The 572244-nt window shown below is 42.1% G+C and overlaps 9 protein-coding genes, 2 long non-coding RNA genes and 1 pseudogene across 57 annotated transcripts; 8 read left to right on the top strand and 4 right to left on the bottom strand.

Annotated features, from left to right (window-relative positions):
• The first annotated feature begins 120791 nt into the window (after positions 1 to 120791).
• On the top strand, positions 120792 to 129363 carry ATP5PO (ATP synthase peripheral stalk subunit OSCP). Its single transcript, XM_008517038.2, has 7 exons — positions 120792 to 120970; positions 122370 to 122420; positions 123430 to 123540; positions 125577 to 125706; positions 126467 to 126579; positions 128797 to 128883; positions 129183 to 129363. The coding sequence occupies exons 1-7, from the start codon at positions 120935 to 120937 to the stop codon at positions 129294 to 129296; spliced, it is 642 nt and encodes a 213-aa protein (XP_008515260.1). The 5' UTR covers positions 120792 to 120934; the 3' UTR covers positions 129297 to 129363.
• Positions 129364 to 133893: 4530 nt separating this feature from the next.
• Positions 133894 to 347804, bottom strand: ITSN1 (intersectin 1). 15 transcript variants are annotated; one of them, XM_070597188.1, is made up of 41 exons: positions 347448 to 347804; positions 328294 to 328425; positions 288968 to 289027; positions 286687 to 286779; positions 285629 to 285692; positions 274751 to 274911; positions 268222 to 268473; positions 266587 to 266683; positions 263223 to 263323; positions 257828 to 257891; positions 254368 to 254505; positions 252655 to 252770; positions 249357 to 249619; positions 247072 to 247221; positions 246844 to 246984; positions 239844 to 239931; positions 239566 to 239705; positions 227317 to 227444; positions 224621 to 224850; positions 222780 to 222901; positions 221007 to 221021; positions 212785 to 213032; positions 210811 to 210970; positions 206845 to 207050; positions 206013 to 206095; positions 202025 to 202191; positions 198885 to 198930; positions 196476 to 196597; positions 193455 to 193572; positions 191551 to 191742; positions 172962 to 173083; positions 171384 to 171490; positions 165081 to 165264; positions 163190 to 163288; positions 158619 to 158786; positions 154655 to 154867; positions 153373 to 153494; positions 152285 to 152367; positions 151627 to 151710; positions 150946 to 151119; positions 133894 to 144106 (listed from the first exon to the last, which is right to left on the bottom strand). In XM_070597188.1, the coding sequence occupies exons 3-41, from the start codon at positions 288993 to 288995 to the stop codon at positions 143958 to 143960; spliced, it is 5238 nt and encodes a 1745-aa protein (XP_070453289.1). In that variant the 5' UTR covers positions 288996 to 289027; positions 328294 to 328425; positions 347448 to 347804; the 3' UTR covers positions 133894 to 143957. The 15 variants fall into 15 exon arrangements, 13 of the variants coding, with proteins under 13 accessions (XP_070453289.1, XP_070453290.1, XP_070453292.1 ...); XM_070597189.1 differs by lacking the exon at positions 328294 to 328425 and adding an exon at positions 345831 to 346816 and having other exon boundaries at positions 347448 to 347687; XM_070597191.1 differs by lacking the exon at positions 221007 to 221021.
• On the top strand, positions 347634 to 379691 carry CRYZL1 (crystallin zeta like 1). 9 transcript variants are annotated; one of them, XM_008517082.2, is made up of 13 exons: positions 347634 to 348470; positions 356505 to 356576; positions 358522 to 358599; positions 360495 to 360567; positions 363961 to 364005; positions 365186 to 365254; positions 370875 to 371008; positions 372273 to 372384; positions 374157 to 374255; positions 375102 to 375223; positions 376028 to 376133; positions 378613 to 378658; positions 379180 to 379691. In XM_008517082.2, the coding sequence occupies exons 1-13, from the start codon at positions 348372 to 348374 to the stop codon at positions 379277 to 379279; spliced, it is 1155 nt and encodes a 384-aa protein (XP_008515304.2). In that variant the 5' UTR covers positions 347634 to 348371; the 3' UTR covers positions 379280 to 379691. The 9 variants fall into 9 exon arrangements, 8 of the variants coding, with proteins under 8 accessions (XP_008515304.2, XP_008515347.2, XP_008515331.2 ...); XR_011533736.1 differs by having other exon boundaries at positions 347778 to 348470; positions 378592 to 378658; XM_008517125.2 differs by having other exon boundaries at positions 347778 to 348470; positions 378609 to 378658.
• Positions 379692 to 380301: 610 nt separating this feature from the next.
• Positions 380302 to 408294, top strand: DONSON (DNA replication fork stabilization factor DONSON). 2 transcript variants are annotated; one of them, XM_070597202.1, is made up of 11 exons: positions 380303 to 380665; positions 381084 to 381164; positions 381831 to 382034; positions 384226 to 384404; positions 384990 to 385168; positions 386218 to 386296; positions 386408 to 386512; positions 387003 to 387201; positions 387986 to 388198; positions 388805 to 388950; positions 408154 to 408294. In XM_070597202.1, exons 1-10 carry the CDS (start codon positions 380372 to 380374, stop codon positions 388940 to 388942), a joined length of 1671 nt encoding a protein of 556 aa, XP_070453303.1. In that variant the 5' UTR covers positions 380303 to 380371; the 3' UTR covers positions 388943 to 388950; positions 408154 to 408294. The 2 variants fall into 2 exon arrangements, with proteins under 2 accessions (XP_070453304.1, XP_070453303.1); XM_070597203.1 differs by lacking the exon at positions 408154 to 408294 and having other exon boundaries at positions 380302 to 380665; positions 388805 to 391102.
• On the bottom strand, positions 383050 to 383599 carry LOC139079796 (transmembrane protein 14C pseudogene; annotated as a pseudogene).
• On the bottom strand, positions 389756 to 422669 carry SON (SON DNA and RNA binding protein). 6 transcript variants are annotated; one of them, XR_011533732.1, is made up of 13 exons: positions 421636 to 422669; positions 418428 to 418594; positions 410730 to 416636; positions 409225 to 409385; positions 407154 to 407300; positions 406777 to 406965; positions 399060 to 399170; positions 397852 to 397968; positions 394283 to 394362; positions 393454 to 393601; positions 391587 to 391658; positions 391364 to 391479; positions 389756 to 390876 (listed from the first exon to the last, which is right to left on the bottom strand). XR_011533732.1 is itself a non-coding variant. In XM_070597183.1 (12 exons), exons 1-12 carry the CDS (start codon positions 421710 to 421712, stop codon positions 390817 to 390819), a joined length of 7272 nt encoding a protein of 2423 aa, XP_070453284.1. In that variant the 5' UTR covers positions 421713 to 422669; the 3' UTR covers positions 389756 to 390816. The 6 variants fall into 6 exon arrangements, 4 of the variants coding, with proteins under 4 accessions (XP_070453284.1, XP_070453283.1, XP_070453286.1 ...); XR_011533733.1 differs by having other exon boundaries at positions 389756 to 390823; XM_070597183.1 differs by lacking the exon at positions 394283 to 394362.
• Positions 422578 to 449406, top strand: GART (phosphoribosylglycinamide formyltransferase, phosphoribosylglycinamide synthetase, phosphoribosylaminoimidazole synthetase). The gene is made up of 22 exons (XM_070597201.1): positions 422578 to 422757; positions 425432 to 425615; positions 427978 to 428073; positions 428543 to 428717; positions 430088 to 430199; positions 430979 to 431047; positions 431563 to 431688; positions 432859 to 432946; positions 433164 to 433249; positions 433442 to 433610; positions 435075 to 435306; positions 436985 to 437079; positions 437462 to 437571; positions 437953 to 438151; positions 439190 to 439441; positions 439627 to 439779; positions 442844 to 443050; positions 444218 to 444355; positions 445234 to 445364; positions 445627 to 445768; positions 446808 to 446923; positions 447020 to 449406. The coding sequence occupies exons 2-22, from the start codon at positions 425471 to 425473 to the stop codon at positions 447209 to 447211; spliced, it is 3033 nt and encodes a 1010-aa protein (XP_070453302.1). The 5' UTR covers positions 422578 to 422757; positions 425432 to 425470; the 3' UTR covers positions 447212 to 449406.
• A 3445-nt stretch (positions 449407 to 452851) lies between these two features.
• Positions 452852 to 461831, top strand: LOC139079921 (uncharacterized). The gene is made up of 2 exons (XR_011533962.1): positions 452852 to 453243; positions 461516 to 461831. It is a non-coding gene; the product is annotated as an uncharacterized lncRNA (long non-coding RNA).
• Positions 461832 to 462781: 950 nt separating this feature from the next.
• On the top strand, positions 462782 to 467309 carry DNAJC28 (DnaJ heat shock protein family (Hsp40) member C28). The gene is made up of 2 exons (XM_008517199.2): positions 462782 to 463207; positions 464129 to 467309. The coding sequence occupies exon 2, from the start codon at positions 464160 to 464162 to the stop codon at positions 465318 to 465320; it is 1161 nt and encodes a 386-aa protein (XP_008515421.1). The 5' UTR covers positions 462782 to 463207; positions 464129 to 464159; the 3' UTR covers positions 465321 to 467309.
• An 11950-nt stretch (positions 467310 to 479259) lies between these two features.
• TMEM50B (transmembrane protein 50B) lies at positions 479260 to 529744 on the top strand. 16 transcript variants are annotated; one of them, XM_070597687.1, is made up of 8 exons: positions 479279 to 479399; positions 497972 to 498039; positions 510086 to 510190; positions 515748 to 515860; positions 517406 to 517473; positions 521313 to 521405; positions 524652 to 524709; positions 528226 to 529744. In XM_070597687.1, the coding sequence occupies exons 2-8, from the start codon at positions 498022 to 498024 to the stop codon at positions 528269 to 528271; spliced, it is 501 nt and encodes a 166-aa protein (XP_070453788.1). In that variant the 5' UTR covers positions 479279 to 479399; positions 497972 to 498021; the 3' UTR covers positions 528272 to 529744. The 16 variants fall into 16 exon arrangements, with proteins under 16 accessions (XP_070453791.1, XP_070453800.1, XP_070453788.1 ...); XM_070597692.1 differs by having other exon boundaries at positions 510052 to 510190; XM_070597694.1 differs by having other exon boundaries at positions 479384 to 479979; positions 510052 to 510190.
• Positions 529745 to 539545: 9801 nt separating this feature from the next.
• IFNGR2 (interferon gamma receptor 2) lies at positions 539546 to 569614 on the bottom strand. Of its 4 annotated transcripts, none has more exons than XM_070597686.1 (8): positions 569238 to 569614; positions 567085 to 567195; positions 557803 to 557935; positions 551595 to 551800; positions 547304 to 547455; positions 543826 to 543985; positions 543280 to 543437; positions 539546 to 540232 (listed from the first exon to the last, which is right to left on the bottom strand). In XM_070597686.1, the coding sequence occupies exons 2-8, from the start codon at positions 567119 to 567121 to the stop codon at positions 540122 to 540124; spliced, it is 957 nt and encodes a 318-aa protein (XP_070453787.1). In that variant the 5' UTR covers positions 567122 to 567195; positions 569238 to 569614; the 3' UTR covers positions 539546 to 540121. The 4 variants fall into 4 exon arrangements, with proteins under 4 accessions (XP_070453787.1, XP_070453786.1, XP_008515454.1 ...); XM_070597685.1 differs by having other exon boundaries at positions 569194 to 569555; XM_008517232.2 differs by lacking the exon at positions 569238 to 569614 and having other exon boundaries at positions 567085 to 567632.
• Positions 543356 to 545591, top strand: LOC139079920 (uncharacterized). The gene is made up of 2 exons (XR_011533961.1): positions 543356 to 543496; positions 545082 to 545591. It is a non-coding gene; the product is annotated as an uncharacterized lncRNA (long non-coding RNA).
• Positions 569615 to 572244: the final 2630 nt, after the last annotated feature.

Raw genomic sequence — 572244 nt, 5'->3', positions numbered from 1 at the left:
CAAAGCTGCAAAGGCAATCTAGTGGAGAAAAGATAGTCTTTTCAACAAATGATTCTGGAACAATTGAATGTCTATAGGCCAGAAAATGAACTTTGATCAATATCTCACACTGTATGGAAAAATTAACTTAAAATTGATCATAGACACAAATGTAAATTACAAAGTTATAAAACCTCCAGAAGAAAATCTTTGTGACCCTGAATTAAACAGAGATTTCTTAATTGCAATACCAAAAGCACGATTCATAAAGGAAAACACTTACAAATTGGACTTCATCAAAGTTAAGAACTTCTACTCTTGAAAAGACAGTTAAGAAACAAGTCAGAGACCAGGAGAAAATATTTACAAATCACCTGTCTGATAAAGGATTTGTGTCCAAAATATATAGGAAACTTGAAATTCAAAACTCAATAATAAGAAGATAACCCAATTTCTAAAATGGTCAAAAAATATGAACAGACATTTCATCAAAGAAGATGACAAATAAGCACATGAGAAGATGCTCGACATCATTAGTCATTAGGAAAATGCACGTTAAAACCACAATGAGGGGCCGGCCCTGTAGCCAAGTGGTTAAGTTCACGTGCTCCATCTTGGCAGCCCAGGGTTTCAATGGTTCGGATCATGACTGGGGACATGGCACTGCTCATCAGGCCATGCTGAGGTGGCGTCCCACAGCACAACCAGAAGGACCTACAAGTAGAATATACAACTATGTACTGGGGGCTTTGAGGAGAAGAAGAAGAAGAAGAAGAAGAAAAAGAACATTGGCAACAGATGTTAGCTCAAGTGCCAACATTTGGAAAAAAAAAAAAAAGAAATGGAACCAGAAAGATAATTTAGGTTTCTTTAAAAAAAAAAAAAACAAAAACCGCAATGAGAGACCACTCCATACCTATTAGAATGGCTAAAATTAAAAAGACAAGACCAAATGTTGGTGAGGAGATGGAGCAACTGAAACTCTGATATGCTGCTGATGGGAATAGAAAATCATGTGATCATTTTGGAAATTTCTTAAAATGCTATAGAAAACCTACCATAGGACCTGGCCATCTACTCCTAAGTATTTAGCAAAGATAAATGAAAATATGTGCCACTACAAAGATTTGTACACAAATGTTCATAGCAGCTTTATTTCTAATAGGCAAAAACTGGAAACAACTCAAATGACCATCAACAGATAAACAAATTGTGATAACGTCCACACAATAGAATACTACTCAGCAATAAGAAGGAGTGGACTACTGAGAGATTCCACAACAAAGGTGAATTTCAATTATGCTAAGTGAAAGAAGACAGACAAAAAAAGAGTACATACCGAATGATGCCATTTATAAAAAATTCTAGAAGGTTCAAACTGTGGTGAGAGAAAACAAATCAGTTGTTGCTTGAGGTGGAAGTGAAGCAGAGAGATTACAAAGGGACATGAGGGAACTTTTGGGGGATGATGGATATATTTATTATCTTGATTAGGGACATAGTTTCATGGATGTATACATATGTTAAAACTTATCAAATTGTATACTTTCATTTTATTGTGTATCAATTATACCTCAAAAAAGCTGTAAAAAATATAAATCATTCACGTCATTATTATGTTCTGAGGAAAGTCCTTTAGGTCATTGCACTGATATTCCTCACCCCTCATCTTTCTCTGTTTCCCCTTCCCCAAATTCCTGGATAAGAGGTCAACACCACACCTACCTCTGGTATTCATATCGATTAAGCAAAAAAGACAAACAAACAAACAAAAACAGTCCATGTGGAAAGAATTTTGTTTAGTTCTACAGAAGATGCAAAGATGGATAAGAAATAGTCCATGTCTTCAAGAAGTTATAATCCAGGAAGAGACGGAAGATATCAGTTCTCTTAAAATGAAGTTGTCTAACCAAGTTTAAGCATCAATTCTGAAAAATAGAAAATATATAAAAAAATAGTGATTAACTGCCGAATGAAGGGTATAGGAAAAAATTTCCAAAGAGACATTACTTTGGGCTGGAATGGTTTGGGAATGTTTCATGTAGGATGTGGGATTTGAGCTGGAATGTGAAGAATGGATAACATTTAGATAGATGGGAGGAGGAAAGAGAATGAACACAAGATGTTTTGGTGGGGTCGGAGGATGGTGACTTTGAGGGAGTAAGATTGATGGGAAGAAAGGTTTCTGTAGAAGATTCACAGGACTTAACTCTACAAAAGTAGGACCAGGGTTGGAGGGTCGTGGGCGCCAGGCAGAGTCTAAACTCCCAGCCTTGATTTCATCTTAACCTGAAGAAGAACTTGTGAGGTAGTGAACGTTTCCTCATTGGAAGCATTCAGCAGAGTGTTGGAGCATCTATGAGGAACGTGGCAAGGAGATAACTTCCCTGAAGGGACAAGTTCTTCCCAATCCTGAGGCACTGGTCACAGATTCACGGGCTTTGAAGGCATCATTGGAGGCAGCACTGGATATTTGTCTGATAGTATCTTGGTTCCTCTTGGAGGTGGTGCCTGACTCCATGCCAGAGTCAACAGAGATGTCTTTTCACCTACTCCACCCCATGTTCAGCCAGGGAATGAAAGATGATTCAGGTGCAACCACCACACTCTCTCCCATGATTTTGAATCCTGCATGAGTGACTCAGTGACATGAGGAACAGTTAGAAGTCATTCCTCATGCTGACCAGACCCTTCCTGCTCCACGGCTGCAGCTATGCTTTCTGCTAACCAGCCACCCAGAGTATTCTCGATTCCTGGCCAGTACTCTGGCCTCTGGTCAATTCTGTGATTCCTCCAAATAACAATCCAATAAATTTCATTTTTGCCTAAGACGTGAGAGTCTGTTTCTGTTGCTTAAAGCCAAGAACCCTGACTGATGGAGAACTCTTCAGATCTCAGTGCTTCAGTTCCCTGCATAACCTATTGGCCTTAGTTCAACACCCTGACACCACATGGAACAAGTCTATCCTCTCTTCCACAGGAGCTCTTCCGATGTCTAAAGACAGCTCACTGGCCCATCCTAACTCTTTCCTTCCTTGGGATAAATGCCTCCGTGTTCTTTTGGGCGCTCTTCATCTCACATGGGCTAGGTTGCTTCTCCAGCCTAGACACTTTTTCCAAGGATGCTTAGCTGTTCGTTCAGACCTCTGTGAATGAATACTTGTTGAAATAAATACTTGTTGAGTGAGTGAATCCCATCAATTAAAGCTTTTTCTTTTGGCTACAATACCTTTTGTAGGAAACAGTCATTCGTTTTTGTTTTTCCCTACAAAGACTATGTTATAGTTAGGGTACTGGTTCAGCTATTGACGCAAAAGTCAAAATAACAGTGACTTAAATAAGACGGTTTATTCTTCTCACATGGAAAGGTCTAAATGTAAGTAGGGCTGGGGACCCAGGGTCTTTTCAATTTCTTGCTCTCCATTTACAACACATGGCTTCTATCTTGTGGTCGAGCATGGCCATTTCTGCGTCCAGCACATTTTCACATTTCAGGAGCAGAAAAGGAAAAGAGAAGAAAAGTCTTGGGGCATTCATTTTAAGGAGTGTTTCAGAAGTTGCGCTCATCACCTGCACTCATTGTCCACGGGTCAGAACTTAGTCCTGTGGACTTGCCTTGCCTTCAAGAGGGACTGGGAAATGTGGCTTTAGCTGGGACATGATGGTGAACTAGCAGTTTCTACCACAGAACATACAATGCAATTTGGATATCTTCCAATAAACTGCTCTAAGTATAATGAGACGCTACACAAGTTGCAAGTAGTTAATTGACTGTAAATTTCTTATGCTCAATGTTGGATGTTTTGCAAGTGGTTATTTTATTTGCAAGTGATTATTCAACTTTAGGTAAATTGAATTGAATTACCTAAAATTCAATCTTAGGTAAATTCATGGGCTTATCAGGGTAAACGCCTTGGACCAGTTTCTGTACTTATGACCCAAAAGTAAGATCTACATTGGAAACTTCCTCTAATTGAGAAAACAAGCAGCTATTTCTTTTGAAAACAAAACCTACAAGTTTGCTTCATACGGTGAGTTTAATATATTGTCACACATATTGGATAGTATTCTTTTGGTTACAAATAATAGAAACTGACTCTAGTTTGTCTGGAAAGGAGGGATGAACTATTATAAGTGTACCAGATGTCTCCCAGGACTCAAGGTGATGTGCGGCTGACTTGGCCTCTGGAACAGGGTGCCCCCTCATCTTTTGTTTCTGTTTCTCTGCCATCACCGTAACTCTTCTCTCTCTGGAAGTACCCTTTTTCTCTGCTGTCCAGACTTCACAGTAGATAATGGCTATTCTCAGCTCCTTGGTCTACATATAATCCCTTTAGCCACTTAGAAATAGTCTGAGGCTCACCTTCAATTGGCACTTTTATTAGCCTTGCTTGGGTTAGTGGTCCACCTTGGGCCAATCAGACATGTCTAAAGAGTAGGTCAAATCATATCATTATGACAGCCAATAGCTACCTCTGAACCCTGTAGATTTGGGGGGTTATGGTTGGGGAAAAATGGTTTGAAGCAAAAGGGAGGCTAGACAGGCATAGCAATAGGCATCTCTTCCACCCATGCATATGTGGAGGGTTGTCATAAGCAGAATGGAATTTGGAAATGTAGCTGTGAGATCTATGACACTGAGACAGGCTAGAAACATGGCATAATTCAGTTGGAGGAGAAACTGTGTCTTCCTCAAGACTTTTTTGGTTGTAAGTAACAGAAACCCATCTAAAATTTCTTAAGCATGTCACTTGAGGTTTGTTTGTTTGTTTGCTGAGGAAGATTCGCTCTGAGCAAACATCTGTTGCCAATCTTCCTCTTTTTTTGTATGTGAGCCACCACCACAGCATGGCCAATGACAAGCAAGTGGTGTAGCTCCGTGCCTGGGAACCGAACCCAGGCTGCTGAAGCAGAGCATGCAGAACTTGACTACTAGGCCACTGGGGCTGGCCCTCACTTGAGATTTTCAATATCTGAAGAAGGTTTTTATGTGCAGAGGATAATTTACAGTTACTTGTTTTAATGAATACTCAAGCTGTTAAAGTTGTGATTTTTTTAAAAAGTCTTTATTTTTTAGAGCAGTTTTAGGTTCACAGTAAAATTGAGCAGGAGATACAGAGATTTCCCATATACCCCCTGCCCCTACACATACACAGCCTTTACCATTATTAACATCCCCCATGAGAATAATACATTTGTTACAGTTGGTGAACCTACACTGACACATTGTCATTGCCCAAAGTCCATAGTTTACATTAGAGCTCACTTCTGATGTTGTCCATTCCGTGGGTTTGGACAAATGTATGATATGTATCTGTTATCAGAGTATCATACAGAGTATTTTCACTTCCCTAAAAACCCTCCGTGTGCCACCTATTCATCCTTCCCTCCTCCCTAACCCTTGGCAATTATTGCTCTTTTTACTGTCTCTGTAATTTTTTTTTTAAAGATTGGCACCTGAGCTAACATCTGTTGCCAATCTTCTTTCCTCTTCTTCTTCTTCTTCTCCCCAAAGCCCCCAAGTACATAGTTGTATATTCTAGTTGTAGATCCTTCTGGTTCTGCTATGTGGGACACCGCCTCAGCATAGCTTGATGAGCGGTGCCATGTCTGCACCCAGGATCTGAACAGGCAAAACCCTGGGCCACTGAAGCGGAGCACCCGAACTTAACCACTTGGCCACAGGGCCAGCCCCTGTCTCCATAATTTTGCCTTTTCCAGAATGTCGTATAATTGGAATATTACAGTATGTAGCCTTTTTAGACAGGACACCAAAGGCACAATCCATGAAAGAAAGAACAACCAATTGAAAAATGGGCCGGAGGCCAGCCCCATGGCCGAGTAGTTAAGTTCGCGCTCTCCTCTTCAGCAGCCCAGGGTTTCACCAGTTTGGATCCTGGGTATGGACATGGCACTACTCATTAAGCCATGCTGAGATGGCATCCCACATGCCACAACCAGAAGGACCCACAACTAAAAAAAAAAATGCAACTATATCCTGGGGGGATTTGGGGACAAAAAGCAGGAAAAAAAAAAAAGATTGGCAACAGTTGTTAGCTCAGGTGCCAAGCTTTAAAAAAAAAAATGGGTCAAATGAGGCCAGCCCTGTGGCATAGTGATTAAGTTCATGTGCTCCTTTCGGTGGCCTGAGATTCACAGGTTTGGATCCCTGGCACGGACCTAGGACCACTCATCAAGCCATGCTGTGGCAGCATCCCACATAAAATAGAGGAAAATTGGCACCGATGTTAGCTCAGTGACAATCCTCCTCAAGCAAAAAGCAGAAGATTGGCAACAGACATTAGCTCAGGGCCAATCTTCCTCACAAAAAAAAAGGGGCCAAAGACCTTAATAGATACCTCACCAAAGAAGATATACATGTGGCAAATAAGCATAAGAAAAGATGCTCCACATCATATATCATCAGGGAAATGCAAATTAAAACAACAATGAGATACCTCTACTTACCTATTAGAATGATCAATATCCAGAACACTGAAAGCATCAAATGCTGGTGAGGATGTGGGGCAACAGGAACTCTCATGTGTTACTGGAGGGATTGTAGAATGGTACAGCCGCTTTGGAAGACAACTTGGCAATTTCTTACAAAACTAAACCTACTCTTACCTTATGACCCAGCAATCATGCTTCTTGATATTTACTCAGAGGAGTTGAAAACTTCTCTCCACCCAAAAACCTGCATATGGATGTTGATAGCAGCTTTTTTTCATAATTTCCAAAGCTTGGAAGCCATCAAGATATCCTTCAGCAGGTGAATGGATGAAGAAATTATGGTACAAACTGCGGACTGTCATTCAGAAATTAAAAGAAATGAGCTATCAAGCCATGAAAAGACACGGAGGAAGTTTAAATGCATATTACTAAGCAAAAGAGGCCAATCTGAAAGTTGTGATATTTAAAAACCTAGGTTTTTAATAAGCCTTTATGTTTAACTCACATCTTATTTATGTCTCGTAATTTTTACATAAAAGTAATATTAATCACTTTCTTTTTTCTCTCTGATTAACGTTGAATTGACTCAAGTCTAACATAGTAAGTCTTCCTAAATAATTAACCCTATTTATAAACTTATTATTTAATTTCCTAAAACATTTTAAGTATGTTTAAAATTGAAGTTATCTGTTTCTCTAAAACACCTCCAACACCTGATGTGGCAAACTTGTAAAACTGAGAAGTGAAATCTTTCTGTTTTAAGCAATTAGTGAAATTTAATAAATCTAGTGAAGGAAGTTTCTTAAGATTCACGGTGGATGACTGCCAAATGTTTTCTAGTGTTAATTCTTTCCTTTCTCCCCTTTCGCTAAAACCCTTGAGTTTTAGCTTAACTCAGGCGTTTTAGCTGGACACATGTCCACCCAACAATAAACTGCATTTTACAGCTAGCTGTAGCCGAGTGACTAAGTTTGGGACAACGGAATGTAAGCAGATAAGATGTGTGCTACCACCACATCATCTCCTCTAAGACACTCGCCCTGGACTCGCTTCTTTCCCGCTTCCCTTGGTTGTGGTGGTGAGCCAGCATCAGTCATGCTGATGAAGCTAACACCCTAGGCCATGGCAGAGCCAAAGGAAGGAAGGAACCAGTTCCTTAGAAGGCCTCACGTATCAAACTTGCCCGGCCCACAGCCTTGGACAACTCACTACTTGACCATTACACGAGAGTGAAGTAAACTTCTACCGTCTTTGAGCCATTGCACTTTGGAGTTAAACTGGACCCCAATCACACAACTTTCAAAGACTACCTAGCACACTTTTTAAATTATATCCTCTTAAACGTTTCAAAGTAAAATCACAAGTCTAATATGCTAGGTTCCCTAATATGTTCAGTTTTCTTCAGTGTATCAACTTCATTAAATAGCACATAGTTATAATGATGATTAAAAACCTATGCCTAACCTTGCCACAAAAGGAATGCTATATTTCACGGAATCTAAGATGTCTTTGATTATAAGATGCAACATTATTTAATATCAGTAAGGAAGAAGGAATACCACCATTTAGAATTATATGAATCACCTTCATCGTAGAATGCAATCCAATTTCCAAGATGTCAAAATTGATAAAATATAGGAATACTCTGACTTTGATTCAGCCCATCGTCTATAACGATCTCCACATTTTCCCATTTCCCCCTCCGAAAGGTGGAGGTTTGCTGTCTAAGGCCAACTGAGTCTAGTGGTGGAAGATTCAGGACCTTAAAGTAGTTACAGTTTCAAGTTCCCAGCAGAGAAGTAGAGACTAGACATGGACGTGGGTGCCTGGTACTTCCAGAGCGATTCTGCCTGAGCAGCTGTGAATACCAGGGTTGAAATATTAGAGTTGGAATCTGCCCGCTGTGTCAAGAGGAAACTCTGTGCTCATCCCTTTCACCTGGAATCTAGTTTCATAACGCTGTGTCATGTGTTTTCTGGGTAGCTTTCAAGTTTTCCTTTAACCTGTTTTAATTGAAGCTTCTTTCAACTTTTTATCACCCAGCTTGGGTAGGCATACCCTATAAATACATGTGGACTCACACCCATGTACACACACCGCAGATTGCAGCTAATCTCTTTGCTGTAAGTTGAGGGTTAATTGAATGCTGTCTGCAACACTCTTTTTATATTCTATACTTTTGCCTACCTCATTGACCATTATTTTGTAATTATTACAGTGAAAAAGCAAAAACAGGGGTTTATTAAAGGATTCGAGAGTACAGCCTAGAATCCAGGAATGGGACATGCAGCAGGGGCTCTTGAGGAACTAGATGTGACATTTTTGGCTTCTCTGGGACTATATGTATCTGTCTCTGCTCTGCTCATGAGGTGTCTGACCCCGCCTCTCCCTTCTCCTCACCCCATCTTGACTCTGTGGAGACAAGCGCTCTCTGCTTTTCCCGGCCCACTGTGGAAGATGGCTAACCCATACTCCGAGTGTCCTGAGGACACACATGCTGAGTTCAAGTGACTGCTGACCCTGACAGCCGTCTCTGTTCTGGAGAACGAATCTCTCTTGAGATCCGGCTCAGGAGGGGCATCCAGCCTGAATCCAAGAGAGCACGGCCAGGAGGTATAAACACTCGTTCTCAGGGAATGGCTGTCGTGGGGAGCTGGAGCCGGGGCGGATGTCACCAAGGTGGCTGTTTGTGGGCAGTAGAGCTTTGGGGTTAAGGACACAGAGCCAAAGCCAGACTGTCTGGATCCAAACTCAGGCCCTGCTACTTAAAGGCTGCGTGACCTTGACCAAGGAACTGAATTCTCTGGGTCTCAGTTTCTCCATCTGTAACATAACCAATTATACTTTAGGCATGGGTTTGTGGTGATGATTATGTAATAATCTACGCAAAGCATGGGGAGACCTGCCTGCCATGTGGGAAATATTAAATAACTGTTGGATGTGTATTCTGATCGCAGAGAGAGACAAAGAAACAGAAGCAGGTGGCATGAATTTGCTCCCCTTCTCAGGCACTAGAATCATCACATTTGTTTATTTATTTGTTTGTTTATTTATCTATTTATCTGAATCAGAATGCCTGGTTTGGCTCCCACCTATCAAACCTGACAAGTGGTTCCATCTTAGTCGTGATTTGCCCCTGGATGCTCATTCTCCATTCAGACCGAAGTGATGCATCGTAAGGTAGGGGATTCCATCCCTCCAGGCCATGTGCGAGTGTGGGCTTCATTGATTCACTCACCGTGCCGTGGTCACTATATGTGCTAGGGACTGAGGACGCAATGGTGATCAAAACCACATACCTTTCTACCTCCTGAAGAAAAACTTAGGAGATAAAATCTTTCTTGGCGATTGAATGGATGTGGAGGGTGAGGGAGAGGAAGATGTCACCACTGACTTCTGGGCTCTTGGTCTATGTCATTGCATGGACACTGGTGACATTTAGGGAGAAGATGTGAGAGAGAAATTGCTATTTGGGGGGAGCAAAATACAGATGTTTGGTAACATCCTGCGTGAAAGTATGGCATTTAGAATCAGGCTGCCTGGGTTCCAGCCCAGCTTTGCTCTCACAGCTGTGCGACATCAGGCAAGTCCCTTAACCTCTCTTTTCAGTTGTTTTTTGTCTGAAAATGAGGAAGGAACCAGCCCTCACTGGCATGGCTGCTGTGATGATGAAATGCATTTATACACATAATGCATCCAAAACAGCACCTAGTCGCATAAATGTCAGCCTTCAGCTCATAAAGGGTTTGAGTGGCCTTTGAGACATCAGTGGAATGCAAGCTCCCCAGGGAGGGGTTGCTCTAGATGCTGTTGGATCCTGACTCCTGATACAACACCCAACACATAGAGGGTGCTCAGTAAATACTGTTGGCAGGAGAGGTATGGATTTCATCTATAGAGTGGACTGTGGGGATCAACCTATGAGTCCTTGTGCAGGTGATCCTTGAAGCCTTTGGCTTGACTGAGTCCCTAAGCAGGGAGAGTATAGGGAAAACGGACCCGAGCTGGAGGCTTGAGGAGCATCAACCTCGGAGCCATGGGTTCCATTTGGGACATAGGTCTCTGCCATTTCTGCCCCTAGGGGTCCCTTCAGCATCATTCCCTTCAGGGTCCTGAAACACAAACATTCTAAGGGAATTCAAAGACTGCTTGAACCTTAGGATAAATGCCGGCCTCTCTCTCCTAGCGTAGTGTGGAAAAAAGTGGTTTTCTCCTTTCCCAGGTCTACAGATGTACAAAACAATAATATTGCAACACCACTGATGGTTTTTCTCCCTAATAATTCATCCTGCAGAGAGTCAACTGCAATACACACTGGCTGTCCTGTCACGTAGCCAAGCCTCTAGTGGACTATTCCATCCAGTAGCCCCTCCTTCTCCTCCCTCTGCTCTTGTCGGCAGACGTCCTGGGTACTGGAGATTGGCCTCTGAACTCTAACAGGAAGATCACACTGCCATGGCCGGTGTGCGTCCTTGGGCCAGCTGTCTGCTGGCTTGCTGATCCTGAGTTTCCCTGAGGGGACACCCCCGTGATGCCATCCCCCTGTCTTTGATGGCGTTATTTCCCTAAGGCCTGGAAGTCCACTCTCAGCATACCAGGATGGGGTACTTGGCCAGAGTGGCCCACAGGAGGGTGAGTCCTTGGAACCTTCAGGACTAGTGTCAGGGGTAGGCTTTCAGAATGAGCCTCAAGAACTTTCTGGTAGCTCTCCCTGCTCACTGTGTGCTAAGCTTTCCACTATTTAATAGTTTTGCACATTTTGAATGCCAACACCCCAGGACAGAGCCCTGCCTGTCCCACCCCAGGGAGGGCGTCTGGTTCCGAGTGGAGGCCCTGCCCAGGAGGCTCCGGCCTGCTTCTACGAACCTCTCCAGATCAATAGATAAACCCCAGGCCACAGAGCACGGGGGGAGCCAGAGGAAGGACTGGGACAGCCTGGTTCTTGAAAAGCCTGGGAAGAGAAGGTAGTTGTCAAACTGAGTTTCAGGGTTTTAAAAAGCTATTTTTCTTATATGCATTTTCCATTATAAGAGCAGTATAATCTCATTAGAGAAAATCTGGAAAACAGGAAAAAAATTCCCATAATCTGAAAAGCCACTGTTGACACTTCAGAGGTTTCTTTCTAGACTTCCTCTGTATATGGGTCTTTATTTACATAGTTTTAATCATACTGTACATATCATTTTCCTTGATGTCTAATCAGGAGTATTTCCATGTCTTAACTAACCTTCGTAACTACTATTTAAAACTGTTGGGTTATATTCCACCCAAGAAAATGCCCTGGTCGGCTTAATCATTCCCCTGCTCCTGGGCATCTCAGTTCACACTTTTTCATTCTTCACTCTTATAACTAATTCCATGATGAACATCTTTGGGCATCAGACTTTTCTGCACATAGGAATGCTCCCTTTGGTTGGCCACCCAAAGTAGAATTTCTCAGGTCGTTTATGACTCCTTAGGTCTATTGTCACACTGTTTTTCCAAAGGAGGCACCAGCAGTGTGGAGCAGGCCTCAGATTAGAATCAGAACAGAGGGAAACACAGACTCGAGTAGCCAGGATCCTGTGTTCTCAGCAGCCAAGAAACTGCGACCAAACTTCCCCAGGGCGAGGGTAAGAGGTCAGAGGATCTAGGAAGAAGAACTGGGGGTGACTGGAAATGCCTGATTTATGTGGGAATCCGTGCCAAAAGAAAGTGAGTAATGAGTCTAGACATAATTGCCCACGTGTGGATGGTGTGTACCGGGCCCTCCCACCAGCTGTGCCACCCCAAACAGCTGATTGCTCAAGTGCTATTCAGCAGAGGCGGGTAGGGGAGAATCGCAGAAGAGCAGGTGAAAGTCTGGATCCCAGGGATGTAATGTTTAAAGGAGAAGCTGTAATCTCCAGGGAAGTGGCATGGAAAGTTACTGAAAGACAGAAGCTGCACTATCCCAGTGGTTTGTGGAAGCCACCCCACCCTGCACCTCACCCAGGGCACCATATAAAAGGGAAATTCCAGCACCCACTCCCTGCTTGGTTCCAGGCTGCCCGCCTCAGCCCATTCCTCCCACCTCGTTCCATCCCATATTTCATCCTTTCAACTTTCAGTCTTATTGGACATTCTTTCATGCTTCAATTGTGTTCAATGGCAAGGCCCTTTTGCATCTGACATTGGTTCCTTCAAACAATAATTCTGGTTCCACCCGCTAGCCAGATAGTCACCTCTATGCTTCTTCCTTTCATGTGCCTCCAGGACCACCGCAGCCTCCATCCTGGAGGGCTCCTTCCCTGAGCTCTCTCCTTATGCTGTCGGGTTCCACACACTACCTAGACCCTGCCAGCAGCCATCTCTTCTTCCAGCTCAGTCCTCTCTCCTGGGCTCCAGACCCACATTCCAGCTGACTATTAGACATCTCTTCCAGGATGTTCCAAATGCATCACAGATTCAGGAGTCCAGCTGAACCCAGTATCTTCCCTTTGGGTCGCACCTCCTCCAGTCCCTTGTCCTTAGAGTGGCGCCACCTAACACCCAGCTCTTAGGGCAGAAACTTGCAATCCTCCTAGACTTGACATTACATCTTACCTCCCATCCAATCAGTCACCCAGCAGCTCTCAAATCTATCCCTTCCTTCTCACCTACCTCACTCCAGTGCCGTCGGATTCACTGCCACCTCACCCCTCACTGACCTGAGTCTTCCTTCTTCTACTCTGTGGCTCCCAGAGTGGTCTTTCTCAGGTGCCAATTTGATCAGGTTCCTTCCTTTTTTAAAACCCTACTGGTGCCTGAAGAAAGGGATGCTGTAGGGTAACGTTCCAAATCCATCCATTCATTCGCTTCTTCAGCAAATGTTGACCAAAGTCCTGCCATCTGACAGGCAGTGGGCCAGCAGCGGGTATGCATTGGGAAATAGAGCAGACATGGTGACGTAATATCCAGAGAAATTCAAGGGCACCTGTGAATGGCTCTTCTGTACATATTCAGTTTAATCTCTCAATGCATCCCTGCCTTGTACCATACAGTCATACCTACGACCTTGAGGTTCCCAAAAGCATCGCACTTCCCTGCGTTTGTCAAGATGCTTCCTGGCCTTATACAGGATTCCCCATGTCTTTGGATAATTATTATGTTCTTCCCAGTTCAGTTGCACTCTCAGCTCCTCTTGAAAGCTTTCCCTAATACCCTACCCCACCTACATTCAGATTTACCTGTCCTTCCTCAATGCCACCAGCACCTGTGTTTACCTCTATAACTGTGTTTACTACACAGCGTAGTGACCTGGTTTTCTTGCCTGTATTCTCTTTCCAACCCACACCCTACACATACACAAACACACTCTCTCTCTCTCTCTCTCTCTCGTAAGCTCCTTAAGATAAGAGTAATTTTTATCACTCATGCCCACCAATCCATGGTACATAGTCAGAATTTGGTAATATAAAGATAACATACATCATTCTTGTTGTTAATATCATATTTAATGTGTTTATCTATATAATTTACTGTAAATGCAAGTAACTGTCTTGATCATTTTGGATGCAACATTTAATAAACTCTCGAAAGAGCAGCATTAAGTTCACCTGTTCAGTGCCTGCTGAATGAATTTTTGTTGAGTGCCTCCTCTGTGCCAGGCATCGTTTTGGCACTGGGATATGGCAGTGAAAACATTAGACAAAGTCCCTCTCCTCATGAGCTTGTATGCTAGTGGGTAAAGGTAGACTAAGACACATAAGCAGACAGAAATCTCAGAGAGTGATAAAGGCCACGAAGGAAATACAGAATAACAAGAGAGAGCCGTCCTGGAGGCGGCAGAGGGGCCCTCCACGTTAGCCAGGGTAGTTCGGGAAGCCTCTCTTGATCTCGACATCCGCATCTGTGAGTTGGGAATCAGGAGCAGCTCCATATCAGGATGCTTGGAGGGTCACAGGAGAAAATACGGATACGGCACTGACATCTTGTAAACATTGCCCTGATTGTGGGGTTTTAAGCCCAGGAGAAAGGAAGGAGGACTCTGCTGCAGGTGGAGAAAGGATGGCAGAGCCAGGAGGGGAGGGAAGGGGACCCCTGAGGAGGCTGTTGTGACGGGAGGATGAAGCTTCTGACCTCATGTTTCTGGAAGCAGATCCCGTCAAGTGTCCTTGGGATCTACTGACACTCATGACTATAAAGGCAAGTTTAGAAGACTCTCCGGCATGTGAAGAGCATGTTTGTGCCAGATGGAATGTGTGAGAGTATGCCCGTGTTTCCGGCAGCTCACAGGAATCACACACACGTCCTGTGTCAAGTTCTTCCATGACTGTCACGCCTGGGAAGTTGTTCATATCTGGTTCTCTGGTTCAACTGCATTTCTCTCTTTCTACTGTTCCTTGCCTGTTTCCTTGGGTTTCATTTCCATCACTACGTCGACTTGATTCTTCCTTAATGTTTCATCAATGTTTCTCCTACAGTTTCCCAAAGTTCCTATAAGCTGCTCGGCCACTGTTACACTTTTAAGACTTTTAAAGATCTGATGAACAGAATAAATAAGACCATACACAATTCTTAAAGCAGATAACTAAACACTCAGAAATGCACCAATTCTTATAAACACATCTACCTGTCACCTGTCAGTGGTGAAATTTTTAATGTTAGTAGGGCGAGACTTTCATGCATGTCGTCAGTCATGCATCTGACTGAAACATGAAAACTACAAACACGGTCTACCTAGGGGAACACAATAGTATATATATGTTTGTTGAATGAATGAACTAATTCTTGAGACTTGTGACAGCCCTAAGAGTGGAAGTAGGAAAGAAATGTCTAGGGAGTATTCCAAGTGAAGCTGCTATAGACCATCTCCAGTGTGATCTTGGGCAGCTTGGCTCAAAATTCTAGGCTTGGTTCTCCTTCCATCCTTCCCTCTCACTCCCCCCTTCCTTCCCTCCCTTCCTTTTTTTTTTTTTTTTTTTTATTTTTAGTTATACACGTCATACACCTAGCCTCCCTCAACCAGCACCCAGTCCTCTCCCTAGATGTAACCACTGTTTTTAGATTGGTATGGATAGTTCTGAAATTATTTCTATGTACTTCTATGCATCTATGATAGTATATGTAAAAATATATAGTATTGTTTTGTTTTGCTATAAATGTATCACATTGCGTGCATCATTCTGCAAATTGTTTTGTTTTCTCAACGGTAATAATATGGCTTCAAAAGCTCTCCAGTGTCACTATGTATTAATCTACTTCATTTTTTAAAACTGCTACGCAGTTATGCTCAGCATGCCATAATTTATGTGTATCTTACTGTATTCAATCATTCTTCTTTTTTTCTTTATGTAATTGTGTGTGTGTGTGTGTGTGTGAGAGAGAGAGAGGGACCCCAAATATGGAAAAGAGAAAAAACAAAAATATAAAGCTGAATGGTTTATCCCAAAGTGAACATCTATATAACAGTTCAAGAAATAGAATATTAGCACATCCCGGAAGTCTCCCCTATATCTCAACCAACCATCCCTCTCAGATAAAAGTAGCCATTATCCTGATTTTTATGGAAGTCACTTCCCTGATTTAAAAAAAAAAAAAAGTTTTACCACCTAAGCTTGTATTCCTAAACACTACAGTTTAGTTTTACTTGCTTTTGGAATTTCATATAAAGGGAATCTTGCACTATGCGTCGTTTTTTTCAATTTGGTTTCTTTCCTTCAAAATTGTATTTGTGAGATTAATTCAAGTTGTTCCACGCTGCTGAAGTTCATTCATTTTCATCGCTTACCTTATTTTATTTTGTGAATATACCGAAATTTATTTACCCATCCTACTGTTAAAGGACATTTGGGCTGTTTAAAGTTTGAGGCTGTTGGGAACTTTCCACAGGCATTCTTGTGCATACACACATACACATGCATTTCTATTGGGCAGAGATATAGGAGTGGAATTGTAGGATCATAATGTATGCTTATCTTCAACTTTTTTTTTTTTTTTTTTTTTTTTGGTGAGGAAGATTGTCCCTGAGCTAAAATCTGTGCCAATGTTCCTCTATTTTGTGGGTTACTGCCACAGCCTGCCTTGACAAGCAGTGTAGGTCCACACCCAGGATACAAACCGGTAAACTCCAGGCAGCTGAAGTGGCGTGTATGAACTTAACCACTAGGCCACTGGCCCAGCCCCTATATCTTCAACTTTAATAAATAATACTAAGCTATTTTTCAAAGTGGCTGTGGCAATTTATTCTCTTACTGGCTGTGTATGAAAATTCCCTTTACGTCCTCACCAATACTTAGTATTATCAGTCTTTTTAATTGTGGTGATTCTGATGGATGTGTAGCTGAATCTCATTGTGGTTTTAATTTACACTTCTCTGATTTATAGGGTTTTTTGGCCATTTGGATAACCTCTTTTGTGAAGTACCCACTCAAATGGCTTGTCCCTTTTTCTACTGAGTTATCTTTTTCTTACTAGTTTGCAAGTGTTTTTGTTTTGTTTTTTTAAAATCTGAATAGTTACCCTGTCGTTTCACTCTTTTAATGGTATCTTTTGTTGAACAAAAATTTTTAATTTTAATGAAGTATAACTTGTTGATCTTTATTTTAATGGTTAATACGTTTTGTGCCCTGTTTAAGAAGTCTCTCCCCACCCCAAAGTAGGAAGCTGCTGTGCTGGATTGTCAACTAGAAGCTCTATTTTACCTTTCACCTTTAGATCTACAATCTATCTGGAATCCAATTTTATATATGATGTGACATATGTATTGAATTTCATTTTTTTCCATATGGCTATTCAATTGTCCCAGCACCATTTATTGAAGAGAACTATGTCAAATAACAAGGGTCCAAATATGCATGCAGCTGTTTCCAGCTTTCTCTGTTTTATTCCATTGAAACGTTTGTCTATCCACCCACAAATACACATGATCTTAATTACTGTGGTTTTATGATAACTCACTATCCAGTAGAGCAAATCCTTTCCCCTTATTCTTCTTCTTAAGTGCTTTGCTAATCTTGGCCCTTTGCATTTCTATACGTGCAGGTTCTTTTGGATATTTTGCACATACTATGATATTGTCTATGCATCATGAGAGTTTTACATTTTTCTTTCCAATTCATAGCTTCTATTTTCTTATCTTGCTTTTCTTCATTAGCTGGACACTCCAATACAATGTTGAATAGGAATAAGAATGGACATTTGTGTCTTATTCTCATTTTCAAAGGGAAACCTTTCAACATTTCACCAAAAACTATGATGTTTGCCATAGGTCTTTTTCCTAGATAGTTTCCTAAGTTGAGAAAGCTCTCTTCCCTTCCCAATTTCCTAAGAATATTTTTTTATGGATGATAAATTTTATCAAAAGATTTTTCTACATCTCTGGGATAGTCAGTTTTCTTTATTTTGTTAGTGTGGCAAATTTCATTGATTTATTTTCTAATGTTATTCTCGGAACAAATTTAATTCGGTCATGATATTATCTTTTACATAATGCTGGATTTGGTCGGCCAGTGTTTGTTTGGGATTTTTGCTTCTGGATTCTTGAGTATAATTGACTTGAATTTTCCTTTCCTATGATGTCCTTGTTGAGTTTTAGCATCAAGGTTATACATATATATAGCAAGTTTCCTCATATAACAAGTTTTGGAGAATTTCTCCTTTTTCTATTTTCTGGGACTATTTGTAAAAGATTAGTGTTATTTCTTCTCTAAATGTTTGTTTGAATTCACCATTTAAGACTTCAGGGACTAGAGTTTTCTTTGAGAGAAGGTTTTCAGTAATTGGTTCAATTTCTCTAACAGTTTTTCAGGTAATGTTTTTCTTGAGTCTATTTTGATATGTGGAATTTTTCGAGGAACTTTCCATTTCATTTTTGGCATAAAGTTGTTTCACAATCTCCTCTTATCTTTTTGATGCCTATAGGCTCTGTAGTGATACACCTCTTTTAATTTCTGATTCTGGTCTTTACTGTCACCATTTCCTTTGTTGTTTGTCTCACCTGGAAGGCAGGACTTCACTTCTCTGCCTTTTCAAATGACACTCATTCACTGAAACTCCACATGAGTTTCATGGTTTCCATGCAGAATTTGATGACTATCTCATTCCACACTGACTTCTTTCTTCTCTGGACATCTGTATATTTTTTATCTCTATATCCAACCTCGTTCTTAATTAGATGCTTTTTCTGTTTTATTTTTTTGTTCCCTCTAATCAAACTATTGCTTCTGAAAGTAAGGACAAAGACATTTTTAAATTTCCCATTGCACTCATATGGTGATGATTATACAGAAGAGCTCAGTTTATTTCTCAGATTGAGAAATAATAGATTAATCTGATAGTCCATATAAACTCAATACTATAGAAATGTTACAAAAAGAAATTTCAGAAAAAGTTTTCATTTTTCTTGCATTGTTTTTTGGTGAGGAAGATTGTCCCTGAGCCAACATCTGTGCCAATCTTCCTCTATTTTGTATGTGGGACACCACCACAGCATGGCTTGATGAGCAATGTGTAGATCTGTGCCTGGATCCAAAGCAGTGAACCCCAGGCCACTGAAGCGGAGTGTGTGAACTTAACCGCTATGCCACCAGGCCAGCCCAACAGAAAAAGCTGTTGATAAAACAGTAAAATAACATCCTAAGAGAGGAAAAATAAAAGCACAGCTGAATCTGTTCATATGTCAACTCTTGAATACTGAAAGAGCTTCGCCCTTTTACAGTAACCTCCACTGTAGTCTTTATTGTCATAAAAATTAAGGTATGAATTTAATAAGCTTACATAGTAAAAGTTAAACTATGAGGTTACAATTCATGAAAAAACTGTAGAGAAAGAAAAAAGCAAAATGAAACTAAAATAGAGAAGAAAGCTACTTCTAACTGGAACTAAGCAAAGCCCTAACCTTTTATTGCAAACTCTGATGACTATTGTCCAGATATGATGCAATGGGGATTAAATTGAAAGACAACTCCAGTCACTACACAATTCCACAGTGCACAGGCCCAGTGCAATGGGACAGGGAAACCCATCTGGGAAGCCAGTGGAGAAGGAAAAATGTAAAGACATTGGAAATACTACAGAAAACTTGAGGGAACTTTCCAAAAAATGCTGGTTTTCATCCTTGTCTTAGTCTATTCAGGCTGCTATAACAAAAATACCACAGACTGGGTGGCTTATAAACAGGAATTTATTTCTCGCAATTCTGGAGGCTGGGAAATCCAAGATGAAGATGCCAGTGGATCCAGTGTCTGAGGAGAGTACCTTCCTGGTTCATGGCAGGCTGTCTTCTTGCTGAGTTGTCACGTGGTGGAAGGGAGTTGTCTGGGGTCTCTTTTATGAGAACATTAATCCCATTCACAAGGGCTCCACCTTCATGACCTAAGCGTCTCCCAGAAGCCCCATCTCTAGATACCATCACACTGGGGATTCAGTATCAACATATAGATTGGGGCGGGGACACAAACATTTCATCCATAGCAATACTCATTGATATTTATGAAGATTTTACATCCATAAAGCAAGCTACTGTGAAAATGGTGAAGATATCTTAGAAGTTAAAAAAAAAATGTCAGGATAACTTCAATGTGGGTGCTGAATGGCAAAAGGAACACTTCTGAAACTCAATGTATGAATAACTAAAAAAATTCCCCAAAAACGAAAACCAAAGAAATGGACATTTTAAGACTAAAATATCAAATATGAGGAGAGATCTAAAAGAGTCAGCCACTTAAATGAGTTTCAATAAGCAATCATTCACTTAGAAGAGAGCCCATAATCCAATAAATAATAAAAGACGTCCCTATGCTAAAGAAAGACTTGTATCTTTACATCAAAAGGACTCACCAAACACTAGGCAGAAATACTAAAGAAGTCAGTCAACTAAACCTGCCACGAGGAAATTTCTTTTATTTTCCCCAGCTTTACTGAGGTATAGTGAACAAAGAAAAATTATACATATTTAAAGTATATAACCTTATGATTTGATGTATGTGTACATTGTGAAATGATTACCACAATCAAGCTAATCAACACATCCATCACCTCACCAAAACATTTTCTTCTTTGTTTTTGGTGAGAACACTTAAGATTTACTCTCTTAGCAAGTTTCAAGTATACAGTACGGTATCATTAACTGCATTAGCCATTATTAACTGTATATTCACCATGCTGTACATCACATCCCCAGAATTTGTTCATCTTATAACTGGAAGTTTGTGCCCTTTGACTGACATCTCCCATTTCCTCAGCTCCCAGGCCCTGGCAACCACCATTCTACTCTGTTTCTGTGAATTCAACTTTTTAAAATTCCACATGTAAGTGAGATCATACAGTATTTGTCATTCTGTGTCTGGTTTCTTTCACTGAGCATAGTGTCCTCTGGTTCATCCATGTTGTCACAAAGATGAAGAGAAAATCCTACATACTTCAAAACAAAAGCAAAAGATTATATATTGAAGACTAACGCTGAAATTCTCATCTGCAGTTTTCAAATGCTAGAAGAGTTGAAACAGCGTTGATAGAATTCTGAGGGAATTCTAGAACTCTATTCCCAATCAAACTATGATTCATGTGTGATCATAAAAGGAAGGCAGGTTTAGACACACAAAGATTTAAATTACTTACCACCCCATATTCTTTCTGAAGTAGTTCCTGGAAGAAGCTCTCTAACCCAATGAAAATGCATCAGAATACGATGACAAGAAAGGGAAGATTTTGCAGATGCTAAATACAATAGGTAACATTTATCGAGCATTTGCTATGGGTCAAACGTGATAAGCAAAGGCAGAGATTTTTGGAAAGCAGGAAAATAGAGCATTCACATTTCTTTACTCTTCCTGAGAAAATTACTTAAGAAAATACTCTAACCAAATAATAAAGAAGAAGCAGAATAAAGACGTCAAGAAGAAATGTCTGGTATGTAATAGTAGTTATAACAATAGCCAACGTTCATGAAGGCTTGCACTGATTCAAGTACTATTCTAAGCAATTTTACATATAATAACTCATTTAGTTTTTCCAATAGCACCACGGGTATGAACTAATATTATCCCCATTATACAGATGAAGAAACTGAGACTTAAGAATAATTAGTCCAAGGTTACGCAGGCAGAAGGGTGGCAGAGCTGGTCTCTGGACCCAGGAGATTGACTACACAGCTAGTGCTATTACCCATCTCTTTACTCTGATGGTGAACAATAAATCCATCTATTCCATTACTCTAAATGCTACAGATACAGGAGTAAATAAAACAAAGTACCTATTCTTATCACATTTTCACTCTTGCGGGCACAAAGTCAACAAACACGTATGTGCCGTGAAGAAAAACAGTGCACGGTAAAGACAGTGAGTGGAAGGACCTGTTATTATAGATGGGGGTGGCAGATAGGGCATCTCTGAAGAGACACTGCAGCAAAGACCCAGATGAGGTGAGGGAGGCTACCCTGAGGATGGGTGGGGCAAGTGTTTCAAGAACCATAAAGGCAGAGGCGGTCCTGGAAAACTGAAGAAACAATAAGGAGGCGAGCATGGCTGGAGTCAAGTGAATGCAAGAAGAATAGAGGGAGATGGAGCTGGAGAGGACCAAGGAACCTGATCCCCTAAGGTCTGTAGACCATGGGAAGGACTTTGTGATGGGGAGCAATCTTACAGATCACCCTGTCTTTGGTTCAGAGACAAGACTGTAGGGAGGCAGGAAGAGTCAAGACAGTTAAGAATCTGTGATAATCCAGGAGAAATGTGACTTTGCTTTCGACCAAGATGATATTAGCAAATGAGCTGGAGATTTCTTTTGAAGACAGAACCAACGGAACTTACTATTGAATTGAATTAGGGGAATATGAGAGAAAGAGAAGATTCAAGTTTAACTCTAAAGTTTTTGCCCTGAGTAACTGGGTTAACAAGGTTCAGAGAGGTGGAGAATACCAGAGGAAGACCAAGTCTGGCAAGAGAATTGAGTTTAGTTTTGGACACGTTGAGTTTGAGATGCCTATTGGACATCCAAGTGGAGACGTCAAATTGGCAGGTGGAGTTAAGTGGTCAGGATTGAAAATACAAATTTGAGAATTGTCTGTGAAAGGTCGTGTTTAAAGCCATGAGACCAGATGAGATCACCTAAAGTGTGAGGTAAATGAAGACAGAAGACATCTAAGGACTCAGTCGGGGGCACTCCAATATTTAGGAGTTAGGATGAAGAGCAAAAGCAAGTGAGAGAGAGTGTCCTAGAGGGACGAGAACACTGGGATTATGTGGTGTCATAGAAGCCATGGAAAGAAAGTGGCTTTATGGAACCAATACAAAAAATCATTGATAGTGTAGTTACACTATTTAGTTTAAAATTGTTTAAAGGAGGCTTAAAATAGAAGACAATATTCTTTAAAAATCGCTAAACAGTCTGAAGGGTTGTTTGAAGTAGTAGTTAAGAGCTTGGGAAAAATGAGACAAAGCATATAAAACAAACATGGTACCTGGCACTTAGCACCCAACAAGTAGTAATTATATGATTATTTCCATTATCCTCATCAACAACAAAATCTAGATTGTAGAGAGGTTAGAAGGAAGAGTAAGAGTAGGTTTAAATTTCTCAGGTTGTGGAGATAACAGAAGGGAAAGGGAGTTATAAATTCTATTTAATTCTTGATGTTGATAGACAAATGTGGGTTAAAATAGGTTTGCTAAAAATTTAAGAATATCTAATGAAATAAAATTTTTTCTCCCATCTCTTTTTGTAAAATTACTTTTTTATGCTTTAAACTGAGGTATAATTTATATACCATAAAATTCACCTCTTTAAAGCACAGTCTTTATTATATTCAGTTGTGCAACCATTACCATTATCTTATTTTAATCTCCACAAAAAGAATCTCCATACCCATTGGCAATCACATCTCCTTTTCCCCTGCTCCAGCCCCTGGCAACCACAAATCTACTTTCTGTCTCTATGGATTTGCCTGTTATGGACATTTCATATTAATGGCATCATACAACTTGTGGCCTTTGATGTCTGACTTCTTTCATTTAGCATGATGTTTCTAAGGTTCATTCCTGTTGTATCATGAATCAGTACTTCATTCCTTTTACTAGCTGAATAGCATTCCATTATATGCACATACTGCGTTTGTCTGTTCATCAGTTGATGGACATTTGAATTGTTTTCACTTTCCACCTACGAGGAATAATGCTGCTACAAACATTCATGTACAAGATTTTGTGTGAACATAGGTTGTTATTTCTTTTGAGTATGTACCTGGGAGGGGAATTTCTGGGTCACATGGAAATTCTATGTTTAACTTTTTGAGGAACTGACAAACGCTTTTCCAAGGCAACTACACAATCTTATGTTGTTATCAGTAATGTACGAGGGGATCAGTTTCTCCACATCCCTATCAACACTTGTTATTGTCTGTCTTTGAGGATAGCCATCCCAGTGGGTGTGAAGTAGTATCTCATGGTGGTTTGGATTTGCATTTTCCTAATGACTAATGATATTAAGCTTATTTTCATGTGCTTGTTAGTCATTTGTATATCTTCATTGGAGAAATGTCTATTCAATTCTTTGTCCATGTTTAAATTGGATTGTCTTTTTATTGTTGAATTATAATAGTTCTTTATATGTTCTGGATACTGGACCTTTATCTATATGATTTGCAAATATTTTCTCCCATTCCGTGGCTTTCTTTTCATTTTCTTTTATTTCTCTTTTTTTTTTTTTGAGGTAGATTAGCCCTGAGCTAACTGCTGCCGATCCTGCTCTTTTTGCTGAGGAAGCCTGGCCCTGAGCTAACATCTGTGCCATCCTCCTCTACTTTATATGTGGGACGCCTATCACAGCATGGCGTGCCAAGCGGTGCCGTGTCCACACCTGGGATCCCAACTGGCAAATCCTGGGCCGCTGAGAAGCAGAACGTGCAAACTTAACTGCTGTGCCACTGGGCCGGCCCCTCTTTTCATTTTCTTGTTGGTGTACTTTGAAGCACAAATTTTTAAAATTTTGATGAAATTCAATTTGTGTATTTTTCTTTAGTTGCTTAGGGTTCTGGTGTCATATCATGTCTGTTGCCCAATCCAAGGTCATGAAGATTTACACCTGTGTTTTCTCCAAAGAATCTTATAGTTTGAGCTCTTACATTTGGGTTTTTGATCCATTTTGAGTTAAATTTTGAATATGGTGTGAGGTGGGGGTCCAATTTCATTCTTTGGTACATGTGGCTATCCAGTTATCCCAGCACCATTTGTTGAAAAGATTATTTTTTTCCCCATTGAATTATTTCCACAGTCTTGTTGAAAATCAACTGACCATAAATGTATGGGTTTATTACTGGACTATCAATTCTATTCCATGGTCTACGTGTCTTTCCTTACACCAGTACCACACAATTGTGATTACTGCAGTTTAAGTTTTGAAATTGGGAAATATGAATCCTCCAACTCTTTTCTTCTTTTCCAAGATTGTTTTGGCTATGATAGATCCCTTGTATTTCCATAAGAAGTTTAGGATCAGCTTGACAATTTCTGCAAAAAAGCAGCAGCTGGGATTTTGATAGCGATTAGGTTGAACTTAAAAATCAACTTGGGAAGTATTGCCGTCTTCCAATCCATGAACACAGGGTATCTTTCCACTTCTGTAGGTTTTCTTTAGTTTCTTTCACCAATGTTTTGTAGTTTTCAGTGTACAAGTCTTGTACTTCTTTAGGCAACTTTATTCCTAAGTATTTTATGGATTCTGTTGTACGTGAAATTGTTTTCCTAGTTTCATTTTTGGATTGTTCATTGCTAGTGTATAGAAACACAATTGACTTTTGTACGTCGGTCTTGTAGTTTTTGTGAATTCTTTAGGATTTTCTATATGCAAGATTTTTTCCCTTTAGTTCTTTAGTTTCATCTAGTTGTTATTTTTTTTAATATTTAACATAGGTTTACTTGGCGTAGTAAATCCAATGTCTGTGCTTCCTCAGAAATTGTTTCTATTGACTGATTTGTTTCCTTGTGTGGGACATACTTTCTTCTTTCTTTGCATGTCTTATAATTTTTTGTTGAAGACTGGACATTAAAATAATATAGTGTAGGGGCCAGCCCAGTGGTGCAGCGGTTAAGTTCTCGTGCTCCTCTTCAGCGGCCCAGGGATCACTGATTTGGATCCCGGGTGTGGACATGGCACCACTTGTCAAGCTACACTGTGGCAGGCGTCCCACATATAAAGCAGAGGAAGATGGGCATGGATGTTAGGTCAGGGCCAGTCTTCCTCAAAAATAAATAAATAAATAATATAGTGTAGCAACTCTGGAAATTAAATTCCATCCCGGGTTTGTTATTGTTGTCGCATTTTTGTTTGCTGAATTTTCTGAACTAATTTTGTAAAGTGTATATTCTTTGTTGTATGAGGTCACTGAAGTCTCTGATCTCTTAGCTTAGTGGTCAGTTCATGATTCAAAAGAGACTTCCTTAGATGACGGGAACCAATAAAACTCCCCGTCTTTAACAGGAAGTTCTGTATGTGTTTTGGGAGACGGTGTCAGCGTTCATCCAAGCGCTTTATAACTCCATCTTAGTCAGTGGCGAGAGCTGCAGGGCCTTCTCTGGTCTTTCCTAAACACATGTACAGTCCTGGACATGCACATAGCCCTACACATTTGCATGGCTTCTAGATTCCAGAAATACGTTGGAGATTTTCAAAGACTCCCATGGATGTCTGTTCCCTAGCTTTTCCTTTTACACTTTTTGGTTGGCCTATTGTTTGTCCCAACTGTTATCCACCACCTCAGGCAGCCGTGATGTTCAATAATTGCCTCTGATTATTTTCAACACACACCCCTGCGGAAAAGGCTGTTTGCACTAGATGAGCTCTGAGTCAGATCAAATAAAGACAGCCTTGCAAGTGAGGTCTTCCAAGGAATCATTAGACAGAACAAATAATGACAATTTTCTAAGAATGCAGCATTAAAGGAACTCCTACCCCATTCCGCCCCCTCCAGTGGCTCCAGGCTGCTGGTTTTCACTGTAGTTGCTGGTTTTTGGATTTCAAGGCTGCTTTGGTGCTGGGGAGGGGGCTTGGGAATATAGCAAGTTAAAATGACACAAAGCTCATTGTTCTTACCAAGATTCAGCTGTTTTTCTTGAGTAAATGCTCCCCAGATGGCTGCAAGCCTTTGGTTAATTTCCAGAGTTCTGAAAAGGTTGATTCTGACATTTTTGGCCAGTGTTCTTTTGTTTCCACGGAGGAGAGAATTTTGGGGGGTCCTTACTTCACCATTTTTGCTGACATCCTAGAATATAATTTTGATGGAGGCTTTCAAACCTCTAGAAGCACACTGTCCAGTATGGCAGCCGTTAGCCATGTGGGGCTATTGAACCATTGAAATGTGGTGGGTACAAACTGAGATGTGCTGTAAATGTAAAATACATACTCGATTTCAAAGACTTAATACAATAAAAAGAGAACTTAAAACACCTTCTTAACAATTTTTACTCTGAATATATGTTGAAATGATAATATTTTGACTACATTGGATTAAATACATATATTCTTAAAATTAATTTCACTTTATTTAACCTTTGCTAATGTACGTGGTAGTCAGAATTCTAAGATGATTCCTAATGAGTCATGCCTTTGTGGCTGCTATAAAATTTTAAATTACATACATGGCTCTCATTATATTTCTATTGGATAGTGTTTGTCTGGAAGGAAAAAAGTACAAGAGAAACTATTAATCTGGTAAAAATAAAATGAAATAAAATCCATTAAAATTAGAAGGAAACACCAAGAAAGAATAGTAAACAAAATATAAAACAAGGTTATAGGAACTAGACTAAAGATTTGTTTATTAGATTCTGTGCAACAGAATATGCTGCAGACAGTGAAAACAGGGAACACTGTCTTAGACTGATTCCTGGGAGATAGAATCTGAGATGGAGGTTTGCAGGCTGGAGTTTTACTGGAAAGTGCCCTCAGGGACAACACCTGTGTGGGAGTGAAGCAGCAGCAGGAGTTAAACTGAGATGCAGTTGGAACAGGGGTCTCATCTCATCCCACAGGAGATTCTGGAATTCCTGCTGGGCTTTGCAGAGTGACAGCTGACCCTTTATACTCTGCACTGAAGCTGTCCCTTGGGAGAAGGTGTCACTTTGGCCAAGGGCGATTCCTGGGGAAGGACCTAGCGGTGATCTGTGAGCAATCAACTTCCTGACAGCTGGAGAAATAAGTGCCTCAACTCTGAAGCAGGATCTGGGGAGCACACCATACCATCCACTAGAGAAGTGGTCTGCTGTACATTAACTGGAAAGAAGTGATTATAGATACTATAGTTCCTATGTTAAGCATTCAAATATATGTTTATGCATAGCACTAGAAAGGTTAGGAAAGGCATCAAATCACTAACAGAGACTGTTTCAGTTAGCTTGTTGTCTGCTGCAAATGTTGTCTACCACCTCAAGCAGCCATGATGTTCAGTAATTGCCTCTGATTATTTTCAACACACACCCCTGGGGAAAAAGGCTGTTTGCGCTAGATGAGCTCATGAGGCACATGACTCTTTTGAGGAGGGCGAAAGGAAGGGCTGGCAGTGGCTGGGGTGGGGGAAAATATGTACTTTCCGATATTCTAATTTTTCTTTACAATGATCGTATATTATGAGGGGGTGGGGGGTAAACGTATGGAGATTACTGAGAGATTTCCAGTATGGGCATGCCCTATGGTGATCAACTGTGGTTCAGGGTTGGAAAGCTCCAAATTAGAATTGCTTGCTGAATTTTGCTTCTAACATGTCCCAAGACTCTACAAATAGACAACAACCCCAGGTAGTTCTGACATTAAAGAGAATGATCCCACCTTCATTGAATTCCTACCGGGCCAGATGGGATCTGCCAAAGTTCATTTCATATCTGTACAAACTTCATTTTTTTTTAGGCCACATCTCTGCTTATTTTTTCTGCTTAAATTATTCCAGTGACCTTCTTAGTACCAAAACAACCCAGCAGACATTAATTCTGGTCCTTGTCAATGGAGCGTCTTCTCCAAACTTGTTTTCTCAATCACCGAAACAAAGATGGTGGTTACAGCCTCCTTTCATCCTGAGAGAACCGTGGAGACTTTCCAGGCAAGGGAACGAATAGCACCTTTTACCACCATTGTGGATGAGAATTTGTTTTAATTGCCCCATAAGCTGGAGTGACAACTATTTAACAATCAATGTCATAACAGGTATTGACCAGTTAGAATGGATACAGGCCCTTGGGCAGGTTGGGAAGTGTCCAGTCAATGGTTATTTGGCAACCAGTGTGAAAGTAGTTCAATATTTTAGACTGGGTCCTACCTGCCAAGTATCTGCCCTGACCACAGGCACACATGCAGGCACGTGGCAGGACGGCAGGTCAATGAAGCTTGCTGGGTGAATAAATGACTCCCAATCTAAAGTGGCCTACCGATCCTTCTAACTTAAGTTCTGGAACATGTCAGGTGGATGTGAAAGCACACCGCAAAGTCATGCAACTGTGACTCGCCCACTTCCTTTCCATGATCCAACCTGAGTCACCAGCATCTGTAGGTTTGTCATGCACTCCACTTCAGCAAAGACAGAGGTGCACACAATAAAGGACGAACAGCCTCCCCTTGATTGAAAGTCCGTGTGTGAGCTGCCGTCTCCAAAACACCAGGAGTGGGAGGCAGGAAAAGGAGGGTGGGTTTTTTATTACACTTTAAAATGCCACCGGACTTGTGGTAAATTGAAACATTGTTTGAAGGAATTGTAGGTATTTCCAGGCAGGAGAAATATGAGATCAGTTTGATCACAGTAATGTTGACTTTAATTTTAATTAGTGTTCCTTGGGCGGAAATCTAAAACCATTGTGGGCAAATGGATGTTCTAAAACACCTAACCATGGGCAGAACGCTAAGGCTTGGGACGTCTGCTGCTTTTTATTTGAATGTGAAGAACGGCACAAGCTGTCTCTTTCATCTCATCTGACCTTTGTCATTAGGCCGTTTCACAGGCCAAAGGAGGTGATGAGCCTCTCCCGGGTTAACAGTCCCACTGGGTACACTCTCTCTGCTGGGTACAACTTCCCCATGGGTCCCAGCCTCCTCCCTGGGGCTCAATTCCCCACTGTGTCCAACCTCCCCACTGGGTATCACTCTTCTCCCTGAGTAGCAACCTTCTCATTGGATACCATCCTTCTGACTGGGTACACCCTCCTCCCTGAGTACTAACCACTTCCCTGGGTACCACACCCCTCCTCTGGGTGCTAGAGGCCTTGCTGGGTACCGTTTCCTGCCAAAGACAAGTACTCCCTCATGCTGGCTGAATGAGTATTGCCTCCCAACCAAGAATAATAATCACCCACGTCTATATGGCCTTGACAGTTGACCAAGCTTGTTTACTCACGAGGTCTTTGACCCTCGCCACCACCCTGGGAGGAAGTGAGAGCAGCATCCTCCTTCTACAGATGAGGAAGTGAGGACTCAGCAAGAGTAATGACTCCGTTCTTATCTTCATCCTCTGACCCTGATACCCTGTTCTTTTCAGGATACTATGCTGCACTGTGGCTCCCACAGGATGTTGACTTCCATGCCAGCTGGCTCAATCTGAAGATCATAGGCATGTGCCTGTACCCCACACTGCTCTCACATTCTAGAACCACAGAGTGTGGGATCTCGGGGTGCCTAGCTTGGAAAGAGAAAGGGAAATGTGGACCCCTGGAAGGAGTCACTTCTCTGTTTCTCTACCTACCTTCCAGAGAAGGTGAGAAGATAGAGATGATGTGGTCAAGCATGTATTGTCGTGGCTGGCACAACAAATGGCTGGCGTTATTATGAGTCCAATACAGAAGACGCTCTGGGGGAAAAGTCTCATCTAAACTCTGCGCAGCACTTTCCACAGCGAGGCGAGTTGACGGAGCAGTTCCACCTCCAGGCGGTAAGCCTTGAGGCCTGTCCAAATACCTTCCTTTGCGAGGCTGAGCACCACGCCTCCTGTAAGGCCTCCATTTCTGTGCAAACTTGTGCTGGTACCACATGCTGTGTCACATTCCAGAGCTATTACAACTGCACGGCAAGGAGAAGACTGATACCACCACGTGCAAAGAGGGCTCCCAGGCCAACATCCGGCCGGGCCGGGCATGGCAGCCCCATTCAGTCACAGCCAAGGAGACCATCCTAAGCTCCAGGACTAACAATCAGGATGGGTCCAGCCCCACTGCTATTATACAAGGCTTGCCTTGGCCCCAAAGGGTCGCAAATAACAGCGAGGGTCTTGAGTTCCTAACACTCTCAATATGGCTAGGAGACCATGGAAGTATGTCAGGGTTTATACAGATATAAACCCCGCAGTTCCAAATGATGTGCCAGAATATAACATGGACTCATGGGGGAGGTGTGTGCCTGGAAGTTTATGTGCTATGTAAGGTATTATTACATGGGTACTATACGTAGGAAGAGACAGTATTTGAGCAAGCTGATCAACGATTTTTTAAAGATCCATGATCTGAACAAGTTTGAGCATGTGGGATGGATAAATCAGCAGGCCCCCAAATTCCAGATCTTCTTTCAAGTGTCAAAACTTGGCTCACCAACATCAAATCTGGAAAACAACCGCCTCTTTGTTCTTGAGCTTAACCTCAGAAAGCTTCTGGAATCTAGAGGAATCAGGGTTGGAAGTGGCCCTGGCAAATTTTCTTTAGTTGAAAAAACAAAAGCAAAAATAACAAAACAGCCCCCCTGCAAAAAAAAAAAAAAAAAAAAAGAGCGCCAGCAGATCCAGCAGGATTTTCCTCTCCCCTCCTCTGATCCTTTTTCTTTGAATGTTTTATCAACTACTGCAGTGGGCGGCATCTGGGCTACTGGTGTTTTTCTACTTAGAGGCACAAGAAAATTCCATTAACCGACAGATAATATGGTTGACTGCCCCAATGGGAAAGGCATTCAGCATGCAACGTTCTTGTTTTCTGTGTCGCTCTCAGGACCCTGAGGTCTAGACTCGCTGGCTCCTGCTCCCTGAGTTGTCCAGGACGCTGGGGTTGTGACCCCTACCCACAGGGAAAGTACAGTGCGTGCTTAATGGGGAGCACAGGAAGGAGAGAAGAGAAAAGAGGATGGGGGCGATCAGTCAGGTGAACTGTTTCTTTTTCAAGAAAAGAAAATAGAGAAAAAACTCCAGGCATAAATCTGTACTAGGGCTCATTCTGAAGACTCCGGAAGTACAATCAGGGTCTGGAATCATCCAAAAGGACGCAGGAATTGAATCCTCCAATCTCTTACCCTTTGGGGAGAATGACCCCAGCCTTCTTATTTGTTTGTTTTTTTTTAAGAGGATGAGGTCTCATACTTTGTTGGTGGACAAGTAAAACAGTACAATCACATGGGAAAACGAAGTTTCTTCTAAAGTTCACACACCTATTCTATGCCCCAGCAATCCCATTCCTGGGTATATTTACCCAAGAGAAATGAAAACATATGTGCACACGAGGACTTGTATAAGAATGTCCCCAGCAGCTGTGGCAGAATAGCCCCAAACAGCAAACACAAATGCATCAAGAGGTGAATGGGTAAACAAATTGTGGTATAGCCATACTGTGGCGTTATATTAGTTTCCTATTGCCGCTGTAACAAATTACCAAAATTAGTGGCTTACAACCACACAGATTTATTCTCTTATGGTTCTGGAGGTCAGAAGTCTGAAATCAGTCTTACTGGGCTAATGCCAAGGTTTCACGAAGGCTGGTTCCTTCTAGAGGCCCCAGGGGAAAATCCTCCCAGCTTCTAGTGGCCTCCTGTGTTCCTTGACTTATGGTGTTTTCAAAGTGCCTCACTTTGATCTGTGCCTCTGTGATCGTGTTGTCTTCTCCTTTTCTTTAGTCAGAATGTACTGGAATTTACTGTATATTCTGTAAGGAATATACTACCCAGGAGTGATACACACAACATGGATGAGTCTTGAAAACAGCCAGACCAAAAAGAGAACATCTGTGCGATTCCATTTACAAGAAGTTCTAGAACAGGCAAAACTAATCTATGTTGATCGAAATCAGAATAGTGGTTGCCTGGAAGCAAGGGGCACAGAGAACTTTCCGGGATGATGAAAATGTTCTATGTCTTGATTAGAGAGTTGATTACAGGGATGTATACTTTTGTCAAAACTTGTGGAACTGCACACTTCAGATCTATGCATTTAATTGTATCTAAATTGTTCCTCAATGGAAAAAAAAGAATATTAGGAAAGAGTAAATAACAACAAGAAAATAAAAAAGGAGGGTAGGGAGAGAAAAGCAAAGGCCAATCTATTTAGGGAATACATTTTCCTCCCTCCTTATCACAGGACAAGCTCCCTGGCGTGGGAGGAACTTGGACACAGAGGAGGGAGGGGCTGGAATCTAACCTGTCTGAAGTCAACAATCCACCAGCCCCTTCTAGCATTCGAGGTGTCTGATGCCATTAGTCTACCTTTGATACATTTACAAGACAAGACACCCAGTGAGAAACCTAAAATACATTGAACACAAGAAGAGAAAAGGTAATCACATTTTTTTACATATCAACTCTTTTCGCTTTCCCCACTCCCATCTAGAATTTTTACATATTCCTGTACATTTTTTAGATGTTGTTATCATGGCAGAGGGCTCGTTTATCTTCTGCATTTTTCATTTAACATCATACAGAGACATTTACCCCTTTTGCTAGAGAGGCTTCAGCCACATCCCTTTTGATCATTGGATAATATTTATTTGAGATGTTCGATTCGCCATAATTCATTTAGCCTTTTCCCTCTTATTGGACATGAGGCTATTTCATTTTTTTCCCTATGGAAAAATATTGGAGCACTGCTTCGCTTTGTTCTTTTTTGGAATGATTTAAGAAGTGAATGTTGAAATAAGAATTCATGAAAAGAAGGAAGCAGCAAAGATACCCCTAGCACAGAATTTAGAGCTCAAGCAAGCTCCAGAATTAGCTGGTCTAAAACCCTAATTTTACAGAAGTGGAAACCCAGGCTGGGGCACATTTGAAGTGAAATACCCAATGTGACACTCCAGCTAAATCTTGGACCTGAGACTCAAACTCAGGGCTTCTGGCCAAGAGCAGAACTCCTGAATCCAAACAAAATGAGCACAAGCTCCTCTCTGCTTTCCCTACATAGCAAGCACCCACAGGGACGAACTTCTTCTATCTAGCCTTGTCACAAAAGTATGTCTCCAGGTCAACTGTGAGAGACATAACTCAAACTAGAAGGAACAGTTGGTCAGAGCCATTAACGTTAACATGAGATTAGAATTTAAGCTACCCTTGGCTCAGCTGAAAAGAGAAAAACATCTGAAAAACGGACAGAAGAATATTTTCTTTGCATTCGTGTGTCTGGGAGATACTTTAGGCACATGGCAATGAAAATGAAAGATTGTTGCCTCTCGATTATCTGTCCGAATAGCAGGAAACCCTGTCACAGATCATACAGAATAGAAATGGATGCAAAAATAATTTGCCAGTGCTTTACATAATTTTCTGGCAGCGGATTCACCTTCTTAATTATGTTTACCATAAAACTTGTTTCTAGAATATTCATCAATTGGAACATAGGGAGTGGCTTGATAGTGCTACAAGGAAGAGGAAGAAGAGGAAGATGACCAATTATGATGTCCCTATTTTGTGCTAGGCAATAAACTAGACACTTTACAGATGCCCTCTCGTGGCTTTTTAACCCCAGTAAGTAAGAATCTGAGGCCCAGCTGGATTAAGTAATTTTCCCAAGGTCACCCAACTAGATCATCAAAGTCAAGATTCCATTCTAGCACCATCTGCAGCTGAAACCCACGGGTTTTCAATCCTACCTCGAAAATCAGATCAAATTGTATTCAACAAATATTTAGTTATGTACCATTTATGTATCAAATCCTGTTTGCTACGTAACAAGGATATAAAAGTAAATAGGCGAAATATCATTCTTGGTTGGTGCACAATTCTAGCAGATAGAAGCAGTAGGTAGTAGTAGGTCACATGTAAATATTTGCTAAGTGAGAGAAGGAAGTCTCTTGGGAAGGTTTGCGAAGCGGTTCATGTCTGCATGGTCAGTCAGTGACTGATTGTTTTCAATGCCAATTGGCGTAGTCATATGCTTGACTGTTTCTTACAGAATGTGAATTTCATGCAAATATTCAGTCCTACTCTAAGTCTGAGACAAAAAGTATTTTGATTCCCATTTCCCAATGGGGCTGTGTAAAAAGATCAAATGAAGCGAGTTTCCTGACACCCAGGTCAGCTTGTTATGTTCTACTTCTCTGCCTAAAACGAAATCTAATAATCTAAGGGTAATAACTTATTTACATAATGTAATTAAATTCATGGTTTCTGAACGAGGATATTTTTGGTTGTAAGTAACTAAAGACGCAATTCACCGATTCAAAATAAAGTTTGGCAGTAAGAAAAGTTTATTATCTCTCATTAAAATAAAAAAATCTAGAGAAAGCACAGCCCCTGGCTGATTAAATCAGCCCCTTAATGATGTCAGCAAGAACCCTGGTTCTTTGAGTCTTCCCCCGCTTCCATTCTCAGCATGTCAGGTTATTTGCCCTCATGGTTGCACCATGCCTGCCACAATTCCAGGCATCACACACTGGGGCAGAGTCTTGCTATGTGCTGACCAGTTTCATTCTTCTACCTGGGCACACAGAAAGACTACATTTCCCAGCTTCCCTTGCTGTTAGTTGAGGGCATATGACTGGGTTCTGGCCAATGGGATGTGGACCAAATGGATGAGCCTAGTCCCATGTGCAATGGCCCACCATCTTGCTTCCCCTTCTGCAAGGAATAAGTCTGGCAGCATCACAAGGTGGAAGGAATCTGGATCCCTGAGTCAGCACTTGAGGAGAGCCACTGACTCGTTGAACAAGAGTTAAGCGTATATGGGGTTAGGCCACTGAAATCTTGGGCAGGGTTGTTGCAGCTGTTGGCATTAATTCCTCCAACCCCCATGCAGATTTGGTAATGTCCAGCAGAAGGAGAAGGGGGCATCTTCCCTGAGTGGTGGATTCCTGACCCAGGGACTCAGTCAGCAAGGAAAAGAGAATGGGTAGGGGAGGCAATCACAGCCTCTGCTGGACTCCAATTCCACTTGGGCTTTCTGTGGTGCCTGGCAATCCTCTGCATTCCTTGTCAGCCCTCCCATTCTGCCCAATGGCTATTGCCAGCCTTGTTCTCACTTCTCAAACCTCGGAGTGGCCCTGCCCTGCCCACCCTCAGATGGCCTTGTGCTCTGGACCCCAGACAGCTGTCCGGCAGACTTACTTGTCTTCCTGCAGCCAGACCTCCAACCCACCTGCGTCTTCACCTGAGCTCACCGGCCTTCCTCTCCAGAGCTTATGATGCCTGCCTCTCTTACAGACCTTGCTCATGACAAATTCTTCCCTTTCCTGGATTTTTCAGAAAAGATTTTCCTGTCTAATGACTCTTTCCATCAGCATTTAAATATGATCGAATTCTCGTATTAAAAATAAAATCTCACGGACACCTTCTGGCTACCTTTTTCCTTCCCTACCTAGCCAGATTTTTTGAAAGAGGTGCCTGTGCTTGGTCACTGTTTCTCCCCTGTCATTAATCCGTGGCCCTCTCCAACATAGGCCCCCCTCACGGCTACCCCCAAGCTGCTCTGACCACGGTTTCCTAAGACTTTCTTGTCGATAAATCTGTGGACACTTTCCCTTCTTGTTCTTAGGGCTGCTGTAACAAATTAGCACAAATTACAGGTGTCTTAAAACAATAGGAATTTATGCTCTCACAGTCCCGAAGGCTAGAAATCTGATATCAAATTGTTGGCAGGGCCATGCTCCTTCCAGAGGCTCTAGAAAAGGATGCTTCCTTGCCTCCTCTAGCTTCTTGCAGTTGCTGGCAATCCTTGGCATTTGGCTTGTGGCTGCATCACTCCACTCTCTGCCTCATCTTCATGTGGCCTTCCTCCCTGTGTTTCTTGGTGTACAAATTTCCTTCTTCTTATAAGGACACTAGTCGTTGGATTAGGGCCATCCTAAAATCTAGTATGACCACATCTTAACCTGATTGCATCTACAACGATCCTACCTACAAATGAGGTCACATTTACTGGGATTAGAACTTCAACAAATTTTCAGGGGGCAGGGGGACACCATTCAAACCCACAACCCTTTCATATCTAACTTGACCTAGCTGCATTCCTTCCTGCCTTGAGACACCATCTGTTCCCGGTCTTCCTTGGAACTCTCTGAAGTCTTTTTCCCACTTTCCTTCTTGGTCTTCCCTCCCTCTGTCCATCCATCTACCATTAGTGTCTCTCAGGGCTTTCCGGAGGCCCCCTCCTTTCTCATTTATCTGGAAAATCCCAACCACTCCTGTGGCTTCAATTACCATCTACAGAGTGACCCACATGGGCAAATGATCACAAAACCAAAACATGTTCAGTTGAAAGGCCCACACCAAAAACTCACCATCTTCATCCCAAACCTTTTTATCCCACTGTCTCCCTCATCTCAGTGAATGGTACCATCATGTACAAAGTCTCTTGAATCTGCCTCCACTCCTAATTACTGAGTCTTCCCTCTTCCTTACTCCCCATTGCCAATCAACCGTCAAGTCCCATCAGTTCTACCTCCCAAATACCTCTCCCCACACTGGCATAGTCCTAGTTCCGGTCTTGATCATCTTGCTCCCTGACCATTGTGAGAGCTTTCTCATGGTCTCCTTGTCCCCACCTGTGTGGAAAACCAGATCTTATCATCACTTTTGCATTAAATACTTCAATTGTCCTTATTACCCTCAGAATAAAATGCAAACTCTTTAATTTGACCTTGTAGGGCCTTCATGATCTGGCCCTACCTACCCCCTAATTTCATGTCTCCATATTCCATCCTTGTGTGTTAATACTCCAACCAAACTAAATGCTATAGACTGACTGTTTGTGCCTCCCGCTCCCAAATTTATATGTTTAAACCTAATCCCCAATGTGACGGTGTTTGGAGGTGGGGCCTTTAGGAGGTGATTAGGTCACAAGAATGGAATCCTCATGAATGAGATTGGTGCCCTTACAATAGAGACCCCAGGGAGCTCCCTGTCCCTCCTACCATGCGAGGACACAGCAAGAAGATGGCCGGCTATAAACCAGGAAGCGGATCCTCACCAGACACCAAGTGTTCTAGCACCCTGACCTTGGACTTCCAGCCACCAGAAGTGTGAGAAATAAATGTCTGTTGCTTATAAGCCACCCAGACTATGATATTCTGTGATAGCAGCTCAAATGGACCAAGACATCAAACCACCCGCACTTTGCTTCCTGGTCATTGCTATGTTTATTCCTTACTCTTGGCTGCCCAAATCCCACTTATATTTCCTATTCATTCATTTAACAAATATCTGTTAAGTGCCTACTAAGTGCCATGAATGATCCTAGGCACTGAGGACAAAGTAGGAGGGACAGAGAGAAAAGCATCTAAGTTGATGAGCTTATATTTTAGTTGAGGGAGACAGACACAAAACTTAAAAAAGAAAACATGTAGAGTGTGCCATCTGGTGATAAGTGCTGTAGAAGACGATAAAGCAGGAGGGGGACAGGCCTTACAAGAGGGTGGGGTTAAGTTTTTAATTAAGGTGAGTATCAGAGTCCTCGCTCAGAAGACAATACATAAGCTTGGCTTAGACATCACTTCCTTCTGGAAGCCTTCTGGAAATTTTCCAAGTCCAGGTTAAGTGCCGTTTTTATGAACTTCTATGCCATCTTTATTTCTCCATCATAGCACTTAACATGCTATAAAGTGTTTTCCTGTTTACTTATATCAACTATAAACTTTGTGGTGGCAGGGAACAAGTCAGTTATTTATTGTATATCACCAGCTTCTTGTAGATATTCATTATTTGTTTATTGAACCCATAAATGAATCAACAATTTACATCATTTGCCAGTCATATGAAGAATTTATATAGTATTTATGGTAATTTTGTGTTTTAAGAAGCACTTTCTCTCCCGCTGTCTCATTTCAGATAGACAAGTATCCTCTTTTAACAGACTCTCAGAAAGAGTCATTTTCTTGCTCACAGTGTCAGTATAAGAGGAAATTCCAGCCCAATCTCACCTCTCACATCTCCAGAGCCAATGTGCTTTCCAGAAAAACTCCACTGCCTTCCTGAACCATGTTCTGCAGAAACACAAACCACCAACTCAAGTGCATTAACCACCCCAAGCCAATGTACATTCAATTTTTACCATAAAAAGACCACTGCTCCTCCTTCCCTCCCATATTCCCATCTCCCCGGAAGGCTCTGACCAAAGGCTAAAGCGAACATGTACACCCAACATGTAAAATCTTCTGGAATTCCTTGATGTTGCCATTGCATGCCTTGCCTGTGTTCTCACATCATTTTCCAGAGTGCTTTCTGCCCTTCTCCAAGAACACATTGAGCAGAGCCATTCAGACAGCCACAGAGCAGCCATCCATTGAAGTACTCTAGTCTCTGGCCCTCTGGGGCTGATGTTTCCCTTTCAACGTGTTCATTAAAATATGTGGGGTTCGTAAAGCCTGCAGGCAGAATAGCAGGCAGGAGTCAGTTATCAACAATTAATATCCTCTCTCCTTTGCCTGCCCCTCAACTGATAAAGTGTGACTCCATTTGGACAAGAGGAACTAAGAAGGGAGGTGGGCAAGAACACTAGCTGTTTAACAAAGTCCCTACCATGTGAGAAGGGCTGGCCCTGAGAGAGCGGTCGGGTCTCGAAGGATTGAGGATGACAGAGTGGAGAAGTGAATCTAAGCCGCTCTCGCTTCAGGGAGGTGACGTGAGTGGCAGGCGGGGTTGGACAGCTCTTGGTAGTTTTCCACTTGCTGCTCACAACTTCTTACCCTCTTTGGTTCTTTGTCACTTGGCCCCATAAAAACGCCCACTTCAGGGAACTTGAACGCTTACTCATGCCACCCACCAACCCAATGGCATGTGGGGATGAGGGTTGCAAGTTCACATACTCTTCTTCCTCTTTGTTTTTTCGTGTTTCTTTCTGCATAAGCACCTTTGAACAGGCCAAATGGTTGTCGTTGTTGCCACATGGCTTGGTATTGATGGTTTCCCTCCATCCTCCCATTCTCCAGGGGGTGGGGAGCAGGGGAGAGTTAACTATTTGGTGAACAGCTTATTGGATAAGTAGGCACAGACTGCAAAAGTAAGCCTGGGTGCTTTAAAATGAGCTGCTTTGTGATTGAAGGGCTTATTTCCACCCTGCAACGCTTCTTTGCAGTTGACTAGATACTACCAGGGGCAAATGCTCTTATCTTTCTTGAAAAAAATTGTTTTCTCAAGAAGCCGGAAAATTCTCCTGCATGTGTAAACACTTAGAGGGAAAAAAAGACATAATCCCTCTAATTCTGGTAACTAGGGATAACCGATTGGATCATCTGTTCTCACCTCCTTCACTGGTCCTCGCGAAGTCTGGTGCAGCCCAAATTCTGCTCCCGTTAGCTTTCAAGAAGGAAGACGCAGTCCTTCATTGCCTCTCCATGCTTCGAATTCAAATGGTTCAAACAGCTGGACTCCTTTGAAAGAATGACTTTAATCATGACAAAAACATGTTCCTTGCAACACAGAGCTGAGAGAAAAGAAAAACATTTTCTGTGATAGTTTTTCCTTTGGGTTTCTGAAAAGTGAGGGAAATTTTCATTTTAAAAAAGCCATAAAATTGTCTTAAGATGCACTCAACATAGATGAGAGGAGACAGCCATTAAAATAGATTACAGAATGGGAAATGGCACCATTATGATCCTCCGCTGTCGCTTTTCAGAAAGGTCTTCTTCCAGAAACTTTTAAACATCTAATAAAAGCAAAATGTTTTGAAGTTATGAGGGGCTTTTCAGAAAGGTACCCCTTTGCCTCAGTTGTGACTAGCAAAAAGAAATGAATCAGATAAATCTGAATAAAAGCGAGTACTGGACCAAAATGAATTACTTTCCTTCTCAGCTAGAGATTAATCTGAAGGCTTGTGCTGAACCGTTATTCCCGGTGTTAATGGACGGAAGTCTCTGGAAGTAAAAGCTTCCTCACCAACTGGGCGACGTGGAGAGTGGTCAGGAGAATGCCTTGTAGTACGTGCTGGGTTCAGATCCAGTCTGAGTCATTTCCTGGTTGTGTGCTCTTGAGCAAATGACTCAGCTTCCCAACTCTGAGTTTCCTCATCTAGAAAACGGGAGTAATAATACTACTGCCTTATCCATCACAGGTTGTCAAGAAGATTAAAAGATAACCTGCTGAAAGGTACAAACTGCTTAGTATGGCACCCTGTACCTTTAAGCAATTGGTTAAAAGGTAATGACCATTATTGTTATCATATGAGTGGTCAGAAAAATAATTAGCTATTGCCCAACACACATGATTTTTCCTCATGTGTGCAAGGACTTGAAGCTAAAGCAAACAGCTTGAGGTATTCCCATACGGAAGCATGTTTAGCACGGACTCAAAACTGGATTGACAATATTTGTGAAATAAGCTAGCAACTTTCACGGTGTTGGGTCACATGGCATGGTTCTCAGGGATGGGGAGAGAGTGGTGTGGACTGAATTTTGTCTTCCTAAAATTCAGATGTTGAAGTTCCAACTCCCAATGTGATTGCATTTGCAGATGGAGCTTTGAGGAGGTAGTGTCAGTTAAATGAGGTCACAAAGGTAGGGTCCTAATATGTTAGGATTGGTGGCCTTCCAAGAAGAGAGAGAGACCTCTTTCCCCAAGTAGATGCATCGAGGAAAGGCCATGTGAAGACAGCAGGAAGGCGGCCGTGTGCAAGCCAGGAAGAGAATTCTCACCAGGAACCCAATTGGCCGGCACCTCAATCTTGAAATTCTTAGCCCCTAGAACTGAGAAATAAGTTTTTGTTGTTTAAACCACCCAATCTGTGGTACTTTTATGGGACCCCGAAGTGACTAAGACAGAGAGAAAGATGTCATGCCTTATAGAGCAGAGAATGCCTCCTTTCTTGAATAGCTCTGTGCTAGTCTTGAGAGACGGCCGAGTACGCATAAAACATATGATGGTTTTATCTGACATTGAAAGATAAATACATTAATTTCCACTTTTTAGGTTAAGTAACTTTCACATGGGGAAGAGAATTCACCTCCCATTGAAGAGCCATGATTTGTACCAGTCCGTTGGGAAATATCTTTTGTTGCACAATTCAAACTTATAGGCAGGGTTGAGCAAGAGAGCTGCTTCAATGACTTTTGTAAGAAACCTCCTTGAAACTAGAAGGTTTGGCTCTCTCCTGACATGCATTTCTGCAAGTGATGCACAAGTCTAAAGATAGATGCTGTCATCAGTTATTGAAATTCTAGTTTCCCCAAGGGAGTGGGCAGTGCCCCAAGACAGATAAAAATGTCGACAAATGATGAGTAGGTCCTGAAACATTCTAGTAACTTCTGCAGAAATGCGTTAGATGGCCACAGCTCTCCCTCCTTGCCAGCTCTACTCTAAGCAAAATGCTGCACAGCTCTCTGAACCTTAAAAGGGTGGCTGCTATGGGACAGTGGCAAAGGCACTGGGCTGCGATTCAGGAGATTCGGGTTCAAATCCATTAGCTCCACAACCATTCATTGAGGAGCTACTGCTCCTTGTGGTAAAGCGGTAAGGAGCAGAGACTAGAGGCAGAATACCAGGTCCAGGCCTGGCTGTGCCCTTTACCAGGGCCACGTGGCCTTGGGCAAGTCAGTCAACCCTCCTATACCTTCGTTTCCCAAGGTTGATGGGATGGGCCAAGAACGGTACCTGCATGTCATCCTAGGTCCTCTGTGGGTTTGAAGTTATCATTACTGCTGCCTGGGCCAGGGCTTATCTCAGGCATTGGCATCAATGACTCCCTTTCTGATACTTCATAGTTCTGTGACCTTTAGCAAAGCATTTAACTTGCATGTGTTTCCATTTCCTCATCTGTAGAATGGAGATGGCGGTGCTTGCCTCACAGGATTACGTCATGAGGATTAAGTGAAATAAAATATGCAAAGTGCACAGTATAAAATGATTGCTCAGGGAATGTTTTCCTACTAGTACTGCTTAATTTTCTTGTTTCTTTGACTTCCGTCTCCCTCGTCCCCCAATCATTTAATTATTCACCATGGAGGATCCTTCTCAGCCCCCAGCCACACACAAACCCTGGTAAGGCTCATGAGTGAGAGAGGTTGCTGTGTTCTCTCCATTGTGACTTTTTCTGTTTGATCATCTACGATCAGGGTCTTACACAGCACGTAGTGGAAATTAAAACAATTATGTAAGTCAGAGGTTGACACAGTATTTCCGTATAAAGCCAGATGGTAAATATTTTTGGCTTTGTGGGCCATGCAGTCTCTGTCACAACTACTCAACTCTGCTGATGCGCTATGAAAGCAGCCTTAGACAATCTGTAAATGAGTGAGTATGACTGTTTTCCAATAAAACTTTATTGACAAAAACAGGCAGTGGGCCAGATTCGGCCTACAGGTTGTACTTGGCTGACCCCTGATCTAGATTCATCCGTTCCACAAATTCATGCGGCACCTCGTACATCCCAGGCGCCATCTTGGTGCTGAGGATATAGCTGTAAATGAAATAAAGTCCTTGCCAAGATGCAGCTCACATCATATTATAAAGACATTTGTTCTTGTCTATCTCCCATGCCGAAGAGACCAAGTGAAGACAGTTTTTCTTAAAGGGAGTAATCATTTGTGTGAGATGCTGCTAAAAGTTTGCGTAAGCCAAGGACTGAGAAATGGCCATTGGATTTGGCAACAAAGAAGTCGTTGGGTGACAAGAGCAGTTTCAGCGGGACAGTGGGGACAGAAGCCTGACCGGAGTGAATTCAGGAGGGATCAGAGGCGAGGAAAACTGAGGACAGAGCAGGAGTGGGCTGTAAAGGGAAGCAAAGAGGTGAGGTGGGAAGTGAAGGGGATTCAGGCTCACGGGACGGTTTTGCTGTTGTTGTTATTGCCATTTTAAGATGAGGAGATTAGAATACATCAATAGAGCACAACGCAGAAGAGGGGGACAGCTGGACATGATGACACAGGAGAGAGAGAAGTGCTATCTGGGTGATGTTCTAGAGTGGCAAGAGGACATGGGTCCAGCGCCCAGGTGAGGGCTGGCCTCTGCCAGGACCAGGAACAGTTCATCTCCAGTCACAGGAAGGAAGACAGAGCAGAGGGCACAGGCTCAGTTCCGGGAGAACAAAGCAGCTCTCTACCTATTGCTTCTATTTTTTTCACTAAAATCAGAAGCAGTATTATCAGATGAGAAGGAGAAGGGGCAGAAGTTCTGCGAGACAAGAACGTTTGAAATGCCCGTCTCAGAGAGTGGGAGAGTGTATGGATGAGTGATGGAATCAGCTTAGCAGGCAGCACTGCGGTCCCTCATGAGGAGGGACTGGCCAGCGGAGTCGTGTTTTTCTCCAGCTATTGCCCCTTATGGGAAAAACTTTCCCACTAGGACTCTTGCTGGGCCTCTGACCAACCTACAGAATGGGTCCCTTCAGGTCCCTGGATGTCCACTTCCAATACAATCAGCTGAGTCCAAGCGGATGGCCTTAGGGGCATGAGTCACAGACTGTTCTGTCCGCATCTGTCTAGCTCTGTAAGGGGCTGTATGTTGGGTGGAGCTAGTTTCCCCAGATTGATGTGTGGGCATCAACCCCTAGAAGGGGATGAGGGAGTGAATAATGGTCCGGGATTAGGCCAGGGGACCTTGATTTTTCATACGATAATGAAGTCCAGAGGTTGTATAATATTCAGAGTGTCCAAGACACAATGCTGCCAGATCCTGCTCTATTTCAAGACTCCTTGTACCTGACTATGCACCTTTGTCTGTAGTGAAAGGCAACTCCAGTTTTGTTATTACCGTCTATTCAGTTCTTCATATGTGTAAGGCACCGTGCTAAGAGCACTTAAAATATGCTATTTCAAGTAATCCTTCAAACAATCCAGAGATTGAAACTGTTGCTGAGTCCCTTTTACAGATGCAGCATCAAAGCTAAGAAATGTGAGGCAGTACATCCGAGTCACAGAGCGGAACATATCACCACGTCTGTCAGACCTCAAAGTTGTACTCTCAGCCGCTAGGGTAGTCAAAAATACCTCCAGTTCAATCAGATGTTGGGTTTGACTGCAAATAACAGAAACTCCCAAAATATCCACTTAAACAAATTAGGTGTTTTTTTTTTCCTCATGTAAAAAAATCCAGTGGTGAGCAGTTCAGGACTGGTACAACAGTTGAACAACATCATCTAAAAATGATTTTCTTCTAGTTTTCTGCTGGCCTATCCTTAGTTCATAGTCACCTCATGACTACAAGATGGCAACTCTAACTCCCTCATTGCATCAACGTTCCAGGCAGAAGAAAGGGAAAGACAGAAAACAAAAGCTACATGCCAATTTATTCCCTCCAGCTTTTTTCCTGTCCTCTTTTAAAGAGCTTTCCTGGAAGTCCCACCCCACTTACATCTGCTTATATCTCATTGGCCAGAAGTGCCATAAAACCCCTCTAGCTAAAAGTATAGAATTTTAGCTGTGTTCATTGCGACCCTAAAGAAAAATGACGTTCTGCCACACTTTTCATTGTTTTTTTTGGCAAACCCGCTTGCCAGCATTGCCAAAGCAATATGCATTCTTTAAGATTAGAAGAGCTACATAGTTCATATTACTGGAGCATTTCGATGAGTGGGAAGTGTGGTTGTCACCGAGAAGTTCTACTCATCGTCTGAAGAGAAACACCAAACTTGTTCAGAACAACTCCCATGAGGAGCAGTGTCCAAGGCCTTCATCCCCCAGAACAGCCCAAATGTCGAAATTTATTCACCGATTTCCCCAGGCATTCCCCATCTGGGGTTTCACAAAGGGACAGGCACAATTCCATCCAGAGCTCACTGCACCACTACACTTAGGGAGCTGGAAAGAACCCTCTTCTTTCTCTTTCTTTTTTGAAAGAAGACCCCTCTTCTTTGGAAAAGAGAGAGAAGAAACTTATGCTTGCAAGAGAAAAGAACTGAAGACGCTCTTAAGTCAGTTACATATGTATCTGGTTGACGAACCCCGATGTGTTGGTGTTAAGGTTTAATGGCAGCATCTTGCATTAGTGTGGTGTGTTTGTTATAATTGATGAGCCAATACTGATACATTTTTATTAACTGAAGTCCATAGTTTACATTGAGGTTCACACTTTGTGTTGCACATTCTATGGGTTTGGACAAACGTATAATGACTTATATCCACCATTATAGTATCATGCAGAGTAGTTTCATGGCCCTAAAAATCCTCTCTGCTCTGCCTCTTCATCTGTCCCTCCCTCCAACCCCTGACAATCACTGATCTTCTTACTGTCTCCACAGTTTTGCCTTTTCCAGAATGTCAGACATTTGGAATCATATAGTATGTAGCCTTTTTGGCTTCTTTCACTTAGTAATATGCATTTAAGTTTCCTTCATGTCTTTCCGTAGTTTGATAGCTCATTTCTTTTTATTGCTGAATAATTTTCTATTGCCTACATGTACTATAGTTTATGTATCCATTCAACTACTGAAGAGCATCTTGGTTGCTTCCACTTTTTGGCAATTATGAATAAAGATGCTATAACTATGCATGTGCAGGTTTCTGTGTGGACATAACTCTTCAACACCTTTGGGCAAGTACCAAGGAGTGTGCTTGCTGGATTGTATGGTAAGAGTATGTTTCATTTTGTAAGAAACTATCAAATGAACATTCAACGTGACTGTACCATTTTGTGTTCCCACCTGCACTGAATGAGAGTTCCTGTTGCTCCACATCCTCACCAGCACTTGATGCTGTCAGTGACTTGAATTTTAACCATTTCAGAATTTTTTAATTCATTCATCCAATAAATATTTAATGTGTTCCTCACTGATGTCATACACAAGAGAGTCAGTCTCTGAAGCTGCTTAGAGTTCAGAATATCTTTAGGTTTAATGTGGAAAGTTTTGGAAAGTCCTGCATCCTTTCGATCAAAAGTTCTTAAATTTAACTGGCATCCGAATCACCTGGAGGGCGTGTTAAACCATGGATTGCAGTGGGTGGGGGAGGGAGGCAGGGCTCACCTCCAGAGTTTCTGATTCAGTACATCAGGGATGGGACCCAAGAGTTTGTATCTCTGACAAGTTCCCAGATAACACAGCTGCTGGTGGTCTAGGGACCACACCTTGAGAATTACTGCTCTAGACGCTTCTCAGATGAAAGAAAAACACCAAAGGGACAACCATAACCTCCATGTTAGGCTCTATTTTAGGGCTTCTGGAATATACCTAACCCAAGGGAAAGTTCATGACGTCTATGCTTCGCCTGCTCCTAAAAGGCCTCAAGCCTTTTGGTTTAAATCCTGTAGGAAAACACAACAGGGAACCATATTTTAGATACATCGTCAGCATCCATGGGAGCAGCTCCATGGTGGGGAACTCTAGCATGAGGATCCCTTCTAGAACATCAAGCAGACATTGACATCAGAGGCTGTACTATGCATTTTGATAAGCATGAGTTATGGAGGTTTTTGCAGCAGGTGCCTTGCCTCCTGGTGCTAGAACTTAAGCTGAGCCACAAAATGCCAGGTGACCCCAAGACCCCAACCATTTATGGTTTAATTCTCAAAAGCAATGTCATCTGCAGGACACACCTCACTGTGACCCCAGGAGCCAGCCCATTCTACAGCCCCTTCTATGGCTCTACCTTTATAACCCATATTAATTACAGCCTCATCTGCATCTCTGTACCAAGAATGAGCTGATACTCTGAAGACAATGCCGCCCTAAGAGAGACACTAGCTGTCATTGCTGTTCTGCTTGCCAGCATTTTATTGCCTGGCTGTGCCAGACACTGTGCCAGGCAATCCACATGCCTTCTCTTTAATCTTCCCAAAGGCCTCTAAAAACGGGTCCTATTAGCATCACCTTCCCCAAATTACAGATGAAGAAACTGAGATTCAGCGTAGTTGAGACACTTACTCCAAGTCACATAGCTAATAAGTGGCAGAGCCAGAATTCAAACTCAGGTCAGGCTGACATTATGGACTCTCAGATGGAAGGGTAGATTTGAGTAGTGCTACCAAGATATGGACCTAGAAGATAGGAGGTAAAGTCTAGAATCAAGAAGAAAGACTTCTGTGATGTATGTCCCCAGTTGGGGGTTTCCTTCCATCTTCCAATTACCACGGAGCTCTATTCATAGCCCAAGGCAGCACTTTTCTTGAACTACTTCATTTGTTCATCTACTCCAGAGTCTTGACAAAAGTTGGCACTAGGAAAAGGTGTATGTTTGGGGAGTAGCTGGATGGATTAAAAGTCTGATCCTGAGCAGATCGTGCCCCTAGGTCTTGGTTTCTAAAACTGTTCTCCAATACAAGGATCCAGGGCTCCTTGGAGAAACGGCTGATTCTAGAAGTGGAGCAGGAAATGTGCAGGAGGAGCCTGGGACATATTGCAGTGCCAGAAAACAAGGGAGTTCTCTCCGCCCAAAAAGAAAAAAAGCCCACACTGATGGGGTATGTCAAAGGGACACAGGAACCAACTGAAAGAGCCCCCACTGACCAAAGCTGGCACAATTTGAGCAACGAAATAAAGTGTTATTGGATTATAATCCAAATGATAAAATCAATATCCGTGAGTTCATAGTGATTTAGATACCTGATGGAATAAATAAGTCAGCAGAGAAGAATAGACAAATCTCCAGCGCAGAAGAATCCCAAATAATTTATGTAGACATTCCACCCTCAAGGAGGTGGGGCATAACTTCCCACTCCTTATGTGTGGGCTTCACATAGTGACTCCCTTCAAAAGAGGACAAAATAGCAAGAGAGGGAAAAGAATAACTTTACAGCGGAGAAATCTGACAAACACCATCTCAGCCAGGTGATCAAGGTCAACGTCAACGGTGATAACTCATGTTGACAGTATGAGCTCTGGATAAGACTTGATGAAAATGGCACTTTACCTTTGTGCTCTTTCTCCCCCAAACCCCTGAACCCAGTCTAATTATGAGAAAAAACAGCAGACAAATCCCAGTGGAGGGACATTCTACAAAATAATTGACCAGAACTCCGCCAAACTGTCAAGATTATCAAAAGCCAAGAAAGTCTGAGAAACTGTTACAACCCAAGAGGAGCATAAGGAGATATGACAACTAATGTAATGTAAGATCCTGCATGGGATCCTGGAAGAGAGAAAGGATATTATAAAACATGGGAAAATCTGAATAAAGGCTGGACTTCAATTAATAATAATGTATCAGTATTGGTTCATTAATTGTAGCAAATGTACCATACTAACGTAAGATGTTAACAATAGAGGAAAGTGGGTGTGGAGTATGGGAACCCTCTGTACTATCTTTGCAATTTTTCTGTAAATCTAAAATTATTTTAAAACTAAAATGTTTATTTTTTAAAAAAAAGGCCAGATCATGCCATTAAGTAAGTAGGATTCCAGAGTGATTCCTGTCTGTACAGGGAGGAGGGGATCAGAATAGAATATGGAAAGCAGAGCTATTTACAGTTCTCAACATGACTTGTCTTCCCATAAAGGATGGGATTGTTATTCTAATAATGATTGCTGTATTTTCTTGATCACATTAAGTCAATATATTAGCTAAATAGTTATAAGTTAGTGTTACTCTCCAAAGGCATAGAATTTTCCTTGGAAAGAACCAGTATGGCTCAGTAAAGAGTCTTCGTCCCAGTTTCACAAGCCCATTCCAGAGAAGAATTTCTGAAAAGTGTGGTCCCCTTCTTAGTGGCTCTCTAAGGGCTTCTAGTTTGATTTCTAACCTCTGCAGAACCACAACACCGCCCCAGGCAGCTGCAGCAGGTAGACATCCAAGCACAGTGTTTTCTGGAAAAAGTCTGCACTTGCCTTATCTGTGTTTTGATGATCACGGCTCATTACACTCGAGCAACTAAATAGTTCAGATGAAAAGATGCTGTACAGTGAGGGGCCAGAGTTCCACGGTTCAACGAATTCCATGTTCAACGAATTCCATGTTCAACAGCAAAGAATCAGTCCTGTCATATTCCCAATGGGGCAATGTGCCAGTCAAATCTATTCCTCCGCCTACCCCTGTGCTGATCACTGGGGAGCAGACCCCTGCCAATTGTGTTTTCCAGGCTTCCAGGTGAGTTTGGCTAAGGGGCAGCACTGGCAGGAGATTGAGGAGTGGGAATAAGGGAGAAGCCAGGATCTCTCTCCCCTACTCTCTCTGCCTCATGGGGCACCTCAGCAGCTGCTTCATCTCTTGCATGGCTCCAGCTCCCACCAGACAGGCCCACCATGGGTGCTGGGTGACCCAGCTCCAAGCTCTGGTAGCGCCCCTCTTCCATCTGACTCCCCAGCCTAAGGGAGTAGTGGCCTCCTGCTGTTGCTGACTTCTGGATTCCTTCATTGCCCTTCGTTTGGCTTCTCAGAGCTTTCATCACCTGCTTAACCAATTCCCTGTATTAAATACTCTCTATTTAAAATACTTAGAGTGGATTTTGATTTCCTGATTAAGCTCTGCAATGTCTTAAGACTTGATTTTTTTTCATTCTCATCCTGTTCAAGGAAAAGAAACACACACACATTTGGAAGGCACTTTGCATCTGTCTTCCTCATTTTATATCATAACCTTCAGTGTTTATCAGGAACATGGGAGCTGAACAAGGTGGATCCCTCTCACTATAATGAAGTAGGGAAGTTGTAAGAGGACCTGAGAGAATGATCTAGAGAAGCGTAGTTGATCTTTATATGACCTCCTGGCCGAACAACCCCAGCAAAATCATTAAATGTATCTCCTCTAAAACAAACACATTTTTTGACTGCACATTTTCAAGACTCTCTGTGGTCACACAGTGAAGGAAGAAACATTTTTCTCTGCTCAGGGAGAGTCTCAGGGAGTCATCCTGGTATTTCTAGGTTAACTAGGTGAACTACAAAGAGAGCTTCCTTGGTGGTTAAAAGACTCCATTGTTATGAGATTTTAGGATTATTGTAGCTTTGGTTTAATATTGGCATCTTCACGTGGTCACTAGATGCAGTGGCTTGGGTATTTTAGAGAGCTAGAGTGGTTTTGCAGTGATTAAGGACTATTTGGTTGAAGGTCCGTTGGTTGTTTGGAGAGCATCATTGCTGTCCAACGTAATAGACTTTGCTTAAGTTAACCAGATCCTTTAAGACTAAAAAGTTCACTTTGTTCTAAAATAAGCAATTCAGATTCACCCAAGTTTATCCAAAAAGGATCAGTGCTCTATTTGACTCCTTGCTACATTGATGTAACATCAGTGTCCTTTCAGCACTGAACATTCTGGATTTGTGGATAGTGTAAATTCCAGAAAGCAAGTTCTCTGAGGGCCAAGCAACTCAGACTCGGGTGATCGTATGTGCAGGAATCAGTATATGAATTCACAATTACATATAGATTCTGTCGTGTAAGATCCTGAACAGTAAGTTTCACTAAATTGCTTTTTTATCACTTAAAAACTGCTTCATAAAAATTAGAAATTCAACAAAATAGTTTTATTGTTTTTCTTTGCTTTTATCAACATGTTGCAATCATATATATTGAAGGACAAATTCTTCCCAGAAGATACACAGAAATAACTCTTAGAAATACCGTTCTTGAGCACATGATGACTCATAACTGCAAAAGGACAAGATACATGTATCAATCAGCAAACGCAAAGGCTTGAAGTAGTCGCCATCTTTCACAGCTCAAACTTTTCCTACAACAGACGTACAATTAAACAAGTTCACATGGATGTTAGCAAAAAGAAACCAATCTTGGCCTCCACGGCCCCAATTTGCTGTGATGGCTTAAAAATATATGAAGGATTTTTTGACACACACTGGCTCACAAACTTTGGGCTGTATCAAGAGTACCTGGAAGATTGGGACAATGCAGATTCTTGGCTCTATGTACTAGATATTTGGTAAGTGATTAGGATCCCAAAAACCTGCAATGGAAACAGGTTCCCTGGTTCTGATGCAGGGAGCTCTCCAGACCTTGTTTTGAGAAATGCTGGAGGAGGAGCTACTCAGGAGAAGACACAGCCCCAAGCCTTGAACATACCATGTTTTTACCTTAAAGCCAATTTCAAATTTAATTTGACAGGTGCCGCCAGTTGTACAGCAGTCGGATTAGCTGATGGAGGGTACATATCACAGGGCTAGGACAAAACACTCCTCACTTGGTCCATGTGTGGCGGCTCCTTGATGCCTTCGCTCATGTGAGACTCTTGTGGGGCCAGCTGAAGCACCTCATGCACTTTCATTCCATGTGTTCTTTTCCAAGGAGAGAAAGATCATTTGAAGAGCAAATCAGTTGCCTTCCTCAACCAGGGTCCCTGGGGAGACCCAACAAGTGTTTTTGAGAGCTTGGCACTCTGCCCAAGCCCAGAGGTACTGTCCTAGCTGGTGTCTGGACAAGGTGTGACAGTCTGGGCCAAATCCGGAATGGACTTCTGAAAGCCGGTATTGGAGCGCTCATGATTGAGACCCGCCAAATTATGCATCAGGAATGTCTAGTTACTTCCCCACGAACAGGGGCAGCGTTTAACAAAAAGACACAGCTCTGAAAATTGAGAAGTTCCATGCATTATCCATATTCATTAAAACTGGAACAAAACCCCAGGAAATGCAGACACCTCCTGTCACTAACACTTCACCTTTTTCCTGTGGTTACTTAATATAAATGCCACAGATGCTATTCGACAAGGACATACCACATGGCAGCATCTGCCAGGCCACTGTCCCCTTTCTTCTTGTCCAGCCTGCTGCTGGGCGGTGGGAAGAGAGGTGTGGGGGTGGCAAATTAAACAAAACCTTTAAAAACAAGATTCTGGCTGGGACTTCCACCGCACAGATTACCAAGCAGATAGGCATTTTATTTTGCTAAATGAAAGGGCTGGTTTATATCTTCCCTCGATCATTTTCTAACCTAACTGCAATGGGAACATTCTCAGAAAGAAAGACTTTCTTGTTTGTTTGCCCTTTATATCGCCACTCGTCGTCCCACTCCTAGAACTCGGGCAGAGATCCGCTTCTTCTGCTTGGGGACCAGGCCAGCTAGCAAGCTCCTCGAGGAGCTGACCAACACCAGTGTTTCTTCAGATCACTGTCAACTCAGAAGCCCTCAGTAGCGTCGTGTTTAAACGTAGACCACACTCCAAGCCCATCTTTTGTGGATGGAAATGGTCCATTTCACTGGCTCTTCTAGACAAGCAACCACAGCTAACACAAACTGTATAAATTCAATAGACTAGTTTTGTTTGTTTCTTTTGGGTTTGTTTGTTTGTTTTGCTGTTAAGCATCTAGCAGTTTTCTTCTGAAAGAAGCCATGAAAAGACGGCTCCCCAAGAACCACAGGGCATCCCTTTCAACTGGTCCATGGAAGATTCCCTTTTACCATCAAACCCCATGGTTTCCTTCTCATAAAATAAATGTTAGCAGGTGGCAGGGCCTGGGTGCCGATTCTTCCTATTTGCTATTTTCCTCTTCTTCCTCTGGCAGCAGTGGTGTGGCAGAAACAGACCCACCCCGAAAGCTTTTGCATCTCAATTCCTCTTCTACACACATGACTGTCGGCAAGTTTCCGAGCTGTTCTGAGCCTCCCCTCCTCCACTGATAAAACGTCATGGGCAATCCCTCACAGGATTTGGGGCTGAATTCCGTGAGGTGGCGACCTAAAGGATGGTGCTTGCTTTTTCTTTTGTCTTTTTTCCACAAGAAGGGGAGAGATTCAGGGATGGGGGAGACATGTGGTTGTCCACTTGGTGCTTGGGAAATCTGTTCTTTAGTGAAATTTTAGGGTGTCCTCATTCTAGCCCACAATTACGGTGATGTTTCATCTTGTTCTCTGCAGAGATATGCCTGTCTCGATCTGAGTGTGCGGCACACGGTCCAGAGGGGACCTTCCAAACGGCCTCTTTGATGACCATGCTGATGAAGCCATTTCCTGCACAGACGAACACAGTCATGCTTCTCACTAAAGTGATCTGATTTCACAGGAACGCTCTCTGTATGTATTTTGAATGTAAATAAAAGGCAACATTTAAAACTGTCATTTTAGAGATCCACAGATAGGATCATAAGAGGTCTGCATACATCTATGAAATTGTGTGAATACTTGTGTGTACTGTGTATAAAATCAGGTTCCCAAAGCAATAGCTTCCAGTAACAATATAACGTGAGTCATGTGTAATTTAAACATTTCTAGCAGCCACACTAAGAAAAGTAATGAAATTAATTTTAATATCACTTTATTTAACCCAATATACCTAAAATATTATCATTTGAACATGTAATCGATATAAACAACTATTAGTGAGATATTCTACATTTTTTTCTTTTTTTTACCAACTTCACGTTCTAGTGTGTGTCTGAACTCAGATTAGCCCTATTTCAGGTGCTCGATCGTCACAGGTGGCTGGTGGCTCCCGTATAGGACAGTGTACATCTATAGTTTTTTTCAGATTTTCACATCCCACTGATAACAAGCAGTGTCACAATGTGACACTATCATTGAAAACGCCAAAACTGAGCTCTTGGTAGTCCCAATAACAATTCAAAGTTCTCCTTATCAGCTCAAAAGGGCTTTCAGATAAATGATCTTGTCAGATCCTCATAACAGCCCGTGACATGGACAGGGCAGATGTCATTTCCTCATTTCATAGCTGAGAAAACCAAGGCTTAAAAATATTAAACAATTGGCCAAAGTCACATGGCTAGAAGTTGGTGGATTAGGAAATTGAACTGGGTCTTGGGACTACCTCCCTGGGTCTAGTTTAGAGGGAGGCAGCTGCCTCCCTCTGTCATCGCACTGCTGTGGAAGAGGCTCTCGGTTGCATCCCTCACAAAGCAGCAAGATCCGAGCAGGCAGGAACTAATAGTCCTCCTGTCCACTGCTGCATCGCCAGCACCTAATACAGTGCCTGGTGCCTACTTGATGAATTAAATTCAACTGAACCAAAAGAGTGATCCACACCAGACACCCTCATAGTCATCGCCCAAACCACTGCATCTCTGGGACCTTTGGGTGAAGCCAAAACCACAAAACCACCTACATGCTGAGGTCTTGAGTTGCCTTTGTCCGCTTTGCACTTTTAATGGAAATTTACATCTCCAGTGGAAAAATGTAGCCTGAAAGTAGACTCAGTCTGACTTGTGGTTTGGGTGTCAACCTCCATCCACCCAAGACTCCTGGGAGGAGCCCAGGGCCACCCCAGGAACCTGATGAAGCTACAGTACAAGGGAAACACTTAAGTGACCCTCCACCTTGCCAGCTGTGTTGGGTTGAGTCATGAAGACCTGCAAAAGTGCTAAACTCCCTGACAAGGGGTGTCAGAGGATGGCTTGAAACCTTGGTGGAGACACAGCCCTGTTCACAGCTGGTCCTGGCACAATGTGCAGCTGGCCCTGGCTCACACCTACCCCCGTCAGCACCAGCCTCCTTCACTGAAGGTCTCTTGCCTCCCTGTGTGGCAGCCTGGCCTCCCACATCTGGGTTACTGTGCCAGCATGTAGCGGAGAGCCTGGGCCAGGTGCTGTGAGCTACTATCTTCCCAAAGGTGTTAGGAAGTCAGAGCTAGGCAGAGATGCAGGATCGACACTTTCTGCCCCATGCCCTCATCGGCTGCTCCTTGCCAGCTTACCACTAGACACCAAAGAGAAATTTAGAGCAGGGAGTACAAGCAGAAGCTTATTCTGAACTTTCCATGAGCTCCTCATATCTGATTGGCAAACAGTCTACAGCTGAGGACCCCACATGTGCCCCTTGAAATGCAAACTGGGGTCCAACTGCATCCCATGCTGTTTCTCTCAAGTGCGTCCTATTTTCTGTGATGCTCCTCCATGAATTTTTCTGGAGGACACCCAAAATCCACATTTTGGTTGAAATAATAATTTTTTAAAGGTTTGTTAAAAGAACAAACTGACCTAAATACAGTGAAATAGTCAAAATTCATTCAGTTAATCACCGAGTGCCGCCTGCCCCTGCCCAGCAAAGTTCTAGGCACTGGTGACACTAAGGGGTTAAAACATAAAATCTCTTGTAAAGTTCACAATCTATGGGGGTTGGGGGGTGATGAGGGGATGGAAAATAAATAAGACAAAACTCAATAAGATCTCGCTAATAGTCATAAATGCTATGAAGACATTAAAACAGGGTAATGGGGCACAGAATCATGTCGGGATAGTGAAGACCAATCAGAACGGGGGTCTGAGAAGGTCTTTTGGAAGAGGTGACATTAGGCTGTGCAATGAGTGACAAGAAGCAGCCAGCCATGTGAAGGTCTGGGAAGGAATGTGTTGAGCAGAAGGAACAGCCAAGGCAAGAGTGAGCTTGGAGCATTGCGGGAGGCCAACATGGCTGGAGCATGGTGAGCAAGGAGGAGAGAAGTGAAGAAGGATATTGAGGGGTCATTAGGGCCCAAAAGGAAAGCAGGGAGTTGTGGGGGCTGCCCTCAAGAATGTCTCAGTCTAGAGGAGGAGCAGGCACAAAATAGGTAGGACTCACGTCGGGGTGAGTTAAGTTTTACAACAGAGCTTTCAACTAAAGGCTGAGACAGCAGTCAGTGAGAAAAAGTCATTCTGCTGAGGAGATGGAAGGGTTCAATGAAGTTGCAGGGGGCCGAGCCTGAGGCTTTGGGGAGAACACATCTTGAGTTTGGTCCCCAGCTGACTTGAATTTCTCAACCACTGCATGAGGTTACTCTGATACTAAATAACCATTCTCAATCTCCGCATCTCCATCGAGGGCACAATTAATGTCTTCTAGAGACTTGTACCCTGGCCATAGGGTATAGAGCCAACCTTTCAGTAAGAATAATACTTTCGCTTCCATGTGGGTCATAGCAGAAGGAAGACATCTGACTTCCTCGATGTAGAGAGTTCAGAAGATGCTGGAAGCCGCAGAGGGGAAGGCCTTATTTCCTGGTTGGATACTAAGAGACACATCCAGGGTGGAGCCCACTTTGGCAAAACTGTGAGGCCTTCCCGATTTGCAGGGATCAGAGCAGGTCAGAACTGCACGAGACCAAACTCATCATCCAGTCTAGCATCTCCCAACTCGAAGGTGCTCCTGGGGCAGCAGCATCAGTAAACGGGGAGCGTGTTGGAAACGCAATCTCCAGCCTCATGAGCTCATGAACCACAACCTGCATTTTCACAAGATTGCCAGGTGATTCGTGTGCATATTTCAGTTTGAGAAACACTGCTCTAGAGATTCTTAGCCTTCAATGGGCAACAAAATCACCAAACTAGTTTGAAAAAATACCATACAAATGCCTGCCCCCCACCCCCACCACAGGGATTTGGTTTCAATTGGTCTGGGGCCCAGAGAGTGTTTATGTTGTTGGCTTTTTTTAAAAAGGTCCCTGCATGGCCAGGCTGGCTGAGGTTGAGAATCTCTGATGTAATTTGAAGTCCTTATTTTACACATGTGAAACTCAGGCTCAATAAATTGAGGCAATTTATATCTTGTTAAAATGCAGGCATCTTGTTACAAAGCAGATTCTGGGACTGGGCCCAAGATTCTGCATTTCTAACAAGCTCCCAGGTGAGGCTGACACTGGTCCTTGGACCATACTTTGAATAGCAGGTCTAATGATTAATTTTGTGTGTGCACTTGGCTGGGCCATGGGTGCCCAGATATTTGGTAAAACATTATCCTGGGTGTGAGAGTGTATTTGGAGGGGACTAACATTTAAATTGCTGGACTTCGAGTAAGCAGATTGCTCTCCATAAAGTGGATGGGCCTCACCCAATCAGTTGAACACCTGATTACAACAAAGACCAGCCTCCCACAAACAGGAGAGAATTCTTCAGCAGACTGCCTTTGGACTCAAACTGGAACATTGGCTCTTCCAGGTCTCTTGGATTTCTGGCCTACCAGCCCACCTTGAAGATTTTGGACTTTCCAGCCTCTATAATCATGTGAGCCAATTCCTTATAATAAATCTTATACAAATTCCTTATAATAAAAATATATATGTATATATATACACACACAAATTTTATATGATTTATATAAATCTTATATAAGATATATAAATGTATCTTATATAAATAAAACAGATTTATACTTTATTTGAACTTATACAAATCTTATAATAATTTTTATAATAATCTTATAATAAATCTCTTTTTATATATAAATAATATATATAATATATAAATCCTATTTGTCCTATTTCTCTAGCTTGACTAATAGAGTGTGGTTGCAGAGTGCTTTGTTGGGATTACAATTCCTGTCATGGTGCACAATTCACACCAACCATTCCCTGTCTTCTGCCAACTCAACCCAATTGAGATAGGAAACCCAAAATCCAGGAACCAAAGGAAGAACTATGAGAACTCTGGAAGAACAACTGATATATATGTGTGTGTTGGGTGGGGGAGGGAGGTTTTCAGCCTGGGGCAGGGGCAGCTGCTAGTGCCACTCTAGGGGAATAAAGTAGAAAAAGTAGCTTGAGTTCTGCCCTTCTTCCCTACCATTGCCTTGGGACAATCAATAGCTGCCCTCTCCCTTTAGAAATTGGCGGTAATGATCCAGACTGCTCATTAAAGAGCAAAATTGAGGAAGCCCAGAAGCCCTGTTCCAGTGAAATGTTTCTGAACACAAATTAAGGCTGAGTACCCTCTGCATTCCATGCCCTTCCAACCCCGGGGTTGTTGATGATAATCTGTGAGTGCTTCTCCCCAGTGCTGCTTCCCCCTGAGAATCTCAACAGGAAGATTTGGCCTCAACAGTTGCTTGGTGAGTGATATCAAATGGGAGTATCCTATTTGGGGTTCTTCCCTGGACTTACCACTTTTCTTTCCTCCTTCATCAGACTATAGGAATATAAAACAAAGATAAAGAGAAACACAAGGTACAAAATTTATATAGTGGGAATAAGTAACCCAATAAGTGGACTACATGGTTAAATAGATACAGCTGAAGAATGAATTAGTGAGTTGGAAAATCAGATAGAGGAACTCTCCAGAAAGAAAGTAGATAAAGATTCATAAATAGAAACTATAAAAGAAAAGTTAAGAAATTCATAGAAGTACAAGCATCCAGACAATAGGAGTCATAGAGTAGGAAAAAAATTAAAATGGAGAGAAGGAACTATTTGAAGGATTCACGGAGATAAATTTAACAGAATTAAAGAAGATGAATAACTTCAAATTGAACGGGCACATGGAATTTCAAAAGGAGAGAGAAAGAAAATCCAACACTTAGAATGAAATTTAAGGATGCCAAACTCAAAAAGAAAATTCTGAAAACTCTCCAAAAGAGCACATCACTTGCCAAGGAAGAAGAACCAAATGGACATCATGTTTTTAAACCACAACATTGAATGCAAAAACATAATGGAGTATTAATTTTAAAGCATTGAAAGAAGTGTTTTGAACTAAGAAATTCCATTCCTGGCAAGAGGGTCATTCAAATAGAGGACATAACAAAAATATTCTCCGGCGTATAAGGCTTGAGGAAGTTAGTCATGCTAAGACTTACATTAAAAACACTTTTTGAAGAAGTGATACTCAAACAAGAAAAACAAATCCAAAAGAAGCTGCAAGAAATATATGAAGTAAGGGGGATCAAACATCTTGGAAATTTTTTTGTTGTGGATATTAACATGGAAAGTTATGCTCCAAGGATATGAAGGCATGCAAAAACTATTTTGCTAAAGAGAAGATATACATATGAAATTTTCTAAATAATAGAAAAAGAAATTTAATTTTTAATCTTTTTATTGAAATTAAAAATAAGACGATAGAAACAAGTTTAAATACATCCAAAAGATATAAATGGTCTAAATTTGCCAATTAAAAGACAGAAATTGTCAGGTTGGATTTAAAAAACAAAATTCATCTACATACTATTTGTAAGATATATCTAAAGAATTAAAAACATGAAAAGGTTAAAAGTGAAAGAATGAAAAAAGATAGCAGACATATGTCAATATTAGATAAAATATACTCTAAGAGGAAAAGCACAATTAGGGCTAGAGAGGATCACTCAATAATGATAAAAGTGTTAGCTCTCCAAGAAGACCTAGCAATTCTAAATATGAATGCATCTAATTAACTAGCCTCAAAATGCACAAAAGAAAATTGATAGCAATACATGAGAAAATTGACAAATCTGCTATCATAGAGGGAGATTTCAATTATCAATAGGACTTACTGAAAGGTCAAGCAGACAAAAATCAGCAACACAATTAACAAGTTTGACTTAATGGCCATATACAGAGTTCTGCACCCAACAACCAAAAATGCACAGCCTTCTCACTCATGCATGAAGCATTTATTTTCTTAAGTCATCTAATAATTAATGGAAGTTTTAGTGGGACTCCCAGACACCCAGACAAAGACTACATTTCCCAGTTTCACTTGCCTTTGGTTATGGCCATGTGACTGACAGCTAGCCAGCGGAATGTGAACGGAAGTGATGTATGCTACTTCCGGATCACGCCCTTGAAGGGCATCCTACTGCCTGGATTCAGAAATAGCTGTGAGCCATTTTAGATCATGCAAAACAGGACAATGACTGGAGGTAGCACAGCAATAAGACAGAAGGAGCCTGGGTCCCTGACACTAAAAGTTTCTAGACTGCTTATTCTCAGATTATTTCATGAGAAGGAAAGAAAAGTCAAGTATCTTGTTTAAATCTCTTTTCGTTTTTTTAAAGATTGGCACCTGAGCTAACAACTGTTGCCTATGTTCTTTTTTTTTTTTCTTTCTTCTTCACCCTAAAGCCCTCCAGTACATAGTTGTATATGCTAGTTGTGGATGCCCCTGGTTGTGCTATGTGGGACGCCGCCTCAGCATGGCCTGATGAGCAATGCCATGTCCGCACCCAGGATCCGAACCAGCGAAACCCCAGGCCACTGAAGTGGAGTGCACGAACGTAACCACTTAGCTATGGGGCTGGCCCCTAAATCTCCTCTTGAAATGGGATCCCTTTTAGTTTTGTCTCCCACATGACTCCTAGCACAGAGCATGTATGGAATTGAACAAAACTAAAGCTACGCATACTGGATTGACCCAGAAAGAGAAGACATTGATAAGGTGACAGGTGGGAAACCAGCCTTTGTCTTGCCGCAAAAACCTGAAGATGCTGGTGGAGATTTTGTAGGGAGACTTGAATGTGATCAGAGTCTTCTTCCAGTCGGTTCCGGGACCCTGATCAGCTCTGCAGCGCCTGGTGCGAGGAGTCCTGCCCACCCTCATTCCCACAGCAGGGGAAGGGCAGGGAAATAAAGAGGAACCTCAAGAGGAAACATATGCTCCCCTCATGTGAGGGAAGCAGCAGCAGTGGTACAGGAGAGCGGCCTCCTTAGAGGAAGCTCGTTGTGCCAAAACCAATTTGTTTTAAGATTGCATTGGAAGGAGGAGGGCTCCCCTGTAAAGATAATGAGTTTCTCAAGGCAACAGGAAAGCTGAGAGGCAAGTGGCAAGCGTAGGCCACAGTGAAAAAACATATCTCTTTGTCACAAATGGCTGGGGGGACACAAGACGGAGGAGAACTGAAGATGGGGAATGACTCAGAGGAGAAATAACTTCCTGTGGTGACCTCTACAGAGTCATAGAGCCACTGCTGTAGGGTGCAGCCAAAGCTTGCATACCCCACTCTACGAGATCATATGGGAGTATGTGCCAGGAGTTCCAGAAGCACAGACCAACACGTGGAGTGGAAAAGTACCAGTCTTCGATGGCTACACCATGGTTTCTTTCCAGGTATTTCCTCAGCAGGCTGGTATGCCCCACCCATCACAGGGAAGGAAAGAGCCTGGAGATAAGCATGCCCCAAGGTCCAAGGGCATGAGCCTGCCCGGCAAAGCCCCAGCAGATGAAGGTGTCTTTGGTGCCCTCCCTTCTCTCTTCTGGAAGTCTCTCCTACCACCTAGACCTTCTCTACCTTGTCCTTTCTTCCTTGCCCCAGGGCACACAGTGCTGCCATGCTCCATACCCCTTCCAGAGCATTCTTTCAGAGCCCTCCCCTAACCCCCACACCCCACACCATAAAGGCATGCCAATCCCACTGTGTGTCTGGGAAGGCAGACTATGCAAAGCAGTTCCCTCAGAGCCAGGGAAAGTCCTGAGCAGCTCCACCTTCCCAGGGCTATTTCCAATTTAAAATAGAACCCTGAAGACCACAAATGAGCCTTCAAGTCAGTGCCTTGACCTGGGTAAGCATCTGAATCCGTGTGGGACTTCCCAAGATGCAGATTTTGTATTTCCATTCCACATCTAGGCAAACAGAGCACCCAGGAAAGGGGTGGAGAGGGGCTGAGAATGTGCAGCTTTCAACCTTTTGTTTCAGGGGTCCTGACGTGCACCAGGGCTGAGAACCAGGGCTCTGAGGCAGCATCCAAGAGACGCTTTGGAGCTCCAAGGTCGCTAAACCCCAAGTTGTAAAAAAATAAAATGAGAGTAAAAATATACCAAGAACTACATGAAGAATTCGCACTGTTGTCCTTGCTCCCCTCACCCACCTCCCAGGTCCCCCTGCTCCTCCCTCAGCCCAGCTGGGCACAGAGTCCAGCCTTTCAGTTTGGAAAAGGGAATGGGGAGGGGGCCAGCCCCGTGGGGTAGTGGCTGGGTTTGGCATGCTCCACTTCAGAGGCCCGGGTTCAAGGGTTTGGATCCAGAGCCCGGACCTACAGCACTCCTCAGCAGTCATGCTGTGGAGACATCCCACACACAAAATAGAGGAAGATTGGCACAGATGTTAGCTCCAGGCTAATCTTCCTCAAGCAAAAAAAGAGGAAGATTGGCAACAGATGTTGGCTCAGGGTGAATCTTCCTGAGGGAAAAAAAAGGGAATGGGGAGAAGAGAAATGAGAGAGGAGGAGTCATTGCTGATGCCCTTCAAAGCCGTCTGCCTCTCCACCTTTCCACTTCTCCTCCCTCTGGCAATAAGTGGCAATAAATAAGTAGCAGTTATTAATAATCCTTACCCATTAGGATAATGTTTAATCTCTTATTGTCAACCAGAATGGTCTGCAGACAAAAGATTTCTGATTTATTGTAGTCATCACTGCCTCAGTGGTAGTTTTCCCAAAATAGTATTTTCATTTCACTTCTTTTCTTGAAGCGCAGACTCTTGAATTTCTTGGCAAACCCAAACTCAATCAGGATTTTTACTGTGCTATCGTCCCCTAGCCTCTCAGTCTTCTAAACCCCAGCAAATTATGGTCCTGCCTATTAAGGGCCTTAATTAGTTTGCTAATAGGAATTCCCTGTTAAAGGACATGGTCCTGAACAAGCACAGAGTAGTCATTAACCTCAAATTTTCATTGAGTTACACCCTGAACCAAGCTGTGGCCCCCGTTATGTCTCAAATTAAGTCAAAACCAGATTTTCCATCAAGGCTCTCTGCCATCAGCCCTCCCCTGCCTAAGAGCCTTCTCCTTGTGCCCCCCTCCCGCAATCGATGTCTTCTTTTCCCTCTTCCTGGAATCCTCTTGTCCCCCCTGTGCTATCTGGCAAGCTCTCATTCGTCCTTTAAGATGGAGATCTACACTCCCTTCCCTTTTCTGGAACAGCTGCACCTCCAGACCCCTGACTTTTAACTCCTCAAGTGCCAGAGGTGAGGCTTAGTCATGTCCCCATCCCCAAGGTGTTGTCCAAAACCCACCCATGGTAGGTGGTCAGTCAATGCTGGATGAATTGAATGAACGTACAAAATGAAACAGGCCCACTTGCAGCCCATGTACACAACACTCACTCTCTCCTCCATCTTTCTCAACTTTCACTCTTTTGGCCTAGAGTAACCTGAAGACTACATACCTATCGTGAGGGCAAGGGTGGTATCCATTCTGTTCCCTGTTGTATCTCCAGCACCTAGAGCCATGCCTGGCGTGTTGTAGATACTCAAAGATACCTGTTGACCATATGGATCAATCCTGCAGACTTATTGCTCAAAATCCATGTCCTCTAGCCAGCCCTCTCCATTCCCCACAGGACTGCTTCCACATCCCCGTGGCACAAATAACTCAAACATAGCAGAAGAAGCCAGAGGCCCCGCAAACCCATGCCTAGGAAATCAATCACTTCAGGAGCTTCCTGCCCAGAAGCAGATATGATCTGATAATCCATCGGACGACTGCCAAAGCAAGACCAAGACGGGTGCCCAAACGAAAAGTTACCTTCTATAAATCCCTATTCATCGCACCATCTTGTCTCAATCAGGAATTTTGGTGCAAATAGACCAGTTTAGAGGTTAAGTAAATTCTTCCCAAGAGGATGCAATCCAGAAATTGACCATATGCTTATTCTCCTCCAGGTACAAAAATCAGACAGAAAAAAATGGACTCCGCTGTGGAAACTTTATGGGTAACCATTAGTTATTGTTATTAATCAGGTAACTATTTGAGTGGGCGGAAAGACAGGGTATTCTGCTCTGTCAAACTTTGTGGTTGATAGAGAATTGCTGTTTGGATCTCTCACCCGTCCCTAAGTTTCCAAGAATTGGAACACAATGAAATACACTTGAGGGTAAAAATCAGTTGAGCAGGATCCAATCTTTCTTTGATGGTTTCTAGATCTCCATTGCCCCAGGATCACAAGCAGCAATATCTTTTTATGAAAGGTATAGGAGTGCTGCAGTTAAGAAGCTGTTTGAAAGGGTGCTGTGTTCACTGGCTGAGCACACCCTGACCCTCCACATGCTCGGGGTCAGTCTGTGCCTCAGTGCCCACCCTGTACTGATTTCACCTCAATAAACTCCAGTGACCCCACCTAACTGGCCTGTTTGCTAATCAAACCAGCCACTGAACTACCCCTCCAGCTCTCCCACTCCCAAACTCCATCTCCTGGCAAATTCTAGTGGGAACTCAATGGGTTTACTTTATCTCGATCTTTTCATTTCCTGCCCCTTCTATTTATTTTGCCAATGGTTAGCGCTATAAAGGACTTTGGGTGCATCCAACAAGCCACGGCTTTTATAAAAAAGTGCTAGAGGGCCATCGTGTAGTAGGAAAGGACAGCAATAAAAAGCTTATGCTTGGAGCTTGGCTTCATCCTTTTACAAGGACCTGCATTTTGAGGGTTCTTTGAGGACACAGGGGAAAAAGCTGATTTGACCACCTGCGTCCCAAGAAACAGGTGAAAAACCCAGATGGTCAGTCTAATCAGACCTTGTAGTTAGGCCTGGAGTCCATGATGTGGACCTCATGTGAAGCCATAGCATCACAACATGGCTGCCATGATATTTCCAGTAATAACATTGACAATGATAATAATGATGGCTACCATTTTATAAGGGAGGTGTTGTTACTCCATTTTACAGATGAGAAAACTGAGGTGTGGACAGGTTGTATATGGCCAGGATCAAAAGCTAATAAGTTGCTGATACTCAGACCCATCTGTATGATGCCCAAGTTCATCCTCTTCACTACTCTGCTCACCAGAGGTCATTTCCAGCCCTGTTCTGTACGTGCACACACACACACACAACATTCCAGTGTTAGAGGACATTTGTGATGATTTTGGCTGCACAGCAGCCCTGTGTTTGGGGAGTCCTCTGTCTTATGGCTGAATCTCGCGGGAGACAGAGTGTAGAATATCCTGGTGCAGAAGCTAGAAATGCTGACTGCTGCCTTTCCCAGCCAACCTGCTGTTAGGGTTCAAGCATGTGGCCTGGGTTCAGCCCATCCGGAGTCTGACTCAGGAGCAGTGATGGTTAGGAGCAGGGCCCATAAGAAGCCATTCCAGTGGTAGCCACAGAGGCATTAGGGCTAGTGCTCAGGGTGGGCTGGTGGTGGGGTCCTAGCTACAGCCTTGGCTTCCTTCTGTCCTGTCTGCAGCCTTCCCTTTAGCTTTGTGAGCCTTGATTGCAATGAAAGCCTGATGGACGCACCACCCAAGGGCAAGCATCTTCGCCCTGAGAGTATCAATGCCGAAGTATGTCACCCAGGTGCCTGGGGTAGAGGGGAGCTGACCAACCAGCCAGTGACTCCTCCACTGTGTGATTCCTTGACTCTATACGCGGCCAGAAGCAGGAAGAACAGCGTCAGACGACATTTCCAAGTAGGACAACCCCTTTTAATGTCTGTGTTAGTCCGCTCGGGCCGCCATAACAAAATACCACAGACTGAGTGGCGTAGACAACAGACATTTATTTTCTCTCTGTTCTGGAGGCTGGAAGTCCGAGTGTCTGCAGGGCTGGATTCTCGTGAGGGCTCCCTCCTTGGCTTGTGGATGACCTTCTCCTCACCGGGTCCTCACATGGTCCTCCCTCTGTGCTTCTCTGTGTCCTGATCTCCTTTTCTTGTAAGGACACCAGTCAGATTGGTATTTCATTCATCACAACACCCACATGTATTTGAAACTTACACTTGTGGAAGTAGGAGGCACTTCTGTCTAGACAACACTTGGTGCACAGCCCGGGTCAGCCCTTCGAAATGCTCTTCGGCTCCCCAGGGTCTGAGACCCAGCAGCTGGTACCCAGCGGCTGGTCAGGTGATGCTCCAGCATTTGAACTGGCTGCTGCACAGGGAGGTGTGGGAGAGAAGAACAGTATTTCCTCCCAGCCCTCCTGTCAGGCCATCCCGTGTGTCCCCAGCTCCGCGTAGATCCCTGGGGGTCTGTGGGCTCAGACCCCGCACCCTTGGCCCCAAGGCCATCCAGAGGTCAGCGGCTGATTGGGGCCAGACTCCGTCTGCCCTCCCCCTAGAGTCCATGCAGCAGATGTGCTCACCTCTCAGCCACCAGAGGTGTTTGCAGGCCACGCGGGCCTGTGTCGAAATGGAGAGAGGTGATTACTGCAAGGGCTTTGCTTTAAACTTAGACAAAACAGAGAACACATTCAAGAAACGATCTAGGGGAGACCTGGTAAGTGTCCCTCATGACTAGTCCTTACCCGAATCAATTACACATTTCCACGAGTCTTCTCTTTCTTAGTTTTAAAACCAATACACAAATCCTGTCATCCACTGTTGGACAGTAAACACCATCTTTTCCCCCACAAAACCACTCATGGGAGAAATGCAGCCCCCCACCCCCCTAGGAACTCCGATGCTCTTAGCACCCAGCCTCCCATCCCCCCTCCTTCTGCAGATGCAGCGGCTCCACGGAGGGGTCTTCTTTAAGGACATCAGGGGTGTCCTCTCGAGAAATTGCCTCCACCCAGAGGCAGTATCAAGGGACGATGAGACCTGAGCTTGAATTCAGAAGAGCTGCATCCAGTCTCGCTCAAGGCTTGCTGACCATGGGACCTGGGGCGGGTCATGGAGGGCTATTTTCCCCAGCTCAAAAATGACAACAATAGCACCAGCCCAGTACTACAAGGAAGGTATGCTAAGAAGCAGGTAAGAGAATGCATGGAAAAGCACCCGGAACAGCATCGAGCTCTTCCAATGTTTGCAGCCTCCAGGCTCCCTCCATGTTCCTGCCTGCCAAGGTCCCTCCTGGCCTCCAAGACCCACCTTAGCCTGGGAGATGGGGGGAGCGGCTTTGCAGAGAGAAGACCCTGGCTCAGCTCCACTGTGGGCAGGGTCCTCGAGGCCGGAGCCAGCCTGACCTGCAGGCACAGCCTCAGGTCACCTTCCTCCCAGAGTTGGAGGGGTGCAAGGCGGAACACCACCGGGATGTGCCAAGACCCAGGCGGGATTTGAGCCATGCAGGAAGGAAAGAAAATCCTAATAGAATTCAAAATGGAATTAAGAGTCCAGCTTGGTGTCGTCCTCTGGGTTTATTTGCGTTAATTAATACCTGCCAAGACTGTGAAGGGAAATTCTGTTGAGAGAGGAGAGTTTAGGGGAGGATGTTGGTCTTAGGGACTGGATTTGAGCCCCAGTGGAAAAAAAGCTGCACAAGTTCCTTCCTCTTTCGGGGGATGGGGACAAGAGTTCTTGCAGACCTGCCTCTCAAGGTGGTGAGTTGTGAGCCTGCAGTGGATATGCCTGGAAATGCTTTGCCAGTTGGGATGACTTAGGCGATTGCCAAGTTTGATTACGACCAGAGCGTATCTTTCTTGAGGGCTCGGGACACACAGGTCTTTGCTTACCGGTGCCTTCCTCATGATACTGAGCACCTAACCTGCTCAAAATCATGGGCGCCTTGCCTGCTCCCCAAGGTAGGCAGTCGAGAGGCCCTAAGTCTTGACTCTGGTGGCCAAAGCCCCAGAGGGCAGTGAGCCCCAGCAGGTGGGCACTGTAACTGGCATTACAGGCTGAGTGGCATCCCCCCAGATTCATATGTTGAAGTCCTCACCCCCAGGACCTCAGAACGTGACCTTGTTTGGAAATAGGGTCATTGCAGATATAATTAATTAAGATGAGGTCATACTGGAATAGGATGGGCCCCTAAGCCAATATGGCGGGTGTCCTTATAAAAAAAGGGGAAATTTGGACACAGACACGCACACCAGGAGAACGCCATGTGAAGATGAAGGCAGACATCTGAGCTAAAGAATAGCAAAGATTGCCAGCACACCACCAAAGCCAGGATGGGGCGTGGAGCAGATTCTCTCTCGCGGCCTTCAGAAGGAACCAAAGCTGCCAACACCTTGATCTCGGACTTCAAGCCTCTAGAATTGCGAGACGATCCATTTCTGTTATTTTGGCTACTCAGTTTGTGGTACTTTGTTACGAAGCCCTAGCTAACTAACACACCTGGAAATTCCTGCCCTGGGATTCGCCATATTCGCCAGACAACTGGTGGCTGGATGAGGGGAATTTGGGGAAATCCTTGTCCGGGCTGTTCCTCCAGGAGTGTGAGGTCCTGCAGGGTATGTGGGGGGGGGGGGGGTGTGTGTGTGTGTGTGTGACGTATGTGTAATGTGGGGAGGGGGGTAGTATGTGTGTGATGGGGTGTGGTGTGTACATGTGTGGTGGGTAGGGATGTGTGTGATAGGTGTGTGTGGTGTGTGTGTGATAGGGTCTGGTGTGTACGTGTGTGTCGGGGGGTGTTGTGTGTGTCTGTGAGGGGGGTGCGTGTGGTGCTTGGGGGAGGGGAGGACCAGGAGCAGGGAAGGGGGTCTTGTAGCCAGGACACACTCAGGGACAAAAGGCTTCTCCTCAAGCCACTTCTCCGCCTCACCTGCTTTCACCCGGGGCCCCATCAGGGCAAACTACTTTTATCTACCTTCCTGTCAGAGCAGAAACTCTGAGTTTCTAACTCTGAGGAGAGGGAAGAAGGAAAGAAATAGTAATGCTTCCTAGTTTCCTCTCCACTTCCTTTTCCTCTCCTTCTGCCCCTAAAATCCAGGGCCAAATGTCAACCTTGAGAATTGAGGGGAACTCACATTTTCTTAGGAAACAGTTCAGTTCTGGGCCATGCAGCAAAAACTAGACATCTGTCTTCTTCACTGGCTGAAAAAAAGAGTTTTCAAGACAAGACCACACACAAAAAAATTAAAACCAGAAGATTACACTGACCCTTCCACTATTTATGTCCCGTCCCCTCCCCAGATTAATATCTCTGAGTATAAAATCCTGTGTGGAATCCCGGCCAGGCCCAGAGCACAGCCTCGGAGATGGGAACAGAATGAAGTGCACGCGTGTTTGAGATCTGAGCAGCACAAGCAGTGTGTCCTTTGCCTTTGGGATCTCGAGCCCAGCATAGACCCCACAGGTGAGCAAAAGGCCAAAGCCAGGCCCGGAGGCTGACTCCTACACAGACAGCCAGGCTCCCACCAGAGCCCTTGGCAAGGGCCTGCAAAAATTATGCAGCCTCATGTGCCAAGCGGTATCGCTCATGCGCCTGCATATTTTGGGCCTTCCCTCAGCCGGTGGGGACTGTTTGCGTGGAATGACCTGGTGTCGCTGGGCCAGGGACAACTTTGTTTTTGAAAACATCGTTTCCTGTAATAGCTTGTGAAGAACTTAAAACCAAAAATGGAATGCATCTGGGCGCCAGAAACACTCTCCTGCCACATTCCCCAGTCGGAGATGATTCTCGTCAGATGTTACTGTCTCCTCAACTTCTTCCTGAAGCAAGCGCCCACCCCCCAAAGGTGCTTTGGGCCAGGCCTCTGCTTCCAGAATAGATGGCATTCTTCAAAGAGCATCCTGCCAAGAAGGGCACTGGGCTCTGTTTGGTCACTCAAAGCGACTGTGGTAAGAAATGGCAAGGTTGCGCCATTTCACCTCAGAGATAAAAATGCTGCCGTGTGAGAGAGGGCTCCCAGGTACCTGTACTCATAGGAGTGGTTCTATTGGGGTTTTTATCCCCATGTAAGAGGAGAAGAAAGGGAGACGAGGCCCCAAGTTCACACCACGAGACTGAAGGATCCTTTGACCCCACATTCTTTCCATCACTCTAGAACATTGAGAATAAATGATATGTTTACTCAGATAACTCGATCCAGTTGGGTGCATATAAATGAGTTACTGTGGGTTCCATGTGAGTTATTATGAGTTCATGGCCATGTGTCTGAATATCAACCGGGATGCCTCTTTGTCTCCCCTAGGAGACGGTGGAATGTTCTTTGAGGATCAAAGAGCTGCAAGAGCCAGCCCACTGTGCACTGAGAGAGGAAAGGGCTGTGGCGTAGAGAAGAGAGAAGGAGAGGGGTGTCCAAGACAAAAGAAAATCTGGAGGGAGCAGCTGGCCCATCACAGCAGAGGAAGGTGCTGCCGGAAGAAGTGGGCAAGGAGAGAACAGACCCCCCAAGACTGATTCCTCAGCCAGCACAGCCAGGCAAGAGGCAAGAAGGAAGAGGAATGTGATTCAGATCAAGACCAGTAACCATGGGGACTGTCCTTAAGCTGGCCAGAGCTGTCCTCTGCCCCCCAGGACTGCCCAAGAGGTTCGGCTCACATGCACCCCAGTGTCCTCCCTGCTGGGGTCAACGCTTTGGTTCTGGAAGACCTGCCTGAATGAGTGGCCATGGTGACCCAGCACGAGAAGTCACCAAGGGGTTCAGAGTGAGTGACCCACTGGCTGCTCCCAGGGCCTCTGGCCATAGCAGGCAAGACAGAGAGCTGGCTGGCCCGGGCCACCCCAGGTCTGACCCAGGAGGGGATGGTGCATGCAATCAACCAAATGTTCAAACATTATCCAGGAGAAATTGAAACCTTCACACGTTGCTGGTGGGAATGCAAAATGGTGCAGCCACTGTGAAAAACAGTTTGGTGGTTTCGTCAATAAGGAAACACAGAATTTCCGTATGACCCAATAATCCCACTCCTAGTTGTATAACCAAAAGAACTGAAAGCAGGTGTTCAAACAAAACTTTATACAGGAAGGTTCATGGTAGCACTATTCACAAGAGCCGAAAGGTGAAAAGAACCCAAAGGTCCATCAAGGAATGACTAGATAAACAAAATGTAGCATATCCAAACAACGGAATATTATTCAGCCTTGAAAAGGAATGAAGTACTGATACATGGTAGAACTTGGTGGACCTTGGAAACGTTATGCTAAGTGAAAGAAGCCAGACACAGAAGACCACATGTTGTGTGATTCCACTCACATGAAATGTCTGGAAGTAAATCCACAGAGACAGAAGGCAGCTTTGAGGTTGCCAGGGGCTGGGGTGGGGCAGGAATGGTGAGGTACACTTGATGGGTACAGGGCTTCTGTTTGGGGTGATGAAAATTGACGGAACTAGAATGTACTTAATGACGCTGACTTGTACACTTTGAAATGGTTAAAACAATCAAGTTTATGTTGTGTGCATTTTACCACAACTGGGGGGGAAAAAAAAGGAGACTGAAAAGAGTCATCCAGCAATTTTTTCCAGTTCACAAAATTTGATTTATTGAAAAGAAACTTGATCCACAACAGACTAAATGCTAAGTTTCAAGCTTTTACTCATTCAGTGACGTCAGATTTGCTTCATCTGGAAACAACATCGCGTTGGCGGAGTGCTTGCCAGGTACAAACCCTCAGATTTCCTCTCATCCCCACGTGGACACTGTGAGCGAGACAGGCCGTGGTTACTTCCTTCCTGCAGGAGGAGAAACAGATTTGTGGGGGTGAGGGGCAGTGACTTGCCGAAGGTCACACAGCCTCAGAGGCAGCAGCCCCTCGACTCTGAGGCCAGTGCTCGTTCCCCACCGTCACTTCACTGTCGCTTAACACGGCACCTCAGGCCCCGAGTCTCGGAATCGTTGGCAGAAAATCTGTGCCCGAAACACACGAAACTCCACAGTGGGTGGCCTGAGCTCAGCAGGGACAGGAGAAAAACGTGTGTTATTCTTTCTCCAAATCTACCCATAAAGGGGAAGCCGGCCCACCCAAAGGCAGTGGAGGAGTGATGAGGAAATGAAGTTCAACTCAACGTCTTCAAACCAATGATAGGGACTTTTTTCTTTTTCTTTCCCCAAGATTAGTCACCTGGCCATGTCCTTTACAAAAATCCCAAGAATGCAAGCACTCTTAGATTAAACCATGCGACACCTGTGTGTGCAAGTGTAGTGGGTAGAATTTTGTCCCCAAAAAAGCTATGTTGAAGTCCTAAACCTGGCACCTGTGAATGTGACCTTATTTGGAAAGTGGGTTTTTGCAGATGTCATCAAGTGAAGATGGGGTCACACTGGATTAGGGTCGGTCCTAACACGATGACTGGTGTCCCTTATTAGAAGAAGAAATTTGGACACAAAGACACAAGGAAGAAGGCGTGTGACAACAGAGGCAGAGATTGGAACGATACAGCTAATAAGCTAAGGAAAGCCAAAGATGGCAGGCAACCATCAGAAGCTGGGAAGACACAAGGAAGGATCCTTCTCTACAGCATTTGTTGGGAGCATGGCCCTGCCAACTCCTTGACTTTGGGCTTATGCCCTCTAGAACTCTGAGAGGACAAATTTCCATTGTTTTAAGTGACCCAGTTTGTGGTTGCTATGGCAGCCCCAGGGAACTGACATGGTAAGGAAAACACATCACCCATCTCACATGGCTCCATCAATGGATGTGCCTGTTATGGGTCACTCTGACTTCAGCCATTCACAAGATGCTAAGTTGGCCTGAGTGCAGGAGGCGAGCAGTCCTGGCTTGCTGGGCCCCTGGTCTCGTTTGCTCGTGGAGCAGGCCCCATCTTGGTGCCCTGGACTCACAGGGGCAGTTACTGCTCCTCAGCAGGCCCTGCCCAGGCCTCGGTCCCTGCACTTCTTCTCTTTCTTCCTTCCCTCCCTCACTCCTTACATCCAGAAAGCCACCACAGACAATATATAAATGAATGAGAGTAGCTGGCTTCCTATAAAACTTTATTTGTGGATGCTGAAATTTGAATTTCATATAATTTTCATATGTCACAAAATGTTACTTTTTAAAAAATTTTTTTCAAGCATTCAAAAATGTATAAAACCATTCTTAGCTGACTGGGTAGTACAAATATAGGCGGAATACTAGGTTTGGCCCTGGGGCTGTAGTTTGCTGACCCCTGCCCCAGGCAATCTCATTGGGTTTCCGTGGCTGAAAAGACTAAGTACATATGATAACCCACAAATTCCTATCTCCAGCCCCGCCTTCTCTGTCCATGAGTTCAAAAACCTCGATCTGTGTCCACTTGGGTGTCTGATACATGGCTTTCCAAACCTAACATATTCTAAATACAAGTTTCAGTTTCCTTCCCCATTGAAACCTATCTCATCCCCCTGGTCCTCGTCTCAGTTAATGGGGTCACGATTCCCCATCAGGCCAAAAGTCTGTAGTCATCCTTGACCCATCTCTTTCTCTCAAACTCCACATCCAATCCATCCTCAAAACCTATCAACTCTACCTGTAAAATACACCCAGGTCTGCCAACTTCTCCCTACCTCCTCTGCTCTCATCCTTGTCCAAGCTACCAGCACCTCCCAATCATCTCCAGGGTCTTCTACCATCCATTCTTCCCAAGGTGGCCAATGGGATCCCTTTGAGTCTGAGTTCACCCTGCCCCACCCCCAATCCTACCTCCAATCCTCTGAATACTCCCGACCACCTTAGAATAATCCAATGCCTACAAACCAAAGACACAACAAGAAAACACCTCACACCCATTAGGATGGCTACTATCAAAAATCAGAAATTAACTAATGGTAATGTGTAATTATATATAATTAATAGACAGCATGTGAAGAAATCGGAACCCTTGTGCACTGTTGATGGGAATGTAAAATGATACAATGACTATGGAAAACAGTGTGGTGGTTCCTCAAAAAAATTAAAAAGAGAATTACCATCTGATCCAGTCACTCTACTTCCAGGTACATAACCAAAAGATTTTAAAGTAGAGTCTAAAGAGATATCTGCACACCCATGTTCATAGCAGCGTTATTCACAATAGTCAAGAGGTGGAAGCAACCCAAATGTCCATCAGCAGATGAACGGATAAACAAATGTGGTATATCCATACAAGGGAATATTATTCAGCCTTAAAAAGGAAGGAAATTCTGACACACACTACAACAAGGAAGATCTTCAGGATGTTATGCTAAGTGAAATAAACCAGTCACAAAAGGGCAAATACTGAATGATTCCATGTATACGACATCCCTAAATGAGTCAAATTCATAGAGACAGAAAGTAAAATGGTGGTTACCAGTGGCTGGAGGGAGGGAGAATGGAAATTGTTGTTTAATGCATACAGAGTTTTAGTTTTGTAAGATGAAAAGAGTTCTGGAGGTTGGTTGCCCACCAATGTGAATGTACTTAACATTACTGAACTGTGCACTTAGAAAGGGTTAAGATGCTAAGTTTTACGTTATTTATGTTTACTACATTTTTTTAGAAATCCAACTCTTTCCATGCTCTCTGTGCCCCTCTGTGATCTGGCCCAACCCTACTCTGACCCTGCCCTTCCTCCCTCAGCTCTAGCCATTCTGGCCTTCTGGTTGACACTCTCCCTTCCATCTGGAATGTTCTTCCCCCAGATGTGCTCATGACTTACCCTCCCATTGCCGCAGGCCCAGGGAGACCTCCCCCAGCTACCCTTTCCAACATGGCAGCCTCCTGCATTTGGTTTTTCTTTGTGGTTCTCCCCACACTCAGCATTATGTTACAAGTGCAATTGTTTGCTTATTTATTGTTTCTTTCTCTCCTTTGCCAGGGCATGTGGCTTTGCTGCTTTGCCCATCACTGTCTCTCCAGCTCTTGGCACACAGTCGGTGCTCAATAAATTGGTGTCTGTGGGATGACTGCTGAGAGAATGAATGTGAGCCCTACAATGCAGTCCAGCATCAAAGGACAAGGGTGGAGTCCCCAGGGGCCTCGAATGACCCACTTTCTGCTCAGGAGATCCAATTTGCTCCCTGGACAATGGGATCCCTTCAGATGCCTCAGAGACTGAGACGGTAGGTAATGGAATCCTATACTTAAAATATGGGAGCTCTTCAAGAAAATAATTACAAAATACGTTAACAACCGGCCAGCAATGATGCTCAATGTTTGTAGAATAAAGATCCTTGTACTGGTATGATATAAAAATTCAAACATAAGCTGTTTTTCCATTTTCTCCAACCACAAGTGAGGCTGCTGGTCTGGGGTCAGGACATCTGAACTCTAGCATTAATGCCACCATTCACCTGCTGTGTGACCTTGGGCAAGCCACTTTCCCTCTCTGGGGCTCAGTTTTCTTTCTGGTCTTTAAAAGGACAAGGCTGGTGTCCCACAGGTCCCTTCCTACTTGAACATTCTAGACACTTTGAAAAGTTGTAGTTGATCCTCTCTCCAAGATTTTGGAGATTTTAAGTTCATGTCAAACAGCTAATTAATCAAATTCCTTTTTAATTCTTCCAGCAGTTGGCAATGCAATACGAGTAGAAAAACAATTCTACCCAGGAGTAAAACCACAATGATTCATGACTTGTTAAACCTGAATTTAACAGAGGTGGGAAGGGAATACAGAAGAATAGGGAAATTCACTGATTCTTGGAAGAAGAAGTTTCAACTCAAAAGTGCATTATTCACAGGACCATCATTCATCGTGACTGCTCTGTTTCTCATGAGAGTGTAAGATGTCATTCCTCAGGCATTCAGATGATATTAGAATGATGGAGTCCCAACCCATCGATAAAAATGGAATCAACTCCGTCTCTATGGAGGCCAAGAGCAGGTCTCAAGGGAAAGGTTCAGAAGGGGAAACTGTTCTGGGAGAAGTTCCTGGGAGTGGGCTTGGGGTGGGGTGCTGTGGGTGCCTCGGAGCCCTTCCCCACAAGCTTGAGGCTGGCTCGCAGTCCACGGGTGTGAAACAGGAAGCAGAGCAGGCAGGCTCCGGGCACCGCAAGCTCAGAGGCCGAGAGGAGGGCAGCAGGGACTTTCAGAGCGCGGCTATAGGAAATTTACCAAGTGGAACCTGGGGACTCGAAAGAGTTCATGTGCTTTTCTGAAGAAAAGCCCAAAGGCACTTAGGCCAAAAATAGATGAGTGAGCGTGTGTGTGTAGCAGGTTCTGGTAGTTTAGAAGACAAGCTGTGACTCTCCCCAGTTCACGTCCTCCCGCCCTGACGTGCACACCTCCTCCCATGTTCCTGCGTGTCTGAGCAGGTCTGGCAGAGTGTGAGGTAGGTCCCACAGAAGCTAACCTGCAAGCTCCTAGCAGCTCAGGTGAGTACCTGAAAGGAAGGGAAAGTTAGGCTGACCAGTCTGGCCACCCCCTAAAAAAATCAATAACTGCCATCGTTAAAGGGGGGAGGCCATTATATTTGCAGTCTACTCTGATCCCTGTGACAAGAATTTGTCCCTATGGGATACAGTCAGAGAAACTACAAGTGAAAATGGAAGTTGTTTTCATCCAAAATGTAAAAACTGGTAGCTTAGGGGTCCACCCCGACCACTGCCACCTCCACCTGTCACTGTTGCAGACAGCTGTGGGGACTCAGTTTTCTGAGAACCTCAAAGGATACAGAATCTGGCTCTCTGGGAGCTCTTTAGTGCTTAGGCACAATAAGTAAGAGTGGCTGTGGCTGTCTGAGAAAGTGGCAACGACCTGCAGGAGGCAACTTTCATTGAAGACGATAATGAGATGCTTTCACACAGTTCTGCAGAGAATGGAGGCATTTTTGTGAGTGTGGCTAGAGTCTACTATGGCGGGAGAGGAAGACCATGACAGATCGCTGGTTAACAGGGGACTGGCTGTGTTCGTGAACCCCTGTGGTACGCCCTCAGGGCAAGCCCAGAAATAACTGGAGGTGGCCATATTCCAAGACAACCAGACATACAAAAAAATACAATACCATGAGTGAGAACCAATAGAAAAAAGAGACACTTACAAAGATTTTAGATATTTGATTTACTAGACACAGACTAAAACAATTCTGGCTACTATATTCAAATAAATAATCAACATTTTAAAATTTTTGTGAGAAACTGGAAACTACAAAAAAGGATCACAGTTGATATTAAAAAGACCTCAAAAGAACTTCTACATGTGAAAAATACATTAGCTAAAATTAAAGACCCACTGGATGGTTTTAACCACACTTGAGACATAGCTGAAGAGAGAATTTGTGTACTGAAACTATCAAGATTACGGGGAAGAAAAAAGATCCAAAAGATAGAAGAGAGAATAATAGAGTATATGGTTAGTAGACCTAATATACATTTAATTGATGTGTTGGAAAGAGTAAAAAGATGGAAAGTCACAGAAAAAAGCATTTGAATATATAATGTTGGATAATTATCCAGAATGATAAGAGATGCTCATCCACAGAATCCAGAAGACCAATGAACCCCAAGCAGGACAATAAAAAACAAATCCTTATTTTCAGAAAAGAAAGAAAGAGAGAGAGAGAAGAGAAGGAAAGAAAGATGGAAGGAAGGAAAGAAAGACAGAGAGAGACATGGAGGGAAGGAAGAAAAGAAAATCTTCAAGCAGCCTGAGAAAAATAGAGATTGCCTGTCAAGAAGCCAGAGATAAGGTCAACTGACTTCTCAAAAGCCACAGTGGAAGCCAAAAGATTGTGTAAAGATGTTTTCAATCTGCCAAAAGAAAAACCGAGACCCTCTACCCATGAAAGCATCCTTCAAGAATAAAGGTGAAATATAGACATTTTGGGAAAGGAAAAAAATGGAAAACCCCTAGAGCATTTACCACCAGCAGATCAGTATCTAAAAGGAAAATGAAAATAACCCCAGATGGAAGGTTAGAGGTGCAAGAAGGAATGAGAATTAAAGAATAATGAATATCTCCACGGGAAAAAGTGACTAGATTTTCATCAAATCGGAAGTGTATTTGGAGCTACCTAAGCTTAGCCTCCATGGCATGTGAGAAACTGACTTACAGGAGCCTTGGGCAGACTTGGAAAAGATCAAGCAAGCAGCTATCCTCCAGGGCAGCTGAAGCTGAGCTAGCGAGGTCCCCGTGGTGACTGAGCAGGCAAGGCATGCCATATCTAGTATGATTCAGAGAAGGCAAACTGGGTTTCCCATATGAGCCAGAAATGACAAGCTACAAGCTACAAGTACATTTGCAATTGTAGGCATTGGTTTGCAACAAAACTGATTCTCTCATGACACTCTCCGGTGTGCCCCAGGGGGAGAAACCTCAGAGAGCTGTTTATTCAACATTGGTTAATAATCACCTAATCTCCCTGGTAATCAATGAAGAAAATTACACTCAAAGTGGAAAAAAAAAATCTGTAAGTTCATGCAAGTGGGAGATGCTATTGGCTTGGAGGCGAGTGGTGTCAACTCATGTGGAGTAGAGTGGACACATGCATTTTGGAGGGGACCATAGCTCAGCTACGGGAAAATAGGAAGTCTGAGGGAGAGGGCATCAAGGATTACTCAAAAAACCTAACCTGAGAGACTTGGGGTGCCTTTTACTGTGATGAGAAAAACACATGAAAGAGCCCTTTTAAAAATTTTTGGACAAGGGGAGAGAATGCAGATTCAAGATTTCCATTTTAAACTTTTAAATCAGTGACGCCTTTGAGACCTCCAAGTGGAGACACCACGTCTGCAGTTGGAGCCCAGAGATGGTGTTGAGGACATGGATATAAATATTGGAATTATTAGCACATTAGAGATGGTATTTAAAGGCACTGCTATGGATGAGATCATCTTTAAAAATAACCTTAATCTCAACAAAGACTATCATTTATAATTAGATGTTTAGGCCTTTCCAGAGCTTTAATTATCCATATACACAAATATATATATATCTCAGACGGTAGATAATATTACTGAAATGAGAAACAATGGTCTTACCCACAATTTCCTCGACACTTAACCCTCTCTTCTTTCCTCCCACTTTGAGAGGTAGCACCCAAGCCATTCAATGCCCATTGCCTCAGTGAGCGGATGTGATAACAGAATATCTTTTAGATTTTGAGATTCCGAGGGATGTGGAAAGGACCAAGATCGTCCCTAGATGATAGATCTGGGAGAACGCGCAGTGAACAAGTGTCCCCATCTAAGTAAAGTTCCTCTTGGATGAGAGGAGAAAGAAAACCATAGGGAAGCAATGGGATTCAATTTCTCCTTAGATGTTGGTGGGTCCCAGTGAGCAGGGCCCTACACTCCCAGCCCGGGCCAATTGCTGGACAAACCTCCTTGTAGACTCTTATAGCAGGGGTGTCCTGGGCCTCTTTGCCCAGGTAGCACCCAACAAAGGGGGCCCAGACCCCAGAATAGGTGAAGGGGCCTTGGCCCCCATCTAGGGGCAAAAGCAGTGGCAGGATCCTGTGCACCCAAGTGTGGACAGGAAATACAGAGCTGATGGACTGCACACAGCTTCCAGCAGGGCAGAGATCCTTGGCAACCTGTGTGGACTGATGACATGGACATCTCCAAGGACATCAGCAAGAACCAGAGAGATCCTCACACATATCTCAGCACATCAAAGCCCCTGGGATGTATATAACCCCAGGGAAAACATAGAACACTAACATGACGTGGAAAAATGGGGGCTCAAAATAGGAGTTAAATTCAGATACAGAAGAATAAAAAAAAGTTATACTTCTTGCACCGTATAAGTAAACTACCGGCGGTGGGCTTTACAGAGAGGATGGAGATTCTGCAAGAGCACATACAGGCAAAAATGGAAGAAATAACATCCATTACTATTCACAGCGTGGCATTGTACCTCCCGGGTGGTGGGGCTTGGGAAACAAGGAAGGGAGGGAGGGGGTGAAGACGGAGGGAGACAACGTGCCCATCTCAGGACCTGGTACCCAGAGGGTAAGCTTAGAGAGAATGCCAGCCATGCCTGCTTCTTTCACCCCTGGCAGGGTGCCTCACTCAATATTAAGCATCCAATAAACATTTATGGAATGACTGAGTGGTAGGAACACAATAAATATTTGTTTAATAAACACATATATTATACATAAGATATATATAGTTTATTAAAGCAACATAATATTATTAGGGAACAAGACAGAAGAAAATTTTTAAATTCATCTGAATCCCACCATCCCATGAAATCAAAGCATTGAATTTTTTGGTGTTTCCTCCTGTTGTTGTTCTGGATAAAGGTGGAATCAGGACATCCAGCCATCTTTGTTTTCCTGAAAAACTTTTCCTTCTCTTGCAAGAAGCATTTGCAATTACAGCCATTAGCCTCCTAGAGACAGGCGTCTCGTGGTGATGTCTCCACTGTCACTAATGAAGGGTGGGGTCTGGCTCACTCAGTCACTCAGGGGGATCACAGACTCCTGCCCCCATGGTCCTGAGGGCAGAGGCCGGCCGTGGTGGAAGCTGCCTTAGCCTGAGCAGCAGACGGACCCTGTTCTGGTCCTGACACTGCTGCCACCATCCCTCCGTCAGCAGTCTGGGCTTCTGGTTCCCCATCTGTGCGGATGATCTCAGAGATGCCTTTCAGCTTAAATGTTTGATGATTCTGAGCTTCTTTGATCAAAGTAGCTGATTGTCACAGAGGGTTGATTCCAAACACATGTGTCAGCACTGAAGCCAACAAGAGAAGTCTTGGATCTCCCCAGGATGGGAAACATGGGCATCAGCTTGCATTCCCCCCGCCCCGGACCATCCAAAAAGGAGGCGAAGCTCCAGGTGGGAGATCAGAGGGCGAGAGGGAGGGATACCCCAGAGCATCTCCTTCCTTCTGCCCCAGCAGCAGCGTCTCCAGTCAAGGCTGTGTCTCTTCTTTGACTCCAGCTTCCACAGGTCAGGCCCAGCGTGGCCCCTGCTTCCAGTGGTGACCCCAACCCCAGGTCCAGTAACTCCACCTCCTCCCTTTGTCCCTGCCACCAAGGGGTAGTCATGACGTCTGTTCTTGCTAACCTCTGAGTTGTTTGTCCCTTATTTGGCTTCTCAGTTTGGCATCAATTCCCTGCATTATATTCCCTCTGAGTTAAATACTTAGAGGGCCTCTCTCTTCCCCATCAGACCTTGACAGGACACAGGCCTGCGCAGCTCCTGGAGAATGCAAGCCAGACCCAGCCACTCTCTCTCCAAGTCCCCTCTGGACAAGTGGCTGGGTGCTTATGGGAGGCCTTATATAGGGTGACCAACTTGTGCCGGTTTGCCCAGGACATTCCCAGTTTTATTTTTATTTATTTATTTATTTATTTATTTTTAAACAGCTTTTTTTCCTAAACGAAGAGTGACCCTGAACTAACATCTCCTGCAGATCTTCCTCTTTTTTTTTTCTCCCCAAAGCCCCAGTGCATAGTTGCATATCCTAGTTGTAGGTCATTCTGGTTCTTCTGTGTAGGATGACGCCACAGCACGGTTTGATGAGCAGTGTGTAGATCTGCGCCTGGGATCCGAACCGGCGAACTCCAAGCCGCCAAAGTGGTGCACACGAACTTAACCACTTGGCCATGGGTCCAGCCCCCTAGGACATTCTCAGTTTCAGAAACGAAAATTCCACAGCCCAGGAAACCCCTCAGTCCTGAGCAAACTGGCATGACTGGTCACCCTATACCTCAACAAGATGGTTCTGAGAAACATAAAAAACTGTCTTCAGGATGAATAAATCCAGAAGAGGGGTCAGAAGCAGGCAAGTTCCTGGCTCTTGGTGTCATGAACCAAGCCCCGGACTCAGGCTGGCCACGTGTGCTGAGTGACCCTGAGAAGTCACTGGAGCTCTCTGGGCCCGGTTCTTGTGGGTGGAGAGTAAGACCTCTGATGTTACGTCTCAGCCACTTCCCTGAGTTCCTAGGAGAGTCAAAGGAGGGAAGTCTCAGAGCGTGCCTGGAAAGACGAGGAGAGTCACACGGAGGCCGGGTGTGACCACTGCCTCGTATCAGTCTCCTACAGTTACCACGACAGGGTCAGGAGGGCTCAGGATAAGTGACAAATGCATCATGCTCCCGAGATATGAATTTACAGGTGCATGGAGCAGGAGCCTAACAGCCATTCCTCATCTCGGGACTGGACTTTGGGGACCTGTGGTGTTCCTTAGGAGAGCCCCTCTCTAGGCCGTGGCCCCTTTCCTGGCTTCTCCTGCCAGGAGCGACCTTCAGAGAGCGTGGGCCTGGGAGCTCACCCTTCCCGGCTGCTCTCATGGAACTCCCAATGCATCTACACCTCCGAGCACCCACAGCTCTCCCACAGAGGTGGAGGGGTGGCGATGATTCCAGGGAGGTGGCTGCACACACTGGCCCCAACCCTCCTGCCCTAAGGATGATGGGGAGTAATCTCATTCCCCAGGATAATAAAACTTTGTGGGGAAGAGGAATTAAGTAAAGATTAATAGCCCGCTGGGCGTGTGACCACACTGCCTTCTTGAAAACAAAGGATGTTTGTGTGTCTTCTCTTCCGGGGTAACGTCATAACTGCCTGGTGAACGTCCAGCTCAAGGAAAAGGAAGAAGATATTTGCTTCTGGGGCTGGGGCTGGGGCCCCAAATGCAGTAAGACTTTTCATGGGCGAGTTCAGTCCACCACATCTCGGCATTATGGGTAACCAGGCACTCTCAGATCTCCAAGCAATAAAAACAATAATCTTCCCACTTGACAGACATGACCCCACATCATACTCACGTGAGGTCATAAAGCCTTATCTTCCCTGGTCATGAGCATCCAGGTCCCTTTCTTGAAGCATCTTCTGCCTTCCTCTGAGCCTTGCTCCTGGAGTCATCCTATGGCCAGGGCCACTGGCACCTGTAGCCACCTCAGCCCCTGAACATACCCCAGCCCACGTCAGTCCTGGCTCTGCCATGCTTCATTGCGTCCGTCCATCTGCGGTAGACGTTGGCCAATGAGAGGTCAACTCCTCCCTCGTCTAGACTCAGTGATATTTATTGACCTTCACTATGTGCATTTCCACAAATGTTACCTCTTTGAATTTTTGTGTCCTTTAGGAATTACTATCTTTACTTAATAGATGAGTGTGGTAGGCTGAGAAATGGCACCCATGATGTTCATGCCCCAATCCCTAAGACCTGTGATTGTTACCTTCTATGGAAAAAGAGACTTTGCAGATGTGATTAAGTTAAAGATACTGAAATAAAGCAATTATTCTGGGTTATCCAGGTGGGCACTGGGTGCAATCACGAATGTTCTTATAAGAGGAAGGCAGAGGGAGATTTGACAGAAAGAAGGCAATGTGACCACTGAAGCAGGTATTATGCTGCTGGCTTTGAAGATGGAGGAAGGGGCCAAGGACCAAGAAATGCAAGGAACACAGCATTAGAAACTGGAAGAGGGAAAGAAACGGGCTCTACCCTGTGGCCCCCAGAGAGAGCACGGCCCTGCCAACATGTGATATCAGCCCAAGGACACTGATTTCGGACTTCTGACCTCCAGAATTATAAGAGAATAAATGTGTATTGTTTTAAGCCAACGAGTTTGTGGTAATATATTACAGGGGCGATAGGAAACTAATAAAATGAGTAAACAGAGAGGTTTACTCTGACTTGCTCCAAGCCACCCAGCAGATAAGTGGAACTGCAATGCATGCTCTGGCCTTCTGGTTCTAAGCCTCACATTCTTTCGGTTACACCACGCTGCTTCTGAGACGGCAGCAGCTCAGGGTGTAAGAATCGGGAAACAATCTATCCTAAGAACCTGATAACAGATATCTCAAGAGTCCGTTGCACCCCTATGTTCATCGCAGCATTATTCACAATAGCCAAGACGTGGAAACAGCCTACATGCCCAGAAACTGATGACTGGATAAAGAAGATGTGGTATATATACACAATGGAATACTACTCAGCCATAAAAAAAGACGAAATTGGCCCATTCACAACAACGTGGATGGACCTCGAGGGCATTATGTTAAGCGAAATAAGTCAGTCAGAGAAAGACGATCTCTATATGACTCCACTCATAGGTGGAAATTAGTATATTGAGAAGGAGATCTGATCGGTGGTTACCAGGGAAAAGGGGGGGTGGGGGGAGGGTACGAAGGGGGAAGTGGTGTACCCACAACATGACTAACAAAAATGTACAACTGAAATCTCACAAGCTTGTAATCTATCATAACATTAATATAAAAAAAAATAAAAAAATAAAAAAAATAAAAAAGAGATGGTATTAAAAAAAAAAAAAAGAATCGGGAAACAGACAAATTGGGTAAACATGTGTGTGTGTTATTAGCAGGAGGAGAGAGAAGCATGAGAAAGGGACTATATCATTGAACTGTATTCACTCCTCAAACCATCCAGTGGAAAATTGGGAACTCCCGAATAAAAGCCTGACTAGGACCCATGATTTAAAAAATATGTCGTTAACCTCAATTTTGTGCTTTGTTTCCTCTGGTCACATGGAGGTCTCGTATTGCAACAGAAAATGATGATCTTGTGGCACCCACGTGCCCACCCGAAGCAGTGGACTTACAGAAAGATTTGGAAGAAAACCAAAGCACTGTCCCTTGGGAGCCCAGCTCAACAAAAGAACGTGAGTAGGATAGACACAATTGAGGGCTCCAGTTCTCAAGGTCTTGAAGTTCAATGTGTGCCTTTCCTAAGGTGAGCACATCATCAATGGATGCAGCTCACCTTTGTGCCAGATCCATCCTTGAGACCTTGTTCACCTGGCACATGTTGAATTTTCTCTGTCATTTCTAGCTCCTCCAAAAACCCTACAATTGTAGATTAAGAAGATACCTTGTTTAACTTAACGAGGAGTTCAAGGCCCAGGGAGGTTAAGGATGGCTCAACGCTATTGGTTACAAAATCTGATGGGTCATCATTACTTGAAGGGGTGGGGGAGACTTCTCTTAGTTTCTTAGAGCTCTTGATGGAAGAACTACAAATATCTGTCCCTTTATTATCTTCTGGGAAAGTAATTTATCAGAAAGTCTGTCTGTTGATGAGCTAGTCTATGTTTTTCCACATACGAAAGCTCTGCTATACCCTACTCCCTTTGATATAGGAATTTCAACCTCACCTAGCTTTAATAATCTATATGTTGATGTACAAATGTGTCTGGTTAGATGCATGCTGCTTGGACATGATGCCATAGGATTATCTGAGAGGTCACAGCGCTTTTCACGCCCTGGGTTGAAAAGAGAGAAATAAAAGCAAAAGACCCCTAGCCAGAAGGTGACGACATGTCAAAGCTTAATGTTACGGGGCTTTCGTTTCTATTTTTGGCACCTTTAACTTCTTAGGCAAACATACAATGCAACAAACTCTGGGAAATACATGTCGGAAAGGTCCCTCGGTTGATGGAACTCCCTCATTCTTTCCAAGGCTCCCCCCCAAAACTCTGAAATCCCCTTATCAGCTCTCATAAGGACAACAGAAGGAAACAAGCATTTTCTAAGCCCTTAATGCTATTCCTACCTAACGTCCCTCACTGTGTCAGGCTTCCTGTTTCTTTAATTCAGTCTCCACCCCTGGTTTCAAAGCCACCAACATCTCCATCGTTGCCAAGAATTTTCTCTAGCTGGGACCCCACTCGATTTGTTATAATTAGAGGACTGGGGGGGAAGGCTGTCTGAAACTCATCTTGGGGTACCAGTGTGGAATCAAGGGAGAAGATTTTTTGATGGCCCAAGACAGGGTCTTGCCAAGACCGCTGCACTGCTTGGCTCCCCAAGCCACAGTGACATGGTGTGCTGGTGAGATCTTTGCTCAGGGCTTATACACCTTTCGCTTGGCAAGTCCTCACAGATACCGACTTCATGCCAGACAAGAAGGTAGGAGTTTAAATAGCATGGCAGAGGAAATCTGGAGCCATCCATAAACTCCAATTTCCTGAAGCAGGGAACTTTGCCGAGGGAAACGCTTATTTCATCAATGACGTGTCCTGGCAGAGCACTCCAAGGCCAGGGAAGCTGTGGGAGTCCCTCCAGGTGAGGGAAGTCACCAGTTACTTTTTCTCTTCACAGTCTGATGGCATTAGACATCATCTTCTCCAACTACTTCTCCATCCCTGCCTTTCTGTTTCAACTTGTTCTCTTGGGAAACTCGGATCAAATTTTGATGCGCTAAAAGTGCACTATCTCAAATCCAGCGAAATGAAGAGATTCCCAGGTTTGCTTTGAGGAATCTTCTGGGCTGATGGTAAGTTGTTTAAAATTTAGCAGCAATTCCTATCTGGTTAAATTCAACAAATAGTTGCTGAGCGGTGCTGTGGCCAGACTCTGCCAAGCCAGGAGTCTACTGGTTATCTCTGACCTCATGGAGCTCCCAGTCTAGCTGGGAAGACAAATTTAAATATGGAATCACAAGTGTGATGAGCTTTGCACAGGGCACTATAAATAGCAAGGGGATGAAAACTAATCTAAAGGACCAGCTGCTGCTGCTGTTGCTGCCACTGCAGCAAATCGAAGCCAGAGAGAGAACCAAAGAAAATGCAGGAAATGTGCCTGAAAAAATAATAATAGCCTAGTGGCCACACACAATGGTGACCGAGTTTTTTTCCAAGTTCCAATGAAGCATCCATTCATTTTTATTCTGTGAGATTGAAGCAGTAATAGCTGGGTGTACAAAGAATTTCCTGTAGATTAATATGAAGCTGGAAGGGGTTGATAGACTTCAGGCAGCGATTTGGGCTATTAATCCAAGCCAGTCATTCATTAACCCTCAGGAAGTTTTCTGTGCCAAAGTCATTATTATTATTATAAAGTAAACCCCAAGTCCCAAATGGGTGTATGGCTACTTTTCTCTCCAGGATACTCAATGTCTGAGTCAGCCAGGGAGCCTGAATCATTTCCTAAAGTCCCTTCTGGATCCTGGGGAGTTTGGCTTTGTATGGCGCATTGCTGCTGCAGGCATCCAGCAAAGAGCCCTTTTGAGAGGTAACCATCACTCTTGCCTTTTTTATGAGGCCCTGAGTGGCTATGGGAGGCTGTTGGTTGTCCCCCAATTTCTGTCCTTCTGTCCTTCTACAGTGTGACATTTTAGCTGGAAACATGGCCGTCTGGCTAAAGACTAGATTTCCCAACCTCCCTACCTGTAGTAGGTGTGGTCATGTGACTAGGTAATATTAGCAGAAGTGATGGAGTCACACCTAGAAGGATAATACCACCCCCTCCCAGGCCCTTTGCCTCTTTCCATGGCTGGAAGGAGACGCCAAGAACTGGAGCAGTCTCCTGGGACACAGAGATGGAAAGCACACATTGAGGCTACGAAGCTGACCAAACACCCTGAACCGCTGACCTCTGGACTGTTACGTGGGAAAGAGACCAAATTGTGTCTCGCTAAGTCACGGCAGGTGGCAATGTCTTTGTTCCAGCAGCTAAGCCTGTCCTACAAATCCAGAGACTGCCAAGCTAGCCCTGTGGCCCCAGATCTGGCCCCTCCCCACAGCCTAAATCATATTCTGACACAACAGGGCAGCAGCTTTTATTCTGACCATGTATAACATGGGACACACACTGTGTAATGAGCATTTCTATACATTATTTCATTTAATTCTCCCAAAGCCCTATGTGGTTTTGTCACCAACTAGTTTCCCCAAAGAACTTAAGGGTAGGTTTGGAAGCGTTTAACTGTTTTTCCAAATTATTTTTTTCCTTTTGTAATGTTAAGGAGACGTGATCCCCAACCACCCTGAACCAGACCAAGCCTCCCCATGAGAGCTACACCTGTGACCTTTGCCTTATTTTTAATGCTAAGATCTCTGCAGGAGGAGCCTAGGCCTTATTACCGCAACCTGCAGTGGATGTGGAAGCATGTTTTCCAGCTGAGCCTGCGCAAGTGAATGCCCACCTCTCCCTTTTGAATATTCATTTCCCATCTGAAATAAAAGGTCCCTGCTTCCCTTTGTTCAGGGCACCACGACTCCGGAAGTGATTCCACATGTCTCCTATTTGCTGCAAATATACCTTACTTTGTGAGACAGCTGCGTCTGGTGCAGAGTCTGATTTAACCCGCCAGGAGGGAACCCACTTCGGTTTCAGTAACAGTTGGTATCACGGCTCTCCCATTTTAAAGACGAGGAAACTGAGGCACAAACATAGCAAGAAACTTGCCAAGATCCCACAGGCAAGTAGGTGGTGGAGTAAGGACTCAAACCTGCACAGTGTAATTCCACCTCTTACCCTGCTGCCTCTACCCAGGATCACGTGTTCACATGACATTCCCTTTGGGGTCCAGGTAAACATGTACGTTGGGTTAATCGAGTCTGGAAAATAGTCCACATGAGCTCCATGTGCATGTAACCTACATCTCTTGCTTTTCTAAAAGCACCATTGAGGGGCCAGCCCGGTGGCGCAGTAGTTAAGTTTGTGCACTCTGTTTCAGCAGCCTGGACTTCAAAGGCTCGGATCCCAGGTGCTGACCTAGCAATGCTGGTCAAGCCATGCTGTGGTGGTGGCATCCCACATAAAGTAGAGGAAGATTGGCACAGATGTCAGCTCAGGGCCAATGTTCCTCACAAAAAAAAATTTTTTTTAAATAAAAGCACCATTCATCAGTTACCCTCAGAATCTCTGGCTGGTGGTTCAATAGCTTCCCATTGGTTGAATTCTTCTTGTGTTCCAGGCGTTGAGTTTGACACCAGGGGCATAAAAGCGGATAACACATGGCCCCGGGTCTCAAGCATTGATGCAAAATAACCAATAACCATTCTGTAGATAAGAGAGAGAAGGTGAGTTTTACTTGAGCCAGGGTGAGGATTATAATCCGAGAAGGCCGTCTCCCCAAAGGGAGAAAGCGTTCTGGAGAAGCGTGGTTTCCAGTACAGGCTTAGACCTTTTGAGAAAAAGAACAGACATTAAACACACTCAGGACACATATTCATCAAAATTTCAAAGAGGTATGCAGTTGCAAATTAGCAGGTCATCATGACCCTGATGTCAGGAAGGGGACTAATATGTGGGTTACCAACAGGGTGTTACCAATATGGCGGAGGAGAGAAGACTGCAATCTTGTCTTAAGAGAGCGCCCTCTTTAATGGTTAAAGCAGATGTACAATGTATGTTTGACAGGCCGTAAGTCAGGCTACTTTAGTTTAAGCCGAATCAGTTTTGAACCAGAAGTTACCCCATATACCTCAATATGTGAAAATCTCTTGTCACAAGGAACCCGCAGTCCAATGGAAAAGAAAAAGACTTGAAAGGATTATTTCAGTATGATGAATGCGTCGAGTGACAAGAGCAGGCATCAAGGATCACTGAAGGCTGTGTCACATTTTGCTTTCCCAAGGCTTCTCAAGGGGTAAAGAACTACCCAGTGGGTACCTGAAGGGGAAGATAAATAAAAGAACACCTGCTGAGACCCTGTGCTATTTCGTGATACATGTTATCTTATCTAATTCTTACCCAAAACCTAAAGGGCTGTAATTTTATCCCCTTTTTACAGATGAGGAAGGTGAGGCTAAGAGAACCTGAGTAACGTCCCCAAGTTCCCACATTCCGCAGCCGAGACGGGATTTAAATCCAGGTTCATCTAACTCCAGAGTCCATGTTTCACCAGCTGCTCCCAAAATAAGAAATAACTTGATCTTTAGACTGGGGAATTTTCCTTCCCTCAAGTCTTTTGAGTGGAACACAAAACACCTGGAATATGGAAACAGCGAAGAGAAAGGGCTTTATAAGACATTCTTGTTAAGCTCTGCGTTGTGTCCGTCTCAGGGAGAAAATGTCTCTTGTTAACATGGAAAAAGAAGCCAAGATCATGGCGATTGTTGTTTCCCTTCCCTATTCCTCTGAGGAGCTGCTTCTCCCCCAGCTGATGCTGTTCACGGTCTGAGTCCCGCGCCTTGCCCCCCAGGGAGGGGCCTGGCCAATCACAGTACCCCATCCTTCCTGCCACCTGGAAGGCCAGGGGAGAGGCACGTGATCCAGCAGGGCGGTACCGCCCCTCCACGGTTTCACACGTCCTTGCTGGGAGAAAGAGATGCTCCCTTTGCCCCTCTGGGCATCAAGCCATGGAGGCCTGAGGGTGAGGCAGCTCCATCCTCAGGCTGGAGGACACGGGTCTGCAGCCGGAGCAGGAACGGATGATGCCCGGGAGAGCTGCGCTAAGGTGACAGAGGGGAGGTGGAGAGACTCCCAACGCTTCATCCCCAAGCCCAACCCGACTTTTCTAACAATAGAAGCAAAAAGAGAGTAAATAAATAAAATCCCCCTTTGTTCTAAGCTGGGCTGGGTTCTGTTTCTTTTACTTGCCAACCACCATGTCCTAATACAGCAGAGAAGGTAGATCTGAGCGCAAAAAGCAAGCTCACGATACAATTTAAATACTTTTATTTTGTATATTTATTTCTTATTTATATATATTATGTATTATATACTAATGATTATATTAATTATTGATTATATTAATAATTAACATATTAATATAAATACATATATTAAATATATAATATATTTATATATCATATATTTATTATTATTGCATTTATGCTTATCATATATAATATATTTTGTTCATTTATATATTTATTATTATTATCATTTACATTATATATTCTATTCATATATATTTTTTATATTTATAATTTCAATACTTTCAGCTTTATAAATTCTTAGAATTTCAGGTACCCCCTATTTTTTTTTCTTTTAAGTATGCTTTTTGGTGAGGAAGATTGGCCCTGAGCACCTGTTGCCAAACTTCCTCTTTGTTTTTCCTCCCCAAAGCCCCAGTACACAGCTGTATATCCTAGTTGTAGGTCATTGTAGTTCTTCTACGTGGGACGCCGCCTCAGCGTGGCTGGACGGTCTGTGCCCAGGATCTGAACCGGCAAACCCCGGCTGCTGAATCGGAGTGCACGAACTTAACCCTGGGCCACGGCCGGCCCCACTCCCTATTTTCAAATGAAACCAGAAAGACAAATGCCAAGGTCAAGTGTTTGGAATTGCCATCGTCTCATCCAGCTCCTATCAAGTTGGTTTTCTGTGTATCTTGTAACTAAGGTCTGGACCCATTTTTAGCTTGTTAAGTTCCAGAGGATGCAGATGGTAACTTCCGACTTAATCACCAGTCCCCACCCCCATGAGACATCAGCTGTGCATACTTAAGAGTTTTTAAATTTGTGTTTCCACCTGAATTGCCGTTTTTATCTAAGAACTCATCCTATGATTAACCACTTTCATTTTCTCTTCTTTCTCATAAAAGGTATTACTCAAAATGGATTTCCTGAGCACTTCACAGCTTTCCAGAATCTGTGGCCAAAAGTGGGAGCATTCTCCCATTTCTATGTCTGGGGCCTGGCCTGATCTGTGGACAGATTTGGGGGCACTGACATGGGGTGACTTCAGGGCTTTGGGGTCCCTGCCTCATCCCAGGGCCTCCACACTTGCCTCCTGAGGTCTGAACGTCCTTCTCTGTGGAGCCCTGCTTCTCATTCCTCAGTTAGAAATGACTTAAAATGCAGCCTCATCAGGGAGAGGTGACACACGGACGAATCCACAATAATTAATAAAGGACCGAGAGCAGAACCTTTCCAACTCTGAGAGGTGAAAGGGCGAGGTAAGAAAAGATGGGCGGAGGCTGAGTCTGGGAGGAGTAGCCCCCAAATGGGGAGCAATCCTGGAGGAGGAGCTGAGGACACAGGAGCTGCCCCCATCACGCAGCCCAGCCAGCAGCATGGCGCGGAACGCACTACCGGTTCCACCAGCCACATGACCTCAGGCAATGACTTTTCAGTCTCCTTATCTGTAAGTGGAGACTGTCATACTTATGTCACAGGATGTTACAATTCTTAAAATACCTCAAGTCTATGGAGTGTGAGCTCGATCCACGAGGCTCACGATCAGTGTGCAAAAATACTAATTTCAGTCTTGAGATAAATACTTGTGGACTGACACAGGAAATGACGGAATAAGTGAATGAATGGAATAAGTGAATGAATGATCAGCTCTCTCTCCAGTCAGTCAATCCGCAACCATTTCTATTGCATCTGCTTTGCAAGCCACCGCATTCAACATTCAACGGTTTAGTGAATACCTACTACAACCCGGCAGTCAGGGGGCCTGGTGTGAAACAAAAATGGGAGGAGGGGCTTGTTCAAAGTTGTTAAGGATTTCAAGATAGCCACAGCGGAGCATTAAACCAAGTACAGGGCCCTCTGAGCACGAGGCCCAGTGCAACTGCCCAGCTTGCCCATGCAGCTGTCCAGGAGCCAGGGACATAGCAGTGACAAAATAAATAAACACTCCTGCTCTAGTGGAGTTTACATTCTAGCAAGAAGAGATAGACAATAAGCAAAATAAATAAGAAAAATATCTGAAATAGTAGAGGGTCATCAGTGCTATGGGGAAAAGTGGATGGGGAAGGTGGGGGAGGAGCCAGAGAAGGGGGGTTATTTGCTAATTTAATTAGGATGATCAGGGAAGACCTCACCAAGAAGGGGAATTCGAGTGAGGACACAAGGAGGCAGGGATGAACCTAGCAAATACTTGGGGGGGCATCAACCGAGAGGAGAAGACAGTGAGCAGGAGAAGTTCTGGGGGGCGTGTTAGGGGCTCAGTCTTGGACAAGATGCCTGTTGGTTGTTCCAACAGAGGCACTAAGTGGACAGTTGGAGATACAAATTTTGGAGTTGGGGGTGGGGTCCAAGTGGGAGATACAAACACGGGCATCACCAGAGCTGATGTAGGACACAAGAGGGAAGGACCCGCCAAGAGCTTTGGTCCACCTTGAGAGATCAGACACACACAGAAGCTTCTAATAGTATCAGACAGCGTGTGACAAGAGCAGGAAAGAGGCAAAGACAACAAATAGGAAAGGAGTTCAAAGTCAGGCGTCAGAAGTGGGCCCAGAATGTAGGGAGTGTTGAGGGCCCCCCTGGGAGGAAGCAGGATGAGGGAATGAGACGGGTTTGGCCCGGGACAAGCGACAGGAAGAGCTGAGCCCAAGAGGCAGAGCTCAGAGGGCCCCAGGGCCTTTCGCTGACCCTCACCCGCGACCTTCAATCACCAGCAGGTCCTGTGATTCTGCCTCCGAAATGCCTCCCACATCCACTGTTTCTTTCCATCTCCTTTACCGGCACCCCAGGCTCAAGGTTGCCGGAACAGCCACAGGAGAACTCACTCTGCTCTTCCTCCCTCCTGATGTTTCTTCTCAGGAGTCCCAAGTCTTAGAATATAAATCACATGTCATCACTCCCTTGTTTAAAATCTGCATATATATGGCTTCCATATTTTCAACTTCAGTCTACAAAGTCCTGCATGATCTGGCCCCTGCCAACATCTCACACCACCTTCCCCCTTCCCCTTCTATGCTGTGGGCGCACCGGCCTCTTTGGTTTCTTGAAGCAGGGTGGGGCAGGGAGGTGGTGAGACGAGACCAATTCTGAATATATTGGGGAGGTAAAGCCAGAAGGACTTGCTGACAGACTGAATACTTAAGGCCTGAGGCTCCAAGCTCTTTCCCACCTCAGGGGCTTTGCATGTATGGTTCCCACAACCTGGAACATTCTCCCTACCATTCTCCTCTCATCCTTCTGGTTTCAGAGAGGTCTTCCCTGATCACCCACCTCCCTCTTACCCTCATCACTGAACCCTTCCATTTACCTTATGGCACCTTCCGCAGTTTGAAATGATAAAAGTACTTGTTTGTTGGTGACATGTTTTATCTCCCCCACTGGTCTGTAGGTTCCATGAAGGCAAGGGCTATGCCCCCCATCTTTTCTGTATCCTTACCTCCTCAACTGAGTGCTCAGCAAACAGACACTCGATCCTCATTATTCACGAATTCCATATTTGCCAGTTCTCCTGCTTGCTAAAATTTATTTGTAACCCCAAAATCAATACTCATGGCACTTTCACCATCATACATGGGAAAAATTTGAAAAATTTAAGTTGTCTACGCACAGGTTCCCAGCTGAGGCTGAATGAGACGACACTCTCCTTTCTTATTTTAGCTCTCAGACTGTGAAGAAGTGTCCTTTTCCCACTCTGTTTGGCGCCACATTTTTTACATTTTGCGATTTTTGTTGGTGACTTCACTGTGTAAAATGGCCCCCAGGCATAGTCTAGTGCACCTAAGCCCAAGAAGGCTGTGATGTGCTTTTTGGAGAAAATACGTATGTTTAGAAGAGCTCCCACTGGGCATGCATTAAAGATCTATTGGCCATGAGTTCAATGTTAATGAATCAACAGTATATATTAAATATGGTGTCTTTAAATAGAAGCACACATAGAATAAGGTTAGGTATTGGGTTGATGAAAATGTTGTAACCAGAGGCTCCCAGCAACCTAACCCTGTTTTTCCCCTGAGGCAATGATTCTGTATGCATAAATTCCATGTTTGCAAATAACAAGAATAATGGATATATGTATTGAATGATTAATAAAATGAATGGATGGATGTCTGGGGGCTCATTCTGGAGGAGCAAGGCAAGGACCATCTTTAATATGGCCACCATGGGAGTGAGCAGGAAGGAGATGCCTAAGCATCCACTCTTTAGTGGCCGCACTAAAGTGATCTGAAAGCCCTCTACCTACCCATGCTGACCCTGGGGGTCTATAAATCCTGTTACAAGAGTCAAACACAGCTGGCAGCTGGGTTCCAGAATCCCAGCTAGGAAATCTGGAACACAATGCCAGAGGTTTACTTCATGTTCTCAGAACTGCTTTACGACGCTTCGGAGACTACTCCACAGTGAAGACAGGTTCGATCCTAGTCAGAACTGGCAGCCGATAACAATGAGGATCATGTGAAGACCTCTCAAAGTGGGTGGGTCTCAAGTAGGGCTTTGAAAATCCAATGGAAAGGGGCAAGGAGCTCATTATTCCAGGCCAAAGGAATCAGGGAAATCAGTGTTTCTCAAGCCTCTCGTTGATACAAAATAACCAATAACCATTCTATAGGTAAGAGAGTTAAAGTGAGTTTTACTTGAGCCAGGGTGAAGATTGTAATCCAGGAAGGCAGTTTCCACAAAGAAAGAACACTATCTTTTTAGAACAAAGAACACACACTAAACGTGCCCAAGATATGTGTTTGTCAAAGTTTGAAAGAGGTATTCAGTTACAAATTAGCAGGTCAATGTGACCCTGATGTCAGGAAAGGGACTAATATGGGCTTTACCAATAGGATGTTACCTTACCGATAGGGTCATAGGAGGGGAAGTATGCATTCTTATCTAAGAGAGTGCATTCGTTACTTTAGTGGTTAAACAGATGCACAATGTATGTTTGATAGGCAGTAAGTCAGGCTACTTTAGTTCAAGCTGAATCAATTTTGAACCCAAATAGTTACCCCATATACCTCAACATGTGAAAATCGCTTGTCACTCTTTAAGCCAAAACCCACAATAAGAAATATATTCTATACCCATGCACTGAAACAATACTTGCCCTAACTACACACAATTCGCTTTTTGTTTTTATTCTATTCTGTTCTGTCCCCTTGGGTTCTGAAGCCGGGTACCTGAGGGTTACTGTAAATATTCAATAAGAACATGATTACCTTTCAACCTTGTTCCCAACACAGACATAGATGAAAAGAAGCTAATTTTGTTAATTTGCTGTTTTCTTGTTTAACCTGAGGGGTGACTCAAGGGTCACAAGCATCTGTGAGCTTGTTTTGCAGAAGAAAGAGAATGCCTTCAAGGAAGTTACCATCACCAGAAAACCAGCCCCCCCGCCCCCGCCCGCCCCCCCACCCCCCCCCCCCCCCCCCCCCCCCCCCCCCGCTGCTGTTGAGGCTCGGAAGTCAGCTTGCCCAAAGGCATAACCGAAGTGAAAGAAACACAAGAAACACAGATTACCCCTTTGTTTCTCAAAGTTCCTCCTGCCAAGCCTCCTAGCTCTGTAAAACCCCATGCTTTCTTCTCTTGTTAAGGTGGATTTAGAGAACTTATCCTCCCACCTTCTCATTTTGGCCAATTTAAATAAACCTTTCTCCATCCCCAAGCTCCAGTGTCTCAGTGATTGGCTTATTGTTCATTGGGCACATGAACTTGAAATTAAGAAGTTCCATATCAACTTCATCGCATTCGATCCCATTTTATTCTATTCTATATAATTTAATTCCAATTTTTTAAAAATGCTAGTCATAATCAACTCAATCGATTTTGCCACTCATTAATGGGTTGAAATCTGCAGTTTGTTAGTAAGAAAAGGCAGGAGATGAGACAATGTGCAGTATGTTTTAGGACACTAGGTAAATCAGTCTGGCTAGTAATAGCTAATATTTATAGAACAATTCCTATGTGCCAAGCATTAGGCCAGGTACTTTGGTACCATATCATATTTATTCTTCAAAATAAATCCTTAGGGTTAGGTAATATTGTACCTATTTTACAGTTGAAGCCTTCTGAGATTTAAAGAGGTTAAGTTCTTTATTCACACTCTGCAGGTAAGAAGAGGAATTTGAGATCTGGCTGCCTGATTCCAGATCCTAGGTTCTTGGCCCTTACACTGGTTATATAGAGGACCAGAGGGAAACAGATGGATCAGCCAGAACGGGGTCAGACATCTTAAGATCTTATGTGATTTTATCTTATAGGCAAAAGGAAATCATGAAAGGTTTGGGAGAAAATTTACTTCTCTAACTTTTTATTATTATTATGAATATTTTAAACATATAGAGTATAATAGCAAGTAATATAATTAACTCATACCTACTACCACCTGGTTCTATCATTTTATCCTATTTGCTCTGTATCTTTTCCCTTTTTTAACCTATGTCATTATATTTAAACTGGGCTTTTTGTAGACAGCTTAAATTCGGGTCTTTTTTTTTAATCCAATCTGACAATCTCTGTTTTTTAATTGGCACATTTAGATCATTTACATTTAATGTAATTATCATTATGGTTGGATTTAGGCTTATCATTGTAGTATTTATTTTCTGTTTGTCCTCTCTGTTTTTCAGTTCTGTTCCTCTTTCCTGCCTTCTTTTGGATTATTTGAATTTTTTTAATATTTCATTTTAATTTATCTACTGGCTTTTTGGCTATGTCCCTTCATGTTATTTTTTTTCAGTAGTTGTGCTAGAGTTTACAGTATACATTTCTAACCTTTCACAGTCTGCTTCTAGTTACTATTGTACCACTTCACAGTAAAATGTGGAAGCTTTACAACCATATACATCTTTTCATTCTCCCCCTTTGTTATAATTGTCATATGTATCATTTCTGAATGTATTGAGAACCTCACTAATGTTATAATTTTTGCTTTATAGCATGTTTAAAGAACTTAAGAGGATAAAAACAACCTATCATACTTACCCAGATATTTACCATTTCTGTTGCTCTTCCTTCTTTCCTGAAGTTCCAAGTTTCCTTCTGGTATCATTTACCTTAAGCCTGTAGGATTCCCTCTAGCATTTATTTTAGAGTGGGTCTGATGGCAAAGAATTCTCTTACTTTTCCTTAATCTGAGAATGTCCTTATTTTGCCATCATTCCTAAGGGATATGGAATTCTGGATTGACGATTCTTTTCTTTAAGCATTTTAAAGATGTTTTGCTACTGTCTTCTGGCTTCCATGGTTTCTGGTGAGAAGTCCTCATTCATATGAGTCATTGTTCCCTTGTATGTGTTGCTTATCTCTGGCTGCTTTCAACATTTGTCCACTGTATTTGGTTCTCAACCATTTGATTATGATGTGTCCAGGCATGATTCCCCTTTAGTTTATCCTGTTTGAGGTTCGCTGAGCTTCTTGAATCTACAAACACATGTTTTTCACCAGATTTGGGATGTTTTCAGCAATTAATTCTTCAAATATTCTGTTTCTGCTCCAATCTCTTTCCTCTCTCCTTCTGGTGCTCCAATGACAAGAATGTTAGACCTTTTGATCCTGTCCCACAGACTCTGAGACTGTCAATTTTTTTTCCAATAGTTTTTCTCTGTGTCCTTCAGAATGAATCGTTTTTATTGATCTGTCTTCGAGTTCGCTGACTCCTCTGCCATTTTCACTCTGCCATTGAATCCATTCAATGAATTTTTTTATTTCAGATATTATAATTTTTCTTTCTAAAATTTCCATTGTGTTCTTTGTTCATAGTTTCTATTTCTCTGCTGACCACTTCTATCTTTCCATTTGAGGGTTCTACCTTTACCTTGTGGACATGAGTCTAATAGTTGCCTTAAAGTATTTGTCTGATAATTCCAACATCTAGGCCATCTCAGGATTAACATCATTGATTCCCTTTTCCCTTGAGAAATGGTTACATTTTCCTGCCTCTTTGTATGTCAAGTAAGTTTGCATTGTATCCTGCACGTTTTGAATATTATGCTGTAAGACTCTAAGTTTCTGGTAAAAACAAAACAACAAAAAACCTTGGGGCTGACCCAGTGGTGTAGTGGTTAAGTTCACACACTCTGCTTCAGTAGCCCAGGGTTCACAGGTTTGGATCCCAGGCACAGACCTAGCACTGTTCATCAAGCCATGCTGAGGCAGCATCCCATACAAAATAGAGGAAGGTTGGCACAGATGTTAGCCCAGCAACAATCTTCCTCAAGCAAAAAGAGGAGGACTGACAACAGATGTTAGCTCAGGGCCAATCTTCCTCACACGCACACACAAAAAACCCACCTCTACAGAATGTTGATTTTGTTTTGTTTTGTTTCAGCAAGCAACCAACCCAATTGGATTCAGATCATAAGCTCTGTCTTGTCTGCCATTTGTGGGGTTCCAGTATCAGGTCAGTTGTCAAAGCCTTTGAAGTACTGCTTTCAGGTCTGTCCTAGGCGTATGAAACTCTGGGCCCCCCCCCCCAGGATTTGTGTTGGTTCACACACACTATTAGGGTATCCCCCTTCTCCAGCCCTCTCTTCTCCAGAATTTCTCCTACTTTCTAGCTCCCAGGGGCCCCTTTTCTCAGTCTTCTGGCCAGAAGACAGGGTTCCTTTCAGAATTTTAGCTGCACAACTAGATTGCCTTCTGATCCAAGTCGGGACATAAAAGAGGGGAAAAAATTAGAAATTCACCCCTAAATGGATCATTCTCCAAGTTTGACTCCTCTCTTCAATCTGCCTGCTACTGCTTTTCAGCATCCTCAGGTAGTTGCTTCCTTTGTCCAGAGTTTTAGTTATAACTAGTGGGAGGGAGAGGCTCAGAGGGTAAATTCCATCTGGACCAGCACAGGGAGCTGATCTTTTCTTTAACTTATTTTTTAAAAGCATTTCAGATACTTTTGAGAACCCTAATATGTCCTTCTCTCATCCCCTTTTCCCCCCTCTGTGTCAGAAAAGCCTACAGCCTGAATTTGGGGTTTATTGCTCTCATGTGTTTATGCTTTCAATATATATAATATCCACAAATATTATACAGTACAGTTTTATATGTTTTTAAACTTTACATACAATAGCCTCATAACATAAATACCTAGTATATAGCCAACTTCTATAAGTTTTCCATATTTGCTTAGAAAGAATGTGTATGCTTTATTGTTGAATGTGGAATTACATATGTGATTATTGCCCGAGCTTATTTATTGCGTTGATCAAATCTTCTATAATCTTACTAATTTTCAGTCTTCTTGGTTTATCAGTTACTCTGGGAGTCTTGTTAAAATCTCCCACCACGACAGTGGACTTGTCAATCTTTCCCTGAAATTATGTAAGTTTTTGCTGCATATATTTTAAGGTGATTTTGTTAGATGCAATCCAGGTGGATGTATCTTTTTTTTTTTTTTTAAAGATTTTATTTTTTTCCTTTTTCTCCCCAAAGCCCCCTGGTACATAGTTGTATATTCTTCATTGTGGGTCCTTCTAGTTGTGGCATGTGGGACGCTGCCTCAGCGTGGTTTGATGAGCAGTGCCTTGTCTGCACCCAGGATTCGAACCAATGAAACACTGGGCTGCCTGCAGCGGAGTGCGCGAACTTAACCACTCGGCCACAGGGCCAGCCCCCAGGTGGATGTATCTTAATGAACAGTTCCTTTTATCACATGTAGTGACTATTTTTCTCCCTAATAGTGCTGTTATACTTAAAGACTATTTTGTCTGATATTATTATAGCTACACCAGCTTTCTTTTGATTAGTATTCAAAATGAGTATTCAAAAAAATATGTATCTTTTCATGATTTTATTTTCAATCTTACGGTTTTACTCTTGAATAATTTATTTATACTTCTTATGATTATTCATATATTTAGGTTTATTACTATTGCCCTATTTTGTACTTTTCTCTTCACTCTATTTTTTGTTTCTTTTCTCTTTTTCTCCTTCTATTGGATTGTTTGGGTTTTATGGATTTCCCCTTTTCCCTCTACACTACAGATTTTGGTTTTCCTGAGGAAGATTAGCCTTGAGCTAACATCTGTTGCCAATCTTCCTCTTGTTTTTCTTGAGGAAGATTAACCCTGAGCCAACATCTGTGCCAATCTTCCTCCACTTTATATCTGGGATGCCACCACAGCATGGCTAATGAGTGGTGTAGGTCCATGCCTGGGATCTGAACCCAGGAACCTGGGCCACTGAAGTAGAATGTGCTGAACTTAACACTATGCCACAAGGCTGACCACTACAGATTTTTTTTAAAAGTCTACTCAGAACTTATTGGGCTTCTTGATTTTTAGGATTCAAGTCTTTAATCAATTCTGAAAATTTCTTAGTCGTTATCTGAGTACTGCTTCTTTCCCATTATCTATCTTCTCTCCTTCTGGAAATCCCACTATATGTATATTGGAACTTCTCATCCTGACCTAGGTGACTGTTAACCTCTCTTTCATATTTTCTATCTCTTAATCTCTCTGAACTGCTTTCTGTGAAATGTCCTCTGCTCTACTTTCCAATTCCCTAATTCTCCTTCAGCTTCGTCTAATCTGTCCACTGAGTTTTTAATTTTAATTACTACATAGTCTTCATTTTTATTAATATTATTACATTCTTTTTCAAATCCACCACATTCTTTATAATAATGTCTTATTTTCTTTATGTATTTCAATGTCTTCCTTAAGTCTTTGATCATCTTAAATATATTTATTTTATAGTCTGTTTAATAGTGCTCTTATCTTAAGTTGTTTTGAACTAATCTGGTAATTGTTTCATCTGCTCCTCTCGCTCATGGTGAATTTGTTCATTATATGTTTTGTAATTTTGGTTTGTGAACTCATGTTTGGTCTGCCTTTATTTGTAGCAATCTTGAGCTGCCTGGATTGAGGGCATGTACCTCCAGGGAAGTTTTTAATTTGTTTCTGACATGCATTTCAGGGATATTATGACTGCTTGGGACCACTTTTATATTAGTCTCTCAGCCTGATAATTCCCAGACCAAATGGATAGTGTACATTTGAACCTACATGAGGAATTTACAGTCACATCAAAAAAATCAAATTCCTAGGTCTTAATGCAATGCAAGTTGTGCAAGAGCTCTACCACATTCATATTTTGGAAGATTCAAAATTGTAAAGATATAAACTCTCTACAATTTGATATATCTGGAGTTTCGATGTAATCCTAGTAAAAATCAGAGCAGGCTTAGTGAGTGTGCATGGAAATTGACGAGCTGATTCTAAACTGTATATGGAAATACAAAGGGCCAAGAAGAACCAAGACAAGCTTGAAGAAGAACAAGAAGTTGGAGGACTTTCTCTACCTGGTATTGACTCATTATAAAGCCAGATAATGATATACAATGTGATATTGTCACAAAAATAAACAAACAGACTAGTGGAACACAATAGAGAATCCACAAATTGACCAATATATATATGGTCACTTGATTTATGGCAAAGGTGACAATGCAGCACAATGGGAGAAAGAGTATTCTTTTTAATTAGATGATGTGGGGTCAGTTAGATATGTAGATGGGAAAAATTAATATCAACCTCTATATACAAAAAATAATTCCAGATGGATTATAGATCTAAATGTGAAAGATAAAACAATACAGCTTCTGAAAGAAATCATAGGAAAATATCTTTATTCCTTTGGAGTAAACAAACATGTCTTAAATAGGTTATAAAGCAATGACTATAAGGAAAAGTCTGATAATTGGACTTTATTAAAATCAAGGGTATCTGTTATCAAAAAACACCACTGAGAGAGTAAAAAGGCAAGCTACAGAACAGGAAAAGGTATTTGTAATACATATACCTGACAAAGGTTTTTATTTTAAGTATATAAAAAACTACAAATCAGCAAAAAAAAAAAAGAAGAAAAAAGGAACAAAATACTTGAAAAGCATAGACCAAATTGCCAAAATGCTTATGAAAAAGTGTTCACTCTCATTAGTCATCATGGAAACACAAATCCAATCAGAATGGCTTGAATGAGGCAGAGAGGAAAGGATGATATCAATTGTTGTGGAGGATGGGGAGCAACTGGAATGCTAGGAATTTAAAACGACCAAGCACTTTGAAACACTGTTGAGCAGTATCCTCCAAATTTGAGTTTATGCATACCTATGATCCAATAATTTTTCTCTTAAATATTTGTCCAACAGAAATGTCTTGGATTCAACCAAAATTAATGTACCAGAATGTTTAAAGCAGCACTATTCATAAAATCCTCAAACTGGATACCACTCAAACGTCCTGGATGAACTTTCAAACCCAAGTGCCTAGGTTACCAAAATCAGCCTGTACACCCCACCGCCAGAGATGCCACCACTTCAGTCATGTGTTTGGTGCTCTGACTTGCGGTTCCCTCTTCATTTGGCCCCTGGAAATCTCCTTGACTTTCTTATGAGCTCAGATCTGCACTTAAAAGGCTGTATGTGACAGCTCATCCAAGATCAGGAGGTCTTACAGCAGAAGTTGCATGGTTCATGACATGCCCCATCATCTTTCCATCTGCCCACCGAGATGTGGAGAGTCTTCCTGGCACTGTTTTTACAGCCTAAAGGTGATGTTTGGTTATAAAGGAAGAGGAGAGAGCAGAGAGGAAAAGAGAAAATACTCTCTCTTAACACCAAAGGGGCAGAGGAGCACAGTGGAGGGAGTACCTCTCCCTGCATGTCCTCTGCTGTGAGGCAGAGGTGTACTATATCCCACCTCCTCGCTGCCCGCTTGACTAGAGACCAACAGCCTGACTGCTCTAAGGGCCCATCTCTGGTTCCATGAGCCTGGCAGCTACTTGTGGAGACTCCATCACCCAGATGAGCAGCTATTCATCCTCTTCGGGTCCCAGGGTTGTGCTAGCTGGGCTGGGGTCTGGCTGCCCAGCACTGCTGACAGGTGTGCAGAGAGGGTGGGTCCGGGAGAGTGGCTCCCAACTTTTGCCCTGCCCTGGGCCCATGTGGGCTACCCTCCAAGGTCACACCTCTCTGATAGAAGAACCAGTATCATCACTGGGTGCAGCTTATACTTCCTGTGTCCTAATTTCAAATAGCCCATGAGGTCCCAGTGCTATGCCCCGGGCCACCTGAAAGAAGGAAATTGTTGGCAGGTTGGGAAAACAGCAGCTTCCCAGGGAGCTGGACTGGGTCCCAGAGGCCACAATAGTGAGTGTTTTGCAGACCACTTCTCTGTGAGTGAGTGAAAAGGCTTTCATATTTGGGGGTAGAATTGGGGTTTCTTACGATCCACTATCATCTCTAGCCTGTGGCTAAAGAATAAGTGTGGGCAAACATCTTCTCTTCCAGAGAGATGCTCAGGCCATAACAACACAAAGAGTTAACAGTTCTGGAGTATTCTGTGTGCCAGGCACTACACAAAGTCCTTTACATGGATTATCACATTTATTCTCGAAACAACCCTAAAGGTATATATTATTATCCCCATTTTTCTGATGAGGAAACTAAGGCTCCAAGAGGTTATATGACTTGATCAAAGTGACAGCTGAGTGACAAAGCCAGGACTGAGAGCCGGTAAGTCTGGCTCATGTCTTTGACCGGTGTTCTAGATGTATTTTGTCGCTCATCCTGGACTCTAGTGCACACGATGTCCTGCCTTTGGAGGAAGCCTTCCCACTTCTTCATGGTTTGGTGCCCCAGTGGATGCTTAGTGGGGATAGAAGGAGGAAAGAGATTGACAGAAATCCTCTCTGATAGGATCTCCTGAGACCCCTCCTCACTCATTTCCCTCTTCTTGGCCACCAGTGTGTCCCTCCCCACCCCTCATAGCCAGGGTCTCCTGAGTCACTGGCCTGTCTATCTCCTTTGAATTCACTCTGCCCATCAGTCTTCTCATCCAACTCTGACCCAGAACAAACCTAGACTTATCCCTTGTGCCTCTTCCCAGGCTCCTAAAAAGGAGTGACGTGCCCAACTGGACCAGAGGACGTGGCTGCCTCAGGCTAGAGTTGAAGGCTGTCTCCTTGGCTCTTCCTTCACTGGGAACACTAGGCCAGAAGGCCTCAGCTTTCCTTCAAGGGAAGTGATTTCTCCAAGAGAGAGTGGTATGGATTCTTGGGGGTGGGTGATCTTTAAATGTGCAAAATAGCATTTTTGGTAAAAACAGGAAGTTTTGCTGCCACCGACTATCTTCAGTGGTTGTGGTTTAAAACCTAGAATTAGAAAGTCACCTTCAGATAAAGTGTCCCACGTATTTCCTGTTTAAGAGCTCGGCCTTGACTGGGCACTGGATGTAGCCCTTGCTTAATGGCTTCAGAGAAGAGGTAGCATAAAGCATGCTGGAGCTGTCAGAGGAAAACCCAGCAATGTCATCCTCTTGGGCTCCTGGGGCACATCTTTCGGCTTCACCAGGCCTCCAGTTCAAATTCCAGGTCCTGATGACCATTGAAAGCCTGTGGTCACCCAAATGTTCCTGCCAGCCAGCCTTGTTCAGTTATATAAGGAGGAACTTCAGTCCACTGTTAGACCCCAAAGCCAAGAGATAATTGTAAGGAAGGCAACAGACATCATAACGTACCCAGAAGAAAGATCATTGAGCCAGGAGTCGAAGAGCTTGTAACCCAACCCTATCACCAAATATCACCTTGGTGTAGCCTTTGGCCATCCAGCTGGAGCCTGCCCTGCTTATCCACTGGGAGAAGTAGGGAATTCGAATTCCTTGTTGGGCTGAACCAGATGACGTCTTAAACGCCTTCCAGCTGGAAATTATCTGTGATTCACTCGATCCTCACAATATCTGCCATTTAATAAACACCATAGGCCAGGCATATTGATGCATTATGACACTCAGGCCTCTCAATATCTTAGTGAGGTGGTTTTTATTAACATCCTTTTCAGAAATGGGGAGAGTAACTTGCCAAGATCCCAGAGCTGGTTGGAGAAGAGAAAAGATTTGTATCTAGATCTGTCTAACCCCAAAGCTGGTCGTCCTTCCTGTCCATCACTCTGCCTCTGGCACTTTACCAGCTTGCGCAGCCTGTTAACCCTGGAAAGGAAGCAAGAGGCATAGACGGACGGTGCCCAGGTGGAGACCCCGCCCAGAAACTGGGCACTTCCGGAGCAAAGCTGCCACGGTGATGAGCCTTGAAACAGCAGCCTCCAACTGTTAACCACAGGGCCATGTCCCATCTAGAAATAGGCTCCCTTTTGTCCTCATAGCCCTACACACAAACAATAACTCCATCACCCAGGAGACCACAGAACAAAGGGAGGGAGACAGATATGGACAGAACAGGATGTAAATAAGACGTTGTATGGGCAGAGAGAAAAAAATGATTTAAAGACAGAACACACCAGGATATTTGACACATGGGCTTTTAAATTACTCCTTCAGTCCTTATACAAGTGTATACAAATGAGTCTGTATTTTCAACTACGTCACATGCCCTGCTTTGCAACCAAAAACAATATTTGTGCTTCATATGCTGCACTGTGGTTTTATACACAGAATCACCTGGCACAGTTCCTGTCTCTAAGATGCAAATTAATGTTTTCATGGGGTGGCGGGTGTGAAGGGAGGCTCGGGGGAGGGGAGCAAGCATGCTCTGCAGGCCACACTCGGGCGCTGACATTGCTGGGCATGATGGATGCTGCCAGCGCTGTTGCTTAGCAACCCAATACCCTTCAAGAAAATCCAGCAGTCTCGCTGGCTCACAGAAGCAAGCAGGGCTGGTTCAGCACAGCATTGGGCATGGAAAGATAATAATGATTTTGTTCCAGTTATTAATAATCATTCTTCCTGATTTCCTGTATAGATCAACATACCTGAGGAGACCCAGAGTCCTGAACTAGAATGGGGCTGGAAAAAGCCCAGGGTTTTTAAATTACCTCCAAGTCAGTTTCAGAGAGTAGTGGAATTTTACTGGCTGGTCCCATGATGCTCCTTCAATGCTGGTCCCCTTCCACAACATAAAGGCAGATCTCCACGACGTGACTCACCAGCATACCTCCAGATAGCTGTTTGTCAGTCCTGTCATGAGTCATGCTTTCTTCAGCTTTCTTTTTTCTCAAAACTGAAACACTTGACATTTTAGAATGGGGTTGGGGGAAGGTTTTTCATTTTATTTTGTAATTTTCTAAGTCACTCTGTGGCTTTGTGTGCAAGTGTGGCTGTGTGTGGGAAGAGGTGAGTAATGGCTGAGAGAACAGGTAAACATGAGTGAGCGTCTCCACACGGGGAGTTGCCTGGAAAGCCATGGGAGTGTGAGGAGGCAATCATTTGTGTCCCGAGGAATGGGAACGCCCCTGGGCTGTATCCTAGAAGGGACCATGCCCTGGTCATCCTTCTGCCTTCCACCCTTTCCTTTACAGCAGTCTGCTGCTCCCTGCATCCCCAACGAAGAGGTCGGCTTCATCTTGTGCAGCGTAGGTAACAGTATCATTTAAGGCTTCAAGAAAAATCCTGCAAGAGTTATAAGGAACACAGAATACTGGGATTTCAGATGAAAAACAAGAAGTACAATTACAACAAAAGATTACTGGACTGACAAATGGCAGAATCCCTGGGTTCAGGTTTTGATTCTGATGTTAATTGGTGTGTGATGAACTTCTGCTTATTTGCACAGCCCAGCACAAGTCTCATCCTCTCCACGAAGCCCTCAACCTCTCAACTTTATCCACACTGTCTTCCCTCCTAAAGTATGAGCCCTCAAAATCAGGCATCATTTTATGCATCTTTGCATCATGTCAACCCAGCGCCATATCGGATATATATACATGTGTAGTAGATGCTCAATGCACGCTGCCTGTTTGTAGGGGAGACGGATAAATGAAAGAATTAATTAACCAGTCCAATAACCAAAGCCAATGAACCCCTATTTGTTCCCATGCTTAACGATATGCACCGTGTGCTCACAGAAAAGGAATGAGGGTCCAGGAGTTGGTCAACTGAAAAGCACTTTGAATGTTACATAACACCACATCATTATAAAGCATTATTAGAGAAAAAGAGGTAGTGATTATCAAAGGTGTCCCCGAAGTCAGGGATCAGGATCAATTCTACACACATGTAAACTGGGGAAGGAGAAAGTTTGAGCTGATGCAAAATACTTCCCATATCAGATGGGGGTAATGCCTGAAATTTCCAAAATATTTGCTTCTTTGGATTAAGACATTGAAGATCCTTGTTAACAATGTAAATGCTCTCTTGCAGCAACCACATATTAATCCATTATTAACCTCGAGTGCTTTAGTTAAACTGCTTAAATCCACTTGCAGAGTGGGACAAGAAACAGGTACTTTTTACTCTTTATGGTGAAAATGTTCAAACGCACAAAACAAGAGGCAATCGTATAAAAAACCCTGTGTGCTCATCAGCCAGTTTCAACAATTGTCATCCTAAAACCAATCTTGTTTCATTTGCCCACCTTCCCAAACTGGATTACTTTGAAGCAAATCCAAAACCTCCTAGTATTTCATTTGTGCATATTTTAGTGTATAGCTCTAAAATACAAGCACTCTTTTTTTAACATCATCACAATATCAGTGTCATACCTAAAACAATAATAATAATTCCTTAGCATCATCAAATATCTGGTCAGTAGTCAGTGTTCAAATTTCCCTGGTAGAACATTTCAGTTTTGAGATAAAAGTAACGTTAGATTCGGAATATTACAGAGGCTCTTTCTGGGGCTGGTCCTACCCAGGGGAAGAAGGGGATGTGATGTGAATTTCACCCATTTCACTGCTTTTTGTTTTGTTTTCCAGTTTCACAATCGCCAAGAACAACCCACCCATGGGGAAGGACATGAATGAGTAAGCCAAAATATGAATTACTTTCTCTATCGGCTAATGACACTCACCAGCTTCCCCCAGCTGTTATAAAAATAATAAGGAGTTAGGTTTCCTTAACTTGGCAGTAGTAGGATTTGATTACTCAATCCTGTTGTCAACATCACCTGATTGTGGATAAGCCACCCACACTTATCTGAGCCTCAGTTTCCTTCTACAATGGAGGCAATAATAGGACCTACCCCCTAGGGCTCTTAAGAGAATTAAAGAAGATGATGTACATAAAGCACTTAGAAAAGCTCTTGGCACAGTAAATGCATGATGAACACGAGCTATTGTATTGTTATTCCCCAGTCTCCTTGGAAACGAAAGCTTGGGCAGGCTGATGCTTGATAATGATCCGAATGGCCCTATCACGGCCACCTCCTCTGCTTGACAAAATACTGAAACTGAAATAGTTTAAGCTAGCGTTCCTCAAACTGTGCTTTTCAGACCATCTGCATCAAAATCACCATGAACAATTATTTAAAATGTGGATTGCTAAACACTGGGCAATCCTTAAGAACACTAGAGTTTGAAATCTTCTGCTTTAAGCTTGCCTGAATGGTTGTGGGGTGACTTTCCCAACCAGAAAGAAAATGGGGGAGGCTGAAAGATGATGAGGTATAGCAGAAGGGATGTGAGACCCGGAATCAGCAGGCCAGCGGTGGAACTGGGCCATCCATTTACCTGTGGAATGGAACTAGCAATACCTCCCAAATGGGATCCTGAGAATGGGAAAATACTTTCCATTAATCAACTGATGTATAATGTTACTTGCTTGTGTTTTTATCCCAATCCCAAGAACCTAAATATAGAATTCCTATTTGGTGCTTCCAAAAGAAGACCATGTGGTCTGATGTCCGTGACAAAGGACATCATTCATGAGAGTCTCATTCATTCATTCATTAGCAAATATTTATTGAGTGTCAGTTCTCTGCCAGGCGCTGTGCTGGCATAAACCAGGGAAAAAGCAGTCACATTCCCTGCCTTCCTGAGCACGTAGAGGGCCCTGAAATATCCAAGGACAAAGAAGGGACAGGGAGAAATGGAAAGTTCACAGAACTCTAGAGCTAGAAAAGGACCTTAATAGACGCCATCTCCATTCTTTCACAGAGCTGGTGGGAGGACAGAGACCCAAAGAGGAGAAGCAGCTCCATGCTCCCCTGCAAGGACTTGGTAGCTAGAAAGGCGCTCAGTCCTCGGTTCTCGGAACTCTACCTACTCTGTCTGTTTTACCCTTTCCTGCACCAAGAAAAGCAAAGAAGCAAAACAAATATTGAGTTGCTCTTTCTCCGTGTCATCAAAGTGAATCATTGAGTTGACGGCAACAAAATCCTTCCCACTTAACGCAGTGCTATTAAATTTTCACTTTTCATTTAACTTAAAAGCAGGTTACAAAATTGCCTGCAGAGTGGGACCTCATTTCTGTAAACAATGTATCTACAGTGTGTATGCGTGTGCAGAAATATGGCTGTACAAATGAAAGATTATCAATAGATACTCCCTAAGGGCTAGGATTATGGGCACTCTTTATTCTCTTTTTCATATTCCTGGAGCTTTCTCAGAATTTTCTAAACCTTCTGCAACGAACCTCAATTACTTCTGTAATAAATTATTTCAAAAATAACCTTTGGCTCTTTTTTTTTTTTTATGTCAGTGAGTTTTGCCTTTTTGAGACTAAATCTAATCTCACAAGGCGTTTCTAGAATCTTTTTGTCAGGATTACTCTTAAAAATTAAAGTCAATCTTCAACTCCAAGAGAAGAGATGTGGCACAAAATAGCCACCTGTTTCCAGAACTCCTCTAAGATATTCCTCGGTGGTCTACAAATGGTTCCTGAGCCCCACCAAGTGCAAGGAACTGCACTGTGCTCTGTGCCTGGAGGTCAAAGATGCACAAGACATGATGCCAGTCTTCAAGATACCTGGCATTTAGCTGAGGTGTGAAGGCGTAAACAAATGTCAACAAAGCCGTGATATTGGAAAGCACACCGCGCCTCGGGCCAGCAAGGACAGTTCATTTAGCAAGCTGTGGGAGCCAAGCAGCACACAGGAGATGGAGGGCAATGAGGAGCCACTGAAGATTTTACAGCGGAGAAGTGACATCATCAGATCTGCGCTTCAGGAAGATTAAGGTCCGTGGAATGTACAATTGTACTTGAGCAGGTAGAGGCTGGGGGCGGGGGGAACAATTGCAATAAATGTCAAGTGAAAAGAATGCTGGGTGTTAGGTCCAGCACAGCCACTAATGACGTGACTTTGAACCTGTCACTTCTACTGCCTGGGACGAGTTTCCTCACCTGACAAGTGAGAGAGTTGAACTAGACTCTCCAAGTTCCTTTCCAGCTGTCAAAATTCTTTAGTTCCATGATGCAAGCAAAAATGATAAAGGCCTGAAACCACGTGTTGCAGTGGCGAGGACAGGAATGGTTTGATTCCAGCAGATGCCTCTCGGAGGGAGCTGCTAAGTCATCTTCAGCACAGCCACCAACAAAATAAGGTCAGGTTTTCCCCCTCTTACTCCTATTTGTACCCCTCAAGGGCTTTGCAGCAAATCTTTTCTTTTCACATTTTTTTTTACTGAGATATAACTTACATAGTGTAAAATTCACCATTTTAAAAAACACAATTGGGGGCTGGCCTGATGGCGCAGTGGTTAAGTTCACAAGTTCCTGCTTCTGTGGCCTGGGGTTTGCCGGTTCGGATCCCAGGTGTGGACATGGCACCACTTGTCAAGTCATGCTGTGGCAGTCATCCCACATATAAAGTAGAGGAAGACGGGCACGGATGTTAGCTCAGGGCTAATCTTCCTCAAAAACAAAACAAAACACAATTTAGTGGGTCTTAGCAAATTCACAAATTTGTGCAACCATCACCACTATCTAATTCCAGAATGTTTTCATCACCCCAAAAAAAGAAATCCCATATGGGTTAGCAGTCACTCCCCATTTCCCCTTCCCTCAGCCCTTGGCAACCACTACTGTGCTTTTCATTTCTATGGGTTTGCCTCTTTGTGGACATATCATACAAATGAAATTATACAATCTGTGGCCCTTTGTGTCTTGCTTCTTTCACGCAGCATACTGTTTTCAAGATCTATCCATGTGTCAGTACTTCATTCTTTTTTATGGCTGAATAATATTCCGTTGTATGGATATGCCACATTTTGTTTATCTGTTCATCTGCTGATGAACATCTGGGTTGTTTCCACCTTTCAGCAGTGCACTGAATCTTCTGCTCTTGTTTATGAGAGGAAAAACTGCCACATGAGCTTCCACTATTTGAATTTAAAAAGAAGTGGAAATTTGGAATGGAGGGAGCACGGTCACTCTTGGACAGTGACAAAATCACCTTCATCTGCAGTAACCATCATAGACATTCATTCTGACAAGTTTTTCCACAGATACCGCAGGGGTAAACAAAATATTTGTATCTCCAGAGAGTGTGTGCCTTCAAGTGAAAATTTTTGAGCAGCAAAGCCCATTCCATGGATTAAAAAATGCCACAGGATTAGGGGATAATCTTTAGCTTTCATGTTCTGCCAATGAAAGGGAATTGAATTTGTAGATTCCCAGGCATAACGGAAGCCAAATCTCAGCCTATGTGTGACCTGCTTTTCACTCTGTAAACAGCCAGTTCAGACCCAGGCACATCGGTTTCAGCATCACTTCTCCTTTTCCCACAGTCCAAGCTGTTAATTTCCTCACTGTATTTTTATGAGCTGGAAAAACATGAAATATCACTGAACTGTCAATGCTCAGGTTACAATAAAAGAGTCGAGATATCCTTGCCTTTTCCTAAATCAAACTAAATTTAAAAATTAGGCCAATAAAATATTTATCTGGTTGACATGAGACCTCTGAGTTCAGGCCTTCCTAAATGGGAGGGGAGGCGGGAAAAAAAACTCAGCTGTAATTTCAAAATTATCACACAGACCAGAAAGAGAGTAGAGAGTCTTAAGGTTAATAGCTTTATCACCAAGGAAAAACATTTATTAAGCACCTACTTTGTGCCAGGAAGACTGATGAGTTTTCTGGTCTCTCATAGTCTAATTAAAGAGAAAAGATATAACCATCAAAAATCATCAAAATTTGCCAGAGGTCAGGAGGAGGAGAGAATGGAGAGTGACTTCTAATGGGTATGGAATTTCTTTTTGGCCTGATGAAAATGTTCTTGAATTAGATACTGTTGATAGTTGCACAACCTTGTGAATATTTAAAAAAAAAACACTGAGACGTGCATTTTAAAAGGCTACATGAATTTTATGGTAGGTGAATTATATCTCAATAAAATAAAAAACTGAAATAATAATGACACATCACAATATTACAAAAAAGAAAAAACATGGCAGGGGGTAGGGTGGAAGACAGGTTTTTCGTTCAAATGTGAGTTTTGCTACTGAGCAAAAACTGTAGTAAATTTCCCTGAATTGTTGTCACTAAACAAATTCACTGGAGCTCTCCTCCAGCTGTTCCCACTGCAGGGACCTGGCATCCCCAAATCCTCAGTTTTCCCTGGTTCAATAGACACCTCATCCACAGACTTCAGTGGAAGTTCTCTTGATTGCTTTGCCCCCAAGGATGTGTGTTTCAAGAGAACGCTGCCTGGCTTACAACGTGATTTGGAAATGTGCTGCTGGCTGTGGTTCATGCATTTTATCAAGTGTTTTTAACTTTGTACTAGCTGGGACCATGAAGGGCACAGTTTTAGAAGGTTAAAGTGAAAAAATAATCTGACACCAGAAAACTTCAGCAGGGGCCGCCAAGCAGCAAGCTGCCTGGCAATGGTCAATATTCCTGAGTCCCAGGGGCAGCTTCACATCTAGAGGTTGCACAGTGGCCGTTGGTAGAGTTTGGGACTAAATAATATAGTAGCTGAGCCCAGGGTCTTTGGGGACAAGCCAACTGACTGGCCATGTAATCTTGTGCATGTCAATTAACATCTCTAAAACAGTTTCCTAATCTGTAAAATGGGGGTGATTTTATCCATAGGTAACCTATGGGGTTTTGAAAAGATAAGGTGAGTAAATGAATATAAAGTGAGTGTCTGGCATGCACTAACCACTTAGTAAGTGGTGGCTGCTGTTAAAATTACTATTACTTCTTATGTTGCTGCTCTCTGACCATCCTTAAGGAAGGAGGGTGTTTGCCACATCTAATGACCTTCAAGAATGCTGGCAATCTGGTTGAGTGTATTTTGATTGTCGTCCCACTTAGACATGTCACATTCTAAAATAAGACAGTGCAGCTAAAGAGCATGGGTCCAGGGACATCCTGGGGGAACTGAGTTGAGATTTCCTGACGGAACAAACAAACCAGTTTCTCTATTCCGCCATTTTTCATCATCTTTAGACTTTAAGCTATTTAATCCAAGTGCCTTCCCCTCACAGGTTCTCAAAGGGTGGTACCAGATAGTCTATGTCAGAACCGGGTGGGATGCTCATTTAAAATACACAATTCTCAGGCCCCACCTAGAACTACTTCACTGGAGCTTCCAGGGAGGGAATCTGCATTTCAACGAGCTCCTCACAGCCTCTTCTGCATGCTAGAGAGTAAGAACTGCAGCATGGATTTGAGGAAACTGAGCCTCTGCAGCCCAAGTGCCTAAAACTGCCAGTGCCAGGCCCATGGCTGGTGCTTAAGACATATTTTTCTTAATAAATAGGAAAAAAAAGGACTAAACAAAATTGAGGAAATTTGTAGAGGCTAAATAAAAATCATGAATGGATGGATGAATGGATGTATGAATGGATGGGTGGATGGATGGACTGGTAGGTGGGTGGATGGATGGATGAATGGTTGAGCAGACGAATGGATGGGTGGATGGATGAATGGATGGGTGGATGGATGAAGCAGTCACATGTGTCTAGTTTCTTTGCTTCTCCTCAACATGTTGAGCCTGAAGAGGAAACCATTAAGATTTATTGAGGGAATTTTTCCTCAGTATAGAAGCATTAACTGATGATTAAAATTTAGAAAATGCAGAAAAGCACCAAAGAAAAAACAAACAAAAATCACCGCTTATAAGTTACCACCATCCATATGTTTGTGCTGTTCCTTCTGAGTTTTTGTACAAAGCATATAAATACATGATGATTTAACAAAATATCAGCATGTTATACATGGAATACTTTTTTTTTCACTGAATACTCTTCTGAGCCTACTTTTTTTAACTTGGTAATGCTTTATGAATATTTTCTCAGCTCATCAAATTCTTCCTCACCATAATTTTAAATGGTAGCATAATATTCCTTCATAAATATACTATGATTTATTTTAACCCTGTCCAGTCATTGAACATTCAAGCTCAATAATTAATTAAAAATAAAATGTACATGCAAATTCTAATTCATATGTCTTCAGTGGACATCTATAGTTTTTTAAGTTCCAGAATTGATTTCAATCAGTAGCCAGGATTGATGGCTACTACTGCCTATGACAGACTACTTCTAGAATGTTCTCAGGAAGCCTTTGGAATTGGAACACAAGTAAGAAAAATTTCCATGCCTCAAGAATGTCAGCAAACCTGGATTGTATAAACTCAGCTGATTCCAGGGCGCATAGCACTGTCTCAGATCACCAGAGGGAAGAGCACTGGCCCTCTCCTCATCGTCACAAGTGGACCAATTAGATCCAGTGCAGCCAAGATGGTACCAACCTCATTTGTGATGAACCACCACTTTGAGAACTATACAGTGATGCTCTGCCAACTGGAATGATTTATTTTTATCATTTCTTTCCCTTTCGTTACTTCAGTTAGTTGCCAAGATATGACAGGAGGAGCTTGCTTTCTCTTTGGGACTCATATATAGAAGGAATTCCTATAAATTTAAAGCTTTAAAGATTAAAGAAAGCCCAGAAACTATAAAATTATGTGCAATTTAATTAGTTTGATTTTTAGATGAACACATACCAATTTCTTCTCCAATATATATAGAACAAAGGAAAAGTGATTTTAAAAGTTAAAAACTGATTCAAGGGGAATTGGCAACATCTCCTTGAAGGCAGGGTCAGTCTTGGTTGCCTTCATCCCCTGCAGCATGTATCATGGTCTCTACCACACAGTGAATGTTTGTTAAATGAATTAATGCCTGAATGAATGAATTAGGGATGGTCCTCTATCCCACTTCAAGCCATTCAATATAGATAGTCTGTACTACTTTGTTTTCCTGAAGATTTGACCTTAGTCTCAAAGACCACCCCACTAATAACTCCCTCATTGCATAAAAACTCAAAATAGTGCCTTTATCCAGCCTTGCAATTCTATGCACAGAAGTATGTCACAATCTCCCCCACAGGATGTCCCCAGCAAAATGAAAAGCCTCAGTATTCCTTACCACTTTCGGGTCACAAGGACCATCGGCAAGGGCACACCAACTCATTTGCTACAGAAACTGTGGCTGCCTTTAAACCCTAAGGTAGAAAAAGCCTTCTTTATTCGCAAGTCACCTCGTCTATGCAGTTCGCAGCCTCTCTGTTCCGTGGGGTTGGCTGTGACCACTGAGCTTGCCATCGACCTTCTCCATCCTCCTTGTACTCAACAGAATTGTCCCCAACAGCCTGATTTACCAGGACCCTCAAAGCCAGGGTCCTCTCTGTGTGCTCCTTTCCTAATAAAACAATGAAATAAATGCTCTGCCACCAAGTTTTATCAACGGTTTCTTGCCCAGGGCATCCCACTAAGGGATCCAGGCAGATCACATCACTCTGCTCGGCATTTCAAAATCCAGCTGCACCACACGCTGCCCCACGTTCTGGGCGCGCTTCCCCTCCTGTCTGTATACGTTCCTTGCCCTGACTTTTACTTTCGCTTTCACTACATCTATATAATTGTGCAAAGAAAAAAAATTGTGTAATTTCCTTTTTTTACCATATAATTTCCTTTTTTACATTGAACTCCTACAAAGCCTCTACTGTTCTCACATTTTTATTTGCACCAAATATACATACTCCTTTTTTTTTTTTTTTTTTAAGTAAACAGCGTTCAATGCTTACTTGTTTACCGGGAAATCCTGAGAGCTCATTGTTCTAAAATGACTAGTCCGTCTTTCCTCGTAAACTCCCAGATGAAGAGACCCACTTCTGGCGCACTCAGCTGGGGCTGCTCCCCCTGCAGGAAAGCTCTTCCAAAACAGGGCTGGTTTTGACAATAACCACTTCTTAGCTTTCAGAAGAAAGGATGAAGCTCTGTTTTATGTTCTAAGCCATAGCTCAAGAAGGAGATGAAAGTAAGAATTAAAATTCCATCATGAGGAATGGTCCAGGTTTGTGCTCATCTTGCCTCTATAGAAACACGATATGTAAAGGGACTATCTTAAAGAGGAGAATAACAGTTCAAGTTCATGGTACGTGGACTTGACACCAGCACTGTGCTGAATGCTTTACAGGCATCAACTCACAGGATCCATACTGTTCCTATCTGCATTCTTCAGCTCAAGAAACTGAGGCACAGAGGTTAGGAGACTCACAGCTGGTGAGTGGCAGGCTGGGATTCCAACCGGGACCTTGGGGCTGCAGAGATACAACGGATAACGAATGACAACCAAATCCCAGTGACAGAGGCCCAGGCAGGGCCACCAAATAGAAGCATTGCATAGCACATCAGAAAGGGCACCAAACATACTGTTGACTGTGTTCACCATTTTTCTCAATTTACAGTCAACGTTTTTAGCAAATCAACAAACATAAGAATGTTCTGGATGTATCATTTGCTCGTTCCTTCTGTCATTACCATCTCCCAGAATAGGGTGCCTGTTTAACAGCATAGCTTTTCCCTGAACTGCCCCAAACCCAGAAAGAGGAAGGGCTTTGAGAAGGAAGTGTTACTTCTGGTCCAATCCAGGAGTGTTTTTCCATAGAGTCTGAGGAGGCAATGCCAAGAAAACCTGGTTGAGATGACCAAAAACTGGGCTGCCAAGGAAAATGCAAGAAGTGAGGGGGGAGCTGGGACCCGTGTGGAGCTGAAAGAACATTAGAAGGGGGAGTTTCCAGGGATTCTGAGACTGGCTTCCCCACTGAGGCTGCATGATGGGTGGATAAACTACCCATCTGGGCCCCAAAACTCAAGGAGCCTGGATTAGAGCATCTCTCAGGCATCATTTTGTCTGTCGATCTCACAATATTCTGATTCCTGCTTGTGTGAGCACCATCACCAAGGTTTGAAGTGAAAGCTCTAGAAAGAAATTTATTCTGAAGCCAGAGTTTACAACATGAGCAGATGGCTCCCCCCAGTGTCGGGATGGTCCTTCAGAAACCTGGACCAGGCTGACCACCAGCAGTGACCTTGAGCGCGGAATTATTTGACTGCTTCCAGGTGGGCACGACCCGCAGGCCTGGAGGACAAGGGGAGGGAAGGGGCCCGTGCTCAGGGTGGGGGACCACTTCCCGCAGTGCCAGGTCCTCCCTCTGTCACCTTCCAGATCCCGGTGATCTGTGCTGCAGCCCTAAGACAGCTTTCTCCAAAGACAAAAAAAATCATCAAGCTATTTTTTGTGTGTTTTATTTGCCCTTTTCCTCTGTACTAGATGCACCAAATCCGAAGGATAATCATTTTTAAATCATATGGTCATAATACTTGCGTCCCTTTGTCCATTTTCCTCAACACTTTTTCTTGTTCAAAGCCTGATCAGTTCCAACCCAGGGGCCTCTGCCCATTGGCAGGCCCGCCCTAAAACCCCCTCTAACAGGCCTGCATAGAAAGCTCCCAAAGTCATTTTCCCATTCTTGAGGTTTAAATAGAAAGATGAGCTACACATGAAGTTCTAAATCGGGGCTGCCAGACTATGACCCCGAGACAGCAAGCGGCTCCAGTCTGCTATAAAGCATCCATGTACAGACAGTTCTCAAAATCGACTCAGAGGAGCAAAGAACTAAAAACAAAGAGAAAATTGGTGCAGAGTTCACCCTGAGATAAATACATGACTAACGCAAACATTTCCCAGGTCCCTTCAGTGTAATAAAATGTGTAGGGAAAACCTTTGCCGTGTAGGTTCCATCCTTATTGTGTATTCTGCAAAGCTAAAGAAAATGTCCCCCAGGCTGGTGGAGTCTACACTGAAACTATGAGAAGGAACATTGGAGGTTCTCTGGTCCAAATTTGGAGGCTGGTCCTTCTCCGAGCTCATTAACTTGAGGCACTTGCCCTTCCTGACAGAAGCCGAGTGTAATCGAAACTAGAGCAGATGCATCTCTCCTTTAAGTGACACACAGTTAAGTGACAGAATCACGGGCATCCTTTTTTTGTGTGTGTGTGATTACAGTAGTGACACATACTCATTATAGAATAATACAGAATGTAGTTTGTAATTTTTTCCTGAGGGTCATTAAATATTTTTCTCTAGCATTAAATACTTTTTAAAATTCTCACTGTAATGGCGGCATAATGTGCAATTTTAAAAGCCACTCTCTTATGCTCAGACATTTGTTTCCAATTTTTTGCTCTTTTATAGTGAATGCAGTGAACATTTTGCACACTAACCTTCATCCAGATTTCTGAGTTTTAGAAGGGTTCTTTCTGGGTCAAGGGGAAAGTCACTTCATTTTTTAAAAACATATGCAATGGAGGGTTTCATGATACCCAAGCTACTGTTTTCCGTGCCAGCATATGGTGCCTTTGTAGATAAAGCAAAACAGTGAGCAATATTTGCTTTGAATTGAAAGTCAGCATAAGACAAAAATACTGAGATCTGATGTCTGGTTGTGCTATCGCTGTAGCCCTGCCCTGTGGCCTTGGGCAAGTCCCTTTGACTCCATCAGCCTCAGCAGCTAAAACAGCTAATTTGTAAACAATTTGAGTTTGTGCAGAAGGAAAGCATGATAAAGCAGTGTTGAGTCTTTTCCCTTCTTCTACGAGACAAAATTCTTTTTTTCCTTTCCAAATTCTCTATTCCTGCGTAGCAGAAGGCATGGCAGTCCCACAGCTGGGTCATTGCTGCCAGCTGATCCCTCGTAAGAGTTTGCATAGGGGCCCTGGCCTGTCCTTGCAGTGCTCTGCCTGCAGCGAGATTTCAGAGGTGCCCAGGACTCCAAGAGCAGGCGGAAAGAAGCATTGACAGCAGAGGCGTCAGGCTTCAGGGCTTCCTCTGTGTTTCTCCGATGGTCCAGATCACCAAGATGTAAAGAGCAGGCACTGGCATCAAAATCCCGTGCCCGGAAGTACTCCCTGAGACCCAGAACTGCCAGATCCCAGACGAGCGGCCTAAAACAGGATCCGAGAAGTCTTAGCACCTGAAAGTGGTGGAATCCCAGACAACCTACATCTTAGAATTATCCTGAGACTCAAAATAAAAATGAAATCATATACGTGCAACCCGAAAACTCAAACAACCACAAACTGCTATTTTGGCAACACGCAAGGGGCTGGAATGGGATGGGGGTGAATACAAAGGAAATAGAGAGCACAGACCCGCTGCTATGCAACCGCACAGTTTACTTCTAGTGGATTATCAATATAATAGAGAGTCTAGAGTTTTCCAAGTGCATCTGGCCCCAGAACACTTCATTTGTAGACATCTATTAACACCCACACATTCAGAAACATGGGTTTGTGGTTTGATTTCACATAGTACGTAAGGTCTAGAAAGGCAAGTTCTTTGTCTGCTGTCCCTTCAGGGCATGGAACAGCTGCTTACATATATTAGGTGCTCAGTAAAATGTGTTGTATAACGAATATACTTTCCGTTCAGCTTATTTGAAAATAGCCCCTGAAAATAGTTTGCAGAGTGGAGTGAAACAGGGATTTTATGCACTTTGAGTGAAAGCGTACATTGGTTAAAACTTTTGAAAAGCAGCTTGGCCTCGTGCATCAAAGACTTTTAAAGGGCTCATACCCTCTCACCAAGTTGTGCCAGTTCTGGGAATCTATTTGGAAGTTATCCTAAATATTAAAAAAAAAAGGTTGTGTCTAAAGATGCTAAGGAGATGCAATATTGTTTAAAATGGAAAAAAACTAGAAACCATCTGAATTATGTTCAAAATTCATTTAATAATTAAGTTACAGAATATCCACCTGAGAGGTTATTCTGCAGTCATTAAAATGATCTTCATATAGTTTATATAACTTGGGAATATGCTTATATTGTAGGCATGTATTCACAATCCACATACAATTTAGCATCCTTTTTTCTCTTGTATTAAGGAAAAAGGCAAGATACTAAATTATATGCATATTGTGAATTGGTATGTGTAATAAAAACAAACACAAAATAAAGAATAACATTGAGCGCCACTCTGTCAGGCAATTGTTCTAAGTACTTTACACATATATTAACTTCCTTATTTTTTCTAACAACCAATAAGGCAAGTATTATCATAATACTCATTTTATCAATGAGAAAACTGAAGCACAGAGAAGTTATATAATTGGGGAAGGTCACTGAAGGGACCGGGATTCTCGTCTGGGCAGTTCAGGCTACTGCCTGAAAAAACATTGGGAGACACACCAAAAAAGCATTGACAACAAATGGTTGAAAAGAGGGCAATTAAAATCCTGCTACAACAACAACAAAAAATTAAAATAAAAAAATAATAAAATCTTTCTACCTTTCTGCATCCTTACAAGTTTTTTTAATGATGAGAAAACTGCACCCTAAGGGGGTAAAGTAATGAATTAATGTGTTCCTATAAATAGATCTGAGCAGGAAAAAAATCTTTTTAATTGACCATGAGACCCCATTATTGCAACCAGGGAACTCCCGCTTGTGCTCTGAAGGCCAATCCTCTTCTGTACAGAAGAGAAACCTAGAGCAACCTCCATTTAGGGGGAAATAGATTGAAATGGGTTGTTTTTATGAATGCAGAGAAACTGGCCAAGGCTAGCGTTGGGTTCTCAGTTTTAATGTCACACTTGCTCAAACCCCAGTTCTATTTTAGATCCGATCCTCGGATAATCACCCTGCTCTATCCAGCATCAAGAATTTAAGCTCCAGAACCTCACACGCCCACAAACTAACTGGTCAATGCTGAACTCAGGTGAGATGGGGCAGAGTGAGGGTGGGATGATGGAGGGACAGTCGCCGCCCGGGTCCTGGACACGTAGAGTCGACTCCTGGAGCTTGAGGCTAGTTTTTCACACAACACGCGCAACTGCGTTTGATACACCCTTTGGCGTGGTAGGAAGAAGACATAAAGATGCTAATGATGCTAGCGGTGAATGTGAAATGGAACAAATGCCACCATATTTATCTAAGTGGAAATTTTAACGCTAGGGACAATAAATGCACTCTACAGTCAGGGCCGCTTAGTCAGGAACTTAAGGATTTCATTTCCAGGTACTGCGCGAGCTCTCTTGCCCCATTCCCAGCCCTGTAAGACGAGCCTTACCAGCCGCTTCTAAGAACTACAACTCCCAGCCTGACAGAGGTCACTGCGCATGCGGCTGACGACCTACGCCTACACCTCCCAGGGGGCTCGGCGGGTACGCTGACGCACGCATGCGCCCTCGCGTCTCTCTCTCTGCAGCTTGGGTTTGACCTACAGCCGCCCAGGGGAAGATGGCCGTTCCAGCGGTGTCCGGGCTCTCCCGGCAGGTGAGAGAACGGACGTCCTAAAAGCCAGCGGGAGGTTCCCTCCTGGGGTGATCCGTACCAGACCCCTAGTGCCACGGTGCGAGGCCACAGTTGGGGAAGCGTGGCCGCGGTTCAAGGTCGTGCGGCCCAGCAGTGGCTGCCACGCAAGGCGGCTCTGGCGGCCCTGCCTTTGCCCGGGGCCGTGGGCGCGAGGCTGACCTTGGACCTTGGACCGCGGCGTCCTCCAAGCACGGTCCCGGGAAGCAGCTGGCTTGAGGGGCCCCGGAGATGGGGGCCAGCTTCCTTGGACTCCGAGGAAAGGACGTGGCCCACCCCCGGATCATCTTCCTGTGTCGCTGTGGTCACACCTGGCAGGGGTCACTAGTGATGCCAAGGAATATTTGTAAAGCCACATTTCGCATTTTTATAAAGAAAATGAAACGGAAAAGTTTAAATGAGTCTTCCTTGACTCCTTAGTCAGTTAAGGAGTAGAGCTGAGACTTGAACCCACAGAGTCTCCTGGAAGATGGAGTTGGGAAGAAAATCCGTGCTTTTTACCGTGCATATCAACACAGTGCTTTACATAGGGTGACCCCGTCCGGGTTACGTACGTTTTCCATAGGTGTTAAAACGTCTTTTAATCCTTGCAGCCAGTTTTGGTGTCGTGCGCTCCAGAGCTGGAGTTATTTGAAGGTGACCTGTCCACTCTTGCAGGTGCTTTTTGAGCTGTGGATTCTAGCTCTGTCGCTTGATAGACAAGATACCATCTCTCAGAATTAGGGCCTGTGCTCACATCAGACTCTGCTGCGATACTCAGAGGATTGATCTTTATTTTCAGAGAGCATTTGGGTTCTAAAAAAGGACATCCAGGGGGCCAGCCCTGGGGCCAAGTGGTTCAAGTTCCGCACTCTCCGCTTCCGTGGCCCAGGTTGGCGAGTTCAGATCCCAGCATGGGCCTACACCACTCAGTAGCCATGCTGTGGAGGCATCCCACGTACAAGATAGAGGAAGATGGGTGCAGATGTTAGCTCAGGGCTAATCTTCCTCACCTGAAAAAAGGTACATCTCTTACAGATCGTGAGTGGAGTCCTGCCACTGTTTAGTAAAATCCTGCTCAAAGGTGGTAATATACATGTGAAAAATCTTGTTAAAATCATTTTGAAATATGTATTTCATCAGAATTAGTGTTTTCTCCCTCATTCTGGTAGGCTAGCCTCAGCCTGTTCCTAGCAATTTGAGATGATTCTCAGTGGGGAAATTTACTCGTAGGTAGTAGAGAGCAGCTACCCTCAGTAATCTATGTGATGATACAAAGAAACTAGTCATTTAAAAGTCATATTGAATGCTTTCTATTATTGGCTTAAATGCAGAAATCGTTCCAGTAATCTTGTTTGATCTTCTGTCTGTTGTTGTTTTAAAGGTGCGATGCTTCAGTACATCTGTGGTCAGGCCATTTGCCAAGCTCGTGAGGGTATGTCGACTTAATCTTTTGTAATTGTAAAGCAGATAAAAGTGTGTGAGTCAAACAGCAGTACAGTTAGGGCCTGGACTTCTGTATAGTTGCTCCCTAAACCTTTCTGCACAATTTGCGGATCCCAAAATATGTGTGCATGGGGGTAGGGAATGGCATGCTCTTGAACGCCTGCTAAATGACAGACCTATGCATGACCTTTAAATACGAGAATTTCTTCAAACCTCTTAACAGATGGGAAGTAGCTGGTCTTCCCATTTCTACAAAAGAGGAAACTGAGACTCTGGGAAAACTTGCCCGAGGTAACTTGGCTTGGTCTTGGAGTCAGACAGGAGCTAAATCTGCCTCATTCAAAGCCTTTGCTCTTCCACTGCAAGCCTGCAGCACCACTAAGCATAGTAGTCATACGTTGACGGTGGTGTGTAGGAAAGAAGCCTACAGTTTATTGTGAAAAGTAGTTCAAACATCAGGCACTTAGTAAATTGCTAAAGGGCTCTGTTAAACTGAACATTGTTGGGAGGCTCTGTAAGGGAAATTTATAGTATTGCAGTGAAATGTACGAAAGTGTACTTGTATGTATTTGATAAACGCTCGTTTTCCTGGCTCTAACATGTTCAAAACTGCCTTCTCTCAGTGTTAAAAACCTCCTGTGTTTGGAACTGAATAGTTATTGAGTTGAAAGGAAGCGTAATCTCATGGCAAAATTATCATAATTAAATTACAGACTGTTCGAGCCGAAAGGGACTTTAGACACTGTGTTTGCTAAGCTCCTCGTTTTAAGGTGAGGACTTGGAAACTCAAAGATTGAGTGACCCGGCCAAGGAAACATCCCTAATTTGTGTGAAAGTTGCCATTCAGGATAGCTCTTTGATAACATGTTTAAACTGTTTTGTGCTATAAAAGATGTATTTTTTAAATTGTAAATATTGAATTCTGCTGTTGACAGTGTAATGTTGTCTTAACTGGCTTTCCTCTTCCCTTCCTCCCCTGCCCCCCCTTTTTATTAAAGCCACCTGTTCAGGTCTATGGTGTCGAGGGTCGCTATGCCACTGCGCTTTATTCTGCTGCATCTAAACAGAATAAACTGGAACAAGTAGAAAAGGAATTGTTGAGAGTAGCGGTAAGAAGCTTTCCTGTTCATTACTTACTAAGTTCCCATTGTATGTTTTTCCCTTTAGCTTTGACTCTGCATCCCTAACGAGGTATATCGTAAGAGAAAAAGAACTACAAAAAAAGAAAAAGAAAAAAACCTATTTTCTGTAACCATATCGATAGTAATAATACTGGGTAGTATTGTTCTGAACCTATTGTATAATAGGTACATATAAGGGTATTAATATTAGAAACCAAGATTTCGGGCTAAGAGAAAGAAATCGAAAATCAAAATATAAGGTGGTAAGTTAAGAAAAAATGCCATTTCAAAAGAGAATTAAAAGTCACCTTTGAAAATCTATGCTTGTATTCCAGATACTTTCAAAATAGTCCTTAGAATATATGATGATTTTGTTTTACTGGGAATTTATTTCCCTTCTGAAGCCTTCCCTCAGTTGAATTATTACTTTATTCCAAGATGTGAGGGGGAAATGATGAGTAGGGCTTGCTGGGCAGCACAATTAGTAAAGGTGTGGGAGCTCCACGGTGATGCTAGAGAACTGACAGCATGAGGCTACAGAGGAAAGAAAGAAGACCACCCAGACTAGTTATATAGAGTAATACTTAACATGGTTTGTTCAGTTTTCATTTTGAGCCTTTATTGGAACTTTGTCCTGCCAGACAATAATTGTAGCGCTCTGTTCCTTCCTTTATCCGCTTAGGTCTGCAGATAATGCTTACAGTCTTAGTCGGGGTGAGCAGCCCTTAACGATCCTCACCAAGCCAGCAGCCTTTCTGTTGGAGACACTTGCGGGGGGGGCGGGGTGGGTAGCAAGAGCCAGCAGGTCTCTCACAGGCATTTTTGGGGAGATAATTATTGCCCACTGCTGTCATTTATGCCCATTTTAAACCTGAACGGTCATGTTCTCAGTGGAGAGAAGGACCGAGTTGTGGACATTAGAGTGGGCTTTGACTGAAACCTGGCAGTCAAGATGTGGAGACGCAGAAGAGAGGCAGTCACCGTCAGACTCTCATAAAGGAAGGTCAGCGATTTCCGGCACTGAGAGGAAAGTGTGATGCTACTCAGGGGGCATAGACAGTCCACAGAAACAGATAAGAAACATGCAGTACTGGATAACCCAAACTCCAGAATGCTTTTAATTTGTATAAGCCCGCAATTTTTCTGGAAAAATGTTGTTTCGGTGGGGCCCCTCCAGTGGAATTTTTACCAGTAGATCGCAGTGTATGACAAGTAGCCTGGATCAGAGGCAGAATTCTGGCCAGGAGCCTGGGAGAAGGGGCTAAGAGAGTAACCAGAATAGGGCTATATAATAGAAAGATGCCCAGGTGGAAACAGCCGACGGCTCGTCAGAACTCAGCCCTGGTACCAGGGGAGCAAGGTGCTGGAGGCTGCCCTTGGTCACTGAATCCAGACATCTGTGCATCAACAAAATGGAGATGAAGCGGTTTCTCTCGTGGCAGTTGCACTCTTGACTTTTTGTCCACTCCCTCCCAGACTGAGGCTGCTCTGGAAACACCGGAGGTCTGTCACGGGGCTGCATTGGTTCTCCGGAGCTCTGTAGGAGGCAGGACAGCATCAGGATCTGCCTGAGACAGAGAGCCCCCTCCAGGGGAATGGCAAGGAGGCCTCCTTAGTCAGAGCACCGTTTTAGGTTTGCACTTGAATGTTGGCATCACCGGCATCCTCTTAGAATGTGAAAAACTAGAGTACTACCCATACCAAATACATTAAAATATGCAGTGAATTGAATATTTTGGCTGCTTAGATTTTCAGTAATCTCTCTTGAAGAGCAAAAATAAGTTTAAGAAGCTTCATAAAGTGTTTTTAAATTTTTTAAGGAACATTTTTGTATCCGGTGTAAAATCATGGTGTGGTGTTCTTAAGGGTAGAGAAAACTATTTGATTGCAAGCCTTTCTTCATATGTTCTTTGAGAATGTTCCCTTAATTCATGAAATACATGATTTGTAAGAAAGTATGTGTGTGGCAGCTAGGCTCATTTGTGCTCTAAAGAGTTTAAGAAACTATTTTTTGGTGCTTTTAGCAAATCTTGAAGGAACCCAAAATGGCTGCATCTATTATGAATCCCTACATAAAGCGTTCCGTTAAAATGAAAAGCCTAAATGACATGACAGCAAAGGAGAGGTTCTCTCCCCTCACGTCCAACCTGATCAGTAAGTATTAGATCTTTTTCACTGAAGTCTCTGAAAATTTTGCTGCTGGAAATGCGGTCCATGGTCCAGGATCACCCGCATCACCTGGGAGCCTTTTGGCAGTGAGGGATCGCAGGACTCGCTCCAACCTGCTGAGTCAGAACCTGCCTCTTAACCACCTCTCCAGGGGGATTGTGTGCACGTTAAAGTCTGAGGAGCATTGTGTGAAGGATGTTAAGATGTAAGAACCTCTAATTTTGTAGTCCGTAGTTCAGCCCATGGAGGAGACCAGTGAGATTCATACCAAGAAAACGCTTTGTGGCCAGTGGCTCTGCCTCTGTCCTTGAAGACATTTGCATCCTTTGGTACCTTTGGATTGCTTTTCAAATTCCATGGTCAATCAGAATAGTGTCCAAAGAAAGCGTTATCCCTGTCGTCATGTTTGAAATAGACAGTGTGTTAATTTGGGGGTTTGTAGCCAAACATTGGAGTCTGTGACATAAATCTGAAAATCAGATTGCAAGCTGTGATCAAGAAATCTGTTGCAAACCTGAGACCTCCCCCTTAATTAATTTAAATGCTTGTCAGTGTGGTCTTTTTTTAAACATTGAATATTCTTTTTAGATAACAAATTGCATCTTCTCCATTCACATTCTTAAAGGACATTGAATATGGTATTTTAAGGCCACAGATGTAGATTTGCTTTTGAGGTGAATATAATGAATCATGAATAATCTGTTTAAGTGAGTTTCATGTTACTGGCACACCTTCACTTTCCCAGATTTGCTTGCTGAAAATGGTCGCTTGAGCAATACCCCTGGAGTCGTTTCCGCCTTTTCTACCATAATGAGCGTCCACCGTGGAGAAGTACCTTGCACAGTCACTACTGCATCTGTAAGTAACGGGTTATCGCTGCTGCATTGGCCCTGGCATTCCATGCATCACACTTTGCAGAACAAAAAGAAAAAAAACAGGCTAAAATTAAGAAATTGGGAGAGGTGACTTGTCACCTGGGAGGTTCGCTTCATTCTCATACCAGCTTCAGTGAGCCTCAACTTGGAAATGGCCATCGTGCATCTTGTTGCTTCCCTGACCAGTGGTGGTTCATGAGGGCTGCAGACTGGGTTAGAGTGTTGTAGGAATCAGTGGTTTATGTTCCATTGCAGGTGGGACTTAGTTTGTAAATACCATATTGAGTAGCTGACTGAAGCTAGAGTATAGTCTTTGGTGGTGAATGGGCAGTGGTAGGGCGAGAGCGCTGTGGTCTTGCTGTCTTGCTGAAGTGGGCTCTAAGGATGGCCACAGTTTATTGAGACCTACCATATGCTGGATACTTGATTATTTTATTTAATATCAAAAGGTTCATGTCCATTAGAAGTATAATTATCCTGTTTTACCGATGAGGAAACTGAAACCCAGGGAAATGAAACAGCTTGCCCGACAACACAAGGTGGCACCAGGGTTTGAACACAGGCTTCTCTCTCAGAACTCTGAGTTCCTAAGCCACACTGCCTCCGCAGAGTTAATTTTCTGGTTGTTGTCTTAAATATGTATTTTCTCCCTCCCGTAGTTCAGTTAGTGTAGAAGAACTGTCTGTGGGGCTTAGTTACCAGGAGAGCGTGGTAGACTGACTTGGAATACGAGTACCTGACCTCATCTGGATTAATAGCTCTAGTGTTCAAAAGATATTCTAACTCCAAAAAAGCACCATTTCAAAGAGGCATTTTAGCGCACAGTCGCTGTGCGCACATTTGTAGTTCAGTAGTTGGAGCCCCCGGAGCACGGGGCTGGTTGGGAGTGCTCCCTGCCCAGGCATCTCCTGGAGCCCCTGTGACTGCACCCCTTCTCCTGACAGCGGAGCTCAGGCCAGGCCGCAGCGGCCCAGGGCCAAGCCCTGGCACAGGTGGTTCTTCAGTGATTACAAGGACCCGATTTTTTAAAGGCTGCTTCTTTTGTAAAAGTTCTTTAGAACCCACTGTTACTAGTGCTTTTCATGTTGAAACTCCTAGGTGAGTTTCCACTGTTTAAAAAAAATTATACCTGATAGACTGATTTCAAGTAGTGGCACTCGTCCTCGCTTGCTGGAGGGACCTTCGGGGGGTTTAATCACTCTGGACCTCAGTTCTTTCACATGTAAAATGGGAATAAGAACTGCCCGCCTCCCTGCGCTGTCCAGATAGGGGAGATGGTGGGTATGAAATGCCCTGCACAGACAGGTACATGGCACTCCGTACACGTCTAAATGGGGGTGTGCTTGTGCCTCAGAGCTCTCTACCCTCAGAGTCCCAGCAAAGAATGTTTTGGTTGAACGCTGGTCAATTTCCACCCTCCCCTCCCTGCCCCCCCCCCCCCCCCGCCCCCAGCAACAAGGATGTTGTTAGATCTTTGCAAAGATGTGAAGGTTTTCTTGCTAGCTTTTGGACTCAGGTGAAGGGGTAGGCAGGTGGGTTTGTGACAGGTAGAGGCCTCTCCTTCAGCAGCCTTTTCCATCCTCCCCTAACCAGGAGTGAGAGTTGGGGCAAGAGTCAAGAACACAGTCTGGACGCCTGGGCTGCATGCTCTGAAGAGATGCAGAGCTGTACTGGCTTCAGGAGCCAGCCCACTGCCCAGGCCCCCTTGGCGGGGTTCTGAGAGTGGAGTGGCATGCCAGAGCTCCTGGTAACCATGCATCTGAGAGATTATAGGACCAGGTCAGGCTGCTGCTTTTCATCCACAGAAATAATAGGCTTAAGCCGTGCCCACGGGGCTACACAGAGAGGCCTGCATCCTCGGGCATTACAGACTTCAGGGTTTTCCTCTTAATCATTGCTGAGTTGCACTGCTAGCACTGTGGAGCAGAGACAGGGAGGGAGGGGCATTTATGAGCAGCAAGTGAGCTGCGGATGTGAGCTACCCCTGCGTTCCTAGGAGGAGGGCCTTCGCACACTCCCTGAACGCGGTGCTAATGAGAGACCGTGGCCGTGCAGCTCCAGGACGGGGCCCCAGATGTCTGGGAATTCACAGGGCCTGGCTTGGTGGTGTGTGCCAGGGGTATTTTTTCCTTTTCTTTTACTATGGAAAGTTTCTGTTCTGCTTTCTCTAAATTTGAGGGATGGATTTGTCCTTTTCTAGCCTTTGGATGAAGCCACTCTTGCTGAGTTACAAACAGTCCTGAAGAGCTTCCTCAGTAAAGGCCAAGTACTGAAATTGGAAGTTAAGGTAGGTTTTTAATTATGTATGATGTGTTTCCTCAGGGAATTTGACACTTAAAATGGCTGTAGAAAGTGAAAAATTAGATCTGATTATGTACTAATCTGCCTGTAGTCGAAATTTTATATTTATTTTCATTTTGAATGGCTACTGATTCCATTCACAATCTGACTTCCGCCGTTTCCTTGACGTAATTATAACGTCTTACATCTGTGTTGCATGCAGACTTTTCAGAGCACTTTTTCATCTTTGCATTTGATTAGTGAAATGTCAGCGTTTTCATATTTCCCACCTATTTTCTTTCCTAGAATGATCCGTCCATCATGGGCGGAATGATTGTCCGGATTGGAGAGAAGTATGTTGATATGTCTGCAAAAACCAAGATCCAGAAGCTGAGCAGGGCTATGCGGGAGGTTTTCTAAAGTGTTGACTTTCTGTCGGTGAAAATTCTTAACGTTGGAGCGACAATAAAATGCTTCCTGACCAGGACATACTGTGTTTACTTTGTCTTTTAAAGTGGAAATATAGGGAGCTTTATTTTTATATCTTTCTTTTAGTATCCCTCTAGTTTAAAGGTTAAAAGTCTTTTTGGCTGGAGAATTTAGTTTGTGTAGATTATGATTAGGAATTTATGGAAGCTTGTGTCCTGTAGGAAAAGTAGTTAACATTTATTGAGGCCTCATTTTATGCCAGGCTCTATTACAGACTTAATGTATCTTACCTCGTTTCCTTGGGCTCTGAGCCCAGACCTGGGGAGGGGCTGAGCCCGCAGGCCGAGCCACGGCACCAGCAAACCAGGCTGGTTGTCGTCTTGAAGTATCAACTGTTGTTGCCCACCTCTAGTCAAAGATACTGAAAGGGGTCGCTGGCCCCCAGAACCCACGCTGGTCAGACAGTGGCAGCTGCTCCGTGCTCTGCTGCTTCGGGCTTCTCGAAGCTTCTGCAGTGCAGGGGCCAGCCTGCATTGCTGTGCCCCTCAGGTCCGGTCTGTGCATTGGGTCTGCTTAAAGCACTTAAAGTGGGGCGGGTTTGTGCTCCTCTGATTGTAACAAGTACTTCGTAAAGTGCATTTTGACTTAGAAGCCCAAAGGGATTTGTCTTACAGTCCTGCCCCGATATTAGCCTCTTGAGTATAAAGGTGGTATGCTTTCTAGAAAGGCTTTCAGAGATCCTGGCCGGGAAGATGGCTCCACTCTGCAGTGAAAGCAGTTCTGCTGAGGAGCGTTCATCCCCTCAGCCCACTGCGGGCAGAGGTCCAGATCAGAGCACGTAGTAGAGAGGGCCGCAGAACAGCAGGTTTCTCAACGAGCTGTCAGACCCGGTGCATGTCCTCGGCACCAAGGAGCCACCAGGAATTGCAGCCCAGAGTAGAAGGAAAAAGGGTTTTCTCCCCGACTGGGAGCAGCCTTCCAAAGGACAGTGCGCTGTTAGAAATTCAGCCGGAGAGCTGAATCCTCTTAAGGCCTTTCTGGCCAACCAGCAGGCTGGGGGCAACAAGTCAACAGATGCTCTGTTTCCACAGGCTGGGAGCCAAACGGAATAAACCTTTCTGCTTCTCTAATAATTACAGTTACCCTGAAAGTGCCCGAAGAGGCTCCTCAGACTCACCTGGTGCTCATGGGGCCTCTGCAGTCCAGGCGGTAAAGTACATCCTGACAGGGCTAGAACCTCTCCAGCCACAGTGAACGCACTGCTTCCCTTGGATACTAGCCCCCTCCCAGACCCTAGGGTGACCTGGTGGAGAGTAAGAAGCACTCTACTAAGTTCATTCAACAAGTTTAGCGCACCTCTTATGGGACAGGCGCAGCAATTTTCACTGAATGGCACCAGAAAGTTCCATAAATAAGGGGATATGAACACATCTTGGCACCTTCCAGAGCGTGGACACGCCAGCCTCTGCTCCTTCAACCCATGAAGCACCCCGACTTCAAGCCCCCACTTCTTGCCCCGTAAGTGGAAGCGACAGTGGCCACTTCCAGAGTAGCTGTGAGAATGAGGCAAGATTATGAAGAGCTCAGGACAGGGCCGCACAGACACAAAGATGTCAGTAAATGGTGTTTGTTAGTGGCTCATCGACCTTGTAAGTTCTCTGGGCCATCTGACCCCAAGGATGGATTGATTAAACACAGCACCTGACCTGTCGTAGCCACTCAACAAAATCCATCCAGTATTGCCTGCCCAAAGCTCTCGTCTTCATAGGGCTTGTCCAGAACTGCTGGTCCCTCATGGATCCTTAGGATGATGCACGCTCCAAAGGTCTCCAGAGAAGCCTCTTCCTAGTAAGATGCCCTTAATCCAGACAGAACACCCCCTGATTGTAGGGTGCTCTGCAGCTTTCAAGGCCGTTGCATGTATATCTTAAGCTTCATAACAACCTTGTGATACAGGTAGGACAGACATCACCCCAGTTTACAAATAAGAAGATTGAGGGGCCCTAGAGATTGGCCCAGGGTCACATGCTTGGGCAGCTGGGGGGCCAGGTCCCAGAGCCCAGGTCTTCACTCACTTTGTGCTTGTCCCACCATGTTTGACTAAGCCCTGGCACATGACCTCCCCATCACTGGAGCCAACCGGCAAAGCTGATCTCAGGTAAGTCCCTGTGTCCCTTCCCACTTGTCCCTAAGATGCTCCCAATTCACCCATTAACCCAGATCAGCTGTTTCCCACATTTTCCCTCCTGTTGGCCTTCTAGAGAAAATAGAGTTCTCCAGACAAGAGCCATCTCAGGTGCCCATTCCTTGGTCACCTTGCAAGTGTTTGAACAGCAAACTAATTCTCTTCCCAGAGCTACCCCTGGGTGGGCAGAGGTAGGACGGCTGCAGCTAGGAAGGCCTGCAGGGCAATGAGTGGCCCAGGGCACTCCCTGCAGCCTGGTGCTGGGACTGGTGTGCCCTCCAGCTGGCATGCCATTGCCCTCCTAGCTGGCTGTGTGGTTGAAACCCTGGCTTTCTCCTGGCAAAGCAGCTGCATAATCATCTACTGTTAACAATGGTAGAGACGCCACTTCGGGGCCTCTTGGTATTTTCCTAAGAGCCAGGAGGGCCCAGACAGCTGCTCGGCCCTGATAGCCAGTCACCTAACCCTTAGCCGGGCAGAGGGCCACCCAGTGAGAGACCGCGTTTACCAGCCTCCCTTGCAGTCCCTGGCCACGAAACTAAGTTCCAGCAGATGAGGAAGGACAGGAATGATGTGTGGGCCGCACGGGCAACGGGCGTGCAAGCCTCTTAGTCGGTCCCCTTGCCCTTTGACTAGATGCAGACGAGATGGTGGGAGCTGGAACAGCCACCCTCCAAGGTCAAAGCCAAGTGATTTCAAGGGCAGAGCCACTCTGCCAGGCCGACCTCTGGGCTGTAACATGAGAGAGAAACTTCTCCTGAAGGCCAGGGCATGCTGGGTCTAAGTCTCAGCAGCTGAGTCTGTAAGCTAACCGATACTGCAGGCTCCCCGAGACTCATGTGCCTTCCTCCAGCTTGTCCCCTGGCTGCAGCGAGGCCCACACCGCACCAGATGGGGCATCACACACGCTGTGAACCCCTGTAAAACCACAGGGACACGGGACAACTGACGGACAAAATATCTTCGGCTTCCCCTCTTGCTGTAATACTGCCCAAATCCTTCGGAATCAAACTCATCAAGCTTCCTGTTGATTAAGCACAGAGAAATGAGGGGAAACCCCGCCTTACGTGGCCATCAGCCATTAACCCAGAGATCCGTGTACAATCATACTCTTCACAGCACTTTGTTACCAAGGTGAAAATTTTAAAGCAACCGAAACATGTAACCATTCAGGATTGTTTGAATAAATTAGAGTACATTAGGATACATTCAAACTTTATGGAGTTCTTAAAAATCAAGTTGTGCAAAAAAAAATATATATATATATATCTATATATAGCTGATTTGAAAGAAAGAAAACAAAATGTGAGATGAATTATATAAATTATGTAAATGAACTGTGCCTTGCACATGGGAAGGGCTCAATGCATATTAGCTATTGAATAGTGCAAAAGCATCTAAAACACACGTGTGCACACGCAGAAAAACTACAGGCGTGATGCGCATCAAAACGTTAACATTTATTTTGTGTGGAAGAACATCCCCGTCAGGTGATTTTATTGCCTTCGTATTGGAGGTCTCTATTCACCGTGTTTTATACCAGTGACTGCTTCCACCCGCCGAGCTGTGCCGCGGGGAATCTTGTCAATCTCGGAGAAAACGAGGTGTAATTTGGGAAGGTAACTTATTATTTCTTTGATTTTAATGACATTTAATTTATTTTTAAAACTTCAAATAACAATGAGGAAAAGGGCATAAGATTTCTATGTTTATCAAAAATGGGGCCTACCAGTTTAAAAGAAGGCAAAGATACACTGCGTTAGTGTCAAATTTTTTAAAATGTGCTGTAACAATTTAACTAGTATCCAAGCCAACTAGACCATTTAAAAGACTTGTTCATATTAAGATAAATCAGCGATGAAATAAGAGGGGAACTACCTTAAAACCAGAACAGAGGAAAATGCTCTAAGTTATACACCCAAATTCAGGTAACAACAAAATTCAGTGTTGGGTTTACTAATGGTGCCCAGAGGTAAAAGTCAAAGTTCTAAATACGCAGAGTTGTCTGTGTTGGAAACTTCCTTGAGGAAAGCCAGAATGATCCTTCTGAATGTCCTTTGTAAGACAATCTCAGCTTTCTGCTCGCCCCTCACCACGCCTGGCATTCCTTACCCTACACCACACAGACCTTCTCACATTTTCAGAAATGGTGCCTGGCACAGGGAGATCGACTTCCGCTCGGTGCTGACATCTGTCTGAAGAAGGCACGGGAGAGCTGATAGGGTTGTTGGTTTGGTTGATTTTTTAAGTTTGTTTTTGCATAATTTTCCTTCCACAGCTACTGCCTTATCTGTGGGAGAAGGAAACACACAGACGGGGATGCCGTTCACAGGACTACGGGTTTCCTGTCTGCGCAGAGAGGAGGTGGGGCAGAGAGAACCCAAAATAATCCACTGTCACAGGGACGGCTTTTCTCATTTTATTCATGAACGATGTGACTTTAAACCGTACAGGTCGAAATGACCAAAGAGTGGTTTTGAAGAGATTGTTCTGTTCAGGTTCAAGATACACAGGAGTAACAATCTGTACTGATGCCACTACTGGTTTAAAGAAAAACGAAAACAAAAACAAAAACAAAACTCAGTTACCGTCATCTGAATCGGTAAAATTGAACATTTCCTACATAATAAGGTGCCAAAGGAACACTCGAACGGCAAAACTGATCTCAGCTTCTTTCAAACAGAAAAATAAGCCTAATGTTTTGGCCCCGCTTCATCAAACCTTAGACAAAGACATAATTCTACAATTTATAATAGTGTTTAGTAATTTTTAGAGCTCCATTGACATCACATATCAGACAATATAGTCTCCCTTTTACGGAAAATTAAACAGTACCATTATTTGGCAACAGAAGTATATTACAGTCAACAGGACATCCACTGGGGAGGTGGCTTCGTCCCACCCCTGGGCAGGGCTGTGACAGGAGCAATATGCCACCAGCACTGTGACCCATTTGTCACTGCAAACACAAGGGACTCATGTGAGGATTGATACATTCTTTCCAAACAGGCAACGGCTAACTGGAGTGGGCAGCAGATGCTGCCGGGCAGGAGACCCATGTTCTTCTGGCTTCTCTTGTCCCCAAACGTTTCTGGAACAATGGGGGCCCAGGGGACAGTTGACTGACTGACTTATTCCCACTCACAGCCCCGTTGCTCCCCCAGCCAGGAGGGCGTGGTGCTGAGAAAGAAGGGTCAGGACCTGGTCTGGGTGGGCGGACCATCGCTCGTCTGGTTCTGCTGGCTGATGTGAGATCGTCTTCCCAGGCTATGCTCGAACAAGGAGATTGCTAAACGGCTCCATCTTTGGGAATAAAGTCAGTTACAGGCCACACGGACAGTTCCTCAAGGTGATGTGCAGATTACTGGTATGACAACAGATTCACAGAAGCTTCTGGAAAGCTCCCCGCACCCCTGAAGTCCAGGAAGTCACTCTGACTCTAGTGTTTGCCAAGTTCAGGCCCATCAAAAAAGGGACTTCAACTGTTGCTGGCAGCGTCAAGAAGCACAAAGCTTGTTGGAAAAAAAATGTTGAAAACCTAATGCTCTCACTCCCCACATGCCTTTCTAGCCATCAGCCCTCAACTGTCCACAAACGGTGATCCACATGCAGGGCCCCCATCTCACTCTTTTCCTCTCTGCACCATTTCTGGCCTGTTCCGGGAGGCCGGACCCCTGGGGTTGCCACCTCCTGAAATGACTTCCGATTGCATCTCTCAGGGGTTTAGACGTTGAGTTTCATGGAATTTTGCATTCCATCCTTAGGTGGCCTGCAGGAACACTTCTGGTGGCAAAATCTGGGCCCCAGAAGAAGCCTGGATTTCTGATCCTTTTCTGGGAAGGGGAGCAGGAGAAAGGACTCTTGCCCCTGGGGTCTCCATCTGGGACACGGGCATTCAGGAGGCTGCGCTGTTTTGCCTGTTTTGTGTGCCCAGAAACAGCTTAACCCGAAACCCCCAAACTTCATCCTTCAACCCACATACCTGTGCAACAGGTGAAGATGGTGAAGCTGCCCCAGGAAATTTCATTGAAAATGAAAACACCAAAGGGATATGCTGAATCTATCCAGAAAAAGAACGATAAAGCTGACCTGGAAGTCAGAGGGTGGCCTCCCTCCCACATTCAGAACTCTCTAGAGGGATGGCTGGGTCAACCCTGGATTCCAGCCCAACCCACCAGAACCCATGGAAGCTTCTGTGGCACCTGGACCAGATGAGAAACAGGCTGTCAATCCTCTCATCTTTCCTGACACAACCACCCTCCAGGATATGTTGCTTGTTTAAACCAGTTTTTAATGAAACACCAAGGTCTCACCTGAGGTCATGGCTAGAGGATACTTTTATATTATCACACTACCACCATTTCATTCAAATTCGTCATATTCCCTGCCCCCAAAATGATTTCTTTGAATTTCTAACATATGCACTTGGATTTTCTTTTTAATGTGAGAAATTTAGTTGGGTTGAACCCAAGTAATCTGATTAAGCATTTTCTACTCCAGGAATAGGTTTTTAAATTTTTTTCTATAGTTTTATGCACTTAAATTAGATTCCTAAAATACTCTCATATACATACAGAAAAATAATCTCTCAATGACAAATCACATTTTACAATAACAAGTTAAATATTTTTGACTACAGAATCTGTGTTAGTTTATGCAACATTAACAGCATCGTCTCTTACATACCATATATACAGTTAGTCACGGACATTCCCAAAAACATACAGCAGAGGTTTCATGACAAACCATTTAAAGAGCACAACTGTTTCACTTTGTGTAGTGGAATCCTGCATTTTTTCATAGCTGGAAACTGCATAAAATGCAGAAACCCAGAAGCTGAGAGCTGATTATCATACAGACGACTTTTTGTTGCAGATTCCTCATCTGTATACATGTATTTACACGTCTGGTGACCAGCTATCGATGTGAGGATATAAAGTGAGCGGAGCTAAGGCAACTCAGCAGGAATCAGATGATTGCCAACTTCTCCATCTATGCAGGGCTATGAGGGGGTAGGGAGAAGGGTCCAGTTAGGGTACAGACTTCAGCTTGCTCTGCTTCAGCAGACAAGAGCTGAAGCTGGTTTCACAGTTCTAAGACACTTGGGCTATTGGCAATGTATGTTTTAAATGCATGTGTAAAAATAAATATCATTACCAAAGATCTTGCTAGAATATCCACCTTCTGACACAGTGACTATTTAGCAGATGACATTTTAAGGATGTTGATTTGTAAAATGGACATCAAAATGCTCGTTCATGAAAACGAATGCAGACATGATATTAATTCAATGCCTCTAGAAAATACTTTCTAGAATTTCAGTAGTCTGGAAGATTGTATTACACGTAGAAACAAAGGTATCGTTTGCTATTTTGCTCAGAGAGATGCAGTCAAATTCACTCGAGATGAATCTGCAATTTCTGTTCAACTTTCTGTCGACATTTTTACTTTATAATCCCAGACAGAATTGGGAAACATAGAAAGGATTATTGCTCTCTGTGTAGAAATTAGCCTGATTTGCAAAGAGCAAGCAGAAGTGCAAAAATTTTGGAGCATCCAGGCCAGCACAAGGAAAAGCTTGTGGAAGAAAGCAACAACAAACAAACAGCAGGATGATTAACTCTAAGATCATCTGCCTCCAGGAGCTATGGTCTTCTAGAACTTGAGCTACTCACACAGTGGGTTCTTTCCTCTCTCCTGAAGTCACCCTACTGAAAAGCCATAGATGGGCTCCTAGGAGAAGATCCCAGCTGGGAAGCCGCTGCCTCTCAGAAGTAGGCACACCCAGACATCTGTGGACCATTTGGCCCCGCCCAGGCAGGAAGGCTGCTGGCTCCGCCCACCCGGGCACTCCCTCTTCTAGGGAGTGGTGACGGAGGAACAAGCGTCCAGCCCCCGGGGAGGGGGCATGAGCGTCTTCACCCTCCCTGCTTCTCCTTACTGTTCCTGGATGCTCCCTTTGAAAGCAGAGGCTGGAAATGCCCCTGTGTCCTAACAGGAAAGGGGAGAAAAACCCCAGGCGGATGACTAGCGACTAAAAGGAAGAATTTTATTTCAAATCAGTGGGTTAAATGGTAAATGCTGTGGCAGCCTTGGACTGGGAGCGCAGAGACCAGGCAGACCCTCCCTCTCCGCCCCGGGCACATCTGTCAGCTAGGCACTCGGGTTCCCGACCCTCTGATGCGTCCAGACCAATATGTGCTTTTATGAAATAAAAGCGGACGTTTTGAAAGGGCGTCAGCCCAGCTCTCCACAACCTGCCAGGGTTCTCGACAAAGGAAGAAGACAAGAGGAGGTCCCACCTGCTTCAAGAACCACTGAAAATACAGCGTGAGCAGGGCTGGCTTCAGGGGCGTGTGGCCTGTGCGGTCACAGGACCCTGTGCTTAGAAGAGCCTGCACTTGGTTTAACTCTCTGCTGTCATCACCTGGAAACTCTTAATTTTGAACAGGGAGCCCCACATTTTTGTTTTGCACTCAGCTCACAAATCATGTAGCAGGTCCTGAGTGCGATTACGAGAGGGTCAGACCATGCTGTTTCCGTGTTCACTCCGCACATCCATTCCTTCCCCCTGGTGCACACGCAAACACATTCACACACTCGCAAACACACACCACAAAATGTCGTTTTCAACAATTCTTTACATCTGAAATCCCAGAAGTCAAGGTCTCCACGTAGAGACTGTTTTCCAATCCAAGTAGAGGGGACCTGACTTCTAGAACATTTGCTGGGGAGAGGGCGCCTCCTCCAGGCAGCCTGCCCTGAGAAGTCAGCCCCCATAGGGGACACCTCCAGCTTACACGTGAAGCCCCTGGAGAACTGAATCTCAGGGGCTTTCACCAAAGCAGATGCAGAAAAGGCAGGAAGGCTGAAGACTCCGTACAGGCCCCACCCCCGCAGCAGGGAAAGGCGAAGTGTCCCTAGGGACCCCAGGAGCGCTGGGTTCGAGTCCACGGCCGCCTCTAACTTCCTCCCCTCTCCTGCCTGCAATCCCAGACCCAGCGGGTTTGTTCTGTGCTTTGCACGAGAGCAACGTGCTGGAGCGGCAGCAGGTGGAGCCAGCATCCCGGGATCTGCCCGCGCGCCCGGCGAGCTTCCAACGGGGAGATCGCCCCCTAGCGGTGACAGTGGGTAGAGAGGCAGCCACCGCCCCCCTTTCTCTGGTTCTGGGGTCATCCTCTTTGTCCCAGGCCCCCATTCTGCTTCAGTACAGAAACAGGGGGAAATAGGGATTTGAGTCTAAGAGCAGAAGTGCAAAGGAACATAGTTTTAGAAACACAGCTGCACAGGAATGTTATTCTTTTAAACGAAAGAAGTACAAAACCAGGGTTCCTAGAAGGAAAAGAATATGCATTCCTACCACTGCATAAAAAGAAACCCTGGCTACTGGTTACGTCTCAGTAAATATCAGAGAAGCGCTCAGCTTTTTCAAGGCTGACCAAGTCCGTCCACTTCTGAACACAGTCTAACTTGGGGCCTTTAAACACTAAAATATTCACACTATTCAGATGACATTAACAATGTAGGCTGGTATAGAAAGTAGAACGGAATCCTGTTACAAACAGTTCTTGAAACACCCTGACATCCAGCAGGGAGGGGCAAATTCACGCTAAAAGACGACAACCACACACAGTGTTGAAAAACATTCTGTGGGTGGTACCTCGTTCCCCAAGGCCACATTAAGAGGGTTCCTTTTAATGGAGGAACAGGTTGAACCTGTATGTCACTGAAATAACTATTTGGAGGTGGAGATGAATTTTTACAAGCTTTGGGTATTATTTCAATGACTTAAAATTAGATCTAGGATTAGGCCTCCAAAGCCACAAAGGCAGGCCCCTCCCACTGCCTCCCAGCCCCGGACGGAGGCCTGGCCCGGGGTGGGGACTCCCTGAGTGAACAGGGCAGAATTAGCAGTACTGGCTATGTCACTGAGAGATCACAACCCAGAGATAAGACGTTACAACGCGTGGCATCTGGGTTTTCATGCTCCCAAGATAGACAGCTGTTAGGTGCTTTCTATCCTCCGTGTGGAATGTTTTCCATGCTTATCAGGAATAGATTCTGGCTCCTAAAGATATCAGGTTATGTACCTTAGTCGACCCTGATGATCTACAGACACATCCTGGATCTGATACAATGCAGGCTGGGGAAACGGGAGTTCTAGAACTTTCCTCTCCTCCAGCTCAAATAAACGGCTGCTTTCCAGTAAACAAACATGCCAACTAAATTGACACAATACTAGGCAGCCCCACAGAACATGGTTCAGGGCACTGCCAGGTTCTAGCAGACATCTCTTAGGGCAGCTCAGACCACAGCGTCCGAGGGCTTCACCGTGTCACCGGTTTCTGGTGGTACCTACCGATTACGCTTCAGCCTGGCAGGAGGAAAGGCTCCTAATTCTAAAGGCAAAACGAGAACATCCAGGCTGGTTTGTTTTCATCGCCTCATTTTCTGGCGCAGGAGGCTCTATACTCGTAAAGCAAGTGCCTCTGGAGCAAGCAGACCTATTGCTAACCTCACACTCACCTCCAGTCTGAAATGACCCTGTTTCCTCCAGAGCATGCAGGTGTCTGTTTCAAAATGCTAGTGCCTGCTGTAAGTCAGTTCCAACCCCAAAAGATAAGGGAGTCAATACAAAATAAAATAAAGTCAAATAATTAAGTCCTACTCGCTGTCTCCAGTGGAAATTCTTACAGCTGTTACACACACAGAACAAATTTTCTTCTTAGGAACATGAAGGCCCAACCAACTAGAAAAAATTCTTTGGAGTAGAGATAGAGAAGTCTTTTTCTCCTTGTACAAAGTATTGGCAAACTCTAAAATATACTCCAAGATCTTCACCTTTCCAACAAAACCAGACGCACCCCATCCATCCCCCTCTTCTCCAGCCCCATCGGATTCTAGAACGCCCCATTCTGTATGGTCAGTGGCTCCTGCTTGCACCAGCCAGCTCCTGGAGAGAAGCCGACCTGCCTGGCCTTGGGTGGCAGACCAGCAATCATCCTGCTCCAGCAGCTCCTGCCCTCACTCCTGCCCGGAGGACGCCTGGGTACCAGGTCACCAAGACGATGGTTCCTGTATCACCCTCTTTGTCAATTTACCCATTTTCTGATGGGATTTTTTTTTCCAATTAAATTCAGTGCTACTCAACCAGATGAAATCAGTTAACTTTCATATACATAGGTCATGCTTAAGTTGTTCAAAAAGCAAAGAAGAAAAAAATGCCCTTAAAAGGGACATTAATGTTCTTTGGGAGCATAGCTGTCTCGTCTGCCATCAGAGGACAGGGACATGTTATCCACACAGTGAATCTAGAAGCCCAGCCCCACGTTCTCAAGCATCCCTGATAAGCCTAGCCTAGAAAGGTCCCTCTTCTCATGTCAGGCCAGCCCTGCATCCGAATGAGCCACATCCTTCAGGCTCTCGTGGTCACAACAGACCTGCCTCCAGGAGATGGTGCTGCCTGCCTGCCTGCCAGGGGAGACAACATCAGGCAGAGAAACCCTGCCCCAGAGGGACCAGGATATGGATTGTCCCTCCAGGAGAGCTGGTCTAGGAAGAAGCCCCAGTTCAGGGGCTCCTGTCCACAGAGCACAGCCCTGTGAGCAGAGAAGCCTTTCGTTGGGCTGGAGGAGGTCAACGTGGCTCCAAGAAGATGGATGCTTGCAGAGCTGTCTCGAGGGCTGGGGTCAGAATACCAGGATGCAGTGGCCTAGACAAACCCTGTGTTTAGAAAGCAAAGAGCTAGAAGACAAACTGGCAAGGTATATCTCACCTGTATGAAATTGAGGCCAGGGGGCTGGCCCCGTGGCCCAGTGGTTAAGTTCCCACCCTCTGCTAAAGGCAGCCCAGTGTTTCGTTGGTTCGAATCCTGGGCGCGGACATGGCACTGCTCATCAGACCATGCTGAGGCAGCATCCCAAATGCCACAACTAGAAGGACCCACAACGAAGAATATACAACTATGTACTGGCGGGCTTTGGGGAGAAAAAGGAGGAAAAAAAAAAAGAAATTTAGGCCAGACAGACAAAAAGGTAGAAGTGAAAGATTCAAGGGATTTGAGACTCCGTGCCTCTCCCACATTCCTCTCTCCCTCGACGCGACTCCTGAGTCACAGGTGATCCGAGAGCCAGCCTAACTCATCCATAAATATGATTGGTCACACTACAAGTTGCACCGCTGAGTATGAGGACACTAATCCAGAACTCGCCACCCTGGAGAACATCTCAGGGATGTTCAATATAGTCACTCGGGGAAAAAGACTCACATATTGCGTTTCATGCTACGTTAATGCCAGTAATGGGACTCTGCAAGTGGGTGACCTGGTATACCTAAAAGGGTTACAAGATGTTTGTCATTTGTCCACACCACATCCTACCTACATGAATAGTGATGCCCAACATTAACACACAAAGAAAGCCAACGAAGAAAAGGGAGAACAGAAAGAAATGGGTTGGACTTGTGACCCAGTACTACCCCATTTACACATCTAATACTTTTTTTTCTACTGTAGTAACGTGTCCTTCATAAATACACTGAACAAACTATATTAGTTATAGAAATAGGAAAGCATGAGTTGTATGTCTATTTATAGATTTAATTTAAAACAGTTTCTTAACAACATCAAAAAAATATAAACTTAAAGAATTTTAACCATGTTTTCTGCTGGGAAGTGGTAAACAAGTGCATGCGGGAAGTTAAACTTGGCCTAGAAGATGATCAATTGAAAGTTTCTAACTAAAGGATATTATCTGCTTGTTTCAAAAAATACTTATGTCTGTTGTTCTTGATACAAAATTCTACACTATCTTCAATAAATAAATAATAAAGTGTTTCTTAAAAGTATGAAATGTAAACTTTGTTGCCCTTTCCAACACACACATTTTAAAAATTGCTTGAACGATGAGAGGGCTCTTATGGGAAATTACGACACTACGCATTCGACTCCCAGCAAAGTGGGGACTCTGCTGCTATGTTGACACTATCATTTATAGAGCGCTTCTACAACCCTAATTAAAATCTAAGAACCTACAGTCAAAGAGAACACCATCTAACACAGGAAAGCTAGACTCCGGTACCAAGAGAACATGCAAAGAACACTTCGTGACCACAGCAAACTGGGATTAGGAGAACATTAACATGCGAGCAAAATACAACCCACAATTTTCCTTACCAAATCAAGTTATTATCTAGTTAACCAGCCTATCTCCTGGCATTTAAGGGGGAAAAAAATCAAAGAACTCAAACCAAACAGCTTGGCATGTGGTCATACCCTCCTGACTCTGGCAACACACACACGTATTTGCATTACTGAGAGGTTGGTTGTGTGTGGTGGACCATGGACAAGAGCCTTAGGGCTTCCTCCTCAGACTTGTGGGGGTTGCATGCTCCTAGGGTTTTTCCCACACCGCCTAATGGATTTCCTTCACATCTTTCCACCCCACTTCCAGATTGTCACTTTTCCTTTTCACACCATAGGGATGCCTTTTTTGGGAATGTACCAAAAACAGCTGCTGAAATTTCCCATGACAGTCAGGATCCAGCACATTCAAGTGAGAACAGGCTTAAAGCTTGTCACCAGAAACTACTCTTGTCACGAAACATCACAGGACCTCCAAGTCAAAAGAGAATTTCCTAGCTGGGCTGGCAACCAGGACCCAATGATGTCATAAAACAGCCTTTCAGGTGACCTGCAGTGACCGAATCCAGCAGAGGATAACTTTGCAGATAACAAGTTTCCTTAACTATCTTCCAAGTATGCTGAAAATGAGAATTCCATCACCTGATAGTAGCCAGTGATGGTTTTCATTGACATCTATCAATAAAAGAGGACACCGGAATGGCTGCAATGACACACCTGCTGGAATCTTCCGTGGACTAACTCTTCGAAGAGCCAGCCCAGTGTCTGGTCAGGAAACCATCTCCCCCAGTGATCAGATCCAGGGCAGCATTTCACATAAGGTCCCTGTGGGGGAATGAGATTCTCAAGCAATGACAGGACCATCATAATTATTTCTAAACACACCAAGGACTAGGCTTCATAGGTCAAGGGGCCCACTTGGGGGCTGGTGGAGGTAAGAAAGATGAGGGTTACATGAGTTCTCCAAAAATACAGACATTGCCTTTATAAATCTATTTTACAATCACTAGAGCCACGCCTCAGGCCCAGGGATGGGCCAGACTCCCAACAGAGCCTAGCTGGGGACCATGGGATTTCCAAGACCCTAGAAGACATGATGAGACCTGCAATGAGGACAAAGGAAAACAGTTTGTTTCATAAAATGGGAAATTGTTTGGGGGGAAGGATTGTCGAGAATTATTCCTAGAAGCTTTGAGGGGCCTGTCTTCACTGTCCAGTTGCCCTGTGGCTGAACACCAAATGGTAGTCTTAGAAAAGCAACACCATTTTCAGACAGCATCTGCTGCTTTGGGCTGGAACTCTGCCACTCATGCCCTGAGCCAGCTCCCTATGGCTCATCAAACAACTGCAGGTCCAAGCGGACCACAATCTCTCCAGTAGGAACTTCGTGCAGCAGGAGGCACTTCGTAACTGGACCCTTGGAACCCTGGTCCTTCTTGATGTCAGCCACTCGGATCTCCGTCCGACCCAAAAAATCTGAAAGGAGAAGAAACAGACACTGCTCAGAGAGAGACTTCCTTCTCTTCAAGGCATGTAGGTGGCACATTGGGAATTCCCCAGTGAATTGTTACACTCTCCCTTCTTCCAAAAGGGAGCTAGGTCAGTTTGCAGGAACCCATGAGCTACAATGACAGACGGTAAATTTTAAATGGAGTGAAAAGAAAAGGACACGGTTGTGGGAGGGAGGAGGGTGGACAAAGGAGACTCTAGAAGGAGCTAAAAACAGACCACGACTTTCCCCACACCTGGGGACCTCCAAAGGACTATAAGCAGCCTGGGAGGTGATACAAAACCAGATGTTGTATCAGCCACACAATTTGTAATGTAAGTGAAATGTAAAGAGACCTGCTGTAAGGCCTATAGTGGTAAAACTGGCAAACACGAATGACAAAGAAAGAATACTAAGGGTAGCAAGGCAGAAGAAAATAACATACAAAGGAACCCCCATCAGGCTTTCAGCAGATGTCTCTGCAGACAACTTACAGCCTAGGAAAGAATGAAATGACACATTCACATCTTTGAAAGCCAAGAATACTCTATCCAGCAAAGATATCCTTCAGATATGATGGAGAAATAAAAACTTTCTCAGACAAACAAAAGCTAAGGGAGTTTGTAGCCACATGACACCTCCTACAAGAAATCCTCAAGAAAGCCCTCATACCTGAAAAAAAAAAAAAAGGGAGAAAGGGGTTACAAAGCACAGAGTAAGGAGACAAATAGGTAGACAGAACCAGAATAGGATAGCAAATACTCAAGTATAGCATTAAAGAGAAAGGGAAGGAAAACACAAAAAAACAAAGATAATCTTGTCATTTTAACCACAAGCTCACAACACAAGATGGAATAAAATGTGAGGAAAACACTTAGGAGGGGAAGAGGAAAGGGACTGAATCCGTTTAGACTAAGGAAATAAGAGGCTATGAGAAAATGGACTATGTTATGCACAAGATTCTGAATACAAACCTCATGGTAACCACTAAACAAAAAAGCAGAACAGAGACACAAATAATAAATAAGGAGAAAACAAAGAGACACATCATAAAAAACTACCTAATTCATAGGGTACACCAAAACACATAGGATGAGAAACAAAGGAAATGCAGGAGAACCAGAAAACGAGTGATAAAATGACAGCATTAAGCCCTCATATATCAATAATCACCCTAAACATAAATGGATTGAATTCTCCAATAAAAAGACACAGAGTGGTGAGATGGATTAAAGAACAAGACCCAACAATATGCTGCCTCCAGGAAACACATCTCAGCTCCAATGACAAACACAGGCTCAGAGTGAAGGGATAGAAGATGATACTCCAAGCTAATGGCAAACAAAAGAAAGTAGATGTTGTAATACTTAAATCAGACAAAGTAGACTTCAAGATAATTCAGGTAAAGCGAGACCAGGAGGGTCAGTATATAATGATCAATGGGACATTCCATCAAGAAGAAATAACATTTATAAATATCTATATACCCAACACAGGAGCACCAAAGTTCATAAAGCAACTATTAACAAATGTAAAGAAGATATTAATAATAACACAATAATAGTAGGGGACCTCAACTCTCCACTCACATCAATGGATAGATCATCCAGGTAAAAAATCAACAAGGAAACATGGGAATTAAATGAAAAGCTAAACCAGTTGGACATAATAGACATATATAGAACACTCCATCCAAAAACAGCAGAATACATATTCTTCTCAAGTGTGCATGGAACGTTCTCCAGGATGGACCACATGTTGGGAAACAAGGCAAGCCTCAATAAATTTAAGAACATTGAGATAATAACAAGCATCTTTTCCAATCACAATGCTATAAAGTTAGAAATTAATTTCAAGAAAAAAGCTGAGAAAGAGACAAAGATGTGGAGACTAAACAACATACTATTGAACTAGCAATGGGTCACTTAAAAAATTAAAGGAGAAGTCAAAAAATATCTGGAGACAAATGAAAATTATAACATACCATTCCAACTTATATGGGATGCAGCAAAAGCCATATTAAGAGGAAAATTCCTTGCAACACAGGCACGTCTTAACAAACAAGAAAAATCCCAAATAAGCAATCTCAAATTACACCTAACTGAATTAGAAAAAGAAGAACAAACAAAGCCCAAAGTCAGCAGAAGGAGAGAAACAATAAAAATCAGAGCAAAAATTAATGCTATTGAAACCAAAAAGGCACTAGAAAGGATCAATGAAACAAAGAGCTGGTTCTTTGAGAAGATAAATAAAATTGACAAACCCCTAGCCAGGCTTACAAAGAAAAAAAGAGAGGAAGCTCAGATAAAATTAGAAATGAAAGAAGAGAGATAACAATAGACACCACAGAAATACAACAGATTATAAGAGAATACTATGAAAAACTATATGCCAACAAAATGGATAATCTAGAGGAAATGGATAGATTCTTAGACTCTTACAAGCTCCCAAAGCTGAATCAAGAAGAAACGGATAATGTTAATAGACCAATCACAAGGAAAGAGATTGAAACAGTAATCAAAAGCATCCCCAAAAATAAAAGCCCAGGACCAACAGCTTCCCTGGGGAATTCTACCAAACTTTCAAAGAGGATTTAATACTTATCCTTCTCAAGCTATTCCAAAAAATTAGGGAAGATAGAACACTTCCTAACACATTCTATGAGGCCAACATCATTCTGATACCAAAGCCTAACAAGGACAATAGAAAAAAGGAAAACTACAGGCCAATATCACTGATGAATGTAGATGCAAAAATCCTCAACAAAATTTTGGCAACCCAAATTCAGCAATACATCAATCATGATCAAGTGGGATTCATACCAGGGACACAGGGATGGTTCAACATCCGCAAATCAATCAACGTGATACACCACATCAACAAACTGAGGAATAAAAACCACATGATCATCTCAAATAGATGCAGAAAAAGCATTTGACAAGATCCAACAGCCATTTATGATCAAAACTCTTAACAAAATGGGGATAGAAGGAAATTACCTCAACATAACAAAGGCCGTATATGACAAACCCACAGCCAACATCATAATCAATGGGCAAAAACTAAACGCCATCTCTCTGAGAACAGGAACAAGACAAGGAGGCCCACTCTCACCACTCTTATTCAACATAGTACTGGAGGTTTTGGCCAGAGCAATTAGGCAAAAGGAAGGAATAAAAGGAATCCAAATAGGGAGTGAAGAAGTGAAGCTCTCACTGTTTGCAGGTGACATGATCTTATATGTAGAAAACCCTAAAGAATCAATCATAAAACTATTAGAAATAATTAACAACTACAGTAAAGTTGCAGGGTACAAAATCAGCTTAGAAAAATCAGTTGCTTTTCCATACTCTAATAATGAACTTACAGAAAGAGAACTCAAGAATACAATTCCATTTACAATTGCAACTAAAAGAATAAAGTACATAGGAATAAATTTAACCAAGGAGGTGAAGGACTTATACAATGAAAACTATAAGACATTATTGAAAGAAACTGATAATGACATAAAGAGATAGATTCCATGCACATGGATTGGAAGAATAAACACAGTTAAAATGTGCATACTACCTAAAGCAATCTACAGATTCAATGCAATCCCAATCAGAATCCCAATGACATTCTTCATGGAACTAGAACAAAGAATCCTGAAATTTATATGGGGCAACCAAAGACCCCGAATTACTAAAGCAATCCTGAGGAAAAAGAACAAAGCTGGTGGCATCACAATCCCTGACTTCAAAATGTATTACAAAGCCATAGTGATCAAAACGGCATGGTACTGGTACAAAAACAGGCACACAGATCAACAAAGCAGAACTGAAAGCCCAGAAATAAAACCGCACGTCTATGGACAGCTAATCTTCGACAAAGGTGCCAAGAACATACAATAGAGAAAAGATAGGGGCCAGCCCCATGGCTGAGTGGTTAAGTTCACACTCTCCGCCTTGGCAGCCCAGGGCTTTGCCAGTTCAGATCCTGGGTGCAGACACGGCACTGCTCATCAGGCCATGCTGAGGTGGCATCCCACATGCCACAACTAGAAGGACCCACAACTAAAAATACACAACTATGTACCAGAGGGTTTTGGGGAGAAAAAGGAAAATAAAAATCTTAAAAAAGAAAGAAAGAAAGAAAGAAAAGATAGTCTTTTCAATAAATGGTGTTGGGAAAACTGGACAGACACATGCAAAAGAATGAATGTAGACCATTATCTCATGCCATACACAAAAATAAACTCAAAATGGATCAAAGACTTGAAGATAAGTCCTGAAACCATAAAACTCCTGGAAGATAATATAGGCAATACACCCTTTGACATCGAACTTAAAAGCATCTTTTCGAATACCATGTCTTCTCAGACAAGGGAAACAAAAGAAAAAAACAAGTGAGAGTTCATTAGACTAAAGAGCTTCTGCAAGGCAAAAGAAACTAGGATCAAAACAAAGAAACAACCCACCAATTGGGAGAAAATATTTGCAAATCATATATCTGACAAGGGGTTAATCTCCATAATATATAAGGAACTCACACAACTGAACAATAAAAAAAACAAATACCCTGATCAAAAAATGGGCAGAGGACATGAACAGACATTTTTCCAAAGAAGATATACAGATGGCCAATAAATGCATGAAAAGGTGTTCAACATCACTAATCATCAGATAAATGCAAATCAAAACTACACTAAGATACCACCTTACACCTGTTAAAATAGCTATAATCACTAACACTAAAAATAACAAATATTGGAGAGGGTGTGGAGAAAAGGGAACCCTCATTCACTGCTGGTGGGAATGCAAACTGGTGCAGCCACTATGGAAAACAGTATGGAGATTCCTCAAAAAACTAAAAATAGAACTACCATATGACCCAGGTATCCCACTGCTGGGTATCTACCCAAACAACTTGAAACCAACAATCCAAAGTAACATATGCACCTCTATGTTCATTGCAGCACTATCCACAATAGCCAAGACATGGAAGCAACCCAAGCGCCCATCTACTGATGATTGGATAAAGATATGGTGTATATATATACAATGGAATACTACTCAGCCATAAAAAAGACAAAATCATCCCATTTGCAACAACATGGATGGATCTGGAGGGAATTATGCTAAGCGAAATAAGCCAGACTGAGAAAGACAAACACCACATGATTTCACTCATATGTGGAATATGAACAAACACACGGACAAAGAAAACAGTTCAGTGGTTACCAGGGGAAGAGCGGTGGGGTGGGCACAGGGGGTGAAGGGGAGCACTTACGTGGTGACAGTCAAGAAACAATGGACAACTGAAATCTCACAGTGATGTAAACTATTATGAACTCAATAAAAGGAAAGAAAAGAAGGCACAAAGAAACTCGGATTCTGGCCGAGGTCACACAGTGACCTGGTCCAGGTCCTGGGTTTGGGATCTGAGTTTCTTTCTTACATGGCTCTTTGTACAGCACTGTAGGACTCTCCACCGAGAAAAACTGCTCAAGTGTGTGCCTGAGCCCCAGATTTCATGGAATTTTAAGTTATTACATGGGGGATGATGAGGGATACAAAAGAACTGTTTTCTAGTTTGTTAGTTCTTGTTTCCAATGTACTTCACACAACAGATGTATTTCTTACCAGGTTGATTGTAAATAGAATCCTTTTAAACAAAAAAAAAGAAAACAAACCTAGGGGCCAGCCCCGTGGCCGAGTGGTTAAGTTCACGCACTCCGCTTCAGCGGCCCAGGGTTTCACCGGTTCGGATCCTGGGCGCAGACATGGCGCCACTCAGTAGGTCACGCTGAGGCGGCATCCTACATGCCACAACTAGAAGGACCCACAACTAAAATGCACAACTATGTACTGGGAGGATTTGGGGAGAAAAATCAGAAAGCAAAAAAAAAGAAGATTGGCAACAGTTGTTAGCTCAGGTGCCAATCTTTTTTTTAAAAAAAAAACTAAACTCAAACCTTCACGTATCAGAATAAAAATTGACAGTGAACCACAGGAGTTAAGAGCCCAGATTTGAGAGTCAGACTGTCCTGGCCATGCTGCCATTTAGCCAGCTCCGTGACTGTCTTCGGGCAATGACCAACAGTGGCTAACTCACACGAGATCACCCTATAGAAATACTAACAGAGAAAAGCCACTTGGAGCAGCTGAAGCCTTGCACAGGTCATGATGGCATTTGACCCTCATTCCTAGCACTTAATCACAGCCCTTCGAATGTACTCAAGTTGAGACTGTAATCTTTAAAACTACTCTCCAACTTTTATTGCGTTGAGGAAGAGAGAGAGAGTTTCCTAGAATCATTGGCCAAATCCATTCTTCTCCAGGCTCGAAGCAGAAGCAGAAAGTTGGTTGAACGAATGATGCATCCAACACAATTCCATCCCTTTCGTTAACCAGAAATGTCACCACAGGGCACCTATTGATTCTGCCACACCCGTTGTGGGCTAACACTCTTCTTGTTCAACTGGCTGGTTGTATCTGTTATCACCATGGCTTTTGGCCAAGGACTAAAGGATTGGGCTGAGGCTTGGGGCACAGACTTCTCTGCAGCCACCTGCTTTGGGGAAGCATAAGGACCATGGTTTTTGTCTAGGGCAGCTGGACCAGTCTAGACCAAGCACGGTTTGGCCATCTTCTCTGAGATGCCCTGGCATCAGTGAAGGCTTCTTTCTAGGGAAGGCTGAGTCTTGTCTTGCACCAACCTCATCTCTCTGGAGGGAAGCCCAAGGAATTCTGGGCACCAACGTCCCAGGTAGAAAACATTTACCCGTGAAAGCCAAGTGACAGGGAAGGAGGAAGGGTGCCGCAGGAGGCCACTCTGTACTCACCATCCGGCGAGAACTGGTCCCTCTCAAACACCGTGATGCAGAGGACCTCCTGCTCCAGATCTTTGATGAAGAACTGGCAGTTGGAATTCCACTTGGGATTCAGAGTGTCCTGGATCGTCTTGGTGATGTGACACTGGGAGCCCATGGTCACCTCACAGTACGGGTTGCTCTTTCCTAGAGTGAACAGAGCCTGCTTGACTCCCGCCTGGTCGCAGGCTCTTCCTGGCCCAGCATGATGGAGTCACAGCCACAGAGGGCAGCATGTCCCCTCTGCACCCTGCATTTTTACCCCCCTCCATTGCCACGCTTAATACGTGGCATAAAATGGAGAATCCAGCTGAAAACTTCCACAATTTAGCATCATCCTTAAACTAAGAACACATTATCAGATGAATGGGATTCAAAACTAGGCTTTTCCTGTCTCCCGGCTTTATGTAGCCTTAGATTACATGACATCTACTGTGAAATGGCAACCACTCAGATCTCTCTGAAAAGCAAAATGGTGGAAAGGATCAAAATTTTTTTTTAATTCTAGGTTTTTAACAAGTGCTAGAAAAACCAATTCTGGAAGGGAAATTTAAGCTTATGGAAACAGCACATTTGATTTAAAGCCGGGTCAGGAGGATGCAGATAAGGCTTCCCCCACTAACACATGCTGCAGGGGGCTTCATGGGGCCTTACCATGGGACCGACAGGGTTTCAGCTCAATGCCTTCAACCACGTTCACCATCAACCTTCCAATACCCGTTGCCCTTTGGGAACGGACTGTGAGGGCAGGAAAAACACACAAAATGCTTCACTAAATTTAACATTTGATGCCTTTCCCATTCCTGTTCGCCGCATGATCCCTTTTATTTACCTGCCCCTGTTCCTCCTCTCTTTTTTTGGGGGGGGTGGGGGGGGTGAAGATTAACCCTGAGCTAACATCTGCTGCCAATCCTCCTCTTTTTGCTGAGGAAGACTGGCCCTAAGCTAACATCCATGCCCATCTTCCTCTACTTTATATGTGGGATGCCTACCACAGCATGGCTTGCCAAACGGTGCCATGTCCCCACCCAGGATCTGAACTGGCAAACCCCGGGCCGCTGAAGCAAAACGTGCACACATAACCACTGTGCCACTGGGCTGGACCCAGTACCTCCTCTCTTAACGCTTGCTTCCTTTCTCCTGGAATTTGCCCTCCATCCCTCATCCTGCACCCCACTCTCCCTCTTCCCCCATCTCAGGCCTCTCTACTTCCAGGTTTATCTTCCAGCAATAAGGATTCTGGGCCCCACCAAATGGCTTTCCACCCCAGCTTTGCAGGAAACGCTGTCCACGCTGCCCAGCAATTCATTACCCAGATATGCCTTCTCCCGCTTCTTTTTCTCAGTCTCTATGTAGAGTTCAGAAGCAGCTTTGATCTTCTGCACCCAGGCCGTCCTTGGAAAGAAAAAGACAGAAAAGTGCCAAATAGAACTCAGGAAAAAGACTTTTGGTCTGTTGGAATTCCGTTTCCAGGACCCTGTCTGCTTTGTTCATTTGACTTTAACAACAAAGGCTCGGAAAGAAAGTCTGGCTTTATGTCATGATGCTCATAATCATTCCTGCTGTTAACAAGAAAGGCATGAGTGACATTTTTATGGATGTACCCAAGACCCGCATTGGTGGAAGAGAAGCTATGATAAATGCTGTCCTGGAGGAGATGTCTGCACGCAACCTCTCTTCCTCCCTTATTAAAAAGCATCACGTAGTTGCCGACCCAGTAAGGCCAGAAGCATCCCTCTTACTAACCCATCCAAGGGAAGAGCAAAAACCATTTCCCAGATAAGGAAATGACCAAGCACGCACTGGGGGAACATGTTGGCGTGACGTTTTCTCCTTCATCTTTTGGAGAGCTATATGCACGACAACTTTGGCCAATTTTCTTGCTTGGTACAAATGCTCCTTGGAATGTCGTTGGCCGCACGTCAAGTTCACTCTTCAGAAAATGATCTATTTCATTTGGCTCCAGGGACGAGTCTTGAAGACACGATTGAAGCAAGATACCCACAGTGCTAGGGTCCAGAATGTCTGTCCAAGTGAGCCGACTGAGGAGGGGGCCGGGTGTGGGTGGTCCTTTCATCCCCAAATCACTTTCCTACTGGTTTCTGCCACCCAAGAAACCTTGGGAAACCTGGGGCGCTCCATTTATCTCAAAGAATGCTGAAACTTTCTCCCCAAAAAAATTCTCAAGCAAAATTGCTGCAATTCATTTTATTTTGAAAAATTCATGCCGTGTGCCAAACTTTTGCGGGGCTCTAGAAAAAGGTATAAAGATCTCCCCATCAGCCCCTCCAGCCAGCTTATAGCATTGCAAATTGAGAAATGTTGGGACCTGCTGATTCACTAAATGTCCGCCGTGTGTCCTGCACCTGTTGGCACCCGGGTGCCCAGTGCTGGTCTTACCTTTCGTTTATGCTTTCTGCTCGGAGAGTGTAGACTCGGTCAATGTGGGAAATGTGGAAGATGGGCTCATCTCCAGAAGGGTCAGTGGGTAATTTTACCAGAACCTCATTTAGGAAAATAGGCTGAAAAGTAACACACAGGCATTATCAAACCAGACTGGGTGTCTGTGTGTTCCAGTAAACTGTGAGTATGTGTGTGCTTATGTGCACAGGTTGCAGTAAGCTGAATTGAGTGTGTGTGTATGTGTGCATTTCCAGTAAACTAGACTAAGGAGGTGTGTGTGTGTGTGTGCATGTGTTCCAGTAAACTAGATTGTGTACATGTGTCTGGGTGTGCATGTGTTCCAGTAAACTAGACTGACGGTGAGGGGGTATGTGTGTGCATGCTTGTGTTTGAGTGCATGTGTGTGTGTGTTCCAATAACCTATACAGCAATAATGATTTTGTGTTAATATCAACTTTCACATATCGCAAATTATAAATATGGATGACTCCCTCCATTTTGCAGGTATTTTTCAAGTCCTTCAGATTAAGAACTGACCGGCCTGTTTTTCCCATGGCATATCCTAATCAGCAACAGTCTTCATCAACTTTCCCTCCAAGCAGTTCCCTCCAAATATTTTCATACAAAGTCGCTAGTGACAATCTACATAACCACATTGTTCTTTTTCCCAGAATAAAGCTAACCATTGCTTCAGAGACAGTCCTCCTCTAAGAACACCCTAACACAGACAAATTTAGAAAAACAATATCCTGTGACACGAAGACACACAAACACAGCCATGCACGTAGGAGCAGACCAAATAAACAGCTTCGGGAAATTCTCTACATGCTGACTATGTAGATTGGCCTTTGCTGGAAAAGGTGAGGGGCACAGATGTTTCAAACTATCTTGAGAAGTTTGGAGGGGGATCCAGGAAGGTCTGGAAGGCGGGCACTTGAGCCTTAGTCTAGAACTTTCCCACGTCTCCCTCATCTGAACCCCAGACTGTGAGCCCCAGCAGGGCAGGGCATGCCTTCGTCACATCTGGGGGACCCACAGCAGCCATTTGGCCACTAATAGATGTCTTGTCAATCAAATCAAGCATTGTTCCTTTTCTGATACTTCTGGAACTGCAGTGGGACCAGACCATCCTCCACTTCAGTTACCCTAAATCCCGGCTCAGCCCCTTCACCTTCTCCTCTATGCCACAGCCCAAAACTCTGCTAACACTCTGGCTCCTTTTGGAGAATTTCTCCTCGCCTTAACATCACCCCTGCTCTTGCAATCTAGAATCACTTACTGTTTTGTACATTTTATACTGCAGGTTAGACTTGGGGCTGAAGACCTTGTCAGTGCCAGAGGAGCCCAAGGGCTTGATGATCTGGGTCAGCAGGAGGAAGTCGTTGAAGAGGAAGCCATACAGCTCCTTGTTGCTCTTGGCCTTGTAGAGCTTCCCACTGTGCAGAAACTTGCGTGGCCCCAAGCAGTTGGTCACGGAATTGAACACTAGTTGCTGAGAAAGGAAAACAAGAACCAAAGAAGACACGGTGAAGTGAGGCCAATTTTTGATTTTTGTTTTTCTGCATCTGAAAGCACGGGCTCCATCAGAGTGTGAGGCTGGGCCCCAGCCAACCCGTATCTGAGGCACAAATCAAGGAATGCTTGAAGACTTCAGGCCTTGGCTGAAGCCTTCTGGAGCCAAGAAGTCAGAGTCAGTTAAAGGCGCAGTTCTGGAGATTCCAAGTGTCAAGGTGAGTCTTGGTTATGATTCTTAATGCTTTTTCCCTAGGGGGTTGGTAGTGTCTTAGGGTGATTGGTGCTCTTCTCCCCTTTATTTATTGGGGAAATTGGGCAGTAGGAAGAAAATATTCCACTCAACTATCTCAATGAGTCTGTGCTGTGTGCAGTGTGATCCACTGGGGGTGGTATGAACCAGCTCCAGTGATGGCCTCGCACAGGCTCACCCAGTCCTCTCTGCCTCTGGAAAGCAACAGTGACTCTCTGTGTGCAGTTCCACTGGACAAATGCTACTTTCCAAGGTGCAGCTGGAGGCCAGACCCCCAGCCCATGGGTGATTGCAAAGCTCAGTGGTGCTGAGTGACGCTTCAAAGCCAAGCAGCACAGACACTGTTAGTGCAGTAAAATCTCACCCAACTCACTGATCCTGAAAATGTGAAGAGGACAGCTCTCTTCCTGCCACTTCCCAAACCTTGGTGACTGCTCTGAGTGCTGAAATGTGGCTCTACCATCCCCCCTTGGCTCTATCATCTTGTGCTCTATCATCTCCCAGTGGGTTCTATCATCTCATGCTCTATCATCCCCTGGCCTCTATCATCTCATGCTCTATCATCCCCCTGGGCTCTATCACCTCATGTGAGCAGATTCTAAAGGGACAGAGGGAGACTGAGGCAGCAGTGATCCTACTACATCCCCCTTTTTTGACAGCGTGGGGAGAGACTGAGGGAGGGGAAGGCCACAGCTGTGCTCAGGCAGGGATATGATCCAGGCAGGCATCAGACACTCAGGGTCCCCACCTGACCACACTTGAGCCGCAGGGGTATGTGTCATCCAGCAGCCCTCAAGGCAGAGGCTCTCTCCGGAGCTACAAACCCTACAGACCTCCCTTAAGGAGCGTGTTTGTGAAGAGGTGACGGGGTTCACAACACCCCAAGAGATGCTGGTGGCCACCCGTCTCCCTCTAATGTGGGAGAATCAGCAGTGCTTCTGAGATTGGAACCTCTGGGCATCAGGGAAGAGTGGGCACTCCACTCCGCTCTTGAGTGCAAGGAGCGAGGAAGGCCTCTAACCTCCCACCAAGCCTCTGAGGGAGTCCAAAAGACAGAAGGTGATGCACCAGCAGGAGCCTTCAAAGGATATTCTTCACCCCTTTGCACTCTGAACAGGAGCCTGGAGATCAGTCAATCTCTTTTGCTCGCCAAGAGAGGGCTCAAGACACTTGGTGACAATGAATCCAAAGAAAGCAACTTGGATGACATAAAGGTGATGTGGTTTATTCATAGTCGAAGGTTAAGGCCTCCAACTGACCAGGCTAACACTGAATTTACATGAACTGGGAACAGTCTTTACACTTCTCTATCTTACATGTGACAAGAATGCCACAGAGAGCATTTATCTCGAACTTAATCACTGGTGTGTGTCCAGATCTGGGCCAGAAACAGAAACCAACGTGCCCCCTTTCCATGACTGTGAAGACCGTACAGACAAAATGAAAGCTGGTATACAACAGCAAGGAAAGACCCATCAATAAAGGACACGGTCTATTTCAAAGAGAGTATATAAGCCACAAAAAGCACAGGATGAGAGTTTATTTTATTCTTAATGTTTTAGGATGAAGAGCCAGGCCTCACTGAGTCTGCCAGCAGCCGCGAGACTCAGGGAAGGGCCCCTTCCACAGTGCGTGTTGCGACCTCACCACGTCTGCCTGGCAGATTCAGGAGCTGTGCGGGTTCATCATCTTCAGGGTCAAGCTAATGCTCCTCTGAATGATACAGGCCTTCCCTGCCCTGGCTTCTACCTGCCTTAAAGCTTTATCGCCTATTGCCCTATACCCCTCACCCTTGCCCTGCTCAGGCTGTGCCCTCCGCCGGAAAGCTCTCCCCTTGGATTCTTTCTTGGAGAGAGATCTTCATCCTTCAACACCCAGCCAAGTGTCACCTTCTCCAACGCTTCCCTGAATCCCTCCACGACCGTCCCTTCCCTCCCATCGCATGTTCCCACAGCACTTGGCAGCTGGTTCCTCCTCATCGCTCCTCACATTTTGTTGTGAATTTTGGTTTAACCTCTCCACCTCATCCAGGACCGTAGGCTCCTTGAGAGGAGGGGGGGGGTCACATCATCTTGATTTTCATGTGCTCAGTGTTTAGTACTAAGCACTGGCACGTGGGCAGGTCCTCGATAAATGTTCATTGAATGAACAAGTGAGTGAATGAATGAATGAGTGAATAAGCCAACCAACCAATGAATGCCCTTGGGTTGCATATCAACTCAGAATTCTGGCGGGTACTTCCTCAGGGGGCGACTGCCTTTGGATCTTGTAAGAAGGGAGAAGCCACAGGAAAAGTGGATGAGGGAGACGCATTCTGCCTGGGCGTTTTGGTAAACCCTAGTGGATGGTGTGTTTGTGTATGTGTGTGTACGTGTATGCACAGAGGGAAAGAGAGAGAGAGAGAAAACAGGCAGGCAGACTGAATGAGACGAAAGGAAAGATAAGCGACAAGAAGAAAATGGTGGACTAGAGATCTGACTCATCCAATGAAAATTTTAAAAGCTGAGTAAAATATAAAAATGTACTTTTAAAATGCAAGCAAGGTAGTAAAAATAAAAACAAAGGGAAGAAATTTGCAGAGGCCAAAAAACAGAATGAAAATGTGAACCCCAGGAGATAAACAACCCCAAAACTGGCTTTAGCCCTAAGAGTCTCTCTTGCATCTGGTGACCTTGAACTTCCATTTTAATGGCTATCTGGGATGCAGGAGACAAGAGATGCGTCCAAGGCCTACATGAAGTGAAGGATCTAAAAGGAGATTAAAAAAGCTGGACCCCAGACGGAGAATGACAAGTAAACTCAAGCACAGAAGGGAGGAGAAAGGAAACTTGCTTGTTTTCAGTCTTGGTGTAAGTGGAGGGGAAAAAAATGCCCCTAAGAATTTGTAACCACAAATCAGCTCTCAAACAGGTTCACAATCATAATTCACACAACTAGTGTGACCCCAAAACCCCCCCAAATTTAATTTAGGGTGAACCTGGTAGCAATCCTCCCAGGAGGAATGGAACTTCAGACCTCAAAGATCCCACAGATAAAGTTTCAAGGAACATTGAGCTCACAGTCAAAAACCACAATACGTGCAGTGAAACAGGCATGTGTGGGGAGAGCTGGCAGAGGCAACAGACAAAAGAGTGGCATCCATAACTTCAGAAACTGAAATTATCAGATTTGAAATATACAGGAATGTGTTTAAAATGTGTTAGGAAACAAATGAGAAGCACGGTCCTTGGTGCCAGGAGCCACACACAAGAAAGAAGCCCAGATTTGACGACATACACAGAACTGCTGGAGCTGGAAAGAAAAATTGAAATAAAAAACTCCGTGGATGGATTCAATAGCAGATTAGAAGCCGCTGAAGAGAGAATTAGCACGCGGTGGGCTGGAGAGGGACACACTTCATGATCTTTCTCATCCTCCTTGAGGCTGGCTGCCGAGGCTCAGCAGGGGGAGGCGCAGGTCCCTCCCCTGGGGCAGCTACCTCAGACAGGCCTTCACACTGCACATGGGCTTGGATCCACTCCAGCCGGTCGGAGTTCTCCTTCTCCCGCACTCCTTCGTTCACCTGGGAACACAGCTCTTCCGCGTTCTCCAGGGCGTGCTTCAGGTGGCTGTGGTCAGGGTGGTTTTCAGGAGTGTTTTCCAGGATCTGCAGAGAAGAACAGAAGACAACAACCTTAGGCAGTGCAGGTGGGCCCGGGGTTCACTGTCCTGGAGGGCCAGGCTCAGCGGAGGTAGGGCACAGCACAGACATTTCCTGAACCGTGCCCGCACAAGCAACTGCAGCTCCGAGCACCCACTGCAACAATGACATGGAGCGTGACAGCCACCCCTTGTTGGCAGGGTCCCCTTGGGGAGCAGAGGATGCCACATTATTTTCACTTGGGGTATGAGGAGGGCAGTGGCTGCAGCGAGGACAATAAGGCACCCCATGTGGATTTCTCCCTAAAGAATGGCTCTCTCCTGGGTCTGTGCACAGCTGCAGGTGTCTGTGCACCTTTGGAACTGCATGCAAACAGGTGAATCTGAGCAAATGTGTGGTTTTCTAGGTAGAGCATTCCAAGCCAGCAGTTAGAGCACCAGTTCTGGAGCAAGACCTCCTGGGTTAAAAATCCCTGCTCTGCCATTGATCAGCCATGATAGTGGCTGTCACATATATGTTCTGAGCCTCACTTTCCTCATATGAAAAATGGGGCTGCTGATAGCACCTCCTTAGAGGTTGTTTGGAGGACTCAGTGACTTGATACAATGAAGCAGTTTGCAAAGTATCTCGCCCTTAGCAGGTGCTCAATAAATGATAGCAATTACCATCAGAGTCTCAAAGGACCTTGAGAGCACTGAAAGCAGACCTTATGAAGAAAGACCCTAAGAACAAAGGAAGGCCCTAAGCCACTTTTGGAATGTGCCAGAAGCATGTTGTGGGTGTACCTGCCCAGGCCTTGTACACATACAAACAACTCAAATGAGCCTTACCCTGAATAAATATCTCATTTCAAAGGTATACTTTGGTTTAAAGTCCTAGGTAGGCACCCGAATTGAGAAAAACACACATTCTGCTTCCTTTGTGCCTGTCAATCATCTCCAAGCAACAACCCCAACCTCTGGACCAATGCTGGATGTACTTTTAAATTCCTTTGAAAAATCCTGATGCCTCAACCCCAACCATATCAGAACCCCTGGGGGCGGGACTCAAGCATAGGAATTTTCTAGAGCTCTCCAGGGGATTCCAACATGCAGCCAAGTCTGAGGACCACGCCTCCAGACTGAAAGCCCACACAGCTGAATTGTGTGAACTCATTGGTTTGGTTTGGTTTCAAAATAAAAACAGGTTTATTGATTTGTCTAATTGTAAAAGTAATGTTGTGCAATGTACAAAATCTAGAAAACTCTGAAAGTTGTAAAGAACGTAAAAATCACCCATAATCTCCCCATCTGGAGATCACTTCTGAATACATATTTGTTAATCTACTCTGCCTAGATACGTATATACATAATACACATACATATACATCTAGATACATATATATATATATGCATAATTTTTAAAAATAGAAATTGGATCATGTTACCACCCTACCCTATCCCACGTTGTACTCTGCTTTTCTCCCCACTTCATAGCAGTTACGGCATATCCTGTGATGTCCATTTCATATGGATGTATGCTATCATTTTTAAGGATCCTATGATACGTCATTGTAAGGATGAATTGCTTTGCTCTTAAACAGTTTCCTTTCCATAAAACTTCAGGTTGTTTCCAATTTTTCAATATTTGTCTTATTATTGCTTTAGAATAAATTCCTGGTGGCCAGCCCAGTGGTGTAGTGGTTAAGTTCGGAGTGTTCCACTTTGGCAGCCCAGGTTCGGGGGTTCAGATCCTGGGTGTGGATCTACACCACTCATTAGCCATGCTGTGGTGGTGCCCCACATATAAAGTGGGGAAAGATTGGCACAGATGTTAGCTCAGAGCTAATCTTCCTCAGCAAAAAAAAAAAAAAAAAAAAGAATAAAAGAATAAATTCTAGATGTGGAAGTGCTGAGCCAAAGGAAAGTTTGATCTATACACTGCCTTCCAAAAAGCTGAACCAGTTTATCTTCCACTGGCATCCTCGCCAACACTGGGGACCTACAATCTTTTTAATATATGCCTATCTGGCAAGCCAAAATCAAGATATTTTCCTGTTTTGTTATGCATTTCTTTTATTACCAGTGAATTTAAACTTTGTACATTTAGTATGTAAGTGTACTAAATGATAAAACTAATATTTATATACTGCTTAGTATGAACCAAACACTTCACATACATTAACTCAGTTAATTTTCACAACACTATTCGGTAAAGTACTATTAGTGTTCTTATTGTACAGATAAGGAAACTGAGGCCCAGAGAGGTTAAGCAACTTGACCAAGGGGACACAGCAGTGGTACCAAGATTCAAACCCAGGCAGCCTGGCTCCTGACTATGTGCTCTTTACTGCTACTCTACACTCCTCTCAGAAATGACTAGTTATATATTTTACCTAATTTTCTATTAAGATATTTCTTTTTTTTAGTTGTAAGAATGCTTTAGATAAATAGATAGAGAGATAGATAGAGATATCCATGTATATTTCAGTGCCTAAGTATCTAGTCAAAAATATGGTTACCCAGTTTATATCTGTCACGTCTTTCAATGTTGTTCATTACATTTTGTTACATAGAAATTTTTAAGAAAAATGTACAAATAATATATTGACACATTCTTGATATGCAAGATTCAAATAATGCAGAAGTATATAGAGCAAGTGTGAAAATTCCCTTCACTGTCCCACCCCAGGGGTAACCATGCCAAAAGACCAGAGGGCATCCTTCAGTTCTCCTTAGATCCTCTACACAGAGTTCTCCCTCTGTTGTCTAAAATGGACCACACTGTAGGATTGCTCATGAAGCATTTTTTGGTTTTTTTCTAACTCCTAGCATTTTCTGGCTGTCTTTCCATGCTAATACATAGAAGTCTCTGTCTATCTTTTAAAATATTTTCATAGTACAGACCTACCACAATTTCTTTAACTACTCTCCTTAATGAACACCTAAGTTGTTCCCAGAATAAAGGATTTCTTTTTAAGTTGCTACAACTCTAAATCCTTTCAGGCCCTGTCTTTCGTATCATGCTAAGAATTTCTCCACCTCAGTACTATAAAAAAAAATTTAGTCTTAGTACTTTTATGGTTTTCCATGTGTATTTTATAACTGGCCACACTTCAAAACTCTCTTCTTAGAGTGGCTAGTTTTCAGCTCATTCTCTTGGGTTCTCTAATGGGCAGCAATCGTGTTTCTGCAAATAATGATAATTAGTTTTTTTCTTTTTATTATTTATGCTTCTCAGTTCTTTTCTTGTTTTTCCCCCCATTGGCTAGATCTAGAACATCTATTTTAAAAGTTTGTTTCTAACTTTAATTTGCAATTAAATATTGGGGGAAGTACAGAAAAGTGTTGAGCTAGTTAAATAGTAACCATCGAGTTGGAAGAGAGGAAACAGCAGGTTGAAAGTTTATTTCAAAACTAATTCTTTCACCCAGCCAGGGTGGCCACAGTGTATTCTGTGGGGTCAAGCTGGGGTTGAACTTAGGACGTGGCTTACATGAGAGAGAGATGTGTTACTTATAGGGGGATTGAGCAAATAAGTAACCTTACTGAGGATAATGAGAGCCAAGTTTCTCACGGAGAAGGGAGATACAAACATAGAAAGAGGGAAGGCTAGAATAAATTCTATGGTATTAGATTAGAAAAGGGGGTATCCCTGTGAACTCATGGATTTTAATGTACATTATAACATACAATAGACGGATTGCTCTGGAAATAAATATATGTATGTACACTTGTATATACATAAATATGTGTGTATAAATATACATACATAAATTTCCCAACTGTGCCACTGAGAGACCCAAAAGGGCATAACACCCCAGTAGCAATGAGCACACCAGTGCCCAGATCTGGGTTTCTAAATTCACCATTAAATGGAACCAGCTCTAAAACCTCTCTCGGGAAGCTATCCTCCCTGTGGTTACATAGTCACAGGCGCAGAGGATGTCTACGTCTGTCCACTCATTTTACAGCTGGGGTCACTGAAACCTTAATTTTTCTCTTGTCTTTTGGTGTTGGCTTTCTTGAAGCCACAGGAGAACAACAGCCGTTTAATATCAACAAAGAGTGTCTCACAATGGCCTTCTGAAGGTGGGTGCTAGGAATTCTATTTCTCTCTCTCTTCCTTGTTTGGAAAATCAAGCTATAGAGGCATTCTGCCTCTCTTAGGAAAAGAATCAAGATCTGAGCTCTCATTTTCCAACTCATAAGGTCGCACCACTGAAGGACGTATATTATTAGCTCTTTTCACGGTATACAGCTTTTCTTTCTGAGTTACCAAGCACATGCCTCCAACATCCTGTTTTCTCAACAACGTGATTTCTCACAACAGATACCAGGTGTGTTGGCGGGGGAACTTGCCCGGGACCCTGGAGCCCAGAAATGCCGAGAAAGCATTCCTCTGCTTGAAAAGGCAAGACAAGTACTTACATTTTTAATGATCAGTGGGTATCTTGTTACCCGTTGCATGGGCTTCAGTATAAAGCTAGACAGTGGCATCCCTTTACAGCGAGGGTCCATTGCCAATCTCTGAAATAAGAGATTTTTTTTAAAGGTACTTAAGAAATCTGCAAAATCCAGTCAGTGACATCAACGCTGTTGTTAATTTAGGACTCTCCACCCATCATATCGTCTCGTTTATCTGGATCACAGCTGAGGAGCCTGGAATTGGAAGGGCCTGACTGGTCACCCCTGGTGCGGGATGGGTCACTTCCCAGATGGAGAGCAGGCGACACGCAGGTGTGACTCAGCCACCAGGGTTAAGCCCTGCTCTTCAGATCCCACAGACTCTCCATGGGACCCATGTCTCCTTGCTTACGGAGATGCGATTCCGGCTTTACAGGGAATATTTCTTCCGGATATCTGCCAAAACTGTATAACATTCCCAGGAACAAGGATGATCACAAGACTAGAGGGTCAGAATAAAGATCCCCCGGAAGTCCCAGGGATGCTGGAAGGGCTGAATCTCATTGTTTCGGCTGGAGCCTGCAGATGCCATGGGAGCCCCAGGCAGGGAAGGTCCGTGGAGCTGACGCAGGAGGGGTCAGCACTCCAACCTCAGGGCCTGGGGGTCACATCCAGCCTGGGCTCCCTGCCTCTTGCTTCCCACCACTTTTGTCAGCTCAACTGGAGGACAGAGTCCTTCCTCCCCTGAAAGGTGATCCCGTCCACAGGCCACATGGCTTATATGGAGACGGCCCTCAAAGGCTCTGCTCACGGCTAATGCCTTAGAAACGGGCAGCTGCCACAACCTGGGCCCCAAGCAGCAGGAACTGCCGGCCCCGGAACCTGCTCCAGCCATAGACATCGTTATTCCAGGAACACTTCGCCCACCCTCGGCCTACTTCTTAGCACTGTTTCTCCCCTTAGAAGTTAGGATGCCCCATTCATTGGCAGGCAAATCAAAGCATTTCGTGTTGAGAAGAACCAGGAGGAAAAAGAAAGATCAGGCACAAGTGATGCTCTGGCCAAAAGAGACCCTGCTTTCACCTCACAATGACGATTCCACAAACACGACAATGGAGCAGGAGGGCACGGCCTGCCCCCCAAATGCATGAGGCACAAAGGTAAGCCTGTCGTTATTATTACTATTATTTTGCTGTCTATTCATTGAAATGTAGCTGTTTAGCGGAAGTTATTTTATTCTCTTCCTATCTTTTTCCTCTGGGAGAGGTGGGGGCTGATGGTGTAGGGTGGCATGGCCAGCAGGGACCCCACCTGGTCAAGGTCATGGCCCAGGTCAGCAGGCCCAGGGCCTGGGGCCTCCCACAGCATGGGGCCCACTTCCCCAAATGTCCCCTGCTGGACACACGGCTCTCCAGACCCTTGTTACCCCCTGAAGCAGAGATCCTGGCATCCCACATTGACTCCTATGGGCGGCCTAGAGCTTGAGGCAATGGGGAAAGGAACAAAGGGTCCTTCAGGAATCCTGGCCATTCCCTCCGCAGGGGAAGGGCAGACACCAGCAAAGATCTGAGGGTGCTCGGATTAAACAGGATAGGAAACCTGAGACCCGCCAGCCCTCCTGGGCTTAACAAATAAGATGGAAAATTTAAACCTGTATTCAAATAACACCGGTAACACCTGGACAACAGATCAAAGCTTCCAGGCCAGGCTGGCCCCTCCTCTCCAAGGCCATCTCTTTGATCATGGCCACACCTGTCAGCTAGTGCCAGCTCCCCATGGTCCAGCCAAGCCCTCAGTCCCTGCTGGCCTGTAGCAGAAATATGCTTGCAGACTTTCGAATTAGCCCCTAGCACACCCAGCTGCCCAAAGATGGCCACTCGGGGGACAGGGTCTCGGCTCAGCCTGGGCTCCTTACTTTGACAAACTCCTTGAAGTCTGGGGCCTCGTCCGTCTTCTGCTGGATCAGGGCAGCCCCGTTGAGCTGGCAGCTGCAGAAGCGGATGTAAGGCTGCATGTGCGGCAGCTGCGCCGTCAGGATGTCACCGATCATCTTCACGGGCATCTTCTCCCCAGACATTTTCTTGCGAACTCTCAGTGCTCTGCACGGAAACACGAGAGGTGAGCTCCCGCCCTCACACTCTCTGACACGGCACACTTCTAGGCGGTACAGAAACAGAATGTGTGTGAGGGGCACAAACCCAAGGGCCACTAAAGGATCTATTTGAGAGACAAGGAACAGAAAAAGAAACAAGTCTAATTCTACAGAGAGGTGTGACCGGAGCATTTTTCTTTGGCATAATGGCTGTTTGCTGGCTCTTAAGAATAAAAACTTAAAAAAAAAAACTCTTTGCCGAACAAATCAGCCTAAAAAACAATTTTTTCTTAGGGAGAAATATGCAATCGTTTCTTTAATAACTCAGACTGGATCCCCGTGTTGATGTCTCACTTTGTGGATTATGTGTGGTGAAGGCCCCGGGCTGGTACAGCCTCCACGCTGACCCTGTTTCTGGGGCCGATGCCACCCAAGGGAAGCTGCTTTTGCCAGTGAACATGGAGGCCCGTTTTCAGACTAAACGGAACATGATTAAGGTGTAAATCAACTGCCATAGAAAAATAATCCCATTACGTTCACCAAGGCCAGGTGTCAAGGCCGTTCACTGCTTCACTGCTGTGGCTAATTTGAAGGTGTCTGGCTTAGGAGGGGTTCTGAGGAAAGAAGCCTATTAATACGACGATGGGCCAAGGGACCCAAACAGTTTACACCCTGGAAGCCGAGACAGGACTGGAGCAACTGGGAGCTGTTTGTTCCGGGGTCCAGCCACGTCTGAGTGTTCGGGGGCAAGATAACCAAGACTGTACGTCCCACCCTGCCAGCTCTAACATGCGAACTCTTAACTCTGGTATCTAGAAGGTGCATGACACTGAGCTACTACATGGCAAGGATAGCGATGTACTGTGAGGGCAGGACCACAGTATATGAGGCCATGAGTGTGTTCTGTCTAGTGACCACAGATGGATGGATGGATAGACGGACGGATGGATGGACGGATGGATGGAACAGAATGGTGTGATATACGATTTTAACATAAGGGTGGGAGGATGTCACCGTGAATGCCTTTGGCTCTCTTCATGGTCATGGGTAGGGCTGTATTATTCCAAGAAGGCTCTGCAATCTTAGTATTGGGCTTTAAAAACTTCAGATCACTTTATTTTATTTCTCCTACATTTTTGGATAAAGGAAAAACATCCTTGTATTGGGCAAGCAAGCCAAGGAGAGAAACTTTAGATAGAGTAAGTTATGTGGTCTGAACAATTAGCCACTCAACCTCAAGCAGATGCCCTGGTGGATGGAGATGCGCATCAGCACCGGCTGCCTGGGGTGTGAGGAGTGGCAGCTTGGTACCCTCAGGATGGCCCAATGGCCACTGGCCATTTTGTGGGTTGGTGTGGAATATCTCCCAAAGTGTAGAAATTTACTCAAGGGTGACGTCACCACCAATTTTGGGGAATGAGAGCCCTCAATAACCATGTTGCAAACCTGCTATGGATGGAAACAGGAAGAAATTGCATCATTCCATCATTTTCCTACAAGGAGCAAAACAATCGCTCTGCAAGGGAATAAAAGTACTTTTATCATCGCCCTCCTCTTTTTTTTAAATGATGGGGAGACAAGAAAAAGGGAAAAGAAGAAAGATCATAAGCAGATTGTCATTGTCTTGAGGAAGTTAGACCAGATCCTGGGTTCGGGGGGCCACATTGAGACTCAAGCTGTCCATCCAGGAGGCAGCCTGAAAATCAGGCCCTAAGAGGGGTCAAGCACCTATTAGGTTCAGTTGTGGGCCTCCTTCTGGGAAGTTCTGCTGCACAGGCAAGACCGAAGAGGACCCGGCTTGAATGGATTTCAACAGGGGGTGTCACCAGGCTCAGGGGTCACAGGACTCGGCTGCTGCAGCCACAGCCCGGCCCTTTGGTGAGCTGATTTGTAATCTCATAAAAAGTTTTACAGATTCTAGGCTTGAACTGCGAGGGTATTCAATCAGCTAAGGAACATTTCAAAGAGCGCGCGAATGTTTGCTGAACAAATAGATGTTCCCAACCTCTGAAGGCTGCAGACCGAGCGGGCGGTCAAATGAACTGGCGCTTATTAACACGTCCTATGCACTCAACACTTTTTTTTTTTACGTTTATTACTTATTATCTTCTAATTGTGGAAACTGAGGTACACAGAAATTGAGTGACTTGACCAAAGTCACAGGCCCCATAGGTGATAGAGATAGCCCTTGAACCCGGGTGGTCTGACTCTGGAGCCTGCAGTTTGTAAGCACCGTGCGTGGGACAGCAGTCTCAAAGCCCCGGACCCACCTCCACACCCGGAGCTGCTCTCAGCTCCTGCTCCCTCCTTCCTCCCGAAGCAGCCCTGCCATCTCGCCCAAACCTCTCTGTCTGATTCCCGCTGTCCTGTTTCCAGGGCCCCTCTGCACTTCTCTGCTGCTGTCCTTCTCTTCATTTCTTCCATGCTCTCTTTTTCCCTCTCTTTCTCCCTACTCCCAGCCCAAAGCTCCATTTTTTCCTTCTTTCTCTCCATCCTGTTTTTACCCTCCAAGATATATTTCTTGCTTTTTGTTTTTCTTTTGTTTTCTGCTTCAAATAAAATCGTGTCTATTGTTCTTAAGTTTTAGGAAGTAAATCAAATATTTTATATTTAAGAGAACTTTTTTTTGGAGAAGCTCTTTCATTTTTTTCTTTTCCTTCTTTCTTTTTTTCAAGCAAGGAGGCAGGGGAGGATCCTGATAAAAAATAAACAGTTCCCAGCACCTGGGTTTGCAGGCCCTACCTCACTTCCGCATCCCTTCTGCTGTCTCTCCGACAGCTGCCCCTAGCGGCCTGCACCTGGCTCTTAATAGCAAAAGGTTCTGATGTTTCTGCCCTACTCTGCTTAATAAAGGCAAATTTCTCAGCTCTCCATTCACCAGTAAGAAAGTCAGTCATCCACTCTAACCCAACCAAAGGCATCATTAGTAGGAAGTCCATATGTCCCAGTTGCCCCCTTTTATTTTCATTTTATCTATTTCTTATTTATCTGTTTGATAAATCCTGTGACCTCCTCCCCCCGAAGTACGAGGAGCTGCTGGCCCTTCAACCAGGAATGCCAGATATGTGGCTGCTCACGGTGGCTTCCAGGCACTGCTGCCCTAAATCCTCTTTATCCCCAAGTGCCGCCCTCTTCCAGCCTGCCAGGAGCCCCCACGTCTCCCCAGCGTTGGGGTTATTCCATTGCCTGAATAAATTAAGCCTATGCAGCAAAGCGAATATGGCAAAATGTCATTGTACAACCTACCACATGGGTGCTCACCCCACAGTTCTTTCAGTTTTTCTGTAGGTTGTAATTTTTCACAATATGATGTTGAAAAGGGAAAAAAAAAAAACAAACAGAAAACGAAACCAGGTGCCCCGGAGGCTCCTGTTACATATTTTACCTGGAAGATGACAACATTAGCCAGTTCGTCCAAACTAACAGGTCATCAGAGGAGGGGACAGAGCACAGGGACACTGTGATGGGAGGGGATGGTGCCCGCGCACATCTGTGTGATGACGGAGAGCGTGCCAGGCGTGCACCTGCCCGCCTTGCTCCTCAGAATAACCCTGCATCTTAGAGAGGGCAGGTACCACACTGCAATTTTACAGGCTGGCCAAGGAAACTGCCAAGAACAAGTGAGAAGGCGCTGGAGCTACCATAAAAACTCAAGACGTCTGCCTCCTGGTTCCATGTTCTTTCCATCAGGGGCAGGACAGGTGTGGAAGCCCCAGTGGGACCCTGGGTGTCATCCACAGAGCAGTCCAGGGGACTCGCTCGCCTTCTGTGTGACTTCGGGCAAGTTGCTCAACCTCTCTGAGCCTTGTTTCCCAGCTGTAACAGCTCTCAATTCCTACCTCTGGGGCTGTGGAGCACATCAGCGCTAACAGGAGGGAGGAGCAGGCAGGCCCGGCCCCGACAGAGCTCAAGAAAGGGGCTGCTTCTTCCCAGGCTAGAGCAGGAGGGAGAGCGAGAAGTGGGAGGACAACAGAAAGGCATGGGACGCCGTTTCCCTCGGGACAACTCTGATGGGGGACCAGGGACAGACGCTCGGAAGCCTCAGACACGTCTCCCACGTCCCCGTCCCCTGCTGATGGCTGCCCAAGGAAAGGGGTTGGACTTGCAGGTTTATTTTCAACAAAAACTTTGTGTCTATTTTAAAACTACTTGTCGGGGCCGGCCCCGTGGCCCAGCGGTTAAGTTCGTGTGCTCCACTTCATGGGCCCAGGGTTTCGCTGGTTTGGATCCTGGGCACAGACATGGCACTGCTCATCAGGCCACGCTGAGGTGGCGTCCCACATGGCACAACTAGAAGGACCCACAACTAAAATATGCAACTATGTGGGGGCCGGCCCGGTGGCGCAGAATTTAAGTGCGCACGTTCCGCTTGAGCGGCCCGGGGTTCGCCAGTTCGGATCCCAGGTGCGGACATGGCACTGCTTGGGAAACGCCATGCTGTGGTAGGAGTCCCTCATATAAAGTAGAGGAAGATGGGCACGGATGTTAGCTCAGGGCCAGTCTTCCTCAGCAAAAAAACGGAGGATTGGCAGTAGTTAGCTCAGGGCTAATCTTCCTCAAAAAAACAAAAAAAATGCAACTATGTACTGGGGGGATTTGGGGAGAAAAAGCAGAAAGAAAAAAAAGGTTGGCAACAGTTGTTAGCTCAGGTGCCAATCTTTAAAAAAACATCTTTAATTAAAAAATTTTAAAAAACGACTTGTCTCCAGCACCTGAGGTTTAGTACTGGTGGGCTCAGGGGTTAACTAACCCCCATGCCTCCTGGTGACAGGGCAGCCTCCCTCCAAGGCAAGGGTGGGTGCTCAGCCCCTGCCACCAGGGTCCCCAGAGCCCAAGCCCAGCGCTTACTATGGACCATCATCGAAAGGCCCCCTAATAAGAACACTACGTGGTAGGTACTCTTTTCATCCCCACTTTACAGAGGAGGGCGCTGAGCCCAGGGAACGCGAGGGACCTGCTCAAAGACACACAGGCAGTGGGCAAGAGCAGGGCGTGGGCCCGAGAGTCTGACGCAGACCTGCACTCAGAAGCTTCTACCCCATCCTCTTCGAGGAGGATAATAGAAACGCTTTCTCTAACCACCCCCTCCACCCCCGGGGTCATCTTTGATTTGTCTTCTAGAACACAGGGAGAGGAGGCGTTACGTCCTTTCTTCACATCCACCTCTCTGCCCCTCGTCTCTCCATCCCTCATCCACTCCCGACACACACTCAGGGAAGTGGGGACCTGAAATTATAAGAACAGCACAGGGACCACTTGCAGGAAACAGCGGCTTCTCAAGTACGTGCACGTAGAGCTTGGGGTGGACACGAGTTCCCGGGGGCCACACGTCACTCTCTGCCCCAGGGAGACGGTGGCCCCTGCTCCCAGCTGGCTGTATCACCATGGACTTGATCTGTGTCCTAGCAAGTGATGTTATAATGAGGGCCTGGTGGACACAGATTTGGATCTTTTTTTAGAACTGGAAGGGAATTTGTGATGATGTAATCCAATCCCTTCATTTTACAGGTGGGGAAACTGAGGCTCAAAGAGGCAGGGCAGTGATTTGGGCTCCAAACCCAGGTATCAGGACTCCTGGCCCCGTGCTTTCTCTCTGGCCCTGTAGCTGACTTTGCAGATGAAATAGGAAGAAAATACCCAGCTCCAGGCCAGCTTCTTGGTGAGTCACCCCCAGGAGCTGCTGCAGACCGTGGGCAGTGAACCGTCCCACCGTGTTCCCTCTACAGGAGCCAAGAATGTCTCAAGAGGCCAATACTTGCCCATTGGACCCCAGGCCTGAGAAAAGGCGGGGCAGGGGGGCTGCCCCACATCCCAGGATGGAGCCAGCCAGTGATGGAGAGCCAGAATCGGCCTCGCTCTGGAAGTTCTAGAACCACAGTAAAAGGAGGACCTCAGATGCCTTGGCAATTGACTCTCCACAATGAAAAACGTGGGGGTGTGTTTCAGAATGCAGCAGGGTGCAAAAGAGCGATGGTGCTCGTGAGTGGAAATGAGCAAACACGGCAGAAAGAAACAGAGGGCGGCATGCACGGAGGAGAGGGGACACACGGACGAAGCCACACAGAAGTGCTAGTGTGTGAGAGCCGAGGGGGAAGCGAGGCCGGGCATTAGAGAAGAGAGGCTTACTTCAGTAGTTTGATATTACACATAATCAGCTCCTTCCAGTTAACAAAAATCATAGCACCCTCTTTTTCTGTCAGCAGCTCAGACTCCATCAGGGGTTTCTGAAAGATCTACAGGTGCAGAAAACGGAGCAGTTCAGAAAGCAAACAGTTAGCTTAAAACTCAAACACACGCACACACAGATCTGTTCAGAGCGACCGGAAGGACCGAGGCGTCTGCAGCTTTGTGGGGAGCCCAGAAGCTGAACGCCCAGCCTTCCTGCAGAGTTTCTGAAGCAGACGGCCCCTCCTCTGTCTGGGGGGCGTTGAAAGGGGGCCCCCATTGGGTCTGCATTGTTTTTCTTCTCCTGGGCTCTGGGAAATAAATGAGCCGGCCCAAGCTCCATGATCTGGGCTGAACCCCATGTGGTGAGCCCCTACAAAGAGGCTGTCATCTACCATTGGGGGCAGGGCGCTCTTCCCAAAGTTTGTTAGGGATGGGGACAGCCTACCTGGGAAGCTCACTTGGCTGGGCTGAGGCTGTTCCCCGGGAGCCCTACATTTCATGAGTCCTTAAGCCGACATTGAACCTGGCATCTACCAGGCCACTGCACAAAAGTGCCATATCCAAGGGGGGGGCGGTGACAATCAATCCTGGACATCCCAGACTGAATATTTTGTGACAGACAAGTGTCTCGAGAAACGGGCATGTTTTTTGAATTGGCACCAATCTTTCCTACGCGTTAATGGTGGCCTTGCGGGCCAGCAACCTATCCCGCATCCTGTACTCATTCAGCCTGGGTAACCGAGGCACGTCTTCTCTGGTTGTTAAGACGATAGGAGGAGATGGTTTCACCACCGTTGGTAGGAGTGGGATTTCTACATGTCACAATACTTTTCAAATTGTAGAGCGACCCTGACAGCCAGCTCTGCAAAACCCCATGTCCTAATATGACAACTCCCCAGGCGTATGGATAAAAAGCTTCCGGAAAAGCAAAGCTTCCCAACTCTGCATCTCCCCATCCTTCTGGACAGGTGACCAAGATCTTTCAATGGCTGCCTGCAGGCAGAGACAAAATGAGGCGTCATTCAGGATGGAGGGCTACACGGGGGACCTGGGAGGACGCATCTTCCTTCTCAGCAACAGATTTCCCTCAGGGGCAATGTGGAGCACTAGGAACAATGCAAGATGTTGGCCAGAGGGCTGCCATTTTCAGATGCTAACCCTGAAGGCCAGGGAGATGCCCTGACTTGCTCTGTGGGCTGGTGGCTGAGTTGCAACTTCTCTGAGAAGAGCCTAGACTCCCAGCTCACTGTCCACGTGTCCCCTTCCATGCAGCTCCCCCCGGCTCATTGTCCCTTGGCAGGAGGGCTCTCTGCCCCTCTGTTGGTAGGACTCTGAGTTGGCCATGGGTGAGAATTTAACCATCTTCTCTCGGGCAAAAATCTCCTATGTGATCGACCGCCCAGATGCTCCCCAAACATCAGAGTCTGATTCTCAGACTCAGAATCAGGGCACGGGCCTCCTGGGCAGAGGCCCCCATCTCTCCCCACCCTCTGCCAGTGCCCCCCACCGCCCGCCAGCACCCACAGCCGCCGTTACCTCTGTGACAAGCTGCAGGTCATTCACATAGTTCTCCTCCGTGACAATGAGTTCGTGGATGTATCCTTGTCTCTTTCTCTCAGTTGGGGTCAACATGTCCAAGAGATGTAAATCTGAACACCCTGGAAAACACAACCAATGGGACAATTGAGTCCAAGTCTGGGGAGGCCCATAAGCTTCACAGCGAGACCCTGGGTCCTCGTGGCTGCTGGGGTCTATGGTCTCGCTCCAGTCGGGCAGTGTTGAGGGTTACATAGTGTCCTCTAAAAAGAGATGTTCAAGTCCTAACCTCTGGTACCTGTGAATGCAAGCTTATTTGAAAATAGGGTTTCCTGCAGATGTAATCATATTCAGACGAAGTCATACTCACTTAGGGTGGGCCCTAATCCAATATGTCTGGTGTCCTCATAAGAAGACAATACAGAGACGACAGAAAGAACGTCCTGTGACAACAGAGGCAGAGACTAGAGAGAGATGTCTACAAGCCAAGGAACGCCAAGGATTGCTGGCTGCCATCAGAAGCTAAGAGAAAGGCAGAGAACAAATTCTCCCCTAAAGCGGTCAGAGGCACACGGCCCTGCCAACACCTTGATTTTGGACTTCTCATCTCCAGAACTTGGAGAGAATAAATTTCTGTTGTTTTAGCCACCCAGTCCGAGGTCATCTGTTACCTAGGAAGCTGATACAGGAGGCACACTCCTGCTCCGTCAAAACCACTAAAAGAGTGTTAAGAAAGAAGAGTTCGGGACAAGTGGCCAACGTTTCCTGGAGGCTCACACCACGCAAGGCTCTGGACAGGGAGCTTTATATCGACAGCTGCATTTAATGCCCACATAGATGTGCAATTATTTCCATTTCACAGACGAGGAAACTGAGGCTTAGAGAGGCTGATTCACACAAGATCTCTGAGCTGGGTGGTGGTGAAGCCAAGAGTCGAACCCTGACTTTGACTCCAGAGCCCGGACACTACTCCGGACCACTACTGCTGGGTGCAAGCTACAGGAAGGCATAAGGTGGTCCTGAGGTTGCTTTTGGGAGGATGAAGTGGCTGTGCTGTGGCTCCTGATGGGCCTGGGAACAGGGCAGATGTGGGGCGCACCCAGACCGTGCTGGATAAACTCTCCTGGGCCAGGCTGCTCTCCTGCGCCCGTGGAAGCCGCGCAGCGAGCCTGCAGGCAGATGAGGAAAGCCTTCCAGCCGCAGACAGCCAGGCACAACCACGGCCTCAGGTGCTGCAGGGAATGGCTGTGGTGGCCTGAGATGGAGCACACACAGGAGGTGGTGCCTGCCCCTGCCTCTGCTCGCTTAGCCGGTTATTTGGGATTTTGTTTGCTTGGAATGTTCTTGGGTTATTGGCAGAGGTTGCCCCACGACATGCACACTGGAAAGAGAGAACGGAAGCTCTGTTCTCGGGAGTACCCCTCATCAAGCTGGTGGTCTCCCCCTTCCTTTTCATCAGGGGTTCTTCGTTTAATCACGGAAACCAGATTTGTAAAACAGCTTGGGAGACGTCTTGGATGTAGGCGGGGTGGGGATGCCGAGTCCCATTTACTTGCTTTTCTCATCCCTTCTTCTCCCCACAAGGGGGCGCAATGGAGCACAGTGTGAAAACCCCTGCTGGGGACCGGCGGTGCTCAAAGCGTGGTCCCCAGACCAGCAGCATCAGCAGCACTTGGCAGTTTGTGACAAATGCAAATCATCAGGCCCCTGCTGAATACTCTGTGGAGTTGGGGTCCGGGAATCTGATTTAATAAGCTCTCCAGGTGATTTTGTAGGCACACTCAAGTTTGAGAAGCCTGCTCCGACTATCAGCAGTGCCTCAGAGCTCCCGTCTTCCCCGAGTGAGTTATCTGGGCTCATGACTGATCTAAGTCTATATGCTGGAAGCTTCTCCAAATAGAATGATCCCTCTGGGGCAGATGATGTCACAGACTTCTTGGCATGGGCCTCACTGTGCTGGAGATTAACTCTGAGCCGCCGTGCTTCCAGTCCGCAGTTCGGCCTCCTCCCCTGGCCAAATGCCCTTTCTAGAATGCTGTAGCTTCTCTCCTAGGACAGGACCATCCCAGGATGGGCAGACGGATGCCAGGAAAGCAGCAGGGAGGAGCCATCATTACGTTAACACCCTCTGCACCCGTTTAGCTGAGACTTCGCTCAAAGGCACCACAGTGCGGCCAAGCTCTCATTCCACAGGGCCACGGGCTGAGCAGGAACCTTCTGCAGATGCATCTGGAACTTGGGCCCTCTGCTCACCCACGGCTTGGCCCAGTTGTTCTTCCTGCCTTGGGGCATTGGTTGTGTTTTATTAAAACAGTTGCATCAACAGTGAACTCAGGAAGGAAGCAAGTGAGGATGACCCCCTCATTCAGTTCAGCCCGCCTCTCCTGAGCTGCTGCTCTGGCTTAGGGAAGCTGACTGATGTCACCAACTTCTTTGGCTTTTATTAAGAAAGCCACCCAGGAAACACTCTTCACTTTGGGAGGAAAACATCCCATTCCTGGCCTCTTCTCACCAAACTCTTAGTGACTCATAGAGCCCAGGAGTAAGGTCATTTCTTGTCAAACGGCAGAAAGCAGCCCTTGCATTACAAGGACTTGTATGAACTCTCTTGGAAGCAGAGAGAAAATTCCTCCCCTGGAATTTTCAGGGCGTTCCTTTCTGAGGGAGATTAGAATGTTGTAGGAGCTGCAGTGCCACTACTCGCCTCACAAACCCTGGGCCGTGACGTTTGCAGGGACACCCACACCAGGGGAGTAGTGGACACTGGTTGGACCAGTCTTCCGAATGTCCCTTTAGGTCACAATTTCCCTTGGAGAATCTGATGGATGCTATAAACCCTGGCCCCCAAAAACACGTGTACAATGCACACAACATACACACACATTTTGCACAGAATTTTGTAGAGTTCACAGGCCCTCCTGAAGCTTGTTCATGGATCTCATTCATCCATTTGACAAATATTCAGTTACGTCCTACCAAGACTCTAGCACTAACTGTGCCGGGTGCTGGAGATTCACCATGGGAGGGGACAAACGCTGCCCTCCAGAGCATTCAGCTAAGAACCTTGGGGGTCTCAGCTGGGAGTGGTACTGCCCCCTACAGGCTGTAGGTGGTACTGCCCCCCCCCAGGCTGAGGGTGTTACTGAGCCTCCCCAATACGCTGAAGGTGGTACTGAATGCTGCCCCCCCAAATCTCCCACAGGCTGAGGGTAGTACTGCCCCCAACAGGCTGAAGATGGTACTGTCCCACCACCCCCAGGCTGAGGGTGGTACTGAGCATCCCCAACATGCTGAAGGTGGTACTGAACACTGCCCCCGCAAATCTCCCACAGGCTGAGGATAGTACTGTCTCCCCAGGTACTTCCCCCCACCAGGTTGAGGGTTGTACTGCATCCAGCCTCACCCCCAGGGCTGAGAATGCATTCGTGGTTGTCATAATGACTAGACTGCTGGAATTTGGTGGCTGGATCAGGACTGCTCGATGACCAGCAGTATACATGGCAGAACTGCATTGGGTGCTCAAATGCCAAGAGCACCCCACTGAGAAATGCTGACATTACTAGAGACTGACAACCAGAATGGGATTACACTCTGCACCAGGACTGTGCCAGTGACCGGAAGATATGCTCAGGATGACTGAGGAATCGGAAACAAGGACCTGGGAGGAAAGATGACAGGCACTGGCTTGCTTTGGATTTCAGAAGTTCAGAGTCTTCAAATTTTATATGGTGTGGATTTGGAGAAGCTCGGAGCTAGAGTGACAGCAGAAAGTCCAGGGTGGATTTGGGACATTGGTCCAAGAATCTCAGGTGCTGGGGCCAGTTCGGGGTGAGGAGGTCTCCTGCACAGGGGGGAATGGAGAGGGACATGAGGGGGCTGCATGGCCTTCTGCTCCGGCCATCCAGTCAACCCAAGTGACAGGCCCAAGTCAGAGCTGATGGAGCTGAGAAGTCTAGAGCGAGGTGCTCTGTGACCCTGGGCTGCTTGCTTCGACGAAGTCTGCCCCACACAGGTCCACCTACCAGCCTACCTGGAGACAGGGGGATGGTCCAAATGGCCTCTCCAGGACCCAGAACACAATGCAAAGCAAAGATTTTGCAGGGAGACTCGTCTCAGCATTGTGCGCCAATGATGTTGGCTTGGAACCATCTTGTTAGCTACTGAAGTGACCCATAGGATGCTGTTTTAAAAATTCTTGCTGGGGAATGCCAGACCACGAGAACCATTACAGACTTGAAATAGACACTTTGAACTCAAAAATATCCTTTCTTTGAAAATTTAATATTTAGAAAAACAAGAGACTTTAAAAACTTCATTATTCAGAGCAGGGTAAATGGAAAAGACATTTCAAATAAGAGTTTCCTTTAGGGGTGGAGGGATGTGGTCCTTCTCTCCTTTGGGAAGCAGGATAAACCACAGTTTGCTGGCTCCCTTCCCGAGGAAAAACGAGAAGACAGATTATGGCAAATAACCTTTTGTGGACATGTCGGCGTGATGAAGAGATTCTTATAACTAATTTAATCCACTCACAGCTGAAATAATATTGCAAAGGACTCCAGGCAGTTAAAAATGATCCCCAATTAGAGCCCACGTAAAATTCCTAATCTCTGCACTGCCCCTTATAATTTTGTAGAGTCAGACACATTTACAAAATAGAAAGATGCCATTTTGAAAGGATTTGAATCTGGGGCACTGGAGAAAAGTACGGGAAAATCTTACCCAAAACAGTCACCTGTCCCCATGGGACAATATTCATATGAACAGCATCATTTAAATAAATCATTTTATTACAAAAGTAATACATGAACATATGCTTATGGTAAACAGTTCAAAGGATACAGAAGTATTTAGGGTAAAAAATGAGCATCGCCTCTCTCCACACCCCCAACCATTCTACTTCCTTTCCCATCAAGGACCATAATTTTAAAAACCAAACCAGCCCCCACAGCAAGCTGGCCACTGAGCAAAGCAAATAAACACGCCTGGTTCCTGTTATGAAATGGGCCAAAATATACTATAAGACGGTCAATAAATATTTATCAAGTTCCTATGAAGTCCAAGAGATACAGAAATAAGCAGGATAGTGTCCTTGTCCTCAAGGAAACTCACAGCCCTGAGGGAGACTTGAAAATTAAATTTAAAACAGCAAGCAATAAACAATGAGCCTGCGAGCTGTGCCGAAGGTGGAGGCTGCAGGCACTCAGAAAAGTAGATGCTCTTTGGCCCGAGAGAGGAGGAGTCTGCCAGGAGGTCCTACTTGCACTGGGTTTCCATTTGGCTGGGTGAATGGGGCCGTTATGGGGGGGGGGGGGGGGGCAGGGAACGGACCAATGTGTCAGGTGAACGCAGAAACGCTGTGGGAGATAAGGTGGGAAATAGATCACAGAGGTCATGATGCGGGAGGGACCAGGGGAGAGAGCTGGGTAGCATCCAGCAATGTGGAAGTTCAGGCGATGGTTTTTCATTGAAAAACCAGGGAAAGGATACACCAACGTCTCTGAGGACATTCAGCCCAAGTCCTCTGGCTAAATGGCCCCAGGTCAGCAGGATACATGTTAACTGGGCTCCTGGAGCTCCCGTCTACGCTGAAGGCTTCTCCAGGGATGACCTGGCTGGAGGAAATGGGACCTTACGGCCCCGGTCTCTCCTGCCAGCTGAGCCCACTCTCCTCAACGCTACACTAGATGGATTCTCCAGGGAAAATGAATCTAATTGTGCAGCCCTCCACCTCCTGGGCACAGTGGCATGGGGGCAGGGAGGGGTGGCCTGGTATGTAGGAAAGGCAGGCGAAGCCCACAACGGATGTGACGTAAGGAAGGTCCTCTGGTCACTTTATCCTCCAGCCTGCAGCTGACATCTGAAACCCCCATTGTCTAAGCTGTGAACTTGTGCATTCCTGCTGTGACCGCTGTGCTTAGAGCTGGGATTCTGTGACAAAGGGGGTGGGCCGGGTCCTTCAGGAGCCTCAGCCTACCGGAGGCTCGGGCCTTCCATCCTGACTCAGATCCTTGCCAAACCGCAGGCGCTCACAGAGGGCATCACTGTCAGTTATCAGTCCTCGAGACCACAGAGTTGCAAATCCCTAAGACTGGATTTTTACGGGGGTCTAAGGAAGCCAGGTGGGCACTGGGCCTGCAGCAAGAGATGGGGGAATGTCACCCGACTGCACCAAAGACCCGCTGTGCCGATGTCCAGCTGAGCCCAGGCATCCCTCTCCAGCCTGTCCTGGGGGCTGGCCAGGCCCCAGGAGGCTGGGTCCCTCTGGGAGCTTCCCCTTAGCTGCACTGAGTCATAACACAGAAGATAGAAGTGCCAAGGTGGCTTCCAGATGAGCTTAACTTTTTCCCTAGAAGGAGAATTCAGCCTACATGAGCTTCCAGGCAGCATAATAACTGTTAAGAAGTGGTGAAAATCAAATTACTCTCAGGGGTAAGTCATCTCTTAATTGTCCGTAAATAAGAATGTTAGTAATTTTTTTTATTAAAGGCGTATCATTTGTGGCTTTATAACCGACACTGGAATTCCTGGTGTGGCATCAAGTGCCCCATGGTATGCATTTGTTAGCTCATTCCTGCTCCCATCTATGTCACACCCTTGTTTTCCTTTCTTCCCCAGTTCCTGCTTCCGATGTGCGCTATCTGTGGTATTTTGGGTATCCTTAGTAGCGGCCGTAAATAAATCCTTTGGGTACACAAGGCAGATTGGGATGTTAGAAGTACAAACACATCTTTATTGGAATATAAGGGAGGAGGCAGTAGTCTTGACAAGAGGGATGTTGGGAATATTTTCCAGGGGAGGAGGAATTTGAGTTGGACTTCGTCAGGCAAATGTCAGGGAGGGTGGGCAGTTGGGACGGGTCCGAGCAGAGGGAACAAGGAAACTGAGCCACAGAGAAGTGAAGTCCCCTACCAAAGCCTCAGTTAACAAATGGCAGAGGGAGTGGGACCCCATGAGACCCGGCTCTCAGCCACTGTGCCTCTGGCCTTGCTGGAAAGGTGATGTATCAGTGAACTCGGGCAGCTGTAACAAAGTTCCATGGCCTGGGCGGCTCTGACAATAGAACTTTACTGTCTCACGGTTCTGGAGGCTGGAAGTCCGAGATCAAGCTGCTGGCGGGTCTGGTTTCTTCCGAGGCCTTTCTCCTTGGCTGGCGGACGGTCGTCTTCTCCCCACGTCCTCACATGGTCTTTCCTCTGCATGTGATCACCCTTGGTGACTTTTTGTGCCCAAGTCTCCTCTTCTTATTAAGGACACAAGTCAGATTGCATTAGGGCCCCCCCTAATGGCCTCATCTTAACTTGATGACCCCTTTAAAGTCCCTATCTCCAAATATAGTCCTGTTCTCGGGTACTAGGGGTAAGGGCTTTGACATACGAGTTTTGGGGGAAACACAGTTCAGCCCATAACAGGTGGGAAAGCACAGTCAAGGAGGCTTTGAACCCTGGAGTGAGGCGTGTGTATTTTCGTCTTTGGTGGCAGAATCAGGGAAGGTCCTGGCTGTATTTCAGGAGGATCACTATGGCAGCTGCATAGACGATGGATGAGGGCTATGGCCCTCGAGTTTGGCTGCACATTGGACTCACCCAAGGAGCTTTTATAAAGCCTAGTGTCCCTGCTGCACCCCAGACCAATCAAATCCGACTGGCTGGGGTATGACCTGGGCATCTGTAATTTGTAAAGCTTCCAGGTGGTTCCGACGTGCAGCCAAGAGTGAGGACCACTCCATGAGAAGGAAGATTGCCTGGAAATCAAGACACCTGGTGTAAAGGGCACGAGATTCAGAAACCAGACCTGTCCAGGCACATGTAGCATGAGAGTTGCCACAACTGCTGAACCGAATCCAGCCCAAGGCAAGTCACTCAATCAACTTGTCCGAAGGGATGTGATGGCCTTAACCACAGAAAGCTGATGGGCCAAGGCCATCCATGGCCCCGAGCCCAGAGAACCTCTGACGCTCTGTTCCTGGAGGCCACACTGCCACCACCTGGCCTCCTGACTCTAGGGTTAGAGCTTGAAAGGTCACTCTGCTCAATGCCATCTTTAACGGAGGGGACAGGGTCCAAAGACATATAGTGATCTCTGCAACCAGGAATAAAAACCTTTGCTCTTGATGTCTTGGAGAACTACAAGGAAACCACCAGCTCTTCAAAGAGTGGGTCTGAGGGTGGTCCATCCCCCTTTCTCTCCCAGTACATTCCTACCAGACCTGGCTGAGACGACACTCTTGTCCTTGAAGCCTGAAGCTGTCAGGGACTACTGACAGCCAGGCAGGTCAACGCAGCTGGGTTTCCTCCAAAAACGGACCTTGGCTGTCCAGCCCTGGGGTGGCCCCACCCATGGGATGGTCTGGAGGCCAGACCAGTTCTGGGCGATCCAGAGGGACAGGTGCACTTCTCATCCCACTGGAACTTTCTTCACGAGAGTCTAAGAATAGCCTGGTCCCCTGGGGTCTCTCCTAACTTGGCAAACTGGCCTCGTTGGACACAAGAGACAACCTGAGCCTGTGACACTTCTGCTCATCTCCAGCAACTGCGCAGACGCGCTCAGGTCCCTGCTTTCCCGGAACTTCCATTCTAGTGGAGGGAGACAGAAAACCGAACACATACGTAAACACATGGTACTTAGGGTGCTTATAAGAATGAAGAATAACAATTCTTATAATTCATGAGCTCATTTCCTGTTCTAGGGCCTTCCCATATGAATTTCTTTTTTAAATAATGGTGCCTTCCCAAGCATGAGTTTGTGCAGGGTTCTAGGCCACACACAGAGGGGAGACTGAACACCGTGATGCGTCCTTTCCCTCACAACCTTGTTGGGGAGGAAGGAATGAGCCTGAGGAACAATGGGAGGGCAACAGGACTGCCCCCTAGGAACACTTCCTGAGCAACTGCCATGAGTGAGGGCCCCTGGATGATACGCAAGGGTGCGAGGTAGATGCTGCCTCCCAGTGGATAATCTAATGAGGAGACTGGGCGTCATGCAATACGTAATAAACTATGCAAGGGGAGGTACCATTGCTATTGATTAGTGATGCTATTGTGTAGATCTTCATGGGATATGGCCTTGATCCAGGGAGTTCACAGTCTAATTAGGGAGAAAAGAATACAATCATGTGCCACATAATGACGTTTCAGTCAACGAGGGACCACATAGACAACTGTGATCGCATAGGAGACAACTGTGATCGCATAAGATTAGTACCAAATAGCCTAGGTGTGTAGTAGGCTATACCATCTAGGTGTGTGTAAGTGCACTCTATGATGTTTACAGAATGACACAATCGCCTAACGATGCATTTCTCAGAACGTGTCCCATAGTTAAGTGATGCGTGACTGCATGTATGTGTTTCTGCATCAGCCTCTATCCACTCATGTTCACGTACAAGTAACTAGGAATTCAGCAAAGAGCTCAGTCATAGAGAGTCAACGGAGCTGGGCCAGGCAGCAGAGAAAGGAGGAGTGGTGAAGGTAAGTGGACAGAGGTGGCAAGATGGGGTGAGGGCATACTGGGTGGGGCCCACCAGTGGCTTAGGCTTGACACAAGAATCCTGGGGAGGTGGTGAGGAGAATGGTGACAGAGGGAAGGTCTGGTTGGGTAAGACTCAACAGTCAGGGTAGGGCTGCATGATGAGGGTCCATGGACTAGGGCCCAGGCACCACCTCTCTTTGGACGTGCAGGCACACAGAGCCCTGGGAGGAAGATGAGGCTTTGGGAGTTTGGGTCATGCAATCTCTAAGGCAGGGAGAGGCTCCACGTCCATGCTGTCTGTCCACCCCACTTCCTTCCCGATGCGTGCCCAGGATGCTGCAGTGGGGACCGGTGATCCAAGTGGACCTTTCCATCACCTGGCTCAGAGGTCAGAGGAGACAGTCTTCAAGAGGGCCAGTGGGAAACCCACTGGGGCAACAGAAGCCTGGACTTCTCTTTAGGGTCATCGTGGTGACTCAAAAGGTGGCAGAAAGAACTAGAAAGAAAGTTGGATCAGATTGCTGGAGACCAGCTCCATAACAGCACAAGCAGACTTCAGCTCTTCAAGCATCAGCATCCCCTCCTGCAAGCTCGAGAGGCCCATGGCCCCTGCAACACATTTGGTGTGGAAACCTGGAATGTTTTCGACGACAGTGGCCACCCATTGGTGGGCCTGTCAGCAACTCAGATAGGAAGGCCCCGGCTGGGGAAGGCTTCTCTGAGGAAGCGATAGCTGAGCCATGCTAAAAATGGAGCAGAAACTGGTATAAATGAGGAGAGGGAAGGGGAGGGGGCTGCCGAATGGGCAGAAGAAGATGGGAATAGAGCAGCGGAGCCTTGCAGACCAACTGTGAGACCTGCATCTTTATCCCATGAGGACTATGAACCCCCTGGATGATTTAAGCAGTAGTTGGCTTTTTAAAACAGCTCCCTGCCTAAGGTGTGGAGAAGAGGCTGGAAGACGCTGAGTATGGAGCAGTGACCACTTAGAAGATTAGTGCGTCCCGATGGGAAGAGCAGGAGAAACTCATTCCCCTTCCGGGGTCTTTGCACTTGCTGTTCCTCAGGCTTAGAATGCTGGTCCCCTTGATCTTTGCACGCTGACTCCTCTGCAGTCAGATCTCCACCCCCATGTCACCACTCCAGGAGGCCTTCCAGGGCCATCCCATCTACCGTCGCCCTGGTCCTCGGGCACGCTGTCCCATTTCATGCATCACTAGCTGAAATGATTTTGCTTATCTGTCTGCTGACTGTCTCTTCCAGCTCCTACAGCCTTCGGGAGAGCAGGCACCTTGTCCGCTCACCTTCTGCTGAGCACAACCCCATCACCTGGTTCCATATTCCTCAGCCATGACTCTCAGGGAGTAGCGGGAGGGAAGCTGAAGCTGCTTGCTGGAGAAACGCCAGCAGGTTGGGCCCTGACACAGCAAGGGACGGGGGAGGGTCGGGGGAGGGAGAGGACAGGCAGATGTACTTCTGCCCCTTGAGGACTGGGCAGGGTGAGGGTTCCTACTGGAGATCACAGCAGTGGAGGCCCGTTACTGAGGATTCCAACGTGTGGGGGTCTTCCCACGGGGACCTCAGAACGCCAAGGTAACGCCCCCGGGAGAGGGGCATCCTGGCTTGGCTCCTTGGCGGGGGCAGACTGTAGGGCTCGCGCGCTGCTGGAGGCCCAGCAAACAGCACAGAGGCATCCAAGGCCCGGAGCTCTGGATCCTGACAGGCATTTAGGGGTGTGGGCAGTGGGGCAGGAGAGAATTAACCTCCCGGTCTCTAAGCATGCTGGGGGTGGCTGCTCTGGAGACGGCGCTTTGGGGATGCACCCCCTAGGGAGACATGCCCCTTATCTAAGCTGCGTGGTTGCTTTAAAAAAAAATGAGCTGCTGGCATGTTTTGGGGCTGAACGTTCCAGTCTTTGCTGGCAGGAGAACACAAGGCCACAGAATGCAGTGATGAGAAATAAAGGACCCAGTGACTCAATGCATCTGTGACAGGTTTATTGTGGAGCGCTGCATGGGCCTGCCAACACAGACGTGACATTTAAAAGCCTTGCACATTCCGTTTGCTCTGTTGGCCTCCCCACCGCCAGCCGTGTGAAACACAGGGCAGCTTCTCCCCATCCGCCAAGAGTCTGCTGACGAGGCTGTGGCCGAAAGTCCGGAGAGCCACTGCACGTCTAGGGAGCAGGGTGAGGTGTTGGAAAAAGCTGCTTGCTTCCACACAGGTGGGCCTCCTGCTAACAGACAAAGGGAGCCCTGATTTGTGCACAAATGAACAAGACGTCTGAAAGTTTTAAGGAAAGCTGTCCAATCTTTTCTCTCTGAGATCCCCAATCTGCAAAAGCACGTTTTCTGAAAAGTCTTAAAATGCACACAACCCAATGTGCTGAGTTCAATGCAAGAAAGCAGGAAGCCAGTTAAATGGATTCTGTGATGCTCACTGACCAGGCACAAATGCCTTTTCTCTCCAGCAACAATAACAACAGAGCTAATATCTATTGGGGGCTTACTATCTCCTAGGTGTTATTATTATCTCTCCATATGTAAATGAGGAAACTGAAGCCCAAAGGTTAAGTAACTTGCCCACAATTACACTAGTAAGTGGCAGGGCTGGGATTTGAACCCTTGCTCTGAACCGCCATCTTGTATTGCTTCCTAGCCTCTTTAATGGCCCAGGATACAGTTATGATGATCCATACCCCTTTCCCTACTATCTGCCTATAGGGAAAAAAAATGTTCCAAAATTTTAAAAGAAATGGTGTCAAATATTACACTGAATTCGTAGATTAGCTGTGTTATCATATATAGCACGACGTATTTTTGGCAAAGGCCAGGAATGAAAACTGAGAAGCTACAGCAACACATGTTCTTAGGCTGGCACAGAGTAAGGGCATCTCCGCCAAGCCTGTGTCATTGGAAGATTCGCCCGCGGTCGGGTGAGAAAGGACTTAAGGCTGAGGAGGCTAGCTGTGTCTTGAGCTTGTGTGTTGAGAAGGTACAGCAATGTGATGGAATCCTCACTAACAGCTCCAGACTCCCACCGCAACCCCAGCAGTAAGAGGACCACACGGAGGAAGAGGAACCCGTTCTCCATCTTTCCACAGACGCAGTCACTGATTACATGGAGGTGGGCAGCTCTGAGGCCCTGGCATAGATGGGGCTGTCCTTAAACAGTAGGATGTGGAAGAGGACCAGCCCGGGAGTCTGGGAGCTGCCTTCGAGAATGTCACTGTAGCTCCCAGACCCTCAGCATTCTCAGCTACAAAGTGCAGGGCTGGTGCTCAGTTCTCCAAGTTCTCAACTTCATCCACTAATCCTCACAGAGCATCTCTGCACATCCCCCCCCCGCCCCCCCCGCCCCGACCATTGACCTTTCCCCACTTTCCTGACGGGGCCTGGAGTGCAATCAGGTGGATCAGTGTGCACGACTACGTGACAGGGACCAAGAGGGGAAGGGACAGCATGGCACATGTAAGGGGAGTCAAGTTGTTCAATACTCTGACACAGCTTCCTTGATGAAAAATGGCAGATCAAAAGTGACTTTCCCTCTCCTGGGCCAGTGAGGAGAAACCGCATCAAGAGGAGGACCTGTCCAACTTTAAGAAGCATGATGGGCTGAGTCAAGGGAAGGGACACTTCCTCTTTTGAGGCTTGCAACATCACCCTGACACTACGGGCCAAGCAGATGTGGAAAAAGCAGCTGTCAGCCTCCGCCAGAATCTATGAGTGATTTTTATCTGCTTGCTGACCTCACTATTCAACCCATTGTCACCAAGCTACAAAACAGGCGTTTAAGTCACCTGTCAATCACTGTCTCTCTGCCTGTCCTGTCTGTCTGTCTCTCTCTCACACAGACACACCCAGCCTGCTGACAACATAAAACAGTAATATGGTAGCTTCTATGAGGCAGTATGCATAACAGGAAGTTGCACTGATGCACGAGAATTTTATAGCTGATTCTCATTTTTCACAAACAAAACCTTAAATTTTTGTGACTCAAGTTATACCACTTAAAAATGCCCAGAGACTTTTCAATTTAAAGAATAAAACCTTTCTGAGAGGCAATGGAAAGCTCGGATATGGAATAACTACACACAGGAAACATTCTGGGAGTCTGGTTTCTATGGGTGGCGTTTTCTTAAAGCAAAGGCCCAAGAGAACTCTGGCTGAAGTGAAATATTCATATAAGGCCATCGTGATCTTTGATTTTATTATGCTTCCCTATCCTGCCAGATCCAAAATATCAGACATTTTGAAGAAGGGGCTATTTTTCCATGCATTTTTGGGATCTCTGGCATTCAGTGTAGTTTCCATAAACATTCTCTTGAGTATTTTTGGAACCAAAAAGAATGAATAGGATTAACTTATAACTTTGCTGGAAGGAAAAATGAATATTCACTTTCTCTCAGAGAGGATTTTTGATTTGCCAGGAAGCAGGACCGACGGTAATTTGTTAGGGCCGTTCCCAACAGAGACCTGGGTGGGTGCTTTCCCCATGCTGGAAGGGACATGTGGCCCAGATGAAGGAGGCAGCGCCCTGGCATCCTTGGTCCTTGGCCTCCTTCACGGACCAAATGAGTGAGAGCCTCCAGGAGCAGCCCCTTCCAAGGAGACTGTTGCTTTGGGAAGCTGACATCTAACGGGAAAAGGACCTGCAGCGACATCTTGGTTTCCCCTCTGAGGGTGAGGCAGTGTGAACCAAGAACTGGAACTCGGTTCTTTCTCCGTTTTCATCATTCAACCCGCCCATTCAACAGGCATTTTTGAGCACCAAACCTATGACGTGCCAGGCCATGACACAGTGTATTATGTTGACCCACATGAAATTGCAGTAGGAAATAAGAATATTGGCAATTTCATATGGTTAAACCTACTATTTTGAGGGTTTTCCTAAACTAGTGTTACTAGCTTTTTCTTCATATCAAAGAAGGTGGAGAGAACCCAGGCACCATTTGCCATGGGAGTCTGGGCCTGCCTGGCTCCCTCCCAGAAACAGGGTGGATACCAGTCTCCATCCTACAGGTAATGGTGCAATACTTGGTAATTTTATAGAGGAATGAACCCTTGCTTTAGATCAGCTTCTCCCAGACACCCTCCTAGGCAGGGGCCGTCTGGGGCTTGGGCCACATGGCCCCGCTCCTTTCCTTCAGCCCTCTAGGGCCTGCTCTGCCTAGAATTTGAATTAGAGAAGCAATTCAAAACTGCAAAAGGAAGGCGATCTCATTTGTATTTTTCTCGTCCATATGCCACTGGAACAGAAGTGTACCCAAAGTTCAGCTGCAAATATATTCTCATAGACAAATCAATATCAATTATGAAATTAAAAGATTTAATGACCAGTTAATTTTATTTAACAAATACCTCACCCTCCCATACCCCCCCAAATCTGTCATCTTTAAACTCTGGGCCAAAGGAGATACCCAGTGTCCCTTCACTAATTTAATGAAGAGTAAGATGCTTTCTCTCCCTTTTATTCAACTTTTTGTTAACCAGATTCTCTGATAACATGACCAACTTAGTTTAATATAGTAGCAAATTGCAAAGAGTATGAGGAATAACCAAAAAGAGTAAGATCAAGTGTAAATATGAAACCAAGGTTCTAGCACACTTTTTATGCTGCAGATATATGTTATGCACTTATTAAATGATTAAGTTTACTCAACATAGTTACCAGAACAACCTCAGCGGCCACCAACAGGGCAGCCTTTTCGGCCACAAGCAACCAGGTGAACACTAACCACAGTGGCCGGTGGGGTGAGACCAGGGTTTCTCAACCTTGGTACTGGTGACATCTGGGGCCAGATCTTTCTTTGTTGTGGGGGACTGTCCTATGCATTGTAGGATGTTGAGCGGCATCCCTGTCCTCTACCTGCTAGATGCCAGGCGCCTTCCCCCTGGTTGAGAAGCACTGGGTCAGATGGACACTCCACAGTCAAACGCAAACTGAACGATCTGTGAGGGGAAAGAGCAATTTCCTGGGGACACAGCCTGCGTCAGCTTCACAAACGCAGAAGCAAGCCTCGAGGAATGGTCTAGAGAGCGGGTAGTATAGAAAGAGAGCTTATATAGAGTTTATAGAGGATTACCCACCTTGACAACTGTATCCCTTCTAGCCAGACTCCAGGCTGGAGAAACACTGGCTTATACAGGTGAAGGGGTCCTGCCAAGAGATGGGACTTGCTGCCTTGGTTGTTGCTCCACAGTGGGTGGGTTGGGGTACAGGGACACAGATCTCTCCACCCACCTCCAGGCCTTTGCATGCCACCTCTGCCTAGGATAGCCACTTCTCTTCCCAGCTTCATCTGGCTCCTACTTATCCTTCAGGTCTCAGCTGAAATATCACTTTCTCCTGGAAGGGTCCTTGGACCCTCTCCCTGGGGTCGCCCTCCCCGACCCCATCTGCTCTGATGTCCTGCTCAGTAAGGCCTGGCAGCCATACTTCCCCGAGCACAGAACTTATTACCTGATCACACACACACCACTTTTATTTATACAGACGGCAGTAGTTTGGATTTCTGCTTATTCCTCCCATTAGATCTTGAACTCCATGAGGACAGGGACCCTATCTCTACTCAGTGAGCAGCACACTCTCCCCAGAACCCAGAGGGCTGTCCACCCCTGGTGGATCTCTCCTCTAAAATATCTGCTGAGTTGACAAAGGAAATCACTTTTCCATTGAATGGCAGGGGAGGACCCATAAGCAAAGTTCATGAACAGAGTCAAACATGTGGTCATCGTGGCAAACAGTTTCATCAACGTGTACACTGGTTTATTTCTGCAAAGGCAACGAGCCTGGAGTGTGCAAGGCAGAAACGGATGGTGAACAACAGTATGGAAGATGTGAAAGTTTCCACCTTTACCCACATATTTTTTGGATGTTCAACAGACCCTTATTATGATACATCTTTCAGACAAATGTTTTGTACCCCAAGTCAAGTCACACACCTGTTAATGTATCAATAACATACTCCAAAGGCCCAGTGAGATAGGTAACCACTGAGCTGGGTGGCAGTTCTATTCTTCAAAACCAGTATTATAAGGGGCAACTGTTTTCATGTTGATCAGGGAGGGGTGGGGAACAAGGTAAGAGGGAGGGCCATTCAAAGAAGACTCAGTGAGGATCTCATGATGTCTGTATTTCAAAGAACACACGTCACCATGGACACGGGGGCAGCAGCCCACCTGCAGACATCTCGTCTGTTCACCTCCCCATCGCCACTGCCAGGTTCCAACATCAAGAACACAGAGACATTTCCGTCTAACTTTTATATGAAGAATTTAATTATCTATACACGGAACTAATTCAAAAGGTTGTATTACAGTTGTTAAAGCGCAGGTTTATATATTTATATATTTTACATTCATATCCATGAAAATACTGAAGCGCAAGTGAACGAGGAGGAGCGGTCCTCGTTCTCTGCGCCATGTGAGTGGAGAAGGCCCTCGACACAACCGCCAGCACAGTCTCCGCGGGGAGAGACGTCCACACAGAAGGTAACTACGGGTTAAAAGTCATTAGTAGGACTGCTGGGTTGTGCTCGAGGCTTCCCTCACCCTTTCTTCTGTGCTGTCGGCAACGGGCATTTTTATTGAGAGCTTCCAACTAGTGTTTAAAAGACAAACATGGCTTCAGCTACAACACGTCTAACACGTAAACGGACCACGAGCTCCATTTCATATTAATCTGTAGAAATTCCACAGTCTAGTTAAAAAATGTAAACATCGGAAATTAATTGCAGGGAGACTTCTATACATTCTTTCTTGTCAAGAAAATTAACTTGTTCAAAATACGTCATTCCATGAAAAGTCACTGGAATAGGTCTTCACGTCACAGAGACTAAGAGATGTCAGAGATTGTTGATTAGAACAATCTCAGTGGTGTCGTCTAGGGATTTGTGGCATGAGAACACGCGAAATTAAAAACCCAGAACAGAAAACACCAACTCAACTAGATAAATCTGAGACCAAGTGAAAACACAGGGGCTTTCTCATGTGGCTACAAGGTCACTGTGCAAAATAAAATTAATGCAATATGATTAGAGCATCATACAAGGGTAGAGCTTTTGCCATGGAGAGAACGAATTTCTTATGTACAGGATGTGTTAATACATGCTCAACAAGGTACATCTGATACACACACAAGCACAAAACACCTTCTCTTTAATCGGGCTCATTCTACACATCTTTAAAACAGATATACCGAACGCCTCTGTACTTCTATAGTAGGGAGAAACCCAAACTACACAATTCAGTTGGTAACACTGGACAAAATGAAAAAATACATCAAGTCTCAGATTTATGGACATTTGGAACATTTTTTAATAGCACATGCAGCATTCCTTGATAGTGGGTCTTTTTGCAAAACCAAAAATAGCAAAGAAGTAATTTTTTTTTTATTAAAAGGCTAAAATATATATTTAAAAATAATTTTAAAACTATTGAAAGCACCTGTGCAAAGGTGGGGGGAAGTCAATTTGAGTCACTAGGAAAGCCACAAAAGGACCCACTACCCTGTGTATTTTTGTAATTTTTGCTTCTATCTCTGTAAGTCATAACTCGACATTGCCATCACATGCAACTAAGGTCAATGAGGTAAACTGCTCTGCAGTGAGTTCTTCTACTCAGAAGGCAGTAGGTGATCATGCTGGAAGTCACATGATCAAGGCTGCATCTCCCATCATCCCTCTGGGCAGTGATATGGGATAGTGGGTCTCTTTGAGGACTTTCAAGCCTGAGGGGGGGATGGACAACATATGATTCCTAGAAAAAGGAGGAAAACAACACATAAGCAAAACAAAACAATGAGCAAAATTCAAGCTAGGAAAATGAGTCAGGCATGTAAACAGCATGGTGCCAAAATGATTAAAAAAAAAGAAAAGGAGAAAGGGGGAGGGGAGGGAGGGGTCATGCTACACAAGGAATGAAAAAAAAAAACAAAAACAAAAAAACAACCCCACGAGATAAAGTCTTCCATTACAGAAGGTCTTCAAAGAGACTGTTGCAAACGCAGCAATGGTCTAGCTTTAAGTTCTGCAAACGAAGCTCGGCAGAATCAGAGCAATGCTGCATGTTTACCGGGAGATACCAGAGAGGAGAGGCAATGGAGCCACCAGGGCACTTACATTGCTGGCTTGGGTCCATGTCTGTGGTCAGCTTCACATAATTGGATGGGAAGAGCCCCACTTGTCCGTTGACTTCTCCTTTCCACCAGTCGGGGTCCTCCTTGTTGAGGACGTTGATGATCTGGCCCTTGTTGAAGGCCAGCTCGTCATCGTTCTGGGCGGTGTAATCGTACATCCCGATCACCTGGCACACTGCGGGAGACAGGGCCGGGTGAGCAGCCGCACGTGGGCGCAGCCTGCGCAACGGGCAACGGGGGGGCATTAGCTATTCTCATGTATTATGTTTGTCCTTTCCGAAGAGGATCAAATGAAGCAGAGGTGCTCTGATGGGTTTTGTGTAGTGTGGGCAACAGAGAAAGATGAAAGATTAAAAACCAAGACGACAGGAAAAATTCCACACTAAGTCTTTGGTTTTCATAATATCTTCCTCTTTTTCATGTTTACTTGTCAGCAGAAAATTTACAATGCTAATTGAATGCTTCCATGGAATCACTTCCATCTGAGTGCAGGGGAACTCCTATAAAATGCTGACTCTGGAAGACTGGCCCAACTGCACAGGACAGCTGTGTATCATGGGGATGTTACTACAGTTCTTGTTTTTTTTTTAAGGGGGAAGGGTAATTACCACCTAACCTCTGAAAACTCCAAATCTTAGTGAAAATTAAAATCAGTTTTTTTATTCTGCTGTATCTTTGCATCTCAAGGTTTTATCTCAAAGAAAGAAATTTCCAGATTCAATTTTTTCCAATTTCCAAAATTCAGAATTTTCCAGTTCAATTTTTCTTTTCTCATTTTTCCCTCAAATCTATAGGAGGTTAAACTGTTTTCATTTCATGGCATTTCTATACTTCATACAAGTCTGCATAGTTAGGATGTACCCCCAATTAATCTTTCCTAACCAACCTATATAAAGGTTTAGGTTTTTCAAATTCTCCAGGTAATTCAATCACTTCAGCAAATTATTTCTGTAGGTTTCAACCAACCTGATGAAGGGGACACTTCCAGGCCTCCTCATAAGAGAGGAGACCTAGCTGGCACCACACCCCTCTGCCCACATGAGGCCACGGCTCAAGCAAAGAGGCCCAGCTGAGGTCGGGAATCAAGTCACAAAGTTTGCCGATCCTTTCATTTCTCGCAAAGGCTGCCAAGTTTTAATCTTATTTCACTGGGGACGTATAGCACAGACATTTAACGACAAGGTACTGGAATGAAAATTCTGCATTTTCCACAAATGCCACCCAAAAATTGGTGGCTTAAAGACCTAAAGAAAACACTCTGCTCCCTTAACCCTACCCATCTCAAAGACTCCTGAAGCATCTAATTTGGTCTCTTTAATCAGAAAATAGCCAACCAGCTCAGCTGCAGGGCCCTCTGTGCTTTTTCTGTCCTTTAGGAGGGTGCGTGCAACATCCTGCCCGTTAAGCGAAGCCCCTCTGTTCACAGGAAATGTCACAGGGGAGTTATTTTAGTCTTCAGTGAGCAGCACATTATAACCAACAGACCCCCGTGGCCTCCAGCTCAATCTCCTGACCTAGTTAGACCCCAGCCATTTATTTTTAGGAGTCCCTTTTTGTCCCCTCACCCCCTGGCCCAAATCCCCATTTAAACAGCTGGAAAGAAATCAAGAGAAAAATCTAGCTTTAAGGCCACAGCATTCATGACTCCTTTACGAAGAGAGTCCCAACAAGGGCTCTGTTGTGCCCAGCGCGGCAAAGCTGCCGAGATATTTGGTCCTTTTGAAAGACATATTCCATATCACATTAGCTGGGCATCAGCCCCACCAAGTACAAGCAGTGCTTACAGCAGATGCGAAAGGCAATCTCAGATACTTCATGAGAACGCTGAGTGGAAAGATCCACACGGCACGCAGACCATTTTCCACGCAGAGACTGCAAACTGCTTACCTGCGGTGAACGCCGTCGGCTTATGTGGCTCTGTTGGAGTGATTTTGCTTGTCCCAGGGCTTAACAGTTTTACATAATTAGCAGGGAACCAGCCTATCTGGCGCTTTTTCCCACGTGCCTAATAAGAAAAAATTACGTCAGAATGTTTAAAACGTTTGTATTCTTTCATGATACAGTCTGCTTTGTAACAGAGCGCTTACACAAAGTTTACACCTAACTGAAAAACAAATGGCATTCACAGTGAAATCAGTGGATTCCTACGTTACAAAATGACAAGACTGTAGCTAAAACTCAAATTGTGGTAGTCGTTGGTGAGCAAGGCCTGAAACGTCTTTGCATGGGCTGGAGGTATGGGTCACAATTCAGAGTAGAATGCAGTGCATATAGGACAGAAAACTCTGCACATGTGACGTTAGCTCTCAGCTGTTAATATCAAGCAATGCAGAGATTATGGTTAATGCCAACATTATATATGGATTTTAGGAATAATAATAATAACAGCAGTCAACACTAATTGGTGCTTTTTATGAGCCAGGCCGATACTAAGCACCTGATCTGCACAACTCCAGACGAACACTACTGTCACTATTTCCATTTCCCAGAGAAAGAAAATGAGGCTCAGAAAAGTGACAGTCCCAAGGTTACAGGCGAGTTAATGACAAGCCAAGATTCACACCCCGGTCTGCGCTTTCTCTGTGCATAATAGACAACCGTGGACACAAGGCAATGTACACGCAACAGGTATAGAACACAGGGAGTCTAGATGTGGCACTGTTTTCAAAGGCCACCAGGCCTACGTGATGGCCACAGCCACACTCTTCACTGCCATTCCCTTCTCCTTCACTTGAATCTAGTTCAACACAAGATCCATTTACGGAGCGTTCACATACAGGTGCTGTTGGAAAGGGATAGGACACGGAGGAACTTAGAAAGCTGGTGAGCCAAGCCTTACAGTCAGGACACACGTGTATGAGATGGCAAAGACTAGGCAGCGATCATGAGAAGTCACAACGACCCTTCTGCATACCAGCAGGACCAGAGGACTCAAAACAACCTACACATGTGCACGTGCATGCACACGTGTTCACACACACACACACAATATCTCTAGAAGCAAGGCTCTCATAAAAACAGTTTCCCCTTGAGGACGGGGTGGGAGGAAGAAATTTGAATCCTCTTTTGTAACTTTTGAATTTTAAACCATGTGAATATATTACCTATTCCAAAAATAAGGAAATAAAATTAAGAGAAAAGGAAACTTTGGCCATTTTTCCTCTGCCTTCCCACCTGCCAATTTATCAAGAGGAATACTTCTGGGTTACTTTTAGAATGCAGATCAAATTTCACTTTCCCTGTGGTCCGACAGACTTCATGCCCTTGGCTCAAGGACTGACACTCTTATTTTTGCAGTGAATCCGCTGATGATGGAAGCCACTCATTTACAAGTCCCCACATGCATGTCTATCTAGTTTACTGCCATACAGCTCACATGACTCCACTATTCTCCGCACCCCTGCAGTTTCACAAGGGTGGAAAACAGAGCTCACGGGCAGTTTCTTCATTTGTGTATCCCACCACGAGAGAAACTCTGGCTCAAGCACCAGCAGCCCTCCGGGTATGGCAATTCACCCACTCCATTGTGGATTGCAAGAACCATTCAAAACTCTTTTTTGAGCAAGGTACTAGGAGTGTGAGGATGAAAAACCCTGGTTGCTGCCTTCAAGGAGTTGATAACCTACATGCAGAAATAAGAAATATGCATGGAAAGCTAAGTAATCACATTAGCATCAATATTAAATACCCAGAGTGGTGCAGGCATCGTGGCCACCATAGTTCAGGGGAAGGAGATGTCACTTCTGGTGGGATGGTCACAGAAAGCTTCCAGAAGAAGTGGGATTTGGCCAGCTCTTGAGGAACGGGGCAGAGGCAGGACCACCACTTGGGGAGACGTGATGAGCAAAGGGAGTGAGGCATGAGAGGCTGCGGTGTTGACTGCTTTCAAGAGAGCAGATCACCAAACGAGGCTGGAGTGGAGAAGTCGCCGATGAGTGGTCAGACTGCTAAGATGCATGGCTGAAGAGGGAAGGGGGGCACCCGAGGGAAACCTTTGCCAGCAGGCTGAGGAGGAAGGGAGGGGTCACTCAAGTCTTTAGAACAGGAGAGGGATGTGTGGCTCAGAAGGCCAATCAGGGGACAACAGCACGACTCTACACAGGGAATGCAACCCACTGCTCTGAAGAAGGCTTCTCCTCACCCAGCGAAGGAGCAGACACATTAAAAAGAGTGGATCCTGGGACTCCGAAGGTCAATTCCTGCGCCAGTAAACTGTATCTGGTCAGCCCTGCTGGACAGTGTTTCATGGCTGCCCAGCAGCGAACCCCTCAGGGGAAGTTTTATCTTTGGCTACACTCCAGGCTGTGCCTTCCATTCTGGCCACGACACATTTCTTTAGTCCACCGGCTCACTCTTCACTCTTTCGGCCCTATTTTTTTAATTAGCTGCCCTATATGCACAGAAAGGTACCATTCCCTTTTCCTAGGCTCACCTCAATATACATCTTCCCCTGCCTGACCAAGGTCCGCCTCGACACAACGGTGACCTGAGGACGCGCACACGCACATGCACATGCGCAGGAGCTGAAAATGTTGTGAGACATTTATGGTACATCACACCTTATAATGCCACTGATGGAAAGGTCCACTTCTATAAGACCACGACACTGAAGGAGACTCGACACAGGTGTCGTCCGTCATCATGAATTCTCACTATCCCAACGCTCACTCTCTGAACTCAGGAACCAAACAGATTTGGACAAAACTGCAGAAGAATCCTTAGCTCTCCAACTCTGCTGCGGGCTGGTTGAAGCTTACACCACCAAGAGATTCAGATAACGTGATATCTCTCACTCTCCAAACGCAGGTTTTAGGCAGTGTGGGGTTATTTCTACTTTGCAATGAAATTTGAGATTCTGCATATTCAAATTTGGACAGAGAATTTTAAACAAACGGAAAAGACACTAACTTGCAGCTCTCCTTCCCACCATCCACCTGGGTTCTTTTTTCGGATCAAAATCAGCTGACCAGGGGCCAGGGTAAGCTGCTCTGGACCGGTGGCAGTGTAGGAGGCAATAACCTGGGCGATCTCTGAAAGACAAGACCAAACATCGTGGTGCACTGTTACAGTCAGGAGAAGGAAAGTCTAGGGAGACACAGCCACCCCCCAGGCTCACAGATGACCATCGTCAAAGCCCATGTACTGGGCTGGTTCTCTAAAGGCTCAATTATCCCCGGGTCCATGACCTACAACGCAAATGCAGCGTTCGAGGGCTTCAGTGATCTTTTGGCTCTGCCCAGCCTGCTCCAGGACTCCATCATCATCTCTCAGAACGCACCAACTTCCCACCCTGAACCCCCGCCCCCCAATTCCCACACCTTCTGTCCCGGCCCCTCCCACAATTCCCGTGAACACCCTGAGGCCGACAGCTGGGCCTCATTCGCCTCCACCCCGCCCACTGCCCCCACACAGTGCTTAGCACACAGTACACTGGAGGACGGTTAGTGAAGAAAGGACCTCAAGGGAAGCTTTTCCACCTGCCAAGTACAGTAAAAGAGAAATTCTGTTTTCTTCAGAAACCATCGGGAGCGTGGCACTAGCTGATTCGACTGTTGTGCATTTAGACTCTCGCCCCCATCCAAAGACCACTTTCCCTGCGGCTCACATTTTGAGGGTGATCCCTAAGTATCAGGGAGGACTCATGTCAGTGCAAGTTACTTCTTTTTATTTCAAGTTAAAGGAGGAACCTGGAGTTGAGATGGGAATTTTATAGAAAAACAACAGTTCAGCACAGGAAAAAATGTAAAGAGTTCTGTACTTTTCCTGAATGTTAAAAATCTCGTGGGAAAAATTCCAGCACTACCACAGACCAGGCTCTGTAAAGTACACTTCTACTGGCACAGGAGGTCGAGTAGGAAAAGAAATGCTGGTGTGTCAGCAGCGACTGCTTTCTGAACTTCCAGAAGCAACACAGCGCTAACTGTTCTATTCCTCGACGCTCTCTCCCCATCATAATGGTTCTTGAAAGGAGGAAAGAAGGAGTGAGGTGAAGAAAGACAGAAAGGAAGAAAAGAGGTAAAAAGGCCCCAGCCTCTGACAATATTTCCTGCCACTCTAAGAGGCGCATTAGCAACCCCATAGTCCCTGTTCTGCAGTCAGCGGCCGGCCACCTTACTAGGAGCTCTAGGCCGTCATGGTGCAGGCCTGGCCCTGCCAGATGCTTCCGAGAGCTCAGGCGAAGCAAGAAAGAGCCCGATTACATACACCGGGGCACCACTGAGCGCCCTAGCTGGTAAATCTGTAGCTGGGTCCTATTCCTCCCTAACACGCCAAGGACCAGCTCTAGATCCTAAGAGTACTTGGTTTGGAGAAAGTCCAAATTAGTGTCCTATTTGGCCTCAGATGTCCCTGCTCCTCCAAGGACCTGGCAGGCATAGCCAGCAACCTGCCCTGACATTCTTTTCTGTCTTTTGTGTTTCTGAGCAGCTCACTGGCTTCAGTGCAAAGTTCAGCCCGTCTGGACCCTTTGGAATGACAATTCAAAACACAGAATACTCACAGTTCAAACAGAGGTTTGACCGAGGGGTCCAATATCTGAGTCTGACTAACATCCTATGACAACCTGAGAGCCCACTTTTCCCGGCCAGGTAAGGCCCTCTGGAGCTAAGCACCAGACACAGATACAAAGCCCTCACTCAGCATAGCGCTGACTCTTTCCGACCTCTAATTTCCTAAGGATGCGACAACAGAAAAGCTCAAATGACCTAGATGAGGAAGTCATGCCATACCAACCATATTATTTCATGTCTGCTTCTTCTCTCTCATGCTTCTATTTCTAGAACATGCGATTTTGTTTAGATGAACAAAAACACTTTGAATTCAGAGGGATGACTATAATTTTGTACCTTCAATGTGTACCTGAGGAAAACCACCCAATGGCTTCTAAATTAATAGGACCTACACTCTGATGTTTGTTGCTCCTCTCATCTCCTCCACTGTTTATGTTCTGGGACTGAATGTGCTGTCAGGAAAGGCAAAAGGGCTTCCTGAGCCCAACAAGAAGATGGGTGAGTAGAGTGACCCCAAATCCTACAGCTCTGTGCACTACACGTCCCACCATCTTGCTTGAATTATTTCTTCAGGACCCAAGAGGACATTCTGTCTGGTAACGCTCCTATTTCCCCTGTGTGAAGCAACAGCCATAGTTTATACCATGTATACACTATTAATGGATTCCAAGGAAAGGATCTACGCCAACCATTCTTAGGGAAGACCCTTTTGCCTTTTCTTGTAGGCTTCTGGCCCTAATAAAGATTGGGAGCAACTATCAATTACATTCAAAACATGGAAAAATAAGCATCAGGGTTTGTAACTTACCAGGTTTTTTTCCTAAACTCCCTGTTTTCCCAGCAGTTCCAGAGCCCTTAAAACAGAGCAGAAGGTCTCATTTGCATACTGAAGAGTTTTGGTCATGCAACTTAAAAAAACGATTAATGATGACACAAACCCGCTTGAGCCCCTGAAGCCCCCTTTTCATTCTGGGGAAACACAGTAGCACTGATCTCCTGACATTAGGACGGACACCAGGAAAACACATGACAAAGTAAGTACTTTAAAACATGCAGCTTTTACTCTCTTTGGAGAAAAATTAGCCAAGTACATGGCGCTGTTGGACCCAGGGGGCTCAGGTGTGGCACAGGCATGTCGTGTCTCTGGGTTGAATCAAACGGGGGCCACACTAGGAAGACCACTAGTCTAGTCCTAAACACCAACCTCATATTGTATGTTCAAAAGGTTAATTATTAAATATTTCACACATAAAAAGTACAGAGACTCTAACAGACACCCATGAGCCCAATACCAAGACTGAATACATGAAAATATTAATATTTTACATTTGCTTTAGAGCTTTCTTTTTTTAAAAGAACCTAAACAGTACAGTGGCAATTCAAACATCCTTTCCCAGCCCCTTTGCCTCTTTATTCAAAGAGGTAGCCGCTCTCCTGTGCACCCATTCCACCCCAATCCTGCACTGTTTCAACGCTGCTCTACCAACACTGCGTGCACCATCCAGAGAAGCAGACCATACTTTTTTCCAACTAGTAAGTGTTCCAAAGTGCTCTGGGGTTGAATTCCTTCACGGACACTCACGGAATTTTAAACGAGCTGAGTAAGCCAACAGAGACCTTCAGTCAGGACAGGGGCCAGACCGTAATCCGTGGTTACAAAGGGCTTTCTCCTGAATTAATATTCACCCCTGAGTTCCTATCTTTCAGTAAATTAAGTATTCCAATTAAAACATAACAAAAGGCTTAATAAACTAAATGATGTTACTGCAGGAATAAAAATATATAATTTATCTACCAGGAACACAACTTATCATAGTCCCTTTAATTTGGTTATTGAAATTTAATAACCATTTAACAGGGAAGATTGAGTTAAAATTTTTACTGATGTATGCTTTCTGTATTAACAAAGTTATACCATACCAATCTCCCTTGCTATTTTTATAGGCTGTGTATCAAAATAAAGGAATTCCAATGAAACAAGATTCCAAATGCCCAGTTTCTTTCCTAGTACAGGCTATAATACTCCCCCTATATTCCACAAAAAGAACAAAGCAACTGGCACTATCCAATGATAGAGTTCAAGTGGCTTCAATGCCACAGCCGGCACATAAGCTACGACGCACTCAGCAGGCCAGCTTCTGTCCTGGCACTCCTCAAGAACGCAGGAAAAAAGCTACCCCAGGCTACGTGCCCCAGCCCCTCTCATCCAGAGAAGGGAAGCGAGGACAGGACAGCCTCTCCCAGGCCCACAGGGCAATCCTGCTATCTGAGGCTAGGTCTGGTTTTTACGTTTGGCAGGATATTTTCCTTATACTCTAACTCTATGGCCAAGTAGGAGGAAAGAGCTGACTTTCTAGATTTTTCTATTATTATGAAATATAATGGAGCTAAATGTTTGCCCAAGATCTTTAGCCCTGCTAGTTCTTCCGTGGCTCATACTTTAAGACTGTGGTTAAGAAGTCACCTTACAAGTCAGCTTACCTTTAGAAAGTATCACGGTATATATATTTAACTTGCTGACTTCTGAAGTTTTTTATAGAAAACTATAATTTATTAAAATACAATACAAGTAATGGCTTTTGTGTTTTAACTGATCCAAAGGGCAGAGTCACTTTAGAGTTTTTGTGCATGGTAGCAGAAATCAAGTGTTTCCCGCCTCCCGCAAATGCCATCTGTGTGATTCTCATTGGATCCAACTGGCTGGCCTGGAGAAGAGTTTATTCTGGCCCTCCAGGTCTGCAGAGGACAATTCACCGCTGTCTTCCAGGCAGAAGTGCTTTCCACCTGGCTTCTGCCAAATTCTCCCAGGGTAAGCAGACTTAAGCTAATCCCTCCAGGGGAGCTTCAGCAAGCTGCTCTCACGACCACAGCACGGCACGGGAAAACAAAAACAACAATAATGACACTTCCTGGAAAAGTAAACCCAGGCAAAATAAAACTATGCCTGGGAACTGCAGGGAAGAGGAGACGGCCAATGGCAGGACTACTGCAGCCGGCCACCAGGCCTGGCCTGGTGCCCCAAGCAGCTACCGATACTGGGGCCCACCCTCCTACGGCATTCAAATGAGAGAGGGCCAGGTTTGTCCACGTGCTGGCACCTGAGAAAGCGAAGGTAAGTGAATTGGGTGCCTAAGCTTAGAAAAAATTTAAAAAATTTTTTAAAAAGAGCCCATTCTTGTTGGTTTATTTATGTGTGATGGATCTGTTAAATGACTACATTTATACCCCTAAATCCTCCAGCAACCTGAATTTGGCCACTACAAGATCGGCTCCTATACTCTGGTAGGCCCACCTCATCATTTCATTAAACTTGCACTATCTCAAGACCACCCGTTATGCAACTGAATTTTTAGAGCCCCATTTAACAACAATGGGAGCCATTTCCAGTTTATAAGGAGAACAGCATTTAAAATAAATTTAGACCCTGGAGATACTAAGGCCTAGCCCAAAGTGTACCAATCTCTTAGGTCTTGTGTCTTCCTACTGTGTAGGGAAAAATATAAATTTCACAAACTCTCTACTGTCCAATATTCTGGGGCCAGTATCACCAAATTACTTTTGTTTACATGGGCAAAATATTTGTTGTGTATCTTTCTTGAGGTACCCCAAGTCAGTGCCCAAAAAGACCTAATGAAGAACGTTTACTGCAAATCCTAAGGCAGTTACACGCAGGAATAGAGATAAATGCTGAACATTATCCTAGCTGACACACACCCGCCTCACTACAGACAGCCTCCACTTAGCCCCGGGAGTTTGTCTGCATATGGGAAGCGAAGGCTTAGCCTATGGAACCAAATGACAAGTTCAAATATTACAGGTCACACCGTATTTGCTGTCACGTTCCAGAACTTAGCAAAACCCAACAAAGTGTTCCACCGTCAAACATGGTGACTCCCCGCATAGAATCACTGCCCAGAAAGGGAGAGGAAACAGTTAATGTGGGTTTACCTCCGAATCTTTAAGCCTCACATAGTTAGAAGGGAAGACTCCGGCCTTGTCGCCCACTGTTCCTGTCCACCAGTCACCATCTTTCTTGGTAACCAAAATCACATCCCCTTGCTGAAAGGTTAAATCGCCTTGCTCAGAACTCTCGTAAGTGTACATGGCAATAAATTCTGGTGGGGAGAAATATTGAGATACGGAGAGAGCTTGATTGTTTACAGAAATCCCAGACAGCTTTGCAAAAGCAAGTTTATGAATAAGGAAGTTAGGATAAGATCCATTCAAGAGAAAGGCTAGTCACAGATAATATACAGAGGTGCAGGACCCCTGGGTTCAAATTCCCCAATTGCACGTAAAAATTCAGTAACTGCAGACAGGGAGACAATTCCTGTGAAGACCCAGCTACAGGAACAAAAAACGAAGTGTATGTCTACCAACAGTGAGGACTACCCACGAGTGATCTCGACGTAACATCATGATTTCTTTTTAAATGAAAATACATTTTACCTTTACCCTTAACTAACATTTACTGAGTGCCTCTGTCGGGCTGAGCACTGACTGAGAGACATTCGCATGCAGGCACTTGGTGTGCACACCAAGTACCTATCTTTCAGTGTTGAGGATTTCAAGTCACAATTTTAAAAAATCTTTAGATATGGTATATCCTTTATGTAAATTAAATAAGACACATATTTCATTATTCAAGTGCCCAAGTGAAAACTATGTCTTTTTGTGCCATAGACACAGATGGCAGGAAGCTGTTAGAACACAAAATAAAAAAATATACCTTATTTAGTTCAAAATGGGCATCTACTTGTCAATTAAATGCATCAACAGGTGGAGCAGACTGATGATAAAAGTAGTGTCTACTCAATTCCAGAAGAAAATCGAGGCTTTCTGATCAAGTTGAAAGACAAACCACAGCGTCCTACATTTTATTATTCATGGAAGTTAGTCTTAAAGGGTAAGAACTAATGTTATTCACTGTGTTGAAGGTGAAGTGTGGACATCCCAGAGGAAATTTTTCTTTTTAATTATAAGTAGCTGATTTTACTAAGGCTTAGAACCAAGCCACACTCTCAGAAAGACCACTAGACACAAAATTCTTCACATTAGGTACAGGATAAGAGATTTATAGAAGGATGAACGTACGTTTCTTGTTTCCATTTTTTTCTCCATTTTATCCTACTCTTCTGTATATTTTTTAAAAAGCAATACAAAAATCACCAATTACTCAAAAAGTTCATTTTTATGATGGATGATGTATGTTTCTCACTAAAACTTCAGATGATGGTCCTCAGATGCAGAGCCTAATGTTAATTAATAGGCAGAAATTTCGCGTGGAGGAATCCTTTGGCCAATTACAAGAGCCCCTGCAGGGGCCTACTGAAAGCTAAAAGAAATACACAAAAAACAAAACCCCCTAACGCTGTGCTCATGTGGGCAGCTCCACAATGTGGGAGGAGCTCTCCGAGGGCTTCAGCTTCAGCAGTGCGGACCTGCAGGCTGAGGCCAGCAGCGAGTGCTGGGGAGCGTCGGACCCCACGGCAGACACAAGGTCATCCGAACGCGCGAGGGAGAACAGAAGGCTCTCTGTCTTCAGCCCTCCAGCGCTGGTAACATACACCTCCACGGGTGAAACTGGAAAAATGATTTCCCGCACAAGGAACTCAAAGTTTGGCAGCTTTAATAAGGACATTCTTTTTTCCTTAACATATTCCTTTTTCTGATTTCTCAATCTTCTGACCCTTCCCTTTTCATTTTGCTCTGTGACTTGTTCCTTAGTTCATGTTTGGCCACTGAAGATAGGATCCTTGGCAATCAACACTTTTCCCAGCGATTCTTGCACTTAAAAGTCACTTTCTTAAAAATGGATCCAAATTTTGGAGTAACTTTCAAAATGCTTAAGAAACTTCAGGAGCATGAACTCTGGCTGAACTTGACACTGCAGCAGAGGACACCAAGGAGACTGGGAAGGTTGTGGCTGCACTCGCCCTTCCGTGCACACAGGCTTCTGCGAGGCTGCTCAGGACTCAGGACAGCCGGGAGACGGGAGGATGGAGACGCAGGGGCCCCTCACCACCTGGGCCCACTTCATCGCACACTGACCCCAGGGTGCCGGCCATCCCCAAGCCGATATTTTAAGAGCTACCCAAACTGACACTCTGTTTAAATCTGGCTTATGGTTTATTTTAAATTTGATTACTTTTAATGCAGTATTAATAAGTGGCTCATTAACATATAAAAATAGCTCTTCTCGGAATTTCAAACTCCAGTGTCCTTCCACACGCCTCCAGAATGCCAGCAATCTTCCCCGATATTTCCAATACCTAAATCATTTCAAAATGGATGCAATAAATGTCAACTAAGATTAAAATTTAGCTCTCTTCTGTTGCCCAACTTTAAGTATATGTTCGGTTCATCTGTGACCTATTTAATTGAGGCCTCAAGTGTTGAGGCCTCTGTACATGTTTTAAAACAAATAGACATTTATCAATGTCGCTCGTAGATGAGAAAGCCCACTGCTATAAGTGGCTCTATTAATAACCCAGCAAATGAAGCAAAAAGGAAATAAAAGTAGCAGACATTTACTGACCTTTATTCTGAAGTTTTACACATATTATCTCATAATCCTTGTAATAATTTGCTACCTCAAGGGGTGGTTATTATGCCCACTTTACAGATGAAGAAGTTAAGGCAAGACCAAAATATATGGTTTCTAGGTAAGAGAGCTAGAATGTAAACTCCAGCCCTCCGATGAGATTTAATTGGCTATATACATGGAATTTTTCTTAGTGTGTGTGAGATAATTTGCTTTATACACTACTGACTACATGTGCTGTGTTTAAATGAGCTTTTTGCCTTGTTCTCCTAACAGCAGACGAACTGTCATTAAGATGATAAGAATGTACAATGAGAACTATGCTAATGATTGCTTTGGAGGTAACAGCAAAAACTGGATGCACTAAAACGCTGGATTTGTTGAGTAATGATGAAGTTTTATCACTATACCTATCAACTAAAAAAGAAAATTCTAAAATTCCTCTTGAAAAAGTAACTTTGTCACTGTGAGTCTGAAATACCATTAAACTTTCATGCTTCCTGTCTCCATGGGAACAACTGTTTTAATAATTCTATTTTTCACAAGGTAAGATTTCTAAGGAATGCAACCATCTCCTAATGGCAAACAAACTACATAAAACATTCTCTCCTCATATAATTCATTCAAGGAACCCATGGAAAATTACTATACAGTTGGGGAGACATCAGTTAGCTACGAGCATTGTTCAGACTTCTGGATGGAAAGCACTCTTCAATTAGTACTAGAAAATGGCTAAACTGAATGTGGAAAAGGCATAAATGAGACTTTTACTCTTAGAGCCCAAATTATGTTAGGTTTTGTTCACTTTTAAACCCATACAATACATTGGCATAGATAATCCTTGGGATTATGTCACAAAGACCCAGAAATAAAGCAATTAATTATTTGTATAATAAACACTCAAAATGAAATTTTTAGGCCTACAGAATCTGGTTTGGTCATTTACACGGAACATGGAAACTGAAGTTCTCTTTTGTTTGGGTGTACAGATGGCACTGATGTTACTCTAACAGCTTTCTGGGACTGTGTAAGTCACGATTTTAAAACAAAATATTTATCTCAGAGTCAAGAATAGACAGGACCACAATTCAGCTATAGAGATGCTCAGAAAACTTGATCCCTAGTGACTGATGGGCCTCTTTCAAAAGTCAAAGGACTCATAATAAAATATAGTTAGAAAATTCAGTTTTTATGATCAATCCATCTGATAGTATTTTGAAAGTCTCCATAAAGCCCTTCGAGTTTATAAAGAGCTAAACTTTCACTTTAGCTTAGAACGTAAATTAATGTAGTCAATTTAAAAATGAAATCCAGTCTCATTCCAAACATTTACTGTTTGTATTGCATAATTTCCACGACCTTCTAAAGAACATATTTGCCTCAGGTTCTTACCTTCTCCCGAAACAGCCGGCTTGGCTGCAGGGGAAGCGACTCTCTTTAGACAGGCAGGACTTTCTGAAGGACCAGACTCCATGCTGAAAGATGGGGGAAAGAGTACGGTAAGTTTTACCTTAGAAGAAAGTAGAACAGATGACATTGATTTTTCTCTTTTAAAACTTCTTATCGTTTAAAACTCTGAACAATCTCCAGCTGAGACAGTGGCACTTGGCTAAGTTAAAGCACATAATAAGATGCTCCAGAGCCATGATTCTGGCTCACATTCGTGTTTTTCAGCACTTTGCTGTGCTGGATACACAGCCAATGTATTGGTCTATTTCAAAGCATGACTGATGGATTCTCATCCGATATTTTTGATATTTTTATCTTCTTAAATCTCATCATTTGTTTTGAACATGTATATGGTTGGAATAATTAAGGTTCTGTGCTATAATAAGACCCTAATGAAGAAGATAATTCATTCCTCCAATTATTTCCAAATGCTTTGGACTTCTAAGTAGTCATGTATCTCTGGCACAGTACTGAGTACTAAGCATGAAGACAGACATAATCTCCAACAAACCCACAAGAATGTTCCAGGTCTCAGACTAGAAATCCCTCTTGCATAATTCAATGAAAAACAAGATATACAGCCTTTCACAAGAAAAAGTGACCATTTATCTGTAAGAGGCTCCTTCTGTTGACATATCCTCTAACTTTTGTAGTTAAAAGATCAAGAAGATAAAATAATCCTGCAACTCCTATTTGTGAATCTTAACAAGCACAAGCAATATTTTAATGCCTAACATTGTTTTCATCTAACAGAAGCAGATAAACACAAACATACCTTGTCGATTTCCGTACGGGCCCTGAAATGAGTTTCACATAAGACTTGGGGAACCAACCCTTCTGGCCTTGAACTTCTCCAAACCACCACATGTCTTGCTGTTCCAGGACGGTGATGACATCGTTTTTGTTAAAATTTAAGTGGTTGTCTTTTTTGGCTCTCCAAGGATACAGGGCTTGCGCTTGTAGCCCCTCCACCTTCTCGCCCTTGTGCGGAACGACATAAAGGACCTCTCATTACTTGGTGATTTGTTATCAATTCAGGCGACATGAACACGGGCACCTCCCCTCCAATGAGCACACACGGGCACACACACAGCCACAGAGACCCCGCTTCAGCACAGTCGAGTGCTAGACGCTTCACTGTTTCTCAGTAATCGTTTATTTCCAAAAGTGGAGGCAAAAACCTGCCAGCCTATCCACAAGGCCATTGCCTGGCCACTAGAACTCTCTATTTAAACAAGCCAGGAGGTCGGATTTATTCTGTTGCACCTGGCTGTGGGCCTTTTATATTTTGGTTCTATGTTTTCTTTTTTCCTGAGGAAGACTGACCCTGAGCTAACATCTGTGCCCGTCTTCCTCTATTTTATATGTGGGACGCCTGCCACAGCACGGCTTGACAAGAGGTGCGTAGGTCTGTACCCAGGATCCAAACCGGCGAAACCCCAGGTCGCCAAAGCAGAGTGCGCAAACTTAACCACTAGGCCACGGGGCTGGCCCCTATTTTGGTTCTATTTTAACTTTCAGGTTGCCCAGGGCATGCCCCCATTTCCAATCTGATTTGGATTTTCAGTGGAGAATTAATATTGGAGCAGAAATCTTATGAAATTTCAAAAGATAATTAACTGATCTCTTAGTTTAGGGAGAAAGGGAAACACGCCCTGCACTGGATTGTGCTTGTCTTAGCTCCTTTTTAGAGAAATAGGGGTCTGGTTGGCATAAACCCATTGTACACCTATATGCAAGGCACTGTGGGGTTACAAAGATGAATAAAACGCCGGCTCTGCCTCCCCAAAATAATTTAGGTTAAAACACTTTATTCACCATAAAGCACTATAAAAATGGACAGTGTGATGTTATTATCAAGGAACTCACAATTAACGGGGAAGAAGGAGATACAAACAACTATGTATACCACCTGGCAGAAGGAAATACGCTAATAAGACGTTCCAGCTATTCACTGTGGGAACAGAGAGAGGAGAGGTATGAACTCTGCCTGTGGGCAACAGGGAACATTTCCCAGAGGAGGCAGCACTGGAGGTGGGCCTGGAGGGACGAGAAGGATTTTGAAAGCTAGGGCTTCGGAGGAAGGGCACTCCAGGCTGAGGGCACAGCACAGGCAAAGGCCTCGAGGCGGTACACTGCAAAGGGTCCAGGAAGAGAAGCACAATCCGGGGACGCGGGTGGCCTACTTTCATGGAGGGGTGTGGTAGGAGATGAGGCTGGAAAGGCAGGGCGAGGCATTCATTATCTGCTTAAAAACCATAATAGAAAACCAGTACAATATCTAAAAACATGACTAAACAATACAACAATGTCAACTTTCAATCGCATACGTAAATGGACAGGAACAAAGGACGATGGCCAAGGAGAGTTCATCCGGAACCCATTTGTACTTGTCTTTACAAGTTATTTCCACGTTGACATTTAATTATGATTGCATCGGATCAATGGAGAATTTATGACAGGTCAAACAGTTTCAGCATCCATGCTGCTAACTTCTAAATCCTGGTCTTCTCCCCTTCTTAAACCTACGACATCCCTATTTCCTTCCATTTCAACTGTGCGCTCCTTCAAATCCTCAGAATGGAGGAGGTTTCTATGGGTTTCAAACACTCCCCAGGACCATCTGTTCCTGACCTTCCACCCTCCTCTCTCGCCCTCACAGGGGACCTCACAGCTATCCTAGACTGTCTCATCCTCTCGCTACGTCCATTTATTTCTCTACCACGAATGGACCACTGGGTCAGCCATTTCAACTGTGTCCTTGTTGATACTTCAGAATCTCTCGCCCTGAGAAATCTTCCCGGTGCCTGCCTTGTCAATCTTTCCACATGGATACACCCGAATAACCCAGCCTGGGGTCGGACAGAACACGGGCTCTGGGTTTGAGTCTCAAGCCTGTCACTACTAATTTTGTGACCTTAGGCAATTGTTTAATCTCTCCAGGCCTCAGTTTCCACATCCATAAAACAGATACTTTCTTCAAAAGGTTGTCAAGGAAGTTTTATAAGATCTCTCCATAGTGTTGCTATGACAGTAATAACCATAATAGTTGTGGTAGCTTTTATTATTATTATCATTTCTAGTTCTGGATTGCTGGAGAACGTTGAGACAATGTGTAATGATCAGTTACAGATTTAGGTTAACTTAAGCCAAGCAATTCTTCATTTTTCTTTGCTGAATTCCTATTTTGCAAACTCTGCATTCCCCTCCTGAGAATGCTGGCAGGTAGCACAACCTGAACTCCTTTCTCTCCTTTATCTTTCCCCAACCTCTTCACCCCTCCTCTCCCAGAAGAAAAAGAATCCTGTCTTCTTTTCTGTGCTTTTCATGTTGTATTCACCTCACCCCAATTATATTCTCTGGTACTTGACTTTTCAGTCCCTTTCTCTAACATGCAGCAATGTGGCTGGCTCACGCCTTTCCCAATGCCCTCCTGCCCCTCTACTCCTCTTTTCTTTCACACATCTTTCCACTTTCTCACCCATCATTTCCCCTTTACCCTTTTGCGATCTGCTTTATTCTACTCTTTTCCAGGCCACAAATACATTCTACTTGCCACACTGAATGATCTCTTCTTTGTCCTGACCACTGCCTTTAATAATATGAGCACACCCCTGACCCACTTTCTGGAAACAACGCCCCGCTTCTCCTCCACCAGAGCAGGAGACGCACTACCCGCTGAGCCAGGAGAGAATCAAAGGGAAGGAACGCCCTGTGGGGAGCTGCTCTTCTTCCAGGTCACAGAACGCATGTGCTCTGTGTATTTCCATTTTCTGCCGACAGTATCTCTCCTCTGAAGACCTCACACATTTCCTTAGATCTGATCTACGCTCCAGCTGCCTGCCAGACAGGACTACCTGGACGGCCCACTTTCACACGTCTAAAACCTGCCTCCTCCCTCGAACTAAAAATCCATTTATTTCTCAATTCTTTCTTTCTGTTTAAGGTCAAATCTTTTCCTCAATCCCAGACCTCTTTCCTTTCCTATTTGCTCCCCCAGGCACCGTGACTCCATCCTCTTTCACTGGTGTCGCTGCCCCCATGTCCTCCACTCGAATCTTCCTGCCCAACACCTCCACCTGAAGCTGCCCGGAGCCCACCTTCAATCTGGTTGTTCCCAGATCACAAACTGTCCCTGAGCCCCAAGTGCCTGCCAGATAGGCATTGTCTCTTGTCTGGTTTGATTGATTATTTACAGAAATTTCATTTCTTTACCTTTATTGTATTAAATAGAAATAGAAATATTCAGAATAACCATCTTTATCCTTTCAGAAATTATTCTTTCTTAGCAGGGCATTTAAGAGATCCTCATTAACCTACAATAAGTCTACCTTTTCCAAAAACTACTCAATAGTCTAGCCAAATGGACTGACCCATGATTTTCCCTACACACACTTGGATTTCCTGCCTTAAAGCCTCTGCTCATAGAATTTTCTGTCTGACAGACATGTCAGCCCTCTCCACTTCCTAGTAAGACCTTACCCATTGTTCAAGATGCAGTTCAAATGACACTTCTTCAATGAAGCTTCTCTGATTACCCATCTCTGAACTCTCACTATTCACAATATATTCTGGGCTCCTTAAAGGCTACTGGGAAAACGTGAACCGGATCCCTCACTGCCAGCTGATCCCATACATATAGTGAGGCTTACTTGTAAACGACACAGTCAACAAGCACTGGCTGAATCTGCCAGTGCTGTAAGGCATGCTACGTCTTCACACTCCCACTGCCTGCCTTTACCTGGCCTAAAACAGGAGATGGGGAGGAGCCAGTGGCCGTGGCTGGAGTAAAGGCCGATCTCTGCCTTAACTGGCCGGCACTCGGCACGGTGAGAGAGGGCTGTGCTGCCCACGCATCCCAGTTGTCCGTTTCTGGTTTCTCATTTGCACTGGTGGGCCACCTGGAAGGAAGAGCATGCCGCCATGAGTAGCAAGCACTTCCTAATGCACCAGCATTTCACCCACGGTAAACACAAACTCAGTACATTTACGGGGCTTTCTAAGTTCAAGAACAAGGAAGGAGGAAAGCGCACCAGACGTGGGTTTGAGTCTGAGCTTCACACACTAGTGACAAACCTCAGGCAAATTATAGTAGTTTCTTTGAATCTTTATTTCCTCATTGATAAAACGGGAACAATATTCTGCCATTTTGGGTGAGTTGTGAAATACTGGATAGGGAAATACTTTGTACCTCTAAAGCACCAGAGAAGCATCCTCACATGATCATTATCATCATTTGTAATAATAGCCAAATCAGCAAAAAAGAAGTTATATATCACATATGAAAATATGCCAGCTTAGCAGCTGGCACTTCTTAACACCATTTCTCTGTCCCATCCACCACACAGCAAGCACCCGGCATGGTAACTACAAGTGGTACCTTTAGAGCAACCAGTTGTCCTGAATCTCAGGGACAGCTTCAATTTTGCAATTTTATAATTTTAAATAAACATATCTGGATGAGTGCAGATAATGTAATTTACTTCTCATATCTTTATTAACACATAAACAAATTTGAAAAATCAAAATAACTCCTTTGTTTGACTACACGCCCTGACTTGGGGTTTGGAAAATAAGATGCCCTCGATAATAGCCAGAGAGCTGCACGCTACACATTTAACCAGGGTGAGAGTCACACTGACCGGATGCACAGCAAAACAAGATCCTGGAAAACAGGGCATCTGTCTTCTATGTCAGCCTAAGCTTTAGTTTAAAGAGTCAGAGCTTTTCAATCAAGATCAAGAGAGGAAGGGGGAGTTTCCACCTTGGGACCATGCTAATGGAAGGCTACTTTTGGGCAGACATTAGAGAAGAAGGACCTTCTTTAGCACTTCCAACCTTTTCTATGCCATGTAAGGGTGAAAACCTTGGTTACTCCTTACACCCTGCCCTCCACTTCCTCCTGCCCTTGGTTACTGCTCCTTTCTTTCAGCTTCACCCATTGGATCTTTCTCCAGCATTACATCTTGACTCCCTGCCTTCAATTCGTTTCTTCTGAAAGATGGTTAGACTTGAAAAAATATTTAAAATACTTCTTACGCAAATCACTTTTACTTGAATGCTGGCACAAAATATTTTTAGACGACTGCACAGCTGGATCATGGTCCTATAACTGGAAGTGTGGACAGAGGTTTCATTTCGCATTTCAAACCTCTGCTTACACGCTGCTTTTAATCCCATTTCCTGATGACCAATGGTAAGTACTAGCAGCAGCCAAGGACACACATTGCTTCACTGCCCTGAACATTTGTACACGACTGATGAGACAGGAAAGCTGTAAAGGAAACAGCTTTCTATGGGATTCAAAACCAGATGACTAAAGTCAATTTCTGTTTCTGTCCAGCAAAAAAAAGTGCTATTTACATGCAGGAAATGACTGAATATTTGTTGACTGACACGGATGTCAAACACATTATTAGGAAACTGTATTTCTCCATTTCTTCCATGAGAATGAAAGATACAGACAAATTACTGAACAAAACAAGATAATAGGCTTTATTTTCTACCAGGGCAAATCATTCTTGAGCAATGATATAATTAAAGCCAGTTCACAGAATGTAATCTACAATTTGCCAGCAGACCAGTCAGAGAAAGTGGTAATGAAAAGAGTAGGCATCTTTATGCAGAGGTACAACCCAAGATCATAAAAACACTTAAAGAAAAAAGATCACTAAGTTGGGGTTTCAAAAGTCAGAGATAGCATGGCTACACGTACGTGGAGCTGAAGTCGGCCCAGTTGTTGGGGGTCGTGGAGGGCTCTGAAGAGGTCGCTGCCAGGGGAGCGGGCGTCTCACGCACAGCCAGCTTGGGTGCAGGGGTGGGGGTCGGCTCGGTCACTGGTTTGACTGGTGTGGGAACCTCATTTTCTGGGATTTTCTCTGCATAGTTTGCAGGAAACCATCCTGTCTTTCCTTTTAATTCTCCTCCAAGCCATCCCGGTTCTCCAGTCTGGCTTTCATCCACCTGCAGGGAAGTCGCAAAGTTTAATTTAAGCGGCACTGAATCAACCCGCAAAGACACCAAACGCTCTAGCAGAACAAAGCTCCGAGCCTCTGACCCTGTCAGGCAGACATGCTGCATAGACATTTCTTCTTTTTCTTCATCTAAGTGTCTGAGAAGATTATCTCTAACCATTAACTCTGAAAAAACAGTAAGCGACATAATTCAAGTTCTTACTCTTTGTGCTTTTTAAAGCTTTTTTTTTTTTTTAGCTTTTTTCTTTCTTTTTCTAAGAATGGCAGTTAAGATTAAGTGCCAAAAGTCCTAAGGCCCATAGTTTAAATTTTTAGAGCTATTTTGAATTGGAAAGTGATCTGACAGACTTCATCACTCAGGAAAGTCATGTAATTATTAAAAATAATTTGACTTGGGTTTATTATTTAAAGTTGCAAGCAAAGGGTGCAATCAATATAAATTTAGCATTCTAAAAATCTCTGATAACTAAGCAGTACGTATTTAGCACAGGGACAAGAAAGATAAAAAGCACAGCCTTAGATGGTTTCTACAGGGAGCAAAGCTGACTGCTGTATTTAGGCATTTAAAAATTCCTCAGACTCACGATGAGAAGAAAATTAAGGAAGTGATTACTTACAGCAACGATCAATTTTATTAAGGTCCTATAGTTTTCTTTTGTATAAATTTAACTTTAATATTCACAGAAGTGCACAGGAGAATATAGAATTCTGCTGCTTAAAAATTTCCAAGAAGCTATTTATTATACCAGGTGCTTTTAATGTTTGCATTTTAATTGTGACTCAAAGGACCCTTCAAAATCACCAGATGATTCCACTTATCTTTATGAGTTACCCCCACTATTTTATGAGCAACAGGAGAAGGATTTTGGAGGATAATAACATTCACTATTAGAAAATTATTTTCATTACTATAAGTCAATTAAGGGTCTATCAGAGACTTTATCTTATTTTTTCTCCCTTAATATACTGCCCAAGGAGGTGAAACATTGAACACTCATGTTGCTTTTTTAGAAATTACAGAAATGAGGAGGTAAGGTCTTAATAATTTTGGAAAAACTGGCAAAAATACTGGTTTTCTAACCCATTCAAACATTCAGTAAAAAAACAAAGCAAAAAACTGCAGAACCGAATATCTATCTGTATTCAATGGAGGGTAATAAGATATGATGTCTATTACTTTATTTGAATTTTTTAAAAAATGCTTGGGGTAGGGGTGGAGAAAGAATACAGAGCTTACTATTTAATTCTACACATTATTTACAAAATATTCAGTAAGTGGGGGACATCTGCCTGCTGCTCCACCTTAGGGAACCCTTACTGTCATGAATAAAAGCAATTTTTAAAGCCAAGAATTTTCCCAAAGCACTTCTCCCCAGATAAAGGGGAATGCTGCTTCGTCTGCTCTTCTTGCTACACTTACATCAGATGTGAACATAGCACTACTTTCACTCAGGCCCCCGCACTGTTTGGTTCTTACTTTCCTTCTTCTGGGCAGCCCCCACAGTTTCTCTAGATGAGGATTTAAGATGACATTTTTTTCCACTTGGATCTTATTTTATGCGAAACTCAAATGGCCACACGCCTTTCCTTCCCCATTTATATTTATTGCTGATATTGTGACACATTTTAACTTCGCAGCTGCTTTGCACTGGAAACAGAGCTATAAATAGACCAGGTGGTGCCAGGGTCTCCTCAATGTCTCTGTAGGTTCAGCGGCCAAGCCGCCACCCGCTCCATTCATCCTAGGACCAAAGGTGATGTCAGGCGGGAGTGAGTTAGGAGCTTGAGCTCCGGGCACAAGAACTTAGCCTCAAGACTGCAGAGGGTAACGATCGAGAGCAGGGCCCTGCAATTAGACGGCCTCAGTTTCAGTGCTGCTTCCACAATCAACTGGTCGACTTGGGGCAAGTTTAATCCCTTGGTGCCTTGGTTTCCTCATCTGTAAAACGGGGATAATAACCGCACCTGTCTTATTATGGCTGTTGTGAGGAATGATAAATATTAGAACGCTGCCTGGCATTTGAGAAGTGTTTAATGATGGGTTTTTAAGCCCTCTCTCCTGTCCCCGCTCTGAACCTGCTGCAGTTCCCTTTCAGGCTTCTGTCCCGGTCTCTACCATACCCTCTCTTAAGGTAACAAGCTCTGGTAATCTGCAAGGGGCGTTCCCTGCTCTAGAAACCTGTCCGGGACCCTAGCCTCAGCGTTTGCCTTCTTGCCAGCAGTAACCCTTTAGGGGCCGGAGTTCAATTTCTGATCACAGCCTGTCTGGGACCCTACTGATCTGTCCAAGTTGGACGCCCTGGAATGTCAGCTGCTTTACTTAATTATGTCCTATGATCTACTGTCATTCCCTTGAGACACAGTAACAAGACTTTACTTGACATCTGGAATTGAATCTGAAGCCCTGAGGAAAAGTCCCAACCTGTGGGCAGGTCTGGCTCCCACCCTATTTAAGCAATCACACCCAGCCCTGTGCCCTGATAGGACACAAAGTGAGCTGCACCACTGAAGGGTGACTTGTGTACTTAGCAAAGGGGGAGGGCCACATCAGCCTCTTATCTCTGCAAACAAGGGTTTCTCCCATCCTTCAGGGCAATAATGCAATCAGCATTTCACTTTTAACAGCGGAAATTCACTGGTCAACTCTGGCCAAACAATAGTCTCAATTAGTTTGATTTATTCTTATAGGAATCCATTAATTGTAATGTATAATTAAATTTTAATTTGAAGGTTCAGAGGTTATAATAAAAATTCGCTCAACATTAAATTAAACTAACCACTTAGAAAAAGCATGAAGGTTCTCACAGGAAAATGAGAACTACTTCTTCTTGTGGTTTGGGAAACTACCCCAAATGCCAATCTAATTGTGGAAAAATAGAAGATTACGATAGAATGAGAAAAGTGAGGCACACAGACTTCTTTGTCATGTGGACTTTTACAGACAAAGTCAATTCATCTATTGGTGGCTATAAGTCAGGGGGATTTGGGCATTAACAATATTGGTTTTAATCCAATTTCATTTAACCAGCCCCACCGCAATACCTCACAGCATCTGGGGTCCTTCTAGTGACACGTTATCAAAGTGGGAAGCACAAACCTGAGATAGTGCTCACATGTCTGGGACTATGTGACAGATCTAGTCCACAAAATGTGAGTAATTATACACTTATAACGTAGGGTATTGATCAACAGTCACGCACACAGCAGCTGTCAGGTTCAAGCACACGTGGCTGAAGCCCAATAACAATTTCTCAGTGTCTAGAGGCTTCATGGCTGTCACCTTCAGCAGGGAGCATTAATATTTCTAAAACCTCTGACCTTGTTGATGAAGATTTTAGGCTGGTTACTTTTAAAACTACAGATGAGAAGCAGGCTCCGAGGACTGGAATTTTGCTTGCCCTTTGAGACATTTGCGTTTGTGAAGGAAGTGGGGAGGACCTTGTAGGGACCTGAAATTGGCCACCCCAAGATATGACTCTTTGGCATCGGGATTGTTTTGGGCTGATAGCTTTTGATAAACTGGGACAGGGAAGGAGGCCCTGGGGAATGGAACTTGCCCTTGTTGGGACACATTTACATTTGTAAGGTAAATCTCTATCTGTAAAAGGTGCCTCCCTCTCTGTACCAGGAAGAAGAGAGATGACCTTGTCCCTAGAAGCTCTTAATGGGGAAGGCAAGAACTTAAGTTGGTTGCTGTCTGGCAATCTCATGTAACTGGTTTAGGGTGGTGGCGTCTAACCTTTCTAACCTTTACTTAATCCGATTTGATTCTTGTCTAAAAGTCATGGGATCACCCAATGACCAGACCCCACCTGCACTGATACCATTTTAACTTTTTTTCATGTTCTTTCCTTTGTCTTGTAAAGAGATGAATCATATACCTATGCCTTAAATTTAGCTCTAACCCTCAACTGGGGGCAGCAGAAGCTCTGACTGCCCATGGGTCCTGTCCCCATGCTATTCCACACTATTCTCTAAATAAAAGAGCACTACTGCCAGATCTTGAGAGTCTAAGAAATCTTTCTTTCGACTCCTCGGCTCACCGACCCCACATCACTTGTCACAAAGAAGGGAAACAAATTCCCTCTCCCCCTACACGCGTGACAAAGAACATGGACAGCAAACAGGTTCAAACCACGTGCTGACTCAGACCAGCTGGTGTGGCTGCCCGGGACGTGCTGACGAGTCTGGGGAGCAGCAGCACGTGCTTCCTGTATTTGCTAGTTTGGAAATAGGAGGTTTCCCCCCAAACTCCTGGATGAGGATATTAAAATTGTTTTCTAAAGCTCTAATCTAGAGGTAGGCAAATTTTACCTCTGTTGCAACTACTCAACTCTGTCATTGTAGCAAAAAAGCAGAGCAGCTGTAGACAATATGGAAATGAACAAGTCTAGCTGCGTTCCAATAAAGCTTTATTATAAAACAGGCAGTGGGCCAGGTTTGGCCCACCCCTGGAACCATACGTGTAAGGTGCCTCAAAACAGCAATGATCCTACAACCGTTACTAAACAAGCTGAGCTCAGATGTTAAGGCTATGGAAATCTAAGGAAGGAAGGAAAAACAAGGTATTGACTACATTAAAAAAACTTCCATCAAGAGAAGAAAAGGCAAAAAATGAGTTTAAATTGTTACAAGAGTAGCGCTAAATTAGAAGATAAACAATTTCCAGAATGAATTGACTGGGTGATGGCTGACAATCACGAAAGAGGTCTCCCTTTTTGGATATTTCTAAGAGGATATTCTCCAGAAATGATTTAGGATTAGTTCTGACAGGAAAAAGAGATTAGATTAGATCACTGGTTTCTGAAACTCTCTAATGGAAGCACCTGGAGAGGGTTTTGAGTCCTATATATAGATTAAGAGTTCCCTGGAATGGTTATTTGTTAAGCTCCCTGAGCAGTTCTGAGGTACTCATTCCTGGACCGTCTAGGACCTGCTGAGTTAGATGGCCAGCCAGTGTTCTTAAGATAAACCCCCAACAAAACAGCAGTGAGCAGGGGTCTCCTAATTCCTCATGCTATTCATTGAGAAGTCTTTTTTGTTTTTTCCCTGAGGAAAATTTGCCCTGAGCTAACATCTGTTGCCAATCTTCCTCTTTTTGTGTGAGGAAGATTTGCCCTGAGCTAACATCCATGCCAGTCTCCCTCCATTTTGCATGTGGGTGGCAGTCACAGCATGGCTGCCAGCAAGCGGTGTAGGTCTGTATCCAGGAACCAAACCCGGGCTGCTGAAGCAGAGTATGCCAAACTTAACCACTAGGCCATGGGGCCAGCCCAAGAAGCTTCAATTCAGAAGTCTTCCCTGAGCACGTGAGTTCACTCTGATTCCTTTCTTCTTTTAAATTCCTAGCTAAGGGGCTGGCCCGGTGGTGCAGTGGTTAAGTGCGAACGTTCTGCTTTGGCAGCCTGGGGTTTGCTGGTTCAGATGCCAGGTGCAGACATGGCACTGCTTGGCAAGCCATGCTGTGGCAGGCGTCCCATATGTAGGGTAGAGGAAGATGGGCATGGATGTTAGCTCAGGGCCAGTCTTCCTCAGCAAAAAGAGGAGGAGTGGCAGCAGTTAGCTCAGAGTTAATCTTCCTCAAAAATATATAAATAAATAAATAAATAAATAAATAAATAAATAAATAAATAAATTCCTAACTAAGTTAGTGAGATTTCATTGAGCACTTCATGATACACTGGCTTTTTCATGTGTTTCTCCCTATTTTTCTAAAAAGATTTTAAACATACGAATGACAGACATCATCTTATATTTCTTTCTATTATCAACAATAAGACTATATATAAGACAGAACATTAAATTTTTGTTAACCATAAAAAAATTTTTTTTTGGAGAAAACTGGGCTGGTACCAAGTTTTTTCAAAAGCAAAATATTTTTAAAGCACCCTCCAAGACTGCCTACGTTAAAAAAAAAGGAAATGTCAGACTTCTAAAACCTAATGGGTATAGTTAGCTATTTTTCAAAGAAGTTTGAAAATCTAATGGTTTTGATTGAGAATCTAATGGTTACTGTGCCCACAAAAGTAAGTGAACTCCTCGTGATTATTCAACCGAGAGAGACTGACAATAATATTCTACTACATATTTTTCATATTCATGCTTCTTAACTACAAACTTCACGAAATAAAAAACTTGTTGCTATTACACGTCAATTCCCATTTTAAAAAACGGATCGTTAACCTCACAAGATAGTACAATTGAATGCCATTTGGAGTGTCACATTACAATGTTACACATTACAATGTTACATTTTGTAGCATAAAATGAAGACACGGCTGCCGTCCCTTCAGCAAGCCAATATATCCTGCCTACTAGTACATTCCACATCTCATGACACAGTTAGGATGTCCAAGACAAAGAAAACACCATTCCAACCCGGGGTAGACGTTCTCTTACACTGGTTGAAGTTAGATTGATTTTTAGTGCTTTATTAAAAATCACAAATTCTGATGCATTTGCAAACAGGAAAACTGTATAGAAGCACACAAAATTAAACACGCCCAGCGATGACCACTGTTAACAGTTTGACATCCATATTTCAAGACTGTTAACTACACACACACAAACGTTCACGTATACACACACACAGTTTTTTTATTTAACCAAAATACAATTACACTCTACATCCTGTTTACTGGAGAGCTTATCTGTATATGCAGATCCATGTAATTTTTTAAACTTCTTCACTATATTTTTTCTTTAGCTGTCTCATAATTTACTTAAAGCGTTCCCTTCCTGATGGACCCAGGACTGCTCCTCTTTCGCATTTGCCAACAATCCTGCAGTGAACAGCCGTGAACACATACATTCACACATGCGCCGAAAGACAGCCCAGAGGAGGGAGAATAACAGAATTTCTGGGTCCCGGGGAATGAGAATTTTAAATTTGAATAGGTATGGCCAAATTGCCTTCCAAACGGCTTAGCCAATTCATACAACCATGCTGACAATGTCTATTACATCCACTTTCCTACACTCTTGATAAAGTTGGATATTATCACATTTTTAAACTTGTTCAGTTGCGAGACGAAAAAAGCTACCTTGCTCTGTTAATTTCCATTCTCCTGATCACCAATGAAATGAAGCATCTTTTCGTAGAATTTTCTATATCATTTACTTTTCTTCATCTGTGATGTCTCTTTATATCCTTGGCCAACTTTTCTAAGACTCATGGGTGGGTCGTCTCTTTCATATTAACTTTTTGGAATCTTTATGTAATATGGATAGCAATCTTTTGTCTCACGCATTTTGCAATATACAAGTTTTTATTTTTTATACTGTCAAATCTGTCCTTTTTGGTCATTTATAGATTCTGGTTTTAACTTAGAAAGGCATTTCTTAGCCAGAAAATTATTCCAATATTCTTTTTAAAAAAGTTTTTTTTAGAACTTTTTTTTTTTTTGAGGAAGATTAGCCCTGACCTAACTACTGCCAATCCTCCTCTTTTTGCTGAGGAAGACTGGCCCTGCGCTAACATCCATGCCCATCTTCCTCTACTTTATATGTGGCACGCCTACCACAGCATGGCTTTTTGCCAAGCGGTGCCATGTCCGCACCCGGGATCCAAACCAGTGAACCCGGGGCTGCCAAGAAGCGGAATGTGCACACTTAACCGCTGCACCACCAGGCCGGCCCCAGAATTTTATCTTTTAAGTTTAACCTACTTGGAACTTATTTTTGTCCATGGTCTGAGAAAGAGACTCGACCCAATAATTTGCCAAATACAGAGCCTTCCAGCTAGTCCTTAAATGGAATCTAGCAAAGAGAATCCTGGTACACACACTTTTACAGCTTTCTTTCTTTTTTTTTTTTTTTAAGCACAACCTACTACACAAACTCAAAACAGTTTCACTGCTGCGACAACACCCAAAGATGGGTGTACTTACACAGAATCAAAGTGACTTAAAAGAACAAAACATTTAAGAAGATGCAGACTTCCTGACAGCGACAGAGCACTTACCCATTCCCCTTTAACCTCCAGCAGGAAAGCAAAGGTTTGAAAGCAAGGCAGAATATATGTTTAATGAAACGTTTTATTCTTACCGCACACCTAAACTCTAGTCCAGCAGAGGGTTAACTAGCCAATTTGAGGAACAGGATTCAGTATCATTGGAACAAGACAATGTTTCCAAAAGATAATACTTTCTCATTAAAATATAGGTCATCTGTAACATTTCCTTATTGTAACATTTTGTAACACTTCCTTATCTTTAGAAGAGAACACTACTTTTCTAGCCTTGTGTTCCAACAAAATCCAGTTTCAAAAATATTAGGCTTCTTTGTGGTTACAATGGAAAGAAACAACTTTGTAACGAGGTCCTATCTGATGTCGCATTGTACTTGCATAATTTTTAGATTCCCGCTATTGCATGGTACTTATGTATTTTACAATTGATCTGGTTTAAAAGGCAAAGTATTTCGGAGATGAGGCAGTATGAGTAAAGCAGCTTCAGGCCATAAGAAAGCACAGAGTAGGAAGCAGGAGATGGTGAAGAAGCTGCCAACACAGCCTGGTGACAGCCGTGCATCACCATTCATATATACAGAGTGTTTGCCCACACTTAAGGGAAGCCAGCAGCTCTTTCTGTAAAGAATGAGCGAGCCTCGCACCTGGGCATTCAAAATCGCTGAATGAAGGCATGGAGGATATTTGAAGAGGGTTTCATTGTTAAGGAGGTTCTGACTTTTAAAGATTCTACACCTAGGGCCTGACTCCCTTATTTCCAGCCCATGATAATTAGAGAAAAAGCTATCAGAAAATAAGGGGAGAGGGGATTGATTTCTCTGAGTACCAAACACACTGTTCCTTCTAGATATTTTGGCCCAGTAAAGATCATATATGCTACACACAGAGATACGATGTATGCATGCAAGATGAACAAATGTACAACACCCTTTTATACTTCAAAGACACATAGTCCTGGTATGAGAAACAAGTTTGTCTCAATTCTTAACTTTCGTAGCTCTTTTAAAATTCTGAGCCATTCCCACCTTAAAAAGAAAAATGCTAATAGTAATGCAAAGTTTGACCACTTCTAAGAATAAGTACTAAGTTAATAACTAGATTGAAGAACTATTGTTTTCTTTTACAAATAATTTAGGTCAACCACATTGCTTTATTCTCTCACAAACTGGTACAATAGTTTTAGTTACAATCATAAGACTATATTTAATTATTATTATAATTAAAGAAAATAAACTAGGACAAAGCAAAATCCTGAATTTTTTTTGTCTGTTCAAGTATAGAGTAGGAAAGCAGATTAACTGTATTTAATTGATTATTTTTCACACATTTTCAAACTTTACACAATTAAAGAGAAAAAAAAAGATGCTTTGACAGAAAGACACAAAAGTTATCATTGGCAATTATGAAAATGATGGTAAAATATTTTGCATTTAAAACTAATTCTTAAAAACTATTCATAATATATAAGCAATATTCTAAACTCTGAAATTACCAGAACTTTAGAGATTTAAAAATAGGCTAAGGCTGTGCTAAGAATCCATTTTTTTTAAACAATTCTATTTTCAAGTGATGTGAGGATATATCTTTAAATGTCATCTTTCATTCTAATAGAAAAGGAAGAAGACTGAGCCTACATTTCGAAAACCCAGATGCTAGATTATTGGATTTCACACTTGCCCACAATTTCACAATTGTCAAATAACATGCAGAAATGGGGCAGACGCTGATCACGCAGAGTGATCACGCCTTCACTGGAGTCTTTCTTACCATGACTATATCGCCCGGCTGGATCGTGATTTCATCATGACTTCTGGACTCAAAGGGATAGAGCGCTCGGTAATAGACCACTTTTACATTCTCCTGTGCAGAAATCGTAAGTGGGCCTTTTTCTGTATACAAAAAAAAGGAGGAGAAGGGAACAAAAAGAAAACGTTACACGGAACACAAATGCATGCCAAGCCAAGTTATGGACATCAACTCAAACCCATCAGAGGGGTCATTAATGAATTCTCTCTAACAGAGGTCACCCCAGCGCCGAGCGCAGTGCGGCTGTCCGAGGGCCCTGCTCTCTGCCTCCTGGCTGGGGCTCCAGTGCACATCTGTAAAGCATCAAGGCCCTTCTCCCCACACCCAGTGGGGAGTACAATGCAGCAGTTCGAATGTGACCCAAAATCTGAATCAGCCAGCTCATTCGGGAGGGGACGAAGAAGCATAACTTTCCATATTAAAAGACATGGAAACGATGTTCCAGGTCCTTTACGCAGTCATATAAAATCTAAGTGCTGATTTCAACGAGAATGGTTATTACTGATAATCCCCAGTGGTGTACGTCTATATTTCCAAAAGAAAAAAAATGAATCTAAGGAAGGACCCTAGATGAAAACAATTTAGCTTTTAAAAGAAATAAAATTTTTAAAAATGCGTGTGAGCAGAGGATATCTTGGATTCTGGTTAACAATAGCTCATCACAGCCCTCGGAATGTTTACCCCAGAGCTGCAAGTATTTGAACACCCATCTGTGTTCTCTGAAAAGCAGCGAGGGGAAGGTATCATCTTCAAATTTCTCGAACTGAATGATGTGCAAAATTTCCCACTGACCGATGGAAAAAGTCCTCACTTTATGCCAGGAGGAAGCACAAGGAACATACACTAATTGCCTAAGATCAAGTAATGGTGAAATTATTTTCAGATCAAAAAAAGTATTGAAACGTGTATTTGCCTCCCCAGGGCACGGCCACTCCTGTGTGGACCTGGTGACTCACCAGTCTTTCTCCCTGGACTGTGTGCCTCTGAAGGCAGGGAGGGTGTCAGACCCAGCTCTGACCCTCACCCCATCCCTGCCCACTGTGCAAACAGGAAACAAACAAACCTTTACGGAATAGTGTGTTTGTTTCTTTACTTTCTGTACACCAGTAAAAGGCATACTGATGATTGAACAAATAAAACTGATATGATTTGCCATACAGAGGAAAAGGCAACCACTCTCTTCAGCTGAGTATTATCTGCAAAGCTGTCCAATGTGACACAGCCCACAAAAATTTTAAAAATACATTCTAGTTTGCATCTGATATGAGATAACGTTTTCTAGCTATTTCAAAGTCTTTCAGTTACCGTTAGCTAAAGAGGCAATTTATGATCAAAGGGCAAAAAGTCACAGTTTTATACAGCATAGGTTAAAGACAGTGAATGTTGCATCAGTGTGGGCAAAGGGGAAAGGTGCCACTTCTTGTGGCTGAAACAGCTCAGAAATTCCCAGAGAAAATAAGAAACTGGAGAAGCAGCAGGTTGTTTCGGCAGCAAAGGTTTCGACCTCCATCTGGAATACAGGTGTACGCATGGGGCCTGGTAAACTGCATGCCACTTTCGTCTGCAGAAGACTTCTGCATGCCAGTGTAATGGTGGCCAAAGGTTGGCACGGTGGTGGAAGAATTCAACAGACATGGAATGATCCTAGAGAATGAACAGCTGCACTGTCCAAAAAAAGGAGACTGACATTCTCAACTCTATGAATATAGCCAAGATAGGACCTGATTAGATACAGAGATTTCTCGAGAGGATCTGGGAGAAGAGATGGCTTATTTGCTGGAATTACGTTTGGCCTCTAATACCTGCGGTCGACCAGGGTGCTTGCACCACTGGCTTGCCTGGTTCCTGGTGTGGATGGAAAAGTCGACTCAGCTTGTCTTGCATTTCCTGTTTGCCTTTCTCCTCAGTTTCCTTCTTTTTGACGCTCTCTTCTCTTTTGAGTTTTTCCTCATCGTGGAGTTTCCTGGGCCGCTGATGCTCATGGTCCTGCTGGACATGCTCAAGCCACTGCCTGTCCCTTTCCTGAGCTCGTCTGTCAACAAAATGCTTGGTTACAGTATGGAAGCAACTCCCACTTAACACTGCTGTGTCTCCTTCACGAAAAGCTCCATCTGGTCAGTGGGATGCTACACAGCAAGGGGACATTGTTCTTCAGATGGAGCAATCTGCATCAATGAAACTAAGGCTCTCGGGGCTGCAATTCTGAGCGAGACGAAACCACACGGTTTAGAAAACAGGGAAAATTTCTCACGTATCTTATAAAGTGATTAGAAAAATAACAAAAATAATTCTCACAGTACTAAGAAGTAGTTGCTATATATTTTACTGAATTCAACTACTTTCTGTTTGTTTTTCAAAGCAGCTGACAGAAAAAGATAATTGCAATGAAATTCAGCCCTTGAAAATTATCACATCCTCAAGCTGAAACCCACAGGAAAAGACTGGGAACAATTTTTCTCTTATTCCATAATATTTTAATAAAATCAGAAAGTACTTTAAATGAAATTAATGTCAATAACAAATGCTAGAATGTGAGTAATAACCAGTCCTCCACGTCTATTGACTATTTCAACCCTCACACCAGGTAGATAGGTCCTACTACTATCATCCTCATTTTACGATAAGGAAAATGAGGCAGAGATATTAATGACTTGTCCAAGGTCACACAGCCACACCTGCCTGGGGTTTAGTCCCAGGCAGCCCAGTTCTAGAGTCCACACTCTAAACCGCTGTCCTGTGACATGGCCATTGCACAAAGGTCATCTCCTGGGATTAGGAAACTGCCAAGGGAACATATGTAAACAAATAAAACCTTTATTCTCCATTTAAAGAATGCTATATTTATTTCTACTCTGTATGAAAGGGAAAATCTAGTGCAGCAGAATTCTTTTTTTTTAATTAGTTAATTTAAATTTTTTTTTTGGAGGAAGATTAGCCCTGAGCTAACATCGGCTGCCAATCCTCCTCTTTTGCTGAGGAAGACTGGCCCTGGGCTAACATCCATGCCCATCTTCCTCTACTTTATATGTGGGACGCCTACCATAGCATGGCTTTTTGCCAAGCGGTGCCGTGTCCGCACCCAGGATCCGAACCAGCGAGCCCCAGGCCACTGAGAAGCGGAACATGTGCACTTAACTGCTGCACCACTGGGCCGGCCCCAGCAGAATTCTTTTTAACTTAAATCTTAGACATTTTACTTACAATTTTCAAAACATCTTTTAACAAAGCATAAGAAAACATTTTTTGGAGGGGTAGGGATGTTAACTGTTATTTATAACAACAAAAAATATAATAAAATTTTGCTTACCTTTTTTATTAATAAAGGTCACCATTTATACTGTATAACCATGTAATTTCTGAAGTTAAATTTTGGGTACTATTTATCACATAATTTTAAGCAGAAAATTTAACTTTTCTGTATTATGATATTTTGTGTTCATTTCTACTCTGTAGGAATGTGAAAGTTCACTGCAGTGTAGTGTGAATGATAAACTCTGAAGATAAGAAAAGGATGGAGTCAGAGCTAATCAACACATCCAAGGAATTAATGCTTGTACATAATCCTAGTCCCACCCCTAGGAAAACCATAAAATAATTCTCAAATTGGTCTGAGACCATACCATCTACCCACTGGCATGAAAAAACAAAACAAAACACCAGATTCAGAATATTATATATATATTATATATATCCACAACAAAACGTGCACCACTCTGAGCTCAGCCCACTAAAAATCAATGACTTGCCTAAAGTATCTGTTTCATCTTTTTTGTCTAATTTCAGTAACCAACTTTTATAATTTATACTATATCATCGGAATATTTGGTCATTTAGACTTACAGTCTAAAATCAATTCGAAGTTTAAAAAGCAAATATCCAATTACAAAATCAGATACACTGCAAATTAAAAAATAAATATCTACAATTTACTAGAATTTATTACAAATAAAAGTAAAAAAAAAATCACAAACACAAATATTCAAACAAAAATATGTCTGCATCCAAAGCAGCGTCGGCAAATTTTCTCCTTTTGAACTCAAATGTAATTTGCAGTTGAAAAAAGGAAGAAAGAAGACAGAGGGGCACACGGTCAGTCCTCCAGGAGAAACCCTGTGTGGCCAGCGAGCTCAGGGACTTTGAGTGCAAACCCAGCACTCTGATGGCCACCGTTATTAAAAGGCTGTGAACTGGAAAAGTATTTTGGTCATTGGCATGCAAATGAGCATACCAAGTGTCCCAATTTCCTTGTATAATTGAGTTTATCTACATAGAAGTAGCTTGGGAGAGCTCTGGGAACTAACTAAAAACCTCAGGGGGTACTTAGATATGCAAAGACATACATACACACACGTTTGTGCTGACACACACACACACACACACACACACTAAAGACTGAAAGCTCTTTCTGATCCAGTAAGTTCTTGGAGAAGCCAGGCAAAGAATGGTAAATATTCAAAGTTCCTTCCAGACGGGTTCACAGTTAACTGAAAAGACTCACCTTTGAGCATCTTCTTTTTGTTTTTCTAATTCTATGATCTTTCGCTCTTGTTCCTTCTGTTTCAGCCTTTCAGCCTCTATGGACTTTTGTTTCTGGAGCTGCTGCTTATTATGTATTTCTCTTAGTTCCTATCAACAGTCAAGAAACAGTCCATGTAACGACATGCAGCGACAGGCATTCCCACAGTTTATCAGCATGCAACCCTGCACAGTGGGGAAGCCTCGACACTGGGAGATAACATTCCAGATTTGAAAAACATGAACTTGGGGAACTAAAATCACTCTACGTTTTGACATGACTCATCTCCAAAAGCTGTTCGAGGTTATATTTTCATAGTCAGAACACATTACATCGCTTTCCACAAAGTGCTTTAGAAAGAACTTGCTAGTGAAGGGCACAGAGAAGCTACACCGCTCAAGACTCAGCAATCATGATGGAACTTAACCAGTTTTAAGAAAGGGTGATGATCAAGAATAAAACCTTAAGGTTCTTATGATAATGAATCAACACCAGCCTCTACTGGCTTTGAAAATGCACACACCTCTCCACACACGACCTCCACTAAAACCTCACCTCCTTATGCTGTGCTGCCTTAGAACAAACAGACCTCCTCTGCTCCACAACCTCGATTCTCCCCACCAAGGTCTGTTTGTCTTCAAATCACGCCTCTTCTACAGGCTCTTCTCTTACTAAATCCACGTGTGAAGTTGTCAGCTGCCCCAAACTAAACCAGGACTCAGGCTGGTTATAAAGGCTGTAATTATAAAGGCTATAATTTGATGATCACCACCTTGGATCCAATTTCCTCATTTGATACTAGCCCCAGGAATAAGAGTAATCTCCTTAACGGGCTACTTAAAATACATTTTATGATACTTAAAGTACATAAGTCAGAAGTTTAAATATCCAAAACCATAAAGAACAATGAAATGCCTGTTGAGGGGGAAACTCTCTGATTCCACAGGAGTACAATGGTCACTAACAGATTCAGTCACCGGAATTCCTCTCATTTGTGTCAACAATGAATCAGATGAGTTGAAGTGTCCAGTAGAGCCAAGTGTATTTCCAGTTGACTTCTTGGTCTGGCTAATGAGGGCTGGTCTCCCAATTGGCAGCCCAGGGGTCTATATGGTAAGATCTAAGAACCAAAGTCTGCCCTTCTTCTCTTGCCTTGCTCATTGGCAAGAAATCCAGATGAGATTTCCTCCTGCCTTACTGCTACCTTTACAGTCACTCAGAGACTGAACAACAAACGTGGAGGGATCAGCGTTAAAATGGACTTATTCCTAGAGAAAAGCCCTGAAGGTCAGGCTAACCTTTTCCTACTAGCTAGACCATTCTTAGGTTAGAATGCATGGACACGCATCTTGTATACTATAAGTGACTTTGAAAAGTCCTAAAAGGGATCAATGGGATACAAGAAAAAGTTTAACTGGAGATCAGGAGGTTAGGGGGAGGCAGGCACTGGGCAGGAGGGGGGATAGGAGGGAAACAGGCACTCAAGAGAGGGGGAAGGAAGGATGGGGTTCAGTGGGGAACCTAACAAATGAGACTGGGAATATCTAGGCAAGAGGCAGCAGGAAGAGGCAACTTCGTAAGGTACAAATTGCTGGACCATTCCCTATGGCAGCAGCCCTGGGCACGTGACTTCCAAATTATGAAGGGTACCTGGGACAGGAGTTTAGTTATGGAGGGGCATGGAAGGTCAAGAATGGAGACTGGAAAGTAATGATGAAGCCTCACTCTGACTGTTCTAAGAGAAGAAAATTGACACGAGGAAAAAAAAGAGTTCCATTTTTCATTCTCTTTCTCACTGCCATACACCACGGGCTATAAACCTTTAATGTGTTAAATATTCAGCAGTATTGCTTTTCATAGTAACTTGGAATCAAACATAAATAGTAATCTCCAATGATACGAGTAAAATATCTGGTTAATATTTTGGATTTGATATTTCAGAGACAAATGGAAAAAATGGGCAAATTCCTATTGTCAGAGCAATCTGCACTCACGGTTCAAGTTAATATCTCAACAAGAAAAGGAAAATTGCAGTGGGGTGACGTCAAACCAAACTCTGAATGTCCTGAGAAAGGGACTCAAAAGTCAGCCCCTGCACAGACAGGGATGGCCCGCTCCAGAGTTAGCCCAACAGCTGACACGCTTTAAAAGGATGCGTCAAAGTACTTTTTCCGTATTTTAAAATTTCATCTTCAATTGCATAAAAATCTTAAATAAATTCAGAAAACTAATTTACAGCAATAGACTATAATTCAAAGGGTCTGAACTGGGAAGAAAGAATCCTAGGTGCCTGATACAGGCCAGCAGCTGAATCAGAGTAGACAATCTTCAGGGTTGTTTTAGCTTTAAGATCTGTTAAATTACTAGACACCGTTGATCCCATAAAAATTTATTCTTTATTTCAGTGTCTCTTTCAGAGTTTTATTCTTATTGCATGAATAGACCAAAAGAGTACAACCAGCAAGCAAAATAAGTCTGAGCTGAAATTAAATGCAAAGGAGAAGAAATGATGGAGGAGGAGGAGCAGTTTAGTCTGACGTTCAGGAACCTGATCATTTATTTAAAAAGAAAAGTTCTTACTTCATCCAGGAAAAACGTATTTACAGACAGAGTGATATTCAAAATATTGAATCAGAGGTCTGGCCAAGCCCCGGCCAATCGGAACGGATGCTGGCCATGATGGAGCAATGCACCAGGTGGACTGTGTGCACAATGACGATTTTTCATTTTACCAAAGAATTACACTGCATGTTTCCTTTCTATACCGGTCTCTGGTAATTGGATGTTGACTTATTGATCAATAATTACCAAATACAAAGTCAAGAGAGATGAAAGTAAAGCTAGGAACATATCAGGAGGCACTATAAAATGAAAAGTGGTAAGAAGTGAATGTAAGGAAGCTATAGAAAAAAATCATGCTGAGACAGTTTAAAAAACAATTTTTAAGTGTATCAAATGCATAAAGGAAGATATTCAAAAATTTTAAAAGCACATTTTTTTTTTAGTATAGCAGCATTATAAGATAGGCTGAACCTATCTTTGGAACTATCTAAATAAGGTGCAGCTTCCAGTACCTCCAAGGAAATGGAGCTCTCGGGAGCCATAGAAGAACAGATGTCAAGTAAGATAACAGAAGGCTCTGTTGTCTTATGATCCAGATTTGAAGACTGCAAAGTTTTTCTACCATTTCCTTCATCCAACTCAAATACTGCCGAGATACACAATCAAGCGTAAGAAAATCAAGATGCCGCAACGAGGCAGGCATTCTGGGTTTCACTCTCTTTGCTTCGACTTCGGCGTCGACGATGGCAGGAACCAAAATAAGCAGAAAATTATGATTCCTAAGTCGATAACGTTTTTAAAAAGTTGAACTTCTGAGAATGCGATCTATGGAATGAAAGAAGATGTACTAAAAACCAGTTAACAACTTGCCTTCCTGTGCATGACAAGGGCCTTGTGGAACATCAAGCCCTTCCACACGGGAAGCAGGGCGCTGCACTGTCCTTTCATTCCTGCTCAATACTGTTTAAGAAACTCAAGGACAACTACAGTTCTTTAAAAGTAGCCTTCTAATTCTTTTAGGAAAAACTTTTTTTTAAAAAAAAAGATTTTATTTTTCCTTTTTCTCCCCAAAGCCCCCCAGTACATAGTTGTGCATTTGCAGTTGTGGGTCCTTCTAGTTACGGCGCGTGGGACGCCGCCTCAGCGTGGCCTGATGAGCGGTGCCATGTCCGTGCCTGGGATTCGAACCTGCGAAACCCTGGGCCACGGAGCAGAGCGCATGAACTCAACCACAGAGCGGGCCCTTCTATTAAGTCTGGTCATAGTTATTTCTCTATTATAACTAAGATCAAAGTAGAACAAATGTGAAATTACTAAGAATCAAAACTCAGTATCTCACTTGGGGCGCTTCCTAAAATTAACTTAACTTTTTTCCTCAAATCAGTAAGTCTACAATCACATACCAATTTATTGGCTGGATATTTATCTAGCAAAATGATATTGAGTGTAGAACTTTTTTGATTTTTCTTCTATGAGTTCTATTCAAGGGTACGATATGTTTACACTAAGTAATAATTTACAGTAAATTCCAGTAGGGTGTAATAATTGAATATTGTCTCCTAATGAAGTGTAACTTTCTTTCCCCCTTTTTTTGGTGAGGAAGATTGGCCCTGCACTAACATCTGTTGCCAGTTTTCCTCTATTTTGTATGTAGATGCCACCAAAACATGGCTTGATGAGCAGGGCATAGGTCCATGCCCAGGATCTGAACTGGCAGACCCAGGGCCACAAAAGCAGAGCACGTGAACTTAACCACTATGACACCGGGCCAGCCCCAATAACTTTCTTAATAAATAAGAAATAATTAAACAGGCATTTGAGAAGTTTTAGCTACAGGATACAAACAAAGATGTGGGAAAAATAAAACTCCTATAAAATGTGTAGTATATACAAATTAAAATAGCAAGATTTTTATCATCGATATTATCTACAATTAGAATTCTAAGATATAGAAGAGTTTCTTGACCTGCTATATGAATAAGCTTTGGCTGTGTGAACACTATGAAACTGTATGTAATCTGGGGAATATGGGCATTTTTCTTGCGGAGAAGGCTTATAGCTTTTATTTGATTCTCAAAGGGTTCTTTGATCTAACACGAATTATGAACCACAACAAGAAAGTGACTGGCAAACAAAGATCGTGTCTTGTATTAGTTGAGATAAATGAAAATCGGCTTGCTTTTAGCTTTCTTCCTTCAACCATCGGGAAGAGTCACTTACTGCTCCCAAAGAATTAAGATATTTGTACCATAGAACATCTTTGGACATCCTATGGCATACAGCCAAAGCATTTCAAAAGCAATATGCCTGACAAATTGAATACTCAAGAAGATCCAACTTTCTGCCCTGAGAAATATGGCTCACTTTCAAGTTCACTAAAGACAGCTGTTCTCTTGCTGTGCAAGGGGCAGAGTCACTTGATTGAAAAACTGCGACTTTTTCTCCTTCACTTGGTCTTAAAGACACTCAAAAAGATATGTATTATATGAAGTGATATTAACTGAAATATAAAGAAGAATCCACCTGAACAATATGCATGGAATTCCTTTTCATAAACATAACTTTGCACAAATGCTTGTGAAGAGAGAAAAAAATGAACTACAATAAGGGGCTTATGAAAGACTATTAGTTAATGGAAATGCATCACTAATTTGGTCATGGAACCTTTTTGAAGGATTACTCTGTTCTGGTTTTTGCCTCAGGCTGTCTCTCGGAAAAGAGAGACAAAAACAAACATACATTGATTAATTTACTTGAAATTTATAAGCTCAATACTATAAATCAAAACAAGGACATATCTCATATTTATAATGGTCTTTGGATTGTTAATATTAAATTGACCTCATAGGAAATTGATCTAGGTACCAGCATCAGAAATTTCAGGTGTAGGCGTTTATTTTGTATAAACCTAAGACCTACGGAAAGTCAAAAGGAGAAGTGCTTTTATATAAATACATATCACTTTATTTCTCACCCAAGGATATCACGTAGTACACAATATCAAATTTTTTTGTTGTTGTACAAGACGTTTATTACTCATTATGAAGGAGACGCTTTAGTGGTTGTAAATAGGACATTTCCAATTGGCTCCATGAAGACAGGGGTCACATTTTTCCCCTCTGTATTTCTGGCACCTAGCACAGTGCCCACAATATCAAAATTTTTAAAAGGACTCCTGAGTTTTAAAATACAGTGACTTAGCCCAATTAAGTGGTTGTGAAACAAACTGAAAGCTATTAAAGAAAGCCAATACACAAACCTTTTGAGGATAGGGGAACTCATACCCATGCAGAAAAATCTGAAAAATTACTAAGTGTTTCAAAACAGAAACTGCATCCAAATCAAGGTAAATTGATATCCCATTTATCACAACATTATAAAATGTTTTCATTCTTGAGGCATTGAAAGTGGGAAGAATATAAAAAAGATATTGATCAGTTATTAAATTTTGAGAAGGGTTGGTGTACTAATGTTCAAAAACAAGTTTAAATATTACTTCTAAATCTGAAGTCAATATTCAACCAAATAGTAAGTCCAATTCCCCACGGCACAAACTGGTAGTCAATGTACTACAAGTGCTCCTGGAGAGCAGAGAGGAGCGCGCTGGGGTGTGTGAGTACGTGTGCGCGCATGTGAGCGGGGAGGGGATGGGTGGACAGAGAGGGAGAGGAGCTAGAAAGTGGTGTCCTCTCCGCCACAGGACGAGCTAATCCAGAATCTTCTTCCATGGCTCCCCAGAGGCTTTGGTGGATACCCTTGTATTACCAGAAAGAGAAAACTGATTCCATTTTGTCCTGAAAATCTGAGTTTTCCCAAAATGTCTGAGCTTTATTTATAAAGCAATATCCCATTATTTTAAATGCATGTCATTCTAAAGGATAAAATTGTCAAGGGGTTAGGCTAAACAAGAGAATAAAAAAAGGAAACATTTTTTTCAAAAGATTGAGTTCTGCTTTTTTCCCTTTCCCCAATTACCTTTTGATAAATATTTTTTAAAAGCTCAAAAGAAAAGCCCACACTACAACTAAACATCTCAACCAACCAATCAACAAGCCTACTGGTATGGCATAGAATCTATTATACAACATCTGTTAACTCGTTTGAGTCTTTTTCGGAGTGTTCTAATTATTTTTCTATACTCGAGGAATCTGTGTAAAGTTTCCACAATCACAAGTACATTGAGAGTTTGAGAATTTTATTACTTAAGTGCAGAAGGTCTTTTCAAAACAATCATACAAGTAAAAATAAAATTTAATCTTGAATAAAATAAGATAGCAAACCATGAAACAGCCAAACATTATTCTACTGAAAGGAGAAAGCAACGTTGTTATTTGAATTCACACTGATTTCTCTTGCTGTCTCTGCATCTCCTCTTTCTGGATCTTTTTCTTTCCTTCATCATTTCCCTTCGCATGCACTTTTTTCCTGACTTCTCATTCTGTTCTGCAGTTCTTTCTCCAGCTCTTTTCTTTTTTCCCCTGGTTGCTAAATATTTTGCCTTTCACTGCCTTCATAATGAATGAGCCTGCCATGAAAGCAAGTGTCTGAAACCAAGAGCATAAAAGCCTTAGTTAAGCCAAGAACCTTATTTACTATAACTGGCATTCTCATGTCAACAACAATTCTTTTCCCAGGTGCAATTTTTAGGACAGGTATCATTATGGGCAGAATTTACATTTCTAATAGGCATCTTGTGTCTAATTTAAGAAGTCTGGAATTCTCAAGTATATTAAGGAACATAACTCAATTCTGAATTACTTCTAAATACTCAAATTTTGCTAAGAAATAAAATACTGTCCACTTTTGGAATAGTACACTGACTATAATAATCTCCCATATGATGGAAATAATGCATTTAGACCCAAATAATGACTGAGTGTTGTCTTTCAAATTTTCGCAGCCAAGTGGCAAATTCAATGATCTACAATGCTTGTTAAAAAGACAAGACCACGGTATACAGTAAGCTTATCCAGCTTGTAATTCAGAGCTTCCACCAACACACACACAATTTGTCAAGAGGAAAGACTCACTCACACACCACGATTAATAACAACTAATCATTATTAACTTTTACAAAGAAGGCTTAGCACTTCATGGCAAATGCTATCTTAGACACTGAGCACTCATCTGCGTGGGGGAAACTGAAGCACAGAGCTGGAGATGGTTCATCATTCTGAGTCTGAGAAAGATGTGCATTGCCTGAGTAGGGCATGGAGACCTTTAGAAAGGAGTCTAAGTGGATGACGCAGCCCAGGAGAACTGCCAGGCACTGCAACACTGCCTCCTCCACTGCCACTGACTGGAAGAAAGAAATGCCCAAATGTAAACACCATTCACATTAGGACTTGTCCAGCACACAGCGACTAGACGGGAACCAACAAGGACTCAACTTTTCAACATGAAACACAACATATAGCCTCTTTGCGAATTGGACTCTCTGTATTTGGTATATGATGGAGCCTTGAAAACTATAAGCTATACTTTATGTCGCTGCTCTGTATCATGGTTAAGATATTAAAATATGGAACATCAGGCTGTCAGTGCCAAGGAAAACTGTTACAGTAACACTGGCATTGCTGAGGGCAAGGTGGAGTCAAGAGCCACTGTTCAGAAAGTCCCTATCAGTAATGTCATTTGACACTTGTTAGAACCATAATTTTATACCCTAAGCACTGTATGTATGAAAAACAATTGTCAGAATGGTTCAATGTGCCCTTTAGGCATGTAGATTCTTCATGATTTTCCTATAAAATGAGGTAAAAAAGAGAAAGTCACAGATAATTTTAAACAGACGTTTCTAGAAAATGAATATGAGACTATTGATTTCTTAGCAGGATAAAATATTTATTACATATAGAATACATTTTAAAAGCATAAAATTATGGTAAACAAATATGATCCACTGAATTAAAACTACTTTAAGAAGTATTAACGCATGCTAGCAATAGTCACCAACAAAATCAATTATTTATGATTAAATCACTGGTCGAAGATTTCATCTGATCATCAAAAAGCTAAAATTTACTGTTCATATAAAAAGCAGCATAAATATAAAGGCTGCCAATCAGGAAATTTCTAGCACAAGAGATTCAATATCTCAGGGCACTATCTCCCCTTCTCCCACCCTCCCCTTTTCTATAGACTTACAAAGGCAAAGTTTATTCACTACAGTAAGACTCCTGGTCTCCTTTCTCAAGTAATTCTTGGTTTTGGGTGATAAATTAGAAAAACAAGACACATGTCTTGGGATCATTTTTGGAAAATAAATATCCCATCTACAAGGTAAATGTCTATCAAAATGCATGGAAAAATAGATTTTTCTGAAAGGAAAGAATTAGCCCTCAATTTCTCTGAGATCACACAGAAATGTAAAGGTCCAAGATTCTAGAGACCTTCTGTTCCATGGCCCTCCATCTGGAGCCAGTTAACAACACTTGGCCATAACTGTAAACATGCTTTGTATGTTGAATGTGTTGCTACCTACATGAACACCTATTAACCTGACTGTAATTTTTTTCTTCTTTAATCAATGACCTGAGAATTTCCATCATTGGTTATCAGATTTTGGGTGGGGAGGCATGACTGTATTTCTTCCTAAACTGAGGAAAAAGGGAGAGACCCTCAAAAGAAGAATGAATCTGAACTAGACATCTGGTAGAAAGAGCTAAACCGATTGTATGTTTAAAAAAAAAGGAGAAAAATGATAAAACACAACTACTCTCTGAATTCTTTCTTGTTTAAGAAACCAAATACACCAGTACCTTCCAATCACTGTCTTATCCCTCAGAATCTGGACTAAAGCAGGGTGCTATGATCTCCTCCATGACCTTATACCTAAGGAACTAGACATGACTTTGAGTGTGCATCAAAATAAGCAAATGACTTATTGCAAGTAGTTCCGTACCAAAGAAAGGAGAGAATTGCCTTTTGCTAAATGCAATCCTAAATTATGGAGCCAGCCATCGAATATAGGTCTAATGTTCTGGTTAACTAACTTTAAAAGGTTGCACTCCATAAGGTACTTCTCCAGCATCACCATACTAGCCGATAATGAGGGAATTATACTTTGTTTTTCTAGGTGAACAATCTATATGATTATAAAGTAAAACTGCTAAGTCCTAATTTCTTTTCTATGCTCTCCAGCTGCTTTCTATTTGGGAGAGGGAGGTTTGGGATACAGCAAATTCACACCATCAGACTGGACGTGTGGAATAACTGGACAACTGCCAGTGTTTCACTCCCGGCAAGGGAGAAGCAACTTTTGCATCATTAGTGAGGATGCTGTAAAGGCACTGCTGTATCAAGAGAGGCATAGGAGAAATCCCAAGGGTCAGAGAGCTGGCTCTCCTGGTCTATCTCATTTCACAAGAAATTACAGCTGCTAAAGAATAAATGCTCTAAAGTAAAAAATAAAAGCTTCATATTTTCCAATGTGGCTACAACAAAGACAAGTGTCATGAGATACTCAAAGGACTGAATTTTAAAATCTGCCTCTATCAAATTATAAATCTTTTTTTCTTCAATTTAACCATTTCTATTTTGGTTTTACTAGGTTTGAGAGGAATACCAGAAATAATAACTGTAAGGCAACATAACATATTGGCTAAGTCCTCCAAATGAGTTGCTAAATAACGAAACAATATAGTTATACTGGCTTGTGACATTTTTACTCTCCATATTAAAGTTAATAATGGAAAACCCAAACGAAAATTAAGAAGATAGAAAGAAATGCTCTTATTTAAAAATACGTATATTTGGGGCTGGCCCCACAGCAGTGGGTGAGTTTGGCACACTTCACTTCTGTGACCCAGGTTCATGGGATCGGATCCCAGGAGCAGACCTACGCCACTCATCAGCCATGCTGTGGTAGCAACCCACACATAAAATAGAGGAAGACTGATTAGCACAGATGTTAGCTCAGGGCTAATCTTCCTTAAGGAGAAAAACAAGATTGGCAACAGATGTTTACTCAGGGTGAAACTTCCTCAGCAAAAAAAAAAAAAAAAAAGAAAAGCATACTTGGAAACAGGCTAGTGGAATAAAGCACTAAAATTAGCCTTTGTATAAGCAACGTACTGATACTGAAGGCAGTATTAGTTAATTAAACACAGTATGAGCCACTCACACCGCATTTTAAGGGTGTTCTCTTTAAAAATGGCAACAGCAATTCAATAGTCAATATCATCCATAAACTGTCTACGCCTTTGTCAAAAATCATCCACTAGAGTATCATTTTCTAATAAGTGAAGCTTGTTTTGGGAGTCACATTTCTAAAAAGAAGAATCTGAAGATTAGGGCAGAAATCTGGACTAGTGCCTGGGCTCAAAGGATATCTGATCCTTGACAGTTTACATTCCAAGAGACTATGAGAAAGCACTGTGAACTTGCACAGTGTCCTGTTCTTTTTGCTTAAAGTAGTGACAAGTGACAATGAGACTTAATGTGAGCATTTTTATTGTGCTCATTGAGACAGAGAACTTGGAGCTGCTCTTCCAGTACCTACATCTCACATACAATCATATATGTACAAATGTAGAACATATATAGAGTCCATGCACACGCACACGCATTCTGAGCAAGCAGGAAAGCAAAGTGAAGAAACACACTAAGTTGGCTCAAATAATATTTCCCCTAGGAGCACTTTACTGGAATTTACAATTGAGAATAGCTCATTACCTATTACTCTGAAAAAAACAGCACAAATACCTCAAACTCAGATGTCTAGACAATTGGGCCTAGAATCTCAATTCAAAGGTCAACTAAAAATCTCAAATATGCTTTCTAATTTTTTTTTTATTTTTAGTAATAAAGGAGTTTTACTTTTTCCTAGTGTCAAAAGGTAAATTAGCCAGAATCAAGTATAAAAGATTTTAAGTTAGAAAAGGAAAATGAGTACCTGAAAAAAAAGTGTAAAATCCAATTTCTTACAAGAACATAACTGATAAAAACTGCAGTATCTACTTAAATCTAAAGTATACGATCACTGTTGATAGGAAATGAATTGTTTGCATTCTGGTTTTATTGTAAGATGATAAGGTTGTAAAGTTAAATCGAAATCACCAAATCAGAAAGAGGCTGTGATAACCACCTTTACAGTCCCTGAGAGCTTCAGCATTTTCCTGAATTTACCATGGAAATGTGACAAAACCACACACCACACTTCTGCCACAGAGACAAAAGCAATTACTCCATTAAACAATAAAATTTTAAAATATGAGGTAACAAAGACCTACATTCAAAGACAATCTTGAAGGTAAGAGGTGGCAGAAAAATTCTCAGTTTTAAAAGAGAAAATAGTTCCTTTTTAGTGATCTTCAAAGAACGTAAGAAAGGAGAAGCTTTTGGGGCCTAGCTTTCGGAATTCAACTTGACGTAGGGATCAATAGAGAAAAGGATGGAGACGTTTAAAAATGTAATTCAGGTTAAAGATAGATGTCATGTTGGGGCCACTCAGCCCTCATTTCTAGATGTCAAATTTATCTTTATATTTTCAAGGAGAAAAATGCAATTTAGATCATAGAGTTTCATCTGTAAATGTGAAAGCCTTCAAAAAGGCTGACAAACCAGCACAATAAATTTTTCTGCCTGGGACTAAATGTCAACGAATCATCTGGCCAGTTAGAAAAATTAAAGGCAGGACATACAGGTAGGAACACACAGAATAGTTACCTTCAGCTGATTATTGAAAATGTCAATCTCCTGCAGTTTTGACCTAGTTTCCTTCTCAACTTCATCCAGCTGGTCTCGGAGCTGCTGCCGAGCTAGTTCTTTTGCTTCTAGGGCTCTTTTCAGTGTAAGAAGTGAATCTCCTGTTTTAGGAAAACATTGCAACACGAGAAAAACAAATTGGCAGTGAGGAAAAATGGTTTTGAATGTTCTCGTTTCACTTAAGGAAATTCTTGCTAGTGAAAAATGAAAAGGACAACTTTAAAAATATAAACACCTACTGTGCAAACTGTTCTGCTGAACTTGTTTTAATTGGTCATTGAGTATCTGCTTTTCTGGAATAAGTCTTCCCAGCATTTGCTGAGACTCCTAGGAGAGAAGGAGGAACACGACAATGAATGACGGGAAAACGACCACGTGTAGATTCAAGGCCCGGGCAGACACCAGTCAGTTTTCTCGTCCCTCAAAGGCTCTTCAATCTTATCCCAAATCCTCTATGCTGAAACTGCATTTAATTGCTAGGCAGGGAGGTTCCTGCTCACTTGCCAAGGAATCACTGCTTGCCAAATGCTTTTCGCTGAAATAGAGTTAAGACAGTTATAGCTCCCTTGATATTTCTTAAATTTTTGTTGACTTACTGCCTATTTATAAGCTTTAAAAAATGTACTCTAAGTACAACTCAGCAAAGAAAACGGGAAATAACGATCTCTCGGTTGCACTGGATCAAATGTAAATGCAGTGACCCTGTGGTTCATAAACTGACTCAGTCGTCTAAAGAGGAACTTTTCTTTTCTGAACTTTGACACTTAATAGAGCTGAACCGAGGTTGACCATACACCTGAAGTTGGAAACAGAAATCAAAAAGAGATTTTTAACAACTAGAATCTTAGCTGCTGTGCATGTTTTTCCACCACTCAGGACAGCGCGATGATTTTAAACAGGTACACTAAAGTCCAACTATTGTTTAACTGACATAAGAAAAAAGCTAAACCACACTGTACAAGGCTGTTGGGAGTTTTCACGGGTGACTTGTCAAGCAATGTATTGTTAAGTTCAGCTGAAATTATCCTATATAGTTTCTACATTTCAGTAAAACAACGGCCTTTCTAGCATCTAATAAGGAATACTTGACTTTTATTTTTACCTTGATTTAAAAAAAAAAAACCCTCTATGTAGTAACTTTTGGTTTGGAAAAATAAAAATGCCTTAATTAAAATTTTTCACCGGAGGCTAAGAACCAGCCCTTCTTGGAACAACCGTCTTCAGATACAGACTGGCTGGTGTGTAATAACCCTCTGCATCCTCCATGTCTGAACAATAGAGAGATACAGCCCAACAGAAAGGACTTGGAGGCATCTTCTCATAGGAATAATCCAGCACCACCACTCCCGCCCAAATCTGGACAAAACAGAATACACGAAGCAGATTTTTTTCCCAAAAAAGCGCAGCCAATGGAGCTTCCCTTAGTCTCCTCCCTAAATCAGGGCCAGGCCCTTCAACCCAATCCCGAAGGTTCTTTCCTGAACCAAGACAAACAACGAAGGACCAAGACGAAGCCCAGCTCAGATCACTGAGATTGTTTTACTCACTTAAACATTTTTTTTTTAAGATTTTATTTTTTCTTTTTCTCCCCAAAGCCTCCCAGTACAGAGTTGTGTATTTTCAGTTGTGGGTCCTTCTAGTTGTGGAATGTGGGATGCCACGCCGAGGATTCGAACCAGTGAAACCCTGGGCTGCCGAAGCAGAGCGCATGAACTTAACCACTCGGTGTGGCCGACCCCAAACTCAGTTCTAAAATAAGTCAAACCAATAAGAAGGGCTGCCTGACTCACTTGCATAACAAGAATCTGATAATCCCCATAAGGAAGGGGGACCAGTATCTCCTTCTCTACTACATGTTTGAGTTTCTTCAGACTGTGTATTATTTTTCACTTCATTCTTTTTCAGGAACCCAGATTTGTACTTTGTGATCAATGACTGCACACACTAAGTATGAATCTTAAATAATAAAGTTGAGTTTGGCACACATATTCAATGAGATAATAAACACATGGCCTTCACTCCTAAATTTCCCAAGGGAATATTTTATGAAACTTCTTATAAATAGTTAATGAAAGACATATAAAAAGAGTTACCATAAAGAAGAATATACCTTAAAAAGGTATATGCATTTTTAGTATTTTCAAATAATTTCTAGCAGTGAATTTCCAATATTATTTACATTATGTCATATCTTAATATCTCAAATTGATTACAACTTAAAAGTACAAGAAATAACAACTGACAAAACCGAAAGGAAAATAAGACAAATTTACAGTGAGAGAGATTTCAACACTCCTCTCTCAGCAGCTGAAAGAATTCACCAGATCAGTAAGGACACAGAAGATGTGAACACCATGAATCAACCCGATGTGATTGATGTTTATGGGACACTCCACCCAACTACAGAAGAGCACACATTCTTTACAAGCGCACATGGAATATTCACTAAGACAGATCATAAGCTGAGCCATAAAATGAGGCTCGATAAACCTAAAAAGATAAAAAAGAATTGAAATCAGGGGCCAGCCTGGTGGTGTAGTGGTTAAGTTCACGCCCTCCGCTTTGGTGGCAGGGGGTTTGCCAGTTCAGATCCTGGGCACAGACCTACCACTGCTCGTCCACCCATGTTGTGGCAGCATCCCACATAAAGTGGAGGAAGATTGCCACAGATGGTAGCTCAGTAACAATCTTCCTCAAACAAAAAGAGGAAGATTGGCAACAGATGTTGGCTCAGGGCCAGTCTTCCTCACACACACACACAAAAAGAACTGAAATCATACAGAATATCCTCATAGATCATAACATAAATCAGAAATCAATAAGCTATTTGGAAAAAAACTCAAATATTTGAAAACTAAACAGGATAATTCTAAACAATCTATCAAAGAAGAAATGACAAAGGAAATCAAAAAATGTTTTGAATTGAATAAGTACAAAAACATGATATGATAAAAATTTGTGTAATGTGGCTATGATAATGCTTAGAAGGAAATCCATAGCTTAAAATGTTTATGTCAGGAATGAAGTCCAGATTTAATAATCAAAGCTTCCTTCTTATGAAGCTAGACAAAAGCAAATTAAATCCAAAATAAGTAGATTGACAGAAATAATAACGAGTCTTAAGTAAATGAAATAGACAACCAGACATACCATAGAGGAAAATCAATAAAAGCAAGAGCTTATTTAAAAAAAAAATCAGTAAAACCAATAAACTTCTAGCTAGATTGATGGAAAAGAGGAGGAGGAGAAGGGAAAGGAGAAGGAGGCAGAGGAGGAGGTAGGAGTTAGAGGGGGAAAGAGAAGATAGAAGTTCCCAGTATCAGGAATGAAAGAAGTGACATCACAACAGATCCTACAGACTTGCAAAGAACAACAGACTACTACCAACAACTTTATACAAATAAATTTGATTAACATAGATGAAAAGGACAAATGCATTAAAATTGTCAAAACAAACTCAAGAAGAAATAGAAAATCTGAATAGCCCTGTATCTATTGAATAAGTTTTGCAATTAAAAGTCCTACCACAAAGAAAGCTCCAGGTTCCAAAGGTTTCACTGGTGAATGCCACCAAAAATTTAAAGAAGAAACACCATTTCAACACAAATATTTTTAGAAAATAGAGGAGGAAAGAATACTTTCCAAATCATTTTTCTATTTATTACCCTGATATCAAAATTAGACCAGGACATTACAAGAAAATGATAAACTAACACCCCTCATGAATTTAAATGAAAAGATCCTTAACAGGAGCAAATTGAATCTAGTAAAATATTTTTTTAAACAGTAATACACCATGACTAAGTGTGGTCTATCCTAGGAATGGAAAGTTGGTTCTACATCCAAATTTCCATCAATGTAGATCACCATATTAACAACAAAAAAGAAGAAAAACTATGCAAACATCTCAATACATGCAGGAAAGAAACATGGCCCAATTCAACACCCGTTCATGACAGAAACTCAGCAAACAAGAAACAAAAAGGAAGCCCCTCAATCTGATAAAGGGCACCTATAAGAACCCAATAGTTAAGATCATACTTAATGGTGAGAGACTGAATGGTTCCTCCATAAGATCAAGAACAAGACTCTCATCATTTCTATTCAACATAGTACTAGAGGTTGTGATCAATGCAGTTAAGACAAAAAAAAAAGAGGGCCAGCCCAGTGGCGTAGTGGTTAAGTTTGCACACTCTGCTTCGGTGGCCTGGGGTTTGCAGGTTCAGATCCCGGGAATGGACCTATACACCACTCATCAAGCCATGCAGTGATGGCGTCCCACATACAGAATAGAGAAAGATTGGCATGGATGTTAGCTCAGGGACAATGTTCCTCAAGCAAAAAGAGGAAGATTGGCAACAGATATTAGCTCAGGGCCAATCTGCCTCACCAAAAAAAAAAAAAGATTAAAAAAAGAAATAAATGGTACATAGATTGGAAATAAGAAATAAAGCTGTCTTTATTCACAGACAGTATGTTTATCTATGTAGAAACTCTAAGGAACTACAAAAAAGCTATTATAACTAAGAAATGAATTAAGCAATATTGCAGATATAAGGCCAATATATAAAAATATATTCTATTTCTATATGCTGGCATCAAACAATCTGACACTGAAACTAAAATATGCAATACACAATAGTACCAAAAATCACAAAATACTTGGGGATAAAGTTTACAAACTATGTACAAGACTTGTATACTGAAAACCACAAAACATTACTCTAAGAAATTTGTAACATGACAACCCAAATAAAATCAAGAGATATGCCATAAGACTCAATATTATTAAATGCCAATTCTTCCCAAATTAATAAATTCAATGGAATTCCAATCAAAACTGTAAGTATTTTTGTAAAAATTGACAAGCTAATTCTAAAACACGTGGAAATGGAAAGGACCTAAAAGAGTCAAAATAATTTGAAAAGAAAAATATTGAAGAACTCATACTATGTGATTTCAAAAATTATTACACATCTAAAGTTATCAACGGAGATACTGGTGAAAGGACTGACATAGAACAATGGAACAGAATAGCGTCTGGAAAAGATCTTCACACATAGGGTCAACTGATTTTCAACAAGCTACCACGGTAATTCAATGGAGGAAAAGGGCAGTGTTTTCAACAAACGTTGCTAGAACAACTGGGTATTGGTATGGAAGAAAAGGAACCTCACCCCTTACCCTACACTTTTGCGAAATCAACTTGAAACGGATCATAGACCTAAACAAATAAAACTACTAAACTCCTAGAAGAAAACATAAGAGAAAATACTTGCAACCTTGGGACAATCAAAGATCTCTTAGATAAAACACAGAAAGCATAAAAACAAAAAAAAAAATTAATAAAATGAATTTAATCAAAATTTAAAATTTCTGCCCTTTAAAAAACACCATTACAAAAATGAAAAGGCAAGCCACGGACTGGCTGAAAATATTCACGAAACATATATCTGACAAAGGACTTGTTACAAGAATCTATAAAGAACTCTTATGACTTCAGAATAAGATAAACAACTCAATAAAAAACAAGTAAAAAATTTGTTCACAAAAGACACACACAAAAAGCTACATGCCAATACACAGATGATGCCCAACATCACTAGTCTTCAGGGAAAAGAAATTAAAGCCACGTGAGATACTGTTACACACCCACCAGAAACGGTAAAATTAAAATTAATGACAATATCAAGTGTTGGCATGGAAGAGAAACAACTGAAGCAATCACACACAGCTGATGAGAATGGAAAATGGTACAGCCTCTCTGGATCGGTTTGATAGTTTCTCACAGAGTTAAGCATGTACTTATATGACACAGTAATTCCACTGCTGAAACTTAACCAAGAGAAATAAAACATATTTCCACATAAAGACTTGTAAATAAATGCTCATCGCAGTCTTATCCATAAAAGTCCCAAACAGGAAAGAACCTAAATGTCAATAAACCGGTGAATGGATAAATAGGGAAATACTACTCAGTGATGAAAAGGAACAAACTACTGAACCACTCAACAATACGAATAAATCTCAAAGTCATCATGCTAAGAAAAAGAAGCTGAGATAAAAGCCACAAAGTTCAAAAGTGATCATGTTTTATGATGACATGCAGAACCCTATCTACATGAATTTGACGCTCCCTCAACTCAATAAATGAAACCAAACCAGGTGACATGATAACAACTTGATGGCCAACTTTGGATAGGTAGTAAAATGAAAGTAGAATTGCTTATAGTACTTCATTGTGTCCCCAACTATTCTTGACACATGTATCTCTTATACTCCCCCTAAAATATTTACCTGCACTTCTTTATTGTGATTCTCACAGTAAAGCCAAAGTCCCATGAGTGGATTACAGGTTCCACATGATCCAGCCCCCACCTGCTCCAATGACAGTGGTCTCCTTTCCATAACTGGCATTCCAGAGACTGGCTATAGCCCAGGACTTTCACACTGTTGATCCCTACTTTGAGCGTGCTCTGCCAGATAGCCACATAGCTTAGCTGCTCATCTCTTTCAGGTCTTTGCTCAAATGGCATCCTCACAGACAGGCCTGTCCTGACCACCTTATTTAAATCACAGCCAGGACACTCTAGGTCTTCCATGCTCACACCCCAGAGCACTTTTCTTTTTTCTTTCTTATTAAAGATTGGCACCTGAGCCAACATCCTTTGCCAATCTTTTCTTTTTTCCTTCTTCTCCCTGAAGCCCCCCAGTATATAGTTGTATATCCTAGTTGTGAGTGCCTCTGGTTTGCTACGTGGGATGCCATCTCAGCATGGCTTGATGAGTGGTGCTAGGGCCACACCCAGGATCCGAACCCATGAAACCCTGGGCCACAGAAGTGGAGTGCACGAACTTAACCACTGGGGCACAGGGCCGGCCCCTCCAGAGCACTTTTCATTGTCTAATAGAGGACACACTTGATTTATTTTGTTAGTGTCTGTCTGCCCTGCAAATAGAAGGTAAGCTCCACAAAGGGGGCTCTTGTCCCTGTCGTTCACTGCTGGGTCCTCAGTGCCTACTAGAGCGCGTGGCCTGGCACACAGCGGTGCTTGGCAAACGTGCTGAGTTCGTTACTTCACAGCCTACTTTTCAGGCAAGGACCTTGTCTACTTCATCCTGGCTTCCCAGCACCTAGCACATGGGAGATGCTGGACGCTTGCTGGATGGATAGATGAATGAAATGAATCAGAGGAAAGCACGTAAGCCGAAAAGCTTTTCAGGAACGCATGTTCTCACCTGTAACTGTTGTTGTAGATGGGTGATTTCAGCAATTCTCAACTCTCTGGATTTGTTTGTACTTTCAATTTCTTGCCTTTGGGTGGTCAATCGACATCTGATATCTTGAAGTTTTCCTTCTAGTTGATGCTTTTTATCATTCTTTAACAAACGAAAATAAAAAGAACTATTAGCATTTTAATGGCTCAATGTTAGTGTACGCCCGAAGCATAATCAAACTTCACTCACTAGGGCTTCTAATTCGAATTCCAAAGTCTTTTTCTTTGCTTTCAGTACGACTATGTCCTCTTGTTCTTTGTTTCTTTGATTTAGCAGTTCTTGTCTTCGATTCCGTTCCCATTCAAGCTGTCGCTGCCTTTCAAGTTCTCGTTTTGCAGCCTGTGACACAGATGAACAGACGATTTATTAACTTTTCAGTACTTACAGTATACAATGTCTCTTAATAAATGTAACACATAGTAAGTCTTTTCTTTTAGGGATGGAATATTATTAAACATTACAAGAATTTATATTACAAAAAAGCAAAAGAATTTTATACAAACTGTATTCCATCTATGGGAAAAAAGGGAATATTCAGAAAAGCTATTATATTTACATGAGATGAAGACAGGATCATTTCACCATTGGAATTCAATCCTTCATGCCTTCAAGAATGCTTATGTGCTTAATAAAATTGCTCTTCCTTATTACTGACTCATAAAGAACAGGGAAAATTTCTTTCATCTAGTAAAATCAAACCAAAACCCTCAGAACAACAAAACAAAAAACAAAAAAACTTTCTTCCATCAAATAAGAAATTATTATTTTTTTCAAGTTTCAAAAGTCTGTGACCCCCATCACCCCAATCATTCACCTCCTCTCTAACCACAGAAGGTTCTGTAATTTCTGTGGCAATGTCAGCTCTCCTCACTACTGACTCTGAGGGCGGCCAGGTAAAGCACCTGTCTGAGGACATGGGGACTCTTTTTTTTTTTTTTCAAAAAGACTGGCACCTGAACTAACATCTGTTCCCAATCGTTTTTTTTTTTTCCTTTTTTCTTCCTTCTCCCCAAAGCGCCCCCAACCCCAGTACATAGTTGTATATCCTAATTGTAGGTCCTTCTGGTTGTGGCATGTGGGATGCCGCCTCGGCATGGCCTGATGAGTGGTGCTAGGTCTGTGCCCAAGATCCGAACTGGCGAAACCCTGGACCACCAAAGTGGAGAGTGTGAACTTAACCACTCGGCCATGGGGCTGACCCCTGCAGGGGACTTTTTATTGTAATTGCTTCTTACATACCTGTCCTTCAGCTACACTGTAAGGGCCTGGAGGACAGGCACAGTACCTATTCACCATGATGTCCAGGGACTACCAATGTCTGGCACATGTAAATGCCTATTAAATAATTCTGAACAAATACTCCAAAATGTTTTTTTGTTTTTAATTGAAAAAAGAAAGGTTGTTTATCTTTCGATAATCCATCCTGAAATTAAAATCCTGTTAAGTGTCTGTGTGTTTCTACCTGAATAAAAGGCTGGTTGTGGCTACAAGTTTTCCAAAGCAATTTTTAGGAGATGAAACCAAAGTATTATTTTTTGCTAAAAAAATTCCTCATCTTTAAAATACATTTCATTCACACAAGAGAATCATGGCGTTGCTTCAGCAGCAAGATACTAAAACTGGAAAGACCGACAAGAGATTGGCTTAGCCCCTATCCAGCTATGGCACCAAATTTACGAAGCTTTCCATAAAATATAGTGAAGATTTCCTAGACATATTTTTTAAAGTGAAAAAAAAAGGTGCAGAAAGATGTAATTAGTATGATACCATTACTGTGGTTTAGAAAAAAAAATTTACACTAAACCCCCAACCTTTCCATCATATAAACTTCTACATTTCTACATATGTATACAAATGCAGGGAACAAAGTCTGAAAAAATACTTAACTGATATCACTGGTTTGTTACAAGAACTACATTAACAAAAACTCATGCATGAATGTTCATAGCAACATTATCCATAAGAGCCCAAAAGTAGAAATAACCCAAATGTCCATCAAGTGATAAATGGGTAATAAAATGTGGTATATCCATGCAATGGAATATTATTCAGCCATAAAAAAGGAACAAAGTATTGATTCATGCTATAACTTGGATGAACCCTGAAAACATTATGCTAAGTGAAAGCCAGACACAAAAGGCCACATACTGCATGATTCCATTTACATGAAAGGTGCAGGAGACAAACCTATAGACACAGAAAGTACCTTAGTGGTTGTTAAGGGTTGGGGTGTAACTACATAATAGGCATAGGGATTGGGGAGTAACTACATAATGGGTAACAAGTTTCTTTTTGGGGTGATGAAAATGTTCTGGAATTAGATAGTGGTGACGGTTGCACAACTTTGTGAATTCACGAAAACTACTAAATTGTAAAAGGACGAAAAGACTGTATGAATGCGTTACTTGAATAATTCTGAAGGGGGAGTGCAGGAGCACACACGCTAACTGTGGGGCTGCTGCACAGCTGCTTACCTCTCGTCTCTCGATTTCTTTCCTCCTCTCCTCCTCCCTCTGACGTTCTAGTTCCCGTTGCTTTTCCAGTTGCTTCTCCAGCTCCAGCTGTCTTTTGCGCTCCTGTTCCTGGCGCTCCCGCTCTTTCCTTTCCTGCTCTGCCCGCTCGAGCTGTGCCAAGCGCTCTTGCTCTTTGCGCTGCTGCTCCAAGAGAGCTTGTCTTCGTTTCTCCAGTTCCAGGTTGCCACGTTCAAAATTCTCACGCTTCTTGTCTTCAAATGTTACTTTAAAACAAGAAGTAGAACAATCATGAAAAGTCATGATTTTCAACATACTATTTTCAAAAGAAAAATTCAATGGCATTTTTGAAATTTGTGCTATAAACGCAAACCCAGAAGCCCCAAGCTTCCTTCACTCGTGCCCTCATTAATAAGCACTATGAAATGCCCTTCACCTAATCTCCTTGATTACATACTTTCCCCTCCAGGATGAACACCATATCGTGGTATTCAAAATGCCAAACACCGTTTCTAGAATAATCTTTCTATAGCAGTTCTGCATCATCACCAATCTCCTTTCCTTCTCTGTTACTCTTTCCTTTCCCTTCCACATGACCTTGATTCAGCAACTGACTCCCTCTCTATTCTGTTCCATGAATCTCTCTCTCCCCTTAGCTTCTAACTCTGCTGATGTGTCTGTGACTCTAACAAACAAGACAACTTCTGAAAGCAGAGGTACGAAGGTGAGCATCCTGTGTCTCACACTGAAGAACAAACTGTGCTCTCATCAATATGTAGATCACATTCAGTAGATAATTTTCTTCTAACCCACTATTCAGTTTATTTCTCCTGAACACTAATTATGAGTTTTAGACCTATTTCCCAGGTCATTCATTTTTCTCTGATCCTGCTAACATTGTGTTTACAACCATTTTACTTGACTTTTTTTTTTTTTAAATCCCACCCTCCACGTCCCTTACTATGTTTTCAGCAGTGTCTGTTCAATTTTGTGTTTGCCTCACATGCTTCTCCTTGGAACCAACCCAGACAAGGGAAGCTGTCACGGCCAGCCTGTGTAGCACGTCATTCCCATTGTTCCTGACCTATTTCAAGAACTGTCACTTTGCACTCTGTCTCGAGATCTGCAGCTATGAGCGTCCTTCCTTGGCTTCTTCCCACATTCCTGTCTGGCCTTCACTGCTTTAGACAGACTCTGCTCACACACTGTCGTCAGGGATTAGAGACCAAAGGTGGAGAGCACGTTTCGGTTTTCTTCTTCTTCTTGCTCCTTGAGTGATTTCAGAGGGGGCAGCATCCCCTTTTACTCTGCCACCTTAAAACTGAACGTCCCCTCAGCCACAGAAGGGAATGCAGTAATGATACAGGCTACATGTGGATGAATCTCAAAAGTATTACGATAAGTGAAAGAAGCTCGACATAAAAGGTCATCCATTGTATATACATTCATATGAAATATAAAGAATGGGTACATCCAAAGGGACAGAAAGCAGACTGGTGGCTGCCAGGGGCTGGGGGGGAAAGGAGAATGGAGAGTGACTGGGTATACTGTTTTCTTTTGGGGTGACGAAAACGCTTCAGAACTAGATAGAGGTGATGGTTGCACAACACTGTAAATGTACTAAATGCCACTGTTATGGACTAAATGTGCCCCACTCCACTGCACGAACTCATATGTTGAGGTCCCCAATGTGATGGTATTTGGAGATGGGGCCTTTGTAATTAGGGCTGAGATAAGGTCATGAGAATGGGGCCCTCACGGTGAGATTAGGAGCCTTATAAGAAGAGGAAGAGAGAGAGCTCTTTCTCTCTTTCCATGGACACAAACCAAAGAAAGGTGAGGACACAGCAAGAAGGCAGCTATCTGCAAGCCAGAAAGAGAGCCCTCAACAGGAACTGAATTGAGTGGCACCCCAATCTTAGACTTTCCCGTCTCCAGAACCATGAGAAATACATTTCTGCTGTTTAAGCCACCCAGACTACAGTATTTTATTATGGCGGCCCAGGCTGGCTAACACAGCCTGAATTGCACACTTTAAAATGATCAAGTTTACGTTATGCAAATTTTACCTCAATTAAAAAAAAGTGCCTATACATCTTTTAAATTTCAATATCTGGCCCTATTTCTGGTACATACGACCCACATAATAAATGACTGTTGAAAGAATGAATGCATGAAAAAAAACTCTGACGATGTCACTTTCTGTTCAGAACTTTAAATGAATATTTACCACAAACAGAAAAAGAAAATTCTAAATTCTAAGGATTCCTGTCCTTATGTGCCTTTGAGACTTCATTCCCATTATCATCAACCTGAAATGTTGCTCCCTCCCACTTGTAATGACTCTATTCATCTTCAAGTCTCAACTCAACTGTGACCTCTACCACACGGAACTAACTCCTCATCTCCTTCCCAGTCCACGCCAACCAGCCATCAGTGAGCTCTGCTGAGCATCTATAACGCTGCCTTCAGGAATTTATCACACTTACGCATGCTGTGATGATTGTTGATGTGGATGTCTTAAATCCTCAATTATAGTATAACCTTCTAGAAGGTATGGACCATGGATCAATGTTTAGAATCTTCACTGTACTCAGCACGTAGCCTCGCACAAAGAATATCTTCAATAAGGAGTTCATCAATGAACAAAAAGTAATTTAATTTAAAGAGGAAATTGGGAGAGCTAGTGTCCTGAGCAGGTCAATTAACCACGAGCACTTTAAATGCAACAAAATGACACTGACAAAGTATTTAACACAGAGAGACTCCACAACTGTTTCTTAGTACCAATTATTTCATCACTAATATTCATAGACACTTTAGAATATTTTAATAGTATGGCAGATTTATCACTGTAAATGAAGACTCTTTAAAATAGGTCCATATTAAATTTAAAATAGCTTCCTGTTACCGAGGAGTTTCCAATTCTCTTATAACAACCTAAGAAAATAACAGTAGGCAATTTTACATAATATTTCTGCACTGGTGGTATTAAGCAACCACCTTAATGGTTTATCAATTGAGTGTTTTACAGATAACATTTATAAAATTTTTGTTTAGTAGTAAATAACCATATTTCAACTTAAAAGTTAAAACAAGAGTGTACTATGCATTGGCAAAGTACATAGTGTTCTTAATTTTCTACACATATCCAAATACAAAAGCATATTATGTGTCTCCTAAGATCTGTTAAAGGAACACAGTAAGAATGTCAAAAACTAAATTTACTTTTACCTCCATCTTTGCCTTAGAGATGGACAGTCTCTAAGATGATATAACTCAAACACAAAAACTGCCTTACCAGGTAATTTCTTTTCTAGTTGTTGCTGTTCATCTTCTAAAACTGGTTCCTCTGGTAACCTCTGATCTACTGATGTCGAGCTTACGACAGAGATACCACTGCCAGATCTAACTCTTCTGCAATTGTGGAAAAAAAGAAAAAAGAAACAAATTCACATAAAGCTATCTAGGTACAATGGAGCAAATTATGGAAAAGAATTTTTAAAGATTATTCCATATCATAGAGCAAATTTCTTTTTTTTTTTTTCTCCCCAAAGTCCCAGTACATAGTTGTATATCCTAGTTGTAGGTCATACTAGTTCTGCTATGTGGGATGCCGCCACAGCATGGCTTGATGAGCAGTGTGTAGGTCTGCACCCAGGATCCGAACCAGCAAACCCCCGGCTGCTGAAGCAGAGCGGGCAAACTTAACCACTCGGCCACAGGGCTAGCCCTGTAAATTTCATTTATAGTGAGAAAAAGATAAAGATTTGGTCCTCTCTATTTATAAAGAGGTTTTAGAAAATGAATATTTGAGCATGATCAGACTCTGACTGCCAAGTTTGTTCAAATGGTTAGAACCCCTTCAAAATTAGGGCAATTCCAAAGGATTGAATTAGTGAATAATCGTCAAATGGCTAGAGCCCTGCCTGGGACACAGCAAGTGTTTGCTGTTACTACCACTACCCTTTATGGATTGTTAAATTCCTCCAAAGGAAGATGAACAGCTCAGCTAAATGGGAGCATCTCCTTTCCCTTTACAAAGTCTCTCCATTTTTACACATGAAATGTCTACACTTCATAATCCTTACAACAAATCACTTAGTTTACTGATTAATTTCACTTTAAACCATTAACCTTGCTCTTTTAAATCAATTTACCTATCTTTCTTTTTATGCTTTTTTATCAGCCTCCAGAGTCAAGTAGTGATTCCTGCAGCTGTGAGATTTTATGGACCAAGTGCCCAGCTCTGGGTTCCTCCCCACACAGTCGGTCCTCTCAGCTTGCTCCTGTTCCGTGCATGTGCTGACGGTGATGGCTTCATTTCTCTTACTTTTATGGGGATTTTTTCCCCAGTCTTTCCTGACGTTTGAGGAAGTAGGATAGAAATTCTTATCTGTGTTTCTTTCACTCTTCTTTGCGCTTATAAGATCTGCTATTTGTCTTTAAGCTAAAGCCTTGAGACGTAGCTGTCTGGGGGGGAGCGGGGAGCGTGCATGTGAGCCGGGAGGTGGAGGACACCAGCCACTGTGGCTTTCTCCCCGCTGGACCTTGGTCTACCCTCTCGACACCTCCACTGAGACTGTGTTCCAGACTAGGGTGATCTTCTTTAATTATCTTCCTGATAATAATTTCTACATTGCCAGCATTCTGTTACCTTTCCAACATACAGAAGTCACAGGCAGAATCTCCTTGCTTTATTTTCTATGTATAAGTTGATACAGGTTCACTTTGCTAAAATTTTTGGTGAGCTTGGATTATACAGATTGGTACAAAAATCACCAATTTTTTTATGTTTTACTTGATTGTTTTACTAACAAACTATAAGTACTTCAAAGAACAGAACAGGCCCAAGATTAACACAGAACCTAGATAAGAGGATTTTCTTGAATTCATAGATATTTCATTCACTCACCAGCAATAAAAGTGACCATAAGATACACAGCTAACAAAGCCAAGTTTGTAATCCACATACTCAGCACACAATTTCTTATAAGAGCCCAATGTTCCTTACCTAAAGGAAGGTGGAATGTATTCTGGAGGCAGGACAGGTGGCAGTGGTTGGCCAGACATAGCTACATCAATTAGGTGCATAGCCAGAATAAATTCTTCTGCTGTGAGTTTTCCATCTTGATCAATGTCAGAAAGATTCCTATTCAACAAAAAGTTAATTGTAATCTAGTTTCATGAAAACGCATGCTTGTTATTATTCATAAGTGATTTAAATGTTCTATTTTCTTATTCTGACTCTAGGCCAGTTGGGTCTCCCTGTGCCTCAGTTTATAAAAATAGTACCTATTTCATACAACTGTTGCAAAAATTAAAAAAAAAAAAATCCATATAGTTGGGATAGTGGTCAGTATTCAACAGACGTTAACCATGATTATAATTATATTCTTCTCAAATCTTGCAAGCCCATTTAAAATGTATCATACACATATTCTAAGTGTCTTTAAAGACTATGCTTGGCAAACTATCGGGTCAGATAATAAATATTTAAGTTTTGCAGGACACACAGTCTCTATCACACTGAATTCTGTCCTTGCAGCAGGAAAGCAGCCATAGACAACAAATAAATGAATGGGTGTGGTTGTTTTTATAATAAAACTTCATTTGCAAAAACAGGTGCAGGCCAGTTTCGGCTCACTGGGCTTAGCTGGCCAACTCCTGACCTATGCCTACAAAAGTGGATCTTTATGGCCGCCAACCACAGAGCCAAGATATTTTCTGCTCCTTAATCTCAGGTTTCAATTACCACCATTCTTCATAATCAACTTGCCCTAGTAGCTAATTAGAGTAAACCGATTTTTCTAGCAAGTCCAACAATGTGATTCTACTTAACTTCTGGACACCAAAAGAGCATGCAGGACAAGGCTGTTCACCAGAATCCCAACAGGACAGATGCTCCATTGGAAACCTGGCTTTGCTGATGTCACAGATCAAGAACCTCCTCTTAAATCTGCAATTTCCTCAGGTGGCATAAACTCTCTTGTTTTTCAAAGGTAACTTCCATAGAGTAAGAGTCACCCTTTTTAGAGGACAGTTGTGCAAGGTTTGATGAACATATTCGGTTGTGTAACTACCACAATATACAGAACAGCTTCATCAGCACCAAAATGCCCCCATATCTTGAGTCAACCCGTTCCTTTGGCCCCAGCCCCTGGCAACCAATGATCTCTTTTCTGCCCCTGTAGCTTTGCATTTTCCAGATGCCAGGCTCCCAGTTTTAAAGAGAACAGAGCCACAGGGAAAACCCCTGCCTGCTCCTCCTTTCCATGTCCCACCACTAGCCGCTCCTAGGTAGATCCCATTAGAAGGCAGGGGAAATTCTTATTTGTTTTTTTCCTCATACTTGACTATTTACTTGCCTATTTACAATGGCTGTAAATATTTAATAAAAATATCTTTTTATTGTGTAGAAGGAGACTATAATAACTTTCTAGTAGGAGAAGTCTCGAGTATTTTTTTCAGAGGGTAGGTTATAAATGAGAAACTTAAGCACTTCAATATATTCTAGTGTCATGAAAAAACCTAATAAACTGCCAATCAACCTCTATAAATGTTAGCTCTTAAGTTGGTATTTCAGAGGGCCCTAGGATACTGGTACATATCCAGACTTAAAGCGGTCGGGATGTGTCACAGATGTAAGATGTTATTAACTGGCCTATTATTATTCTTTCGTAAAAGGTTGATCCTTTAATACAAAGCAGAAGGGACCAGGACTGGAGCTTGACCACTTAGGAAGCAACCATATCAACGACCACTGCAGCAAATCATGAACTTAGCATGTAAGCAGTTTCATTACAGGCCAGGCTTATTTTCTAGGCAGAATCAATGAATAATGCATAACCCAGAGACACATACTTTTAAAAAAAAATTTTTTTTTAATTTTATTTTTCCTTTTTCTCTCAAAGCCCTCCAGTACATAGTTGTGTGTTTTTAGTTGTGGGTCCTTCTGATTGTGGCATGTGGGACGCCACCTCAGCATGGCCTGATGTGCAGTGCCATGTCTGCGCCCAGGATTCAAACTGGTGAAACCCTGGGCCACTGGAGCAGAGCGCTCAAACGTAACCACTGGGCCACGGGGCCAGGCCCTACATACCTCTTAAGAAATCATTATGGTTAACACTTAAATATAAGGAACCCAAAGGACCTAGCAATGCCTACCAACAACTTTTGAAAATCAATACAAAATAGACAAAGAGACATTTACATGCCTCCTGATGAAAGTATACAATATCATCTCCGATGCAGTCTTGCAAAAAAAACCAACCAAACTCAAATCTGATGAATGGCTGTCAATCAGGGATGACTGATTTTGTACCCCAGGGACATCTGGCGATGTCTGGAGACATTTCTGATTGTCACATCTAGCAGTGGGGATCTACTTGCATCTAGTAGGTCGAGGCCAGAGATGCTACTAAACCACCTATAACGCACAGGACGGCCCCCCACAACAAAGATTATCGGGCCCAAAATGTCACTGGTGCTGAGATGCAGAAAACTTGCTCTAGATCTAATTACCAACCTACAGGAAATACAGGAATAAATTAACACCACAGGATGCAATCATCAAAAGTTAGACTACAAGAAACTATAGGACAAATGATCTGGGTTTTTGTTTTTTGAGGGGAGGAGTGAGGAACAAGACAAGGGGGAGTTTAAAGGTTAAAGGAAACTTAAAAAGATTTATCAACCAATTGTTGCAAAATGTAGATTTATTTCAGTCCTGATTTGAACAAATCAACTATAAAAAAATTCTGAGGCAACACTATCTGATAAACTTAATGATAAGAATTACTATTACAATTTTTAGGTGAACTACCGATATTATAGTCATGTTAAACAAAAAAAATCCCTGGGGCCGGCCCAGTGGCGCAGTGGTTAAGTGCACATGTTCCACTTCGGCGGCCTGGGGTTCACCGGTTCAGATTCCGGGTGCGGACATGGCGCCGCTTGGCACACCATGCTGTGGCAGGCATCCCACATTTAAAGTAGAGAAAGATGGGCACAGATGTTAGCTCAGGGCCAGTCTTCCTCAGCAAAAAGAGGAGGACTGGCAGTAGTTAGCTCAGGGCTAATCTTCCTCAAAAAAAAAAAAAAATCCCTATCTCTTTTGGAAATACAAGCTGAAATATTTGCAGATGAAAACAATATAATGACTGAGATTTGGCTTAAAATAATCAGGAAGGAGGAGGGGAGAGCCAGGACTAGCCATGAGTGGAGACTTACTTACGCTGCATTGTGAGTTCTTAAGAATTCATTATATTAATCTCTCTGCTTTTGTATTTTTCAAAATCAAAAGGGGAGAAAGTAAGAGAGGTAATCATCATCACCCACTGAAAAATTCAGCATACTGTCCGCACGTGCCCCTATAAACAACGGCATCAATCTAAGGACTCATCAGGCCATACCAATTTAAGAAATAAAAGTTTCCCTATGCAAACCAAGGAACTTTTTTATTCCTTACTTACCATATTGAAGCCAGCTGAGCCTGTGGTAAACTTGATTGCATAAGGATAGTTCTTGCTTGGGGACCTAAAAAGAAACCAGGACACAGACATATAGAGGAATCAGCAAATCCTCACTGTGCAGGAAGACCAGCGTTCTGCCCACATGGCCTGTGCAATCTCACGCGATCACAGTGCTTTAAACAATATTTGCTAGTACTCAAGGGGATTTGTGAAAAGGAAATTAAACCCCAATGAAAAAGGTAAGAAACACAAAGCTCCACGTACCCAATAAATTTTTGTTAAATGGATGTTTAATGAAGAGTAAGTAAAAGATTAGAGTTTCAAAATATAACCTGCCCTTTTGTCTGGATTACCATCTCTATTTGTCTTGGGCTTTTATTTGCATTTTATTTGCATTATTCTGTCTAAATTCAACATCTTCTGCGATGGTCTGTTGCCTCCACCATGACTATTAGACAAATGCAGAGAAGATTCAGACTCTTGGAGGAGAAAGAGATCTTAGAGAGAAGTCTTCTAACCATTTCACTATACAGACTTGAAAAAAAAAGAAAAGTGATTTGCTCAAAGTTGCACAAACGGCTAATATCACAGCCATTTCTTACGTTAGCAATAAAGAAAAATTCCTGGAATTTCAACTCTCTTCTCAAAATCAGCTCTCATTTCTTAAATACTTGTAAATATCTTCATTTCTGGCATGAAACTAGCTTTAGCTATGAGCCAAAGGCTACAATGGGAGATTTTGACTGTTTCAATAAACCAGGGTTAAGGAGAGAGAGACAAATATGTCTTATAGCCATCACTGCCTCCCAAGGCACCTCATCAAAAACACAAAAGTGGATGTGTTTCTGCAAGCAAGCTGTAGCAGCGAGGAATCTCTGAGGATCACAGCAAGGATCCAGCACAGGAAGTACCAGAGAACGGCAGAGACAGCGCTGAGGCTGGGGGCACCGGGCCTGGTTCCATCTAGAATTTGCTGAGTGACTCGGGGTAGGCAGTTTCCTTACTTGTTGGACCCTGGGTTTCTCATTCCAGAGGTTCCTTCCAGATTTACAAGTCTATGATCCATCATATAAGGAACTGTAACATGGAGCGGAGCATAGTGCTGGCACAGAAAAAGTGCTCGATAAATGGGAGTTAATATTACTCACAATACTTTAACTTTCATTTACACATGAAATATGGACAGAAAAGCACACATGAATATATACAAGTGTATTTTTACATGTGCACTTGTATACAGCTCAAGTAATTTGCCAAACTGAAAACAGTCAACAGTACCCAGAGCATGAAATAGCACCCCAGAAGCCCTCCTGAACCCCCTTCTCATCATTCCCTCCAGCCGAGCGTAGCCTAACGTCCGACGGCACAGTGTGTCTTCTGTTAAGTCTGGGTTATTTTGCTCAACATATTATCATGTGTAGTTGCAGAACATTAACCCTAACGATAGTTATATCGTTATGTGATTATGTCACGATTTATTTATCCATTCTACTGTTGGTGGGCATTCAGGCAGTTTTCAGTTCGGGGCCATATGAATAGTGAACATTCTAAGCTTTGGTGAACATGTATACACATTCCTGTTGGATGAGTGTGTGTGAGTATTGGGAGCATCTAGCATAATAAGCAATCTTTACTGAATTTCTATGAAAGTTCTAAAGGTTCTGTGGTATACTGGAGTGAGAAAAGTTCACTGATCATTGTATTTAGTCTCTAACATCGTATTTAGAATGTTGGCAACATTAAAGTAGAACTAGCAAAACTTCAGTGAATCCTTTAATTTATACTTGTAACAATTCTGCCCGCTTCAGAACTAAGTTACTATTTCATCTACTCTCAACAAAAAGTGTAACAACAAAAGAAACGATCTAGCCCTGGATCTGGACATCAGGGACGTGGATTCTGGAAGTGACTCTTCTCACACCCTAATGACATGTGACGTTAACAAAATTACTTGCACTCTCTAACAGGAAGTTCCTTCATCTCTGAAATGAGGGAAATGATCCAGAACAAGGATTGGCAAAACATAGCCCAAAGGCCATATCCAGCCCACTGCCTGTTTCCGTAAATAAAGTTTTATTGAAAGATAGCCATGTCCATTCATTTAAGCATGATATATGGCTACTTTTGTACTACAATGGCAAAGTTGAGTGGTTGCAACAGTGTATGGCCGCAAGCCTAAAATGTTTACTATTTTGCTCTTTACGGAAAGTTTGTTGACCCCTGTATTGGAAGATCACACTGTCTTTTGCAATTCTAATACTTGACTCTATGTGTCCTATGACAAGATTGTGAAACATTAAATTAGATCAGCAACAGTGAAGATAGCATCTTAGCATAACAGGACAGCCTAAAATTGAGCTCTAAGTGCACAGAACTATCCTGTAGAAGCCTATGTTCAGAACAGGATACCAGTCTTGGCGTACTGGCTTATGAGGAATCATTATGGGGATAAACAGAAATCTCGAGTCCGCAAACCCTACTAGGGGCATCCATGTGCAGGTAAGGAAGCATGAATGGAAAGAATGGAGATAATTAAATGAAGGTGATGTTTTATTTCAAACAATAACTAAGACTAGCTTTTGTGATTACCATACGAACAACCAAATAACATATCCATTGTTTCAGAATGCAAGAAGATAATAAAATACCTCTTTGAGAAGAGAGCTAGCACTACTAGGATTATCAGAATTCTAGAGCTACTTATATAGCCTTGATTAAAGAACAGGCCCTCTTAATTTATCAGACTGTCTCTTTTAAGACCACCCAATAGGATACTCATCAAGTTGTGAATGAACAAGGGGATGCCCACATAACCAACTGCATCAGCTAAATCAACCCAGGTAATCAATGGGGGGTAAGCTGTGCTGCTGCTAGACCAGCTTTCCCTCCCACAGTGATTAGCTCATATCACAAGTTCAGAAGTTCTCACTGTCTTCTGCTTTGGGGCCAATCAATGGCATTCTTATGCCCACAACATACTCTTACAGACATAGCCAGAATTAGATGGCATCCAAAAGAAGTATGTGAAAGTAAAACACAATGGTACTCAGGCATCCCTCTAACACCAACAGCGCATTATTAACACTGGGGATTTGCCACAGGCTACAGCACAGACCAGTGAGGCTGCAGTTTACACGCAGTTCTCGGAGCACTATGACTCCACCCTACTCCAAAACACACGCGTAAGGATAACCTAGATTCTCCTCTAATCGATAATAAAACACAAATTTTCCACAACTCCTATACTTTAACTGGTATTCATAGCACTAGGATGGCACAACTCCAAGGCTGAGAGCTAGTGCACTAGATTAAGAAATTGTAATTATATGCAAGTTTTTATGATGGTTTTTAATTCCTTTAAAACAAGAAGCCACAAAAAAACAAAACCATGAAGGAAGAAAAACAAGAAATTAAGAATATTAAATTATATATTTCACTTGGGCCTCTTTATATTCTGGGACTTTTCTCAGTTTTCTTGATATTCCTCTTATCCTTAACCTGAGTGAGTAACTGCTTTGGGGGCCCAGGATTCATACAATTATTTTCATGGTTGTGATCATGACAATGATCTTTGTATTTCACCCATCGCAACACAACTGCTCTGCTTCCATCAACAGTCTTATTTGGCCTAAAATATACCCTATATTGATTCCTCAAAAAGAGGAAGCAAACTAAATTTCTTTTATTTATTCCTATTTTTAAATTTACTGTAAGAACTCACTCTATTTAACATTGACTATACAAAGATCTGGTTTGAAAATAAAATTCCCACCTTAAATTCTTGCCCGGACAAAACAGTAGTAAGTATACCAATAAACCTTAGCAAATTCTGCTCTTTCCAGCATATCTCAAGCTTTACTTTCTGTATCAGATATTAAAAGTTCTAAATATTCCAGTGCCTGCGTCATTATCTTTGAGATGCAGATACTGTAGTTGGACTATTTTAATTAACGCACAGAAACACCAACAATGCTTTGAAGAAATGTTTTCAGATTCACCAACAATGTGGTCCTGGGTCTGTATGGAGTACTGGTGTCAAACTGTGTTACACAGGACAGTCACGCGTTGCTTAACGAAGCAGATACAATCTGAGAGATTGGCCAGCAGGCGATTTCGTCCTTGTGCGAACATCACAGAGTGCACTTACACAAACCTAGATGGGCTAGCCCACTATACACCTAGGCTGCACGGTACTTAGCTATGAGACCACTGTTGTTTGTGCTGTCCATCGGTGACTGAACTGTCATTACGGAGTGCATGGCTGTACTCAAAACTATATACTGAATATTCCTTCAGTGCCCATGTAAGCAGGACTGGTGTTTCGTGCCCTGTATAAAAATGACAGCTACTGCTTCAGCAGAGTGAGCTGGCATACAGAGAATCTGCGTCTACTTGAAATTCCCCCATTCAGATACAAATACATGCTTATTTGAGATGACTGCTGAGATCCCTTATGGGGACACGGTTCAAGACTAGACCAGAACCCTTCAAAGTCTCACCCAATCCTGACTTTTTAAAACAAGGATGAATTTTTCTTTTGGAAGTAAAAATTGCAATTGTAAGTGATGGTAAGAAGCAGATAAGATAGTAAGAATCAGAAATTAAAAGTGTTTTGTGTTATATATCAGTGCTTTTCCACCTCAGGAAAACTAACCCATTCTCCCTTCCTTTCCTATTTGTTAAAGGGCACTTACATTTTTCCCTTTTACACATAATGTTCATCAGAGGTCTCTATTTTCCTTTATCAAAACTATGCTTTTCTTTATGACTCTCTAATCAATTTTAAGTGTTTAACCCCTCATTAGAAAGGTTTCTGAACAGTATCTGAAAATCCTTTGTACCCTTCTAACGCAGACTATAGAATCTTTTTTTGTAATCCATTGACATCACATAATTTAACTCTGGCCTTTTATACATGAAGAAATAAGATCCGTATAGGTAAAGGGACCTCCACTAGTCAGTGACAGAGCCAGGTTTCAAACTCCCCGACCAGTCCCCTTTCACCCCGCACACTGCTTTAAACACTGACTCTGCGAGCAGGCAGTTTCAAGTTCACCTACAAAGCTGGACTTCAGAACTTGAATCAGATTTTGTTCACAGCAGCACTTCTTTGCTAGTGCTTTGATTTGCATACTAGTGGCATTCCGTGTGCAGGAGGATCTTTGGTCTACGTTCCGTTTACCAAGAAGCAAAGTGGCAGGAGCCTGTGGCACTGGAGAATAAACTAACTGTGACATTATCAGTAGATGAGAACTCAAGATGAGAGGGACAATGAAAACACTGTTTAGAAAAAAAATAGAGAAAGACATTTGCAAAATACCATTGGCTCAACATCTTAAACAATTTGCATTCAGAACAAAGATACTTCACTAAATTAATTCTTATTTGCAAGTACCTGTTAGATGTCCACTCATAGTTTTGTCATGACTGTTGAACAATTGTCTGTATTTCAGTCTGGATGACTGAGGAACAGCCCATTCCGCCACTGGAGGGACACTGGACGGGACAAGAGGGAGGACAGGAAAAAAATGACTAACAGTAAGAAACAGCCTAAGTTCTTTAAAAACAGTAAACTAAGAACTCCTCTAGAAAATTAGCTTTAACATCTTATTCACTTTCCAATCACTATTTCTGAATTTTCTGTAATGAATATTTTCATTTTTTAAGGTTATAAACATTTCTCTCAAAACATATAAGCTCATTATTTTTCCAAATCAAGGGTAAACTTAACAGACCAAGTGGCTGCTTCAAGTTACATATATAATTTAATAATTCAAAGTTTCTATAAAAGTATGGACAATCTCCTTGGAAGTGGCGTGATACAATAATGTCCAGGCTTTTCTAAACTTCCAGAACAGTTATCTTTTGGTTTAAAAAGTAATGCTGACAGCAAACAAATAATTGCCTAACTTACTACACAACAAAATACAGGATGTATTTCTTAATGAAGGGAAATCGTTTCATTCTGGGAAGTTCAAATTCCCACAAATGGAGAGCTTCCCAGAGACAACAGAGCACTTCCAGGGGCTAGGCAAGTCAGCGGAGCAGTGAGGGAGCTCTGCTTTCTGGACTGCGATCCAGACCCCACCTTTCCTTGCAAATGTTCAGCAACGCAGACCCGAGGAAACCCCTGCCAGCAGTCAGCTTGGGTCTAGACCTCCGCAGTGAGGAGTTCCTCAGAGTGGTTCCCACCCAGGTAGCACATTGGTACCCAAGGCTTGTTAAGAGCCAGATGTCTAAATCAGGCAATTTAAACACAGTGGCTGAGCTGACTGTAAACATGGCATCCCACTTCCAGGAAAGATTACAACCAATGCCCCATTTGCAATTTCCTTTCATTTCAACAAAAATATCCATTTCTCACATGTAAAAGCAAAATTTTAATCATAAATTAAACCTATTCATCCTTATTTATGTATATTATCTATGCACTTATACTTACTGTATGCACTTCTTAAAGCATAGAAGTGGCTCCCAAACACTTGACAAGTACCTATATAAACTCACCTTTTCAATTTTTATAAATTTCTTAATAAAAAACACTTACCAAGATCTATTCTGCTGTGAGTACTTCTGCAACAACCCTCTCATTTTAAACTAACTTTTTGCTGATTCCAACTCTGGCCTATTTGTTAAGAAGCTAATTATCTTTCTCCTGCACCCCAGGAATGCAGGGTGTTACACACAGAAGGTGTCCCAGATTAGACTTATCAAGTCATAGTTTTCTGCCAAGTTCCTGAGAATTTAAATAGACTCAAAACTCATTAATAGGAAACCAAAAAGTTAGATGTGACATTACCAAAACTTGCTAGAAATTTCGACTATTGAAAACATGACTACCAAAAAAAGAGTTGTTTTAATAGCATTAATGTTTGCTAATACTGATTGTTTATTCGTTCTAATGGCACAAATCAATTTTAAGACGGATTTCAGAAACCCTTGTGGGGAGCCCGAGGAGACTGAAAACTTCAGCATGGCATAGGAGAACACGTGAAAAACAGGGAATTTAGTGTTAGCTGATCTGAGTTTAACTCTCAGCTCTGCTACCGTTTGCTGAGCTGCACAGCACGACTCTCAGATAATAACTACTGCACAGGGGTTGTGGGGTTGAAGGAGATTAATGAGGTATTTGGCAAAGCAGATGCTCAATAAATGTTCCCGCATCTTAGGAAGAAAGGCTGAATTACGTGGAACACAAACACCTGTGTACCACAATTCACTGAAGTTTTTAGAGCAAACTTCCATGGGCAAGAACTCATGCCTTAAAATCAGAAAGAACTCAGTTCAACTCTTAGCTCTATCACTTAAGAGTTACGTTATCTTGTCACTTAACGTCTCTGAGCTTCTTCCTCATCTACACCATAGAGAAAATACTACAGTCATCTTATGGGTAAGAAGGTGCGCTCTCAAGGAGCTAACGTGCACAGGGCACATGGTACAGTGCTTTTCAGTTGACGGATTCTCTTTAAATCGTTTTTTAAAAGATGAATTTCTGAACTATATTAAACATGCTTTTTTTCCTCTTTAAAGTGGAAAAACAACTTGATTCACTTAGGAAAGATTTCTAATGAGGACTGAAACAAGAAAAGATGGAATTGTCTCTATTTACACCCCCTTCTCATTCTAAAAGTTTTGAGATGGCTTGCAAAGAGACTTAATTTTTAATCTTAGTGTAGCAGAATGCAAGGGAAACAAAGAGGGTAAAAATAAATATATATGAAAGATAACATGAAACCAATATTGGCCAAAATATAAGCAATAAGGTCATGTAAGCTTTGCCAAAATTGAGCCACATATTTGATTAGTAACAACTGTCCACTAATCTGAATAACTCATTTCATAAAAGTTGATCTTTTTTTTTTTGTTGAGGAAGATTAGCCCTGAGCTAACTGCTGCCAATCCTCCTCATTTCACTGAGGAAGACTGGCCCTGAGCTAACATCCGTGCCCATCTTCCTCTACTTTATATGTGAGATGCCTACCATAGCATGGTGTGCCAAGTGGTGCCATGTCCACACCTGGGATCTGAACCAGCGAACCCCAGGCCACCGAAGCAGAATGTGCCCACTTAACTGCTGTGCCACTGGGCCAGCCCCTAAAAATTGATCTTAAATAATGTTTACTAATAATCCACATAGACTCCCTAAGATTATTTGAGACAGAATTTAAAATAAGGCCAATTATGGCTCTAATTTTCATATTTAAAAAGTTTATATATAAACTTTTTCTTTTTTTTGGCTGAGGAAGATGAGTCCTGAGCTAACATCTGTGCCAACCTTCCTCTATTTTTCATATGCAGGTTGCCACCACAGAGTGGCTGACTATTGGTGTAGGACTGCGCCTGGCATCTAAACCTGCAAACCCAGGCCACCGAAGCAGAATGCGCCAAACTTAACAACCAGGACACAAGGCTGACCCCAATAAACTTTCAAATGATTAACACAAAATAGTTAATTTGCTTTTTTCCTTCATACCTAGAGTTCTATTTTATTAGTTTTAAACATTTACTACTACCTATTTATTATACTCTTAAAAAACCAACATGCAAAGCCTTTAAAGGGAATGTCATATCTTCATTCTGTCATCTCTCCAACAAAAAATGGTAAAACTTAGTAATATTATACAGAATTAAGAAAATTATGGGCATTCTACAAAATAAAAGACAATAAATATAGAACATGGCTAATTCATTTTCAAATTTATGAGTTAATCAGATAATGGCTTTACCCAAACTGCTCATTTAAAAACAAGCAAACTTACCTAGCCACGTCAAATGATTGCGCCTTCTGTAACTTAGTGTTTAATTGGGACCCTGGACCAGATCTACTAAAGGAAGAACTCTTTGGCAATGTGGCTGCTGTAAAAATAAATAAGTGTTGAATAATTTTAATTCTACAAAGATAAGAAGCTTTTCCCTATTTACAAAAATTAAAATGCATAGCCATCAAATCAGAGGCAGAAATTATTACTCCCTTCTTACCCTCCTGGACTCAGAATGCATTATTCCCTCCTTGCTTCCTGCCCTCTCACCAAAAACATTCCTAGATTTACTTGTTCCTACTGAAAATTACCTTACTAGGCAATAATGTTTACATCCATAAAATTTTACTCTTCATTAAACATTTGGTGTCACATTTTAAAGGATCTGTTCCAACAGTTAAAGAAGTAACAGCTGAAATATATAGATGGCATACTCTGAACTGCACTGAAGGAGCTGAAGTATTAGTCCCAGATGCAGGAGCCAGGGAGTCACAGATTTGCAGTCTTGGCCAGATAACATGTGACACTAGGGAGGGTCAGCTTCTGTGTCTGATTCTCACTGAGGCTGGTTAGCCGTGTGTCAGTGGAAAAACTCTGAGCCTTAGCCACACTCCCCTCATCCCTGCCTCCCGTCTTGCAACATTTGCCGTTGGCTGCAAAGACAAACAAGGCCGAGTGTGTGGATTCACCAACACTCCTGGAAAAACAACTGCAAGCACTTTCTCGGCGGCCACCACATCTGCAGTCACAGTCACACGTGAAAGATGAACTACACGTGACAAGAAAACCTTTAAAGAAAGAGGTACATTTAGATTCTTTGGCCAGACACATCCTGACAGATATAATAAATCCAGGGGAATGGGCGCAGAAATAATGATTGAGATACAACACTAAGACCCACGCTGTCATCACTGCTGAGTTTACTCAGGCAGATCCAAAGCACCTTTTTAAAAAACACTTTCCATATTGATAAGAATTCATTAAGATTTGTTAGACTAAGTCTATCTTTAGCTACAGTTTATGTTTTCTTTTAACTAAAGGGAAAAAGACTTGGAATAAAGTCTCAAAAGGAGATTAATGAAACCAGGAACTTTTTAATCCTTTCATTCAATTAAGCAAGCACGTAATACTACAAGCTTAATATATTCAATCATTTAATAGACTTCCTTCCTCCTTGTCTGATTCACTCCACCTCCTCAAAAAAAAAAAAAAATGCAATGTTCTTTTTTTCTCCTACATAATTCTACTCCGAAGGGACTGGCTTGTTTATTAGCAATTCACAGCAGCTGAAGAAAAGCAGTAACTGATACCTGGAAATACAACATGTTCAAACTGCAGTTGCTCTTGTCAAGCCCTCGAAAGGAAAACTATGCTCTCGGTCTTAGTCGCTGAGTTCACCTTTGTCCACAGCGGCACCCAGAGCTCCTTAATTCCATTCCCCTTTCTCTCTCTCTAGCCTAGCCCATCCCATTTAATGTGCTGAAAAAAAGCGAGAAATTAAAGGGAAAAAATGAAGATGTTTTCCTCTGAAATAATATACCATTTAAATATAATCAGGAGGTGAAGATTTAATAAGAATGAGGAGTAAAACACAAGTGGTGAGAATTCGGCCTGTGGTTTTGGCAGATCACATACCAGGATGAGCGAATGCAGGCAGAGGTTGTATAACAGGGGGCGCCCCGTTGGCCAGGGGAGGCACTGCTGCTGTAGGAACAGAAGACACGAGGGACGGAGACATTCCCACAACCGGAATGGATCCCAGGGGAGGCACTGCTGCTGTAGGAACAGAAGACACGAGGGACGGAGACATTCCCACAACCGGAATGGATCCCATTGGCACTGGAGCAACAGCTGTAAGTGGTGGCACGCTGGCGATACCTCCTATACCTAAGAAGGGAAAAATCCAACAAAATTCACTCTGGACCACATTTCAACATTCAATGATAATTAATCCAGGACTGCTTCAAGAAAACCACATTCCACTTGTAATATATTCCCATTTAAAATACGAATTCAGATTAATCATTTTGAAGAGTACCAAAAACTACGTCAAGGATCACATCAGAAGGGCTCCAGACCCACTGTGAAGAGGGATCTAGTGGCCAAAGGCGAGGATCAATAAGAAGAATAAGTGCAATGGACTGAAAGCCTCCAAAGAGAATTAAATTCACAAATTCATAATGACATTTAAAAACAAATCAACGAAAAACATTCGAATTGGTCATGAGAGGTAATCGATTCACTCTTTTGAAAATAGTAAATAAAGGGAGAAAATAAATCAAATAATTATCTTGCCTTTCCTTTACATCCTGAACCTCAGAGTAACTAAAGATTTGATGGGAAAGTTTCTCTATAGAAATACTCTAACCAATAAATGAAAAATAATAGAACTAAAAGAAACGTTTCCTTTCTTCTTTGTTTCCCTAACGCAACTTGTGCTATTGTGACACATAATATCACAATAATCACGACATACCACAATAATTATCACAATATATCACAATGTGACATCTGGTCCTCGTTCCGGTTCGTGGAGCAGAGCTCCTAAAACCCTTCTGATTTCCTGAGTGATAGTAACATATTTTAATAATATTTGGTCTTGGTCCCTGGTTCCCAACATAAGAGCTCCCAAGACCCTCGGAATCTCTGGGGTGTAAAAGAGTGTCTTTTGTATGCTAATGAGGTGACTGGTGGCTGGGGGGCTCCCTAGATAGCTGAAGGACGGAAGGTGGTCACAGGAAAAACCAAGGCATGATTAGAGGGTTGGAACTTTCAGCCCCACCCCCTCCACACCAACCTCAGGGGAGGGTGGGTAGAGGGGCTGGAGACTGAGCTAATCACCAATGGCCAATGCTTCAATCAGTCATGCCTACGTAATGGAACCTCCATAAGAACTCCTACCCTATGGGGTCTGGAGAGCTTCCAGGCTGGTGAACACAGCCCTCGGCTGGGAGTGTGGCACACTCCAACTCCACAGGAACAGAAGCTCCTGCGCTCCAACTAATCAGAGACGTAATTTTCTTCACCTTCAACGTGTATCACTTTTTCTCAAATCCTTTTCCTCTCCTTCTTCATTTCCTTTTAATTTCTGAAATCTTCCTCTGTTACCTTCTATTTCTGTGCAGACAGTATCTCTTATGTGGCTTCTAGTTTAGTCTTCATTCCTCTGAAATGACTTTTTCTTTTATTTCTTATTCTTTCCTGACTTCTGTCACCTTATTTCTGAGGTTTGAAAACTGATTTCTGTAGGTCTTTCATGACTTGTATCATTTTCTTAGTATCTTTCTGCTTGCTTTGAAACAGTAGGTTCCTGGAGTGCTGTCATTGTCCACGGGGCTGTTAATTCAGCTCTTCATTCTCTCTTTTCTAATAATAACTGTGTGGGATTCACCCTTGCTTGATACTGCCTGTTGCTCATTTTTATGGGAGCCTTGCTTCCTGGGATCTCGTCTCTGCTCTCCGTCCCCACTTTGGTCTTGACCTTCTCCTTCTTTTGTCTCCGTGTCACTGCCCTGTTCAATTTTGATTCCACGCCCAGTCATTTCTCCTCGGTGTGGAGTCCTGCCCCAGAAGGAAGGCTTGTTGGATTAGTTTTGAGAGTTCCTAGGGACTAGACCGCTCCAGATCCTTCAGGTCTTATCCCAGGCACAATCATTGTGAGTATTCTCTAACATCACAATGTTTCCATTTTAAGTGACCTACTCAGCTTTTATAGAGCCACTGCGAAGACTATCATCTTTTTACCAAGTGACTACCTTTTCTGAATGGATGAGTATTTCTGAATATTTCTAAATAAATACATCTATCAGAGGTTGTTTTGGATGCCATCCCTCTCGACTATGCTGAGTCTTAATTCTTGAAATTTTCCCAACTCTCCTCAACCACTGAACTTTCCCTCTCTACTCTAAAAATGTGCGAGCACTTCCCATCTTAAACACACCATCATTCGGCTCACATGCTCCTCCAGCTATCTCCCCTGTAAGTTAAACTTTCTCCTTTTCCCAGCCTCCAATCAGGCTTTGGTCTCTCCCAGTCCAATGAAACTGCATGTCAAGACCATGCACAGACTCATCTTGTCAAATCCAGTCACTTTTCTGTCCTTTTCTTACTCAGTCTCTCAGAAGCAACTCAAAGAATGGAGCACGCCTTCCTTCTTGAGACACTTTTCTCGGCTAGTAGGACACCAACCTCCCCGCTCTTCACTGTTTCCTGGCTTCTTCCCTTTTATACCCCTTTAAATGTCACAGACTGCCAAGGCTTGGTCCTATAGGTCTTCTGCCTACCCTAGCTACATTTTGTCAACCTAAACAAAGAAGAAAATTGAGGCAAGCCCAAATTACCAGAAAAGGAGTTTTTTAGGGAACAGCAGAGGAACCGCAATTTGGGACACACAAACTGTGCAAGCAACAGGCGAGCCCGTTGAGGCTTTGAGGTGGGTAGTGTTCACGGGCAAGGAGAGAGGAATTCAGTTAGAGTCCATGCAGCAAGTTCATTGGCTTGAGGATGGGGAGAGGTTTCTGGCGGACGTTCATTGGCTGAGGGATGTTTCGGTTTTCAGGCATTTACAGGAAATCAGTCTCAGTCCTTAAGTTTTGTTTTGCTGAGGACACATGTGATGTGCGAGTGTCTCCATTTTACATCCTCCAGTTCCATTTAAGACTGAAATCCTTTCACAACTTTCTCTCTAAGATATCTTACCCAGTCCCCAGGCTTTCACCGCCATCCACACTCAAACTCTCCCAGAGCTGATGGACGCTCTGAGCTGCAGACACATGGATGGACTCTTCTGCCTCCTGAACACCCCAACTTGGAAAGCTACTTGACCCTCAAGCCTAACACGGTCAAAATCTGCTTTACTTTTCCTCCAAATTACACGCTATAACTAATCGAATTCTACCCTATCTTCCACATTGATTATCACCTCCGGGATCTAAATCACCATCATCTCTGAGTTCCCTCTGTTCTACTGCTGTGCCCCTGAAACCCACATAACACAGATTACTTTCTCTAAGTGTCCATCAACCATGTCACTCCTCTGCTTAAAAGTTCTCCATAGGCTTCAGCTGCACTTAGAAAAAGACATTCTAATTCCTTAGTGGGTTTTATCAAGCCCTAACCCCTCTGGCTTGTGTCTTACCTCCCTGATCTTCTGACTTATCAGTATTTCAACCACAATGCTCTCGTTTTTGTTCCTCACACACACCAAACTCATTTTTGCCTTAGGACTTTTGCAATTGCTGTTCCTTTTGCCTGGAAGGCTTCTCTCCTAGGTCTTCACATGGCTCTCATCTCTAAGTCAGCTCCTCAGAAAATTCTGTCTGACCACCCTGCCCCATGGGTCACTCTCTATCGTGTTACCCTGTTTTACAGAATTTTTTATCTATTTGCTTGCTTCCCCCACTTGACAAGAAGCTCCATAACAGCAGGAGCCATGAAGTCTTGCTCAGCACCAGGCTCCCAGTAACTAGGACACACAATAGGGGCTTAAAAATATTGGTTTAATCTCATAAAACCACAGATTCTGGCCAAAAAAAAAAAAAAATCAAACAAAAGAAAAATAAACTCCCCCCGAAATAGTTGGGTCCAGAGTAAAAAACGAATTATGCCGTGGAAAGAAGAACGTACAGGCATACTTACAGAATTTCCTGGAATGCAGCTGGTACCCTTAGGCAAGTCACAACATCACTGCACCCATTTTCCACTTCTTAACACTGGGGAGCTGAACAAAATTATTGCTCAACCCTCTGCTGCCCTTAATTCCACAGTGTTAACATCTGCATTAACATATGCAGACAATAACCCTGGAAAAGTGACGCCCCAGTCACCCAGAAGGTTTGGTGATAAAGAAGGTGGGGAGAGAGAAGATAACATGGAAACCAAGAGCCTTTAGAAAAACTGTGATTGGACATGCTCTACCTCCCTTTTGTGAAATCTGGTCTTAGGCAAATTATTCAACTTCTTAGAATCTTGGTTCTCTCATTTAAATAACAAGGCTAGGGGGGCCGGCCCGGTGGGTCAGCGGTTAAGCTTGCACGTTTTGCTTCTCGGCGGCCCGGGGTTCGCCTGGTTCGGATCCTGGGTGTGGACATGGCACTGCTTGGCAAGCCATGCTGTGGCAGGTGTCCCACATATAAAGTAGAGGAAGATGGGCACGGGTGTTAGCTCAGGGCCAATCTTCCTCAGCAAAAAGAGGAGCACTGGCAGCAGATGTTAGCTCAGGGCTAATCTTCCTCAAAAAAAAAAGGCTAGTAATTTCTACATATTTTTTGGGTTATTGTTGTGAGCAAATAAAATACTTTATGTGAAGGCACACTCTCTAAGGGATAGGAAATGCCTGGTCAGATAATTTTTACTATTCATTAGGAAATAATGATAATAGTAATCAATTATTTTGTTCTCAGTAGCCAGAAGAAGTCTAAGAAAAACATTAGCCCGGGTTGAGCTGAGAGGTGAAACTGGAAATACTAGCAGAGGCCAGATCTCTGAGTAACTCGGACAAAGTGGATGAGGATAGTGTACTTGAACTTTTCTTACGTTCTGATATTCCCTCGTGATTGATCTCTTGAAAATAGTTTAATGTTGATGTGATGAGAACAAGGGGAGAAAAGGCAGTGGAGAAGCCCAGGGGCAGAGCTACTGAGGGACTGGCAGGAAGTCAGATCCGAAATTCCAGGTCCCCTGGGTGGCAGTGTCAGGTTACTTAGGAGACAGTAAAACCCTCGGCACAGTGAGGCCACCACCTCCTGAAAGTTAAATCAGCAGTATCTCTAGAGCTGAAATTCCTCTGGCAGGAAGGAATGAGAGAAGACATATTAAATGTTCAGGGAAGAATTACTGACACCCAGGTTTGAGGGAAAAAGAGGAAACGGGATGCCTCTGGTTATCTGACCCTTTCTCCACTCTGAGGTTTCCTCTTGCAGCACCGGAAGGGAGGCCAAAAGAAAACTAAACACCCGTTAGCTGTTTTAACACATGGGTCCTGACCAAACGTTGGCTAGGAGGACCTTCAGAGATTCAGAGTAACTTCCACTTAAATCAGCTGGTTAACTAAGGGCTTAGGGACTGTGAACACGCGACGGACAAGACCAAGAGGGCCCTGGCCACTCGGGGTCCGTACTGTTCACTCCTGCTCTTCCAGCCTTTGCTCTTGAGCTTTCCTTCTCTTGGATCACTATCCTACTTGCCTAACCCTAAACCTGCACCTTTCCCCTTATAAAAACCAGTCTTGTGGCTAAACTTCACCAAAGAAAGGCAATGCATAGCTTGTTCTTAAATCTATCAGGTAAAAGCAGAGCATTTATTTATCTCAGCGTATCATAAATTGTATCAGAGACAACCCGAATTACTACTGACTGCCCCCTCCCAAATCCACTTCGCTTTATCACCTGTCATCAGATATCAGGTCTGAGAGAGGGAAAGAAATTCTATCCACAATTTTCATGTTTTTTTTAAACTGTCTAAGAACTTTCCCATGAATCAGATGTTGGATCCCATTACTGTAATCTTTAAATCAAGCTAAATAATTAAAGTCTAGGGTGAGAACAGAGAAGAAATCAGAACTGTTGCTGATCTTGGTCAACTATTTACCATTTAATTTTTAAGAACATCTGGCTAAAAGATAACTTTTTATAGAATCGTGTTTTTAATTGAGATAACAATGTTTATTTTTTTCTTGCTTCATTTTGTTCTAAGAATGAATTTAACGTGGCCAACTGTAATGTGGCCAAGTGCCTCAATACTGTGAATTAAACAATATATTTCTAGACCCATAATCCCAAGGACTTGTTTATACACAAGAAAAAAACAAAAATGTTATGGAAACAGAAAACCAAAAGGAAGTATATGCGACAATGTGAAGGGTCAAGAATCCAGTAAAAGCAAGGAAAAGAAAAAAGACGCAGCAGAGGACTGGCAGTCTGTTCCTTTTCCCTGACAATCTGCACCTGTGCTTTCATTTCAGCTACTCTCATCCTCTGGTTACGCAGAATGTGAACGGACTCCTTCTCCTCTAGCACTATCCTCCTGCATAGGGCCATCATTTTTCAGACAGAATTACCTCCTAGAATTTCACAATGCTACAAACTGAGAGGGGAAAAAAAAAAGCGAAATATTTATTTTTAAAATATACAATGCAATATAGGAACCAATTCCTTTTCAGACTTACCAAATGCTGGTGCACTAGAAATAGCAACGGGTTGCTGTTTCATAACCGGGGGAAGTGCGGAGGGGAGTTGATATCCTTGTAGCTTCAGTTTGATAAGTTTCATAGCAATGGAAAACTCCACTTGATCCATTCTTCCATCATTATTCATATCAGCTAGCGCCCTGCAAACCAACAGCATGGGCTTAGAACAACTATGACCTTAAAGGAACCTCTCCCAAACCACCCCTCCCACCCACACGAAATCAAAATAATCAGCTCCCTTAATCCTGGAAAGAACAAAACAGAACAAAACAAAGCAAACCAAAACAAAACTTGTTTACCAAGCTATAGGGAGGAACCTAGACATACTGACAAGATTTTATATAAATATAAAACACTTTTTATTGTGTTATTCTTTACTTATATGATATACAAGGTAGTTTTTCAGTCTCAGTGTCAGGATCTGTATTTTGGACATCAAGTGGGCTTTCTTTTTGGAGTGATGAAAATGTTCTAAAACTGGCTAGTGGTGATGGTTGCACAACCCTGTGACTAGACTAAAAACCAATGAATTATATTCTTTAAAACTCTGAATTTTATTATGTGAGTTATGTGACAAGAAGCTGTTTTAAAAAAGCATTTAGAAACAGTTTATTTCTAGAGATACTTAATTAGGTTGCATCAGCTCTGTGGGGTTCTACAAACCTCACCATGGAGGCATGACGTGCTATCCTATGCTATGATACTATACTTTTAAAGCTGTGAAAATCAATTAAATGAGCTTACAAATGTATTTACTATTTGAAAATGGTACTCAAACAAGTGCAACTTCCAATGAGCTATTATGTATTTTCTCAAAGAAGAGTAAGCAAAAGGAAGGAGTTTGTAATTGCCACTGGAAACTATATTATGCACACCCAGATTGTATGTATTCATGACTTAACCTCTTCTGCATGAAAAATGTTCATTCAGATTTCATTTCTTTTAGTCCAGATATAAAAAGCATGAGGATTTATTTTTAAAATCTATCTTAAGAAAAATTTTAGAAGACCAGCTACTCCAATTAAAATCCCATGACTAACCATCTCTTAAATGTGCCACATCCAGATAGTGTCCAAAAAAGAAAATTAAGTTACACAGAAAATCATCCTGTACTTCTGGAGTTAACTCAAAGAAAGAAAACATGAAACATATGAAAAGTGTGACAACAACAAAGACTAAAAATCTCTAAAAATGATAAAAATTGTAAAAGTCAACACTATCATTTAGGAAAATAAGATCAGAAAGCGGGAAATGGAACGCCATGGCTCAAGAACCTCGTTTTTGCCTCCTATAGGAACAGCCTGGTCCTCGTGCAGTCAGTGATGCCCCCGCTTCAGGAAACCACCCAGTGGAATCTAAACTGCACCCACGCTCACGAGCTTGAGCATCACTTCCCATATGTCTCCTGGTCATTGGGATTCCTACTACCATGAAATGCTCATTCACATCCTTTGCCAAGTTATCTGATGGATTGCATGTCTTTTTCTTGTCAGTTTATAAGTGTTTAATGTATATTAGTAACTGTTTATCTGTCAATTGTTGATTTTTAAAAATTCATTACCTGTCTGTTCATTATATTTACCGTGTAGAAATTCCACATTTTTATATATGAAATATTTCTTTTATCACATAGATTGTACTTTTTCAGTCTTTCATTTTCTAAGATTGTATTATTTTATTACATTTCAATCTTTAAATCAACTGCAGTTGTGTGTGTAAGTGTGGTATGTTACCCCAGGGGTCAACGATATGTCTTCCAGATGGAGATCTAGCTTTCCCAGCAATATTTATTAATGAGTCCATCTCTTCTCATTGAACTAAAAAATACTTTTGTTACTTATTAAATGCTCACATGATGCAAGACCTCTTTTTGGATTCTCTATTCTGATTCCCAGGCCGATATGACAATGGTCTGATCACACCGGCTCTATGGTACGTTCTGATATATGGAATGGGTTTTTTTTCCTTAAACTTTGTCTGGCTATTCACGGACGTTTCTTTTTCCCTATGAACTTTAAAATCATTTATGTATTCTGCAAACAACCCTATTGGGATCCAAGCTGAAACTGTACTACATATATTAATTAATTTTTGGAGAACTGACATATTGATAGTTTGTCCACCAAAGAAAACAGTATGTCTTTCCATTTGTTCAGTTCTAATATCTCCTTTAATAAGATAATAGCACTTTCTTCATATAAATAATTCTTTTTCTTATTAAATGTATTCTTAGGAATTTTATCATTTTTGTCACTATTTTAAGTGGAACATTTCCCTCATTTTCATATTTACGTGTTCATTCCAAACACAGAGAAAAATTTTACTTTTAATAATCATTTATGTTGTATTCAGCTATCGTATCAAACTTCTATGAATCTTACTTAATTTTTTTAAGCTAAAATCTCTTGGGTTTGGAAGTATACAATTACATAACCAGCAAAAAAAAGAGAGAACTTTCTTTTCCAATATTTATACCATTCTTTGTTATTGGTCTTATTGCCTCTAAGATATTACTGAACATGTGAGCATCCCTGCTTAGCTCTGAGTTTAAATGAAATGGCTGTAGTGTTTCATCGTTTAGAAGAATATTTGGTAGTAATTTTTATAGAGTAGTTTGATATATTTAAGCAGTTCCCTTTTCTACTTATTAGAAATGATTATTATATATATTTTTTCTTTCTTTTGAGGAAGATTACCCCTGAGCTAACATCTGCCGCCAATCCTCCTCCTTTTGCTGAGGAAGACTAGCCCTGAGCTAACATCTGCACCCATCATCCTCTACTTTATATGTGGGATGCCTGCCACAGCATGGCTTGATAAGCGGTGCATATGTCTGTACCTGGGATCTGAACCGGTGAACCCTGGGGCACTGAAGCGGAGCGTGTGAACTTAACCGCTACACCACTGGGCCAGCCCCTGGTTATTATATTTTTTCCCAAATACCTAATCAGCATCTGCTGGGCTGACAAGTTTTCTTTTTCCATTTATCTGTTGATATAATAATGTTGAGATTTCTTAATTCTGAACCAATCTTGCACTCTCAGTATAAACTCAAGTTGGTCATAGTTTTCATTTACTATAGAATTCTATTTGCTAAGATTTTGTTTTGATTTTTTGCATCTATATTCTTAATTGAGACTGGTCTCTCATTGCTTTATTTTTGCATTATCTTTCAGGTTTTATAAAGGAAGTTAAGTAGAATGAAATGGTGAACTTTCCTTGAGTTAAATAAAATGAAACAGTGAACTCTCCTTCTTTTGCTAAGTATTTCTAAAAAGACATAGAGCTATTGTAAACGGTTTTCAGGGAAAATAAAGTTTCCACTGATCGACATCAACATGCATACTTGAAAAAAGAATTAGGCACAGAGATTCCCACTCCCTATTCCCCATGCCCAATGCCCCTGAAACATGTGCTTCAGTGAGAAACAGAGATATCCAGTGTGGGACAATGAGTGGGCTAGGGGACAAGAGACTCTCTGGTAATGGCTTAATCAGAAGAGCTGAGGGTTTCTAAGAACCTTTGCACTGAAGTGCCTCAATGCGAAACGGGGGGAAACATGGAATCCTCAGGTTCCAGCCCCCACCACCACAATCCCAATATTTTTTTGGGAATTCTGTGTGGTCTTTCTTTAAAAATTGTTTCTCAACAAAACAGAGCTGTTGGGACTCCTCAGCAGTAAAACCTCAAAGCCCTTACGGAAATATAGTAGTTACACACAGCTCAGCAGCCCTGCCGTGATCCACTGGATCAGAGCTGGCATCCTATTTCTCAAGGCTGCTCTGCAAAAAGTGACTTCAGCTCTGCCATCCACTCCATCTCCCACTTATAGTCACTTTCCAGTTTACTCACTTCTAATAATCCCCCCAAAAGACTAACTAAAAGTCTGAGAATTCTGAAATTAAATTTACAAAACTTCCAAAGTTAAAAAAAAAAATAAACAAGTGAGAGTTTATCAGACTAAAGAGCTTCTACAAAGCAAAAGAAACAAGAATCAAAACAAAGAGACAACCCACTAATTGGGAAAAAATATTTGCAAATCATGTATCTGACAAGGGGTTAATCTCCATAATATATAAGGAACTCACACAACTGAACAATAAAAAAACAAACAACCCGATCAAAAAATAGGCAGAGGAGATGAACAGATATTTTTCCAAAGAAGATATACAGATGGCCAATAAACACATGAAACAATGCTCAACATCACTAATCATCAGGGAAATGCAAATCAAAACTACACTAAGATACCACCTTACACCTGTTAAAATGGCTAGAATCACTAAGACAAAAAATAAAAATGTTGGAAAGGGTTTAGAGAAAAGGGAACCCTCATACTCTGCTGGTGGGAATGCAAACTGCTGCAGCCACTATGGAAAACAGCATGGAGATTCCTCAAAAAAACTAAAAATAGAGCTACCATACAATCCAGCTATCCCACTACTGGGTATCTACCCAAATAACTTGAAATCAACAATCCAAAGTAACATATTCACCCCTGTCTTCACCACCGGCACTATTCACAATAGCCAAGACATGGAAACAATCCAAGTGTCCGTCAACTGATGATTGGATAAAGATGCCGTGTATATATATACAGTGGAATACTACTTGGCCATAAAAAAAGAGAAAAGCATCCTATTTGCATTAACATGAAAGGACCTGGGGGGAATTATGCTAAGCAAAATAAGCCAGACTGAGAAAGACAAACACCAGATGATTTCACTCATATGTGGAATATGAACAAACACACGGACAAAGAAAACAGTTCAGTGGTTACCAGGGGAAGGGGGGTTGGGGGGTGGGCACAGGGGGTGAAGGGGAGCACTTATGTGGTGACAGACAAGAAATAACGTACGACTGAAATCTCATCAATGTAAACTATTATAAACTCAATAAAAATAAAAAATATATATGCTAAGAAAAGCATAAGTCAAACAATTGCTGTATATGACTCTTGAAAATGAACTGATCTTAAAGACAATGTTTAGCCTGATATTAAAATCTGTACACAGCAGCAGGCAGGGTTGAGATAAGAGAGGGGCCACAGGTATGCTGAATATTAACGGTAAGTTTTTTGATTTGTACAAATAAACCATGCATTAATATCATCCACTGTGGGTGGGAAAAAGTGCTTCAACTCCAAACAGAGGGAATCTGGCAACATCCACAGAACTATATGCACATTGACTCTGTGATGCAGCAACTCCACTCCTAGGAATTTACCCTGAAGATGCACTTCAAACAATGGGAAGAAAAAAAAATATATATATATACACACACACACACACACACACTTTAGCTCATTCACTGCTGCATTATTTGTAATTGCAAAATATTGGGAATAACTGAATGCACATACATAGATTAATTGAACAAACTATGGTATATCTTCCACAATGAGTACTATATAACTGTAAAAAAAAAAAAAAGAGAGACAGACAGACAGATCTCTTTGGAATGATATGAGTGATTTCCAGGATGTGTTGTTAAGTGAGAAAAGGAAAGAATAAAAGAACATTTATAGGAGGTTACCTTAAAAGAAGGAAGAGGAAATAATTTAAATATAAATATGCACACATAATGTATCGTGGATCTGCTTTTCTTCCACAAAAATAAACAAAGGAAGAATAATAAGAAACTAATAGAACAGGTGGGGACGGGATGAAGGGAGAGGAGAGGGAGCGAACTTCTCTGAGTTCACTTTTTTGTATACTTTTGGCATTTGGAACTGTGTTGTGTTATGTATTCAAAAAAATAACATTAAGTCCGCAAAGACGAGAGGAGACCCACAGACTGAATAAAAACATAGGGCCGGCCCCGTGGCCAAGTGGTTAAGTTCTCATGCTTCGCTCTGGCGGCCCAGGGTTTTGCTGGTTCAAGTCCTGGGCGCGGACATGGCACCGCTCATCAGGCCATGTTGAGGCGGCGTCCCATGTGCCACAGCTAGAAGGACCCACAACTAAAAATATGCAACTATGTACTGGGGGGGCTTTGGGGAGAAAAAGCAAAAATAAAATCTTTTTTAAAAAAAAGACTGATTGAAAACAAAAATAAATAGACCGAATAGTATTTTAAATAAATAACATATCCACATAGAATGAAGAGAAAAAAAACCTAATTGAAGTAACTTCTAACCACGGTACTTCATATACCCTCAGTCTTATAAACAAAAAGAACTTTGACATCATCTTGAACTCCACTGAGGAAGTCTGGCGTCTGTAGTGGAGACGAGTGGAGCGATTCTGAAACGACTTTGTTTGTATCACAGCATTAAGGGAAAAGACCAGCCTCCTCTCGCCCCATCTCACTCACTGCACCAGGGCTGACGCCTGTGGATTCCTTTAGGAGCCCACCTCAGCCACAAAGGCTTGTCATGGGCTGCTCACCCCTCACTGTGCAGATTAATCCAGCCTAGTCATTCATTCATTCGTTTGTTCATCCAACAAACACTGGCGTTAAAACTGTGAAAAAGACAGAGTCGGCCCTCACAGAGCTTATCTTTTAGTACAAGTAGACACTAAACGAGAAAACCAATCGGATTATTCCACGATAGGTGCTACTGAGAAACAAAACGAGCTAACGGGAAAGAGGAGACGGCGGGCCGCAGCAGGTGCAGAGGGAACTACTTTAGACTAGCGGTCAGGAAACACTTCTCTAGGGAGGTGCCATATGAACTGAAACCTGAAGGGTAAGGAGCCAGCTATGTGCGGATCTAGACGAACTGCCTGACAGGAAGAGGAAATGCCAAGTGCAATGACCCTGAGACAAGAAGCCCGGCCCGTTTAAAGAACAGACACGAGGTCACTGCAACTGGAGTGTAAAAACTGAGGAAGAGAGCGGTGCAAAATAAGAGAAGGGGGAAAAAGCAAGAGCCAGATGATATTGGGCCTTACGGCCTCGGTAATGACTTGGGATTTCCTTCTCATTGGAGAGTTTTAAGCGGATTTACCTTTTACAAAGATTGTTTGGGTGCTGTGTGGAGACTGGAATCTAAGGTGGCAAGTGTGAAAGAGAGACTCCAGTCAGGATGCTCAACCGTGGGCCCAGGAGAGATGACAGATTAGGATGGGAGCAGTGGAGGCAGACAGAAGCGGCCAGACTGGGGATAAAGTCTGTAAATAGAGTCAAAAGTATAAGCTGATGGAATGAATGTGTAGGGTGAGAAAAAGAGAGGAATCAGGCATGGCTCCTAGCAGCTGGACAGAGGCTCAATGCCATGAACTGAGATGGGGAAGACTCAGGAATGGGGAGGGAGGCGGGGAGGAACAGGAGTCCTGGATGACTGGTTTTTGGTGAGTGAGTGTGGCAAATTGGTCGTGTTGGGGGCGGAAGGCCCTTCTGACATATAGTCAGAAGCATCCTAACATAGTGCATGTTACATAGCTGTTTGCCCTGCCCCTACGACCCATCCCTGAACCAGGTCAACAAGCTGTTCAAATCTTTGCCTGTTATGTCTCCGGCTCCCTCCTCCACTCTCAGGGCCCATTTCCAGGTGGGGCTCCCTCCCTTCCCCTCCTTTCTCTCCTTAAAAGCCTCAAATCTCTACTTCTGTGGCCCCTACTCCCTCTAATTCCAAAGCCCTCATTCAACCTTTTTTCTTTCCTATACCTTCAAGGCTATTGTCTGTTCCCCTCTGCTTTCTTCTCTTCCCTCTCCACACCAGCGCAAGGCTGGAACAATTTTAAGCATTTAAGTTGCCAAAAGGATATATTTGCCAGTTTCCTTCCAGTTCCTTATTAGTAAGAGAATTTCTAGGAAGATGAATCATCTTTGGCCACTATTATAATTTGGCATTACACACACTGACTTGACTCTGTATTCTGAGAATTCAGGTTTTCCTGTATTCTTAATTGGAAATTGGACTGGACAGATAGGTAGACCCAAAGTATGAGTAGGTTAAAGTTCAAAAGTTCATCAATGGGTTATATAGTTTTTACATGGAACAAAAATAAGAAAGTTTCCAACATATATTCCCCAGCAGTCCACATCACTCATCTATTTGAACCGAGGTCCAGAGCAAAGAAAGTAAGGCCCAAAGAGAGAGAGAGAGACTAGAAATGGTTCCAATCCAAAATTTTCTTCTTCCCCAGATGACTGACACCGAGACAGCCTAAAACCCAGACTCAAACCCTCTCCTGACCAAAAGGGGCACGCGCCTTCCCAGTGACCCCACCAGAAAAACCACCTGAGAACACAGAAGGAGCATGAGAGACAGAGAAGGAAAACTATTCCATTAGGTCAGCTGTTATTATTTATAAATTTAAAACCTAAATTTGAAAAGGTCAAGTATTGCCCAGGGTTACGAAGCGACCAAGCACCAGAGGCAGCGCGGAAGGATACTTCTCACCCATACTGTGCACTACACTATTCCACCATTTTCCCAGCACATCTGTGCTTCAGGAAATTTTCGATTATTTCCAAAGGGATTCCTTTTGAGAAAAGATACTTAGAGGCATGGTTTTCCCCCCGACTAGCAATTCTTGTCAAGAAAAATATGCCATCACAAATTTATTTAACAAAATGTCAGAAAAAATTAAAGACAAAGAACATTTTGATTTGACGTAAGACTGCCAATTCATCATCTGTATTGCTAATAAAAATTTTCACTATAAAAATATTAAGCTGAGGGGCCAGCTCCGTGGCCGTGTGGTTGGGTTCACACGCTCTGCTTCGATGGCCCAGGGTTTTGCCAGTTCAGATCCTGGGTGCAGACATGGCACTGCTCATCAGGCCACGCTGAGGCGGCATCCCACATGGCACAGCCAGAAGCAGTCACATCTAGGATATACAACTATGTACTGGGGGGCTTCAGGGAGAACAAGAAAAAAAAGGAAAAAAGAAAGCGGAGATTGGCAACAGATGTTGGCTCAGGTGCCAATCTTTAAAAAAAACAATATTAAGTTGGAAAAATGACTTTGGTATACTTAGCTAAAAACAGTTTGGAAAACTAACAAATGTTTTAATTGAAAAAAAGTGAATTTACTACATAATACTTTATTTTTCTCCATTACACTTATTAACATGTGACAATTTTTATACTGCTATCGACTACCTCGTTCCACTAGATTACAATTTCTATGACAGCAGGAATTTTGTCTATTTTGTTCACCACTGTATCCTCAGACCTACAACAGTCACTGACCCATAGCAGACATCTGATAAATATTTTTCCACTGCTGATTGAATAAACTTTCACAAATTGGGGAATAAAGCATAAAAGCAGAATTCAGTGGAGGAAGTTAAGCCTGGGAAAGGAAGGTTCCAGTCAGAGATCTTGACGATGGTGTGAAACATAAGCATATGCCAGAACGTAAAGCAAAAGAAGCTTGTTACAATTAACACAGATGTCACAAGTCTCTTGCATTTAAACTTAGGCACTTAATGGACAGGTCAGAGTCCCTGTGCTCACATGTCCATGAGTCCTTGTGCTCTCGCTTGCTCTCTCCTTCCCAGCCTTTTATTTTATTTTAAAAGTAACTCCAAAACTTTGGTCATCTGACTTTTCTAGCGCAAAGAAGATCAGAAGTTAGAGCTAAGGACGTCATCAGAGGACGCTCACTAGCTGAGACGGCTGCAGCCAATATGCTGACAACCAGGAAAAAGAAAATAAAGCAGACACCAAAAACAGCACAGGAATCTGGTATCATTTAGTTTCCGTTCAAATATATCCATCCACAAATATATACAGATAATAAGTATATATATACATATATTTCCCATAGAAGTTTTGCTATTTCAGAACATAGTAAATGATTTTCACACTGATGACGCTCATAATCAAGCTTAGACTATGTTCTGTAGACCCTGCTTGAAGGTAACGAGGAACTACGTCAATCTTTGTTAATTTCCATAAAACTATAAAGAAAAAGACTGATCATTTGAGGGGACAAGCAATGAGTGGGACAACTGAGTTATGTGGAACATCCAGTCCCCAATGATGACAGCAGCTCCTTTTTGGGTTTCGTTCTGAAGGCCTATTATTCCACACCAACTCTTTTATTTACAGTTTGTCCACTAATCCTCTCAACAACCCTGTAAGCAAAATACGTCTTCCCATTTTCTAGATTAGAAAACTGAGGTTAGAGACGATAAATACATGTTCCAAATCATAAAGACAGAAAATAGTACAGCTGGGATTCAAAGTCAGGTGTCAGACTACAAATCATGTGCTCTTTCTAGTACAGCAAGCTGCCTCCCCAACACTGAGGAGCCCGGGGATATGAAGATTAACTGTAAGAACCACACAGTGGGGGAAAATGTGGCTTCTTGGCAACAGAATTCCGCATAGCTCCCCAAAATCATAAACCTAGAACCCAAAACCATATCTGCCACCCTTTTTCACTCACTCTCTTTCCTTCCTGTGGTTTCAAAGGACTGAATGCGAACTTGTGATAGTTAATCAGGAATTCAACAATATTTATTATGCACCCTCCTTGTACAACATTGTAATAAACACTGGTTATTTCACTATTTCACTGGTTACTTCGCAACGAACCCTCAAACATTTTCTTTACTTTTTATCCAATGAAACATACAGAACGATTACATTATAAAGCAAGAGATGTGGACGTTCAGATGAGTATGGGTGATGTGGATGAAGCCAAACAAACTGGTGAGAAAACAGCAAAACACAGATTTCACGACTGGAAATACAACTTTGTGACAGTGTTATCTTGCAAATGTCACTTTTTTTATTAGTCCCATATTAGAAAGATATTTTTTCAGAAGCATTTCTCAGGTAAGAAGCAGCAGAGTATTTCAGACTAGAGATATTTGTTCTCCTTCTATATGTTAAGAAATTATATTATCGGAATATTGTACTTTACCTTCTGCTTACATGAAGTTCCAACTTACCATATCTGTGCTAAAACAGGCTGAGGTAACCCAGATTGAAAAAAAAAGTTTCTAGCTTGATCACCTGCAAATCAAATGGAGAAAGTTTCAGAATAAACAAGAGCTGACAGAAATTCTCTTACAGCAAAATTATAAAAATAAGAAAGAGGCTGGTACTCCTGTAAATAATACATTGAACACATGATAAAAGCCAAATGGTAAGTCTATAAGTGACAGCAAAATGAACCCATCAGCATTTACTTTAGAACATAACACTTTAAAAAACCACCTCAAAAGGGCAAGGGTAAACTGTCCATTTTCATTAATATGCTGTTAACTAAGATGGTGACAGTTACACATTACCGATAAAGCGAATCTACAGGAATCTTCGGGAAACTGATGACCCATACTTCTACTTTATAAAAAAGTTCTTTGCCATTCCCAATATCCACGGTTCAAATTTTCGGCATTTCTAATACATTTATAGAGAATAAGTAATAAGGATTAAAAGAATCACATCAATTTGAGATTAAGAATTAATAAATTAAAGAGAACTATGAGACATACACAAAAACAAGTCCCCAGGAAATCCAGATCCCATTTTTTCTAAAGCTAATTCCTGAAGAGTAATCAAACAGGAAAGATAATAGAAACGGCAAAGTACAAAAGGATCTTTGGGGACACAGCAATAAGAGAATTCCTTTTTTTTTTTTTCTCTTTAAATGTTCAGAATCTGTTAATTTACTTAAGTTTCCCAAGCCAGTTCAAGATGAGAATTAAGCAAGTGTTTTCACTCGGGAACCACAGTCTAATGCTACATTACTTAAAGAATGTAGTCCATTCATCTTAACCAGTTTCCATCACCAGGGACATGCCTGAAACGAGTGACCTGACATCCATCAGAGACTGCAAACAGGCTTGAACGCATCACAGGAAACACAACTGTAAACATACAGGCTCAAGGCTAAGACAATCAGGGAAAAGGTCCCCTCGGTCATATGTGCCCACCTTATCTCTGCATAATAGGTTTCCCACAGATATATGCACTACTGATAAGTAAAAATACTGACTCCAATTACCAGTAATAAATCCAGATATTGGTTTTAAACTATGGAACTGTTGATCATGCTTCGCTCTTTCCTCTGCAGTTATGGTCCAGATATCCAGGCTGCCTACAATCCAAAGAAAACACAAAGAAATTATTCAGTGAGAACACAAAGCACTCCCACACACTATTTCCACAGTACTTTAAGATTCCGTCAACACATTATAAATGATTTGATAAATTAACATCCGTTTGTCCTTGGGAGTTATGCATATAAAGTTAGAAAAAAAAAAAGAAAGCCATTGGCACAAATTCTTTTTTTAAAAGCTTGTCTTATAGTCCTGTAGTTAGCAGGACTGTACAAAGACATGCTAAGTTAATAACTACAATTTATTTACATAAACTTAAGCAATAGATTAATTTAAAACTGCATTTCCAGATGTCTTAAATGCTACAGGTGAAAGTTACAGGAAAAGTGGTTTCACAATTAGTATCCTATGTGATTGCATGAAAATCTTTTTGGAGTGATAACAATATCCAAATACTGGATTGTTGTGATGGTTGCACAACTCTGTAAATTTACTAAAAATATAGTATGTCAATTATACCCCACTGAAGCTGTTTTTAAAAATGGGTATGCTGAAAAAAAACGATGGCAAACCAAAGTGAATGGGATTTAAGCTCTCCTTCAGTTTCAGGTCTCAGACTGACCACACGTCCCCTCATTTCTGAGATCTTCCTCACCTTAGTCTTAGGTCTCCTCAAACAAATTCACCAAAGTAATTATAGATTACAAGGGTGAAGGCTTTCAAAACTTCAGACACTTTCCAAGATGGTGGCAGCAGGCAATATGTATGTTTCACACAAAATGCAAATGTGCCTAGCACAAAAGCAAAACACCTAAACATCACATCTCCCCTCACTACAGGGTCTGGGATAACAGTGACAGGTAGAGTGGCAAGTCATTGAGTCCCTGGAAACATACGTATTGAACGCCTTGTGTGTGCCAGGCAATGTGTTACACATTAGGGATAAATGGTGATGGAGACAGGCCTTTTAGTCCTGCAATTTCTAGAAGGGATTTTTTATTGCCCTGTCAGAATTCATCCCTGGAACTATAAACAAAAGCAAAACCAAAAAAATAAACCCTTGCTCAATAAATAAGAAGCGGGATGAAAACAAAACACAAAATAACACAATAATGCTAAGGTTTTGAAAGGTTTGCAGACTTCTGTATTAGAATCCCACGGGGTCTTTTACAAATGTGAGCAGAGGAACAGCGCTTGTGTCTCCTTACTCTCTTCACGATGACTGGAGCAGACAGCTGCCAAGAGTAATCCATTAATAGGCCACATTCTTTTTGAAAATAAAAAAAATTAGTTGGCCAGCAGGCAAAAACAGTACTTAACACTTTCGTAATAATGTTAGGAAAAACTACCTGAAAAATACATTTTATGTAGACTGATATGTTTCAAGCAGATAAAGTAAAACAAACAAAAATGCCATACTCCAAATTGAATTTTCAGAAAAAGTATAGAATAAATGACCCAGTCACTTCAACAAATAAATTACAAAGAAAAGAACAGATGGAGGGAGAATTCAGTAACGAAGGGGCTTCGAAGATGCTTGGACTCACTGCCATATACGTCTCTTGTTTGGATCCTGTATTTGAACAAACAAACTATAACAAAAAAAATCTAAACATTATCAGGGAAGTTTTCACACTGACTTGATAGCTGAGGGCATTAAGGACGTACTGTAAATTTTATAAGTGTAATGTGGGATTGTACTTATGTCGTCAAAAGTGTTATCTTTTAGAAACACGTACTAAAATATTTGTGGATGAAACAATATGATGCCTGAGAGTTGCTCAAAAGAATACAGATGAGGGGCTGGCCCCGTGGCCGAGTGGTTAAGTTCGCGCGCTCTGATGCAGGCGGCCCAGTGTTTCGTTGGTTCGAATCCTGGGCGCGGACATGGCACTGCTCGTCAGACCACGCTGAGGCAGCATCCCACATACCACAACTGAAAGAACCCACATCGAGAAATATACAACTATGTACTGGGGGGCTTTGGGGAGAAAAAGGAAAAAATAAAATCTTTAAAAAAAAAAAATAAAAAAAAAAAAAGAATACAGATGAAACAATGTTGGCCATGAGTTGATTATCATTTAGACTAAATGATGGATACACAGATGATGGGTTGATTCTATTATTCCCCCTACTTATGTGTGTATTTGAAATTTGCCATAATACTGAGCTTTTTAAAATATGGTTTCAAAGTACATTAAAAAAGGAAAATCTTTACAAACTTACCACCAAAAGGTGTTGGAAACTGAGCCATGGTTCTGTTCCTTTTACCTTTCTAATGGACGCCTGTAATTGAAACGCAACATATAAGTTTATGAAAACTTCACTCCTGTAGACATATAAACACACTAACATGTTGTCTTTAATGATGAGAAGACTGACACCAAAGCTAAGGTATAGCACTACAAATGAAAGTTAAACTAAGGGGTTCATTCATTCATTCTCTGCGCAGTTTCTTAGTGTTGGGTACAATAATGTGCACTGAGGAATGCTGATGAAAGATTCTCTGGCAATAAGAAGCTTTCAGTCTGGTAAGTAATACCACTAGTTCAGGAGAGCCTATTACATCATTAATGTTGTATTTGTTCCTTTTTAAATATTTCTTCTTCTTAACCGTCTACACATACTAGTTCATCTGCTTGCTGGTCACAACAACTGCTTTTTGTTTTTTTGTTTGTTTTTTGATGAGGAAGATTGGCCCTGAGCTAACATCTGTTGTCAATCTTCCTCTATTTTGTGTGTGGGACGCTGCCACAGAATGGCTTGATGAGTAGTACCTAGGTCCATGCCGGGGATCCTAACTAGAGAACCCTGGGCTGCCAAAGCAGAGCGCACGAACTTAACCACTACATCACCGGGCCAGCCCCAAGAACTGCTCCTTTTAATGAGCACTCAGTACATGCTGCCCACTGTACTAGGTGATCTATAGGTCTTATCTCTTCCCTGTCATCACAGCCCTTGGGGATAGGGACTCTTATTACCATCCTTACATTACAGATGAGGAAAATGAGAATCAGAGAGGTGAGGTGATCAAAGCAATGTCACACAGTTGGTAACCCAGCTGGATTTGAGCAGGGACAGCAAACTCCACAGCCTGTGTCCCACCTGTGAAAAACACTGTCTGCAATTGCAGCTCAAAGACTCTGAGAAAGGCTGTACACAATGCGTGTTACACTAGCATCTGCCCAGAATACCAAACAGCAACCCAAGGCTCCAAAATTCTCCACAGGCATCACTCGTTCATGAACAGCCAATGTGAAACCAAGCCAGGCCTCTTCCCCAACTAAAATAATGCAAACTTAATGAGTATTTTTTCCTATGCTTAATTTAACAACAATGGTAAATGTGTATAGTTAAAAATGAATACTAAATAGTGAAAACACTTAGATAAATTTAGATTTCAAAAAAGTAGTCCCTTGCCCTCATCCTCCTCAATTTCATATTCAATCTGTTCCCGCATTTTTTTTTTTAATTGACACAACAATGTCTTTTACTCTCCTAATTTTGGGGGGTTTATTTTGCTCTTTAGTTTTCTTCGGTTTCTTGCATGATTCGATTTCTTGTTTGTTGGCTCATTGTTTTGGGTCTTTCTCTTTCACTTTTGAGACTTTCCTCAGACATCTGGTGATCCCCAGGTGTTTCTTCATATCTAGGAGGGAGGCACTAAAAGAATGCTCAGAAGCTGGGTGTGGGTGGCACGTTTGCTGACTGATGGGCTTGTCCATACAATGATCAGATATATACCCAGTCACCTTCTCATTGGGAGACCTCCAAATGTCAGTAAGTAGAGGTCTTTTCATTGAAGCTGTTCAGTCTTGCCAGAGAGAATGAAGTGTAGGGGAGGGCAGAGAGAACACACATCTAGCTACTGGCTTCTGGGGAGGAGTGGAGAAGGGAGAAGGAGGTGAGGGGCCTACACTTCAGTGTGCAGACTTGTCCATAATCCCTTTATTTTCAGCCCCATGCTTCACCCCTCTAATCTGAAGCATCTCTGGTTCCAGTGTTCTTCCCATCTGCCCAGAAGGAAGGGGATGGAAGTGAGTCACCTGTCTGCTGAGGGTGTAGAAGAAGGTGGTCAAAGACCTGGACACAGATTTTTAAAGAATTTCCAATTTCAGCTGCAAAACTGACCTCTGCCTTTGGGAGTACCTGGAGCCCCCAAGCACTCTGAAGCCCGTGCAGACATTCCTGGGGCGAGCTGGCTTGTCCCACATCTTCATCACCCCCTGTAGGCACTAGGTTGTATCCTCCTCTGAACCCAGTTACCACTCCTCCATTTACTCTCTGTTACCAAAAAATGGTTAAAACCTTTTGTCACTGTCTCCTCCACCATTATCTTTTTCCTTATGAGTTAACATCTTTTATGCTTCCTTTGTGATTATACATATATATATATAGTTATTGTTGTTGAGGAATATCAGCCCTGATCTACTATCTGTTGCCAATCTTCCTCTTTTTGCTTGAGGAAGACTGTCCCTGAGCTGACATCTGTTCCAACCTTCCCCTATTTTATGATTATAGCCGACTTTAGGGAAGGAGAAAACACATGTGGTCCAGGCACCATCTTTAACAGGAGGTCTGTGACTACAGTTTTGAAGCAGGCTGCTTCTCACGGCCAGTTCCCTTTAGAAGCTGCAGCTGCTATTATCTTCTTCCACTGTTTCTCAGTCAATACAGCACGTGGGCAAGCTTGATAATTCTCCAAAAGATTTTAGTGTGTTTTACCTCACTCCACATTCATAATGTTCTCAAAATTGACAAGTCATACATCTTTTTATTGAGCTCTACAAAAATGGCAAGCTCTTAATTTTAAAAGCATAATAACACAAATATTTAACACATGTAAGATGAGAATACATTCTGTTCTGTTTTACTTCCATTCTTTACTGTGTATTGCAAAATCAAGAAAAGTTATTGATTTATCTTCCTTATACCCAGCCACTTTATCACATTTTCTTACCAGTGCTAAGTCTTTCAGATGAGTCTCTTAGGTTTTCTAGAACTATATCTTCTGGAAATAAAGAATTTAGCCTTATGTTACTAGCCCAAATCAATAAAACTAAGCTATATAATAGTTGTGATAGCAGGAATTTTCACACTGTCCTTGATTCTCATGTGTTGGTTTTGGTATTTCATAATTTAATATATTTGTTTGTTGTTGTGTTTAGGTAAATAGTCTTTATCATGTTTTTGTTGTTGTTGTTGTTTTGGTTTGGGTTTGTTTTGTTTTATGGTGAGGAAGATTTGCCCTGAGCTAACATCTGTTGCCAATTTTCCTCACTTTTTGCTTGAGGAAGATTTGCCCTGAGCTAACATCTGTTGCCAATTTTCCTCATTTTTTGCTTGAGGAAGATTTGCCCTGAGCTAACATCTGTGCCAGTCTTCCTCTATCTTGGATGGGGGTCACCATCACAGCATGGCCACTGACAAGTGGTGTAGGTCCGCGCCCAGGAACTGAATCTGGGCTGCTGAAGCAGAATGCGCTGAAAACCACTAGACCATGGGGCCAGCCCTCACTTTACCACATTTAGGTAGTTTCCTTCTATTCCTGTTTGACTTAAAATTTTTATTAGGAATGGCTGTTAAATTTTTTTCAGAAGCTTTTTTTTATCCAATGAGATAACCACGTATTTCTCCTTTAAATAACATATTATATTATAGTGATGTATTTCCTAACATAAATTATCCTAGAATTTATGTAATAAACCCAATTCAGATATGCATGTTATTCTTTTACTGCACAGTTAGGTCCCACTTGCTAATATTTTCTTTAGAATTTTTGCTTAGGAAAATGTTATGCATAATTCTATGCATTAAAGTGGAGAACAAGAGAAAACGGATGCATTTCTACCTCAATATAAACTTCCAAAATTATCTTTAAAAAGGTATAACACTTTAACAGACCACAGAAATAACTGGAAATGTAAAGATATAACATTAAAAAGATACCAAGAAAAATTATTTTAGAGACGAGTGTGAACTAATCTTCAACAAATAATTCCTTTTACCTAAAACCACTCCCCAAAGAAAGACTGAACACTGCTCAATTTATTTCATGAAGCTATCATAATCTTAATACCAAACTATGAGAACAAAAGCATAAAAATAGGCTATTTCCACTAACATATATATAGATATAATAATTCTATATCTTACTTTAAATATTTCACAGTTATATTGAGAAGGTCACAGCTAGATATAAGTCTATGGTCCAAAGTATATTTTAATCATCCGCAGCTCCTTGCAAAGCATTTAAGAGTATTTGCTGTTTACCATCCTTCCTAGAGTTCAGGAGATAAGTCCCCATCCTATGTGAATCTCTTCCCCAAAAGCCTCCACCTTAGACTCAATTAGACTCAATTTATCTTCTGGCCCTTGTGACCTCCCTCTCTGCTTCCTCTTCATCTTACATCCATTAGTGATAAGTGAATGGACTGCTGATTCCAACCTATGTCCTACACCTGTTATCTAATGCCCTTCTCTCTCTTCCCCTCCCTAATTAAAGCCTTGTCCCTTAAGTGCCACTGGCCCCAGCTGGATATTGGTTAAGGAATCAATCTAACGAAAACTAAATCACTTTGAGGTGGGAATGAAGATGTACCTTCCAGGCTTATTCACTAACACAAAAGTCCAAATGCTTGTATAAGGATGAGGCTGGAACATTCCCACATACCTTTCTTCTAACCGCAGCTCCTAGGGAACCCCAGACAAAAGCAGTAACATGAAGATGAAGCAATTGGATCAGAGTTTCCGATCCTACCTCAATTCTATGCCACACAGGCAAACCACGGTGATGACATCTTGGCTTAAGGTGTTTGGCTTCTAATTTTTTTTAATATACATTTGTTGTATGTATTACTGTAATTTGACAAAATAAAATAAAGGGCCACAATATTTTTTTAAAATACCACATATCTAAGACTTCTAAAAGTCACAAACCAGCCTGGTGGCACAGCAATTACATTCGCGTGCTCTGCTTTGGTGGCCAGGGGTTCGTGGGTTTGGATCCCAGGCAGGGACCTAGACACCGTTCACCAAGCCATGCTGTAGCAGCATCCCACATACAAAATAGAGGAAGATTGCCATAGATGTTAACTCAGTGACAATCTTCCTCAAGCAAAAAGAGGAAGATTGGCAACAAATGTTAGCTCAGGGCCAATCTTCCTCACCAAAAAATAAAATAAAATAAAGCTCACAAACCAGAGTTCTGGTTCGATATAGTGGCATAAACCCACTACAGCCTCTCTGTCCCACTTAAAATGAAAAACTCTGGGCAAAACTTAAAAAGGTAACTATCTGAGGACAATAAGAAGTAAAGAAAAGGCAACAGATTTTGGAAGAGAGTCAAAAGTTTCCCCCATTTTTGTTCTCTTTTCTCGAGCAGCTCTGCCCCAAGGGTGAGTCCAGTTATGGGGTTACACAATGAAGCAGAGGTGGGAAGAGTAAAACTCATAGAAACCAAGTCTTTCTGGCCAAAGGACCCAAAAAAAAACCTCCTACAAGTCTCAAATTCACACCTGAGCCATAGAAATGCAGGACAGACCACAAGTAGCAGAGCAAAGGTCTGGAAAACTAATCTGGGAACGTCCACAGACAGCAGACAGAACTTGTAGTTTGAATCAAATCAGGATGAAAACCTGCTAAAACAAAAAACAACACTGTGCAGAGAATTAGCACAGCACACAGAATCTAAACATGGGATTCACAATGTCCAAGATACAACCCAAAACTACCTGACACACAAAGAACTAGGAAAATCTCACAAATTTTCAAACAAAACAAAAACCCTTGTAATCAACAGACGCCAATTCCTAGACGATCCACATGTTGAAATTATCATGAAGACCTTAGAGCAGCTGTTACCTCTATGATCCATTAGATAAAGGTAAATACAAATGAAATGACTGGAAGGATAGAAATTCTCAGCAGAGAAGGAAAAACTAGTTTAAAAAGAATCAAATGGAAATTCTGGAAAGTTAAATCTTTAGGAATGAAGGAAGAGCAATAGAAATGGTAAATATCTTGGTAAATACAAATTTATTTTTTCCTGCAAAGTTCTTTAAGATGCACAGACTGTTGAAAGCAAACACTGTCTAGCGGGGTTTTCAGTATACATAAATGTAACACATACGACAGCCATAACATAAAGGTCTGTGGGGTGGCAGGAAGGGGCTTACATGGCTGCAAACATTCTACATTTTACCTGAAGTGACACAGTAGTAACTGTAGACTATGAAAAGTAGGTAAGTATTTAATGACTGGAGGAACTACTTAAAGAAAAGTACATATAGCCAAAGAAATACAGCCAGAAAGTCAATAGATAAACGAAAACACAACGTTAAAAATTACTCAGATAACTCGAAGAAGTCAGGAAAAGAGGACTAGAAGAACAGAAAAACGGAGAGGACACACGAAACAATAAAACGGTAGAGCTAATTCTAATGTACAAATAATTACACTAAATGTTAACAGTTTAGACACTAAAGCGCACAATAACCTAGAAAAAGAAAAGCAATGTAAACAAGGAGGAGAAAAAAGGAAACAATAAGAAGACAAGCAGATATGAAAGCAATTTTTTAAAAGACAGGCAAAGGGGCCGGCCCCATGGCCAAGTGGTTAAGTTCACTCGATCCGCTTTGGTGGCCCAGGGTTTTGCTGGTTTGCACCCTGGGCATGGGCCTAGTATCACTCATCAAGCCATGCTCAGGTGGCATCTCACATAACAGAGCCAGAAGGACCTACAACTAGAATATACAACTACATACTGGGGGACTTTGGGGCAAAGAAGAAGGAAAAAAAGATTGGCAACAGATGTTAGCTCAGGTGCCAATTTTTAAAAATAAATAAATAAAATTTTTTTAAAAAAGGACAGACAGAGAGAATTAATGAAACCAAAATCTGGTTCCTTAAAAAAAAATTTTGACAAATCACTAGCTAGACTGATTAAAAGAGAGAGAGAACACAAATCATATCAGAAATGAAATGAAAGTCATTACCATCAATCCTACAAACATTAAAAAGATAAGAAATACGAGAAACAACTTTATGCCGACCAATGTGCAATGTGGGTACACAAATTTCTTGGAAAATAAAATTTACTAAAATTGATATAAGAGGAAATAAAATATATGAATACTCCCATACTTACTAAAGAAACTGATTTTATTAATAGAACCCTTCCCCAAAAAGAAAGCTGTAGTCTCAGATGGTTTCACCAGTAATTTTATCAAACATTCAGGAAGAAATAACACAAAAATTATGGAAACTTTTTCAAACAATACATGGATCAGTGCCCAACTCATTTTTTGAGGCCAGCATAACACTAATACCTGACAAATAATAAAACATGGCCAAGTAGGGTGTATCCTAGAAATACAAGGTTAGTTTGCATTTGAAAATCAATTAATGTAATTTAGCATATTAAGAGAATAAAGCAGAAAATCATATGATCATTTTAATAAATACGGAAAAAATCTTTTCACAAGACAACACCCAGTAATGATAAAAACTCTCAGAAAACTAGGATCAGCAGGAAACTTCCTCAAACAGATACAGGGCATCTATGAAAACCTACAGCTAAGACCATAGTTAATGGTTAAAGACTGAATTTCTCCCTCTGAGATCAGGAAGAAGGCCAGGATATCTGCTTTTACCAATTCTATTCAACATTGTTGTGAAGGTTCTAGCCACTGAAATAAGGTAAGAAAAACAAACAAAAATATAGGCACAAAGATTGGAAAAGAAAAAGTAAAACTCTCCTTATTTACTGATAATTGTTTATAGAGAAAATCCCAGGGAATCTACAAAATACTATAATAATAAGTGAATTTAATAAAATTCTGCGATTTTGCAAAGTAATTTAGCAAAACTGCAGGATAAAGGGTTAATGTATTAAAATCAACTGAATTCTTATGCACTGGAAACAAGTAATTGGAAAGTGAAATCAGATAAAGAATCCCATTTAATTGGTACTGCCAAAAAATGCAAAAGCCCTAGGTATAAATTTAACAGAAGACATTCAAGGCTTCTAGATTGAAAACTACAAAATATGGGTAAAAAAGATTAAAGACAACCTAAATAAATGGAGAGAGACACTATGTTCATGGATTGGAAGATTCAATAGTGTTAAATGGCAATTCTCTCCACTTTCAAGGCAATCCCAATCAAAACTGCAGCTGGCTTTTTAGGAGAAATTGGCAAGCTGATACTAAAATTTACATGGAGATGCAAAGGACTTAGCATAATCAGAGTGATTTAAAAAAAACAAAAAATTGGAGGATTTACCCTACTTGATTTCAAGATTCACCATAAAGCAACAGTAACCAAGACCTTTTGGTACTGGTGTAAAGGCAGACATACGAGATCAATGGAACAGAAAAGAAGGGTTCAGAAATACTTACACATGTCTGGTGAATTCATTTTTGGTAAAGTGGCAAAGGCAAATCACTGGAGGGAAAAAGTCTTTTCAACAAACAGAAGTGGATCAACTGGATATCCATGTAGGGAAAAAGAGAACATCGACCCTTACTTCCTATTATGTGCAAAAATTAACTCAAAATGAATCAAGATTTAAAAATTTAAATTGAGACTAATTCAAAACCATCAAGTTTTATGTAAAAATTCTAAAAGATGGGAGAATATTTTCACAACCTTGGACTAAACAATTTCTCAGAATTTCACAAATAAGTATTTTTTATTTTTTAAAAAGGTAGAGAGTAGGGGGAATTGGGCTTCATCAAAATGAAATGTTAACCCTTGAAAAGATGCCATTAAGGAAGCAAAAAAGTAAGCCATAGAGTGGGAGAAATCATGTGCAAGACATACATCAGACAAAGGAACTGTGTTCAGAATATGTAAAGAACTCTTACAACTGAAAAATAATAAGACAAATAACTCAGTAAGGAAATGAATAAAAGATGTGAACAGACACTTCACAAAATAACTTACAGAAATGGCCAATAAACACATGAAACGATGCTCAACATCTTTAGCCATTAGGGAAACTAAAGTACAATAATGTGCCACTGTATTTCCACTAGAATGGCAAACAAGAAAAAGACTGATGATACCAAATGCTGGCAAGGACGTGGAGCAGCCGGACTCTCATACCCTGCTGCTGGGAATGTAAAATGGTACAGCCACTATGGAAAACTTATACAGCTACCATTCAACCCTGCCACTCTACTTCTAGGTATTTAGCTAAGAGAAATGAAAATTTACGTCCACACAAAGATTTCTACACAAGCAAGAATATCAGTTTTATTTTTAAGAGCCAAAAACTAGAAACCTAAATGTCAATCAATTGATGAATGGTTAAACAGTGATATACCCATACAATGAAATACTACTTAGCAATAACAAGGAACCAACTGTGCTACAAGCAATAACATGCATGAATGTCAAAATTACAATGCTAAGTGAAAGAAGCCAGGTATATATATACATATGCATTTTTGTAAAAATTCTAGAAAACATAAACTGATCTACAGTGACAGAAAACCTATCAGAGGTTGCCAGGAGACAGTGGAGGAAGAGGCAGATTACAAAATTACAAAGACGGACAAGGAAACTTGTAGGAGAACAGTGATGGTTTCACAGGTATCCGCATATGTCCAAACTGATCAAACTACACTTTGAATATATGTGGTTCAGGGGCGGGCCCAGTGGCACAGCGGTTACGTCTACATGTTCCGCTGTGGCGGCACGGGGTTCGCCAGTTCGGATCCCAGGTGCGGACATGGCATGGTTTGGCAAGCCATGCTGTGGTAGGCCTCCCACATATAAAGGAGAGGAAGATGGGCATGGATGTTAGCTCAGGGCCAGTCTTCCTCAGCAAAAAAAAAGAAGAGGACTGACAGCAGATGTTAGCTCAGGGCTAATCTTCTTCTTCAAAAAAAAAAAAATATATATATGCAGTTCAGTGTACTTCAATTATATCTCAAAAAAAAGGTCACAGGCCACAGAGAAAATACTAAGAATAAAAACCAAGAGTTTTGCAATCCTAGCAATTCAATACAAATTAGAATATCTATGTTGGTATATCCTCTGAGAGAAGTAGCTATTCCCAATAACTCTCAACAAGTATTTTATCTTTAAAACAACAAAACAAGACTCAACTTTAAGCTCACCTTAAAAACTTAATTGAACTGATAGAACAAATGATGGACAATAGGCTTTTGAGCAAGAATGTTTAATAAAATTAAGCGGTAGAACTCATATTATGATTATGAATTCCCAATAACATTATTTAGTGGAGTTGACAAAGAGAAATTTTCTTTTTAAAAAGTTTTTTTTGGAGAAGTGGGCTGGGGTATGGCATAGTCTATGTTGAAACCAAAATATTTTATTAGAATACACAAATTATTCATATTAAATTCAAGGTGCCTGTATATTTTGTAAAAAATGCCCTTTAATAAAAACACAAAGACCAGTGACTTTCTAAAGACTTTTATGACCAAATAACAAATGCACCCAACAGGTATATTCTGATTTTATATTTCCCTTAAGTGGGAAAAAAGTCTGGAAAGTATAGTATAAAAATCAGATATTCTTAAAAAATGCCACCAATTAAAAACTGGTCCACCTCTGTAAAAACAGATCAAATTCCGCATATATCCTAATGCAGATTAAGTGAAAAAAAAGAGAATATCAAAGTATTCTTAAGTACATGAACAAAATTTGAATATAACAGAGGACTGGGTATGAAGCCTCACAGAATCAGCATCTGATTTCTGTGAGAAAATATATACACCCCAAGAGGCAAATCATGAAGGCTGTTCAGAAAAACAAATTAAAACTGCATTCACTGCCATAACTAACAGATAAATTAAAATATATAGTTAAAATAAGACACACATTAAGAATGACATGAAGTAAGAGTATTTGACTGGATATTTCATCAAGGCCTTGCCATTTAAATTTCCAGACTATAAATCCTTCAGGATTTAGCCAAATTTTCAAATATTAAGGTAATTGGGAAAAAAGTTGGGTTTTTTTTATTTCAAGTCTGAGCATTAGTATATTTAATATTTTCATATTCTTCTCATTTATGACCAGATTATCATCTATTTAGAGCTTACTTGAAAATCAGCCTTTACATCTTTCAAAGATTTCCTCTCTCCAAAGTCTTATTCATTTACTCAGAAAAAGGTTTCATTCCCATGGACAACACAAAGCTATATTGATCCAACATATAAACAACAGGCTTGTGCCGTGATTTTTATCTCCTAATTAAAGCATTTTAAGATTATCTTAAAAGAGCTGATTTCTAAGTCCTTATCTCATTCAAAAGACATCTTGAAGCTTTACTCCCAGAATCAGAGATAATAGTCTATATTATGCCAAAATTATGGCTTCAGTGAGGACTTAGTGGCGTGATCCTCGCTATTGAGGAGTTTACAATTAACTCATTCAACTCAATAGCAAAAAAAAAAATAACCCAATTAAAAAATGGGCAAAGGGGGGCTGGCCTGGTGGTTCAGCGGTTAAGTACACACGTTTCGCTTCGGCGGCCCGGGATTCGCCAGTTCCGACCCTGACAAAAAGCCATGCTGTGGTAGGCGTCCCATGTATAAAGTAGAGGAAGATGGGCACAGATGTTAGCTTAGGGCCAGTCTTCCTCAGCAAAAAGAGGAGGATTGGCAGCAGATGTTAGCTCAGGGCTACTCTTCCCTAAAAAAAAGGGGGCAGAGGACTTGAACATTTCTCCAGGTTAGACAAACAAACAGCCAACAGGTACATGAAAAGGTGCTCAACATCGCTAATCATCAGGGAAATGCAAATCAAAATCACAATGAGATATCACCTCACACCTGTTAGGATGGCTATTATCAAAAAGACAAGAGATAACAAATGCTGTCAAGGATGTGGAGAAAAGGGAACCCTTGTGCACTGTTAGCAGGAATGTAAATTGGTGCAGGCACTATGGAAAACAGTATGAGAGTTCCCAAAAAAATTAAAAATAGAGCTACCCAATAATCCAGCAATCTCGCTTCTGGGTATACATCCAAAGGAAATAAAATCAATACCTCAAAGAGATACATGGATTTCCACATTCACTGCAGCATTATTCACAATAGCTAAGATATAGAAACGATCTAAGTGTGTGTCGATGAATATACACAAAGCAATATTATTCAGCCACAAAAAAAGAAGGAAATTCTGCCAGTTGCAACATGGATGACCCTGGAGGACATTTTGCTAAGTGAAATAAGCCAGACACAGAAAGACAAATACTTTATGATCTTACATACGTGGAATCTAAAAAAGTCGAACCCATAGAATGAGAAAGGAGACTGGTGCTTGCCAGGAGTTGGGAGATAGGGAGAAATAAGGAGACGCTGGTCAAAGGGTACAAACTTTCAGTATCAGATGAATAATTTCTGGGGACCTAATGTATACATGGTGACTATAGTTAATAATACTGCATCGTGTACTTGAAATCTGCTAAAAGAATAGATCTTAAGTTTTCTCATCACATACACACAAAGTGCTAACTATGTGGGGTGTGGATGCGTTAATTAGCTTGATTGTGGTAAGCATTTCATAATGTATACGTATATTAAATCATCACATCATACACACTAAAGATATACACTTCTTGTCAATTATACCTCAATAAAGCTGGGGAAAAAAGGAGTTTACAATTAAATAGGGAATGGTAAATATCCATCAAAAATCTCTGTGTGTGTTTGTGTGTGGGGGAGACACATGTAAGAAACAAATTAATTTAAACTTTATTAAATGCTTACTAAAACACCTGACCTGTATTAGCCTATTTAATCCTATTAATAACCCTATGGGTTAAATAATATTACTATCCCATCTTACAGATGTGGAAACTAAGGCACAGTTTACACAAATGGTAGAAGAGGGAGTCAGTCTGGTTTGAGAGCCCATGTATATAACCTCATAGTTTCAGGACTGAGAATTTAAGGGAACATTCATGAAGCAGTTAACCTATAAACCAACCAGGGTGGGGCCAGGGGGTGGGGAGTAAGAGAATGCTCTTCCAAGCAATAAAAGTACTGGAAAACAGGAAGAAAGAGAAACCAAGTGTGTTTGTTTTCTTAAAGTGTCATAGCAGACCACAGAGGAAACTGAAGGCTGGAAATAAGCTTCAGAAAATTTTGCCATAAATCCAAAGAGATTTTATGTCTTATAGAAAAAAAGCAAAGCTTCCTGAAGTGTAAGCATTTATCAAATGGAAGCTGGAAGTCATATATATTTTAAAAACAGACAGCCCAGAGCAGTAAAAAAAAAAAAAAAAAAGTGAATGAAGGCAGAAGTTCTACCAGCTGATGGGATCTCAGCAGGGTAAGGCAGGTCACCTACACCGAAAACCTACGATCGCAGAAACCTACCTAGGGCAAACGAGAATTCTCGGGCATCCTTCTCTCCCAGGTGCCTGGCCCCACTGCCTGGGAAGCAGGCAGGCAGGACTGCTGCCCCAGAGGAGGGCAGCAAGATCCCCAGCACGGAGCTGAGGCAGTGCTTCTTGGCCCCACCCGGAGTTCTTACAGGCAGAGAGGGCGGCCACCATGTAGACAAATACGCCCGCACTGTCCTATGTTATTAACAGCTTGGTATTTATCTTTCCTTTGAGTCTTCTCCCCATAAATGTACAATTGTTTCCTTCTTTTGCACACTTTACACTATAATACTTTCCCTGAGTTATTAAAACCTTTCATAAACATGTTGCTGGACTTAGATACTAATTTCCAGAGTGAGGTAAACACTCCTATATTTACATATAAAAAATAGAAAAGCACACAGACTAAATATTGAGCAATCAAGAAATAGGCAAATAGTAGTTTTAAAAAGTCTGGATAAATGTTAGGATTTTTAAGCCCAAAGCTGGAATATGTTTGAGAAAAGTCTTTAACTCTTCTTCATTTCAGCTTCAGAAAAAAGAGCTAATTATAGAGTTAAAGGAATAAATACCAATCCTTAATTTCAGTATTTACATAAAATCCCAAATGTTGATATATTTAAAGTAGATCTCTGTAAATGTGTGTTTATAAAATAGGAAGACCATTCTCAAAATAATATTTATTAAGATGTCATTTTACAGGATAAAAAGAATTATGTTGGGGCTGGCCCCGTGGCCGAGTGGTTACGTTCGCGCGCTCCGCTGCAGGCGGCCCAGTGTTTCGTTGGTTCGAATCCTGGGCGCGGACATGGCACTGCTCGTCAGACCACGCTGAGGCAGCGTCCCACATGCCACAACTAGAGGAACCCACAACAAAGAATACACAACTATGTACCGGGGGGCTTTGGGGAGAAAAAGGAAAAAATAAAATCTTTAAAAAAAAAAAAAAAATTATGTTGAAACAGGTTTATTTGATTTCCAATGTTTTGTTATCACAAATAAAGGGAGAATTATTCAGAAAATATGAAGCAATTTAAAAAAAAAACAAAATGTATAATCGGTCTCTAGCAAAAATACTAAACTTAGCAGTTAAAAGGCAAAATTTAATCATGAGGAATAAAATTTATAAACTCTATCAGCATAATTCAAAACTTTTAACTTTAAATTAAATAAACTATTTGAAACATCTTTAAAAACAGGTGTGTCATACTATTCTTTCAAATTTCCTGAAGGTTTGAAAATTTTCTAATGGTTTTTAAAATTCAAGGGGGAAAGGGCATATATAAAAACAAGCATGTGGGATGAAGTGAGGTAATTCAAAGATACATTCATTCACAGAAAAGGAATCTTCACAATTACAGAATTCAAATAATTAGATTTCTAATACACCAAAACAGGGCTAATTTAGGATTAATGGCCTAAAGACCAAAAGGAGATTATGGGCGCACACTATCTGTTTTTCACTTAATTACTGACCATTCCCTTACAAATATCTTGTAATCCTCTTATATAAAGAAGGAAAACGAGCCCCAAGGATTCGAGACAAGCAAAGGTCACAGGCGGGGAGAGGCAGAGCCAGGCCGGGGCTGTGCTGTCCACACTCCACTGACCTATGCAGATGGGGTAACCACCAAAAACACCAGGGCTCAATAATTAAAAAGGTACTCTTGGTAGAGAAGGTATTTTGCACGTAACGGGACATTTGTAAGTGTATTAGGCTACATTCTCCCTCCTATGCTCCTGCAATTCACAGTATTCCAGCAGTTCCACATTGTGGACAACCACATTTGTGCCGCCAGAGAAAGGTAAGCTGGCTAGAAGGCATCAGAGACCAGAGAGGTAACTGGAAACAAGTGACCTGTTCTTCCCCATATTTAAAGACTTCATTTTTGGCTTCCATTTTCTCAGGTCTATTGTCTTACACCCAACTGTCTACATCTACACACGATGTCCTTTCTCAATATTCAGGCTAAGTTATTTGAAATAGATTTTCATGGTACTAAGGTAATGAACTTTAAATTCATTTCTTTTTTTTTTTTGAGGAGGAGGATTAGCCCTGAGCTAACATCTGCCACCAATCCTCCTCTTTTTGCTGAGGAAGACTGGCCCTGAGCTAACATCCGTGCCCATCTTCCTCTACTTTATATGTGGGACACCTGCCACAGCATGGCATGCCAAGCGGTGCCATGCCTGCACCTGGGATCCAAACCGGCGAACCCCGGGAAGCCAAAATGGAATGTGTGGACTTAACCGTTGTGCCACTGGGCCGGCCCCAAATTCATTTCTTATAAAGAAATATTTTTTAAATATAGTTTTAAAGTTGCTCAAAGGTTTAGTTTTAGGTTAAAGGACCTACAGGATAGGAAAGTAGAGAATAGAAATTTTAAATTTCTAGAAATTTGGTATCAATGAAACATTGAGAAGAAAGAAAAGGAAAAACGTCAAAATGTGGGAGAAAAATTAAAATATACATATATTTTTAAAATCCTTGGGGCAGGCACAGTGGTGTAGTGGTTAAGTTCATGCACTCTACTTAGGAGGCCCAGGGTTCGCAGGTCTGGATCCTAGGCACGGATCTATGCACCACTCACCAAGCCATGCTGTGGCGGCATCCCACATACAAAATAGAGGACAACTGCCACAGATTTTAGCTCAGGGACAATCTTCCTCAAGCAAAAAGAGGAAGACTGGCAACAGATGTTAGCTCAGGGCCCATCTTCCTCACCAAAAAAAGAAAAAAAGATAAAGAAAAGAAAAGAAAATCCTGAAAGATACAAAAATATCTTCAGGAACATGTAAAAGCATGTAAGAGTCTCTTATCATGATACTCTCTGAGATTTGAGAGTTGTGAGCGTCTGGTTTAAGGCACTGTTCTACTCATATTTATCCCTGAGCTAGAATAAAAATTACAAGGAATCACCAAAAAAAGTGTTCCCACATCTTTTACTTTTGGAGGCCTTTACATCTCTAAAAATTCAGAATTAGAAAACCTTAGGGAAAAATCAAAGGATATCTTTCTCTTATTCAAAAAAAAAAAAGTCTGCAATGAATGGAAATGAGAAGCGCCTCTACCCCTGCTTTAGAAACGAGCCTTACACCACATTCCACTCCTGTGAAGACTGTCTGAGCCGGCGATGAACAAAAAGCAGAAAGTGGCCCTGTGGATTACACATAGAGGCAGGATGTACACAAAGCTCTTTTGAAACACAGAGAAAAGGTACTGAAAGCCAAACAATAAACGGACAAAGGAACTGACAAACCCCAAACATATAGCCTAGCGATCAATGCCGAGTTGTCATGTCTGAAGTCACGGGCCTCAAATGTGGCTTCTCCATGTGCTGCTGTTTGAAGTAGAGCAAAATGACCCGGGAAGGACATACAGCTTGTTCACAAGCAAGCTTTTAAAACTGCACGAAGGGTAAAGAACTCGATGGAAACGAGAACCTTACGGCTAAGTTCAAAGAGACAATGTCAACGTTGTGTCTGAAAAGCTGTAGTGAATATTCGAGTTGTCCTCTAAAAAGGGAACGGGCATTCATATCAGATTGTTGGTGCTGGGGGAGGGGGTGGTGGCAGGGGACGGAGGTGAGAAGGGACAGGTCAGGAATGACCACTGGCAAGCAATCACTGTCAGGCCCAGCTGTCAGCACATCACTTGGCAACACTCACTGGCATTTCAGATGATTCATCCATTTACTCCTGCTTACTTTCCACAAAGAGAAATCAAGTTGAAGAAGCAGATTTTAACCTCAGTTCTTCTAACTCACCCTGACTTTAATGTCTCCAATAGGAGAGAATTCATCAGGGAGCAATAAAACCAAAATACAGCTACAAAGTTGAAAAACGGGGGACAGCAAAAAGAGAAAGGAATTCCTGTTTTCAGAGCGAAATGAAATAAACCTTCCCTTCTTCGAAGCTTATTTCCAACTCTAGATCACTAACTAACAGCAAAGCAACACTTGAAACTTCACTAACTACAGTTTCTCTAACTTATTAAAGAAGTCAGATTCTAGAGCACTACAGCCGCAGCTAAGATAACCATTCATAAGCTTTCAATAAAATAAATGAGGGATTTTATTTCTTCTAGAAGGTTCCATTTTCAAGAGGGTCATAAGAATAAAACATTACCTGAGGTACTGAAAGCTGGAGAAGTAATTCCTGGAAAAAGCATATTACCCAAAACCAAACAGCACACAATAATTTTAAGAATCACTGAGTAGGAGAAGAGCATCTCAGATAAAAATTTTATTTTAAATATAAAATTTAGGAATTTCAAGATCATCAGCCAAATTAACAACGAGATTATGCAAAATTTAATCTATTTTTGCAGTACCCTCTCAAATAGAAATTAATAAGTGACAAAAATTTTGAAATTTCTCAGGTAATTGTAAACATTTATTTTATCACAGGAAAAAAACTTAATGAACTAGGTAAGGAGAGAACAAAATGCCGTTATCTGTGTAATGCAGATATATGCAATCAAAGAGATCAAAAAGAGATGATCTAAAAGTTTTCTTCCAAATAAAATCTGAAGTGTCAACACATTATAAGGCATATGCACACTTAAAGGAAAACATTAAAATAAACTTCTACATTGTGGCACAAATCACAGTCTTAACACAGAGAACTGATCTAGTATTCTTGCCTTTATCTCCAGGTAATTAATTTGTTTACCTCTCAATATAGCAGCAACGAAGCCTGGTATTATCAGTTCACCTGCAGGAACCATGGTCAAGGCTAGGCAGAGAAAAGTTCTAGAGAAAGCCTTTAGCTTTAGAAAAGAAGTCAACAGACTACCCAGAAAGCGCCAACTGTGCAAAATAATACTACAACACTGAAAAGAGCAAGAAAGCAGGAAGGCCTCCTGCCAGATTTTTAAGCCTGCTTCAACAAAAATAGTGCAACAGCTGCAACTGGATAAATTAAATATGAGTTTATGGATCATATTAAAGGAAGAAATGAAACATACGCATGCTGTATGAAAAACAACCTTGTGCTAGTAATTATAAAATGCTCTACATTTGAATATATTCATCAAAATTAAATTGGCTACATGCAAACCTTGATAACAAACACACAACTGAGAATCTAGCAAACATTTCACATCTTTTGATATCTGCACAGATGTAGTGCCACAATGGACAGCAATGAAAACTAGACCCTCCTATCCAATACAGCCAACTTCTGATGCCAGCAAGTGGAAAACTCAAGGGAGATGTGTTTTAATCTCTTAGAGTCTTTGCGAAGGACTGTGAAGTGTCGGCCCAATCAGGAGACGAACGAAATCTACATAGCTACATGCCGATAATCTGACCCACACATGGACACTCGCTGCTTCCTGCTGCAGTTGAAGATTATCGACCATCGTGTAAAGAATGGGCGAAGTCCAAGGTAAAGCCTTACTGCAACATCAATGAAAAGTCACTGAGTGTCATGAATGAGAGCAAAGGACAATGCAGTCGTTAACAAAACCAACTGCGCCCTGCTAGGTGACCCAGAGGACTTCTGTGCAGGACAAGATTTATCACCACCAGGAAGGTTTAGGACTAAAAAACCGTTCAATAACATTAGCATCACTGAAACACTAAATAGACTGCAGCCAACAGAAAACCAGACCGTTTTAGAAGGCAACAGATACATGATTCAAATCTTTAATTTCACTTCACTAGATACACTGAGATGCACTGAAATATATTTAAGCCTGAGAAAAAGAGAAGAGCTGAAAAGAATCCTGGTCATCACTTACTGCAGATTTCACTCAATTTCTTTAAGTAGATCCAGCTGTACCACTAAAGTGCAGAAAGAAAGCTTGAAAGTTTCTGTTAAAAATCACAAATACACTGTGATCTGGAACAAAATGGAAAAAGAAGAAAATTCCAGATTTTCTCAACTTCTATTTCTTTAAAAAGAATTTCTAGAATTCCAATTTAGGCACGTTTGCATGCTTAGAGTTGACTGCATTTAATTTCAATGTTGTGAAATCCAGTAGAGCTATTAAGCTTTACAATTCCAAATAACATTCAAAAGATTTTGAAAAGATAACTATTGTCCCTTCAGTGGAAGGGGAAAAAAGTGAATTCATTCAATGTGTAGTTCACTGATTAACATTCATCTAAATGTGGACATTATAAAACTAACCCTTTTATTCCCTCGCTGACAAAGCTTTTCTTATTTCCTTTATACTCCAACTTTTGAAACGGATCTAATAAACTTTTTGTCAAAGGGAAATCTTACTTAGGAATTTGAGTCAATTTAAAGTCAACCCAGCTTGGAAAGCTCACCCCAAAGGAATGAAGGCAGACCTCAAAATAAGCAAATGTATTACTGCAGATTTCCAGTATTAATAATCGTATAACTGCCAGTGGGAAAGCAAACTGTTACAACTCTTTCGGAAAGCAATGTGGTAAGATATGTATCAAGAGTAGAAAAAAATGTTCTTACCCATGTACCTAACAACTCAACTCCTGGCAATCCACCCTAAAAATATAATCCAAAGGCAAAAATATATGTATGCTCCAAGACATTCACCAGGACTTCATTTTTAACAATTAAAAACTGAAATCATCTTAAATGTTCAATAGGATAGGAACAGTTAGGTAAATTATGATAGATCCATACAATGAAATATGTGACAATTAAGAATGCTTATCAAGGGGCTGGCCATGTGGCTGAGTGGTTAAGTTCATGCACTCCGCTTCGGTGGCCCAGGGTTTCGCTGGTTTGGATCCTGGGCGCGGACATGGCACTGTTCTTCAGGCCACATTGAGGGGGCATCCCACATGCCACAACCAGAAGGACCCACAACTAAAAATACACAACTATGTACCGGGGGGCTTTGGGGAGAAAAAGGAAAAATAAAATCTTTAAAGAAAAAAAAAATGCTTATCAAAAGTACAGAACTTTATACAAGGTATTATGTTTACCATGTTTTTGTTATTTAAAAATGCACTGAAAAAAGAAAATACACCACAAAATTAAAAGTTGGATAAAGGGTTGTAAATATTCTCACTAACATGTAAAACTTGTAATGATTCAGTTACTACTTTCATATACATTGTATCAAATGAGATAACCCTGTAACCCTCCATAGGACTGCCAGAGCCAAGGAGAAAAAGCTACCAGTTTGATGGAGAGAAGAAGCCACTTTGCAAAATAACTAGCAATAAGGGGGATTTAAATTAGGAGCCGTATATAGAGAGGAAACATCATTCTAGGCTGAAGAACAGCATGAAAGGCATAAGCAAAACGCCATATAAAAGTACCAGAAGCATGCAAGGAGTGGTCAATAATTCTGAATGGGAGGAATGTAAAGGATAAGAGAATACAAGAGATGCTGTGCAGAGGACGGGAATCCAGTGGTGGAGGGCAGCCTCCAAAACACCTTGCCATCTAAGGACCCTTATTTCATGCCCAAGAGGTCTTCTTCTTAATACAGAACACAGAAGTTCAAGAGAACAGCAGCAATACAAGCTACAGAATTTTCTTAGAAAATTAAGTAAAATCACACAAAAATGGTCATATTTCACTGATTACCATATAGAAAACAGCTGATTTATAAAACTTACGTGATTAACTCATCCATACTTGAAGAGCTTTACATAGAAATAGATTACTGATTAAGGTTTAACATCACCTTTTATCTCAAGAAATCTCAAATCCTAATTTTTATATTTTCTTCCTTCTGTGTCTATATTTCAATAGGAGAGATCCAGAAATGACTGAAAAATGCTATTCTGCTGAATATATAAAAAAAATAAAAAGGTATACAGATAGATAGTCCGCTCATCTATTTGAAATTCTAACAAAGCTGCTAACATGTAAATGTGACTCTGCAGTGCAACCCGAGCATGCTGCCCCAGTGGACACCAAGGGCTGTGCAACTGCACCACCAGCAGCAAGCTCACAAGTTATTCCAAAACAGAGGCAAACCTCTATTGATTCTCACAGTAGGTTAGCAAAAATTAACTGCCATCACAGGCAGGGCACAGAGTTTAGAAGATGACCAACCGCTTAAAGTCATCAAGCAAAAAGCATCCAACAAGCATGCAGCTCTGTCCTTACTGGCTGTGGGCTTTGCGTGAGTTACTTAAACTATTTCTAAACTTTAGATTCTTTATCTATAAAATATGGGTAATCATAGCACCTAACTCAAAAGGCTTGGAAAGATAAAGACTCTCTCCATGACCAAACTTTATCAGGCTCCTCTGGGCCCTCTTCTCGACTAGGCCTCAACCGTGGCCCTGCCCTGCTATCAGTCTGCCTAGCCCGGTCTTAGCAAGAATCCTGCTGAGTCGCTTTAAAGAGAATCCCCCATGTTTGATACCTGGTCAAGTTCCTCATCCCCAAGTTTTGATGCCTAAGTCCTTCCGTGCCTTCAGCAAGAGTGCAGTTAGGCCAAGTTCAGTAAGAACCCCCTTACCCTCGATGTCTCCTCTTAGTAATTTTCCATCCACTGACTCCTCTTCACTCTGCCCGTTGGCTGTAACTCCCCACTTGTCCTTGACGTATTCAGAGTTGAGCCCTCTCTCTCTCCCCTATTGCAACGGTCTTGCATAAAGTCTTCCTTACAATTTTAACAAGCGCCAGAATAATATTTTCTTTAACAAGGAGAACTGAATGAGTTTTAATGTAAGTAAAACACCTGCAACAGTGCTTAAGCACTTTCATTCAGTCACAATTATCGGTGAGTCAATCAGAGAACAACTAAATGTTTAAATGTTACACTGCTCAGCTTAAATCAATTAATGACTATTTATTATATGACAGTTATTGTGATAAACATAAAGATCAAAAGAGAGAAAGATATAGGTCCTGCCTCAAAGAGCTCAAATTTAGAGCACGAACAGAGAGTAAACAAATAATTCTGGCACACTGTGCTTCATACAACAACGGACAGCAGTTCAGGGTACAGAGGCAGCAGAGAAAAGAAAGCGATGAACTGAGCATGGTGGAAAGGTCACCAGTCACCAAACAGGCTTTGGAGGATGAGGAGAAGTTCGCAGAATCACTTTCTAGGTAGAGGGTTCGTGAACACTCAGGAGGCAGGATGCCATCGCAAGGACAAGGGTCTAAGGGCGGAGATGGGACTAGAGTTCGTCCCACTGGCACACTGGGGCAAGGGAGCTACCGAAAAATTTAACAGGAATGTGTCAGGACCAGATTTGCCTTTTCCAATTTATTCCTCTGGAGCAACAAAGAAGCTGAATTTGGGGAGGTAACAGCTTAAACCCAAAGAGACACACATTACGTAACTGGCAAGAGAACATAGACATTGCCCATCAACAACTACAAAATTGAAAAGGAAAACGAGCAGAGACAGTTTGTGGAAACACACCAAGGAAAAATACCCAAAATTAATATGTCAACATTAGGCAATCATAAATATTTTATTTACTGCATAAATACTACAAATTGGTAACTATTAACTAGGGAACTATTCTTTAAAAAGAACTGAATTTACCCCTTGCAGAACTCTGCCCACACTCCCTCTCTGTCCTCCCTTCTTCACCTGGCTAACTCTCCTTGCCATTCTAAACTTGGGCCACACGTCCTTTTCGAATCCTAGAATGGCTTTTTTTTTAAATGATTGGCACCTGAGCTAACATCTGTTGCCAATCTTCTTTCTTCTTCTTCTTCTTCTCCCCAAAGCTCCCCAGCACATTGTTGTATATTCTAGCTGTAAGTCCTTCTGGTTGAGCTGTGTGAGATGCCACCTCAGCATGGCCTGATGAGCAGTGCCATGTCTGCACCCAGGATCCGAACCAGCGAAACCCTGGGGCAACGAAGCAGAGCGCGAGAACTTAACCACTTGGCCACGGGCTGGCCGGCCTACAATGGTTTCAATAGATGTCCTCTATTGTTCTCTTTGCATGCTCCTGGCTTAGAATTAGATCTGTTGTAAACTGCTTGTTTACTGTCTGTTTCTTAGACAAGACCATGGTCCCTTGAGAGCAAGGATTTGTTTCTGCATTCCCAGCATCTGTCACATGATTTGGCCCACAAAAGGCACACAAACAATGTGTACTGAATGAATGGGGTTTAGAATGAATGAACGAAGCAAATACTGAGAATTTCACGTGATCACCCTTCCATCTTCAGTCGCCACTTGCACAAACTGAGAACTAGATCAGGAGTCTTTTCCCAGTCAGATTCCTCCTACTGTGTAGTCCTACAAATGTCCAGGAACCAATTTCAATTCTCCAAAGCAACAAACACCAAAGCAAAAAACAAATAGTTATTTTAAAAGTTAATTAAGACCCCAAAAATACTCCGAGGAATACAACAAAAGTGAATTCGTTTCATAAACTTCATGGTATATCAGCCATGTAGTTTTCAAATCAGTTATCTGGAGTTCTGACAGAGACACATAAAATAGAGTTCGACGAATGAAGCCAATGCTTAACCATATACCTTTGCAAGAAAAAAAGAGAAAGCTATGAATTAAAACACTGATGACTTGTTTTTTAACAATAGTTTAACACAGGCAAGACAGCTTTTTTTAGATAAACCAAGTAATCGTATTCTAGAAATGTGCTATTTTGGATCAACAATCAAAATGCTCAGGAGGTTTCTCTTCATCTGCACACATCACAAGATTTTCTCAGAAACACTCCTCACTTATTTGGCCTTAAAATCAAACAAATTTGGTTTAACATCACAGACTTCCTTGTTTATTTTATTTACTCAGTGCCAAAGTATGTTATTACTGCTTCTTAAGGACCTTTTCAAAGCAAGGTGGTTGCTGCGGGATGCCAGTTCAAGTCATCTGATATAATGAGGGCCACTTTCAAACATTTCATAGTCCACCGACAACTGCCCCTACCTATATTTGAAACGTTGTCCTGAGCAAGTCATCTCATTTGTTCTTAAAGGTTCATTCATTTCCGAATGTAACAGAAACCAACCCTTTGAGTAGGTCACCATACAGCATAACAAAGCAGACCACCCTGTGAGAAAGAAGTCTTGTTCCCTGAAAAGCCACCATCCCAAATCCTTAGGTCCTCAAACTCTATACATTAGAAACATCAAAACCTAAATATAGCACAGATCACCTCATTATGTAGAAAAAAGTTCATGCCAACAAGCATCCTAATGAGACTGGAAAATTCTTTAATTACTAAGGTTAAAATTTTTCAGCCCTAAGTATAAGGTTGACCTTATACTAACTATTGTTAGGACTAAAAGAAAACAAATATTTTGCAAAATATACATGAAGTATGCCCAAATTGTGTTGAAAAATCAACCATATTAGCCATCATAAGCAAAACAACCCAAACCAGATAAAGAGAACAGTTTCACCCAAAAATACACAATGGGAGCCCAGTGACCGGCTCTGCCTCAGATCTGCTGTCTTATTAGTTCTATGACTCTCTAAGTCATGCCGCATAATGCGAAGGCTCTCACTCTGACTTTATTAGACAGCATTATCCTCCTGAGGTAGTTAACCAAGCAGATCACCCATCCTAAAACCTAAGATATAAAACGGGGGACAGAGGAGGCGTGGAATAAGACAAAGACTGAGTTCAAGACAGCCAGGCAACAGGCAAACTGATTCAGACTACCCAGTCACAGAGAGTGAAACGTGTCACTGTAAACAGTAACTCTACCCTGTAAGTGGAGAGGCCAGAAGGATACACAGGCAAGCACTTAGCACAGTTCAATTGCCTTGCCATTAACTTAGTCATCTATGCAGACTCATCCGGGACACAGGAATGCTTTTATATCATCCCCACCGCTAAAAACATTAAGAGAGCAAATTTCAAAACATGTATCAGCACCTGCAGCAGGGAAAAAGAAAAAGCAATATGTTTCTAGGGTCAAAAACACAAATCAAGAAAAATGAGACGTTTATAACATCTTGCTTTTATATAGCGCCTGTGAAGCTGCTCAAATATTTTTGCAAATTTTTAAAAAATCTAATTATAGTATTTCTAACAACATCCCTGTGAAATAGGTGGAATGTAAACATAATTACTTCTGTTTAGCTACTGAAAAAAAGTGGACACATATTTAATCACACGGTAAATTAGATTCCTGATCTAGCTAGGTCCAGCACTTTCAGCATCCCATACAGCCAAATCACTGATTACCCTACAAACTGGAACCAAGTAAAATATAAAACTGAACCCCACAGATTTCTATGTTCAAGAACTAAAATCTAAGGATTAACAATTAAGGCAAAATTGGCTTTAGTTTTAGAAGGAAAACACTTTAAGCATTCTATTTAATCTGTTGAATCTATTTTTTCTTAGGAGTAAATCAAGAAACTGTTACTAGGATTATCACCAAAGCCACTTCAAATTTAGAAATCATAAGGAAACGTGAAAATTCTATTTCTCACACTCGCCAGTATAAACCAAGAGTTTTATGCCTCCTTCAAAGGACAAAAGGAATTCACTTTCAAGTGCAAGGTCAAAGTATACAAAAAGGCACCCTGGCCTGGGAAAGCAATAGGGTTAACAACAAAGGATGAGACAACCAATACCTGGAGATCTCAGGTACTCGGGGAAAAAAAACATTTATTTTCACTGAAAAAAAGGAATTAAATTGTCCCACTGACGGCTAGGAAAAAAGATCACCTTTAAGTGTTTTATTTGTGCTTTTTTAAGAGCAATTATTAGGAGGTTCCTTTAAAAGCAAGTATATGATTACAGCATTAAGGGGCACTTCCTAAATACACCCAATATATCTAATTCCGCCCGAAGCCAACTCTTGGTGAAATAATTCTTTCTTACCTTCAATACTATTTAGATAAGGCGCAGCCAAAGCAGTACAGGATAACTAAACCTGAACTTGCTACAGGAATTTCCAAACAGATAAGAACTTTGCAAATACGTCCCTACTTGAAAGACAAACGAAACTTGAAGAAAGTGTCCAGTGAAAATATGAGCTCCTTCCTTAAGAGGTGAGCTCTTCAATGCAGAGTCTGTCCCCTTAAAATTCTATTCAGCCCTTAGAGTCTGTGCTAATGCCAAGAGGGAAAATGGCTTCTACTGTCATTATCAAAAGCAACTCACTTTAATGAAATGATACGATGTCTAGAATTTGTTTCAAAATAATCTTTGGGGCTGGAGAGAGAGATGAAACAAGATTGGTCAAGAGTTAACAGTCACTGAAGCTGGGTAATGGATATGGTTCTCGGTGTTTCTCACTCCCTCCACTTCTGCAGATGCTGGAATTCTTTACAACAAAAGGTTAAATTGAGAAAGAGAAAAAAGCTGGTTTTAGAAGGTAAATGCCTCTCAACTAGCCTATTTCTATAAGCTACCAGCTCAGGAAAGCTACTTAACCAAAAACTCACAAGGAATATAATTCAGCAAGAATTTTAAAATTCTGTATAAAAAATAAATTCTTATAGTTATAAAACAATTAAGACAATCCCACAGTTTTTCTGTTGTTCACACAGGAGTAAAAGGCTGAATTAAGAAATTACTTGTCTCTAGATTAATATGTTTTCTCCCTTACATGTCATTGCAATTAAGCCTGATTTAAAACAATGATTGGTCATTTTTTTCATCCTGAAAATAGACACTCTTCCTGAAATAATTAAAGGAAACCATGGGATACCTCGGGAAACTGTTTCCACTCAAAAACCCAAGCTTTAAATAAAGCTTAGCAAATTTTAAACTATCTTTGATATCAGTTTCTAAGAGCTAAACTTAGATTAAACTAAATTAAGCTAATTTTTAACATATTACCTTAAGCTTAATAAATATTCTCATAAATCATGCTATTCCATATTTGGGAAATTTCATTCCTTTGGATCTTGCTAGGAATTGCAACACAAAAGAGACCAAAGCCTGAGCATCTTTCACTCAATAGAGTTAGCACTCTGATGAGTTCCATCTGATCACTTTAGCCTCCATACATGATTTCAGACACTTGACAATCAAGATTAATGTCTGACCTGTGAGTTGACCTTAATAATGGACACTTTTCTCAAAAGAGATACATGTTAGATTAGATAAGTAGTCACATGGAAACTCAAGAGTTGTTACTGAACCACATTTCTTTAAGAAGCTATGGGCACTCTGCTAATACAGAATTAATCAAGATGCTTTAATAGAACAGGGAAAATTAAAAGAGAATCTAGGATGGGAAACGAAGAATAACTTGCAGGGTTCACATGAGTCTCTAACAGATGTTACGTGGTGGGTTCATTCTCCTTTTTTCCCTTTTCTCCTCTTTAATCTGGTAGCTTTACTTAGAGGCATCTGCTTCAACAGCAAACATGCACATTATTTAAGCTGTCACTCTGCACACAATGCTAACCATTTGACAGAGTGGATGTTTCTAAAATGAAGAGCAACTACAAAAATTAAAATAGAGAAATTTATCAAAACTCAAATATTGAGCTCCCTGGGTCTATATTTGGTATTTCAAAATATCTGGAAATTACATTAAGCACAGGAGTTACTCACAAGAGTTTAATCAATAGTCTGATTAATCATGTCATCTGTACGGTAATTTTTATAGCCCTGATCTGATCTCTTTGTAAAATGGACACAAAAGGTACCTATCAGTAACATAAAGAACTCAATCTGTGATACTGGAGACAAACCAGTTCTCAGATCTACACTGAGACAACAAATATTTCATGCATTCACCTCAGCAGGGTGGATTTCCAGCACTGTGAAGGGCCAGATGACTCAAGATCCAGCCTCGGTCTCCAAAGCTTAGAGGGAAGATGAATAATGATACAAAAGAACAAGGCCTAGACAACTTCTACAATGCATTGCTTGGAAAAGATCAATTGCTAACTAAAAAAATGTTTCAACCCCAAATAAAGAGGGCACTCAACACACAGGTTCAAGCAGGAGCTAGGTTCTTGAATGACTCACATTACATTAATCTAATACATCAGTCACAAAAATACTAAAATCAACTTATCAAGTTCTTGACTTTTAGATCATTCAAAAGACCATGCAAAAGCTCCAAGATAGGAAAAAGTCATCTCTGATTAAGAGGAGAAAAAGTAAAAGACAAAATAAAAAAGGAAAGGAGCTTGATTGTCCAGGAGCTGATTATCTAGTCTGAGCATCACGTTGGCACCTTATTTTTCAGGCCTGCTGCCCACCTTTATGATTCTGCTTGTTTCCATTTTTGCCATGGTGAGAGAGGGAATAGGACCAGGGTGCAACTTTTTTGATTGAGTGAATAGTTCATATGAAGGAGTACAGGGTTGGGAAGACAGACACGGAGTGAGGGAAAGTTAAAATTAACCTTACAATACTTACCTATGTCATCTACAACCCTTACAATTGTTGATTCTCAACATTTTAAATTAAACAAGAGATACTGCAAAAAGGAGAAAAATAAGTGATTATGATATGACTAATAAACGTGGACATGTTCAGAAAGTATATGGAGAAACAAAGAAGGAAAAGGAAATATAGTGGGATATTTCATAAACATTATCAGTAGTGGTCCTGGCTCGCCAGACAGAGGAAGATCTTTTCCTTGCTTCTATTTAATGCACATTTTTCAAATTTTCTATAATATGTAGGTCATTTAAAAAACAATTTTTTGTGTGGCAAAAATGACCCCCACAAAACACTTTTCATTTAATATATAAAAGGTGCTATTTATAAGAACCACTCCATAAAATTGTTTCAAGCTAAGCTGTAAAAGGCACTCAAGATAATGAAAAGAACTACTTTCTTGCTATTGTTAGAAGTCTTTGTCCACGAATCCAGCAAATATTTATTAAGCAGCTCTCGTGTATTAGATCCATAGTCTGCCAAGATCCGCAAAATGGTAATAAAAATAGCAAAAGGTGGCTAATTCATGCACCCCTGATAAACTTCCACAGGTTAAAGACCACCGCTCACCAATGGGCAGGACGTAGAAACAAGCACCCTCCCTCCAGCTGTGCCCACTCCACAGTCTACAACTGAGTCTTTTAAGAGGTAGATGCTAACAATTTGGTTGTTAAGCCCACTGCTTGTCTTGTGTTGCTGTGCTTTCTCTCTGAAAGTCTGGGCAGGCCAATTTGCTGCCATTCAGGCATCTGCAGCTGTCCTTTCATTCAACCCTCAGACATGGATGAAATTCCCTTCCTTGAAGAAAACCCTCAAAAGATGGCGCCAATGAAAATACTCCATAGGACACAAAAGAACAAAAAACGTCCAGAGAAATGAAATCTACCACTTTTCTTTGAAATTAATTAGCTGAAAGAATCATTATCTTGTACACCTGAAACTAATATAATGTTATAGGTCAATTTTATCTCAATTGTTAAAAATTAACTGTATTATTTTTAAAATTAAAAGATATTTACTTTAGAAACAAAATGCAAAAGAATATTACATGTATTAAATGATAGGCTGCTATGAAAAGAGAGCAGGCCAAGCTAACTAGAATACACCTAAAATAAAAGACAGAGATTAAAAATAAAAGAATAAGTAAGGATCTATCAAAAAACTCAGAAAGGAAGAGTTACTAAAGTACCATTTCAAGGAAAAAGCTCTACGTGATAAAAAAAGAAATTTTATTTTCATAAAATGTATCATCCACAATGCAAACAGGTGTAAAACTTTATACTCTCGATACCATAACATGAAAACACATAAACCACAACTAAAGGCAATCTCTTTGTACTTACTAGTTAAAATGTAGAAAGTAATAACTTAAAACACAATTGAGACAAGTTTCTAATCAACAGAGCAGCCAAAAACTAAAATACTGAAGTTGTCATATGACGACTGTCACAAAAATCAACTAATATTTAGGGAGCAGCAACCTGGTATCCATCACAGCACAATGCAGTGAGGAGCCAAAAAGGATGCACAGGAGTCATAAACTAGAGTGTTTACAATTTAATGAGGAACAAGAGAACACAAATGCTATGCATACACACACAGATCAAGGGAAACATATATTTATGTGTATGAATAACACACCTGGAACGTAAATATTTACACAATGAAGCTATACAAATGCTCTGGCTTAGGATTCAGGAAGCACTCTTTAAAAAAGGTAAATATAAGATGATTTAATCTCATAATCTTCCTAATTATAGGATAGAAACAATCTATGGTATGCAATTCAGTACGCAAAGAAAAAGTACTCCTGGGGGGAAAATGTTTAAAATCATTATGCTGTACTCATGCTTGCCCCTTCAAGTTAAAAAGTCAGGAACCATATCACCAATATATATATATATATATATATTCGTTGATTGGCCCTGAGCTAACATCTATTGCCAATCTTCCTCTTTTTGTATGTGGCCCGCTGCCACAGCATGGCCACTGACAGACGAGTGGTGTAGGTCTGCACTCGGGAACCAAACCTGGGCCACTGAAGCAGAGCACGCCAAACTTACCCACTAGGCCACCAGAGCTGGCCCCATATCACCAATATATTTATGAAGCAGATGGAACACTGACAGAAATGTCAAATTAAAATCTTTTCTTCCTCATAGAACCTGACAGTAAATTCTTATCTTCTAAGGGAATTATCTTCAAACTTTTGTTAACCAAGAAAACTTTCTGGAAAGAAACCTCACAGTGAAGCTCAAGAGACAAAAGCTGAGCTGCTCTGATTAAAGCATGGGCAGGGCTACAGGGTGGGAGCAGCGCCACAAATAGCTACCTAGGACCTACCACCAGCACCATAAGCCAGGAACCAGGCTAAGTGCAGGGAGTCAGATCGGAACAGAAAGGAGTCTCTGCCCTCCAGGAGCTTACTTTCTACAGTGGGGAGATAGCTAATAAGTAAACAAATAAATACCGGTCATTTCACATACAGAGAACCACTCCAAAGAAAGTAAGATAGACAGACAATGACTGGAGGTGGTATTTGAGGATTCTTTGTGAGGCTGGGTAGTCAAGGAAAGCCTCTCTAAGAACCTGGGGTAGTTTCTGGGAAGTTCTAGAGAAGGTTCAGTCAAAGATCCAAAGAAAGAAAAGAACCTGTTCAAAGAACAGAAAGAGGCCAGCTTAGCTGGTGCAAAGTAAACAAGGGGAGCGTAGAAAAAGAGGAAATTGGAGAGGGAACAGCGGCCAGACCACAAGGATCTCTTCAAGTGAGCCTTGGACTTTATTTTAAGTGAATGGGAAGTCTCTGAAAGGTTTTAAGCAAGGGAATAACATGATCTGACTTAGACTGCAGAAGCTGCTGTGTGGAAGATTCCAGGCAGGCAGAGCGAAATCAAGAAAACCAATGAGGAGACCACAGCAGACGCTCATGTGAGAGCAGCGGTGGCCAGAACTAACATTTTAACAGTGGAAATGATGAGAAGTAGTCAGATTTGGGATATATTTTGGACAGAAAGCCTACAGAATTTAGCAATGAAGTAAACAGAAGGTGGATGGAAGAGAAAGGAATCAAGACTAGCTATGAAGTTTAGGGCTAGTATGGAAGTCTGGGCTATGAAACAGCCCAGTATTAGGCGCCCAAGAAGATCTGCCTAGTAAGCGCCTAGCTGACCATCTAAGTCTAGTTCCGGGGAGAAGGTGGAGCTGGAAATACCCATATACGTACGTGCTCAGCTCTCTTCCTCTCCCACCCCTATTCCCACGGCAAACACTTTAAGCCTTCTCAGCATTCCCAGTGCTCCTCAGAGCAGTGTGAAAACTTACTGCTTATCTCCAACTTGCTACCTAAATTTGCCTAGAGTTTGCATAGTGTGACCAAATAATTAAATGTTAAGAAAATGTAAGTCACATTTGCTCACATTAGAATAAATTTATTTGCTTGTACCAAAATAAATTACAGATGGTTTAAAGATTCTATTGAAAAAACTGAAACCATGAAAGTATGCTAGAAGAAAATATGGGTTAATAGTTATAAAATCCTAGAGTGAGAGAGGACCGTCATTTGACAGCATGGGAAGAAATCTTTAAAAATGGAAAATAATGGTGGATGGGGGGGGGGGTGTAGACCTTCAGTACCTCTGACAAATAAAAATGGCAAGCAATAGGATATATTGGAGAATATGAGGAAGCCATTTGGTATAAACCTAATTCGGCCTGACCTTGTCTTTCCAAAAGGGCCTGAGGCGGCTGTTGAGCATGCATTGTATATCTGCTTTAGATATTCCCTATGGCAAGAACAAAGGCCCTTGAGATAAAGGTGCAACTTCCCGCCCTCTCCCAATGTTGGCATCTCCTGAAGGATTAAGCATCTTTCCTTAGGCTAGAAACTGATTGCTGTGCTCACCTGTGACCGCCCAGCTCGAGACAATAGACTTGCCTCCTGCTAGCCCTCCAAGAGAGCAGACCCACTACCCGCTGTGTCCATCAAGCGCTGTGCCGACAGGGCAATCTTGTGACTATTGTGGGAGGGACATTTCAATCATATGTGAAACGTCCTGTTTGGGGGTATATAACCACTCTGTATACCTCACTTCTTTGGTGCCCTTTCTTCCTTTGGGAAGAAAGGCCCCGGGCCATGGTCCTCAGATTTCAGCTCAGAATAAACTCACCCAAATTTTCATTTATAGATTGGTTATGGATTATTTTCGTCGACAGTTCTATAAAAGAAAAAATCACAATTAAGTTTTAAAAGCAAATGAAAAATTGAGAATAAATATCTGAAGCAAACGACATAAGGAATTAATATCCCTAAATACAAGGAGCTCACATAAATTAAGAAAGAAGTTAACTTCAAAAGAAAATGTGGCAAGGATAAGAGCTAAAATTCAAAAGAGAAGAAATATAAATGAGCAATTAAATACATGAAAAAAAGTGCTAGACTTCTTATCAGCAAAAGAACTGAATTAAAACAAGGAGATACTATTTTTCACCTATCAAGCTGGCAAATATTAAAATGGCAATGAGTGTAGACTTGGTGTCTGGGCAGTAATTCCTAAGCCCTTTCTAGAGACAATTTGGTAAAATATATCAAGAGCCTTAGATTTTACATTCTATTGGACCTACCACGTCCACTTCAGGGAATTCATCAAGGGGTCCGGGGGAACTAAGGGTTGTTTGAAAAGATTTAGATAGAAAGTATGTTGATCAGATTAGGATACTCTGTACCTGAAAAAGACACTTCCGAATTACATCTAATGACATGAAAAGATAATGCGTAAAAAAATTAAATTATAAAACCACATGGCCAGGAAAATACACATCAGTAAGTATATTCATATAAAGAGATCTCTAATAATAAATTGCAGGAAGTTAACAGCAGTTGTGCCTGGAGAGACTTGAGTGTTCTTTATGATCTTTTTCTTCCATTATAATATGCATATATTGTTGGATAATAAAAACTGCATTTTGGGGAAAAACAAAAACAGAAGTCCTAAGCATAAAAGAGATACTGAATGGAAATTACCAAAAAATTAACAGAAGTTATCTTCAAGTGTTAAAATATAATTTGGGCAAATTTCTTCTCTCTTCTAGAAGAGAAATTTTTGTATTTATGACACTTTCATTATGAATATGCATCACTCTTATTTTCAAAAAGGTAAAATAAACTTTTTAAAATTAATTATTTCCAATTCTCTTTTGTTATCTTAATTTTAAGAACCATTACAACTATCATAAAGTATTTTTTAAATTTATTTTATTTTTTATTTTTATGCTTTTTTAATTTTATTGCAGTAACATTGGATTATAACATCGCTTTCAGACGTACATCGTAATATATTTCGAGTTCTGTGTAGATCATATAGTATTTTAAGGGTTTACGCCTATGTTTTCCTTCTCTTCATGTACCAAAACCAGTTTTTCTTTATTATTCTAATATCTTTGGGGAGCACAACAGGATTCTCCCGAAACAAGCTGGGCCCATCTCTCCCTCCATATCATCACCTTTAACTGACTTCAATACTTCAACCCAGTGGTTCTCAAAGTCTGGTCCCCAGACGAGCAGCACCAGCATAAAGAGGGAGCTGGGTAGAAATGCAAATGCTCAGGCCTCACCCAGGCAGAGTGAATAGGAAACCAGGGTGGGACCCAACCATCTGTTTCATCACAGTCCTCTGGGTGATCCTGACGCCTGCTAAAGTTGGAGAACCACTGTTTCAGCCTATATGCTTTTGACCTTCAGGATCCAGAAACTCTCCTAAAAACAGACAAATCATTTTTCCAATTATATTTTTCAGAATTCCAATAGTAACACATTAAATCGATCAAGCAGACTGAGCTGCTAAATCTCTAATCTTAACAGCTGAAAACAAAACTTTGAAAGAAAAAGAAATCCACACTGAAAGAAAACCATACCTGTAGAGATGTCCTAAAGGCACCAATGAGTCCTAGAGACATCCCTTCAAGCCTTTGACAGCCTCTGAGGTAAACACATCTGGCTTCCTCAAGGAACGCACTAGATGCAAACTCATCTAATTACACACGTCAAAGGCGGGGCTGCACAATCAACCAACCACCCAGACTCCTGAGTAATAACAAGAGTCAAGCCATATCTAGATATAAGGACAACAACTGGCTGTGCTGAAAACTTCAGAAACAACTTTATCCTGAGTGGTCCCACTTGGGGCAAGACCTACTGAGGTTTGAAGGGGTACTTAATCTAGCTGTTTACCTGTGATGGAAGGAGAATCATGATAGAAATGAAACAAAGTTTACTCACAGTCTGACAAAATAACCAATTTTTGCCATATTCATTTGTTCAATGGATTACTGAGCTAGATGCCGAGCCAGCGTGAGACACAAACAGATGTCTGAGATGCCCTTCCTGCCCTGCAGGGGCCTGCAGTCCACTTGGAGATTAGCAGAGGCCGGACAGGGATCGCCCACCACCGAAGGGCAGGAATTTTCCATACATTATCTCTAATACTTGTTAGGGACAAGAAAACTGGAGTTTGAGGTTAAATCACTTGGTTAAGGCCATACAAGTCTAGGCTCTGTTCTTACCCCTCCACCTTATGTCAGACCCACGTCCTAATGACAGCACCAATTTTAATGTTAATGCACTGCTTGCATATTACATGATTGTGCGAATTTTATGATCAAATCAAGAATAAAAATGATTTTGCTATGACAGAAAAAGAGACACATGAATTAGGTAAAATCAAGTAGCATCAAACCCAGTAAAAAGAAGAGGTTTATAAATGATCCCATTTTTGAATGGAAAAATTTATAGAAGAACAACCAAAAAAAGGTAAGACAAATATAGAACGAAATATTAGTACTGACTATACTGGGTGAAGAGATTACAGAAAGTTATTCTTCTGTTTTGAAATTCTTTTATAATGTAAGTTATTTTAATGGTTACTTTTTTTTTTTTTTTTGAGGAAGATTAGCCCTGAGCTAACATCTGCTGCCAATCCTCCTCTTTTTGCTGAGGAAGACTGGCCACGAGCTAACATCCGCGTCCATCTTCCTCTACTTTATATACGGGATGCCAGCCACAGCATGGTGTGACAAGCAGTGCGTAGGTCCACACCCGGGATCCAAACTGGTGGACCCCGGGCTGCCAAAGCAAATGTGTGAACCTAACAGCCGCACCACTGGGCCAGCCCCTGTAAGTTATTTTAAAAATGATCATCCCACATCAAAAAAAAATTCCTTTTAACCCAGCCAAGATTCCATCAATCAGTGCTTCTCAATGGGTATGTACAATTCCCCAGTGGATGTTTGGAAACATTTAGGGGTATTTTTGATTGTCACATTCACTGGGAGGCACCACTGGTATTTAACAGGCTACTCAGAACAGTCCCATACAAGGAGTTGTCCCTTGTGACTTTCAAATGTTTCAACAGATATTCATATAGGAGAGAAATCCATTTATAATTATCTAAGCCTAGAGCCAAATTCCATTTTACCAACATAAACACAAAGGACTTTTTGCAAGTTTTTACCATACACTCAATTTGCTAGAAGTATAATTCAAGAGAACATTGTTCTGAGTTTCTGCAAAAGTTGTTCACAGCAAGTGTCATGAGCTATAATGCCGGTCTCGATATCTGAATCCCCTCCATCAGCATGCATTTGCAGCCACTGCATTTGCAATGAGCATCTCATTCCCATGTCTTCTGGTGTAGTCAAGACCAAGCACTGACATACTCTAATTGTGTAAATTACTTTGATTTCTTCACTATAAAAAAATTAGGGCATTACACTATTTTTGAAATTATGTGTATATTATTGATGAATTTAATTTCATGAGAATAAATGAGACAGTACAAAAAGGGAGTGATGGGTCTGACAAGGTGGAGAGCTGGCTGTGATGACAGAAAGAATGTCATCACACTGGATGCACACGGATAAGAATCCAGTTGATTCCTATCAGGCCAAACATTAAAGACATCTGCAAAAATGTAAAACAATGCCACTTTTCTCACTACAAGTCTTTGTCTTCAAAAACAGTTATTCCCATCAAAATGTTATTTACGCAGGGGCCGGCCCGCTGGCATAGTGGTTAGGTTCATGGGCTCCGCTTTGATGGCCTCGGGTTCACGGGTTCAGATCCCAGGCATGGACCTACACACCACTCATCAAGCCATGCTGTGGCAGCGTCCCACATACAAAATAGAGGAAGACCAGCACAGATGTTAGCTCAAGGACAATCTTCCTCAAGCAAAAAGAGGAAGATTGGGAACAGATGTTAGCTCAGGGCCAACGTTCTTCACCAAAAAAACAGTTATTTATGCTAACTTGTAATGACTTTATTATTCATTTTTAGATGAATTAATAAATAAAAAGTTTAAAAATAAGCAATTTCTCAGTTTTAATTTTAATATGGTAAATATCAATAAAGAACCCACATAAACAAAACCTCTTCAGGGCTCCTCAATAAATTTTGTGTATGAAGGGGTCCTGAGATGAAAAAATTTGAAAACTGCTGCTCTAGTGGAAAAAGATATGGAAGGAGGGCAAAACTGGCTGAAGAGGGACCAGGCCTGAGGTTGGTCAGTAGCTGAGCAGAGAGAGGAAACTGCGAGAACTCAGCCAGATCAATGGTGCTGGATTAGAAGCGGGCGTACAGCGGAGGAAGGAATCCAGGATAAGGCATAAGCTTCCAACTTGGGCAGCTGAGTAAATAGGAAGCCACTCAGAGAGATTTTAGTACCATAAACATGTTATTTTGTGTAGTAAAAAAATCTTTTAAGTAGAAAATAAGCCCACAAACATATAAAAGCTTAAATGAAAATACTGGCACAAATAGCCCTCGTTCATGCAGATAGAATGATAGTTAAAAATGTCTTCTCGTTCTGCTTCTGATATGTAAACAAACCAGAATGTCTGGACAAGAGTCATGAACACGACTGGATTCCACTGCGTGGCCACCAAGGGTGGAAAATGAGCCTCGAGGGGAATGTTCCTCTCCCCGCCAGGCCCCCTTCAGCCAGCATCTTTAGGACTCCAGACTATTTATTTTTTAAGGATTCAGCTTCAGAAACCTTTTAAATCAGAGATGTTCAAAGAAGCAGGGAGGAAGGACCACCTCCAGCCCTGTCACTCACTTCTCCTGGAACTCCTGTGCAGGCTCTGTGCTCCCAGTGCTCCACTGGGAGGGTCTGGGGCTGCCACCTGCAGTTCAGGACACAGTAATGGATATGGTCACACAGCAAAGAAAATCCCTTGAGGTAAAAGCTTTTACTGAAAGAACAACTGGAAAGGAAAAGTACTCTAATGCCCAGTTTTTAACACTAACGGAGCCTTCCCTTCACACAAACCGCCTGCAACACCCCAGGCCCCAGCCCTGCTGTCCACTTCAGCCCAGCGTGGCTCCTGGGAATCTGTGGTGGTAAGACTGACAGCAGGGAGAGGAAAAGAGGAGGCGGTGGCAGGGCACATCCTTCAGCCCCAGCACAGATCTCCTGGCAACATTCCCCCTTCCAGCGCGTGGCTGGAGGTCTGGCTCATTCCTCCTGGCAAAGCACCCACCCTGGCCTCAGCGATGACAAGTCTGGAGGAGCCCACATCAAGGTGAAGGGACCTTCTCAGAGAGGTTGATGACTTTTACTTCAATTATTTGAATCTCAAAGACCCCTTTCTCCACTAATATCTGTATCTATTAGTGCTGTTCCTTTTTTTAAAGGGTATCTTTTAATATCACATCACCCCCCCCAACTTTTTTCTCATTTCTAGTTGGTAGTAAAAACCCTCAGAAAAGCTCAAATGGAATAAACGTTTGACTCAAAGACAGAGGTTAGGGGAAAATGGTGAAAATCTATCTTGTTCCAAAGGGCCACAGAAAAGGGGAGAGATCCTCTTATAAACCATAAGCTGAGCCAATCTCTAGGAAGAAGACATCCAACTAGAAAACTGGACCAGAAGCTTCCCGGGAATGAGGTTTGGCCCCAAGAGCTCCCCAGCCCTCTCCCAAGCACCTCTTTCCTGGAGCCCAGGCCTTAGGCACGAGACCCAGGCCCCCTCCCAACCCAGCCACCACTGGATTACAAAGACGCAGAAGTGTGGGCCTTCCAAATGGGAACTTTCTATACACATTCCCAGAGAGCTCTCACTACACAGCACGCATACGCAGAGGTAGCATACAGCATAGAGGGAACACTGCAGACTCTGGAGCCAGACTACATGGGTCCTAATATCAGATCTGCCACTTACTAGTTGTGAGATCATAGGTAAATTACTCGACCATTGTAGCAGTACCTATTCTGCTCTGTTTTAGGGAGGATTAAATGAGTCATTACATGAGAAAACACCTAGAACATTGTCTGCACCACAGTAAGCACTCAGTAAATCTTACCTGTCATGACACTTCAAATACATTATGGATCACGAATATGGCAGTGTTAATCAACATATGTAGTATTATTATTATTATAAAATGTGTTCAAATTCAAAACTACAGACTTAACCAATAACTGAGATCCTTTTCCTAAACTGAAGGCCTAGAGTGTTCTGAAAAGACCACTGTGGTTCCAAATCTAATAACGTCTGAGCAATGAAGATGTAAAATGACCAAAAACAAAATAATTTGGCTTATAATTTATTTTCCCTCCCTTTTCAAAAATGCATAATACAAGCACTTCATACATATTTTTTTATCATTAGCACCTAACATTTTTCACAAAGACACTGGTTTTCTAACTTTCTGGCCTCAGGACTCTTTAAACTCTTAAAAATTATTGATGATCCCAAAGAGCTTACCTTAGAAAATTCTAAAACACAGACACAAGCACATAAACCATAAGTCATCAAAAGGATGATGTCATCAAACATCATATAGCCACTGGAAAACTACACTGTACACTTACAGAGAATGAGTAAAACAAGGGAAGTAACGTCTTAACTATCATCATGAAAATAACCTGAACTTGCAGACACTTCGAAAGGGTCTCAATGACCCCCAGGGACTCCACGCTGCACTTTGAGAACTTCAGCACCAAGGAAAGAACAGGAATCAAAATTCTCATGGCTTTCATTTTCCACCTTTTCTAGATCTACAAGAGAACAATTATGATACATTTCATTGAACTATATATGAACTGAAAATGGTCCTATCCTAAAATTACATAAAACTAGTTTAAGAAAATACTTTGACAAAACTGCCACTAAAGTAAGCTAAATAAATGCCATGTCTAATTTTCCTTTTTAAAAATTATGGAACACTACATATAACATAAAATTTACCATTTTAACCATTTTAAAGTGTACAATTCAATAACATGTAATAGTTCCAGAACATTTTCATCATCCCAAAAAGAAAACCCATACCCTGCCAGCAACTACTAATCTGCTTTCTGTCTCTATCGATTTTGCTATTCTGAGCATTTCATATAAACGGAATCATCATAGTACATGGCCTTTTGTGTCTACCTTCTTCGACTTACCATAATGTTTTCAAGGTTCATCCATGTTGTAGTATGTATCATTCATTCCTTTTTATGGCTGAATAGTATTCTATTCTTATGGAATGGACCCCATTTTACAGATGAGGAAACAGAGGTACAGTAAAGTTAAATAGCTGGCTTATGATCATGCATTCAGCAGCTGAGCAGTTTGGCTCCAGAGTTTGTGGGGTTTTGTTTGTTTGTTTGTTTGTTTTGGTGAGGAAGATTGGCCCTGAGCTAACATCTGTTGCCAATCTTCCTTCCTCTTTTTGCTTGAGGAAGATTATGGCTAAGCTAATATCTGTGTCAATCTTCCTCTATTTGTACGTGGAATGCCGATACAGCCTGGCTTGATGAGTGGTGTATAGGTCCACGCCCAGGACCCGAACCTGCGAACCCCAGGCTATAGAAGTGGAGCCTGCAAACTTAACCACTATGCCGCCAGGCTGGCCCCAGAATTTTCGCTCTTAATTTCCTTGCTATACTGCCTCTCGACCATGAAATAATAATGAACCTGGCCTGACTGCCTGAGGACTTTTTTAGAAAATGCTAGTAGCTACATTTTGATATGTCACTTTCATGTTCTAATCCCCACTGTCTACACAAATCTTTTAAGTAACTCTTGGTTCTAGAACTTGCTTCTTTAATCAGGTTTAGGAAAGTCACAAAGAAGTAAGCCCAAAACTAGATGGGTGAATGCCATTTTACCATTTTGATTTAGATCTTTTCTAACATTTTTTTTTTTTCAAAGATTGGCACCTGGGCTAACAACTGTTGCCAATCTTTTTTTTTTTTTCTGCTTTTTATCTCCCCAAACCCCCTCTGTACATAGTTGTATATCTCAGTTGCAGGTCCTTCTAGTTGTGGGATGTGGGACACCGCCTCAACGTGGCCTGACAAGCAGTGCCATGTCTGTGCCCAGGATCCAAACCCCGGGCCGCCGCAGCACAGCGCGCAAACTTAACCACTCGGCCACAGAGCTGGCCCTTTTCTAACATTTTTGAATCTGACAAGACTATTCAGGATATTCTGACTCAACAGTCTATTTCCAGGAGTATCTGGATTGCATCTTGACTGTAATTATAAGAGGTTACATTTACCAGCAAAGTCAGGGCCTAAAGGCCCATCTAACTCAAACACATAATTTACAGTATAATTACATATCAGTTAATAGCTTTGTAAGCTGAATCTCAAACTTGAGAAGAAATCTAAAAGGTAATGTATTTCATAATAAAACCAATATGAACACAATGCTAGAGTTTATAGATTTCATTTTCTGAGCAATAATTACAGCCATAACTGCCTGATATATTTAGCATTGCTACAACTGTCTAGAGTTACAGGACCTCAGAATTTGAAGGAACTTTTAGGCCATATCTAGAACAATCCTTTACAAACAATTCTTGCTCCTTCTAGAATTAAAAGATAGACTAGAGCCCTGAAATGTGCCTACCTGATAATGCTCATTTATACCAAGTGTCATTTCACCATGTTATAAGACTCCTATTTACTTCTGTGGTTAACTCGAGAATTTTTTATTGAAGTTCAGTTACCTAATATGCCACTTGTAACATTTTCATTATTACAAATGGCAGTAAACGTGAGGTCTGTTTTCTCATCTGCAACATAAGGGTATTTGCCATCTAGCTCACAGAATTGTGGAAAATAAATTTTAGACGGAATATGTGAAAGTCTCTTGCAAAATACCTGAGACATGACAGGTACTCAGCAAAACACTCCTGAGTATGTGTGGGGTGATGGATGTGAGCCAAATAACACCAGAAGTCACTCTAAAGCATACTTTACATAAGCTGAGCACAACCCTAATTACTTTTCCAAAGGTCACTTATCAGATGAACTCAGCTGCATATAACCCAGAATCCAGAGGACACCAGAAGAGCTTCCTAATGGGCATCATTCATATAGTTATTAAAGGAAACCAAGTTTATTCTTCAGGCTAGACCTAACTATAATACCATTTCTGATAGAGCAGAAGCCTCCAAAAAAATATCCCACCACCTATTTGTTCAATGTTTCATTCAATTAGGGGTAAGAAGGTTCAAATGCAAAATATTAGCATGAATAAGTTTAGGTCACAAACAGGATGTAAAAAGCTTTCCTGTTATAACGAGGATTATGAAGTTAGGAACTATGAATCAGAGGGACCTAGAAAATAGATGGAAAGAGGTACAGTCAAAAGTTTGGGAGCCGGGTGGGAATCAAAGGGAAAATGACTAATAGCTGGCGCAGGAGCTTTCACCCCAGGGACACCCAGTTTGGCCTATAAGGATAGGCTGGAGACACATCGGGGGAGGCAGAAGAAGAGAGCAAAGGAACACGCTAGGTTGAGGGAAATGAAATGGAAAGGTAAGTGCACGTGACAAAAGGACCACACTTTAAGGTGCAGGCGGCAAGTTAGGAAAGGTGGTATAGATGGAAAAGAAGAGGAAGAACCTAGAAAGGTCAACAGGCATGGATCATAAAGCACCCTTTAGGCTGTGCATAAAGGTTTAGATTTTATCCTATAAGGCAGCAGTTCTCAGTGTGGTCCTTGGATCCCTGGAGTTCAGGGGTCCAGAAGGTCAAAATTATTATCATAATAGTACTCAGAGATTATTTTCCCTTTTCACTGTGTTTATGTTTCACTGATACAAAAACAAGGCTGGGTAAAACCGCTGCCACCTTAGCAGTGGCACCAAACCGTCCTAGCAGCCGTTGTATTCTCACTGCCACACACACATTTAAAAAGAAAAAAAAAGGTTTTGCTTCAGAATATCCTTGATGAGTCATTAAAAATTATTACTTTATAAATCTTAGCCCTTGAGGATACATGTTAATATCTGTGTGACTAAAAGGGAAGCAATCATAAAGCACTTCGACGGCACACCCACTAAGACCAAGGTCTGGAGGAAACACATTTGTGTAAGTGAGTTGCCAGCTCAACTAGCCATTTTTTCTTGGAACACAATTTTTTTTTGGCAGAATGACAAGAGAAAAACTATGGTTATTCAGACTTGAATATTTGGCAGATGGTTTCTCAAAAATGAAGTGAGCGTGTTACTTCAAGAAAAACAACTGACAGTACTTGTTGCTAATGATAAAAGTTGAGCTTTTGGGTAAAAATTAAAAATTTGGAAAATTAGTATCTGCCATTGTGAGCAAGACTGCTTCCCAACATTCAGAGAATTTTCTATTAAGATGGGTAGTGATATTAACAAATAGAATTTTGTGATATTGTTTAATGAAATAAATCAACATTTGGAAGATCTATGTAATTCAGTGAACCACTACTTCCCAATTGACCAATTTGCACATGATGTTACAAAATCACACGGGAGTAAAATATTCATTCAAACTGCAAGGTGGATCAACAGATTTTATTGTAACAGAGTATGAAAAGTTCACTGATAAGATTCCAGATTCCACACTGCAACTAACCCTGAAGAAACTACCAGTGTCAAGTTTTAGTGTAATATCAAAAAAATAACCACAATTTTCTGAAAACGCCATAAAAGACTCCTGCTTTTTCTAACTACATATCCGTGTAAGGCCAGATTTTCTTCCACCACTTCAACCAAAACAACATTTCGCAACAGACTGACTGCAGGAGCCAGATATGAGAATCCAGCTGTCTTCCATTACGCCAGACATTAAAGAGATTTTGCAAAAATGTAAAACAATGCCACTCTTACCACTAAATTTTTTTTCGTTTGGTAAAACAGTTCGTTTTCATAAAAATCTGTCATTTATGTAAGCATGTAATGGATTTATTACAGATATTTTCAATAAATTAATAAATATTTTGTAAACGTCACTTTTAAATTTCTAATCCAGCAAATAGTGAGACAGATAAAAAATCCATATAAAGAAAAGCTCCTGGGGTCCTCAGTAACTTTTATACAAGGGTCCTGATACCACCGTTTGAAACCCATCCCCATAGGAGATGAAACCACAGGGAAAGATTTTACTGTGAGGCAGCACGTGAACAAACGGACCCCTCTGGCAACAAGAAGTGGGTAAAACCAAGTGGATTAGGGAAGCCAGGCCAGTCAGGAAGCAGCAGCCAGTAAGAGCAAAGCAGTAAAGTGAAAAATGATAAAGGCCTGGACTAAGACAATACCAGTGGGGACAGAAAAGGATGAATTTAAAAGATATTTCAGGGGCAGAACTGACAGAATTTGGCAACCAACCACAGAATCAGAGAGAAAGAGTCGAGGCTTGACAGTTTGCATGGCTAAATTCTAACTGCCTGCCCACCTATTAGACTCACGGACAGGTACTGAGTCCACACTGTAGAGAGATAGGTAGACTCTGTAGTCAGAGTATGAGTTCTAACAACAGTTCTCTGACACCAACTGGGTGCCCTGCCATTCAGCTCAATTCTGACACTAACTACCTGGAGTTAATGCAGACCCACAGGTTAAAGGCTCGGTCCCACCTCAGAGGCCAGCCACAAGTCTCGAGTGTCCCCAGGCTACCAGCACTTCTGCGAGGCAGACTAGAAATTCAAGGGGCCCCACAACCTGGCCCCTACACGTGCAATAATTCATCAGAACGACTCACAGAACTCAGGAAAGCACTGTACTTGTGATCACAGTTTTATTCTAAAGGATACAACTCAGGAACAAGCAACTGGAAGATGCTCACAGGGCAAAGTACGGGGGAGGGGAAGTGCAGAGAGTCCCTGCCCTCTGGTCCCGGGGAAAATGGGCGCCCACCTTCCCGCACATCACAGTGTTCACCAAACCAGAAGCCCTCTGAACCTCACCATTCTAGGATTTTCATATGGGGTTTCATCATATGCATAATTGATTAAATCGTTGGCTTTGTGACAGAATTCAATCTCCAGCCCCTCTCCCTTCCCTGGAGGCCTGGTAGTTGGGGGCTGAAAGTCACTTCATTAGTACCAACTCAGCTAAGGTTCAAAGGGGCTCATTTTGAATGACAAAAGACACTCCTGCCACTGAGGAAATTCCAAAGGTTTTAGGAGCTCTGTCAAGGGACAAAGATCAACTATATTTTTTTGTTATACCACAGAGTATCTAACACAGTTATTGATATATATTAGATACTCAATAAACAATTGCTGAAAGAACAAACAAAAGGGTAGATAATAGCATCGTTCACCAAAATGGGAAATACAGGCAGAGAACAACGTTGGTCAGAAGAAAGGTGGCGGGCAGGCTGTTTTAGACATATGAATCCGCAGTACCCAAGGAATACAGCAGGTAGTTAGATATGGGTTAGAACTCAGAAGAAAGGACAGAACTCCAGGTACGCACAGATAATAGGATTCAGTCAGGTAGCTAAAATCCTAAGACTGGAGATGACAATCCTGGAAGATAGTGTAGGGTCAAAAAAGGGTAGAAAAAAACAGGTCTAGGGACAGCAACATTTAAGGATAGAAGCCCTCAAAGGAGACTGAGAAGTCCTAGACCTAATTGAGGGGAGAAAACACAGCATCAGGCAGAGCAAGCCAAAGTAGAAGAGTGTTTCTAAAGAAGGATGTGTCAAATGTTGCGGAAAGGTCAAGAAACAAATGGATGGAAGACCGTGCACAGGAACCAACAATGGAGGGGCAGAGCAGAACCAGGAGGCAACGGGGAACAGGAATGAAAACACCCAACACAAACCGCTCTTCCAAGAAACGCGGCTATTAGAGGAAGAAGTGAGATGCCAACAGTCAGAGGGCGCACAGTGTCAAGCGAGACAAACCTGAGCAGATGTGAAGGAAGGAGCAGAGGACAGGAGGACACGGAAAACAAAGGAGACAGAACAAGCATAATTTGGATGGGCACCAATCCCTTTTTTACATGCCTACAAGGCCCTGCACAGTCTGGCCTTACCTCCCTCTCCTATTTCCTGGTGACAGCCACAGTGGCTTTCTTCTCAAATATACTGTGCTCCTCTGTGGCCTAAGTCCTGTGTGCATGCTGGTCCCTCAGCCTGGAAAACAACTTTGCCTTCCCTGATCAACTCCTATGCATGCTTTCGATCCCAAGTAAATGTCACATCTTCCCTGGCCTCTAGAACTAGATTAGGTCCTCTCAAATGCCTTCTTCATAGCACTTACAACAGCTGGGAATCACTTATTTACGTGATTGGGGGTGGGTGGGGGGGTACGTAGGGATGTCCTAGTAAAATATAAATAGAGTGAGGACAGGAGCTTGTCGCTGCTGTCCTCCTTGCTCCTACCACAGCACCGGGCACACAGCAGTCAAGCAAGATACAGTGGTGGCACTGTTCGAAGGGCATGAGCACAAGAGAACAGCACGAAGTCTCAGAGGAAACAGAAAAGGACAGCATCTAGAATCCGGGAAGGGAAGAGACACCTACCTTTTCCTTCTCTCGCATCTCAAGAAGCAAAGAGTAAAGTGTGAATAAGACAGATTGACAAGAGCTACTTGGGAAGAAGGCAGGAGGCCCAAACAGGAGGCAGAACCACTCCTGAGGGTGAAGGCTTGGATGCCTCTGGGCAGGAGCAGAGGAATGGAGAGAAAGTTGAGGGAGTATACTTAGAAGAATGCAGCTAAGTGGGTCAGGACAAAAGTCCACAAGTTTATATGGTTTTCTTCAGCTGCCTTTTAGCAGCACAAATACAGGAAACAGAACATAGACAGCTGGGTTGGTCCAGCGATGAAAGTCTGCAGGGTAGCAATGACAGAAGGACAACAGGGCAAGGAAATAGCAGAAATGACCCACTCTGAGGTCCCAGCTGCGCATGGAAGGAAATGAAACTAGGAGGAAATTGACAATGTCAGATAAAGTGAAGAAGGACCAGGATCTAGAGCTTCTGGATAGAACTGCTGTAATCAGAACGTGTGAACTAAATTACAGTGCAGATAATATCATTTAAAAAGCAAGTGCAACCTATTTTTCAAGATACCGCAAGCTCTCACCACCTACTGTTATCAGTCTCTGAGAACAACAAAAAAAGTTCTCAAAAATAGGCCAATCCCTTCTGAAAAGGTCAAGTTGCTATCTTTCCTGGAATCTAACAAAAAAAAGCCAATGGCCGAAGAAAGGATATCCCCTTCCAGCTCCAACTTTTCCATGGCATACACATGCTTTTCCAGTAGTTCCAGATGAAACATAAGTTAAAAAGCCTCCAAGTATGAGCCACGAGAGAATGCTAACACACCTTTAGGCACCAAAAAAATCTGAGAAACCCTACAATTATAGAAGTGGTCGAACTGGTGAAAAGAACGTCCTCAGTTCTAAACTAAAGGTGATCTAACCAGATTACAGATCAGTCTCCCAAACTTCATTCCATCTAGAGCAATCACAGAATAGTAAAATATATTTTGTTTTAAAATGAACGAGAAACAACATAAATTCTATGGGCAGCATGTTGAGCATTTAAATTTAAAAAGCGAACTTTATTGAGAAGAAAGTTCATATATTCTTTTGATTGCATTGACATCTTTGTATTGTTTTATTAAAGACTATCATTTAGGGGCCAAGTGGTTGGGTTGGTACGCTCCACTTCAGCGACCCGGGGTTTCGCAGGTTCGGATCCCGGGCACAGACCTGGCACCACTCGTTGGGCCATCCTGGGGCGGGCATCCCACATAGCACAGCCAGAGGCACTCACAACTAGAATATACAACTATATACTGGGGGGCTTTGAGGAAAAGAAAAAAAAAAAGATTGGCAACAGTTTTTAGCTCAGGTGCCAATCTTAAAAAAAAAAAAAACTATGATTTAAAAGAAAAAAAGAGGTCACCACTGGCCCCTTTCCAAATGATCACTGTATACGATGAACGTGTTGGACACGTGTTTTGCCTGCACAGCATTCCTTCTTCTTGTAATTGGTCCCATTTTCCCTTCGTCTGTTAATGCCAGGAGTTTAGGTACTGACCCCACCCCTGGTACAAAAGGTAGACCCAAAGGCCCAGGACGACCAATAAGAGTACGCATTCCCCTGGCCATGGTGACTGGTTCAGGCAGATGATCAAGCCAGCCAATGAGAACCCTTGGATTTGACAGATAATGTGAGTCAATACATATTCCTTTTTCCCTTAAGCCAGTTTGTGCTTCTTCCACTTGCAAATGAAAAAGTTCAGACGGATATAATTATGAATAAGGAAAACTGGGGCACTGAACTTTGTCAGCTTTCTATTACAATCCTTTCCTCCTTTTCCTATCACTTTTCTTTTTTTTCCCTCCCCACCCAACTCCTTTAGGATAGTGGACTACTTGAACTTAGCACTGAGTTTTTTAAAAAGTTAAGGACTCCTGACATATGACATCACCATGAGACAGAAAGCTAATCTAAGAATAAGCCTAGCCCCAGGTCAACTATTCTGTGATTCAATTTCTTGATATTTACACATTAAAGTTAAGAGTCTTGTTTCAGCGGCTACCCACTTGAACAGACCTCAAACTCACCCCCTACGGGGACACACACAATACCGTACACTGTGAATGTCTCTAGTATGGTTTTTTGCATGAGGTCAAAATGTTATAAGAGAACTGTGTTATAAGAGAAATGTGAAAAGAAACAACACTACTGAAATTCTAGGACATTTAGAGGTAAATTCACAATCTCTTCCTTCCTGTTTTCTCTCAGCTAGAGATCTGAACTGGTTTAAGAGAGGTCAGAGGAGCAACCACATTTGTAAAATGGCCTTTCCAGTAAAATCACGATTATCTGAATTGGATTAAATTTGTGTACTTCTGTGTTTCTCGCTATCCTAATTTTTTCATGTTACTTTATTCGGAAAAAATAACAAATTCACAAATTCCTCAGACAATAGTCAAGAAATCTAAGAGACAAGGTAATATTATGAAAAAGAATACTGTGCTGGGAAAGAGGAGGACCCTTGAATCACAGTAAGAGGAACCAATCTCAGCTGGCTTAAACTTAAGAGGAAGGAAGGGGTGATGTTAAGACTACAGGAGCACTTCACAGAACTCAGGAACGGGAAAGCAGCCAGCTCCAGAAAGGACTAGAAGAGAAGGCTTAGAGCCATCAGACATGCAGGCAGCATTCTCTCTTTCTGCTTCTCTCTAGATACTTGCTGTTTTCTCTCCATCCATAAGCCACCTTTCTCTGTTTCCAGACACAACAGCAGAACATAACTGTCTATACAGCCCAAGTTTTATGGCCCATGAGCACATTATGGTCAAATCCCTCTCTTGGGTCCAACTTCAGATTTCCAGGAAAGGGACACTGAGTGGGCCAACTTGGGTCAGGTCTCCAAACCTGGTTCAGCCCTCTGTGTCTTCTGTGGGGAGGAAGAAGTCGGAGGGGACGGGATCTGCAGGTTAAAGGACAGTGAAGGGATTCGTGTCGTCGGGTCAGCCAGATGCTTCAAAAGTTCCCAGTGCACAGTCCCAGCTTTGGCTTTTTCATCATCAAAATATGGAACCGGTGACCAAAGTCCGTTTTAGACTTCTGCGAAGAGTCTAGAGTTTAACAGAACTTAAGAGAATTAAATTGAATTTAAGAGATTACAAGGTAACTAGCATTCACCACTGTTTTTGGGAGCCCACATCAATATAGAAATACAAGCTGAAGAGTAAGTTACTGTATAAATTCTAGAACTAAAAACTGTCTTTTGTAAATAGGATGGTCTACACGAAAAATCCAAGAGAAATGAAAAGCCCACGAGGTCTTAGAGTGCTGAAGTGCTGTCTTGGTTCAAGGCTGGACACTTAGATCAATTCCAGGCCCAGAGCACATGCTCAAACATTCACTGAACCACTGACGAAACTCAGAACTTCCCAACCACAGTACTTTCAATGGGTTAGAGGTGTGCTCAAGCTCCTGATGCCCTCAGCTCTGAGGGACTGATGCCTGCCATGAGGCCTAATGAGGTAGTACTATTCCATGATATTAAAAAGGTTGAGAAGCATTGAATAAATGACCAAAACACCACTGGAACTAAGAGTTCTAGCAAGGTGGCTGGTTACCAAGTAAATCTGTAAAAGGCCAACAAGCATTTAATAAGTGTTCAAACTCACTGGTTGTACCAAAAAATGCAAGTTAAAACAAATAAAACTGGCTAAGATTTTTTGGAGAGAAATAGGTACATCTCACACTGCAAGGGGAACACACTGGAGGGCAGTGTGCTGTTCGGGCTTGGGACTATATTCCAACACACTAAGTGAAAGACACTGACTACAAAACTGTGTGTACCTGAGCTCACAAACCGGCAGGGCAACAAGACTGATTCACATATGCATTGTCTGAACTCCAGGGTGTTAACAAAAATTGCGGCCCACACAAAAATGAGGAGATTTCATATTAAATCCGTTCCAGTTTCTCTTGAAGAACTAGAAGGTGTCGTGACAACAGGATGCGTCCTCCCAGGGCCACAAACATCTGGGCTGACTGATGCTGGGTTGCCCCATCCACGGACCACCTTCAGGGCCCAGAGTCCCTAACAAGCCCTCATGTCTCCAGACTGAGAAACTTTACACGCTTGATCTGTGGGTAATCTGAACAGGTGCACCCTCACAGAGAATCAACAGTCATGATCGCTCGATAGAGAGATTCTGGGCACACTCTTTTCTTTCCTTATCTATATTTTCAAAAGTTTTCTTCAATAAACATGTACTGCTTTTGTAGTAAGAAAAAAGTGTTATTTTTTAAATTACCAAATCACAACTACAATATGACTTCATCTAATGAGATCAAAACAACTAAAGATAACAGACAATGACTATGGTTTAAAACTAATTGAACTAAGGAAGTAATGTCAGCTTACAATTACTGCAGTATTTCCCTCTCTTTGATACTAATTAAAACACCAGATTGGACAATGGCAGCATTTTACAAATTAGATCTTCCTCAAAGGGAATAGCTTCTATGGACGCTCAATTCGTAAAACAGCTATTTTAAGGATTCATTTCCACATATTTAAAGTTTCCTTCACCAAGAAATGTAAATAGAAAATCTCTCTGATCAGAAATCTATATGCATAACCTCAATTAATTTAATGTTTAAAAAGTTAAATAATTCCTGATCTTTACATTGTTTTATTTTACTTGATCAATAATAATAGGAGTTTCATGGGATTCTCTTTTCCTCAGAGAACTTCAAAAGGTTTGTACAAAACCATTCATCTCACCCCATCTCCGAGACCTCAAAGAGTAAATCATATTACCCTCAGGGTACTGAAAGAGTTCAAGGCTAGGTAGAAATGTCAACATCCACAGATAACTGAAAGTGAAGTCCATTCAACATTTCTCCCTCAGGCTCCTCCAGTCCACTCCCACATGACATCCAGAGCCATCTTTTTAAACAAAAGCAAACGATGGAACTCCCTTGCTTAAAACTTACACCAGCTTCCTACTCCCACTGACTCTGAATAAAATCCAAACCACGCCCGATCTCTTTTATTCCTCATCTGCCTCTCCCCTGTTCACTGCACCTGGGTGACTCTGGCCTCCATGCAGTCAGATCCTCAAATACCAATCTATTCAGTGCGCCAAGAAACAACTGGTGAGTGTCGACCGTGCACCAAGCACTGTTCTAGTTCCAGGGGATAAGACAGTGAACAAAACAGACAAAACTCCCTGCCCTTATGAACTCACATCCTAGTAACCCCAATACCAAGTTCTCTTCTGCCTCAGTTTCTCTAATCACTTAAAGAATATTAAGGGCCGGCCCAGTGGTGTAGTAGTTAAGTTCACACACTCCTCTTTGGTGGCCCAGGGTTCACAGGTTCAGGATCCCAAGGGTGGACCTAGCACCACTCATCAGCCATGCTGTGGTGGCATCCCACATATAGACTGGAGGAAGACTGGCACAGATGTTAGCTCAGGGCCAATCTTCCTCACCAATAAATAAATAAATAAACAAATAAAATAAAAATAGAGAATATTAAAACAACAATTGTAATGACTATGTCTTAAGGTGTCTAAAATAAACAGTACTACCTATAATAAATTTATTATTATTTACTGACTTTAATATTAACTATCATAAGTGAAGAAGAGAGAAGAAATAAAGGAGGCAGGACCTTTACTCAAGGAAACTTGCCATATTCTAGGAATGGTACTAATTTTTTTGTCAATTTTTCAAGGTTTCTCTCATAACTAGTTACATAGCTTTTATATGTCAGTAACGAAAATACAATACTCCACTTGTACAAGAACGGAGTAGCTGAGTTTCAAATAATTCCAGAAGCTGAAAGATTACTTGCTTTAAAAACCTATTATCTAAAGTTTACAGCAGAAATGAATTGATTTTTATAAATATTGGATCCATAATGAACAAACTCTTCTTATAGATAATGCACAGGAATGAGGTTTATGTGTTTATACAATGGCTTATAACACAACACACTGCCCTTGTTAGAACGATAAAACTGCTCGGGAAATAAAATAAAACTGTCTTGACTCTGAGAGAAGAAATTAGCCCTACACACACACACACACACACACACACACACACGCACAGACACACACATGCACAAACATGCAAAATGAATGGTCCCATGGCTTCCTGTTTCTACGTTTTTATCATAAGAATCACTGTCATCCTTAACCAAGTGGGTTAAAGAATAGCACTAAAAGCCAGCTGACTTTGCTAATTTCCACAAGCTGCATCCATGTCTTACCACCAGTCACCAGGACTTGCAAGCGAAACTCAAGGATGAACAAAATCATTGCTGATAGAGAAACAAGTCAACATGCTCACCACAGCAACAGAGGATCAAAAGCACTGCCCTCTTGTATTAAGGAGAGGATGTTTAATTTTAACCACCAAGGATAAAAAAAACTTTGACCAACTGCTATGCCCTTGTTATTTTCACATTCAAATTCAGCTGAATCCAAAACTTTGTCACATCCCTCAGTTCCACGGAGAGCTCTACCGCTCAGTGAAGAGTGAAAGGTACTCCTACACTCCCAGATGGCCTCGGTGGAGCCCCACACCACACAATGACAAGTGGTTTCGGTGACCAGCTTAAAATTGAGCCATGGCAGTGCCACCTCGCTCCCTAGGCAGCACAAACTCAGGCCAGAGAGCTGAAGCCAATATAATTTCACGAACGCTCTCTCTGGGCAATAGCTCAGTAAGGTAAACTACCTATCATTAATTCTACCAGGAAAGTGGTTGAAAGAGCACTGATGAATTCAATAGATTAAGCTGCTTGAAGTTCACTTTGTGAGACGGCTACAAACATTAGCAACAAAACTTTAATGATATTCCACCATCACATTTATTAATAATAGGTTTTTTAATGATCTCCCAATGGATCCGTGACATCCCTCTCCACTGAGGCACTGGCAGTCCTGGAGAGCACTTCCACAGGCCACTTCAAATCTCCAAAACAGCCAACATGGAAATGGTCGGGCAGACTCCCGGCTGGCTCCCTAATCACACTTCTGTGTGTAGTCTTCTGTTTCCAAGGCAAGTGCACACCACAGTGAACTGCCTTTTCAAACTGCACTAATCTTCTCCACGACTCGACGCCTGTTTTCCATGCAGGGGCACTTCAGGAAAACCACTACAGAGTAAAGGCTCACAAGCTGCTTTGAGAGATGAACCCCAGACAGCAGACCAGGCTTATTTGTGAGCTAACTTATGTGATTAACTTCTCAGTAAGAAGGATTCAAATTGTGCCCCCACCTAATTTGTAAATTAACACACATCAGGGAACCTCTAGGTTAGTCCGAAACAGAAATCAGGAATGTGAACCGTACCCCAATGCCAACAAAACATGTCTAAGAAATACGCAGTCCAGCACTGTGGCTAAGAGATTTGGCCTCTAGTTACAAATCTGCTCAGCCACTTGCTGGTTCTCTAAGTCACTTAACTGCTGGTACCTCAGCTTCCAAGGCATATTCATCCAAAAAATTAGAGTTTTGTGAAGAGTGAGTGAGTTAATGCTTATAAAATGCTGCAAAGGGACTTGATAAATGTTAGCTCTCATTTTTACCGGTGGATGAATTTTCTGACTTTCCATATCACACTACTAAACAGGTTACATTAACATCCCATTCTTCTTCCTAACAACAAAAATAATTCACTACGTTTGTCACTAGTGAAATCATTCCCAAAAAGGGAGGGGGAGGGAAATGGAACTCTCACACACCATGCTCAAAGTAGAAATTGCTACAGTCTTTCTAAGTGACAAATTGAAAATATGTATCAAAACCTTAAAATTTAGCATGTACTTTGATCCTACAATTCCACCTCTAGAAAATTACCCTAAAGAAAGAAAATCTCACAAGTATATACAGAGAAGTATGGAAGAGGATGGTCATTGCAGAATTATTGATAACGGTGGGGGGAGAAAGAAACAAACCAATAAAAATAAACTGGTTAAATTACCACAGATCCATAAAATGGAATAGTATTCAGTTACTAAACTATTATAACTGACAATATAGACATGGAAAGACTCATGATAAGATGTTAAGCAAAAAAAAAGGCATGCTACAGAACAATCATATATATAGCAGGATCCCATATTTATTACCAAAAATTGTACATGAATAGCCACATGCACACAAAAACATGGTTTGGAGAGATATGTACTCAGGTAGTAGATTTATGAGTATTCTATAGTTTTCTTTTTACTTCTCTGTATTTCAATTTTTCTACCATAAACATGTAATTCTTTAAAATACGTAGGGATAATAGCTGATTATCATAAACTGATTACCAGTTTGGTTCTGAAATAATACAATTAAGTTGAAAGTGATGGCAAGATTTATCTTTACTTAGAAAAAATTTACATTTACATAATATTTGATGGTTTATTAAATACTTTTCATCTTTAGTCTGGTTATCCAATTAAAAAATTATACATATGTAGTATCAAGAAATTAGCAAGAGATTTCTTTTTTAAGCAATGGAATTCTACTTACTACCATTAAGTGTAGTGGCATAAAAATTAAATGGACACTTGAGTTTTATATATAACAAATATATATATATATTTTTTTAAGATTTTATTTTTCCTTTTTCTCCCCAAAGCCCCCTGGCACATAGTTGTATATTTTTAGTTGTGGGTCCTTCTAGTTGTGATATGTGAGGTGCCACCTCAGCATGGCTTGATGAGCAGTGCCATGTCAGCGCCCAGGATCAGAACCGTGGAAACCCTGGGCCACCAAAGTGGACGGCGAGAACTTAACCACTCGGCCACGGGGCCAGCTCCGAGTTTTACACATTTTTATGTACCCCAATTCTTTATCATCATCATACACCATTTATTAAATGAACACATCTCAAGAACTTATACAAACACTTAGAAGTATTTAACCTGAGGCACTGGGAGGTGGCTGGGTGACTAAAGTCACAAACTATGTGTGGTCAAACCCAACATCCTCTGGAGTTTGTGCTCTTAATCATCCAGCACCCTCAACCAGAGAATAGAAGTTGTTATTTATGGGGCCCTATGCTGGACTCTGAAAGAAGGGAGTGGAGGTCATATTTTATTACTATGAAAATTGAAATTGGGGGCCGGCCTCGTGGTGTAGTGGTTAAGTTTGCACGTTCTGCTTCAGCAGCCCAGGGTTCACAGGTTCAGATCCCGGGCACAGACCTAGCACCGCTCATCCAGCCATGCTGTGGCAGCATCCCACATACAAAGTAGGGGAAGACTGGCACAGATGTTAGCTCAGGGACCATCTTCCTCACAAAAAAGAAAGAAAGAAATTGGAAAACGTACCAATTTTCTATTTTCTATATTTTTTGGAAATCAGTATTTGTAGCATTATGTTGGGCTTCTCATAGCTTATAAAATGCTATTTTGATACAGCAATAGCATAGTAATTTACCACAACACTGCTACTCACATTTACATTTTGAGTCTCTAAGCAAACATCTTACTGGGAGCCTTCTTTCCAGCTTATCACCTTGAGCGTTCTACGCTCCATTTCAGAGCCAACCAAACTTACAGAAATGACTGGGTGTATGGTACTTTCAACTCCTAATTTATAAAATCAGTGACTATTAAGTGATAAGATTAATTTTACAAGTAAGTGTTTATAAATGTGGCCTCACTGCCATGTAGTTCACTCCACTATCTCATGGAGTTCTCCAGGCACTATTCTAGGCACTGGGGATCCAAGGATGAACCCAAGTTTCCGCTCCTCTAAAACGTCTATTATAGGTGAAGGTCATCGTCAGTTTTTTATTAGCAGCCTAAGGTATAAAACTTGCTCTGTCACTTGAAAAACTTGCTGTCCTCTTCAGGAGACGGTCTTAGGAGACGCCAAGTGAGAAGCAAGCACAATATCAGTGGTTCTCCAACTTTACTGTGCAGGAGAAACTCCTGGAGAACTTGATGGAGATCCTGATTCCAGGGCCCTACCTCCAGGAGGCTGATTCTGAGGTGAGGCGACAAAAACCTCTACTTTTAACAAGAACCTCAGTTAATGCTGATGTAAGTGACCTGAGGTCCAGATTTTGAGAAACCCACCTGTAACTGGAGCCATTCAGAAAGGAATGGTCTTTCAGCTCTACGGCAGGGCAATCTGAACTGAGTAATATAAACCTCACGTAATTAATTCTCTATAATTCACAAATCTAGCAAATGAAAAACATGAGTCAGAGGAGAGGAATTTACCAGCACCTCCTCCTCCTTAACCTCTTATAGGAAATCTGAGTTTGCCTCATTCTAGGCATTTGGGGACAAGAACCTAAGCAGAATTCTACTACCAATATTAGAGATAAGCATTAATAAAAAGAAATTGCTAGTCAACAGCGAGGAAAAAAACTGCTGAGGACAAACATTTCATGGAACTGACTTGCTACCACTCATTTTATGCCCTATTTCACAATGCTTAGTATCTGAACAATCCACAGAGTTCCAAAGTACATCAAAAATTTGTTCATTTCCTCTCTTACTCAGGCAGAATAATAATGAGAGTTTTGTAAAGGTACCATGTGCCTAGTGATCCCAATAGATACATTCTTAGATAAAGAAATATCTTTTTTTGCTTTTAAACTTTCTATCAGAAACTCTCCTTACTGGAGCTACTTACAGGAGTTTTAAATAGTTTTAACGCCATCATTAAATTAGTGTCCCTCATTTCTCAATTTAGCTTACCTAAAAGTTTCTGGGTTCTTTACAAACCTCCTATGGAAAGAATTCACTGTTAAATATACATACATATTTTTAGTTATAAGGAAACTCCCATCAAAATAACATAAATGTTTCAAGTAAACTATTAAAAAAATTAAAACAGAAACATAGTATTTTGTTCTCAGAGAGAGGTAGATTTCATAACTTTGAGGGGTGTTTAAGCTTCTGCACCTTAAGTCATCTAAAAATAAAGGTATCCTAACAAATACATTGCTCCTGTTTCAGAGGTTAGGGGTAGCACTAACAAACCAGCTGGCCTTGCTGGGTCCACGGCTCCAGATCCTGCCCTCAGACCCTGTCCACTACGTAATCCATGAGCTCTCTGAGCCTGTTCTTCATCCTTTCAAAGGGATTAGTAAAGCTGCCTCCCAGCTGACAGAATTGATATTTTCCAGATGCATCTGTTTGTATGGTAGTTGTTTTTATTATCTATACTTTTTATTGTACTTGTTTTGTTTTTATTATTTCTACGTCTTGACCACGGAAACAGCAAGAGTAGGATGCCAGCAGACAAGCACAAAGAAACGCATCTGTCCCGAGTCTGCATATATTTAAAATTTCAGGCTGGTGCTGCCTTCGGAATAGCATTGATGATGGCAAAGTTCTAAAGGAAACTTTCATATTAAGAGGGTATCAAAAATCTCCACAGCCTCCAACTCGACAGAGAAACTGCTAATCTATTTCTTCAAAAGCAAAGCTTAGTCTGAATCACAACAAAAGATGCCCATAGGCTACGTAATCCACGAACTTGTTTTCTAATCCGAAGGCAAACAAGTAGGAGAGAAAGGTACAACCCATTCCTCGTTGGTTTCCTTTTCCTGGGGATTCTGATTACATTTCCTCGTGCAAACAAGAAGAGACCGCAATTGTGCCTTCGGTCCACACCATCAAACCGTGTCTGCGCGTAAAGAAGGGAAGGAGCAGCGGCAGACCCCGGAGACGCGCTCCCACTGAAAGGAAAGCCGCTTTCTGTTAAATACCATCAGAGGCAGCCCGGGCAGGACGACTTAGGGCCAAATGGCATTGACTGCCCTTCACTGACAGGGATTTTGCAGGCACACGAGACACAAAAAGGGATGAGCCGGGACTCCAGGCCGGGGGGAGAGGCGGGCGGCGCGATGCCGCTCCCCGCGAGCTCCGGATCCCCGGGAGGCTGGCGGGGAGGCGAGGTTTGGCCGGTCCGCCGCGCTCAGGCGGCCGAGGGCAGCCAGGTCAGCCCTGGAAGGACCGACCGCCCCCACGTCCCCCTCCGGAGGGAGGGACCCCGCTCGGCCGGCCAGGCTGCGGACGCCCATTCAACCCGAAGCCCGTCCCGCGACCGCCACCCCCTCGGCCGCCGAGGCGCCCCGGCCTCCCGGCTCCGACCAGCCGGCCGCCCCCGGGAGGATGGGGAAGGACGAGGCGCAGGGGCGGCCGGTGCCGCGCCTCCCGGGCGCGCGGCAAAGGGTGAAGGGCGGCCCGAGAGATGCGCGCCGGGCCGCGGGACCGGCGCCCCGGGCGGCCATCGCGCCGACCCCTGCGCCGACCCCCGCCCCCGCCGCCTCCTGGGTCCAGGCCCGCGCCGTCCAGCCCGCTCCTCACCTCATCTCCAGGCGGATCCGCGCTGCCGCCCGGGGGACGAATCAGTGCAGCTCACTCGCCGCGGGGAGGGACGCAGGAGCCGCAGCCCTGCACACCATCCCCGCCCGCCTCTCCCTGCGTCCCGGAGCCCGCTCGGGATTCTCCCTCGCGAGCCGCCGTACTACGGAGCAACCAAGCTGCGCTCCCTCCCGTCTCCTCCGCTCTTCTCTACCTCCTTCTCTCCCTCCCTCGCTCCCGCCTATCTCCTCATCTCCCTCGGCTGCCTCCCCCGCCCCCATCCACGCCTCCATCTCCGCCCACAGGTGGGTGGGGACAAACAGTCTACCAATCAGAAGAAGGGGTCCGCACCTCCTCTCCGCCCCTACCGCTGGCCCCGCCCACCACGGGAACCAAAGGAGGAGGAGTCCATCAAAATGGAAGAGGAAAGAGTGACAGCCGAATAAACCAATCAGCAAGCTCAAAGGGGCGGGAGTGGGAATCTCCTTCCTCCCCGCCCCCTTCCCAGAAAGCGTAACCAGGGGCTTCTATTCAGGCATTTCCCTGACCGGGCTTATGGAGATTTTGTTGTACGATTTCAGTGCCCCTGTCCTTTGCCATTGCGAGGCACTAGTTAGGATGCATTCAACTTAGTTACAGAAGGTTTTAAAGGAGAGAACAATGTGGACGTGAAAAGGGAGGCGGGTCACAGTCCGAGGAAGGTGGTAAGGAGATACGTTGGAAGAAGGAAGGGTGTGGCCTTTCGCTGAAATTTGCATAAAACGAAACCCATCGGCGACTACAACTTCGCCCATTTATTGGTCGCTCTTGGTGCGGAGCCTCGCGTCTCCTCCGAGCAGAGCATGCCGGGAGATGTAGTTCCGAGTGCGGTTGCTATGGCGTTCTCTACAGTCTCGGGGAGTCCAGGAGTGACGAGCGGCCTGACCAATGGGAGCAGCGCCTGGGCCAGAGGGGGCGGGCTCTCTGCGAAAGGACTCGAAGGTGGCGGTGGCGAAGGAGCAGGCCGTTGGGGCCGGTCGGAGGCAGGTGAGCCAGGGGAAACGCGTGGTGTGTCTTGGGAAACAAGGATTTGGGCTAAAACTCGAGAGACGTCCCGCCAAACCATCCAGCCTTGGGGCGGATGGTGGTTCGCATCGCACCCCAGCCTCAGACCCGCTCGGGCCGAGGCCTCGTTCGGCCAAGGCCGCTGAGGGGCGGGTAAGGCGGTTTGACTGACGATTTCCTGGTCCTTACGGGTTTGGATTGTAGGTTTTGTCTCAGTTTTCATCCCACCCCACATTTATGGAGGCGAAAGGCTGGAGGTTCCCTTGCACTGCATCTCCCAGCTTGGATCCGCTCCCCCCACCCCGCTTCTTTTTGTTCCTGTAGTTTGAGTTTCCTTTTTCTTCCTCCTTTATCCCTTCTCTGCCACCTCCTCCTTCACTTTCCTTTTTAGGTGAGTAATTACTTAAAGAAAGGGTGTTCGCGTTTATGTGACTCCAGGACCAGATTTGCCCTCTTCGTTAAGCTAAACAGCAGAACTCTGGAGCAGGGCGTAGAATCACCCTAGAATCAGGTTGCGGTGCGGATGCTGATTGTCTAGGTCTGCACCGGGGCCTGAGATCTGTATTTCTAACAAGCTCCCAGGTGCTGCTAGCCCACGTTATGAGTGACAGGGTTCCACCTCAGCTCTGTGCAATACAAATACAATGCGAGCCACTTAGGTAATTCTGAGTTTTCTGGTAGCCACAATAAAAAACGTGAAAAGAAATACGTGAAATTAATTTTAATAATATGCTTCATTTCACCCAGTATATCCAAAATATTATCACAACACATAAGCAAATATTTAAAATTGAGATATTATACATTCTTTTTTTTTTATATTGTCTTCGAAATCTGATGTGTATTTTACGCTTACAGCACATGTCAATTGTGACTAGACACAATTCTCCTGAGCCACCTGTGGCTAGTGGCTACTGTCGTTGGACAGCGCCAATGACAATTAAAAGGTGCTAAAGCTGAGGTTGCACCCGCCCAAGCCCTTTGCTGCTCTGTGACATGGACTTTACAACTGTGTTAGAGGGTCTCTGCCCAATTTACAGAAATAATAGGAAAAATAGCCAACATTTATTGAACCCGTATCCTGTGCCAGGTGTCATACTGAATGCTTTGCATGTATTATTTAAGCCTTACAGCAACCCTTTGAGGTAACTGATATTATTATCTCTGTTTTGTAGATATGAAATCTAAGGCCCATAAGGTTAAAATTAAGTAGCCCAAAGTCACGCAATGAATAAGTAGGAGAGCCAGGATTCCCACTGGGGTCAGTTATGACTTCTAATTCCTATTCATCATCCACTGAAGTGCATGATCATTATTGCACCTCATTGATGCCTCTGCTCCAGCTTATAGCAGGGGATGAAATGTTCAGTTTGAAACAGAGTTCCCCATACAAGGTCAAGTTGCCTGTCATTTTGCAGTGGAATGTTTTGGTAGTTTTACAACACTCTGTGCTGTGCATTCAGAATTAAAGTTCTGGATTGAAGAAGAGTGTTCAAAACCTCGAGACATTTGGGCCTCTAGACCAGTACCGTACCTTGGGTGGTAATGTGTCTTGCTTCGTTTGTGTACCCCTCTGAAGAAGGAGGGTGGGAAAGCTTGGGAATTCTTAAAATGTTTCACTGTGAAATCACGGTGTGTTTTGGTTTTGTTGGTTGTGAAATCTTTTTTTAATTCTTAAAAATGAATATTTTCTTGCTCCTGTGAACTCCACATAGAATACTTCAAAGACAACTTTATGATTTTTCTAGACCCAATGAACAGTCGTACATTGAGCTAAGGAGAGTTTTATGAGTAGAAGAGCAAAAAATACACTTATCCACACATGCTAAAATATGGTGTCTTGCAAAATAATTTTCTTCTATTTTATACATTGTAATAAATGATACATCTTGTGAATTCTCTTGATTGTGAATTTATTAGTAAATATTTCATCCAAATTACAATTCCTATTTTGCATCTGAAGCAAGAAATAGTTTCTTTAAGATCCTGTAGTGAATTGGAAAATTAAATAAGCATTTACAAACTGCAATAATGTTAGTTGGTGGAAAAGAAGATCAGTTAAGTCATTTGGAGAGGAGAGAGAGTGTGGTAGAGATTTAGGGAGGATCCCTCAATTGCTTATCTCCCTCATCACCACCTGCGTTGTCCCAGTGTCACATAATTAAGCCAGCACAAAGGGAAGGCAGTCATTCATCATACCATTGGCTCCATTGTTCCCCAGTAGTACAATATGGGAAACTGTGATGTTAATTCAGAAATGGAAATGAGAGTTAAGTTTCTATTGTTCTGATTCTTACCATATTAAATGGCCCAGCATTGGATAGTAACTGGACCAAAGATTTCCAATCTTTGAAATAGTGACCATCCCACTTCCCCAACATACCCACTCCCCACTCCCCAGAGGTGCTGGCATCGGAGTGCCTCCAATAAGAACTCTTAAGTGGAAACTCATTTGCAAATCAACAAATAGTAAAAGTTAATCTCTCTTGGAGATAGGAGAGTTAATCAGAAATTCTTTTGAAATTCAAAAGAGGTCATTGTTGGGAGCAGCCAGTGTTCTAGATAGACACATGTTGGAGACCACTTGTTGCACAGATAGGCAACAATTTGATATTTCCAAGCAAATGCCTTCTTTCTTTGCTTGTTGAAAGCATATATCAAAAAGAAAAATTTTCCCTTCCTAATTCTTCACCAATCTTTAGATCTCAGTTTGCGTGAGATGTAAAGATTATGCCACACTTGTATAAATTTAATTGAGTATATCGTGATATTGCTCTTAGAAATCTAGATTGTCATAATTAGAAGAGGCTTTAGTGTGGTCATCACATCCCTCATCCCCTTCACCTAATGCTCGAATCCCCTTTAGGAAGCCACTGTAAGTGTGTATGCAGCCTCTGTTTCAATCCTTCTAGTGATGGGGACCATGCAGCTTCATGCATTTTCCTAAGTTTTAGATTAGATACCTAAAAAGTGAAAATAAAAAGTTCTCACAACACATGTTATTAGCTAGAAATGCTTTCCAGGGTTTAGCCAAGTGTGAGCCACTATCACTGTGTCTCCTGTGCCCATCTGGTGGCAGGAGTTGTATGCAGCAGGTGCAGTTGTATGCAGCAAAACAACTGTGTACTCATTGTGTATGCAAAGTGTCCTTAGAGGACACAGATTTCTAGAGACCGTTGCCTGCACAACGTGGAGATGTCCTCCAGTTGTTAGGACCATGTATTCAGCTCCCTCTTTAAGAAGCAGAACTGGCCTATCTAGCTAGCACTACCATTCTCTACAATCTGCAAAGTATGGTATTTGAACCAAAGCTCTGGCTAGGTACTTTGATTATGCTATGTTTTTTAACCAAATATTTGGGCATGTGGGTTGACATACTTCTTTCTCTGATGTGTGGATATGTGTGAAAAGTCTCACAGATGAGTAAAAGCATTGTTAAAACTTAATATTAAGTCACCTCTTCGACATAACTGAAGATTTACCCCTTACAGTCCAGCCAGCTAGTATGAGAGTGCTGTGTACTAGTCACAGCTCGATGATGAGCATCTGGGGCCTGATTTCAGAGTTGACTTCATCCAGTATTCTGTACCCTCACTGCTTGACAATATATCTTTGCTTTCCTTAAAATAAAAATGAATGTTGGGGGCCAGCCCCGTGGCCAAGTGGTTAAGTTCACGTGCTCCGCTTCGGCGGCCCAGGGTTTCACTGGTTCGGATCCCGGGCGCGGACATGGCACCACTCATCAGGCCACGCTGAGGCAGCGTCCCGCATGCCACAACTAGAAGGACCCACAACTAAAATATACAACTATGTACTAGGGGATTTGGGGAGGAAAAAAAAAGATTGGCAACAGTTGTTAGCTCAGGTGCCAATCTTTGAAAAAAAAAATGAAGGTGGGTCAGAAACACTATAACTGAATCCAAAGTGGCCATGGTATTATAAAGTTTGTGTTGGGGAATAATAGAAAATTGAACATAGAAGAGTTTAGACTTTCAGAAATTAAGTTGGCCATGGAGTAACAGGTGAATCGGATGAGGGAAAGAGATGAAGCCGTTCAGCAGCCTGTGGCCACAGCCCGGGCCTGAGGCATTGCAGCCTTACCACATCACTTGTGCAGACACCCACCAAAACCAAAAACTGAGCAGATGAGCCAGGACATCATGAAGGAAAAGGAAGCTTTGTGGTCAATAACTTACTACAGAGGAAGGAATTATGACAGACTCTAAGATAGTCTTTTTTTTTTTTTTGAGGAAGACTAGCCCTGAGCTAACATCTACTGCCAATCCTCCTCTTTTTGCTGAGGAAGACTGGCCCTGAGCTAACGTCTGTGCCCATCTTCCTTTACTGTATATATGGGATGCCCACCAGTGACAGCATAGTTTGACAAGTGGTGCATAGGTCCGCACCCGGGATCCGAACCAGCAAACCCTGGGCCACTGAAACGGAGTGAGTAGACTTAACCGCTGCACCACTGGGCCAGCCCCTAAGATAGTCTTGCTGACTGAAGATTGTTACAGCAAAATCTTGTTTGAGGGAAAGATGAGTCCAGTTTTATGTCTGTTGAATTTGAGGTTGGTCTGGTACTCAGAACAGTTTTGGTCTGAAAATGCAGATAAAGAATGAGCTGTAGAGGTTTTATTTACGATTATTAATGGATGAGCTGCTTGGGGGATGAAGTATAGCAGGAAAAAAGCAAGTGGAGTTCATGTTGCTGTCATAACTAAGATGAAACCATGTTAAATTTCTTCCCATTGATTTTTTTAGAAATTCCTTAAAAGATCAGTACTTTTATTAACTACTTTCTTGAAGCGTATTTATAGTCAAGTGTTTAATTTATGCAAAGTCCTCTTTCTGGTTTGTACCAAAAATTGTTTCAAATAGATGTCTTAATTTTTGTTTCTTCAGGTTTTTTTAATAGGTTTAACGTGTGGCCATTATGAAAATTTAAAGTATCACACATATAATCCTCAATTTGTGCACTTATGTCAAATATATTTAAAATCTGATATAGCTGAGAAAATAGAAAATCTTCATGCTTTTTATAGGCTATCAGCCTACATTTTTAAACAGTTTATTTTCATTTAAAAGTTTTATGTAACACTTTTTGATAAAGGAAAGTTTACCGTAGAACATAATTTTGAAGTTACATGACATTCACTCTTTGAAATGGCATGATAAGCTATATATTTTAATTTATATTTTTATTTTATAAGATGTTATTTTATTTCCTGTATGCAAAATCTTTACATTCAATAAAAATTTTGTTAAATGATGGACTAAGTGTTCCATTTAATCTGGACCAGTGCCTAAGAAACTATGTGGGCCTTGAATACCATTCATTCTACCATTTTCTTAGTGTTAAGAACTCAGTATTCCTTTTTTTGGTTTGCAAAACAAATATATTTCCTCAGTTTTCTTCTGGACACTTTTGTAAAAACTGTTCTCTCTTCACTTTGTAATTTTGAGGATATTTTTGTTCCTACATGGTTCTTTATTGGATCAACTAAACATTACTTTTTTTCTACTAGCCAGGCCAATTTTAACCTAAAATTTGGAGAAACTATTTAGGATGATCTGATAAAAATATTGGCATTTTTATCGTATATAATATTTGCTTTAGGGCACCCTAGGGGTACAAACAAGCAGTTATCTTGAAATTGGGGTGCATGTAGTATAAAGTCCTTGTAACCGCTGATCTGGGAGACACGCCATATGTTTTAAGATGCATCGGGGGCCAGCCCAGTGGCAGGCGGTTAAGTTCACACGTTCTGCTTCTCGGCAGCCCTGGGTTCGCTGGTTCAGATCCCGGGTGTGGACATGGCACCGCTTGGCGAAAGCCATGCTGTGGTAGGTGTCCCATATATAAAGTAGAGGAAGATGGTCATGGATGTTAGCTCAGGGCCAGTCTTCCTCAGCAAAAAGAGGAGGATTGGCAGTAGTTAGCTCGGGGCTGATCTTCCTCAAAAAAAAAAAGATGCATCAAGCAGAGAAAACAGTGGCTTCCAGGATTACAAAGAGAGATGCTTTGAAATCAAGGTGTTGCTATGTCAATGTTCCATGTCTTGAAAAGGCAACTTTCGGAGCCACTGACTGAGTAGGAGCAGAGATTGATTCAGTTAATAATAATGGATATTGATTCTCCCAAACAATAGCTGGGAAGACCCACTAGTTAGTAAGTGAATACAGCAAGGTTTTGTTTGGTAGGATGTGATGAAATCTAGGAGCATGGAACAGATGGGGTGGGTTGAGTGTCTTGGGGTGATTTGAGACAGGGAGTAGGACCTGAGCTTTATTTGCTGGACATGGACGCACACACACACACAAAGAGCTTCTGTAACCAAAGGGTTCGAATTAATTTAATCACCTCACCTAGCTCACCCTGTTTTTATATACTTTGTTGATACGTGCTACATATGTAATTTCTATGTATGTCTTGAACGCGTATTCATTTCTCTTAGTTTCAGCATCTGATTATCACATTCTAGAAAGCAGCAACCATTGCTAAACTAACTCAGTAAAAACCCTTTATATGGATCCCATTAGACACACTAGATTTAACGTGCAGGGCTGGCTTCATGGGTGTGGGAGCTGTGCAGTCACACTGGACCTCGTGCTCAGAAGGGACCCATACTTGGTTTAATGCTCTGCTATCACCATCTTAAAATTTTGCTAATTTCTGGACAAAGTTCCCCACATTTTCCTTTTGCAGTAAGCCCTGCAAATCATGTAGCCAGTTCTATCAACAAGTACTTAATAATTATCAGTCCTATGCTAAAGGATTTAGGATTCTAGTTTTAAGTGATATATCTAATGTTAACAGCTCAATAGAAGACCATTGAATATAATGGTTAAGAGAAATGACTTTGGCATTGGTAGCACATAGTTTGCCCCAGCTCTGGCCCAGCTGGTGCTATGAGACACTAGGCATGTGCCTGAACCTCTGTAAGACTCAGTTTCCTCCTCCATAAAGTAAATTCAATAACAGTACTTTCACCAAAAAGTATGTATAAGAATGTTCTTTTAGCAAGATAATTTGTAAAAGCCCCAAACTGGAAACAATCAATGTCTGTCTATGGTGAAAGGGATAAATAGTAATTTATTCATATGATGGACTACTATCTAGCAATGAGAATGAGTAAACTACAACTACAGGCAACAACACGGGTGAAACTCACAAACATGATATTGAGAGAAAGGAACCAAACATAAAGGAGAATAATTTCATTTACATAAAGTCAAAAACAGGCAAAACTAACGTGGGCTGTTGAAACTCAGGGTACTGAGCATCCTTAGGAGGGGGAGGCAGTAACTAGAAGGAGAATGAGGGAGCCTCTGGAGTTCTAGGAATGTTGTGTTTCCTGCTGTGACATGAGCACATTAATTTCGTAAAATTTAGCAAGCTAATACGCTTAGGATCTGTGTACTTTTCTGTGTGTATTTTATTCTACAAAATTTACTTTAAAAAATAGTCGTTCTATACAATTACTGTGAAAATTAAAGAAACAACTGTGGAATCCTTAGAGATGCTTCAAGAATTCCGCAGAATATGGGTTTAAATACGTCTTTTAAATCGTTTGTAGACTAATATAGAAGAATTAGGGGCACAATTTCAATGAGTGTCTTGACTGCCCACTTTTTCCGTTATAATGGTCTTTTTTTTTAAGTTTGAAAGCCCTTTAAATGACACCTTGGTAAATAAAACTGACCTTCTCTGGCCTTCATTAAGTTTTTTTTCTCAAGTACATCTAATAATTTTTATTGAAAGCAAAGTGAAATTAAGCACACGCTCACCTGTGCAGTGAAAGATTGAACTATAAACTCATTCTCAGTACCCAGAGATTGTTGTATATTATCTTATTTGATCACTTTCAAGAAATATTATGTAAATTTATTTATTTGAAGATTACATTTATGGTTGTCATTTTATCCTTTGCCAGCACTGTTTTTCAATTTTTGCTTTCATTTGGTCTGGAAGATATTTTATTTGTTTATTTCATGTTTGTTTGTTTTTTTTAGGTGACTATGAAAGGCTTATATTTTCAACAGAGTTCTACAAATGAGGAAATAACATTTGTATTTCAAGAAAGGGTGAGAAAAATTGTTTAATTATTAAATGAAACAAGATAGTATATTTCTGTATGTAGTGGACCCAGTTTTAAATGACCTATTATAAGTCATTTTAAGCGGAACTAAATGAGCGAAAGTTACTGAAATGAAACTCTTCGAATTACTTTCCCTTAATTTTCATGTGAAAATGCTGGTCTGTGTTGTAGTGTAACTAAATTTGTAAAAGACTTGCCACAAAAGAGTTTTAGTTCCTTTGGGGTGAAAGTTTGAAAGAGATTAGGAAAAGAGAACAACTTTATCGTTAGTCTTATATGTTGCAAAATTAACCAACTTATTCTGAATACCACAGTAAAGTGAGTTTTTAGATTGTGGCCATATTTCAGAAAATACTTTCTCTCATATTGTGAAATGAAAGAGGTGGAGAAGCATTGTTTTCCACACTAATTGCTGAGCTTTACCAAGTTACCTCATTCACTAAGCTTTAAATGATCTCTAGTTTTTGACAACTTTAAGAAGAGATAGCAGAATTTTCAGATATTGGTAATTGCTTGAAAGGTTTGTGGTAGGCCAAAATCATTTAACTATAAATTTAGGAACAAAAACTAAGCGCTGTAAGTATTTCATGGTCATGATAAGAACTTCTGGATCATGAACACGGTCCAGTTTCTCTGTTATCTTTTACTGACTCCAAAATCTCCTAGGTCAGGAGTCTCAGTCTCAGACAGACTGGCTTCTACCGTTGGGTCAGGATGAGGTTTGATTGCCCTTCAGGAAGAACCTGTCTCCAGGGCCACACCATCAGGAGTGAAATCCACAAATTTGTCTGTATTATTGAATATCTTCATGATGTCACCAAATATTATCAAATCTGAGATTTAAAAGAGAGACTCCCAGAATATTGTGTTCATGTCAAATAAAACACAGTGATCCCTTTGATAGGCCAAAGGAGGGGCTAGGTAAGTAACTATTTTTAGCCAGCTTTTGGTTCCAAATTTTGGATGTATCAGGAGTTGAGGAGAGTATTTTAATTATTGGTGCCAGGATATAGTTATTTGGGGAAGGTGATATGATATTTAATAATATGGTTGGGTGACATTGAGTGCCTGAATGTAGAATATTCTTTGCCTTTGAAGTTATATGGAATAGGAGGAGAATTATGAAGTTATATGGAATAGTTATATGGAACTAAATTTTATTAAGTTTATATTTTGACCCCAGAATCTCGTGAGGCTTGCTGAAATGTCCAAGACAGATGTTAAATAAGGTATTGTTAAATAAGAGATAAACAAGTGACACTAAAGAACTTTATTTTTAGCATTAAGAACATTCCAAAATCAGTAAAATGTGTATAAGGATATCCTAGTAATAGTGAAGGTTCATTGCTTTGAGATTATTTAGATTGAAATAAAGCTCGGTAATTGCCTCTATATCTTGTTATCCTAAGTTTATTGTCTGCACATATATCCACGTCAATATCTGAGTACATTTTCAAAATATGTACCCTAAGGCTTTTTAAAAACTTTGCCCCAAAATTCCCTTTATTCTTTTTTTTTTTTTTTTTTGAGGAAGATTAGCCCTGAGCTAACATCAGCTGCCAATCCTCCTCTTTTTCTGAGGAAGACTGGCCCTGAGCTAACATCTGTGCCCATCTTCCTCTACTTTATATGTGGGACACCTGCCACAGCATGGCTTGCCAAGCAGTGCCATATCCACACCGGGGATCCGAACCTGCGAACTCCGGGCCACAGAAGCAGAACGTGCGAACTTAACCACTGTGCCACTGGGTCGACCCCCCCTTTATTCTTCTTTGATTATATGTTATTGGATAATTACTTGTAGCTTTTTCAATTAAGTTAGCTATAAGATTTGGGATATATTCAATTTTGTTCAATTACGTATGAAATTTTTCACAACATAAAGGTATGTTCTCAAAGGAATGTGTAATTATTTTATCATTTGGTTCTAGGAAAATCTTCCTGCTACAGAGGATTACTATGTGAAACTTCAAGTTAAAGCTTGTGCTCTGAGCCAGATAAATACAAAGGTATTGGTGCTTTTATTCTGGCCAAAAGTCAGATGAGAGTTTTGTAGTATATTTATTGTACAAATATATTATAATGATAATTGACTTCTGAGTGCCAGGAAATTATTAACATCCTTAGAAAAATAGAAAAGCTAGGGAAAAAATTTAATGTAAATTTCTGTATTTCTACATTAAGGTAAATTACTATTCTAATTGAAGTCATATTTTATATTACTATGTGAAAATATCTTATAAACTCTACATTGTGAAAGATTGAGAATTTATACTTACTAAGGCCTGTAGTCAAGGAAGAAGTTACCTTTATAAATATAGTAAAAATAGAAACTAGAAACTTAACCAACTACTTTATTAAGTACTCGATAGATATTTCTAGTTAATGTCTTTAGTTAGAGCTCATATTCTTCTTGTCATTTCTCTGTCTCTCTCGCTCATGCAACCATATCCCCAACCACACACCACCGCACAGTAATCTTCCATTATTGGCTATGAAGTACATGGGAAGTCTTCGCATGTATATGAAGTATAGTTAAATGTGCCGTGATAAATAGAGCAGGTCCATTTACTCAGTTTTTTAAAGATTAATACCATAGTTTCATTGGACCTTTACTTATTGCATTATAATTCACCATAATTTCTAGGGCTCTAAAAGTTTTCTGCCATAAAATCACGTTTAGAAAAATTACAAAACAAGGTTCTAGGCTTCCGTTGGGGAACTCTGTAATGTGAGCGTGACTAGAGAAGTGAGTCCCTGAGATGCCCTGAACCTCTTTCACCAGGAGCGCCGGTACTCCTTCTTGTCGGCAGAGTTCTGTTTTCAGCCCTTCCAGGGTGTTCTTCTTAAAACTACAAAAAATGCATTAAAATCCAAGTCTAAGAAATTACCTCCATGTAGGAAATGGTAAATTATAGTAAAATCAATTTAATGAAATATTGCACAATTGTTAAACATAACGCTTATGAAAACTGCATAGTAATGCAAGAAAATGCTTACAGTAAGTGAAGGAGGCAGGATGGAATTGCTATAACCATGATTATCGCTCCATAAAAGTGTGCATAAAAGAAATACTGTAAAACGTCCAGTATTTCCATAAGAACGTCCTATGAGCATCTTAGGAGAAGCATAATGGACCACATTGAAAAAGAGTCTTTTCTATCGATCAAGTATATACAGGAGATCAAAAAATTGAAAAATAAAGGAAGTATACAAGAGAATTATTTCAATTTCTTTTTACTTCCTGTTCCTCAACTACTAGTATACCTACAAATATGTTCAGCCTCTCAAGTATTATAATAGAAGTATAAGTGGCAGGAACTTAAACTACAGGCTTAGGTATGCACACTCTCTCACTTTAAAAGTCCAGTATTTAAATTGGTGAGAATCTAACAAAAGACTAATCTCTTAAAAATACATAATTTATCCTTTAATAAAAGAAACTCCTATCTGAAAATATATGGCAGTTTCCCTGTGTATATCAATCACCTGCTACCTAAACCAAGACTTGTGAGCAACGCCAAAGATTTCAAAGCTGTGGGACTGGAGCACTTTTCTGTCCTCTCCGGACTCTCCCCACCCCTAAAGTGTTGAGCCGACCAAGAAGTGTTTGGGCTGTCATTTCCCTTCATACCGGGCAGAGTAAATATGTTAAAGTGTGTTAATGGTGATTTGAATGCTACTACTCATACCTATGTCCTACATATCAGCTAATTCCTCAGCAAACTCTTGGTTTCCTACTCTATAGAGAAACCTGTTTTGTGAAGTTATTTGCTTTGTCTTCATTCCAAAAATTGAATCGTATCTGCTTTTACTGTAGTTTGATTTTTGCTCTTGCTTTCCTCATACATCAGAAGAGACCAGGATTTGTTCTTGACAATAAACAGCCTTTGTCATGATTTAGCTTCTAGCAGAAATGAAGATGGAGAAGGATTTCTTTCCTGTTGGGAGAGAAGTTGCTGGAATTGTGTTAGATGGTAAGTTTACAGATATAAATATCTGTATTTTCTAAGGTAAAAGAAATTAAATGGGGGCTGGCCCAGTGGTGCATTGGTTAAGTGCGTACATTCCGCTTCTCGGAGTCCTGGGGTTCGTGGGTTTGGATCCCAGGTGCGGACATGGCACCGCTTGGCAAAAAGCCAGACTGTGATAGGCGTCCCACGTATAAAGTAGAGGAAGATGGGCATGGATGTTAGCTCAGGGCCAGTCTTCCCCAGCAAAAAGAGGAGGATTGGCAGTAGTTAGCTCAGGGCTAATCTTCCTAAAAAAAAAAAAAAAGAAATTAAATGGTAGCTAATTTGTTTACTGTCGCATAAAATTATACATACTTCTTTAAATATAAAATTTAATTATACAGAAATGTTTCCTTTTTTCATTAAAAAGAAAAATAGAACTTAATTGGCTTTTATAATTGAAGAGCTTATTACAGTTTAGTAAATATTTAGTGATTGTCTTTAAATTCATGAGTAATCATATTAAATAAGATGACCAATGTTGTCCTTTTTATGATGTTTATGAACCAGGATAAATTACTTGTATAAGTTGGCTTCGGGCCAAAATTTGTATACTAATCAGTAACTACATTCACATTAAATTTTTGAAGTTTGCCTAAAATTGAGCATATAAAAGTTAAGCAGTTTGCTCTTTCAAAAATGTGTTTTGAGGAGAAATAACCAATAAGATTTTGTGATTGCCTCAAATAAAATTTTTTTCTAAGTTTTATTTAGTAGAATATGGTGTTAACATGCAGGACAGTAAGCCTAAGTATTTGAAATAATTTGTTTCTAAATAGACCTACTGTTCATAGACATTGCTAATAGGTGGTTCGTGATCAATCGGTATATGGTTGCACTTTCTGTGTATGTGAATGAATGAATGAGTGTGCCGTGTGGGTTAGACTATTTGAATTTTACTTGTGATTTTAATCTGTAATATACATAGTCTTTCTCAGTGTAATCTTCTGTCATAGCTAAATCATAATTTCATTCCCTCTCCTTTCTTCTGCTCAGAATGTGGGAAAATAAAATAAGAATTATAATATCCAGAAGATGATCCATCAGTCATTCATTCATTCATTCATTCATTTCGTATTTAATGAGCACTTGCTGAGTGATTGGGATATGAAGATAAATAAGACAGGGTGCCTGCTCTCAAAGAGTTCACAGTCTAGGGGAGAGACAGACACACACGTACGAGCAGATTAGGAAAGCTCTGAGGAGAGGTGTGCAACCCAGCCAGAAGAAACAGGAAAAGGCTCCTTGGAGTAAGTTAGCCAGGCAGTAAGTGGCCGGCAGGAAGAGAATCACAGTCAGCAGAGAGTATATCATGAGCAAAGACAGAGAAGCAAGTCATAATGTGATGGATGTGACAATTACAGAGTTTTGTGCTGCTGGAGCAAAATAAAGTTCTGGGCAGGAGTCAGAGGCAAGAAACTCAGCAGCAGAGAAACATTTTGTCAAGAAAATTCTCCTTCAAATATAGCGGAATAAAAGATATTGAACAAAATATTTTAATGGTGATTTGAACACTGATACCTTCCCCCAAAAAAAGAGGCAGGAGGTTAGGCGAGGGCCCCAGCCGTAATGAACCTCGCGTGTCAGACTGGGTTTTAGGGAGATTATTAGTAGAGTGGGTCCATGTGAAGGGTAGTTTTGAGGTAGATCAGACTGGTTGGGTTGTAGACCAAGAGGCAGGAGACACCAAAGTCCAGAACCTGGACAGTAGTGGCAGGGGTGGAAAAGGGGAATGTTTTCAAGAAATACTGAGGAAGTCAAGTCAACAGGACTTAACAGTTGACCGGAAGAGGGGCATTAAAAAACAGGTAAGAGCCGGAAGAGATTTTCAGGATTCTGGGTAAGGTGGTGCCACCCATTGGTAACAGAAGAGGATCCGATTTGGAGGAAGATAGTGAGTTTAGGTTTATACTTGTTGAGTTCAAGATACCTAGGTGACATCTCGTTGGAGATATCTCATAAGCAGTCTTGTGAGTTTAAGCTCAGAGGTGAGAGATCTGTGCTGGAAACGTGTACATTTGAACACTGTCAGTAAGTAGGTTGTATTTGAAATCAGGGAGTTGATGAGCTCACCGAGAGAGAGAGTAGAAATGAAGGAGAGACCTAAGCATAGCCACTATTCGAGGGCCATTTAAAAGGAGTGTGAAGGAAGCCAAAAAAAGGGATCAGGGTGATTCCAGGAGGACGAGGAGCCGCAGCAGAATGGATCAGAAGCCAAAAATATTGGGGGATGATAGCCCAGGAGGGATCCAGAGAAGCAGCCGACTGTAAAAGGACGACTCGAAAGGAGGCGTGTTAGATTTAGAGCTACTTGCTGAGTACCATCAAGTGAGTGCTGGGGCCGTTTTTCTGACAGAGCCAGCCAGAGAGGCCACTCGAGATCTCAGGCTTCCACCGTGCCTCACTGCTTCACCTCAGCTTCCTCGTCTGTTCAGTAGGAATAATAATACCAACCCTTGGGTATGCCATGAAGATTAAATGTGATAACACTAAAATGCTGGGCTCAACTAGGCATTCAGTGATGTTTGCTTTTTTCCTCCCCGTTCTGCTTGTAACTGTGAACAGAAATATTCTAGGGGCCGGCCCAGTGGCACAGCGGTTAAGTTCGCATGATCCACTTCAGCAGCCTGCGGTTAGCCGGTTCGGATCCCGGGTGCGGACATGGCACCGCTTGGCACGCCATGCTGTGGCAGGTGTCCCACGTATAAAGTAGAGGAAGATGGGCACGGATGTTAGCTCAGGGCCAGTCTTCCTCAGCAAAAAGAGGAGGATTGGCAGAGATGTTAGCTCAGGGCTGATCTTTCTCAAAAAAAAAAGAATATTCTAAAGAATTGACTGCTGGGAGAGGGTTCGTCTGTACATGTGCAGAGAAAATGCAACTATCATTTCTGTATAGTTCCAAAAACTTCTTGGCACCAGTCTGAATTTATTTCCATAATTCCAAATCAAAGTAATTTTCTCTGTGGCTCTTAGCAGAATTCCCCATTGTGTGTCTGAGAGTCTGCAACTGAAATAACGATAGAAGATTGGGCTGGCCACAGGACGGGGGCAGTCAGCATAGGAGCTGTGGAGTGGATCATTTTCCTTTATCCTCCATCTTAGGTGAAGAGAAGGACATCTTCTGTGGTGTCAACAGCCGCGTGGCCCAGATTTTGTAGAGAATTTTCTAGAGAATCCGGATTTGAAGTGTCCTATCCTGTAATCCTTGTAGACCATCAAAATGTCCCGGAAGTTCTTGGCCTTTTCTCTCGAGTCAGTGACTTTTTATAAACTCATGCATCTTTTGATTTATTTTAATAGTTAAGAATAATTTTAATAATCTCATAATACTAATTATTAATTTTCTCCAATCTTTAGTTGGAAGCAAAGTATCATTCTTTCAACCAGATGATGAAGTCGTTGGTAAGTTACAGTTCATTGTCGTATTTCGAGTCATCTCTTTGACTGTCGTCTCTTCTTCCTCCGGACAATTATGAATGTTTGCTGTGAGCTCGCCTCATGTACTAGTACTTTCCCGATTTGGGGGAGTTTGATCTCAATAGCAGTACATTTAAAACTTTTCAGTATTTGACTATAGAACAATATCCTAGATAGAAAATGGCAGTAGTTATCACTGTGCTTGGTGCAGCCCTGTCCTGACAGGATCGCAGTCTAAGGCTAGACTGAAGACTAGAGAAAAGAAAAGGCACAGGTCGTCTGCTTGAAGACTCCTGGCTGACTTGGCCGTATAGGAGCGCCACTCTCCACCTCCAACTTGAATTTTACAGGGCTGCTCCCTGACTACTCCTGTAAAACTAAAAATTCACTGGAAACAATGTATTGATTTTTTAAAAATTTCATAGTTAATACTATTTTGCAAACGTTCATATTTATATTTGTATCCTAGGCAGTCACACAAACGTATATAAAGTATGACCTTCGTAGTAGTCTTTTGTGGTTACCATTTCTCTGTGGAAAATATTCATAAAAATATATTGGTATAAAATCAGATAATGTTTAACTTTATGGCATACTTGAAGCTGTTCAGATTTATAGGAAGGTTTTCATCAGTTTTTTATGGTATTGTTTGACTTGTGTATTTTCTCAGAGGATTTATTATTTCTGTCTTCCTTATCTTTATCTGGCCAAGAAGTCAGTGACACTATGATTCTTTTTGTAAGAGACCAAAAATAAAATCTGACTAGCTTGAGGGAAAATGAGATTTTATTGGAAGCATCCTGAGGTATGTTATAGAACCAAGCTGGGAAGGTAGCTGTGCATCAGGGACGATGTTAATGAGGAACCCAGGTGCCCCCAAGACTCTGGCTTGGCTCTGTACATCAGCCATCGTCTTTATCATCACTCAGAGGTGAAAGAAGGTGAAAAAGAAAGGAAGAAAGAGAAGGTACAGGGGATACAGTGTCCATGTCAGAGAGTAAACTATCCACTGCCCTCCATATTTCTGAAGTCTCTTCCCTCCCCACACTAGTAATTACTGGAATCTTTCTCAAAATGCCACTGAACAAAATTTGTTTACTGGAATCTCATTAGGATTGAATTCATTTTGAGGTTGTTTCCCTTAAGTTTCTCGTTTTAATTTCAGGAATTTTACCCCTGGATTCTGAGGACCCTGGACTTTGTGAAGTTGTCAGAGTACATGAGCATTACTTGGGTATGTGACAGTTCGGTCTCGTGGAGCTCAGTCAAGTCTTACTTCACTGATGTGTGGCCTTTAGTAACATTTTGATTGCTTTGCATCTACCATGAATGCTCATAGTAAATAACTGTTGGCTGGTCATGTGAATACTTCTGGCTTAGATTTGGTATCCATAAAATTCATATTCAGATTAAACAGTACATAGACCTTTAAGTTTCACTTACACTGCTCAGGGTAAGGAGTTCGAAGAGCAGTTTCTCCCTTGGCTCAGAAATTATATCCCTAATCAGAATTTTTTACATTTTATTCTTAGTTATTAATTGAAATTTAAAAATGTACAAAATCTAGACAACACAGTAGAATCTGAGACAGGAAAGAATCAACACTTGTCTTTGGTTTCTATTACTAATTACTCATATCTTTTGACTAGTGCTCAATTTAACTGAAAGGTTAATTTTTCTTACACTAATTTACTTCTTGAATATTTAAAACAAATATAAATATGTATATACAAACTTCCTGAAACCGTAGTGAAAAGATGCTACATCTCCCTAGTAATCAGAGAAAAACAAATTAAAACCCCTTAGAGATACCATTTTGTACCCACAAGACCACAAAGTTATAAAGTCTGACCATCCCAAGTGTAGGCAAGAGTGTGAAGCAACAGAACCTTTTCTGCACTGAGTGTAAATTGGTACAAATGCATTAGAAAACGATTTAGCATCATCTAATAAAGGTAATGATGTATATACCCCAGACCTAATAATTCTACTGGTAGTTTTGTACCTTACAGAAACTTATGTGCACCAGCACATGTACACAAGAGTTTATAATAGCGTGGTTGGTAATCATGGAATAAAAGTGGAGACAGCCCAAATGTTCATCACCAGGAAAATAGATAACTAAAGATAATCCTAGATAGTAATTCAACTCAGCAGTGAAAATGAATAAGTAACAGCCAAACATGTCGAGATGAATGAATCTCATAAACTGTATTGAGTGAAAAAAGCAAGTTGCAGAAGAATACAAACAGTGTGGTATCATTTATTTCTATAGAGTTCAAAAACCTACAAAATTAAGCATATCTTATTTAAGGATATAAAGAAAAGGTAGGGATGGAAAGTGAGGTGGAGGTTGGGCTGCCTTTGTTGGCACGGGAGTAGGATGTGAGCAGAGTAGAGCCACAGGACTGCAGTGGGACTGTCAGGCAGCTGTTTCTTGTGCCGGGATTCATGGTATTCTTCATGCCGTATCTATAGGTCAACATACATTCTTTTGTGTTCTTGAACTATTTCATTAAAATTTTTCCTAAATTTTTTCTTAAATGATATAATCCCTGATAAGACCTTAGGAACAGGGGCCAATAAGGATTTTGGACTATTAAACTAGTAAATTTATATATTTGAGTCCATACAGAAACTTGGACCAGACTAACAAATCTTTGGCAGTTCATTTCTAAAATTATAAGTTGTAAGTAATTTATATTTAAATTAATGACATTGACTATGTCTAAAATTTCCAAGTAATAGCATGTTATTTTATTAAAAATTAATTTCAAAAGTCAGTTTTCCAGAAATCTGAGGCTTCCCCTTTTTATATGTATATTAGGCCCGGATATGGAGCCAAGTATGTGTCTTCCTTGGAAAGATCAAGCTCACTTTCAAATACCATGCAGTGCAAGTCTCTGGTCCATAGCTGTCTTAATATTATACAATTTGAAAATTGAGGACCACCACTGGCTCCTTTATGGGAAACTATCCTATTTTCAACCCCAGGATTTCCTTGGGCCCTTATTGTCTCTGTGCTTTTGAGAACCTTGCAGACATGGAGTCAACTAAAACCTGTAGTTTTGAGGAGGTTGGAGTTTTGACTAAATCTCTTAAACTAAATTGTCATCGGAGGTTAGCTATTGAAAAAACAACCAACCAAAAAAGGCCCATTCCTTTAGGTATTGCTGAACACTGGAGAATATAAAATGGACCAGAAGGAGCAAAGCAAATTGGAACATCAAAGATTCCTAGCTATAAAGCTTAAGCTAAAATGAGCAAACCACACAAATGACCTTTTATTTTCCTACAGATCAGGAGGATTGTAGTCCAAAAATCGAGCAACATATATAGCGAAAACAGTTCCAGATATTCCTTAAGAAAGAAAAATACAATAAAATGTTTCTTTAAAAGAGGCACTTTAAGTAAGACCACTAACTGTGTATGACCTTTAGGCAAGACCCTGGGCACATTCACTTTAGCCATAAACACGGATGCCAAACCAGATAACCTCTAAGCTCTGTTGCAACCCCAATATTTTGTGAAAGAGTAAATAATTTCAGTATGTCCCTGAAGATTTGCAGAGGGAAATACTCAGTTGATCACAACTCTAGTGTAGTTCCTTTGATTCTTTGGTGATTTATTTTTTAATGAAAAGTCACCATTCAGTCACCTTCAAATAAATCTGTTCTTTCACCACACCAAAGAATTAGGTTCCAAACAACTCCCCCTAAAATGTGGTATTGATCTTGTTGCAGAATAATAAAGATAGAGGTAAAAAGTTGAATAATTCTTCCAGCTCTTTTGTGCTTTCAGTTTTCCAGCCTTCTGTCAAACATAAAAATAATTTTATTTTTCATTCAAAATTTGGCACCCATTTTCAGCATTATTGCTTTGGACCTAAGGTATAAGGAATTGAGATGATGATTCTTGGGTTCTGATAACACTTTTATTATTGATCCATACATGGCTCTTTTGTTCATTTCATTAGTTTTTATAACATCATAAAACACTTGTGGGCCACCTGACACTAGAGCGGGGGCCCGACGTTAAACTACATCTCACCGTGCAATTTTAGCGCCTTTGCAGTCTTTTTATTATTATTAAAGATTTGAGGGGCTGGCCCCGTGGCCGAGTGGTTAAGTTCGTGCGCTCCGCTGCAGGCGGCCCAATGTTTCATTGGTTCGAATCCTGGGCGCGGACATGGCGCTGCTCATCAAACCACGCTGAGGCAGTGTCCCACATGCCACAACTAGAAGGACCCACAACGAAGAATATACAACTATGTACCGGGGGGCTTTGGGGAGGAAAAGGAAAAATAAAATCTTCGCAGTGCCATGTGTGCGCCTAGATTTCGAACTGGCAAAACCCTGGACCACCGAAGCAGAGTGCATGAACTTAACCACTCGGCCACGGGGCTGGCCCCCCTTTTTTTTTTTTTTAAAGACTTTGCAGTCTTACATGAAGTTTTATTAGTATTTTTTTAAGGACTGCATGTTTGATTTTATTTAATTTTTTTTTGGATGAGGAAGATTGGCCCTAAGCTAACATATGTTGCCAGTCTTCCTCTTTTTGCTTGAGGAAGATTGGCCCTGAGCTAACATCTATGCCAGTCTTCCTCTATTTTGTATGTGGGATGCTGCGGCAGCATGTCTTGATGAGCAGTGTGTAGGTCTCTGCCGGGGATCTGAACTCATGAACCCCGGGCCACCAAAGCAGAGCACACAAAGTTAACCACTCCACCACCAGGGCAGCCCCCATGTTTGATTTTTTAATGAAAATGTAGGTAATCTCTATTATTATGATGGAAGACGTTCCCTAAACAATCCATATAAGTAAATGGTACATAGATGGAGCATGCATTGTTTGAGTAGATGTGCTTTAGAGTCAGACATTCAAACTTAGTAGTTCTGTGGCCTCAGACAAATGAATTAATTACCCTGAACCCCATTTCATAATCAATAAAATTGGGAGAATAGCTATCTTCAAGAGTTTGGTAAGGATGAAGTTCTAGGTATGGTATCGCCTGGTGCTTAGGATGTTTTACTGTTCAGTGCTCTGCTCGTCTGTCTGAATGTGCATCCTTGGCTGCTCTGTGTGCCCAGCAGATGGCACTAGTTATCGGTGAAGGCAGTGCTGACTGTCCTGTGCTACATCATCTGAATCCATTGCTGTTAGAGGAAGAGCATTGGAAAGAGCTGGGAAAGACTCTGAAAAGTGTTATAAGGGTGACTTTAGGTACAACAACAAAAGATTCCTTGTACTGTGAAAAACACACATTCAGCGTACAAAATTAAAAACAAAATGAATTAAAAATGAAATACTTAAAAATATTAAAGAGCAGGGCCGGCCCCATGGCACAGCAGTTAAGTTCACACGTTCCGCTTCGGTGGCCCAGGGTTTGCCATTTCAGATCCCGGGTGTGGACATGGCACCACTTGATGAGCCATGCTGTGGCAGGCGTCCCACATATAAAGTAGAGGAAGGTGGGCACGGATGTTAGCTCAGGGCCAGTCGTCCTCAGCAAAAAGAGGAGGGTTGGCAGCAGATGTTAGCTCAGGGCTAATCTTCCTCAAAAAAAGAAAAAAAAGATTGAAGAGCAACTTAATGGTCAGCTCTTTAAACTATATTAGGAGTTTGCATTTTGTTCCAAGTGCAGAGGAAAGCCATTGATGAACTGGAAAGAAAAGCCATAAAATTGAAAATAATATTTATAACACATAAACAAGCAAATGACTTATCTAGAATATATAAAAAAATTCCTATAAATTGATAAGAAAAAGATGAAACAATAGAAAAAATGATGAAACACTTGAACAGTCACTTCACAAAAGGAATTCCAGATGGCTGACACACAGAAAGATGCTCAACTTCATCAGTAGTGAGGGAAAGCAAATTAAAACCACAGTAAGAAACCATTTTACACCCACAGGATTGGTGAACGTGTACAATAATACCAAGAGGTGACAAGGACCTTCAGAGCCCCAGGAGCTCTAATAAACAGTGCTGTGGGAGAGCACAGTCGTGTCGCCAACTTTGGAAGCATGCAGTAAAGTCAAAGGTGGCACTCCCTTGGACCTGGGATTTCCACTCCTAAGGAAATACCCTAGAGAAAACCTGTGCATCAGTGTAACACTAGCTTTGATACAAGAGCATTCTTGGCAGCACTGTTTATAACGGTCAGAAACTAGAGACAACACAAATATTCCTCGATTGGAGGATGAATAACCAGACGAAGGTATTTTCACATCGTGGAATGCCATAAAACGACAAAAAGGAAAGCACTGCAGCCACATGTACAAGAAAGGGTGTGTCTTAAAAGCAAGATAGAGAAGAATGCATATGGTACAATTCCATTTAAATAAAGTTTAAAAACAGGCAAAACCAGATTATATTGTTTAGAAATGCATACATGAGTGATAAACTATGAAGGTGAATAAGAAATTAAGTTAGAATAGTGGTGGCCTCTGATGTCAATTATATCTAAAAAAAATGGTAGTTACTTCTGATGGGAGAGACAAGGCTGTCGGGGTGAGGGCTGTTCACTCTCGACCAGCGTGGTGATTACTTGTGTATTTGCTTTGTATTTATGCATCCAGCTGTACATTAGGTTTCATGTACTTTTCTGCATGTGTTTTTATTTCACAATAAAATCTTTAAAAAATGCACACACACTGGCTCCTGTGTTGAGAGTGGATTGTGCAGGGGCAAGAATGAAAGCAGGGAAACTAATTAGGTGAAAGATAATAGGAGTAGAGGCTTGGACCAGGGCCGGTGGTGGGAACGGAGATGGAGAGGATCAGACAGATTCAGGAGGCAGGACTGTTGGGACTTGCTAGCTGATTGTTTCCTCTTGTTGTCTGTGATAGTTCACAAACCAGAAAAAGTTACCTGGGCAGAAGCTGCTGGAACCATTCGGGATGGAGTACAAGCCTATACAGCTCTGCATTATCTTTCTCATCTCTCCCCTGGAAAATCAGTGCTGATAATGGATGGAGCAAGTGTAGGTGCTAATCGTTTTGTTAAGAAACAGACCAAAATACAGTAAACTTGGGGAGTGGGACATCCATTTGCTAATATAATTCTTTGCCAATAGCTTATTCATTGATTTCTTTACCAAACTCCCATTTTGTTAAAATAAGCAGCTTTTATCAATAGGAGATAAAAGTGACTTAGTGTGTTTCATTTCTTATTGCTTTGAGTCTGGTAGTGCATTAAAAAGCAGACAAGCCATTTTTTTCATGCCTGTTACACAAAGCGTAAAATAGCTCATGACATGTTTGCAGCCATACCCCAGAACTCCCTAGCAATTTTGTGTCATAACCCTCACACTTACACTCACGTTAATAAGTATTGCCTTTATAGATGGATCACACAAGATAAAAAGTGTGCTAATTTAAACATATTACATGTATCCTCAAAAAAACAGTTCAAATGGGCCAGCCCTGTGGTGTAGCAGTTAAGTTCCCATGTTCTGCCTCGGCAGCCTGGGGTTCACACGTTTGGATTCCGGATGCAGACCTAGCACCGCTGGTCAAGTCACACTGTGGCAGCGTCGCACATAAAATAGAGGAAGATTGGCACAGGTGTTAGCTCAGGGACAGTCTTCCTCACACACACACACACACACACACACACACACACACACACAGCAGTTCCAGACACTAAAAGAATACATAAAAATATATTACAATCTAAAAATGTTATACAACTTGGGGTGAGGTTATAGTTTTCTTTCTGGCTGTTGAACATGCTTTTTCCCCTGCTTTTCTTTGGAAAGAAGCAGAACTGTCTTCCGTGTTGACTTCAGCCTGATGTCTAACATCAGGATAGCAGTATTTCCCTGAAACGCAGCAAGAGGATGGAGCTTTTGAAGTGCTTTGATCTTCAAGGAGAGGTGGCTGGACTGGCCCATATATTATGTAATTAGTTTAGATCATGATGCTGACAAGGCCCTGAAAGGCTCGTTTTTCTCTTTCCAAGGCCATGTTTCCGAATGCGGCCCTCCATCTTGAGACTGTGCTGTGGCCAGCCTGGGTGAGAGCAGGTGGCACGCGCACCTTTTCCACCACCCCTTGTGAAGCAGAAGGTCAATCAAATGTTTGAACCTACTAAACTGGTCCATATCTTTTTCTTTTTTCTATCAGATAACATTTAAAAATATACTAAAGTGGCACAAAAGTAATTAGACTTTATTAAACAGCTTATAAATTAGATATGGCCTCTGCCCTGTATCTGTAAACCCGTTGTCTGTTTTTTCCACACAGGCACTTGGTACAATAGCTATTCAGTTAGCACACCACAGAGGAGCCAGAGTGATTTCAACAGCATGCAGCCTCGAAGACAAGCAGTACCTTGAAAGACTTCGGCCTTCTCTAGGTGGGTACTACTCCTCAACACAGGCTGTAACAGAAAATTTTGAAGGGGTAGCGCCTTAAAAACTGCACTTGTAAAACAAAGTGCAAAGTCCCAAATGAAAGTCACTTTTAAAATGTACTTAGTATTTGTGCTAAGTCCAAGTTTGTGATAGTTTTAATTTTTTAATCGTTGTTTAAACCTACATTTTTCAGTTTTTTTTCTTCTTTGCCCCATTGTTATCAACGTACCCATATGCATTAGGTGAACTTTGACACAGTTTAAAAATACCTGATAGCGCTTTGGTTTTCCTCAATAAATCCATATATTTTGCCTCACTTCTATGTTTCTCGACCTCTTTTGCCCAGTGGTGCACCTCTAAAGTTGTCGTTTTCTGTGATGCACCAGGAAGGGAGATGATGCACTTACACAGAAACACAGGTCAGACACGGTTTATGGTGAACAGGACATGGTGCGACTGGGGAGCTCTTGAATGGATTGAACCTATCTGAATGACAGTAAATAATGAAAGGAGGAAGAAAGTAGAGGCTGCCAAAAAGAAAAAAGGAGAGGAGAAAGACAGGAATGGAAAAACTAACAGAGAGAAAAGAGGCTGAGCGGAGTATAAGTGACGGGCAGGTAGGAAGGGAAGGCAGGCTCACTGAGTGTCAGTAGGAATGACGTCTCCTTGAGTCCTCCGCAAGCCTGTGTTGGCCAAGCAGGAAACAGCATCTAGAGAATTTAACTAGCTTGTCCGAGCATACACAACTAGAAGAAGGACTGGAATGGGCTTTGAACCCAGGCCTGTCTATCGTTAAAGCCGTGTTATTTCCATTGTTACCTTATGGTTCTGGCAGAGAGAACCAATAAATGGAAGGAAGGTTAAGGCAGGAGCTGGAGAAGGGAGGAAAATAGGGGAGAAAAGGAGAAAGGAGAGATTGAAGATGGAATAGAGACATTAGCCTGCCCTTCCTAGTGCCTCAGTGCCCTTTCCCTTGTGCCCTCCCCGCCCCCACCTCCGTCCTCCGAGTCTTGGGGGTCATACTGGACTACACCTTGAATCTTCAGCAGCTCTGGGAGGAATCCTCTTTAACAAGAAGTTGCTAAAAGATAGAAAAATAAAATTTAAACATGTCTTCATTTGCAGCTCAAATTCTGAAATTTTTTTTTATTCTCTCTGTGGTTTGTTCTATCAATATAATACTTTATAGCAACCAGTTAAAATTGGTTTAATTCTTACAAACTCTGCTGAAAACATTTTTTTTTCCTTCGGGATTTTTCTTCATTTGGGGGAGTAAGTGGGGGGGAGGGTAGAGGGGATTTCTGTGACTGAGAAAGGATAAAACAGCCTCTAATAGAGAAGTACCATATCATACAAATAGATTTTTGTACTTTTTAGCTCTGAAGTCTGTTAAGTCTGAAAATACTTAAGAAGTTGCTTAATCTTTCAGTCCCTGTCTCAATAAGAGTGTACCTCTGAGGCTTGTACATTCTCAGTTCTGGCGATATATCCTTTAGCTATGGAGAACAGTCCTGTCAACAGACCAGCTTTGGAACACATTAACCACAAAATCCTCATATTTTTATTTTATTGAATATAGCAGTCTCTTCATTTAAATTGATCCTTACCAATATTGGGTTAGATGAGAAACAGTATAACTTGGATTCAGTAATTGTTTGAACCACTTAAGTTATTTCAGAGAACAGATATTTATTTGCTTTGCTTTTTCTTTTTCTCTAATTTGTGTTGATCACATAGAGAACAGTACAGTTGCCTGACTTCCTGTCCTTTACAGCCCGAGTGATCGATCTATCTAATGGGAAAGCCCATGTTGCTGAAAGCTGCTTAGAAGAAACAGGTGGCCTGGGAGTAGATATTGTCCTAGATGCTGGAGGTGGGCACTTTACTAAATCAGTAGTCTCTGTCATTTCAGTGATGAGTGAATTTCAGGAAAAAAATAGCCAGGGAGTAATTATTAACATATTTATTGATGTTTAGGTTTGTTTTTGTTTTTTAACTTTTTTATTTAAATTGGAGCTTCATTTTATTCCCACTATAAACACTGTCTGGAAGAGAGAACATGCTTATCTTTTAAAGTATAAGTGTTGGGGGTTGGCCCAGTGGCATAGGGGTTAAGTTTGTGCACTTCACATGAGTGGCCTGGGGTTCTCGGGTTCAGATCCTGGGCATGGACCTGCACACCACTCATCAAGCCATGCTGTGGCAGCATCCCACATACAAAAATAGAGGAAGATTGGCACAGATGTTAGCTCAGCAACAATCTTCCTTGAGCAAAAAGAAAAAGCTTTCAGTGGAATGAATGTATACGTCATTAGTTTTTAAAATGGATGTTTCAACAATTACATCAAAATATCACTGTCTTGAGTCAGAATTCCTTAATCAGAAGTCAACTTTTCCCCAAATACTAAGCTATCAATGTTAGGATTAAAACTATCAGACTTAGTTATGTGTTATGTTACCTTGCCTGGTTTTCAAACGAAAATACACTTTTTATCTTTAGTTATTTGATGTATAATTAAATCTAAAGTAAATTTTATGAACAGTTTTAATGCAAAAAGTACATTTTAAAGTATCTGATTAAATTGTGCATTACCTTTTACTAAGAAAAATGCTTCCTCATTTCTACATTAAAAAGTAAAGAGAATAAATAAAATTTTTGTCAGATTATTATAAAATATATTTCTTCTCTCTCTTTCTTTTTAAACTATTCCCTTGTAAGTGAGATTATACAGCAAAGATGATGAACCAGCTGTAAAATTACAGCCACTGCCACATAAACATGATATCATCACACTCCTTGGTGTTGGAGGCCATTGGGTAACAACAGAAGAAAACCTGCAGGTACAGCATCACTTCTGCACCAAAAGGATGTCAGTAACAAAGAAGAATGCCTGTCTTTTGAGGCAAGATGTGGCTAAATTAGTATAAGTACTAAATTATACCCTACCTTTAAATAAATGTAGCTTTTTTTCTTTTTTTTTTTTACTTCAGCTACATGTCGGCTAAAATGTGGAAATAGTACCTAGTAGAAGAGTTCATTCAACTTTTCTTTAGTGGTTTGGAAGTAGTGACTTCTCAATATTTTAAAAGTATTTCAAATAAGATTTTTTTCTTAGGAACAAACATTACTGTTGACATATACTTAGCAAAATATTTCTGTATAAAGTTATGACAATTTCCCAATTATTCAAATTGGAATTTACTGTATCTGTGCATATATAGATTGTCTCCCAAGTTACATTTCCCAACAGAATTGAAATTAAATATTTTTGTCATGGTTGTTATGCAAATACCATAATTCTCATATACCAATCTTCATTGATTTTCCGACATCCTCCTGAAGGGGACCGGTAAGTAGCAGCCAGAAATCCCGCCCCCCCCCCCCCACCCAAACACACACACACACACACACACACACACACACTACATCACATCTAGGTTGGCCTTGCATCTGACCTTACTGTTTCGTTTTGGATAATGACTTAGAAAAGAAGTATAGTTTACATATTGTTATTAAAGTTTGGCGATTATTTGCGATTTGGGTATTATATAGTTTGTGTAAAAGTTTTTCTGGCTCAAGATCCCAATCATCTTTCTGCTGTTACCCTCACAGTAACTGATCAGTCTTTGTGCATTCTATCCAAGTTGGATCCTCCAGATAGCCATTGCCTTTTCCTCAAGGGAGCAACGGTGGCTTTCCTTAACGATGAAGTTTGGAATTTGTCAAACGTACAACAGGGAAAATATCTTTATATCCTTTTTTTCTGCTGACTTGAGTTTCTTGCTTGAAATTTACCTTGTCATCATTAAGTTCTTTAATCATGATGATGATAAGTAATAATAATAGCTAACTTTCCTTGAGCATGCCAAACAATGTTCCAGGTGCTTTGTAGGTATTAATTTATTTAAACATTAAAGCAGCCCTGTGAGGTGTGAGTACTGATATCATCCCTATTTCACAGGTGAAGAAACTGAGGCACAGAAGGGTTAGTACATGCCCAGGGACACAGCTGGCAAGTGGCAGGACAAGAATCCTACCTAAGTAGTCGCACTGATTTCTTAATGGGAAGTAAATCATAAGATGGAAGATTTTGTTTCATTTTTAACCTGCCCTTATGGAAATTATATGTCACCTTAAGAGGGTGCATCCTTACTCCTATGATGGTGCCATTGTGCCACACATTTCAGAATACTTATCTAAATTAAAGAGTTTGTGGGGTGTATTTAAGGATATCAATGCTAAGAAAGCTTTATCAAACAAAGATGGGTTTGATTTTTTAAAATGGAAGTCATTAGGAGACGAATCTGGTGACTGAAGCAGAATCATTCCAGTTTTGGTAAAAGTAATGAAAAGTTTTCTTGAGAATATAAAAGCAGTTGTAAAAGAAAGGTCCCAAACCTGTTTAGAGCAGGGTCAACTGAAGAATAAACCTTTTATTTCTAGGATGATTGTTTTAAAGGCAGCAGCACTTGGTAAAATTGTTAATATATTGGATAAAAAGTAAGTTCTCGTTGCTTAATAGAGTATACTTATGCATGAAGAAAGAGACTGTCATAGCCTCACATTTGTCTCCAGTGCATAGCATACTTTAAGCTTGTTAAATGTGTGTAGTTATATATGTGTGATATGTGTAAAGGCCAGCCTCCTCTAGGAACAAGGACAGACTTAAGTTGGAGCTTTCAAATAGTAGTATTTAATTAGTATACTGCATATGTTCAGTTTTAAAGAGTACATTTCAAAACCAGAACATCCCCTTAATGTAGTGAATGTATGAGTTTAAAGTATTTGATTAAATATTTTCTTATTAAGTTTAGAAAATAGCCTTAGTTTTTAACTTTCTGAAAGAATTCTTTCAATTTCAATTTTAGGCAACTTAAAATGTCCAGTAACACTGTAATTTTCAAGAAGACCAAGGAGTGTTAGTAATAGAGAACACCATGTATTAAAAGTAACATTAGTTAGCATGTTTTGAATCTTACATGTCAGAAGCTAGGCTGGCTGCTTTGCCTATGTTACTTACCTTAATTTTCTCAACCAGCCCCCCACCCTTATCCCATGAGTACGTGATTTTAACCTATTTGACAAATCCATAGACCACATTGAAACATGACACATTTATATGAAATGATGTTAAATTTTCAAAAATCAGAAATACATGTTTTTTATGGATACACTTAGATATACTCTTGGCAATTTAATTACAAGGAGAGAGGCCGGCCCCGTGGCCAAGTGGTTAAGCTCACGCGCTGTGCTTCGGCGGCTCAGGGTTTTCCCAGTTTGGATCCTGGGCAAGGACGTAGCGCCACTCATCAAGCCATGCTGGGGCGGCGTCCCACATGCCACAACTAGAAGGACCTACAACTAACAATATGCAACTATGTACCAGGGGGCTTTGGGGAGAAAAAGGAAAAATAAAATCTTTAAAAAAAAAAAGTAGAGAATTTGCATAGTTGGAGTGAATCAGTATTCCTTAAGTTCTTTTTTAAAAATCCTTAAAATGGCTTATGGTCATCTTTTCTAACTTACAGTTTCTAAAGTCCTGAATCAAACTTTAGTCCTCACTTATGCAGACCCCCCTCAGGCGGTTCACACTTGTGCCGGTTGCTGCGTGTGATTTCACATGGAGATCTCCTTCCGATGGTGTGATTATATGCCATAAATCATTCTCCGCTGCTTGCAGTTACATAGACTCTCCGTCCTAACGTTATAATTTCAGTTAAATGACTAGATTTTTTCCTAATTTCACACTGTCTTTTGGTTCTCTTAGTGACATATGTCACACACACAGTTTATTAACTCCCCTGCACACAAATTTGAGCCTATCCTGAGCCAGGTTCGTAAATAAATGTGCCCCTAAAGTAATGCTAAAATTGTTTATAACTAACAGTACCATACATAGTGCTGACGTGGAAACCTGACACCATTGCATTACCATCCATTTGGGATGACACTGGTCATTAGGTAGACAGGCATCAGGCTTGTTTCCTTCATCACTTGTCCTTAGAAGTGTAGGCTCTATATGGCACCACCTCTGAAATCAGATCCCCATTTCCCTGTTTTAGAGGTAAACTTGAGAGCTTACAGAGGTTTTGTAACTTAAATTTTGAATTTCTGAGAGTGCTAAACTTAAAAAAAAAAAAAGTGACCTGCCTAGCATCTTCTGCTTATTGAATGGTTTTATTTCATCCTCTCTCCTTGACGTTCCCACCTTAACCATCTTTCCAGCTACGTATCTTAAAAGATGTGATGGAGAAGTTATCAGCTGGTGTTTTTAGGTATGCTAAGTAAATCATTGTTCTTGTTTGTATTTCTGTTCTCAAAGCAATAAGGCAGGCATTTCCATGTTTATTTCAGCTTTCACAGTACACCTGTTGCCTCCATAGTTTATTCTTTTGTTTAGATAAATAGCTGCTCTTTAATGTTTCTCAAATTGTATTTTTGTGGTGCACCAGTAAGTACACCCAAAGGTACAAGTGGCTTGTGAGGTTGCCTTACTCCACCCCTTACTGTACCTCACGCCTCCTAAAGCAACTCGAAATAACCTGTAGCTTGAGAAGAGGGAAAAGTATAATTTTTTTTAAGTGGGATCTTTTTATCAAAAGGGGGGGGTGGATGAAGTAGGCATTTTTTCCCCTTCAAAATTTAACCACTTCTAACAGTGGAAATATTAATGGACAAGTTTGTTTAAATTATTTAAAGTAGTAGAATTGAGCTCTAGCAATTGTCAGCTACTGTCCTATATGTTCTACTCATCTTTATGTTGACCTGACATTTCTAATAATTTATTCTTCCTCAGGCCTCAGTTGGATGAACCCATTCCACTATATGAGGCAAAAGTTTCCATGGAAGTTGTTCAGAAAAACCAAGGAAGAAAAAAGCAAGTTGTTCAATTTTAATTTTATTTCTCTGACCTCAGTTGGATGAACCCATTCCAGTATTTGAAGCTGGAGTTTCCTCGGAAATTGTACAGAAAAGTCAAGGAAGATAAAAGCAAGTTCCATTTTTAAACATGTTTTCCTGCTGAAACAAGATGCTCAGAGTTATTTGAAGTATTTGAAAAATTATTGTACGAACGGGTCAAGACAATTCTGTAATTAACATCTAAAGGGAATGTTCTGAGCGCCTTTTTAGTTATTGTTTCTATACATTTGGCTCTGTTACAACATTGTTTCCATGAAGAAACTGCTTTCAGCAAAAGCCACGCTACTCTTGATAAAGCTGTCTTTTGCTATCTGAAAATAACGTTATTACTTTTGTATCAACTCCATTCTCAACACCCCTTAACAAGTCTTTGCTGTCGTAATTTAATCATTTGAGTATATTTTCACTTCTCTATGGATCTAGCCCATAGACACACAGCGTTTTCAAGTATTCATTCACTCCAGGGTTTCCCGCGGATCAACCAGGAGCATCCCAGTAACGCCCTTTGGGCCGCGCTGCTTGCACGGAGGGCTGCAATGGCGAAGCCCGGCAGGGGGGCGGGGGCTGCGCTTGCATAACCGCGTGCTGAATCCCTGCCAGGGTTCTCTATTGGGGGAAGGGGGAGGAGGCCCAGGCCCCTCTCCTCCCCTGTGGACATCGCCACTGCCGTCTGGCCACTGATGGAAGCAGCAGCTCGCCTGTGACATTTCTTTTCCATCTAGGCCGCACGCCCGCGCTCATCGCACCCCTGATGCGGTTTTAAATACCGGTCAGCTATTTCCGTACTCAAGAGGGGACTGCACACCGGTGCCCTTGACCGCGTGCTTCCCAGCAACTTAGCACCCGGCGACCTGACCACGGCCAAGGACCCGGCCGGAGAGCCAGGGCGGCGCCTCCCGCACTCGGGCCAGCTGGCGGCGGCGGCGGCGGCCCTGCAGCAGCGCAGCCGGGGCGGGGCCTCGAGAGCGGCCTGCGGCGCACGCGCCCCGCGCGCCTGGGGGCGGGGCCGGCGCGCGCGGGAAGCGCTTGCGGGCGGCCGCTCGGCCCGTGAGCCCGCGCCGCGCGTCATGGCCCTCTCGGTGCCCGGCTACTCGCCCAGTTTCAAAAGGCCGCCCGAGACGTTGCGGCTCCGGCGGAAAAGGGCCCGGAGCCGTGGGGCCCCTTCGCGGCCCGAGCCGGCGCCCCGCCGCGCCGCCCTGGAGGCCGGGTTGCCCCTCCGTCCCTTCCCGGCGGCGGCGGGCAGAGGCGGCGGCCCGGCCGCGGCCCCCAGGAACCCCTTCGCCCGCCTGGACAACCGGCCGCGGGCCGCCGCCGAGCCCCCCGGGGAACCGGCCCGCGGCCAGCAGGAGGCGCCGGGCCCGGTGAGTGTCTCGGCGCTCGGCAGCCGCGGGCTCGGGGCTCCGGCCGCGGAGAGAGCTGGCGCTGGGCGCGGCCCTCTTGGGGAGAGGCCGGCCAAGACCGCCGGACGCCCTGGCACCCCTCCTGGAGGGCGGCTGCCGGCGGAAGCAGGAGCCCCTTTCCGTGGCGTTCAGGGCCCCCGCTCCCGCGCGCAGAATCACTGGGAGCGAGGAGCGGGGAGCACTCCGGGGTCGGGGTCTGCCAGCGTGTCTCACCCAGGGCCCCTCGATCCTCCGATGGGGGACCCACACGTCAGTCGCTAGACGCGCAGCCCCTGGCCTCCCCGCGGCTGCGGCGGCAGCTCCGACGGCCCGCGCGGGGAGCAAGCGTATGCACACTCCAGGGCGCGCCGATGACAAAGGACCGTGCTTTTAACCCCAGCTTTTAGGTGCTAATCAAGAGAATGACTTGCCGTGGGAAGAGAAGTTTCCTGAAGGAACAGCCGCTCCTGAATCGCTGCAGGTAGTACTGGCGAGTGTCCTGAGCGCGCGCGCCCTGCGGCGGGAGTGCGCGCTTCCCCGAAGCGGGTTGCTCCGAAAGGGGTTTCGCAGAGAGCCCCAGGCCTCGGACGGCGCGGGGATGCTCACAACGGCGCCAACGCCAGCGTGAGCGAGCGTGCGGGGCCCCCTCGGCCTCCGGCGGGCGACGCTGCCCCCTGCGGGGAGTGCGACCCCAGCTCTGCGCGCGGCGCCAGCCCCGCAGGCTCGGCCGAGCTCCTCGCCCAGTCTTCCACCGGGTCCTCGCACCCCCTTCCCGGCGCCGCTGCCCGCCGAGCCCGCCGGTGCCACCCGCTCCGCTCCGCGCCCCGGGGACTCGTGTCTGCTGGGTGAAGGAGGGCCGCAGTGTCCTAAGGGAGCAGGCGGGAAGCGCCCGCAGACCCCCGGCCTTCCAGAAGTGCCCTTCCCGGGGGCTGTGGAAAGTACTTCCCCCTCCCCAGAGACACAACCGCTGTTGACGCTTCAGCACAGCCCCTTCCAGCCTTTTGCACACTGTGTAGTTTATTTTCAATGTTGTTTATTAGACAGTTCATAAAATTTTGACCTTTTAGTTATGGGTAATGTTACTTAGATTTGAAAGTCTTTTTTCCTTGTTACTCTACTAATTTTTGTGTCCTTTGTTTTCTAAAAGACTCCACACGTATCATCCTCCGAGTCTGATATCCTGTCCTCAGGAAGTACTGAGTTACCTGTGGACTGGAGCATTAAAACTCGCCTCCTTTTCACCTCTTCTCAGCCCTTTACCTGGGCGGATCACTTGAAGGCCCAGGAAGAGGCTCAGGGTGTCGTCCAGCATTGCAGAGCGACAGAAGTTACTTTGCCTCCAAGTATACAGGTAATTCTGAAGGAAACTAGCTACGTCTTAAAGTAACAAACTAAGTGTAAAATGTACTGCTCTGCAAAGTATCAGAGATATTTCTTTTCACTAATTGTTCAACTAAACCATTCTTTTCTAAGGCCTTTTGAAAAAGATAATACAAGGAAAAGAAATGAAAAGCAATCGAGTAGGATTGCAAAGGCAGATTGGTTATTTTACTGATTTTCTCACATTTAATGTATACTCTACCTTTTTTTTTTAATTGTGGTCTTAATAGCTTGTACCGTAGTGAAATTTCGGTTGTACCTTATTAATTGTCAAACACCATGTAAATGTGCCCCTTCACCCCTTGTGCCCACCCGCCACCCCTCTTCCCCCGGGAACCACTAATTTGTTCTCTTTGTCCTAGTTTGTTTATCCTCCACAGATGATGAAATCATATGGTGTGTGTCTTTCTCTGTCTAGCTTATTTCGCTTAACACGATGCCTTCAAGGCCCATCCATGTAGTTGTGAATGGGACGATTTCATCTTTTTTTAATGGCTGAGTAGTATGTTTGCACCACATCTTTATCCACTCATCAGTCAATGGGCACTTGGGTTGCTTCTACGTCTTGGCTATTGTGAATAATGCTGCCATGAACATAGGGGTGTATGAGTCTCTTTGAATGGTTGATTTCAAGTTCTTTGGGTAAAGACACAGTAGTGGGATGGCTGGCTCATAGGGTATTTCTATTTTTAATTTTTTTTTAAATTATATTCCACTTTTTTTTATAGTAAACTTTATTTTCATTGATATTTCATTTAACGTTATTTCAGAGTAGGGCTGTGCTCTAAGATGAGCAAAAGAACAGATATGCTAAATCTCATCAGATTTTTTTACACTGTCCCTTTGAGTAGGGTATGGATTTTCAGGACCCCCAACATTGATACCTAACTTTTTACCCCTTGTGATTTTACCTACAGACACAGAAAGAAGAGATAACATCAACCAACAAGAATCAAACTGTGTGAGGGTATTAGAATAATAAGCTCTTGTGTTATACATTACACACCTCTTTAGGATTGTAATGATAATGATTTTTTTTCCCTGCAAAGTTCAGTGCCTTCTTTTTTTTAAGTAAGACATGATAATACATGAAAATCCTGCACTTACTTCTCTTAATACACTAGGAATAGTGGACGTTTTAAAATTCTTTGAGTCCAAGCTGGGACATGAGTATGATTGATGGGGTCTACTGAACACACTAATTCCAAGTTTGACAGCCGTCAGCAAACTGGCACCCGCGATTCTCATTCCCATAATGCCAGCCAAGGTTCCAGATGTAGCTAGGAAACCCCAGATGTTCCTCTGATCCTGAGACAGCTGATAAGCACCCAGGCCTGCTAACCCACCGAAGAGGAGCCCAGCGGCCAGGGATGGGACACTACCTGCTTTTGCATAGCCAGTGATCCCACCAGAAGCAACCAGTGCTGCATAGCCAAAGCCAATCCAGTGTAAAGGCACTAGCGGGCTGGAGTCCTTCTGCATTGTTCTCTTTCACCCTGTGCAAACAGAAGACTACACTAGGCCTGCACCGAACCGCTTTCCAGAAGGTCTCCGCAGGTCGACCGGGGTGTGCCAGCAGCAGGGCCTATACTCTACTTTTTTAAATGCACTAATTCTTGCTACCTAGGTGATGGTTAGTTGTAAATTTAGTAGAGTTAATGAGTTAGAATGGTTTTAGAGAAGTGTAATTGCGTTACTTTCAGGTTTAGCCCATCAGCTCAAACTAGGCTAAAAGGAATTAGGTAGAGGCCGTAGCACATCTCTTTCTTCAGTAGATCAGGATGATTTGTGATCCACATTATCAATTTTTACTGGCTACTTTTGAAACAGTGTCGTCAGGGGAGCGGAGTTGAACATAGCGTTACCTACACACACACCCCCCAGAAAAATATGGTCATTGTTCTTCAGGATGGTAGAGACAGGAGAATGTTCCCATCTGTGTTTAAGTGTGTATTCTGATGTTTGGTTTAACAGACTGCCATTGCTGACAAGAAAGGTTTTTTCAAACAAAAAACCCATTTTAGCCCATCTTAACAGTTAACACTTTCCTGTAGGAAGCAGTGAAGATTGTGAGAATAAGTTTGGTATATTCAGTGTCTTTTTAATGAAATTTTGTACTTCTAATGGGGCAGAAACTGTCCACTATCATCTCTGGATTTTAGGATCCCAAACTCTGCACTGAGCTCCGCCGTGCCTTCCAGCAGAGCCTTGTCTATTGGCTCCACCCTGCCTTTCCGTGGCTGCCGCTCTTCCCTCGTATCGGAGCAGACAGAAAAATGGCTGGAAAGGCAAGCCCTTGGTCAGCTGATGAAGCCCTGCAAGACATTTTAATGAGTGACTGGTAAGATTGGTAAAAATCTGTGCAATCGAGTGAATTTTCATTTTAGCAGTATTCTCTTTTTTTATTATTTATAAGATGTGGAAATGTACAGCGAGAGAAGGATTTCTCTGTCCTTCTGAATTATTTTACCTAAACTCTTAATAAGTAGCATTTAAATTGTTTACTTTTTAAGCTGTTGTTCGCTCTTCATGCGGTCGTGGAATGTGTTTAAGCATTTGATAAGTATATATAGACAGAATTCTTTAATGTTACTCCTTGTCAATGGCTGCTTCCTGTCTCATCAGCAGAAGCTGCTCAGAGAAAGCAACCAATTATCAATTAAATTTTGTTTAAAGAAAAAATGGTTAGTGTTTAAGTGGTAAACACTACTTGTTAAAGTATTTAGAAGTCATCAAGTCCCATGACCAATTTTAGCCTTTAAAGCCAAGCTGTATGAAACGGCAAAAATTCAAACCATTATCTCTAGTGTTTGTGTTGTGTTTTAAATCAGGCGAGTATCAAACTGAATTATACAAAATTAAATTTTAGATTTTGAATTAAATGTTTAATAATACCTAAATAAAATAAAATTTTTTTGCTTCCTAGGTCTGTGAGCTTCACTTCTCTATATAATCTGCTGAAGACAAAACTTTGCCCCTATTTTTATGTTTGTACCTATCAGTTTACTATCCTGTTCCGTGCAGCAGGATTAGCAGGAAATGATGTAATCACAGCTCTCATATCTCCTACAACTAGAGGTTTAAGAGAAGCTATGAAAAATGAAGGTAAGGGGCCAGCCTGGTAGCGTAGTGGTTAAGTTTGTGGTGCTCCACTTGGGCAGCCCGGGCTGGCAGGTTCAGATCCCGGCACAGACCTATCACTCATCAAGCCGTGCTCCGGTGGTGACCCATATACAAAAAATAGAAGAAGATGGGCATAGATGTTAGCTCAGAGCCAATCTTCCTCACACACACACACACACACACACACAAAAAGGAGGTAAACCTTAGGTTAAAAATGAGAATACCACACTAGATAATAGACACTTTACTTAAAAGCTAAAATTTGAATTCTTTTAACAGTTGAATTGTCTTCTACGAGTTTTACCTATATTATTTTAAGAAATGTTTATTTCTTCACTTCTGATTTTTTCCAGCAGTCATTTAAACTGCCCCTTATACATAGCTTTAAGTTAATAGTGTTCCCTTCTCTGATCTCTAAACACGTGTTGGCCTGGAAAGTCCAAATCTGAATATACTCCGCTAGAAATTTCTTGAGAGTGCAAATTACTTATCCCCTTTAAATAACATAATTTTCTTTTTTTTTATTGTGGTAACATTGGTTTATAACATTATATAAATTACAGGTGTTCATCATTATATATTTCGACTTCTGTGTAGATTACATCATGTTCACCACCCAAAGACTAATTACAATCCGTCACCACACACATGTGCCTAATCACCCCTTTTGGCCTCCTCCCTCCCAACAGTAATTTTCAAACTGGGTCAACTCATTAGTGGATCATGAAATCTATTTAGTGGGCTCAGTCAGCACTTTTTAAAAAAATGAAATCGAGTAGAATATACTTTATGAAAGAGTACCACATGTAGTAAGTGTATGTATTGCTTCCTGAACTTTTTGTTTCAAGGAGGGTGTGTGTGTGTGTATATTGTGGGTTGCTGTCAGGAAAGCTTGAAAACTACTGCCTCAATAGATCAAGTGTGAAAATTCACATTTTCAAATTTCATACTCTCTGACACTGGGCACTCCTTTTAAATTCTTTTAGATTACATTAGAGAAAACTCAGTTACCTTTTTCTTTCCTCATGTAGGTATTGAATTTTCTCTGCCTTTAATAAAAGAAAATGGCCAGGAGAAGAAAGCATCCAGAACAAGCTTGGGACATGAGGAGTATGTGATTAAAGTAACCTTTTACATCTTCCTGTGACTTAACTCAGTGAAACAGTTTTGTAGAGAAAACAGCTTTATGAAGTGGGGACTCTAACTATGGCCATTTCCTAGGGAGCAAGCAATGAGTGATGAGGATGAAGAAGAAAGTTTCTCTTGGCTGGAAGAGATGGGTGTGCAAGATAAAATTAAAAAACCAGATATACTCTCCATCAGGCTGTATCCTTTCAGTTCTTATTAACTAGAATTGATTTTCATTGAATTAAGTTAACGAGCAATGTAATACTGTCTGGTAATTTTATTTGACTATAATCTTAAATGATCTTAAGATCATATTAAAACTAATTCTCCATTTTGATATTAAATAACAAACTCCTAAGTACCAATAAACTGTCAACAGTTATTATTAAACTGTTTTTTTTAAAGTGAAGTCATTCCATTTTGGTTAAGTTTATGGGCCGAACGGAACATATTTTTGACTAGAGAAGAAATCAGTTTTTTTAGGTGTCAATTTACAGCAAATTCAGATGGTCAAAGAGAAATCATTTTGATTCAAACAGATGCCTTATAATTGTAGTGAAGAGGGGTGGTAAGAACATTTCCAGTTTGGAATGGGGATAAAATGGTCCCATGTGATTCAGAATCAAGATACCTGCTTTTCCCAATGGTTGGGATTTGCTTTTGCAGTTTCCTTGATTGTCATCTTCAGGCGTAAAGAGAAACATGAAGTACAAATGGACCACAGACCTGAGTCTGTTGTGCTGGTGAAGGGAATGAATACCTTTACGTTGCTAAATTTTCTGATTAACTGTAAGAGTTTAATTGCTACCTCAGGTCCACAGGCAGGACTTCCACCGACCCTCTTATCCCCCATAGCTTTCCGAGGTGCCACAATGCAAATGCTTAAGGTAAGAAAAAGAAAAAAGAAATTCTACACTGTTTCTCATAACCAAGCTTTAAGTACTTTTCCTCTTTGGATAGGGTAAATTCCTGATTTGTTTTTAATAACTCCTAGCATTTTTACATGGAGCGTATTTTGTTTTTGCTTTCCTCCCAGTAAAAAAGTTCTTATATAAAGTTCTATCAAAGGAATTAAATGACAGTATATGAATTATATGAAATGTTTGAATTATATGAAAAAAAATTTATTAAATTGGCAACAGAATCATTTTGATGTTAATTTCCCTTTTCGCCATAGGAAAAGTTGCTTAATCTCATTTTGTCTCATTTCTTAACCAATGAAAGAACATAGCCAAGAATATTGTTAAATTATAGGAGATCTCAAAAAGTGGATCATGGATAAGTCAAAAAAATAACTGTATATCCACATTGTTGGAAAAAATCCTATGTGTAAATACAAAATATATACTGCATGTTAATAGCAGTAGAATTTTGTTTTCCCAGTATCCTGCGTTGAAAGTGTATTACTAAATCATAAAAGGATACCAATACCATATGAGAAAACTATAATAGCTTTAAACTGATAATCTCATAATTTGGAGGAGAGGATGCTGGAGACTATTTATTAAACATTTCTACTCATATAACATTCTTTTGACGTCTTATGAACTACCTTTGTTCCGTAACTATTAAAGGGAGGAAAATCTAAATGAAAAGCTAGTGAACACATTTTTTGTTAGGGACAAAAGCTCAAGAAATGGTGACCATAAATTTCTTTAAATCTTTTCAAAGGCACGAAGTGTAAATGTGAAGACACAAGCTCTTTCCGGATACAAAGATCAATTTAGTTTGGAGATTACAGGTCCTGTCATGCCTCATTCTCTACATTCTGTGACCATGCTACTCAAATCTTCACAGAGTGGGTCGTTTTCTGCAGGACTGTATACACATGAGCCAACTGCTGTATTTAATATCTGCCCACCAGTGACAGAAGTACAAGATAAGGTAAGTATACAGCTATAAATTGATTATTTGTAGCTAGTTTCCTCAAACTAGATGGAGAAAATAAGTGATTTGTGATGAGCCAAACTCATGTTTCAAGTTATTAAATGGTACTACTTAATTTTATCAATTATAATTACTAGAGGAAGGGATATGTCTGTATGTTGTTTTTGTAAGGTAAATTTTATGAATTCAGGCTATTGTACTCAACAGTGACTAAAGAACTTCCCAAAGAAAAAGGCGTTATTTTCATTGTCCTCTCAGAACCAGAAATTAAGTGTCTGATTCATTTATTATATAGTTGTTTACTTAACCATATTTGCCTTTAATTTTGGACATATTTTTTTATTTAGAGGTTATGACCTTTAAAATTGCCTCTCATACTTTTATCAGTTTGTTAGACTTAGAAAAATAACCCAAATTAATATTTTTGGATGCTGTCACTATGCAAAAATTCTTAGGGTCAACTTCTATCAATGATGATGACTTGCCCCTACCTTATAAACATGAACACAGCATTTATTTGTGAAAGTTCCCATAGTAGTTATTAAAAACTCAGTGTTCAAAGACTGATGGGCTTTTTACTGACTCACATACAAATTTCCACAGGAGACCGTTCATGAGGAGCTTGCTAACTGTGGGTTGCACCCTAAGACTCTGGACCAACTTAGTCAAACACCAGTGCTGGGGAAATCATCTTTACGGCATGTGAAAATGAGTGACTACATTTATAATTGGAGATCCTGAACACCAAAGTAAGCCTAAAAGGAGTCTATGAGGAAAAAAAAGCCTTCTAGCAAGGAAATTCAAGATTCTTATACCTTTGGCTTTAAAGTTCATTTTGGAAGTTGAAAAAGAAAGGAAATTTAAAACATTCAAATGTTTATAAACATTAATCTTGTTACATTTAACTTTTACTACATGCGCTAAGCAGAATTGAGGTTTCAAATCAACATTTTTTTACTATTTTGATTATATTCAGGTGTGAAAATAAGTGAAACGTTTAAAAACACCTCAACTTGATTGAGAATTCTAGCTCCCTACAACCTAATTATAAACTGAGTAGAAAACAATGTGTTTCCTTGCAAATGGGAAATTGAGGCTAAGTTAGTATCAACTATCTCACAGCATTGTGACTAATGGCATCCGGGCACAGTTAAACAATTTACCTAGGATTATTGGCAGGTTCTCGTTTCATAAAGGTAGAAAACAAATGTAGATAATATCTACTGAGCTGATTGTTGATGCTCCCAGCTTAGTAGTTCTCCTACTGATTTACAATTCCTCTATTCTCAAATATATTGTTTTTTTACTGCATGTTAATTTAGCTAAGGGTATTTTGTATTCCGTACAGAATAGTGTTGAGTTGTAAAGTATGCTCGGCTGTCACAGCAAAGTAGTAGTTAACGTTCTTGTAGGTATTTGTGTGTGTGTGTATATATAATTCAAATTTTCTAAATAAAAGTGCTTAGAAATCAAAAGCATTGGGTAAAGAAATAATAGTATTTAGTGAAGAAGTATTTGTTCATGTTATAAAAATCCAGAAAATAAAACACCACATTTATTCCAGAGAAGTTTATATTTGGGCCTTAAGCTTTTGAAAATAAAGTTTAGAGACATAGCATATGAATACCACTGTAATACACATGAAATATTCTATCAGACCCTAAAAATTAACATAAACTTAAACTTTCTCATAGTCAACAAAATAATGGCTGGGTGCCGATTTTATTAGATAAGTTGGTTACAGCATTTTAATTATCATTTTACGTCTATCTAGGTGTAGCTGAAATTCAAAATGCACATCAAAGTAAAACTATATCACAACTCAATGCCATACTAAATGTACTTGGCTTCTGCAGTAAAATTCTAGTTGGAGTTAATTTCGACTCCCTTCTCATGGCCCAAGTGGCTTTGACGGGAACACAGAACTTAGTGCTGATCATCACACAACATACCACTTTCTTTTTATAACCTCTACAAAATTTTAAGGGAAGATGGTGGCATTAGCCCTGTGGAACAGATCTTGCTTGATTACCTCAATAACACTGGCCCAGTATCTGTCCAGCAGAACCCATTGTGAACTAGTACAAGGTGCACAGCCCTTCACTGATTACAGGCAAGTGTTACAGCAGCCTAGCCATAAGGAAGGGAAGTTATATCATAGTACAAAATACAGTATAAAAGCGTTATTTAACATTCCACACTGAAGATTACGGATGCCTTCAAACAATCGTTTGGATGTTAGCCACTTAAACAAATACATCACTAAGGTAAACAATATAAACATACCAAAACCCTGTATGGTTAAATACAATTTCCATGGTACAAAAATCAAAGCCTGGAGATGTTTTGTACAGATTGCTTTTTACACAATGTCTTAAATTGCCAGATATTTACAACATTAAAGAGGAAGTACATTTTGATGCAGAGTAAAATTATCTGAAATGATTAATATAAAACCTCAATCTATCTACGTGAGGCACTCCTGAAGCAAGTGGCATTAGCCATGAGGTCCTTTGGTACAAGGCCCATTGCTTGAAGAACCACAGTAGCTGCTGTGGCTTTAGCATGCTTCTTATTAGGGCTGGCAAAGCTGGGCTGGTAAGCGCTTCCATTTATCAATACCTATTCAAGAAAAACATACAATTGGGCTGGTAAGGGCTTCCATTTCTCAATACCTATTCAAGAAAAACATACAATAAGAACAGCATCAAACTTTAATATCTATTAGCTTTTTATTTTTTCACTAAATGCTAGAAAAATAATCTATAAAAATATAAAACCCATACTACATAAGTCAAATTAATCTCAACCCAGAAGAAAAGGGACTGCAAGTTAAGAGCAGGTCTCCAAATTGAAGAAAAAAAAAAAGGGCCTGATAAAACTACTAAATTAATTCCCCAAGTTCCAGTAGAAAATGTCAACAAATTGTTCACCAGATTTTGCCCACATCCTTCCCTCCAACATTTTTAAAAACAGTATATTACAGGTCACTTTAAGCACACGTAAATGTTTAAAACTCCCACCACTCTACCCACACAAATAAACACTCCCAACCCACAAACAGTATATTAATCCTGTGATCCTATAATGTTTATCCCTCGCCCTCTAACACTGTCATCAAATTATTAAATGTATACAATTAATGCAGAAATTCATATTTACCCTAAAGAGAAAATGTTTGCGATGATCAGGGCCACTATCATGGACCAAGAGAAATTCAGGTGGTTGCCACCTTCTCTTATTACAGATTTCCATCAAGGCAGAGACAGGATGTTTGCCTGCAGAGAAAGAAAGAACCAGTTATTAATTATTTCCACTATCTGTGGCAACAAATTATGAATTCAAGGTAGCGATGGGGAAGAGGAAATTCAAAACTGTCTCTCACCTGACAGATCTTTCATTGCAGCAGAGAAGTTCCCAGACCTCTTTTGTGCTCTTTCTCCCACTGCAACAAGACCTTAAAAAAAAGTCAAACGTTCACTGAATAAATTTCAAAGCAGCAGTTGTAAATTTTAACAGCAAAATGACGATTCCATCTGTAGTAACCTGAACCTCAACTCATGCCTTCAAATAAAACATTCAATAAATTCTCATTACCCTTGATTTCTATATCCATCTTGACTTCTCTTTTGCTGTGTTTCAATATATAAATCTATATTTTCATATACCTTAGTATTGGAAATCGTATAAAAATCAAATGTTCAGAAAACACAAGAATATGTGAATACATATATAAATTAAGTGCCCTAATTATCAACAGCTCCAGGTCTGTTTCTTTGTACGTTTAAGTAGCAGTGGCTATTTATTGCAAGTGATATCTAAAGGTCTCCCATCCCTTAAAAAATGATGTTCAATTAAGAAGTATGTTCCCCAAAAGGCAAGGATTTAGGCCACTAAGGAAATAAAAGGTAAAGTGAGAAAGGCTGTCTGTATGCATAAATGGGTCCATTTTTTCCCCAGCAAACAATCCCTTTCTGGCTTATCAAATGTGAGATGTTCTCAAAAGACAAACATAACCTCACTGCATAACCTACTTTTCCAAAGGGATCTAACTATGTTACTCTCTAAAACTCAATGCTTGCCCACTTCCATTTATCCTAGTAGGAATTCTGCAACCAGTTCTTTGCTAATTCTGCTAGTATGCTTTCCCACACCCAGGCCATGTTGCACAATTCCAAAGAAAATGTTCCCTGGAATTACACAATGCATCCACAGATATTTTGTTCCAATAAACCACCTTTTATGACACAGAATTTTTTCAACTTATATAAGCAATATAATGTCAATGTGACATAATCGGCACAATGTCCTTTTCAGATTTAAACTTTGAACCAATACTACATCATAGGATGATTCTCATGTTATTTCCAGCCTATTTTTGAATATCACTATTACAATAAACTCCCTCCAATTTGAAATAAAATGGCAACAGACTATTCTACAGGGATGACAATGTAGAAATTCTGATGCAAAACATTTTTTTAAGTACATAATTTGGTCAGAGGTAGTCAGTTTCCAAACTCATTCAGGCAGAATAATTTAACTGCATTAACTTCAACTTTCTATTTGATTACAAAGGTAAGGAAAATAAATATCCGTTTTAAATTTTCCAGTTTCTAAAAATCAGTCTTAAATAAGCTACTGAAATCACATTGAGCTGGCAGCCCCAAGTGATTCTACTTACGACATTATTCCAAGGGAGGAAATTATTTAAAAGTTACCAATTGTCTGTACAGTAAGTATATTTTTAATACTTAGCAACTAGATGCAGGCTATATAGATAGACCCTCCAGCCCTCCGCCCCAGGTATCTGAGGACAGTAGCAAAATGCAGGCAGACAGAAAAGTTCCAAGGTGCCCCGAACACAGGGCAGTATGAAGAGGTGACAGTGATGTCAGCAGCTGGTCTACTGTTCTCCAGCCCCAACCCAGAAGAACTCAATTACTGAGCTAGAAAAGAGGGGCAAGCAAAAAGGGTTTATAAGGTGAAGACAAAAGAGCATTCTAATAGGAAAGAAGACTATATGGGATACAATAGCTGAGACAGAAAAAATACATAGGAAAGGTTGCATTAGTGTCTCCACCTATATTGATATAAGCCACTGAAAATGAGCTTAATTTTCCCAAAAACAGCTATATATACACCAGAAGTGGTGCCCCCAGTTCAGGATTACTGACATCAAAAGAATATATGAAGGTAATGAAACTCTTAATGTTAAAGGATGATAATAAACGTTCCCCCAAAACACTTACCTTTTCGGTCTGTCTTAAAGTCAACTAGGATAGGTTCCTTATTTCCTTCTTTGTTTTTTCCTAATCCTTCTCCTTCTCTCCAGCCCATTTTTCTCATCAAAACGGCTCCCATTCCTCCAGTTACTGGGGCTGCTCTTAAGAACTGATCCTATCCAAAGAAAGAAAGGTAAAATGTCCCCATTTTACAGTTAGAATTTGACTACAAATTCTCAGTGTAACTTTTTAAAAAAAGAAATCTTATTTTACTTCTAGAACTGTTATTATAGCAATTAAATTTAAATACTTCTATACTTATATACATACTGTAGTGTGTATGGTCTAGTTATTTTCACATTAACATAATAGTACTTTGAAAGTCAAATAAGGCAAATAAATGGCAGTTTTAAAACAGTGGCCCCTTGTGCCCCCCTCCAAAAAAAAAAAGAGAACAATCCTGTTTTCGTCCACTATTTAGGTTCACTGGTATCTCTTCTTAGCTTGCAAAATAAAAAGAAGGCAATGTTAAAACAGTCAATAGTATTAATTGTCCCGGGTGTACCTAGTTAATGATAAAGCCCAGAAATCATTTAGAAATAGTTTGGACACTGAAGAAGCATATTGTTATCATCCAAAGTTTTCTTCCCCATTCTACCATCAAACAAGTGTAAGTATTTTACTTAGAAAATTCCTATGAAGCAAACAGATAACTCTTTAAATTAAATTTACACAATAAGAAATGGAAGACAATCATATAAAATACCCTGAAATTACACCATACTGAATTTGAATTCTTTTAAAACCTATCTTGATGTTAAAATACTTTTAAAAAACTCCTTAAATGTTTACATACCTAGGCCTCGGTAGCAGCAGTGTTGTGAATAGTAGGGCTGGCACTGACCGGGGCAAGAAGACAGCTACAAGGATTTGGCCCTGAAACAAGTTTCCATACAGAGGGGTGAAAGTTCACAGGTTATTCTGTGAACAGTCATCTCTCTTGTATCCAACCCACTGAACCATAATTTCCATCAAAGCAGCAAACCACTTAATGTCCTACGATGCACAACTATATACATTAGCATGGTCAACAGCTGATTATTTCCGCACATTAAGAAATAATGCGATGCCTCTTTTTAAAGGGCATCCATGTACATATAACAAACTACTGAATTCTACTGTTGATCTTTATGACCATTTTTTAAAAATTTGTAAGATATATCTGCAAATCATGCCTTATTTCCCATTGTTATTAAAGTTTAGATTTATATTCTCTAGCAAACATATATAGCAAGTCATTAACTTATCAACAGAGGGAGTCAAAAATTTTGATAGCTCTGGAAATAGTATGCATTAATCATTCCTGTATTGATAAGTTAAATACTGAACTTTTAAAATCTTGTTTTTACACAGTAGTAAAACTGTATAATCTTATTTTTTCCCCAGCTTTTTAACTATATGCTGGGGAGAAAAACATGCCAATGATGTGTGACTAGACATTAAGTTCAACAAAGTGCTCTGATGGAAGGAGGCAGCTGTGGAGGTAGAAACATACCCCTGGTTCAGTTCCTTATTTGGTGCAGGCCATGCAGTGTTGATGTATAAGAGAAAAGTTAGCTGACGCTTGGATATCAACTGCCTTGTTGCTACACACCTAAAATGACTTTTACTTACTTCCAGGTTCATCCGCCCCTCTTTTCCAGGAAACACTCCTAAAAAAAAGGGCAACTGTGCAGAGTATAATACAAATCCCCAAATAACCCAGGTTTCCGATTTTGTTTCTATTCTCTAATATTGTCATCTGTTTCTTTACCCCAGTGTGTATACAGCTCATAAAAAGCTGATTAATCTACTGAGACTACAATAATAAACAGTATTCATCAGGGTCATGTCCAAATCATCTCATTCCAGAAAACAAAGATTCTTTTAAATAAATAACCATTTAAAAATTTTTTACTGACAAGTAATACTAAAAATCTTATTCTTTTTCATCTAAGAATATACTGTAACAAACTAAAAAATAAAATGGAAAATGTTGGCATTTCATGTGGATTTAATATATAAAGAGTGCTGGGCTACAGCGAGGCAATAAAAGCCAAATGATCATTTGAAAAAGTTTTCTAAACACAACAAGTAGACAGTTTTGTAAAATCTCTCTGCCACTGAAGATAAGTGTTAAGTTTTCAGTTGCCTAATAACTTTTCGACATGTTCTGGCTCATTTTTGTAAATAAAATGTTCCTTCCTTAATTGATATTAGTAGCAAATATTCTTCAGTAACATATAAATTGAAATTTTCCTGAGAGCATTGCGTTCTTCTCTAACTACTTAGAAATCTGGTCTGATGAATGAACACATCTTTATCTCATGATAATTTATCAATAATTTACATTAAATTTACATTTTAAATGATGTAAATTATTTATTTGAAATCAGTCAACTGCCTACAAGACTGGAAATCAAAAAAAATTAAGGGAAAGTTTACAGGAAATCAATTGAATCAGTAAAAGACTCACTTTTTTAAAGTTATGTTAACATGATGTTTAGAAGTATACAAGCATTATGCATCAGCACTTCTTTATACCAATGAAGACCAAAATTATGCACTGGAATCACATTCCCAAGTTTCTACCTAGTAATGTACATGACTATTTAATTATTATGTACCTATACACCAGATAAGCTTCAATTCTAATTTCCTGAAATACTGAGTACCCAGCTTCAAGATTAAATAGTATTAAATAACATTAAAGAATTAAAACTGTTAAAGACATAGATATACGTTTCTAATTCTTCCCAATGAGATGAAAGCCACTTTCCAAATACTATGCAAATCACTTTCATATTTTAAAAACTGTAATACAATCAGTACAAAATTAATTCAAACTTAAAAATATTTTGCTAGATTATCATCTTTTTTCCAACACGAAACACTAGTAAACTACATAAGTTGTAATCTTGTAATGAATCTGACCGTGTACTCACTATACACATATTAATGCAAGTATTTCCCCCCAAAACTGGCAAGCAAAGTGAGAATATATAATGTTTTGCATTAATTTGTTAATAAGAGGACCATCAGTGATAAAACACTATCAAAACTGAAATAAATGTTATGATATTAAAAGGTCCAAAGCAACTAAAAGTCCTTTTCAGAAATTCATCTCATTCACTAGCACTCACGGCAATCCTCTATAGTACTCATCACATTACTGATTACCACCCTGTAAGGGAGTAATAAGCACTTGTCTTCACGTGACCCTTAGAGACTGAAATGCCAAGTAATTACTTGCCCATAATCACAAAAGGAGTCAGGAGTACAGCGGGATAAAGAAACCTTCCCAATCCATTAGACCACACAGCCTCCCAGTTTGAGCACAGCTATGTTGCCAGTACTCCTGAAACAAATTTCCCATTGCCCATCCAACCACACCATGTCCCTTCACCAGAACACATTTCTTCAGAAAGCCCTTCTTAACCACCTAAGACTCCCCCAACAATGAGGCAGTCGTAGGTGGAGTTCACAGGTCTCACTGCAGGAATCTGAAACCAGGAGCACCTACATCTTCACAGCACGGGGCGTCCGTCCTCTCCCTTGAATTTATGTCTTACATATCCTGTTTCTTCATGAGATCAGTGGTTCTCAAATTCAGCCTGTGGATCACCAGAGGCCACCAGGGCCTAAATGGTGGTCCACAGATAGTATTCTCCATCTCCATCCCACTCCCTTCACCACCCTTCAGCAATGCCCACCCCACGCTCCAGGCATCCTCCCCAGCCTTCCAGTCCCATGGCAAAATCACCACATGCACTGCTAACACTGGGTGCACCCAACCACTTGCTGCAACTAACAGCTGACAACCACAGGGACCTGAGGCTAGAGATCACAAGAGGGGTGAGGAAAGGGGCCTAGGGAGCTTAGAGGAGGGTGCAGGCACTAAGGAAAGGGAAAGAAGGACAGAGGAACAGAGGAACGGAAAATTGGGGTGGTACAGGGCTCTTGGGGGCAGTGATCCACCAAAAATAAACCTGTAATAAAGTATCCCATGTTGAGAAAAACTTTGAGAACCACTGCTTTGAAATTAGTAGTCCAACAGGAACTGTGGAATATTCTGAACAGCACCTGAGATACACTGTTAGCATTAAACACAGTAGTAAAAAACCACCCCACAAAAACCAGCAGCAGCAATAATAAAAATAACCTCAGGATATAAACTGAGTGGCTCTTGAGCCATATTTATACATTTGCCATTGTCTCATGAATCAGGTCCGTCTTCAGTGTCCATCCTGGAGTATATACACATAGCAAATTTACTCATGAACTTTGGTTAGAGTCACTGGCCTCTTAGTGCATTTTTAATAAAACATTTTATAAAAGATTTTAACTTTGTACTTGGACATTTTTGTATGTGCCTATGTTGTGTACCTTTTTAATCCAGGCTTGGGCACCAGTATTGGCCAACTGTTCCTGTGTCAGAACCTGTACTCCTGTACTTCCTGTGAATTGGCCAGGAATAGAGTTCAGCTGAGCCCAGGCATCAATCTGAAGAAAGGAAGACACCTCAATTAACTAAGTAAAATTACTTATCTAGTTAAAGTGTCATGGTATTAACAATTCTCTAAATGAAATGGTTTATTTAGTTCCTGAAATGGCTGAATAACAGACTTGAACATTCACCTTTTAAAACAATACACTGAATTTATACATACTTAACTGTTTTCCTAAACACTCCCAAGCAGTTTGATAAAATTCAATGAATCCCATTAATAACAAGATTTGAGATACATCTCTAACAACTAAAAGCGTAGCTCTAATATTCATTCTTTAAAAAGATCACATAGATAAATGTCATAATAGCCTGAGCTTTTAATTAATTACATTATTTAAAGTATTATAAATCCAGAATAAATTCAAGATATATGCTTAAAGAGTAATAAATACAGGAAATTGGTTCAAACACATAAACGGCTTTCTTTAAAAACTGTGCACTACATTATCACCAGCATTCATTGTGATGGTTCAAGAATCAGTTGTCATTCATTCAAAGTTTATTTAGTGAACACCTGGTATTGTAGGGCAATGTATTTCCTCTCTGTCTGAACATGTACTTATGTTTCCATACAGCTCTACCATAGAAAAGTAGAGGAGAAACAGAGAAGCTGTCCATTGTGAAAAGCGTAGACTCTGGACTCAGACTACCTGGATTTGAATCCCCACTTCCCTCACTTTCTAGTTTTGTGACCTTGGGCATCACTTAACCACACTTTACCTCAGTATCCTCAGCTGGGAAACAGGAACTCATAATAGTGCCTAAATCTCACAGGACTATTAGGGGCACTTAGCTGTTATAATAGACCAGATTATAAACTCTACGAAGGCAGGGAATTTTTTTCTTTCATTCCCTCAAGAAAAAGTTCCTGCCACATAGTACACAATAAACATTTAATGAATGAATGATCAGGCCCCAAATCGCTGATCTCATTTAAACTAAACTAGCTAATTAAGATAAATGATTTATTTTCCTGGATTTTCAAGATAAAGACCTACATTTCAACAGCATGCCACAGACTTTGCTTATGTCACAACCATCTAGTTAGCAAAAATCTCATTTAGACATTAAAACTGCTACATACCCGTTCCTGAGCTCGATTTAACATGCTCATTGCTTCAAGGTCAAATGCATTCTCACTGAGTCTTTTCTGAGCAAGCGCCCGCTCACTCATTGCTGTAGAAATGTCCACAGGCTAAGAAAGAAAACATAGATAATTATCTCAAATTACAATAGACCCCCTACATTCTGAAAAATGCTCATATCTTTAGTTGCTACATGTCAAAAACAAAATAACAGTCATCTATTAATAATCTTGTAAACTAGGAAGAAGATTCAAAAAGGTAAAATAACCTTAGAAAGTAGACAAGGATCGTTTAAGGTAAGTTACAAAGTATCAGAGGCAGCAGTTGAACTCAACCCAGAATTTGATGTCATATTTTCTACTGTATCAAATTATGATCATAGAAAGTTCCACAAAGGACTTAAAAATCTCTAGGCTTCACTAACAAAATAGTTATTTATAGTGAACTGAGAATTTTAACTATTTTTGAACTATTAATTTCATACTCATCAGTAGTTTTCATTTTACCCTACTTATTAGCATAACCTTCAGAAGCAATAAGATTCTTGAATAAGCAAGCAGAAAACTATCGTGTGGATGATCTCTCACTCATCTGCACGTCTTTTCACCTTCTTGCGTTGTTCATAGATATAGTTCAGTCTTAAGGACTCATTTTCTTCAAAGAATATAATGATTATATAAATAAATTAATCTTTTGTCATAGTGTATATACATTTATGACCAAAGTTAAAATATTTCTTTGGGGGGCCAGCCCAGTGGCAGTGGTTAAGTTCGAGCACTCTGCTTTGGCGGCCCAGGGTTCACAGGTTCGGATCCAGGGCATAGACGGACCTACACACAGCTTATCAGACCATGCAGTTGCAGCGTCCCATATACAAAGTAGAGGAAAACCAGCAAGGATGTTAGCTCAGGGACCATCTTCCTCAAGCAAAAAGAGGAAGACTGGCAACAAATGTTAACTCAGGGCCAATCTTCCTCAAAAAAAAATTTCTTCGGGATTAACATAAATTAAACATTTAAAATAAAATACATTTGAAATGTCTTAGATCTTTCTTTTCAAAGCTCATATTCTACCTGTAAAAACCTTATGCTAGGCAGAAGTGACTATGGTTTAACTTCTTAAAATGCTTCATAATGTCCAGGAAAATTCTTAAAGGTAGTCAGTCCCCTCCTCTTTAGAGCAAATTCCCAATTTGTCAGATTTGTGGAAGGCACAACCACACAAGGGAAAACCTATCAACTAAGTATTTGATGTTTTTTGTTCTAACATTAGGAGCTCAGATTGATTTGTATCAACTCACCAATTCTTAATACTTGTTTTTCTTCTTACACAACTTAACCCATTAATATTTCCTAGTTATTTCACCCAAGAAAATTCGTTTTTGGAAGAATGCTTATCTGACATGGGAAGGTTTTCCTATGTTCATATACAAAGAATGATTAGTAAGTACTGTAAAGATATGACTAACATAAGGAAGTCAGTAAAATAAGTTAGCTAAGGATTTTTCAAAAAGCTAAGCGAAGGCTACCACCTGTAATTTGACTGTGTATTGCATATAAATACTTGTTGTAAAAACAAGACCTATATAGTAGAGAAGGGTATATGACTATGAGTAAATATTTCCTACCTTCAGAACCCCTTAATCACTCCATTCTTAATTATTTTGCTAAATCACCTAATAATATTCCTTCAGTGAAATTTTTCTTCCACAAAGTATAGATTCTTACATATTGCCTTAAAATGAAAGCAAAATTAAACTGAATTAATTCTGTAATTGCTTATGAGACTGTCTGTAGATCTCATGAATCAAAGATCTTAATTTCTTAATCAAATTAGTAAATTATCCACACTAATTGGAATATTTCTAGGGCCCATAAGAAATAATCTAAGCAGTCAGACTGAAACGCTAAAAAACTTAGTATGTTCACTTTTCACTTACTTCTATTATAATTCTAGTTAACTGCTGAGACTTTAAATGGGAACCCAGATATTTCAGGTCAAAATTTATGTTCCTTTGGCCTACTTTAGAAGTTTCCTTAGGATTACATAGGATTATTGATGTAATTTTTGGAGGCCCACCAAATATATCTCAAGTATTGCTCATTAGCCTTGCCAGCATTATTTTGGGTTTCACAGCAGTCCATAAATCTAGGTGTTAGGGTGTTTAGGTATAAATAATAGGTTTTTATCATAAAAACTCTAAACTCAAAGGAGATACTGAGGGAAATCTATCTACCCACCATCCCAAGCACTGACCCCCCCATTTCCAACTATAAATTAGCTACAGAAATGTAGTTAAGATGGCTCTGAAAACTCCAAATTTTCTAGAATACAACTGATTCTTCCCAAGTGGAAAGCAAATGAATATATCTATCTGTAAATTCATCCTTCTGAAGACATATCTTTATCCTTTTTTCTCTTGAAGACTTTACTGAGTAAGCAGGTTATCTAAATGCCTCATCATTTATCCTCAGGATGAAATTTCATTCAAATCTCAGTAATATTTTTTTTTCTTTTTGTTGGTGAGGAAGATTGGCCCTGAGCTAACATCTGTGCCAATCCTCCTTTATTTTGTATGTGGGATGCCACCACGCATGGCTTGATGAGCGGTGTGTAGGTCCGCACTCAGGATGTGAACTTGTAAAAGCTGGACTGCCAAAGTGGAGTGTACGAACTTAACCACTACATCACCAGGCAAGCCCCTCTCAGTAATATTTTATGTTAAATGCACACCTCACTCTAAACGAAATTTTAATATACCAAAACCTTAACGTTTAATAAAACTTAGTTTAGATAAAATTACAACTAGTTTTTTCTCCTGAGGTAATACAACTTTATTTAGTCTTCAACAGGCTTACCAAGTGAACTGCAAGTTCATGTCAAAACTTTATTACCAAATAGTAATTTGACTATTAATTTCATATTCATATTTTTTAATGTGAAGCAACATACTCAAAATAGAATGAATTAGGATTATCTTAACCTTTTAAGGATCCTCAAGAGTTTGCATCAAAAAGCCTGCTTTTCTTTCAAAAAAGAACCAAGCATGTTTCCAGGTTTTCAAGGTAACTCAGAATATGCAATAATGCATAAAAGCTCACTATAATCTCCAAAGCATTAATATTCAAAGACTAGACCAAATGTTACACATCAGTATTAAAACAATCATAAAATATCACAGCTACCCTTTAGAGCGGCACCGTCCAACAGAATTTTCTACAGTGACAACTAAGGAGCATTATGAAATGTGACTAGTGCAATTAAGGAACTGACTTTTCGGTGGCTAGTGACCACCGTATTGGACTATACAGCACGTGTGCGTGTATATACGGAATATAGTGAACTATACTATAGAGTTTTTAGAGCCTTAACCATCTTTTAATGTTGCTCAGAAACAGGAATGTGTGAAAGGTACCCAAAAAATGACGCTAAAAAGCCATTCTAAAAACTGGAATAAAAAGAATCTTAAATCTCACAGAATATTATTATCAAGTTGTCATCAACAAGCCTTATTTGTTTCCACAGATACACTACAGACTTTCTACCTAATGTATAAAGTATAATTATGATTGTGTAGTAATATTCTAGGTATTATAATATTGGGGAAGCGGGTGTTTAATTTCCTTTTCCCTAGGCCTTGGTCTAAACGGTGAAATCTACCTGAGAGTGTTCCTGGATTATAATTCCAGTTCTCACCTTAATAAACACCTATCCAAGTTATTTGACTTCTCTACTTTAGCAGCAAAACAGATTACTACTTCTTCTATAACCTAAAAAAGGTGTCAGGAATAATGAAATATACAAAGTAATTGGCACCATGTAGCATGCATTTCATGGCCTAAGTTATAATCATGTACTTTCTGTATCTTCCTCATTTAAAAAATTCTTCCAAGTCAATTTACTTCCCCGTTTTGTTACCCAACTGTTTACAGAAATAGAACAAGTACCTAAGTATTTCTTTAGAAAGTCACTGAAAGGATATAAAAGAGCTAAAGAGAATTATTAGGAAATAAGAAAAGTAACTCCTGTAATACAAAAATTATCTTCAACACAGGTAATTGCAGGTATCTCAAATTAAAAGATGGTATAAAAGGAAAATTTTAAGAAAATAGAACTAAAGAGGCATCTGACCTATATATAAAACATGATTTTAAAATACTTATAAAAGAATACAGAGCGGTTCATTATAAAAAAGGAAATGACAACTGCAAAAACAAAAGCCACACTAAATACAGAATGTCTCAGTTATGTGTTTGGTTAGTTTTGAAAAATAAATTATGAACCTTTCTATTATATCATATAAACTTCTCTAATGCAACTCTTAGTTAACTTATACATTTAATCTAAATGATTTATAACCGGAAAACAGCTAACCCATTAAATGGTTCCAAGACATTCAGCATTAATCACCTAGAAGAATCTAAGAAGAAAAGAATGAACAACAAGGCTGTACTTAACACACTCTAGCACCAGAACCTATATGTTTAATTTCCAATTAAAATTTTCATCTCACCCCAAAAAACTTAGCTTCCCTAAACTTTCTACCTTTAGAGCTTCTAAACCTAAGAGAATTTTAGCTCCACTGGGATGTGGAACTATTCTGCAACAATACGAACCAAGCACACTGCCTGAGAAAAATTATCTTAACATGTAAGCAATCACTAGACCTAAATGGAGCTACCTCTGGACCTTTAAAACATTGATGATTGATAATAAACGGAAGGAAATTTTACGTCAAATATTACATTTAAATCTTCTACCCAATAAGCCTTTGCTAACATTATTACCAAGAATTAAGGCCCCCGAGGACAATTTTAAGATATTAGTTTTCCAACATTTTTCATAACTCAAATTCACACAAATATGGTCAAAGTTCTGCAGTCACTCCTTACTGAGGATGATGCTGGCTGGCTTCTGGTTAGGAAGACGATGCTATGGCAGTAGGGCACAGTCTGATGAGTTGATATTCCGTAAGATACGGATTTATGTTGATCCATCCACGTCTATCCACTCAAAACTTAAGTCAAAGAGCACTCATGTGCAAGACAATCGGTAGGATTGAGGATTATGGCAAAGCTGAGATAAAATCTGTGATCTTTGCCTAAATGTTTTATGTTCAAAACTAAAGAACCACAAACTCCATTGGTAAAAAAAAGTAAAAAATACTATCCAGTTAAAATATTGACCATTTAAAAGAACTTTCCTTTACTCTATAAAGCCTTTATTTCAACCCGACAGGGAATCAAAAGGATCAATATCCCCATAAAATGTCACCAATGGTATTCCACAAACATTGGTTCATACATCATTAATCTTAGAAATATATTTGTAAGATACAGCTAAATACCTAGAATTAAACATGTTATACTGTGAACCTTTCTTCTAGTGTTTACTATTACTGCTAGGTAAAAGCAGAGACCTGCAAGCAAAACAAAATCCTGTCTCTTTTCCTCCTAACATCTGGGGAATATTTGCTTAAAGCTAACCTGTCTTTTCTGAGTCTAATCTTCTAAGAAACTAGCTTGAAGAGTTCTGATATCAAATAGGTGTATATATCCTCCCTCCATAGAAATCTTCATTTGTTTAGCCCTCTGAACAGAATTCTTCCCCCCTGCTTTAATAAAAGACTCCTTATTATAAAATTGAATACCCACCTTTTCCCCCAGGATTCCTTTGGAATAACTCCCTCCAACATTTAATTAAAATCTGACAATCAGTTTTGGTAAAAGATAAGGCTAAGACACCTCACTGTCAGTTTTAAAACTGAAAATGGCTGAGTACTGAAGGTCAAAAATATATATCAATACACACATATAAATCTCAACCAAAAAGAAACATCATCATCAGGATTCACTAAGCACTTTCCCCATGTTCAACTCAAGTTAAAATAGTTATAGTCACTTATCTTCGCAGGAAAATCCCTTGGAATTTTGCAATATTTATAGGGCTTCACTCCATTGGAAAATTTTTCTCACATAAATAATCTCCCTATGTTTTTTCCAACTCTTTGTCAAATGCTTAATCTGCAAGAAATTACTAAAAGCATATGTATCAGAATTTATAAATAAGTCTGTTCAGGCCTCTTATGGTTTATATGCAGCTACTACAAGATTTAAGTCAGTTGCAAATTATCAGTTAACCTTTTCCCTCGTGATATGTGCACGTAGCCTGATGTGGGGATTAGCAACTGAGCTACTCAACTGGTTTCACTAAAATATTGTTGTCCCAACCAGCTATCCCTCCCTCACTGGTGATGGTATAACTTGCTTCAACTGTTGAACCTCATGTAAATACAGATCATCACTGGTGACTGTAAGGTGCACTGGTTAGTTATCATGTCCAACTTCATTGTAAAGAACTTGCTCTTTTAAAATGCCGCAGGTCAAAAAAAAAAAAACGAAACAGTGAAAATGTCGCCTGTGAATTGCTTAAGGGACAAAAACTACTACCAAAAACGTTTCTGATTTGGGTTCTGTTCACTTTCTGATTTTATAAACAGGATTTGTTTATTTGTAATATTGGAGGTGTTTAGTGGAAGAAGATGATATGGCCAATGAAGGGAACCTGAAGGTGAACAGTACAGGTCTCTCTGACCTACATATCCCAGGGCTGCAAGCAAAGGAAGTAGGGAAGAAGTCCCACACTGTAGGGGCATCAGATATCTAGTCCAGTCCTTGGACAAATGTCTGGGCTTTGGAAACCAAGGGCAAGAGGTGATGACTAGTCTATGGTATCATTTAAAACTCCCACCCCCCTAGTAAGTCTCCACCCTCCCAGATCCCCCAAGCGTGATTTTGCACAACAAGTTAAATAAAAGTAAACTGTTTATTAAAAGATACAGCAAAGGTACAGATACAGAGATACATACAAAGATACAGATATATATATATATTTACATATATATACAGTCTTGCTGTTTTCATGTGCACTATATTTAGCAGCACATTATTTAATCAGGCAGCATTTTAATGGGGTTGTTTTGACACTTGGTGTTATTACTGCGTCATTTTGACAAGATACAACTATAGCCTCTTGGAAATTAAGATGTGAATTCCACTTCTCCAACTTTTAATAGTAGCAAAGAGGGGAAGGAGAAGGGAAATGAAGTACCAAGGCTGAGCATTAGGTTAAACACAAGAATTCAAAAGGGCCAAGGTAGCACAGGGAAGGGAAAACGATTAAAACTAAAGGCTATCTGACAAACAACCCAGAGAAATAGTAACAAATTACCGTTATTTAAAGGCAATGGGCTATGTATCCAAGATGCTCACATAAGCCTACAATGACCTTTTCCAATCCAGTTCTTGTGTTGAACCTGAGGATCTGCCTCTCTCTGCTCAGTCCCTCCACCCAGTAAATTTGCTACCACCAAAATCTAGAGCTATAGAGCCTTGAAGCAAAACGGGAAGCTAAATAGTTGTACCTTGGGCTACCTTCCCACAAGTGCAAGGAGGGCCCAATGTTGGGTAGGGATGTGATAACACTGTTCTCTGCAATTCGATGCTTTTCACTTTGTGGCTTGGTTCCACAAAGTGAATTGCATCGAGTTACTGTCAAATGAGAAGCTGCGGGTTGTTTCATCTGTCGTCTAACCCGGCCCTGCCGTTTAACCCGGCCCTAAGAAGAGTGAAACAGAATCCAAATCAGATATAAAATAACAATAAAATGGCAGATTCACGTATAAAAAAGGAAAAATACATAATATTCCTTACTTACCTCAGAGGGCAAATTGCTGCTGAAAACATTATCATCATCTTTGTTTTCTTCACCATTTTTCTCTACAGGAACCCACTCTCCATAAACACTATCTGCTTCTTTTTTTCGATGTTGAGATCCAGATGACACAGGAAATTCTTTTGTTAATGTTACCTGGCTTTTTGGTGGAGTTGGCTTTGCTGCAGCAATCTAAAAAGCAATGTATTTCTCAATTAAAACTCAACAGATTTTTTTCAACATAATCTGAAAGTGATTTTGTTTGTTATTGCTCACAGTATATAAGCCATAAATTAAAAAACTAAATTCCATTTGAGTTTTACTTAAATTTGAGTTCCTTATGTGTGCTGTTTCATCAACCCATAAACGTTAATACTCACATTCAGATTGAAAAAAATGGGTTTGGGTTCACTGAGTTTAAAGGGATGATGATAAAAAGGAGGTTCTTCTTCCTCTTCATCCGAAACATGAGGCTTATTCACTATTACATCATCATCTTCTTTACTCTGTGCGATCTGTTTGCATTTCTTAAAAAATAAAAACAAACAAGAGATAAATCTTACACTTTATGCAGAACATACAATTTCTTAAAAGAATCAAAACCACATAAAATCAACTTCCAAAAGTAAGACAAGATTAATGATAGGTTAGTGATAGGTCACTCAGCTAATTTGCTATGATTTAAACACACTCTAGGTGGTCAGTCAGTCAACAACATTTATTGAGCACCTACTATGTGCAGAGCACTGTACTGGGCACTGTCCAGGAAATACAAAAAAAAGTAAAAGACATGGTCCCTGCTCCCAAGGAGCTTACAATCTAGTTCAAGAGACAGAATACATACACATGAGATAACTGAGGAACGCTTTTACAGAGCAACACAATTAACAAGTGCAAACTGATATAATACAAACTGAATACGTAAGTGCTGAAAGAACAAAAGCCTAAGAGAGAACAGAATCAGGCAGAATTTGATAATCAAGGGATATTCCTTGAAGAATTCTAAGCCAGATTTTCATAGTTAAGAATAAGGACTGGCAGGGAAAAGACAAGAAAGTCATCCTAGTTAGGTGGTGGTAAAAAGGTGAGAAGAAACTTATTAGAAGGGACAAGAGGGCAGAAGATGAGGCTAAAAACATAGGGAAATATTAAGTGTTCACAAGGTCTTGGATAAGGAGCTTGGATTTGATAAGCAAGCAATAAAAACCTTTACTAGGTCCTTAAGTTAAAAAAAAAGAGCTGTAATTCATATTGTAATAAATCTAAGTGGGAAAACAGAGTAAGAAACTAATGATCCCCCAAATGTATGGCAAAATAAAAGATCTGAAATATATGCGATTGGGTTAGATAGCAACATGTCTCTCCATAAATGTTTTGTAGGTCGACTCTCTAAAGGAACAGAACTCAAGAATGGAAAATAAGGCATGATGGAGAAGGTATGACTGATGAGGTCTGACACAAAAAGCAGAGTCAATTCCTTCCTGAGAAGCAAAGGAACAGACTTCATTACCTGGCTTTATAAAAAGGTCAGAGTAAGTTTGGGTGGACTTGTCTCTATACAAGCAGAATCTGTCACATCCATTATCAATTGAAAATATTACAATAGGATAAAAAGCTCATTTAGCCAAAAACACAGAGTATACCAAGCTTGTAACCAAGGGGAACAGAATATATTGACAGTGGCAGGCTGGCATAAGGCTAGCCAATAACAAGTTTCAATATATGAAACAATGTGGTACTTCTGGATCCTAGCAGCAATATTTCAGCATCCTCCCTCCCCCCTCCCCCAAAAAACAAAAATAATATTAATAATAAAACAAAGCCAAAAAAAAAGCCTCAAGTGAAAAGATCAAATTCTTAAAAACAAAAATGTGTTTAAAATATATATGTTACTGCCAAAACCCGAACCGCAGGAAGAACTGATAATGGCTGGCCATTATCACCAATGGCTGGTACCAAACAGCCAAAACCCGAAATGTTGATGCGAAAGAAGTTCCTTTCAGGCAATGGCCAGCTATTCTCATTAATTTCCAAGCTCCGGTGGCAAAAGATCATTTCTGAAGATTGTCTGTGTCTTTGCGTATATGCAGTACACTCGTGGCGATCAGTGAACACGTCGTGAATGGAAACGAAACTGTAGGCGAGCTTCTGCGTGTTGCTCACTCAACACCTCCTCCATTCAAACGAACCGTCCCACTCCTCAGTCAGTTTGGCTTCTAAAACTGGAAAGCAAAAGTAATGGGAAGTAACTTTTAGCTAGCGGAGCTTAGCCATCCCGGATAATGGCCTGCTAAACAGAGCTTCTGCCGCTGCCACATCTGTATTTCGGGTTTTGGCCACTCGGTGCCAGCCATTATCAGTTCAGCCCACAATTCGGGTTTTGGCACGCTCCAGAGTCAACATCACTGGAATAATCCATTTAAGAATGAAAACAAATTCTGTCTAGCTTACCTCAGTTAGTTCTTCTATAGTAGCTCCTCCTGACTTTTTAGCAACTTTCTCTTCTATTGTAGGTGGAGGTGCAGGCTTTAGGTTTGGCGGTAAAGGAACACCAGCCTTAGCACACATGGCAGCTGCATTAGCTTTGGCTATTTCAAGTAATTGCGCCTTATCTGTAAGAGGAAAAATATAAGACACAGTTTTCCTAAAAGGCTGTACATTTTGTATTATTTTTACATGCTAACAAAACTAAAGGCACCAATTTTCTGCCCTAACTTACAGCTGTGATGAAATCACTCTTTGACTCCAAGTTTTTAAGTGAATGCCCTCTAAAGTATTACGTCCACATTTAGCTTCCCAAATACTACAGAAAATAGCTAAATTACACAACTATAATGATCATCTTGCCACACACTCGACACACACCTGCCAAAGCCTACTACACTTTATTCTCCAAAATTATCATGTCCTTAAATTACTTTCCTTCTAATCTCTAACAACATTTTACATCACACTTTGAGCCCAAGTTCAAGCGCCACCCCTTCTAACAAGTCTTAAGCCAGAATTTAACATTTCTCTCCACAGTGCCGCCAAAGTGCTTTTCATCAATCACCACATTTTGCTCTGTTCGGCAGTCTGACTATATGGTAAAAGAGACATAAATGCATTTTATCCATGTCTCCTCTACTAACTTGTAAGCACCTCAGAAATTACATACTGTTCTTTTGCTTTGAATAAAAAAAGAACTCAGAAACCTTTTGTTGAACTGAATGCATGTTCTGTCAGTCATTTTCTTTAGACAACTGTGACCTGAAAATGTCCAATCCACTGGGATAATGATAAATTTCCATTATTACTGCAGGTGGTCATGCATTACCCATCAAGTTTTAACCATCTCTACACACTTCTTAAAACCAGGGGAAATAAGAGCACTTTATTTTTAAAGTAAGGCAGATCATTGTAAATCACTTTAATCTATTTCACTTTACTTTGCCAGCATCAGCCACTCAGGTAAATGACTCCCCACAAGCAAAATTCCCTATTCAATTCCACTACCCATTATACTGATCAGAATGACCCTAACAAACATTTAACTGTCCTGTATTGCCATTTTAAGACTTGGAACTTATTAAAAAGAAACACTGTAATTTTAGGCTCATTTGCAAGGATCTATATTGGAATACATACAATAACAATCTGGCAATATACTAGCCTTGTCTTTAACTGGACTTCTACTTTCCATTATTAGTTATGGACGATGGTTCAAGCAAAATAAAACATTCAAGTATGCAAACACCTGGGTTCTAATATACTCCAAAGCAGGTCTTTCTAACTCTAACTACAACTATACTTATCCCCAAATTTTCTGAACACAAGCTAATCTAATTATGAAAGTTTAAACACAATATTTATCCTAAACCAATAACCCAAAATATTCCATTTGACTCAACGATCAGAAAAAAGTCAGGTTTAAATCATTCTCTATTACAATACCATTAAATTTTAAAATGACTCACTCAAATCTGTCAGACGTTTAGGTGATCTGCCTCTTTCAGAAGACCTGGATCGTTTACGACGGATGGGAGATCTGCTAAACCTTCTTCTCAAGGGTGTTCGTGACCGCCTTAATCTGACTGGTGATATACTGAAGCTTCGTCTTCTTACCACAGACCTTGATCTTCTCCGACGGCTAGGGGTGCGGCTCCGTCGGCTGGGGGTGCGGCTCCGTCTGCTGGGGGTACGGCTCCGTCGGCTGGGGGTACGGCTCCGTCGGCTTGGGGTGCGGCTCCTTCGGCTGGGGGTGCGGCTCCTTCGGCTGGGGGTGCGGCTCCTTCGGCTTGGAGAAATGCTAAAGCTCCTTCTCCCGGCAGATCTAGATCTTCTTCGACGACTCGGAGTGTGACTCCGACTCCGACGACTGGGGGTGCGACTTCGAGCTCTAACTGTCTTCCGGTTATCCCTGGAGCTTGATCTTTTTCTTTTTCTTTCCCTGGACTTGGATCTGTGCTTTGGCGATCTTTTGCGCTTCTCTTTTGATACAGATCGCCTTCCTCTAGACTTTGATCTTGACCTGCTGCTCCTCCTCCTGCGTCTGGAACGTGACCGTGAACGTGTTTGAGAGCGATGAGACTTGGATTTAGATGATCTCTTTCTTGCCCTAGAACGAGATTCACTGGTGCGCTTGCGTGATTTGTGTTCAGATGACTTGGAGCGCTTACTTCGAGATCTTAATGAAGAGTCTCTTTTCTTTTCTTTCTCACCTTTGTCACGGTTCTTGTTTTTCTTGCTTTTCTCATGTGTGTCCTTAACTTTTACAACAATCTCATAATCATCTTTTTCCTCTGAAGACGACTCTGACGCTCTTTCTGGTATACTAATTACAACTGGACTGGCAGCAGATTTGTCACGTTCAACTTCACTTGCAAGTAAAGGTCCTTCAATACCAGCTCTAAGGCTTGTAAGACGCTCCATGTCCTTAGGAAGTAATGGTCTCACTAAATCTGCTTCATTAATATCATCGATATTAGCAGGAAATCCTGAGTCAGACAATATCTCTTTAGTAGGGAGAGGTACTTCTTTATCTTCTCCACTACTTTCTTTAGGGCTGAGAGCAACTGCTAATGTCTGGTCACTCTCTTTTATAGGTAATGGTCCTTCTGCATCCTTACTAATAAAGTTATTATTAGATGGTAAGTCAAGATGAATATCTTTAGCAGGCAAAGGTCCCTCTATGTCAGGTTCACTACCACCACTGGGGCTGCTGGAAATTACCATGTCATGTTCAGTATCTTGCGTAGTCAAAGATACTTCAACATAATATTTACTAACTGAACTAAGAGCAGATGCTGTGGCAAATTCAATACCTTTACTAGTTCCCAATGCATCAGGTTCAAGAGCAAGGGGACCAGTTCCTCCCCCATCAGTTTCACTAACAATAGGGCAGGTATCCAACACTGTGCATTGTTTAGTCTCACTGCTGGGCAAAATTCTCTCTTCACCAATTTCACCAACAGCACCAGTGCTGATAGCAGACACTGCGTTGTGTTCCATCTCTTTAGCAATTAGATGATTATTTATATTAAGGTCTACATTTATACCATGTTTACTTTCATAAGAGTCATTCTTCAGGTGTCCTTCAGCATGTGGCTCTTCATCTGAATGCATGGGAATCTCCTGCAAGCCAATCTCTGGAGCAAGATTTTGATCACCAGATAGTAAATTCATTCCTTTTATGACACTAGATTCCAGAATCATTGGTGTAGACTCTAACATCATCTCAGCTGGTATTACTTGAGTCTGCTCTGAGACAGTAACAGCGGGTTCTGAAACTGTCACAGCAGATTCTTGGACAGAAACAGATGGCTCTGAAACAATCACGTTAGGCTGAAGGACAGAAACTCCTGTTTCCAGGATAGGAACAGTAGGCTCCAGGGCAGAAACAACTGGCACAGGAACGGTAACATGCTCTGTCTCAGCCAGGGCCAGAGGCTCCATGACAGCATCAGCTGGTGGCTCTGGGACAGCCACAGCTGGTGGCTCCAGGACAGCCATGGCTGGGGGCTCTGGGACAGTCCCAGCTGGTGGTTCCGGAACAGCCACAGCTGGTAGCTCTGAGACAGCTGTGGCTGGAAGCTCTAGAGTGCTCTGTGATGGCTCTGGAATAGTTACTGCAGGATCCAAGAGGGACATAGATACCTCTGAGGCAACATGTCCTGAAGCTCTCACGGAATCAAAGGTTTCTGCTGTCTCTGACATAATAGAAGGCTCTGATGTTAACACAGCCGGTTCAGCTGACATTACGGGAGTTTCAGAGACCATGTAAGTCACCGGTCTCTCTGGAACAATCTCATGCTCTTCTGCTACTACAGCAGACTCCATAGGTGTTGACATAACTGAAGACTCTGGCTCTAGTGGTGGTTCTGGAACAGTCACAGTAGCCTCTGATGCTAACACTGAAGGCTCTGATGCTGACACTGAATAATTAGCAGGCACTGCCGAAGGTTCTGAAATCTCACTTTGACTCACAGGAGGTTCAGGCAGCGATACAGACTCTTCAGGAGGTAATGCTGACACTTCAGTAGGCCAAGTATTTTCAGCTGTTAATGTTGACTGCTCAGTGGGTAATGCCGGACCCTCTGGTGGTTCCTCAGGAGGCAATGGTGGTGTCATTGGTGGCTCCTCAGGTGGCAATGGTGGCATTGTTGGAGGCTCTTCAGGAGGCAAAGGTGGCACCATATATGCCTCCGTATATGTATCAGTATAAGAATCGGTGTAAGAATCAGCTGCCATAGACATCATTGAACGATCAGCAGTATAAGATGACATCATAGATCGGTCAGCTGCAGAGTACGATGACATCATAGACCGGTCAGCAGCAGAGTACGATGACATCATAGACCGGTCGGCACCCATGGACATCATAGATCGGTCAGCCATCGGGGACATCATGGAGCGCTCGTAAGCTGACATCATAGAGCGCTCGTAAGCTGACATCATAGAGCGTTCGGCCATAGGGGACATCATAGAGCGCTCATAAGCTGACATCATAGAGCGCTCATAGGCTGACATCATAGAGCGTTCAGCCATAGGGGACATCATAGACCGCTCATAAGACATCATAGAGCGTTCATAAGACGACATCATGGAACGTTCTGCAGCATAGGACATCATCATAGAACGTCTAGATGCTAACATCAGGGGTCTAGGTGCTAACCTATATGGCCTGGGGGCTATTCTATAAGACCTGGGTGCTATTCTATAGGGTCTAGGTGACATCCTATAGGGATCAGGAGTTAGTCTATAGGGATCATGGCCTAATCTATAGGGGTCCTGCCCTAACCTGTAGGCGTCATGACCCAACCTATAAGGGTCATGACCTAACCTATAGGGATCCTGAGCTAACCTGTAAGGATCCTGAGCTAACCTGTAGGGATCAGGAGATTTTGAACCCAACATAGCAGAATCTTGGGAACTAGATGCTAACATCTGGGCATCCATGGTACCAGACGCTAACATCTGAGCATCCATGGTGCCGGAAGCTAACATTTGAGAGTCCATAGTGCCAGACGCTAACATCTGGGAATCCATAGAGCTAGTTGCTAACATCTGGGAGTCCATGGTGCTGGTTGCTAACATCTGGGAGTCCATGGTGCTGGTTGCTAACATCTGGGAGTCCATGGAGCTGGTTGCTAACATCTGGGAGTCCATGGAGCTGGTTGCTAACATCTGGGAGTCCATGGAGCTGGTTGCTAACATCTGGGAGTCCATGGAGCTGGTTGCTAACATCTGGGAGTCCATGGAGCTGGTTGCTAACATCTGGGAGTCCATGGAGCTGGTTGCTAACATCTGGGAGTCCATGGAGCTAGTTGCTAACATCTGGGAGTCCATGGTGCTAGAGGCTAACATCTGGGAGTCCATGGTGTTGGACGCTAGCATCTGGGAGTCCATGGTATTGGACGCTAGCATTTGGGAGTCCATGGTGTTGGACGCTAACATATGGGTCTCCATGGTGTTAGAAGCTAACATATGGGATTCTTGGGCCATCAAGGGATCCACTCCTACTGTTACAGAAGTCTCCCCCACTAACGTAGCAGGCAGCTCCTGTGCTACCGTATTATAGGATTCCAGCGCTGTCGTCGAGGGCACCTCCAGGGACTGCGACACCGTCATCGTTGACAGCTCCGTTGTTGTCACCACAGACTGGACAGAGATCTCCAGCGCCACAGTTGCCACAGGCTGCCCAGGCAACTCTGGCGCCCCAGGCTGCCCTGGCAACTCCAGCACCCCGGTTGCCAGAGGCTGCCCCAAAAGCTCCAGTGCTCCAGCTGCCCCAGACTGCCCCGAGAATTCCAGTGCCCCAGCTGCCATGAGCTGCCCAGGCAACTCCAGTGCCCCAGTTGCCACAGGCTGCCCCGACAACTCCAGTGCCCTAGTTGCCGAAGGCAGCCCTGGCAACTCTGGCACCCCAGTCACCGAAGGCTGCCCTGACAACTCCAGCGCTGTTGTTGCCACTGGCTGTCCTGGCAACTCCAGCACCATCGCTGCCTCAGGCTGCCCCAGCAACCCTGATGCCGTTGTCACCTCAGGCTGCCCAGGATGTTCCATCGTTGTCATCCCCACAGGCTGCTCCAACTCTGTCGTCGTCACAGGTTGTTCGGTCAACTCCATTGCTACGGTAACTGCAGGCTGACCTGGCAACTCTACTGCTGCTGTCACCGCAGGCAGCCCTGGCAACTCCTGTGCCATCACAGGTGGCTCTGGTACCTCCTGTGGTGGCTCCAACCCCATAGATGGTGCTGGAAGCCCCGGCAATTCCTGCGACAACTGTGGCACTGATGTCACAGAGGGCCCCGGCAACTCAGGCACTGCTGTCGCAGGGGGCCCTAGCAACTCAGGCACTGGGGTAGAAAGGGGCCCTGGCAACTCTGGCACTGGGGTAGCAGAGGGCCCAGGTAACTCCAGCACTGGAGTCACAGGGGGCCCCTGCAACTCCAGCATGGAGGTCGCAGGTGGCCCCGGCAACTCCATCGCTGAGGCCACCGACGACTCCGGCAGCTCCAACGCTGTGGTCTTGGGCAGCTCCAGCAACTCCTGTGGTCTTGTCATGGATGAATCTGCAATCTCCGATGGTACTTCTACAGGCTGCTCTGGCAATCTGAGCACTTCAGTTGCAGATGACTCTGGAAAATCCATTGTCGTTGATGTGCTTGGTTCTGGGTGCACCTCAGTAGGTGTCTCTGATGATACCGCGAGGGTTTCTGATGGCTCTAGCACTTTTGCTACTGGAGGCTCTAAGAACATGATCTTTGATGGCTCTGGAGGTGTGCTCTCCAAAGATTTCAGCACAGACTTCATCTGATACTCCACTGACATTGTTACAACCGGCTCAGACGTCTTCAGCACTACTGTTGTAGTAGGCACTGGTGCTGTTGCAAAGGGATCCACAATCTTTGTCAAGGATGGTTCCAGCGTTACTGCCACAGACTGCTCTGACTGCACTGAGATTACTGATGTAGATGCAACTGACAGTTCTGCAGTTTTCATAGCTGGCTTCAGAGTCTCTAAGGTGTGTGGCTCTGATACCTCCATTGATACTACAGGAGGTTCTAGCACAACTGCAGAAGATTCACTAGTCTCAGATAGGCCAAACGCTCTTACAGGATGCTCCAGTGCCATAGCTGAAGGTTCAGAATCAAACTTCAAAAAGGAATCTGATTCTAAATCTATGTTCCCATCATGATGTGATTTCAGCTTGGATTCAGATTCTTCTGGCTGTCTTTTATACTTTTTTTCCTTTTCTTTCTTCTTTTTCTTCTTTTTATTTTTGTGCTTTTTGTGCTTCTTTGACTTTTTGCTGGGTATTTCATCAGTAGGATCTGTTTGTACAGACACACATCTACTTTTCCTGGAGGCCTCCTTCAAGTCTGAAATTAAAGGAAATCAATTTTAACTTGTCAAACATTCCCCAAAGTAGATTTATATAAATCATACAGGCCAAAATTCACATTCCATGTTAAAACACCATTATATAACACTTCTTGTTAAAAAACTATTTGCCAAATAAACTATTTTCCATAAACCAATTAGCTGAAGATTCATACTTCTCCAATATTTCCTTCCACAACTACAGCCTGGGTTAAAAATAAGTTCTTAGTTTACCACAAAAACTTTTAAAATTACATTAAGATATGTTTTACTAAATTCATTTAAAATGATTATTTTCTCCAGGTCTCAAATTATAGCAAATTACTTTTAAACTACACTTAAAGATGAGTATCTTTCATATTACCAATTGTTAGAATTCCTTTGAAAAATACCCATATCAAACCATTTTACGACTATTTTATAACCCCTACTTATATAGGAAGCAACATGGCACTGGCTCTGGAACAGCCTGTCTGTTTCTGGATCCTGAACCAATCCACCAGGTCACTAGATGAATGGACTTGGCCAAATTACTGACAGTTACTTGAGTAGAGGATGAAGTGAGTTAAAACATACAAAATACATTGAACAACACCTGGCACATAGTAAGCCCTCAACAAATGCTAGCGTTTGCTTTTATATAATACACAAAAGGTCTGAACAACAAATGTAAAGTATCAATATGGAACTTGAATTTTATCTTATCACACCCACGTTACATTCTAATAAAAGTAAGACCTTTCCCCCCAATACTCTTCTAAAATTATTAAGAAATAACTTTTTTAATGTTTCTACTTAGAAAATAATAGTGTCATTTTGGGAAAGAAATTCTTACAGTCCTTAACATGTAACTTAAGAACACTGCAATTTGCATATCTGAAAGAGAAAGTGGTGTATATTCCACTTTACAACCAGATGGGATTTACTCCAATGCCAATATCAAATTAGATAAATCTCAGTGATCCAGAAAAAGCTGTTTAGAAATCCACGCCATCAATATCATGGAAAAAAATGAATCAACACATGACAAGACCCATTCCAAAGCAAACTACTCATTTTCTGTTAAGTGTTTATTAAGTACCAAATATTAGTTAGCTAAGTTAAATAAATAAATCAGGAAAAAGTTGCTAGAGCCATGAATCTAGATACAGCTAAAATCTACGCTTTTTTACCATACTCTGTACCAAAAATAAAAACTAAAAAAATAAGAAACCATACCACATTCCTCCATTTCCAAAACTAAATGAAGAGACTGTTATTTTTGTGGCTGTTCATAAATCTTTCATTTCCAAACATCAAGTATCTAATCAATTCCAAAAACATTAAACATCCAAGCAATGATTCTTCTCCATTCACTGTACCTTTAAGAGGGATGGATGCAAACAAGGCAATCTCTAAGCTTGGGCTTTAAAATAAAATCTCCCAGGATTTTAAAATTATTACAGATTTGGTCCAAGCTTCTGTACCTTCCAAAACTGACATTTATACAACTGTTCAATGAAAACCCACATTCAAAATCCTGGCATTGAGGCACTACAAGACTGAATCAGATAAAGTCATAGTCTACCACCAAAGCAAACAAGTGCATCAACGCTCACGTTTCTGGATAACCGTATTTTCAAAGAAGAATTTAAACAAAGTCTTTGGTTAATAATTAAACTAAAACTTAGAAATCTTTGAAGTTTTAGATCTAATGAACATTTTAAATACCCCATACTCAAGAAATAATAGTTAACTATTTAAAAGTCTTAAAACAAAGTTTTTGAGATAGCTAATTATCTCCAACTTACCTGGCTTATATCGTAGTTCTGTATCCAAGACCCCAGAAAGTACTTCCTCTATCTTCTGCACTATTTCTTCATTTGGTAGGCTCCTGGCAGAGGCAGCTGCATCACCTGCCTGGTTTCCTTCAATAGGTGTATTTGTTTCACCATTGAGCTGACCTTCACTCCTTCCACTTGACAAGAAAAGTTATCAAAATTCGTTAATATTTTTACCACATCATATAATAAATTTAGATTTATAACTCAACTGATTAAAATAATAATCTTATATTGTTCATACACAACATGAACTATTTTTGTGTTTCTTTCAGATAATATTCCCTGCCAACAGTGCTTCCTTAACACTATCTGCTTATAGTTGGTACATTTTCATTTTTACACAATTACATACAGTTTTCAGAACCTGAAAGTTAAGAGAAAGTCTTTGAATAGGTTTTAAGCTCATCTTTTTTTTTTTAAATAAAATACTCCCAGAAATCTAAATTGGTTTAGATATGGGTTACCTGCATATTTATCTCAGGGGAGAAAAACTATTAAGATCACAATCATAAATGTAAAGAAAAAATATATATCCCAACATTATGGGAGAAGCTATAGCTACAATAAAGCCACACCTGTGCATGGATCACAATCAGCATCAACAGCATCAAGGAACACAAAATTAGCCACAAACACATTAAGTAAAAAGGGTAACATGTAGCCTCTGATCAGGTTTAGACTAAGTTATTGAAATGCCATAAAGTTTAAAAAGAAAAATACATTTATATAACTTGTATCCACTCATCAAAAATTCAGGTGTTAAAAAACTTTCTGGTGTTCAAAAAAAAATTCATGTGAAACAAGTGACAATTCATTTATACCAACAGTAAAGGAATGAATGGCTTAACATATTTTCAATTCAGAGCCAGAAGGATCTTGACATTTATTTACCTAGTCATTCTTACTATTTTTGCATAAAATTTTTTTGAAATAATTTCAACAACTTAAATTTTAGCTAACATCAATTATGCTCCAATACCTGATAAAAAGCCTGAACAGTAAAAAACAAAAAAAATCAGTACTGAACTAAATGTTATTAAGGAATAATTGGTTTTAAAAAAAATCACATAACTAACATTTATTGACTATTCGTGTCACATGGTTCTACATTTTTTAACTCATTTAATCCTAACAAAACTCTAAGGTCAGCACTACTATTCTCATTTTATAAATAAGGAAAACGAGGCACAGAGAAGACAAGGAACGTAGCGGAAGGTCACCTATCTATTAAGAGGTGAAACTGGTATTCAAAACCAGAGCTCATACACTCAACTACCACCTATAAATATAAATCTCCTTACCCAAACTGATATATGTAAAAATAGATGACAAAAAAGAGAAATATAGCTCACTGAAATGGCAAATAATCAAAAACTTGTTTTCAGACTGATAACATTGCATGTTACTTGAGAAGAACCTGAATATTCTTCTAGTAATAAACTGCCCTGTCTAATATTCTTTTCAGATTTTCTTTCTGGAGCTCTTTATTTCATACTTTTCCAAAGCACCTGCATGTAACCACCTCACTAAAAAGGCCACGGATTTAAAAATCGACAAAAGTACGACTAAAAAAAGTCAATCTATGAGAAAGTAATCATCTTAAAGCTATCAGAATGTTTACCTCAACTACTGAAAAGGGATGAAAACTTCAAACCACCTAACTATCCTCGATACATTCCTACAACAGAATTCGATGGAGCGTGAAAAATGTCCTAAAACACTACTGAGACTGTAATCAAACACCAACTCGTTCACGATACATAGATAGGTGAAAAACACCACATGATTATCACATTTCACAAAACATGTATGTGCATCGGTACAATGAAAGAACACAAAGGGCATCAATAACTAGGTGGTGGTTTTTTATCTTTTTATTTTTTCTAAATTTTGTACAACAATAAAACGCTCATTTTCTATTACAAAAACTAATTCTTAAAAGGTATAAAAACAAGGCATTAAAAGAAACAAAACTAATCGCACGCAACTATTAAGTTTTCAGAAAAACTATATTCGCTTAGCTCAGGTCTTTTCTCATTCTAAAATCACTAGCACATAACAAAATTTTAAAAAGCAATGAAATGAGTGAGCAGATACATTTCCCACTTAAAAGACAATATATCCTGCAAAAATAATAATTCTAGCAATACTATATCATTGCCCCAATAACCCTACGTTAATTTGTGTGCTTAATTTACAATTGCGTTGCCGGCTGATTTTCAAATTCACGTATTGCTCTTGCTCTCAACTTTTAAAATACAACTAGCAAAAACATTTGAACTCGGAACAAATATTTACGCTATACAAAGCAAAAATCACTGAACAACATGACCCACTCTATTTTCCTTTCTAAATAAACAAGTGTATCTTTGGAAAGGTCTTCCCGTTCAAATTTTGTGGAATCCAGGGTAAACGACGTATAGTCTAACAGCAAAGGCAGCAGTAGCATGTTGTTCTAACACGTCAATCGGGGCAGGCGTAGCAAAAACATTGAGACCGACACACAAAGCCCACTTTCCGCTTGGTAAATTAAGACGTTACGAGTAATTCAAAGTCCCCGTCCATCCTCGCCTCGAGTATTTTCTCCAAGTAGCTAACGCTAATTTGAGCTGCTTTCAATTGCTAAGCTATTCGAACGCTGCCCGGTGGAAGCCACAGGACAGGAGGGCCCAAATAATCTAATTAAAGGATCCCGACCCCTAAATGGTCCGCAGCTTGCAATACTAAAGCGGATTTAAGATTACCCAAGAAACGGCCGTTAGAGACCCTTTCCGGTCACAGGCACCGGCCGGCGAGGGCCGCGGAGGCGGGGAGGGGGAGGGGGGACGCGGCGGCGGAGGAGGAGCCGAGGCAGGAACTAGGCCCGTCCCCGGTGGACACCCAGGCCGACAAACAGCTAAAGGGTCGGGGATGGCCAGACGGGCGAGAAGGATGAGCATCGTAACTCGACTCTAGAAAAGGGAGTCTGGGGTTCCCTCAGAAAGGGCGAAGTTCCTCGCCGGGAAGGGAGGGAACGGATGGGGGGGGAGGGCCCGGAAAATGGATCCCAGGCCCAGGCGGGGCTGTAGCGGGGCCTGAGGCGAGGAACTACGGCGTCTCTGAAGAGAGGTGCCATGGAAGGCTACGTGGCGCCCTATCGGTCCTTTGGGAACAAAAGGGTCTGGGAAACGTTTACCTGGAAAGTTCCTGTTGAATTTCCCGGAATTTACTGACCACGAAAGACCTAAATATCTGCTCGATGTTGGTCGCCATGGCGTCCGCTCCGTTCTCTCAACTCCTCCTCGCTAGTCCTCCAGGCTCCCAGCATGCCTCGGGAGGAGGCGCAGCGGCCAATTCCGTCTCTCGGCGTCCTGATTGGCTCCTGTGAGAGCGACCAGACCGGCACGTTCCGCCGCTGGGCCAATCAGTGAAGACGGCCCCGCTCTCCTCCGCTGTTTCTGAGCGGCTGGGGTAGAGATGCTGACGTTTGCGCCGCGCACGACTGTGTCCGCCATGTTAGTGACTGACGCAGGCGCCATTACAGGAGAAGTCTCTGTTGAGGCGACTCTGAGCTTAAGTTGCCAGTCTCCAACGGTGTTTGGGGGGGCTTAAGAGGCTTTCTTTAGCCACCGAGCGCCTGAGATTAAATGCCACGAGGAAAGGGAACAAGAAGGGCAACATGATGTTTGACACGGGCCCCCCCCCCCCCACATTCCCGGGCGGCGCCAAGTTGAGTTTCAGCGGGGACTAGCGTCTGGGAAAACATTCATTAGCGCCCGCCCCCACTGTGGTGCTAGCACGAAGAACACGCTGTCGCCCCATCTCTCTCCCAGAGCATCCTATAGTCGGCCCCCTTTCTTTTTTTTAAGCCACAGGCGGGCGGTCCTGAGCGACCTGCGTTCAGAGCCTGGTGCATTCTAGTCTCGTCAGGAGCCAGGCGCGTCACGAGACTTGGACGCGCTGGCTGCTCGGTTCCGCCTCGTTAGCCACACACAAGCGGCTGAACGTGGAGTTAGCTTTTGGGCGCTACCCCTCCTCCCTGCTTAGGAGGCTCTCGGGGGGAACAGGGACGCTCCGTGGGCCTGCCCCTCTGTGTGCCATGAGGAACGCGCCTCGCTCCGGAGGAGACTCAGGCCGCGCCCGGGGCGGGACGGGGGCGCGCTCAGCCCCGCGCAGCACGGACACGGGCCGCGCCGACCAATGGGGAGGCGAAGCCCCCGCGGGGCGGGCGGGGAGCGCGGGCGCCGGATCCGCGCGGCGACATCCGGCGCGGCCACGCGAGGGGGGTCAGTGCGACCTGCGAGACCGCCTTGTGTCGGTGCGTAAGCCCCCTCCGCTTTTCAGTCCATTTATGCTTTGGTCGGGGGATTTCACGTCATGTGTTGACTGGAACTGTAGGACCTGGTTTGGCTGTCGGAATTTCCATCTTATTTTGAAATGCCGTGGGTCGGGGGTGACCATGTGCTCTTCACTTCTGCAGACAGGTTTCCATTGGCTCTATCACTATCCCTGCTTTCTAAGATGTCGGGGCATTTTTGCATCTCTAGGCTTTTTTTAGGTCGCAAACGTAAATTGCATATGTTCTCGTTATGCACCCATTGCCTCTTGCAGATTATTTACTCCACTTTTGTCATTGGTTTCTACTTTATATCATTCCCACCAAATCCTTTGAAATGGCTTCAGCTGGGTCTCTTATTCTCGTGATAAGTTACCCACCTAGGTGACTGAGGCCTAAGAAGGTTAATTGAGTCCATCAAGGTATTCCAGCTAACGGGACAGAGTCTCAGCCCAAACCAAGGCACTCTGACTGGAGCCGAGGCCTCCTCCCCGCTCCAGGGGTAGATTCCTTCCAGCTACGTCCTCATGCTATTCCAGTGATCCACTGTAGTGACCAGGACGGTCTCTGTCCCTGCTCCTCCTGTTCAAACTGAACGTAATGTTTTAACCCTAGATTCAAACGTGTATTTCAGATATTTCAACACACGTGGCAAATCTGTTTGCCATTAAACTAAAATAGCTTTTCCCTCTCTAAGAGGATAATGTTGCATTTTTTTTCTTCCTCAAATTTTCAATGATCGCTGTCTCAATTGTTAGAATATCTGAAGCAAGAGTGCATCCATTGGAACCCAGGCTCCACCCCCTCTTAGCTGTGTGACGTCCAGCAAGTTACTTAACCTAACTGGACCTCAGTTTCTTATCTGTAAAGTGGGGATGGCAGTGGTATCTAGCTCATAGATTTCTTATGAAGATTAAATGAGGTAATTCATGAAAAGCATTTAGAATAGCATCTGGCACAAAGTAAGTACTCAAAAAATGTTAGTTTATTTTATCAGCTTAGGTTTTTCTTTAAATGTGTAATCCTAGCATCTCGCAAGAAGTTACCGATTTCAGTTTTCTTTCTCCTGTTATCAGTCTGCCTTCTACGTAATTAAATGTCTTCTGAAAATTAGTAAATTAATGTGATGAATTATCCATTCCTGGCTTTTTTTTTTCCCCTGTTAGAACTACTTTCTGTCCCTAAAGTACTATAATTTAGGTAAAAGTAATAAAATATAACAAGTTAGGACTTACTGTTGCTAAGTGTCAGAAGTTGCACTAATTGTTTATAAATGTCATTTCAGTTAGTCCTTTCATAGCCTCCTAAAGCAAGTTCTCTTCCATATTTTAAAATGTGAAGAAATTGAATTACGGATAGTAAGAGCCTAGCCAAGGTCACACGGCTAACTTGAGTTGAGAGATAGCTGTTGTGCTCATCCAGCCCAGAATCAAGTGCCAGAACTAAAGTGAGACAAGTTCAAATTTGATTTTTTCCTTCTCTACCAATTTTCTAACATGTGGCCCGAACTCTTTAAATCAGGGGTCAGCAAACTATGGCCCTTGTGCTAAATCCTTCCTGCCACCTGTTTTGGTACAGCCCACCAAATAGGAATAGTTTTCATATCATTAAATGGTTGGGAAAAAAAAAAAATAAAAGGAAGAATGATGTTTTTCACACATGAAAATCATATGAAATTCAAATTGCAGTGTCCATAAATAAAGTTTTACTGAAACAGCCATGCTTATTCTTTACAAACCTCTGGTAGCTTCCTGTTGCTTGTGGCAGAGATAGGCAGACTATGACGTACACACCACTGCCTGTTTATACTGGACATGACCACATTCATCCACTTATGTGTTGTCTACGGCTGCTTTCGTGTTACAGCGACAGAGTTCAGTAGTGGCAACAGAGACTCTCTGGCCCTCAAAGATGAAAATATTTACCATCTAGCCCTTTATAGCCCCCAGTCTTAAATATTTCTTCCAAGTTATGATAACTTTAAAGTCTATTATAGATCTCAGGATTTCAAAACAGTTATTTCAAATTTGAGGTCTAAATTTAAAACATCAGGACTCATTTTTAACTGAGGCTTGATGCTTAGTAAATCTTCTAAAAGAGAAACCCAAAGAAGGGTGAATATTCATAGTTTTTTTTTTTTTTAACAGGTAAAGAGCTAAGTCACTGTTTCACTCCTTAACCTAGCTGTCTAGGCCAGTCTGCCTCATTGTTAAAATACCTCCCTAGGGGTCAGCCAGGTGGCACAGCGGTTAAGTGTGCACATTCTGCTTCTCGGCGGCCCAGGGTTCACCAGTTTGGATCCCAGGTGCAGACATGGCACCACTTGGCATGCCATGCTGTGGTAGACGTCTCACTTATAAAGTAAAGGAAGATGGGCATGGATGTTAGTTCAGGGCCAGTCTTCCTCAGCAAAAAGAGGAGGATTGGCAGTAGTTAGCTCAGGGCTAATCTTCCTCAAAAAAAAAAAAAAGTACCTCCCTAAACCTTAGGAGTACTGTCATGTTTCTCAAATTATGAATCCTAACTTTTCACAAATGAATTCTTGGAATAAAATGTCACTTGTATAATTACAAATGACTACTTAAACCATATTTATAAATTGTGATTTCTAAAGTATGTGCATTCTAAAATATCAACTGTGGTTTTCTTTCTGCAGCTTCCATTTTCCTTTTGAATTCCTGCTTTGCAGACAGCAATGGCAGCCCGAGTACTAGTAATTGGCAATGGAGGAAGGGAACATACGCTGGCCTGGAAACTTGCACAGTCTAGTCATGTCAAAAAAGTGTTGGTTGCTCCAGGAAATGCAGGCACTGCCTGCTCTGAAAAGATATCAAATACTGGTAATTATGTTTTAAAGTGGGGAGTAATAGTTAATAATTGTAAATGATAAACTGTCAACTACATCTCTTCTTTATAAGGTCAATTGCTATTCACATTTGAATACTTTTTTAACCTTAACATTTATGTGGTAATTTGAATACTTGGCATATGTTGTAAATTTAAGGTATCCTATTCAAAATGTGGCAACTCCTTGTCTTAAATTGTTTTAAACCTTATAAAACACATCCATTGAAAAAGTCACAAGTGTCTAATATAGGTTAAAGACATTTGTATGTATATTTTTGGAAATGAGAAGTTAGGCAGTGCTATTAAATATAAAAAGTTTTGCCAATTCTAACTCCATAATAAATCTTAACACTTATCTCTTCCACTAGTAAAAATAGAGAAATGAGCAGGTCATATGCTATATTAAACTCTTCAGTGGCTTCTCATAGTACTTAGAATAAAACTCAAACTCCTTAACATGCCTTCCAGAGCCCTTTGTGATCTGGCTTCTGCCTGCCTTTCCAGCCTGATCTTATATATAGTCCATTATTTTCTTTCCACTTTCCACTCCTCTATCCATACAGTCCTGCCAATTTCCCAAACACAACTCACTTGGACTTTGTATGTGTTCCCACCCCTAGCATGACTGGCTCCTTATCATTCAGGTCTCAACTTATACGTTACCTTCTCAAAGAGGTCTTTCCTAAAGTTTCTGAGTAAAGCATGTCCACTTCCATTTCATTTGTCTTCAATCATGAACCGTCTGTATTTATTTTTACTTTTCTGTGTCTGTCTCCTGTCTTTTTCGCCCCCAGAATGTACGCTACATGAGGGCAAGGGACTCATCTGAGATTTTTTTTTTTTTAAGATTTTTTTTTTCCTTTTTCTCCACAAAGCCCCCCAGTACATAGTTGTATATTCTTCGTTGTGGGTCCTTCTAGTTGTGGCATGTGGGACACTGCCTCAGTGTGGTTTGATGAGCAGTACCATGTCCACGCCCAGGATTCGAACCAATGAAACACTGGGCCGCCTGCAGCGGAGCGCGCGAACTTAACCACTCGGCCACGGGGCCAGCCCCAAGGGACTCATCTGTATGCACCATGCCAAGTACCCTGTGTGGCACATAATATTTCTGGGGAGAAGAACGTAGACCCAACAAGGGGTCACAAACTAGGAGAAGATAATTGTGTACATAGGGCTAAAAATAATAAGAAAAAGATAAATAAAATATCTACTTCCCTGGGATCTTAGCTCTGTGGGTGAGATACTGTATTTGTTTATTGAAGAACTGGCACATTTTATCTAGATACAATTGATGTCGTGCAGGCCAGCCCATGAACATCTCCCAAGATTGTCATGAGACTGCTACCACTTGCAGCAACAGAGGTTAGGTGTGTCCTCTTCCTCGTGCCACCCTCTGCTGTGCTGAGGTAGTTGGCTCTGCTCAGCCCACTTGTGTTTGCAGCTACTAACCCAGAGTGCATGGTACCCCATCCTTATCCCACTCAGGCAGTTACTGTAGATTGAGAACTCAGTCCTTTCTAGGCTTGTCATCTGCACATCACAGATATCATGTATGTGCAGAGTAACGTGATATGCAGAGTAATATGTGAGACTTCAGCCAACTTAAGGGTGGTGGTCCAGATACAGTGAAGCAGGAGAGCACCTATAGAACCAAGCTGTGCTTAGGATATGGTTGATCCTATTTCTAGTTACTTAGAACTCCATCAAGAAAGAAAATTTACCTGGCTTGTAGGTTGGAGAAGTGAGCTTGGTCTTAAAATCATCACTCAGTTCTTAGCTTGAACATCTCTACACGAAGTGACCCTTCCTGACCAGAAAAAGCCTCCTGGTTCACCTCATATTAAATCTGTTCACACTTGGTATTTTTTTCCTTGTATATTTATTACCCAACATTCCCATAGGGGAATATGAGTATCCTAAGTGTGAGGACCCTGCTTTTTAACATCTTAACCCCAGTGCCTAGGACACTATCTAGCACATAGTGTTTCTCAGTAAGTCTTGAGAGAATGATGCTGAAAGACCAGTTTCTGAGTAAATTTAGTGATGCACTTTTGTCTGCTATGCAGTCAACACTAGTGACATAGACACCGTACTTGAGAAAATACTTTATAGCTCTTTTGGAAGCTTACTGGTATTTTCATCTAACTGGATACAGTGATAGCAGAGAACTGAGTTGGTTAGCCTAATGCACTCTGCTCTGAATTTCTCATGGTGAAACCATCATCTCTACCAATAAAAGAAAACAACAGTTAACAGGCATACCAAAGTATGGTACTTAGTTTTCAGCATGACACTTAGTTAAACGAAAAATGTTTCTGTAAGTGAGGTGAGTTTCTTTTTTCTGTTCACTAGCCGTCTCCATCAGTGATCACGCTGCCCTTGCTCAGTTCTGCAAAGATGAGAAAATTGAATTCGTAGTTGTTGGACCAGAGGCACCTCTGGCTGCAGGTAAAGTTCGTTTCTGTTTATTGTTACGGTATATGCAGTGCCAGCAAGAGTTTAGAGATCATCTAATCTAATTCATTTTACAGGTGAGGATTTCTAATATAATAGGGTTTGAAAAAGAGCTTTCACTGTCTTGAAATTTATGGGTCCTGGATTTCTTTTCCCAAGTATCAGCAATGTGATGAATCAGACAGAAAATTTGCAGCCGTGGGAAACATTTTATATGTTTTTATTCTGCTCTAGTGTCTATTTAATAATCCATGTATTTTAATATAACAAATAACTTTTGCTGGATTTGAATCATATTTTAGTAGCATTTTTATATCCTGTAGACAGCATGAAAAACTTCTTCTCTGCCACCATCACCTGCCTGATCTCAGTGTACATTTAGTCTGATCCTAATTCTTCTTCCAGTTTGAAAAGTCCCTGCAGAGATCTTGGCTCACCTAAGGCTGCTTGTTTCCATCAATAGGAATTGTTGGGAACCTGACGTCTGCAGGAGTGCGATGCTTTGGTCCCACAGCAGAAGCAGCTCAGTTAGAGTCGAGCAAAAGATTTGCCAAAGAATTTATGGACCGACATGGAATCCCAACTGCGCAGTGGAGAGCTTTCACCAAACCTGAAGAGGCCTGCAGCTTCATCATGAGGTAGATAGAAGACTGCCTGTGGAGAGCAGTTGTTTTGTTATGATCTTCAATATATAGGTCAAGGGGCCTGCCCTGTGGCCGAGTAAAGTTCACACACTCTGCTTCACCAGCCCAGGGCTTCACTGGTTCAGATGCTGAGCACAGACCTAGCACCACTCGTCAAGCCATGCTGAGGCAGTGTCCCACATAGCACAACCGGAAGGACCTACAAGTAGAATATGCAATTATGTACTGGGGGCTTTAAAAGGGGGGAAAAAAAAAGAAGACTGGCAACAGATGTTAGCTCAGGGCCAATCTTTGGGAAAAAAATATATATATCTATAGGTCACTTTTATGTCATGAGTTTATAATAAGATAATTATGGGAAAAAATTCATAACTATGTAGATCGCCTTTTTCCAACATCAATTCTATGCATATGGGATTCTATGCATATATAATTCTACAATCTTATGGCCTTGCAGAAAGATGAATTTTTTAATATTTATTAGTGAATGGTTTCTAGACATTTGGTTCTGCAATCATGTGCTCTTTTCACAGCCAAATTGACAAACACAGTGACATCTTACAACATAAAGGACAATTGATTTTTTTTTTCCATAAATAATTAACCAGAGTGAAGAATCATCACTGGGCCCTCTCGCACCACTACTCAATTCTAAGTCTTAAAGTTAAACATCGTTTGTTCTCTGTTATATGGAAAACATTGAGCAGTTAATGAATGTTAGTAGACAATGTTCCTTTGCCTGTTTTTGTTGACACTTCTCCCTGTTACCTGGTATGTTTTCCTTTTAGTTGAGTCTATTTCATTCTTTATTCATTCTTCATCCTACAGGGTTTTTTAGACTCTAAATATTATTATTTCCTAGTAGCCAGATGCCTTGGGTAACTAACAATTTTGTCACTTACTTGGGTAAGTCTCCTTCCAGATCTCCAGTCCCAGTCAACAGAAGAAACTCCCAGCAACAGTTTCTTGTGTGTACTTTGAGAAATGGTCTGTGTGTCCATGTTTGTATTGGTCTTAGACAGCCACATCTTCTACTTGAAATAGAGCACGATTCCCTGCTTTGTATCTTAAAGATCATTCCACATTCACGCTCTTCAGCTGCTTTATTCCTCCAAAAATTTTGCCTATCTGATCTCATGATAAGTGAAAAAAGTAAAATTATATGTACCATATGATCACAACTATAAATACGTAAGAAAAAAATCCTGGCGGGAATTCCATCAAAATGGATTTAGTATGATCAGTAATTTTTTTCTTTCTGCTTTTCAGTTGTTGCTTTAGCATATCATTACAAAATCCCAAAGCGTTTAAACTTTTAAATTACAAGGTTTTAGTGGATGTTGAAGATTGCTCTGTCTTCACAGTGCAGACTTCCCTGCTTTGGTTGTGAAGGCCAGTGGGCTTGCCGCCGGGAAAGGAGTGATTGTTGCAGAGAGCAAAGAAGAGGCCTGCAGAGCTGTCCAGGAGATCATGCAGGTAGGTGGCATCCTCTGAAGAAGTGTACAGTTTTCTAGTCACACTGGATACTCCTTAAGTTTACAAAATGTTCCTCAAGATAAGGAAAATATGTCTGCCAAACACACCAGTAAGTGATTTTTCATAATACTATGTAGTATAATTTATCTCTATATGAGGGGTATTGCAGATCCACACTGATGGCTAAACCATGATTCTATTATTTGGCAGTAAATTCTAGCATCCTTTCTTGTCTGCTACTGAAAGGTAGAAAATCCTCGGACTATAGAACATGTAAATAAATTCTCAACCATCCATAAGGACAAAAGTATTTGTCCTTTGCGTCCCAAGTCTAAGAAAAGTAAAACAATGGATTAATATATTTTTCTTTTCTTTCATGATCCATCTTGGTTGTTGTGGGTTCCCTCCCTTGTAGAAATCTATTTTCACAGACATTCTTTAGTATAATTATTGTAGGCAAACATATATAATTATAATCAAAAATAAGAATTAAATGGTAGTGATGAAAACATCTGTTTTTCCCTTACTGTATTTGAAACTGGAAAGCCAGCACCAGGAGAGTGTTAGTGATGTGTTCATTTCATCTGTACCAGTGCTAGCTCCACATCATTGCCACTTTAAAAATAGGGAACATTCATATGTTCCTTTGAGGCTTTCAGAACAAGAAAGGGAAATGACAGGACTAGTGCCATGGTCCATAATACAAGTGGTAGAAAATGACAACAGCCAGTTAAAAGCTTACAAGTTACCTCTTTTTTTTTTTTAAACTCTACAATAAGGATAAAGCTTTTGGAGCAGCTGGAGAAACAATTGTCGTTGAAGAACTTCTTGAGGGAGAAGAGGTGTCTGTACGTATATTCATCTTTTTGGCTTTTATAGAGTATAAGAAGCTGTGTTATCTGACCTATGAGTCCCAAAAAGACTTGATTTACCCTGGTTGCTCCCTCTAAAAGCATAAACCCATCAATTACAAAGGCATTTGTATACGTTTAGTATTTGGGATGCAAATGAAAAAAGAATTTATCCTCTTTCAGTCATCCCCAGTATCTCAATAGGGGATCTGAACTTATATCACAAATTATTTAAAGGGGGCAAAGGTTGAAATATTTTATGTTAAGAGTAGCTTGATTTTTTTCCTAACCTAGCTCAGAAATTACAGATCCCTCAGAAATTGAGCATACGAGATCTTCTGATTCTTGATGAAGGTAGCTTAGGGTTATTTATGTTTCAATTCATTTTACTTTAAAAAACGAAACTTTTCCTCTGGGAAGAGTTAAGATACATGTTATGGTTCTCCTTATTAAATTATTATCTTTACTTTTCTGGCAGTTGAAGTAAGTGGACTGTTTTGTTTTCTCTGCAGTGTCTGTGCTTCACTGATGGAAGGACTGTGGCCCCCATGCCCCCAGCACAGGACCATAAGCGACTGCTCGAGGGAGATCGCGGCCCCAACACAGGGGGAATGGGAGCCTACTGCCCAGCACCTCAGGTACTTCTCAGGGGCTCAGCTGAAGGTCGGCAGTAATTGTTAGGTCTTCTCAAAGAACCCTTAAACGACGCTCTTCTGTTTTGTTTTTATCTGTAAATGATACTACTGATCAGCAACTTGGTTTTCCTATTAAATGAAAAGGATATCTTCTAGTCTCACTCTGAAACTAACCTTTTCTAAAAGCTTTTGAAGAACTAACTTGAGTGCGGATTCAACAGATCCTTCTAGCCCCTCCTCTCCATATCCTATGTAACCCATGGGAGCCAATTATAGTCCAGAATTTTTATTCACCTTTGGATATACAGGGCCCAGCACATGAGTGCTCAGTAAGAGAGAGAGAGTGTGTGTGTGTTGAACTGAGAACCAAGCCTGACCATATTTGTTCTCTGGTCTTTCTACTTCATAATGGATCAGTAAAGTATATTTCCAAACAATTTCTGGATAATTTTTATAAGAAATCTGTGTTGACTGTTATAAGTAGATTAGCACTTCAGAACTCACTCATTCTTTTCGCTGATGATAGTCATAATCATTGTGCTAATAATATAGTGCCTTTTAGATACTTTTCTTGATTAAAAGATTGAAAACCAAACAGAATTTACCTTAGACTTTGTAAGTATTAAAACTACCATTTGATAAAAGTGATTTTGGTATAAACTATCTCTAATTCTTAACAACTAAATTTATAAACTCTCAGATTCTTAAGTTTATAGGCTATGAAACATGCATAGAATATACTGGAAGGATACAAAGAACCCTCAAGATGGGAGAGGGCTATTTCTTTTTTATTGTTTCAGGAAACTATTTTTAGTGAGCTTCAAGCATATGTCTGAAAATCTATAGGTTTAATAGTAAAAAGTGATTTAGCAGTCACTGAGTCCTGAAATGGTGGCTGACATTGATCAATAAATACCTAATCCAGCTTCTGCCTATGATAATTTTTACCTCTCAGAGGTCTTCTTTCCTATTTTATAAGAATAAGGCTGAATACCTACTTAATAAGGTCAATGTGAGGATTTTAAAAGTATATGAATTACAGTGCTCAGCCCATCTCAGGTAGTAAATACATGATAGTTTTCATTGTCCCCTTTCATTGTCTCATGTGGTACTACTTACAAGATAGTTTTTTAAAATGCTAATTACATCTAAATATTTCTGTCTGTTCCCCAGGTTTCTAAGGATTTGTTGCTAAAAATTAAAAACATCATTCTTCAGAAGACGGTGGAGGGCATGCAGCAGGAGGGTATGCCATACACAGGTAAGCACATTGGTGTTGTTGGGACATTGTTTGTAGAGCAACTTTACACCTTTGACAGAACTTCCCCATTTTGTCTTTTTCACCACCTTTTAATTGACCACTGTTGTAACATTTGTTGTGGTTATTGCAAAACTTCGAGTATTAGAAATTTGTGTTCTAGTTTTCATAATCACAAAACGTCGTCATTATACATTTTTTTCTTCTTTTTTTAATGAAGGTGTTCTCTATGCTGGTATAATGCTGACCAAGGATGGCCCAAAAGTTCTGGAGTTTAATTGCCGCTTTGGTGATCCAGAGTGCCAAGTGGGTAATCATTAAAGATAATATGAAGTATTACTTTGTAGAAGATATGTGTTGTTTTAATCGCAGGATTTATCAGCCTTGAAATAATTACCTTTGAGAAATATATACACATTCTGCTAGTATCCCAGTGAGTAAAATGTCTAAGGAAAACTAAAATTTCCCTGAATTGCCATGTCAATTATGTTTTTCCAGGTGATCCTCCCACTTCTTAAAAGTGACCTTTATGAAGTGATTCAGTCTACCTTAGACGGCCTGCTCTGCACATCTCCTCCTGTTTGGCTTGAAAACCACACCGCCGTAACTGTTGTCATGGCAAGTAAAGGTTATCCAGGAGACTATACCAAGGGTGTGGAGATAACAGGTGAATATCAGACAACAGAAGGTTGAATTACAATAGGACGAGTGACCAGCGCCACAGTCGGCCTCCCTCCCGTGCTATGCTATGCTCCTTTTAAGGGCGTAAGGCCATCACAAACCTTTCAGGGCTTCTTAACATAACCATGTTGCTTGTTGGATATGGGTGTTCAAATATCCAAAATTATTGGATTTAAAGAACTGCCATCCATTTCCCTTGCTGCATGAGGAAGACTTACGTGGGCCTCGCCAAGTTTCCAGAGTATCACCCTGTGCTGCCTTTCCCTTCCACCGTCCAAGAGCCAGGAAGATAATGGAAATATATGAGAGGTAGAGGAACCTTAGTCTGAACTACGTCAGTGAGATGAGTTTCAGAGTCATGATCTCTGAATGATCACAGATGGACACCCCAGTTTGCAGTGTACCCCATGCTCACTTGGATGGTAGAATTAAAACAGTTTCAAAAGTATAGCCTTCTCTTTTGTTTCTCTTTACAGGAGATGAGCCATCTAGTTAAATGATGTTAAATAAAACAGTATTAAAATGCCAGATAAGTTCCAGTGTTAAAAGACCTCTATGATCCCTCACAGACTGTGGTTTGGCCTCCCTCAGTACCCCAATAATGTGTGTGGGTACCTAAGACTGAGTGCCCCTATGTTATAAAAACTTAGGGAAGACATATAGTAACAAATTACCGAATATGATGCTAAAGAGAAATGGAGATGGAAAAGGACAAACTGGGGATAGAAGAATGATTTTTTTAAAAATTAGGAAGTTATCTTTGGTCATTTTAGAATATATGGTTTACTAATATTTTAAATGTAAAATTATATATGAGAGCTTAAAAATAATTCAAAAGAAAATGAAGCCAGGGATTTTAGACTGAGTCTGAAACCTAAGTTAAATCAAATTTGTCTTAAAATTTTACATTGTTACATTAGACACAAGACTAAGAATATGTTTTACATTGCAGGGATCCTATTGATTATTTTAAAAAGAAAGAAAGAAAACCACTTTACTTAGATGGCTATGATAAAGAAAAATTCCTTTACTTTTAAATAAAAAATGTGATCAAATGTGATATTTTTTCCTTGATGTTCAGGTTTTATTCCTGTTTTTTTGATCAGCTTCTTGTCAGGAGAAAATAATTTTGTACTTCCAAGTCCCAAACTTTTCAGGCCTTAGCTTCTTTTTTCTTTCTCCTTCATTTAAACAATAGTTCTTACATGAGATTTATGATAACAGAAGATTTTAGGAATACGCTTGTTACCCTAGAGCACAACAGACTGTTCTTAGAAGAAAGGGTCTGTTTACTATTATATTGCATTAATTCCTTCCTGAGAGGAATCTTGTGAAGAGTCATTTAAGTGAAATAATGATTTTATTTAAAAAAATTCTGGAAATTATTAACCACTTTACAAGTGCAGAATATTGATATTGGAAATAACGTGTCAAACATGCTCTCTTTCAGGGTTTCCTGAGGCTCAAGCTTTAGGACTGGAGGTGTTCCAAGCAGGCACTGCCCTGAAAGACGGCAGAGTGGTGACTAACGGGGGTAGAGTCCTTTCCGTAACAGCCATCCGGGAAAATCTCATCTCGGCCCTTGAAGAAGCCAAGAAAGGACTAGCTGCTATCAAGTTTGAGGGAGCCATTTACAGGAAGGACATCGGCTTCCGTGCCATAGCTTTCCTCCAGCAGCCCAGGTAAATTTCTTACGGTGCAGCTGCAGAACTGGCATAAATGGCTATGCAGAAAGTTCCATTAACCCTGTCCTAAGGCTTTCTATACTCTCTTCTCTCTGTGGGACTGACCTGATTGTGATTTGCATTTAGTTTACATCAAAACTAGTTACAACAGTATTCAAATGAAAGGGAAAAAACTTTATGATAGCTCCTTATGTTTGAAAAGTTTAGTAAAATCACAGTGATAGTAAGGATTTTTTCACATTGTGCACTTTAAATATATACAATCATTTGTCAATTATTCATCAATAAAGATGGGAGGAAAGGATTTTTATTCCATGAGTTATATATTTAAATATTACTGTTGTATTTATATCTTAGTTCCTTCAAGGTGAAAATGTTGGTCATCTAACTTTCCAACTTAATTCGATTATACCATAAATTTTGACAGTCTCATTTTGTCACTGTATTTATATCTATTACTGAAATGTATTTTTTGACCCTTTATTGATTATGTATTGGCATGTACAACTATTCTTTTGTAAAATCAATAAACTATTAATTGCAAATGTGGATGTTTTTATTTCTTCAGTACATATCACAGTTACTATTGTTCAGTGAGTTCATCTATGAGAAATAAATATGTTTTAGGACAAAAATGAGAAATTTTTAGCAACTTGATTCAAGCTATACTGTTACTGATAGGCAAATTTTTATTAAATACTGGAATTTTTTTAGAATTAACAACATTAAAATACCGCACCAAAATTTTATTTTTCGTTTTAAAATCTCTAGATTCCACTGAAATAACCTATTTCAAGGGACTACAATCTTAATACTAATCTAAGTTCTTTAAATTAAAGATGAAGAAAATGAGAGGCCACAATGCCAGCTACTATTGAGAAAAGGTTTTTTTTAAACCAGTAGAACTTCGTTTCCTATCTGAGTATGACCCTGGACTGCTAATTTTGTTGGAGTTAACTGCCAAAACTCTCAACTCTGTACTCTGACACCTTATTTCTAACAAAACTACATATTCTTGTCTCACTGCATCCCACTAAGCCACAGTTCTCATTTTTGTAAGGCAAGACTACTGAATTCACAGTGCCATTCACAAACTTGATCTCTAAATGTACTGCTCCAACATTTGGGCCCTATAGAGGGAAATGACGCGCTGAATGTCATTGTCTGGTTTTGCTTTTTTCGTAGGTTTTTTTATCTTGTTTTTTTACGGTCTTCAGCTATAAGGAAACTGATACAATTCTCTATTATTGCAATAAGAGCTCAGTTTCATTATTTAGAGATTGCTTTGTAGAGTTCTTTTAATCCTAATTTTCACTTTTTGACTCAGTTTTGGCACTCCTTTCCTTCCCATATCAAAATTGAGCAGAGAAAAGTTATGGCAAAATATCACTATATTTAGTTGCCTGTGAGAAATACTTCTAGAAGAAATAGTTAAGTTAGAGAAGTAGTTCTCAATAGTGATGATACAATTGAATCAACTGGGGAGGTTGGTTAAACACCTTTCAATTCCCAGGGCCTACCCTAGACCAGTTAAAATCTATGGATGGAGCCCAGTACCTTAAGGGATATGAAAATCACAAGGGATATCTTCTGCTTTAATTAATATTTTAAGAGTAAAATAATTTTCCTTGGCATTTAGGTGGTGTCTTAGGTTTTCATTTATTTATTTATTTAGGGGCCTGACTTACAAGGAATCTGGGGTAGACATTGCAGCTGGAAATATGCTGGTCCAGAAAATCAAACCTTTAGCAAAAGCCACCTCCAGACCAGGTAAGTCAGATCCTGTCCTTTGCTAATTTGTTAACTTTGACAAACATTGAATTGATTGCGGCTTTGTAGTTTACTGAGGAAAATGTTCCAAGTTAATGCCAGCTTGCTATAAGTCTTGCCCTACTTAAGCCAAACCCATAGTCTTCTGCTTTCTTGTCTCTAATATTAAGAAAAGCATTTTTTATCCATGGTGTTAAATTCAAAAGGATATGTCTGCCCCTTTAATGACTTTCTTGATCAATTCATTGAGTATGCGGTGTGTGTCTCCCATTGGCAGGAAAGGCGTCTCTTGTTTTAGCTATTCTTATGAAGAAGGGGTTTGTACATTCACGTTTAACTAATGTATCGAAATGCAACAAGTAATTAATTTCCTCTCCAACAGGCTGTGACGTTGATCTTGGAGGTTTTGCTGGTCTTTTTGATTTGAAAGCAGCCGGTTTCAAAGATCCTCTTCTGGCCTGTGGAACAGATGGCGTTGGAACTAAACTGAAGGTAATCAGACACCTATGTGAATAAAGGCCTTTTGTAAAAGATAAGGGAGAATTTACTGTATATCAAATACGTATTTTTCCTCTCTTGACATGTATGCACTAAAGAGAACCACACCAAATAACCATATAACATGGCTAAAATATCTACATGTTTCTGACAACATGATATTATTGAGGCTAAATATGGATAGAAGGGTTATTTTAGGAGATAAAAGGGATACTTTTGGACCAAGTGGCTTATCAGAATTTAGTGTTCTTTTGTCTTTAGGTGTTCAGAGCAGCTAGCCAAAAGTCGGTGATATTTGTTAGCCTCCATTACAAATTGAGGAGATTTAATTTGGAGCTGTTTCTCTTATGTGGATGTTTATATTTTTTTCTCTAGATCGCCCAGCAGTGCAATAAACACGACACCATTGGTCAGGATTTGGTCGCCATGTGTGTAAATGATATTCTGGCACAAGGAGCAGAGCCCCTCTTCTTCCTCGATTACTTTTCCTGTGGAAAACTTGACCTCCACACGACCGAAGCTGTTGTTGCTGGAATCGCAGAAGCTTGTGGAAAAGCTGGATGTGCTCTCCTTGGTATGATCATCTATTTTAATCATGTGTCCTTCTTCTGGCTGTATTTCAGCCCTATTTATAAACATAATCGGTATCACTATAGCTAACAAGAGAAGCCGTATATCACAAGATGAGACAAATAAAATATAGATAATACTACCTGAAGAAAACTTAGACCTCGGTGCCCTCAGACGCCTCCTCAAGGGTTTGTCCCCCAGTCTCATACTCCCACACTGTCAGCCAGGCCTTATCTTCCTCGCCAGTCTTTGCCACCGTGTCCATCCCCGTCTTTCTCGATGGCCTCCAGACAGACAGGGTAGGAGTTATTTCCTCCTTACTGGCCCTGCAGCAGAGTCAGAAGAGTCCCGGCATTCTAAATCTTAACTTAAGCCTTATTTTCCCACAGAAGTGAAGCTAAGAATAAACTGTACCCAAGATTTATAGAAATATTGCTAATATATATATGAGAGTTTTGAGCAAAGTGAATTTGTAGGCTGACCAAGGAACGAAACTACCTCTTTTATGTTGTCTTTGTGGACGAGTCTGTCCCAAAAGCCAAAATTGCCTTCAACCGTCTTTTAGAATAGTTCCTAATTTGGAGTCTGCCTGCCTAGACTCTGTCTTTACGTGATTTAATCGTAAAGTAAACTGTGGTGTACTTTGCAGGCCAGGCGTTTGGAGTTAGGCCAGCCTAATTAAATCACTTCCGTAAGCCTGTACTGTCATCTGGAAGGTAGAGTCATCGGAAAGATCGAATACAGGTGAAAGCAGTTCTCAAACTAAACTGCTATGGAAATGACATATTCAACTGAGCATTCATCCGGAGAAAGGAAGGATGTTTGGAGGCTGCACTCACCCTTGTGGAAATTAGTGCTGTTTCCCCGGAAATCATGCTTGGTTGAAAGTTGTGCGAGGCACCTAACAGAGTACATTTTATTGCATATTTGCGGAATATAGCCACATATTTAATTGTTCTTATGAAGAGTGGCTCAGACTACTGCCTAGACAGGTTTATAAATATTGTGTGATTTCTTTGCTCTTCTTTTATCTTCCTGCCAGGAGGTGAAACAGCAGAAATGCCTGACATGTATCCTCCTGGAGAGTACGACCTAGCCGGTTTTGCCGTCGGCGCCATGGAGCGGGATCAGAAACTCCCTCACCTGGAAAGAATCGCTGAAGGGGATGTTGTTATCGGAATAGCTTCATCTGGTCTTCATAGCAATGGATTTAGCCTCGTGAGGAAAATTGTAGCGAAATCTTCCCTCCAGTACTCCTCTCCAGCACCTGATGGCTGTGGGGAGCAGACCTTAGGTAAACGCACTCACATTTAAACTCCTGCTTAGAAATGTCTGAGCAACCAGTTAGTGCGGTTAGTCTCTCGTTGTTTAAAGTTAGAATGGGATAAATCACATTATCCTGTTACAGAATTGTTTTTTATATATGCTTTGGTTTTATATTTATAGGCTAAGTTTCTGTCATCTCTTTCCACTATACAGGAGACTTACTTCTAACTCCAACCAGAATCTACAGCCATTCACTGTTACCTGTCCTACGTTCAGGACACGTCAAGGCTTTTGCCCATATTACTGGTGGAGGATTGCTAGAAAACATCCCCAGAGTCCTCCCTCAGAAATTTGGGGTGGATTTAGGTAAGATTGATAACAGGAACTTTTGCTCAGAAAACCATTAGGAGAAAAACTCTGTGTGTAGTTGGTGCACATATGATTGTATATGGAAAATTCTTAATCATTGGGGTTTCTTGGGGAAAAAAATAGGACTGGCTTTTTTCTACCTCATTTTGCTTTATTAGCCATGTTTATAAGGCATAAAATCCTCTCGTGTAATACTTTTGTGACATGGATTGTTATAAGCAGATCCTCTAAGGGGGTTGGTACTCTCGAGCTCTATCAAGACAGAACCAGGCTCATGCCAGGAAGGGAAGTGGTAGCTATTAGATAGTCCATGCAGGAGATAAAGAGGACCCAAACCAAGGCATGGAGAAGGGAGGCAGATTGGAGAGTTATTTTGTGCTTGAAAAGAGGAAGAAGTCCCAAGTTTCTAGTTAAGCAGGTGAGTAGATGGTAACGTGCATAACACAGGAGGATGAGTAGATCTGGAAGAGGAAGTGGGAATACAGGGTTTTAAATCTTCAGTGTGTTTACTGCAAGGTGTCTGTGAGCAGAAGTTGAGGCTGAAGATAAGTTGGGTGCAAAGAGTAATGGTCGTAGCCAAGAGAGTGGAGGGGACCACAAGGTTGTTCCTCAATGCTCTGTTCACAGTAAAGGTTGGCAGAGGTAGAAACTGAAAAAGAACGGTCAGAAGCAGGGAGTAAACCATGTAAAAGAATCATCAACTCCGTGGGAGGATTTGAACGTGATGCTGGTCCCCAGTATTAGGCGCAGCATACAGATCTAAGATGATGACCAGAAATAGGCCAGTATACTTCAGAGTTAGCTCAGAAAGCAGCTTGGTGAGGGTAGACACCACCCACAAGATTATTGTGGGAGGAGTGAGTGACAGAGATGTACAGACAGTGAGTGGAGATTGTCGTTTCAAGAAACTTACTGGTAAAAAGGAAGGGGGAGTAATAACTTATGCTCATGGCAAAAGTGAGGGGCAAGGTTTTCCCTCCCTATTTTTACAAGGTGAGGAAACAAAGTCAGAGAAACTGCTCCATCTATGGTAGACAACTAATATACATTGGTTTGAGGGTGTAGAAACTGAAGAAGTTCACATAAAATAATGCTTTTTCCCAGTGAAGGAAGAAGGGAGTAGTGAGATGAGTAGACCTGGAATGGGGGCTTGAGGAGAGGAGGAAATAATAAAGCAGTCAAGGTCAGAAACAAGGATGAGACAGCAAGCAGCACTCAAGGTGAAGTTGAAGCTGGTTGTGTAATTTTTCTTCCAAAGTAAGAGCATGTTTAGGGCCGGCCCAGTGGCACAGCAGTTAAGTTCTCACATTCCTCTTCAGCGGCCCAGGGTTCGCCAGTTCAGATCCCAGGTGCAGACCTACACACTGCTTGTCAAGCCATGCTCTGGCAGGCGTCCCACATGTAAAGTAGAGGAAGATGGGCACGGATGTTAGCTGAGGGCTAATCTTCCTCAAAAAAAAAAAAAAAAGAGCATGGGTAGTCTTGAAACAAGAACAGAAAAAAATAGATTGATTGGGTTGATCCAGTTGGGCTGGGCAGGTGGAGGGGTCAGTCATGGGGTGAAGCAGCTGTGGACGGCAGGTGAGTGGAAATGCTGAGCTAACTCTGGAGTCAGAGTATGTGAAGCTAGGAGAGAATCTGAAGAGTCAGAAATAGGTTGTGTAGAAGTGAGGACACAGGCAAAGTGAGCTAGGAGAGTCGTCAAATGGAGTTTCAGCCGGGACAGGCAGACGGGTTGAATGGAATCCCTTCACTGGCATAGTCAGGAGTTGGAGGGAATATACGAGGATTAAATTAGTAGGTTAAGACATTCCTAGGATGGAAATGCTTTCCATCGAGCATAAACAACCTTAAGGAAGTATTCATCCTCCTCTTCAAGTCATTAAAAACAGTGGCATGCCGATGAATGGGGAAAGGAGGCAGGGCTGGTTTGTGCGTGTGCCGGTTTCCATGATGTGAGTACACCCATCCTGGCCAGTTTTTAAATGGCTGTTTTTAACAGCCTCTACGAGCCGGCTCTAGCACAGCACTAGTTAAAAATAACATAATGGTCACCACATCAGGGGCCGGCCTGGTGGCGCAGCGGTTAAGTTCGCACGTTCCACTTCTCGGCAGCCCGGGGTTTGCTGGTTCGGATCCCGGGTGCGGACATGGCACCACTTGGCATGCCATGCTGTGGTAGGCGTCCCACATATAAAGTAGAGGAAGATGGGCACGGATGTTAGCTCAGGGCCAGTCTTCCTCAGCAAAAAGAGGAGGATTGGCGGCAGTTAGTTCAGGGCTAGTCTTCCTCAAAAAAAAAAGAAGGAAAAAAAAATGGTCACCACATCAGGAAATCGAGAGTTGATACGGCCATGTTCCTAAAAGCCATTATGTTTTGAGTTACACAAGTCTGTATCCCACTAAAAAGGGAAGTCACTTGCATCAGCCTCTGAGGTTCCTCCCAGGAATCATACTTTGACAACAGATTTAAGTAAGGAATTTTCAGCATTTAAGTTACAACTTGTTATATTATTCATGAGGTCCTTGGTCATTTGTAGAAACTAGGCACTTAGCCTGTCAGTCTTTTTTCCCGTAAATAAATCCTTTATAAATCTTTTTGTTAAAATGAGGTCATAGTTCGGTAATCTGTTTATCCTGCCATTTAATATATCATCAACATCTGCCTGTCTTAATAACATCATTTTTGATAAAGAGTATTCCCCTTTTTTATGGATATACCACTATTTGGTTTTATGTTGCTGTTGACTTGATTAATAGAATAGTGAACATCATAGTAGCTAAATCTTTTGAGCTCAGCTTTTGAGAATATGCATTTCCCAGCTAGTAGAAATGGAATTGAATCTGATAGGGGAGAAGATTCATAGACAACTATGTACTGGGGCTTTAGGGAGAGGAAAAAAAGGGGAAGATTGGCAACAGATGTTAGATCAGAGCAGAGCTTTCCCAGCAAAAAAAAAAAATAGTAGTGCTGGTTGTAATTTCCATCGCTTTGTGTTTGTGCGTGCTTTTACTTCACGTGAGCTGATAAGTCAATCAAACAACTCTTACCTGTTTTCAGATGCCCAGACCTGGAGGATCCCCAGGATCTTCTCGTGGTTACAGCAGGAAGGACACCTCTCTGAAGAAGAGATGGCCAGAACATTTAACTGTGGGATTGGCGCTGCCCTTATAGTATCAAAGGATGTGACAAAGCAGGTTCTGAGGGATATTCAGCAGCACAAGGAAGAGGCCTGGGTGATTGGCAGCGTAGTTGCGTGTTCTGAAGGTAATCTCTCTTATTTAGTTGCTCTTAGGTATATAATCTTAAATATAACTGTGCCCTGCCTCACAAGCTCTCTGCCTGCCTTTTATTCCAGCTGTTGCTATGGCAACTATCTTTACACAGCTGTAACATGACAACACCCACACCAGTGACGCCACCTAACTCTTCATTCCTGCCTCAGGGCTCTGACATGTCTATATAGCAGTCATACGTGCACAGCTACACCCTGCAGGATAACCCTTGACCAGTGGGGTGAGGGCTAGTGCATAAGTTCTCACTTTAGGGACAGAGAAGGGATGGGTTCTGAGGCACACTCTGTATGGCTCCTTTGAGAGCCCCAGTGGAATCAAGCCCCGGTTGCCCACAGTGGTGACCAGTTTAATAACACACTGTTATATTGGCTCTCCTATATTGCTCTCCCCAGATCCTCACTGTGGTTCCTTGGATCACGTTGCAAAGTAATCTCCCCACACCCACAACCTTCTCTCAGGCTCTGCTTTGTGCTTCAGCTCAATTCAAGGAGCAGAGAGCAAGCACCGAAGAAATACAGTGTATTGCTCAGGACTCTGTTAGAAGTACTAGAAATTGGCACAGTGGCAGAAAACACACCCAGATTAGCTAACAGATGTCAGGGCTTGTTGATTTTGTCTGTATTTGCCCTTCATTCCTTTATTGTGTGGGTGTCATTTTCAGGCAAGTTCTCCAAATACCGGAAAGATGTCTTGAGCCCATATCCTTCAGCTCGCATTGCAATAAGAAAAAGAGGCCCTCTCTTTCTCAACATCCTATATCAAATCTTCGAACGGGCTTGCTTGGGTCACATACCTACCCTTGAGACCAGGAGGTCATAGCGTTATCACAGATGGAAGATTTGGAGGAGTGGGGACAGAACACTGGCAGAGAGTAATATATCCACTGTATGCTTAGATAGAGTGATGTGCTATAGCTTTTAGTCGAAGTAGGTAATATTTGTTCCCTTTCAGGAAGTTTTTATGAAATGTTTAGTAATGTTAAGTAATACAGACCTATTATTTGTTTTAGTCTTTGCATATCATTTTCAGAATAAAATACAGTAGTCTAAAATTTGCATAAACTTTTACTTTTCTTTCTGTTATTACTGTTAATTCACAATTGTTCTTTACTTATTTATTGGGTGTGTTTGAAATGAAGGTTCTCCTCGTGTGAAAGTCAAGCATCTGATTGAAACCATGCAAATAAATGGATCGATGTTGGCAAATGGTGCCCTGAAAAATCATTTCTCTGTCCAACCAAAAAAGGCAAGAGTGGCTGTCTTAATATCTGGAACAGGTGAGATGTGGCTTCCTCTTTGCTATAGGGCTGAAGCAATGCTCTTCTCTTCCTCCTCCCACGCAAAGCCACCTCCTTCAGGTTGTGAGAACGCTGTCAGCAGAGCGGGGTGGGGCAGGGGGTCATTAAGGAGCGTTATCTTTTCTGCTTCCTCAGTCTTTCCACTTTTCTCAGGCATTTGAGACAGCTCCTAAAGGAAAAGTACAGGGTGTCAGGAAGATGATTGAAGAAGAAATCAGAAAAGATAGAAAGCAAGGAAAATCCACCTTCCTTTGTATCATAGCTTTGTAGTTGAAAAGTCTTACAATAGTTGAGGCTTTTTAAAATTGTTAATAGTAATAACAATACAAGATTTATGTTTGACTTTTGTGGATAGAGGGGTACAGTAATAAGAGCATTGTGTCCTCTCAGATGGATATAGCATGATTTTTTCCACTATTGGAGCATTGCTATGAACATTCTTGTAAATATACAATAGGTTCTTAAGCGCATATCTGATTATTTCCTTAGGATACATTCCCAGAAGTGTAATTGCTTTACAAGTCCATTTTAAAGTCTCAATATACTTTAGGCCCAAGTCAGTGATAAAGCAAAAAAACTAGTGTAGGGGCCATGGTGGTTTATTCTTCCTGAGAGGGTTGATCTTTCTTTGAAAATCATGTTACACCGTTTCTACTGCTGTTATTTTACAGGAGCAATTACATATCCTAGAACCAAGTATGTTTTCATAAGCTACTAATCCATTACCCTAAGAGGAAGAGAATTTAAAAGCTTCACATATTTTTGCCAATCTTTTCGAAGACATTTATTTGGAAATCTTGACCATATTTCTCTTTTTAAGAAATGTGAGCTCACTTGTGTTTTTCTGTCTTTTTCAGGATCAAACCTCCAAGCTCTCATAGACAGTACTCGAGAGCCAAGTAGCTCTGCACACATTGTTGTTGTTATCTCCAACAAAGCTGCAGTGGCTGGATTAGATAAAGCGGAAAGAGCTGGAATTCCCACGAGAGTAAGTTACTTTGAAAAGTACCTTTCCTGCAGGCTGTATTTAAACCATAATCTGCCCTCTCAGGACCTGGGTCTTGGGGCACTTGTTCTTTGGAGTGCTGTATTTTGGGTGGATGCTGGGCTTGCCCTTCTACTTCATCCTGTCCATTCCTTTATTCTTCATAACAGGTGTGTCTTCAGGTGGAAGGGAAGTATGGTCTATGGTTTTAAATTATTTTTGCTAATTTGTTGAAAAAGATTATACTTACCTTTTTCTCTTCCAGGTAATTAATCATAAATTATACAAAAGTCGTGTAGAATTTGACACTGCAATTGACCAAGTCCTTGAAGAGTTCTCCACCAGCATAGTCTGTCTTGCAGGATTCATGAGAATTTTATCTGGCCCCTTTGTCCGAAAGTGGAATGGTAAGCAAAAATTGTTTGACACCACATTGAGAAATCAACTGAAAATGGACTACAGGCTGGTTAACTGCCAAACAGTCCCAATCGTGAAATGTTTACCATGACATTTTATTTTGACACTGGTCATAATTTAATTTCCTTTGCCTTAGCCCAAGAATGACCCAATGGTGATTTATTCTCCTGCTGTCTGTATCAGTTTTCTTTGGCCTGCTGTAATTAATCACGTTTTCTAATATAGCTTAGGCTTATTTCACATTACTGCAAAGATAATATTTCATCTTCTGAATAAATATTCAGAAGAGACTTTTTTTACTTGTTTAGAAGCAAGAGAAAGTGATTCTCTGTATCCCAAAATGAAGAGTCCATCGTCTCCTTAGGAAGTGTAGACCATTGCCAGAAGATGGCAGAAAACGGCATTGTTGCCAGAAAACATAATACCTTGCATTATTGCCTTTTTCCACAAAAGTTTTGACTGCATCCTATTGTGCTTTTTTTGTGTACACATTTGGGCAATAAATCCATTTTCTCTCCAAAGAGTTTATGTTTTCTTAAGAGAATACACTTGTGGTGTATTATAAAAGCAGCACTGCCTTTGGTGACATAAGGCACAGAACTAACTAATCCAGCATCTGGCTGGTGGACATGCCACTCAGTGGTTGAGAGGCAAGCACGCTATACAAGAACCTCCTGTGTCTTTCTAATAGCATGTGCCAGCAATAAGCTGAGTTTTCTTCAAGAGCCCTGTGATCCAGATTAGACACCCCATCCCCTCACCCCCATCCAACTTTCAGTCACTGTAGGCCTATTCAGAGTCCCTCAGCGTGTCTTCAGCTGTGCAAGGCAGGAACTTGCTGCCCCCAGGGCCTCCTTGGATGAACTTGTATTTCCCTTTACCTCATTTCTGTCTTGGACAAAGAAAACACCCATCCCAGAGAAATCCTGCTTCTGTTGACTCCTGATTCTAGACAGGAAAGCATATTTTCCTTTGACAGAATACGTAGGACTTTTAAATTCTGACCACTGTGTTTTCATTAATTTCCAGGGAAAATGCTCAACATACACCCATCCTTGCTCCCCTCTTTTAAGGGTTCAAATGCCCATGAGCAAGTCCTGGACGCTGGAGTCACAGTCACTGGGTGCACCGTGCACTTTGTAGCTGTGAGTATGTCTCTTTCTACCAAAATATTATTAGTGTTTAGATGTAAATTTTACTGGCTAGAAGGTAATGTTCAAAACGTTTGCTTCCTTTTCCAGGAAGATGTAGATGCTGGACAAATTATTTTACAAGAAGCTGTTCCAGTGAAGAGGGGTGACACTGTTGCAACTCTGTCTGAAAGAGTGAAATTGGCAGAACATAAAATATTTCCCGCAGCCCTCCAGCTGGTGGCCAGTGGAACCATACAGCTTGGGGAAAATGGCAAGATCTGTTGGGTCAAAGAGGAATGAACCTCCTAATTCAGGAATGGAGTCAATTTTGAAAGAAGTCTGGCTGTTTGCATGGTGGCTTTTTGTTATGGACCTGGCCCCAAAGAAAAACTGATAGAAAAGAGGACCTCACCCTTACCTCTTTGGCCATTTTTTAATGAACAGAGATTCATTAAAAACAACTGGTACAGCTAAGACATAGGTGTATTGTCTCCAGTAGTCTTTCAGGTTTACCTGTTTAGGACCTTCTCCTTCAGAATCAGGCTAGTCATTCAGAGTTCCTCTCACTTTCAGCCAACTAAAATACCAAAATTCTTAGTCTTTCTTATCCTCTATTTGTGACCAATATCACTTCCATTTTTTTTAAGTTAACTGTTCTCTACTCTTTGAAGCGTTAACCAAGTCCAATAAGTTAGTATCTCTTCCCCATATTGTATATCTGTGCTGATTTGAATTGAGACTTACCTAATTATTCTGATCATAATTCAGTGTCATAAAATTTCTGGGTGGCTCCCATTTCTGAGGGATAGTTTCCTTTGTGCTTTGAAATATCATTAACATTCCTCTAATTATGGACAGTTTCTATAATGCCTAGATTTTAGCTTCACAGTTATTCTATGGATTATAAACATCCATACCTATATAAATCACTAAAGGGTTAAAGGAAGAGTTTTGGTGGCTTCTAGATTCAAACATAGGACTTTAGGCATGTTACTAATCCTCCCTGTCGGTTTCCCCATCTACTAAAGTAGATAAATGCCTATCATATGGTTGTTTTGATAATTAAATTCAATACATGTGAAGTGCTAAGAACAATGGTTGGCCCAGAGCAGGCACTCAAAGGTTAGCATTTATTTCATAATTCCTCCACATTATAAAGGCTGTTGTAATTCACTATTCATTCAACAAATACATCTTGAGCATAAAATCAAGAATGGTGATAGATGGAATATTGGAAGTGTGGTAGGTACTGTTTTGGAGAGGAATGAGGGCAGATGGAGGGCAATCCACCCAGACTAGTAAAGAGTATAATGGGACAGCATGGATTTCCCGCTCCAGCTGGTCATTTCCAATCTGGATATGCAATTCTGTAACTAGGAGGTCAAGGTTGACATAGTGGGCACTTGTGCATGACCCTGTCCCTAAGACACCAAGCCTAGTACCACATTTCTGTCATAGCTGAGTGAACAAGGAATGGCCACCTGGCCCAAAGGCAGCCAGCCATCCTTAGACTGCTGAGCAGCCTTCAAGGTGGTGTGGCCTGAGACTCTGCCTGCCCAGCAGGGTGCACCTTACTCAAAGGGTACCTGGAGCCTCTGTGCAAATCCTCCTTTGGAGTTTAACTCAAGACCTAACAGCAAAGGACTCTTACAGTACTTATATACAGAAGATAGTAAACTGTGGCCTTAAGACAGGAAAGAGTAAAGCGTCAAGAGGAACGGAGTGGAGCTGTGACAGACCTCTTCACCAACAGACCCTAATCACTGCCTCTGGTGCAGGCAGGCTTCCCCAGGCTGGGAGCTGGCTGATGTTACCCTTCCTCACTGACTAGGCGGCAGCTGCCATCAGGTGGGAAGTCCAGGCGCATCATTTCCTCATTTCAAAGGTATCTTATATGCCTTTGCTATAAAAACAATTGATTCATTTGTTCTGGAGAATTCACTCAACATTATTAAACACCTATTACATATATGCCAAACACTGTCCTATGAAGTTTATGAAAAGTTAAAAGCTTTAAAGGAAAATGATATTGGTTGATAAAATCACATACTGTGGTGAAAGTGGAGGCTGGGACCAGGATGTAAATTAGAAAAGTCAATGTGAGCTTATGACTTTAGAAATAGAATTTTCTAACCCTTACTTTGATACTAATCTCCACTAAAAGGAACCTGGGCTTCGTGTAAAGTAGCTGATGCCATATCTTAGGAAGAATGAAAATGTGTCTAAAAATCTGGTTGCCAGAAACCAAAACACACTTGAAAATAGCAAGGATGATACTGAAAGAACAAAGGAGTCAACTTAAAGGGCATCCCATGTCCAGTTTGTGATAAACTGAATACCGTTTGGACATGTTGAGTATGTGAGCAGCCATTAGTTTATAATGATACTCAAAGAGAAAAGGTCATTTAAGTTATGAAAAATCAATGCGAAAAAGAAGGGTGAAAACAAGATGTTAATATTTCATTAATGTAATAAATATGGATATTTATCATTTATTATGGATGCCTCTTTTTTATTTGTGTAAGCAGGAATAAAACAGATCAACCCTGGGGCCGGCCCGGTGGCACAGTGGTTAAGTGTGCACGTTCTGCTTCTCAGCGGCCCAGGGTTCGCCAGTTCGGATCCTGGGTGCAGACATGGCACCGCTTGGCACGCCATGCTGTGGTAGGCATCCCATGTATAATATAGAGGAAGATGGGCATGGATGTTAGCTCAGGGCCAGTCTTCCTCAGCAAAAAGAGGAGGATTGGCAGTAGTTAGGGGTAATCTTCCTCAAAAGAAAAAAAAATAGATTTGTATGTGGGGGTGGGAAGGGAGAGTCCAATTTAATCAACCCTGCTGGTTACACATGACAAAGGAAAGGATTCAAGTGTGAGTTCCAAAATGATAAGTAAGCCAAATGTTCTGAAGAGGAATGTTATAATTTCTAAGACATATTTCATGGCCTCTAAATGTTCCCTCTCAAATTTTTTACTTACTACTTTTAACTACTATACAAACTTTTTAAATAACTGAAGTACAATATAGTATTTAATCATAATAAAGTGTAATAACTGGTTCAGCTAGTCCCTTCTCATTAATTTTTTTCCCCCACAATTTCCTTGGCTAGTCTCTCCCATGCTAAGCAGCCAGAGCCACAGCGAAAATCATGCCCAGGGGGAGGCTGACAAGGACGCTGCTGCCGTGGCCAAGTCAGGCTCCACCAGCGCCACTTCTGGCGGGCACTCGACCTGCAACTGCTCTCACAACCCAAACGCGCTCTGGCCACCTGTCTCTGGGTCTCTCATTCAGTCTTGAAGTCCCAGGCCGGACTATGAGATTGGCCAAGTTTAGGTCATCCACCCTGCTCTCACGGTGTGGTGGGGTCAGGGAGAGCAGGAATATGGCCTCAGGCTGTCAGAGAGTGAAACTGCCTCACATGGTGGCTGCCCCAAACCCGCCAAGGGGATTCCGATGCTCAGCTGCCCCCATATGACAACTCCACAGTTCAAGTGACAGATACAGCGGGAAGTAGTTCAGGAAGATTATAAAATCCCAGGTTTTTTTGTTTTTTTAAGTTCATGTTATGCTACAGTTCCTTTTGGCTTCTTATCTCCCTGAGCTGCTTTTTATAAATGATCTCTCTAACATAAATTTTGCCTCCTCCATCACATTTAAAAGAGAGTCTCTGATAGCCATTCTTTCACAAGCCGAATAAGCCTTATATTTACCACAAAGTAAGGCCATTTTCCTTTATCTGAACCCAATTGTGAATTAACATTTAAAAATTAAGCAGAAACAATCCAAATGTTCATCAGCTAAAGAATCGATAAATACAATGTGGTCTATCCACACAATGGCGTATCACTCAGCCGTAAAAAGGAATGAACTAGTGACACATGCTACACCGTGGATGAACCTTGAGATGTTAAGCTAAGTGAAAGAATCCGGTCACAAATGACCACATATTTATGATTCCAATTATACGGAATGTCCAGAATAGTAAATCTAATAGAGACAGAGAGTAGACTAGTAGCTGCCCAGGGCTGGGGGGATAGAGGCAGTTGGGGGAGATTACCAAAGGGTGTGGGGTTTCCCTTTGGGTAATGAGAATGTCCTAAAATTGATGTTGGTGATGGTTGCACTACACCATGAACATACCTAACGCCATTGAACTGTACTCTTCAAATGGGTGAATTGTGTGACATGCGAATTATATCGCAATAAAACTGTTCGCAAAAAAGATATGACTCCTCTGTCACTGTAAAAAAAATTAATTTAGGGGCCGGCTCCGTGGCCGAGTGGTTAAGTGCGCGCTCCACTGCAGGCGGCCCAGTGTTTCGTTAGTTCGAATCCTGGTCAGGGACATGGCACTGCTCATCAAGCCACACTGAGGCAGCATCCCACATGCCACAACTAGAAGGACCCACAACGAAGAATATACAACTATGTACTGGGGGGCTTTGGGGAAAAAAAGGAAAAAAAAAATTGGTTTATAGTTGTCGAAATATATCAGGATTACATTTAATCTTATAAAATACATCAAACTTACATTTAAAATACTTCACATTCAGAACATGTGGTCATTTAAATGAATACAGATAGGACTTCCATGCTTTGTGACAGAAATCGTGTTAAAGACCGTCTATCAGAACAGCAATCCTACTCCTCAAATCCTCCATCTGTTATCCTGCTAAGTCTCATGGGTAAACTGATTAAGGATGCTAACTCCTGATACCTACCTGGATTCTGAGCACTGCAATAAAGCCATGAAGATTTCAGTATTCTGAATCAATTTCATTTTTTAAAAAAAATAAAACTTCATAAATTGAAAAATCTGTGGAAAATCAAAACTGCATTTTTAATTTTTCTGCACCACTAAACTCCAAAAATTTAAAGGAAAAAACAGTTTTGTCACAGCAATATCACTCAGTCCCTTAACTCTTTCAATTATATGCAAAAACAAAACAAAAAGATCGTGGAAAATAATTTTAAATTAAATATTCAGCTGACAAATCTATTAGGTCCTCCTTTATTTTGTTGAAAGCCAAGTATGGAAACTCCAATTTTGTAAAGGGGTTTATTTCCCTTTCTCAGCATCCACAGCAAATCAACCTTTTCAATTGTGCCTTTGGTGCCCTGAAGGTGTTGACAGAACCCTCAGTAAGATTCAGGATAAGGGAAAAGTACACCTTCCTTTTGCAAAATGAGGAAAGAAGGATCTTCAAAGGGGAGGTGGGATGTACTTGCCCTCCTTTAGGGATGCGGGTACTGACTGCCTGATACCACTCCTGGGGCAGTCACAGCTTAGAGGTGGAGCTTAGGCACTGGAATCCACCTGGGTGGCAAGTGGAGATGATGAGTCAGGGACTCTAGAGCACCACAGCACTAGGATACTTAGTAATCAAGGGAGCGAGGAGGAGACAAAGAGGCATTGCAGTAGTGAGGCCTGGGAGAGACGGATGCCACCGAAGCAGGGAGAAGGGCATTTCAAGAAGCGGGGAATGAGCTTCCAACTCTGTTATCCTAGAGGCCGAGCAGAGCAAGGAGAGAGAAATAGCTACCCTCCACCCCCTCATGGACTTTCAGCAGGCCAAAAATCCCAGAATCTTAAATCCATTCCCTTGCATGGGGAGGCTCTGGGGCCCCAAGCATGCCCCACCCAAATGCAAACATCCAAGGGGGCTCGGCCACTCTGAAGGAGGAGACTAGCCCTGCAGGACAGGGCATGTCCAGCGGAGGGAAGTGAGGGGGCTAAAGCTTCTACTCGCTTCTAGAGTTTTCCGTCTGGGAGGAAACAGTTTGGATAAGTTGTTGGGACGTATGAGGATCAAAGAGACCTGTTGTACTCGTTTGCTAGGTCTGCTGTAACAAAACACCGCAGAGTGGGCGGAATAAACAACAGAAATTATTTCCCCACAGTTCTGGAGGCAGGAAGTCTGAGATCCAGGCGTCAGCAGGTTCGGCTTCTCGAGGCCTCTCTCCTTGACTTGTAGGCCTTGTATAAGGACACCAGTCAGATTGGATCAGGGCCCACCCTCCCGGTCTTATTTTAATCACCCCCTTAAAGGTTCTATTTCTTATTTCTCTATTTCCTGGTGGCCCATCTAGGCCACTGAGAGCAGTAACTGCAGCGGCATCTTCCTTCCACTCGAACAGAAGCGCCAACCCAACCACCATCCAGGTTTGGCTGATAGAGGTTGCTTTGAAGACATGAGAGAATGAAGAGCAGAAAGTAAACCCTCTGCAGGTTTATCTACAGGAAGCCCTCTGTGAATATTATTTTCTTCAAAAGAATGGCAGGAATTTTCTAGAACAACTGAAATGTTGTCAAGTGAAAAAAGTAAAGGAATGTATGTATATTATGCTTCCATTTACATAAAAAATGGGGGGGGGGGAGTAGAAGAGCATTCTCATGTATAGACTATTTCCGTGAGGACTCACAAGCAGCTGGTACCATCACCTGAGCAAAGGTAGGGGGCAGTGATGGGAGCAGAGAATTTTCAGGCACACTTTGTTTTTTAAAACTAATATTCCGGGCCCCGTGCCGGGGCCGAGTGGTTACGTTCATGCCCTCCGCTTTGGCGGGCCGGGGTTTCCCTGGTTCGGATCCTGGGCACAGACGTGGCATCACTCATCAAGCCATGCTGAGGTGGGGTCCCACATAGCACAACCAGAAGGACCTACAACTAGAATATACAACTGTGTACTGGGGACTTTGGGGAGAAGAAGAAAAAAAAGAAGATTGGCAGCAGATGTTAGCTCAGGGCCAGTCTTAAAAACAACAATAATAATAATATTCAATTTTAAAGTTACAAATTCAAAATTCAGCTTACCTATCTTATTTTGTTTATAAGTTGAGCAAATAGTAACCATCATTGTTAAGGGGACTTTGGTTAACAGTTGATTCCATTGACAAATGAAAACATTTGAGGCTGAATTTTAACTTTTCTTTATTTGCATTCTTTTCCAAATACTTCTATTATCTGCCTTAAGAAAACAAAATGTCTGAGTACAGAGTTTTGTTTAGTACTCTGATACATTAAACTTATAAAATAAGTTGATGAGTAAAATTCTCTTAGATATGCTGACAACATATATAAATTTAGGAAGATTTTAATTTTGAATCAAAGTCTAAATGACTCAATTATACATTTTCAGTTATAATTTAAGACTGCCCTAGGATTCTATTAGGTATGAGTTTCCAAACATTAAATGACATAAAATATCAAACGTACTCCAATTTCTTTTTTTTCTTTTTTTGTACTCCAATTTCTTAAAAATATTAACATTTTTGATTTTTCATTGAAATATAATTCACATACTATAAAATTCAACTTTTAAACTGCACAATTCAGTGATTTTTAGAATATTAACAAGATGGTGCAACCATAACCACTATTTAATTCCAGGACATTTTCATCACGCCAGAAAGAAACCCCTATGCATTAGCAATCGCTCACCTTTCACTTAGCATAATGTGTTCAAGATCCATCTATGTTGTAATACGTGTCAGTACTTGATACCTTTTTACGATGGAATAACACTCCATTGCATGGATAGACCACATTTTGTTTATCCAATCATCAGTTGGTAGACATATGAGTTCTTTCTATTTTTTGGCTTTCATGAATAATGCTGCTTATGAATGCTCAAGTATACGTTTTTGTGTGGAAGTATATTTCCAATTCTCTTGGGTATATACTTAGGAGTGGATTTTCTGGGTCTTATTGTAACCCCATGTTTAACTTTTTGATAAATGCAAATTGTTTTCTAAAGGGGCTGTTCCATTTTACATTCTCACCAGCAATATATGAAGGTTTTGATTTCTCCTCACCAACACCTGCTGTTGTCTGTCATTTTGATTATTGCCATCCCAGAGGGTGTGAAGTGGTATCTCATTTTGCTTCTGACCTACATTTCCCTAATGACAAATGATGTTAGACATCTTTTCATGTTTTATTGGCTTTTTGTATATCTTCGTTGGAGAAATGTCTACTCAAATTCTTTGCTCATTTTAAAATTGGGTTAAATGTCTTTTTATTGATGAATTGTAAGGGTTCTTTACATATTCTGGATCTAGATCCTTATCAGATATACGATTTATGAAAATTTTCTCCCATTATATGGGTTGCCTTTTCAGTTTCTTGATGGTATCCTTTGAAGCTCAAACATTTTTAATTTGCATGAAGTCTCATTTTTCCATTTTTTCTTCTGTTACTTGTGCTTTGGTAGCATATTTAAGAAATCACTGCCAAATGCAAGGTCACAAAGATTTACACCTGTGTTTCCTTCTAAGCATTATATAATTTCAGCTTTTACATTTAGGTCCTTTATCCATTTTGAGTTAATTTTTGTATATGGTGTGAGGAAGAGATTTAGCTTCATTCATTTGCATGTGAATCCAGTTGTCCCAGCACCATTTATTGAAAAGACCAATCTTTCCCCCATTTAATTGTCTTGTCACCCTTGTCAAAAGTCGATTGACCATAAATGTATGAGTTTATTTCTGGGCTCTCAATTATATTCCATTGATCTATATGTCTATCCTTAGGCCAGTACCACAAAGTTTTTATTATTGTAGCTTTGTAGAGTGTTTTGAAATCAGGAAGTATGACTCCTGCAACTTTGTTCTTCTTTTTAAGATTGTTTTTGGTTTTCTCTGTTCCTTAAATTTCCATATGAATTTACAATCAGTTTGTCAATTTTTGCAAAAAAAAGCCAACTGGGATTTTTAATTAATTAATTTATTTATTTGGTGTGGAAGATTGTCCCTGAGCTAACATCTGTGCCAGTCTTCCTCCATTTTGTATGTAGGATGCTGCCCCAGCATGGCTTGATGAGTGGTGTTTAGGTCCATGCCCAACCCCGCAAACACTGAGCCACTGAAGCAGAGCATGCCAACTTAACCACTATGCCACTGGGCTGGGATTTTGAAAGGAAGTGTATTTAATCTGTAGATCAATTTGGGGAGTATTGCCATTTTAATAATATTAAGTCTTCCAATCTATGAACACAGGATGTCTTTCCATTTTCTTAGGTCTTCTTTAATTTCTTTCAGCAATATTTTATAATTTTCAGTGTCTTGTAGCTCCTTGGTAATGGTTATTCCTAAGCACTTTTTTTCTTTTTGATGCTTTTTTTTTTTCTGCTTAGGAAGATTAGCCCTGAGCCAACATCTGTGCCAATCTTCCTTCACTTTATGTGTGTGTTGCCACCACAGCATGGCTGACAAGTGGTATAGGTTTGCACCTGGGATCCGAACCTGTGAACCCGGGCTGCTGAAGCAGAGCATATCAAACTTAACCACTATGCCATGGGGTCAGCCCCTGATGCTATTTTAAATGGAATTGTTCTCTTAATTTCCTTTTCAGATTGTTCAGTGCTAGTGTATAGAAATACAACTTATTTTTATATTTTGACCCTGTATCCTGCAACTTTGTTGAATTCATTTATTAAATGTAATAGTGTCTCTGTTGACTCTTTAGGATTTTCTATATATCATCTGTAAATGTAGTTTTACTTCTTTCTTTCCCATTTGGATGTCTTTTATTTCTTTTTCTTGTCTAATATCCCTGGCTAGAACTTCCAGAACAATGCTGAATAGAGGCGGTGGGAGCTGACATCCTCGTCTTGTTCCTGATCATAGGGAAAGCTTTCAGTCTTTCACCATGAAGTGGATTTTTGTAGATGCCCTTTATCAGGTTGAGGAAGTTCCCTTGTATTCCCTGTTTGTCGGGTGTTTTTATCACAAAAGAGAGTTGGATTTTGACAAATGCTCTTTCTGCCTTAGTTGAGATGATCATGTGGCTTTTTTCCCCTTCATTCTTTTAATACGGTGTGACTGATTTTCATATGTTGAACCATCCTTGCATCCTTTCAGCAGTATTTTGACTACTGGCAACTTTTAGGAAGTTTTACTTGGTGTTAGAGAACCCTCCCATGTCCTCTAAATAATCTTCAGTGAAATGTCCATTCCTGGGACAAATCCCACTTGGTCGTGGTGTATAATCTTTTAATATGCTGCTGGATTCAGTTTGATGGTACTTCTTTGAAGATTTCTACATCTACGTGCATAAGGGATATTCATCTGTAATCTTCTTGTAATATCTTTGTCTGGCTTTGCTGTTAGGGTAATATTGGCTTCATAGAATGAGTTAGGAAGTGTCCTCTTTTCTTCTATTTTTCTTTTCCCAGCACCCCTCAAATAAGCCTTCACCACAAAGGCAGAGAAAGTTGCACCAGAAATCAAAGTAACTTTATCCCATCAGCTTTGTGCACTAGGAGGGTGGACAAACTGCTCCTTCAGGGATTCAGGTGGCTGAACAGATCCCACTCATTTCTCCTTAGCAACTAAAATAGATTTTAAGTGTGTGTGTGCACATATGCACGCACATGCCTACTAGATAGGCAGAGCTTAAAAAGAAATTACTAACTCAATGTGTTATCAAGGGAGTGAAGTAACAGGCATTCCCAAATATGCTGGTAGTGCAACTGGTTCATCCTTTCTACAATTTAGCAATATTTATTTATTCACAAAATACAATGGCCACGGCTGCACCTAGGGATACATGTGTTTCTTTCTCTCTTTCTTTCTTTCTTTTTTTTTTGAGGAAAACTAGCCCTGAGCTAACTGCTGCCAGACTCCTCTTTTTGCTGAGGAAGACTGGCCCTGAGCTAACATCCGTGCCCATCTTCCTTTACTTTATATGTGGGACCTCTGCCACAGCATGGAGTGCCAAGCGGTGCCGTGTCCACACCCGGGATCCCATCAGGTTAACCCTGGGCCCCGAAGCAGAACGTGTGCCACCAGTAACTCCTGTGCCACCGGGCCAGCCCCACACTGTTTCTTTTTACAGGCAGTAAAGCATGGAATGTTTCATAATTTATTTCTCCAACCTTCTTTTTTTTTTTGCTATTATAAATAGTGATTCAGATGAATATCTTGGACCCCTTTCCAGAGGTAACCAAGATTCTAAAGTTGCTGTGAATTCTTCTTATGCTGAGCATAGCCTTTTAAATGGGCGATTCATGTTAACAGTTTGGAGGGAAAAAATCTTATTTTTCTTACTAGCAAAATTTTACCCCTGCGCCGAGAGAAGGGAGTTGTTCTGTAGTTTGACCACTTTGATAAACCGCTTGGCATTGGGAACGACACAGACACCACCATTCCCTCTGCCCTGCCTCCCCGCCATCTATGCAAGGCACCCAGTTAAGGATAACAAGTGGTCCTTGAAAGCCTGGGCGGAACGGCAAACTTCAATGTTTCTGTTTTCTGCAAGAAGTGTTGAAACTTGGGGTGCCCTTTAGAGGCAAGGCAGAGAGAAGGAAGGGGATGAGGGGTGTAAGGCCTGGGGACAGAATAGGATGTCTGCTGGCCGCTTTTAGGAAGTGTTGCTTGGTGGCTTTGAATGGAACCCTCCCCTGTGTCCTCTAAATAATCTTCAGTGAAATGTCCATTTTTCACTGATATCCTATAAAGTGAAGAAAAGGGCCCCGGCCAGCCCAGGGCTGCAGGAAGCAGGAACCCCGCTGGGAAATGACATCTTAGCACTTTTATCAGCTGATGATTTGGACACAAAGAACATGTTTAAAAATCTGAAAAATGACTTAACAAAGATCTAGTTCTACTAACTACATTTTGAAACAATTCCTCTGAGAACCGAGATTGTTATTTTAGAAAACTATGTGCCAAGCCGATATGCAAACGTGCTAGCACTTGCTTTCCCTTCTGTAGCGTTTAATCACGTTTGTCCTCTGGATGGGGAGGGTTATAGGAAAAATCTTTCACTGTGGAGACTAAATCTGCAGAGTTAGCAGAAAAATCTGCCACTAACTGTGTGACCTTGGGTATGTCATTTTTCTCTCTCTCTGAAGAGTAAGACTAAATAATTTCCAGAATCCTTTCTAATTCCAACATTCTGTTACTCCTCGATTGAATAATAGACCTCAGGAGAAATAAGAGTAAAGGAGGAACGAGAGAAAGAATACTCCACAGCAGGATCTCTGAACCTCAGCATTATTGCCATTCTGGGCCAGACAATTTGTTGTGGGGGCTGTCCTGTGCATCGCAGGACATTGAGCGGCAGCCATGGTCTCTATCCACTAGATGCCAGGAACAATTCCCAACTCTTACCATCAAAAATGTCTCCACCATTTTACGTTCTCACCACCAAGGCACAAGGCTTCCAGTTTCTCCACGTCCTGGCCATCACTTGCTATTTTATTATTATTATTATTTTTTTTTTTTTGAAGATTTTTTATTTTTTCCTTTTTCTCCCCAAAGCCCCCCGGTACATAGTTGTGTATTCTCCGCTGTGGGTTCTTCCAGTTGTGGCATGTGGGACGCCGCCTCAGCGTGGCCTGATGAGCAGTGCCATGTCCGCGCCCAGGATTCGAACCAACGAAACACTGGGCCGCCTGCAGCGGAGCACGCGAACTTAACCACTCGGCCACGGGGCCAGCCCTATTTTATTATTATTTTTATAGCAGCCATCCTAATGGTATGATGTGCTATCTCATTGTGGGTTTGATTTGCATTTCCCTAATGAATGTTGAGCCTTTTCACATACTTATTGGCCATTTGCATATCTTCCTTGGAGAGATGTCTATTCAAGTCCTTTGCCCATTTTTTTATCCACTGATCTTTTTACTGTCTCTATAGTTTTATTTTCTCCAGAATGTCATACAGTTGGAATCCTATAGTACACAGCCTCTTCAGATTGGCTTCTTTCACTTAGCGATATGCATTTAAGGTTCCTCCACATCTTTGCACAGCTTGATAGCTCAATTATTTTTTATCACTGAATAATACTCCATTGTATGGATGTGCCACAGTTTGTCTATTCACCAGATTGAAGGACATCTTGGTTGCTTCCAATTTTTGGCAATTATAAATAAATTCTTCTTCTTTTTTTTTTTTTCTGCTTTATCTCCCCAAACCTCCCCTGTACACAGTTGTACATCTTAGTTGCAGGTCCTTTCTAGTTGTGGGATGTGGGATGCCGGCTCAATGTGGCCTGACGAGCGGTGCCATGTCCGCATCCAGGATCTGAACCCTGAGCCGCCGCAGCGGAGCGCACAAACTTAACCACTCGGCCACGGAGCTGACCCCTAAATTCTTCTTAAAAAATTAAAAATGACTGACACTTACAGAAAAGTTGCAGGAATACTACAAAAACCTTCCAAATAACCTTTACTTAGATTTTCCTATTAACATTTCACGCCACGTGGTTTACTATTTGAGCTCTCTCACTGCCTTGCTCTGTACATGCATTTATTTCTAAATCATAAGCACATCAATGTGTATTTCCTAAGAACAAGGATAGAACCAAACACTTGCTGTGGATATCCCCAGAGCAGATAATTAAACCTCAGCTGTCAAGGAAAGAATAGAAATGATGATTCTTTAATTTCATTTCATACAAGAAGTGTTATTTATTTAATCAAGAAGGATACCTTCAAAAAGGAGCTCAGGTGGCAAACTGGATTTATGTGCTTCTCTGCTGTGCTCTTCTATTGAGAATAGCATGGGCCAAATGATCCAGAATCATCTCACCCCAGAGCTTGAGGTGTCTCTGGACAAGCCCTAGGGTGCAAAGGTGATTCATGGGTGTCCCTAGGTGGTAGGCTTTTTGAACAGAAGCCCCCTAATATCTCATTACAAAGTCTTTGGAATTAGATTTGCCTTAAAACCATTTCCCTCCATAAACACCCTGACTGATTCTCTAGCAAACAGTGTTATATGACTGTTTTAATATATTCATAGTTTTACTGCTAAAATCTTTGACAATTGGTGAGCAGTAAGAGAAAGGAGACAAACCCTCCATATTCTGGTCTTTTTAACTTATCAAAACATTTTGACTGATTATAGTTAATGATACTGTCCTGAATACCTGAAATTTGCTAAGAGTAGATCTTAAGTGTTTTCACCGAAAAGAAAGAAAAAGAAAATCCTAATTATGTGAGGTGACGGATATGTTAATGAGCTTGATTGCGGTGATTATTTCACAATGTATATATCTGTCAAACTATCAAGTCATACACCTTAAGTACACATAACTTTTATTATCAAATATGACTTCAATAAAGCTGGAAACAAATTTTGAAGGCCGAGAAAAAGCACAGAGTTGTTGCACTGTAACACGGTGATTTCAATAAACACGCTGGGTAAATGTAATATGGATTGGAAACCATTCAAATCTTGATTCCCAGGCAGCTGACATGCATTTGTTTCCCCACTAGTGGCCTGCAATTAGAGGGAAGTATATACACTACTCAGCATTTCAAGGAACAGAAAGTGCCATAGATCAGCACAACTCAAATGCAGATAATTCAGGCTCAAGTGACAAGAAATCATCACATTGACTCAATGCCAAAAATGAAAATTCCACATCCTGGGTGGAGGAGGGCAGTTTACCCTTAGCAAAGTTCCACGAATCCCGTGTGTGGCCCTTATGGACCACCTCAGGATGGTTCGATAACCGGTTAACTCAGCTGGGAAGAGGGAAAAGGAAAAGATACCCAAACGTGTGTGAATCTTCTCTTTTCCATGGTACCTTACCCCACTCCCTCAGACTATTGTTGTGTTATATATGTTAATCAATCGCCTTCTTTCGTTTAAAGCTGACACTCTCTACAGCAAGCTCTTCCTTGATCAAACAGAGCAGAAAATGAACTGAGATGGCACCGAGAGAGGAAAGCACACTCATGGTGGTTCTAGGAACTGTAGCTCCAGAAGATGCCATTTGCAAATGTCATGGGACAATATGTGGTTTCAGAATTTCTGAACCAGAAATCAGTCTCCAGGGAAGTGTGATCTTGGTTACTATGGCACCACACTTATTGGAAATAAATCAACTTCTTTGTGGTTATCACAGAACCAGAAAATGAAAAAAAAAAAAAACACAGATGGATTAAAATGGAGCCCTTGCTTGCTTTAGTCAAAGTGTGAAATTACATCCAAGAGTACAAAGAGAAGAGAGGTTGCTTTGCAGTGGCATCCTTCTTGCAGTAGCTCAGTATTTAATACATAGTAAGGAAATTTGTTTTTTTAGGAACTTTAAAAAATATCAGATCTATTTTCTACCCACTCAGCAAGACAATGATTAGGTTTTGATGGGCTAACGAAATTCGTGCCAACTGTCTACTTTCCCCTGTTTATTGGGAAATTTGTTTTAAAATGTTCAACCATATTTTGAGAGCCCAGAATCATGGAAAAGATGTTCTAAACTAGGAAATGACACATACAGCTAATCCGATATACTTTCATTGAAAATCAGGCCTTATGTGTAAGATTATACCACATCCCAGCTGACAAACTTGAGGTGATAATTACACTCTGTGGAAAGTGATGGACTGAGGTTCAAGCATATTGATTTTAATCATGACATATCCTTAAAATGGTTAACAATATTATATTGAAAATTGAACACGTTTTAAAAAGTCTATGGAGTTTAATTAAGCAAGGTAACATGATCTCAATTAAAAACGCTAATCAATCTGTGGGTTTGGTCCTGATGCTAAATTTGATCTTTTTTTTAAAAAAAATTTTTTTTAAAGATTTTTTTTCCTTTTTCTCCCCAAAGTCCCCTGGTACACAGTTGTACATTTTCAGTTGTGGGTCCTTCTAGTTGTGGCATGTGGGATGCCACCCCAGCATGGCCCATGTCCACGCCCAGGATCCAAACCGGCAAAACCCTGGGCCGCCGAAGCGGAGCGAGCAAACTTTAACTACTCAGCTATGGGGCCCACCCCCCAAATTTGATCTTTTGATCACATCTTATTATAATCAGTAGGACTGATGACTGCAGAATATGCAGCCACCTTTTTTAAAGGAAAAGAATCATATTCTAAAATGGTGGACTATTTCTGCCCATAACTAAACGGGGCAGGGGGGGGCGCCGCACTTCCCGGAGAACTACAACTCCCACAATCCCAATCGGCAGAACCACCTCGCGCTCCCGGTGGGAGCGGAGGCGGAGCGGATTGCCCCGGGGCAGGACGGAGCCTTCCGAAATGTCCGGCCTGTGTCCTCTTGGGTAGAGTTCGTTTTAAGAGAGACTCTTGTCTTGCCTGGTATGGTAGGACACCTGTCCCTATGAGGTATGACTCTGCCTTCCGCCTCCGCTGAGATCCCCTCAGTATAAAACGCCAGATGGTCCAGGCCGGCGGAGGCGCTCGGTGCCGGGCGCTCTGGAGTCACCTGAAGAGTCAAGGGCGGCCTGCGCACGCATGCGCAGAGGGCAGCATGGGGGCCCGGAGCCGCGGAGCCGCTGAGCCGCTGAGCCGCTGAGCCCCTTTGCAGAGTCTGTGAAGGTGAGTAGGGGGCGGGGCGGGGCGGGGCGTGTCCTGGGTCGGGACTGACCACCCCCTACCCTCCCTCGCCCCCCGCGGCATGTTCTCGTGTTGGCATGACTACCGCCATCCCAATCAACTCTAAAAGCCATTGACCCCATTGTCCAGAAAACTGGGCTCCCCAGGAGCTCAGTTTTAGCATTTTTACATCAAAATCTCACTTCCAGTTAAACCACTTCCAACATTTCATTGCCGTTGTGTGTACAAGTCTGCCTTCTTTGCCATGTGTTTTAGAAATAACAGCTAACATGTTGGGAGGGCTCACCTTTCTCTTGGTTTTCCCGGCATGTAACAAATAGCTCCTTCCTAATGAGATAGAGCTTAAAAGTCTTTTGGACGCTTGATTCTATTCAGTTTAGTGTCAGACTAGTTCCGTACTATGTTCTCTGATTCTTTTGTGTGTAAGTTTTCTCATGAGAAGACTCCTTGAGACTGTAAAGACCGTGATACATTAAAGAAATCGTGGTGCTGATGAAGTTTATAATATGCTGGAGATACAGACAGTTAAGCAAGTGTCTTGTGCCCTAACCCTAACCATTTTGCTTACACCTTGCTATGTGACTTGGTTATGTTGCTTAACCTTCTGGGCCTAGATTTTCTCCTAAAAGGAAAAGATTGGATTAGATGATCTCTAAGAACTTGCCAGCTGTAAAATTCTGTGGTTAGTGAGGAGTAGATTCCAGATTATGTCACAATATGTTAATGCTAAACATCAACTTCCGTTTCTCTGCTAACATAAGTGAAATAAGCTATAAGAATTTTGGCAGCAGCGTTAGAAAGAATTTCACCTTATTGTACTTGTAATTTCTTCTGTGTTGTTCAACATATCTAATTAGCTGGTAATACAACTTTTTTCTCCGTTTACTTCTTGTCGTTTTATAGAACATCACTAGGAAGAACTCTGGGTACAACAATGAACACAATGTATGTGATGATGGCTCAAATCCTTAGATCTCATCTGATAAATGCTTCAGTGGTTCCTAATCGAAGGAAAATGCTTCCATATCTTGGTGTTATTAGAAATAGGATGATGTCAACTCATAAATCCCAAAAGAGGATCACAGAATATTATAGGCTGCTGAATCTGGATGAAGGATGCTCTGCAGATGATGTCAGGGAATCTTTTCGTAAACTTGCCAAGCAATACCATCCGGACGGTGGCTCTGGTACCGCTGACTCTGCAACATTTATAAGGATCGAAGAAGCTTATAGGAAAGTGCTTTCCCACGTGATAGAACAAACAAATGCCAGACAGAGTAAAGTTGAAGAGGCAGAAGAAGAAGAAGAAAAATTCAAATATAAAACACCCCAACACAGGCATTATTTGAGTTTTGAAGGTATTGGTTTTGGAACTCCAAGTCAACGAGAGAAGCAATATAGGCAATTTAGAGCAGACCGTGCAACTGAGCAAGTGATGGAATACCAAAAGCATAAACTACAAAGCCAGTATTTCCCTAATAGTGTAACTGTTAAAGATGTAAGACAGAGTAAGGAACAAAAGATAACTCAAGCAATAGAGCGATTGGTGGAGGATCTCATTCAAGAGTCAATGGCAAAAGGAGACTTTGACAATCTCAGTGGGAAAGGAAAACCCCTAAAAAAATTTTCTGGCTGTTCATATATTGATCCCATGACTCACAACCTGAACAGAATATTGATAGATAATGGATACCAACCAGAATGGATCCTAATGCAAAAGGAAATAAAGGATACTATTGATCAACTCAGAGAGGCAATTTTAGTGTCAAGGAAAAAACTTGGGAATCCAATGACACCGACTGAACAGAAACAGTGGAACCAAGTTTGTGAGCAGTTTCAAGAAAACATCACAAAACTAAACAAGCGCATTAATGATTTTAACTTAATTGTTCCCCTCCTGACCAGGCAAAAAGTCCATTTTGATGCACAGAAAGAAATTGCCAGAGCCCAGGAAATATATGAGACCCTTATAAAAACAAAACAAGTCAGAGATAAAAACCCAAATAACATTGATCAGGGAGAAGGGGAGAAAACACCTGGAGTCAAGCCAGGTTTTCTAAACTGGATGAATGTATGGAAATTTATTAAAATATGACCATTTCAGTGTTCACAGTACTGCCCCAAATCATTTTCAGTTGCACTGACATCACACATAGAGGCTGATTTATTGCTATAACACAAGAGTTTGAGAATTGTGTGCCTCTGTACTTTTCAGAAAACCTGATCACGTCTCCAGTGTCAGGGAGAAAGCTGTAAGAAACTGAGCCAGCGAAATGTTCAACCAGCTTCGTTCTGAGCATATAGCAAGAAGAGAAAAGAACTTCCAAGAAAACAGCTTAATCCGTTTCAGAGTTTAAATATCAGTCGTCAGGTGAAATGAGTTAGGACAGGGACTCAGACTGGGGATCATAAAGCGTATTCCAACATCTTAGTGCAGTTTTAAGGTTTAATAACTTAAAAACAGTTGCTGTTTGCCATATTCAAACACAGGTACTTCAACAACAACAACAAAAACTAAAAATGTGTTATCAAAAGTCACAAAACTAAAGAAGTGTAAAATGTAGGCAAGTTAAACCTCCAGATGATATATGTTTTTTTGAAAATTTGCTGCATTTATATACCTGAGGTTATTAAAGCTCAAAACTGTTCTAAGACTTTTGGGACACTCTCTGCATGGTTGGAAATGTTAAGATCAGGAAACTAGCCTAATGGAGTTGCTGCACTCTTCTTTTTTTATAAAGGCCTTCTCCGTGGGTACTGAATTAAAAATATCTGGGTTGTACTTTTCCTGCCTAACTTCATGATCCATTGGCTGCAGCAATTGATCAGCCAAGCTAGTTGATTTAGTTTGTTCTAGAAATAAACCCCAGTGTCCACTTTTAAAGAGTCTGAGTGTATTTTCTGACCTTTTGGAGGTGAAAAAAAATCACTGGGTTCAGTGAAAACTTAAGATTTCACTTCTGGCTTCATGTCTAATCGGAGATTGAAATGTTAGCTTTTCACAAATCTACCTGCAGTCTGTGTCGTGTGTCAGACTCTCCAGAGGGTTTTTCACAGAAATGACAATCTCAATTTGCTGTCTTAGGGATCCAATTTCCTGTCTTAGGAACCCTATAATAAGCAGAGACAAGATGTCTGAATTTTATGCCAGTTTCCCCTTTCAGCAAATGACAGGAAACTGACATTCATGAGATTGTTGTGTCCCATCCACTTTCAGAAAATCTGATTTTTAGGTCTGTGTAATTGCTTTAACCACAGAATTGGACAACTAGCAGGATATGGAGAGTGGTCAAGAGGAGCAGATCTGTTTCCTTATTTAATCCAGAGCATTGTTATGGACGTGGTTCAGAAACATGACATTTGCCACTCCGATTTTGGAAGAACAAGTTATTTTGTAAAGTGTTTGATAGTTAAAACAACAAATAAAACTACATCTTCAAAAGGAGATTTCAAGCTTTTCTGCTTAGATGATGGGACATTAATTGGTATCATATACGATTATTTTATTGAATGAGTTATCGTTTGACTTCTCCAATGATCATATTACTCTAAACAAAATTGTGAACAGTATGAAGTAGAACTTTATAGTAAGAGCTATAGTTCTAAAACATTTTAGAAGGTATGATTCTGGGAATCTTGTCAAAAATGGGAATTAGGTATATATTACCTAACTGCATTGCAGCAACTTAAATGAAGGAAGCCACTTTCAATATTGGATAATGGGAAGGTAAGGTTACCAGAAAACTCTAGTAAATTCTTTCTTTCTTTCTTTTCTTGTGAGGAATATTGGCCCTGAGTTAACATCTGTTGCCAGTCTTCCTCTTTTTGCTTGAAGAACATTGTCCCTGAGCCAACATCTGTGCCACTCTTCCTCTATTTTATGTGAGATGCTGCCACAGCATGGCTTGACGAACAGTGCTGGGTCCGCCCCTGGGATCTGAACCTGCAAACCCTGGGCCACCAAAGCAGAGCGCAGAACCCGACCACTACGACACTGGGTGGCCCTCTGGTAAATTCTTAATTTTAACATGGCACACTTTATGTTTGTAAATGTCTTTATTAATAAAGTTAATTTTAATGATTATGCAATGGTCCATTGTATGAACAACTAATAGTAATAATAATAACCATATTTTTGGCTGACCACCTAAATAAGTGAATTTTATCTTTTCGATTGATGATATCAAAATTGACTGTGACATAGATAATCTTCTTAAGAGGGCAAATTCACTTATGTAGAAACAGATTTACTTATTTAAGTAACCAAATTCCAGGCCAGGAAAAAAGATTTTGGCCAGTTGATCGGAGTTTCTTGAATTGGAATTTGACACTTATTTCTCTTATGAGGCAGGATTGACCTTTCGCTGTTAAGTTTTCACCTTCTAACTTTGTCAGCTTTTCAGGTGTGGTGGTAATCTGTTGAGATTTATGAAGTCACTATTATATTAGGCACATATCAAACTCTGCCTGCCTTCCAGCCTTTTTGTGGATCCTTTCTTCAAACTGTAGGACTAGGACCCTGGCCCAACACCCAGAGGAGAGAGCCTCAAACTCCTGGCTTTGGTCTCCCAGCTCTGTGAATCATTTTTCTGCCCTTGCTCTATATGCCTGAGGTTCGGCACAGTAGTTGGCTACCTCAGGACTATGGTTTTAAATTCCTTGATAGAATGACCGCAGGACATTCGTTTTCTTCATCATGCCCCCAGAACACGATGGGGGTGCCCCTCCCAGAGATAGGAGTCTCCTGAAACCTTGTCTCTATGGCTGGGGCCTCTTACTTCCTGAAATACTTCCCTGCTGCCAACTGCCTGGGTCCCCATCACTGGGCCTCAGTCACTTTTTGGGACATTCCTGATACCTATCAGGGGCGACTCATGCTGATTTGCCTATTCCTAGAAGTGTTGCCTTTCCTTGTTGACAATGTTCTGTTTACTCAACGTACGTTTATTGAAGTCCTGAAAGGGAATCCACCATTCCACTGTCTGGATTCTCAGAAATCAGTAACTGAGGGGGGCAAATGGACCCCTCAGCCCCAAATGTAACCCTCAGATACTTTCCTTGGTATTACGGGTGTCAGCACCACCCCAGCTCCAGGCGGGGGACAGGGCTCCCTCTCCTCCTCTGGCCTAAGGATAGACCCACAATTGCTGTCATCATGCCTCTTGCTGGGCTGAGATCATCAAAATGCAACTTTCCTCAGGGCTCGGGGATGACAGAAGGGAAGGGAAGACAGTCCCTGGAGTGAGAGAATCTGGCCTGTGGCCCTCTCCAGTTTGCCTCTGAGCCCGGTCCCCAGCCTGCTGTGGAGTGGCCGTGCCCACCATTCTCCCACCTCTGGGAGAACCCTCGAATGGCCTGAGCATGCCTCCACTCCCCCAAATCTAGACCTAGGAAAGTAAGGTCTAAGGGGTTTCCTTTCCTGCCAAGACCAGTTTCAAAGCTCTGGCTTCCTCTTCAAGGACCCACATCTTCTCTAGATGATTGATGTATGCCACTGTCCCCCAGGCCACCTAAGTGACAGACCCTACCTGAAGGTCTCTAAGGACACATGCATCCAAATATACCCCAATAAGCTTGCCATTGTTATGAGAGAGACCTACACACACTTGCGGGGCGGGGTCCTTCCTGGTCCTCCCCTTGAGGACCTTGTCGTGAGGATTATGGTCCAGTGACAACTCACCTTTGGCATTTATAGCTGGGCCTCTATGGTCTCTGTGGTTTCACCTCTGGATCAACCTGGTTCCTTCACCTCGTCCTCTCAACTTTCCATTCAACCACAGTTTACACCACGATTTGCCCAGTTGAGTGCCAAGATTTTCAGTGAGCTTTGCTTAAATGATGCCATGGACAACTGTTGTCCTTTTGGCTGCCTGTCATGTTCCAAATGGCCCATCTTGATGGTGGCATGTGTCATTCATCTGGGGAAGATGTGGTTCTTAGCATAGGAAGTCAGAATTCTGAAGGTGGTCTTGGCAGGAGAGAAAACCCCTAATTTTCTTAAATATGCTCAGAAATGGGCATGTGACCTAGGCTCTGCCAACAAGACTTCTCCTTGGGAGATGTGGGTTCAGCATGAGGCACGGAAGGAAATGTGTGGGCTCAATGTGGCAGTTCCACTCAGCTGGTGCAAGAAGCAGTGGCTGCCAGGTGGAGCTCCTGGCACAGAAGTGATGGCAGTGGCAGTGGCAGTCAAGTTCCTAGCTTGTAGTGGGTGGTGGTGACCACAACATCTTCGTTGTTTTTCCCGCCAGGCTAGTTCCTGAGTCTGGTTTTAGGCATTGTTCCTGGAAACAACCTTGGGCTACTTTCTTCGGCCCTCCCCACATCCCTGTGTCCTTTAATAAATCCCTATTCTGCTTAATCCAGCTAAGCGGGGACTGCCATTTGCAACTAAGAACTGTGATTGATACGGATGAGATCACGAAAATCTCATGGCTCTGGGATGGACAGGAGGTACACACTGGATTGAGCTCATGGAGCACGTGGACTCTGGTTAAACTCTCAGCTCTACCGTGTTGCAGGTGTGTGATCCTGGGCGAATTACCAAACCTCACTGACCTACAGATTTCTGAGGTGTAAGCAGGAATAATAGGTTATTGTGAGGATTCAGTGAGATACATGTAAAGAATCCAGCTCAGTTACTGGTGCATGAATGAGCACTCCATTCTAAGTATTAAATTATATATGCTGTTGTGCTAATATAATAATAAATCGAAGTTCTTATTATTTTTGATTTGTTAGGAAAAAATGTTCCATAGATTTCTCTTGGGGGAGTATAGATTTCAAAGCTAGTCAATTTCCTAAAGTTCCTGAAACTGCTCTCTGTCATGCCTTCAGCTAGCAAGGGGCTCTAAATGAAAATGTAGAAGGAGCCAGTCAAGAAAGACCACATATTGTATGATTCCATTTATATGAAAAGTTCAGAATAGGCAAATCTATAGAGACAGAAGGTAGATTAGTGGTTGCCTGGGGCTGTAGAGTTTGGGAGGAAATGAGTAATGACCACCAATGATTAACGGGTTTTCTTTGAGGGGGTGATAAGAATGTTCTAACCTTGATTGTGGTAATGGTTGCACAACTCTTTAAACATACTGAGAACCATTGAATTGTGCCCTTGAAATGAGTGAATTTTATGGTATGTGGAAAGACTGTTTTTTTTTTTTTTTTTAAGATTTTATTTTTTTTCCTTTTTCTCCCCAAAGCCCCCCGGTACATAGTTGTGTATTCTTCGTTGTGAGTTCTTCTAGTTGTGGCATGTGGGACGCTGCCTCAGCGTGGTCTTATGAGCAGTGCCATGTCTGCACCCAGGATTCGAACTAACGAAACACTGGGCCGCCTGCAGCGCAGCGCGCGAACTTAACCACTCGGCCACGGGGCCAGCCCCATGGAAAGACTGTTTTTAAGAAAAGAGAAAAGTAAAAGAAAATACAAAGTGGTTCTGAATTTGGCAGGTCGCTTGCTACTTTTTTTTTTCCTGCTTTTTCTCTCCAAAGCTCCCCGGTACATAGTTGTATATTTCAGTTGTGGGTCCTTCTAGCTGTGGCATGTGGGATGCCGCCTCAGCGTGGCCTGATCAGTGGTGCCATGTCCATGCCCAGGATCCGTACCGGTGAAACCCTGGGCCTCTGAAGCGGAGCACATGAACTAAATCACTCCGCCACAGGGCCGGCCCCCCGCTGCTTTTCTATAAGCAAGAAATGTCTTCAGAAACATAACAAATAAGAGAACTGATTTAAATTGTGTTAACCTTAAAAACAAGCACCAATGTTTTAAGAACTTAAGTTTAGATGCTTTTACATCCACAGCAAAAGCTGATTATTACTTACAAATTTCCTCCCCAAAACCCACAAAACTTTGTTAATATTTCCTGGTATTTGCTACTGTGTCTTTCTTACAACAAATAGTTACTCTTCCCAATTGAGTGGTGGCCTTACATAAACAACAATCCACAGAGTGGAGAAAAGGTAAGTAAAAGCAAATGCACATCTTGTAGAAATGACTGACAGAAAATGGTCTTTAATTACATATACAAAACTTTTAATTCTGAAACTCAGCAGGTGATCAAGCAGTAGTTAAGATGGCAATTCCTGTTACACATCATGTGGCCCACAGCCTCTCTTCTCTTTCTTCTCTCCAACACCCAAGAAAAAGTGTCTTGAGAAGCCATGACTCTGTGGCCTTCTGGAAACGAGTGTCAGGGAGCTGGCAGAGGGAAGAAGTGAGCCTTTGGGTCCCACTCTTCCAGACTTGAGTGTCTTTGGAAGATGCCTGGTGTAAATTTATCACTTACGATGCCTGCCTGTCCACAGCCCCACAGGGGCTAAGGACAGCAAATACAACAACTCGCTGATGAAGCGTTATATAGTACAACAAAGTAAGGTGTTTTTAATTTTGAAAATTCACACGTATACAGTAAAAAATTCTATCAATGCAAAAGGATAGGCAATGAGCAAATGGGTTCCCCTTTACCCCAGACTCCCTCAGATCCAGACCTCTTGAGCCTACTCTCCAGATCTAATCACCAGGAACAATTTCTTGCATATTCCTATTAGTTTTCTATTGCTGCTGTAACAGATGACTACAAACTTAGTGGCTTAAACTGCACAAATTTATAATCTTACAGTTCTGGAGACCAGAAGTCTGAAGCAGATCTCACTTGGCTAAAATCAAGGTGCTAGGGGGCTTCCTTCCTTCTGGAGGCTGTAGGGACGAATCTGATCCCTTGCCTTTTCCAGCTGCTAGAGGCTGCCTGAGTTCCTTGGCTTGTGGCCCCCTCTTCTATCTTTAAAGCCAGCCAGAGCAGGTTGAGTCCTACTCATGTCACATCACTCTGACTCTCCTGCCTCCCTCTTCTACTTTTATTTATTTATTTTTTTTGGTGAGGAAGATTGTCCCTGAACTATCATCTGTGTCAGTCTTCTTCTGTTCTGTATGTGGGACACCACCACAGCATGTCTTGATGAGCAGTGTGTAGGTCCGTGCCTGGAATCTGAACCTAGAACCCCGGGCCACCAAAGTGGGGGTGTGACCTCAACCACTATGCCACCAGGATGACTCCTCCTTCTTCCAATTTTAAGGACCCTTGTAATTACCTAAGGCCCACCCAGATTATCCAGCATAATCTGTCTATTTTGAGGTAGATTGATTAGTACTCTTAATTCCATTTGTAACCTTAATTTCCTTTTGCTATGTAACAGCATATTCACAGATTCTGAGGTTTAGGACATATTTGGGGGGCCATTATCCTGCTACCACAATATCCTTCAAAAAATTTACACATATAAATTAAACACACGCTGTCTCTCCATCTTTCTCTCAAAAACACACAAATGTGAATACACTATACATACTCTTATCTTTTTCTTCACCTGCCTATTAATATATCTTAAGATCTTTCCAAATCAACACATGTGGCTCTATCTCATTTGTTAAACCTGCCTGAGATTGTTGTATGCTGTCACGGAAATTAGAACTAGTCAATACTGAGCAAATGAAATAAACAGCAGTGCAAGGTTATGCAAAGAGAGAGCGCAAGGCGTAGAGAGGGCAAATGCAAGCTGAAGTTATCAGGAGTCAGGAATGAGATACGGCACAATAACAAGGCATAAGGTATGAGGTCCAGAGAAGGTACAGTAGCTCCTGCTTGTTGAACACCTTCCTTGAGTTAACTAATTTAATCTTCTGTCGACGAAAATAATCCATAACCAATCTATAAATGAAAATTTGGGTGAGTTTATTCTGAGCTGAAATCTGAGGATTATAACCTGGGAGAGTCTTTCCACAAAGGAACAGAGCACTCCAAAGAAGTGGGGGTATACAGGGTGGTTATATCCCCTCAAAGAGGATGTTTCACATATGATTGAAATGTCCCTTTTACAATAGTCATGAGGCTGCTCTGTTGGCACAGCGATTGATGGAAACAGCAGATAGGTCTGCTGTCTCGGTGAACGCCTCGAGCTGGGTGGTCACAGATGAGCACTGCAATCAGTTCCCAGCCTAAGGAAAGATGCTTAATCTTTAAGGAGATGCCAACGTTGGGAGGGGGAGGGAAGTTGTACCTTTATCTCAAAATGTCTAAGCAGATATACAATGCATGCTCAATGGCCACAGTCAGGCCCTTTTGGAAAAAACAAAGTCAGGCCAAATTAGGTTTATACCAAATGGCTTCCTCATATACTCCAGTATATCCTATTGCTTGCCGTTTCAATTTCTCACTTCGCAACTCCATGAAATAGGCACTATTCTTAACTCTTTTTGAGAAATGAACAAACTAAGGCACAGAGAGGTTAAGTAACAGCTAGAATGTGGCGGAGTTGGGCTATGGACCTAGGCTGTCTGTGGCTGGTCTGATTCCAGATCCCTGTTCTTACCCACACGCTACACCATGGTGTTGGCAGAGAGGAGACCGGAGCAGATCACTTTAGTGAGAGCCTCTGGAATGAAGATTCAAGAACTCCGTACACTGAGGTTCCTGCCGCTGCCTCAGATTCAGTGTGTTTTACAGTTGGACTATCACTTGTGTTCTTTATTTCCCTCAAGGTCCCTGCCTCCCTGATTGCCCCTGATACCATAAGTGAGAGGCAGTGTGATGCAGTGGAAGGGGCATGGGCTTTGGTGCTAGGGCGATTTGAATGGACCCAGGTTTTGCCACTCACTAGCTACGGGACCTTCCTGAGCTTCCCTTTTCTCATCTGTTAAATGAATATAATCAGACCTAACCTGCAGGATTGTTGTAATCCCCGGAGATGATGAACATTGAAATGCTGGGTGCAGGCTGGGGTCCTCAGTGCCAAATCAGTGGTTTTCAGCAGACACATTACTGCCCCCGCGAGGACGTTTTTGAAATTTGTGGAGGAATCTTCAGTCGACAAAAATAATTGGAGGGGCACTACTGGCAGGGCTTCTATTTAGCCCGTTTGGAGGAGTATGTTGTGCTGGCTGGCATCTGTTCTGATTGGTTGGTAAGCCTACGCAATCCTAGGTGTTAAATATTTCTAACATAACCCCTGACCACAGGCATTTAGGAGGTGGGGCGAGGGGTGCTGGGTGTTCCACAATGTGCAGGGCAGTCAACCAAAAAGAGGAATTGTTCTATGTCCCGCCCAACATTCAAATGTCCCACCAGACATTGATGTGGGTGAAAAATCTGCTATAATCAACTGGCCTAGAACAGAATCATTTTGCATATAAACACAACATACTTTTTGCATGATTTTAGATATACTGTTTTTTTCTTTCACAAATGCAACTACCGTGAAAACTGTAATTCATTTTCTTGGGAATTTTACCAAGAGTTGTACCCCATTTCAGAAAAACATGACTGATGGCACATGGCGTATGGCATTTGAATTACCAGTACTACACGCCTACTGCAGTTTGCATTTGTAGTGTTTGGATGCAAATATGTAGCAGAGGAGACTGGAGATCCCCACTAATTTAGAACCAAATATTACTAAATGAGTGGATGTCATAGCCAGAGTCCAAGATGATCCCCAAAGATCCCCACTTTCTTTCTTCATTTTTGTGCAGTGCCCTCCCACATGGTATCAGAGTTGGTTTGTGTGACCAACAGAATATAGCAGAAGTGATGGCATGTCACTTCTGAGGCTGGCAGCTTCCTGCTTCCTCACTTTCTCCCAGATCACTCACTCTGGGTGAAGCCAGTTGCCACGTCTTGAGACAGCCTTGTGGAAGGGCACATACCTCCAGGGACTGAGGCCTCCAGCCAACAGCCACATGAGTGAGCTCTGCTGGCAGCCTTCAGATGTCTGCAGCCCTGGCTGACAGTTTAAGCTCATGAGGAATCCTAAGCCAGAACAACTTAGCTGAGCAGCTCCCAGATTCCTGACCCTTAGAAATTGTGTAAGATAATAAATAAATGTGTGATGTTTTAAGTTGCTAAGTTTTGGGCTAATTTGCTGTATAGCAATAGATAACTAATACAGTAGACATACATGAAACTCATTAATCTTGTTAATTTCACCAATAAGCCTTGTTTTAAAAACACTTCATATGTGCTTCCCTTCTAGTATAATTAAAGCCAATCTATATTATAAAAACTACATGTTGAAATGATTTATTTGGGGTCACCTATTGTGTTTCTGTCTTATCTTATACTGTCTCTAGAGGCCTTCTACTTAAATTCTCTTTGGCTTCTTGTACTCCCACATATACTACAGTATCTTTTTCTGACTCCTCTTCTGTTCCTTGTTACCAATTGAAGAATTCATCTCCACAGCAGTCTTTTAAACACTCGTCTGAATATATCCTGGACATAGACTACTTGTGATCCTTCATCACCACCTTTTCCTGTATCACAATATAGATGATTATTTTAACACACACTTACAAAAAAGCCTGACTCATTTTGTGAGAGTATCATACTTCTCATTTTCTCCAAACGTATCTCTATTTCAAGCAAACCCTGGTAGCCTAGTGATTAAGCTTCAGCACTCTCACTGCTGTGGCAGCTGTGTGTTGCTGTGATGCTGAAAGCTCTGCCACCGGGGTTTCAAATACCAGCAGGGTCCACCCATGTGGACAGGTTTCAGCAGAGCTTCCAGACTAGGAAGAAGGCCCTGGCCATCCACTTCCAAAACATTAGCCATGAAAACCCTATGAATAGCAGTGGAACATTATCTGATACAGCACCGGAAGGTGAGAGGATGGCACAAAAAGATTGGGCAGGGTTCCGCTCTGCTGTCCACGGGGTCAGCAAGAGTCAGAATCAACTCCGTGGTACTAACAACAGCAATCTCCATTTCAACTGAGATTATGTTCCCCTTTTTCAGTTCTAAAACTACATTTGTTTCTTTCTTTTTTTTTTTTACTACTCTAAAAAGCCACTTTGAGATTACTTTTTCTGTTACTTTGAACTGAAAGAAACCAACAGATAAATGTATCCAATGTCGTTCACTCTAGACTGCAGAAAGAAATGTTTCCTCTTCAGCCCGAATCAAATAATCTAAGCTTTGGTATCCTGTTTCCCATCTACAGACCAGTCTTTCCTCCAAATGATTGACACGGAATATCCATCCTTTCATGAGAGGGTCATTTCAGATCCAATGGAATGTGATCTTAGTCTCAAGACACCTTTATCCAAATTCAACAGTTCAACTGACTTACTCACACAAAGTCTTTTTGTTACACAACCCCATAAGTTTATGGAGGAAAACAATTTTTTTTGCAAGTACACGTTTACACAACATGCTTTAATCTTTCAGCTAGTTCCTGCAGTACACATTTGGTGTGTACTCTTAGAAGATGGGAAGTGAATGCTACTCCATTAGAGGAAGTTCAAGAAGCGGCCTTGAGAAAGAAAGAACAAACCAGAACCTGTGGGACCTAGTGTGAAGGACAGCCTGGATTATTCCTTTCTCTTAGTAGGCTTGAACCAACTGGACTGGATTCTCTCTGTCCAGTTCAGGTGAAGTAGGTCTTTAAGAAACTATCCTGGCCCCAACCTTAAAACGGTCCTGAGTCACGAAGACTTAGAATCTCAGAGAGCTCCTGCAAGATGGTTAGGTAACAGAAATTTAAGAAAACACGCTTAGGTTTACATGATAGAAAACCAACTGACTGCGGGCATGTGTGGAGTTTTTTTAAAGCTGATTTGCAATTTTACCAAAGACAGTATGTTTGAAATGCTGACATTGAAATGTTGACATTAGCAACTTAATCCCAGTATCTTTCAAATGCACCTATTTTTGAAAGCACAGCTACATATCTGTTTGAGTCTCTTTGTGAAGTAGAGGTCTACAGAATGAGAGAGAAGCAAGCTGCACTCAGGTAAGTCCCCACTCACTTCTGGAAAAGCAACTCAAAGCACGTGCATCCTAATGGTAGGTCAACAGTAACATCTTCCTTCATACATGGAGGTAAGCATTTTCTTACTGATATTCATCTGTAAAAAAGCTTTAAAAAATCTCAGGGAGGAGCCGGCCCGGTGGCGCAGATGTTAAGTGCACATGTTCTGCTTCTCAGCAGCCTGGGGTTCACTGGTTTGGATCTAGGGTGCGGACATGCCAATGCTTGGCAAAAGCCAAGCTGTGGTAGATGTCCCATGTATAAAGTAGAGGAAGATGGGCATGGATGTTAGCTCAGGGCCAGTCTTCCTCAGCAAAAAGAGGAAGGTTGGCAGTAGTTAGCTCAGGGCTAATCATCCTCAAAAAAAAAAATCTCAGGGAAGGGCCGGCCCAGTGGTGTAGTGGTTAAGTTCAGTGTGCTCTGCTTCAGCAGCCTGGGGTTGTGGGTTTGGATCCCAGGTGCAGACCTACACCACTAATCAGCCATGCTGTGGCGGTGACCCACATATAAAGTGGAGGAGGACTGGCACAGATGTTAGCTCAGGAATAATCTTCCTCAAGCAAAAAACCCCCCCAAAAATAGGGAATCTGAAAATACTTAATACTTTCAAAAGTGATGAGATTTAAGACTATGGTAGAAACTCCTTCTTGTCCCCCAATAGTCAGTCTTCCTTCCTCAGCACTGAAATTCCATTTTCCAGCCTTCCTTGTATTTAGTGTAGCTAAGTGACTAAGTTTTTTGCCGGCAGAAGGAAAGCAGAAATGCTATATGCAACTTTTGGAAAAGGTTCTTAAAGAGAAGGCGTATTCCCTTCTTTGTCTTTTCTTCTGCTGGTTGGAATGCAGGCATAATGGCTAGAGCTGCAGCAGCTCTCTTAGACCATGAGATAATATTGGGAATGGAACCTGATATCTTCGCAAAGCCCATATATTTGAAAGCATAAATAAATGTATGTGTCTCTCTTCACTGGAACAAGGAGGCTGGATCTGTCTCCATGAAGTGCCAGCCCAACTCCAGAATAACTCTGGACTTCTTCAACCTAAGAGAGAAATACCAATTTGTGCTTAAGCCCCTTGCAGTCGAGTTTAATCCTAATACAATAATCAAAACAGAAGCAAGTTTTAAAAACTTATTTTTAAAAAGTCAACCTTTGTAGGTCACCAGTTTAACTAGTTTTAAGGTTGCACATATTTCAAAAGTAATTTATTCAGCAAATATTTATGGGGAGCACCTAGATCCTAGCACATGTATGAGGATAATGGATACTGTAACTACAAGTGTAATATTTGCCAATTTATAAGATATAAAACATAGAAAAATAGTATCCAAGACAATGAGAACTGAGGGAGAGTGGAAAAATAACAAAAAGTAAGGATTGTTCCTCTTACATGTATAAGACCCACAGGAATAACAGGAATAAGAGGATGGGATTTTGTGATAACTTGAGACACAAAACCTTTTATTTCATTATCCTTCAGGTAAAAAATTTTTAGATTCCCATTGATAACACCTGGACTTAACACAGCGCCTTTCCCCCAAGCAACTAAATGGCGCTTTATGTTCTCTGGGAAATTTAGACAGAGCTTTCAAAGGCTGTTGAAGTTATGCTGAAAATTCAAGATGCAGTGTCTTTAAAAGAGACAGTAGGCAGGGACCCGACTATAAGAAAGCCAAAAATCTGGGTGGATGGCAAGGAGAAGCATCAAGATAGAATTATAAGGCCAGTCGTATTGCGTTTGTAACCTCGGGTTACATACAGTACTAGGTGGTAGCCTTGAAAGAGTAACTTCACTTTCTGGGCCTCCATTCTGAGCTGCAGAGATTAGAAAGGGGCATCTCTGCAGCCCTTCAGCTCCTGCCAACCTTCCCCGAGCACGCGCCCTACCGTGGGCAGCTCGCGGCCAACGCCGCCGAGCCTACAGGCAAAGAGAGTCCCCGCCCTCTGAGTCTTGGGATCCCCGCACGTGATCTCACGGAGGCTGCACTTGAAGTGCTCGGGCAGAACCGCAGCGGTGGGAGCCGGGCCGCGGCCGCCGCCCAGAGGACCCCAGGAGTCCACGCGGCCAAGAATCCTAAAGCGCCGAGAGAAGCCGGCAGGTCCCGGAGGCCCGCGGAGCGGCGGCGCATCGCCCCGCCCCCTAGCTCTCGCCCCGCCCCTTAGCCCCCGCCCCGCCCCCGGCCGGCCACTTGCTGCGCGCCGATTGGTTGCCGCGGTGCGCACGGCGCCGCGCCCCGCCCCGCCGGCGCCCTCGCCTCACGCCTGCGGTCCGCGCCCGGCTCCCGCAGCTGAGGTGGAACCGAGGACGCCCGCCCGGCCGCGGCGCCGCCGCCTCGTCCTCTGCGCGTGCGCCTGGAGTCGGGGAAGCCGGTGAGTGCGGTCGGCGCTCTCGGGCTCGCGGGGGGTTCGCGCGCGTGGGTAGGCGCCCCCGGCCCGCCCGGCCCGGCCTCTTGGTGCGGAGGGGCCCTCGGGTCACCCGGCGGCCTGCGGGGCAGGGGCCTCCGCCTCCTCCTCCGGACCCGCCCGCGTCTTCGGGCAGACGGTGGCCGTGACGCGCGGCGACCCGTCCTCGGCGGGCAGGGACCTCGCGGTCGGACGGCTTCGCCGGGAGGTCTGGAAGGGGTTCCTCTCGGGTCCGCCCGCTTCCTGGGGCCACGGGCCGGGGAGAGACCGCGTACGGCCGCGCCGGGCGTCGGGGCGAGCCGGGGACGCCGCGCCCTCTGCACCGTCGCTGGGGGCGCGTCCGTGTCGTCGGACTTTTCCGACCCGGTCCTTACGAGCGAGGGACTGAGGTGGGGAGAGGAAATGGGAGAGGATCACCGTTCCTGGGGAATTACTCATCGGGCGTGGAGTGTCCCTTCAGTTGGGTGGCAGCAGAGTCGCCCCTGAAGTCGTGGTCGTGGTGCTGGGAAGACCGTTTTGATTTTGAAGCAAGATATTGGCTTCCGAGGTAATCGCTGGGAGGTGCTTAATCTGAAAGGTGCATATGTGACCTTTTTAAAGTCCAAGCAGTGATGAGATCGACTGTGTGCGCCCTCCCCGCTGCTGGTGCCGTGTGTGCGTGCGTGTGTGTGTGTGTGTTTGGGGGTGGTCAAGCCTCCGATTGTGTAATCAGCGTTATGCCTCTCAAAGACGTGGATGTCTCTTCTTGGAGTGTCCCACCCCTTTTCTCAAACTCTTCACCTGCCTGTACTGTAAGTCCCTTTTCTTGACAGTTCCCGAGCCTCTTTCTCCCAGGCTTGTCCCATTTCTTTTCCATCATCTTCAGTCACTTCTTATTTGTCTTCTCTTCTTTCAGACCTGCGTAGGTTTCAGACGTAGAACAAACGTTAAACGTTCTTACCGATAATAGTGTTGCAAGACTCTTCCTTCTTTTTTTTTTTTTTTTAAGATTTTATTTTTTCCTTTTTCTCCCCAAAGCCCCCCGGTATTCTTCGTTGTGGGTTCCTCTAGTTGTGGCATGTGGGACGCTGCCTCAGCGTGGTCTGACGAGCAGTGCCATGTCCGCGCCCAGGATTCGAACCGACGAAACACTGGGCCGCCTGCAGCGGAGCGCGCGAACCCAACCACTCGGCCCAACCACGGGGCCAGCCCCAAGACTCTTCCTTCTTAAGGTGAAAAGAGTTACCTTGATTATTGATGTCTCAGGAAAAGCAGGTTTAATAAGAGCAGGGGGAGGAGATCGTTTTCGGAGACACGCCCTCTCTTTTCCGTCCTCCTCTGGCGACCAGCATTAGGCCACCTTAACTGGCCAGTCTTTTCTGAATTCACTTCTGGAGTCCAAGATAAAGAACTTATTTATTCGTATTTGCTCCTTTTAAGTGATTACAGTAATACATTAGATTGTAATTTTTTTTTAATTTTACAGAAGAATATCAAGTAAAAAGTTGGAATTCCTTGTTTCTTCACTTTGCGTCTTCCACATCCCCAATTCCGCTCCCTGGGAGGAGATCATCCCATTATACTGTTGGGCAACTGACTTAGTGTAAGGACACCTTGCCGTTTCAGCATGTGTGCATCGAGCTCATTTTTAAAATGCTGCGTACTATGCCATTGTTTGGGTGTATTCTGATGTATTTTATGGGTCCCTTACTGATGGACATTGTGGTTGTTTCTGGGTTTTAGCCATTAACAGCCTTGCTGCATGAAAATCTTTTTGGCATTGGAGGATACGTTTCAGGTAGATAATTTAAACAGATCATTGTACTTCAGTATAATTTTAATGCTCTTTTCACCAGGGATCTTTTTGTGACTTAAAAGATTTTGTAATTTAAAGGCAGTAGCTAATTCTGTTTGATTTAAATGCATTTCGTAGAATCTTTGTGTCCTTTTATATTTAGAGACTGGATCAAGGAAATTTTGAGGACCAGGCTAAGTGATGGCGAATTTACTCACCTTGTTACCACTTACTGGTGTTGACTTTAGGGTTATATTGACTCAGTTGATTGGCTTGGCAGGAATGAATAGAGAGGGCCTTCAGGAAGAGAAAATGTGAACAGACCATATTTTGTGTAATACCGTCCGGTGGTAATTCCCTTGAATAGTCAACAGTAACAAAAATTCTTGTTCTCTTTTTAAATGTTTCTTTAATGTGAAGTGTATCTCAGGCACAAAAAATGTGTGTATAAAGTACATATATATAATTTAAAGAATACTTTTGCAGTGATCATCATTGTATGTACGACTACATTAAGAAACAAAACATTTATGTCTTTCTTCCAGAGATAGGCTCTATTCTGATTTTTTTGGTTAATCTTTCTCTCTTTTAAAAATAAGCTTTACATGTATGTATGTTTAGACATGTATACTTAAATGCACGCACACACACGCATCCTAAATGATATATTTAGTTTTGAATGAGTAGTGTTAAAAACACTTCCCATACAAATAGATACTGAGCATGTTTCTGAGTTTTATTTAGTTGTTACTGAGAGTGCCACAAGGAGCTGGTTTGAAGAGGATTTAAGGAATAGATATTTTTGTGGTCTGTAGGGAAAGGAATGTCTCAATAAAATTGCTGAGTTAGATATAATTGGTTAATGTTCCACAGGGCAACAAAATCATAATACCTTTGGGATTAATCTTTTCTACCAGGCTAAAAAATCATAACACCTTATTAATTTCTGCACTTAATCTCGTATCTTACAAACTGTAAGCTATGTCTTTATTAACAGTGGATTTCTCATTAAATAAACTGTGATAACAAAGTTATTTTCCCCAGAGCACAGCTCAGGTCCAAAAAGGCTTATTACAAAATGCCAGAGCTTTCAAGACTGGAGATTAAAATTTTGTTACATAATTCTAAGCACAAACCTGACTGTGTAAGGACAGGACAATATTGTCACTATTAGATGAAGCCTTTCAGGAAAAGATGAGCAGAACAGAGTGGCTTCCGCCTTCCTGACTCTTTGCAGGGGCCGTGTCTGAGGAGGTCAGTGGGCAGTGTTGTGGGCGAGTCCTGGGAAACAGGGTTCACCACCGTCAGGGCACCTGGAGGGCTCCAGTGTGACCAGGTCCTGGAAGGACAGCAGAAATACAGTCAGAGGGACTGCGCCGCTTGGTGTTTTCTGCCTTTTAGCTCACCGTGGCCTGCCTGCAGTTATCAGGGTGAGTCAAAGCAGAAACCTTCTGTGAGGGAAGTGAGTGGCCTCTGCTGATGGCGGCTGCAGGGCTTGGAAGGCGAGCAGGAACTGCATCAGCAGATGATCAAGATCAAGCCAAGCCCAGCTGAGTACAGATAGGAGTGGATCTGGGCCAGGTTCACGGGGCATTCAGTCCTCAGGTTAAATAGCTGGTTTAGCAGCTGGGACATGTCTGTCTCCAGTTACACTGCCTCAGTCTGGTCTGGTTATCCTCCTTGTCTCGGGCACAGCTGGATTCTCTTCAGTTCTGCTGTGTTGGATCTTTCTGGGATTCTCTTTTATTGATTTACTCTCTGGTGGCACTCATACCACAGAAGCTTATTGACAAGAAGAGTTACATTTTTTGGAGGCTTTGCCTGTCTGAATATGTTGTGATTCTGTCCTCATGCTCAACTGGATATTTTGAGTGGTAATAGAATTTTAGTTGGAAATAATTTTCCTTCAGAATTTTGAAGTATTGCTCCATTGTCATCTTGCTTCCAGTGTTGATGTTGACAATTCCAAGCTATTATGATTCCTGATCCTTTGTATGTGACCTGTTTTGTTCTCTCTGCAAACTTATGGAATCCACACCTTGACCCCAGTGTTTTGAAATTTAAAATGATGAGTCTTAGTGTGGGTCTGTTTTGATCCATTAGATTGAGTATTTAACGGGCCCTCTAAATCTGGAAATACAACTTCTCTTCTGGGGCAATTTTCTTGAAGTATTTTGTTATTTTCTCCCTTCTCTTTTCTCTGTATTCTCTCTTCTGAAGCACCTGTTATTTAGATATGAACCTGTTTAAAAGTCTGAATTTTCTTACCTATCGTCTTCTGTTTTCCGTCTATCTACTTACTGCTAGATTTTCTTAACTTTTCTTTCCCAATGCTTCTATTTGGATTTTTAAAAAAATTTCCACAGTCACGTTTTTAGTTTCCAAAGGCTATTTTTTAGTCTCTGAATGTTTCTTGTGGTAGCATCCTATGCTTGTTTAATAGATAAGCATGTTCTTTTATCTCTGAGGTTATAATGATTTTAAGTTTTCTTTCTCTGCATAGTTTTCCAGCTTCCTATCTAGAAGGAAAGGATCTGGCTGCCGGTCTCCTGAGCCAGAACAGAGGAACAACGGTCCCTTATGTCCAGCTTTCAGTATGATACCTGCATCTTCCATTGTGCCTGGTATCCCCCAATCCAGAACACACGAAATAGAGAAAAAAACCTCAGACTTCTGCCAGGATGTGGAAGAAGCAGTTGCTAGCACCTGAAGAGAAAAGGGACAGGATCTGGGCATCTCCCTTCTGACTGCTCCCCCAGGTCCTTACTGGGTTGCTTCTTAGCCCTCCCCGCTGCTGGCTTGGGAATTCAGCTTTCTTGCGTGTGTTGAGTCAGTTACCATTGTCCATCTGCTTTCCCGCTTGCAAAATTTTCTTGATCTTGCCTCCTCTTCTGTTCTCCCTATCATTAGGGGTTTATGACTTTTTAAAAACTCCTTTTATTGTAGTTTTAGTGAAGTTTCAGAAGGAAGCAAAATGAGATGCTTATGTACGGTCTGCCATCTTTACCCAGAAATAGTAATAGTTTTTCTTGACCAAAGAGTGATAGCAGTACTACCAGGAGCAGAGTGCCCTCTACAAAGCAGTCATATGTATGTGAACCATCTTTTTGGCAGGTAGTGGTTGATGGTATTGAGTGATCACATGTGCTGGACACTGCTATTCTTACTAATTCTCACTTCCTGAGGGACATGCTGTCATCACCCTAGGAGACCAGTGCCTAGGGAAGTTTAAAGCTCCAACAGCGCCTGGCACATAGCAGCTATTCCATGAGGAGTAGAATGGATAAATGAGCCTGGCCAGGCAGGCACAGCTGGGAAGTGCTGAATGTAGGAGGGGGCCCAGGCCAGTGCTAACCCCAAAGTCGGCACTTTCAGCTGCCTCTGTGGTGGCTAAAGATGGAAGATGATCCTTGGTACTTCAAGGTGTCCACTTCCTTTGAGCCCTTTGGAAATATTCTTACTGAGGCCTTTGCTTTCCCAGTACTGCTTACCAGGAGGGTTTCCTTTCACCCGTGTGGGTTGAAAGCTGTGACCTGGAGCCAATTTCTCTGAACTGGGGAGTAGACCATTTACTGAGCAATCCCAGAGGATGCAGAGTTGCCTGAGCAGGGCTCCTGCTGGGGAGCCTAGGTAAAGATGGCCTCAGAGACTGAGTGGAATTTTGCCATGGCTGGATCAGCTCTTGGATTTGTAGCAGTCGTCTGCGTTCAGGTGGCAATTCATGATAGAATGCCTTTCTATTTTTTCACTTTTTATTACAAAAAGTTTTAGACATACAGAAAAGTTGAAAGTAGATTCAATATTTTAACATTTTGCCATATTTGCTGTATCATTTTTTCTTTGCTTAACCATTTGATAGTGTGTTGCTGACATTGACACTTTACCCCTACGTATGTGAGATTGCGTCTGCTAACCAAAAGTTCGTTCTCTTTACATAAGCACAGTTCTGTCATTATCACATCCAAGAAAATAATTCTGTAACATCCTCTAATGTCTGGCTTGTTGTATTTCTCCAATTGGCCCACTGGGCCTTAAAGGAAATTTTTTTTGAAGCCAGGATCAGTAAATGCGTACAAATTTCACTTGGTTTGTTAAGGTTTGACATAGATGAAATTAATGATGAAATCCTTTGAAGTTTCTAGCTCATATTGCTGTTGGAGGCTGCCTCAGTGCTGGAGAGGTGATGATGCTTAGAATCTTGGCAATGGAAGGGACTCTTGAGGTAATTTGGTGCAGTGATTCCAAAACTTTGTGAGGATTAGGTTTACCTGAGGAGTTTTAAAAAATAGATAACCTGGTTTTAGTCTTGACATTCTGATCTTTGGGAAGGTGGGTTCTAGTTGCCTTTTTTTCTCTTAAACTCTCCAAGTTACTATGAAGTTAGCCTGGCACTGGTCCGTGGACCTGTGTTTGGAAACCACTGATTTAGTCCATCCTTCTCATAGGCTGGTGTCACACAGCTAGAGAATGTCAGAGCTGGTACTGGGAGCAGGGTTTCCCATGCTCATTTTTTTCCCAGACATTATTTGAATACCATTTGCCAAGCATACGCACAAAATAATTGCTCTACGATTGATGTACTATTGTTAAAACAAAACAAAAACTGCTCATGAAAGCATTTACACTAATTCTGCTTGGAGAAGAAAATGTTTGATGTGTATTCTGAAGGTTGAGTTGGGAGTTTGCCTGTAGACAAGAGATGTGTATATATATATATATATATATAGTATAGATATATAGAAAATTTAGCAATTTGCCTGACAGTAGGTATTGAATAAGTATTGGCTCCCGTCTCCCTTCTCTTTCTTTGTGGCTGGAGTATAGAGTGTCAAGATAGTGAGATAAGAAATCTATGTTAGGGGAAGATTGTAAGTACCCTGTATATTTTGGACTTTATCTCACAGGCTGTTGGAAGTTTTTCTGTGAATGGTGTGATCCAATCTTGAGTTTTAGAGAGAAAATTCTGGCAGAATATGGACTTGGGGAGCAGGGAGGATGATTTTAAGAAATAATATATTTAAATATATTGTCACAACAGAATTTATTTCTTTCACCAAAATGATGTTTCTTATTATCGGCTTCTACAAATTATCAGTTTAAATAAACCTAGGTATAAAGTTGACTGTATTTGTTTTTGTGACAGGAAAGTGAGATATGTATTGCATTTCAAAATTCGAAGGCTATGGTAGTTAGATTCAGTTATTCAACAAGTGTCTGAGTGCCTGCTGTGTGCCAGGCACAGTGCTAGGCTCCGGGAAGACTACAGTGAGCAGAAATGGACTTGGACTGTCCTTCATGGATCTTGCTCTCTCCATGGGGAGGTAGGTATTAAATCATAAGATTAATAATGAAATACTTAGGGGGTTAGATCTGATCGTGGAGTCAGGAGGTCATGAAGTCAGTTTTTGTTTTTCACTTGGATTATTTCAACAGCCTCTTCACAGGTCTCTCTTTCCACTCTTACCCCTGCAGTCTCCCCACAGCACCCTTCGGGATCCTTTTAAATGTAGTCACTCCGCTCAGAACTCTTCTGGCTCCCTATTTTAGTCAGTAAAAACCAAAGTTCTCACGGTGGCCTGTGTAGCTCTCTAACTACGCTTCCTTGCCCCTGTTACCTCTCTGGTGTTGTTTTCTCCTGCTTTCCCCTCTCACTCATTCCCCTGGGCCACACTGGCTTCCGTGTTGCTCCTGGCACAGTAGCCAGGCACTGCCTGAGGCCTTTGCCTGCTGCTCTTCTCTGTCGGATATCTGTATGGCTGACTCTCTGCCCACCTCCAAGTATTTGCTCAGCTGTCATCTTCTCGGCGGGGCCCACCTTGACCACCAGTTTGACCCTTCAACTGGCCCCACTATGGCCTGTACTCCCAATGCCCCTTACTCTGCTGTGTTTTTTCCCCCATGGCACTTACCACTTTCTAACGTGGTATATAATTTACTTCTTAAGTTATGTTTATTTTCTCTCCCCCTTGCCTGAAGCGCCATGTAGCCAGTGCTTTTTATCTGTTCATTGATGTATCTTAAGTGTCCAGAACAATGCCTGGCATGTAGTAGACACTCTGTAAATAGATGTTGAATGAATGAAGGGAAAGCTGATGTTTGAGTTGAAAAGTGACAACGAAGCTGGCATCTGGCAGTCTGAATAGGAGTTAACTTGGTGAGCTCGGATGGAAGGTATCATACAGAGGGTGTGTGGGTTTAGATGGCGCAGTTTAGCAAGCATGAGGCAGTAAAAGAGAACCCAGGATGACTGGAGGAAAGAGACAGGAGAAAATGTTATCAGAGAAAGCTGGGACAAGTAAGGGCTGGCTGTGCTATAGAGTTTTGTCTTTAGCTTCAAACAAATGGGAAGGTAATTAAGGTTTTAAGCAGGAGGGTTTGTGCTTTTTTTAAAATCATTCCAGCTGCAGTATGGAGAACATATTGATGGGGGCAGGAGTGGCTGTGGCTCGACCAGTTGGGAGGCTGCTCTACGGGGACAGGTGAGAGAGTGGCACTCAGGTCATGGTGGTGGAGGAGATGGAGAGAAGGTAGACTTGGGAGGTATTTAGGACGCATAATCAGATAGTGGATTGGAGTAGGTGAGAAAGAAGTTACAAGGATGACGCCTGCGTTTCTGCCTTGTACAGATGGATGGATGGTGGTTTATTCATTGTAGGGGATCCTGGAATGGAATCAAGTTTGGAGGAGGAGATCAGGAATTTGGGTTTGGAATGTTGATTTGGGGGTGACTTTCAGACAGCCAGCGGATGTCAGGCAGGGAGGTAGTTGGATGTATGGATCTGAGACTGGATATCGAAATCCGAATCAACTGCACAGAGAAGCTGTGGCAGGGAGGATTCACCACATAATTCACGTTTGGAATAACTAAAAGTTGTTAAGGAGGGGCTGGCCCCGTGGCCGAGTGGTTAAGTTCGCACGCTTCGCTGCAGGCGGCCCAGTGTTTCGTTGGTTCGAATCCTGGGCGCGGACATGGCACTGCTCATCAAACCATGCTGAGGCGGCATCCCACATGCCACAACTAGAGGGACCCACAACAAAGAATATACAACTATGTACTGGGGGGCTTTGGGGAGAAAAAGGAAAAAAATAAAATCTTTAAAAAAAAATTAAAAAAAATAAAAAAGTTGTTAAGGATATGACTGGGGGAAGCTATGTAGTTATAAAATTAGTCTCGTCAAAAATCTGTTCTCCCTATCTTTTACTTTGGTTTTTAGATTTAAATCTTTTACCAAAATTGGTGGCACTTAGGATATTTTATTTTTGTTATATGTCAGAAGGCAGATAAGCATTCCCTGAGATTAAGTATGTAAAATGTCTTTTCCAAAAGTACTTAGATCTCTGAATAATTCATGCTGTTGGATTTTAAGGCCTATAAAATATTCACACTGTGAGTACCTAGAAACCAGATTTATAGCAACCCCAAAACTGTGTTCTCCAGACTCCTTTGACAAGATTTGAATCAGCAGTAATCACCACGATCTTGCAGACCTCATTGGACTGCGTTCTTGTATCTCCAATGATCACAGTGTTCCTCTAAATTGGGGCTGTTTCTCTTCCACCTTGTTCTTCTCGCTCTCTTCACCGCAGTCAGTGCAACAATAACGTTCTCCTCATGAAGTCTGAATGCGAGAAATGCTGTGAAACTGTGATGAGCAGCGGTATAATGTAAAGGTCATGAGCACAGATTTTGGAATCAGATCTGAACTTCAGTGAAAATCCTGGCTGGCTTCCTTCCTAGCTGTGTGACCTTGGGCAAGTCATTCTCTAAACCTTTTCAGTAATATGAGGCAATAATAGTAACCGCATTAGAGTATCCGTGAGGATTCAGTGGAATAGTCCACGAAAGGAGTTTTTCTGAGGGTAGAATGGAGTGGTCTGTAACCTGTAAGCACCCTATAACTAATAGCTAGTAGTAGTAGTAATAGTGGGGCAAGTGTAGATTTTGTTTTCATTTCATTTGAGTCAACTTGTTTTGCTCTGGCTGTGTAGACCTAATGTCTTAAATGATATTTCTATTTTGTTAATCTCCTGATTTTTGTAACAGATAATTGTAATTTAATTTTAAGAAGTGTTAATTGATTTTTCTCCTAGTTTGTAAATCCCTTAATGATGAGGGCTAAGTTTTATTCATGTTTATTTTCCCCACACTGCCTTACTCGTAGGAGTTGTTCTGTGAATATTCAGTACGTGCTCTAGAGGAGTTTTGTGCTGATTCAGTACTCTTCTGTGTGTCGGTTCCTGTAGTGCCTGGCACACGGTAGTTCAAGGAAGGAATGAGTGGGAAGAGGTGAGCTCTGAATTGAGCCTCACTCTTCTGCCGTGTTTTCTCCCAGAGATGCCAGCTGCCCTTATGACTTCAGTTACCACTTAATTACTGCGAACCTCTAATCTGTGTTTCTGTCTTAAGCCACTCTTTCACTGGTTTCTGTACGTTTGTGGTATGTACGTCTCCACTTGAATGTCCTTCTGTCATATGCATGTGACATTATGCATAATATATCACACTTAAACTCTCGTCTCCCATTCTCCCCTTCTTGTTTTAGTTAGTGGTGTCTCACCAACTGTTGGCCACCCAACCATAGTCGTTCTTAGCCCCTCCCTGCCTATTGATAATACCACTTTAATATTTTTCAAATAAAAACCCTTTTGTTAGCTTGTACCAATATGTCCTTAGGCACGTTCTCCGTATTCTCTTCCTGTCTGGAATGAGGGCAGATGTCTTTAACATTTCTCTTCAGTCCCTCCTCCACACTCCTGGCACTAGAACTATCTTTCTGAATCACATAGCTTATCTTGTTCCTTCCCTGCTTACAAGCCTCTGGTGGTGCCCTCTTGCTTAGAGCAGAGGTCTGCAAACTATGACCTGTGGGCCAAGTCTGGCCTGCTACTGGTTTTGTAAATGAAGTTTTATTAGCAGACAGCCATGCTCCTTTGTTCACGTATTGTCTGTGGCTGCTTTTATGCTATGGCAGCAGAGTTAGTTGAGTGGTTGTGACAGAGGTTGTTTGGCGTGGGAAACCAAAAACGTGTACTGTTTGGTTCTTTACAGAAAAAGTTTGCTAATCCCTGGCTTAGAGTATAGAATTCAGACTTGAGTGGGCTGAAAAATCCTTCACAGTCTTATTCCAAACAGGTTAATCATCATCACCTTTTGAAATAACTTAAACTCTACCCTCTTCTTTTCTGGGCCTACATAATTTTGCATGTTTTATTCCTTTTTCATCTGTCAAACTCCTATTCATGCTTCAAAACTCAGATAAATTTGTTCTTCCTCTATCAGGTTTTATTTCCTGGCAAATAGTATCCTGTAACACTTTTTTCATATTTCTGTTATACCACTTTTGTATTATGGCCCATAGTGAATGTGTATTATAGCACATATTGTAAAGCAATTATTTGTTCTTCTGACAGTGTCCCTAACTAGACGATTCTCTACACTGAGTGTCTGAATCGTTTTTATCTACGCACTGCCTAACACTAGTAGCATTTAGCAATTAGTGAAGAGATGGATGAACAAACAGACGGTAGTATAGAAGTTTGATTAAAGGAAAAATTTGTGAATTAGATATGTTATTTGGGACTTTGATGCATACGGAAATTGCTCAGATCATGTTGGTGTGTAGTAATTGTTTTCTCTTCTTGGTTTTGCAGATGTCCTTTGGTTTCCCAAACTGAATTTTTGGAAATGAAATTTTGACAGTTGAATCACTTAAAATGCCCTATAAGAAGGGTTTATATTTTCTTTTATAGGGAGTTGCCTCTTTTAGTAATAGGAATAATTGCTATAAGACTTATGAGTCAGACTAGCAATCCATTAGTTTGGTTCAATAATCTTGTTTTTTTAAAATTTTAAAATTTAAAATTTAAAATTTTTTAAATTGACGTTATGATAGTTTACAACCTTGTGAAATTTCAGTTGTACATTATTATTTGTCAGTCATATTGTAGGTGCACCATTTCACCCTTTCTGTCACTCCCCAATCCCCCCTTTCCCCTGGTAACCACTAATCTGTTCTCTTTGTCCACGTTTGTTTATCTTCCACATATGAGTGGAGTCATACAGAGATTGTCTTTCTCTGCCTGGTTTATTTCGTTTAACATTATACCCTCAAGATCCATCCATGTTATTGTGATGGGACAATTTTATCCTTTTTTATGACTGAGTAGTATTCCATTGTATATATACACCATATCTTCTTTATCCAGTCATACATCGATGGGCACTTAGGTTTCTTCCACATCTTGGCTATTGTGAATAATGCTGCGATGAACATAGGGGTGCATAGGTCTCTTTGAATTGCTGATTTCAAGTTCTTTGGACTGATACCCAGTAGTAGGATGGCTGGGACATAGGGTATTTCTATATTTAATTTTTTGAGAAATATCCATACTGTTTTCCATGGTGGCTGCACCAGTTTGCATTCCCACCAGCAGTGGATGAGGGTTCCCTTTTCTCCACAACTTATCCAACATTTGTTGTTTTTTGTTTTGGTTATTTTAGCCATTCTAGCGGGTGTAAGGTGATATCTTAGTGTAGTTTTGATTTGCATTTCCCTGATGATTAGTGATGATGAGCATCTTTTCATGTGCCTCTTGGCCATCTGTGTATCTTCTTTGGAGAAATGTCTGTTCATATTCCCTGGCCATTTTTTGATCAGGTTGATTTTTTTGTTGTTGAGTTGTGTGAGTTCTTTATATATTATGGAGATTAAGCCTTTGTCGGATATATGATTTGCAAATAATTTTTCCAAGTTGGTGGATTGTGTTTTTGTTTCAATCCTGTTTTCCCTTGCCTTGTAGAAGCTCTTTAGTCTGAAACTTCATTTGTTTATTCTTTCTATTGTTTCCCTTGTCTGAGAAGACATGATGTCTGAAAAGATCCTTTTAAGACTGATGTCAGAGAGTGTACTGCCTGTATGTTCTTCTAGAAGTCTTATGGTTTCAGGTCTTACCTTTAAGTCTTTGATCCATTTTGAGTCTATTTTTGTGAGTGGCATAAAAGAATGGTCTATTTTGGGGGCCAGCCCCATGGCCGGGTGGTTAACTTTGAGCTCTCAGCTTCAGCGGCCCAGGATTTTGCTGGTTCAGATCCTGGGCATGGACACGGCACTGCTTGTCATGCCTCGGTGAGGTGGCATCCCACATGGCACAACTAGAAGGACCTACAACTAAAATATACAACTATGTACTGGGGGGATTTGGGGAGAAAAAAGCAGAAAAAAAAAAGAAGATTGGCAACAGTTGTTAGCTCAGGTGCCAATCTCTAAAAAAAGAAAAAAGGAACGGTCTATTTTCCTTCTTTTACATGTGGCTGTCCAGTTTTCCCAACACTGTTTGTTGAAGAGACTTTCTTTTCTTTACTGTATGTTCTCAGCTCCTTTGTCGAAGATTAGCCGTCCATAGATGTGTGGTTTTATTTCTGGGCTTTCAGTTCTGTTCCATTGCTCTGTGTGCCTGTTTTTATACCAGTACCATGCTGTTTTGATTACTATAGGTTTGTAGTATATTTTGAAGTCAGGGATTGTGATGCCTCCAGCTTTGTTCTTTTTTCTCAGGATTGCTCTAGCAATTTGGGGTCTTCTCTTGCCCCATATCAATTTTAAGATTCTTTATCCTATTTCTGTGGAGCATGTCATTGGGATTCTAATTGGAAATGTGTTGAATCTGTAGATTGCTTTAGGTAGAATGGACATTTTAACTATGTTTATTCTTCCAATCCATGTGCCTGGAATGTCTTTCTATCTCTTTAGGTCGTCGTCAATTTCTTTCAGGAAAGTCTTGTAGTTTTCATTGTATAGGTCTTTCACTTCTTTGGTTAAATTTATTCCAAGATATTTCATTCTTTTTATGCAATTGTGAATGGGATTGTGTTCTTGAATTCTCTTTCTGTTAGTTCGTTGTTAGACTATAGAAATGCTACTGATTTATGTAAGTTGATTTTGTATCCTGCAACTTTGCTGTAATTGTTGATTACTTCTAGTAGTTTTCCAATGGATTTTTTAGAATTTTATATGTATAAGATCCTGTTGTCTGCAAACAGTGAGCGTTTCACTTCTTCATTGCCTATTTGGATTCCTTTTATTTCTTTTTACTGCCTAATTGCTCTAGCCAAAACTTCCAGTACGATGTTGAATAAGAGTGGTGGTAGTGGGCATCCTTGTCTTCTTCCTGTTCTCAGGCGGATGGCTTTCAGTTTTTCCCCATTGAGTATGATGTTGGCTGTGGGTTTGTCATATATGGCCTTTATTATATTGAGGTACTTTCCTTCTATACCTATTTTATTGACAGTTTTTATCATAAATGGATGTTGGATCTTGTCAAATGCTTTCTCTGCATCTATTGAGATGATCATGTAGTTTTTGTTCCTCATTTTGTTAATGTGGTGTATCACGTTGATTGACTTGCAGATGTTGGACCATCCCTGTGTCCCTGTTAAGTCCATCTGGTCTAGTTTTTCATTTAATTCTACAATTTCCTTGTTGACTTTCTGTCTGGATAATCTATCCATTGGTATAGGTGGGTTGATGAGGTCCCCTACTATTATTGTATTATTGTTAATATCTCCTTTTAGTTTTGTTAATAGTTGCTTTACGTACTTTGGTGCTCCTATGTTGGGTGCATATATATTTATAAGTGTTATGTCTTCTTGGTAGAGTGTCCCTTTTATCATTATAAACTATCCCTCTTTGTCTGTCTTTACCTGTTTTGCATTGAAGTCTGTTTTGTCTGATATAAGTATGGCAACACCTTCTTTCTTATGTTCACTACTAGCTTGAAATATCGTTTTCTAACCCTTCATTCTGAGTCTGTGTTTGTCTTTGGGGCTGAGGTGTGTTTCCTGGAGGCAGCATATTGTTGGGTCTTGTTCATTAATCCATCCAGCCACTCTGTGTCTTTTGATTGAAAAATTCAATCCATTTACATTTAGAGTGATTATTGAAATGTGGGGGCCTAATGCTGCCATTTTATCACTCCTTTTCCAGTTCTCCTGCATTTCCTTTGTTTCTTGTCCCATGAATTTCGGACTACCAATTCTGTTAGGTAGTTTTCTGTGTTGATTTTCTTCTTATATGTAATTTGTGTCTCTGTTTTAATTATTTGTTTAGTGGTTACCATGTGGTTTATATAAGACATCTCATAGATGAGATAGTCTATTTTCTGATAGCCTCTTATTTCCTTAGACTAAGCTGGTTCCATCCCTTTCCTCTTCCCCTTCTAGGTTGTTATTGTCACATATTTTTTTCTTCTTGTGTTGTGAGTTTGGGTTAAAATGACAAAATTGTATTTATTCTTGGTGTTTCCCTTCCCTTTATCTTTAATGTTTTACTTAAGCATTTGCTAACCTGTTCTGATGGAGAGCTGCAGTTTTCTGATTTTGTCTTTCTGCTTATCTCCTTTGCTCAGGGTTTTGTAACCCCTTTCCTTTTCTTTTTTTCCTCAAGTATGAGGGCCTTCCTGAGCATTTCTTGTAAGGGGGGGGGGGTCTTGTGGCAAGGAAATCCCTTAACTTTTGTTTATCTGGGAAAGTTTTTATTTCTCCACCATATTTGAAGGATATTTTTGCTGGATAGAGTATTCTTGGTTGCAAGTTTTTGTCTTTCAGAGTTTTGAATATATCATTCCACTGTCTCCTAGCCTGTAAGATATCTGCGGAGAAATCTACTGACAGCCTCATGGGGTTTCTTTGTAGGTTATTTTCTTCTACTTTGCTGCCCTTAATGTTTTGTCTTTGTCGTTGACTTTTGCAAGCTTCGCTACTGTATGCCTTGGGGTTGCGCTCTTTATATTGATAAAGTTTGGAGATCTATTAGCTTCTGTCACATGGATATCCAGCTCTCTCCCCAGGTTTGGTAAGTTCTCAGTTATTATTTCTTTGAACAAGCTTTCTGCTCCATTCTCCTCTCTTCTCCCTCTGGGATACCTATAATCCTTATGTTGCATTTCCTAATTGATTCAGATATTTCTTGGAGAGTTTCTTCATTTCTTTTTAGTCTTAGTTCTCTCTCCCCTTCTATCTGAAGCACTTCCATATTCCTATCCTCCAGACTGCTAATTCTGTCCTCCATAATATCAGCCCTTATGTTCAGGGAGTCCAGATTTTTCTTAATCTCCTCCATTGTGTTTTTCATCTCCAGCATTTCTGATTAGTTCTTCTTTATAGCATCAAGCTCTTTTGTAACATAGCTCCTGAACTCATTGAGTTGTCTATCTGTATTCTCTTTTCACTCATTGAGTTTTTTAATGATAGCTATTTTGAATTCTTTTGTCATTTAGGTTATAGATTTCTGTGTCTTTGGGATTGTTTTCTGGGTACTTATCATTTTCCTTTTGTTCTTGAGATTTAATATATTTTGTCATACTGCTTGATGGCGTGAATTTGTGCCTCCACATAGAGATGGAGTTTGGTTACTGCTTCCACTTGCGCTTGGGAGGGGGCAGCAGCTGTGTAGTCTGCACCGACCAGGGTCCCTGTCAGCTGTTCCTGACTGAGCCTGGGCCCCTCCTTGGGGCCGCAGTCACCCTGTGGGGTCTCCCGTCAACTGTGGGAACAATCACACGGGGGCTTCAGGTTGCTGCCACCTGCTGCCACAGACCCACCTAGACACACTGCCTCCTTAAGGGACTGCAGCGGTGTTATGGGCTTTTGCAGCAGCTGGGAGCTGGTTTGCCCACACTTACAGCTCTGCCACCATCTGGTCCTGCTGGATCTCTCTTGTTCACTGTAGGTGCAGCAGAGCTATGGGCATCTAATGCAGCTGGCAGTTAGCTCGTCTGGCTGTACCACTTCTGCTCTTAGGTTGCCCAGCCTTTGTGCTTGGTGGGCGGGGCCTCTCCACTAGGACCAAGTAGAGACTCTCCCTGGGCGCTGTGGGACTGTGGATTTTCCTCCGGACAAAGGAGCAGTCACTTTGGGGCTCTGGATTGTCCTCACCCATTCACATGTTCCTGCTGGATCTCACTTGCCCTCTCAGGGCCACAGCAGAGCTATGGGTGTTTAATGCACCTGGTACATAGCTCACCCAGCTGAGCCACTCCTGCCCTGAGGTCGCCCAGCCTTAGTGCTTGGTGGGTGGGGCCTCTCCACTAGGGCCAACCACAGACTCTCCCTGTGGCCACTGTGGGACTGTGAATTTTCCCACTGGTCCACAGGACAATCATGGGGGGCTTAGGGCTGTAGTCACCTGTTTCCACAGTTGCACTGATGCACACGCCCGTCCTCGGGGCTGTGGCAGTGCTGTGAGCCTATCAGCCAGGAGAGAGTCACTCTCAGGTCCTAGGCTGTCTGGGGGCCAGAGAGTTTTCACCTATCTCCACCTCCTCCCCAGGGGTAGTCCATCCATCTTCTGATGTATAGCAGCACGGGCCTCTCAGGCGTCCTGAGGTGCTGCGTGAGTATCCTCCGTTGATAATGAATGTCCATTTAGTTGTAGTTTGAAGGGGGAGAGATAAAGAAAACCACTCACTCTGTCATGTTGCTGAGATCACTCCTAATCTTGTTTTTTTTTAATTGATACAAGCATCAGTTTTGTGGGAGAGTATACCAATAATTTACTTGAGCTCAAAAAAATCTTTGTAAGTTTGTTAAAAGCAGTTACAGACATTACATCATGTATGAGGTTTCTCAACAGGCAAGAAGAATCAACAATTTATTGTGTTAATTACGATAACTTTTTAAAACTGTATTTAAAAAAATGTGATTCATGCTCAGTGCAGCTAACTTGAAAATAGACGAAAAAGCAAAACAAACACATGATCCCATGACCCACGTACATGACAGTATTATGTAAGCACTGGTGTTTGTCCTCCAGTATTTCTACATATGTATGTGTTTACATTTGTATACTGTTAATTCTTTTTTCTAAAAGGGAAGTGATGCTATACAGTTTTAATGATCTGTTTTCACGTAGTCATTACAATTTACTCATGCTATTAAATGTTACTCAAAAATAGATTTTTTAATGTCTGCATTAAGTAAACTATTTTGCATAATCATTTATTCTCTTATTGAACATTTAGCTTTTCTCTAGGTAGTCTTTGCCTTCATTAAGTCTCCAAAGACCTATCATCTTATATTAAATCTAGTGTACTTGTTTGTACTTTAAGCCAGGGAGCCAGTGTTAGTATTGTTAGTTTCCATTAAATCAAGACTGTGTCATGATAAAATATGCTTATCTTTTGGTAAATATCAATAATAAAACCCACATGAAAGTCAGTCTTCCCCGTCGAGAGTGTTAGTTTTTAACACGTGAGCCCTTTCCCCTCACTTTGCTCTCCTAAGTGTTTACCATAGTGCTGGGGCTCTTGGTGCCTCGGCTCCTTTTCTCTGTGAAGTTCTTCAGTTGGTTTCCCGTTACAAGTCAGTGAAACCCCAGATCTCTCATGAAGTCCATGTTAATCCGAAATGTGATCTGGCCCTTACCGGTCTCTCCTCAAACTTATTCGAAGCCACTTGCTCCACTGACTTAACATAGCCTGATTCTTTTTGGTACCAGCTAACTCTTCCTTGCTGGTACCGAAGGGACTTTGGGGCTTTGTGTACAAAGTTCCCTCTCCCTGCCCTACTTCTTTTGCTTCTCTTTAACCTAATTAACTTTACTCAGCTTTTGAATTTCAGTATGTTTTACAATTTTGCCAAATGTTACCTATTCAGAGAGGCTTTCCCTGACCACCCATTCTAAAATAGATTTCCCCTTTATTCTTTATTAGGATGCTGTGCATTTCCTTCTTAGAAATTATTTATATTACTTTGTTTGATGTTTTTCAGCCCCAACTCGTCCCTGACCCTCCATCTGAAGCCCCAGGAGGGAGTAGATTATGACATATCCGAAATCGGTGTGTGGAGATAGTAATATATTTTCTGCTTATAGAAGTATTTATAATAGGTTATTATATGGGAAATGAATTTTGTAATAGGAAATAAGACTTATGTTTTAACCTTCAGACATTGTCTTGTATTCATGATAACCTTCCCTGTACTTTCTTTTAATTAGTTAATATTTAATCTTTGATAATAGTTCATTACCGTGCCTGCAGAATAGCTTGATAAAACGTGCCCATCGTGCATACAGGGTAAGACTTTAATGCAACTAAAGCATATCTGAATGATAAAATTTTAAAAACTTTCCCTGGGTAAAATTTACATGCTGTAAAATATACAGATCTTAAGTGTACACTTCAATGACTTTTGATAAATTTGTGTACTTGGATAACCACTATCCTACTCAACATATAGAATATTTTGGGGCCAGCCCCATGGCCTAGTGGTTAGGTTCATGTGCTCCACTTAAGCAGGCCAGGGTTTCACCGGGTCAGATCCTGGGCACCGACATGGCACCGCTTGTCAGGCCATGCTGAGGCAGCATCCCACATAACTCAACTAGAAGGACCTACAATTAGAATATACATCTATGTACTGGGGGGCTTTCCGGAGAAGAAGAAGGAAAAAAAAGAAGATTGGCAACAGAGCTTAGCTCAGGTGCAAATCTTTAAAAAAAAAAAAAGATATGGAACATTTTCATCACCCTAAGAAAGTTCCCTTGTAGTCAGTCCTCAGGCAGCCACTGTTCTGAGATCTGGGACCATTGATTAGTTTTGCCTCTTCTTAAACTTCATTTAAATGGAATCATGCAGTGTATACTCTTTTATCTCTGCCGCCTTTCACTTAAATCATGTTTTTGAGATTTTTTTTCTGTGTGGTTATCAGTTCATTTTTTTGTTGCTGAGTAGTATTCCATTGTATGAATCCATCATAATTTGTTTATCCATTCTTCTGTTGATGAATGTTTGGGTTGTTTCAGTTTGGGGCTATTATGAATAAAACTGCTACAAACTTTCTTGTACAAGTCTTTGTGTGTGGACATGTGTTTTTACTTACCTTAGTAAATACCTAGGAATGAAATTGCTGGGTTATAGGGAGGTTTATTTTTAACTTTATAAGAAACTGCCACCAGAAATGTATGAGGTTTCCAGTTGTTCTACGACCTTACCAACATTAGTGTTGTCAGTCTTTTTACTTTTAGGCATTCTAGTGGCTGTGTGATATTTCATTAATTTGTATTTCACTGATGACTAATGATGTTGAATACCTTTTTATGTGCTTTTGAGTCATTAATTGTCTTAAGTCTTTTGCCCATTTCAAGTCTGTTCAAGTCTTTTGCACATTTTTGTTGCCTATATATTTTTTTTTTTATTATTAATGTTTAGGAGTTCTTTCTATATTGTGATAAAAGTCCTTTGCCAGATGCTTGCTTTGCAGATATTGTCTCCCAGTCTGTGTTTCCAGTGTTCGGACCTTCGGTAGTATATTTATTGTACTTTTTTTCAGATTAACAATTGGACCCATTACTTTGAGATTTTTCACCTGCATTCATTTAAGCATCAGTATGCAAATGCCCATATGCATTTAAGCATATTACTTGAAAATATCACTAACATGTTGTTTAGAAATAAATTTATCTTTGTGGACGTTCTATACAACATTGTAATTCTTTTTTCTTTGTGAGGAAGATTTGCCCTGAGCTAATATCTGTTGCCAATCCTCTTTTTTGCTTGAGGAAGATGGTTGCTGACCTAACATCTGTGCCAGTCTTCCTCTGTTTTATGTGGGATACCACCTCAGCATGGCTTGATGAGTGGTGCTAGGTCCATGCCCAGGATCTGAACCTGTGAACCCCAGGCCACCGAAGCAGAGCACACAAACTTAGCCACGATGCCACCGGGCCAACCCCTACAATGTTGTAATTTTTGCTTTAAGTAGTTGTCTTTTAAATAAAGAGAAGAAAATAAAAAATAATCTTTCATAATGATCCACATATTGATCATTTCTGGTATCCTTCATTTTTTCCTGTAGATCTGAGATTCATCTGGTGTCATTTCTTTTCAACCTGAAGAATTTCCTTTGGCATTTTATTAGTGCAGATCTGGTGATGAATTATCTCAGTTTTTGTTTACCTGAAAATATTTTTATTTTATTTTATCCTCATTAAAAAAAACTTTATTGAGATACAATATGCATATGATGACATTCATCTGTTTTAAATGTACAATTCAGTGATTTTTAATAATGTATTTACAGAATTGTACTGTCATTGCCACAGTCTAATTTTAGAACCTTGTGCGTATTAGCAGTCACTCCCTATTCTACTCCCCTCAAAACTAGGCAATTACAAATTTACTTGCTGTCTATAGAATTGCCTCACCTGGACGTTTCATGTAAATGGAATGATACAATTTTGGGGCTTTTGTCTTAGCATAATATTTTTGAGGTTCATTCATATTCTAACACGTATCAGTACCTCATTCATTTTTATTACTGAATTTGTATTCCATTGTATGGATATCCCACAATTTATTTGTCCGTTTATCAGTTGATGTATGGTGGACTGCTGCATTCCTTGGCTATTGAGAGTAAGATGAACATTTGTGTACGAGTTTTTGTGTAGATGTATGTTATCATTTCTCTTGGATGGATAGATAGAAGTAGAATTGCTGTCACCCTCACTTTTGAAAAATATTTTTGTTGGGTATAGAGTTTAGGATTGATTGATTTTTTTTTTTAAAGCACTTTAAAAATGTCCTTCCACTTCCTTCTGGCCTCCATTGTTTCTGATGAGAAGCCAGCTAGCATGTATATTGTTCTCCCACCCCTGTATGTAATGTGTTGATGTTTTTCCTAAAGTTGCTTCAAGTGTTTCTTTTTATCTCTGGTTTTCAGCAATTTGATTATGAAGATTTCCTTTTATTTATCCTCCTTGGAGTTTGCTGAGCATCCTGGATTTGTAATTAATATTTTTCACCAAATTTGGGAAATTATCAGCCATTATTTCTTCAAATATGTTTTCTCCCTTTTTCTGTCTTTTCTTCTGGGACCCAATTAGACAAATATTAGACCAATTACTAGTGTTTCTCAGCTCACTGAGGCTCTGTTCCTTTTTTTTTTTTCCAATTTAAAAAAAAATTCCTGCTTTCTAGATTGGATAATTTCTTTTGATCTTTCTTCAAGTTTACTGTCATTTTCTTCTACTATCTCTAATCTATTAAGCCCATCTAGCTAATTTTAATTTTCAAATACTGTGATTTTCAGTTCTAAAATTTACATTAAAAGTTTCTCTTTCTCTATTGAGATTCCATCAGTTCACTTATTTTGATCATGTTCCTTTAAGTCTTTGAATGTGTTTGTACTGGCTGCTTTAAAGTCCTTATCTGCTAATTTCAATATCTGAGTCATTTTGGGATCTCTTTCTATTGACTGCTTTTTTTTTTTGCTCCTTGAAAATAGATCACAATTTTTCTGCTTCTGTGAATGTCTACTAGTTTTTTTTTACTATATATTGGACATTGTGGGTGATACATTGTAGATACTCTGGGTTCATTTATCTTCATCTGAAGAATGTTACTTTTTATTCTGATAGGCAGTTAAAATACTGGCTGATCACTTTAGAATTATGGAGACCTGGTTTTACACTTTGTTAGGGTATGGAAATCCCAAGGTATTGTCTAATCTTCTCTGACTTGGTGGAACTCAGACTTCAAAATGTCTTGCAGTAGGCAGCAGCTGAAATCTCTGCTTAGTTATTTTAGCCTTCCAGCTATTTTTTTATGCTGAGTTCCTTGGAGTCTCCACCATGCATGTGCTGATCATGGGCTAGCTAGGTATTTAAAGAGAATTTATATTAAAGTGTTTGGGGCTCCCTACTGTGACTCACACCTCTCCAAGATTTCCCTCTTCATTTTCCAGCTGCTCTGGTAATCCTGAACTCCATCCTCTGATACCTTAACCAGATAGACTGGCTTTTTGCTCAAGTTTTAGCCATTTTATACCACAGGGGCTCACTTGACTGGGCGTGGGAGGTTAGGGTTGTGCAGGGGGAAAAGCTATATAAAAGTGGATCCTACTCCTTGTGTTGTCTTTCAAGGATCACATCCCCTCCAGTTTCTGTCTGCTTTTCAGCACTCTTCAGTGCTTTCAAATAGTGCTTTTTTCTTTCTTTCTGGAATTTAAGGTGAGGTCCCTGAATTACCTCATCTGAATATACTCTCTTTGTTTTGAAAATTCCCACAGTATGCTGTACCCTAAGTTCTTTATGCACATGATTTTTCTCCTTCTAGTTGTTTATTGCTGCATTACAGGCAACTCTAAAACTTAGTAGTTTAAAACAGCCATTTTATTATGCTTATGGTTTCTGTGGGTCAGGAATTTGGAAAGAGTACAGCCAAGATGACATATGTATTTGGGGCCTCACTGGGAAAGGCTTAAAGTCTGGGGATAACACTATAGCTGGAACAGCAATCACCTAGAAGTGTCTACTCACACATCTGGCAGTTGATGCTAGCTGCTAGCTCAGACTTCACCCGGAACTGTGGGCCAGAACTTCCGTACCTGGTCTCCTCACAGCACTGTGGCCTGGGATTATTTTATCTTATTTTATTGAGGTCCTAACAGTTAACAACATTGTGAAGTTTCAGTTGTACATTATTATTTGTCAGTCACCATATATTTGTGCCCCTTTACCCCTTATGTCCACCCCCCCAACCCCTTTCCCCTCTGGTAACCACCAATCTGTTCTCTTTGTCTGTGTATTTGTTTATCTTCCACATATGAGTAAAATCATATGGTGTTTGTCTTTCTCTGTCTGGCTTATTTTGCTTAATATAATACCCTCAAGTTCCATCAGTGTTGTTGCAAATGGAATTATTTTGTCATTTTTTTTAATGGCTGAATAGTATTCCATTGTGTGTGTGTGTGTGTGTGTGTGTGTGTGTGTATGTATATATATACCACATCTTCTTTATCTATTCATCGATCATTGGGCACTTGGGTTGCTTCCACGTCCTGGCTATTGTGAATAACGCTGAGATGAACATAGGGATGCATAAGTCTCTTTGAATTGTTGATTTCAAGTTCTTTGGATAAAATCCAGTAGTGGGATAGCTGGGTCATATGGTATTTCTATTTTAAGTTTTTTGAAAGATCTCCATACTGTTTTCCAAAGTGGCTGCACCAGTTTGCATTCCCACCAGCAGTGGATGAGGGTTCCCTTTTCTCCACATCCTCTCCAACATTTGTTGTTTTTTGTCTTGGTAATTATAGCCATTGTGATAGATGTAATGTGATACCTCATTGTAGTTTTGATTTGCATTTCCCTGATGTTTAGTGATGTTGAACATCTTTTCATGTGCCTGTTGGCCATCTGTATATCTTCTTTGCAAAAATGTCTGCTTGTATCCTCTGCCCATTTTTTTGATCGAATTGTTTGTTTTTTTGTTGTTGAGATGTATGAGTTCTTTATGTATTTTGGAGATTAACCACTTGTCAGATATATGATTTGCAAATATTTTCTCCCAGTTGGTGGGTTGTCTTTTTGTTTTGTTCATGGTTTCCTTTGCCTTGCAGAAGCTCTTTAGGCTGGTGAAGCCCTGTTTGTTTTTCTTTTGTTTCCCTTGCCTGAGTAGACATGGTATTTGAAAAGATCCTTCTAAGAATGATGTCAAAGAGTCTACTGCCTACATTTTCTTCTAGGAGTTTTATGGTTTCACATCTTACCTTCAAGTGTTTAATCCATTTTGAGTTAATCTTTCTGTATGGAGAAAGATAATGGTCTACTTTCATTCTTTTGCATGTGGCTGTTGAGTTTTCCCAACATCATTTATTGGAGAGACTTTCCTTTCTCCGTTGCGTGTTCTTAGCTCCTTTGTTAAAGATTAGCTGTCCATAGATGTGTGGTTTTATTTCTGGGCTTTCAGTTCTGTTCCATTGATCTGTGTGTCTGTTTTTGTACCAATACCATGCTGTTTTGATTATTGTAGCTTTGTAATATGTTTTGAAGTCAGGGATTGTGATGCCTCCAGCTTTCTTTTTTCTCAGGATTGCTTTGGCTATTTGGGGTCTTTTATTCCCTCATATGAATTTTAGGATTCTTGGTTCTATTTCTGTGAAGAACGTCGCTGGGATTCTGATTAGGATTGCACTGAATTGGTAGATTGCTTTAGATAGTATGGACATTTTAACTATGTTTATTTTTCCAATCCATGTACGTGGAATATCTTTCCTTTTGTTTATGTCATCATTGATTTCTTTCAATAATGTCTTAGAGTTTTCATTGTATAGGTCTTTTACCTCCTTGGTTAAATTTATTCCTGATATTTTATTCTTTTTGTTGCGATTGTAAATGGGATTGTATTCTTGAGTTCTCTTTCTGTTAGTTTGTCATTAGAGTATAGAAATGCAACTGATTTTTGTAAGTTGATTTTGTACCCTGCAGCTTTGCTGTAGTTGTTATTTCTAATAGTTTTCTGAAGGATTCTTTAGGGTTTTCTATATATAAAACCATGTCATCTGCAAACAACAAGAGTTTCACTTCTTCTTTGCCAATTTGGATACCTTTTACATCTTTTTCTTGCCTAATTGCTCTGGCCAAAACCTCCAGCACTATGTTGAATAACACTGGCCAGAGTGGGCATCCTTGTCTTGTTCCTGTTCTCAGAGGAATGGCTTTCAGTTTTTCCCTGTTGACTATAGTGTTGGCTATGGATTTGTCATATATGACCTTTATTATGTTAGGGTATTTCGATACCCATTTTATTGAGAGTTTTTATCATGAACAGATGTTGAATCTTGTCAAATGCTTTCTCTGCATCTATTGAGATGATCGTGTGGTTTTTATTCCTCATTTTGTTAATGTGGTATATCACATTGATTACTTTGCTGATGTTAAACCATCCCTGTATCCCTGGTATAAATCCCACTCGATCATGGTGTATGATCCTTTTAATGTATTGCTGTATTTGGTTTGCCAATATTTTGTTGAGGATTTTTATATCTATGTTCATCAGCGATATTGGCCTGTAATTTTCCTTCTTTGTGTTGTCCTTGTCTGACTTTGGGATCAGAGTGATGTTGGCCTCATAAATGTGTTAGGAAGAGTTCCATTTTCTTCAACTTTTTGGAATAGTTTGAGAAGGATAAGTCCTAAATCTTTGAATGTTTGGTAGAATTCTCCAGAGAAGCCATCTGGTCTTGGACTTTCATTTTTTTGGAGGTTTTTGATTATTGTTTCAGTCTCTTGTGATTTGTTTATTCATATTCTCTATGTCTTTTTGGCTCAGTTTGGGGGTGTAGTATGAGTGTAAGAATTTATTCCTTCTAGATTGTCCAGTTTGTTGGCATATAGTTTTTCATACTATTCTCTTATAATTCTTTGTATTTCTGTGGTATCTGTTGTAATTTCTTCTCTTTCATTTCTGATTTTATTTATTTGTGCCTTCTCTCTTTTTTTCTTAGTGAGCCTGGCTAAGGGTTTGTCAATTTTGTTGATTTCTCAAAGAACCAGCTCTTAGTTTTGCATTGATCCTGTCTACTCTTTTTTTGGTTTCAATTTCATTTATTTCTGCTCTTACTTTTATTATTTCCCTCCTTCTGCTGACTTTGGGCTTTGTTTGTTCTTCTTTTCTAGTTCTCTTAGGTGTAGTTTAAGATTGTTTATTTGAGATTTTTCTTGTTTGTTAAGGTCGGCCTGTATTGCTCTGAATTTCCCTCTTAGGACTGCTTTTGTTGCATTCCATATGAGTTGGTGTGGTGTGTTTTCATTTTCATTTGTCTCCAGATATTTTTTTTATTTCTCCTTTAATTTCTTCAGCAATCCATTGGTTGTTCAGTAGCATGTTGTTTAGCCTCCACATATTTGTTGCTTTCACAGCTCTTTTCTTTTGTTTTTGTGTTTTGGTTTTTTTTGAGGAAGATTAGCCCTGAGCTAACATCTGCTGCCAATCCTCCTCTTTTTTTGCTGAGGAAGATTGACCCTGAGCTCACATCCATGCCCATCTTCCTCTACTTTATATGTGGGATGCCTACCACAGCATGGCTTCCCAACAGGTGCCATGTCTGCATCCGGGATCCAAACCTGTGAACCCCAGGCTGCTGAAATGGAACATGCGAACTTAACTGCTGTGCCACCAAGCCGGTCCCTCCCAGCTCTTTTCTTGTAGTTGATTTTTAGTTTCATAGCATTATGGTTGGAAATGATGCTTGATGTGATTTCAGTCTTATTAAATTTATTGAGGCTTGCTTTGTTTCCCAACACACGGTCTGTCTTTGAGAATGTTTCATGTGCACTTGAGAAGAATATGTATTCTGCTGCTTTTGGATGGAGTGTTCTGTATATATATATTAAGTCTGTCTGGTCTAATCTTTTGTTTAGTTCCACTATTTCCTTGTGGACTTTCTGTTTGGATGATCTATCCATTGATGTAAGTGAGGTGTTAAGGTCCCCTACTATAATCATGTTGCTATTAATATCTCCTTTTAGGTTAATTAATAGTTGCTATATGTACTTTGATGCTCCTGTGTTAGGTGCATATATATTTATAAGTGTTATGTCCTCTTGGTGGAGTGTCCCTTTTATCATTATATATTGACCATCTTTATCTCTCATTGCCTTTTTTGTCCTGAGGGCTTCTTTGTTTGGTATAAGTATGGCAACACCTGCTTTCTTTTGTTTGCCATTAGCTTGGAGTATTGTTTTCCATCCCTTCACTCTGAGCCTGTGTTTGTCTTTAGAGCTGAGGTGTGTTTCCTGGAGGCAGCGTATTATTGGGTCTTGTTTTTTAATCCATCCACTCACTCTGTGTCTTTTTATTGGAGAATTCAATCTATTTGCATTTAGAGTGATTATTGATATATGAGGGCTTAATGCTGCCATTTTATCACTTGTTTTCTGGTTGTTCTGTGTTTCCCTTGTTTGTTGTCCCATGTGTTTCAGACTGCCAGTTCAGTTTGGTGGCTCTCTGTGATGGTTTTCTCAGTTTTCTCTTTATTTGTAATTTGTGTCTCTGTTGTGATTTTTGTTTTGTGGTTACCATGAGGTTTTTATAAAAGATCTTGTAGATGAGATAGTCCATTTTCTGATAGCCTCTTATTTCCTGAGTCTAAGCACGTTCCATCTCTTTCCTCTTCTCCATCTAAGTTATTGTTGTCACAACTTTTTCTGTTTTGTGTTGTGAGTTTGTGGTTAAAATGAAGTGATTATATTTGTTCTTGATGTTTTCCTTCCTTTTATCTTTAATGTTATAGTCAAGTGTTTGCTAATCTGTTCTGATAGAGAGTTGCAATTTTCTGGTTTTGTCTGCCTGTTTATCTCCCTGCTCAAGGCTGTGTAAAACCTTTCTTTTCTTTTCAGGTATGAAGACCTTCTTGATCATTTCTTGTTGGGGGCTCTTGTGGTAATGAACTCCCTCAGCTTTTGTTTTTCTGGGACAGTTTTTATTTCTCCATCATGTCAGAAGGATATTTTCGCTGGATAGAGTATTGGCTGTAGGTTTTTGTCTTTCAGAATTTTGAATATATCATTCCACTCTCTCCTACCCTGTAAGGTTTCTGCTGAGAAATGCACTGAAAGTCTGATAGGGATTCGTTATATGTTATTTTCTTCTGCCTTGCTGCCCTTAATATTTTTTCTCTGTCAGTTACTTTTGCTAGTTTTACTAATATGTGCCTTGGAGAAGATCTTTTTGCGTTGATGTAATTAGGAGTTATATTAGCTTCTTTTCTTTTTTCTTTTTTAAAGGTTGGCACCGGAGCTTTTTCTGTTGCCAGTCTTCTTCTTCTGTTTTTGTTTTTTTTTTTTGAGGAAGATTACCCCTGAACTAACATCTGCTGCCTATCCTCTTCTTTTTGCTGAGGAAGACTGGCCCTGAGCTAGCATCCATGCCCATCTTCCTCTACCCTACATGTGGGATGCCTGCCACAGCATGGCTTGATGAGCGGTGTGTAGTTCCACACCTGGGATCAAAAAGGGTGAACCCTGGGCCACCAATGTGGAACATGGGAGTTTAACTGCTGTGCCACCTGCCTGGCCCCAGTCGTTTTTTTTTCTTCTTCTTCTTCTTTTTCTCCCCAAAGCCACCCAGTATGTAGTTGTATATTCTAGTTGTAGGTCATTGTGGTTGTGCTATGTGGGACACCACCTCAGCATGGCTTGATGAGTGGTACGATGTCTGCTCCCAGGATCCAAACTGGCGAAACCCTGGGGTGCTGAAGCGGAGTGCACAAACTTAACCATTTGGCTGCAGGGCCTGCCCCCATATTAGCTTCTTTTACTTGTCATTCCAGCTCCTTCCCCAGGTTTGGGAGGTTCTCAGCTATTATTTCTTTGAACAAGCTCTCTGCTCCTTTCTTCCTCTCTTCTCCCTCTGGAATACCTATAATCCTTATGTTGCATTTCCTAATTGAGTTGGATATTTCTCAGGGAATTTCTTCATTTCTTTTTAGTCAGTTCTCTCTCCTCCTTCATCTGAAGCATTTCTATATTTCTATCCTCTTAATTGGCAATTCTGTCCTCCATATCTGCTCTGTTATTTAAGGATTCCAGGTTTTTCTTTATCTCACTCATTGTGTTTATCATCTCCAACATTTCTGATTGTTTTTTCTTTATAGTTTCAATCTCTTGTGAGCAACTTCTGTTCATTAATTTTATTTCTGATTTCATTGAAAGGTGTTTTTGAGTTCTATTGTAAGTCATTGAGTTTTTTATGATAGCTGTTTTGAATTCTCTGTCATTTAGAATGTAAATTTTTGTGCCTTCAGGATTGATTACTGGGTGTTTGTCTTTTTCCTTTTCGTCTGGAGTATTAATATACCTCTTCGTAGTATTTTATGGGGTGGATTTGTGTCTTCACATAGTGATAGTATTTGATTGCAGATTCCACCTGCCACTACTCAGTGGGGCAGGAGCAGTGTATTCTGAGCCTACCTTGATCCCTGTTAGCTCTGCCTGTTCAAGCCTGGGCTATTCCATGGGACCACAGTGGCACTGTGGGCTCTCCCACTGGATGAGAAAGCAATCATGAAGGGGCTCAGGGCTGCCACTGCCTGCTCCCACAGTCCTGCCAAGATGTGCTTCCCCCTTTGGGGCTGCAGCTGTACTGTGGGCGTTTGTGGCAGCCGGGAACTCATTTGCCTGGGTGTGCAGATCCGCTGCTTCTCCTCCTAGGTCATACCGGCTGTTGTGCTTGGTGGGCAGGGCCTCTGGGCTCTCCCACTGGACAGGAAAGTGATCATGTGGGCGTTTAGGGCTATTGTCACCTGTTCCTGCAGTTGCACCGAGTCATGCTCCCACCCTTGGGGCCACAGTGGTGCTATGGGTGCTCCAGCTGGGAGAGCCATCACACATGTGCACAGGGCTGCTGGGCGGGGGGGCTGGAGAGTGCCCACCTCTCTCCACCACCTCCCTGGGCGTAGTCCATCCACCTTCAGATGTATAGCTGCATGGGTCTCTCAGGCGTCCTGTTGTGCTGTTTGGGTATCCTCCATCGATCAATGAATGTCCTTTTAGTTGTAGTTCAAAGGGGGAGAGAGAAAGGATACAGCTCACTCCACCATGTTGTTGACGTCACTGCCTGGCCTTGGAATTTTTACATAGCAACTCAGGACTCTAGTGTTAATGTTCTACAGAACCAGCTACACGCTGCATTGCCTTTTATGATCTAGTCTCAGAAAATGGCAGAAGTTACATAGTAGCACTTCCTCTACTCTGTTGGTCAACCAGTCTTTATTGTTGGCTCAAATTCAAGGGGAGAGCCACCTCTCAATATGAGAAGTGTCAAAGAATTTGCAGGCATGTTTTAAACCACCATGCTCATTTAGCACATAGTAAGCTCCCCCTTGTGTCTGAACACAGTCCTTTGTACATTTCAGTAGGTATTCATTGAATTATTGAGTTTTTCTTCTTAAATATAAATAGATTTGGACGTAAAGTAAATTTGTGTTTAAAACTTTAAGAAACGAGTAAGATATTTCACTTCTCAAAAACATTTTCTTAGACTGATTATATTTTGTCTTTTTATTTGTAGAATACAGTATTTAATGAAAACCCATGCTTAACAGGTGAAAATGGCAGGTTTCCTTGATAATTTCCGTTGGCCAGAATGTGAATGTATTGACTGGAGTGAGAGAAGAAATGCTGTGGCTTCTGTTGTAGCAGGTATATTGGTAAGTGAAAAGGCCTGGGTGGTGACATTTATGCCTCATCTTTTGTCCTGAAAATTAATGTTGATTCCTTAGAACTTTGAATACCCTTCCAGAACTGTGTATTTCACTGTTGTTTTGTATAAGTAATGATCAGAGTTCTAGATACTATTACTGAACAAATCATGGAAGGCCCTTAGTTCATTTGACTTTGTAAATTTGTTAATATCTTTCCTTCGGTTCCAGTGATAATACAATTATTGTAGTCAATAGCATTTGCAAGTTAATGATGCAGTATGTATAAGTCCTCTAAGATCCTCAAAGGCTCAGAATTTGATGTAACCAAATATTGTTGTGACTCATTAAAGTTCAGGGTGTGTAGACAGCAGTCATGACCGTAGGCTGCATTAGAACCGCAGCCCTGCATGGCGCTAGGGAAGGCGTGCTCTCCATCTCCATTTCCCCAGCTGCAGCACTTGGGGGAGGTGAGAGGAAGAAATTCATGGAGGAAAGTGTTGCTTAATTCTCTTCCCAATTTTTTTTTTTACTTTTTGTTATTGAAAATGTCAAGCATATGAAAGGGGTACAGGGGCACATATATATGGTGACGGATAAAAACTGGACTGTTGGTGGTAAAAATGTCAAGCATTTAAACAAAAATAGAAGGGTATAAAGAGGCCCTCTCCCCTCTTGCCCCATGTGCTTATCATCCAGCATCAAAAAAAATCAAATCACGACCAATCTTGCTTTAGTTTTCCGTCATGCACTCTCTGCCACCACTGTGTTTGTTTGTTTGTTTGTTTGTTTGTTTGGTGAGGAAGATTGACCCTGAGCTAACATCTCTGCCAATCTTCCTCCATTTTGTATGTGGGATGCCACCACAGCATGGCTTGATGAGCGGTGTGTAGGTCCATGCCCAGGATCCACATCCATGAACCCTAGGCCACCAAAGTGGAATGCGCAAACTCAACTACCGTGCTACTCAGCTGGCCCCCTCACTGCATTTTTTGAAGCAAGTTCAGTATCTATTTTAAAAACTTAAAAAATTCATTAAAAAAATTCATCTCTTTCAGTGTGCAGTTCTATACCTGAAGTCCAAGAGGAAAAAATAAATAAAGCAGAGAAGAAACTAAAGATAATTGTGAAGCTGTCTGCATGCAGAATTCTTTTAGATGTTTCTAAGTTTTTCTTGCTGTTTTTTAAAAAATTTTTTTTATCATGGTCTAAACAGTTTATAACATTGTGAAATTTCAGTTGTACATTAATATTTGTCAAACACCATATAAATGTGCCCCTGCACCCCTTGTGCCCACCCTCCCCCCTTTCCCTGTGGTAATCACTAAATTATTCTCTTTGCCCATAAGTTTATTTATATTCCACATATGAATGAAATCATACAGTGTTTGTCTTTCTCTGTCTGGCTTATCTTGCTTAACATGATGCCCTCAGGGACCATCCATGTGGTTGTGAATGGGACGATTATGTCTTTTTTATGGCTGAGTAGTATTCCATTGTATATATATGCCACATCTTCTTTATCCATTCATCATTTGTTGGGCACTTGGGTTGCTCCCACGTCTTGGCTATTGTGAATAATGCTGCAGTGAACATAGGGATGCATAAGTCTCTTTGAATTGTTGTTTTCAAGTTCTTTGGATAAATACCGAGTAGTGGGATAGCTGGGTCATATGGTATTTCTATTTTAAGTTTTTTGAGAAATCTCCATACTGTTTTCCAAAGTGGCTGCACCAGTTTGCATTCCCACCAGCAGTGGATGAGGGTTCCCTTTTCTCCACATGCTCTCCAACATTTATTATTTTTTGTCTTGTTGATTATAGCCATTCTAACAGGTGTAAGATGATATCTAAGTGTAGTTTTGATTTGCATCTCCCTGATGGTTAGTGATGTTGAGCATCTTTTCATGTACCTATTGGCCATCTGTATACCTTCTTTGGAAAAATGTCTGTTCGTATCCTCTCCCCACTTTTGATTAGGTTTCTTTTTTTTTTTGTAATTCAGTTGTGTGAGCTCTTTATATATTATGGAAATTAACCACTTTTTGGATATATGATTTGCAAATATTTTCTCCCAGTTGGTGGGTTATTTTTTCATTTTGATCTTGGTTTCCTTTGTCTTGCAGAAGCTCTTTAGTCTAATGAAGTCTCACTTGCTTATTTTTTCTTTTGTTTCCCTTGTCTGAGTGGAAATCATATTTGTAAAGATCCTTTGAAGGCTGATGTCAAAGAATGTACTGCCTGTATTTTCCTCCAGAAGTTTTATGGTTTATGGTCTTACCTTCAAATCTTTGATCCATTTTGAGTCTATTTTTGTGTATAGAGAAAGATAATGGTCTACATTCATCCTTTTCATGTGGCTGTCCAGTTTTCCCAGCACCATTTATTGAAGAGGCTTTCCTTTCTCCGTTGTATGTTCTTGGCTCCTTTCTCAAAGATTAGTTGTCTGTATATGTGTGGTTTTATTTCTGGGCTTTCAGTTCTGTTCCATTGATCTGTGTGTCTGTTTTTATACCAATACCATGCTGTTTTGATTACTGTAGCTTTGTAATATGTTTTGAAGTTAGGGATTGTGATGCCTCCAGCTTTGTTCTTGTTTCTCAGGATTTTTTTGGCTATTCAGGGTCTTTGGTTGCCCTTTATGAATTTTAAGATTCTTTGTTCTACTTCTGTGAAGAATGTCATTGGGATTCTGATTGGGATTGATTTGAATCTGTAGATTGCTTTAGGTAATATGGCCATTTTAGCTATGTTTATTTTTTCAATACATGTACATTGAATATATTTCCATTTCTTTATGTCATTATCAATTTCTTTCAGTAATGTCCTATGGTTTTCCTTGTATAGGTCTTTCACCTCCTTGGTTAAATTTATTCCTACATATTTATTTTTTTTGTTGTGATTGTAAATGGGGTTGTATTCTTGAGTTCTCTTTCTATTAGTTTGTTATTAGAGTATAGAAATGCCAGTGATTTTTGTATGTTCACTTTGAATCCTGCAACTTTGCTGTAGTTGTCGATTATTTCTAATAGTTTTCTGATGGATTCTTTAGCATTTTCTGTATATAAAATCATATCATCTGCAAAGAGTGAGAGTTTCACTTCTTCAGTGCCTGTCTGGATTCCTTTGATTTCTTTTTCCTGCCTAATTGCTCTGGCCAAAACCTCTAGTACTATGTTGAATAACAGTGGTGAGAGTGGGCACCCTTGTCTTGTTCCTGTTCTCAGCGGGATGGCTTTCAGTTTTTCCCCACTGAGTGAGATGTTGGCAGTGGGTTTGTCATATATGACCTTTATTATTTTTGAGGTATTCTTCTTCTATACCCATTTTATTGAGAGTTTTTATCATGAACGATGTTGGATCTTGTCAAGTGCTTTATCTGCATCTATAGAGATGATCATGTGTTTTTCATTCCTCCTTTTGTTAATATGGTGTCTCACATTGACTGATTTGTGGATTTTGAACCATTCCTATGTCCCTGGTATGAATCTCACTTGATCATGGCATATGATCTTTTTAATGTATTGCTGTATTTGGTTTGCCAATATTTTGTTGAGGATTTTTGCATCTATGTTCATCAGCAATAGTGGCCTGTAATTTTCCTTCTTTATGTTATACTTGTCTGGTTTTGGGATCAGGGTGATGTTGGCCTCGTAGAATGTGTTAGGAATATTTCTGTCTTCCTCAATTTTTGGAATAGTTTGAGAAGAATAAGTAATAAATTGTCTTTGAATGTTTGGTGGAATTCTCCAGAGAAGCCATCTGGTCCTGGACTTTTACTTTTGGGGAGGTTTTTTGTTACTGTTTCAATGTCTTTACTTGTGATTGTCCTATTCAGATTCTCTGTTTCTTCTTTTTTCAGTTTTGGAAGGTTGTAAGAGTCTAAGAATTTATCCATTTCTTCTAGATTGTCAAGTTTGTTCATGTATAGTTTTTCATAATATTCTCTTATAATCTTTTGTATTTGTGTAGTATCCATTGTAATTGCTCCTCTTTCATTTCTAATTTTATTTATTTGAGCCTTCTCTTTTTTCTTTGTGAGTCTGGCTAAGGGTTTGTCAGTTTTGTTTATCCTCTCAAAGAACCAGCTCCTTGTTTCATTGATTCTTTTTACAGTCTTTTTTGTTTCAATTTCATTTATTTCTGCTCTTATTTTTATTATTCCCCTCCTGCTGACTTTGGGCTTTGTTTGTTCTTCTTTTTCTAATTCTGTTAGGTGCAGTTTAAGATTGTTTATTTGAGCTTTTTCTTGTTTGTTAATGTGAGCCTGTATTGCTATAAATTTCCCTCTTAGGACTGCTTTTACTGCATCCCGTAAGAGTTTGTATGGTGTGTTTTCATTCTCATTTGTCTCCAAATATTTTTTGATTTTTCCCTTTATTTCTTTGATGACCCATTGGTTGTTCAGTAGCTTGTTTAGTCTCCACATTTTCGTTCCTTTTCAAGCTTTTTTCTTATAGTTGATTTCTAGTTTCATGGCATTATGGTCAGAAAAGATAGTAGATATGATTTCAATCTTCTTAAATTTATTGAGGTTTGTCTTGTTTCCCAATATATGGTCTGTCCTTGAGAATGTTCCATGTGCACTTGAGAAGAATGTATATTCTGCTGTTTTTGGATGGAGTGCTCTATATATGTCTGTTAAGTTCATCTGGTCTAGTATTTTGTTTTAATTCCACTATCTCCTTGTTGATGTTTTACCTGGATGATCTATCCATTGGTGTCAGTGGGGTTTTGAGGTCCCCTACTATTACTGTGTTGTCATTGATATCTCCTTTTAGGTTTGTTAATAGTTGCTTTATGTACTTTGGTGCTCTGTGTTGGGTGCATACATTTTATAAGTGCTATGTCTTCTTGGTGGAGAGTCCCTTTTATCATTACATCCTGCCCCTTTATGTCTCCCCTTACCAGTTTTATCTTGAAGTCTACTTTGTCTGATATGAGTATCCTTGTATGCACTTAATTTGTCTATGAAATTCTTTAGCAGCTTTTCTACTTTAAGTCTATTCAGCTTAGTTTACATAGAGACGTTATATTTTACAAATTTGTGTTCAGTCAGTTATACAATATGTAACCAAATTACCTAATTAAAACTATAGCATGTTTAAATGGTTTTGGAGATGTGACAGCTGACTCTTGGTAAGCATAGAGCTCATTTGTGGAGGCAGAAGTGCTTGGGCATATTAAAAAGGAATATTGGCAGAGAGAATGAAACACGTCAGGTAATCAGGGAGCTGGTTAGTGGAGGTTAGTTCAGAGAGCTTCAGTTGAACATAATTATTGTGGATGACAGAAACAGATCATCCATTCCCAGATAATAAATTTTTCGTCTTGCACTGAGAGCAGAACTTCAGAATCTTACACAGATTTGATTAGCTTCACCTTATATGCTGTAAAGAATAAGTCAACAAGGGATTCTTATTTTTTATATTTTAACATGCGAAACTCAAAGTAAAAATATTTTATGTTTCATTTGTGATCTGTAGAAAAAGAGGGATGTTAAAGAGCAGGCGTCATGCTCAGCCAGAGTATTAGTGTTATTTTAATGACTTGGACTCCTTCTCAAGTTTTTTACAGGTTGGTGGATAATGATTGACGCAGCCGTGGTGTATCCTAAGCCAGAACAGTTGAACCATGCCTTTCACACATGTGGTGTATTTTCCACATTGGCTTTCTTCATGTAAGTATGAAGGTAATTCTCAATTCAAGATTATTTTTGTAAAAACATGTTTTCCTTTAAGTTTAATGCTATTTAGAATAACTTTTTAATTTAGTATATGGATTCCTCTTTAAAGATTGGCACTTGAGCTAACAACTACTACCAATCTTCTTCTTTTTTTTTTTTTCAGCTTTTTCTCCCCAGATCTCCCCAGTACGTAGTTGTATATTTTAGTTGTGGGTCCTTCTAGTTGTGGCATGTGGGATGCCACCTCAGCATGGCCTTGTGAGTGGTGCCAGGTCTGTGCCCAGGATTCGAACCGGCAAAACTCTGGGCTGCTGAAGTGGAGTGCACCAGCTTAACCACTTGGCCACACGGCTGGCCCCTGGATTCTTCTTTAACATTATAAATATATATATTTCCATTTTACTAAGATTTTTATCAAGAATGAGTGTTGAATTTAGTCATATATCTTTTTAGCATCTATAAAAATTATGATTTTTCTCCTTATATTTGTTAAACTAGTTGATCACTATATTTTATCAGTCTCAAGATTATTTTTGATATTTTAATATATCTGAATATGAGGGTGCTGCTTATAGTCAATGGTATCTTAAAATTACAATTGATAATATCTTTTCTTTCTTGGCAGTGTAAAAAATAACGGTACATCTTAAAAATCAGTGGCATCTTAGATTTAATGGGATATATTACATTTCTAGCTTTTTTTATTAGTGAATCATCCTTGAGTATTGTAATACACTCAGCTTTCACTGTGGAGTATTATTGTTCTTAATGTGTTGCTTGACTGCCAGTATTTGGAGGGCAGGCAGGATTGGCCTCAAATGAGATTGATCTGTGGCTTTTCTTTTTTATTAAATCATTTTCAGATTTATCTGTTATCTCACTTCATAAAAGAGTTTGGAAGCTTTTTATGGATGTCTTTTAATAATTTTTAAAAATAAGTTAAACAGTAAGATTATATAATTTCCTTATACTGTCAGGAGTTTTAAAAAAGATTCAATTGTAAAAGATGGAACTACTGATATCCATTCAGGATGCTAAGAAAAGGCAATTCCTGCTACAAATGCACTGTGCTCTAACAAAAATGGAAAGAGAAGCAAAATAAAGTGGGTCTGTTTATTGTATGTAGAGCACATGTTCTCTGAGTTTGAGAAATGGATCAGAGAAAATCACTTGACTTTTAGTACAAAGAGAAACTTTTTAGCTCTTGATTGTGATGAGAACCTTAAAATGGGATAACTCACACTGAGTCATTCATGCATGAATGTAAGAGGCAAAGGAATCAGAAAATTGGCCCGTCTTTCATAATCTCTGGAGCCAAGGGATAGTAATCTTAAAATTGTGTGTTTTCTTGGTGTACTTTAGGACAGTAAGACTAATGTAACATTTCTATCCACTAGGATATTTGTTAAGTTAAAAGATATGTTCAGTTATTCATATACTGACCTTAGCTAGAAAATGTTTTCCTTCTCAATGATATGTAAGTATCTGTGAATATTTTAGCAGCATGAAAGCTTATTAGGTAATTTTGTATTGTTCTAGGATAAATGCTGTGTCCAACGCTCAGGTGAGAGGTGACAGCTATGAAAGCGGCTGTCTAGGAAGAACAGGTAAAGGCACTTTGAGTTGTGAATGTATATGCTGGCTAAAGGGATTTATCAGCAGAAAAAGCAAAGTGTCTAGCGAGTCTTTATTTAGGACTGATAGTGATTATATAGAAATTTTTTTTAACTTAAAAAAAGTTATAGTGTTATTTAAATTCTTAAGACAGTTAAAGTTACTACCAGAAGTTACTATTTTTGTCATGTTATACTGCCCATAGTATATAGATACAACGTTACTGTTCAGAATCAGTGGATCTTGGACTCCAGATTACTCGTCTAGTGCTGATGATGGATTTATTCTCATCCTAAATGTTGACCAATAATAATAGTTACGAGATGGCTGACCATGATTACTAACAGCAAAGTGTGGACAATTAGGAAGTCAAACCTAGGACTACAGTGTTTTTCACATTCTGTTCTGGTCACCTGAGTAACTGCCCGCAGACTGCAACAAAATTGTTCAGAAGAAACACGCTGCCTGTCTATGTATAAAGTCTTTGTTTGGAATTTGAATTCTTTTGAATTGTCTTCCAGTGGTATTTTTCTTTTAGTCAGGTTATAACACATTCTTTTAGAATCCAGGGGGTTGTTTTCAGTGGAATTTCCATGCTCTATGTAAAAAGCACAGGCCTAGAAATCCTGTTTCTAACGTTTAAGGACTGGGGAGGGCGATTTGTGGTTTTGGTCAGACATTTGGAGTAGGTGGGAGAGGAATTTTGAAGGCTGATTAAGAATAATAGCAAATACTTGTAGAATACTTAGTGTGTACCAAAGACTGTTCTGAATGCTTTACACATATTAACTCATTTAATTGTCACTATAGTCCTGTGAGGTAAGTGCTCTTATTGTCCTCACGTTTACATGAGGGAACTAAGGCACGGAGAGCTTAATTAACTTGTCCAAAGTCACAAAGCAAGTAAGTGGTAGAGCCAGGATTTGAATACCGACAGTCTGGCCCCAGAGCCAGTGCTTTTAGCCACCAGGCTATGCTTGTTTCTAGTCGAGAACTGTTTGGTCTCTTTGGTTAGTGCTGTGTATGTGTGTATATGTGTATATATATTTATTTTTGTCAGTTTGATGGAGTTTAATAAATATAAAATAAAGTCACCAATTTAGAATGTACAGTTTGATGAGTTTTAATGAATGCAGACAGTTGTGTAACTACCACTGCCGTCATGAAATAGAACATTTCCATTACTCCAGAAAGTTCCCTCGTCCCCATTTGCAGCTAATCCCCATCCCCACACCTCCTGGCCACCACTGGTCTCCTTTCTATTACTGTAGTTTTGCCTTTTCTAGAATTTCATGTGAATGGAATTATAAAGTAAGTATCATTACATTTTAAACCAAATAAAGGAGCTGTGATGAGCTTAGCTTTTTAAAAACATTAAAAATTTTTTTTGGTGGTAAGAACACTTAGCATGAGCTCTAGAGACCCTCTGGACAAATTTTTCAGTGCACAATATAGTATTGCTAATGTGGTGGACAGCAGATCTCCAGAACTTACTCATCTTGCGTAACTGAAACTTTATACCCATTGAACACCAACTTCCTGTTTCTTCCTCCCCTGGCCCCTGGCAGCCACCATTCTACTCTCTCTTGCTATGAGTTTGACTATTTCAGATACCTCATATAACGGGAATTGTGCCTGAAAAAAGAAGGAAATCTTGCTATATGCAACAACACAGATGAGCCCGGAGGAGATTATGCTAAGTGAAATGAACCAGTTACAGGAGGACAAATTTGCTTTCTTTTCTACCTGATGCTTTAAATGTTGATACAGATTTTATGACTTCTCTCCCATTGGGATCCTTGAATTGGGGAGGAGGGGGTATAGTGACAAATGACAGATGAACCTAAGTTAAAAGTGCCCTGTGTGTGTGTGAACACGCATGTCTAGTGCCCCTGCCTCAGCAGGTAATGTCAGGAATGAGGGAGAGTACAGAATAATACAGCATGTATTAGCAGGTAAAATGTTGGACATAGGAAACACAGTAAGTTCATTTGGTCATTTTTCTTTAAAGAAGATTCCACAGACATTGCTGTGGGTTATATTAGTATTAGCTATTTTCTATAGGAAATTTCATTGTAACTTACCCAAAGTTTTTTAGCTTAAATGTAAAACTTGTATTTGCCTTGGGTCTGTCTGGTTCCAAAGCCCATAGTTTTTACCCTCACCAATTGGCTATTACATTTTATTCCATGATTTTTCCCTACCCATTAAAATTCACAATACAGTTTATATTTATAAGTGGTGCATATGTGTAAATTCTGTCTAGTGCTTCAGAAATTAAGGGCAAACTGTCTTATGGGACGGTGGTCCCATAAGCTTAGTACCATATAGTGTAGGTGTGTAGATGGCTATACCATCTAGGTTTGTGTAAGTGCATTCTGCGATGCTTGCACAACAAAAAAATCGCCTGACAACTGATTTCTCAGAATGTATCCCCATCCTTAAGCAACGCCTGACTGTAATAAATATACTACAAATGAAACTGCTGAATGGTAAAGCTACAAAAAGGAATGGGAGCTAGGTAGAAAAAAGATTGTGTACTTAGAATCTAGGACAAGATGGATGCTCTTGATTGTTCATTAACTTTGACACTGAGCCTCCTTGTAATCAAAGCAAAAAAGAGAAGATGTTATAGTTTTTTATTTTTTGCTATACAAAAGCATACTGATTTTTCAAGGGAAATTTTTTCTTGTGTATTTGAAAATTTGTGTGTGGTCATATGTAAAGGACATGAGTGAAAATAATTCCAAGCATTTTTGACGTTTTACTCACTTTAGATAAAAGCCGTGATTGAATATAGTTTGGAGAATATCTTTCTCCAAGGAACTAATCATTACTTTATATTTATGGAGTTCTGCTTAGTATTATAATAAAACTCAGATAATATAGAGACCTATTTCTGTCAAATATCAGCTGTTCTAAGCATGCTGAGCTTTGATCAGTGCTTCCTTTGTATCTGGAGTCTAAAACATATGAATTTCTGTTCACTTAGTAGCAGATTATCTGCAATCGAGGCAACTTTGCTTTCTCTTGTGGTAGTTGGCTTGGGTTCTATTTTCACCTCAGCGGAGCTTTATTTCCCGTCCACATGGTGATGGGCTGTCAGTATACCTGTGATCAGGGTCTGGCACAGAGGTTAACCTGCTTTCCTACAAATGTGTCGAATCTACTCAAATGTCCAGACAATTGCTTTAGTGAGATTCTGTTGTGTAGATTCTAGAAGTTCATACAGTAGAGAGGTGAAGAGATGCTTCTGACCTTGAACTTTTCAGGGGTGTGTGGTGCAGTTTGACTGCCTCAGCCATAGAAAGAGACTGAATATACTTTTGAAGAATGGCTCCTGTTTACACCATATTAAATAACGGCATGATTTTAACATTGATGAAAAGGGGACACATTGGTCCTTATTCATTTGTAGTCTCTCCTTCCTGTGTGCTGATGGTTATCTGAAATACACTTGCTACTTTTAATAGAGCAATTACTTTGAAAATGTATATAACAGGGTAATTTTTCAGTTAGGATTTAATTAGTTTCATAAAAAAATTACTTATGAAGCTTGCCTGGTTTAGTTTACTCAGCTATTAGTGTCTCTAGCCAGTGGAAAGGTAACTTTCTCTTTTTCCCTTTCTGGGTATGGCTTAACCCCTTTTAGGTTTTTTGGGGTTTTTTAAAAATCCTCATTCAGTTAATTGTTAGAGCAGGTGTATATAAATATGTTACTGTCTTCAATATGCATAACATATATTAGGTTAACAGTGTTTCTAGTGTTGTGTATTCCTAAGATGTAGAGCTGTGGAAATGAGCAAAATCATAAATCCTCTTGTTCATACAGGTGCTCGAGTTTGGCTCTTCATTGGTTTCATGTTGATGTTTGGGTCACTTATTGCTTCCATGTGGATTCTTTTTGGTGCATATGTTACCCAAAGTAAGTATTTATTCCTCCTTTATTTCATAGGAGAGATTCAGATATGTCTTCTGTATTTGACTTAGTCTCAACTCCATCTGGAGTAAAATTTAGTTTAATTATTCAGTTAACTTGAAGGTCTGACTCTGTGTGAAGGTATGTGAGCTGTTTAATAAAACTTCTCAGTGGGGCCGTTGAGTGCAGTGGGACAGCCTGGTTAGGAAATCCGAGCCTCTGACAAAACCGTAACTCTCAGCCATCTCTAGAGTTTCTGATCTCCTTCCTTCCCCTGGACAGCTAGGCTCCATACGCGAGGCTGTTTACTGAGGGTTGTAGTGATAAGAGCGAGAAACCTGTCCAGGTTTGCAGTCACTTATACACAATTCTAAAATCCACAAAGTGCTGAAAGTGAAGTTTTTCATAACTAGTTTGGCAGCAAAGCCTGACCTAAATTGATATGAGGCTCATTATGGTCTTTATTCCATGTAATAAGTATTCAGGTCTTTTCTTGCAGGAATATGGTTGTATTTGCTGGTCCAAACTCAGCTAGGGGTGCTTTGTAATATTTATGCCCCATGTTACCATTCTTAAATCTGAAAAATTCTGAATTCCAGAACATACTTTACCCCAAGGATATCAGATAAGGGGTTGTGGACCCCAAGATCTTTCTTTCCAGTGATACCGCCTTCTCTCTAACCCCAGCCGGTCATTTTTCAGTTATAGGTACAGGAGGAGTTTTCTTTTTGAGGAAGATTAGCCCTGAGCTAACATCTGCTTCCAATCCTCCTCTTTTTGCTGAGGAAGACTGGCCCTGAGCTAACATCCATGCCCATCTTCCTCTACTTTCTATGTGGGACGCCTGCCACAGCATGGCTTGCCAAGCAGTGCCATGTCTGCCCCCAGGATCCAAATCGGTGAACCCTGGGCTGCTGAAGCGGAATGTGCAAACAAACCGCTCCGCCGCGGGGCTGACCCCAAGAGGAGTTTTTTAAGGGCAAGACTGAAGATGTGTGTGTAGCCTTCATGTGGAAACTTGCTGCAGTGCAGTGCGCTCATAGTGCGCCATCCTGAGTTTTCTGGCTGTTCAGGCGCCACAGCTTTCATTCAGGGAGGGGTTGAAAAGTACGACCCAGGCCTAGCACGTACCTCTGGAAGCATCAGAGGAACCTTTTCACTGGCTCTCTCCCTTCACTCCAAAGACAGAGTCAGTTTCAGATAACACAGCTTAGTTATCTTCCGGCCCCTCTATCTCTGGAATCTTTTTGTCTCTCTGCTAAACTGTCGCATCTCCTTGTCTGACCCACAGCTGACTTTTTAATACTCTTGATAGGATCCCTTAATTCCTGTAGTTTGATCAGTGGATGATCTTTAGAATACCTCTGTCTTTCACCTGGCACAAAGTCAGTACAGGAGGATAGAGGTTGACTAATGTTTAAATAATACTCCCCACCAGATATATCCAAAATGTGTTATTTTAGCTAATTAAAAATACTAACGGAGCACACAGTTATAGTATGAAACTCATTTGAAGGAAAGTGCTTTTTTATAAAACACTTTATTGAGATATAATTTGCATATCATGTAATTCGTGCATTTTAAGTGTATGTACAGTTCACGGTTTTTAGTATATTCACAGAGTTGTGCTACCATCACCACAATCCAGTTTTAGAACATTTTTACCACCCCAGAAAGAAACCCCTTACCCATTAGCAGTCACTCCCCATTACCCTTCTCCACAAGCCCTAGGCAACTGCTAATCTACTGCTGTCTCTAGATTTGCCCATTTCATATAGATGGAATCCTATAGTGAAGTGCATTTGAAGCTCATTTGATCCCTGACTCTGAGAAGCGTGGGCTGGGTTGGAAAGTCTGCATAGTTACTTGAAGCAACACATGAAACTTTCCCGTTTCTATTATGAAAAGAGGAATAAGTTATTCCCGAAAGGCGTGTAGGGAAGTATTAAGTTTGTAAAGGTTGTACACTTATTTGTATCTTAATCTTTAAAGAACTAGTACATATTGAGATATTTCTCAATTATGGATCTCCACATTTCTACAGCATTTTTTTTCTGTTTGTAAACTGAATATGCTTTTACTTCAGACAGCATTTTAAGCACATATTTCAAATGTTTCACTGTACAGATTTTCTTGAGCTGTTAATAATCGTAATAGCAGCTAACATTTATGTAGCAGTTTATGGGCCAGGTACTGTTGTAAGCACTATACACAGTCACACATTGCTCACACTCTGTGGGGTGGGTGCTGTTATAATGCCCATTTTACTGCTGAGGAAACTGAGGCATAATGAGGTTAAGTAATTTGCTCATGCTCATACATTTAGTCAGTGGTAGAGTCAGGATTCAAATCCAAGTGTCTGGCTCAACTTGGAGCTCTTAACCATGCTGCTATATTATTTTCTATGATGTTCTATGATATCAAAAGCTAAAAATTGAACATTTCTTCATCTTATCCAGTATTTTAAGTCAACATTTACAGTTTTATAAAAGTTAAATAACCACGAAAATTTAAGTCATTTCCAATTTTTTCTTTTCCTGTGAAGATAGTGACCATTTCCTTCAGGAGCAATTCAGTGAAAGAACATTGAATTATAATGACCTTTTTTTTTTAGCTTATTTTTTTATTTATTTTTTGCTGAGGAAGATTTGCCCTGAGCTAATATCTGTTGCCAGTCTTCCTCTATTTTGGATGTGAGCTGCCACCACAGCATGGCCACAGACGAGTAGTGTAGGTCTGTGCCTGGGAACTGAACCTGGGCTGCCAAAGCAGAGTGTACCAAACTTATCCACTAGACCGGCAGGGCTGGCCCGATGATCCTTTTTATATCTGTTGTGTTTTTACAATAAAACTCCTGAATCCATGAAAGGAAATGAATGAACAGACTATTAAATCATCAAGAATTTAATCGTATCTTCCTAACATTTTGTATTTCTGTATTGGCCATAGGAAGTGAAGAGCTGAGCTGCTGCTTCCTCAGCAGTTTTGGTGCAACTAGAACTATAGCGATTACTTTAGACAGAAAGGAAACCTGATAAGTTCACTGTTGTTCATCCAGAGTGGGAGCAATGCTTTGTTTTGGGAGAATGAGATTGGCATTTTCTTATTTGTTTCATTACAGATTTCTTAGAGTTAATGAATAATAGCAGTATTTTGTAATATACAGAGCATGTCATTATGAATGGCGCTAGTACTTTGTTACTGCTGTTTGCCTTTTGTAATCTTCTAATCTGTTTTACTTTTTATGTGCAGACACTGATGTTTATCCAGGACTAGCTGTGTTTTTTCAAAATGCACTTATATTTTTTAGGTAAGTTGCCTGATTTCTTAACCACACCTGTAACATTTACAGAAATGTCATCTTTATTATAAGAACAGCATATGCAGTGGAACGTGTAAATCCTTTGGATTAGTTACCATTTATACAACTTCTTTTAAAAGGTGAAAATTTGTCTCTTGCATAAGTGCATACATAAGCCATTTAATTAGGAGTCCTCTATGTGCCAGGACCTCAGCTGGATGCTTTAAGTATGTTACCTTTTGAATTCTCATTTAATTATCTTAAGTACATAAGCCAGGTGGTGGTCCCATTTTCATAGATGAGGAAATAGGCTGGAGCTTACTTAAGGACACGCAGCTAGCAAATGCAGAGCTGGGATTTGGACCCACGCTGCTGCTTCCATAGCCTGTGTTTTGTTAAAAAATTGTATCAGGTACTTTTATTAAAAAAAGAAAAAATAAATAAGAATTAATACATTGTATGAATGTCATATACAAAACTTGGTTGGGGAATTGGAGTTTTTGATTAAGTTTTTAAGATTAAGCATAAAAATAAAACAATATTAAAAGTATTTTTTAGGGGCAGTCTTCTAAAAAGCCCTCAAAATGAAACCTGTATCCTGTGATTTTCAGAATGAATGTCTTTTAATGTAAAGATAGGTAATTTAGGCATCGATTTATAAAATTATATCCCCCCAACCCTACAAAATCATGCAGATCTAAGTCTTGAAGAACACTGGCTTTAAGCAGTTTGCTTATGATATACTATGGTGTAGTTTTCTTCTTACTTCTCCTTGGAGTTGATGAGTTTCTAGGATCTGTGGCTTTATAGTTTTCATCACATTTGGAATCTTTTCAGCCATTATTTCTTCAATATTTTTTCTGTCCACCCTGCCCTCCTGGGATTCCCCTCACATGTATATTGGGCTGTTAAAGTCGGCCCGCAGCTCACTAACGCCTGGCTTTTTCTTCATGTTTGTTCGCGCTCTGTTTCGGCAGGGATAGTTTCTGTTGTATCTGTACGTCTTCTGATCTGCTGCAGTGCCTAGTTTACTGTTACTCCCGTCCATCTCAAACATCATACTGTGCATCTCTGTTAGCTTGATTAGGGTCTTTTTTTATATTTTCCATGTCTCTCCTTAACATGCTCATGCTTTCCTCTACCTTCTTGAACATGTGAAGTGTGTTTATAACTATTTCAGTGTCCCTGTCTAAGTGTGTTAATTCTGAGTCTATTCCTAGTGATTGTTTCTATTTTCTCTTCATTTTGGGTGTCTTTCCCCCTCTTTGCTTCTTTGCATGCAGCTGGTTGGGGGCTGGATTTCTGGTATTCCTTAACGTTTTTGAGCTTTGTTCTGGATGCAGTTAGGTCCCTTGGAACAGTTTGATCCTCTCAAATCTTGCTTTTAAGTTTTGTTGGCAGGACCAGAGCAGCTTTAGTCTATGACTGATTTATCCCCTTACTGAGACAATACTCTTCTGAGTATTCTTCCTGATGCTCCTTGTATTCTGAGGTTTTCCACTCTGCTTGGGAGATTGTGCAGTCTTCCCAGGCCTGTGGGAGCTCTGGAAATTGTTCTTTCCAGTGGTTCTTTCCCTTTTCTTGAGTAGTTTCCTCAGACGATCAGTACTTGGCGGAAGACTCAAGGGAAACCCCCTGCAGATCTCCTGAGCTCCCTCTCTCTTTAGCTCTCTCTACTCTGCCTTGCAAATTCTAGCCACTTTGGACTCCTTGAACTCTTGGCTCCATTTTCTCAACTTGGGGAGGCTGCTGTGCTCCACCTGGGTTCCCTCTTGTTGCACTGTGGCCTGGACACTCATGGTTTTGAAAGATGTTTGACAGCTTGTGCTATGTTGTTATTGTACTTCTAGGCCACAACCTTCTGAGGATACAGTAACTTTTCATGAAGAGATCTTAGGCACTGTTTAGAGAGCAAATCTAAATTCAAATTCAGCCCTTTGCAGTGGTAGATGACTTTGCATAAATGACAGGTGGATGAAGAGAAACCTTGTATGTATAAAGGCCTGTGCTCATGTGGGCAGTGACTACTGCATCAGCACTGTACTCTGCCCAGGGGCTGGCAAGTTGTCTAGCCAGCTGTGTGCTTCCTGTGTGCTGGGCCTGTTCTGAGCACCCAAATGCAGCTCCTGCTTCTTTGGCCGCTCTTCCTCTGTTCCTTGTGCCAGCTGATCCTCCAGCCCTGGCCATGAACTTTCAGTTTCTGAAGGCTGTGTTCTAGGCCTCTTCTCTACTCTTTCTTTCTCTCTCTAGGTGAGCTCCTTTATGCTCAGGACTTCGCTTACTGCCCGTCTGCCAGTGAGTCCCCGATGTCTGTCTCCAAGTCTAAACTGTGTATCCAGATTCCTCTTTATCACCTCTTAGGTAGCTGACATTTGAAATCTAACACTTCCAACATGCCCACAGGTCAACTCATGGTCCAGGGTGCTCTCTCTGCTCCTGCCTCGTCCCCCGCCCTTTGCTGAGATAATGCCCACTCTTCCTTTAGATCTCAGTTCATGGTCCAGGGTGCTCTCTCTGCTCCTGTCTCGTCCCCGCCCTTTGCTGAGATAATGCCCACTCTTCCTTTAGATCTCAGTTCATGGTCCAGGGTGCTCTCTCTGCTCCTGTCTCGTCCCCGCCCTTTGCTGAGATAATGCCCACTCTTCCTTTAGATCTCAGTTCATGGTCCAGGGTGCTCTCTCTGCTCCTGTCTCGCCCCCGCCCTTTGCTGAGATAATGCCCACTCTTCCTTTAGATCTCAGTTCATGGTCCAGGGTGCTCTCTCTGCTCCTGTCTCGCCCCCGCCCTTTGCTGAGATAATGCCCACTCTTCCTTTAGATCTCAGTTCATGGTCCAGGGTGCTCTCTCTGCTCCTGTCTCGTCCCCGCCCTTTGCTGAGATAATGCCCACTCTTCCTTTAGATCTCAGTTCAGCCACCACTTCCTCAAGAACACCTTCTTGACCTCTCTCACTAGGTCAGATCTTTATGTTTTACTCTCTTGGTACCACGTGCCTTGCCTTTATAGCATTTTTTTGCAGCTGGAATTTGTCTCTCTCGTTAGAGTCTCAGCTGCGTTAGTGAGCACAGTTGTCTTGTTTTGACTCACGGTCACATTTCTAGCACTTACCCAGGTGCCTGTTGCCTGGCCAGTACTCAGTGTACAGTAATTATTTGTTAAATGGGTGAAGAAGTGCAGCGTGATCTGTTGTAGGGTGCTTCTGTTATTGTAGCTCAGATATGTAGGATCCTAGAGTTATAAAGTGGCCCTAGTGCCTGCTACTATGAGAAATGCCCCTTTTCTTACAAGTTTCCTATCTAGTAACCTTCTAGGCTTTAAGAAAGGATATTTAATTATGCTCAGCCATCAGGTCAACAAAGTGCTTTATAAAACAAGCAAATTCAGACCAGCACCACCCTACTCTTTAATTTTAGAAATTGATACAAAGGGATCAGTGAGTTACCTGCCAAAGGGTATTTAGAAAATGAATTCTTTGTTTCTTGTTCCATGTGTTTTTTCCTTATGATTTATTTTAATATCTTTCTAGCACTCTGATCTACAAATTTGGAAGAACTGAAGAGCTATGGACCTGAGATCACTTCTTAAATCACATTTTCCTTTTGTTATATTCTATTTGTAGATGAGTTTTTATCTCTCAGTATAATTTACACATTGCCAAATGGAATAGATTGTACTTTAAGTGTTTCGTTTCTTTACACTTTTATGCTCTGAGTTTTGAAATAGTTTTATGAAATTTCTGTCCTTTTTTTCATTGACTCGATTGTTGATATGTACATATTATAAAATTACATAGACGGGGTGACGACTATCCGTTTTTCATTCCTGAAGACTTAAAGCTGGGCCTGTTCCCTGAGCCAGGGTTGTATCATCATGTCATTTTAGGGTTAACTATTTTGTCTCAGTATCTCTGATTTCTGAAAACGTGCAAAAAATACAGCTCCATGTATCTGAAATAAGCACTGAGCCATTAAAAAGGCTATTTCAGCAAGTTGTAATTTATTTTGGCTTAAAAATGAGATTTTTTTTAAAGGAAAAATGTTTGTTCTTATGTATTATAAAGAAGTGGACTTTTATGTGAAGATTTTTTACATGGCTGAAGGACTAGTTTGAAAGCCTCTTTTAAAAACACTTCCTCTAATATGACTTGATTTGAGAGGGGATAATACATGATCAGATAGACTCAGTTTTGTATGCTTAATGTAAAAAGAGTGTAAGGCTGCTCAGCAGCATGCTTCTTGTAAAGCAGCTGAACTGACCTATCTACCAGGCTTCTCTTTTGACAGCTTACTGTTGTCTGACATTACAAAATTCCATGTCAAGCAAGTTTGAGACAACTGCAGTTTAAAAGCATGAAACATATAACAAAAAAGTGGAATAATTAGTTTCAAGATGAAGCACTTCTTCCCACAGGGAATTGTTATGACCTAGTGAAAAATTAGGCATTCCAGCCACTTAGTTACTGACTGCAAGTCTCTTTTCGCTCTAGCTCTCAAGCTTTGGGTGAACTCTTCCTGCAAAATATGCCTTTAACCTGAAAGTTCATACTCCAGTCAGAAGCTTTTTTGCTGAGTTTGAAACACTGTATTTGCACTGTGTGTTCGTTCCTAGGAGAAGCGTCAGAGGGAGACGTGGGTCTTTATTGCTACTTTGCTTTCCTTTGTTATGCAGGCTCGTGTTGTACTTTTTCTTCCAGAGCAATTTGATGAAGCCTCTTGTTCTAAGACAGAATACTATCAGTGGTATTATATGCAGCTTCTAACTCGAGCCTTATTTTGCTTAACTTCTCTCCTCTCGGAGAGAATTTGCCACGCACAGAGTATGAAGCAGTTGTGGAATGCTGTGCCTTTGTCTAGACACCATCTTGTGTAATTACTTCTTTCTGTGTCTTCGTCGTTTCCCTCAAAATGTCAGTAAACTTTGTCTCGCCTCCAACAAATTGTAAGACTGATTACTTGTTTCCACTCTCTTGTAACCTGTTGCAGTAAATGTTACTTCTCAACCATTCTAATATTATTAAATCTGTTGGAGAAAATGAGCCATAAAAATTGGTTTGCTGTTCATTTTTTAATTATTCAAGGGAACCTGGTCAAAGAAGCAGTTTATCTTTATAAAAGAAGGAGAAATATATTATACTCAGATTTGTAAAATGCTAGTATGAAGGCTACTGAAAGGCATCCCGGTAGACCGACCGAAAATAGTGATTGTTTTTTCTATTCTTGACTCTGGCATGAATTTGATTTTTAATTGTTAGCAAATCCACTTAATTTCTCTCTGCTTCCTTATTGTAGAAAAAGGAGACAATGTCAGTATCTACTCTTAGAGATAGTGTCAGTTAGAAAAGATAGAGTCCTTCATAATAATTTAAAAATACGTGTAATTCCCTTAATATAAGGATCTCCCTGTTAGACAGGTTCAATGGCTGTTGAATCCGAGTCTTTTGATGTTGTTTGTTAGACCAATATTACCAGAGTATTTTGTTTTATTAATTCTACTCTTTCTAAGATCCTCATTGTGTTCCTTGTGTTGTTACCACTGAAGAAAAAATACAGAGGCTAAATTTTTCCACGATATACATTTTTGACATGTAGCAACATAACGAAGTAGCAAAATTGAAGACTGCGAGAATTGATGCTATCAAACCACGTAGCGCTGGCTGCTTGAGCAAGAAGCCCACGAGTGCGACGGGGAGGCGTTGAACTCAGCTTCCCTACATTTTTCCATCATGGGAGGATTTTCAATCATAATGTCAACTCAGGAGCATTTTTTTTCATTGCTCCATATTAGATTTCATTACTTCATATCAAATAATCTCTGCCGATCTTAGACGTTTATGCCAGTTTTGCCTATACTCTCCTGTCATCGCACTCTGATTTTGATTCTGTTTAAAATTTATCAAAGAATAGGGCTGCTCTTTAGACATGTTAATTTCAAGTAACAACCTGTTAAATCCTAAGGGAGAAACATGGGATGCTAATTTTATTCTGCTCTGAACAATTAGTCACGTTTTGTTGTTAACAGCCTGTGCTGGTGTTTCAGAGCAGTCTCTTCACTGTATCATCTGTTCAGACAGGACAGATTGAAGCAGAAGCTGCTTGATAGAGAAGTTGAGTTACTTTGTCGATTGTTTTTCTTATTTCTTTGATTGAAAACAAAAGAATAGCCTGAAGTGATGGATGGGTTCACTGCTTTTCTGAAGAATTACTGAGGAAAATCAGAATATGCTTATTTAATCTTAGAGTAGTTCTTTACCTTGAGGAAATTGTAACACAATTTTTGCTTTTACAAGCACCCCCATCTTCCTAAAAATATTCGGTATCATATTTCCATTTTATTAAAAACAAGCTAATTTATATTTCCAGCTTGGTTCTTTGATATGTGAAGACAGTGTTTACTTTTCTTATCCTCCCTTCCCCTCAATTTCATTATGACCAAGCCCGAAATGTTTTCTCCACCTCTTTTCCCTTGCCCACGTTCTAAGTGTAATCAGTTCTCATGGTTCACAATAGGTAGTTTCTATAAAGTCTCTCCAACACCGAATTAGCAAAAACTGAATCAGTTTCTCCTGTGGGAAAGACAGGGTTAGGCCACACTTTCCTCAACCATCAATACATAGCCTTGCTTCGGTGTTTCTGTTTAAAAACATCATGTGTAATATGGTTGTAAAACAGCACTATAGCTGGTGCCTGAAGAGAGCTTCTGTGTAACGCCTGTTCTCCGTCAGGCCGGTCACAGCCTTCCAGCGCTTAGGAACACTGGACAGCACTTCAGCTCTGCAATTGGGGCCATTTTACACAGCGAAATCACCGGCAAAACTCAAAAATGTGAAAAACGTGGCACTAAATAGACCATGTAAAGGACACTTTTTTCAGTATGAAAACTGAATCAAGAAGGTGAAGTGTCGCTTTGTCCCAGCTCTGATGAGATGGTGCCGGTCAGGTGACTCAAGTTCTTAGCCGCTCCACACATTTCAGCAAACAACTGGAAAGTACCCTGAGTGTTGATTTGGGAGTTAGAGATAAATATTATTTTTTTTTCCTGCAAAGTTTATTTTTTTTTTAAAGATTGGCACCTGAGCTAACATCTGTTGCCAATCTTCTTTTTTTTTCCTTCTTCTTTTCCCCAAAGCCCCCCAATACATAGTTGTACATTCTAGTCGTAGGTCCCTCTGGTTGTGCTATGTGGGATGCCGTCTTAGCATGGCTTGATGAGCAGTGCTGGGTCCACACCCAGGATCCAAACCAGGGAAACCCTGGACCACTGAAGCAGAGCTCGAACTTAACCCCTTAGCCACGGGGCTGGCCCTCAGATAAATATTTTAGCAAGTAGGTGAACTTGCAAATAATGAAGATCGACTGTAGCTAAAGAGCTACTACTGACCTTATTTTCCTTCCATCATTTCTTTCCTCATTCAGTACTCTACTGCCAGCTAAGACTTACCGTTTTAGGGCCCTGTTTCATAATGTCATTTTTCTGTTCAACACTGATAGCTAACATTTATTCAGACCTTTCTTTGTCCCTGTATTGTCTCATTTCATTCTCACAGTTTGGAGGTAAGAACTTGTATCTGGAGCAGTTAAGTAATTTGCCGACCGAAGGGATCAGGGCACAGGCCCTTTCTCCTTGAGTGTAAAGCCCTTTTCTTCTCTCCAGCATTTCCCAGGCTGCTCCAGAACACTGGTATTCCTGTAGGAAAAAGTGCGCCGTGGCCAGAGAAGCTTGCGAAACCCTGGGCTGAACTAGATTAAAACACTTTTTTTCTGTAAAGTGTTTCCTTAGAGCTTTTGTAAATTGTGCCTTGGATAGTTTTAAGAGGGCAGTGTCAATTGCATGATATTTTCCATAGCCGAGATTTGGAAATTGATCTCCTAGAACACTGAGAAATAAAATTGGGGAAACTGCTGTTATGGTGGCTTGAGAAGACTGGAAAGCAGGAAATTAATACAAGGAGAGTTGTGAATGCTGCTGGCCTTGGGAAAAGCCAATGGCCAGCTTGACTTGGAGAATAAAACTGGTGAGGATGAGATAGGAGGAAGAGTATTTCCAGTTGCATTGTTAGTAGGGATTCTGGTTTTGGAGTTGGGATTCTTGGGGGACTATGCATTTTTGTGTAGGTGGCTTTACTTTTCCCTAATCCTGGCACTGCCACTTGTTAGCTCTGTGCCCTGAGGCTGTTTGCCTGTCTGTAAGTGTTGTTTGAGAATTAACATATGGAAATACCTTAGTACAGTGCCTGGAAACAGTGAGTGAGCAATAAATGCGGGCCCTTCTGATCTTACCTAGATGGGATGTTTTCTTCCTCATTCGATGGCTTTTTTAGCCTTTTGTCACAAGGTGGCGTGCCACCTTAAAAATAAGAGAGACTGGAGCCAAATTTGGTTTTTGTTTTGTTTCGAGCCTGCCAGTGCTTATATTTTTGTGGCAGTTTTAATCAGCTTAAGTCATTTTACATAGGGCTTCAGGTGATAATATATGTCTCTTCAATTCCTTTAGTTGTAGAAAATGGGATATTTTAAATTTCTACGAGTAAGTGTGGCAGGGCAGGCCTTCCAGACCCTTGTGGGTTTTGCCGGTGCAGAGAGCACCAGACCATGGTTTGGGAGCAACTTGATTTCTCCCCATCCCAGAGGTCTTGACTGAAAACCAGAACTCTCAGAAAACGGCGTAAACAGGGCTTATTTCCAACTGTTCTGTTACAGGGGCCAGAAAGTGAGTCAGGATGTAAAGTGTATCTACCTCCCACTATCAAAGTTGTGAATTTAGAGACTCATTAACTTTTTATTTTGAAATAACTTCAGACTTACAGGAAAGTTATAAAAATAGTTCAGAGAATTCCTGTATAACCTTTACATTCCCCAAATGTTAACATTTTACCGCATTTACTTTAGTCTATTTTTTTCCTCAGGTGTTTGACCACATGCTGCAGACGCAATGCCTCTTTACCCTTAAAATACTTCTGTGTGTATTTCCCCAAATCACCACTGCCATATGACACCCAAAGCAGGAAATTAACCCTGATCCAGTACTCAGCACTTCACTCAAATTTTGCAGTTGCCCTCCTAACATGCTTTATAGGAAAGAAAGGTCTGCTTTTTTCTGTTCCAGAATCCAGTCTGTGATCACACATTGCATTTAGCTGTCACGTCCCTTTAGTGGCTCTTAACTCTGAAACAATTCTTCAGCCTCTGTCTTCTCTCATGACTCGGTATATTTTTGAAGAATGCCCCTCCATTCGGGCTTGTCTGATGCTACCTCACGATTAAGTTCAGGTTCTGTCTTTTTGGCAGGAATACCACAGAAGCGATGTTTGTTCTGTTTTCAGTCCACCATATCAGCAAGCAGTTAGCCCTCGCAGGGTTGGCGGTTTTAACTTTGCTCACCTGCTCAGGGTGGTGTCCGCCCGGTTTCTCCACTGTAAAGGAGCTGTTGCTCTCCTTTGTAATTACTAAAGCACTTTGTGGGGAAAGAGACTGGTTAATTTAACAAATTGGACAAAGTCATTGTATTTTTTACCAACAGCATTATATGGAGTTGAACTGAAGTGGCCCCGTGACATGACAGGAGGGACATAGAATTTGTTACACAACAAATTATAGTCTTTACCTTACCTGTGGAAGTGCTGCTCCTCTGCTGGAAGGAAAACCCCGATGCAGCGGAGAGGGCGGAGGATTTAGCCTCATCCCGAAATCTGCATGTTTTCAGGCCCTTTCATCCCAGCTGCTCTTGGGCCCAAGCATTGTGCTTTCATCTTACATGAAATTTTTGATATTTTGTTATAAAAGAGAATGTTCTCATAGAAAATGGCTGGAAAATATAGACTAGAAAGAAGAAATTCACATTACCACCTAAAGTTTACTAGTGGCATTTTGGTGTATCGTAAGTTTTAATCTGATTTTACAGGTTACCATGGAAATCTCACCATTCATTTTGACAGTTTTTGTAAGGAAATTCTAAGTCTCAAAGGAACCAAATGTGTTTTTGGAACTTCAGTGGCTTATAAATCAGGATTACTAGCAGTTGCTGTGTATATTTGTGTCTTGTGTGTGTAAATGGCACGCAAATGTATGCATGGCCCTGACTACTGGTACTCTGTACATCTTTTAGTAGTGACATGGGCTGGCCACTTGGGAAGTGTTCGGGGGACACTGGAGGTATGCACAGTTGTACTGAGGTTCACAGTAACGTTTCAGGAAGGAAATACAGTAGTCCCCCTTTCCTTGGTTTCCCTTCCCACCGTTTCAATTCCCTGTGGTCAGCCATGGTCCAAAAGCATCAAATGGAAAATTCCAGAAGTAAACAATTCTTAAGTTTTAAATCGTGTGCTCTTCTGAGTAGTGTGATGAAATCTCGAGCTGTCCCGCTCCATCCCACTCCAGATGTGAATCATCCCTTTGTCCTGTGTATTCACAGTGTACATGTGACTTTCTCTTAGTCACTCAGTAGCCATCTCAGTTATCAGATCGACTGTGGTGTCACAGTGCTTGTGTACAAGTAGCCCTACTTTGCTTGATAATGGCTCCAACGCGCAAGAGCAGTGATGCCAGCAACGCGGATCTGCCAGAGAAGCCTTAAAGTGCTTTCCTTAAGTGAAAAGGTGAAAATTCTTAACTTAATAAGGAAAGAAAAAGAAATCATACGCTGAGGTAGCTAAGATCTACAGTAACTTTTATTACAGAGTATTATTATAATTGTTTTATTTTATTATTATTGTTAATCTCTTACTATGCCTAATTTATAAATTAAACTTTATCATAGGTATGTATGTATAGGAAAAAACAGTGTATATTGTGTTTGGTACTATCTGTGGTTTCAGGCATCCACTGGGGGTCTTAGAACATATCTCCCCAGGATAAGGGGGGACTACTGTAGTCATGAAACATATTGATGTAATTGATTAATTGAATTTTATGCCAAACCCTTTATCAGCCCCTTCACAAGGACCTCAGGGTCCTTCCTGGGCTCATCGGCTCTTTAACTCTCTCTTATGCTTTCAACAACAAAAAGTAGACTTCTACCCGCAGAGAATATGTCAAATAGTTCTAGTCATCTGAATACAAATATGAAACAAGTCCAATTCATATTCTTTATAGTTATTTATACCATATTTAATTACAAGGAAAAATAGTTAATATCTTTTGAAAGTAATTTTACATTTTAACTAGGGGTAGGTGTGTAAAGAAACCCTGGGGGTCTGCCTCCCTCTCCTTTTTTTAACGGGCTCAGAGGAGCCACTCCTGCCTGTATTTCTACACGGGGGTGAAATTTTCGGCAGCATCCTCAGGCTTCCTAGAGTGCTGGTGAGTTTCGCTGACCAGCCCTCCCCTGAGCAACAGGCTGCTCCAAGAGCCCAGGTCCCTAGTGTCCCCTCTGACCAGTTTCCACACCCTCCCAGTGCAGGCAGCGTCTCCCTTCACCACACACTGGAAGCCAGGAGGAGGAAATCTCTGACTATATTCCCATCGGGGAGTTCTTGCTTCCTAAGGGGGCTGGTGAGCAGCACCGAAGAGCAGGGAAGACTGCATTAGGTGAAATGCCTGGGTGGATTCTCACTCTCACCAAACAGGAAGAACGGTTTCGCATGTTCTCATCTGAAATACTGGCCGTTTGGTATACGGCCAATTTATTTTGGAGGGTCCTGGGGCACCTCAAAGAGAGATGTCATTTTTCAGTAGCCGAAAGGAGCATTCTAGTGATTCTGCAGACTTACTTAAACACTGTGGACAGGGGTAAGTAGTTGTAAATGAAATAAAAGTCACAAAAGTGGATGCTCCAGGCACCAGCTAGGAATTGAGCTGTCCCCCACTTGGGCAATTCCTGGGTGTGGCGGAAGCAGTGATTTCTCTAGTTATGGTACATCAGCTGGTGTCCTACAGATATAGAGAATGTCTCCTTTCTCTGCCCATACCCTGCCTCCAGCTCTTGCACTGGGGCCTCCCCTCTCCACTCCCATGCCCTCAGCTCCTCACCCTGTTGGCCTCAGCACCATCCAGTATCACCACCCAGAGCTTCCTCTCAGGGCACTGCTGTTCAGTTTTCAATCTGCCCAGCTGAGCACTGCAGAACCCCCAGGGGGCGCTAGTCCTAGTGCAGTCATAGGAGATGTGTACGTTTAAAGAGAAAATTTGTGGCACTTGAAAGCAAAGCATCTTGAAAGATGGATGTCATTATCTAATTCACACAAAGGGCCCTTATAGGCTAGCAGTGGCCTTGATCTGACTAATCCATCATCTCTGGGTGACCTATTCAAGGTCTAGGGCCCACTTTCATCCCTTTATCTGCATACTCCTAACCTCTGAACCAGGCTTCCCTAGTCCATAGTCCATGACGTGCTCTACAGGATACAAGCAAGAATTAAAGACCCTCCTCTCATGTAATATATGACCCCTGAATTACATCATCTCAGTGTCAAATGGGGTCTTGCAGGAACCGTCTGGAACTGTAAAAACCTAAGTAACAGGAGCAGGTGTGTTTTCTCCCATCCAATGAGCACTTCATTGTATAAATCAGGGGTCAGCAAACTCTCTTCTATAAAGGACCAGGCAGTAAATATTTTAGACTCTAGGCATAAAATCTCTGCCACAACTACGCAGTTCTGCCTTGGAGTGCAAAAGCAGCATTGACGATACCGAAATGAATGAGCATCACTGGGTTCCAATAAAACTTTATTTATGGACACAAATTTAAATTTCATATGCTTTTCATGTGTGATGAACTGTTCTTCTTTTGATTCTTTTTCAACCATTTAAAGATGTAAAAACTATTCTTAGCTCACAGGCCATATAAAAACGGAGCAGGCTGCATTTGGCGTGTGGTTGTAGTTGCCCTGTTATAACTGACTTATAAGATTGCTTCCAACTCAAACATTTCATGATTATGTACTTAGCTTGACCAGAAATTAAGTCCTAAGTTAGTATAAGTATTAATCCCATTGAATAGTCATTTATTTTACAGAGTAGAACTGGGTGTTTCTTTTTGTAAAACACTATAAAAAAAAAGGAGTGTCTTGGGGCGAGCCTGGTGGCATAGTGGTTAAGTTAGTGTGCTCTGCTTCCATGGCCCAGGGTTCGCAGGTTCAGATCCCAGGTGTGGACTTACACACCGCTCATCCAGCCATGCTGTGGAGGCACCCCACATACAAAATTTAGGAGGATTGGCACAGATGTTAGCTCAGCCACAGTCTTCCTCACTGAAAAGGAAAAAAACAAGGAGTATCTCATTCAAAAAATTCCTGTCCTTTTTGTTTGATAGGCCAGCCCCACACCTACTTGGGATGTTTACTGAGTTAGGATGGTGAAGACGACCCTGCAGAAGGGCAGCACGTTGGGACTGTTGGTGAACTCAGTATGGGGTTAGTGTCTGCCTGTCCCCTACAAGGCAGTCACCTGGGAGAGCCTGGCCCTGGAGAGGCACCTGGAAACAGTGCTGGGCCCAGGCTTGAGTTCTGAGTCTGTCACTAACTTAAGCCACTGCCTTCAACTAAGAACGGCCTTTCTAGGCCTGAACCTCAGTGACCCCCCTGCCCCAGGACACCAGCCCAATTCCACCATGAACCCAGATCAGCCTTAACAGAATCTGGTCCCCACGGGCAGCCTGCTTGCCCCTGACAGGCTGTAACCCCCTTTTCGGCAGGGCAGCACAGATGAGCTTATTTTCTAACAGAATTGACCTGTCCCCCTTCCTGCTGGGCTCAAACCCTTAACCTGTCCTCTTTCTGCTGTACATACGTCCTCCTCTCCTCACAGAGCCACATCCCATGGCCCAGCGGAGGCACCTCTTCCATCTTCAATTCCCTAAATGATCTGAGGTAGGTCTTCACAATTTCCACCTACGAACCCTTCCTCCAAACCTGTCCCAACTCAACTTGCACCTAAGAGATAAAGTAGACGTCTCACAGGAGGACTTGTCTGGGCTCGGGGCTGCGGGTGGCTGTCCTTTTTTCTCTGCCACCCTGCATGGCAGGGGACAATGCTTGGCTAGAAAGTCAGCCCAAGGGGCCGGCCCAGTGGCGCAGCAGTTAAGTGTGCACATTCCACTTTGGCGGCCTGGGGTTTGCTGGTTTGGATCCCGGGTGCAGACATGGCACTGCTTGGCAAGCCATGCTGTGGTAGGTGTCCCACATAGAAAGTAGAGGAAGAGGGGAACGGATGTTAGCTCAGGGTGAGTCTTCCCCAGCAAAAAAAAAAAAAAAGCCCAGGAGCCAATCCCTCACCAGCAGCACAGAGCTCCAATGAGAGAGAGAAGGTGGGTCCATCAACCAGCACTAGAAGCTTCTTATACCTACTGTCAGTGTCTCCCCTTCTCATTTTCAAGGTTAGGCTGCCAGTAGGGGCTTCTTTCTAAAGCAGACCCTACAGCAACTGTGTCACATTGTGTGTGTGTGTGTGTGTGTGGGCGGGGGTGGGGTGGGGTGGGTGAAGCTACACATCCATTTCCTTAATGCAAAGAGTCATAAATAGGGTTTTAATTCATACCTTTTAAACAAAAGAGCCTGTCAATACCTGCACACTCAGAAGACTCGCATGCCCAGTGGATATCATCACTACTGTGCATTAGCTGGTTCTCTTTACTGCCCACAAGCCCCTGCCTTGCTCAACACGTGATTCATCGCATAGAAATGAAATGCTAATGCAGCTTCTGAAAATCCCCTTTATACTTTTTTGAGGAACCAAGTGACACATGTAGAAAGTTCTTGCTGAATGACCATGAGGCCTCAGAAGTTCTACGGGTGTTATTTAAGAAAACAAAAGCTTTAGCTGCAGTAACTCTAAAAAGTTGAAACTTTGGAGAAAATAAGCCAAAATAAAGAAGGTAAAGTGGAAAGGAAAAACCTCACCTAGACTTGTAAAAAGTCAATTACATAGTCTTTTATTTCTAGCTTGAAAAAAAACACTTAAATTACAAGGAAAATATTTACAGGATTCATCACGTTTTAAGCTGGGAGACTGGATGTGGGAGGGTGCTCAGTGTCCCTTGCTGGGACAGGCTGAGACAGATTAGGTGACCTGCCTGAGGGTCCACAGCTCACTCGTCAGAGTCAAGGAGAGGACTCGGTCTCCGGACTGCCTGGCCCAACCGACAATGAACAAAATATCACAGGTGTGCCAGAGCCATTTTGCTAACAAATAATTACATGCTTGTTTAGTGTTTAAGAGAAATCTTAATTATTCTGAGAGATCTCTGTAGAATCATCCTAGCGACGTGTATGATTGAGAAAATTCTTAAAGAAAAACAAATAAGCTTGTCTCCCCGATGAGACCCACTGCTTCTCCCCAGGCGCCACTGGCCTTTCTGGGACAGTGACATGGAGTAGTGGGCTCCGTAAAGTCCTGACAGGGACATCAGCAGCTTCAGGAGCTCAGTCCTCTTCCTGCAGGCCGGTGGAGCAGGCCAATGCTTTGCTTCAAAGTGCTTTGGAGAACATCTTCTTACTCCTTCTCTGGAAACACAACGACAGACACAGAGTCCCAGGCATCTTCCGTTGGGGAGCTGTCCTTGTCCAAGGCGTCTAAGATAGGCTGAGCCGGGTCCTTTAAATACTGGAAAAGGTTGAAAACGAACATCGTAACTAGTGTATCAGTTCAAAAGACCAGACCTTTTACTTAAGTTTCAGTTGGCACAATCATATTTTATACAAGTGTAACTTCCTCTTCTGTTCACCAACGAAACAACTTCTGAAACTTGAACACCTCTTCGCCCCCATCTCATAAATAACTTGGACACAAATCCAAGGGCCAGCGAGCTAACGCTCTGAAGGTGTGAAAGGGCACAACTCAGGAAAAGTAAGCTCTGATTGCTGCCCTGGCTGCAGGCCTGTGGATTATTAATCCTAAAATGTCTCTCAAATTCTGACTTTTCGGTGAAGGAGGAAACAGGCCCTCTTGTTCACCTACAATGAGGGAAAAGAGGGAAAGCTCACGAGCATTTTTCTCAGCCACTCCACCCACTGGTTGTTTCTCCTTCACACAACACCCAAGAAGGTGAGAATCCGGGCTTGCAGGACACTGATCGCGGCAGTCCTGGGGGTATGGGAAAGCGGAGGTCCTCACTATAAAGTGATATTCCACAGTGCCTAACCATCCGTCTCCCCCTGGCCTCTGCTTTCGGCTTGGCCGTCAATTCACCACGTTACCAAGAATCTACCGCCTAGCTCTTGGAAATGCCGAAAGATACTGCGATACAGTAAGCTCAGAGCTGACTGATTAAAAGAGGAACAACGATGAATCACGTGCACTTGTGAAACCTCAAAAATATACGTGAAACAGGATTCAGTATGCTCATGTAACTTCAGCGACTTTTGATATGTATTTTTCACACTTTCCTAGGAAAGGGAACCAAAAGACTGTATGTTGTAGATACAGCCCCCAAAGGAATAACTAGTAGTCAGTTCATTTACTAGGGTCCAGCTGGCGGTTCTACTGTGAGAGAGAGATTATTAACACAAGTGAAATTCTGAGACCGCTGAAAGCTGTTATTTTGTGACAATATTAACCCAGGAAGGCTTTGGCTTTTTTTTGTTTGTTTTTTTTGTGGTAAGAACACTTTAAAATGAGTTGTACCCTCTTAAGAAATTTTTCAGTGCACAATACAGAATTGCTAACTATAGGCGAGAGGTTGCACAGCAGATCTCTAGAACTTACTCATCTTGCGTAACTGAAACTTTATACCCGTTGAACAGCAATGCCTGTTTCCCCCTCCTGTGGTCCCTGGGAACCACCATTCTACTCTCTGCTTCTATGAATCTGACCATATTAGATGCCCCATCTAAGTGGAATCATGCAGGATCTGTATGGAGCTTCTAGTCGAGAATTTGACATGTAATTTGTATAATGTCTGTGTACTTTAAATACCTCATAAGAGATGAAGGAAAACAGGTGACTGTAACTCTTTCTAGAGGCCCCACTCTGTCTTCACAGACTAGATAGAACAGAATAAAGATTCTGTTTTCAGTACCTTGACCCCGATTTTACTGGAGAATAATAAGCCTCCAGAAGCAAATACTTTTAAACTTTCTTCTATCAGCTAGCTTCTGATCCTAAGAATGTCCTGACTATGTCCTCAGAGGGCCCAGCTGCCTCACCGGGCCTCAGGGGACTGGGGCTGTGTAGGAACACAAGACCCACTCCACTTGTCTTTCTCAAGCCTTTTAAAATACTAGTAACATCCCCTGAGCGCCTGGTGTGCAAGGTCTTGTGCTTCCGGCTCTGTGCACTTACTCTAGGGTCCTCCTAAGTGCACCCTGTCAGCCCAGAGCTCCTGCTCTTGACGGCTGTCTCGACAGCCTTACCATCCTCCAGCCAGGCTTCCTTGGGGGCATTCTCCCAAAAGCACAGGACCAATATGCTGCCTCGTGGGAGGGACCTACCGCAGCCCATCCCTTGGCCAGGCCAGGCCACCATTTTTGCCAACCTCTTGCCATTTAAAAAATATTTTTTAAAATTCTGGTAAAATACACATAATATAAAATGTAGCATCTTAACCGTTTTGAAATGTGCTGCTCAGTAATGTACAGTGTGTTTGCATTGTCATGCCATCATCACCACCATCCATCTCCAAAACTTTCTTCGTTTTGCAAAATTGAAACTCCCTACCCATTAAATGCTAACTGCCCATTTCCTCCTCCCCCCAGACCCTGGCAACCACCATTCTCCATTGTGTCTCAATGAACTGAACTACTCTAAGCACCTTCTACAGATGGGATCCTGTAGTATTTGTCTTTTTGTGATGAGTTTATTTCACTTATCATAATGTGTCAGGGTTCATCCATGTTGTAGCATGGGTCAGAATTTCCTTCCTTTTTAAGGCTAATATGCCCTTGTATGTGTAGACCACATTTTATTTATCCATTCTCCATCCCTGGACACTTGGGTTGCTTCTGCCTTTTGGCTATTGTGAATAATGCTGCTGAACATGGGTGTACAAACAACCCTGTACCTCTATGAACTCAAATCTCTGTCTCCATGGCTTTATCCACTGCTGTACTCTTAGGTGTTACTAGGGGACTATGGAGTGCGGACATGTCACTCATTTATTTATTTATTATTATTTTATTATTATTATTATTATTTTTTGAAGACGATTAGCCCTGAGCTAGCATCTGCTGCCAATCCTCCTCTTTTTTGCTGAGGAAGACTGGCCCTGAGCTAATATCCATGCCCATCTTCCTCTACTTTTTATGTGGGACGCCTGCCACAGCATGGCTTGACAAGTGGTGCCATGTCGGCACCCGGGATCCAAACTGGTGAACCGCGGGCCACCAAAGCGGAACGTGCGAACTTAACCGCTGCAACACCAGCCGGCCCCAATTATTATTTTTTTAAAGATTGGCACCTGAGCTAACAACTGTTGCCAATCTATTTTTTCTTTCTGCTTTTTCTCCCCAGTACATAGTTGTATATTTTAGCTGTGGGTCCTTCTAGTTGTGACACGTGGGGTGCCACCTCAACGTGGCCTAATGAGTGGTGCCACGTCCACGCTCAGGACCTGAACCAGTGAAACCCTGGGCCGCCAAAGCGGAGCGTGCGAACTTAACCACTCGGCCACGGGGACAGCCCCACGTCACTCACTTAGACATGTGCACACATACCTCTTCTATTTGTACTGGGATGCTTGGCGGAGACTGAAACCAGTATTTAACCAGGCCTCTGTATTTCAGGACCAGGAAGAGACAGGCCCCTGCCATCGCCGACAGCAACAGAAAGGTTCCAATGGCGATGAGAATCACTTGCTGAAGCTTGGTGGAGGCTAAAAAGATGACATGAAAGTGAGCAGGAGGACCATCCCACACATGATAGAAACATCGGGTAATTTTTCATGCACCACTGCGTAGTGTTCATGTCCTGGTAAGATGGACAGATGCTGCCCCTCCTCCCCCAGCCCCATAGGCTTAAATTAATAGCTAGTGAAGGCAATGCAAAAATAAGGCAAGGGTTAGCTGTCTGGCGGCTCTTGCTTCCAGAGATCTCAGCACGAGCTCCTCAGACCCACAGTTAAGTGCTCTGTTCTCGCCCCCTTCTCTCTGCATCTCCCCACTCCCACCACCCTTCACCTAATAAGCAACCCCTGATTTCACTATTTTAGGAGTATTCTTTTCCCAGCTCAGAAAGGACATAAGAAGGCGTGTGTTACCTACCATCTGCCATCGTTTCGTAGCAAGATATGCTGCTTAAATGCCCGGGTCTAGAGATGTTTAGCATTGTCCAAAGTAGTTGTGCCTTGACTTGTAAACAGTATACCGTTAAGGGTTTTAAATCACTCAACACAATGGAGTTGGTCATGAAAGGCCCTGCAACCTGGGTAAAAAACACCAACACCACACAGGTGAATCACCCGAGTAGACACGGTCAAGCCACTTCCATCCTCTCAAAGGTTTCCTCAAATTCACAGTGAAACACAACCACCAATAAAGAAGAAAATTCTGTTCTTAAAGAGCCAATAGCTTACGCTGGACAGATGCTATACATGAGAACTGGTGAGGAGTGTGAAGAAAGATGCTGATGGCTTCAGGGCTGTTGTTCTGGCTGGGAGGCCTCGGAGGGGCCATCACAACCACGGAGGGACCAAAACTGGAATTTAGCAAATCTCAATTTTCCCTTTTAAAATGAACATTTGCTATTTCATGGTTAATCTTATCTAGATACTTCACATTAGTCAACAAACAGAGAAAAAAATAATTCTAGGAAATAATGTTCCTTTAGTTCCCAACTTGCTTCTAGTTTTAACTGAAATGTGCGGATTCCTCTCATAGTTTTGGTTAAAATGATCTTAGCAATTTATGTAATCGGCAAACAGCTGGGTCCCAAATTCTTAGAGGATTCTGTCTCCTCTCCAAGTCCTTGTGCTGCCCTCACTCAGGCCTTGTCACCTCCACACCTGGGTCACTCCAGTTAATGGCTGGGGTGACCAGATGTTGTCACTGAAACCAGTATTTCAGGCATCTGTATTTCAGGACCAGGAAAAGATGGGCCCCTGCCAAATGGGCCCCTGCCAATGACAAAGTTGTCACCGTTCCACAAGGAAATGAGAAAAAGATGGATCATATTATGGCAATATGGGATTTCTTCTAAAGGACTACTTTCTTATTTTGAGATACAGAAGAATATGCGATAGCCATTTGAAATGGTGGTATAACATGATCCGTAACATCAAAGATGAAGCTGCTAGGACATTGACTGAGAAAAAGGTTATTCAATAGTATATGGAACATAATCTTACTTTAAAAAATTTCAAATAATCATGTTATTTATTAATAATAGGATTACAAATGATTTAAAATTTTTTTCCTTTTGTTTAATGGTGATGGACTGCCAGGGCCGGGGGACAAAAGTTTTTGCTCATGATGCCACATAAAGCCATTTTAAGGACAAAATTCCCTTGTGTTTATTTCAGCAGACAGGGGGCATTTCTGAAATTGAGAATCACACGTTGCAGAGAAGAGCTAACATTCTGGCCTGAGACTGCTGTCCTTGGATAGGCCTGCTTGCAAGGCTGACCCACGGCTGGCACCTGGAAACCTGGATTTCAGGAGTGTTCCCTCCATTTCCTGCCTGATAAGGGTGGTTTATTGTACAAACAATGTGGTTTATGCTGAACACTGCTTTCCTTTTGGGAGTGTGGAATTTTGATATGTGCTGGGCAGAGGGTGCCCACATGACCTGCCCCCATAAAACCCCTGGGCGCTGAGTCTCTAATGAGCCTCCCTGGTGGACAATATTTCAGATGTGTTGTCACAGCTTGTTGTGAAGGAATTAAGTGTGTCCTGTGTGACTCTGTCGGGAGAGGAGTCTCGGAGGCTTGTGCCTCGATTCCTCCAGACTCGGCCCCATGGGCCTCTTCCCTTTGCAGATTTTGCTTTATGTCCTGTCTTTGCAATAAATCATAGCTGTGAGCTCAACTCTATACCAAGTCCTGTAAGACCTTTGAGCAAATCTAGGGGTTGGTCTTGGGGACCCCCAACACACAGCTGGAATGGAGATCATGCCAGTGGCTTTCAGAGTCATTTTAGCCCTAGAATCGTTTGTCCATGAAAGTCCAAAGTCAAGAAGCTCTGGGTGAAAAGGGCTTTGGGGTCTCCGCAGATTCCAACTTATAACTCAACTGTTTCATTTTACACCAGAGGAAACTGCAGCCTAGAATGGCTAAGTGACATTGAACTAGTTCCAAGTAGTGGAAACACGGTCCATGCACTTTTCATTAGGGCACACTGCTCAGGGAGGCTGGTTTCAACGTCCTGGAGGGGAGTCCTCAGCACTGCGCAGCCTGCCCAGCTCTAGGACACCAACGGCAATTCACCCTCTGGGGGCTGATTCGGTGGAGTGAAGCCATCCACTCCGTCATAAGCAACAAAAGTATGGCCAGGCCCCTGGTAGGAGCGCTGTAACATGGTGCATTCTGGACAAGAAACCAACTCAATGGTGGAGGAAAAATGTCATCAGAGTGCCCATCCTTTCTCCTGCATTTCCAGCGCCACATCTGACGTCCAGGACGTATATAGCCCAGGATGTATATGGAAGAGGCAGTCGCCTCTCCCTTCCAGATTCTTCTAGGCTTTCTCTATTCCAGTTGAACAGCTCTTGACCTCCAATTTGGGGAAATGATTATGTCCTTCTTTACTACATGCTAAGAGTCTGTTCTTTGTGAGTTTTGCCTTCCCAGTGTTTTTAGATTCACCATAAAGAAACAAAGAGAAAGTGCAAATATAAACTATGTGGGAGAAAACCTGTGAGTCAGAGCATGGCCCCTGGGGCCAGATGTCTGTCTCTGCTTTGCTAGCTGCCAGCCGCTGACTTGGGGCAAGCTACTTCACCACCTAATCTCCCTCTCTGTGAAAGAGCTTGTTATAAAGATGAATTGAGATGTAGCTAAAAGGCCTGGCCCAGTGCCACACACAAAAGAAAGCTCTCGATAAACATAAGCTCTTATCATTATTATAAAAATTATAATAATGTTGAAATTAAGAAATCATGAAGTTTACGTAGATAGTAAAACCTTATTAAATGTAGCCTAGATAATCAGGCCTGGAGATGATTAAAGGCCATGATTTTTTTCTTGGGCTACCCAGGTACCTGTGTCAATGGTATTCCTGCCACAGTCCCTCGGGTAGCTTGCGTTCTGACAGAGCCAAGCCCTGGCTGTTCTCCATGTGCTGAGCCCTCTCAAACCCCCTGGTCCTGCTCCCTAGAAGGCTCTCCTTCCACTAGACTTTTCACCTGTTCACATAAGCCTTCTCTGCAAACTGTTCAAACCAGAGAAATGTATACAGTTGACCCCTGCAGACTGCAGTGGTGGATTCCTTGTAGAAACAGGCCCACTGAACCTCCCCAAACTCCAGTGGGGGCAAAGGCACCATGAGCACCGGCCAAGTCTGGACCCCCAAGAATGGGGCAGGGTGGTGTCAGAGGGGCCCCTCTGCTGGGCCTGGTGGAAGGGAGGTCTCAGCACAGTGAGGAGAACGCAGGCCTTGAAAAGGAGGATGAACCCAGCTAAGTCTCAGCGTGAAGGCCACACGGGGATCCCCTGTTCCCCCCGCCTGTTTTAAAGTTTACTTTCTTTTGCTGTATCAGAATCTCCGAAGAAAAGAAAATCAAAACAAAGCAGCAAAATGCTCTTGCCTTTTGGATTCCTGCCTTTTCCTTTTCCCAGTAATGGACGTAATACTGAAAAGCGACCGTGGAATCATAGATGTCAAAGGGAGGGGACAACTTGATGATAAGGGAGCCTTCTCCTGGGGTCACCCAAATGTTTTCTGGAGGCCCAATGGTAACTGGAATAGAATTACAAAAACAAAAAAGGTTATCAATATATGTATATACACACACATGTTGTATATGTAGAGATACACAACATGTATGTTGTATATACACAAATTATTTGCATACTATACATTAATATATAATTCTCTCTCTCTCTCTCTATATATATATACTGTGTATACATACACACACACACACATATACTTATGTATGCAATGAGTTTACATTCAGGCACACAAGACTACCAGAGACTGCCCCGGGCACACGATTTACTTGCACGGCTATGGGGCAGGAAGCCGGGTGGGGCCACAGTGCAGCACCAGGGGCTTCTTGCCTTCAGGGGAACGAGGGGTCCTCACAGCAGTCCACCTAGCGGCCCAGAGACCAACCCTGCCCACCTCACAAGTCAGCTTGGGTAACTGGCAGGTACAGGAGCCCCCCGGCTTAAAGGCCACCAGAACTTCTCATAACGCCACCACAGGACCAGTTTCCAGAGTCCCCACGAGGAACACAGCCAGTTCTAAGAACCATGGCACTTGGCAAAGCCCCGAGACGTGGCTTCCTACCACGTATTTAAGATTGTCCCAGGTGAGATGCCGTTTACCAGTCAGGGGTCATTTCGACCATGTGCCATGCTGCCTAGTAACAGAGTTGACATACCACCTTTATCAGGTTTCCAGAGAAACAGAGCTGGGAGGTTACCCAAAGCTCAAATTTTCATATAGAGGGGGAAGAGATTTTGTTAGCCCTCACCTACAATTTCTATATCAATGAACAAAAGTGGTATTTACAAACCTTTCAATATATTTGTCTCCTAGCTTATTGTAATACTGTGTTTAAAAATATAATAGCTCCAGCAATTCCACTTCTGGGTATTCGTCCAAAGAAAATGAAAACATGAACTCGAAAAGGTATCTGCATGCCCATGTTCACTGTAGCATTATTTATAATAGCCAAGACATGGAAGCAACCTAAGTGTCCCCTGATGGATGAATGGATAAAGAAAATGTGGTGTGTATACACACACACGGAATATTATTCAGCCATTAAAAAGAAGGAAATCTCTTCCATTTGCAGCAACATGGATGGGACCTTGAGAGCATTATGCTAAGAGAAATAAGTCAGACAGAGAAAGACAAATACCGTATGATCTCACTTATATGTGGAATCCAAAAATAAAAAAGAACTCATAGATACGGAGAACAGATTGGTGGTTGCCAGAGGCGGGGGGTGGGTGAAATGGGTGAAGGGGGTCAAAAGGTACAAACTTCCAGTTCTAAGATAATAAGTCCTGGGGATGTCATGCACAGCATGGTGACTAGAGTTAATAATACTGTATTGTATATTTGAAACTCGGTAAGAGGTAGGTCTTAAAGATTCTCATTACAAGAAAAAAAATTGTAACTATGTGAGGTGATGATATTAACGAGACTTACTGTGGTGATCATTTTGCTACATGCAAATATCAAGTCTTTATGTTGTACGCTTGAAACTAGTATAATGTATGTAATTACATCTCAATTTAAAAAAAGAAAAAATATAATAACTGCAAAATATTACCATCGTAAGTCTGTGTGTCAAGGCTTTTCATATAATTTGCAGGGTAGCCAAGGACTATGACTCATGATGTCCTATAAATGAAAGGTCGTGGCATTTATCAAGCGAGCATTTAAACTGTGTAATTAACTGCAGGAACTCAGATCAAAGTGCAGCCTGGGTCCTACAGGTTCTGAGAGGCCTGTATCTGTACGTTTTACACCCACAGGCGCTCAGATCACTGGGAACAGTTATGTGTTCACAATGGTGGGCCTGGATTTCTCTTACGTGTGCACACTGTCCCCTAGGCTCTCCCAGGTTGGCGAGGGTTAGGCATATGGTCTGGCCACCTTTCACTCTGTGCAGAAGTAACTGGTCCCCACAGGGTTTGCACCTGTGCCTCTATCTCATTTGTTCTGATGGAGGAACTAGGCCTAGATAGAGACAGGGCCAGGCCTGGCCCCCTGCCAGCCAGAGGGATGTTAGCAGATGGGCTGGGAGTGGCCAAAAGCTCTTTCATTGAACCTGCTCATGGACGCCAGCACAGGCATTCTCAAGCTTCCCTTTCAACAGCTAAGTGATGGAGCATGGGCAGGCACACCGACCTGCAGGGCCCAGCTGCCTGCTGTAGGTCCCTCACCTCGGCAGGAAGAGTCTCTAGACTCTTCCATGACTTAGACACGGGAGTGGGCGTGGGAGCATGGACGCCAGCCAGGAATAGTCACCGCTAACAGGTCAGCGCTGGAAGACCCGCCCTTCTGAGCAAAGTCCTAGGTCTGGAATCTGATACCAACCTGATAAGCCTGTTTCTCGAGAAGGCCTTCTCTCACTGCACTGAAGGAAGGCTCAGGGCAACTCGGGATGACTGTTGATGGCAGCTTCCACACACACAGTGATGACTACCAACCAGGCAACACGGACTCTACGTGCGTGTCCACACAGATCCATGTAACCACCACAGAAGGTTATCCCCACTTCCCAGAGCGGGAATCTGAAGCCCAGAGGTGAAAATAACTTGGCCAGAGTGACAGCCAGTAAATGGAAGAGCTGGGATTTGAACTCAGGTTTATGTGAAGGCAAAGTCTGCCCTCCTCAGCCACATCTCCTCCCTCCACCCTCCAGCACTTGGTAAGCCATCGTCATATTGGTTATTCATCCTAAATCCACCGCAAGTGGTGAGAGCAGAGATGGGATTTGAGAACACCACTGCCTCCAACTTTACAAGTGAGGGGCGGAGGATGAGAACCCAGACAGCAACTAACCGAGAACACTGCTGCCCAGCTCAGGCTGGGAGGCCAGGGAGCAGCCACTGGCCGACACTGGACCAACACGTCCATGACACATCCCGCTTCGGTTACCATCTCTTGTCCCCTGGGTGGTAGCCGGTAACCACCATTACTCTTTTTAAACTAATTCCCACTTAGGTGACATTTTATGGCTCAAATGTGTGACGGTCCTCTACTCAAGGACAAATGACTTGTCCACAGTTGACAATCAGCTGGCAAGGACTCCACTGTCTGCTCTTTCCACCCCCACATCACCTAGCTCAAGCCATTAAAGTTTTTTTTTCTTAGCTTCCTATTACAGAAAATTTCAAACACACAGAAAGTAGAGAGAAGATCGTGACAGCAGCTCACGTACTCATCATCCAACTTTAAATCAACCGTCAAGTCACGGACAGTTTTGTTTCTTCTGTGCCCATCCTCCTTGCCCATGCCCCTCCCACTCTCTGAATTATTTTGAATCAATCTCAGACATCACATCATTTCACCAGTAAATACTTCAGTATGTATCTCTGAAAGATAGGACTCCTCCTTTTTAAAAAACATAAACAAAATCCCACTATAACACCTAAAATAAATTTAATAATTACTTAATATATTGGCAAATATCTAGATTTCCATACTTTGTCTTTGCATAACCTGTAGACACTGAAGAAACATCGGGCACAGCTGACCATGTGACAAAGGAATCATTGAAGGAACAAATGTACAAACTAGTATGTGACGATTCTTATGCCCCTTTCCAATATCTGGGAGCACATCGGTTCATTCAATTATTCAACAAATATTTACTGAATATCTACCACGTGCCAGGCACCATTCAGGGCTGAACTAAAATCTTTCTTGAACATAAAAGAAACTGTGCCAGAAGAGGTAAGGGTGATCAGTGAAGCCAATAGGCTGGCAACCCCTCCAGCACAGAGGTTGGTAAACTTTTTCAGCAAATTGCTAAAGTAAATTTAGGCTTTGCAGGCTAGAAAGCCCATGTTGCAACTACTCAACTCTACTGTGGTAGCATGGACGCCTCCACAGACAATCCATTAAAAGATGGTGAAACTGCATTCCAATAAAACTTTATTTACAACAACAGGTTGGTGGGCAGGATTTGGCCTGCAGGCTGTAGTTTGCCGACCGCTGGTCTAGCAAATCACACTTTCCTAGCACCAGCCTCCATGGCCAGTACTTGGGTTTAACCATCATACCCACCTGTGTGCTGGTTACTTAGGGTGAGAAGCAGGACCGAGGTGCATGGAGTCAACGCTGTTCAGTAAGGAAGAAAGTGAAGAAAAGCTGGAAACGATAACGGAAGTTTCAGACCCAAGTTCTCTTACCATTCCGAAAGTGCTGGAACCAAGGTACCGTCACCCAGGCAGAAACGCGTCCTTCTAGTTCAGCTTGGACACGTAAAGAGACGTTGAAATGCATTGGGAAACCCTTTGAGATGTTGGTTTTGGTAAAGTTGCACTCCGTCGTGGTGATTTTCACACAGTTCACCCCTTCGGGGTTATTATTGACGTCGGACCACTGACTAGTGGTACTGGAAAGGAAAAAAGGATTCCACTCACAGAATGCTCTCTTCTATCATGTGTAAGCTCCCCCAGAGCTGACTTTTTAAAAGGAGCTTTATTGAGATATAATTCATATACCATACAATTCACCCATTTTAAGTGTATGATTCTATGGCTTTCAGTGTATTCAGAGGGTTGTGCAGCCATCACTACCATCAATTTTAGAACATTTTCATCATCCCCAAAAGAAACCCTGTACCTATTAGCAGTCTCCCTCTCCATTTTCCCCTAGCTCCCAAGCCCTAGGCAGCCATTAGTCTACTTTCCGTCTCTATGGATTTGCCTATTCTGGACATTTCACATAAATGGGATCATAAACTATGTGGTCTTTCGTGACTGGCTCCTTTCACTTAGCATGTTTCACTCAGCATGTTTTCAAGCATGATACATGCTGTAGCATCTATCAGTACTTCATCTCTCCTCATGGCTGAGTAATATCCCATTGTATGGATATACCACATTTTGTTTATTCATTTATCTGTTGGTGGACATGTGGGTTGGTTTCACTTTTTGGCTATTGCAAATAATGCTGAGTCTATTCACATACAAGTTTTTGTGTGGACATACGTTTTCAATTCTCTGAGGTATATTTCTAGGAGTGGAATTGCTGGGTCATATGGCAACTGTATTTTTAACTGTTTTTCAAAGCAGCTGTACCATTTCACATTGCCCCCCACAATATATGAGCTTTCCAATTTCTTCACACCCTCATCAACACTTGTTATTATGTCTTTTTTATTACAGCCATCCTAGTGAATGTGCTGTGGTCTATTGCTGTGGTTTTGATTGGCATTTCCCTGATGAATAATGATGGTGAGCATCTTTTCATGTGCTCATTGGCCATCTGCGTATCTTTGAAGAACTGTCTACTCAAATCCTTTGTCTATATTTTAACTGACTTATTTGTCTTTTAATTGCTGACTTGTAAGAGTTCTTTACATATTTGGGATATAAGTCCCTTATCACGTATATACTTTGCAAATATTTTCTCCCATTATGTCCTGCAACTGATTTTAATGTTTCAAACTCAGCCCCTGCAACCTATGTCTTAGGAACGATACTGTGTTCATACAAACCCCACTCATGCTTCCTGCTAGCATGGTTTGATTTTACCCCACAGTTGCCCATTTAAAGAGAATTTGCCTCACCCATGTGAAAACGCTGCCAAATACAAAGCTACACACATCCTTGGAAGTGACAATGCACTTCTCAGAGTCCCAGTGCCACACCCCTGCATGAGACTTTAGTCCTCAGCTCTGACCTCTGTCCTTGCCTTGGGGGTCAGACTTGAGAAAAGCCAGGGAGGTGACTGCTAGAAGCCTCAGTGAAGGGCAGCAGGCAGTGTCCCCTCAAGGGACAGCAAGACTGGCCTGGAAAGCCAGGTCAGGGGGGACAGAAGAGATGAGGCTGGGGTCACTCCCCTGGCTTTCACACGTGCTTCTAAGTGTACCTTTGACCCCGACTGGAGACTTTTCTTCTGTTAAAGTGGATGGACAAGATGACAGCCACTTCAAGATGTGTGGCCAGGGCTTCCATAGAAAACGCCCGCCATATTCACATCCAAGCCCTGGGGGCACAGACCCTGATGGGCAGAGGCATCCCAAACCACAGGCACCCCCTTGCAGATTGGGACGTGTGCTTCAGAAGGGCTGCATGATTCTTTTTCGAGGTATACAGATACTTAGGTATTCCAACCTCCTCCCCACAGATCCCAGCTGTTGAACTTGGGCACAAGGTCCCCTACATTTCAAAGGCGCATTCCTTGATTCACCAGGGAATTGACCACCATGACCTCCTCCACTCTTCCAAACTTGCCTCTTTCCCAGAACTAATTTTAAAAACGTTTCTAAAAAAACGGGTTTAAAAAGGAACAAGCCATCCAAATTTAAATGACAGGTGACACATGAAGGCTGGCAGTTTTGGGGGAAGGAAGAATAGGAAATGAAGCTTAGTTCTGGAATGCTGCCTCCCTCTCTATCTGCAGAGGGTAAAAATAAGGTGATGTTGGCCCCATTTAAAAGGGTAGGAAAAGGAGCACAGAATCAAGAGCATGACACCGCCCATCGCCAGACTCCCAGCCTCTCGCCTGGGGCTCTCTGCAATCTGTCTGAGTCTTACCCAGAAAGTCGGCCCAGCACCTCCTCGCAACATACCCATGACGGAATGCCACTGTTCTCAAAGTTATTGAATTCTGAAAGCAACCCTCATCACGAAGGGGAACAGAACACAGTGATTAAACACTTGGACTCTGGAGCCGCATTACCTGGGTTCAAACCCCAGTTACTTCACTTCTCTGTTCCTCACACTCCTTATCCATAAAATGGGGAATAACCATAGCATCCACCTCCCAGAGCTGCCGTGAAGGTTGAACCAGTGGATGCCAGGAAAGACCTGGGCCGGGGCCTGGTGCCTGGTAAGCACCACATAAATTATTCCTTCAACACCTCGGCAGCGATTTTATTGTGAGCCTCTTTTAGATCACTTCCAAAAATGGTAAGTAAGTTTGTCCCCTTTGACCCAGCAATTTCTCTTCTAGAAATCTTAGAAAACACTGAGAGATGATTTATATATGAGGACATTACTCATAACAGTCATAAACTGTCAACTACCTACACCTGTGAACGGGGGAAAAGTTAAATACATCACGTGTGATACATCATATAATAAAAAGTGCAATGAAAATGCTTACACAGAAATGATCATATGAAAAAATGCTCACGCTTAAATTACGTTAAGTTAAAAAGAAATGAAAAAACGAAGCAGGACCCGAAAGTGTAACCCCGGTTTTGTTTCATTTATATACACAGACCAGCACATTTTCAAATAAGTCCGTGCATGCAGAAAAATTTCTCTCTAGAGAGAAATACCCTAAAATGAGAATAGTAATTATTCTTAGATGGTAGAACACCAGGGTTGTTTTAATTTTATTCTTTCTACTTTTGGGGGTTTTCCAGATTTTTTATAAAGAACATGTATTGCTATTAAAATCAGGAAAAAAAAGAAATTAAGAAAAATGTTTTGAGAAGACTGGGCTGGGCAGGTCCTGGCCTGGCAGCAGACAGGCGGGGCCTCACTGAGGAAGGGCCTGCTGCCTGCCTGTGTGTTTTTTCAAGGAAAAGCAGAAATTGTTTTTTTAAGTGAACGCTCCAGATTTCCTAATGTTGACACTAATTAGAAAAATAAATAAATAAGGCGCCAGCCCAGTGGCGTCATGGTTAAGTTCATGCACTCTGTATACGTGGCCCTGGGTTCACAGGTGTGGATCCCAGGCATGGACCTAGTACCACTTGTCAAGCCACACTGTGGCAGCATCCCACAAATTATAGAAGAAGACTGGCACAGATGTTAGCTCAGGGCCAATCTTCCTCAAGCAAAAAGAGGAGGATTGGCAACAATGTTAGCTCAGGGCCAATCTTCCTCACCAAAAAAGAAAACACTGTGAGCCAAACACAGATTGTAGGCCACACTATCTGCAACCCCTGATTTAAACTTTCAATTTTCCCACAAAGTGTGCTAAGTAATTTTAGCTTCGCTACTGTGACTCAAAAAAGAATCTCCTTCACACTTTAGAGAAACAGAACGGCAAGTGGTAAGTGCCAAGGGCCTCAAAATTAAATTATTTAATGTATCTAAAACATCCCAAACATGTAAAAGTACCTAAAAAACAAGACAAAGCAAAGGCCCTCTTCCGTCAACAAATCCGCAATTGGAAAAGAAAACAAAATCGGCCTCAGGTTCAGTTTTTAGTGACCCCTCAACTTTCCTGGACGTTGATCCTCACCCCAACGTTTGTTTGTTTCTTTCTTTTTTCCCTAATATTAGCCCTGAGCTAATGTCTGTTGCCAACTTCTTTTTTTTTCTCCCCAAAGCCCCCAAGTACATAGTTGTATATTCTAGTTGCAGATCCTTCTGGTTGTGCCGTGTGGGACGCCGCCTCAACATGGCCTGATGAGCAGTGCCAGGTCTGCACCCAGGATCTGAACCCGCGAAACCCTGGGCCTTCCGAAGAGGAGCACGTGAACTTAACCACTCTGCCATGGGACTGGCCCCCCAGCCTTTGTTTATTTTACCAAAACCAACCTCTATCCTGAAAAATATCTACGAAACGCTTTTTGAAAAAAAAACAAAAAGAAGCAAGTTAGTCTGTGATATGAAACTGTCAAAGGCTTTAACATTTTTTTCTAGTATTTAGAGGCACTCCGCCAACCCACAAATGTACTTCTCCGTTCAAGGCTAAGGAATGTAGTCAATAAATCAGTGGTGACCTCCCTTGACTGGAATCATTAGCTATAGGATACTATGTTTACGACGTTACGGGCATGTGACCTGTGTAGAGGCATAAAGATTCGCTCTTACGAGAGCACTTGCTTTGATGTCCTGATGTTGCCATCTTGAAATTCTTAATAACTTTTGAACAAGGGGCCCCGGCATTTTCATTTGGCACTGGGCCCCACAAATTATGTAGCTGGTCCTCCAGGACTGGTCCATGTAATACAGATTATCATGATTGTAATTTAGAATTACTTGAGAAATAGATAAATGTGATTCAGAGATAACCCCCAAATTCTGTTTAGAATCTATTTTTATTAAGCAAATATTGTTACAATGGACATGTAAAGATGAAAAAGACCTCTGGAAACCCACACCTCTAAGAAACTAACTGCCTGTAATTTTTCCAGATTCCCTCCCTGTTCTTGATTGCAGATACATTCCAAATTTTACACAGTTGCAACCGCTATCAGATGACACATAGTTATCCTTTTCCGTGGTTGCCTAATTGCTTAACCACAAGTTAACATGACACAATTTGCCACTTTCCTGCTGCTGCACTTCACTTCAATGAATATCTGCATGAATACAAGTTTTGTTTTGTTTTGTTTTCCTGATGGGTGGTTGCATTATCTGCTTAGGCTAAAAGTAATATGGACATTTCTATGACCCCAAAAGTGGAGTAGAATGACTTCCCAGGAGGGCTGTGTGAACAGATCCTGATCCAGCACTGTATCCATCAACCACATCCTCTCAAGCACGGAGCATCACCATTTATTTCTTTAAATGTTTAATTAGTAATGTAAAAGACTTAGCCAATAATTTTTTTTTTTTGAGGAAGATTAGCCCTGTGCTAACATCTGCTGCCAATCCTCCTCTTTTTTTGCTGAGGAAGACTGGCCCTGAGCTAACATCCATGCCCATCTTCCTCTATTTTATACGTGGGACGCCTACCACAGCATGGCGTGCCAAGTGGTGCCATGTCCGCACCCGGGATCCGAACCGGGGAACCCCGGGCCACCGAAGTGGAACGTGTGCACTTAACTGCTGCACCACTGGGCCGGCCCCTTAGCCAATAATTTTAACTTAGTCTTCGTGAACCTATTTAAGAAGATAAACAAGTAATAATTAAGCACTGGGTTTTGCCTTTCTTCCTCCTTTATGTGTTTGTACTGCAAATCAAGCGACAGCAAACAGTGAACACTCTGAAAAGGAGGTGAGAGAGAGAACGAGGGGCTAGAAGAATATGCAAAATGGAGAACCCGGGTAGAAGCTGAGAATTAATTGTAACTAAATGAACAAATTCCTTCTGAGGCCAAATTTGGCCTATCAGGTTACATAAACCAGATTTTTAAAGCTGAAGAAGACGAAGACTAAAAGCTACCTCCTGCCCTTTCAAGACAGGAAGCCCTCTTATATAACCTTCTCCTGAAACCAAGGAGAGAATACACTCGTGCCGAGCTAAGAGGTCATGTGGTTAGGCAGCTGGTTCTCCGACAGCCAGCGCCACTAAAGCCTTCGAATGAGTGGGAGGTTGTGAAATCTCTCTCCTTGGAGATTTTGAAAGTATGAGAGAAGCATCTGCTTCCCATGAATTTGCTTACAATCCTGCCAAGAGGCAGTGACGAGCAGCGGGCCCAGGGTTCCACAACGACTCCCCCACAGCTCCCAGGAAGGACAACGACAGAAACATCCGGCTTACTATTTAAACTGCACGTGGTAGACCACCGGCCCCGTGCCATTGCCAGGGGGCACCGGCTCCCAGCTCAGAAGCTGCTCAGCGTTGTAGAGGCGAATCTTCGGGTTTTGGGGAGCAGGCAGCTGGGAAAGAGAGTCTTGAAAGGGACAGAGAATAAGAGAAGAGGGGAAGAGGCAGGTGACAAAGGGGGAGTCAAAAGGAGAAAAATCAATTACAACAATGTTTCAATGCATACTACCCAACAATTCACACAACTCGCCTTTCGTGAAAGCGCAGAGATGTTATTACGTGTTCTCCCCAGCACATCCCCAGAGCCCACCTTTGACTGAAGATGGCACCATCGACACAGCCCATGGAGAAAGAGGGGATTGCGGCTTCCTTTCCACTGGATGGTCCAGTTCATATGAACAGCCCCCGGGGGGCCAGAGTCTGGCCGGACTAGAAAGCCTGTTCCACTTTTAGTACGTGCATGTGCCTGGGGTGTGGTGAAGACTCAACTGGTGGCCATGTGACAGGCATTAGGCCCAGCCTTAGTACCAAGGGACTGTTTGTAAACCTCACACACACATGCATGCACGCACGCGCGCACACCCCAAAGCAGGCGTGCAAAGTCCAAAGGCACATGAGAGGGTGAGACCTGTCTTCTGGGCTTCACCAGAGTTGCTGTGTTTCTCCAGGACCCCCAGCACCAAAATCACTGAGGTCCTGGTTAAAATGCAGAGCCCCAGACCCCACCCCAGACCAGGAATCTGCATTTTCAACACGCTCCCCAGCTGATTATTATGCACATTAAAGTTTGAGAACTATAGACAACAAAAGAACACCCTCCCCCGAGAACCCCGACAAACATCAGAATCCCCCTCCCTGGGGAGACCTGAAAAACACAACCTGATCCCCCTCCACCCCAAGCAGATGCTTCACAGGACCGGGCTAGGGACTGACTGCAAGTGTGGAACCTTTTCTCCAGGAAGAAAGCACGATAATGATAAAACTTTCTCTGAGACTGAAAGATTAACGAGAAGGTAGAAAGAAAAGCTTGAAAAACATGCTGTCCCAGGATGCACAGCAGGAAATTCAAACCACACCTTCTCAGTCAACGCATCCAGTCTTGAAGAATGGTGCCTGGGTTACCCTACCACCTGGACCACCAGCTCTTCTTCTGAAAGACAGATGCACTAGCAAAGCCTGTGGCCACTTGGTTGCTTACAAAATGCCATCATCTCCCCATCTACGAGCTGGGGTGCACCTTCATTCCAGATCTTTATTTGACCAGCTAACCAGCACTCCTCCCAATTCATACCTGGCCTCCTGAAAGCCAGGGCCTAAGGCAGACAGACAGACAGGCGCAGTGTGGCGGCCGGCCGCTCTCCTGGGAGGCCCAGCCCGCGCACACCGGCTGCTACGGCACAGCGGATCCCAAAACCAAGCTGAGAACTGAAGGCCTGCTTCTAGGGAGGCTGTGGAGCGCCTTGGTTGGGGCTGGGCACCCATCAAAGAATCTTAGAGACCTCCTTTTACCGCCTGTATGAGTTTCTAGTTGATGCTGAATGAAATTACCACAAATTTAGCGGCTTAAAACCACTCAGATTTATGCTCTTACAGTTCTGGAAGTTTGAAATAGTTCTCACTGGGCGAAAGTCAAGGAGTTGGCAGGGCCGTGTTCCTTCTGGAGGCTCCAGGGGAGACTGTGTGTCCTCGCCTTTTCCAGCTTCTAGAAGCTGCTGACATTCTTTGGCTCGTGGCCCCTTCCTCCAGCAACGCTGGGCGGAGGCCTTCTTGTGCTGGCCATCTCTCTGGTTCTGATTCTTCCGCCTCCCTCTTCCATCCGGAAGGACCCACGTGGTTACACCGAGCCCACACAGGCCAAAAGTCCAGGATAATCTCCCCAACTCAGGATCCTTAATTTACTCACTTCTGCAAAGTCCCTTTTGCCATGTAAGGTGACACAATGACAGGTGCCAGGGATTAGCACGTGGGCCTCTTTGGGGACCATCATTCTGCCTGCCACAGTGGCCACTTGGTTACTCACAGAATGCCAGCATCTCCACATCTGGCCATCTCTAGGGAGGAGCCAGTAGGAATTCCCTCTCCCCAGTCTCGACATGCAGCTAAGAAAGGAAGCCCCAAGGGGCCAGCGAGGAAGGACAGGCTTCCACCCCAACCGCCGTGTGGACCAGAAGAAACACTTCCCTGTAAAAGCTGGAGCCTACAGACTTTCACTTTCTTCGGCTTTCATCTTACTGAGGTGTGGGAGAGAGCACCGGCGGTTTTGATCTGATATTTAAGTTTCTTGGAATCCCCTCTCTCACCACATGCAGAGAAGAAAACAAGTCTTCGTACTGTGGATTCCACAGTGAAGTGCCACAGGCTGCCTACTTACTAACAACCACCTTACACGGGTGCCCTCCGCACCTCTCGGAAGGCCGGGCCCCCAACGGCCTCACACCCCTTAGTCCGGCCCACATGGCCTCCCCTGCTCCTGAGAAATCTTTACTTCTCTCCATGGAGCTTTTCAGCCGAGTCCTGGGTTTACCCCACAGTGGTCAGGAGCCTGGATTCCAGGACTAGACCCCCAGGGTTCAAATCCACCCGCTCCTTGTGCGACCTTGGGCAAGTGGTTTAGCCCCTTTGTGCCTCGCTGTTTCATCTGTCTGAGGGGAATGACAACAGTACAGACGTCAGAGGGCTGTTACGAGGAAGGAACGGGTTGATCTTTCCTGCAGTGCTGAGAACAGTGTGAGCACCGTGGGATCGCCGCCTCTGCTCGCTGCTGGCAGCTGTCCGACAGTCCCCCCCCAGACCCCAGTGTGGTGAGCTCTAGGAAGGCCGGCGGTGTCAGATCTGGGGGCTCTTTCACCCCCTGTGCCTGGAACAGTAAGCACTCAAGCTCTGGTGAATGAGCGGCCTGCAGCCCAGCAGTCTGCTCTTCTGCAGATGATGTCACCTCTTTGCTGCGTCCTCAGCTTGCATTTGTCTGCTCAAAACCCATGCAAAGCTCAGGCTCTCTTTTCCCTCCCCGGCTTTATGCGTGAGTCCCTCCTTTGTCTCTGGTCCCAGAGGCCAGCGCAGGAGTGGGTGGACAACTCTGGGCCATGGACTTAGCTGGTTGGCTCTGAACAGTCAATATACCTGGGCCATGGCACCTGCTGTCTACAGTGTTGACAAAGGCTTGGTGGGAAGAGAACAGGATTTATGGACAAAGGGCTTTAGCTGGAATCCTGCTCCCGCCATCTCTAACCACAGGATCCTGCCCAAACCCCACCCGGGCCTCAGTTTCGTCATGAATAACGAAAATGACACTATCCCTCTCGGACTTGCAGTGAGGGGCAAACGCAAGAGCGTGAATGGAAGGTGAACCGACAGAGCTGCTGAAGTGTGATTTTTAAGACGTGACAACTTCAGGCTGTCCTCATTCCTCAGGAACGGCTGCTTCTGCAGGTGGCAAGCGGCAGCCAGTGACCCAGACCCCGCCTTCAGTGACCACCAGCAGGGTGCCCAGCCCTGTGCTGAGCACTGTATTCGATGGTCTGACCCAGTTGAAGGCAGAAGAGTGGCCCCCAAAGACGTCTGTGTCCTGTGCATATGTCAGCTTACATGGCAAAAGGGAATTAAGGTTGCAGACGAAATGTAGGTACCTCATCAGAAGACCTTAAAATAGGGAGATTATCCTGGGATGTTTGGGTGGACCCAATGTCATCACGAGGTTGTTTCTCTAGAAGCTGGAAAAGGCAAGGACATAATTCTCCTCCTAGAACCTAGAAAGGAATGCATCCGTACTGCTACCTTGATTTTAGCACAGTGAAATCTGCATCCGACTTCTGAGCTCCAGAACTGTAAGATAAGAAATTTGTGGTGTTTTGAGGCACTAAGCTGGTGGTGATTTACACAGCAACAACAGGAAACTATGACAGTCCCCAGTGGTAGACACCAGGGCTTCAACGACAACCCCAGCTCCTATAAAGATAAAAGTTCAGTCTCAAGTCGGGGGTACAAAGCCCCACTCTACCTTCCTTCTCCATGGTCTTTGGGGCAATGATGCATAACTATTAATGGTAAGAAGAGATAACCTACATATCAGCCATGCAAAGTGTGTCCTCTGCACCTCTCAACCACAGCTCCTTCTGTTCCGCCTTCCTGCCCCAACCCTCCACTTCTGATCCATCCTGGATCCAGATGTTTAAGATTTTATACATACTTAAGAATAGGCTACCTGGGTCTTAACAGCACAGTTTGATTAACATACATCACATATAAATAATAAAGTAAAGTACAATTAATATTAAAATTAATCATTTAATCTTGACAACTGAAGACCTTTCTGGATCTTTCCTTGAATGGGGCATTATGATGAACATCAGTGATGTTCATCCCCCTTCAGGTGAGAAGTCTAAAAAACATTGCCTGGGTCCTCAGTGATAACCAGGAAGTTGCTCTCTTCAATAAACACTGAACATCAGCTTATTTACCTGGACCATTTGTCTCTTCCTATGAAGGACGGTTTTGTTTCCTTGAGGATGATTGGGGCTATTACCTACTTCAAAAGAATGGTTGAGGAGATTAAGATGGATATGTATACATACGTACTTAGCACCTTGTCTGACCTAGCAGAGTGGCCCCATAAATGGGAGCTATTAGGATCATTGATAGAATTTGCCCCAAAGCACTCCAGCTATTTAGTGGTTTCAACTGTCGGGATTATGGACAACAGGAGTTACTTAATGTACATTCATTTGCAATGGTTTTTATTTTGCTGGGGATTTCCCGTCTTTCTCAGGGGTCTCTAAGCACTTTAGAAACTTTGGATGTTTAAGTCAGCAAATCATAGTAATAAAATTCTGTGGCACAAGTACAGATCTAATCCAAATTAAGCAGCAGCTATGACAATTACAAATAGAAGCATTAATTCTTCAACACTCAGGGAATTAAATTAAAGAGTCCATTGACTTGCCACACTTTAGTGCTGGCGATGAGTTTTCTACCTAAAGCACATGGCCACCACTTAAAGCATTGCTCCAAACTGGGTCTGGTCCGATATCTTACATATGTTATCTTTATACCAACTCTAAGTGGTAGATATTATAAATCTCCCTTTTAAAAATTCGTTTCCAATACTCTAATTTTTTTTCTCTGATCATAAAAGCAATGTCATGATTATTGAAGGACACATGTAAATTATGGAAAAGTGTGGAAACTTATCTACTGCCCATTTACTATGTACTCATCCTTAATATTTTCACTTTGTGTTTTTTTTTATGATTAACATATTTTTGTGATTTTTTTTTTTTTGGCAGGGAAAGACTCGCCCTGAGCTAACATCTGTTGCCAATCTTCTTCTTTTTTCCTCTCTTCTCCCCAAAGCCTCAGTGCGTGGTTGTGGATCCTAGTCCTTCTAGTTCTTCTGTGTGAGCTGCTGCCACAGCACGGCTACTGGGAGATGGATGGTGTGGTTCTGCAACCAGGGAAGGGAACCCGGCTGCTGAAGTGGGAGTGCCAAACTTTAACCACCAGGCCACCAGGGCTGGCTCATTCACTTTGTGTTTTGACTAACAAACAGCTTCTCTTTAAAATGTCCCAGTTAGTTTTCTAATTGTTTATTATGAAAAAATTTCAAATAGTCACAAAAATAAAGACTAGTATAATGTGGTGCTGCTTTTCAAAGCATCTATGGTGAAGGGCCAGTTCGTTTCCACTGCATCACACAGACCCAACTTCTATAGAATACAATAAAAGACAATTACTAGAAAGATGGACATGCCCTTGGGTGTTGCGGCCATGTTGAACTGCAAAGTTTCTAAACACTTCTGCAGTCTTTGGACTCATAGCAGACAAGTCACAAACAGTTGACAGACCACCATTAGTCAGGAACAGCACTAGTATATAAAGTACCACCACTTCCCCATCACCGATCTTAGGCAATTACCAACATTTTGCCAATCCCCAAATCTCATTTGAAGGAAGCCTGGGGGGACCTGGAGGAGGCCCAGGGAGATCTTAAGGAGGCCCAGGGAGCGGATGGACATAGGCTGCTCAAGACCTGAAGCTGGGGAGGGGTAGAGTCAGGGTTCAAAGCCAGCTGTCTGACTCCCATGGGAAAACAGTTAACCGTTTAGCCAGGAGCACATCCTGAGACGCAGGGCTCCCCTTACCAAGGAGCTATGGAATTTAAGAGCCTTTGCAAGGGATGCTGGTCAAGGAAACAAACCCAAACACCTTGAGACTTCAAATGGGAGGAAACTTCTAAATTCTTGAGACTAAGTGCTACCCAACCTATGACATCAGTCTCTCCGTGGGAAAGAAGCCAGCAAAACACAAACACATTTACATACACAGAATGTTCTCCTACCTACACCACAGTCACTGATACTTTTTTTCTTTTCTTTTAGTCTCGATATTTGGCTCATAAGTATAGTCAGTTAGTATCAGAAGTAAAGAGGCTGAGAACCCATAAGGGGCTCTCCAGATGCGAGCAGAGCTGGGATCACAAATCTGGTTTGGCTAAACCCCTTCCACTAAACAACTGGGAGTGTGGATATTTCTGGGTCCTGCTCTGGGTGCTGCCCCCACCCCCACCCCCACTCCATCGATCTGATCCTGGGGAACCGACCACCTGGATTTCACAACCACTATCAAACACAACCAGGCCACTGTGAGACAGTCACGGTCACACCTCCAGGGCGGAGGTCCCTGCCGGTGGCTGACCTCCGTAGCACGAAGCTGCAGAGTAGACAGGCCTGGGTCCCGTCTGCAGCTCAGGCCACTGGGGAGGACACGTCAGGCAGAGGCTAGATCAGTCAGGCCGGGATGAACAATCTGTGGCCGGCAGAAGCACCCCTTTCCCGAGCCCTGGATTCGGTTTTCCCTTTGCTCGTTTTGGGAAATTCAAAGAAGTCGACCGCACTCAATTATAGGGTTCGGGGGCGCGGGGGCGGGAGAAGAGGAGCAGCAGTGTGTCCAGATTCATGCGGGGGCAGAGTGAGCGTCTCCTTCCTGAGAAGAGTGACCCAGGGATCAGGAGGCCGGGAGGGGTGACATTCGTCCCGCGCCTCCTCCTGGCCGCCGGCTCCCGGCCCAGGGACTGCCTGGAATTCCCCACCGTCCACCCCGCACCCGCCTCGAGCTCCTCGCCAGCTCCCCCTCCACGCAGGCCCTCACGGATCCCACTGGCTAAGCACCCCCACATGCTGCAAGCACCCGCAGACCCCAGCCGCTGCGGACACCCCGTGTACCCCTAACCGATCGGGGCTCCCCGTGGATCCCCCACCCTCTCCGGGCTCCCAGGGGAACCCACCCGATCGGGGTACCCCTGCAGATCCTCAACCGATCGGGGCCCCTCGCGGACTCCCACCCGCGGCGACGACGCCCCCGTCGGCCTGGGGGGCCCAGGCCGGGCTTACCTGCCGGGGGCGCTGCAGCGCCGCAGCCGCCGAGCAGCAGCAGCAGCAGCGGCGGTGGCGGCGGCCGCATGGCCCGGGGCTCTGGGCGCCGCAGGCTCGCTGGCGACTCCGGGCGCGGCCCGGCGCCGGCGCGGGGTCCGCCGAGCCGCTCACGCCGCCGCCTCGGCGGCCATGGCTTCGCAGGCCGCGCGGGGCCCGCCTCTTCCCGAGCGGGGTGGCGGCGCGTCCCCAGCGGCCAGGGAGCCGCGCTCGGCCGCCGCCCCCAGGCCGGCCCCGCCCCGCCCTCTCGGAGTGGCCGCCGCGCCCCGCCCGCCGCAGCCGCCGCGGGGACTTTCCCCGGCCCCCCCCACCACCGGGGACGGCGCTCCCGGGAACCGCGCCCCGGGGGCCCCGCGCTCCCCCGGCTCCTGCGCGCCCCCGGGCCGCCTCCCTGAGCGCGGAGCCGGCCGGCCGGGCCAGCACGGAGTTGGGGCGCCGAGGGAGCCCCGCAGACCGCCCCCCCCCGGGGCCTGCGACCCTTCTGGAAAGACCCCGCGAAACCCAAGGCCCGGGGTGGGCCGCGCGCCCAGCCCCGAGGCCCCCACCCCAAGCCGACCCCTCCGCTCCCGCTGCTCCCGACCCCGGGGTCGCCCAATTCCAGGATCTTTCGCTTGAGTTTAAACTTTGGCTTTTTTAATAGCCTCTGAAGTACGTATTAAGCTTTTAGCCCCTCTTTGCAGACAGGTTCCTGGGGTGGAGTGGTCAGAAAGGCCTGGGTAGAGGAAGGAGTGGGGCTTGGGCACAGGGCGATGCGGAGGGAAGTAGAGAAACGGCCCCCATTTCATAATGGGGTGTGGGGTTGGCCGCGACACAGACTGCGAGGCGTAGGAGGAAGTCACCCCGGGAGCGGGGGCGAGTGGGGGGGGGGTGGAAGCGAGGGGGGAGGGGGAGTGGAGGGGGAAAGGGGAGCGCGGGGTGGGGGGGGCGTCGTGTGGGGGAGGGGCGCTGCTCTCCGAGCCGAACCTGCGCTGTTTCCAGTGTGATGCCCGAAGGAGGATCTGAGGCTGCTCGGTTCTGCCACGAGAAGCGGTAAACCCAGCTCCGCGCGGAAAGAAGTGGGCAAAGACGGGAATGAGCGCGGGGAGAGCACGAAGTGCAGAACAGGGTGATCAGGGCGCAACTGGGAACCCGCGGGGGCGGGTTCGCGACAGAGTGTTTAGCAATACAGAAGGTTACTCTGGGACTTCTTGCCTTCTATTTCCCTTTTATAGAATTGTTTGGAAATTGGCCACCATTGTAACAAATACGTGATGAACTCTCTAGCAGTTATTTGAATGATACTTGGAGTCAGTTTCTCAAGACATGGAGCCATGTGTATATGTTAAGAAAAAAGCAGGATATAAATCAGAATCTTTGCAAAAATGATGCATTGAAAATGACTGGAGGAAACATGCCAAAACACTCACATGAAATAGGTAGTGGGATTATGAATGATAACAGTTTTCTTTTTTATACTTTTCTCTTCCCCCCCCCCCCCCCCGCAATGGGCATATTTTACTGTTATAATCAGGAAAAAAAAGCATGTTGAAGAAAGGACAACCGTGCGCCGGTCTCAGCGCAGCCAGGAGGGCTCGTGACCTCTCTCGAGGTGGAGTTTTCAGGGGCAGTGACAGTGAAGCCTGTGGTCTTTGAGGAGGATGGTGACACTCCTAGGGGGCTGCTTATTTCACCCCAGCTGGAGAACTGCTTGCAAAACTCCTCTCTGCTGAAACTTAGAGGGCTTCTTTTCCTTACAGAAGTCCTTGGCAGAGTGCTAAAAGGAGCATGCCCAGTTTGGGACTTGGGTAGGTATCCTGCTGTCACACAATATCCCCAAAGCCAGTAACTGTCCCCCCACTGCAGAGCAGCTCACCATGGAAAAGCCAGTTTTCAGGGGCTGGCATTGCCATTTTCCTGTTCCTTCCGACTGGAAGACTTATGAAGTCACGGATAGATGACGCTGACTTCCATCGAGATTCTCCATCTGAAAAGAACAGGAAGCCAGTCTCGGTAGTTCTTGTGAAGGATGTCTATCATCCACTGCCCTCTGTCTGGTTCCGTTTGCACCCCACGTATCATCATGCAACACCTCGATTATTGCATGTAACCTTGTGAGTCCCCTTCTGCAGCTTCCACCTTGGAGAATTATTGTGAAACTACTGAAAGCTTAAACCTCAGAGGCCCTCGCTTGCACAAGCCGTGGAAGGGGCAGCTGGCGCTGCGTTCACAGGGTCATATGCTTTTATGAAATCTGCAGAGTAAGAGATTTCACCCACAGTGATTAAGACCTCTGTCTCTTTCCTCTCCGACTTCTCCTTTAACATACTTCTCTTGGCGGGTGGTGTTGGGGTGGCTCTGGCGTTTTTGAGGCATGTCTTGACATCAACAACGAATTGCGAAGTTAAAAGAAACTTTTCTAAACTGTCAATAATAAGAAACATTTTGATAAATCATTCTAGAGGAAAGACTGAATTCACTTTCTATAGAGAATATTACAAAAGGTTGCGGTAAGTAGACGTACACATCACACAGTCAAAGATGTAGGTAAAAAAGTATTAGAGTCAGGCTGTTAGCTAATACAAATAGTATTTTATTTTTCAACAATTTGTAACTTCTTGTGATTTGTTTTCTCATTTTAGATAAATACGCACTTTTGAACCTAGTTCTATATTCTTCGTTATGTATTCTTTAACAAGGAGGGCTCCCCCATGTTATATAAACTTCAGCCTTAAAAACCCGAATCACCCCATCTCTTTCCATTAATTTGCTACCTTCCAACCAGTTGATCGTCCCTAGATATTTTCCTCATGCTGATAATCTAGAGGTGCTCCCCTCCCCTCCCTCAGGAGGGTGGATGACGGGCGGCAGAGAGAAACCAACATTGGTTGATGGCCAGTGGGGCTTCTACCTGTGTTATGCCACTCAGTCCGCACAGCTAGGGGGGTTATAACTGCCATTTCACAGATGAGGAGACCCAGGCCCAGAGAGTTAGGTGACTAGCCCCGTGGAGGCCCAGAGAGTTAGGTGACTAGCCCCGTGGTGGATTTGTACCGTGTCATTTTACGAAGCCGTAACTGCGTTTTCTAGCATTCCCCTCCTTGCATAGTTCTGGTTAGCATGGGCCTGGGAAGTAGGGTTTGGTACAAGATTTGAAAGGCAGCAGTGAAGGGGCAGCCATAGTGCTTTACTCTGGGGAGGCTGGGGCAGGACGTAGGGCCCTGCTGTGGTTCATAATGTCGTGGCTGATGTGCTGGCATCCTGGATGGCTGGGACCGCAGCCAGGCCGGAGGCTCCTCCAGCTCCTGCTGGATCCTCTGCTTCAGCTTCCCTGTCACGTGGGCCAGGTGTGCGTTTAGCTCCGTGACAAAGGGCGCCAGCTTTTCCTGCAGGACAGTCACGCTGTTGGAGGCCTGGAGATGATGCGAGACTGACGCGGTTCCAGCTTGTTCCTGCATGTGCTGCCTCGCATCCACCTTCTCTTCCCGCCCTGAGAACTTCGGACTCCAGTCCCAGACGGGAAAAACAGTCTCACGTAGACTGTGTAGCCAACCCCTGTGACTGCTTTAATGGCAAATTCCTCTCTCTCTCTCACACACGCACACATCTCATGCTGGTTCTGCTTCTCTGATCCAAACCTGGCTGACCATACCCCCAAATCACACAGCAAACAAGTGCTGAGCTGGTCCCATCTGATTCCAAAGCCCCTTGCATCTCACACCAAACTTCTCATCCTGCCATTTCAGTTTTCCCTAATCAGGCCCGGCTCTACCTGCCCGATCATACTTTCTGTGGCGCCCCAACAAGACCTGCCATCCCACCAGGGAGTCTTTGAAGATGTCCTTCGAGAAGTTCACATATGTGTTGTGTTACTTCTCTCCCGACACTGTCCGCCCCACTTGTGCGCCCCTCTTCTTTCTGTCGCCTCTCACCCTCTTCCCCCCTCCCCACACCCACAATCTAAATTCTAAACTCCCTGTCTTGCCTGAGCTTCCACTTCCGGAGAGCTTTGTTGCCTTCCCTGATTACCGTCTCCCACTCTTCGATGCCATCTTAGTCAGCGCTGATCTCTGATCTCAGCGACACCCCCAAAGTGTAGGTGGGTGAGTGTTCCCCACAGAGTCAAACCCAGCAGCAAAAGCTGTGAACGCGGAGGAGGCCGGGAGCATTGGCTAGCGCGGCCTTGATTGGGTGTCCTCTGTTCCAAGAAATTCCAGCAGCAAGGTCAGAGAGATTAGCACGTAAGTAGAAGACAAATTCACCACAGGTCTCCAGTCACTGGGCCCCGTCTTCTCGCTCTGTCTGTCCCAGGCCAGTGTCCTCCTTTCATCTCCCTGCAGTTGTCTCATTTCTGCTTCCCCAGTGGGGCCACCATAAACCTCATTCCAAAGATACGTACTCTTTTCTCCTCTACTTCCTCCTATGAGGGACTTTTGTAAGAGTAACTGTTACAAAATGGGACCTTCTGCATTTCATTCCTCTGTCAAACAGGGAAGGGATAATATCCTGAAATTTGGCAGGGGGAAGAAAGAACAGGCAGAGGGGAAGACATTTTACTGGTCCTCTTAACCCCCTTAAAAAGAGACAGCATGCCTACATTTTAGGTAAATGGCAAAGGTTTAATATTTCTGACCCTGGTCAGTCCCCTGGAAAAGCCCCAGAATCCAGGGCCAGGCCTTCGGGAAGCTGCCCGTGCGAACGGGAAGGGACGGGCTTAAGATTTCTTCAGGCAGGATTTGTAATTCAGAGAAACTCAGACCGATCTCTGTTTTCTGGAAAGATTAAGATCATATCATCATCCTTCTGTGTTTGAATTTGTCATCTGAGGCCTGTAGGCTTCCAGGAGAAACCTAGCAGGTTGGAGGAGAATAAAGGAAGTTCAGTAACAGCCTCAGGCTAGGCGGGGCCAGGAGGCATCAGACAAGGCATCTGATGAATCATCAAAAGCCCCATCAGCAAACGAGGTGGGAGTGGGCTATGCCCCACCCTCCGATAAGAATAGGTATCATTTATTGAGACCCCACCGTACGTCACCCCTCCATCCTCATAACAGACCTGTGAGGGAGGGGCAGTGGTTAATTGTCTTGTTTTCTGACCACTCAGCACCTCTTGAATACCCTTGGTATATATGTGGAATTTTCAGCCTTATGAGTACTGCCCTTTCCAGAAAACTCCATTTCCCAGCCTCCTTTGCAGCCACATTACTTAGCCTGTGCCAAGCCTCCTTCCACGATAAATCTTCTCTTGGCCAAAGTTATGAAAAATTTCACCTCCAAGAACCACTAGGAAATCGCCTCAGACCCCAATTCTTCAAGAATTTTCATGAGGGAAATCAGCCCCATATAACCCAAAGAATTTTAAGTTACTTATCCTAAAAGTTACAAACACTTATTATTCTAACCCTCTTTGCAGACATATATATGAATATCCTTTCAAATATATTCTTTACCTTGTTTATTGTGATTCCCTTTATTTTCAAAATATATATTTGAATCTTTTTTTCCAGACATGTTTTCTAATTTGATTACTATTGTTAGCGAGCGAGGGGCTTGCCCTGCTCTCCGAGATCTGAGTCAATTAATCACAATGAGGTAGAGACTGAGAGAGGAAGCTTTAATTTGATTAGCTGGCATAATCGGAAGATGGGTGACTAATGTCTCAAAAAACCCATCTTGAAGAATTACAGGATCTGAGGTAGTTATATAGGGGAAACGGGCAGTAAGGTAGGGGTTTAGAAATGTCGGCCTTCAGGCACGACAGACTCCAGGGGTCCCTCATTGTTCTTTTCTTCTGTCAGTGATGATAAATATCCTACAGGTGTTCCTTCTTCCTGGTGGCCTTCTTATCCCTTGGGAAAATTTGTAAGATTGTTAAGAACAAAGTATGAGAGTCCCTCGGCAGGGGTATGTGCACAGGATCAGAACCAGAAAATCATGAAAGCGTGTAGCAATTTATAATGATCGTACGCTAGAAGGGTTATAACTAGGAAAGGGTCGTTCAGGGTAACAAGATGGCCTCACTTATGTTCACTTACACTATTACTCTTCCTGTCTGGAAAATGTATACCAGAACCTGTTGTCAAATGTATACCATGGGTTTGTTTACCTGGGAGAACAAGGGCCTTCCTTCCATGTGTGTGTATGCACACACGCGTGTGTACATGTCTTGGAGGAGTGTTATGGACTGAATGTCTTCCCCCCAAAGGAAATCTTGCAATGGTATTTGGAGGTGGGGCCTTGGGGAGGTAATTATGGTTAGATGAGGTCATGAGGGTGGGGCCCTCGTGATGGGATTAGTGGCGTTCTGCAAGCCAGGAAGAGAGCTTGCGCCATGCTGGCCACCTGCTCTCAGACTTCCAGCCCCGGAACTGCGAGAAAGTAAATTTGGGTTGTGTAAGCCACCTGGTCTATGGTATTTCATCATGGCAGCCAAGCTGACTAAGACCAGGAGTCTTGATCTCTGCCTACGCCAATGTGTAAAAAAGACTCGTAAAACAGAGGTGTTAGGAACCAAAGTGAAAACGTCACCTGGCTTCCACCTGATGGATGTTCCTCTCACTTCGTGGAGATCGTTTAGGGAACAGCGGTAGTCACATTTTGGAAAGTTTGGGCTTGAACCGCCACAACACAACCAACCTGTGGGAACTCAGTCCCGGGCAGTGCAGTTCCTGTTCTGCAGCCATTCAGAAGTCGCCAGTCAGCGTTTGTGGTGGCACAACCGCATTGCCACATTGAGGGGGTACAATTCCAGGCACAAGTAAAGAAACTTGATGTTTTAACTCACTCGGGAAGCCTGACTAGGGACAAACGAATGACTTCTCCGGGGCTCTGTGAATTGTTGAGACCACTCTGGGGGGCCTCCATTCCTTCCATCAGAGACTCCCAGTGATGGGGGGACCCAGGCTGGGGGCCCTCAGCTCAGAGATGGGTGATCCAGCAGCCCTGCTGTCAATGTGCCCTGTGGAGGCCTGCCTGGGCCCCCCTGTTCTTGGGGACTGTGTGAGTTTCCTCTGCTGCTGTAACAAATGACCACAAAT

This window comes from Equus przewalskii, chromosome 27 (genome assembly GCF_037783145.1).
Source record: "Equus przewalskii isolate Varuska chromosome 27, EquPr2, whole genome shotgun sequence".
Classification (NCBI taxonomy): Eukaryota; Metazoa; Chordata; class Mammalia; order Perissodactyla; family Equidae; genus Equus; species Equus przewalskii.
The sequence above is the reverse complement of the archived record's forward strand: the minus strand, read 5'-3'. Positions and strand labels throughout refer to the sequence as shown.

What these genes read in the sequence shown, in the direction of transcription:
- ATP5PO (XM_008517038.2), top strand. Translation starts at nt 120,935, where the DNA reads ATGGCCGTTCCAGCGGTGTCCGGGCTCTCCCGGCAG. An exon ending in CATTTGCCAAGCTCGTGAGG is followed by an intron (nt 122,421 to 123,429) that starts GTATGTCGACTT and finishes TTTTTATTAAAG; the next exon opens with CCACCTGTTCAGGTCTATGG. An exon ending in AGGAATTGTTGAGAGTAGCG is followed by an intron (nt 123,541 to 125,576) that starts GTAAGAAGCTTT and finishes TGGTGCTTTTAG; the next exon opens with CAAATCTTGAAGGAACCCAA.
- ITSN1 (XM_070597188.1), bottom strand. Translation starts at nt 288,995, where the DNA reads ATGGCTCAGTTTCCAACACCTTTTGGTG. An exon ending in TGAGGCTTAAAGATTCGGAG is followed by an intron (nt 198,931 to 202,024) that starts GTAAACCCACAT and finishes CTCTGTTTTAAG; the next exon opens with GGCTCTGGAACTGCTGGGAA. An exon ending in GCCGACGGCGTTCACCGCAG is followed by an intron (nt 191,743 to 193,454) that starts GTAAGCAGTTTG and finishes TGTCTCCCGCAG; the next exon opens with TGTGCCAGGTGATCGGGATG.
- CRYZL1 (XM_008517073.2), top strand. Translation starts at nt 348,372, where the DNA reads ATGGGAGCAGCGCCTGGGCCAGAGGGGGCGGGCTCTCTGCGAAAGGAC. An exon ending in TTGGGGCCGGTCGGAGGCAG is followed by an intron (nt 348,471 to 356,504) that starts GTGAGCCAGGGG and finishes TGTTTTTTTTAG; the next exon opens with GTGACTATGAAAGGCTTATA. An exon ending in TTATCAGCTGGTGTTTTTAG is followed by an intron (nt 378,659 to 379,179) that starts GTATGCTAAGTA and finishes ATTCTTCCTCAG; the next exon opens with GCCTCAGTTGGATGAACCCA.
- DONSON (XM_070597202.1), top strand. Translation starts at nt 380,372, where the DNA reads ATGGCCCTCTCGGTGCCCGGCTACTCGCCCAGTTTCAAAAGGCCGCCC. An exon ending in CTTTGCCTCCAAGTATACAG is followed by an intron (nt 382,035 to 384,225) that starts GTAATTCTGAAG and finishes TCTGGATTTTAG; the next exon opens with GATCCCAAACTCTGCACTGA. An exon ending in AGAAGCTATGAAAAATGAAG is followed by an intron (nt 385,169 to 386,217) that starts GTAAGGGGCCAG and finishes TTCCTCATGTAG; the next exon opens with GTATTGAATTTTCTCTGCCT.
- SON (XM_070597182.1), bottom strand. Translation starts at nt 421,712, where the DNA reads ATGGCGACCAACATCGAGCAGATATTTAGGTCTTTCGTGGTCAGTAAA. An exon ending in ATTCAACAGGAACTTTCCAG is followed by an intron (nt 418,595 to 421,635) that starts GTAAACGTTTCC and finishes TTTCTTGTCAAG; the next exon opens with TGGAAGGAGTGAAGGTCAGC. An exon ending in TGCAATGAAAGATCTGTCAG is followed by an intron (nt 391,480 to 391,586) that starts GTGAGAGACAGT and finishes CTTTCTCTGCAG; the next exon opens with GCAAACATCCTGTCTCTGCC.
- GART (XM_070597201.1), top strand. Translation starts at nt 425,471, where the DNA reads ATGGCAGCCCGAGTACTAGTAATTGGCAATGGAGGAAGGGAACATACG. An exon ending in GCTTTCCTCCAGCAGCCCAG is followed by an intron (nt 435,307 to 436,984) that starts GTAAATTTCTTA and finishes TTATTTATTTAG; the next exon opens with GGGCCTGACTTACAAGGAAT. An exon ending in GCACCGTGCACTTTGTAGCT is followed by an intron (nt 446,924 to 447,019) that starts GTGAGTATGTCT and finishes TTCCTTTTCCAG; the next exon opens with GAAGATGTAGATGCTGGACA.
- DNAJC28 (XM_008517199.2), top strand. Translation starts at nt 464,160, where the DNA reads ATGAACACAATGTATGTGATGATGGCTCAAATCCTTAGATCTCATCTG.
- TMEM50B (XM_070597687.1), top strand. An exon ending in CTGTTGTAGCAGGTATATTG is followed by an intron (nt 510,191 to 515,747) that starts GTAAGTGAAAAG and finishes CTCCTTCTCAAG; the next exon opens with TTTTTTACAGGTTGGTGGAT. An exon ending in TGGTGCATATGTTACCCAAA is followed by an intron (nt 521,406 to 524,651) that starts GTAAGTATTTAT and finishes TTTTATGTGCAG; the next exon opens with ACACTGATGTTTATCCAGGA.
- IFNGR2 (XM_070597686.1), bottom strand. Translation starts at nt 567,121, where the DNA reads ATGGCAATGCCAGCCCCTGAAAACTGGCTTTTCCATG. An exon ending in AAAAGGCAGGAATCCAAAAG is followed by an intron (nt 543,986 to 547,303) that starts GCAAGAGCATTT and finishes TTTTTTACCCAG; the next exon opens with GTTGCAGGGCCTTTCATGAC. An exon ending in CTACGAAACGATGGCAGATG is followed by an intron (nt 543,438 to 543,825) that starts GTAGGTAACACA and finishes TCATCTTTTTAG; the next exon opens with CCTCCACCAAGCTTCAGCAA.